The sequence below is a fragment of the Perissodus microlepis genome, chromosome 7, assembly GCF_051167445.1.
Source record: "Perissodus microlepis isolate ML-2025 ecotype Zambia chromosome 7, ASM5116744v1, whole genome shotgun sequence".
NCBI classification, from domain to species: Eukaryota; Metazoa; Chordata; class Actinopteri; order Cichliformes; family Cichlidae; genus Perissodus; species Perissodus microlepis.
In genome coordinates, this window is record NC_140467.1 from 23,328,532 (window position 1) to 23,880,524 (window position 551,993).

General features: G+C 39.8%; 20 protein-coding genes across 29 annotated transcripts; 10 read left to right on the forward strand and 10 right to left on the reverse strand.

The window, feature by feature from the left end:
- Positions 1–7,792: 7,792 nt before the first annotated feature.
- Positions 7,793–12,759, forward strand: cav2 (caveolin 2). Its single transcript, XM_084934256.1, has 3 exons — positions 7,793–8,224; positions 8,481–8,668; positions 9,727–12,759. Exons 1-3 carry the CDS (start codon positions 8,075–8,077, stop codon positions 9,875–9,877), a joined length of 489 nt encoding a protein of 162 aa, XP_084790382.1. The 5' UTR covers positions 7,793–8,074; the 3' UTR covers positions 9,878–12,759.
- Positions 12,760–16,486: 3,727 nt separating this feature from the next.
- On the forward strand, positions 16,487–25,424 carry cav1 (caveolin 1). Its single transcript, XM_084934258.1, has 3 exons — positions 16,487–16,809; positions 17,785–17,952; positions 23,388–25,424. Exons 1-3 carry the CDS (start codon positions 16,774–16,776, stop codon positions 23,727–23,729), a joined length of 546 nt encoding a protein of 181 aa, XP_084790384.1. The 5' UTR covers positions 16,487–16,773; the 3' UTR covers positions 23,730–25,424.
- Positions 25,425–35,849: 10,425 nt separating this feature from the next.
- On the forward strand, positions 35,850–111,234 carry met (MET proto-oncogene, receptor tyrosine kinase). Of its 2 annotated transcripts, XM_084934260.1 has the most exons (22): positions 35,850–36,150; positions 37,647–38,436; positions 38,596–38,847; positions 60,517–60,720; positions 75,912–76,040; positions 76,155–76,328; positions 77,285–77,442; positions 78,058–78,172; positions 79,443–79,579; positions 80,027–80,191; positions 81,922–82,021; positions 90,619–90,828; positions 92,987–93,136; positions 96,965–97,118; positions 97,654–97,788; positions 98,823–99,101; positions 101,595–101,675; positions 105,376–105,557; positions 105,675–105,784; positions 106,044–106,209; positions 106,298–106,434; positions 108,118–111,234. In XM_084934260.1, exons 2-22 carry the CDS (start codon positions 37,648–37,650, stop codon positions 108,395–108,397), a joined length of 4,107 nt encoding a protein of 1,368 aa, XP_084790386.1. In that variant the 5' UTR covers positions 35,850–36,150; position 37,647; the 3' UTR covers positions 108,398–111,234. The 2 variants fall into 2 exon arrangements, with proteins under 2 accessions (XP_084790386.1, XP_084790385.1); XM_084934259.1 differs by having other exon boundaries at positions 37,647–38,847.
- A 13,363-nt stretch (positions 111,235–124,597) lies between these two features.
- On the forward strand, positions 124,598–147,177 carry LOC146383099 (F-actin-capping protein subunit alpha-2). The gene is made up of 10 exons (XM_084934261.1): positions 124,598–124,717; positions 139,198–139,261; positions 140,866–140,917; positions 141,276–141,339; positions 142,292–142,498; positions 143,382–143,461; positions 144,669–144,747; positions 145,215–145,286; positions 145,519–145,581; positions 146,067–147,177. Exons 1-10 carry the CDS (start codon positions 124,679–124,681, stop codon positions 146,205–146,207), a joined length of 861 nt encoding a protein of 286 aa, XP_084790387.1. The 5' UTR covers positions 124,598–124,678; the 3' UTR covers positions 146,208–147,177.
- Positions 147,178–148,194: 1,017 nt separating this feature from the next.
- LOC146383100 (suppressor of tumorigenicity 7 protein homolog) lies at positions 148,195–203,646 on the forward strand. Of its 4 annotated transcripts, XM_084934263.1 has the most exons (16): positions 148,196–148,345; positions 166,808–166,843; positions 188,717–188,799; positions 190,429–190,588; positions 192,456–192,510; positions 193,015–193,130; positions 193,256–193,331; positions 195,422–195,576; positions 195,728–195,825; positions 196,029–196,143; positions 196,814–196,886; positions 197,253–197,355; positions 198,170–198,320; positions 198,452–198,544; positions 199,599–199,741; positions 203,192–203,646. In XM_084934263.1, the coding sequence occupies exons 2-16, from the start codon at positions 166,822–166,824 to the stop codon at positions 203,285–203,287; spliced, it is 1,539 nt and encodes a 512-aa protein (XP_084790389.1). In that variant the 5' UTR covers positions 148,196–148,345; positions 166,808–166,821; the 3' UTR covers positions 203,288–203,646. The 4 variants fall into 4 exon arrangements, with proteins under 4 accessions (XP_084790391.1, XP_084790389.1, XP_084790388.1 ...); XM_084934265.1 differs by lacking the exon at positions 166,808–166,843 and having other exon boundaries at positions 148,195–148,345; XM_084934262.1 differs by lacking the exon at positions 148,196–148,345 and having other exon boundaries at positions 166,201–166,843.
- A 93-nt stretch (positions 203,647–203,739) lies between these two features.
- Positions 203,740–222,491, reverse strand: wnt2 (wingless-type MMTV integration site family member 2). Its single transcript, XM_084934266.1, has 5 exons — positions 221,882–222,491; positions 220,909–221,129; positions 216,386–216,663; positions 215,861–216,125; positions 203,740–207,473 (listed from the first exon to the last, which is right to left on the reverse strand). The coding sequence occupies exons 1-5, from the start codon at positions 221,962–221,964 to the stop codon at positions 207,268–207,270; spliced, it is 1,053 nt and encodes a 350-aa protein (XP_084790392.1). The 5' UTR covers positions 221,965–222,491; the 3' UTR covers positions 203,740–207,267.
- A 1,082-nt stretch (positions 222,492–223,573) lies between these two features.
- Positions 223,574–258,786, reverse strand: asz1 (ankyrin repeat, SAM and basic leucine zipper domain containing 1). 2 transcript variants are annotated; one of them, XM_084934268.1, is made up of 13 exons: positions 258,615–258,786; positions 257,376–257,478; positions 257,083–257,205; positions 247,408–247,519; positions 238,821–238,932; positions 238,514–238,648; positions 238,119–238,237; positions 234,426–234,498; positions 233,838–233,894; positions 232,044–232,156; positions 227,946–228,051; positions 227,576–227,689; positions 223,574–224,629 (listed from the first exon to the last, which is right to left on the reverse strand). In XM_084934268.1, exons 1-13 carry the CDS (start codon positions 258,720–258,722, stop codon positions 224,456–224,458), a joined length of 1,449 nt encoding a protein of 482 aa, XP_084790394.1. In that variant the 5' UTR covers positions 258,723–258,786; the 3' UTR covers positions 223,574–224,455. The 2 variants fall into 2 exon arrangements, with proteins under 2 accessions (XP_084790394.1, XP_084790393.1); XM_084934267.1 differs by having other exon boundaries at positions 238,505–238,648.
- Positions 258,787–260,322: 1,536 nt separating this feature from the next.
- cftr (CF transmembrane conductance regulator) lies at positions 260,323–304,687 on the forward strand. The gene is made up of 27 exons (XM_084934269.1): positions 260,323–260,751; positions 261,401–261,511; positions 264,069–264,186; positions 266,604–266,819; positions 267,389–267,478; positions 271,204–271,367; positions 272,594–272,719; positions 273,011–273,257; positions 276,623–276,715; positions 279,777–279,953; positions 280,437–280,628; positions 285,077–285,171; positions 285,822–285,908; positions 286,367–287,123; positions 287,270–287,401; positions 287,480–287,517; positions 289,051–289,337; positions 289,518–289,597; positions 289,992–290,142; positions 291,997–292,224; positions 293,988–294,088; positions 296,844–297,077; positions 298,632–298,787; positions 299,045–299,134; positions 299,515–299,687; positions 301,002–301,107; positions 301,503–304,687. The coding sequence occupies exons 1-27, from the start codon at positions 260,699–260,701 to the stop codon at positions 301,716–301,718; spliced, it is 4,518 nt and encodes a 1,505-aa protein (XP_084790395.1). The 5' UTR covers positions 260,323–260,698; the 3' UTR covers positions 301,719–304,687.
- A 3,141-nt stretch (positions 304,688–307,828) lies between these two features.
- On the reverse strand, positions 307,829–396,529 carry cttnbp2 (cortactin binding protein 2). The gene is made up of 23 exons (XM_084934271.1): positions 396,261–396,529; positions 388,119–388,226; positions 352,448–352,678; positions 345,383–346,808; positions 342,057–342,365; positions 333,103–333,202; positions 330,963–331,113; positions 329,056–329,247; positions 328,227–328,344; positions 327,324–327,614; positions 321,294–321,389; positions 319,022–319,101; positions 318,256–318,342; positions 316,991–317,090; positions 316,508–316,684; positions 315,357–315,529; positions 314,859–315,037; positions 314,119–314,354; positions 313,796–313,987; positions 312,774–312,825; positions 312,458–312,557; positions 309,918–310,031; positions 307,829–309,292 (listed from the first exon to the last, which is right to left on the reverse strand). The coding sequence occupies exons 1-23, from the start codon at positions 396,387–396,389 to the stop codon at positions 308,939–308,941; spliced, it is 4,995 nt and encodes a 1,664-aa protein (XP_084790397.1). The 5' UTR covers positions 396,390–396,529; the 3' UTR covers positions 307,829–308,938.
- Positions 396,530–425,846: 29,317 nt separating this feature from the next.
- On the reverse strand, positions 425,847–429,250 carry LOC146383105 (high choriolytic enzyme 1-like). Of its 2 annotated transcripts, none has more exons than XM_084934274.1 (9): positions 429,203–429,250; positions 429,011–429,092; positions 428,378–428,423; positions 428,037–428,189; positions 427,773–427,890; positions 426,985–427,163; positions 426,524–426,605; positions 426,067–426,203; positions 425,847–425,967 (listed from the first exon to the last, which is right to left on the reverse strand). In XM_084934274.1, exons 2-8 carry the CDS (start codon positions 429,077–429,079, stop codon positions 426,077–426,079), a joined length of 774 nt encoding a protein of 257 aa, XP_084790400.1. In that variant the 5' UTR covers positions 429,080–429,092; positions 429,203–429,250; the 3' UTR covers positions 425,847–425,967; positions 426,067–426,076. The 2 variants fall into 2 exon arrangements, with proteins under 2 accessions (XP_084790400.1, XP_084790399.1); XM_084934273.1 differs by having other exon boundaries at positions 425,847–425,971.
- A 2,770-nt stretch (positions 429,251–432,020) lies between these two features.
- On the reverse strand, positions 432,021–436,904 carry LOC146383106 (high choriolytic enzyme 1-like). The gene is made up of 8 exons (XM_084934272.1): positions 436,813–436,904; positions 435,900–435,945; positions 435,231–435,383; positions 434,560–434,677; positions 433,808–433,986; positions 433,333–433,414; positions 432,849–432,978; positions 432,021–432,261 (listed from the first exon to the last, which is right to left on the reverse strand). The coding sequence occupies exons 1-7, from the start codon at positions 436,885–436,887 to the stop codon at positions 432,852–432,854; spliced, it is 780 nt and encodes a 259-aa protein (XP_084790398.1). The 5' UTR covers positions 436,888–436,904; the 3' UTR covers positions 432,021–432,261; positions 432,849–432,851.
- Positions 436,905–446,563: 9,659 nt separating this feature from the next.
- On the forward strand, positions 446,564–452,059 carry LOC146383107 (uncharacterized). The gene is made up of 8 exons (XM_084936773.1): positions 446,564–446,681; positions 446,932–447,091; positions 447,230–447,422; positions 448,107–448,163; positions 449,248–449,325; positions 450,400–450,456; positions 451,493–451,549; positions 451,964–452,059. Exons 1-8 carry the CDS (start codon positions 446,564–446,566, stop codon positions 452,057–452,059), a joined length of 816 nt encoding a protein of 271 aa, XP_084792899.1.
- A 1,137-nt stretch (positions 452,060–453,196) lies between these two features.
- On the forward strand, positions 453,197–455,169 carry LOC146383108 (uncharacterized). The gene is made up of 4 exons (XM_084936774.1): positions 453,197–453,764; positions 453,850–454,038; positions 454,839–455,002; positions 455,161–455,169. Exons 1-4 carry the CDS (start codon positions 453,197–453,199, stop codon positions 455,167–455,169), a joined length of 930 nt encoding a protein of 309 aa, XP_084792900.1.
- Positions 455,170–458,656: 3,487 nt separating this feature from the next.
- On the reverse strand, positions 458,657–461,663 carry LOC146383109 (uncharacterized). Its single transcript, XM_084934278.1, has 4 exons — positions 461,479–461,663; positions 460,693–460,933; positions 459,658–459,795; positions 458,657–458,967 (listed from the first exon to the last, which is right to left on the reverse strand). Exons 1-4 carry the CDS (start codon positions 461,661–461,663, stop codon positions 458,698–458,700), a joined length of 834 nt encoding a protein of 277 aa, XP_084790404.1. The 3' UTR covers positions 458,657–458,697.
- Positions 461,664–466,848: 5,185 nt separating this feature from the next.
- Positions 466,849–477,763, reverse strand: gtse1 (G-2 and S-phase expressed 1). 3 transcript variants are annotated; one of them, XM_084934276.1, is made up of 12 exons: positions 477,657–477,763; positions 477,345–477,384; positions 477,193–477,250; positions 475,563–476,211; positions 474,424–474,585; positions 471,469–471,592; positions 470,207–470,572; positions 469,597–469,651; positions 469,262–469,459; positions 468,918–469,146; positions 467,906–468,022; positions 466,849–467,190 (listed from the first exon to the last, which is right to left on the reverse strand). In XM_084934276.1, the coding sequence occupies exons 2-12, from the start codon at positions 477,364–477,366 to the stop codon at positions 467,104–467,106; spliced, it is 2,067 nt and encodes a 688-aa protein (XP_084790402.1). In that variant the 5' UTR covers positions 477,367–477,384; positions 477,657–477,763; the 3' UTR covers positions 466,849–467,103. The 3 variants fall into 3 exon arrangements, with proteins under 3 accessions (XP_084790402.1, XP_084790401.1, XP_084790403.1); XM_084934275.1 differs by having other exon boundaries at positions 471,469–471,595; XM_084934277.1 differs by having other exon boundaries at positions 471,469–471,595; positions 474,418–474,585; positions 477,657–477,741.
- A 2,226-nt stretch (positions 477,764–479,989) lies between these two features.
- On the reverse strand, positions 479,990–500,518 carry LOC146383111 (GRAM domain-containing protein 4-like). The gene is made up of 19 exons (XM_084934280.1): positions 500,282–500,518; positions 492,119–492,360; positions 491,935–492,034; positions 491,267–491,387; positions 490,703–490,764; positions 490,439–490,571; positions 490,028–490,053; positions 489,238–489,329; positions 489,000–489,091; positions 488,299–488,347; positions 488,076–488,147; positions 487,948–487,991; positions 487,688–487,797; positions 486,527–486,681; positions 484,468–484,615; positions 484,033–484,126; positions 483,227–483,317; positions 482,716–482,784; positions 479,990–482,467 (listed from the first exon to the last, which is right to left on the reverse strand). The coding sequence occupies exons 2-19, from the start codon at positions 492,299–492,301 to the stop codon at positions 482,360–482,362; spliced, it is 1,749 nt and encodes a 582-aa protein (XP_084790406.1). The 5' UTR covers positions 492,302–492,360; positions 500,282–500,518; the 3' UTR covers positions 479,990–482,359.
- A 9-nt stretch (positions 500,519–500,527) lies between these two features.
- On the forward strand, positions 500,528–504,287 carry LOC146383112 (cytosolic 5'-nucleotidase 1B). The gene is made up of 6 exons (XM_084934281.1): positions 500,528–500,745; positions 501,784–501,900; positions 502,830–502,965; positions 503,054–503,176; positions 503,533–503,663; positions 503,754–504,287. Exons 1-6 carry the CDS (start codon positions 500,710–500,712, stop codon positions 503,991–503,993), a joined length of 783 nt encoding a protein of 260 aa, XP_084790407.1. The 5' UTR covers positions 500,528–500,709; the 3' UTR covers positions 503,994–504,287.
- Positions 504,288–512,766: 8,479 nt separating this feature from the next.
- On the forward strand, positions 512,767–527,171 carry LOC146383113 (D(4) dopamine receptor-like). The gene is made up of 4 exons (XM_084934282.1): positions 512,767–513,628; positions 515,977–516,089; positions 519,450–520,039; positions 524,069–527,171. Exons 1-4 carry the CDS (start codon positions 513,329–513,331, stop codon positions 524,272–524,274), a joined length of 1,209 nt encoding a protein of 402 aa, XP_084790408.1. The 5' UTR covers positions 512,767–513,328; the 3' UTR covers positions 524,275–527,171.
- Positions 527,172–528,008: 837 nt separating this feature from the next.
- On the reverse strand, positions 528,009–544,539 carry deaf1 (DEAF1 transcription factor). 2 transcript variants are annotated; one of them, XM_084934284.1, is made up of 13 exons: positions 543,953–544,539; positions 541,609–541,706; positions 541,150–541,276; positions 540,892–541,041; positions 536,207–536,346; positions 535,621–535,686; positions 535,436–535,480; positions 534,079–534,202; positions 533,702–533,833; positions 531,486–531,778; positions 531,234–531,332; positions 530,361–530,447; positions 528,009–529,269 (listed from the first exon to the last, which is right to left on the reverse strand). In XM_084934284.1, the coding sequence occupies exons 1-13, from the start codon at positions 544,149–544,151 to the stop codon at positions 529,168–529,170; spliced, it is 1,662 nt and encodes a 553-aa protein (XP_084790410.1). In that variant the 5' UTR covers positions 544,152–544,539; the 3' UTR covers positions 528,009–529,167. The 2 variants fall into 2 exon arrangements, with proteins under 2 accessions (XP_084790410.1, XP_084790409.1); XM_084934283.1 differs by having other exon boundaries at positions 530,361–530,450.
- A 201-nt stretch (positions 544,540–544,740) lies between these two features.
- On the reverse strand, positions 544,741–548,944 carry bet1l (Bet1 golgi vesicular membrane trafficking protein-like). Its single transcript, XM_084934285.1, has 4 exons — positions 548,870–548,944; positions 548,112–548,197; positions 546,448–546,504; positions 544,741–546,045 (listed from the first exon to the last, which is right to left on the reverse strand). Exons 1-4 carry the CDS (start codon positions 548,886–548,888, stop codon positions 545,878–545,880), a joined length of 330 nt encoding a protein of 109 aa, XP_084790411.1. The 5' UTR covers positions 548,889–548,944; the 3' UTR covers positions 544,741–545,877.
- Between the last annotated feature and the right edge of the window lie 3,049 nt (positions 548,945–551,993).

Below are 551,993 nucleotides of genomic sequence, written 5' to 3' on the forward strand. Positions count from 1 at the left end.
ACACTGCCCTTCAGGCCGACAGCAAGTTAATTGTACCTGGGTCCTTAAGAGACCCGACCAGAAGCTATTATAGAGTCACATGTTATCATTGTCTCGTTGCTGTTCCATTTGGGTTTGTTATTGGAAATAACATGAAAAGGGGGGAGATGTCATATACTGGGTTATGTTAATGCCTGTGTTGAGTGGGTGGGCATTGCAGCTTTACGCCATCTGATGTGCTTTGCGGCAGGGCTACCTAGTGGCAGTTTTTACTCCTAGCTGTCGTACCCGTTGTTGTGCCTTTATAACTGCTGCTGAGCATACATTCAATAAAGCAGCGTTATAAGGAAAGCTGCCGAGGGGTCATTCTACAAGGACCACAGAAAAAGTCAAAGAAGAAGACTGGAATGGACAGGTTTTAGGAAAGTTTTAGTGTGGCTGCGACCAGATGATAGGTGAATTTTACAGCGTGAACCCAGTGGATTGTCTGAGATCAAACAGAGGATGGAATGTTTTTTGAAAAAATCTTTCTTAGTATTTAGGTACAAACACAACCGGCTCTTGATTTGGATTCCTAGTGGCTGTGATAATGGATTCTCCTGGAGGGAAAAAGACTGCAAACAAAACTTGTGGCAATGTGGGCTCAAGCAAGTTCTTATTTTGAAACCGGTCAGCTGTTGGTTTGATATTTTTTAACCAACTAGTGGTTTGAAGTGGTCATCAGAAATGTACAGACTGATCTACACAGGGATTTCAAAAAAAGATTAGAGACACTGGGTATGTCCAGTGAGTATATTGGTGAGATTATTGCCAAGTTGTGACTTGAACAGGCTCCTTTCCAAAAGTTGGGGTGCCAAATTGCTTAGTGAGCTCGTTAGCCAGGAAACTTTGCTGTCCCCCAGAGTCTACAAATGCTTGAAGAGACAGTATTCCTTTCACAAAAGATTTTAGCAGTGATCATAATACTTGGTAGGACTGACTCAGATGAAATCTTTCCCACCAGCATCCCCACCTTGGCTGCTGGGTCTTTTGGTCACATGGACAGAAATGAATATCACAATACAAAAATTCGCCAACCTCAATTCTTTTTCACTTTTCTTCCAGAGCAGGTGAATTTTTCTAGTTGAATGGGTTCAGCTTTAGCATCACTGCCAACTATTCCTCTTCTCCTCGTTTCTTCTAGAGGACTACCCCTCTACAAGCGGAAACAGAACAGAGATTGGCCTCATGGGAGTTTAGACTATAACGCCACGACACTTGCAAATGTAGTCATCTATCCTAGAAACAAGTGAGTCAAGAGAATGAGGCAGGTCTCTTAGCAGCTAATTTATCTCTCGTGTAACTGTTAAAAAAAACTCAAAGGAGAGCTTTTTCCTGTTAACCAGCCTCATCTGCCAAAATCCAGCAGTCCACAGAGTAACCAGTCACACTCCTATTTCCCTGTCGCAGACTGATCAATCTACATTATAAGCGACAGCATCTGGGTTCATTACTAGGGGTGCAACGATACACAAAATTCACGGTTCGGTTCGGTTCGATACTTTGGTGTCACGGTTCGATATTTTTTCGATACAAAAAAAAATGTTCATGCCTTTTTAATTTGTCATTTATTAAAATTACAAATATATATTTTAACTCAAAAGTACAGTTTTTAAATTTAATGTTGCTGAAACAACAAAGTAATAAAAAAAATAAATCTATCTGATTGAGAAATCACTCATCTTTGGAAAAGAGAGTTTATTACAGAGAAATGGCTCTTTCCAAAATAAAAGCTATACTATACGCTTCTTCTGGGCTATATTCTCAGCAGCTTATTAAACATATCAGGTCCCCATAAGGAGAATCATGTGCTAACGGCTGTCTAAATGACTCGGGTAAAGTTTGTAGCATGCGTGCTTGTTGTTTTTGTCTGCTTCCACTTGTCTTTGCACTAGGATGATGTTGGCGTAAATGTGCAGTCATATTCGTTGTGTTCCCACTAGTGCTGTCAGCGTTAATCTCGTTGAAATGACGTTAACGCCACAACACGGCAAATCTCCGTTAACGAGCTACCACGGATCGCCCCGTGCGTGGGGCTGGACGGCCAACACGTTAACAAGCTAACTGCGCTAACGCACTAATTCCCACCAATGTAATTGAGCATTGCGTGGCACATCATACATACTGTTTTACTTTTGTCCATGACGCGCTTACCTTCAGGGTCATACGTCACATGAAAACCCAAATAGTTCCAAACGCCAGATCTGAATGAGGGTGGGGGAGGTTCAATTTGCCATGTTGCAAGGAGAGCTTAACTTCTGTCTCGCTAGCTTGCCCTGCACTCAGTGAATCTGCATTCGACTACTCCGCCTAGGCTGCACTGTCGAGCGCAGATCCACTAAGCGCTCAACACAGACAGCATCGTCAGAAGGAAAGTTGATAAAATAAATTAAAAATTTTGTATTGTTCGATACATATGCGTACCGAACCGAAAGCACTGTATCGAACGGTTCAATATCGTTACGAGTATTGTTGCACCCCTATTCATTACATTGTTTGGTGGAACTGTCTGAACATTAGTGCGAATTAAGTGAGCAAACTATGGCTTTTATCTAACTCCCTGGAGAAGGCTTGCTGTGATGGAAGGGCTTTTTCCAGAGGGTGCACCATAAATGGAAAAGTGGAGGCAGTGGAGCTGTGGGTTTCAGACAGGTGGTGGAGGCACAGCTGGAGATGATTCCGATTGTAAATAAAGAACCCGAAATCTGCCAGTTTCACTTTTCCACTCTGAACACTCAAAGCTCTTTACACAACTTGCCTCATTCACCAATGCACTTTTTTCTATGCTCTAAATGCTTTCTAACATTCACACGCATTCATACTCTGATGCATCAGAGAGCAACTTGGGGTTGGTATCTTGCCTGTGGATATGTGGCAGACTGGGATCGAACCCCCAGACTTCTGATTAGTAGGTGGCCTGCTCTACCTGAGCTATAACCAGCCCCTGAAGCATGATGCCTTGTTGTGAGGAGAGAAGACCCAATTGTATTCACCAAGTTGAGCTCTGTGTCTGGAGAGGGCTCTCCTGACTGAGTCTTTTTCTGCCATCTTTGTGGCCAAATTGTTCTGTCAGGCTTTTGACTCCTGGATACAAACACAGGACACAAATGTAAAAATGTAACAGTTTGGGGGGGTTTCTTTGCTAGCTTGGAGCAAAACAGAGGTTTATCCAAGGAAGTTATTTCAGAGTTGAGCTGTTGGAAGAGCAGGCAGGATATCCACAGATTTCCTTCAAAAGTCCACAGATGCTGTTACAGGATTCTCCATAAGCACAACAATCTACCATCCACTGAGGGATTTCTTCAGCCAATTACTCACAACTAAGTTAATTGCCAATTGCAGTGTTGGGAAGGTTACTTTTAAAATGTATTCCATTACAGATTACAGAATACATGCCCCAAAATGTATTCTGTAACGTATTCCGTTACGTTACTCAATGAGAGTAACGTGTTCTGAATACTTTGGATTACTTAATATATTATCATGCTTTTTACAACTACGTGAATGTACTATTGCTGTGATTTATTACTATTACTGAAGGTCCGCGGCTCCGAACCGTAGTAAAGGGACCTCTGACTAATACGGCAGGTTCCATGTCGGGCTCGTAGCCGAAAAATAGCTTTACTTTGTTGTGTGGGTCAACTTTGCTTGCGAGAGGCAAAGAGAGGTGTTGAAAGGCTGCTCCAACGGAACTTATTGATTCAGAGGAAAACACGAACACAGCGTACAGTCGAGTCTTAATAGCGTACTTACAACTGGGCTCCTCAGGCACTCTTCTTGGCTGCAGTGGTTATTATTATATTTACATGCTTCCAGCTCCCGTTTCTGCTCGATGACAGCTCGTACTTTTCCACTCGCCTTTTTCTCCCTCCTCGCGCTCACAGACACATAACAAGTATGGCAGTCCATTCTCCCTGCAGCACGGACTACACTGCCCATGAGGCTACATTAGAGCCATACCTGTAGCATTCTGCCTATTAGCTTAGCACAACAACAAAAAGGTGCTCTCTCACCCAGGAAACACGCAGAGAGAGAGCGTCACCCTGTAACCGTGGCAACCGTAACGCTGCCGCCCGGAACAACAGAACGTAGCTGTCAAACAAAACCCAAACAGTCCTGACCCGCGACAATATGAAACAGGAAAGTACCGCCGTGTAATCCATTTATTTCAACAAAGTAACTGTATTCTAAATACCACCTTTTTAAACGGTAACTGTAACAGAATACAGTTACTCATATTTTGTATTTTAAACACGTAACGGCGGTACATGTATTCCGTTACTCCCCAACACTGGCCAATTGTTTCCAGGTGTGTCACGGTGGAGGTCGAGAACCACGACAGAAACTGTAGCCAGACATAAAGACATGAGTAGTTTTTACTTGTTTACAGCAAAATTGCTGAGCTGGAATTAGAAATAGAGCATGTTTGAGTTCAGTAATGTAAAGCACAATAATGCTTGAAATAATTTTAGTGAGCAAAAAACAAAGGCAATATGTGTAGCAATTCATATATAATTTACCGATAACAATATAATAACAAAATTCTATGACATTTTAGCCAGAGCTTGCCATCAGAGAAAGGTTCTCTGTTATCTTCAATTGACTTAGTTTTGCCATATTCAGTGGCACACAATTTTATGAGTTGGACATCATGCTGGCACAAAGCAAATATTTTAAAAAGTCATCACACAATCATTAGAACGTTTGAACAATTGAGCCAATATTTATAATATCTTGCTCTTGGACAGAACATTTGCATCCTTATTAGGCTGCTGCATAAAAGTCTTGTTACAGTATCATCATACCATTGGTATCCAAACTGTAATACAAACCAAAGATAATAGCTTCCTCTGCTACTCTTTCATAAACTCACATACTCTCATGTCAACACTGTCCTCCCATCCTGCTTTGCCCTCCACCTAGCCAGCCCCTCCCCTTGCTGAATGCTTGTCTGTCAAAACTGTCCACTGTGTGTTAATCCAGTAGGATTGTGTTGTTGTATTGTCACAGTGCCCAGAGCCAGGGGTCACTTTGATTGCTGTGAATGCTCAGCATCCCTCTGTTTTGCCTGATGTGTTTCTGCTTTGCTGTCTGACACTGTCATGACCTAGATTTTTTTTGTCCCTCTGTTTAAATTCCAGTCCAAGGTCTCCAAACAAGGCATGTTGTTGTTTAGTTTGCCCACCAATAGGCAGGATCCAGCACCTGCCCATTAACAAATGAGATGCAAAGTGCAGGCAGTCAACAGTTTAGATTTCTACTGTAGTACAGCCCCATTTTCAAAGAAGTAGGTAAAATGTGTGTAAAGTGTGTAAATTGTAAATAAAAACAGTATGCAATGATTTGTAAATTTCATTAACCCATTTTTATTCACAACAGAAAATAGAAAACTAGTATGAAATCAGTGCGAGGGCTTCAGAACACTTCCAGAAAACTTTGTCTAAAAGGAAACAGACCATCCAACTTGTTTTCACTGGTTAAAGGCTGTTTTCACTATAAAGGCTGTATCTCTGATGGCACTAGTTCCTATGGAATTGGAATTGGAAGCTTGAACATCTGAAAAGTCATACAGGTTTTAGAGCAACATATACTCCCTTCCAGACAACATCTTTTTCAACAACACAATGTTAAACTCCATTCTGCATCTCTTACAACAGCATTGTTTCATAGTAGAAGAGTTCGGGTGCTGATACTTTCCTCAACTATAAAAAAAAAAAAATACAGAGAAGAAGACCCAGGACTGTTGAGCAGCATCATCAATCACACAGGAATGTCTCATTGCAGGACTGTTGGACACTGTCCCTCTCCCAACAGTCCTGCAACTGATGTAGAAAAGTACCTGTTATGTTAATGAAACTTCATTACCCAGCATTCCTTGTTCAGTCATGTGATTGCATCCTCTCCTAGGCTAACAGAAGCAGAGAGCTGTTTGGGAGTTAGGAATAGCCCATCCTTTATTTGTTAAGGCTGGTGTGCATCACCTGTGTTTGAGGCAGCTTATGTTGACCTTTTGTCCTTATTTATATTGTAATGTGTTTTGTTCCTGTTTGCAAAAACTACAGCATACCTATCCTTCATATACTATCACATTGAACATATATGCAATAATTTCTATTTCTTTTGTTTACCCCTTTAAAATCACATAATCCATGCTATCACAGCATGATCCGTCAATTTTCCAATGACCTTCAGAAATCTTTGGTTTGTTAACTAAGGCTGCGGTTAAGTGACTGTAGAGGAGAGTCCACCACAGTCAGCACTCTTTAGTCTTCTTTGGTCATCAAGTGACTCCTGCAATAGTAATCCCTTTCCCACAACAAAGAAGAGGGTGGAGTAGGTATTTGGACAAAAAAGTTCCACTTCTCTTTGGTAAGAGTGGTGTCGATTCATTGCAGGTATAAGACTCAGTAGGACACAAAACACTACCAAACTTCAATATTGCCAACACTGTGGTTTACTTTGGGTTTGGCTTTAATACACTTTGGTATCATTCTGTCTTCAGTTTGTCTTCTATATATACCTGTATATAATATACCTTTCTATTATCGCCACTACTGTCTGACATTTATTGGTAAATAACACATTTTTCTGTATTTTTTTCCCAGCCCACTCCAGAGCATGTTTTGTTTTCTCTAGCAGTTTAGAAGGCACTAGTAATAATCTTGTTCTTACAGGATTTTAGCTGATTGCATCCTTGGAAAAGAAAAATACTTAGAGCATCTTTTTTTTTTAGAGATAAGTGCATAGGAGAGATTAAACAATCAAATCTGTCTCAGTTTCTGCTGAAAGCTCATTGGTAGATGTACAATGCTACCACTGATACAGTAGCGTAATTTCATGTCTTTCGTATCCTGAATATTAAAATTTAGTTGGGTTTAAATGTTTCTTTTCCCAAACATTCAGATATTTTCACGGTTGAAGATATGACAAACTGAACACACCGAACTGTTTAAGAAAACTGTCATGTTTACTAACTCCTGAAAACACAAGTGTGTAAACAGACTGCACTTTTCTGCTTTGGTCAATTTGTCTCTTTAATGCAAGTGCTTTCTAACTAATATTCACACACATTCATACACTGATGGACGCATTGGAGAGCAACTTGGTTAAAGCTGTTTGGCATGCAGACTAGAGCAGCCAGGGATTGAACCACCAACCATACAATTAGTAGATGACTTGTTTTCCTTCTTGAGCTACTACCACCCTCTTGTCCTATTATGATTCGATAACCATATCTTCATATTTTAACTGCAGTTTAGCAGCATCACAAAATGACTCAAAGTTAACCCCTAACCAACTTTCTGAAGTTGTAAAACTTTTGTCTTCAGAAGCGAATTCTTCTCCAACAGCCTGAGGAGAATGTCTTCCTGTTGTTGTTCCTCTTTAGACATCTGAAGACCTGCAGTTATTCTAACAATGTTGGCTGGTGGGTTCAGAGCATGAAAGAGTCAGAGGGCAATAAATCTATGCAGACCAAAAACCAAAAGAGAAAATATGTGGTAAATCAGCTCAACAGGTGGAACATTGTGCTCAACAATAATAACCAGGCTTTGTACATTACAAATTATTGTGGCAATAAACATCTCGGTGTACCTTTCCAAAATAAAAGGCCTGGAGCAAAGCAGACATGGAATGTAGGTGGGTGCATTTCCCAAAGCGTCGCTGTTTGTTTTAGAAAAACTTCACAAATAACAAACCTTTTATATATATAAATATTAGTTTTGGGGCTGTGAGAAGAAAAGCCTTGCAGGCTGTGTAATAATCGCACTCAATCACATGTCTATAAAAGGCTAGTTTGTTTAGCCAGTAATTAACCCTGAGGACTGTTGGGACTCAATGGCTCATGATACAAGTCCAGTAAAGTGCACAGTGGCGTCTCTCATTGCTAAAATGTTGAAATGCTCCAGGGAAGTGACTTTGGGCTTGTTGTGTCTCCTCTGCTCCACGCTGCGCTGACTTCCCTACGGGGCGGGGTGCCACTGAGTCCGGCGCACAGCGCACAGCGCACCGTCACCAGCCGCTCTCCCTGCACCGTCTCCCGGCCTGACTCGACAAAATGGGTTTAGAGAAGGAGAAATTGGATACCAGCATAATTATGGACGAAGATGAGTTCAACAGATCGATAGAGCCCATTCTATCGAACAAGGGGAAAGTGTATACAGCGTCACCCGACAGAGATCCAAACGATATCAACCCACATCTGAAGGTAAAGTCTATGCGATGTGTTGGGTGATACTTTGAAATTGAAACTACAAAAGGTGAAGGCTGTCCAGATGAATTATTTGTATAGCCTATTGCACTATTATTGGATGTTTTTTGTAGTCCAGCAAGATTGTTAATCTGCAGTATGAATACCTGGAAGTCGCTGCCTGCGCATTAATCCATCACATTCAAACACTTTCCTGCCTCGGTTTACTGATTATGTTTTTATTGCTTGCCCTATGACTTTTGTGACCTAACAGGTGGGCTTTGAAGATGTCATCGCGGAGCCCATTTCCACACACAGTTTTGACAGAGTGTGGATTGGAAGCCACGCCACCTTTGAGCTGGTCAAATTCGGTTTTTACCGCCTGTTGACTACTCTGCTTGCTGTGCCCGTGGCTTTCATCCTCGGGATAGTGTTTGGAGTGCTCAGCTGTGTTCACATCTGGTAAGGAGTTGTTCTCAGGCAGCAAGGTCCCGATGTTGTGCTAAACAGTATTTTCAGACAACAATATGTGAACACACAAATGATCCCACTGTAACAAGTTAATGTTGAGAAGCAGTGAACTTACAGTAGATTAGTAGAATATTTGTAGAGAAGACATCTTAATTCATAAAGATTAACTAGTATGCAAAATATCAACATTTCCAAGAGTGTTACGTTAATTATTACCTTATTCTGTTTACCTTGTTTAGATCATCGCATCAACATTATGAACTCCTGCGGCTTTCCACTATATTTGTTCTGCTCTTTAGGCAAACATTGACACGGGTTATTTTTACAGTCAACATCATATCCAGTGTGGCATTGAAACATTATGTCAGCAATTTGTTCTTATATTTGGAAAATTATGTCATGCTTATGTCAGCTCTATATGTCTGCAGCACCCAGGTGCTGCTAGGTTTTTAGCGCTCATGAGCTTCAACCAAAACCCAAAGAGTATATTTGATGAAACAACGTTTTATGTGGAGTAATGAACACCTTATGGAAAGTTGTGAGGAACATTGAGTTCCCCTAGTAGTGATGGAAAAAATGTCCTATGTCCCATGTCAGTTAGAGGGTGCTCTAGCAGCATTTGGAGCCTGTTTTCAGAGCAGAGTGGGACATTCTTTAGATGTGCACGGAGCACTGTAGAGTAATTTTTACATGACCTTTCACCTAACTGAGCTCTCTTGGGGCTTATAAGCTTAAGAGAAAGTCAGGCACAGGTAGGCATCACTAGAACAGGGCAGTGTATCAGGAATGTTTGGGTGGGAGACCATACACAGGGGGTGTTATTCCAAGGGAGGAAATAGCTTCACAATACACTGAAACAAACTTCAAAATGCAGTATGATGACCATCTTTCATCTTTTTCTAGACAGGACCTATAAACTTTTTTAACAGATGAGACAATAACAAGAGCAACTGTTCTGGCAACACAAATACCAGACATTAGTTTAAAATAGAAATCTGTGATGAAACCTCCATGCCTAGAAAAGTGACCCTCTGACCTTCTTCCTCCAGGGTGGTGATGCCTATGATCCAGAGCTTCATGATGCTCTTACCGTCTATCCACATTGTGTGGAGGAGTCTGACGGACATTCTCGTAACACCGCTTTTCCACAGTATGGGGAAAATCTTGTCCTCCATTCAAGTCAAGGCTACAGAAAACTGAAACTTCTGTCCCTGGGGAGAAAGAAATGTGCCGGGGGGACTGGAGTCAGTGACGAAAGAGTGACTGAAGCGAGTAGGATACATCAGCTCTAAGTGAAATATGATATCCTGGTGGATGTTATTGCAAAGTAATATTCTGTAGATTTTTTTTTGGAAAAATTTGGCCATGAGGGCTAAGTTTGTCAAACATATAATCTGATCTGCTTTTTCTCAGAACACATCAAATGAATGGTTTGAAACAGCAAAAACACACCTGTGTTCAGTCTGAGTGAAACAAGGTTAAAACATTAGAAAATTAGAAATTTAAGATATGCTATGAACATATTTCACTAACCCTTTTCAGTGTATCAAGCAAAGACACAATGCAAATAACATGACTTGCAAATAAGCAAATCTGCACATGCAGTCATCTAATGAAACCCTCATATATTTGCAGACAGCTTGTGTGCACCACCCAAAATGGAGTTGTTTTGCTGATTGTGACCAAAAAATGTTTGTCATTCCATTCTTGTGTGGGTGGCAGAGTTGTGAAAATTGTTGCTGTTCAACCTAACATATTGCTGACTTGCTAAGAGATGTAATATTTTTGCTTTTTTATCTATATATATTGTGTATATTATTAAGCATTCAGCTGGAAGTTTAATGTAATGAACCGAATAGTTTGCTCAAGAGCAGTTTATTGGAATATTAAGCGCTATGAAGCAGCTTGTTGCACATTTGCAGCCTTATTTTACTGTATCAGCAATAATAATGGGCATTTGCTTATGTATGGAGCATACAGTTATTTAATTATGTTATATAAACAGGATTGTAGATCATTTTAGAGGGGCCTTTCTAATTTATTATTTATGGGACAACTAGTTCTTGATTGACAGTCACTGACATCAAAAGACTTTACTACAGTGTAATGAAGGAGTTCCGTATTTCATTCGACTGAAGCCTTGGTTGAGCTGAGTGAGACTGTGGTACATGCATTTTGGATAAGCTCTGTTTACTGCAGCACAGCAGCTTAGTGAGCTGGGATTTGGAATACTTCTACAGCTGGAATTCATTTAAAAAATGACATGATTTATACCATTTTGGAGTGGTTTTGATAAATGTTTAATTTGAAATATAAGCTTGCACAGCTCCTACTTGCAATGATCTGCACAGTCCAAAGTTTAAAATGTGTTATTGAGAGCATCAGTGCAGCAGTCAGGTCTGCGTGTCAGGTACATGCTTATATGTCTGTTTGCTTTTGTACTGTTTTCACTGTGCACTTCTGTCAAGTGCAAACCCACCTTAGACACTCACGGTCTAAAACCAAACTTTGGTATAGTCCGCACATCCCTTCTCATTCCCAGACCGTCAAAAGACATTATTTCTGTCAAAGCCACTGACAGAACTGAACAACATATGTTCATTCCAGTAATGAGATAGTTGTTACATTTCCTCTTCTTTAGAAATCTGTGACTACTTTTGTAACAACATACAGGGAAGCACAGTGGCTGGCACTGTTGCATCGCTGCAAGAGATATGAATTTGCTGGCCAGCTGTGGCCTTTCTGTATGCAGTTTGCATGATCTCTTTGTGCCTGCGTGGGTTCTCTCCAGGTGCCCGGCATCCTCCCACAGCCCAAAGACATGCATGATGAGTTGCTTAGTGGTTCTAGATTGGTTGTAGGTTTGAATACGCCTGGATGACTGTATGTCTCTGTGCTAGCTCTGGGGTGGACTGGTGATTTATAGGATGTACTCTGCCTCCCACTCTATGACAGCTGGGATAGACTCCAGAACCTTTCCACCCTGCAGTGGATGGATGGATGGATTATCACACTGAAAATTCAAAATAGCCTTTAAGGTTTTGCATCAGCTCTCATAAAAATACCTGATTAGGATTCCAACTAAGGAAACGCTAGGTTATTTGCTGCCATTTGGACTGATCTTCAGAGCTTTAGTTTATAATCTTACACTACCAAGCAGTGAGTGATGGGTATACATTTCCAGCTATACCTCCTGTTTGGTGCCTCGGGATGAGAATGTGTATGTTGTTGCTTGGTTAGTTGCTTTTACTGTTTGAAGTCTGAAAAACTTGACAGCAAGCTAAAACGGCTGTATACCTCTCACATACTGTATTATCTCACTGTTGTGGCTCATGTTATAAACAGATGCTACATCCAGGTGACACTGACCAACATTTCCACATATTTGAGTTTCTGTAGTCCTTTGTAGTCTTGTAACCAATATCAGAATTTTTAAGTAGATGCTATAGTTTCATTAGAAGCTAGTCGCTAACGTTGTAGTCTCTTGTTGGAGATAGTAAAATGGGTTCATCCGAAATGGACACACAACAAAAGTTAAACTTGTTCAGTGCAATTAAGTTTATAGTAGATCATAATTCAGATTTTTCAAGGAAGATGAATCAGTTGAAATAAAAGCTACATTGGCATGTACTGGTTGTTGCACTGCTGGCTAACCTGCTGAACATTTAAATCAAAAAGCTGAACGCTGTATGATGCAATGCTTTGTTTCAATGCATTTTGTTGGGCTTTGTGGTCAGCTCTTGGATGACCATTAAAGTAGAGTTGTACAACTGAAGGTGGAAGACAGTTGTGTGCAGCAGCAGCATGAAACCACAACATTTTATCTGGGCTTTTTATTCTAGCGCAGGCTATATATTCATGAAAGACAAAAAGGTTATTACACTGTAAGGTATTCACTTGTCACTAAACTAAAACTACTTAAACTACTTTACTTTTAACAGTAATGATGCTACTTTTATAAGTTTGATTTAAATTTTTCTGGTTACTGTTTTACACAACATTGACACATTTTGGAATGAAACTCTTATTTTAACAATAAATATGTCCTTCATGACAAAAATAAAGATCTTTTTTTTCCTTAAGGTAATTCTTCTGTGTGTGGTTTCTTCTTTCTGTCACAGTAGATGAGTGTGGTTGTGATGTGCAGGTGAGTGCCAAAATAGTCTCATAAATCACTTTGCTGAGATTTCATAACACACTTTCCTATACAAAGATGAGCTGTGCATTGATGGAACATGACCTGAGGCTTTAGCTGTTAAATTTGCACGCCTGCGTGGCATTAACACTCATAATGCTACACAGAAGTTTTTTGTTTGTTTGTTTTATGAAGAGTGTTCTCTTATCCAGACATTCATGATGTTCCCCTTTGACCAAATGAAGAGACTCAAACACAGTTCTCTCTTGAACTCTGTCCATCTAAAGCTGAGTTTTCAAATTATAAAATATTTTGAGGTGCAAGTTGAGCTGTTGTGTCTGGCATTTCTCTTTTTGTCTGGTAAATTGCTTCAGCTAGCCAATCACAGCCCAGCCTGAAACAGAACGCTGTATTATTGTATAACTACAAGGAAATTAAAGGAACGTCTGAATGCAGTGAAATTGTTTTCTGGTGTGTTCCAGCAACCAGTGCCTAAAACAAGCCAAAGAGTTTCTTCGCTTTGACCTTTTGACCTCCAACTCTTGTTCTTTGTGGATTAAATCAACCCAGAACATAAGCAGTGTAAAGATAGATAAGCACTTATGCTCATATTCGCAACTACAACCACTTATTGCATTTGTTTGGACTCTGGAAGGAAGCTAGAGCACCCAGAAGAAAATCCACAGGGACATATGGAGTTGAACATGCATACTGCACACAGAAAAGCCCCACCTGGCTGTTGGATTTGAACCCAGGATCTTCTTGCTCTGAGGTAATGGTGCTAAGCACCACACTGCTGTTGCTGCCCTATGCATATCATGCAATGTAAAAATTTCATTTCATATATGTTTAAAAAAGCAATAATTAAAAAAATGATCCTGCATTGACCTGATACCCTTATGGCTATGTTTATTCTCCTATCACAGTTAACTCCGTCCTGATACTCAAGAATTTCTATTAGTATTGTTTCCACTTAATTTTGCGCAAATGCAAATTATAATAAGTTTGCTTGTAATTTCTAAGCAATTGACACTAATGTGTAATGAATCCAGTTGCTATTCCATATCCTCATGACTTTTTCCCTCTGGCACTGGTGCTGGATGAGTTGTTTGAGATTCTGTCTTCTCAGTGTTCTGAGTGGCAATTAAGTGTTTTTAATATTCTCAGCATCAACTTAAACTGCATCATCTGAAATTTGCCACAGTTCACAATGTTTTTTGCACCTCAACTTACATAAACAAAGTCATGCTAGCGCACAATGTGCAATCTCATTTGCATAAATGTTATTTAAATTTGCTAATATTTTCCACAGTGTTAGTAGCAGTTGGTGTAAGCTTGTCTTCCAGGCTTCAGCAAAGTAACATCTTTGTTTGAAGCAGGTGCTCATTTGGTTATTTTTGATCTCACTTCAGTGCCACACCCAGTGAACTCAAGGAGGCTAACCAGGTGTTTATTCATAGAATAGCTTTCTAAAAAAGAAAAAGAAAAAGCATTACAGTACTTCATAATAAATGAAAGCAAGAAGAAAAATGATGCCTACACTAGACTTGTTCTTTTGCAGAGACAATGAAGCAAAATGCAAACAACTGAAGTCTACAAAACCTTCATTGGTGCACTCTTTTATCTTAACATTATGCGCCAAAGAAACATTAGTGCTTCAGGTTTTTAAAAATAATTTTATTTGGTGTCTTGTATGACATTATACGTCTGCATTTTACTGTAATTGTATTAAACTGGAACCAACACAGTCCTGTATCCCTACATGGCGCCATGTTCAAACGTGTCCACTTGAACTCATTCCACTTGAATTTATTGAAGAATTTTATACACCTGCTTATTGAAATGTTGAGTAAAACAATCAAATTGTCACTGGTGAGTTTGGTCAAAGCTATTTATTCACTTCCATACAGATTTGAGCATTTATGCATTACTTTTAGCCTTTTCAACAATTTAGACATATGCTTATACTATTTAACCTCTAAATGCATTTTAAACATTTCTGAAATATTTTCAGTTTACAGTATATATTTGTCATGGTTCTAGCGTTTTGAGTTTTGGCATGTTTTGAGTTTTCTGTGAGCTTGTTTTGTTTTGGATTTTGAGATACGGTTTTTGTTCTAGCTCTGCATCCAGTCCTTTCAGCATAATGTTTCCTTGTGCTTCTTAGTTTCCCTTTCTTTCCAGTCTGTGTTTCTCATAAGATTATGTCATCTTTTGTTATCATCTTTTGTGTTCCCTTTCTCCTCAGTCAGTCATGTCTCTGCAGTTATCTCCTGTTGGTCTCAGTGTTTATTGCTTCCTGCTTTATTCTGATAGTCACTCATCTCCTGTAGGTTGTGTTAGTTAAGCTTCCCATTGTCTCCTTAGATGTTCCCTGGTGTTTCCTATCTCCGTAATTACCTGGTGTGTATGTTGCCTGGCTTTCCCTTTGTCTTCTGCCAAACTGTGTGTTTCTTTCTCCTGTGTCTCAAAGTTAGGTTTCTCCCTTTGTTCATTCCTCGTGTTATGATTCTCAGCAATAAAGCCACACAGCAATATTTTCTCAGCTATTATGTTCAACTAATAATTTTTCAGTAATGGTTAGGTCTTGTAATAATTCATCAATAGCTTTTAGCCTTTAGTTTTAATCATTCATCACTTTACCTACTTCCACTGTGTGGAGATACTATTAGCTATTACTGTTATTAATAAAATTGTTTAATTACGAGAAAATATTCATCCATTTTTCCCAATTACTCATCTACTTTAATCATTTTTGCCTCCCTTGTTTATAGATAACTTTCAATGAATTAAAAATGGTTTTAATTTTTATTAATTTGTATTATTTTCTTTCTTGCTCCTTAAGTTCATTCGTGTTGCTATCACAAACAAATGCACACCAGTTTTGTTTGTAATAGTTTATTTGCGCTACAATCATCAATAAACAATTGAAATTAAGTTCCTGGAGATAGAGTAGATAGCAAAGTGTTTAAATTAAATAACAGAATAATTACAGGATAAAGATAGTAAATGAATAGCCCAGAGTTAATAAGAAATAAGGTGCTCCTCAAAATAAACAGCAAAGAGGAGTTACTCTTCCTTGAACTGAGATAAGCTTTCACACTGAGGAAGGCAAGAGCTGACATCTCTGTGCATGTTGCTCTAAAACTAAAAGCAAATGAGAGCTTTGAAAAATGTAAAAACAACTTCATCATTGTGCCAACCCGTTTCTTTTATTGACACGCCAGTGAGACGCACCTAAAATTTGTTTCTATCGCAGTCCCTCTGGCTGAAAACAGCAAGGTGCCAGCTGGCGTCTCTCCACGATGAGCTGACACAAGAATGTAAACAGACCAGAGTGGCCAGCACGACTTCACAACCTGAAGAAGCTGACACCTTGAAAAACTGGGTTCACTAACCAAAATATAAATGTGATCTTATGAAGCAGCTGATGACGGGCGTGACTTTAGATGTGCTGAAATAGCTGAACTACATATTTCTTTCTTCCCTCTATCCATTATAACCACTTGGATTTTTCCCCGTAGGCTAAGGTATGGCAAGTGTCCACACCTTGCCAGGTTCAATTAACTCCCACGTTTCACTGAACAAAAAACGTATTATACTCTGCTGTGATCCCTAAATAAGAAATTCCATGCCGGCTACAAACACCCTTTCAGTCTGAGATCACGTCAGTCTCTCCTCCAGCCGAGCAGGTTCCAGGGTGGCTCTCCTGTCTGCTCACTGGTGACTCCCCAGCTGCGCTCTGCGGTATCCGAGGAAACACTGGAGGTTTCCCCGTACGCGCTTGTCCACTGAATTTTAGTCACGTCCAACAAAAAGGGCAGGAATAACTTCACTATACAGGACTCTGAGAGAAAGACCCCGTCCTCCCAGTTTGCATCCACGCCTCCCTCTCTGCTTCCTATATTATCTTTTTTTTTGTCTGTTTCAACGTGCTAATCTCTCCAAACGTGAGGACAGCATGACAGGAGGACTGAAGGACGGCGAGACAGAAGAGGTACAGTATAGCTCTCAGCTATAGTTCTTTTAATTTGTGGTTGTTTGTTAGTAGCTGACATTTACTTGTCTTACAGAAGCTGATTATCCCCCCCCCCCCCCCCCTCTCAAAAAAAAAAAAAGAAAGAAAGAAAAAAATGCGTTCACGAGGGGAAAATGAGTGCGCTATGTTTCAGTCCTTATCTTGCGCTCTGGCACCCAGTCATGAGCACTTCTCCCACACAGGCTAAGAGAATGCGAAGGTCGATGCAGTTTACATTAGAATGTGGGTGTGAGGATTTTACCTGTAAGTCCTCTTTCAGCACAGTAACCGATTATTTACGCACAAACATTTAAACTGTACATTTCCATGCGTTAAACAAGGGGGAAACAAATCCATTTTTTTTACCGTAAAATTCTGAATTTCAGTCACAAATCTCCCCTGTCCTTTAATGCCAACTGAAGTCGTGTGGTGTGCGTAATAACATAAGGTGCTTGACTCGTAGGATTGAGGAGGATCATAGAAGCCAAAGGGGTCTTTACGCATTTTTAAATGATAAAAAAAACACAGGTCCAGTAAGTTTTTGCATACGTAATGTGAACATATTACAAATGACATTGCAAATATAACTGAATTCGTGATTTTCTTTACTTTCTAAATATATATTTTTGGTGTAGGAAGAGTATTAATTGGAGATTCGTTCATATTTAAAAGTAACGCCTTTGCACTTTTGTGTGTTTCCATTGCCATGGGTAGACTACACGTTGAATCAACTGTATGTCATGTTAACATACTGGATTAGTGTCTGGGTGGTGAGGACCCCTTGCGGCTGGATGAAGGGGTGTGGTACTTTACTTTCTATTCACTTAAACCCATCCCTGTTTGTGGGGAAGCCTGGTAACTTGCAGCTCCAGTCGCTCTCTCTCTCAGCGCGCTACACACTATTCCTTCTCCTCTTCACCCTCTTCTCCTTCTGTCTCCCCCGGCTCCTTGCAGGAGTTTCTGCATTCGCCGTTTATCCGAAAACAAGGGAACATATATAAACCCAACAACAAAGACATGGACAACGACAGTCTGAACGAGAAAACGATGGAGGATGTCCACACCAAAGAGATCGACCTGGTCAACCGGGATCCCAAACACATAAACGACGACGTTGTTAAGGTGAGTTAAACTTCAGAGACTGGTAACTTCTGAACTTTATGTTTTTCGTCCATGGCAACCGAAACCACCTGTTCCCGAGTTTACACAGGGTTTACCTGTATGACAGGCGCTGTAAACTGAAATAATCTCTGATAAACGATGTCCATTTTATTTCTATGAGCTGTCAAACAAGTTATCTGCGCGTCGGACACGCATGCAGTTTTGCGCACCTTTGCTATGCGCCGTGTAAGTGTTACCACTCAGTGTCTTCCCCTATTAGGAAGAAGCTTTGCAAACGTATTAAAGATCATTGAGCTGCAGCGATACAATGGCATGCAGTCCCCTTGTGTGGAGTGGGCTTGAAACGTGAACGTCCCAACTTCGCTCCAACAGAGGAAACATAACCTATTTCCTGTTGTTGGAACACGCATTTCCCACAGTCCTCGCTGCACACGCCTGTCTAATGGGAAAGTAGAATTCTGTCCATAATAGAGAAGTCTCGTCGGATAAATACTCAGTACTTATTTTTGTTAAAAGCACAGGGAGAGATGTTATAGCGGCAAAGGAGTGGTGCGCTGCAAGCCACCTGATTCATCTGTGTGGGAGAGAGGAGCAGCAGCCGTGTGCGCCCGGCTGTGCTCCTCTCCAGCTGGTGCATCTGGTTACATCAGAGTGGGGTCAAGCAGCTCCCTGCGTGTTCAGGAAGGGTCAGATCTTTGAAATGCCTGAACTCTGCCTTGTTAAAACAGGGAAACACCCAAGTGGGCGATTAGTATGAGGGGATCCCTCACCACTCCTTATCCTCCCTTCTTTCCTCCCATTCTGCCACTGCCCCCTCCGTTTCCTCCCCGCATGCCTATAGTTGCGTCAGAGGAGTGAGTCCATTTGTTTCTTTTTGTTGGCAAATACAAGGTTTTCAGTAGAAATGAGTGCCCGTCGCTGCTGATTTAACTAATCGGACCATAACTACTGAATATAACCTTTCTCTTTAAAAAATATATAAATGTGGTAAAGTTTCATCCCCTGCCAAATTGACTGATGAAAACATACTGACAGAGCATTTTGATTAAAACAACCATAATACACATATACAAGGAATGCATTAAAAATGTTGTGCTTGTTTAATTTTCTGTTATTACATGACACTCATTTCACATACAACCTGCCTGAAAAAGTACATTTTGTCTTCTATTTCTCGTTAAATATTTGAAAACACTTCGTTTTATGGAGTTTATCACTGTCTGAGAGGCATGTGTGTCACTGCCAGTTTGTGCATTTTTCCCATATGACGCACAAGTCTATATAAAATGTGCTATGAATACGATGAATTCACATGTTTGTATGAAAACACTTTCAAAATATTTGTTGCTGGGTTTGGAAAGAAAAAGACTCTCATTCTCTAGTTTTCCTGTTTGCTGCTTCTATCCCAACTTCTTCCACCACTCTCTGGCTGCTCTCTCCCTGCTCTCCTCCATTGTGACAGTGAGTCAGACTCTCCTTCCAGTCTCAGAATAGAATGCAGCTTCACGATTGTCCCACCCCTCGCTAATCAAGCCAACAGACTGCTGCTGAAATGACCTGACAACACATGTGCATACACTGTAAAAATGAACATGCTATAGGCAGCAAGACGCCTGAAACCTTCAGCTTTTAACTAGCAGTAGTAAACATCTTTTGGTAGTAATAGATGTTTACTAATAATACAAAGTAAACTGATAGTAATACTTAATACCTTGTCTTCTTGCGACTTAGAGACAGTATCAGAATCCTTCTTTGTAATAAATTATACTTAAAAAAAACTTTCATATTGAGTTAATAAGTCCCAACAGAGAAGCCTCTGGGTATACTTTATAACGAGAGGCCCTTAGGTACTCATCGCCTCCCTCTGGATTTTGAGAGTAAACACTGATAAGTTTGTACAGTGTGCTGTATACAGCAGCTCTGAGGTGCTTTGAGGTCAGTGAAACAGCTCAGCCAAGTGGAAGTGTGCATTCAGTATGCCCCGATGAAACACACAAGCAGGGAATCCCTTCCAGCGAAGCTCGCTCTGCAATCCACCATGACCACACGCAACCCTCAAATGTCGGACTACCATATAAATCTGTGAAGCACGCATTCAAACACACTGCTTAGATAGCACACAGACACAAACACACAACACTGCATTCTTATAATCAAAGGTGCACTCCTGTTGCTGCTGCAGCTGGCCTCAATCACCTGGCCACATCAAACAAGTTCCATTACTGCCATGCGTTTGGAGTTTCTCCTGCAATGATTTTTTTTTTCCATCTGGAGGAGTTGTGGGATTTTATATGGGAGAGAGGAGGAGCTTAGGCCCAGCAGCAAGAAGACTGAAAATGCCCCCAGTGCAGAAAGTTTTTTAGAGGGAGTTGTGAAAAGTTTGAGCTCTGGCAGCAGATCTGAAGTCTCTATGGTAAAACTGAAAGGAATGAAACACTCCCACTAGGACTGCAAAGTCTATTTTTGGTCCACTCTTAGTGGTATTTTTACTTATCTGCCTCATTCTGGGATTTTTAGTTGATTACAGATGCCTCTGGGTATGGGATCTTGTTGTATGTAAAGCTCACATGTCCTGCTTTGATAATGTCTGTGCTTTTTATTAGCCTATGCACTCCGCTGTGGGCTGAGACAACAGGCGCTATTAAAACCTTTTCAAACTTAGTGTAGATTTGTTTCCGTGCAAATAGCATGCAAATCTAACACAGCATGTAGAGCTATGACAATAAATACATGCAAAAGATTCCGTTTTATTTTTACTCGTGTGGCGCCAAATAATAGCAATAATCATTCCAAGACACTTTTATATTGTGGTATAAGCTTGTGTTTTGATCCAAAACAAGTCGTGTGTAAATCATTGTGTTCTGCCACCTAAAACCAAACACACTGACCACTAAAACCCTCCAAATAGTTCTGTAGAGCACTACACTCTGACTTTCTTCTCCTGGAGCCCACTTTGTCTATTCAAGCATAGTCGACAGCCTTAAGACAGATCTCCAGAAATAGAACATGACCTTATTTACTCAATAATACAGTTGCCTTGCTGACTGGTCACACGCTGGCCTCGAGACGCTATTGTTTCATATCAAACTTCTCAATGGAGGTCCCCTTTTTTATTTAGCGCAAAAGTGATATTTTCTTAATGTGATTTGCTTATTTGCTTATTGAACTAATGTTCTTCATTCAGGAACTGTTAGGCCCTAATCCTACTTTAAACATGTAAATAATTAGCTTAAACTGCCTAACATAACTGGATAACAGATGTTTTCTATAAGGGATGCCCATATCACTTTTGGACAGTCGGAATTCAAACAGCATTCTTGCCAAAATCCCACTTAACACTTGAGTGGCTTACAAAGGAAGCCTCTCCTGAATTACAGCAAAGGTAGTAATGATAACTTTCCTCAGAATCGCAAATGAATAACAATACTTAAAAAAAAAGACGAAGAAAAAACCCAGGAAAAACACCAAAGAGCACCGTTTTATGTCAGGAACTCCCCACCACCCTGCTGTGGTTGTTTGTGCCTCTCTGAAGAAGGCTCTCATTTAGTCTCAAAGTTCTGGAAACTGGCGCCGAGTTGGCCCACTTTAAAATTTGTAGCTGTGGAAAAATTAAATGGATGGCGGGCTGGTTTTGTGGCTGCAGTCAGTTTTATGTTATAAGGCTGTAGTGAGCTTCGCCAGTTGGTGTTGTGAGAGACGCTTTGTGCTGCTTTCAGGATAGAAGAATTGGACTTACAAGCTGATGTTTCAAGGCAAGAAAAAAAGGCTGGATGTGAGGAGTCCTTTTGCTAGGACTGTAAAAAATATTACATTCACCCCAACATAAAGAATAACAGCATGGCATGAAGTCCTAAGACACTCACTGTTATGAACTTCAGTGACTGGTATGTGATTTGGAGCTGTGCGTTATATTACAGATTTCTGATGTATGGATGCTGTTGCAAAATTAGAATCTTCAATCCAGTTTATTTATTCCAGATTTTATATAAAAGTTGCACTTTGGTTGCTGTTACCACATTATTTGTAATACAAAATATTACGTAATATTAAACCACTTGGAACATTCTTATTATATTGGCAAATCTTAACCAATTACTGACAGTCTGCAAATTTACATTACATGTAACACAATAATGGCAAGAAAAGGAAAGATTAAAAGCAAAGTGAAAATATTAAAAAGATTTTTGAGGATAAATATTTTCAAGTTGACTGGTAGAAAATAGAAGGAAGGAGTTGCAGGAGAGCTATTTTTTAGATCTAAATTTCTATTTCATGCTACTTTAAACAGGAGACAAAGAAATGCATTATTTATTTAGCTTATACCAGTATAGCTCTCTAACTTTCTATATGTATTTTTTTAAATCTAAAAAATACCAGAAGGTTATATATTGTCAGCTCTGGATTAAGGGCAGTTACATATACTATTGCTATTATCAATAAATATCCCTATACAGTAATAAATACACTGCAGAAAATCTGTATCACTTTTTAGTAAGATCTGAAAGTGGTCAAGGTCAGACAGTTTGTGTAAGCAGGAGTCACATCTTCCAGATGGTGCATCTCCTAGGAATGAAGCACTTCACTTTTCCATTTCATTGTTAGTGTAACACTAGATATTATCTGCTTGACTTATTGGTATTGCAGCTATTAGCCCTCAGTAGCCCAACTACTTTGACATGACACAGTCTCCAAGTAACTGTAAAATAAATATTGATTTGGGGCTCAGAGGCCTAGGAAGAGGCTGACTGGGAGAGGAAGGTAGGTTGAATAAGCACTGAGATGCCACTTTTCCCTCCATTCTTTAAACACCAGCAATCAGCCTGTGCACACTTGCATTGAGTTTCCTATTAAAAAGAAACCTAACAGGAGATGGAGGATGTAGCAGAAGCCCAACAGCCCAACAGTTCATCTACCAGTAACATTTCCTATTTTTTCTGTGTGTCCGGTCATTTCCAATGTAGGAGGCACGGGAGAAAAAAAGCCCCTGGGCTGATTTTCAGAAATTGAAGCTGATACCAGAGATAGCATTTGTGCAGTCAGTGTATTGGGTGGGGCAGATGCTGGATTGCGTACCAGTCGCTGCTAGGAGAGGTATAAATCTTGTCAAGAATCCCACCCTCCAACTCTGCGAAGCTGACATATTAACAGGGAGGGAAGTTGATTTGTGTGGAAATAATGAGCTCGGATTTGACAGCGATAAAGTTTCCATAGTGGTTTCATTTGCGCCATATCAGAACTCTTGTGAAACTCTGTTGGCAGGGGATGAAGGTATTTAACAAGTCAGAGTGTTGAGTTTCAGCTGAATGTGGTGCTGATATGTTTTTCTGTGTCTTAAAATTCCCTTTTTCACACAGGGATAGTTCACCGAAAGCTTTGTATTCTCATACAAAGTTTTTACCAGCAATTTGTAACTCGTCCACTTTCATCTTCCTTAGGTTGAATTTGAAGATGTGATTGCAGAACCCGCAGGGACCTACAGTTTCGACGGTGTGTGGAAAGCCAGCTTCACAACCTTCACTGTCACCAAGTACTGGTGCTACCGCCTGCTGACGGCACTGGTGGGCATCCCCTTGGCGTTGATCTGGGGAATTTTCTTTGCCATCCTGTCCTTCCTGCACATCTGGGCCGTGGTGCCGTGTGTCAAGAGCTACCTGATCGAGATCCACTGCGTCAGCCGCGTCTTCTCTATCTGCGTGCACACCTTTTGCGACCCGTTCTTCGAGGCCATGGGCAAGTGCCTGAGCAGCATCCGAGTCAGGATGACCAAGGAGGTGTAGCATTCCAAATCAGGAGGAGGATTCAAAAGAGGGCCAGAAGAATGGGGCGGGGCGGCGCAATGGAGATGGGAGGGGAGTCAGAACAACAACCAAAAAAAAAAACAAAAGAAGACGAAGAAAATAAATGGAAAATGTGTTGAGACTTTTCCAGAGTGGGGTGGGGGCTGGGTGGTTGTTTAGAGGTAAAGGGGTGCTGTGACATGGCACCTAACCCCACCTTTTTCTAACAGCTGTTTTCTCCTGTTTTTTCTTTTTCTGTTTACGTTAGTATTTTTTTTTTATTTCTCACTGTTAAGTTTGTCAAGCAGGCAGCCAAGCTCCATATGTTGTTATTAATTTTGCTACATCATGTAAATTCCTTCCATTCTTACTCTTTGTAGAGAGCCTTTCAAACGGATCGATCCGTGCGAAGAGGGGACGTCAGCATCTGCTGTAACCTCTCACGCTCGTGTTTGTTTTTTGGAGCCGTAGGGCAGAGTAGGATTGTCGGGAGGGGGGGGGGATGCTGGGGTTGCATAGGTTCAAACAGGGAGAACGAGTGAACGCTGCCAAATTCTGTCTGACTCAGCAAAAAAGAACAACCACACGGAGCCAGCAGCACAGAAGCACCCCTCCCTCTGCCCCACACGCCCACTAAAGTGACCTCCCACCCCTCCCCTCTTTGCCCTGCTTTCCAGCAGTCTGACACACTGAACCTGCCCTCATTTCTGCATGTACCTGCACCGCCATGCCAGCAGCTCACCGTCCACCGCGCCCGTGACACAGCCTGACTGAAGCTATCTGCATCTTCGCTCACTCGCTCTCTACACCAGCTTTTTGCTTCGCCTCTGCCTCAAATGAATTTTCTCAAGTCTGACAGAGAATGTCTGAATCTTACAGAACCTGATTTGATTTTTTACTCTTTTGTTGGTTTTTTTTGTAAGACAAATTTAGACTCTTTTTTTTTCATTCAGGCTCCACGTTTTATCATCATAGCTCCATAGTGAATGAGATTTTTTTTTCCTCTACACTATGAAAATGAAGAACTTGAGGAGGCTTGATTACAGTGCCATTGTTTTGATATCCTGTATGTACTGTGTGGGTGTTTATTCATAAGACAAGACTTCCAAAATGATTCCAGTGCACTAATCTATAGAAAAGTATTGGTAGTGAACAGCACTAATGAAAGTCTCCATGTTCCTCCATTTCCTAATACAGCAGAGTGCAAGCAGTTAATTTTGCACACTGGAGATTAACGCTGTGCAGTGAGGAGCTCGTGTGGAGATGTTCACATATTGTGGTACTTAGGTTAATGCATTGGAATAAAGACAATGTTTGGTGAAATGTGCCCACTCCCCATTTCGGTTTGCTTTTTTTTTTGTTTTTTTGTCTACAGTTTTGTTATGTGGCCTTGCTTCTTGACTGTGGACACGATGCTAAATAGCATTAAAATGACACCTCCCACCCCAGGATGGGTGAATTTGTGGATGGGTGAGAATGGGGTGGAGAGAGGGTTGTGTTTAACTGAGACACTAAGCTCGCTTTGACTATATCACCTTTAGTCTACCTGCTGTTTTTTCACAGGGATGATAATATCAAATCGAGATGTTTTTTTTAAAGCTCTGAAGGTGATATTTTTGTATAAGAAATGATTTTTTTTCTTCCTTGCTTTTACTGTACCATATCACGCTGTGCACATTAAAATTTAATATAATCCGTTGTGCATTTGTTTATGTTTTATTACCTACAGTTTTACAAGCATGGATAAAGTGATCACTAGCATGTGCTTCCCCATGAAAGTCAGAACCTAACAGTGGGCTGCTTGTTCTTTTATACTTGTGATATTGAGTCATAGCAAATCTAATTGTGTAATGATTCACAGTAGATACTCGGTGACTGGTTTCATTGATGTGCAGTGCAGAAACCAGCCAGTTGGGATTACTTTTGTGGAAAGAAATACATACAGTAAGAATGAAGCTGGAGTGAGAGCTGAACAGAAAAATCATTTCCAGCAGCAGTGCCCTGCAAACCCTCTCTAGTATTTATTTGTATCTCTGTCTCTGTAAATAAGGTCTAATGCCTCCAGTGTTACCCATAGGCTGTTTTTCTCCAAGAGCCTGGCACACCATTTCCATGGTTACTTGGAAAACAAATAAAGTGTTGAGCAAAGCTTGTGAGACTGGAGTTCACTCTCTTAAATGTATTCAAGTTAATTTACAGTAAGCAAGCACATAATTATGCTGACCGAGGCAGACCTGGATTCACACTTTAAACAGTATTGTTCAGCAGTTACATCTGAGGAATGAAGTTATGTTAACTTAACAGTGGTTCATTGTTTTAATATGTTTTAAGTCATTTTTAAACCTAAAATTAATATAAAAAAAGGAACCACTGATGAGCTGCTTAATGCTGCTAACATCTCTATAATATTGCATCACAAAAGTATGTGGGCAAACAAACAAACATTACAGCCACGCAAGACTAAATAACTCATTCTAAACCGGCTGCCATGAATCTGCTGCTTTTAAAGCCTGTTTTCTACTTCTAGCACATCTTAGAACACAGCTGCAGGGATTGAGCCACAACACTGGAGAAATAAGCTCCAGAGATGCTGGATGGAGTTAGGTCAGGGGTTTTCATCTTTCACTCTGTCAGGTTTTTCCACACCAAACTTGGAAGCCGTTTCTTTGTGGGCCTTTTTTTGGGCACAGGGCCACTGTCCTATTGAAACAGACCTAAGACCTAAGCTAAATCATGTTCCAAGCTGGATGTACATTATTGTCTTGAATAACACTGACAGAAAAAGTATTAGGTTATCATATTAGAGTTATGGAGAAAGCCAGATCCCCTTCATGAACCCCAGTGGAGTCGTGCCTTGTCCTTGACTTGTTAGGTAAACATGCAAATCATTACATTATTTAGCCACACAGGGATTGTTAAAAAGCTACAACCAAAAAAAAGAAAAACCCCAAAAAACAGAAAAATAATATAAATATATAAATATATTTTAAGTTGTAACTCTGCAAGTCTACAAATTTACAATTGTCTAACAGTACATCATCATAGCAGGGAGAGGATGGTAGAACACAGAGACTGGGGCATTGTCCCCCAGCACAAGCCCAGTGCATCTCTGTGCAGCAACAACAAGTTTATCTCTGATGTGTTTGGTGAAAAAGTGTTAAATTAACTGTAGCAGGAAATTTGCATTTTAAACTTCCTGTGAATCTCAATTTCATTTACATTTAAGATTTACTCTCTAGGTAGAAGAAATTGTATTCAAAACCCTAAAATGCAAAAGCATGTTTTCTGAATATCTTTGACATATGTACATATAATTTAAATGATTTATAGGTAACATGCTTAAATTTGTTGAAACATCAATATTTAATTGAACAGGTATATTGGCTGATTCTTGCATTGTCTGTGCCTGAGGTTAAGATGGACCTCCATACGTGGTCATACATCCTATATGCTTTTTCCTTTTTTTCCTGCCCAATGCATCATTTGAGTATATGCAAATTCAAAAGTGTAAAATTAATTTAAAGTTCTTGTGAGGATGATTTTGAACGGTTTGGTTTTACATGTAGGTTGATGTCTCTCCACTCACTTTGTGAGGAGCATCACTCAGCTTTTAAAATGCAACAGCCTCCTCTAGTGGAAAACACAGAGAAGTGCATATTCGCAATATGGACAGTCAAACAGGAAAGGCTCTGCACCTTTATAGTGTCTTCAACCTTAACAGGACTTAATAATTTATGTTGTTGGACTTGTCTTTTTTGTATGGCCTTTATTTTACTTTCGGTTTTTCTGAAGTTAGTTTCATGATTTTTTTTTTTAATCCTGATCTATTATTGCACTTTGTATTACAATTAACATAAAGTGTTAAATAATTACAAAATATTATTTTTTTGCCCCAGTTATTTTGAGACAACATGTTGGTTCCATCAAATTCAAAGTGTGCCAATGTTTCTCCTAAAATGGTATATATTCTCAGTTTAAATATTTATATTCTATATTCGGCTGTCAATAAAATATGGATTTATGAGATTTGCAAATATTGCGCTGTATCGTGTGTCTTTTGTCGTGTCTCCCTCCCCTCATCCCCAATTGGTGCTCAACAGGGTTTAAGGAGACATGCTTGGCAAGTCAAGACCCTTTACCCTCAGTTTATTGAGCAAGGCAGTGGTCATCTCGGGGTTTGTTTGGGGTCATTATCATGTTTAAATACTGCTCTGCAGCCTAGTTTCCGAAGGGAGGAGATCATGCTTTACATCAGTATGTAAAATTACATCCCGAGGTTCATGGTTCCCTCAATGAACTGTAGCTCCCCAGTGCCGGCAGCACTCATGCAGCACTATGCCATGACCATTCACCTGGTTCCCACCACCTGAACTAAATAAGTTTATCTTGGTCTCATCAGACAACAGGAGATGGTTCCAGTAATCTATGTCCTTAGTCTGCTTGTCTTCAGCAAACGGTTTTTGCCTTGTTTCTCTTTCTTGTGCATTATCTTTAGAAGAGACTTCCTTCTGGGACTACAGCCATGCAGACCAATGCATGCAATGATGCATTGTGCAGTGTATGGTCTGAGCACTGACAGGCTGACCGCCCCACCCCTTCAACCTCTGAAGCAATGCTAGCAGCACTAATACATCTATTTTCTAAAGACAGCCTCTATGACACTGAGCAAGTTCGAATGTGAGAGCAATAAAACCAAATTTAACACACGTGCTCCCCATTCACACCTGAGATCTTATAACACTAACAAGGCACATGACACCAAGGAGGGAAAATGACTAATTGTTTAACAAATATGTCCTCAAACTGTTTAAGGAGGTCAGACTTCCCACTCAAGCACATAACATACAAATTCCACACAAAAGGCCCAAGTTGACTAGAAAGTTCAAAGAGGAACCTTGTTGCTGTATAGTGACAGTGCTAAATTTTGCACTACCATACTGCCTAAAACCATGAACCATCCATTGCAAAAAATATGTAATGGAGACAATACAAGACAGAAAAACTGCAATCAGTCTATCAATTGTCTATAAGTGGCTTTCACACATGTTTTAAGAACTGATGTACCAATCTTTCCACTTATATTTACAACATTCCAGACCACAAAAATTGCACTGATGGTTTTAATTTATTTGATCTTACTTTTGATGTTTTTCCTCATATTTGAGAGGTTTTGACTATTGAGAATGAGTAAATTTGTATCTGTATTATTATGAGAGTGGCCTCTAGCTATTGCCTGATGCATTTTCCCACTTGAATTAGGTCATTACTGGCTAAGCATACATAAACTTTTTTTTCAAAGTGAGAACTGCAGCAGAAAAAAAAATGAACAGCTGTCAGTAAGCTGTAAATGAATGAGGTATCAGACATGACTTAGACATGAGGTTCAGTCTCCTCTCTTCTCCTCAGGTCAGAATGACTAACCACCATCACAAGTGTTTGTTAGTTGAAAGGTGGAGACCAGGTGAAGTAAACCACCTGGAGGGCTGGAGAGTCAACAGCTGTTTCCTGTAACAGCATAAAGTCATTGGTGATTCTGTGATTTGTTGCTGTCAGGATATATCAAGAGAGAGACATTCAGCTTCCCTGAAGATGATATTTGGATCTCTACACTTGTTTAGATTAAATCTTTTAAGACTCTTGGCTGCAAAAGTGCTACACCTTTAGGGGTTTATACAGAAATGAACATACAAAGAAGAGTTGTTTACTTTGCATTCTCCTTTAATACTTTAGCAAATAAGCGACATTTATTTATATAGTGCTTTCGGGACGAGTAACAAAACACAAAAGACTTCAAATCCACTGAAGACAAAGCTGACAGAAATGAACTAGTCTTAATAATTTCTTTTAACTCTATTATTTGTAGGAAGTCTATATTGCTCTAGGATTTAATAATTTCTTAAAAGTCTTCTTTTCTTGCACTTTTCTACCAAACATTTTTAGCTTTTCCCCCCTAGAATACATAATATCTCTTGCAGAATGTCACTGCTGGCCCAAAACCACCAGTGGATACTGTGACTGAATGTACATTTGTCTAGGAGATTTCATTGCTGTCCTGGTCTGTTAACAGACATCTGGAGCTGAAACAATTTTTTTTTTTATAAATCAGGTCAAATCGTAAACACCATCCTCCGTGTTCTCTCCTCGTGTGTGTTCAGCAAACAACTCCTCGGGGAAGCTGCTACTGTCCTGGTTTGCCCCAACCTCACACACGAGCTCTCAGGCTGATTGCCTGTAGGGTGTCATGTCAAATTTGTCTGTCTAAAAGACAAAAATCTGTTTTGTTTTGTTTTTTTAAAGATGAGCTTTAATTTAATAAAATATCACTCAATTTGATCAACGTCGTTTTTATATGTGTGACAGTCTCTGCGGCATCTCTGATGGTTTCCGAGCCCCATATGTTAGAAAAACGAGACACTCATACTGTATTTTAATGGAATGCTCTATTTGATCCCCTTTATTGCCCTGTAGAGAACATATTCCCTCGAGCCTCCTAATTTTGCCATGGTCAGTGAGTTTACAGAAGTTCCTTTGTAGCCATTCTTGAATGAAAACAAAACTTCACACACACACAAAGGGAGGAAGGAGGAATTTGAGTTGTTTGTTGGCCTTATGCTCTGTCAGCTGTTGCTGAAACTGATAAAGCTATGACATCAAGCAAGAAAAAGGCTGGCAGAGAACCACCCACTCAACCACGAAAGCTTGTTACAGATGTTCCTCTCTCCAGCACACCTGGTCTCTAGAAGTCAGTGACTGCACTATTTGAAACGATACGTCACTTAGACCTCTGAGCATAGCTCTTAAGAAAACATAGCTTGATCCATTAAAGCTTACAAGGTGAATCCAGGGCATCTTCGTTTATGCCATGCATAGCTCCTTCTTTGTTATTTTTGTACTTCTCAGTAATTACCTGTCAATCAAACACTGAGAAAACACGGTATCCTTGGAACTGGTCTTGATATATCTTGAACAGTTATACTAACAACTACTGGTACAGGAGCTTATATTGTGAAGGGGAGGACGAAGCAAGGAGATAAAATTTTAAAAAAGAAAAACAGTAATCATTCAATAAAAAAAAAAAAGTACAATCACACACAAGAAAAACACAGAGGTGTTTACTGAATAAGGGATACTTTTGTTTGTTTGTTTTTTCAGATATGATTTACAAGAAGATTGTCATTGTAAAGTCTGAGTTTTACATTTAATGGATCTGACTGTTAAGCTATAGTCCTCTAGTCTTTTTTAACTGGGTGTAATTCTGTGCTTACTTATATCTGTAGGGTAACTACTGAGTAACATGTACCGGTTGTGATGAGACAAATACATATGGGACAACTTCAGCCTCTTTAAAACACAAATGAAAATATACATGATAAAAAAAGAACATAGCTTGCTAATGTGATATTCAAAGATTTAAAAAAATAATGGAAAAATGTGCGAGTGGTCAGAGGTATTATTGGGATTGAGATGCAACTGGATATCATCTGCACTGAAATGAAAAGCAAGCGTTTGAATGTGATTTCACCAAAAGCGAACATAAAGAAAATAATACCAGGCCTAACATTGAACCTTGGGGAACTCCACAAATCATTTATGCTAGCATTTATTTGTTTGTTTTATCAATAACCACATTTCTGTATGTTTTCTTTTTACAATAATTCTTACCATGCACTGTAGAGCTTTCACAAACTGAATATCGAGCACTTACCCAAGTCATTTTAAGCAGTTTTAGGTAATCTACACTATATATCAGGATTATATATTATAGTGCAAGAAGAATGACAAATTGTGTGCTGGATAATATAAATATATTATCCCATTTGTAAAGCAGAAGGTTGTATTGCAAACAAACCCTATTGTTATTGTTACTTTAAAAACTGTCAAAAGTGTGAAAGATCCTCATCTAAGAATTTGTTTGAAGCAGACTTAAGTATTTTTTGTTCATTCAGGCACTAAAGCACAAAGATAAGCTGGGTGTAGAATCATGTAAAGCAATCTACCAAATTAATTATCACTAAAGTTTGCACATTTTAGCTGTCAAATTAATATGTCTTTGAAAAAAAAAACAGAAAAAAAAAACCCGAACAAAGCAAATGGACATTCAGCATGAAGCCCAGAATCTCTGCTGCACTTTCACGTGCTCTTAAGTGTGGTTTATTTTAGTCAAAGCTTCCACACATAAACAACCAGGGTGGGAGAGTAAGAGCTCTCGAATCCTTCTATAAACTGTTTAAGAAGAGGGTGACACAGCAGAAATGGAGATGAAAACAGAGGAATTTTGCAATCTAATTTGATTGTATTGTAGAAACTACTTGCAAAAAAGAATAAGGAGAATGAGAATTTAAAAGTAGATTCAAACTACTTAAACAGACAAAGAGGGTTTTTTTTTAATCATTTATAGACGTAGCAGATATCATACTGAAGGGATTTAAAATGTTGCATTTGTATATTTTAAGTCATTCTTGATTGTTTCCAGATACACTTAAATCTGAGCATGTCTTAAGGATGCAAACATTTTAAATCAACAAAGTTTTTTGTTTGTTTTGTACACAGTAGAAAAATTGATGAACTACGTGGTTTAAATTTTGAAGACGTTGGACAAGGTTATTTCCTTTTCCTTCATTATTTTCTTACCTGCACTGATGGCCTTTAGTGTGTGTGGATATGAGCTGTGTTCTAACTCCATCCATGGTGAGTCAGATTGGCAGATACAGATATAGAACGCGGCTTATTGACTGGCAGTCCTGCCCATCTGTTGCGAGAACCATTTCCTATGATGTGTGAGATTTTAATCTTTTGATTTCCTTTTTCATTAACAGCCCTTATATCTGAGACACGGGTAGTGGAAGATGAGGGGCCTGATCTGTCTCTCTCTATATATGAAGATCTGGAGTCTGGACCTCCAGCGCTGGGGTTTGATAGCTGGTGAGGAAGCACTGTAACCAAAGGGTGACTAAAGGTTCATTTTAGACAGGAAACAATATGACTAACAATGAGCAAGACCAGTGTTTGTAGAAGAAAACAGAGTGTTAAAAGCGATACTGTGCAATATCTTCTCTTTCTAATAGTAACTGGATTTGATTAACAAAAAAACACACTTTAAAGTATGAGGGTGATAATTAACCACCTTAAAATAACTTGTTTTCCTGGCATCTTTTAAAGCAGTCTGCTTATTTATTTTCTGCAGACTGAAAATAAATCCATGTGCCATATTGCTTAGGATCATGGTGCAATGATATTATTGTAATATGCTGTGTATGTAACATATGTAAGATTTATGTGTGTTAGATTGATATTCTGGAGGAACCTTTATAGCACTGTGCAGGGTTTTCTATTGAAGCTGATCATAATTAGCCATACAATGCATTAATGTAAGTACATATAGACAAATAAGGTGACAAGATGGGAAATTTTTAAGAACAGAAGCAAGACAAATTCCACTGTAGTGTTTTTTTCAGGCATCAACATGCTGAACTAAGAATTATGCCCTGTGTTCATTTAACCTGTAATGAACTGCTCTGTTGTGTTCTTTTATGAATGATCCCGCTGATCAACTGAATGATCAAAGCGGCACACTCTTAATCATAGCTCTGCTCCATGAGGTAAAGAACTCCGAGAGGTAAACATTCCATCTGGAGAATGAAACAGCCGGGACCTTTGATGGGTCAACAGCATCAATCAGAGTTTACTGTCCTGATCAGCGCTGAACCAGGGTTTTTATTGACTGTGCAGGTGATAAATAACCTCCACTGACCTATATTTGGGTGAAGAAGAATGATCCACCTCCCTGGTAGTCTCTCACTTTTGTCTATGAGATTATTCCCTTTAGTTTCCATTCAGTAGCTTGTAAATTATTCTGGCAGTGCGGTCACTTCATGCTTTAAGAAAAGACACCTGTTTGCTTCAAGTACCAGCAGATGGCGTCATAATAAGTCAGACACACTGACTGAAATAGATTGAAACAGATGAAATAGATTTTAAATGTTTTAGTGCAATCAAAATTGGCAAACAAAAAAATATGTTCTTTTTTTTACTCGACTTTAGCAGTTTCTAGCCCTGCAGAATTTTTTCTCCCATATGGTATGTTGACGTCCAAACATTGCAGCCCTTGTTGAAAAAGGCTCAGATTTGCTGGTCTAACACCAAAATTGTTTTTTCAAGGTTTTCCATCAGAGTTTGTAATCATGGCTGTGGAATTGGCTCTAATTCTTCCACACTTACAGAGGTGTACCACTGACATTTCGCAATAAGTACAGCTTTGTGCACTGGAGACCTGTCAAGACATGAAGACAGAAACAGTTTTTTCTCCACACTCCTTTAAACCAGCAAAAGGGTCAGTTTTTCTCTTCACTTTCACGTTTTGATCTCAGCCATAGTGCAGCCTGGACCACATGAACAGAAAATAGAACTTAGTTGTTGTGTTGCAGGTGCTGTGGGTGCAGATGCAGATCATTCCTGCAGTGCACGTCATACACTGAGGTTTCCAAACTCTGTGTGTGACCATGGTTCACCACCAGACCAAGCTTTTCCATCATCGTCTTCTACTGCTACCCAGCACGACAAGAACATGAGCCAAAACAGAGTTCACCACCACAGGAGCCACACAGACACACCCCAGGGGTATACACTCACACAAATGCACACGCCCTGTGTCGGACACACCCCTTGCCAAGCGCATCAGAAATGCCCCGAGGTATGGCAAAACACAGTTGCTCCATCAAACATTGGCTACAGCAAGCCAAGGAGTGTATGAAATACAGTCTTGCATGTGAGACTAAAACCTTTCTATCTTCTCATGCACAACAGAAGGTACTAAAACAGCTGAGCTGAACTGAAACTTGATCCTAATTGCACATAAATCTTGCTAAGATTTCTAGCTTCATTATGTTAGTGCATGAAACAGCTCACCACAAAATAAAAACAGAAACTGTCAACCTAAAGCTTTGAAGCATCAAAAGTTGCGCTGTCCATTTATTATGCTCTACTTGTATAATCGGTGTTCTCAGTTTTAACTTTGAACTCTTTTTAGAACTGTGTCATGTATATGGTATTTAGGATTTTGTTGCTTTATGAGTTTTTCCTCCTTTGACAAGAAATAGTCAATGAATGATGCACATTGTCAGGTTAATTGCTCTCTAGTGTGTTGTCAGAGATAACCATGTTGTCCTCTGGGAAATCAAGGAGGAAGGCTTACTGTTAAAAACTGAGAAAAGTAGGAGGAGGAAGGAAACTATTACTCTGTCATGTTACTTTTCATAACTGACATCATTGAAAGAGCTGTAAATCCAGTTTAACACTGAAAATGTCACAAATTCCACCCCTGCAATACATTCTTCCCCATCTATTAGCTTCATTAAAGCCTCACTGTGCAGTGAGTGCAAAAAGCCACCACCTGTGCAGATCCACAGCAGATTCCAAACTATTAATTCTGCATACACACTCTCTGTTTTCAGGCTTTCCAGTCTCCAGTCCGAGTGCCCTCCTTTCAGGAAGTCGGACAAAGGAATTTTTTGAGCTGCCCACTGTGATTCATTGCTGACACACACACACACACACACACACACACACACACACACACACACAGTAGGTTTAGCCTTTATTTTAACTTAGCTCATTATTCATGGCTGAGTTTTAACACGACGACCGGCACTCTGACTCAGAGGGGTTCTGGAGGAGAGTCAGGTGGAAGTTGAAAGAAGAACTCTTCTTCTAGAAAGAGTTTTGTTCACGTTTTCTTTGTTTTACTGGCAAGCAATGCAGCATCAGAAAATCTAAGTGTGCAGTTTTAAATTGGTTTGATATCGTTTTTTTTGTCCTAAGAAGTAAAAAGGAAACAGATTTAAATATATATATATATGTCGGCTAGTAAAGAATGTACTATTGCTTTAGTGCAAAAGAGCTGGAATTAAACAAATGTAGGTTGTACGAAGTCACAAGACAATAATGCACAATTATAACATTTTATTAGTGCTTGATATTCCCAGCTCGAACACGTCGTTAATGCTTAGTTTAACAGCTCCTTCTTACATGGGTGTCTGCATTGCCTTATAGTCATAGACCGATTAGCTTCTGCAGCACCTGAAGAGCCCCACGGAGCTCCAGTGGAGGAAAGGAGGCGGGGCATTGCGCACCACGAGAGGAACTGAGATGTGAGCGGGTCTCTCTGCTGGATGCAGCCAGAGTTTAGTCCCACGCGTTTCAGCAACAGCAGGTCCACGGGCTTGCCTAAAACCGAAGGGTTTAAAACTAAATTGGAAGAAAAAAAACTTTGCAGGGGGTTTATTTATTTCACCGAGAAGCGAGAAGAAGAATCCCGGGTCACTCTGGATTTATTGAGAACGTCTCAGTCTTGAGAGATTGACCAGCGGAATATGATTTGAATCAACAAGACGTACCGCACTGTTGCTCACTAACAGAAAAGCAGGTAAGTTTGTTTCCAACTCCGCTAGTTTCCAGGATTTTTCTTTCTTTCTTTCTTTTCTTTTTTTTTTTTTGGATATACTGTATATTCGTGGACCCTGACCCTCTCCTCCTCCTCTGTATATCGCAGCCTGTTTGGAAATGTTTTTTCTGGCCCCTCACACCATTTTACCAACTTCCCATTTGTGTTTTCTGAGCCTCTAGCCATGACTCACTTTCCTTTCAAACTGAAAACATTTTCACTGTTTTCCACCTCGCCTTTTGTCTTTTGAAAAAAAAAAGAGAGAAAGAACTAGTTATGCTTAGACGTTGTGATCTTTTTGTGTTTGGTGCAGGTGCACACTAATGTGCCCCCAATTACTCATAACAGATAAAAAGCAAGTCTTTGCTTCTCTTGACCCTGTCCTGGGATGAGAATGTTTTATAATAGAATCCTACATGCTTATTTTCTTTGGCACACTATCGTCATCCTGCTGTGTTATTCCGTTTTTGACATGTATGAGTACCGCTTCATGTTTTCTGCCTTCAAGCACCTGTTAGTGCTGTCTGTGTGAAAATCTTCTCCGTGAAACATATGTTGCATCTGAAAGCTGAGTTTTCTCCCCCAGACTTGCTCTACAATAGCAAATGAGCTCGTGCCATTCAGACATGATATAAATCAGGCAGATAGCGCACACTGGGGGGTTCTGAATGGTCTTACGCATAGCTGTGGGCATGAATATAAAACCCAAACTAACTGTGCAGCATGTTATTGGCTTAATTTTGCTTTACAGCCTGGGTCTGTGTGTATGAAGCCACATCCAGACAGGGAGCATGAAAATGCGCATTTTGCCAATTCTCTCTGGTGTTGCTGTTGCGCGCCCCCCCCCCAAAAAAAAAAAAAAAAACAAGCTCCCAGTGGATTACCATTTAGTTGGTGGGGTTATTTATCATTTTGCTGGAAGGTGCCCCTTGCCTTCTCCCTCCCACCTCTTTTGTTTTAATTGAGTTTATCTTTGCTCCCTTGGGTACTTGCTGTCTAAACTTAGGCCAGTGCCTGCTTCAGCGTGTAGAATGGCCTCCTCTCAGGGTGATTCACTGCTTTGCTTTGTGCTGTGGTCACATGGGAGCAGAGCAGAACAGAAGTGCTCGCCCAAGTCTTGTTGCTTGTTCATCCAGTGGTCAGTGAAGGCAGATGTTCAAGTGTCCACGATAAGAAGACTGATATCAAAGTTCTGTGTCACCAAAAAGCCTCCAGTGACTTGAGTATGACTGTATTAATTGCTTGTGGTGATGTGAGTAAACCCTGACTTTACTCCCTGACAGTGTTCTACTTGTGAATCTAAATAAGGGATTTGAATCTTCCAAATCAGCACAAACTGGAGCTTTTTCCCAAAAGTTCACACTCTACACAATTAAGGCCACCTACTCAGAGAGGCATGTGATGAATGCTTTAGTGCTTGTTGTTATAGCAGCGATGTTTTAATAATTCATTTCCCGTGTCTCTTATTTCTGGAACAGGATGAATCTCTGTTTGCTTCATGCCATCATGTTGCTGTGGGCTGTTCGCTCCAGCGTGCAGGGCCAGTGCGATAAATCATCAGAGGATACCAAACTCAACCTCTCAGTCACCTATGAGCTCCCATCGTTTACTGCAGAATTTCCAATCCAGAACATGGTGATACTGGATGGAGTCATCTATGTTGGTGCTGTAAACAGAATATATGCCCTGGCCCCAAACTTGAGAAAGCTGTCAGAGTACCACACAGGTCCGCTGCGTGCCAACGAGACCTGTGGCCAGAAGCTGAACGGAGCAAGCAGCAGTGGAAGAGCAGACAACCACAACATTGCCTTAGTAGCGGAGAACGTTTACGACAAGGGGTTGTACAGCTGTGGCTCAGCAGATAACGGTGTTTGCCGCCGTCACGTCCTGCATGATGACGTGAGCGCAAAAAGTGTAGATGAAGAAGTCTACTGCTTTGCCGACAATAAGAAACTAGAAACCGGGCAACCCGATGACTCAGATGTTGTAATCAGCCCTTTGGGCTCCCAAGTACTGAATGTGGAGAGCAATGTCATCCAATTTTTTGTTGGGAACTCAGAAATTCCCGGCAGAAGAAACATCTCAAGCAGTGCAAAACATCCCCATACCCTTTCTCTGCGGAAAATGAAGACAAGCCAAGATGGTTTTACTTTCTTCTCAAACAGATCATACATGGACCTAATTCCATCTCTACGTGGAAATTACTACCTGCGCTACGTTTACTCCTTCAAGAGTGGACCATTCACCTACTTCCTGACCGTGCAGCAGGTGAGCAAGGACTCTCAGGCCTACCACTCCCGCATAGTCCGCATGTGCTCCACAGACTATGTGATTCGTCGCTACGTGGAAATGCCCCTTCAATGCATTAGCACCAATAAGCGACGGCGGCGCTCTGGGACAGGTGTGAAAGTGTTTAATATCTTGCAGGCAGCCTATGTCACTAAAGCAGGAATTGACCCGGAATTCCAGAAGCTCATGAAGTTGGAAGAGGACGATGATGTGCTGTTTGCTGCCTTTGCCGAAGGAAAGCCAAACTCTAAAGACCCAACACCTAATTCAGCGGTTTGTGTGATTGCCCTGAAAAATATCAACGCCATGTTCAAGACCTACATGGGAATGTGCAACACCATAGAGCCATACCACTTCACTGGTTTAGACAACATTTCCTGCTACAATGGGGTAAGAGCTGGGAATGGGAGGGGCTTACAGTTCAGTAAAAGTCATTGTAGACCAGAGGTGGGGGAACGCCAGGTCTCAAGGCCTGTGTCCTGCAGGTTTTAGATGCGTCCTTGATCCGACACAGCTTATTTAAAGGGCTAAATTACCTCCTCAACATGTCATGAAGTTCTCAAGTGGCCTTGTAATGAACTAATCATTTGATTCAGGTGTGTTGGCCCAGGGTGAAATCTAAAACCTGCAGGACACCAGCCCTTGAGGTCTGGAGTTCCCCACCCCTGTTGTAGACCTAGAGGGAAAAAAGAACAATCCCATTTAAATAGAAAAAAATATTTGGAAATAATGTTTGTCTTGCTTTTTATAACTTCATAGCGTTTCTCCATTTAAAAAAACAAAAACAAAGCAATGTCCATGTATTGTTTCAAATATTTGGTCTTTCTAAGATATAATAGTTCTTGCAGTTATGTTCCAGTACAAGTCTGCAATGACTATTGCTGCATTCACATGTATTTTTATGGCACTTTTTATGACTAGAGTGAGTTTTCCTGAAGGAAGTTTTAGAAGTGTTTCAGTGAAGTTTTACAAAGATGTCTGATTTTAATCTTTTGGAATTATAGACTTTACCTGTTAGACTAAATCCCATTTAGTTGTAGAGACTGTAAGTTACTGGGTGGTCTCAGGTTCACACAGGCATTGTATCTACTTTGTGCTCGTCTAAGTTCCCTTGAGCAAGACATTGAAACATAACTTTGACCTCTGGCACCTGTTTTTAGGGGTGTACAGTGCAGTCTGTTGGTCGGGCAGTTCTCGCATTGTTGTGGCTCAGTAATCCAGCACACTGAACATGAAATTATAGAATGACAACGAGCCAAAAAGTCCTGACCTTCAACTTTAATTTGAAGTTGTTAACGTACATATTAGATAAACACTGTACAGCTTGTTGTCATCTCAAAAGACTCATTCCACATTTGGAGCGAAAGAACAGCCATGTAGATTTTTTTTTTATGCCAAAATCACCAAACGTTCTTGCCCAATCTGTCCAACTCATGATATGCTTATCATATGCTAACGAAATATCATTTTCTAAAATAAGAAAGAAACAGAAAATGTTGAACAGCAAAAGATCAGTGTGGATCTTTCCGTGAGAGAGTTTATAGTTTCAGTCACTGAAAAGGACCGAAGTATTAAATAAAATTACATTTTCATTGTATGTTGATTGGATCAACATTTAAAAACATCTGCCTGATGTTGTGGGCCCTTTGCTCCGTTCTTCAAGTCAATACTGAGAAGGTTTTGGTGGTTAAGCACATTTCCTGCTCAGAGAGGCTGCTACTGTCAGAGAGTGCAGTTGTCAAGTTAGGAGATGCTTTGCTCTACAGCAATTTTCAGGTGGGTGGCACAAGTCAGAACAACATCCCCATAATGAGAGCCCAGGTTCCAGCATAAGACTGCATTGTAACAAGATGAGTAGCAGTAGTTACTTAACTAACTGCTTAGTGTTTTAATGTTGTGGCTAATGGATTTTTTTGGTTTCTTAAAATTTCTTTACTTTAATCTGATGTGGAAGGATCTCTGAATTAAATCTGAAAGTCAGCTGTAGCTAATATGCTAGAGAAGTCCCCCCCTCCTCCATTGCTGTTGCAAAATTGTTGAAGCTGGTCATCTTTTCTGCTTCGCCTCTGTCCTCTGATCTATCAGCAATGGCCCAATCAATCGGCTGAATCATCTGATCAATAACGACATGAAGTTAACTGCTGACCACCCTGACAAAGGGCCTGTCAATATGTGTACTAGAGCTTGCCCCTCCGTGACTTCATCTTTACTTAACCTCGGCATCAGTCAGTACTGTATATCGCCAGTCAGGCACTGGATTACCTCGATATATTATGCAGTGAATAGGTTGTCAAAGGGCAAGCACACACAGGAGTAATGAGAGAGTCAAGTGGAAACATCCAACACACTCCAGAGGAAAACTGCTGTCAAAACACTGGGTGTGTGTGTCACTACAGAGGCTGTTTTTGTGTCACGAATTGGCTTTAAAATCGTTGGATTAGCCTTCATAGTAGCAACATTTATTGCCGCTTGACTGCAAACCACAACCATGCACCATATCTGGGGTTAAAAAGCATTTCTGATTGATGAGGTTTGCACAATTTATCCTTTTTGTTATAGACTGTGTACTCCAGTGAGTGACTTTTGCATACTAGGCTGCTGTGTTTTGACATTTTAGTGGATTTCTCTATCTTTCTAAGTGTCCTTCTTGTACAAAATAAAAATCAATAAACAGACAGTTTAAATTAGCTTGAAATGCATAACCCGTTCCAGTAAACAACAAGTCTGCAATATAGTGTACTCCTCATGAGCAAAGATTTGTTTACATTCAGCTTTTGCCATTGCTTGCATGCTTATGGCTTAACAATCCTATTTAATGAACCTTTAGAAATGGCATGTTTGCAGAACTGTGTTTTGAATAGTCTACATGCTTATTCCATTCCATTTCCCTCACACAGACTTTAAGAATTGCAATTTAGTTTTGAACAATCACCTTGCTCTCATTTAAAAAGATTCAGTCAGTGCTAAGTTGCTAGCCTTCCATCTCCTGCTTCCGTGAGAAGGAAACAGGAGACAACTGAATGTATCGGCCGTAGCTTGTTATCACCAATATCCGATTCAGCTCATCAAAGAAGGATAACTGATCCGGATCAGTGCATCCCTAGTCATTTAGAGAGTCTTTTGTTCTGTGGTCAGAGTATCTCCAGCTCTAGGTTTGTAAACTGCAGGTGCCAACAGTTGTACGTTTTGGTCTAAAGATCCATTGGACTGCCATTTGAACCAAAACATACAACTGATGGAGAACTGTGTCATGTGCTGCTACACATCGTGCAGCAAGGCTGCAGAGAAGAACAAGAATACCATCACTAGTTGAATTCTAAGACTGCAGAGTTTGGTGTCTATCCATGGGATCCACTGATGAGGCAGATGATCAGATCATTAGTAATTGCACAAAGTGTGTGTAGTATTATATATTTATTGCTCTAAAAGGTGTGAGTACATGTCCTAATGCATGCAAATTCAACCTCATCCTGCTGACACAAATACAAACTTTTCTTGCTGTGTATCAGTTTTCTTCTGCAGGTCTTTTTTTCTGATGGATTCCTTCTTTTCTGGACACATTACCTCAACTAAATGTTCATTAAATGTTCACTGTTTGGACACTTTTATTCGTTCATGTTCCACTGCATCAGCAGATGCAAAATGAGCAGAAATGTAATCCATAAAACATTCCTCCAATGTGCTACAAGTGATCAAAATCTGCAAAGCTGTATCTTGCCAATCTGCAGTCTGATCTTTTAGTTCTGAATGTGGTGATTTTTTTTTTTTCTTTTTTTTTGATGGGACCTTACAGACAGACATGAAGAGTGACACGTGGTTGAAAGGAGATTGAAAGCAGCTTTACGAATACATGCACATACGTGGTGGGTGGGTGTTTGTGTACATCAGTGCAGTCCTGACAGCTATCAGCAGCAGAGATCCACAGGGGAAAGTGAGGAATGCTGGGAGCAAGGGATGGTGGAGGGGGGATTTGAGGGCAGTGCATATCTGACTCTCAGTGAGCTGTGATGAATGGCTGGGGGATAACAGGGCATCAGCAGCTGGGTGGAAGATGATCCTCTAAACCCGCTGTGGCAGCCAGCCACACTGGCAGTGTCTCTGCCCTGCTTGCTCTGACCCCCACCTGTTACCGGCACCTGTGGGAAAGTGCAAAATGCATCCACGGCAAAACAGTTTCATCATGATGAGCACGAATTTGCAAAAGTGCATTGGTGTTTAAAAATTAGAAGATGCGCTTTTAAAGTTTGTGTCATTGTAAAAACAGGACTCCCATTGGGACAGAGCGGGGCGGGAGGGGGGAGTTTAAAAATGGAGAACTCAAAACAAACCACAGACCAGACCTTGTTGCTCTGTGCATCACTGCTGAACAGATGTGATTTTTTTCCCGCTGCTTAACAGTGAATACATTTGGATCCTGAACATTTATCTGCTGTAAGCTCACAAAGTTTGTTGAGCTACTGTGCGCGGGATCAAAACAAAAATCTTCCTGTTGCAAATCAAACAGCTCCCACCTCAATCTACTTCGGCTCCAAAGGAGACGCATTTATCAGATGGCAAACACCGAGCATACCCTTTTCTCTCCTGAAACCACAAACAGCAATTGTCTGTTTCCTCTCCTTGACAGGCTCCATAAAAACTGCTGTTTTGATCACTGAGTGAGAGTGCACTATTCCATTATTAGACATTCTTTCCTCTTGACTCAGTTGATTACAGGGTGACATCAGTTTTTGCTGGAGGTACAGGAGCATCTCCGTGCTGTGTAATTATCAGAGGACTCCTTCTGTTGTCTCTTTGTCATTCACTGCAGTGCACACATTTTGATTTAAAAGTTGATTTTAAAAACTGCGCCTCGTTCTTTCTTTTGCAACTGTTTTTGCTCACTGCTCCTTATTTAGTATCCTGACACAGACATGCAGCCACTGTTGACTTTGTTTCATTCGTCTGCAAAAAAAAAAAAAAAAAAATCTGGGGTTTCAAAGTATCTCAAAGTTTGAAACTAGAGTTGCACAAATGCAGCAGTTCAAGTGCCGAATTGCTGCTGCCAAAAGAGCTTTTACTTTTGAATTTCTCTTTTATTGCTGACAGTCCTCGTGTCCTCGGCTGCCAGGTTAAGAAACAAGCTGTAACAACAAAAGGCTATCGAACAACTGTCCACCTGATGCTCGTGCTTTAATTATGGCGTAGAGTCATGGCTCCACTTAATAGATTTATGACCTATTTTCAGTGGCATATGGCAGGTAGACTCTGTTATCAGGAGGTTTGTGAGAGTTAAGCACAGCCATTAATTCATGAGCTGCAGACATTTGGAGGATTCATACTTAGGCACACAAGAGGTTATTTTTGTCAGTTGCTCCACCAAACTGTGTGTTTCTGATGGAAGACTCCCAATAGGGATCTGGATGAGGTTGAAAGCTCAGTGTAAGAGCATGTTTGAAGTTTTTAAGTGCTGGTTGTCAGCTCAGACGTGCCTCTTAACTCCATTTCAGGCAGCAAGATATGATAAATGTTGTAATGATGAGTGGCCCTCTTTTCAGCTGTCTTTGTGACAGAAAAAATCTGCTTTTTAATTATTTCTGCAGGCTTATTTCTGTCTGCACGCTCCTCTCAGTTGCATGAAAGCCATAAAACTGAAAAAATAATAGATAATGTTAATCATGAAACAACTGAGCAACCAGGAGCAACTTCTATTTACTTTAATATTAGTTTATAATAAATTAGATCTATTGAGGATGTATAGAGCAGTTAAAAACTCCTAATTATCAACAGGTAACTGCTAATGAATCCATTAATTTCTTCAAAATTGAAATAAATACGATTAGAATTTGTGTGCATGCTAAATCCAAACAGGTTTTTGAGTGCTTAATCATCCAGTTTCATTCTTTTAACTAATTATCTTCTAAACACATATGCTAAAATGTAATCTCAGCTCAGCGATTGAATTTGATTAGTCAGATTTTATATTTCACTTGCCCTCCACCTCTGAGAGAAATTCACGAATATCACGTGCTGTGTCCTGGCAGTATTGCTTTTGAAAAAGACACGTGAAGCCATTTTCTGGGGTAATGTAGTGTGCAGGGCCGTGGCAGGGATTTTTGAGCCTTTCCTTAAGTCTACTGAGGGAGCAGAAACACTTGAGACTAGAAATAAAGAACAGCCACATTCGGGGTCAAAATTATCATCGGATTACCATTGATCTGAGAAAACCCACCAAAGGCTGATTGCTTTTAAATTGAATTTTGGGCCTGATTGATTATAGTGCGAGTAATATAATTCCAGGAGGGAGACAGTTTTGACCGACGATCATTTTAATTAAGCTTCTTGTTTAAATGAACAGGTTTTAAGTGGTGGCTTGAAAAAAAAACAAAAACTGGCAAACAAGCTGCTACAGATACTCACCGAGTGATATTTTGTTATGTGTCTGATTATAAAATAGTAAACGTCATTTTATGTGGTTTCAGGAATTCACAGGTATTTAGTTGCTAGATGAGATATAATTTCATTATATTTGCAGATAAAATGTACTGTAACAGCTACCTCATTAAAATATGGAATATAAACACTGCTGGAAAGTGTTTTGTTCCTTATTGCCTCAGTTTTTAATCATTAAAAACTCTATTGCTTCTACTTTTTGCACCTACACTTATGAGGTTGTTACTTTATTTTACAAATAAAGGTTAACATAGTATAACTATAAAAGTGTAACTATAAAAAAAACACTAATAACTCACATGACCTACACAGGTAATTTCATTAGACTTGTCTTTTTTGAAAAAATGTGCCTGAAAACTACAAAACAAACTGGATGTAGCTGAATTGTGTCCCCAACAAAGTAAGTGGGTAACCTTTATTTATTCACAGCTTGTAAAAACACAGAGGTTTAAGTATTGGGGGGGGGAGACAAATGTGTATGAAACTGTAAAATGCATTATGTCAAGAAAATACCAAGACACACATAAGAAATGTAATGTATCTAATGTGAGAGCAATTACTGAGAAATCAATCTTCACTTTACGTGTTCCAGATGTTTCATAGATTTTTTTTTTGTACTTTTCCACTGACCTAATGAGAGTTTCAGGTGATTAGATCCACAGCTGTCAGACAATAGATGGACTTATTGCTGCAAATCTCTCAGTGGTGCTGCTGATTCACTGGGTTCTGCAGTGAATGTCATGATTTTCAGCCCCACATGCCCAAACCTGCTTATGGCATCACTAAGCTGGTTCTTGTTCATTTAAACATATGCATGAAACAGATGTGCAAAACAGCAGGCTTTATTAAAGCAAAGGACATTATAGTCATCATTTAATGAAGTCACTTAGTTGGGTTTTTTTTTTGCATGTGTGTTGGGAGGAATTTTTACTTTTATTCACAGAGGACAGTGGTGATGAACAGGAAATGTGGGGAGAGCACGTAGGGGAGTGACATGCAGTAAAGGCCTGTTGGCTGGATCGACTCCATCTGGCTGTGATGAGATTTTACTCCAGTGGTATGTGCCCTAAACATTTGGCCATAGGGTTGACCTAATACACCATGACACTTGAACAATACCTAAACATTTACCACTATTGGCAGCCAGAAAATGCATTATCAGTGACTGTTTTCTTCACAAGCTATGGTGGATTTAGCTCTTAAAGAATTTTCCATTTCACTTCCAGGATAGACAGACATGTAACAGGTGCCTGCATATACAGAGTAGAGAGAAGTGGCGGTAACAGAATTACAGAGTACAGACAAATGTGCATGGGTTTTCTCACAGCGCTCCATTTTCCTCCCACAATCCAAAGACATGCACAGTAGGCTAACTGGCAATTCTAAATTGGCGTAAGTGTGGACTTAGGTGTGAATTGTTCCCCTTTGACAGAACAACAGGCTTGGATACTCACACCCAGTGATTCTGAATAAAAAGAATTGATGGATGATATGATAAAAGGAAATGATCTTACATTTTTGTGATATCTGATGAGTCTGTATGTTTATGTTACTTTTGGTTTGTGGCACATGCACCTCCATCCTTTACACATTCTGCGTTACCACTCATCCCACAGATTGTGTTCACATGTCCGGGCCTGTTCGTGCCATTGCTCAGTTGGGTGCAGAACCCGGCGCTGCTCACAGCAAGCGGGTGCGTCTCCGTCTGTGTACAAGAATCGACAAAAGAATGAAAATGGCAAGTTCTTGTCCTGTCCTGTCGCTCTCTTTTTACTGCTCGTTGGCCAGTGTTTTGATAAAGAAGACATTGCATGAGTGATTGTGAGAAGAATAAGATCAGAGCTGTGTTCCAGTAAGTTGCATCTATCTCTTTACATATGTTAACACAGAGCTTTTGTGCGTGTCTGGACACCAGGTAAATAAAAAGCAGAGCTGGTGAAATATGTGAGGTTTGTTAACAGATCAACTGAACACAGCAGCGTAAAAATGAACAGAAAATAGAATATGCACATATATGATTCAGTGATGATTGTAGTGACAGAAAAATAAATCATCAACTATGCTTTGACTGATTCCAGCTGCTCAAAAATGAGAAAATCATATATTTTATTGATTTCAAAGTCTGTGTGAAACTCTGATCTATGGGCAAAAAGAAAAATGGAGAAAATAATCAAGCAATTTGCTGATAGTCAAGATGTTCATTTGGCTATAAGGGTGAATCCATAATAATGTTCAACCCATGTAAAGTACTTTTTGTGTACCATGACATCTTGGGAAATTCTTCATGCCCTAAAGCAAAACATTCTGACTTGCTGTGAGGCGGTAAGAGCTGGCAGCTCTGTATTCCTCCATTCTCAGAAGGGCATTGCATCACCTGACAGCCATGTTGGGACAGGTCCCCTCTTCAAAAGGAGAGGCTTGGTCAGCACCCACTCAGGAAAAAAACATGTAGCCGATGTCTTGGTTTCCAAAGTTTTACCCTCAAATTAACCTCACCTTGGAGTTGTGCCAATCATGACAAGTTGTGCTGCTACTGTGAATCATTAATTTTTGACCAATACGTGACTAACGATCACCTTACAGAATCTTTTTTATTTTCCTTCAGTTTTTTTGCTTGTTAAAGATAAAACTGTTGTGCAAAAGTTTGCCTTTTTTTTTTTTTTTTTTTTTTTCCCCCAACGCTTGCAGCGGTGTTGGGTCATTGTGAGCCTGTTCACGTCTGCAGGCATTTCCAGGCAATTTTCCACATGATTTCACATTCAGTCAGTGTTAATGTTTAGTTTGAATCCAAATTGTTAATTATTAAACCAGGAGTTCAGTTTCTTGTTTTGATGGAAGAGTGCGTAAATTGTTTTTGCATAGTCTTTTGTATGGATACCTTATCTTTGTTCCCTAGATAAAGACTGGTGTAGTAAATATGCAAACGGTTGATGCCTGCAAGCTGTCTTTCAATAAGCAAGGTGGGAAATTACCACCAGCCAAACATCAGCCAAACAGTTTGTAAAATTAGGCCACAGCTGTTAGGATTTTTATTGCTAACTACAACTGTTCTACCACGGGGATGAAACAAGCAATTTAACCCCTTAACTTATTTTATTTTAGAGTTGTTAAATTCATGTTATTTCTTCTTGAACAGCAGTGTGAACTTTAACTCTTCCTTTAATCTCAAGGATGATTACACTTGGAGAAGTTTTCTTTTTAAGTCCCACTTTCTATATTAGGAACGCACACATTTATATGTTTTCTGTAAACATGCTATCAAATGGAAATATTCTACATGCCTTATACATCATTTTAACTTTCAGGCAGACATATATGGTATCTTTGGAAATTTTACAGTCGGCACTTTAATTTAAGACTCTAAACATTTATAATTTTGTTTGGAGGCACGGCATGAATTTGCAATGACCAGTTTGCATGTGAGCCACTGTTTTCAGTGACGAGAAAGAATCTGTTTTTCTTTCTTTTGTGCTCTTTTTAAAACAATTTGATGACCATTTTTAGACGTTGATGTTTAAATAAACCCAACTGCGAAACCTGTATTTTTTTTTTTTTAATGGTTATTTTTGAAAACATCTTTTTCTGCAGTTCACTGATATAATTCTAAACAAAATTCTTTGTTTTTCCAACCAATCATTGGTGATCACTGTCACACTCATGTCATATTTCTGTTTTGACACGGTGATGCAAATTAGATACTTTCCTTAAATGCCATGCCACTGAGTCTTTCATCTCCGATCTGATGTTTTTTAAATGCTTCCTTTACCAGCATGGAGACACTTGCCAGCAGTGCCAGAAGCCATTTATGATACACTTGTTTAATGTCAAATATGGAGGCGTTTTGCTCCGTGGAGCTTGTGAGTCAAGGCCTCCAAGCTATTTCCTAATCAGCTGCATGCCTACTACTCGTCTATGTCACCACATAGTGATATCCTGCTCTGAAATGAAATAAGGTATGTGTCTGTCAGGAGCACCCCCCCCCCCCCCCCCCCCCCCCCCCCCCCGCTTCCCTCGTGCTCGAAATAAAGGACCAAAAGCCTGTCCTGAGCAGTGGCCTCACCTCGACCCCAGATCACTCTTACTTCCTTGACTCTGGGTCCTTTGGGCTTTGTCATAAGGTCTGTCTCCCCCTTTGAAAAGCTCATAATCGCAAAGTTCACTGGAGCAGCAAATGATCGTGGCAGGCCTGCAGCCACATTAAACTGGAAGGACAAAAATACAATTTTACCTCATCTCCTTATTTCTGAAGATATTGGAAAAAGGCAGTGTGTAGTGTGTAGATTTTCTTTCTTTCGTTCTAATTCGAGTCTGGTTGATGAGCTCTTTGATACCATAAAGACCCATTGGAAAAACTGAGGCTTTTCTACCTCTAAATGCATGATAGCTCAAAAGAGTCAAACCAAAGTGAAATCACGACCCGTGGAGTCATCTCCTTTGGCCCTGTGTGGACTTCAGTCCTGCAAAAAAAAAAAAAGAAAAAAGATGCATATTGTCACTGGATATAAATTGTGGCTCTCAAGCTTTGCATATATTGGTTTTGTGATTTTTCACTCAGCCCAAATGAAACAGAGGGGAACTGTATTTTAAACATTTCCCAATTACAAATAAAACATTAACAGAAGTGACACCATGTCATTCAACAGGAAGGTCTCACCACACATTAGGACTGATCCTTCTCCATTCCATTCAACCAGTAATCCGCACACAATGCAAGCAAGGGATTATGCCAGAATGTGTACTCAAGTAATGGAGGAGGTCGGAGAACAAACCCTCCCCTCCATCTCACTGTCTGCACACTTGTATGGCTTTTATCCCCCTGCTGTGCCCCTGAACAATGCACCACAAACAGAAAAGGTATCTTGCCGTAGATATTCTCTTTGCAGGCTTTGATCTCACCTTCCTCATCAGGGATCATGGTTTGAATCATTTAGTGGGAAGTGGGTAAGCTCACACCTGAGGGCTGAGTAGCTTTTCTTGGAAATGAATACTGTGTTTTACAGTTAAAAGCTACGCTCTGTACACAGCTGGAGCCTTCCAAGATTGTTTTGATCATTTTAGTTTAAGGACTCTTAAAAAAAAAAAGTTATTTCCCAAAACAACAATTTGCTATATTTAGTTTGTGAATATAGAATTATTCTTCATTATGCCTGCAAATTTGACTCAATAAATGGTTTTATTGCTTAGGGAACAATCTGATTACTAGTTTGCATGCGAGTCAGACAAGCATCGTGTTTGCTAGGCTGCATCATACACCATACAGCTATCTTAATTTTCAAAGTTAAACATGGAACCAAGCCGTCATCATGGCACAGTCTTACTCGGATCCTCCGTTCTAGCATTAACAATTTCTGGCTTTCCAAACCTGATCCCTGAAGATCTTTATTTGTGCAAGGCGGTGAAAAGCAGGGTTGAGCAACTCTGCAAAGTTTGATGCCAACTTCCAGGACTTTTACAAGTGAGAAAAGTAGCACAATGCTGCATTGTTGTGTTCAAGGGCTGCTCTCTGAGGACAGAGGCAATGCTAATATTTCTTTTGTTTGCTTTGTCATGCAGTCTTGTGTCTCAACTGCACAAATGACTGCCACCTGCAAGCTGTCACGACAAGCTATGAAACATTTTATGGTGACTTCACAAAGATCTGCATCCATAAAGTAAAGCGCCTGTTTTCAGAAGGTTTTTTTGGACGAGGTTTTGTGTGTGTTTTCATGGGATTTCTTGATTATATTTAGTCTTTTTATCACGAAAGCAGCTGGAGTTCTTTATTTGCTTTTCTGTCACTTGGAGAAAAGACGCAAATATGAAAGGCCATGCAGCTGAGCAATAAAAGCCATTTCAGATTTAGTTGCGTTTGTTTGGTCCTCTTCAGCTGAGGCTGATCTGAGATCTGTGTGTAGAAGCGCAGTGTGTCTGCCAGCACTATAGTGCAAGTGATCTTAGCTCATTCAAGACCACACTGAGTTGAGGAGGCCTGCGTGTGCAGACCTTATGTTGACCCTCAGCTGATAAGCTGTCTTGCTGTGGGAGCGCAGGCTGGTGTTGTTTACAACCTAAGGTTATCAGGCTGCTCCTCAACGCTTGTGACTCGGTTATCAGGCTTCTCCTCAACGGCTGCTGTTGGGCTGCAGCTCTCCAGCTGCCATTTCCTTTCCACATATGTGTGTAAGTCCTGCTGCCTGTAAGATGGAAGTTCACCTCTGAAATCTGAAAAAAGATGAGAAGCAGAGAGAGCCACTTGTAGCTAAGAATGTTCTGAGCTTTAAATGGTAGCAAGAAGGGCGCAGGAGCCGTTTTTGGAAATTTCTGTTCACAGTGAAGTCTTCACTGTGAAGATTCTGCCAAGTGTCTGCACCGGTGGATGGATTTGATTATTCCAGACTGCTGGGAGGAGGAATTTCAGAAAAAAAAAAGATATTTGGCTGAATAACTTGTCACTTTAAATCTTGTGTGCATATCCCTGCTTCAAAGCCGATGTTGGCCTTCTCAGCATAAATTGCTTGATATTTTGACATTTTCAGTGAAGCTGTTTTTAAGCCTGCCTCTCTGACTGAAGTAATCAGTGGGAAAGGGTAACGCTAATGCTAATAAAATAATGTAAGTAGATGATTAGCGCTCCTCGAATCTCCCTGAAAAAATCTCGACAATAAATCAGCCTCTCCTTCATGCGTATTTATGCCTGTAATTAAGAGCACATGTAGAAATGGCAGCTGCTTCAGTAAATACAACCGATCGTTCCACTCGGCTGTCAGCTTCGAGATCGATGTGATCTCAGAAAGACGTTAATGCTCTAAAATAATGTCTTGAGTGACTAATATCAAGGCTGAAAAAGCAAAAAGCAATGTGGTGCTCATTTACACCCTAAAATTAACCTTTGTCATTCCTCATTGACTTACAGCGCCGTCAGCTAGTATTAGGACAGGGTGTTTGGAGTTGTTCACATCTATATGCACCCACATTATACTTCTTGCCCTATTTTCTTTGGGGGCTATATAAAATGATGAGTGCCATAGTGTGTACAACATTCATCTTAGACAAAGGTTAACAAATACATATTTTCTGCAAAGGCACCCAGACTTTCTGATAGTTTCAGTTTATTTCTCTTGGTTTTGAGATATGTGTCTCAGTTTTGATTCTAGTGGTTACACCATCTGAAAAAAAAGTTACATTATCTGTGAAAAATGTGACATTTGTGTCTATTTTGTAACTATTCTCCTCAAGGGAACTTTACTTGTGAAATCTCCTCACAGCCAAGATGGGACACTAGTATAGTGTGCTAGGGTGCTAGGGACATTCACAAAGGAAGAGACTATCATACTGTGGCTATCAAAGACCAGGTAACGTCAGTGAAAATCACTGAGATACTGTAGCAGTTACAGGGGGCGTAACTGTTGGCTAGTGGGGGATAATCACATTTAATGAATCTAAACTTTGAGGTTAGTGATTCCTGCTGACTAGCATATGACACGGTGGTGTAAATGGAAGAGGATTACCTGTGCAACTGGAGCCTGAAATGTCCCCTAGCGACCAACTGTCAAGTACAAAGTAGGGCTGCCACAATTAGTCGACTAATCACGATTACGTCGACTATTAAAATCGTGATTAGTCAACTAATTTAATAGTCGACGCGTCGTTTGAAGCTTTGTAAGATCCCAAAAGACGCAGGAATAAGTAGTAGTATTTAAGAGTGTAATAACGGACTGAAACAGAAGATGGCAGCACTGCATGTACAAGGATGCCAGCTGCCGTTAAACCCCGAAGAAGAAGAAGCTGTGTCCCAGAATTCATAGCGCAGACCAGCGCAGTTGTCAACAATGGTGGCAGCTAGTTAGTTTTAATGTTACTCTTATTATTCTTTTTGGGTCACAAAATAAAGTTTAACATATTTTCAGGCGAGAATGTAGCTGTGTAAACCTCAAACATCTGCTCGGTTCATCAAGACAACACATATTTTCAAAAGCGCTCCGACGTTTTCGGAGACGTCTGTTACCCACCAGCTCGATAGCTAGCCGGGGGCAAGGCTCACTAGAGCCCGTGAGAACACCGGACTCCCGGCAAATCGTTTTCAAACCCACCGCCGTCTTTCGCTGCTCAGGTTAAACATGATATATAAGTCACTTAGATAACTTAAAAATATTATTGTTTGGCTTTTTTTAGTATTTTATTTGTTCCTGAGTAAATCGGTTTGGCTGAGAAATAAAGTTATAGTTTTTACACAGCTGACAACTGATTATCAGAAGTGTGAGATGCTCGAGAATATACTCCGGTGTCCTGTTATATTTTAGATAGCAAGGAGCAGACGGCTGAGTTTATTAAACTTCACCGAAACAATCTGCAAATGTCATTAAAATTTAATAAACTATCATCTTGTCTTTATTTTTAGTTAGCACATACCTTAAACACTTCAAGCTGTAAGCTAATGATAGTTATATAAGAGCAGATGCACGCTTGTGCAGTAAGCTGTACGTTTTACGTCCAATGGATGCATGATCTGATTAGTCGACTAATCGCAGAAATAATCGGTGACTAGTCGACTGTCAAAATAATCGTTTGTAGCAGCCCTAGTACAAAGTGACATGTGGGCAGGGATTCTAGTTAAAGCATTGCTTTACAAACTGTGGGGTAGACCTCACTGATGAGACCAGAGCTTCTGAACGTGGGGGTGGACCATTTGAATGAATAGGAGTTTTGGCAGTGAATAATAAGCTACCAATAAAACTGTAGTAGTACTTAACAAATAAAAGTCAAAGGGTAAAGGATTAGTCTAGTTAGTGTTTGACATGATGTTTCATGCACAAAATGCAAACCAAGCATGAAAAGCCTAAGTTTATATGGTGTTAAGTATCTCCTATATCCAAAGCTTTTATGAAACACCTAGGACAAGAGCTGTATGGAACAATACCTAATATCAGTCACGCATGGGGAAAAACGACCCATCTGTTACTGAAATACTACAGAAATTGGTCTCGTACAGCAATTGCAAAACCTCCTTCTGTATGTGTGAATTCAAGAATGTATTAAGAAGTCGATCCCTCTGCTTCCCTTTTAATCTCCCTTTTTTTACTGTAATTGAAGCTACTGTGTCAGTCTGACCAAAATGTATATTTGAAGGTCAACTCTGGAAAGCTCATCTGAAGAATGTGCCATTGCCTTTCGGGAGAGGTGGAATGAAAGACATTCTCAGTGAGAAGAAAAAGTATCTTTTGGCTCCCAGTCTTCAAACTCAGCAGTCCATCATCCTGCTCCTTATTTTGAATTGTGCAAATCCCCAAGAAGAAGAGGAGAGAAATATGTTGATTCATGCTGGAGAAGAAGTTGCTCTGTCTCACAGAGGTGAAAAATCATCCCTCGCCGTGTTTTCTGAGATTATATTTTAGTCTTTGACTGGAGGGAGAGGAGACAGGATAATTATTCATCCGGCCAGGTTTCAGACAGTTAAGGTGATTTACTAGGGCTGAGAGACTGGAAGCTGCATTGTTCCTTTGTTGGAGAAAACACACACAACCATACACACACACACCAGCAGATTATTTAGAATGGACTGAATCTGTGTGTGTGGAGGGAACTAAAGGAAACAGAAAAAAGAGAGGAAGGCAGTTAGTGGACAGAAGAATTAAAGGGGGATGAGGAGCAACATTTAGCTCAGGGACAGCTAATGGAAAATAGTAGAGGAAGAGTAGCTTACAAACACTTTCAGCATTTCCATGAAACAATAAGATTTGTTTTCATTATCTTGGCTGAGCAGAGAAAATGATATCTTCCTGCCTGTGTTGTGTGAGAATTTTTAGTTTAGTCAGGACAGGAGGTGATTTGTTTGGCATATTAGATAAATAAAGACAACAATCAAGCCATCTTTCCCCTTTCTTCATTATAAGAGTGACTTTCGCATCAAAGGATCAAAAATTGTCATGAACTGAGCGTGGCATGGCCTCTGAAATGCGTTCATGAAATGTAATTTTGTACTATATATAGTGAGTTAGAATAGTGTAAAAACAATACATTACCTCATTGCAAACACTGTCGTTTTCCTCTGTGTGGAGTTGTCAGCTAACTCTCGGGCAACTTAAATTTTTTTGGTTAAATGAGTTCTCCAGCAGTGCACAGCCTGCTGACTTAGTTCAATTCTGAAGTGACACCAGACATGACTCACCTGTGAATCTTCACTCACCCAGTTAATCAGAGCTGGTCAAATGGGTCCAGTTGGCAATTTTTCTGTTGCCAAGTAATTATTGCAAATGTACTTTTTACAGCAGGAATGCGAGCCACGTGTTTAATATCCTGACAATGGTGATCTGCTTTTACAGCTGCATACAACTGAGTGTCATCCTTGTATCTGTAGAAATCGAATAGTTGTCAGATATACTGCTCAAAAAAATTAAAGCAACACTTAATAGGTTCTTAATAGGGGAAAACCCATGCTTGATGTCTGTATCATATGGATTTTGGAGTGTGTTAGGAACAAAAATTATTTGACATTGTTTTAAATGAAAATGATCAACCTACAGAGGGCTGAATTCATAGATACACTGAAAATCAAAGTGATTTTATTCCAGCTACTCAAATAGTACTCAGTAGTTTTTATGGACCCCCAAGTGCTTGTATGCACGCCTGACAACATCAGGGGATGCTCCTAATGAGACACCAGATGTTGTCCTTAGGATTACCTCTCACATCTGGACCATGGCATCACTGAGCTCCAGGATGGTCTGAAGTGCAACCTGGTGGTGTTGGATGGATCAAAATTTAATGTCCCAGAGGTCTTCTGTTGAATTTAGGTCAGGGGAGCTCGGGGGGCCAATCAGTGGTGTCACTTCCTTCATCCTCCAGGAACTGCCTGCATACTTGCGCACATCAATCACTGTTGTACACCTGGAGGCACCCAGGACCCACTGCTCCAATATAGGGTCTTACAATGGGTCCAAGGATTTCATCCCAATACCTAATGGCTGTTTTGCAGCCTGTAGAGGTCTGTGTTCCTCTACATGAAAAAGCCCCAGTGATAGCCTGGGTCCTCAGCTGAAGACAACCCAGACTATCACTTACCCATCACCAGTCATGGTGAACGATTTTAAAGGCGCCATAAAGACGCTTTAACATCTATCACATGTGCTCAGGGCTAGCCTGCTTTCATTAGCGAAGCACAGGGCAAGAGTAGTTGACCTGCCAATTCTGGCATTCTGTTGCAAATGCCACTCGGGCTCCACAGTGCCGGGCAGTGAGCACAGAGCCCACTGGAGGACGTCGGACCCTCAGACCACCCTCATGAAGTATCTTCAGTCACACCAGTGGCCAGCGGGAGGTCATTTTGTTGGGCTCTGGCAGTGCTCATCCTATTCCTCCTTGCACAAAGCATCAATCCTACTGATGGGTTAAGGACCTTCTATAGCCCTGTCCAGCTCCACTACAGTAACTATCTGTCTCCTGGAATCTCCTCCATGCTCTTGAGACTGTGCTGAGAGACATAGTAAAGTATTAAAGTATTACTAGTATAGTAATATATAAAGAAATATAAGAAGAACAGGGGGGCAGAGATACTCCATACACAGAGAAGGAATTAGAGTATCATTAACAACTTTAGTAATTGTTTCAAGTGAAAAAAGTGACTAAAATGGTTTGGGAAGTTTGCTGAGGCAAAGTTATTCTTCTTCAAAGTGTTTAGACAAGTTAATAATTAGAAAAGCATAGAGTTGAGATTCAAATTAATCTTACTATCCATTGAAATTCTGCAAAAATATAACAATTAGCAACAGCTGTTAAACTAAAATTAAACTTTTATAGCATGTATGGCACAACTGCAAGATAGTTAAGTTTAGAATAAGTGCTTATTGACATCTTCCTAACTCAGTGTAATTGATTTTGAAGTTGATTGAAAAATGTATTGCTGTTTGTTTTATTTGGTTATCCATATATAATTAAACAATAACAACGTTTTTTTGTTTTTGTTTAACACTGATTCAAAGCACATGGGGAAGCTCACGAATTCTGAGTACTACATAACCACAAGCTCTACAAATATGCAGTGGTTGTTCAGATTAATAAAACTCAAATATGCCATACTTGTGCGGTTTAAGTATTTGGTTATTGACAAATACACATATGCCTCACATTTTTAGAAGATGTGGTTACATTTCACTACAATCATCACATATTATTCTCCCTGTCTTCTGTTGGACCTGTTTATGTGTGCAGATGTTTTTCTCTACAACACACACTTTCAGACTGTATATTGGTACCAGCCACCTGTGCATTTTGAACACACACACACACACATCATGGTTGTTACAGCTGTTGAGATCAGGTTGCAGAGTATCGTGCATACTGACTCCAGGTGGGGTACAGTAATGTGTGTCCCAACATAAGTGCAACAATACCCTGCTGCAAACATACACACACGTGTACACAGACATTCTGGGCCCATATGTGCGCACGTTGCATTTGCTTTCTCTTTCTCTAAAAACTGCATTCACACACACCCCAACGACAGCCGAAACCTCCCTGCTGTCTGGAGTGTGCAATCGCACACGCGATCAAGAGGTCAAAGGTTATTTGAGGGAGAGTGCCAGCTGAGAGGCTAGCAGTGACACAGACCTCCTGAATTTCATGAGTGCAAGTTTGCTAACACAGTGTTATACCCCCACAACAAGCGGTACATTTTTTTTATATTAGCAAAAGTGCCTTTAACCTTTTTTTTAATCATTTTCCCCTGGATTGGCACTGAACACACTGTCATACCGAAAGCCTCTGCTGGCTGTAACCCAGTCCATGCTTTATAATTCAGGTATTAGTGTATCTCTTCACACTGGACCCAGGAGCAACAGCGAGAATATGAAAGTGACATTGAAGCCTATGTGGATCACCTTTCACCCCTCTCTTGACTCTCCTGAGCAGTGCCCCAGGCTTTTGGGAGCTCCACAACGCCGAAACCCTATCGCAGGGCCGTTGTTTTGGGGACAATAACTGCTGGTTAAGTACGGAGCAAAAGGTGTACAGTATCTCATGTATGTGCCCCGTGGTGCCTGTTACACGACTGGAAGACATGTTCACAAAATGGCTTGAAAGATGTAGAACATCTTGCCAGCACCATAAATCTTCTAAAAGATGAATGTAAGAAAAATGTGAAAATGTTGCTTTGAACTTAGTATTACTAAGGTCATTGATTAATAACACTTTTATTAATACTGACGTTTGATTGTGGAAATAGTGGGGTGCTCTTTGCAGAGTTCCTCTGAGATTCCTTCACTTTTTTTCTGTTTTTTTTTTTTTTTTTGACTGTCAGTTGTTGAAATTGCACTTCTTCTAACTGGCAGTTACTGAATAAAAATATTTAATTTAAGTCTCTATCAGACTTTAAGGGAAACGTCACCCTCTTGCAGAACCTGTTTGACTCTGTGGCAAACTCTCTGTCTCTGTGCCAAGAAACAGCCAAGGATAACAGCAGCGGTGCTTCAAACGAAGCTTGTCAAAACAGTCTTTTCGACTGTCCAATTTCATTGCTTTGATCTTTCAAAATAATTTAGCAGAGGGATGCCTCCTAGACCCTTTCTGCTCTATCACCCAACGTCCTATTCCACTTTAACAAACACCTAAAGTCCTGTTTGTTTGCTCTGAAAATGATCAGCCTGGGGCCTGTTTTTTGAGCTGCAGGGTGTAATCTCTGTAGTGATCGTGACATCTCCATCTGCTGTAGTTTTAGGAAAGTCGGTAGTGTTCTGGCCGATTCATATGTGCTCAGTGTGATTGATGTTCTGCTTGGAGTTGTGATCAAATGTATGAGAAGGGTAGACTTTGTGAAGGTGTTCTTACACATACACATCAACAGATAAAAAACAGGTTTGTGTCTTGTTTGAAGAAGAGGTGGTTCTCTTGCCTCAGCCCTTACAGTGTCCTATGTGTCTACTGTCCTACGTGTCCATGTACTTATCCAAGTCTAAATCAATTTCAGTCGCAAAGTGTCATTTCTGAAAAACATTTCCTCTTTAAAGCCTCGCAATTCCATCCATATCAGCTGGCTTCATCACCTGCCAGCTGTGGACTTAACAAAAAAAAACCAGCCAATCTTTCTGCCAGCTTTAAATTTCCTCCACATTTTTGCTGGTTTTGACTTAGCCATTGTCTCTCTAATTGCAACCACTGGCCTTGTGGATATTTAATTTAACCAAGGTTTGTTGCAGCATGCTTGCAAGTCAGCCAGGTTTTTCTGCTTTCCTTGCCTTCCTCTCCGTGAGGTCCTGTTTATCTCTGTTTAAGTAACATCACTGAAATTGAACAAAAAACCTTCAGATTTATTACTTCACCATTGTTCTCCCGAGTTTCAAAGCTTGACACTAAACAAATGATGCAGCATATTTCACACAAACCACAAATAACGACCCAAGCTTACTTTAGGTAGAACCAGAAAAGGATAATGAGCCTGTAAGTGATTAGCAGTTTTGGAGGCAGCCAATTAAATTGTTGCCCTTTTGTGCACAATAAATGGTCACTTCCAAAGTCATGAACATTTCTGTGTGGCATTAAGTGGTAGACGTTAACTGTTAGGACTGTACACACCGAGGCACTGAGACTGTCTACAAGTTTCAGCAATCATTCTACTTGTACGGCCTGCCCATTTTTTGTGACTACAAAGAAAAGGTTGTCAACCACTGAAGTTGAGAAGACAACAGAAAGTAGAGGTCTGGTCAAGCAGCCAGGTCAAGGACCTTAAGAGCCACAAGAGGCCCGCCACTCTCTGGGTCATTAATAATTAATGAAACCCGAGGCTAGGACAGAAGGCCATGACTAAACACAAGAGTCCGAACAGTGAGAGCAGCGCTGGGCAGTAAGAGGAGGGGGGTGGTTATTGAAAGAGAAAAGACCCTGAATCCAACTCTGGCTTCAGTCCGTGCTTTCACTGTATGCTCCAGAGGCTCCAGACACAACAATGTGAACAACCCAGCAGCATTTGCAAACTAAGAGAGTAACAGATTTTGGTTCTAAACTCATGAGGACAAAGAAATACAGGAGGAGGGTGGAGAAAGCGAGAAAAAGTGGGGTTTCCCAGTTGGAGGGAGAAAAAACTGCACATGGAATGAAAAACAGCATGAATATCTCCTCGCTGTTTCCCATGAAATCTTCCAGTCCTCAAACCTCTGTTCAACAAAGCATGTACTTGCCCTAGAGGTACTATCACACTGAGACCTCCACTACGAGCTCGGTTTGATGAAAGAGTAGCTAAGAGTGGGCTTAGGAGGTTTTGGCTCCTGACCCTCCCCCAACTGAACAGAAATGAAATAAGATAGCTCAACATGATATTATATAACAAGTCGTTTTTTAGAATCTGTTTGGACAAAGAGATCAGATCTCGCTTAAAAGTATATTGTTTTATTTTTCTGGTAATCAGATTTTTATGGTTATGCCATAATTTTCATTCTTATCCAAGTTTACTGATTTTAATCATATGTTCCATATCGGATGTTTTTCATTGTTGAACATGACCACACTGGTATTTGACATTTCTTGGCTACATCATATATCCTATCAGTATCATGTCTCTAACCACAACAAAAAGTACTTTCTCCACTATTATGTCCGTGTATATTATTATTCTTGTGGCACGCTAGAGGAAATTTTCTCCCACTGACACCTGTGGTTTCTTTGCAGACTTCATCAGATGACTGCGACCCCCATGAAGGAATCCACGAAGGAAAAGAGAGCACATATCGCCTACAGGTGACCCAGTTATACCAGAGGTTAGAATACTGGCACAAAGACTTGACAAACACCTTGGTGACCTCAATTACTGTGGTGCCAGTCCACGGTCGTGCTGTGGTATACCTAGGAACTGCTGATGGACGTCAAATACAGGTAAACAAGTCACCATCAGTGTCTTAATTTGCCTGTCAAATGCATGCAATGTATTCTACAGGCCTGCATTTATAATCTTAAAGCAGTTTCCCTATCTCACTGTTCATGTAAATGTGCCAGGATGTTGATCGATGTCGGGTGAAAGTGTCCTGCAGGAGACACAGTAGAGAAAACAACTCCAGGTGTCTTAACTAGAAGCAGGTTAGGGGAAACTATCAGCAAGCTCCAGAATCTTCCAGTTTTTCACAGTTTGCTTACCTTTGAACTATGCTCAGTGAGCTTTCAAAGAACTCTATGTTCTAACTAGTCATCTGAGCAAATACAGTCCCTATTTAGGCTATTAGTGCTCAGACCAGCAGTAGATTCCACGCCTCTGGTCATTCTTTTTAAGGATGTTATTGGATGACTTTATAAAAGAAAGGCAGAATTTCAAGGTCCTCAGTTTATTAATTTAATTTTCTTAAAGGATGTGTGATTTGAGTTATAGAGCCAGACGTTTTTAAGCCAGAAATGGCCATATTTGAACAGCAGGGCTAAGCTGTCAGCTAATGCTAGCTACACTGGTTAGCAAGTAGTTTCCACAATCTCCATGTTACACATATTCCGGAAAATTTGTAAAATATGAAATATCAATAAATTAATACTAGACTGTGACCTAACAAACTAGAAGCTAAAACTTTCTCTAAGAATTCAGAGAATTATGTTAAATATACTTTCAAAGTCATACCTTATAAGCATAGCTAGCAGCAATAAAAACACAAAAAATTAACAGTACTTTTGTGGCTACACACCTCAAAGTGGTCGCTACTCTGGTAATGCATACAGTAACTTTAAGCCTTGATAGAAAAGTACAAAAACATAAGTTTAAAAGGAATCACATTTAAGACTAATAAATACCACATGCAGTCATTTAGTATTTAATTCCAATGCACCTGAAGTTCAAATGAATATTTAGCCTGTAAGAGGTACTTTAGCTAATTAGAGTCATGCAAGGGCGGATTATCAAGGTAAAACATAACATTTTGGCTTTCAGTTTAATTAAGTCAATATGACAAGCCTGTGTAGCTGCATCTTGGACTGTGACTCACCATCTGCAGCTACTTTCAGTTTTCTTGTGGTGCTGAAGTCATTTACTCGGACAATAAAAGTATGCATGCAAGGGTTGCAGCTGAAAATACAGCAAGTGCAGCAAGTGGTGCATTGGTGTGTCTGTAAAAAATAATAAAAACAAAAAACTGTGGCAAATGGAATGAAATGCATAAAGTAAACACTAAATTACCTCACGTGTTTTTGAAACACAAGAATGAGAAGACTCATGGAAAAGAACAGCAAGAAAGATGTGGAAAAAAGGGCTGACAGCTGCACGGAAAGGCAGCGCAGGATGGAGGAAGGGTAGAGACGATGGTAGTGGGGCGTGAGGGGGGTTTACAAGTCGAACGACACGTTGATGGTGAACGGCGAGTTTCACTGACACGTTCTCTCACACGCCACATTTCTACTCCCTGAGTGTCCCGTGCAGCTGTTGCTATGCGTTTCTGTACCGTCAAACACCACCACTCCAGCCCCTCCTTCAGTTCTGTTTTTGCGTTTTTGTGGCTGCCTGAATTGGATGTGGTTCATTGTTTTAGCTAAAAGTCTGAAGAGGAGACCAGCTGTAATGCACTACAAAGCTCGCCATTTCATTTGTTATTGCGTACAAATATCTTTTTCTAAAAACGGACCAAAGAGGGACATTAAAGTCAACAGTCAGGAGGGAAAGACGCTGATCAGGAATAGTGGTTAAAAGATATTTCCAAGGCATGAAATCCAAGTGAACAAAGAAAACTTAGTGAAAATCATTAGGAAGATATTGTAAGATCATAAAAAAATGATGAGTAAACCTTTTGCTTTTCGGATTGATCTTCTCTCATTCATGCTTTTACCTACTTTTAACCCGTGGAGTGCAACAGTCTTGCTTGCTGTGGGTTAAAAATTTCCATCAATCAATTTTTTAGCAGAAGAAGCACCTTCCCTATAAAACATCGAGGGAAACTCTGGTTTTCTAGTCACAAAGGTGGGAAATGTATGGGTGCAAACATTGCTTGTGAATTTTAGATGCACTTGATTTTGACACAAACTGCTTCAAAGCTATTTCAGTTGCTCCTTTGTCACAAGGGGTCATAAAATCAGGTATCTCAGATGTTATTCCTAACAAAACCACAAAAGGTTGTGTCTCCACCTGGAACCAAACCACTGTAGTCCCACTTCACCGTTTATCTATTCTAACCACTTTGTGTTTACCATGAAAATTTTGTTGGCTCATTGGCTCATTAGCTTTTCTTGTCCTAAACTGGGAAGGCGTACATTTGAACTGATGACCTTCTGGCCACCTGCTCAGTCTCAGCCCAAGCTATGCAACAACAAGACAAGAAGCTGTGAGAGGTGGTCGTCTTTGCTATAGCAGTTCATTTCATTGTTAGTGCGGTAGAAAGAATATGTCAACTTTTCATGTATTTCAGTTTCCTGGTTGTTCCCAATGGACAAGGTGAGAGGGAACATAGGGTAGAGGCAGTGAAAGAAAAAGAGTGTTGTTCACCCCGATGGACTCCATTCTGGCTCAGGAAGTGTTTCCCTCGACTTCAGTTAGGCCACTGTGGGAATAACACAGTAGCTGTGTTTATAGGCCAAATTTCCCCCCTGCCTGCTTAATACAATAAGCTGTAATTTACGCCGCCATTCCCTCCAGAGAGATTCCTCTTGTATGGCCTTGTCCCCAGAGGAAAGCTACCTATTATATTCAATGATACAAAGCTAATGTTGATCATGAGGCCCAAACAGTGGGAAGAATGATGCAGGAAAACCAGACATTTCTGAGGGTGAGGGCGAGGGCAAGCCGTGTATCAGCCAACCAACAAAATCACATTTAAAATTTACAATGCACAGAACTGTAGGGATTTACGGGACACTGACCCACACAAATGGACAGAAGATTTACTGATTTATTCATGTTTCTGTTTTCTCGTTTTGCAGTAACTTCTCATTGAGGGACTCAAACTCAAATGAGGCAACAAAGTATGGTTAGCCAGTCATTACATGTCAGGTCCAGATTGACAGAGGTAACAGTGTTTCTGTGTGAGCGCTTCAACTGAAGCAGGTCTGAATATCAACAGTGTAAATGCAAAGCATCAATTAACTTACAGTAAGCAGAAGAAACTGTGTAATAGTGCATTGTGTAACTTTTTTTGTACTGAACCAGAAATCACAGCTATAACGCAGCCCTTGTTCCTGCAGGGCCCTGTCAATGTGTTGGAGATATGCTGGACATGATTTGTTGTGTTTCCAATACCACAACTCTCTTTTTTGAGTATAAATAGCGTTGCAGAGTTGATGTGGAAAAAAATATGTGTAGGTGGGTGAGTGTATTATTTAAAAGGATTAATGGCACTGGTGTAACCGCACACCCTATTAGAGACCCTGTTCTGTGCAGCTTGCTGCGAGGTCTGTAATTGCAGCATAACCACAAGTGATGAATGGTGTTCCAGGTGTTGGGTGCGTGTGCACGTGTGTGGGGGAAATTGATGTGCTTTCGATCATTTCTTGAAGCTCTGTTGATATTTGATGACATGTGGTCATGTATTGCATGTAAGTACAGTAAATTGTATTGCAAGCGTCAAGCTAACTGATTGTCAAAAGTGTCAAAAGCATTCATTCTAACCATCCATCACCTTTTGGAAGTTATGGCCGCAGCACCTGAAAGCACTGGAAGGATCTGTAAAATCCCCTGGCTTCCCAAGTTTGGAAAACTATGCATTCACAGCAGTGGGGTGTCATACACTGACTGGCCACTTTATTAGGTACATGGTATGTTCATATCTAATCAGCCAGTCACATTTCAGCAACCTGTTACATTTATTTCACTTCAATTCAGGCAAACAGTTGCCTAAAGGTGTTTTATATTGTGAGGTAAAGCTACGATAACACAGAGAAAACCCCAACAATCAGACGACCCCCCTATATGTGTTTTGGCGACAGTGGGAAGGAAAAACTCACTTTTTACAGGAAGAAATCTCCAGCAGAACCAGCCTCAGCGAAGGGCAGTTGGGGGCGAGGAGAGGAAAATGGGACAAAAGACATGCTGTGGAAGAGAGTCAGAGATTAATAACAACTAAGAACTAAGAACACAAAACTGAGGATACAGTTGACACAGGTTCAGCACAATGAATAATAGAAGACTGAAAAAATGTTGCCTTGTTTGAAAAGTCTCTCATCTTATCAGGTTGATAGGGTCAGGATTTGACATAAACATTATGAGAGCATGGATCCATCTTGCTTGTATCGCCAGTTATTGGTGATATTCATGGTGGTATAAAGGCGGCAGACTTTGGCCCCCTTATTACTAAGTGAGCATTTTTCAAAGCCCACTGCCAACCTAAGTATGTAGATATTCTGATGGGCTGCTTCTTGCAGAACTGTGTGACAAAGCTCAAACATTAGTCAAACTGGTTACTTTAACATGGCAGTGAGTTCACTGTACTCACAATGGTCTTTACCGTCACCAGATCTCAACCGAAAAGAATACCTTTGGGATGTGCTGGGACAGAAGATTTGTCTCTCGGATGTGCTGCCGACAAATCTGCCAAATCTCCAAAATCCCTGAGGAATGTTAAGGGTAGAAAAAAGTGCCTTGGTACAAAGGCAGGGTACATGAAGTACTGCCAGACTATCAAAATGTGGCTAAAAGACAAATCTGAGACATTTAGATCAAATGGTCACTAAAGTTTTTCAGGAGATGAAAAAATGCCAGCTTCAGTATGAGGACACCATGTTTTGTCAGAGTCCAGCTGTTGTAAGCAAACTTCCTACTCCATTCACAGATTTCTATAGTTTCATTACTGTGTCATTGTTAGTGTTTGAATACATGTGACCTCTGTGTAGTGTCTTCTCTGGTCTGCATTCACAACAAAAAGGCAATGGTTAGAATGCTCTCTTTTTAATGTCGTGGGCAATCGGCACAAAATCTCGCAGGAATCCTCCATTATTCTGAGCATTACATTTCCACTTGCAGTGTGATCGTATAGTGGTAAATTTATACAACCAAAATAGAAAAACTTCAACACCATTAACATTGCATGTTAAATTTCCCAAATGAAAGGAATATAGAAATATATTTTAAAGCTGTACATGAAACAATGTAAATTCTCTAAACAGTGTGGCACAGTCACATACCTGCATTCACAACAAAAAGGCAATGGTTAGAATGCTCTCTTTTTAATGTCGTGGGCAATCGGCACAAAATCTAAACGGGAAAGCAACAACAGAGTTAGCTAACTATGCTCCCATTTTGTTTCCTCTCCTCCCAATAAAGAAATCTCACATAAACGTGCACTCAGTTCAACATAAAGTCTGGAGAACTGACCCGCAACAAATGATGTATAAACAACAAAAATAATCGGGTCAGATTGTATTACTTTAACAACCTGCGATATGATTTTTCTTCCCCACGACATTTGCGCATTCCTTACCTCGCAGGAATCCTCCATTATTCTGAGGATTACCCAAAATCCCTTGCCCTTTGTGAATGTTGCAGGGTGACTTTTTCAACAGTAGGTGGCGCCAATGTCCCATTTAGCGGGATTTAACTTCAACTCTATTTAACTATGTTACACACACCCCCCTTAAATCCTGCGAAATTGGGGCATGACAACAGAAAAACAGGAACTTCCAATGCATAAAACATAACAGTGTGATCGTGGGAGCACAATATAGTTCAAGTCAGTTAAAAAAACTTTCCATATGGAATAAGGCGAGCAAGAGAGCGGCCAATTCCCCTGCCAACCCAGATATGAAAGATGCCGTATACACCTCCCATGATGTGAACATTGCTCCAAGCAGGTATTACCCAAAACGTTCTGAGTAACAGCACATGCAAAACGGCTAGTAATCTATCCTGAAAACATATTTCGCACAAATGAAAACAAGGAGTCAACTGTCGACACTGAATCATCAACCTGTTGTTCATTGATCTCACAAATGAGACGTGTTGGAGGTTTCACAGGTCTACCTGATCTAGTACAAAGAGGTGGTGGCTGTGTACGCACTACATGGGCCTCCGTACTCAGGTGTGTGTCAGTCACAAGATCAGGGGAAAGGACATGTTGAGCATCTCCCGCCAGAAGCTGCGAGGAGGCACTCCGGGACACAACAGATTCAATAGAGGGTGCAGGGGAGGGCAACCGGGAAACCAACGGGTCACACACAGCAGGCGGGGCCACAGTCGATTCTGCTTCAGAGGTTGGGACGCTCAAAGCCGCACCAAGAGAACAACCAGGTTGACCAACCGCAGAGTCCCCGTCACTTGCTTGGTCCATCTGCATGAGCCAGCGAACCGTCTTCGTCTCACCATCCTGCACATCACCTGGAAGTTCTGGTTCACCTTGTCCACTATCTGCAACCGAGGGGCAGGTTGACACTGGTATGCACTCGTTTCCTGCAGGAATAAAACTCACAGGAAGTAGTAGGTTTCGGTGAACAACTTTTTCCCTGAGTGTCACAGGGTCTCTGATGTGGTACACATTGATGTCAGGTTTCACAGATGCCACCTCAAAAACTGTGGATTCCCATTTGTCAGCGATCTTCCTCTTTCCTCTCTCACCACGATTAGCAAGCAAGACTCTGTCACCGACTGAGAGGGGCGCACCCTTAGCCTTGCGGTCATAATTCTTCGCCTGGCGAGCCTGGGCAATACGGCTGTTCTGTCTGGCAATGCGGGCAGCCTCAGACAGGTCACGCTTCAAATGGGCGACAAATTCACCGTGGTCAATAACGGCACCATCAGGGAGAACATGCTGGAAAACAACATCAACAGGCAGACGAGGAATTCTCCCAAATATGAGAAAAAAAGGTGCGAAACCTGTTGTTTCATGTTCAGTGCAATTGTAGCAGAACGTCAACATCTGAAGCATTTGCGGCCACCTGGCTTTGGATTGAGGGGGCAAAGCCCGTATCATGTTCCCCAAGGTCCTGTTGTATCGCTCGACAATACCATTCCCCATTGGATGGTAAGGAGTGGTGTGTGATTTCTGGATGCCAGCCATGTCCAGGAGCTCCTTAATGAGTTGACTCTCAAAGTTGGCTCCTTGATCAGAGTGTATACGTCTGGGAAAGCCGTACACACAGAAAAAGTCATTCCACAGGCGGCGAGCAACCTGCTTGGCAGACTGATTCTTACAAGGGAATGCATGCGCCAATTTGGAAAAATGGTCTGTGACAACCAAAACATCAACGCACTTCTTGTCAGTCTGTTCAGCAGTCCAGAAGTCAATGCAGACTAACTCCATCGGTTCAGTAGTACAAATGCTCTCCAGTGTGGCACGGTCATTCGGCTCCGGGGTTTTCCCAACCACACAACGAAAACAGCTTTTCACATGATTGATGATGTCACGCTCCATCCCTGTCCAAAAGAATCTCTGCCTTGCAAGAGACAGGGTGCGGACTTGGCCCTGATGACCCGCCGTATCATGGATGCCTCGGAGAACTTCAGTCTTCAGAGTGTCTGGGACAACAAACTGGTAAATCGTCACGTTCATGTTTCTGTCTTTCTTCACCTTATACAACATACCATCTTTAATCAAGAGTCTGGACCAATGTCTGAGTAATTTCATTACACCACGGGACTCGCCAGCACGTTCATGCCTGGTGGGCCTCTTGTGACGCCGGACATAAAAGAAAACTCTGCCCAAAACCTCATCTTGTTCCTGCAGGTTAGCGAGTTCACTTCTCGGCGTACAGGCCGGACGGGCAATAGTTGGGACCTGAGGGATATCAGATCCCACACCTCTCACATGGCTGATACCACCAGTGTCATGTGCAGCCAACACAGCAGAAACATCCTGTGACGAGAGAGAACCTTGAGGGTTAGCTAGGATAGTGGTAGCTCCCTCCTCAGACTGATCCACAATCAACTGGCAGTTTGCAGCACACCGAAACATATCTTGCACAGTCCCATCCACCAGACCGTGCATTTGGTTCAATAGGGCAGCATAAGGTTCAGTGACTAGCCTGTGGCCTATGCACGACTGGACAAATGGCTCTCTACTCAATGCATCCGCGACAACATTTTTGGTGCCAGGGACATACTTCAGTTCAAAACTGTATGCTGCAAGCTTTGAAACCCATCGTTGCTCACATGCATCTAACCTAGGCTTGGTTAAGATGTATGTCAGTGGGTTATTGTCCGTCCACACTGTGAAGTGGCTCCCTTTCAGCCAATGGCTAAACTTGTCACTGACTGCCCACTTCAGAGCAAGAAACTCCAAACGATGCGCTGGATAGTTTAGCTGAGAGTGTGACAGGGTCTTACTGGCGAATGCCACTGGTCTGGCGATGCTACCATCAGGGGGCAACTGTGAGAGGACGGCTCCAAGGCCGTCAAAGGAAGCATCAACTGCAAGGAGAAAGGGCGCAGTAAAATCTGGATGGGCTAATGTGACACTATGCACAAGGTCATGTTTTAGGGCCTTGAATGCTTCCCTGCACTCATCAGTCCAGTCAGCTGGAGACAGCTTCACGTGGCCCCTTTTAAATTTAGGCTTACGGCCTCTGCCTCTCTTGCGTAGCGCAGCTGGTTCAGCCACAAGATCAAACAGTGGCTTAGCTTTTGCAGAGCACCGCTCGATAAAATGATGGTAGTAGAGAACCATCCCCAGGAAGGATCTGATTTTCCTTGCACATGGTGTCACCCCGTCAGACTCCATCAGGTCTGCTTCCTGCACATTATCTATAGCCTGCACTTTACTTGGGTCTGTTTTCACACCCTCACCACATATGATGTGTCCCAGGAACTTCACAGACCGCTGAAGAAAGTGGCATTTCTTAGGTGCGAGCTTCAGGTTGTTGGCAGAAAGTCGTGAGAAAACCATCTGCAGACGTTCGAGAGCCACCTGTTCAGATGGGGCATAGACCATAAGGTCATCCAGATAACACAACAAACTTGTGAAGTTCTCATCACCAAAAATGGACATCATCATTCGCATAAAAGTAGCAGGACTATTTGTCAGGCCTTGAGGCATCCTGTTATATTCATGAAGGCCAAATGGGGAGGAGAATGCCGTGTATTTTTTGTCGTCGTCGTGGAGTCTGACATTGTAAAACCCCGATGTGAGATCCATTGTAGAAAAAAAAACATTCCCACCAAGTGCTGCGAGGGCGTCTGACTGATGAGGCAATGGATGTGCATCTTTAACTGTTCTTGCATTTAACCATCTAAAGTCATTGCATATGCGCAGGTCACCATTTGGCTTAACAACTAAGACAAGGGGGGATGAGAATTCACTCTGGGACTTACGGATTATCCCTGACTCCTCCATCTCATCTAGGGCGGTGCGAAGCTTCTCGTAATGGCATGGTGGGACCCGTCTGTATGGCAGTCTGAAGGGCTTGTCATCCACCAGGTGGATTCTGTGGACAAAGTCAGCAGCCTCACCGCAGTCCATTTTGTGCCTTGAGAAGATGGACTCATACTGCTCAATGAGTCGCAGCAGCCTATCTCTCCATTCTGGGGAAACTTCACAGGACAAGAGATCCAGGTCCTGCAGGCCCAAATCACACAAGCGCTGAGACATTTCCGCTTCTGATCTCGGTGCGGGCGACGAGTTCTGTGTGTATTGTGTACTGGATTGAATTTGAACAGGTTCAGGTAAGTCCTGCACAGAAAGACAGGGGGACACATCAGCAACCCTAGCATTTCTCCTGAGAGTGAGGGGCTTGTCGGAGGGATTCACCACTTTAACAGGGACCCAACCATCCCCAAACAAGGAAGTGACAACTCGCCCCACTAGGATCTGTGCAGGTTTGGATCGAGACTGAGTGGGTTCAATAATGACAGCACTTCCCACCGCTGAGGCATCAGGAGCAGGGAGCTTAGCCCACACTAAATGTTCAGACAAGGGCTGCAAGGTGACACGTCTCTTAAGCTTTGCAGTGCCAAAACTTGGAGGCATTGCTCTGCCATCACAGTCATTAGAATAGGACAGCAAAGTTGCCAAATGAGGAAAAGCATCATCCTGGGTACCAACAGTCATTTTTAACTGTGAAATAAGCCACTTTATCGCATTGCTGCCCAGAATCATGTCATCAGCCTGGCCTGGAACCACCAGAACAGGAATCACCACCTTAAAGCCATATATTGATACTGTAAGATCATACATAGCAGAAGGCGTAACGAGATGACCCCCACAACCAACAATGACAACGTCTTCAGCTGAACGTCTCTCAATATCAGGTATCGATTGTGAAAGTTTCTCATCAACTGTCTCACTTATGGTGCACGCCATAGATCCACTGTCCACTAATGCTTTAAGAACTTGTCCACTACTAGTAGTCACTGCAGAGTAGAATAAGCTATCAGTGTTTGAGAGCCTATGCAAGCCCTGTGCAATCAGTGTTTTATTTGGCGGGACAATGCCACTGTAAGTGGAATACAAAGTGTCATAATCATTAATATCAGTCATGTCCAAGATGGGAGGCTTACTTGCTGGATCTGCGCTGTCCTCCCCTCCACGCAGATCGTTCAGTTTCCCTGATGACCACTGGAAGGAGTACACTTGCCCTCCGGGCAGTTACGTCTCGAATGACCAGGTAGGTGACACAGGAAGCACAATCTGTTTTCCCGACAGTGTGTGAGTGTGGAGTGGGAGCTATCTCTGCAGATGGAACATGGTGTGTCATCTAAGCCCGGTATTCTCGGCAGTCGGGCACTCTGTCGCTTGGCATTAGCTCGAGCATAGCCTGGGCCTTGAAGCAGCACCTTCTCTAACATGCTGATCAACCTCTCAATAGCAGAGCCATCCCGACTCACAGCTGGCCTCTGCTCATGGTCAGCCAAGCAAGGAGTAGCATTTGTGCTAACCTCTGCCTTATTCACATAGACACAGTTACCCTTCTGTGGAAGAGACTGGAACCCCCTACCCAGGTGATACTCATCCAGTACCTCCTGAACTTCACGAGCTGACCATTTATCACATGTTTTGGTTCTAAAAATAAGAGCCAAGTCTCTGCAGGGGCAGTGTCTGATGAACATGCGTGCAACCTCCACACCAGAGTTCTCAAAAGATTTCCCCCGCTCCTTAAGACAGTTGCCAACAACATCAGCAGCCTTGTTCAGCCTCAGCCAATACTCATATGGATCCTCTCGGTCCTTCGGCAGGGTGGAATAAAAGTCAGCCAGGGGCACAGACGAGCACTGGGTGGAACTAAAATGTTTGTGCAGAAGTCTGTAGATAGCTTGTGGATTATGCTGGACATCAATTCCACCATTCCTCACACCAATTTTCACAACATCTTTTGCCCTGCCTCTCAGATGCATCAAAATCTCCTCAGCTTGGTTTTCTGGGAGAATGCCACTCTTCTTTATGTAATTCTGCATGGCTTCCTGCCACTCATCAACAGACAATGAGTCTGAACTCTCCCCCCGAAACACAGGTGGGTCTTTAACCTGTCGTGGAGCCACCAGCTGGACTTGAGAGAGATCTAGTGAGCGGCTGGAGGGGAGATCTGTTGTTTCATGCGCCACCTCAGGACATGTATATGTAGCAGATGCAGGGCTCGAAGTGTGTGGCGTGGTCAGGTGTGACAGAATGCTATCAGCCAGGCGTTGCCCAATTTGCTGCACAATGTCGCTCATTTGGTCGACTAGACTCACATCAGGTATCGGGGGGTCTGAGGCAGATGACTTAGTGCACTGTACTGACTGCGACTCAGCCACAAGCTCACAAGAACTATCTGCTGCTCTATGCCCCACCCGACAGTCACCCAGTGAAAAAGGAACAGTTGTGAACCCTCTACCCCTACCCAAAACAAGGGGGGTCACATTTGGGGTGTCATCAGAGTCACTTAGATCCATATCTAGCAGGATATTAATAGAGCTAAGGTGGGCTTAATACAATATGGCAATATACAAAGCCAATATAAAAGTATGTCCAACAGTCCCCAAAGTTCGATTCCGTTACCCAACAGGCTAAACAATAAGGAAGCTGATGCTCCACGACGATGCTGCGACGAGAAGACACCAGCCCGATTCAGCAGCGTCACGAACGAGTCACGGCACCAATGTGACCTCTGTGTAGTGTCTTCTCTGGTCTGCATTCACAACAAAAAGGCAATGGTTAGAATGCTCTCTTTTTAATGTCGTGGGCAATCGGCACAAAATCTCGCAGGAATCCTCCATTATTCTGAGCATTACATTTCCACTTGCAGTGTGATCGTATAGTGGTAAATTTATACAACCAAAATAGAAAAACTTCAACACCATTAACATTGCATGTTAAATTTCCCAAATGAAAGGAATATAGAAATATATTTTAAAGCTGTACATGAAACAATGTAAATTCTCTAAACAGTGTGGCACAGTCACATACCTGCATTCACAACAAAAAGGCAATGGTTAGAATGCTCTCTTTTTAATGTCGTGGGCAATCGGCACAAAATCTAAACGGGAAAGCAACAACAGAGTTAGCTAACTATGCTCCCATTTTGTTTCCTCTCCTCCCAATAAAGAAATCTCACATAAACGTGCACTCAGTTCAACATAAAGTCTGGAGAACTGACCCGCAACAAATGATGTATAAACAACAAAAATAATCGGGTCAGATTGTATTACTTTAACAACCTGCGATATGATTTTTCTTCCCCACGACATTTGCGCATTCCTTACCTCGCAGGAATCCTCCATTATTCTGAGGATTACCCAAAATCCCTTGCCCTTTGTGAATGTTGCAGGGTGACTTTTTCAACAGTAGGTGGCGCCAATGTCCCATTTAGCGGGATTTAACTTCAACTCTATTTAACTATGTTACATACACATAAATCATGTTAATGATAAACCTTTGGAGTTAATTTAAGACTCTTTTGTGGATATTGTGTTTTGCATAGGCTTAGTGAAACGGGTACTCGGCTGTTTTGTTTACTAAATAATGTTCCAGACACGTAGCTCTTAGAGAAAATATCAAAATGTATAATGGTGTTTGTTGGGCTGTTTGTTTGTTTTTTCAACTGAAACAATCAGTTGGGGAAATGTAGCATTCCATTTATTTTAACACATGTTGTGTTGCAAAATGCTATAAATAATTGTCCAGCCATTTAGATTTTCTGAAATTAGCTAATAACATTTATATTGAGTCCATTCCCATTGGTATACTAGGTTAAGACAGATTATAATTGCCATTGGTTACACATGTGAAGTTCCTGTTTTGGAAATTTCGAGTATACATAGAGTATGTGTGTCAACTCTGCTTTGCACAATAGATCTTTTAAAGTGAGCCAAAATCCAATGAAGAATTGCCTCAGGAAAGATGACACATTCTGGATCGTTTTCCTTCATGTCAATAAAAAGTCAATCTTCCAGCGTTGCTATTGTTCATATAATGTTTCCCAAGTTTCCCCTGTTATGAATAAATATAGCAATAATGAAAAACAGAGGTGACAAAGGAAAAGAACCCCACCTCCACCTACTTATCAGGTGTCCTGATCTGACTTGAGCACTGATTGCTTAAAAAATGGGGGTTGGGTAGTGGTGGGAGGTGTGTGTTGGGTGCTAACGCAATGTATTGTTGTACATTTGTTTTGTTTTTTTTAAAAAGAGAGAGAGAACTGTTTAATTCAAGTCCTGTTTCTATCTTCTCTTAGAAAGTAGTACTCTTGTTACTAGATCATTTTGAATGGTGTCAGGCTACATTTTTGTTTGATAATCGTCTCCGGGTGGCTTCTTCTTCTGTTACATGTTGCAGTCAGTTTCAGCTTATATAAGCAGTACCAGAGTTGGGACTATGATGATGATGTTGTCGTTATACAGATGTGAACAAATTGGTTGGTACCATCTCTGAAATGACTTATAACTGCCATCTCGTGTTGTTTATTCCATATTTAACACATATCTGACTTTATTTTTGATTTCTGATTCAGTTAAATATTTGATACAATTAAAGAAATGCAAACACGCCATAATAATAATAATAATAATGGATTGCATTTATATAGCGCTTTTCAAGGCACCCAAAGCGCTTTACAATTCCACTATTCATTCACTCTCACATTCACACACTGGTGGAGGCAGCTACAGTTGTAGCCACAGCTGCCCTGGGGCAGACTGACAGAAGCGAGGCTGCCATATCGCACCATCGGCCCCTCTGGCCAACTCCAGTAGGCAGTAGGGTAAAGTGTCTTGCCCAGTGTAGTGTCTCCATACTGCATATTTTCAGCTGTTCCCATGGATGTTCAATAGAAGATTAAGATCCTGGCTCATGGAGGGCCATTTAAGTAGTCCAGTGTTTATTTTCCAGCCATTCTTGAGTGCTTTTAGCTTTCTGTTGTGGGTCCTTATCCTGTTTTAGGACCCACAACCTGGGGCTAAGCTTTCTGACGCTCCATGTTCACAGTAGGTACACTAGGTGTCCTTTGTTAAAGCTGATAAAAAAAAAAAATCACCACTTTTACCTCAGTCCAAAGGAATTTGGGGTTTGTCAACATGCAGTTTCACTTTTTTGTATTTTTCCGTCAGTAGAGGAGCCCGCTTGGTTCTTCTTCCATGGAACCCGTTATTGTTTAACATGCAGAGGATGGGGTGATCAGATAGTGACATAATTTTGAATGGCTTTCTTTACTCTTCTTCTACCATCCACACTATCACTTCTGATGAACCCGGGTTGTAATTCTCCTTCCATACACATCCTGGAAGGTTGGCTTATATTTTGTAAGAAAATTGGCAACCGTGGTCACAGGAACACAAAACCTCTGGAGATAGTCTTAACCTTTAATATCTATAATCTTCTGTCGGAGATCCACAGACAGCTGTCTCCTTTGCTTTCTCTGGTTAATGTTCAGTATGTTGCATACAGTGATACCTGATTAAGCAACAGCCAAAGTAAGCTGAATGGCTGATGAAAAGCTCAAAGACACCTGTGTTGATAATTAAGATTAAATACTTTGTTACTTTATTAGATTATTATTGTAGAGTCTTCGCCTTACAGTATAAAACACATTGAGGTGACTATTATTGCGATTTGGTACTATAAAGATAAAGTTGAATTGAATTAAACTTAGTCTTTATAAAATATTCATACTTATATTTTTACTCTGTCACAGGCATGTAAGTATATGACAGACATCGGTATTAACTGAAGCCCCTTTAGGATAACTGCAGTAATGTTTCCCTCTTTTAGGTGTTGTTCTCCCGATTTGCCTCTCCCCATGTCAACATCCACCTGGACTCAAGACCTGTCACCGCCAGTGTAGCACTGCTCGATGCTGACCTTTCAGATGGAGCCATTCTGATGGCCACAGGAAACAAGGTAAACCACTAATTATGGAATGCGCCTGTGCCTTTTTTGTTTGTTTGTGCCTGTAGGTTTTTTGTTTGTTTGTTTTTATATTAAGTTCTTTTGTTCTGAATTCTGCCCACCTAGATCACTAAGGTCCCTTTAATTGGCCCCGGCTGTGGTCAGCTGACCACATGCATTTCGTGTTTGTTGTCGTCAAGAGTGACAGAATGTGGCTGGTGTGATGGACGCTGTACAAGAGCAAGCGAGTGCACCTCCTCCATCTGGACCCAGGACTACTGCACACCTGAGATTACCAAGGTAACCACAGTACACAAAGGTTGTGCATGTTTTGTGTGTTCATCATTAGCCACAGGCATGATTTGGTCATCCAAAATGAGCAATATTAAAGCTCATTGATATTTCAGTTTTTAGGTTTCTTCTATATGTTCTTCAGTGGTTCTGAAATAAAAAGAAAACTTAAGTAACTTCTCCTGACTGTGTTTCCTTAACCATGTATCATATAATCACACCATGCTGTGTTCATACCTTACACAGACTGTCTCTTACTCTTCTCCTGCCAAATACTGTTCATGTAACCTGTCTGTTGAGCCTTTCATCTGCACGTGTTTGCACTGTATTTGTATAGTACTTACGAAGGTTAAGGTGCTTCCTGAGAGGCAGACGTTTTACAGCTGCACTGAACTACTAAACTCTGCTCTGGCATTGTCAGACTCAACTAAGCTCAGCTGGCTCAGCTGGATTCCATTCTCTCTGACTTTAATGCTACACTCCATGCTGCTACTCTGCCTTCATTTAAACGTACACACACACAAAAATGGCAGCTGACCTCCATTGCCCTAAATGTACCTCTAAAAGCACCTTTTGTGCTTGAAGGTCTTTTACAAGACTCGGCCTCAATCCAGAAAAGCTGAGTGGATGTTTCTTGCACAGCAGTCGTTGCCTGGTTGTTACCTTCTGAGGGTTGTTACTTACTCTTCTGCATCATGTGCTCAAAGTGTGTGTGTGTGTTTTTGTTTTGTTTTTTTCTAAGAAGGAAACCAGTTAGTTGAAAAAGCTTGGTATTGAGCAGTTTTTAGAAATGGACAAAATTAAGTTCAGAATTCAACTGCACACTTCTTTACTTTCTACATCTCATCTCAGAACATATTTATAGTATTGCACATGTCTGTTAAGTTCAGGGTCCACATCTCAATTTTATGGGAAGAAAAATGTCAAAGGGATTGTTTAAAATATGTTCTTTATGAATGCATTAGGTTAGTCCAGCCTCTGGACCAATACGAGGCTCTACTGTAGTGACGATTTGTGGCAAGAACTTTGGCTTCGACAAGACAGAGAACTTCAAGGCTTCCATGGTAACCGTGGAGGTGGCAGGGGCTTCCTGTAAACTGTCCAGGCAAGAAAACTCCAACAGGTATGCTTGTGTTTTGGTAAAGAGTGTTTTTTGGGGATGGGAGTGTTAATAAATGTTGTGCATGTGTTTTGTGCAAGTTGCACTGGCCTGCTGTGACGTATTCAAACAGCGCTGGTTCTGCACAGTATCTGAAAAGCCACCTTTTAGAGGAAAAGGGAGCGCCAGAGTGTATGTTAAGTGGTGAGTGTTTATGAAACAAAGGGACCACTACACTGGTGTCCTATAGGGGGAGAGCACATTTATTAGGGGTTATTGTGTTGAAGGAAGAATGTTAAGGAGCCCCAAACACCCCCACCCCTAACTCTTTTGCAGCCTGCAACATTCAACACATGACTCCCTTAACTGAAAAATTGCTGGGAAAAATCGCTGAATGCAGACTTTCCGCTTTCCCAAATCCACTGGGGCCATGTCCCATTCAGAAGAACCCTTTTGCTACAAACAACCTCATTACAAATTGGGGGGAAAATAAAAACACTGCCCACACAATCCCATGAAAATTGTGTCTTTGTGCATTCCTGCAAGGCAGTGGATGATCATTGAATTAAGCTAAATGCCGGCTGGCCTGGCAGGGTATAATGCCTGATCTATGTGTTGTTTGGGGGGGGTTGGCTATAGGTGGACTGAGATGCACTGTTCCCCGGTGTTTAATGGGAACCTCACCCCATCAGGAGACGTTGTGAAGGTCACCAGTGGCCAAAATGTGACCAAGTTCAAGGGTTTCAATTTTGTGGTAAGACTACTTTTTTCCTTCTTTTTGGTATCACTGTTTTGAAAATCTCAGTACTTTACAACTGATTCTTGACATGTAAAAATGGAACATGGTGATATCACATGTTACCAAGTGTACTTGATGATGGTAAAGCTGCTGTTTAAAACTGTTTAGGATTGATTTGTAACTCTTCGGTTCTTACGATTCTTACGAGTCAGTTTCAAAAACTATATATTTTTTACCCACAGAGTGGGTAACAAACTTTATACATACCTGTTATTAAAATGCATCTTGGGCTACAGCCTTGTGCAAAACAAATGGGTAGTGATAACTGTGCGCTTATGAACTGGTGCATCACTGCTTAATTTCCCTGGGGTGAGAAATGTCAGATAAGTAAGCTGTCCTAAAATATCAACTGAACTTCTTGTACACTGCTAGAAAGTTAACTTGCTCTCAAGTTTTCCAAACCACCTCAGAATGCCATCACTGATGATCACATGAACAAGTACTTGATATATTGAAAATAATAATTTATATAATTGTAATATTACTCATATTCACGATAAATAAATTCATATGTAAGGTAGAGACCCAACAGTAATACAAAGAAACCCCCAACAATCAGACGACTATGAGCGAGTACTTGGCAACAGTGGGAAGGAAACCTCTCTTTTAACAGGAAGAAATCTCCAGCAGGCTCAGGGAGGGCATCTATTTGCTGCAACTGCTTGGGGTTTAGGGGCAGGAGACAGGACAAAAAACACACTGTGGACACAGAGAAATGAATAACGCATATGCATGGTGAGTGAAAAGATCTGAGAAAAAGTAGTGCTCAGTGCAACATGGGAAGCCCCCAGTAGCCTAGGCCTATTGCTGCGTAATTAAGTGAGGATTCAAGGCCACCTGAGCCAGGCCTAAATTATAGGCTTTATCAAAAATTTTAAAAGTAGCAATGTCAAAATCCTGAGCCCAAACTCAGAGCTCCTCTTTCAACATGATATATGATAAATATGGAGAAAACCCAGCTCTTGTAAATATTTAGTTTACCCTCCATCATTGATAACACCATTTAGTTGATGCTGCAGCACCATGGAAGAAGATCTGATAGCTAGATAAATCTGAAAATCTGATATCGTGAGCACTAAAATCTCCATGTGTTCTTCATAAATCCTGGGTACGTTCATACCTTTACTTTGTAGTCCAGTAGTGATCATACCACATGTTAATGTTAATGTTAATGTCAATGCCAGATTAAAAAAAAGTTGGTGGTTGTCTCCTTCTCTACCTGTAGGACCCTGTGGTCAGTGACATCTTCCCAACATTTGGGCCAAAGTCAGGAAACACCATGCTGACCATTACAGGAGCAAACCTGGATACGGGAAGCAAGCGAGAGGTGACAATAGGGAATGCAATCTGCAACATTCAGAGGTACGATCACTCTTTTTTTCTTAATACTGCCTTTGTTTTCTGTTTGGCTTACACAGATATATTGTCTGTATGGATAATTTCAAGTTAGCTTTTTTAGTTGTGGGCTTTTGGGGAGTTTTTTTTTTCATGTCATCAGAAAAGAATATACAAGTGTTTATTGTGCCTTAGCATTACTTTCATTTTAGGGAGACTTTTTTGCCTAGCATTAGCCTTTGCAGAAAGGCTAATAAAATTAAATGATCTTTTTTCATTATCTCTTGTTTTTCTTGCTCTTGTCCTCATTCTATACTTTTTTCTGCTCTACAAGCAGAATTACCTGCAGGACCGATGAGAAAAATGCATGAATAGTCTCTTGGACAATGCTTACCATTGTACATACTAAAAAAACCCAATACATCATTTGTTTTTACTCACTCACACTGACCTCATCTTTATCACCACCATCAGCTGGTCATCCAACATGGTGACCTGTAAGACGCCACCATATGCTGTTCTCTCAAGCCAAACTGTGAAGCTGACAGTGGATTCGGTGGAGCGCCGCGCCCCTATGCAGTTCACCTACAACCAAGACCCGATCATCAACAACATCCAGCCCTCACGCTCCTTTGTGAGGTTAGAGTTTAGTTTATTAAGATCCCCATTGGCCCCTGCGATAGCTGTAGATACTCTTCCTAGGCTCTGACGAACTTTTCAACAAAAAACCTTTTTCATTTCTAAAACAGTCATTCAAATGATTCATAATGAATTCTGATATCATTTATAGCCATATCTGTGTGATGGCCAGAGTTGAACTGCTTACTACATATTTAAGCCCATTTCTTTAAAAAAAAAAAAAAAAAAAAAGTTGGGACGCAATGATTTACAAATCTCATAAATCCATATTTTATTCACAGTAGGGCATAGAAAATATTTCAGCTGTTTAAGCTTTTACTATCTCACAAAAAATATTAGCTCACTTTGAATTCGAGGGCAGCAACATGTCTTAAAAAGGTTGCAATGGGAGCAACAAAAGGCTGGAAATGTAAGTGGTGCTAAAAAGAAACAACTGCAGTTGTCAGTTTTATTCATATAGCTTAAAATCACAACAACAGTCACCTCAAGGGGCTTTGTATTGTAAGATAAATACTCTATAGTAATACAATACAATAATTTGGCATCTAATTAGGTCTGTTGGCAATAGGTCATTATCATAATTGGGTATAAAAGAGCATCTTAGAGCTTGGAAGAGTTTCTTAGAAGTGTAGACGGGCAGAGTTTCACCCATCTGCAAAATACTACACCTTCAATTGTGATAAGTGATGCAGTGGTGTCGCTGCATGGGCTCAGGAACACTTACAGAAAACACTGTCTGTGAACAAAGTTCACCATCACATCTGCAAATGCAGATTAAAAGTGATAGCGACACAGTGATACAGAGAAGAAGCCATATATGAACATGATCCAGAAAGGCTGCTATCTTAGGCCAAAGCTCATTTAAAATGGACTGAGGCAAAGTGAAAAAAAAATTCTGTGGTCACATGAATCAAAATTTCAAATTCCTTTTGGAAACATGGGCCAGACCAAGAGGATTGTTATAATTCCTCAGTTTAAATGCCTGATGGTTAACTGGAGCAGCTGCCTACTGAATTGGCAGCATGCACATCTGGTAAGGCACCAACCAATGCTGAAAGGTATATACAGGTTTTAGAGCAATTCATGCTCCCATTTAGACAATGTTTTTTTCAGGGAACATCTTGCTTATTTCAGCAAGACAACAGTAAAATGTATACTGCATCTATTTGAACAGTATGGCTTCATAGCAGAAGAGTATGGGTATTGAAACAGTCTACCTGCAGTCCAAACCCTTCCCCTACTGAAAACATTTGGAGAATTAATAAAACAAAAAGTACAACAAAGAAAACACAGGACAGCTAGAATCCTCAATCTGACAGAAATGGTAAAACATTCCTTTCACGTTTTCTCCTTTTCTATCTTCTATTGTGAATAAAATATGTTTGAGATTTGTAAATCAGTGCATCCTGTTATTATTTAAATTTTACCGAGCATCCCACCTTTTTTTGTAAGTGGAATTGTATTTATTTTGGATATCAGTTTGCAGTCTCAGCAAATTTCCTCTGAATATAAGCTGAGACATATATTTCTTGACCCAAGATGAAGTACGAAAGAGTGAGTTGGCGTTTCGACTGCCGATTAATGCTTTAGTTTTTACAGCAGTAGGAAATGAGTGGGAGGTGATGAGTGGCTAAACTGCTAACGCTAACAGCTGGTCACTCCCTGTAGGATTCTACTGTTTCCCCTTCTGATGCTAATGCTAATATCCTTTCTCTCCCACCTCACTGCAGCGGAGGCTGCACAGTGTCGGCTCATGGTTTTTTCCTCAAGTCCGGCCTTCAACCCATGATGCTTGTCTCCATTGGTCAGAATACTGAGACCTTCCATGTGGTAAGTACAATTCGGATTTTAAACATTAAAATGAGAAATCCATTAATTGTATTACAAAGTTAAAAAGTGTGTTCACGAGCTTTACACAGTAAGTTTATGTTGGATGGAACTCGTACTGTGGAAGTTGCACGACTGCAGAAACTGGCATTGATATCAGCAGTTGGGATGGGAGTTTATTTTAAATCCTGTTGTCAGTGAATCTATATTTAAGTAGATGAAGAAATGCAAGTTTGAAATTTGGTTTTCCACTGGTTTGAAAAATACAGTCTAGAGATGATGATACTTTGGAGATGGCCACGTCTCCTTCCTTGTTTTTGTACATCAGTTCAAACGTCAATTCAACATAATAGAAAAAAGCCACTGTTTAAAGCTCTGTGGTTTTTTCAAAAAATCCTGAAAATGTAAACATGAATATGTCATGTAAACCTTTTGGTTCCTAATTTACATTTCTGAGTTTAGGTCTTGAGGCTTCTCATATCCTGGGCCGCATTAAATCACATGATGAACAGCAGCAGGCGAAATGGAGAAAAATAAACATTCCAGTGCCTCACTATCACATGCATGGTATTGCCATTATGCATACCCACGCTTCCACAAACCTCTTAGAAGAAAAAAAGATTTCTCCACAATAGTAAAAAGTTAAAGTTTCAGACAGACATGAGAAGAAAGGAAATGGAAAATCCACAGTCTGATCTGCAGGATCCAGCTGTAACCTCTGACTCACGCACAGTAGCAGAAGCAAAGCCTTTAGGATGCTCTGGCTCACCTCACCTCCGTCAGGTTTTATTCCACTTATTGCACGAAAGTGATACGCACACACATACACGACCACACACGCACCACTTTACAGTGAAAGCCTGGAGGTGTTTTAAATTATACAACCTGACACACACACATGGCTTTCACCACGCTGTCTGTGGCCCTTTAAAATCGCTAAAATTGATGTAGCTCAATTATAAAAGCCTTAAGAAGTTGTTAAATGTATATAAAATGTCATCCAGGTCATAAGTCAAAGGCAAGGGACTGGTTTGAGTTACAGTGACATTTCTACTGACTAATCCGGCCCATTAGACTCTTGATAAATGACATTTTATAGCTCATATATTATATCACCTGAACAAGAGGATCATATTTGAACAGAGGGAAGCTGTACAATGTAATCATTAAGGTTAAATGCACTTTTTTTTTCTACCAGTCCACATGGCCTTAGTGTTATACTTCCTACATTTGAGAGTATTTGAGGGTCTGCCTGGGTCCAAGTAAATGTCATCATCAGAAAGTGAAATGTGGCTATCCACTTACCCTCTACATTGTTGTGACTGCTCTGACCCATGCAGACATTACGCTATCCATGCATTATGCTACAGGTTATTAAAATGACTTTGTCCACAATGTGTGCAGCTGAGATTATATAATTTCATTTAGGACATCTCCCCGAAGTGCCAGTGCAGTTACACTGTGGTTCACTGCAAAATGACATTCAAACTATTTCACATTGTAAGTCAGAGTGTTTTTATGGATGATATTACTGAATGGGATGGACAGTTTTGCTTCACTTCCCAGCAAAAAGATGAAGATCTTCAATGTAAAGCACAGGCGAGAGAAAGGGGAAAAAAACTTCTTGGCGAGTGTTTTGCTGTCTTAGCAAAGTTTTCATGTTGCAGCCAGAATAATTTAGTCCTGTCTGAAGTAACAGTGCTGACCGCATAAACTACCCAGCATGGTTTCCGACGATGTGAACTTACTGATCCTCTGATCCACTCTCATAGTGCACTTGGATAACAGTCTCACGGCTTGGGTTTCATTGCAGTTGCTGTTAAAATGATACCATTTTTTCTCCTTTAAGAGAGAAAGTAAATTAAGTAAGTTTAACCTCTTCTTGTCCTGCCAGCTGAAACTAAACAAACTGTTGCTCTTACTTTCCTGTAACTTTGCATATTCGGTTGGGAAATGGTTCTAGCAAATGTTCTTTGAGACTAAACGTGGTGCGTTTTTCTGGTGATTCAAAACAAACAAACAGGTCCTTTCACACAGGGAACGTGTGCCCTGTCTCTTTGTGTGTTGTTTGCTTTACGGAGGCGGTTTAAGGGCAAGAAGTGTAATGATGTTATCTGTTATCCTGAAATGCTCCTGCAGGTTCAGTCGGGAGATAATAATAAGCTTGGTAAATACACACGAATACCTGAACAAAACACCTACTCTAATGGAATAAGACCTCCATGTCAAATCTTAGTGGCAGAATATCCTTTTATCTGTCTTTGTTTTTCTGTCACACTCTCAAAAACACACACGCACACACACAGTCTGCACTGTCTCATCTTTCATTTTCCCTTTCTCTGGTCATTGACCTGCGTTCAGGTCATCACTTGATGGGTCTCAAGGGAGCTCAGGCTTCATTACACACCAACAGCATGAGCAGATGCAACTCTGAAATTAGCCTGATGATCCAAAATTACTAGTTCCTATTCCTACTTCATCCATCAAGTAGACGGACCTCCCAGTGTAGCTGTTATCACTGCGTATTTTGTTGGCGAACTTCCACTGAGTTCCTCTGAGAGACAGTAGGTTTTTTCTTGTTTTTTTTAATTCCTTTATTATTTTTCTTTCTTCGTTAGTGTTTCTCTAGCATCCAGTATGAGAAAAAAAGACGATCTGTCCACTTCACGTGCCAAGATTTGCCTACTTCGTGTTATTTTGCCTTTTGAGTTACACTGACATTCTCTGTTCTCTTGTCGCCACATTGCTTTGCTTTTTTAATTTTCTACCCTGTGTGAACAGTTAGCAGGGGTGTAGATTTTTGACTGACCAGTGGGTGATGCCACATCTCTGTTTAGTTAATTAAATCACGTTTTACTTCACGTGCACATCAAAAAACAAACATTGCTGAATTACAGTTTTGAAAAATGAAGTCATCAGTTTCAGTTTGTAGCAATCTGTTACAGCCAAATGTGACTGCTGTAATTTCATCTGTAGTTTTATGGGATGTGTTGGGCCATTTTGCTTTTTAAAGGGTTTTTTTTATGTGTCACCTGGTCCCACGGTAATGGAAGCTTATATGCGGTTAGTCATGGTTTAGTTCACTTTAAAGGTATTAACACATTTTGTGACAGTGTGTGTGTCTAAGATGACTGAAGGCATGTTTAAGTGAACCTTCGACCTCAGAGATTATCGTTCATTTTGAACCGGAATAACAGACCAAAGAATAGCAAAGACGAATTTCAGGCTTTCCTGGAAAGGGCAAGAGAAAGCATGAAGTGAAATGCTTGTATAAAAAGGGCTATTATTACTAATGATTTAGGAAGGGATCATGCCCCATAGGGCTCCAGCTGTCGCCTGTTAAATTCTTTCCAGTAAACGGGATGGGTTAAGCCTTAGCCCAGGAAAGGACAGTATAAGTGTCTCATTGTAAGTCTCATTGTGTCTCTTTGCACGGATCTTTCACAAATGGACAACACAGAAGTTTCTATCGCCAAGAGTAATGTGAGCTGGCGTGTCATGGCTCTAGAACTGTGTTCATGTGATCAGCTTAGTGTCCGAGAAGCTGTTAAAGAATGAAAACCTGCCATCCAATCAGATGAGATCTTCAGCCCTGAGATCTTCACACTAAAACAGGTTGTAGAAAAAAAACCAAGACCTACTGAGAAACCAACAGCAGAGATTTAGGGGTCTCAGCTAGAGCCAGAGCATAAAAAAACAGCCAGTGTTGACTTGATATCTGGCCTTTAGATCTCCAGTAAAGCCCAGTCTCAGCCAATCTCAGCTTTCCCACAAACATCAAAGAGATTTCTTTTATGCTCCATCGTGAAAAGCTAGCATGGTCACAAAGTCAAAGGAGGCTACATATACACACAAAAAAAACAGCAAAATGTCATCTGTGAATTTTCACATTGCTCCTAACACAAAGCTCGGGGAGTGGAGTTCATGATGCCAGGACTGCTTTGCTGTACTGCACCATCACAGATAGTTTGGTTTAACTGGAGGCTTCACCGCAGCCAGACACCTGTTGCCTGAATTCACAGATTGGCTTGTTTCGTGTCAGATGCCTCTTCCTATCTCATCCTGGAGGAAATAATCCTTCCAGCTGACACCTGAATGCCTCACAGAGTTTCTTTACTTTCCCATGGCCCCCCACAGCTGGTAGGTGTCTGAAAGTATTTATTCCTGTTAGACCTGCGCTGTGGCTAAAATACGAGGCCGTAAGATAAAAGTGGTACCAGCCATTTATCAAGAAAAAACAGTTGTTGTCAACAATGAACAGGTAATTAATGCCAGATATGTCAATCTGTGGGTTAAAACATATCAAACAGTTCCAAAACCTGATTTTGAGGATTTCAATTAAACTTATGTTTATTTGATAACCCATAAAGTACTCTTGCAAAGAGTTCATTATATTATAGATAAACATATTTAATGTAGTGTAGTCCAGCTCAGCAACTGAAAAGAAATAAGTAAGAGCATATATAAAAAGACAGAGTGTCTTAGGGGTGCAAAATGCATTATATAAAAGGCAAAATGAGAAATAATAAAACTGACACTAAAAAGCCGAGCAAAGATGCAGCTGAAGTGAAGTCTTTAAACCCAAAGTGTATGACCGCACAACGCAGTGTGGTAGGAAGCAGCTCCGGTATAAATCACTCTTGATGTGACAAGCACTTTTGTACGTGGGAGCTCCGTTATGACTTGGCTTTTTCACAGGCTGTTACACTAATGATCCTTCGGGGACAGCAGAGGTTTTTGGGATCGCTGGTTCTCTCATCACCCCACAGTAAACCTCTTGGCTCACTTGCTGTCCAGCTTGCCCAGCAATTGTATTCACAGCTGCTCCCAACTTAAAGCCCGTCACCTTCTCTCCTTAAATAAGAGGAGACATCAACCAAACAATGAATCTGACTGCAGTTTCCACTAATTCACAGGATATTTTTCCTTTCACTGCACCCATGGGAGGCAAGGAGGAGGGGGTTTGCCCTTCGTCCTATTCTGTCTGCTCCTTATTGATATGTAAACGAGAGAGGTGCATTGGATTGCTTTTGTTATGAGACCTGGGAGCTACCCTCACACACTAACACACACTTTGTTTGCTTTTTGTGTTTTGATTGTGTTTGTGCACTGTATGTCTGCGTTTAAGCATTTGCAGATGAACATTTCCTCTGCATGTGTTCGTATGTGTCCATTTGGGCGACTCACCAGGGAATCAGATTGGCAAATGTGTGAGGAAGTTTCAGCCACACTTCAACAATACTGCTGTTCCTGCAGTCAGAGCACCTCTCCAGGGAGGCAGATATCAGTCAGTATGTTAGAAGTCAGATTTCAGCCAGTCTGCCAAGTGATTTTGCATATAATAAACTATACTGACTCCATAATACATTGTTTCCCAACTGGTCTAACCCCATGAAAAACGCTGGTTCTTTATTCTCAAGTCATAGTCTTAAGAATTCAGATCTCCCATTGTGAAGAAAATACACTGAAAATATTAAAGCGTAAAGGGGCCTATTCTATAGTTCTTCTGATTATTTGCTCCTTGAGAACAAATGATTTGAATAGCGGGTGCATGGCGATTTCTTTGCCCACACCCATGGAGATGATTGCTCTCACTGATAGATAAAAAAACCCACAAAACGTGAAGAGCAGTGAGCCGCTGCGTCCGTGCACGCCACCATCTTGGAGCCAAGATCATTAGAGATAAGAAAAAACAGTCCACACAGGGAGTGAGTCACTCATCTCACATTGCGTTGAAGATGACGGTTTGTCACTAGCAGTTATTCCAGGTTCCAGTTGCATAGATAACCCTCTAACATATGTACTACCAGGTGATATGCTAATCACCAGTATCCTGCTCTCATTGGCAGTTGCTTCAATTGTGTTTGCCTTAAAGTTTAAAAAGAAAAAATCTCCGGACCTGTCTATTTCACATCACCATTGTTTTTTCACACGTAATAATTTCAGATTGCAAAATATCATTGACATTCTATGGCTCTGCATTGCTACGTTACTGCCAGACACAGACAGAAATAAAGTAAAATGATAATAGGTCCCATTTAAAGTGCACTTGGAGCTGGTTCAGGTTTCCCTGTTGCTTACAGTATAGGGAACCCAGCCTACTGTTTATTAACTGGGAGCCACTGAAATAATTGTGAACTGTTTGCAGTATTCATTTAAGGTTTTAGTCCAGTATTCTCACACAGAGACTCAAAATTACTAGCAGCTGGCTGGCTGTTGGTTAGGTGCAGAGAAGACCAGGGGTGAGGTGTCTATCCATACAATCATCCAATCCAGCCTCTGGCACTTATTCAAATCAGCCAGTCAGCAGTCTTCATCTGTCTCAAGCAACACAAACACACACTTTGGAGGATGGAGTGAAAAAGACACACACACCCTAGCTCTAATGGGAGGAGCCAAACATATAAACAACATGGCACATGATCCATTATCATAAGACTGTGCATCTGCAAGCTGCTTTGCAACCCATCTCATGCTGATTTAATCAGCTCTATTCTATGCTGTTGCTGCTCTCCTCATCTCATTCAGTCAGAAAAGCATGGCAGTCGTGGAACAGACGTGTGCTGCTGAATTTTAGTCTTCATTTGGCTGTTGTGGTCTACCTGTTCTTTGTTATGCTATTACTCAGTGATTATTCAATGATTATTGACATGTCTCTTTAAGTGTCACATAACTGGCATTCAAGGCTGAAAATACAAAGGATGTTAAATATGCTTCTTTGTTTTTCAGGGGGAAAAAATTGCACTATTGCTTTAGAGCAGCTGAAAACCATGCGTGGCATATCCTACCCATTTTGGCCCTGGACACTGTCACAAGAGAGATTCTTTATTTCAAGAGTTTCACTTCCTGAATAAATAGAAGTTAAAAATCTCCATGGTGCTTCTCTGTGTCCCTAAAGAACTCCATTAAATGACAGTAAAGACTCACAAAAACATCCGTGTGCCTGCACAGCAGGTGTTTTTCCACCTCCCACTCCTGCTCTCAAGGACACATCTACTTTTGTAACCCAGAAGATAAACACAGTCTATCATTACCAGAGAGCAAATATCAACATTGATCTTTCAGCACACAGACAAGCAAATATGGTTTGTTCTGTGAGCACCTACATGGAAGCATATAATGCCATCACACTTTCTAACAGCTTTCTGTCACTTGCATGGGTATTTGCTTTGTGTAATGGCTAAACCCTTTCTTTTATTCTCTAAGCTTGACCTCTGTACCGGAGTCTGGACATAAACCTAAATCCAGTGTTGTCTCCTTTAGTCCAAAAAATAAAACAGCATGGTTACAGGGAGAAGATAAGTTAGCAAATCATTGTGTAATCATTAGCTTAAATGTGAAGGCATGTGAAAAACTTTCAGATTAGTATTGCAATTGCAGTGATATGTACAGAAACCAACATGCAGATGTTCAGCATAGTAGTAGGTTAGTGCTGACCTCTGTCGTACTGCCTTTGCAGTGGATTTCCCTTACGTGAGTCTGTGGTACTCTAACATTTCATGTTTCCCTTATATAAGCACACCGTGCAACATCATATGGATATACAAAGACACAAAGTCCAGCTTTAGACCTTAAGTCAACCACATCGTGTTTAAATCTCTGCCTGGAGATGTCAGCCTCAGTGTCTCAATCCCTGTTGGATACCTTTATTAATGTTAAACAACATGAAACTCTGCCACACCTCAAAGGGCTGTTTTCTATTTTCCAAGCTGTCTGTCTCTCACTGGGGGCCTTAGCGAGCACAAAAGCTGTGAGGCCTATGTGGGTGGAATCCAACAAAGGATAAAACTCTGTTGTGCCCCTAGGCTACACGTGTAAACACAGCAGTGGCTGAAAGCAGGCACAGTCCCGTGTAATGTGTTGAGTGTAAGAGAAGCTCCCGAATGAAGAATTATTACATCGTTGCTCTACAGAGTGACTGAATCAAGAGCTTAACCCAGTGCCAAGTATCAAGAGTAGTTGAAGAGTTGCATGTGTGCAGATGTGTGTCTGTAATTTTAAAGACTGGGTCAGAGAGGTGCCAAAAATCAATTTGTTGTGGTTTTTTAATGGTTGCTGCTCTTTATGTATCATTAAAGGTTAAGCTTAGAGCGAGCAGTCAAGAAAGGGAGTTGGTTTTATGCAGTTTGGACTATTTTTGAATGGCCCTTTTTTTCTTTTTTACACTGTTTTAAGTCACAACAACAAGCTGAGAATAGATTTCCATAAATCTAAATTGGATCATTTGAATGGTTCTTCTGTAGTCAGATACAGAGAAAAGAAATAGTACATAAATCTGGACAAAGTAAGATATATTTTGATATAGTGTCTACAAATAACTTGGATTCCTTTATTTGTGAACATGTGTCTCTGATCACCCAGACATTATTATCTTAATTCCTTGCAACCTTACATCAGAGCTTGTAAGCTTCTTAATAAAAGAAACACCCTGGAGTTTAACAAGGAAAGTGTTTTTTCCCCAGAGTACCTGAGTAGTTTGCTATGGTTTTGGTTTTGTTCTGTTTTTTCAATGAACTAAAATGATCTTGAAAGGTGTCTGCATTTCCACAGTGGTCTAATGCATTTTTATCTGTCTATTGTCCCACCTGTCTTTCCACCAGAGCTGTGTGTATGGTGAAAATCAGACTTCCATCCAGTGCACAACACCCTCTCTGGTCAAACTGGGCATGCAGCCGCCGGTCATCACCAGGGTGTCATTTGTCCTGGACGGCTATTCAACTAAACAGTTGGATATGATCTATGTGGAAGACCCGCTATTCCAGGACCCTAAGCTCACTTCTAAGGACAACAAGAGCATAGTGGAGCTCAAAGTGAGGAGATTTGCACAATAAACCAACTTTTAACATTATGAACTTTCAATGCAGTGTTCAGTGAAAAATGACCCGGCTACAGTCCATAGCTAAGAAAATCTCTTCCTATGTGCTGCAACAAATTTCAGTTTCAAGTTCAAGAAATGCTTTGCTCACTTGACAAGAGCAAGACAAAGGTGCAGAAGAAAAATAGAACAAAAACAGAAGAAATCATTAGTGTTTGTATTCTATTCTGTATTGTTAAGTTCACAAGTTAGATTGACAAGTTTGAGACAGGTGGAAGTTCACACCCCATAGTTCCTGCGCTTTACCTTCCAGTGCTCACACGCATTCACACGTAAAGCCCCCCATGGTCCAGGTCAAGTGGGGAAGGAAACAATACTGAAAGAAAAACAGGATGCAGAGTCAGTTTCCCATCATTTCCATCCTCCACACCAACATCCCCATCCCTCCTCCACTGTTATACCTCTCTGTGCATGCTCTCTATTGACTTGCATTGTTGTTGCTGCTGAGGGCAAAGCTTTTGACATATTAATGCTGCTTTTTGAACACCACAGTCCCCCGAGTCTGTTGTAGGAACACAATGAAATACATATTTCTCCCCTTGTCCCTTTTTTTAATGTTGTTGATGGATTACGGCAGCTGTGCTGAACTTCTTGCATGGGACCCTGGCTGTTTTCTTTTTTTCTTTTCTTCTTCTTCTTTCACTTTTTTCCCAGACATGACCTTGCCCCTGATGCTAAATCCACCAACACCCCAACATATATCCCCCGTTCAGCCCAGACAAACCTCCCATTTTTACCCACGGGGAGGTGGTACCAGTCATTGCACCGAAACAGGCCGCATTTAACGCCATCTGATAACCCTACTTCGCAGTGGCCTCAATGAAAGAGGCAGATGCTGGGCTCATTTAGCACCATCTGATAACTGTAACCTCAAATGGCTGCAAATAACAGCCAAATAAAGGAATATTTACCTTTGACTGACAGCACTAGTGTGAAGCATGTGAAGGAACCGGGCTGTTGGCTTTGGCTCGTGGCCAGGCTCTTATCACTATCCTGATCACTTCTAATTTTCATTGCGACAGTTTATTTAGAGGGAATGGTACTGTGCTGTTGTTTTTAACAACTTTAACCCCTCTTTGCAGTGTGTGGAATATAGTCACGCTATGGGGAGGAGACACAGCATTAGAAGTGTTTTGGATAAACTTGTATTGTCTTTGTGAGCAACGTAATTGCAAGCGAGTGCATAATGTGTGTGTGTGTGTTTGCATAAGAGGGAAAGTGTGTGAGTGCAGGAACAGGTGTGAGCTACCACTCTGTATCAAATTGGAAAATCCCAAGCTGTCACGCAAGGAATGTGATCATTCTCTTTATTGCCTTCTGTTGCACTCAAACAAGTGTGTTTATGTCTGTGTGTGAGCCAGAGGGAGAGGGGAAGAGAGATGTGAAATCACAAAAACAAGAACGAGCAGAGAACACGCGGGAACAACAGAATCCTAGAGTAGGAAATGAGTGGAGCCAGAAGAGCCAGTTAAGCGCCAATATTTTCTCACAGCTTTCCGTCAAAGAGCACATGCTCACTAACTTAGTTAAACGCACTCACACTCACGTGGTGAGCAGCTGCGTGTGCCTCCAGTCACATCTCAGTGGGGTGTTTGTTGTCATCCCACTAGGGTTCACGCAGCTAGAATAAGTTGCTCTGTCTTAATCTCATCAGCTCCAATAAGATGTCCAGTTTGTGTTCACTGGTTTAAATCACTATGAGTCATCATTAACTTTGTGAAGAAGAAGGATGCACCTCATTTGCTTTGGCATGCTTTCCTCTGGTTCCGGTGCCTTCTGCTTACAAATTCCAGTATGCCCTCAAAAAAAGCCATGAATTTGCCTCCGAAATTTGGCTCCAGGCGAGAGAATTAGTTCTGCAACTGCACAAGAGAACTGTAAAATTAAGTTACTAGAACTGATTAATGCTAATTAAATATGTAAACCTTTATCTTAGTATTAAAGTATGGTGCAATGTTGTTGAGTCCTCCTTCAATCTTCAAGTTGACCAACCTTTGGAAAATTTTTATCTTAAATGTCGTTTCTTTTTCCTATTCTCGCTCCCTCCTTAATCCTTCTTTTCTCTCTTTCCAACCCTGTTCTCTCTACTGCAGGGCGATCGGATGGACAGGGAAGCAATGAAGTGTCAGGTCCTCACCGTTTCCAACCACAGCTGTGAGAGTCTGACTCTAGTCGGAAACACTCTGGAGTGCATCGTACCCACTGAGCTACAGGTTGCCACAGCCAAGGAGCTGCAGGTGGAGGTGAGAAAAATGTGCACTACACAGGCACTAAGAGACTGACGTTGTTATGGCTTCACAAATATGGAATCAAGTTTTAGTTTGAATAAAAACAATAAAAATGATATTTCTATTCTGTTTATTACCAGCCCTATGTGCCAGATTTTAGTTTTTTCGATGGTCAAAAAACAAAAAATAAACACTTACACATTAGTCCCTAAAACCTACAAAACATGCATGCAAGACATGCAGTTTGTGGGGATAGGTTAATTGATTAATCCAAATTGCCCATAGGTGTGAATGCGTGAGTGAATGTGAGCATGAATGGTTGTCTGTCTCTGTGTGTTAGCCCTGCGGCAGACTGGCGACCTGTCCAGGGTGTACCTCGCCTCTCACCCTATGACAGCTGGGATAGGCTCGAGGATGGATGGATGGATGGATAAAAGGATGGATGGATGGATGAACCTACAAAAATCCTAGAATTAAAAATTTAGACACAAGTGCAGAAAAGTAGAGAAACCACACCATGTATAAGTACACTGGCAGCACATCTCTATACCTCCACTCAAAGTGTCCAACAGTCAGTTAACACCTCAGTTAATAAAACCTTTTTTTCCACTGAGTTCAACACAAACATGCATCCACACACCAGACTTACACATAACCCCCCCTTGCTAGTAATAGCAAGCTAAATGTTTCAGTCTGTATTCATTTCCTTAAAAACAATGCACGGTGCCGTAACCTGTCTCACTCATCCAGTGAAATATTGACCAGAGATAAAGAAGTATGTTGGTTGTAACAAACCAGCTACTTACTGGTCATAACCCTGATTCTACCTGCACAAATGCCCGAGGATGATGAAACAATTCTAAAAGCTATTCTGGAGGTGAATGGATTTGATACAACAAAAGCCCATAAAACCACTTGTGGTGCATTTTTATGAAAGCTCCCCTCTGTTTGTATTATTGGGCTCACAGGAGGAATTTCAGCAATAAAAGGTATCATATCATATAACAGCACCTGCTTCTGAAGGAAACGAGGGTGACTCGCCACAGAGCAGTAATATATTCTGATGAAAGATGGAGAGAGTATGTGAAGCTTTTTTTTTTTTTGTTTCCATTAGTATTTTATTTATATTTCATTAAATTTTGTTTTAATACCAATTAACTCAGGTTTAAGTTGTTTTTTATATCATTTATTATCATTATTATTATTTATTAGTAGTAGCAGTAATAACAGAAATTATAAAATGAAAATTAGCATCATTGTAGAAGCCATCAGTTGGCTTTAACCACACCATTTTGCCATTAGTCCATTGTCTGCTGGGAGGACTCATGGGAAACGCTACATTCCTTCAGTGTTCCAGATCATTTACAGGAAACTTCAATAAGTCTGCTCTAATGCAGTCCCTAATAAAAAACAGCTCAGAAAGAGTCTTTTACACAGTGTGTTGAGTGAACAGCCTCAACCCCCAGCTGTCTTGTCACTTGAATATACATCAGCACTGAGGTCACTTCTGCTCCTACTATACACTCCAGTGTGCTCACTGAGTTTTGGTCATATTAAAAATGTTGCATTTTTAAATATCAGATGCTTAATTGATACATTTTTGAGGCTCCTTTGGCATGTTCTTGGGTAAGTCTGCAGGCTTTGCACAACTGTGTTTGGACAGTCTTGAACTCTATCAGTCTGTCACATCATGTCTTTCAACAAATGTTCTGTGGCATAAGTCTGGGTAAGGTTGTGTTGTCATGGCCACAGTTTCAAGTCGTATGATCTCTCTTTATTTGGCCGCATTCATCCTTCCCTCACGTCTGACCTGTCTCCCTGCTTGTGCTGTTGAGAATCAACCTATAGCATGATGCTACCATCCCCATGCTTCATTACAGTGGCGGTATTGGCTGGATGATGAAGAGTCCTATTAGAGTTTTATGCAACTGCCTGATGACTGTTGTCCTTCAATTTCAACTGCAATTTCTCATGTAGTTCTTTGGACTTCAAGGTTTGGTTTTTATCCTTACATGCAGGATTGTTAAAGAAAACCGTATACACCTGACCACAATCTGTCCAGAATTATTTTGCAGATATTTAGTTTGCATTTTTAGCTGGAAAATGAACCTGCAACACTGCAAAGTGTCGTAAAAGTGATGTTGTTCGATATGAAAGTAACATATATCACACCATGATCATATGGCACGTTAAGGTTCTTACTCGACAGATTTTAGAAAGTACAACTCAATTATTTGTTTCTCGAGAATTTGAGTGTTTTTCGTTGTAGCCAACAGCCCTTCAATCATCATAGTAGATTTAGAAATGCCCGCTCTTGTGATGCAAACTAATATAATTTGCTGAGCTATAGACCTCTTCATGTCATCCTTAGAGATAATATCCACTCGCCTCCAGACCGAAAGCTATCTAGCTCATCACTGTTGACTTGTGAACTGGACTTCAGAGGAAAGCTTTTATCTCAGGGGAGGGTCAGCCAATATCCTTTAGCGCCACAAGCCTTCAGACACCAACACACACACACACATACACACACACTTACACATATTTGCATTCATATATCCCCTACCTTCAGACATGTCCAGACAGTCTCATTTACACACACAGACAGACAGGCACGCACACTCACAAACACACACACACATCATCCCATCTGCAGCAGCAAGCAGCAGTGGAAACCTCATTTCCACAGAACCTAATAATGGCAGAAGCAATATCACTGATGTAATCTGGCTGCAGACTGTGGCAACAGACTGTGTGTGTGTGTGTGTGTGTGTGTGTGTGTGTGTGTGTGTGTGTGTGTGTGTGTGTGACTGAGTGCCAGCTTCACGTTTTTAAAAGCTTTTGTGGCATGCATGGCCATATATGCATGCATGACATAGCATATGTATCATGTCTGCTATGATAGTCATTATTATTCAAGCTTCTTCCTACAGACACCATAGTGCAGTCTATAAGTATTAGAAAAATGACCCTATGCAGCTGTAGGAAAGTTAATTTGTAATAAGCTTAAGATGAGGGATCATGTTTAACATTTAGAAGCAGATCCTTCAGTGGTTTCCAGTCCACACACACCAGCAGTGTTGGGCTGCAGAGGTCATGAGTTTTTTCATCTTTTGTTAGGTTGTTACTCTGAAGAAGTGTATCAATGTAATCAATGTACACTTACAGCTCAAGTAATCACAGTACTCCCAGGTCATTTAACGTTTCTTTTATACTAAGAAATACAGTAAAAGCATCCTTCGAAGACCTAAATGGTCCCACTTTGTCGTAGAAACACAGAACAATGAGGTGCTACCTCAAGCAATTGCTAGAACTGTGAAAACGTGTACAGGAAATCAGTCAACCCAGTGGTACTTAATTATTGTTTAAAATGCTCGTCAACCTCATGGTCAGGTGTGTTAATAAACCCCAAAAGAGTAAAGAGCAGAGCCAACACAAGAGAAAACACATGCCTGCTTCTTATGATGACATAAATGCAAAACTATTTGTCAATAGAGCAAGGGCTGCAAGGCTATTTCAGGAAGATAACTTGAGACATGGTGAGAAAGGCTGTATTCATACAAAAACTATGCATAATGAGCCCTGTCTCCAATTTGATATGTCAGGAACTCGATTACACTTACAGTGGTAACACTGCTGCTCACCAACACTGCTACATCGTTCTTCCAGCATGTAACTGTTTGAGGAAAAATGTCCACTTTAATTGTCATACTGACAGTAATATTTATTAGAAAGTTTTAAATGAATTAAGTGTAAACTGTTTAAAGTAAACAAAGTGCACAAAGTGGGGCCTCTAGTGGATGACAGTTTGATCATATTGTTTATCCCATGAACCATTTTCAGTGGCGTCAGGCAGACTCCATCAGACATCTTGGCAAGGTGACGCTGGCACAGGAGCAGGACTACACGGGCCTCGTTGTGGGCTGCGTGTGCGTCAGCCTGCTGTTGCTGCTGCTGGGATCGCTGCTGATGTGGAAGAAGAACAAACACATTGATGGTAAGACCAAAGAGGGTCACAGAGCCCACGACACTCTGGGTTTTGAGGCTTAGAGCCATTTCATATCCCTGGAAATGGTATAACACCATTATTTTTAATGTTATCTGCTCCAAAATGTTATTTTAATTTTGACTTGTACTCACAAATCCGGACAGTTTATTAAATAACCAGAATGCCATTTTCCTTGAAAATGTTTGATTAGATTGCAGCAGCTCACCAATGATTTAAGAAAAGTGTTAATAATTTGCATACATAATACATTCATAATTGCAAATGAACTTCACTGTGTTTCCTCTAACTTGTGTGCATGTGTGTCTGCTGGGTTTCATTTTGCCTGGTCGGTTTGACGTTTAAAAGTTTGTCTGAGGGGCGCACTGGTGGAAATGCTTCGCCTTTCTCAGTAATTCGTCTCTCCCTCCCTCCTGTCCACCCACCCCCACACACCCATCTTTTCTCTTCTTCTGTCCTTCCTCGTCCTTCCTTTCCACTGAATTTTCCATTACATTTTCTACATCCCGTTGCCCTTTGTCTCTAGATCTGTCTGAGGTGTGGTATGATGGCCGGGGTCACATCCAGCATCTGGACAGGCTGGCTAACGCGAGGAGTGTCAGCCCCACTAACGAAATGGTCTCCCACGAGTCAGTCGACTATAGAACAACCCTGCTGGAGGGTACGTCAACCAGATAAGCCCCTCCCCACCTGTCAACCTCTTCTCCTACTCCACCTTTCTCCCTCCTATCTACTCTGCTTCCCTCACCGTGGGGCTAAACGCTAATGCTAGCCATGCATGCCTTACTGTACATGCTGTGAATTAACAACCCTTGCTTTGATGAATTAAGCACTTTTGTCCATTTCAAGGAAGCATTTTATTGCTCCGCAGAAACGCTTTCTTTGTAGCACTAGAAACAGACAGGTAATTAACCATTTGTGTCAAATCTCCCGAAATAGAAAGACTAAAGAGCTCTAAAGAGCTATGTCATCTCTCTGTTGGTTAGTGATTGATTCTTTGATAATGAATTTGATTTGATTAGTTATTATCTATAAAAATCAAATAATTTAAAAGTATTATCATGATACAGATTACCATTCCAAACACATTAATTTTAAGCAATTATCATTTTCAGTAGTCACCTCTTAATCTGTCACCATGGCCTGTTTCTAACACACAGCCAACACAATTGGTGGATGATTGTAGAGTTGTTGACCATCAGGCAAAACTGTGGTTCTAAAACTGTGTTTTTTGTTCTCTCAGTTTGCATCCTCAGGCTGTGAGAGAGGCTTGTATCATGATATTTAGTGTCATGGTCAAAGCTATTTTCCAGCTGCTAAAATGTGACTTGAAGGGCTTAAAATCTAAGAAGATAGACTTACTAATGAACTAAAGCTTGCCCGCAGGGACAGGTTGTAGGAGGAGGTTTGGTTGTAGGATCAGTAGCTGAGCTTAACAGCTGTGTCCACTCCGTTTGGCTGTTTTTTGTTCTGGCTTTTAAATAAAATGTGGGTAGCTTAGAATTCATTTTCCTTCTACTATAATCATTGAAGAAAACCTTTGTTTTTCCACCTCTGTCGACCTCAATTACAGTGTTAAGTTTCTTTCTGCCTTCATAGCCATCCTTCTCTGATCATATAATGCAATTTGACATCTCGAGGCACTGCTGATACAGTCATTGACCTCTGACCCTACCATGTCCTTTGCTTCTCCAGATCAGGGCACCGACAGGCCCGAGACATGCCGAGCAGCTCCTCCTATTTATGGGGGCAATGGGGAACTGCTGTCTCCCAGACTGGGTGCCTTAGGAGGTGGGATAGGGATGGGTCTGGGGATGGGAATGGGGATGGATGGTGATTTGGTATCACCCCTGCTAATGGCGCCGGTCCACATCGACCCATCCTGCCTCCACCCAGACCTACTGACTGAAGTGCAGCACGTGGTGATCGCCAGGGAGCGGCTGCTTCTCCATCTCAACCAGGTCATCGGCAGAGGTGAGAAGCAAACATTTCATTGTGTAGAAACTGTTGTGTATGAAGATCTAGTGCAAACTGCTGTGTCAAATCTTTTAATGGACACATAAAGAATGGTGGATTCATCAATGCAAGGAAAGGAAAAATAATGATAGATTGATTTATTTCAGCTGTTTTCCGCAGCTGGAAATGAGCATGCATTATCATTGTGACCATTCAAAAATGCAGTGATAATTAAGTACTCACCAAAAGCACTAACCTGAAATCAAAATGAACTGTTGTTAGTGTTGTACAGCATGCCTAAATTGTGCACTCTGATGAAATAGTGCACACTATATATAATATACACAATACAAGGGTGATTAAATTGACCTCAAAACGGCACCAGTGTTTATAATCTTGCAGTCTTGGTCCAGTGTCAGTTTGCATTTATAGAGAAAATAAAAAAGATATCTGGACTCGAAGCATAAAAATCAATCCATTTGCTATACCTTTGTGGTCGGTCACAAATTAACACCCAGATATATACAAGATGAACACAGCCAAAGTAACACGATCTAAATTTGTATTATGTGGTTCTTTTAACAGGAAGTTTGTGGAGACTGACTTGTTTTTGTCAGTCGTAACAAGAACTAAACAGTTTTGGATTTACATTTTGTTATGTTACATCCATTACGCTACGCTATGTTACGTTATGCTACATTACATTATGCCACGGTACGTTACAATAGGCTATGTTCCATTTAGCTAAGTTCCATTATGTTACATTACTCAGCTCTACATTACGTTTCATTACTTTACTTTACTTTTAGGTCCAGACACAGCCTTTTGCTGTGAGAGTGCTAACCACTGCACCATTACACCACTCTCCAATTAGCTCTGTTATAAAACATTCACTCTATTGCATCTATGTATACTTTTTTAGTAAGGTTCAAGGTTGTCTTCTATTGAGATGTGCTTATTTACCTTTATGTTCCATCAGCGTATAGACATCACAGTCCATTTAGCATTCACCAATCTCAACATTTCTATACACATGTGTAACTTAAACCTGTTTTTTCTGAAATGGAGAAATAATACTGTAAAAAAAATTATGAGCAATTTTCAAGATTGTGGTTGTTGTAACGCAAGAATATATTTAGGATTTATGTTAAGCTATACAAAAGTTAAAGTTACCCACAAAGGTTTTAATTGCCTGCATTATCAAACCGCAACCCTGACATGCAGACACAAAATCACTTCACATGGTGACATTTAAGTAGGCGGCTCACAGTCGCAGATCAAATTCAGTTTCAAGAGGAGAAAAAGACCCAAACCCCTTCGTGTCACCCGCAACAGCCCTCTGCCCCCTTGGCTGAATTATCCCCTGAAGTCTGGATTTGGTGGCTGGAGTTTTTCAAAGTGGCGTAGGATGATTTGTTCACAGCTAGTATTCCCAGGATCCATTGTTGAGAGTTGTAATCCAACACCAGCCATCTGCAAGGACGTGATAGAAGAACGCCGCGCTTATTTAATTCCTGCACCCCTCCCCGTCTGGGGCAGGCCTTCATGTCTTAAAGCAGAGTTATAATTCAATAAAATGTATAATAACTCAAGCGGGTTTGGCACTGGTTATGAGCTTATACGGGGTACTAATGAATACTGAGTTACTTGGAGGTCTAAGGTTTAGCGTGATGGTGAATTTGCTGTTTCGAGTGTGAAACACACGAGAGAGGCTCTTTTTTTTCTTTTCTTTTTTTTTTTTTCCATGGATCAATCAAATCACCTTGATGCTGTTGCACCAAAATTTCATTTTTGTATGTATACAGAGGACAGACATGTTTGTTATTCCTGGTACTGCTGTGAGGCCGATTAAAAGGGCGCACATGGCTAAAATTATTCTTTCGAGACAAAGGCTTATTTAAACCATGATATTAATGAAGGATGCTGATTGCATCGATTTAAGTGGCTAATTTAGTTGGGGTGGGGGGTGTCCATTTATGGGTAAGATTTAGAAACTGTGGTTTACCGACTGAATCTATGAGTACATCAAGCCATGAAGCAGAATATCTGACCTAAATTACATTCACAGACACGCACACAAGCAATTGGAATCTGCTTGTCTCAGTTTGCTTTGATGGACCGCCAAATTTCACCTTCATGCTTTTGTTATGTTTCTGAGTCACGGTGAAAAGTAGGATCGTCAAATTTTATGTCAGCTTGGGCCTCAAGGGTTCCAGTAACCCATTATAGAAGCATGACCTTAACAAACTCTTAACTGTTTTCTAGCCAAGTTTGTGATTAAATCAATGTTTTATGGCACAGTGGTAACAGATCTATTACCACTAATGGTGTGGCCTCCATCACAGCTGGATCCTATTGTCATTGGACCTGAAAGTGTTGCATCCCATTTATCACTGTCATTTGTGTGGGGTAAAGAAGTGCTATTTGTTAGTCCTTTACAGGTTTAAACACGAGGTTTTCATTTCCCCGATGATGACTGACTAATGCTGTACGTCGTGTTGTAACCTGCAGGCCATTTCGGCTGTGTTTTTCACGGAACGCTGCTTGAGCCAGACGGGCAGAAGCTACACTGTGCCGTCAAGTCCCTGAACCGTAAGTACAGGTTTTTTTCGTTAATGTGTTAGCTTTGGTTTTAGCGGTGTTTGATGGTGTTTTTTGGCGGGTGGAGGGTCTTTCAGTTTTTTATTTCTTTCTGTAGTGTTTTCTTTCCAACAGTGATAAGTGAAATATTTAATTGCACATTTTTTAAATTATTAAACCAATGGTACTGTTTCTCACCTCACTGTTACTATGTTCTTTATCAGCTATCCTTAAGCTTGAATAAGGTGCCTGCATTTCAATGAACTTATGTACAAATGCACACATATACAGGGAGTGCAGAATTATTAGGCAAGTTGTATTTTTGAGGAATAATTTTATTATTGAACAACAACCATGTTCTCAATGAACCCAAAAAACTCATTAATATCAAAGCTGAATGTTTTTGGAAGTAGTTTTTAGTTTGTTTTTAGTTTTAGCTATTTTAGGGGGATATCTGTGTGTGCAGGTGACTATTACTGTGCATAATTATTAGGCAACTTAACAAAAAACAAATATATACCCATTTCAATTATTTATTTTTACCAGTGAAACCAATATAACATCTCCACATTCACAAATATACATTTCTGACATTCAAAAACAAAACAAAAACAAATCAGCGACCAATATAGCCACCTTTCTTTGCAAGGACACTCAAAAGCCTGCCATCCATGGATTCTGTCAGTGTTTTGATCTGTTCACCATCAACATTGCGTGCAGCAGCAACCACAGCCTCCCAGACACTGTTCAGAGAGGTGTACTGTTTTCCCTCCTTGTAAATCTCACATTTGATGATGGACCACAGGTTCTCAATGGGGTTCAGATCAGGTGAACAAGGAGGCCATGTCATTAGTTTTTCTTCTTTTATACCCTTTCTTGCCAGCCACGCTGTGGAGTACTTGGACGCGTGTGATGGAGCATTGTCCTGCATGAAAATCATGTTTTTCTTGAAGGATGCAGACTTCTTCCTGTACCACTGCTTGAAGAAGGTGTCTTCCAGAAACTGGCAGTAGGACTGGGAGTTGAGCTTGACTCCATCCTCAACCCGAAAAGGCCCCACAAGCTCATCTTTGATGATACCAGCCCAAACCAGTACTCCACCTCCACCTTGCTGGCGTCTGAGTCGGACTGGAGCTCTCTGCCCTTTACCAATCCAGCCACGGGCCCATCCATCTGGCCCATCAAGACTCACTCTCATTTCATCAGTCCATAAAACCTTAGAAAAATCAGTCTTGAGATATTTCTTGGCCCAGTCTTGACGTTTCAGCTTGTGTGTCTTGTTCAGTGGTAGTCGTCTTTCAGCCTTTCTTACCTTGGCCATGTCTCTGAGTATTGCACACCTTGTGCTTTTGGGCACTCCAGTGATGTTGCAGCTCTGAAATATGGCCAAACTGGTGGCAAGTGGCATCTTGGCAGCTGCACGCTTGACTTTTCTCAGTTCATGGGCAGTTATTTTGCGCCTTGGTTTTTCCACACGCTTCTTGCGACCCTGTTGACTATTTTAAATGAAACGCTTGATTGTTCGATGATCACGCTTCAGAAGCTTTGCAATTTTGAGACTGCTGCATCCCTCTGCAAGATATCTCACTATTTTTGACTTTTCTGAGCCTGTCAAGTCCTTCTTTTGACCCATTTTGCCAAAGGACAGGACGTTGCCTAATAATTATGCACACCTGATATAGGGTGTTGATGTCATTAGACCACACCCCTTCTCATTACAGAGATGCACATCACCTAATATGCTTAATTGGTAGTAGGCTTTCGAACCTATACAGCTTGGAGTAAGACAACATGCATGAAGAGGATGATGTGGACAAAATACTCATTTGCCTAATAATTCTGCACTCCCTGTACACCAAAACCACTTCATTAGGAATACCTCTGCTGCTCATTAATGGAAATGTGTAATCAGCAACTACACAGCCTTTTCAGTGAATGAACCAAAAAAGAAACAATGGGGCGGTGGGGAAAATGTCATTTTGTTGTCAGAAGTCAGAAAAGAATGGCCAGATTGCTTCAAGCTGATACAAAGGCAACAGTAACTCAAAAAACCACTCGTTACAACCAAGCTGTGAAGAAGAACACCTCTGAATGCACAACGTTAAATTTTGAAGCAGATGGACTCCGGATCAATCTTCTGCATCACCTAATTAATACACTCTCTGACAATATGACACACAGTCTGGATAGAGTAGTTTAACCTGCTCCCAACCAGCTTATGGGTTCACTCAAAGTTACCACAGTGCTTTATCCAGGTAAAAAGACAACCACTTTTGTGACTTTTAACCCAATATTTAGGCCTCAAGAGCCTAATTCAGAAAATATGTACAGTATGTAAACAAATGCCATTGGAGTGCTCCAAGGAGCATAACCATGTGTCTCACTCTGAAAATCTCACTCCAAGTAAATGTAATTAATAAATAAGAGTCAGGTGTGTGCAAACTGAGGCTTCCCTGGTTAAAATGCATCATGACCCCTCCCTCACCCGGCACACACAGACTAAAGACACTGTTGTTGTCAAAACGGATTTGCATCCAGCTGCAGTTATTCAATCATTCATCTAGTTATATTATATTGCATACCTATTGTATGATATCACCGCGCTCCCAATGGCATTAAAGATCTCATCTCATCAGAAGCCTGAATCCTTTTCAGGCTTGAAATGATGGTGATGAATGAGCATTCGATAGTGAGGACAGCATTAGGGTCCCGGCTAATCGTGTAACCTGTCAGTTGCAGCAAGGGAGATTGATGCAGGAACAATATGGGGAAAGGACCTGTGCAGCTGCTAGGGGACACAAACCACAGTAGGATGGTAGGATAAGAGGTAGTGGGATAATTTTCGGTGGTAGGACAATTGTAGTGAACGTGCAATTCAATTTTGTTGCAGTCAGTAGCTTAAACTGATTCCTTTATCCTAATGTAGCTGTTACTATGATATCTAGTTGAATGGCAAATGTGTTTTATGACAAGCACCTAAGAGTAGTTTATGTTATAGAGACATTCTCCTCACAGAAAAACTTGAGAATCAAGACTGAAATCAAATGTCTTCTCTTTCTGCCTTTGGGGTCTAACCTCAGCTGAAGGCTAAAGAGCTTCCATTTCTAACTAGATTATAGCAAAGTCAGCAGGGCTAAAGTGCAAGACACCAGAAGCAGGGATGCAATTGGTAAATGGGAATGGGTCAAGTCTGGGGTGAATCTTCAGGGAGGGTGTTTTCTTAGATGGGTTTCTATCAGCATTCTCATTCCCCAAAGGTATCTAAGGAAGGGCTTCCCACTGATATCATGACAGGAGAGTTGCACCTTATCTTACAATTATCATTCCTGCTAGTTTCCAAATGTCAAATGTTCATAAACAAAGAAAACATTTAAAGAGGGCCAATTCAGCCCCTTAACCTTTTTATTTTATTCTGGGCCTTGATGCAGCAACTAAATTCATGTTTTTAGTGTGAAATAAGCTATTTTAGCTCCTCTCCCCTTAAGCCAACTTTCTTCTCATTGGCTGCCCAGTTCAAACAGAAGGGTTGATCATAAGATGGGTGGGGATGAACGGCTGTATTCATAATTTAAAAAAGAAAACCATAATAGGTCCCCTTTAACTGTATTTTATTTTGACTTTACGGGGGGAATTTTAGAAATGTTTCATGATAAAAGTCAAAAACTAACTAAGCTAACATGAAAATGATGTCAACTTATTTTTTTCTTATCAGGCATCACAGACTTGGAAGAGGTGTCTCAGTTCCTGAAGGAGGGGATCATCATGAAGGACTTCAGCCACCCCAACGTTCTCTCCCTGTTGGGTATCTGCCTTCCGCCAGAGGGCTCACCCCTGGTGGTTCTTCCGTATATGAAACACGGTGACCTGCGCAACTTCATCCGTGATGAGGGACATGTAAGGGCCCACATAAAAGCATGTTGCAAATTTCTGCACCAGAACTTTAGTTCATTTCAAGACACATTTCACAAGTTTGATGATGTGCAACAAGGTGACTGTAATTGATTCTTCCAGAACCCAACAGTTAAGGACCTGATGGGCTTTGGGCTGCAGGTGGCCAGAGGGATGGAGTATCTGGCCAGCAAGAAGTTTGTCCACCGAGACCTGGCTGCCAGGAACTGCATGTGAGCTGGCATTTACTCATTTAGCATCAAGTGATGGTGTTTTAAATATAAAAAGGCACAACACAGCAGAAAATAGAAGTAAATACAGGTGGGAAGAGACAGAATCAAGAGAGCAATAAAGAGTAGAATAAGTACCTTATAACAATGGCAAGTAGAAAATAGTATTATAATACTATAATTAGTATAGTTAATAAGTTAATTATTTCAGTTATTGTTAAAATGAAGTAAAAAGAAAGGCATTTCCTGTTTTCCCCGACAGGCTGGATGAGAGCTACACAGTAAAGGTGGCAGACTTCGGCCTGGCCAGAGATGTTTATGACAAAGAGTATTACAGCGTTCACAACAAGAGTGGAGTCAAGCTGCCCGTTAAATGGATGGCTCTGGAGAGTCTGCAGACACACAAGTTTACCACCAAATCAGACGTGGTGAGGACTTTTTAGCAGTGTTTAACTGTTTACATCAGAACAACAAGTATGTCATTAAAGGGATAACAATGAAACTCTCTCCATGTAGTGGTCTTTTGGCGTATTGCTATGGGAACTCATGACCCGCGGAGCTCCGCCATATTCTGATGTGAACTCCTTCGACATCACGGTGTTCCTCCTGCAGGGGAGGAGGCTGCTGCAGCCTGAGTTCTGCCCTGATGCCCTGTGAGTGTGAGCACATACAGTATGCAGAAGTTAATTTAAATGGAAAACCAGTGCGAGTACAACATTTCTTTTCTAAAGGCTTCTTGATTCTGATTGCTGAGCACTTGTTGCTGTGGTATGTAAAGTGCTGACCCATTAGTGAAAGAGTTACTGGAAGTGTTAAGAAAACCTTTTCTCTTGACACGGTTGAGTTTTTCCAGTTTTCTTTGGAACAGTTCACATTGGAACTGCTGCCAATCACTTGTCAAACCAGGACTGTTTAGACTGTTTCAAGCAAACTTACCTGAAACTCTTAAAATCCTTTTTTTTTTTTTAAAACTCAGTCATTTTCAGCGAAGCTCACTTAACACTTGCTCTTATCCATTAAACTCTGGCCTGTGAAGCAAATGCCAAGAATGATCTCATACATCCCAGATAACATCATAAGGTGCATAGTGTGTGTGTGGACGTTAGAGGGGAATGGGAGTGTTCAGGTGAGAAGGAGGCAGAGGCCCAAAATTCCCAAGCTATAAATTAAACAGACGTCAGGAGATGATGCACATCTGCAAATATTTGTGCGATGTTTCATCCACGAGTGTTCACAGGACGTTTTGGGTCCCAGATTATGGCAGACTCGTTAATAAGGAGGTGTTAGTTCCTGAAGTCTTAACAATGAATTGTTTTGGGGGGTTTTATGGTTATTTTGCTTTGGTGCAAAATAATAAAAATGTGGCCCACTCGAATTACAGATGTTAAATACAATTAGCCCTTAAAATATTTTACTTTTTTTTTCACATGAACACCTGTGAGGGAGAAAAAAGTAAACCTGTATAAAATACTATGTGAGGGAAATGAAGCCCTTCTAATAAGTGAAACTGAAAAATGTCAAAGAAACAGTAGTAGCACAGAAGATGCAGGATATTTTAGAGCTACAATATAATAAATAAAGTCATTACACCAAGAAAAAATATGCAATAACTTAACCAAAGTCACATTCAAGATCTCTAGAACTGACTAAACTGCTAGGATTGCTGGGAGCCCACCACTTATTTGCTGGGCCACATAACAACAGATCACGTGATTTGTCCGCCCAAAAAGATGTGTTTACAATATCTATTTATATTACAGAAATATCAAACATTACAAACACCTTCTAATGCTTTTTTTGTAGCAGGGGCTACACAGTTCACGTTTGCCGTGACCAAGAATTCACCTCTTGTGTTTGTAGAAAGAAATGCCTCGTCGCTAATGGACATAAATAAACAGCAATCAGACTCGGTACAGAACAATCACTGAGTGTTTGTGTTTGCGCAATTTTTTTGTGCTGCCCTCATACACTGGTTTTCTAAATTGGCACTTCTTCAAAAATAAAAAATAAAACAACTTTTGAGAATTTGTAAAGTAAGCATTTGTCTCCAATTAGTGTAAATTAATTTTCCTCTTTTGTAGAGCCCAACCATTACATCATATCATGGCAGATATTATGAGTGAATTTTGGCCTCTTACAGACATATGTATAAATAAAAAAAATCAGAAAGGTGCTGTGGGCTGCTTTGATGTCTTGTCCATCACATAGCTTATACATATAACAAACATTTTTGACATTTCAAACATTTTGCCAAATCACTGTACAGTGTACAGGTGTAACCACATGGTAATGTCCTGCCTTCATCATGATTTAATGTCTCTCTTCTCTGCTTTTAGCTACACGGTCATGATCGAGTGTTGGCACCCAAAGCCTGAACGACGGCCCTCATTCTCTGAGCTGGTTTCCCGCATCTCTGCCATCTTCTCCAGTTTCAGCGGCGAGCACTACGTCCTGCTCAACACCACGTACGTCAACATAGACAAGATGAGCCCCTACCCCTCCCTCTTCTCCTCCACCGCTTCCTCCTCCTCATCCTCTTCTGAGCCTTCAACATCCACTTCCCTGCCATCCCGCTCCCCCCTCTTCTGTCAGGTGGCCCAAGACTGCTGCATCTGAAAAGGGAAAAGGGAGCGGGTGATGGATGAGACTCGGAAGGAGGGATGAAGCAAGGAAGAAAAGGTGAGGTGATGAAGACTCTGTTTGAGAACTACTGTATGTATTTGCCAAACACTGGACACTGCATGCTGAGGGAAAACAGACCTTTCGCTCACTGTGCATTGATTGTGGCCCTTTGACCTTCTCAAGCGTCACCAAATGACAGTGGCCTCCAAGAACTTTAGGGCTGACCTTTTCAACTTTTGTCAATCTTTTTTGACCTTTCATTGACCCAGAGGAGCAAGAGGTCAAACGTCCTCCATCGTGTACAAGACAACTACAATGCCTCCTTGGAGATTTCCGGTAGACAAAACGGCCATCGCAGAAGCACATCTCAGTGACTGATGCACCCACACACAAACCAGGGTAGCTTTCTACTCCTCTGTGGGTGGCATGTGCTTCAATGAGTGGATGTGGCTCAGACCTTTACTGCATCTGTAATGTGAATGAGTGACAAATGGCCACGTAGTCATGTTATATATAAAAGTCACACCTCCACAAACCGTAAACATGACTTCATGTTACCTGAGAGACAATCTAGCCTGTGCTATGATGGGTTTTCTGCCTCGGGTGAGTAAACTGAGGCATACTGGAGGTTAGTGGCAGTGTGTAAGTGTACAGTGGGATGTGTACAAATTCTGCTGCCTGTGTGCAGATCACTGGATGCTTTATTTGTGTAATTGTCTTTGGACCACTAGCTTTCTGATGGGTAAAAATTCCCCTTTCAGAAATGTGTTTCACCTGTGGGGAATCCCCAGATGTTTCTGGTGGTGAAATAAAAGCCAATTTTTTTTTCAACTTGAAACTTATATATCAAAAAATAAATAAATAAAAATGCAGCTCACTTTGATGTTTTCTTGGAAGTAAGAGTAATAAATGAGAACCGTGCAAGTCCAGGGAGTTTTGTTGTTGTTGCTTACTGTATGTCGAGCATCTGTTTCGTACGGCTTGCATTTTATTGACAGAAAAACTGTGTACAGTGTAGCTGATAAAACGGGTTCGCAGCCACAAGGTTTTTATCTCACATTTAATTCATTCAATCAAAGCTCATATTTTGATCCCTTGAATAATTTTTAAAATTTTTGTTGTGCTCTGAAGAATCTCAAGTTATCGCACTTCAAAGAGTCCCTGTGTTTGTCTGGCCTCAAAACAGGACTGTCATTTTATCTGACTGTAACTGACCGCTGTATATTCTTTTATGATCGCTCTGTTTTGATGTTTAACAACCCTACCAGTGTATTTGAAAAAATCTGTTGCCTCTTGACTACAAATGATGTACAATTTTGACTTTCTGAGAAGCATGTCATAGGGTTTGATATTTCATTCCATTTACTTCTATTCATTTCAGCACAATATAAAAATTAGAGCCAGACCAATATGATGCTGGACCGATGTTATAAGCTAATATTAGCTTATTACCAACATATTGGTATTGCTGTGTAGAACCCAGTATAAATTGGGTTTTTTTGTTTTGTTTTTTTACAGTCTATAATGTAAGAACAAGATACTTGAAGAATTGTAGAAATTTTTCATCATTTTCTTTCTGTTTATTCTGGAGAGCATGGGTTCGGAGATGCAGTTCTCTCACCACACTGTGCAGGATATGTAGCAGAGTAGCGTCGCAGCTCAAGAAATGGTCGGGTTTTGTCTCTGTACAAGTTGTGTTTGTGGAATACACAACAACAACAACAACCCCAGTATTATATCTTTAGGTTGTATTTCTGAGCATTCTGTATATATATATATGAACAGCAGCATTGAACATTGGTACCTGCCTCAAAGCTTCTCTCCCAGCTAGAGCAAGAGGCAGGGTGCAGCCTGGACAGAGGCTGGGCTAACACTATTTTAAATGTTCTGTTTGAATGTGCCAGTTAGTCAAGGTAATATGATGTAGGCAGGGAAACGTATTCATAAATGTATAAAAACGTATTGCTGCATCAGTTTGCCACTGTAATTTACTCAAGTCCCTAAATCCAAGTGGTGACATTTGTGATGACTATTATATAACGAGAAATGACTTCTTTTTGTGTTATACTGGAATATATAACTTAAGTAATTTTGAGTTATACAGTGTGCTGAAATTAATGGAATTAAATGGTTTCCTGAAAAAAAAAAAACCCAGATTGTCAGAAATGCAGCAGTTTGATTTTTAAATTGGTTAGCTCTCACTTCGAGTAATTTGTCACCAATGGGCTAAAACTTCACTCATGTGGTCAGTGTCCATTTTAACATTGCTATATGTAGCAGAGTTTTGTTTTTTGCTTGTACATTGTTGTTTTTAAAAAAAAATCTGAATGGCTGCTGATATGATTGGGCCATTAATGGACAGTTATGAATGTTTGCTATGACAAGAAAATTGCTGTACTATATTTTTGTATTGATGATGAGCCTCTTCTTCGCTGGGGTGACCAGGGGTGAGTGAATCGTGCCACAAACAATGATTAAAACCACTTGTATATGAACCACTGCCGTTAGGTAAATACAGACAGAGACGTGTGGATTCGTTGTGGGTCTGTGTGGATGCTCGTTTAGCTTCATTGCTGGTAAATCATCTTGAAAACGATATAAAATGTTGTACAAACTGGAGCCGCCTCACAAAACTCAAAGACTGCTGTCTCTTAGATCATGTGATTTTCTGATGCTTTGTTTGTTTTTAACACTGTCTGTTCTGTGTGTGTGTGTGTGTGTGTGTGTGTGTGTGTATGAATTCGTCTATACAAAAAATCCTGAAGGTACATGTTCCTATGTAATGTCAGTTGAATTCTGTCAGTGTAATAAAGCTATATTATCAGAATTTATTTACTCTTCTTTACGTCCTTTGCTTACCGTTGAGTTGGCCATGCTTTTTTTTACTGAACAAACCGTCCTTTGAGGCGAACATAAAACAACCATAGAGAACTGTAATTACTACGCAGGGTACTGCTGCATCATGCTTTCCATATGTAGCCAACATGCAGCTGCTACTGAGTCAAAAATGCTTCCACAATGAACAGTAAAGGTATTGTTGGTGAAATCACACACTGTACGCATATTTGAGAAAACCTGTTTGAAGTTTGTTTTGTTTTGTTTTTTTAAAATGATCCTTAGTTAGGCACAGACAGAATAGTTGTTCTCAAACTGTGAGAGTGATACAGTGCCTGCCTTCAATTACTGCCTTTGTTCTGACATTCACCCTTTTTTGTTTCCACTGCCTGTAGGTGACCTCTGACCCCTCAACTCTAGCTTCCCTTTTTTCTTTCAGTCATTTTATATACCTAGTCTAGACTTTCCCCTTTCTCTCTCTGTCTAACTGAGGTGACAGCTTGACTTTCAGGACTGGGTAGTTTTGTGCCGTTACACAGCAAATAGTCTCAGTCCAAGAGTCACAAACCTGTTTTACTGGGAGCATCTTCAAGAGATGAAAAGGTTGTTGCTGGTTTTTGACAAAAGTAAATTCGATCTAATCTGTATTCTTTTACTGTGAAGTGTGTGCTGACTTAAGCAACATTTTCTTGGTTTTTACTGTTAACGGTCACTTTTAACTTGTGGGGTGGAAATGACTGAAGAGGTAAAGGTTAGCGGTTCAAAGCTTGGCTACTACAGACTGCGTGTCAAACTATTTGTGGGTAAGTGTGTGATTAGGTGAACAAGGTTTGGATTGAAAAGGGTTTTCAGCTGTATTTTACTATTTCTGATTCCAATGAATCAGACAAGTTCTTGCATTAATGTTTGTATTCATATTAGAATCCATAAATCTCTGCAGATGCAAAATAAACTATACTATACTAGCCTCTGAGATCAAAGTCAGAATGAATGGATATGCATTTCATGATTATTGTTTGTTTTTTTTCATATATATTATTGAATTTCTTGTACATGTGGTTGATGACTGTGTGAAGCTGCTGCCATGTTTCTAACATTATTAACTGTGTTGATCTAAACTGTGTTCAGATCAAGGAACTGACCTCACAGCTCAGTGTTCACTAGTGGTGCTTGTTTCAGTCATTGAGCAAATGTACTGTTTATAAGGGTGGAGAAAACTGCAGGCTGCTAAGACAGAAGAAGTCACTTGGATGAGTGGTGACACGTTTTCTCCGACTAAAAACGCGACCTCCAGATGAACAGAACCAACTTTTTGGGATGTCTTCAGATACCTTTGCAAATGTCATTTGAAAATACTACTTGTGCCCCAAAAATGATGTTATTGATCAAACTTAACCATTTGCTTTTGCAAAAAAAAAGCATATTTTTCTTACAAAACATTAACTTTTTATTGTATATATGCAATATTGTGACTACAGTATTTATAATGCTGCATTGAAAATGCCAGGATGCAACGATGTAAATGAATAAGAACAAGGTGGCCCACGCGCACAAACACAATGTGTTACAGTGTGAAGAAAAACAAAAGAAAAACATTCCTTCATCTCTGCAAGATACATTAAGGTGCCGTGGCCTTCAGGGTCTTTACTGCACTGAATGCACTCAGTGACACTGTGTGGGCTTGATGGTGAAACTTTGATTAATTTGTTTCAAACAAACATACTTGTTGAAAGTAATATGTGTGACTTTTTAAGGCCTACAGCAACAAGGTAGAAGGTGTGGTTTAAAGTTTTTCTTTAGTAAGATGACTCACACACTAATATGCCACTGTGGATTTTTACCTAGTAAGCAGTTTAGTCCTATTGTGTGTTTATGCATTTCATGTTTGTTGAAATCAGGGATAAGATTATAGTTTAAATCACTGATTTAATAGTAGTATTATTATGACCATCTATCAATTATACAGAAACAGCAGGACCTGCATTTGCTTAACAGCTTACATGTTGTAAAGTTTTGGGTTTTTCTTTATCTAGCCTATAATTAGAAATCATCGTTTAATAAGGACAAGTTGAAAATCATCAAAGTTATACAACGTTAAATGTGTATAAATGTTGATACATTTCACTGAGTCCATTTTCAGTTATAAGACCTTCATTTTTTTTTTTTCCTCAAACCTAAAAGTCGATATAGACAAAGAGGAAGAGGCTATGGTGGAAATTTCCAAGACACCAGGAGAACATGGACGTGATGCAGGTATCCTAGCTGGCTTGTTCTATTTTCTTTTCCCTAAGGCTTTAAATTATCCTAATAAAAAGCCATGTTAAGCCCCAGCTAATACAAGCATGACATATGTCTGCCTCTGCATCTCTAAGCATTCATCTCACGCCTGCTGCACCAGGCTTGCCTTGTCTTTCATCCCTGTTCACTCAGTCTCTCACTCTGCTGCCTTTAATGCCACTGGGTTTTTCTGACTGAAGCCGTGCTTTCCTCTGTGTGTAAGCCTTTGCAAATGAATGCATGTTAACCGACTGATTGAAAGACATTTATTGGCTTAAAATTATGCTTTTAAGTATATGCACCCTTTTTCACCAGGGGCGAAGCTCTACATGTTTTGACTTCGCAGAGTTTTCCACTGGATGCCATTCCCGAAACAATTCTGCAGAGTTTTGTGTCTCCAACTGGAATCGAACCAACGACCTTTCACAGCTGCCAACTGCTATTAATATTTTTTCTGATACACAAATCTGAGAATTACCTACATGGTAACAAACACATTATCCCTAATCTGTAAGTCAACTTGTCCACTCCTTCTTATTAATCCCATCTAAAGTCAACAGCAGGCTAATTTCAACCCTCTTTTACTCGTGTGTTTGTACTGGATGCCCTTCCTGGTATTTGTGTCTGTATATGTTCGCCTGTCTCCTCTTGTAAGTGAATCACGGCCACACACATGTTCAAAAAGGGGACAGGTGGGACTGTTGATAGGATCACAGTAAAAAGGTAAATGGTGCATGTTTTTCCTGCTAGAGTCATTAAGTGAGTCAAAAGCACAGGAATGTAGGGGACACCACTGATCTCAAACACACACATCTCAGACTTGTGTGTTCATTCCCTGTTAGATACGCTGCTGTGCCATACGACATTTCTCCACTTACATATAGTGAAGTTATTCTTTAAATGTTACTGCTTTTGCTCCGTTCTCTGTCAAGATGATTCCACACTGCTTCAACAACATGGAGGTCCTGGTTCTGGGGAGGCTAATCCATAACTTATAGTGTTCCCTAATGTGCTTTTCTACCCAGGGATGCATTTAATGCATTGGCAGCGTTTTTTTTTTGGGTGATTGTCATGCTGAAAGGGAAGCAACATTAAGCTCCCATGCACCCCAACGCCAGAGCCTCGACCATGTTTTACCGATGGCTGTAGACACTCATTGTTGTACCTCTCTCCTGAATCCTCTGTGCACACTGAACTAATATTTTCATCATCTGTTTCCGCTGATTATTGTTGTAGTTCTTGTGTAATTTGACATATATCAGCTTTTTCTCCCTTGCTTAAAGATGGCTTCTTGACAGCCCCTTTTTCATTGAGAATACTTCTAATGAGGTTTCAGTGAACAGTAGATGGAACAGCTCAAAGGGGCAGATGCATCTCAGATAGCGTTTATCTGCTATAAATGCTTTCCCCTTCTGCTGAGGAGCCAGATCTGCCTTGGTGCTTTAAACAGCACACATTCTTGAGACAGCCTTAAGAATCAAGCATACACCATTATGTAGTAAAAGTTAGGCAATTTACGTGGAAAGAACAGCATCCCCAGGCTACATCTGTAAATCATTGCTGGGTGGCAGCCCTTCCCAAAATCACTAACAACAGGGATTCCAAAAAAAAAACAAAAAAACTGTGGGCTTAACAAATATCTTGTGCTGTGCTTCTGTGAAAAAGCTGGTAATAGAAACATGCAGTGGAAATGTATAGAAGGTTCTGTATTGGACACCAGAATCATCACTGCTTGAGTATAAAAGAAGTAATAGTGAGAATGATTTGGTACTCAAAAGTAATTGGACAGATGCAGATGTGATGAGCCGGTCAAACTAAAGCCTCACGCTTTAAATTTTTTAGTCCATCTAAGGTGTTGGACTTTGGACACACAGACTTCAGTTCACTGCAACCACCTAATGTGTGGGGGGATCTGTGTCTTTCGCAGAGACTGGGTGATAATCATCTTCTTTATCTTCACTCATATAGCTGCACGTCCTGTTGTCTCCGTCGACAGTGAAATCATCAGAGAATATCAGTGACTAAACCATAGCAGATGCACTGCCATGCTAGGAAGATGTGGCGATATGGCTCATAAGCTGTTGTTTTTTCTCTCTACACTTCTGAATGGAGTGTCCAACTACTTCTAAACACTTGTAGTAAAAGAGCAGTTCTGTAGTTCTTTTAATATTGATGAAAACGTCCTCAAATTAAAGATTTGGCACTTTGATTTCATCTGTGTAAAAGTAAATTGTGCACACATGCACAAATTTATACACCACCTAAAACACTGATTTAGAATATTTAAAGGTAGAATTAGCGTTGTAAAAAATTCTAAATGATACCTTTATCATTTAGCTGTAATTTGAGTAAATAGTAACATGTTTGTACTCCACTACGTTTTAGCTTAATTTTTACTGCAGCAAATCCAGATTCGAGACGCCTTGAATAAACGGTACTCCAAATTAATCAAAAATAAATAAAAATATGCACTTTTTTGTCACTAGTATTAAAAAAAAGAACACAAACCACTAAAATGTTTAAAATCTGTAGACTGCTTAACAGTTACACTAGTTCAAATTTTCAAATTTCTTTAATGTCATTATAAATGTTTTGATATTTAAAGTACATTGGTTTGGTATAGTCAGCTAAATGCTCTGTGACAAAAAGTGCCTGTTTAAAGGTCTTCTGTCAGGCCTGCAGAGGATGTGTGTATGATACTTGAAAGTTCTTAGGTGAGTATGAGTATCACTGTAACACAAAAACACACACATACACTCATTCTTATCACCAAAGTCATGCTGTGCCATTCTGACCTGCTGAGTCAGCTCACACTCATTAAAAGTCTTTAATGAGTTTGGCTTGAAATGAAACCAGGGAGGCTGATAGCATGGGCCAATAAAGTAAACCCACCACCCCTTAAAACACACAAATACCATGGATGCAAAGATTTCTCATTGTATACATTGATAACTTACTGTATTTCATTTGTCCGATGTAAAAAAAAAAAAAAACTTAACTCCAGAGCAGAGGGTCTTGTTGTTAGGTTGTTGGCTCCCCCTGTTGATAGTCCATTGTTTTTGCATGGATTCTTTTACATAGGCACTGGGTAAAATAATGAGAACACCACATGAAAGAGAAACATGTTACCTTTGATGTATTTGTTACGCATCCAGCTGCAGCAGCAAGTCATAGAAGGGCAGCCAACCTGCAGCACTTACTGGTTTTAAACTACTATTAGTGCTTGACTGGATATGTGGGTTCATAAAACAGCATGGGACAACTTACAGTTTCAAAGAGGCAACAATCAGTGTAGAACAGAAAAGTTTACATACATTGCTTTGTTGTGGTAAAATAAATAAATAAATTATTGTTCCCTCTTCCCTCTGCTTTTTAATTTTGTATCAGAAGTATCTGCTTTGTCTTTTTTTCCCCCATCTGCCCATATTAGTGATCTGCAGGAACACAAATTATATGACTCAGTCTCTCTGGTCTCAGGAGGAACCTGCTCTAAATCAGGACTGCACAGGTAACATCAGCAACAAAAGAAAAAGCAGAGCGACTCCCAGCAGAATACGTTCTAAATGCCAAGAAGCCCAAAGAACAGCATCAGCACCTCTGTGGCCCGTAACACCTTCATAAAAGGTTTGCATTTTGAGCTTTATAGAGGTCAGATTTATGACAGGCTTACCATTTTAGGAACCACTTCTTTCCAAGCACATCACACAGAGACACTAAACCTGTCTGTAACATGCTCCAAACCTGGAGCTCTGAGCAACTGAAAAAGTATTACAGCAGATGAGTCACCTTTCACGGTATTTCAGAACATGATTACACTGGGATAAAGCCAGCAGCCCACAATGTCTGCTGTCATTTATTAAAATGATGGAGGAATTATTGTGAAATGGAAACCGAGATCATAATATGGGCACTATATTAACACTTCAGGCTGATGCTACTCTGAAACAAACTGCTAAAAAAATCATAAGAGCTGTTGCATGTGAACCGAAAAGAGAAGTATGGCGTTTTTTGTGAGCATGACCAATGCCTCCATTAAAGCATGTATTTCTCTTGTTAAACCTCGAACACATTACTTGAGCATTTTTTGCATTATTTACAACACCCTTATTGCCTGTGAAACATATGGACATTTTTCACAGGGTGTTTTTCAAATTGAAGAGCACCTTACTTTGGAAAATACAATTATTACTAGACTCAATTTATCAAAACCACTCTGGCTTCAGCGCCTAAAATGTGAGCTCCTTGTTGTTTTTCACATTCAGCTGCGAGCTGAGTAAGGCCTAAATCCATAATTCAGCATGTGGCCCAGCCAGTGTACTTTACTGAGAACATCTTAAAATCAGACCGGCATGCTTTATGTCAAGGTCCTCTGGTCCTCCTGTAATGACATGCCATTTTCTATCTGATTCTTCTCTTTGTTTTCTCTTTCTCTCCTGTCTGTATGTGCACGTGCGCTTGTGTGTGTGAGTGTGCATGAATTTTCTCTGCAAGTTTGTTTCAGGGTGAGGTTTCCTCCATGTGTCCCTGCGCTCCTGGATGACGCACATGGAAACTGTTGTCAATTAGCTCACCTGTGTGAAATTGACTGTTACCTCTTTTTACTTGAGGATGAAGAAAGTTCTCAGCTGATGCTACGCTGTTGGACATGCTGTGATAGTTTTGGCTTTTGTGCAGACATATTTATTTCTGAGCTTCCCTGACGGAGAATTCTGTAACAAGCCATCTGTGAATTTTTCCTTTGGCGAGAAATCTTGCAGAAAATTTCGTTTACCCCCAACCCATCAATAAACCTGTGAAACTTTTATACCTTTGTGTCCTTTGAGTCCAGGAACGTGATAGTTTACAGCTGAAGATTTTCACTCCTGCCTTATAGTCCTTATTTACTGTATCTTAATCTTAAAAACATTTCTTTTTAACCTGCTGTGACCTGTTTTCAGAGCTGTTTCAAGAGTTTTTCACTGCTTCAAAGATAAGAAAGGTAGTTGATATTCACTTTAAAAAAAACCAACTGACTTTCAGGTTGGTTGTTGGATGTCAGGTTGAGATATATTGCTCAGTGGAGAAAAAAAGTAGACAGGAAATGATGGAAAAAGCTGGAGAGTGGTGGCAGAAAAAACACCTTATATGAGCAAAAAATTAATTCAGGGAAAAAAAGAGAAATGACGAGGTATACAAAAATGATGACCTGATAAAGACTCGAGCTACAGCAGCCAACTAAACACGAGAAGGGTAAAGTAATAAGGAACAGGTGAACTTAATACAATACTGATGAAGGTAGGAAAAGAATAAAAGAGGGAATTATAAGCACAGAAAATCACATGAGGAGCTCAACTTTAAAACCAGATAGGAAGTAGACTGAAAGGACTAAGGCCAATCTCATGCACAAAGCGGGAAAACAAGAACTGAGGATAACGGCAAAAATGTTTTTTAAATCAACAAAATAAAGGATAATACCACCTGAATCATGAATATTAGAAATACTGTAACAATTTAAAAACAGTTAATGAGGCAGCAGCTTTATATCCCAGCTTGGCTAGAAATATATTGCTCAAATTGACTCCTCACTAGAATAACTCTACAATCACTCACACAAAAATGTAATCACTGTGAAATGAGCTGATAATCAGGACTGGGAGTGAACTCGTACCAAGGAATTCCAAGGGGGTGTAATCACAGCCAGACTGGTGTTGAAAGCCCATATCTGTGGCTTAGCAGCGCACCAGAGTCCCAGAAGGCCATGTAGAGAGTGAGCAGTGAGAGTGGTGTTTTAAAAAAACAGTAGCTCTCCTCATTTAAGCCAGAAAAATGTTTAACTTCTTACGTATCAGAACATGACAAGGAAAGCAAATGGACAATGTGAATAAAAGAAAAGATTTTAGCAGTTACAAAATCAGGGCTGTTATGAATATACCAATGATCCAACTACAAAAGCTCAAGCTGCTTTGATGCAACGTATGCAAAAGTGCCATTTGGGGAAGTTACCAAAATATTCCCAAAGATCAAACAAAGATTTTCTTAAGCAAATGAAGTGCCTTGGTAGCATGTTTGCAAGCCAGTGCTTGGAGGCCAGTACTCACATTTATATTAAGCCTTCATAAAAATAGCAATAAAGATGAAGAGAGCTTTGTTAGAGCATATAGAGGGACTACCACCAGTTTTTATGGTGCATAGTCTGACTTGATTATCTCGACTACTATATACGGTCATCACATACAGTCAACCCCAAGTTCACATTTACAGGTTGGCAACTATAAAGAGTAGGCCTGTCTTAATATACTATGTTGCTTTACTTTCCTTTCTAGGGGCCATAATTGAGAATATTCACCAAGACTTGAAACTAGGGCTTGAGATCATGTAAAGGTCACAGATCAAGAGAGCTGAAGAGATGTTTTTCCTTCTTCTAGACTTCTAGGGCTGGACTTACACTATATTGGCAATGGTATTCACTTGCCCATCTAAATAATTGAATTTAGGTGTTCCAACCACTTTCATGGCCACAGATGTATAAAATCAAGCCCCTAGTAATGCAGACTGCTTCTACAAACATTTGTAAAAGAATGGGTTGTTGTCTGGAGCTCAGTGAATTCCAGCTCGGTACTGTCAAAGGATGCCACCTATGCAAAGTCCAGTCCAGTGGAAGCAATCAGAAATAACAGCACCTCAGCCACGAAGTGGTCACACATAAAAAATCACATATAAAATCACAGAGCGGGTTCAGCATATGCTGAGGTCCATAATGGGTCACCAACTTTCTGCAAAGTCAATAACTTCAGACCTCCAAACCTTATGTGTCAGATTAAGAACAATGCACAGAGACCTGCATGGAATAGGTTTCAGTGGCCAAGCAGCCCCATCTAAACTTTACATCACCAAGCGTGATCCAAAGCGTCAGGTGCTGTGATGTAAAGCATGCTCCCACTGGACTCTTGAGCAGTGAAGATGTGTTCTCTGGAGTGACAAACCACACTTCTCCTTCTGGCAGTCTGATGGATGAGTCTAAGTTTGGCGGTTGCTAGGAGAACAGTACTTATCTGACTGCATTATGTCAAGTGTAAAGTATGGTGGAGGGGGGATTATGGTGTGTGGTTGTTTTTCAGGAGTTGGGTTCAGCCTCTTAGTTCAATTGAAACTTTTTGGGAAAGGTCTGGGGATGGCCCCTTCCTGTTCCAACATGACTACACACCTGTGCACAAGGAAAGGTCCATAAAGACATGGATGAGCGAGTTTGGTGTAGAAGAACTTGACTGACCTGCACAGAGTCCTGACCTCAACCTGACAGAACATCTTTGGGATTAATTAGAGTGGAGACTGTGAGCCAGGCCTTCTCATCCAACATCACAGGGTGACCTCACAAATGTGATTCTAGAAAAATGGTCAGAAATTCCCATAAACACACTCCAAAATTTTGTGGAAAGCACCCCCAGAAGAGTCGAAGCTGTTATAACTGCAATGGGTGAGGAGTCAAGTGATTACCAAACAAGTCTTTTGAGATTTTTCTTCAGGTTACCACATGTCAAAAAACAACTTTCAGGCAATCAGTCAAACAGCTGTTGAGACAGATCACTAAAACATAACATATCAACCTCATGTGGAAATAGTCATTAGATTAGTCTGTGGGGAACAAGAATTCACCTGACTGTTGTTGAGATATTTGGGTCCACTAGCGGAATAGCAAAAAAAAAAAGAAAAAGAAAAGAAAACACCACCCCCATTCAGTGTGCACAAAAAAGCAGTTTGCATATATGTGTTTTGTTTTTTTTTAATATTTGCCAAAAACCATATCCTCATTTCACCCAGAGGTCTCTAACCTTCAGGATTAAGCCTCAGTTTTAGTTCAGCAGTGCACACTCTCATCCATCTGTGCTGCTGCTGTCCTCATTTCAACACAGCAGCTTTTGAACTGGCACAAAAACAGAGTACTAGATACTGTCAGGAGGTGCAGAAATACAGTCTGTAGCTCTTTGATGACCTGCCAAGAGAGCATTTTTCACATTGATATTAAGATGGCAAGAGAACGGAGAGGGACACAATCACTCAGCATGGTATAACCAAAATGATACTTGTACACAAAAGTTGTGCTTCTTTTTTATACAACGGTTCATCCTTCAGTACATCTAATGCCTCACCGTTTTTGAGTCTTCTCGGTGGCTATTGTCTAAATGTGAACAGTGTAATGAGTATCTAAGGTGACTAACCAGTGACTGGGGTGATTCATAAAGCAGCCTTCTTTTCACATGCAGAGAAACTGTGTTCTCAGTGCTCCCTTTGGTCCCCGGAGGTGATGAGTAGCTCCAGTGTCGACACAATGGCTGCACTGCAGGCCATTCAACTCCTGTGCAGATTACAGGGTTTTTAAAAGCTCACAGTATGATCCTGCACAATTATTGAGCCACTTGTCCTGATGACAAGGCCTTATTGGAAAAAGATACTGACTTACTGATTATAACAGTCATCCATAAGTTAAGTTTGTAAATATAAGTAGCAAAACTCTTTTTTGAGGGTTTTGCATAAAATGAATTTCAAAAAACAAATAAAGAAATTAATCAAACAAAAAGGTCATGGTTTTAGAGTGAAAATGAGGGCTGCTGATGATTGATGGCAGATATAGTAATGTGCATTAGAGAACATTACTGTTCTCTTACAGTGGAGTCATGGATGAAGGAGCATAAGGGATGGACAAACTCAGGCTTGTTGAAAGACATGGATTACCATTATCAAGTCACCGCTGTTGCTCTATAATGGTGTCAGAATACAGTTTCAACTTGAATACCAAAGTGACCCCACCTAAACAAACAGAGAGCAGCAATGTTGGCATGAACACTCAATCTTTTCAACAGACAGATAAATTACAGTTTGGAGGTAGAGAGAAAAGATGAGAACTTAGCTGTTAGGCAGCAATTTCGTGCAAAGTTCAAATTCAGAGACTTAGGAGGAGCTCTAAGTGCACATCTGAGCAACGATTTTATTATAAAATCATATCTTAAAAAAAATTGTTGTGTGGAGCCACAGACATTTCAGTTACCTTACAGCAGAGGTGGATAGCTTTCAATCAAAATAAGTTACTGTATTACACAGCACTGTCTTGTGCTTAGGTCACAGTCTGTGCTCCAAAATAGTGCAACTTTAGGAGATTCACCTCTGCTGCTAAAAGTTACTTTCAGTATTTAGGACAGCTGATTAGATTAGCTAGAAATGTTGGCCCATTAAAGTACTCTGTAATTGAAGTAAATAGATGAATATCTTGAGTGTTTCAGTTTGATATAAAATACTGATAACATCCAACTTTAGCTGCAGTTTCCAAAAATACTGACTCCATGAACTGCTAACAGGTTGAAGCTTTATAATTTAAAAGTAATAACTTCCCCACAACTGCCAGATGTTGTACATCTTATTTCTTGATACAAATGGCATCCATATGTTTAAGTGTGTGTGTGTGTGTGTGTGTGTGTGTGTGTGTGTGTGTGTGTGTGTGTGTGTGTGTGTGTGTGCGCGCAGATGAATGTATGATTACATTCTGTGGATGAGAGTAATTTTTACTCTGTTTCCATCTGGGGACCAAAATAATGTCCCCACAAGGTAAACTATTTATTTCATGGTCACATCTTGTTCTTATGGTGATGCTAATGTGACTCCCCCCCCCAAAATTTGGTAATGACTGCTCGGGTTAATTACAGGGGATGTCTAAGTTATTACTGTCCTTAAAAAACCTCACACTGGTAGTAGGTTTGTGTGGTCCCAAATAAAATATTACATAGAATGGGAAGATCCAATGATCAAGACTTCAGTGACTAAAAGAAAACACAAAGACTAATTTATAAAGGTTTCTATTGTTTGACGAGTACACTCAATTATTTAAGCAACCAAATGATATAAGAATGATTCAAGTTTCTGTAGTAACATTAAACAGACCTCTGTCTTTCTGTCACTTTCAGACCCTTCCTGTGTTTCCCTGGGGGTTTGGTAATAAGTAACATTATCTTTGTTTGCTTTCAGTGTGCAAGCGGATGAATCAGAGAGCGACTTTGTAAACTTTAAAGAACAGTGTTAGCACACCATCTAGTGGGGAAATGTGCAGCATACACAGTGTGACAGAATCTCTGGGTAATCATTGGGGATTTCAAAATCTGTGTAATCATCAACATTATTAGTTTACCTTAAACTGTAATATTAAGGCTGAACTCCACAGTCCCACAGTTACAAGCAGAGTCCTTCCCTCTCTGTTGCCGAGTTTTTTGCCCACTAAAGAAATTAGTCCTCTGTGTACATGAAAAAAACACAAATATATTCTGAAATATGTTCTTTTAATACAACTTAATATTTACTGACTTCTGCAAATATAAAGCAAATATCCATCCATTCATGTTCTGCCATTTATCATCTCTGCTCATACTGTTGCAGAGGCAATAGTATGAGCAGAGATGCCCAGCCAGCTACCTCCAGCTCTTCTTGGGGGAGAGAGAGGTTTTGCCAGGTAAGCTGAGAGACACGAGGTCCCCTGTGTCTCCCATCTGGATATACTGTACCTGAAACAGTAGTCCTGATGCCCAAACTCTGTCAGCTGGCTCCTTTCACTGTGGATGAGCAGCAGTTCTACTCTGGGCAATGCTATGTGATAACTAGCCAAATGTGATGAGAACCAGGACCCCAAAACCCTTTCCCAGATGAGGATGCCAGGAATCCCACCCTCCACTCAGGCCCGGGGAAGATGATGGTTATGTCGACCATGGGGCTCGGCTGGATTCTGCCCCAATAAATTACTCCTATTGGGGTCTAGTCCTTTGTGGGTCAGGGTGGAGACCTTGGTGGTGTGATTGCTGAAAAGAGCCTCAGATATACTCACTCTATAGCATTAAATACTTTAATATGCTATTGATCCCCAGAAACAGTATGTATTATTTGAATGAGTAGTAAAAAAAAATTGCAAATACCATATAATTTAAAAGTTATGTAGAGTACGTTTGCAAATTGATAGTGAATTAGTTCACTCTGAGTTGAAACCTTTTTTGGAATCAACCACTGAACTAAGCAGTGGCTTGGAGCTTCCTCTTTCACAGTCAGTACAGCAAACTTCGACGGAGCATCAATCAAAACCGAACCGACGTGGGACCCACCCATCCCGTGACGTCACTGGGCTCTGACAAGCTGGTGGTGCCGGAAGAAAAGATGGCGGATCATGAGGAGCAGCTATCCGACGAGGAAAAGGTAAGATGCCGATTTAATTCTAGGTTAAACCTTACAGCGTGAAACGGTAACATCCAAAATCTGAGTTGCATATGGTCCCGGCTCTCGGTGCATCCTGGTGTCGACCGGCATTATGAAATTTGGGGAAAACCCAGGCCTCAGCACAACCTCTGCTGCTTCTGCTCTTATTTTTAGCTCAACTTCCGCTCATTTGCGAATTTCAAACGGAGGCTCCTTGTACGGTCCTGACTCAAAATAGGAACCGTGAACGTCTTATACACTCACCTATGCTCACCACCCGTTCTCTTTTCACCCGGTGGACATGCCATTTCACTCACGGGTCTCTGCTTACTTGTGTTATGGAAGTTTTCATGCACCATGGATCCGCTAGCTAGGTTAGTTAGGGTAGCATAGCCGCAGCCTGCTAACAGACAGCCAGACTTACTAACACGCCCTTTCGCCTGTTGGGTGCCCCTTTTCTGTCTTTAGAAGTTAAAATATTGGAAGCGGTGGAGTGCCGGGTCATTTTATGAAGAGCAAACTGTAAAATCAGCAACCGTATGCTATAGTCTAGCTAGTTTGATAACTCTCGCCCCTCTAAGAAGTAGCAGAGAAAGGTGAGGGAACTACGAGAGCCCTTGAAGGATATGCTAGAAATTAAAAACTGCTTTTATATTCTGTCCTCTCGTTTGAAAGTCTGTTTCTACTGCTGTGAAAGCCTCATAGCAACCAGTGTTGTTTCTAAAACTGTAGCAGAAAACTGACTCATAATTTAAGCAGGAGTTACACCAGTGACGCCCATGCAAGAGTGCTGCAGGTTTTTCTCATTTCCTTATAAGAGGACATGCATAGCTGACAGGATGTGTGCCTCAGCTAAGGGGTTTGCACGAATCCTTGTTGGACTGCTAAATGCATTTTTTCGTCGCTAGATTCATTATAGACTTTGTTAACAAAGTCAGCAGTTAGCGACGAGCAAATTAATATGGCAACTTTAATGCAGGGTATTTATTAATTAATTGTCAGCCTTATAATTTATTTATTATATTGTAAGGTATTAAACTATAAAAGTTTGCAAATGTTTATTGTAAACATTTAAAATGTATTTAACATTGTTTCTAGTGTTTATTTACTTGCCGGACTTCACGATTTAAATGCATAAATGCCTCAGCAATGAATAGATAGTACGAAGAAGCCATAGTTGGAGGTTAACATACAGAAGGGTGTATATAAATGTGTAACTGGTAACCTGTGTTAAGGCTCTCCTCATAAACATGTAGTTCTTCCCACTAACCTTGTTAATATCGCAGTTAGCCATTAAAAATAAATCTTTAATAACTCTTCTGTTTCCATTCTGTGAGTTACGTAACACACTGTTCAGAGTAAGAACAGAAGAAGGGTTTGTTTCATTTTGCCCTGTTCCAGCAATTTAGATGCTGCATTTGTATAAATGTGTTACACTTTACAACTCACAAGGATCTGCCATTAACCAAGCTTCGAATTTATAAGTGACTGAGGCCATTGTATGGGTTTTTTTCTTTTTCTTTGGTCATGTACTACATTACATTTCAGGACCACCTGAAATGTTTTTTTCAGGTGTGTTCACACAACATGAAGCTGTGGTAAACTCATTGACAGCATTGGATTTTGGTTTTGCGAAGAGGATGGGAGATCCTTTAATCTTGTAACCACACTGGTTTTGACAATTGTTAAGCCACTTTCATATTTTGACCAGACAGTTTGATTTTTGCAGAGCTGAAAGAATGATGATTGGCTTCATGCCAGGCTGACTGGTAGTGACACCAGACACGCAACCAGTGTTATGCAGTGTTTACCTGGGGGGAAATTGCTCATTTCCTTCTCCGAATACAAGTGGTATGAGGCCAAGATGCATTATGCATCTATTCATGGTGGGTGCGTTCCATTAAAAGCATAGAGTTTTCCATGCAAACAATGCAGCTACATTTTGTAGTGTATTTTAAAGGGCCGTCTCCGGTGCATTCGCTCCGAGCAGTCAGCCATCTGCTCTGGGCCCTCAGCCCTGTTTTGTAAAACACTGAGGGGAAAAAAACTTGAGGGAGGAAATGAACATTTTCTTCTGCTTGACACAGTGACAGTGGGGAATAGTTTTCTATAATTTATGATTTAGTTTGTATATCCCTTTTACTGTCCAGTCATGCTTTGTTGAATAAAAGCAATTCATCCACGTGAGTGTTGGTGACCTGCCAGAAACTGTAACAGTGAGTAAAAGTGACAACCAATGGTACTTTCCAAACTCTTAAGTGAGAAATCTCCCTATTTGCTTTTGTGGGACTCCGCACTTACTCTGACCTGATGTTAGTGAGATGACTGTTTTAAGTTGTGGTAGAAGGAGTTGCCGTATTATTTTGATAAGTCTGGAACTTTGTCATATACAGTAAAGAATTTGGAGTTTTGCTCTGGGAAAATACTTGTTAAATGTGTCCCTGGAGATTGAAGAATTTCTGTCCTGGTTGTGTTGCGGCCATTAGCCTCATTTTGGTATTCATAAAAAAGAAAAAAGCTGGAGCTCCCTGTTTGAAAATTAATAAAGAGACTCTGCCATTTGTAAATGATTTAACAGCGAGAAGAGTCATCTCTTCCACAATTACCAAGCACTGCTGTGAGACTTCTTGAGTCATTTGGGCACCAGCCTGCAAGCTTCCTGATATCAGTACAGAAAGAACACACAGTATTACAGGAAACTGTTGTTGCACAATCTGTTAGCAGTCAGTTCTGTTGCCTGAGTTTTAGTGTCTGGGTGTCTTAAGTGTTAAAAAAAGCAGTCAACTCTATTATCAGTCAACTTTATGGTTTTGCTTATTGCTCAACACAACATCCTCACTCAACCCCTGGCTAGTAAATCAGACTTCTATCAGTACAGGAAAAAAGCTCATTTAATTACTTTCATATAGTGCTTAATCTTTAATAACAGTATGAATTATTAGCAGGTTTATTTTTCAAATTAATAGTTTAAATTAACAAAACAATTGGTGACTGAAGCTTTACATGTTAGACTCCTTTGTGCATGCTGTAGGTTTTGCTGCTATAAAGTTGTTGCTATAAACACTGGTTTCAAAAGAAAAGATAAGAAAAAAATTAGTTAACCATGTTTTTTTTCTCAAGTGATTTGTGCTGTTGGGGACTCATGTGGCCAGCCAATCAAGTTGTTCGACATATTATTATTTTTTTAACAGCATTTAGGATGACGATCTAGTACACAGTAAATTAATTCACAGGCCAGCCAACCCGTTTACCTAATAACATGTACTTACCTTGACTTTGTCGTAGGACTATGGTAAAAGGAAAAGATATTTGTAAGAGTAGTCTGACTTTCGGTGCTTTGGTTCCTGTTTCAAGAAAGAGAATTAAGCTGTATAATCGGCTGTGACAAACTTCACAGCTGAGGCGGTACTGTCGAATGCCATTTATATAGGGTTGCAAAGTTTTTATTATATTTTGTTCATTGACCCTTTTTTTTGTTCAACTAGTAGTCCAAGATATTCCGTTTCTATTAAAATATGATAATGGAAAGCAGATCAGTACACTTGAGAAGCTGGGACCAGCTGAATTTTTGGGGGTTAGAGTTGAGGAATAACTGGAAGTATTAATCGGATACAATCACTCAATAGTTGAAAGCATCACATGGTAGTTTCAGCATTTTTGAGTTTCGGTATTTAGTTCTTCCTCTTGTAAGTTGGGAAGAAATAGCTTTATACACTGTGAAAATAGCTGTTGGTGTTTTTTTTGTTTTTTTTTTGAGGGTTTACAAGTGTTTCAGTTGTCAGCAAGTACACATGACGCACCCATGCTGGTGAGTAAAAGCAACCAAAGAAGCTAAGCAAATGTTATAGTTCCCCCTTTTGCCCACTAAAGGGACACAGCACTCCTTGAAGCAGAATGATGATCCAGACTGATGGGAGCCATAGAGGATGAATAACAATGCAGATTTATGTTTTGATGGCGATGCAACCATAAATGTGAAAGGAGCACCACAAAAATTGAATGAAACATTTTAAAGCAGAATTAGTTTCGGTTTTGTGTAACAAGAGAACTGGACTGTCATGGTTGATACATGGTACTGCTTCAGGTAAAGTTAACATGTTTAATTGTCAGGGAAGACAGAAAAAGGATAGTTGCTTGATTCCTACCTGGGGCATCAGTGTAAATGATCCATGTTGTCACGGTGCAGAAAGCCATTATGGTTAAAATTATGCACCAAATCCTGTGTATAGGATAAAGCCTGTTGTGATTTTTTGGGGGGGCATTTGTCTGGATGGATCTCAATAAAGATTAGAATGGCAGAAAAAACTGTGTCAGAAAATATTTAGATATTACAGTAATTTACATTTTACAATAAATTACAGAGAACAAGATGCTTGCAGAGTTCTTCCTCTTCTGGGAGATGCATTACTCAGATTTTCTCTTGAGATCACAGTAGGGCTGCCACAAACGATTACTTTGATAGTCGACTAGTCACCGATTATTTTTGCGATTAGTCGACTAATCAGATCATCATCCATTGGACGTAAAACGTACAGCTTATTGCACCAGCAGCATCTGCTCTTATATAACTATCATTAGCCTACAGCTTGAAGTGTTTAAGGTGCTAACTAAAAATAAAGACAAGATGATAGTTTATTAAATTTTAATGAAATTTGCAGATTGTTTCGGTGAAGTTTAATAAACTCCTTGCTATCTAAAATATAACAGGACACCGGAGTAAATTCTCGAGCATCTCACACTTCTGATAATCAGTTGTCTGCTTGACGTTTATTCAGCTGTGTAAAAACTATAACTTTAATCTCAACCAAACCGATTTACTCAGGAACAAATAAAATACTAAAAAAAGCCAAACAATAATATTTTTAAGTTATCTAAGTGACTTATATATCATGTTTAACCTGAGTAGCGAAAGACGGCGGTGGGTTTGAAAACGATTTGCCGGGAGTTCGGTGTTCTCACGGGCTCTAGTGAGCCTTGCCCCCGGCTAGCTATCGAGCTGGTGGGTAACAGACGTCTCCGAAAACGTCGGAGCGCTTTTGAAAATATGTGGTGTCTTGATAAACCGAGCAGATATTTGAGGTTTACAGTTACATTCTCGCCCAAAAATATGTTATTCGTTTATTTTGTGACCCAGAAAGAATAATAAGAGTAACATTAAAACTAACTAGCTGCCGCCATTGTTGGAAACTGAGCAGGGCCGCGCTATGAATTCTGGGACAGAGCTACTTCTTCTTCGGGGTTTAACGGCAGCTGGCATCCTTGTACATGCAGTGCTGCCATCTTCTGTTTCAGTCCGTTATTACACTCTTAAATCCTACTACTTATTCCTGCGTCTTTTGGGATCTTACAAAGCTTCAAACGACGCGTCGACTATTAAATTAGTCGTCGACGATTTTGATAGTCGATGTAATCGTGACTAGTCGACTAATCGTGGCAGCCCTAGATCACAGTAACTCATTTGGGGTTTTTTTTGTTGTTGTTGTTGTTTGTTTGTTCTTTTGTTTTTCCAGATGTAAAAGCTTTATTTGCAAACTTGAGTAAAAAGAGCTATAAAGAAACCTTAAATAAGGTCATTATTATCAATAAACTAAGAGTGAAAATAAATCACCCTGCATTTCATTTGAAAGTCCCAACAGTCCCAGATGTGTCCCTGAGCTTGGCTTTGAACAGCTGTCTTAGACCATGGGGAATACATAACTAACGGCCAGAACTTGGTGGTTTTTCCATTTTTAACAGACAAATTCAGGAGTCCTGTCTGTATGTGGCTGTAGCAGAACGAATGTGGAGATGTGGAAAGAGAACTCATGTATAGTTGTGTGGCTTCACTTTTATACTGTTGTCTCACATCAAACTGGTTAAGGCAGCTTTACAGAAAGGAGTAGCTTTACCCTGGTAGGTCTGCTGTCTGGAAATTGTAATGCAAGCTGCTGGTACTAAATGTGTCACATAGTTGGCTACTTGGAGTAAAATGACCCTATTCCTGTTGTGAGCCAAGGTGACATAATCTGCAGTAGACAAAGCTGCCTATTCACTATTAGTACAGTTAAAGGTTTACTCACTAACTGCGACCAGAAGTTTGATTCTTGCCATAGTATTCAGCATATGTATTTTTTTTATAAAGGAAAGAAAAAAGAAAAAAAGTGAGGGTGTAGATGCCTTTAATGATGTACACTTTTAGTTTGCCATCAGGGTTGCACAACTTTCACATTCATTAGTGGAGATAAAAAATGATTTCATTGTTTTCAAATTTGATGGATTAAGAGTTAACTAAGATTTATTAAAACTGCATTCCTTGTAATTCAATGAATGTGAATGAATGAAAGTCAGTAGTGTAACCCTGAACAAAAGGACTAGAGCAGGTGACAGAGGTAATATGAAAAAGAGAGCACATAGTTCATAATTCACATACATCATAATTACTTTAAAAAGGCATAATCTCTTGCCTGTCTGCCTCTGATAGTATTTATCTCCACCATCACAGATGTTAGGTCTTATTGGTTCAGCCTAATCTTGTGTCGACCAGCCACCACCTTCTTATTTTGATCAGCAGTGGGACATTTTTGTTTAGCCTGCGGCTACCTGACAGTCTTCCTCATCTTTCTTGCATCCTGCTGTGTTCTCATTATTCAGGGCTCGCAAAATTTCAAAATCCCTGGTAGCCCTTCGGGCAGGGACTCTTCAGTTTTTGGTAGCCCAAAATAAATTTAAGTAGCCCGAATAAAAAAGAGAGCAATTTTTTGATTGATGTTTTGTTTCCTGTTTTGTTTCCGTTACAATATTATACATTAAAGTATAATATTGTAACGGAAACAAAACATTAATCAAAAAATTCTTTAAACACAAATTACAACATTGTATAAAAATTACAATCATCAACTCAAATACTTGGTTCTAATTGAACAGAAATTTCTATGAACTTGTAAGAACTGTGTAGGACATGAATCAGCCTGTGTCAGATCCTGAATTTGAAATTTCCACTGAAGTCACGGGTAAGAGGCAAGTGGAACCAAGATCGAGGCCATTTGCTTTTTGAAGTTTGCAAAGACTGCTAAATTGTGCCAGTGGTAGTTCACTCTTTGCAACATAGTACGCTGTTCTAAACTGATTTTCAGGTTTATTTTTAGTATGTTATTTGCAATTGGTGTTTGTTCTGGGAAAGATATTGCAGACTGAGCAATAATGCATTTCTTGCATTTCTCATGGGTTCTAATGGGGGCCTTTCTTAAAATGACTGGTCCCAGTAACAAAGGCGCTTGTCGACTCAAAAATCGAGGGAAAAGCAACAACACACCCGGCAGAACATTATGTTATTTACACGGGTGCACATAAGTGGTCCGCATGTGCGCATTCGCTGTCAAAATAAAAGACGCGCACCAGATAAGAAGTTGCAACGTGCGTTTGCGTCCATATAAAAGGCACTGTTTTTGTCCGCTAGAGTGGGATTTTCACGGCACATTCTGCACCACATCTCTGTGCGTTCATCATTTGTTTGAAGCCAGCTCACCTCCTGCAAACACTTTTTTTGAGAATACGTGCTTCTTTTGTGGTTCGGACTCCTTCTGACATTTCTTTGGATGTGGAGGAAAACCAAAGTAATTGCTTAAAGGAGCTTGCTTCTTCGACATCTTTAAGAGTTCTAAACAAATGTCTGTCCTCCTCCAGAAAATCTTATGTACGCAAACACGCGGTGCAACTTCTTATCTTGTGCGCGTTTTTTATTTTGACAGCGAATGCGCACCTGCGGACCACTTATGTGCAGCCCTGGTTATATAGCTCATCATATCGCAGCCACAGAAATTCTTTTGTCCATGAAACCATAAAGCTGCACTTTCTTTTTGCCTTATAGTCTGATTTGTCATAACTTTTCCGTTTTGTGGTAAGCTTTTCTTTGGCTGTCACTTCTTCACGCTGACCTGTCTTATTTGGCTCAGCAGAACTAAAATATATATCCTGCTGCTTTTACACACGCACTCACATAGCGATCAACCTCTCACATGTTTAAGCTTGCTGCGGGAGATTTCACTTGTCATGTTTGCATAGTAAGCTAACGATTGATAAGATGATGTCAGAGGAATTGGTGCACAAATTATCATCACTCACCAATCAGTGCTGTCTCTCTCTATACACAGTTCGCGCGATTGCAAAGTGAAAGCAAAAAACAAGCGCAAATTCAAACACGATTTCAATATGTCACATATTGACAGTGGCTCACCGATGCCAATGACATAATTACCCAGCTACATTTCCGAAAGAATGCAAAAGCATTGAAATATATTTTCCTATGATAGCCCGACGGGCAGGGCAGAGACAGATTTTGGTAGCCCGACTGGAAAAATCGCTAGCCCCGGGACGTCGGGCTAGCGATTTTGCGAGCCCTGTTATTCATAAATTTTCATCACCCAGGCCCCCAGCATTTTCCCCTGTCAGATTGGGTTGTCTGTTCTGTAGCATTTAAAGCGCCACAGATTTCTTTTCCTTTTAAATCTGGGATATTGAAATGGCTGCATGCCAAGTAAGGGAATCAAATTCACGGACACTGTAGAGCTTAAAAAAGGCATTGGTAAATATATTGCCACAGTTTATTCTTGCTTTTTTATGTTATTGTCATTAGTTTAATGCATCTGGAATTGCGTGATAATGATTAGGACAAGTGTGGTTTCAATGTTAGTGGGTGTCATTTGGGATTAAAGAAAAGGCTCTTACTAAGAGGGTGCAGGATGTGAGTGTCTGTTGCAAAAAAGCGGGGTTGTTGGGTGGTATTATGAGGATGAATATACATTGAGCAAGTTGAAAGAAAGGACACCAGCTGGTGTCTGGACCAAGAGAGTACAAAGACACAAGAATCCCACACCACAGGGGGTGCCTGTGCTCCTCATTCTTTGTGTGTATGAGAAGCTCCAGTATTATTGTTCCAGCTTTTTGGTTAGCTTGTGCCTGTACACCTGCTTCTCATGCTCCACCCTCTAAGAACCATTAGAAAGATAAGTGATAAAACTGTTAAGGAGTATTTCAAAAAGCCCTTTTTTGCACAGAAAAAAAGTTTGTCTGGGTTCTAATCAGACTGTGATCCAATCATGTTGCTTTTTTCTTTTAACTGCAGTAAGCATTAAAAAGTTGGATATGAATTAGAAAGTGATTTATCCTAAGCTGTGGAGATATGTAATAATAGCAGGGCTCTAGAGTGCGACCAATTTGGTCGCAAATGCGACCAAATTTTTCAGTGGTGCGACTAAAAAAAAATATTTGGTTGCACCTGTGCGACCAACTGTTCGGGTAGCAAAAAAAAAAAAAATAAATAAAAAATCTGCAACCTTCCCTGTGGTCAACAACAGACACACATTTTGCCCCTATCGTGGACTAAACCAATCAGAGATAGTAAGGGGCGGGACCTCTCTGATTGGCCGTGGTCCAGTTGAAAGCGCAGGTGGATATATATAATATAACTGTGTTTTGCCAGAAACGCCAGAATTCTCAGATTAAAGCTCACAAAACCATTTCAACAACAACCAAACAGCAGATGAGAGCAGGTACACGGATTCCACACAAAGACGTAAATACGGAGCAGAACCGACGCATCAGAATTAACTTTGTCTTTCTCGGCTTTCTCACCCGACGGCCCGTAGACGGACACGCTGTCGGAGCCTAGTGATTCTGATGCGTCCGGTCCGCGCTGTGTTTACGTCTTTTTGCGCTGATTCTGAGCTGCAGGTTTTGTCTCTCTCCAACCAAAATTCACCGAGCCAGCAGCAAAAGAAGCAGCAAACTGCGCTTCACATTTGATCAATGTCGTCATGAATTTTGCTGTTTTGCTTCCACGACAATTAAAATCACACTTCATGCACAGCTAGCTCTCTCTCTATCTCTCTCTGTACTTCAAGAACAGTTTCCCGTCTCCAATCTCTGTTTTCTGTATTATTCATTCGCTTATTACCCACCGGTCTACCGTTGTTTACAGCGCTGTCGGCTGCTGTCTTTTTCTTTTCTTTTTCTTTTTTTCACTTAAATGACCTCGGACAAGAAAGCCTATTTTTTCTGTTGTTCAATACTGAAGAAATTTAAACTTTATATGCAGAACATTGTAGAATATTTTTAAGGTTATCTGCTATAAAAAGCCAGACCAGGAAAATCTCCTTCATGTTTTTCTGTGTTTTATTCTCAGTTACTTTCACACAAAGGCATCTGCTGTGATGTTCACAATTCTGATGAAGTCAGTACTGATAAATGATCAGAATTATAATATTTCTGACTGTCTGAGGCTAAGTTGAATTGAATCGGGACTTTGAAAACCGGAATCGAACGGATTATAGAAATCAGTGATGATACCCAGCCCTAGTGAGCAGCTTAGGCACGACAGAAGTGGATGTAGCTGTAATAGGAAAAGAACTATTGCTAACTTTTCTGTTAAGTTAAGGCCTGATCCTTCTCAAAATTCATCAATGTCATCAATCTTTGAATGCTGAAAAAGCACAGTGTATCCAGAAAAACACATTATATTATATAAATTATTATAAAATTTGTGTGCGCCTAACTTTTGTGCCGGTACGCCTAACTTTAAAAAGTTAGGCGTACCGGTACGCCCATGGCAAAAAGTTAGTCTAGAGCCCTGAATAGGGATGCGCTGATCCAACATTTATTTAACTCAAAAAGATGGATCTGTGGTAATGGGCTGATCTATTTATTTCAGTTCTGTGTTGTTTGAGTTTACGTCTCCATGCAGCAGCTAGTGGTTTAGCTAATGTAGCACAGAGTTGGGTCAAAGCAGAGCAACCGCATTTGTATTTCACACCTCTTACACTAACAGGTTTTTTTTTCTTTTTTAATGCTTGCATAAGTATTTCACTTAATCAGAAACTGTTGTGAAATGCATTGATATGACTTAAGCTCAGAGTAGATGGTGCTTTGGCTTTTCCCTCTACTTGGAAACTCATTTATTTTAACTTATTGTGTCTGGTCACAGACATTATATAGGGTACAATCTACAAGAACCTTGGTTCAGGTGCAACTGTGAATGACAACAGTTTGCAGTATGACTGTCACTGGTGCAAAGAAATTAGATAAACAACACCCATATACTTTATCAATTATTTTATTTATCTTGTGTCTGTCACTTATTATTCTACTAATAAATCATTACATTTATATTATTAGACATATTCAATTGCTATATTTTATTTTACAATCTAAGGAAACCAACATTTAAGTTGAGCCTGGCGTGACTTGGTATAAGCAGAATACCCCAAGCCAAGATATGCACAAGGTATACAAGAAATTAGCATGAATTCAACTAGTTGTGCAGCAGTGTATCAGAGTTCATGCACTAATGACTGGGAGTTGTTAATATAATTCCCTGTAGAGATTTTTTTTACTTGAGTGCTGCCCATTGTGGCACAGTAGCAGTCAGTGCTCAATGATGAAAATAGGTCTCAGAGCCCTAAAGTGTCCCAGCATATCTGTGCCCCGGTGTAACGCACTGAGAGAACACTTAACATTGCGTCTACAATAAAATTTATTTTTAATTTTATTGTAGACGCAATGTTAAGTGTATGATAATTACAGTACGTAATTACCTCGATCAAAGAGGTTATGTTTGTGGTACTGTTTGTTTGATTTCAGAAGCAGAATCAGTTTCAAGTTTGGTATGTAGTAGAGTTGGGCATTTCAAGCAAAAGTAGTAGTCAACATTTACTGGGAACTATGCAATGGTTCTTTGAAGATCATCCACCATGCTAAACTGCTCTTAAATGATTGTGATCTGTCATGGTACTTGGTTTTAAATGGCTCATAAATAGATCCTTATTGCTTGTCTGAACAAAATGTATCCATGTCAACGTTTTCCCCCCACCCAAATAAACCCAAAAGGCCAGCACTGAGCTTGAAAAATTCTCTTAGTGACGATACCAGAGCCTTCTATGCATGTTTGATGATGCTCTGCTACATGCGCTGCAGACAGTGTTGCTCGGGTGGTGGAGACTCAGTGCAATAGTAAATCAAGTTTGAGGTGCTCGGAGGAAGAAAGAGGTGATGTAACAAGCTTTTAAAAGTCAATACCTTTACTTGTAAACTAATGGAGTGTCTCCATTCTCCTGCTAGTGAATAATTTTAAACCACAGTATGCTCCCTTGGTCTTAGACTTTCATCTCCATTTCCTTAAAACGTGGTTTTTAGCATGATTTAATTGTAAAACCATCCCCATCCCTCTCACTAGCTGTAGGTGCTTCACAGTTAATTGTGTTAAGGTCACAAAGCAAGATTCAGTTATCTTCAATCAGTGTTACTTGAAGTACTGTTTCAGTTGTTGAGTGCTTGGAAATCTGTTTTTATAGCAAATATTCAAATAGTTTTCTATTCAGATTTGTGTGTGTGTGTGTGTGTGTGTGTGTGTGTGTGTGTGTGTGTGTGTGTGTGTGTGTGTCAGGGTGAGAAAAATATTTGAAAACAAATTCCAGTGACTTGCTAAGGTTTTTTGCAGGCTGTTAAGGGTGTTCCCTGCTTCTTGTCAGTGGCATACTGGGAAGCCCTCCGGCCCCCGTGTGTCACCATGAATAACACATTCACAAAGATTTATGGATATTACAGTATCACATTACAGTAAAACTGCAAGACAACACATGAAAATAATGTAGAATAACAATTTTTCTGACACTGAGATGGTATATCTAATGTCCAGCTGTAATTACAGCTCCTGAACTTAAGCACTATAAATAGACTTTATTGAAACCAGATCAGGCTGAAAGGAGTTCAGTTTGATGTCAGATATTTGAACTAGTTAATGTGCTTACAGATTGTCTTTGGTAATAATTAATATGTATGTGCATGTGTGTGCTTTTTCATTATTAATCTGTGAATATAGTTGTACTTCCAGCAGTACAGATCAAAAATCCACCCTAAACACATTTACTACTCAAAATTGGGTCAATTCTGATTTAACTACAGGAGAAGCGTCCAGTAGCTAAAATTATAAGTGCCCAGTCAGCAACATGATGGCTCTTTTAATTAAGTTCCCTAAAATATTTTGGAAACCCCACAAACGTGTCCAGCTCAGCTCTAATTCCAGCTTTAAAGAAACCCAACTCATCCCCCCCCAAACCTTGTAGCGCAAATGATTCTGTCTCGAGGTAAAACACCTGTTGGTCTTGAATAACAAGCAATTTTTGCCTTATATGCGTTGCTGATCCTATGACATCTCAGCAGTTGACTGGATTTGTACTTTAATGGATGAATAATTAGCTTAACTGACTGGTATTTCTGTTGCTGACTAGCAAGGGCAGCAACATATAAACATCCAGTTTAACTAATCGCACGCATATCCAGTGCTTACATGTTTCACCCTGTAAGTGCTCCTGTTTTAGATGACAGTGACTGTCATCAGGGTCTGTTCCAAAATGCATTTAAATACAATTAAGAACATGGATATGTGATGGCTTTGTTTTTCTACTTAGCTGATATAACTAGACTAAATAACATGTAAACCTGGTTCTTAGAAAAAGTGAGTGAGTGAGTGAGTGAGTGAGTGAGTGAGAGAGAGAGAGAGAGATGCAGTCTGTTTACACTGCCGTCCAGTATAATGAGGGAAACCCAATGCAAATTAGTCTTCCCGCAGGGATTTCAAGTCATAAATACACACAAACAGTTTTCCGCCATCTGTTTAGCAAAGACTGTGTTTATCTGTTATGTGCTCAAATGCACATGAATTTTTTTGTTGTTTAATGTAACTGGGTCATGATGATCTCATGACAGATTAGACTAATGCAGATAAACTTTGATCTCAGCATAACAGAGACACACACAGACACACGTTGTTTCCCAAGTGCCTTCCTTACTCTGAGCATTGCTCATTAGCAAAAATCAATCTGCCGCTCTCTGTGAGTGCCTAGCAGTAGTGTATATACACTCACTAATAAGAACCCATAGGACCCACACGTGCACACACATTCTCTCTCATATGCACACTTTCTCTGATATACCAGCTTGTGAGATGAGAGGGAACCTAGCTGAGCTGCTGTCCCCTGCCGATGATAGAGTGAGGTAGAAATGTATAGGGGTAGGGCAAGAGACCGTGTGTGTACTAGTGCTCAGCACATTTTTATTTCCTTATATGGTTGTAAAGCAAGCAGGAGAGGGAGGGGCTGTCAGCTGGCTGTCAGTTTGACATGTGACCTGGAAACAGGAAGTGCTGTGGTATAGCAGAAGAAGAGAAGTATAGGAGGTTAAAAAAAAAAAAAAAAAAAGACTGTTCGATGCTGCTCAGATGTTCTGGAGACTGAAATGTCAGAAAAACCTCACTCCACCCTCCAAACCAGTGAGACAGTCATGTTACACCCTCTGTTGGTGGCACTGTGTACACATGTTTACACTGAATTTGAGCTAAATATGAATGTCACATTTTAGCCCCTATTTAAAATGCAGGCAACACGTTGATATTTCTGGTGTTTATATCAGACCACTGACATGTAACCTCTGCCTTCTATCTTTGGTTTTAGGTACGCATAGCGGCTAACTTTGTCATCCACGCCCCACCAGGAGAATTTAATGAAGTTTTCAATGGTGAGCTTTCTGTTCTTGTTCCTCTGTATATTCTTTCATAAGATTAACAATGATTACATTGCTCAGAACTTTTAGTTTAATGCAATGTATGAGTCTGCAATCACAAAACATAAATACATAAAAATGTATTTGAATAGCTTGACTGTTATGTATAGAGACTGTCTGCAGCAAATTTTGTTTTGTTACAGTTTCCAGTAACTCTGTATTGACAAAAACTATTGTTAAATGTAAAAGTGAGGGAAGTGAAAACATTAAAGGCAAACAGTGAAAATGTGATATAAATAATTATATGGATAATGTTTACATTTTTTATCATCCGTGTCTTTTGTTGAAGAGATATTAACTTCAACTTGTGTTAGAACCTAGATGTACTTTGGTATTATACCATTTTGCACCATCAGATGGTGTAATGAGTCACCTTTATTTAAGTGGCCAAATCACTGAGCGTATATTCTCATTCTCTGGCCCCCTGGAAAAAGCAAGCGCCTCTTGAGGAATTGTGGTTAGCTGGGAAAAATATCAAAAATTAAGCAGCAGAGCACACATATTAGAACATGTCACTAAACCCACTAATAAAATGTCAGCGGTGCTGAAATTTTTAAAATACTGTCTGGTGTAAATACAAAAAAAATCAGAATACTTTGTCAGTCCTAGAGGAAATGATTTAGTCACAGGTGCTCCAAGACCGTAAAGCAGCCTTTGGTAGATGCTTTAAAGCCGTGCCAACTATGTTCTAAGTAAACAATTAGAGACTTGTTTTAGTAAGTTTTTATTTTTAGTTTGACAGCTTTTGTCAACATCAGAGCCAGGAGGCATCAATGAAGTGTGAACTGCTCAGGAGTTACAGAATGCTGTATTTGTGTTTCTGTTGTGTATGCCCTAACCCTTTTACATACAGTATAGCTGGCTACATTGAAATAAATAGTACAAAAGGGAGTCCATACATTTGGCCACCCGTTCAACCATCATTGGAGAGCAAGTCATGTACACACCATTAATGTACATTACAGTACTGTGTCAGTGCAGCACTGTTTTGTGTCTTTGTGTAGGTTTCTCACACTAAAATAGTTTTGGTCTCAGTTAATACAGAGGACCTAAAATAGAATCCATTATTTGGATTTTATGGCCACCAGGAAATTAAATTGAGACTGTGATGTTTTGCTCAAAATGTGTCTCGCCCTGCAGCACCAGAGTTGACACCACACTGTCACAGTAGTGCCCCTCGAGACAGTGTGTATGTGTGTCTTGGCTTTGTTAACGACTCATCCTGGCCCGGTACATGTCGTCACCTCAGAGGAACGCCTTTGGGGTTGTCTGTTTACCGCTTATCACAGCCTGTCAGCCACACACACTCATATGCACACACTAAAAACAGTCCCCTGTTGCAACTTTTCCCCCTTTCATCTCTATGTGATTATAGCCTTTTCCACTGAGCTAATTTACCATGTCTGCTTCACTCCCCTGGCATAGATTCTGCAAACACTGACTGCTGGCAGCTGTGACTTTAGTGTTTGTGTGCGTGTCATGGAGATAATCTGCTGTTCCTGTATTCTTTCCTCTTCTGCCACCATTAATAATAATAATATGACAATTTTTCCTCTTAGATGTGCGATTGCTGCTCAACAATGACAATCTGCTCAGGGAAGGTGCAGCGCAGTAAGTCTTCCCTTGTGCTATTTCCACAATTAAAAATTTTCAGATGTTAGATGGAAAATACAGATTTGCATTGCAACAACTGAAGATTAAAGAGGACTACAACTTGAGATTTTTAATTAAAGCTGTCACAGACCAGACTAGTTTTAGTTGCTTAGGTTTTTACACCTGACCATTTCTCCCCTGTCCAACACGTTAACAACAAGAAGAAACCATTCAGTTTACATCTAAGAGTTCTAGACTTGGACATGCGGAATAGTTACAAGTTAATCAACACATATTAAGATTGAAAAGTTTTAATAGCCAGCAAGGCGGGACTCCTGTGTTTGCGATCTAACTAACTTGGTATCTCTCTCTGTAGTGCATTTGCACAGTACAACTTGGACCAGTTTACCCCCGTGAAAATCGAGGGCTACGAAGAACAGGTGAGCTCATGCTTTGCTTTTTGGCCTTGAGGTTATGGTAGCAATACAGAAGCTAAAGAACAGGACTTTTATTACTTTTGGCATTAGTCACTTTATAACTCCAACGCACAGTTAGATACTGCTATCGTTGATGCACATCAGAAGAATGAGTGACTCAGTTCATAAACTTTTTCCATGTGGACCAGGCAGTCACAAGTGTGACGTTCCTGTAATGTAAAGCACAGTTTTATAGAGATCTGTTTCTTTAGCTCATCCAGCCAAGACTATCATCAGAAATAAAAAAAGTGACACTTTTCTTGGACTTCAGGATTAGAAGAGAGATGGTAGCCTCCAAATATATTATGGTTTAATGACGCAAAACATAGTATAATTGTATCATTGGCATTAAAAGAGACAAAATTGGATGAAAGATCAAACAAGTCTGAATCTTCTCCTTTAGTTCCTGCAAAACAGGATCACATAGCCACTTTTATTTAAATGTCACTGTTTGCTTGCTGTGCATTTGTGTGAAGGTTGAACACTGCTGAATGAATGTGGCTGTGTTGGCTTTAGTAATGATTGCACTGTCTTATGTAAAGATGTCATCATGTCCCTCTGTTCCCATATGCTGGGCTGAAATTCCCCTGTCTGGTACCCAGCTAGCTGAGCTAAGTGTTGAGGTGAAAGGCAGAAGATGGAAAGTTCAGGCTGATGCCTGTGGTTCCTATTGTTCTCCGTCCTCCTCTTTTCATCCTTTTGTTTCCTCTTCATCTCTCCTGTCTCCTTAGATAATTTACCACAGCTCTACTTCTTTATTGTGCTGTTCTCTTTCCATACATGTTCTTGTCGGATTATTTATTAATTTTTCTTTCTTACATGTTTTACTTATTTTTCCAGTGCTCTTTCATTTTCTATTTCTTGGCCTTCCCACAGCTCTCTTTCTCATTCCTTTACCCCCCGCTTTATATTTCAGGTCTTAATCACAGAGCATGGTGATCTTGGGAATGGCAGGGTCTTGGACCCCAAGAATAAGATCTCCTTCAAGTTTGACCACCTGAGGAAGGAGGCCAGTGACCCACGGCCCCATGATGTTGACAGCTCCCTGGAAGGCTGGAGGAGTGCCTTGGACTCTGCTGTCAGGGCCTATGTCAAGGAGCACTATCCGAGCGGTGTCTGCACCGTATGTTCAAGCCCACTCTGTTACCAGAATAACTGAACTGCTCACCTCAGAAAGTTCATTTTTTTTATTGTGTGTCTAAAGCTATTAGTTTATGAAAACATCAAGCAAGAGGGAGTTCTCCCACAGGATCTGACTCTGGAGTTCAAAACACACATTACAACTATTACACATTGCTCTAAACTTAACAGCAGAGGCTTGTGTGTAATATAGATGACTGATAATTGGGACTGAAGCTCACTGTTCTCTGGTGTTTTCCTACAGACGTATAAAAACAGATACATTTAAAAGTCACACACAATTCAACAGAACTGCTCAGAATACGAACATAAACCAGAGCTTTTAGGACCAAAATCTCTTGTCTTTGCATAGTGATCCTCTTCATTCGGAGATCTGTTTTCTATAAAATTAGAACTTTAGTGGCCTTCATTTTGTTTCCACTTGCATTTCAAGATTAACATTTTGTTTTATACATTCGTTTAACCCTTGGGGATTGGAACAGGAAGAGTATCTATTTTTTTTTTATCCCTTGCAACAAATTAGCAGCTAAAAGTAGCCTAATGTTATTAGTGATCAAATACAACATGTACAGTCAAATTTAATCAGTTTCAAGCAGGAAGCAGTAGCAGGCCAGTATTTAGATAAGCCTGTCTTTTACTTTGCTAAACAGCTGTTGTCCTACTTATTAAATGTGTTGTGTATATATGACATCCTCTTAGTACCATGCCAGGGTCAGGTTTATAATTTCAGTTTTGACTATAAAACCACTGTGTGGTGTCAATTCTGCACACGTTGAGCAGTAAAAAAAAAAAAAAAAAGAGTTCACAAAAGTGGCCTTGAGTTGCATGTGAAATCTGAAAGTGTCTTTTTTGTCTTTTAACTTCAGATTTATGCGAAAACCATTGATGGACATCAAACTATCATCGTGTGCATTGAGTGCCATCAGTTTCAACCAAAAAACTTCTGGTATGTATAAAGCAGTCAAAACATTAGTGTGATATTTTTTTCCCGCCCTTATATTTTCTGATATTTCTTGTGTCTCCTCCCTTTCTGCTTTCAGATGAATCTTTTTTTTTCAGTACTAGTATTTAGGCAGATGATTTTTAACCTTAAGAACAACTACATGTTAAATACAATAAAACCATTGAAATCCTCAAATGTTTCTTGAAGTGTTTAAGGACATTGCAGTAATTGGCACATAACTCTGGACTGTTAGACTCTGTTGATTTTGATCAGGTTAATCCAGTTGGATAAGAACTGCACCAATCCTCTTTGCTGCTGGGTCTTATTGGTCTTATAAGTGTTGGGTGTAGTAATCCCAAAACTACTGTACGTGACTGCTGTAATGAGGAGCCTATGGTTTGAAAGTGAAATAAATTTTATTTATTTATTTTTTGATTTGCAAATCACAGTGAAAAGGATCAAAACCTTCACATGGAGATTTTGTATCTAATAAAAAAGATATATTAGAACTTAATGATTCAAAAATTTGTCAAAATCTGTAAATATCATTTTTCACTCTACTGTAATGCTTGCACCCCCACACTAAAATAGAAGTGCGTTTTATTGAAAAATTGGACACTGCAATTTTCACCCTTTGCAAAGTCACCCAGTTGGCCGAATTGGATGGGAGGTCGGTTCTGACCTCAAGACCGCATATTTGATCAGAGCACTTTGTAATAAGCCAGAACTTCAATGTAGTATGCAAATTTTAGTCAAATTAAGAAAATTGGCAGTAGAGTGTCCAAACTAATTTCCATGTCTGTTCACTACATATTAGGAGATGGTTCACTGACGTAAATAGCTGTTGGTCCATCATTAGTAATGCTTTTACTGACATAACACAGAGCAACTCTGTGAACAAGGTGTAACACTTTACATCTTTATGGATCTTAACAAAACTCTTCTATGTCATCTTAACTCAAGAAACTCTTACATTGTTTTAAATGAAGGCGCACATTAACTGGTTTTTAAATGTGATGCTATACTTCATACTGTGAATACCTTTCTTACTATCTGTATTGCCACTGTTGTTGACCAAAAACACAAAGTCATATACCTTTTCTGTTTATTTTTCAGTATAGGCAATGACAGTTGAGCCAGTGTACTGGACAGTTAGCTGAGTCAAGTAAAAGTGACTGAAGTGTGTTTATCTTTCCTTCTCGTTGTTTAGGAATGGACGCTGGAGGTCAGAATGGAAATTTACCATCTCCCCCTCCACCACCCAAGTGGCAGGAATCATGAAAATCCAGGTATGTTATCTGAACAACAATCTTTGACGTAAAACAGACACACTGTGTTGTGTTATGCATGTCAGCACGCATGCTCAAACTCACGCATACTGACATTTGCATGTAGACTTTAATCAAATTCAGTTTCTTTTTTTTTCCCTTTTTCTTTCTTTCTTTCTTTCTTTTTTTTTTTTTTTTTTTTACCGTGTTTTGTTTATTTCTCACAAAGTTTGGTTAATTTCTGTTGCACCCTTGTCTACTTTTTCCCATAAGCTCAGTACTAAAATGTTGTGTTCTTGGTTTTTGTTGTTGTTTCCTTCACTTTTTTCCCCCCTTTTTTGGGGAGTGGCTTGTTAGACCTCTTGAGATTTGTATGTTGGCACACAGCTCTTTGATTTTTTTTTTTTTTTTTTACAGCTCCAATCATTTCATGGCACAGAATAAATTTTGGTTAGAAATACACTATATATTTCCACATGTATTTCTAGGTTCATTACTATGAGGATGGAAATGTCCAGCTGGTGAGCCACAAAGAGGTTCAGGAGTCCATGTCAATTTCTGTGAGTATTTCTGTGAAGTCCAAGCAGAAGCTGCAACGATCATTCCCCATACTTTTACATTTGTATGTATTTAGGGTGATTACTTGTAATTTTACGTCAGTAATTAAGTTTTGACCTGGTACCAGCTTCCAGGGGAGGTTTTCTGCTCTGTAGCTTCAGTGTAGGTTTTAAAGTTTCTTTTTTGTTGGATGCCTTGTCCTCTCCCCTCTTCAAATGAATGTCATATTTTCAGAATGAGGCTGCAACTGCAAAGGAGTTTGTTAAGATCATGGAGGCTGCAGAGAATGACTATCAGGTATGTCAGGAGATTTCGTTGAACCTGAACTTTCACCTCAGATCAGAAGTCCTCACAAATGATGGAAACATTTTACAGTTATGACTCCAGCACTTACTGCCACACTAAAATCTTTTGTTGTTTGGCTTTAGTTTTGTGTGATAATCTGTTACTTTTAGTTGTGAGGAGTTTGTGTTACTCAAGTCAGGAGATAATGAAAACATTCTACACATTCGCAAACTCGCAGCACAGGAAGTCAGGTTTTAGAGTGACAATGAATAGAAAGCTGAGTCACTTGGATGAAGCTGGACATTTTTAGAGAAAGCTGGACTTTCACAACAAGGCCTGGAGAAAACTCTGACATACCCTAATGTGGTTATAAAACTCTATTTTCCTACACCACACAGACTTCTTCAGACCTGGGGACAATTTAGATTTGAGTAGTTTTTTTTTAAATTTTAAATCCAGTCCCCTCTCTGTCTTCATCCTTATTTCATTCCTTGTAGACGGCCATCAACGAGAATTACCAGACCATGTCGGACACTACCTTCAAAGCCTTACGCCGCCAGCTTCCTGTGACACGTACCAAGATCGACTGGAACAAGATCCTGAGCTACAAGATTGGCAAAGAGATGCAGAATGCTTAAAAACCGCAAAGATAACAGTCAGATCCCCACTCCCGCCCCCAGCCCCTCCATCCCCATCCAAAAAAATGTTGCATGACTGGATAGTTGTATCGTCTTTGTACAAACAATTAGAGAAAACGGGGGCAAAGAAAGGTTTGGTCTCACAGACGTCACATGACACATTGGATGACTGTTTTGATTTTATACAGACACTCTCCTGTATACTGAATTTGTGATCGTATTTGGGAAAATCTATCTTGAGGAAACTTTGCGAGTCATAGGACACAGGGTGGACACTTGTTTGCATAAACACCCTTATGAAATAAAATATCATGTGTGCAGTAAGTATTGCATCAGTGAGACCACACCTTTTTGTTTGGAAAATCGGTTAGAATTTGCAATAATGGTGAAAACAAATTCATTTCTGGGAGAATTTTTGTCTGCATTTACAGAGGAAGTCAGTTACTATGGCTGAAACGAACAACTCCCCACCCCACACCCCTCGTGCCCCCACCACCACCCAAAAAAAAGAAGTTTTGTGTTCATTGACTGATATATTTGGCACAAGCAGCCACCACTGTCAGCCACTCAATGTTCTTGTTCTCTCATTTTGGTACTTCCCCCTCACCCTTTGTCCTGTGTGTGCGCTCTCCAGCTTGCAGCACTCCTGGCTACCTTTTGACTTGATATCGTCTGAACTCTCACTCAGTGCAGGGAGTTCTGTGACCACTTAACAAGCTTAATTAACAAGTCATCAGTCGCAAAAGTAATTTGCATAATGTCCAATTTACAATAAAATTTTAAAAAAAAGTATCACTTTCTCCTCCAGTGCTTATTTTTATTAAAAACAGAACCTGACTGTATTATATAACAAGGCACATTGTAATATATACCTGTATGAAACATCCTGTCTGTCAGTTTGGTGATTTGTTTCCATGAGATTAATTGTAATTCAGTCACAATTATGTTGCATTAAATGACAAATTTTCTATTTACTGACTCAGTCATAATTTCTGATGCTATTTATTGTGACATAAATGGGGAAGAAAATTATAATATTGGGGTAAAACAGATAAACAACCACACATGTGCATCACTGATTTAACTTAAGGACAGATTTTTAATATGCAATTAATCAGTAAGTCTTTTTTTGGGGGGGGGTTTTCCATATTCCATCAGTCTGCTGCCATTAAAGATTAAAATCTTTACATCACAAGTGATCTACAAAAGAAAACTGAATTGGTACTTGGTGCCCAATTTTTGTTTTTCTGTATATGGATAAAAACATTTCCATCATAAATGGATGCAGAAAAGGTATAAAAAAAACTGCCATAAATTAAATGTCTAAAGTTCAAAATTTCCTTGGAGTGGGTCCCAAATCTTCAAATGAAATGTACACCCGTGTTAAAATAAAGTATCTGCGATATCTTCTAAAGGTGTCTCTCAGGGTAATTCATTTATATATATATATATATATATATATATATATATATAGTTTTCATTATTTTAGACAAAACAGGGATAATAAAGAAAAAAAATGTTGCACCGAAATTTGGCAGCAGGCAGAGATCCCAATATGGCTGTGGGGAATAACAGCTGCATGTGCAGTATGAGGAATTTTTCCAATTAGATTTGACGGCTGACAGACTGCTGATTTTATTCCTAAGGCAGGGTGGTTGATAAGTGTATAACAGGTTAAAACTACAAACAAGGTGTCATGAAGCAAAGTGTTATGACACATAATAGTTTTTTGTTTTTTACACTGGGAAAATAAATGACAAATTGTTATGACTATAAAAATCACAGGAATGATTCATATTGAGCTTAAATCTTTCCAAAAAAGTGTTTGCTGGCTATATTTATTTAAAAACTCGAAATCATCAACATACAGGCGGATTTATTCAACGGTGTTTTCTGCAGCTCGCTGTAGGTGAATCAGCGACACCTTGAGGCCGCTGGAGCTAACTGTCCAGGTTAGCGAGCCGGTGGCTAACTGGTAACTGTTAGCTTTAAGGTTAGCCTTCCAGCCCCGTTTGCAGACACGTCCACACATACACAGTGTCTGCTGCTGGATACTCAGACACATGCTGGACTGCTGGCAGGAGAAATGCTAGCTACGAAGAGGTCTTCCACCAGTTTCTTTACATACGCAAATTGAGGTAAGATGTCTCACATGATCCCTGTCAACGCTGTCATCCACAACGCTTCCACTTCTCTCTTTTTTTTTCTTTCTAAAGTTTTTGCCAACGTTAGCCAGCAGCTCTTGTTAGCAGTTAGCTAGCAGGTTGAGTTAGTGGCTACGACTCACCGAGCCCAGTTTAAATGGAAGCCCTCACACGCGTGACTGATGTTTAATGCACAGGGGAGAGTGAACAGGATGCTCCCGAGCTGCCGTGGAATGAGTTTGTCCTGGCAAGCGGCATAAGGTGGGGAGCAGTGTATTGCTTTTAATGGTCTCCATCATGAGTCCGTGTTAACGGTGATTCCAGAGTTCAGAGCGACCGTTTGCCAAGTTTCCTCTTCCTTTAACTTCAGGAGTCGCCTCTGTCAGGGATGCTCTTGAAGCGAACTTTGTGTTGCTTATTGTTTTGTTTTGTTTGTTTTTAAGAAATGTTAAGCTTAGTCTTGCGGACCTGAGGTGTTCACCTCTGCTGGGCACTCGCAGCGAGCTCAGGGTTGTAGTTGGCATGTTGTGTCTCCGTGCCTTCACAGCAGCCGGTGGATTCGTCTCCTGTGACTGAGAGCTGAGCAGCAGATGGAAGAATGTGCTCTTTCAGAAAGCCAGCTGGCCCCGGCTAGAGAGGGCAAGAGAGCCTTTAGGCACAAATAAGCTGGTTGAAGAATTCGTGCGTGTGTTCGTATATAAAGTGAATAGTCATGACAAAAAGCATGGGCGTAAAAGGTTAGTTTGACAGGTTCAATACGGCATGCCGGCAGCTGGCTCTCACCTTCCCACTGCTTTTCGTTGTACAATAAAGGGTTATTATTCTATTCTATTCTTGCAATGAAAGGTGTTAATGCTGCTGCTGCTGCTGAATTGGCTGCCTGACAAACCCTAATCCTCCCTGAGAAGTCTGGAAAGGCATCAAAGATTATTCTCTTAAGTAGGGATGTAGCAGTCCTTAAACCTAGACCGAAATCACGATAGAAACATCCACAGAATCTTTCGGCAATTCCATCTTCCTTTTACCATGATGACTGCCCGAGCTAGTAATTCCAGCGCTCTGTACTCCAAAGCAGGATATGGGGTATGAGAAACTTGAGTAAATACAAGATCATTTTTAAATTGTGATTTTATTTATTAATGGAAGAAAGTCAGCTGGCCTCTCCCTTAGAGATAGGGTGAGAAGTTTGGCCATCTGGGAGGGGCTCAGAGTAGAGCTGCTGCTCCTTCACATCGAAAAGAGCCACTTGAGGTGGTTCGGGCATCTGACAAGGATGCCTCCTGGGTGAGGTGTTCTGGGCATGTCCCACTGGGAAGAGGCCCCGGGGCAGACCCAGGACACGCTGGAGAGATTATATCTCTCGGCTGGCCTGGGAACGCCTTGGTGTTCCCATGGACAAGCTGGAGGAGGTGGCTGGAGAGAGGGAGGTCTGGGCTTCTCTGCTTGGGCTACTGCCCCCGCAACCCGGCCCCGGATAAGCAGAAGAAGAAGATGGATGGATGGATGGAAGTTAGCCAAACCTCCCTGGCCCTATGTGGAGAAAGTAACTGGGTCCTTATAATTAACCATAACCCATTCTAATCTACTTGAGCACTGAAGGCATTTCATACAACTTGCCTTCACCTGTTCACACTCATTGATACAAAGTGTTTTGTGTCTTGCTTTGACACACATCCACACAGGGGCGCCTCCAGAATTTTTTCATAGTGGTGGCCATATGTGGGGCACTAAAAATATTGGGGTGGCACACCAAAAACAGAATTTCCAGTTTTATTATGCTGCTGTCAAATACAGGTTAGTTGAAAAATATGGCAAGAATTATAGAAAAGAATTATATGCATAGTTCATTTCCTGCTGTTAAAGTTAACATCATTGAAAATGGGTACATAAGAAAACCAAATCATAAGCAACTTTTGGTAGGGGGAGCAATTTTTATTTGTTGATTTATTTTTTTGGCAGAGGGTGGCCAGTATCCCCCCCCTGGCAAGATCAACAAGATGTTTTTTAGTACATGTGAAGCCTTTGTGTTCTTTTTGGTCAGGAGTGTTTTTTTCCACCTTGGATCTCTCCTATTGATCCCATTTTTGCCCACTCTTTTTTTTATTGTTAAATTATGAAAAGCAACTTTAAATGAGTGAAGATTAAGTGAGGCCTGCAGTTCTTTAGATGTGTTTTTTTTGGGGGGGGGGGCATCTTTTGTGACCTCCTGTATGAGTCACTGATGTGGTCTTGGAGTTTTGGTAGGCTGGTCACTCCTGGGAATATTCATCACTGTCTCAAGTTTTCTGCATTTGTGGGTTATGGCTCTCGTGGTTTACTGGAGTCTCAGAGCCATAGAAATGGCTTTCAAGATTGATGTCAATGACTTATCTATTCTTGAGTTTCTTTAGATTGTTGATGTGTTGCCTTTGAGCTTACTTCGCTTTTTCCAGACAGATTAACACAACGTTGAACTGATTCAACAGTGAAATTGAACTCAGCTGGTTAATGATTTAACAAAGGAATGAAATTAAAAAAATCCCAAAAGAGATAAATACTTTTTGACAAAACTTTAAATTGATATTTAACATTGAGGTTTAAGTATTACCAAAAGTTTGAAAGGTACAAAATCACTGTCTATAGACGGGAAATTGAATCAACATTTCTGGAAGATCATTCGTATCTCAATGTCTGGATAGTATTGGTGTCGAACGTTTGTTAACCCTAGAACACTAACCTATGGTTTTGTAACAGTATCGCTAATGGTGGGTGTATTTTACCTGATGATACTTCCCATCAAGAAAGTGCAACAACACATGACAGATTGAAGTATTTTTCTTTTATTTCCTGCTATACAATGTCTCATAAAATTAAAAAAAGGTTTAAAATGAGTGAAAAATTGGGGAATCTTAACAACAACAAAAATCCTAAAATATTATTAATAATAATTATAATGATTAAAAAGCAACTGTATTTCAGTTATTTTTTAAATTATCATTATTATTTTCTCAATTGGCTGCAAGTAATTTTAAAATTGTTTTAGTGTTCTAAAACCTTTTAATATATAATTCTCAAGCAGGACACCTAGTACTTGTACCTGTTGATCTTATACCGTAGTATTCGGACCATAAGGTGCACTGGATTATAAGGTGAACTGTCGATGAACAGGTCTGTTTTCATACATAAGGCGGACCGGATTACAAGGCGCATTAAGCAAAACAGTCAGATAAGTCAAACTTTACTCAACTCATTCTTCTTGCTTCCTCCACTTCTGTACCATTGATTCATTAATGTTGAATTCTCTCGCAGCTGCTCTATTCCCATGTTGTTGCAGTATATTAATGACTAACCTCTATTGTGGATGGATTATCTCAGTTGTTCTCCTGACTGAAGTTTGGTCTGTTTACAGCATCCTGCCATGTGATTGCATTTGTCCCTAACCATCGGGAACCCTCACTTTAATTTTTATCAATTGGAAAAAAGTTAGCATTCATCCTCCAGCTTCACTGTGTTTATGTTATGCTAACATAGCTGTGTCGCTAGCGATTACGTAGCACATCATTATGTACCAGCTAGTCTAACTTCAGTAACCCTACAAACGTCACTGCTGTTTAGTTTTCTCTCTCCATTTATGTTGGAAGTGATAGCAGAGCTGTACGGTTTAATTTTTTCAGAAATCTCTCAGTCAGAACATGCTATATCATGTTTAGGTGGAAACTAGTGCGCTTACTTCCTGCTAACTTCTAACTCTGTTAAATTTAATAAATTCTGTTTTCATGGATGCCTGGATGTTAAACTTAATTGTTACACCTAATAAAGCAGCAACACTGATCATTTTATTAAAGATGAAAGAATTTAGACAGTTTTTAACTCTCAGTGATGCCACAGTGTTTGTTTGACTTTAGGACCTGAAGCGGACAGAGCTTCAGACCCAGATTACTCAGCGAGGCTCCTGACTATGGTAGCCATAATGCTCCGACAATCCATCAAGTGGTCGACTTCGTAGCTTACCAAAGTCGTACTAAAACATTTTTTGACAGATTTTTGAGCGCCGTGTACCACATATAAAATCCGTTCGAGGTCAGTAAGCACAACCAAAACTCATACATAAGGTGCACCAGATTATAAGGCGCACTGTTGATTTTTGAGGGAAATTAAAGGATTTTAAGTGCGCCTTATAGTGCGGAAAATACGGTATAATATTTGTAATTAGGCTAAGCAGACATTTGAATACCGTTTTGGTATTTTATTCTTTACTTGCTCTCAGGACAGTTAAACATTACCAGGGCTCCAAATGAAATAATAAGGCTAAAATGTCTTACACAGACACCTAATTATTAATTTAATGTGGCCTTTCATATTCTCTTGTGTCTCAATAATAGAACTGTAACACTAGCAAGTCTGTTAAATTGCACAATCAGCACTTTTATCAGCTTCCTTCCTGGCTTCAGATGGGTTGAGCTACAGTAACTTTTTTCCAGTCTTATTAACCAAAGCATTCAAGCATACACATATTCATGAAATGCTTTTCATACTACGCTTTTACCATCACTCACAGTGCTACTTTGTCTGCAGCATCAAAGTGGCATCAAAAAAGAAATAAGTAAAGGGCTGTTTTTCCCAAAGACTTCTATACAGCTGGGCATTAGGGGTGTGCAATGTAGCCCCAAAAATTATGCCATGATACTTCAAGAAACTTTGTGATTATATATGTGTTAGAAAAAACCCCATAACAATAAGTCAAATATAAGCACAAAATTACACAGTGTTTCAGTAAAATTGTAACATTACTGCGTAGCATTTCAGTTTAACAGTAGATAAAATAACTTAGCCATGTCACTTTTCAGTAGCTTCACAATATTGTGTATAATGAAATTGAAATTGGAAAATAATTTTAGCCCTGGGATGTTAAATCTTGGTTCGAGCTTTTTAAGCAGCTGCTTATATCCTAGTCTACTTATCTACATCAGTAATTTCCATCCACCATTTATTGAAGTTCTGACCATTACTTCCTTCCAGAGTTGCTGGTTTCTTCTATCTGTAAGGGAAGAAATGCAGGTTTAAAGCACATCTGTGTTGGCTTCCTTTGCAAACCCTGAAACTATATCCCTTCTTTATATACAGTCTGTGGTTTAAACCTCCTCTTTGCCAGAGTCAGCCAGTCAGAAGAAAGTTGGCTTAAAGGTAGAGTAGCTAAAATGGTTTGTTTCAGACAGGAAATTAACTGATTGTCTGCTATAAAGGATTAGTTTGAAATGTAAATCATGCAAAGCTAGGAAGAAAACAGTTGGATATAATAATAATTATAAGTCACCTTTATTGTCTTAATCAAAGTGATCTGAGTTTTTGGTAACTGAAAAATATCTTCGTTTGCAGAGCATGTAAGCAAGTTTTGAAGTGAACAATCAATAGATTATGAAAAGCATGTATAAAATTCTCAGTGAGTCAGACATTGGTGTCTTCTAAATGTGGTCAAAGAAAAAAAAAATCATGTCAAGCCAAACTGGATATCTGAACATGGGTTTTGTATCTCTTCAGCATATCCTCATTTTATTAGATTTAACTAATGGCATACATACAGTCTCAGCTGGGTGTAAATATGATTTCATTACATTTCACAGTGGGAACGTTGAATGGAACTGAAACCCCACAGCTACGATGTGCCCTCGTCATCGTGCTGTTACGTATCTGAGTTTGAAATAAAAAAAAATTCTGCAGTCAGTTAGAGATGATAACACACAACAGCTTGTCATGCTTGACCTTTTCTTACAGTTGATCTTATGGGACACGTCATGCAAGGTGTTGAATTGATAACACAGTTTCACTTCCTCTTCCTGGCTGACACCAGTATATGCTTATAATATTTCTTCTTATTTCCTCCTTTACAATGAGAAATAAGAGCTTGTGGGATTCCCTCCCTTAAAACTGGCCAAGGTGCTTCATCTAATCTCCATTTAGTTAGCCGTCACCCCTCATTAAACCTGTCCTTTTGCATCTTCCTTAGGTGATAAAAGTGATTGGCAATAACTTTACAACAAATCCCTTTTGTGGGTAGGAAAGCGAGACAACATGTTATTTAGTTGCTCTATGTTTTGATAAAGGGCGTCTTATTTCATTATAGTGTTCGCTTGAATATAAAAAAAAAAACTGCATGACTGCTTACAAAACATGTTGTATACAGTGGAATAAACCCTAATTATAAACTTTTTAGAGAAATATTTTATTACAGTGCTGCTGATTTTGCTGTGACTAAATCCTCTGTTTGGATGAAGCCAGGAAATCTTCTGTGAACAAAAACAAAACCTCCTGACAAAGACAGTTTCTACCAATTTTATTTTTAATGCATATTCAACTCTTTCAAACTTGGTAGCTTGGTAAATATGCAGGGCACACTAATCAGCTCTGCTGCTTGACTTTCCTGAGAAGTTCAACAAATGTTACTATGACTTTATAGCAACATTATGCAGAATTGTCTCACAGTATAAGATGCATGTTCTCATTTTTATTTTTTTTTTCGTGATGATGAAACATGGTGGTAATAAATTGCTCTGTTAAGCAAAAGTAAAACCCGTGTCTCATATATAGTATACCAAACTGTCTATTGAGGCATATTTTAATGCAGATTACACTGAATTGAAGCTCATGTTGGCCTGCTCCTCACTGTGTGTGTTAGATGGCAAAACTACACTATTGTCTGCTTTCAACAAGCTCGTGATTTGCTTATGCAGACGGCTTTGTGCAGAGTATCTGATTCATTAATGATAATTTATCCAACCACTTGAGTCTTTTCACACACACGCAGCAGCTCTCACTCTATCTGGACCCAATGGAGGCTCTGCCAGCTTCTTTTGACAGAGTATGTGTGATCTCAGACTGTGACAGTGGAAAATAATAGTCAGGTCTTTTACAGCTAATGAGTGGGGGTTGTGTCAGTTCCCTCGCCTAAACCAATGATTGGTGTTTCCAGAGGTGTCTGAAGTGGGCAATTTCCTGTTGTTTGCCATGTGTGAGAAAGGGAATATCCAACTTGATTCTCCCAGAAATCTCCAGAGTTGATGATTTCATAGATTGCTTGGCACATTCACTGGGTACATGCGCGGTAGGGAAGAAAAAACTTAGACTAGTGGTAAAATAAAGTCACCTAAAATATAGACTGATGGACACATGCCTTTTTTGTTGTTGATTACTAACCAATCCACAGTGTACAAACAATGGTAATGAGGACCGCCCTCACCAGTAAAGTGTTGAAACTGCTGAAACACGATTAGTCTTGACCTCCAGAATGGGCACCGTCATTTTGATGCACAGCTATAATACTCAAAATGTCAGAGTATAAGAAATTGAAGTTTAAAGGGAAGATTTACATACCATTTTTTTGATTGTGTAACATTGCTTACTAACCCTTAGTGACCAATGCAGCAGAGCTATAATTGAACAATTTTGTGTGGGGAATACTTGCTGGCTGATAATGTGATAAATTGTGTTGGATTCAGACACATTCTTCAGGGCATTTTTCCCAAGCGTCATATTCCCCAGAGAAATAATAAATGCATCAGAAATAAAATCTCTTTGAAGAATTTTTTTTCCTACTGTGAAAATGTTTCAAAAATGTCAGCCTGGGATAGAGAAATGATGATTCTGTACTGAGAGGAAGGTCCACAACTCTGATAACAACAAAAATACATCAAATATGCTCTTATATATGTTTATTTATTTGGACATATGTGTAGTGAGAAATTAAACACACACACCTCCATTCTACTAAACACACTAAACACTACAGCATAAAATCAAGTTGTCTCAGATTGAATGAAGAATATAAGAAATGCTCTGAGTCAGCTGTGCGATGTGACACAGGCAACCACAGCACACATTCACCACAAAGCCAGATCAGACTGGTCAGAAACCTTTATTTAGAACCTGTGCAGCACACTGGTAACATGATCTCAGCCTGAAAAGTTAGCTCTACCTTTGACAGAGCATACAGCTCCACCCTGCCTGAAAAGGTCCACAGGCTGAGTGGTTTTCTGCACAGAGCTATACACAGGGAGAACTTTCACATCAGAAACCCTTGATCACCCTTTAGACTGAAGGGTTATTTGAGAAGAACACTTCAAAGCCTAACAGCTGGTTGGTTAATATCTGACCTTCCATGTCTACAACTGCCGCGGCCAAATGAGAAAAGTCTTTTGGACTGTTGTGTAGGTACACTGACTTTACACTGATGAGGGAAATGCAGGTAAAATCCATTGTCCTGTATGAATCCACTCAAAGAATTTATAGCAGTCATGAAGGAAAGGGGCAGCACGGTGGTTAGCACTGTTGCCGCACAGCAAGAAGGTCCTGAGTTCAATTCCAACATCAGGCCGGGGTCTTTCTGTGTGGAGTTTGCATGTTCTCCCCGTGTTTGTGTGGGTTCCCTCCGGGTACTCCGGCTTCCTCCCACCGTCCAAAGACATGCAGCTTGTGGGGATAGGTTAATTGGATAATCCAAATTGTCACTAGGTGTGAATGTGCGAATGAATGTGAGTGCGAATGGTTGTCTGTCCCTGTGTGTTGGCCCTGCGACAGACTGGCGACCTGTCCAGGGTGTACCTCGCCTCTCGCCCTATGACAGCTGGGATAGGCTCCAGCGCCCCCCCGCGACCCTGAAAAGGATAAGCGGAAGCGAATGGATGAAGGAAAGGGTGTGATGAAAGATGTAGGGAGGTAAAGAGAGTCATAGAAGCTAAAAAGTGTTTCTGTTTTTTGTTTTTCTTCCCAAAGTTGAAATATGGACTCCTGAACTTGCTGTAGCTCAGTAGACGGAAGTCTTTTCATATTTTTTGATATCAGTATGTAAAATGGAAGTTGGACTGTTTAGATTTTAAGATACCAGCCTTATAAAATACACCACTTAATCAACTGTGGCCACAATCATGTTATACTGGCACGTTTGTGCAGCAGATGGTGTTTGCAGCAGTTCAAGAAACTAGCTTCTCTGTATACAGGATGTAGTGGTGTGATAAAGATACTACATACAAACAGATAATACATACAGAAGATGCTGACATAATAACCACTTGTATTTGTGGTTGGTTTGGTTGATTTGTGCATTTTCTCAGCATAGCTGGCTGAATAATGAAACATAAGAACAAGAGCACTGAATTCATGATTTTGGGTCCAGCATCTAAATGTTAAATAAACTATTTTATTATTTTATTTTTTATTATACTACTATTTGCTACATGCCAAAGACAGACGTTCGTCAGAGAAGACTAACAGCCACAGTACGACAACATGAAGCAAGTGATTATTTCCCCACCCTCCGTTCCTCTTTCTGACTTCCTATTTTACATACAGAGACAGTTTGATGAATGACATGGCATGTGGTGTGTATTTAAATGCTGTTAAGGTTTGACTTCTTGCATGTATTTGAATCTATGCAAACTGATTAAAATTAGCAAGATTCTGTGTAAAACTAAACACAACCATCTGAGAGATGGGGGGAGGGGGAGCATTAGGCACTGTGTTTTGTCTCTTTCAGTATCAGTGCTGATGTGGCGATAGTATCTGGTGACAGCTATCAGTCATGAGAATACTGCTACTCCTTATTGGCGGGCATAAATAAAAGTGAATGCATGATTTTGCAGCAGGGCGCGAATCAACCAATGCAATGCATCCAATGCATCTTGTAATAATTATTTTGTGTGTTCAGTATCATAAAAATGTCTGTTTCATTTTTCTGTTGTGAAGATAGCTAAGACTTCTTTGAGTCTCAATGTCCTGTTGACCTTCCAGTTTCATTTATCAGTGCTCGTTATAAGGCAAGGATGGTCCTGACTTTAGATCAGGTCACACAAAGTATTTCTGACCCAGTTAGCTAAACATATCACTGCATTTGAACAGTGACCATGTGTAGGTAATGAAAACTACACTGTCCGTCCTTCCTGTCCCGTGTGAGCATCTGGTAGTAGTAGCTGGGGACATGGTTGTTTAAAAAAAAAAAAGATTCTGTTGTTGTGTGTTTGAGCCAGTGGGCACAGTCCATATCTCATACTAGCTAACTTGAAGTGCTCTAAATTAATTCTCATCAGGCCAGAAAAACCCAACACTTTCTATTCAACTTATCATTCAAATGGTAAATTTGATATGCTGGATTGATGGTGTGTCAACTAGGGCTGGGCCATATCATACCGTTCACGGTAATACCGGTATAATGTTGGGCAATGATAAGAAAATGTAATATCGCGATAGAATATGGGTAAAACGCACATGCGCAGTGCCTTTGTTTTCATACGCACATGCCGGAAAGAGCATGGCGGTGACGGAGAATGAGAAGGGCGAAAGTGGATCGTTGAATGAAATAGATGAACCAGAATTGGTTTGTAAAAATGCTGCAACTTCAGTGGTGTGGAACTGGTTTAGCTTTCGTCCGTCAGATACACAACAAAGCACTATTTTTGGTAGAGCATGCTAGCGGGCCGTCATTATTACCGTGTTTTTTGGAAAATACGGCACACTTAAAATCAATCCTTTGATTTTTCTGAAAATCGACAGTGCCCCTTATAATCCCGTGTGCCTTATGTGTGAATTCTGGTTGTGTTTACTGACCTCGAAACGATTTTATGTGGTACACGGCGCTCGAAAATCTGTCAAATGTTTTAGTACGACTTTGCTAAGCTACGAACCCGCACCGCTTGATGGATTGTCGTAGGATTACGGCTATCGTAGGCAGGAGCCTCGCGGAGTGATACGTACTGTGCTTCAACATAATATTACCGTATTGTGTGTGTTTAACCTCTTTTTAAGTTTTGTGGATATTATACATGGTTATGCTGAGGATATGTCGGCCAATTTCCACTGGAAATGTCTTTTGGTTAAACTGTCAGCAAGGAATTTGCATTTGCACTGTTAATTTTTTTTATATAACTTTAATGCACATAAAAACTGCTGCTTGTTTAAGTGAAAATACATTGATGGGTGTTTTTTTGCACTAATAAAGTTGTGGAGTTATAAAGTATTTTGTCTAGTGTCGATTATATCGTCAGTTATATTGTTATCGCGAATTTTCAAATGTATGTCGTGATAAATATTTTTGGTCATATCGCCCTGCTCTAGTGTCAACTCTGCAGAAACATTGAAAGGACACCAGCCATGGTTGGAAGGTCTTGGTCTCATCCTAAAGTCTGCTAAGCTAAAAGAGGGGGTGAATTCTAATAGGTGTTAGATGCATTGACCTAACAAGGCTTATCTGCCCCAATTCTGTCTCAGACACTTTTGGGATATGTACCTAATTCTTTTTATAATTGGTTCTGCTTGTAATTCTTTAAAAATGGTATATTGGTGGGATGGCATATAGCATATGAGACTCAGCCACCAAGGTGACATTGTTCTAATGTTTTGGTTCTTTCTAATATTTGTCTTGTGAAGCTCATACTTTTTTTTCACCTCATTATCAACACATTCAACTCTACTGGAGCATCCTTCTCCTCCTCCTTTTATGCTTCTCCTCATTTTTCTCTTGCCGAAGGATGGCCACACTCCTCTCACGCTTATTTCAGTTGCTTAGCAACCAGAAGGAGATGCTTTTTTGGGGTGATACTTTGTGGTGGAACCGGAGGCGAGGTGAGGTGTGTACTGTTCAGGAATTAATCGCTCATGAATGCAGTTCCACTGAAGAGAGGCCGTGTGGAGCACTGTTTAAAGTAAAGCATTCATTGAAAGATGTCATTGTTCTTTTAGTCAATGCCTGAGAAGTGTTCAAATTACCATTGGTTGGGTGAGCTAGGCCACCGTCAAATAAATCAACCAAATGAAAGAAAACAATTCATATGTTTTTGTCATTATTCATATGCACTTGTTTCATTTGTTCTTAGTACAAGAGTACCCCTGCCTTTACTGTCATTTACAGCTGTGCTAGTTTCACTTCTCTCTGTTCTGTTTCACTACCACCATTTATGTCTGTTTCACTTGCACAGAAAACAGAGGAAAGTGAAAGGAATATGAAGTTTTTTCATGTTGACAACACCACTCTACTTCACTGCAAGTGTAATAAAGTCTCCCCAATGAGTGCGAATCATTTAAAGGTGTTGGAGACATGGCAGTTTATTACAAAATGTGTAGTTTTCATTAGAACACTAAAACTAGAAAATGCATTTTCTCAACAAACTGCAGTGTGAATGCTGATGATAGCTGACTGTTTTGAGCTGAAATGAAATAATTGCTAAATGTTAAATTAAAAATGTTGAATGAGCTGAAAAATACAGAATTTTTCACCTGAAAACAAAAGTGTAGAAATGTTGAAAGCTGACATTCACACAGAAGAAGTTGAAAAGTAGCTGAACATGTTTAAAATGTAGATGAGAAAAAGCTGAGTGATGACAAAACAACATTTGGAAAAAGCTCCCAAAATACATCTGAAAATAAAACTCATCTCTATGGATTACTTAGAACATACTCCCATCACTTGGATCCACACAGTTCAAAAAGTTTACATCTTTGGGCTTTGAAAGACAGCCTGTTGGAAAGAGAACAATGATGGCTACGTTTTGAGGGTGAAGTGATGGCTGTAGAGCACAGGTGTCGAACTCCAGGCCTCACCCAGGGTGATATCTAAAACCTGCAGGACACCGGCCCTCGATGCCTGCTGTAGAGCAAGCACTGTGCACACAGTGGCAGTTGAAAGATAAGTTTTTAAGATGAATCTTGGCAGTGACAGACAGAGCTCATTAAGCAGGCAGGTGTGAGCCACCTGGGGTGGGGTGCCACTCCAGCCAGTGGCACCCCACACACACACACACACACACACACACACACACACACACACACACACACACACACACACACACACACACACACACACACACACGTGCCTGTCTACTGCTGGTTTAAATAAACAGAAAAGTGGCCCCGAAACAAATGCTTCCCAACAGAAAACTACAAGTAGTATTGACAAAATTCTTTCCCTGCGAGCGCCAGCAATGTCCAGTCTACAGAATTCTCAGTTCTCATGTCTGTCGAATTTATTATATGGACGTGGTGACAGTGTAAAGGCAGCCCGTACTTCTGATTTTCAGACGAATTTTGGGAGCCATTTTAACATTGGACTCTATGGAAAAGTTTCATGGAGGAGACTGTGCATTGGTGGCATTTATGAAAGAACCATAACATCCATTACAATAACAATAACATTGGATGAAAGAGGGCAATGGTGGCGATATTTTGAGGGTAAAATGATGGTTGTAGACCAAACGCTGTGGACAATGCAGCAGTTTAAAGAGAAGATTTTAAGATAAATTTTTCCCTTGCTCCCACTCAAGCAGTTGAGCTGTCTCACTCTAACGTCTAACATTCCGTCCCATACACGCCCATTATAAACTCTGAAACGGGTGAAAAAAAGCATGAAACTTAAACTGGAACTGAAGAAAAAGTATAAAAGATATTAAAAAAGACAAATACAAGCTAAATAGTTCAATGTTGTGGCTTCATTTTACAGTTTGAATGGTGTCTGTCGGTCAGTGTATGTGGAAGTAGAGTTAAAAGAGGAGTAAGTTGAATGAGAATTTGAAGATTCTCCCATTGAAATACATTGTAAATTTTTGTTGAATAAAGTTAAATAATTTAAAAAATATAAAAGTTAAAAATGAGAAAAATACAAGCACACATGTCTAAAAGAAGAGGCATCTAACAGTGCTTGAATGTTTTTTCTAAGTTGAACAGTGTTGAAGGAGATAGCGTACAAAAAACATACGTAAGATGAAAAGTAGAAGAACAATACTGTGGATGCTTAATCAGCATCCGCACTAAATGAAACAAAAATGGGAACTGAGAGGAAACAGTAAGGCACACAAAATGTTAATGTAAAAGCCCAGCTGCAACACTTCCGTATGGAAAGAACCTCAAGTCACTTCAGTAAGTTTTTGCTTTGTTCTCCATTTCTTGAAATCTAAATTCTTTAACCTCCTAAGACCCAAACTCCTTCTCTTTGCTATTTGGGCTGATTGGGACATGATGAATGTACAAACAAAGAGTGTTTGTTTAGCATGCCAATACCAGACCTTGCTGATCTGACATAAGAGCAGAGCACGTTGCATGTTGTAAAGTCCCAGCTTGCTTCCCCTCACCTCTCCAATTACACAAGGGGCAGCTCTCTCAAGCTGCCCCTTGTGTAATTAACAGAATCTCAGGAGTCTTTATTAAGAGTGGAAGGATTGTCAGTGCACTGCAAAGCTTGTTCATCTTATCAAGTCTACTCTGTTTCTCAAAACTTTGAATATTTCAATATAACATAGAACTTACTGTATATGATTATTTGATTTCCTTTAAAAGTATGAATCGGGGGGGAAAAAACGTACTGGGGTTGTTCACTATTCTCATTTTAGCTCAGTATGAGAGTCATTTACAGCTGTGTCAGATCAGTCAAACGTGGCATGCTGTTGCAACGCTGTTGCAGGGTCCATGCTCAAAGATGCTGCTAATCAGACACCAATCAGGCACCTGATGATCATTGCCTAGGGTAGCAGAGATTAGAACAAGAGCCAATACTAGATTTGGGAAGTTTTTCATTTGCACAGCCTAATTGTGCTGCTGTACCCACAATATTCATTGCAAACATGGTGCCAAGAAGAAATAAGATATAAGGTATAAGATTTATTGCCAAGAAACATCGTTACAATAAAGAAATAATCAACCAAAAATAAATTCCCAGCTTTTTTGATTGGGTTTATTTTCTACTGTCGCTTTTTAAAAACAGAAAAACACGTCTAGGGTTTACTTATGGGACTGCATATAGGAGTTTGGAGATTAAATTACATTATTGATTTAGGTGATAGGTCCAGTAATAAAAATGTCTGTATAGCACTTTTTAAAGTGTAAAGTGTTTTACAGTTTGAATAGAAGCCACTCATTAAAGATAATTATACATGTTCCACCAGACATAGTCAAACCTAAGACCAACAAGTAATGGGAGAATGATTAAAGTAAAGCTAACCTATAAAAATGATTTTTCAGCAGTCATTTAAAACAAACTAGACATTCAGCTGGACTGGCTGGACTGAGGAAGGCTATTTCAGAATATTGGTGCTACAACCCCAAAAGTGTCTTCTGGTTTTAAAATAAGAGGATGGAACAGAGATGTTGATCAGACGATCTGAGGGGCTGTCTGCTGTAATAATGTCTCAGTAGCTCTGCTATATAAACAGGAGTCTGACCATGTAGAGCTTTATATGTTAATAATAGAATTTTAAAGTGACTTCTGAATTTTGCTGGAAGCAAGGTGTGATATGTCCAAAATGATGCCAATGTTCTTGGCATATTCTGATTCTGATATGTTTTGATATTGCTAGTGAGTGAGCTGATGTAACGACTGACCTCTCTGAAGAAGTTGCTACCAAGTTGCTAAGAACCACAGTTTTAGGCCAGAATTCAGATGGAGGGAATTTGAGTGAGGCACTGAATGAGAAAATACTGTTGTTAATATAGTGGCATGGTCAGAGATGTCTAGTAGGACTAAAAAGGAGTATTCACCTCTATCCGAGTGTCTGACTGCCATTAGTAATATTCAGTAATAGAGTTTTAGTGCTGTGGTTTCATCGGTAACCAGAATTTATCAAAGACATTGTTTCTCTTCACCAACTGAAAGAGGTGATGAATGACAACTTTCTCAAGGCTTTTTAAAAAGAATGGCAGTTTGGAAATGGGTCTGTAATTATCTAAAACAATGGGATCTAGGGAGGTTGTTTTTTGTTTGTTTTTTTTATGTCAATTGGGCTGGAAGACATGCACATATATGAGACTATTGATAATAGAAAAAGTATGTGTTAATATGGGCACAACAGAAAACTGAAATTTCAATCTGGCATTCAACAGGAAGAAAGCATGGACAGTCTCTTGGGGGCGGGTGGATTTAGTAGGTCAGCAGAGCATACGCTGTGCAACTTTGAGACAAGTGGTGATGGTGGAGCAGCAGTATTAGCATGTTAGTGTGGAAGAGTAAACTGTGGAGGCCAATTACATTAAGCATTTTCTGGTGTTTTATGCTTTCTATATACAGTTGTCCTGCCAAGGACAACAGCCCTGATTTAAACATGTTTAGGATGTTAGATATTAACTAAGAGTAACACAATAAGCACCCTATCACTTATGACTATTGAATGGTAGTTGGAGTTTTAATGGTCAATGGCTTTTCTCCATAGAACACCAGGAGGCAGTTGGTACTCGAGGTAGCACATTTTTCACAGGAGTTTCATTTTGATAAGTGTGTTTTTTATGTGGGACATAGATTGTAGAGTGTAACAGGATAGCAGTGATTTTTAACATGTAAAAATAGCATAGTGATATGTGGCTAAACTCTGTGTGCTAAGGGGCACATGCGCTATGTTCTTCCATTAGTAGGTAGGTGGGCCAGAGGTAAGCGTGTGGCTAGGGTTCATGGAAATGATAGATTAAGCTATATTTCATATAAGATGTAAATCTTAAAATATTTGTTTATTATCCTAACCTAACACCAGATTTTCCTTATAAGAAAACTATGTTTTGACTCAGTACTGCTGATTTCACATATTTTAACTTAGTAGCAGGGTTAGAGAAGGGGTCTCTTGCCTGTGGTTGAAGAACAAAGGCGTGGTGGTGGAGGAGGAGGAGGTGGGTGTATGAGACACAAAAGATGAGAGGCCTCCAACAGTACACGCTCGTCTCTTCAGCAGCTGAGGTAATCCACATGCTAGCTGTCTTCATCGTATTCACAGTGGGGGCCATTAAAGTGTCCGGCTGGATGACCATTTATCTATTTAGGTTTGTAGGCTGGTTGGACAGAAGCTGTTGTGCAGACTGTATCTATTCATTTCCCTAAAGCAGGTTTAGGGCAGATTGCCGCTGCACAGTTGCTGGGTTTTGTGTTTATTTTATTACATTTAGTACCAGTCTTCATTAAGGTGTTACAGTGTGCAATAACGGGCACCTCAGGGTATATGTGTGTCCTAAAAGAGGCGGATCATGATGTCCTGAATACACTGACCAAACGGTTTCTTGGTACATTGCAGGTTTTTGTTTATTTTAATTTTTTTATGAATTTTTATTGTGCTTTAGATATGTGCTTACCTATAACTGTCAAACAGAGCAAACACCAATATTTAAGACACTGTACAGCAGTCTCATGACAGCAGGTGAGTAACACTACTATAAAGTTTCTTTCTGTCTTCTATATAATTTCCACTCGCAGTTGCTCTGTTTAATTGTAATCTTACATAACTATCTACTGTGTGTTGTTGTTGCTATTATTATTGCTAAAATAATTCACATTATTGATAATATTGCAATTTAATTTTAAAGTCTTCTGTGCAAGTTTGATTGATGATGTGATCATGCCAGAACATTTTTGTTCTGGCTTGCTGATGGCCGTGTGTGTGTGTGTGTGTGTGTGTGTGTGTGTGTGTGTGTGTGTGTGTGTGTGTGTGTGTGTGTGTGTGTGTGTGTGTGTGTCAATAGCAAGTAAATACACAGTAGTCTCCAATGCTCTGCTTCATACTTGTTTCAATTTGTCGAACTAACAGATGAAAGCCCCCAGCCCCCTTCGCTGCTTTGTGTGTGTGTGTGTGTGTGTGTGTGTGTGTGTGTATGTCCTGTTTGTATCTGTAGCCCTACCTCTGCCTTTTCTCTTTTTAATCATCTAAATATGCTTCCCCCTTGCTTTCCCATTTCTCGTCCATTCTCATATTTTCCTCTGTTATCTTTTTCTCATCTGCTCTTTTATTCCATCCAGTCTGCTTGTGTTTCTCCTTCTTTCTCCCCCCCCCCCCCCCCTTTTCCTCCTTTCCTCTCCCTCTAGCAGTAGTTGTCAGTCAGTCTTTGACAGCTTTCTCTCTCTCCCTCCTCTGTCCTGACGTCACTCTCTGTTTGCATAGCTATTGTCTTACAACGGCTGCAGTAACAGTGGCAGGAGCTTCCTTGCCAGATTTTCTTTTTTCACTCCCTCTTTTTAGCTCTCCTCTCCCCAGGAAAGACTCTCCCTCTCCCCCACAATCTCACGGTCTCTCTCTTCATTAGTAAATCGTACAGTGGAATGAGAAGTGAGAGAGTGATGGAGAGGATAAGGAGGAGGAGGATATAGACTGCAGAAAAGCAGAGATGCAGTAGCTAGCCACAACCACTTCTCCGTGTCTGGATTTGCTGCGGCTGTGAAGGATTTCTGCCAGTTTTTATTTTATGTTTATTTAGTACTTGATTTAATCCTCCAAAAGCCTCCTTTTTTTGGCAGCTGCACTAGCTGTGTGTGTTTGTGTGTGTTTGAAGGAGGGCTTTTAAAGCAGCAACGGATAGCGGAGCTGGGGCATCTGGCTGTCTGGGAGGCAGCGACGGCCGGCTGGCTGCATTGTGTTGCTTTGATGACCCCCGCTGTGTAGCTGCCTGCTCATCAACCTCCCTTCTCTCTCTTTCTCTCTCACCCTCCCCTTTCTCTCTCCTCTCTTTCCTCCTCCTCCTCCTCTCTCTCCATCACAGCTCCCGGCCCAGCCATGTTCGGCACTGAGTCCTCATGTAAGTACCATCACCATCCTTCCGTCTGCCCTGTGTTTGTCTTTGTTTATGGACCTTTTATATTCTTGTGTGTGTGTTTTATCTGAGGATGAGGAGGAAAGGGAATATGCTAGCTTTCCTCTTCTGTTGCGTTCCATCTTTCCTCATCTCCCTCTCCTCTCTTGTCTTCTTCCTGTTTTGCGTCCATGGTTGCTGGTGGCAGATTGCATGGGGAGAAATCTGGGATCTACCATTTTAGCACAGAGGGTCGGCACTACAAGCTAGCTGGACATGCTGACTGAACCGCCTACCCTGTATTCTCTCTGAGCCTTACAGTGCGTGCATTTCAAATTACCACAAAAAAATGACCTCCCGTCTCTATGCATTTTCTGTCCTCTTCATAGTAATAGCTTGCTCTTTGAATGAACATGTGTTCTTGTGCATGTTTATGTGAGTGAGCATGTCGGAAGATGGATGCTTTGACCAGAGTTGCATCGTCTCCAGAAGCATCAGTCTGCGCTCTGCTTCTTTTTTACGGCTCAGTCAGATCGCTGCGAGGTGTGAGCTTAGCATTTCCTGTCTTAAATGCTACTGAATCAAGCATAGCACACTGCTCTTCTATATGTATGCACGTGTGTCTTTGGACACCAATCAGCCCCTCACCTCCCTCTGAAGTGTTACTAGTGTTGACGTTAAGGTGAGCCAGTGTACTTGTTTCTCCCATTACAAGAATCCTTTTTGCTTAGATCAATACTGTGATGGCTCACTCTACTACCTGCTCATTGTTTTCAGAAGGCCTGAGCTTATGTCATTGATCCTGTCTTGATTGCACAGTCGAGGCTAAAACTAACTTGTTGTTTTGATGTGGGATCATAGCTTGCATGCACACCGGCAATTGCACCAGGAGTGGTTTAGGAGCCAAACAGTAGAGCCTAATCTTTGTTTATGAAATGTGCAGCTGATTGGATGACACTGTGCAATATCTTGTAATGGCTTAATGTTGTTATTGGTGGAGTTTTATTTATTTATTTTTTAAAGAAATTAAAAGTGGAGATCTTTAGATTTACAATTGCAGGCAGTCATTTTATGAATCAGAAAAGAAGCAATAACAACTTAGATGAAACTTGTATAAAATATACAACTCCTGCTAATAGTTTAAAGTGTGCTTAGATGCTTAACATGTCTGACCTACCTTTGAACATGCACGCCATTTCCAAGGAAACATATTAATGGAAATGTTTGAGCATGCAAGCATAGACATATTGCATACTCAATACACACATGACTATCAGTGCTTGGTTCATCTGAAATGACTCCAGGTTACAATGGCAGTACGTCTTTAACTGGCAACAATCCTCTGAGGAAGTAAGTGGTGCATCCAAAATGGGGTTATGAAAATGGAAAATACACTTATTTTCCAGTGGAGGGGAAAAAGTTAATAAATAAGATAACACTCTAGTCATTGCTTTAAAGATATACATACCAGTCATGCTTTAGTGCATAGTCAACTCCTGATGGTGCATTTCCATCCAGGGAAAAGCCCTGTAGTGCAGTAGGACTGTCTGATTTCAAATTAAATGGTGTTGTAGCTAACTCCCGCTTTAGATAGTAATTTGTATTTCTGTGCTTCATTACCTTTTCATTAGATGTAATAATTTTATATCAGATGCAATTCTACTTGGCTGTAGCAGAGATGGTACCTGTGACCTTTATTTGGCAGCTTCTCCTTGCTGCCCACTATTCTCAGTTCTGTCCCATTTTGACACAGGCCTGCCAGTCTTTCCATTTTGTCATGTCTGCAGTTTGATACAGGTCGGTTAGTAAAGCATTACTGTGTGTTTTTTTTTTTTTTTTTTTTTGTTTGTTTGTTTTTGTTTGTTATTAAACAGTAACTCAAAGGACATAAGGCTGCATTAAATCTACAGCAAATCCATAACACAGACGAGAGGAGGTCAAGTATGAGTATAGTTCTGATCAGTTCACAGGATATGATTATAGGAGATCATGAGCACAGTGTTTGCTTTTCTTTATGAAAGGATGTACACTTATTTGACTGACGTTTTTAAAATTACAAGTCAGAGCTCGCGATCGTAAACATGCCTTGAACAAACACATTTGCTAACTGTTGTGCTTTCCTTGTGGTCATCATACTCGGCCACCTGGCAAATTAAACTGGAAGTACTATCGTGCAAAATTTGGCCAATCCCACTGATTCTTGTTTGAACAATACTCTCACCAACACAGTGTGTATGTAATGTTGGATGTGGATATTCTTATTTCAGCACATCTTTGTAGGAAGTCATTCGTGACTTCTTGAGTGTTTCCTGACAATAAGCACAGACAGACTACAAAAACACAACGTTCATTCAGCTCTTTAGGTTTAAGTAATAAACTCAACAGTGTTTGTTGACATGGTTAAGCGGGACCCATTTTTATAGGCTATTTCCTTTGAAATAGCTTTGTTGTGGAAACGGCTTGGGTCCAACAAACACTGCAACAGGAAACAAACCATGGCAATTTTTAGTGTTTATTTGAAACACTAAAATCGTCTCTGGAAATCCTTTGTATAAGATCATTTTTATAGGAAACCATCCTGCAATACATGGAATATCTTACTTTATCTCTTATTTTTGGGGCTAGATGAAGCTTTCATTTCCTTGTGATCATCTTTGGTATTGGTTTCAAATCATAAGCTAGTTATCTACTGTAGACACTTGGACTTGACAAAGGCTTGTCAAGTCCCGTTAAGCTTTCGCAGCAGACTGTGTGGCTGTGAGAAAGAACTCAGGGGTGTCTGATTTGCGTATTGTTCAGAAGATCATCTCCTCTCAAGTAGGTGTAGAAGGTAAGAGGAACAAAAACTTCTAGATAATCCTAATTTAGAGCTCAAATGTAAATGGCTTTATCCTTTTTTGGTTTTCGTTTTTTTGCAGTGTTTTACTGTTTTAAAATGAGCTATATTTTGAGACATCGCAGTTAGAGTGACTAGTCTATTTTGAGCTCTGTGCAGCATTGACATTGTAGGTCGGTGTTCAGGTTTGGTGGGAAATGTGCCGAATTGCTTTCTGGCTCTAAAATCTGTTCTCCCTTTCTAATAAGGACAGATGGTAGCAGGAGAGAAAAGCCTGGGAAATCACTTCCAACATGTTGGTCCTCTTCAGTACAGCAAAAGATAAATGTGCACCATATTTATTGATTCTTGTTATATAAAGTAGAACTAATTTGGCAGTACATGTAGGATAGTATATGGATGTGACAGCTGTAATTTTTCTGTATCTGCTTATTCAACAATTTTCTTTTATTTATTTATTTATTTATTTTTTACAGTTGAGCAAAAGGAAATGTGACTTTATAACAGGTGAACAAATACAGATAAAATATGTGCTAATGCAGCAGAAGTCTGTTTAACCAGACTAATATTTTTATATCATGAATGAAATTTTCCCAAAGGTGTTATGGAAGTGTTGAAATATACTGGCAATTCCTCTCAGTTTTCAACATCCACCTGGATTTCTAAACTTATGGACCCGCAAATATCAACTACTTTGCACACTTCTGTGAACAGTTACCTTGTGTCACAGACATAACCCCCCCCCCCCACACACACACACACACACACACACACACACACAGATAGGACTCATTTGTACATACATTTGACCTCAATAGCTGTTACCTTCCTGTCCCCTTCTTTTCAGCAAAGTAGGTTTTAGATAATGGTAACTGTGTTCTGCCTTCCTTTTTTGCTCTCGTTTTGGCCTGTTTGTTGTAGGGTGCTGTGAGGAAGTGGTTCAGTAGTTCTACAGTCAGTCTATACTTGATCAGAATTGAGGTCAGTACGTACAGCTTTCTAGATTGTATCACTTCGTTCAGTAGCCTTGAGACTAATTATTGTATGGTGTTAAACTGTCTTAGGAGGACATGATGATCTTATCATGGATGTGAACTCGAAGAAATCAACAGTGGCATAGGACTGTTTCTATTGGCGTTATTATTACTTTAATAGTCCTTGGATTTAAGAAGTAAGAAGTAAATGTCTTGAGACTTACTTTGCTGTGGACACAGAAACCATGGACAAACAGTGATTCTTGTTTACAACTTTTTTTTAATCTCCATGGATGTCCATATGGAGTATTGTGCTCACCATCACTGACTTGGAGAGACAGCTGACAGACTACACCAATCATAGCTAGCTTTCACAGTGACATTTCTGGTATGTCACTGTGACGGTATGTAAGGAACAAACTGTTGGAAACAGGAGTGTAGATAAACTAACACTGGCTGTCTTGTGTTGATGTAGATGAGAGACTCTGGGTCCTTTTCAAAAGAGTGTTCGCTCCATTACGGAGTGTGCAGAAGAGTGATTTGGGCATTCTTTTGGTCAATATTACAGTGAATGTAACAAAAAAAACCAAGCAAACATGTAGATGTAGGATATGCTTATAAGTAACTATGACACAGTATAGATAACTTTTTCCCCCTTGATGATTTTTTTTTTTTTTTGTCCAGATGCTCAGATATGTCTTTTCCTATGTTTCGAACATTTGTAACGTTACCTTGTGTCTCGCATAAGTAGCGTACATGCAATGCTAACTGTAAGAACATATTAAGCCTGCAAAGATTTTCTCCCAGGTTAATTGATAATTGATTGTTTATCGATCTAAGTTCATGGTAAGTTTGAGTATATATATGTGATCAATACTTTCAGGGTGAATTGTGAACCTTGGCAGCTGTTTGTTTGGAGCATTTCTTCAACATAAAACACAGGGATAACCATTAGACATGATGACTTACAGAAAAAAACAAATGGGGGAAAAATGGCTTGAAGTGTTATGGTAGCTGAATTGCAGAAGGAATGAGCATTTTTTTTTAAATTTATTAAGGACACACTGATGCCAGCTGAATAATTTCACCCTCAAATAGATGACCACAAAATGCCAAAATACTGCTTTCTGGAGGATTTGCTGGTTTCAAACCAGTATTTCTTTAAAAGTGCTGTTCAGACAGTTTTTATCTTTTAAAGGAAGCCTGTGAAACCAGCAGATAAAGGACAAACACATGAGCCTCTGTATAAAACACTGATAAAAGACTGGCACGAAGGGAAAATGTGAATTTTGTGTTGCTACCACTTCACAAATACCTCAGTGTTTCTATAAAATTGAAGCTAATCATTAAAATCTCTACCAAAATATTTGTGCTGTGTAACCATTTCCACCCCTTCATAATGCATAAGGCACTCTTTGGCCACATTCCTGCTTTGCCTGAAATCAATAATCATCACCTGGGCTTCAGATACATTTGGGATCAAGAAGTTATGATACCAAGAAGTAAAATCTGTTGGAGTATTTCTGTTGTTTGTTGAAATGTCTCTGTTTTCTAGTCAATGTGGTGTCGCAGAAACATAATAGCTTCCCTCATGACTGCTCCTGCATCCATCAGTGGATATTAATGAAGTACACTGGCTCTCTGTCAGTCAAGACATCTGAGGACAGGCCTGTGCAGCAATTTAAATAGCATAGTAACCCATCTATTAAGATACGGATACTTTATGAATGAAAAGCCAGCAGACAGTGTGAGACTTCTGCTTTTCTTTTCTAAGTTACTTTATATTCACAAAATATTTATTAATGTAAGTTTAACTGTTTGATTTCCTGTTCTGCACTGACTTTAGCTTCTGAGTCTCTTTCTGCACTGGTTGTATTTCTCCTCCCACCAACTTCTGTATAGTAATAATGACTTGTAACTGTTCTTTTAGGCAAGTAGCCCAGCTGAGAGCTATAAGCTTTGCAGAGCAAGCAGCCATGTATATGAATCTTCTCTATGTTTATGTACTTATCAGTAATAATTTGGGTCACATTGTCAATGGAGCGTCGATCCTTTGTTTTATGTAGCGCTATCCACCCAAACATAATCCTATGTTTGTTATGGACTCTGGAAATAGCTTCTTTCTTTCTTTTTCTTTTCTTTTTTTTTTTTTTTTCTTTTTTTTTACCCCTCAGCCATATAAAACGCTGATAGAGTATTGTTGTCATCCTGTTGGGCGGACAGCGTGGACACCATGGACACCCAAGTATGTAGAGGCAATAACTCGGGAACAAGACCATGTAGCATTTTTGAAATTCATACCATCTGCTAAAAATCTTGGACGAGTTTCAGTGACTTCGACCTCAAGGTCAAGGTCAGAGATCAAATTTTCTGAAAATCTTATGAATGCAGTAACTCAAGAAGAATATCACTTCGGATTTTCAAATTAATCCCATTTGCTAGGAGGCTGGGGGATAGTACTGCCGGCCACCAGTATTTTTATAGTGGGGAAACCATCCCTATCCCATATGTTATAACATTCAACGTCACCTAATCACTAGCCTACGAAAAGAAATGTTGTAGCCTTGCCTGTGCGACTCGCATCAAGAAGTGGCCAGTGCCCTTCACCAGCCTATCAGGACAGCGTGTCATTAAGTCCACGAATATTTAGCTTTGCATTTGCTCTCATTTTGCATTCTGAAGATTTTCCCTCACTATACCCAAATCCTGGAAACCACCCAACTGATTAGTCCAGGAAGCAGCCACTAAACTTTTTAACAATGATCCTCTATTGGTGAGAGAGTTTACCCCCCAAGTAAAATCAAGGGCCAGAAAATTAGCAGAATTTTCTACTCTGAGAGCTGTTTCAAATAACCTGATCAAGACTGATTATTTGACTCTGTGTAGACATTTGAAGAACTAGTACTTTTGTAGGGTGGCTGGTAATAGAACCAAACAAATATATTTGTCAGAGTGAGAGTCTGCTTGGCACCCCGGCAATTGCCAGCGACTGGTACATTACAAAACAGCAAATGTGTTTTGTGTTTCAAATCTCACTACTTCCTCTCTTCATTGGAATGTTTGTTTCTAACATTTACCATGAAGCAAAATGAAGACATCCTATACCAACAGAAGGGTACAACAGTGAATAATTGAGCCAGTTGTAATTGATGAACATAATTCATTGGCTTTAAGTAAACATTATCAACATATAAACATATGTCTCATTATTTTTTAAAAAAGTATTGTGCTGATAGAACAGAACAATCACAGATTTTTTTGTTGTTTCTTATTTTTCCCTGGCTTTGGAGTGTAATGCAGCACATGAGGATAACTGTTCCATGTGTAGTTAAGTCTGTTGCTTTTTAAGGGGCAGCAGTATTTTTCAGCATGCAGCAAAAACACTGAGTAGGATTTTAAACCCCTGATCAGAAGGTCTATGGCATTTCTTTGGAAGCTTAATGTTAAATTGCCAACAATATCCCTACTAATAAGGATGAGCTCATGGGAATGCAGCTGGCATATGTAGGTATGTTTTCATTGTGGGAGGATTGCTTTGGGCCATACCTTAGTCAAACCAATCCATCAGTGTGTGTTCTTTCATCAGTGGTAATTTTGGAATACTTTTTTGTTTTTTTTTAAAGCTGGATATTGCTTTGGCTGTTTGCGTGAGAGGGTCACTTTATCTTTCAGTGCAGTGGTGAGCCACCAATGGCCTTTAACCTCAGGAAACTTCAGGTTGTGTATTGTTTTTGCTGTTCTATTGTCCGTGCCCAAGAGCAGAATAAGGTGCTTACTGAAGATGGCCATTTGATGAAAGCACTCTGACGGCAACCAGCTGTCTCTGTTGCTGTGGTAACCCCCGTAAGAACAGCAAGACGGCAGAGTGATCAGGTTTCTGTGGTAACTGCTGACTACTGCTATTTTGGTCTTCTGAGCTCATATAGTGGCTGGAAGTCAAGAGAGCTAAAAATGAGGCTTATTGTAGTTAATGGGCTTTCAGTAAGGTCTTATATACCATGAAAGCAACACTAATGTATTTGATTGGATCATGACCTCTGACCCTAAATCCTTACTAAATAGGTGCAAGGCCCAGTGGTAAAACTATTGCCTACTGTTGTACAGCCAGCACTACAAAAGAGGGATTATCCAGTACTGCCATAGAGACCCCATACTAAAGACTTAACCCAGGGGTGTCAGAGATTGTATCTCTAAAGGCCACACTGGGAAATTAGAACCAGATATCCAGTTATCTTTTTTATTAAACAAAACCCAAAACAAAATTTAAAAAATTCCCCTCTCGCCCCTGCAGGCGGTGATTATCCTTCAAGCTTGGGTCCTCTACCAGAGGCCTGGGAGCTTGAGGGTCCTGCGCAGTATATCTGCTGTTTCTAGACCTGTGCTTTTCTGGACAGAGAACTCTGATGTTGTTCCTGGGATCTGCTGGATCCATTTGCCATTGCCGTGCTCAGGGGTCACTGCATTGAGTGCTCCGATTACCACTAAGATCCCTGTTGCCTTCTCTGTTGAGCTTTTCGTGTTCCTTCTTCCTGATGTTGCTATCAGTCGGTATAGCTACATATATCACTATGGCCGTCTTCCTCTGCTTGTCCACCACTACTATGTCCAGTTGGTTAGCCATCACCAGTTTGTCCATCTATATGTGGAATTCCCACAGGATCTTAGCTTGGTCGTTCTCGACCTCCCTAGGGGCCGTCTTCTGTCTCGCCATTTTGACCTCCGGACTTCCAGGTCATATTCAGCACAGATGTCTCCAGTTGACTACACCTGGAGAGCCCAACATTTATGATAAAAACCTAAATTGACATGCAGACAAGAATAAAGTTTTCAAAGTAATAATTGTTCGTGCATATTTCCATTTTTATTTCAATGTGACGAATTAGAATATAGAACTGCCATTTGGTACACTTCTATGCTTTGTCAGAAACATATATGTGAGCCACTAAGTTTAAATGACCACAGTCTATTGTTAAACGATTTGACTACGTGGTGCGTGAAATTGTGTAAAAAGCCATTTAATTGCATAAATTTAGCCATTCTTTTTTTTTTTTTTTTTTTTCCAATTTGTGAAGCTGGCCTTCCTCAGTAGTGTTAATCTTGCTGTTTTAATAGCTGCTTTATTTTTTTTCTCTCTCTCTGCCTTGTACAAAATGTACATTTGCAGACAAATCAAGGCAAACAAAGAAATAAAGGAAAATCAGTATTATGGAAAATCTCCACAACAGCAAATACTTCTATTAACCCTCCAATGTCAGAACTTCCTATTCCCTGACAGTTATTGCCTCTTCTGCTTTTGTGCTTTTTTTTTTTTTAAATTTTAAATACACAGAGAACATTCTTGGATATTTTTAAGGTCCTCTCTAAATCCAAGATATTGTTAGATACATCATCTATTGTTATGTTACCAACCTTATCACATTACTAAATATCTGTATATGGATTTAAGGCTGGTTGTGAATGTATTCAACAGACAGGACCAGCTCCCGGGCCATTTGCTGTTGCCATCCTTAACTTCAGCATTGCATAGCCTGTGCCAACAGAAACACAGCTCAATATCCTGAGCTTTAATAATCAGAGACTTGGCAAGAACCAGTAGCGGTGAGGTAATTCTGCATCTCTTTAGTTTATTCTCACCCTGCTCTCTTTTGCATATTGCTGAATTTATTTGAGTACTTAACTATGTTTGTTTTTATGTTCTTTGGTGCTTAAAGTGCCTTCATCTCTGGTATGTCAGCAAATTTGATTCCCACCAGAGTCACAAGATAGGTAGTTGCTGGTGCATTTGTGGCTTTAATTACAGTTGGTGGATAATTTAAGAGTATCCTTGATATTAATTTTAAGTGGTGACGTATTTCTTTGTTATATTTTTTTCTGCAGTTGTTAAGAGTTGAATTGTTTAAAGCATAAAATATTCTGAACATTGACATACACTATCAGTGTTAGTACTGGCGTTCAAATTCCCATGGTGATCATCCAATTGAAAGCTTCTTATCCCTCCAAATCCCTGGTTGTCTGGATAACGTTCACCTGTAATTACTCCAAGAGAACTCCGAAGGATGCAACTAACCTCAAAAACCAAGCAGGTTCAGTGTAAGCAGAGTCAATTTAATGAGATAAGCTGGTCCCTATGCTGTTGGTGGGTGAGATGACGCATTATAACATGACTGTTTTTGGTGTTCACCCTCCTCCATAATTATTATGTGTGCTTGGCTGCTGATGAAAAGTATTTTTAGGTTACCAGAATGAGCTTGAATGGGAATAAGGCTTGAAGCACAATGGTATGGACAGAATCTCATACCAGTCTGTGCGAAGATTATTTACCAGTTCACTTAAGGGGCAGGTAAACATGGTGGAGCTTTGCTGTCTGCCACTAAAAGAACAGACTCACAATGTACCCGGGGTATCCTTTAACTTACCTTATCTCTATTCACTTACCTTAACATTGCCAGTCAGGATAAGCGGTCACGAGAAGCTGGTTATCAACTCACTAAATTAACCCAGGGTTTCCAGAGCTAGGTAGGAACACACGTATGAACTTGAGTGAAATCTCATACGTAATTCATAGAGTTTAATAATATGTCAGCCCACCCTGACAGAGTCGAAGCTATAACAGCTTCAACTCTTCTGGAAAGGCTTTCTGTGTGGGAATTTTCGACCATTCTTTGAGAAATGCATTTCTGAGGTTGACACTGATGTTGGAGGCGAAGGCCTGGCTCACAGTGTCCTTAGTCCCAAAGGTGTTCTATCAGTTTGAGGTCAGGACTCTGTGCAGGCCAGTGAAGTTCTTCCACACCAAACTCCCTCATCCATTTCTTTATGGGCCTTGCTTTTTGCACTGATGCACAGCCATGTTGAAACAGGAAGGGCCCATTCCTAAACAAACAAATTTGGGAGCATGAAATCATCCAAAATGTCTTGCTGAAGCATTAAGAGTTCTTTTCACTAGAAATAAGGGGCCGAGTCCAACTCCTGAAAAACAACCACACACTATAATCCCCTCACCCCCCACCAAACAGATAAGTACCATTCTCATGGCAACCGCCAACCCCAGACACATTCGTTGCATTGCCAGACAGAGAAGCATGATAACATGAGGGCCACGTGAAGTTTGGAGGTCAGTACTGATTGACTCTGAAGAAAGTTGGTGACCTCTGTGGACTATGCGCCTCAGCGTCCACTGACCCTGCTCTGTGATTTTATGTAGCCTACCACTTTATGGCTTAGTTGCTGTCATTCCCAAACATTTGGGATTTTGTGGAGCTTTTTTTTTCTTTCTCAGAATTGTGGTAAAATTAGTATTTCCATCCTCTTTATCATCAGGGTAGTATGGCCATAAGCTATACGGCCTTCCAATTCATCCATGTGAGTGTGTGTGAATATTACATGAAAATGCTTAGGTGTGTATATATAAAAGCACTGTATGAATGTGTGTGACTGGGTAAATGAGACTTGTAGTGAAAGCACTTTAAGTGCTAAAAACTGAGTGGAAAGGCGTTGTACAAGTACTAGTCCATTTACTATTAATCAGACTCTCATTACGCTTAGTAGTGTTTGTTGCTCGTGTTTTGTAAAGGAGCAGTGCGTTACTAAATCATTGGCGGTTGCTATCTTTTGTTTTTGTTTTGTTTTTTTTAATCATTCCTCTCTGTGGATCCTCAAGGAAGCACAGTAATAATTGAATTGGCTCAGCAGCATCTTGTAGAGGAAATCGCTGCATTTGTCATCATCTTGTTCAACCATAAACGTGATATTGCAGCTAATCTTGTCAGCCTTTTAATTTTCCATTGCTTTCCACATCATCACTCTAGTGTTTCAGCAGGCTGAAAAAAGAAAGGAAGGAAGTGCCTCATGACCCAAATGTTATTGAATCTAATAAATTGATCAAGTGAGAAATTATGCCTCTGACGTGAGCTGATGATAATGTTAAACCGTCCCCTCAACAGCTTTGTGGGGACAAAAATATTTAAACCTGAGTTTTCTCCATTTAAAATGGGTCAGTGGCCATTTTGATAAATGGCATGATACTTGGCTGAGGCTAAAAGTAAAAGGGTATAAGTGTGTGTGTGTGTGTGTGTGTGTGTGTGTGTGTGTCAAAGAGGCTGCTGCTTAAATTAATTTGTATTAATTAAAGTGTCCCTGTTTAACAGAAAATAATAATTTCTTTTGTATTATTAACAGATTTGAAGGGTCTTCCGTATCTCTAAAAGATTGCTTCATCCATTTTCCTGTAGGGTCATTTGGGGTTGTCATGGTTACCTCTGCAGGAGGAGACTAAGGAGCAAACCTCCCCCACCTCCCTTTATTAAAATCCATGTTATTGATTGGCTGGACTGGCATCTTCAGACTCCCCTTTGTACTTATTCTGCTGGTTTACTAGAGGAAGAGGAGGACAGAACTGGCTCACAGTTGTGTTGCCCTGCTGTCATTCAAAGACGGGCCCCAATCAAGAAAACGTGACCAAACCAGAGCCCTCACTAATAAATGTGCTCTATGAAAGCTGACTAGCTTCTGATTAGATGTGGGTATTGATATGGACTCCCAAAGGCTTTGGTTTTTGTTCCTTTTCTTTTTGAAAGAGCAACAAAACATCAGGTTTAACCAAAAATATATATATTTTTTTTACTTTTTTGAAGTAGCAAATGTTAGTGTGCTGGTGGCTCCAGTGGATATGTCAGTGGAATGGAGGGTAAGTTATCTGGTGCTGCTTTATTTGGTGTGCAGCTGACGGGCTATGTGTAGTCAGGAACTGTATGGCAGCCGTGTTTCTGATCTTTTTCTTTGCACACGGCCTTTATATTGTATAGCAGGTGGTCCTGTACATTTCGTATTGATATTCATGAAGTGGACTGTTTGCTCAGCGCGTGGGTGAAGGCCTGCTGATTTTGTGTGTGTGTGTTATGTTTTAGTTGTGTATCTGTGTGTGCTTGTGTGTTAGGAATATGCGAGCTGTTGCTGATATCTGTGTTTACAAAGTGGCCTGTTGTGGAGGGCTTAATAAGCCTTGTTTGGTGTTTTTTGCTTTTGTGTGTTTTTTCTTTCTGCCACCTGTGCTTGTTTTTCATGTATTGCTTTTATTCTCTAATGATATTAAAAAAATATATTTTAAATGGGGAAGAAGGGTTATTTTGATTGTATCAGCATCTACAAAGCTCCTGCACAAAATCCCAGTTGTTGTAAGATTACAACAGCAATTGCCTTGTCCATCAGTTATTCTCCTTTTTTCCAGTTGCTTTATTGACATGAACGGAACGCAATGTTAATGCCAATGCGTTTAAGGCCTCCCCAAAGCAGTTTTGTATGTTGCATTTTATTTTAAATCTTTTTTTTAAATGAAGATAACAAATCTTGTAAAACAATGATCTTCTAGGTGCTTAAAAAGACACTTAAAAAGCAGATTTTCTGCTGGCATCTCTCTGGAAGTTTTTATTGTTTTACTTTCTAGTCTTCGTGTAAATTATGCTTTCTCTGATTTAAAATTATTGGCTTTTTTGATATTTTGATTACACACTTGTAAATTAGATAAATATTTCTGGGCTGCTGTGTTTAAGTGGCACCTTAATGACTCTCAGTTTTTGTCCTGGAACGGGTTCTATATTTATGTTTGGATGTTGAGCATTATACAATACAAATATGGATACAGTCTGTCTTCTGATTAATAGAGACTTAGTTGTTAGATCTTTTTTCCGCGCAAGGGAAAAGTACCAGTTTGGCTCTACGTTCTTTGTTTCAACTGTTTCCATAGATACCCAAAATAAATTCCTCGTATGTTTAAATGAGTTACTTTAACTGTCTCTGTCCTCGGTTAACACAGTTCTTAAGTTTGAAGATCATTAATTTTTCAGTGCTGATAATAATCTAACATGTATGCACAAATGGTAGCTACTGTGAACATTTCTCTTGGCAATAAGTAACAGAGCCTTGTTAGAAATAACACTAAATAAGCTCTGAGCTATTCATATAGCCTGGAATTTTTTTTTTCTGCATTAAAGACATATAGTCAACCCTGCACATTTACACGAAGGTAAAGCCAAAATCTCAAAATCATGGACCCTGTTACACATGCACTTTTGCTGCGGTGAGCGATGTCCATCTTAGTCAAAGGTCAGCAGAGGTAGTCGGACCAAGACAAGCTCTCCTTCCCAATCAGCAAGGGCCTGCAATATGAGCCAGGCTATGAGGCCCTGCCTAATCAGCACTGCCAACTAGCATTTCAAGCATGAACAGCTGAGCTGCAGTGACTTACAACATACATTGGGATGCAGGCAGCCTCCAAGACCCTCCCAGCTTTGTCTCATGCCACCCGCAAACTGCTTCTTACAAGAAAACATGAGATTAATGCACGTCTTTAAGCACAGCCATCACCCTGTTACAGCAACCTATTCCCAGTGCTGAAAGTTACAGCTCTGTTTTTAGATTAAGTCAACTAAACTATCTGAAAATGTGTCTGTATTGCTTTTTTTATTCCCAGTGCTAATTCAATATGCATTTGTGCATCTTAACCCCTTCCAAGCTCTTTAAACGTTTTAAATGTAATCAGCAGTTCAACAACATGAAAGAAGAAACTCGTAGGATACAGTTCAGCTCCATATGTGAGCAGTAAAGCTTGTCCCCAAGAAACTTGCCACTTCTTTATTCATTTACAAAAAGGGGTGTCCATCTAATATTAGCAAGGTGTACCTGATGAAATAGCTGGTGATTTGAGATCTTTTTGACCAGAGTACAAATACAATGCTATTGCATTGACATAGAATTTTTCAGGTATCTGTTCTCTACTTGTTATACCACAGATAACTTTTTACTTTTACTCCCTACATTTTTACACAAAAAGCTGTACTTTCTACTTCTACATATTAAAAATGATTTTCTACTTACATCTACAAACAGGCTCGTTACTCTAGGTTCAGTGGAATCATTTATAGCATTTATATTCACTATAAATGGGGTGGGGGGGTTAAGTACTTCAGTTGTGGTTTAAGTACTTCAGAACCTAAATAGTGCTTTTTTAAGTTAACATTTCAATCAGCTCAACAAAGCTTGTTGCACGCTGTGTTGTGTGAAGGTGCGGAGCTGTATGTTTCAGGGAGAGAAAAGAATTCAAGCTAACTTTAGTCACAAAGACAAACGATGTAAGACGTTAGACAGGACAGGGGAGTAAGAAGCAAGGTTAGATTTAAAGGACTGAACAGTGAAGTTTGTATGATGTATTTTCAATATTGTGAAATGTCCTGTAAACAAAGTAAGCTATACTAACTTTGTGTTACTCAAATGTCAAAACTACTGGGTAGTTTAGTGCTGGATTGCACAGCTTGTCATACTGTGGTGAGTTTGAAGCATTGTCTTGGACTGATGCACAGTGGGTGTGGTCCTCATGGTTATGCTAGGCTATGTCAAGTGTAGCAGAAATGAACTTGAATTTAAGCTGATGATGCTCAGACTCATTCACTGAATTCCACCTTTATACCAACTGTATACCATCTAGTTAAAGACAGTATAAACAGTATAGTGTCAGTGTAGGGGATGGACATCAGCCAGGACGGCTTACAAAACGTCTTGTTAAATTCAGTTGTGTAAATCCTGTATGTTTTCACTTTTACTTGAGTAAAGTTGCTTCAATACTTCAACTTTTACTGGAGTATTTTTGTTGACCAAAGGTTCTTTTTGTCATCAAGCTGAACTAAATTGCGTCTTTGAGAAAAGAGCCAGCATTGTAGAGGAAATAGGAGTTCTTGATTTATGATGCAAAGATAAGAGAAGACAACTTGAGAGCTTTGTACACAAAAATACATTAAAAACATGACAGTTTTATCTTGATATTGTTTTAAAAAATTATTGGAAGAAAAGATATTGTTGAAATTAAAATTCCTAGTGCAGTGTATGTTGTATGTCATAAATAAATGTATTACTCAAAGAATCAGAATGGGATTAGAGCGATCTGTCGACACAGGGGTCAGCCATGCTGTTTTGAAAGTATTTTAAAAGGACAGAATATTGATAAGATTGCATGCACCGATCTGAATCAATTTCCTTATTGATGTCATGATCAGACTGTGTAGTGTACATGATGATTTTTATAGGTCTTCACTTGGAGCACAGAAAGTAAAGGTGATCTGAGACGTAATACCTCCTACTTCCTGGATCTGGATCAATTAAAAAAATGAAACATTTCATTAACTTAAATAAATAGTAACTTGTTTGGCTACAGACAAACCACTATGGAGAGAACAAAAATATTTGCATGAGATTAAGGTGCTGCAAAAGCTGCACTTTGATGAACAGTGCTCATCAGACTTAGAAGCTTAAAATGTATTTGACCATTTGGAAGTGGTTCTTTATTATCATCCTTCAAAAAGGATCAGTGATTTTTATTTAAAACACAAATTAACTGACGTCTTACTTACTCTTTCTTTTCTTGTAACTGATGGACACACATTGTGTATGTGCGTATATGAGATAGAAGACTGCGTGTATGTCTGAATAGGCGTGTTCACGTGTGTCTCACGTCATGTCTTTTATCATTCAAGTCAGGCCAGCAGTCTGCCAACTGTCCCCCCTCTTCAGTAAAGGTCACATCTCTTGTTGTCTCCAGTGACATTTAGTCCTGAATCTGCCTGATAGAATTTGTCCCTCCAATTCATCTTCTTACTCTCAAACCCGACTCTCTCGCTATTTTCTGGCTAGTATTAACTCTTGGTAGTAATTGTAGCAGCCAACGAGGCTAAAGGAAAGTGCAGTTAGAGCATGAAGTGTCACCGGGTTGGGTCATGGCAATGTAACAGAAATAAAATTAGTGTGTGGAAGAATTGTCTCCTCACATTGAAGTTAATTAGTTTAAGTAGGATTTTGATGATTAATAAAGTTTGGAATAATGTAGCGCTTACTCCCAGCAGGACGTGGAGCGCATGGACTGGTGAACTAAGCATGATTTCAGTCAAGCTTCATGATTGTAGTTAGTTGCAGAGCGATGTAAATGAGAGAACCTTGTTCTGCAGATCAAATTAAATAGCTGTTAAAACAGAGGTAATGTGAGTCTGACTAGCTGAAATCAGTGTCACAATAACTCTTACATTTTCTGAGGAGTAAAAGCTCTTTTCTATCTCAGCTTTTTGTTCTTTGACTTGACTACAGCAGCTTCCTATAACCCTCAGGTCATCCTCTGTCTGAAATAAGTTGTTTCAGCACCTTTCCCTTTAAATAAACTTCTTGTGATTCGCCTCCCCTCACAAACTAAAAGGTTAAACAGCAGGTGGTTGTGGACTCTGACTCTTATCTGCTCCCTTACAGAGTGCACACTTAGGATTACTTGTAAATGCACTGATCTCATCATTTTAGACTTTGGTAAATCAAAATATACCAGCATTTACATAATGCTTTTCTAGGCCACTTAAAGCCCTTTAGACGATATGAACTATATATGTTTTTACTGTTTATAAAAAGTTGGGGAGTTTTTGTACAAACTAAAAATAGATCTACCCTTTAGTTACCGGTAACAAAAACCATTTCACGTTTCTGACAGCCAATAAATCCAAATCCAGAATGATGTAAAACAGGGATAAATAAATGTTGTATTCTGATGTCAAGCTTTAATTGTTTTGGGAGTTTGAATGTGTGACATTTGGATTATGAATATACTAACACTGTATATTAGTTATGGCTAGATTTATTGGCTGGATGAAGAGTGCTTTTCCAGCCAGACAGCAGTGGTTGAGAGACCAGACACTGCAGACTTACAGCAGCTGCTAAGCCTGTTTTTCCATAGACCTAACTGAAAGAGCTTCTCTGCTGGGATGAGAGCCTCCACTTCACTGCAATGAATAGCTGTCCAGCTGCACTTAATTTATGCACGTGTGTGTTTCTGAGTGCAAATGAGGCTGGGTTTCTGAATCTTTTGTCCGCCTTTCTTATCCTCCATGTGATTCACAGGAAATTAACATGACAACCCAACCAAAATACAGTACCTTGCCAGTATGGCATTGTTTACGTCAGCTAATAAGATCTCTAAACTTTACACCAAATGCACGAGGGAGATGTCCTGCTTTGTCGCCAGAAAACAGGATGGTATTGGAAAATTTGCCATTCAGTGTTTAATTACAGCCTTGAGTTCTACCAACTATTTAAAGATAATCAACATGGTGATCGATCTTTAAATAATTTTTATTTTGTAGTAAGTCCCCGGGTTTTGCCCTTTCCCTTTAGTTTTAGCTAAAGTCCACGGTCACTCCCTGCCAGGCTGCGGCAGGGAGTGATTTATCATTTATCATTATGCAAGTTTGTGGAAATAAGTAATTAAATGACAATCTTTTCTTAAGTTGGGCACAATTTTTCCAAATTCTATGGGTATTCATGATCTCAGTATCAAACAGAATAATTGAGATTATGATTTTTTTATTTTTTTATTCTTCTGTTATGTTTGTTTAATCATCAACTTCAGTATGCGTGGAGAGTGGCGGTACAAAGAGCAAGTCAGCAGCTGATTGTGTGGAAAGACTTACCTTTACCTACAATCCTCAGCCACTCCGTAGTGAATCATTATTTTATGTCTGAAACGTTGGCTTGAGGCTAGTGCTGTTTCCTTTTCTTGGATTTAATTTTTAACCAAAAAAACTTTTTCACACATAGCCGAGGCCTCTGGCTTTTTTGCTCCTTAATTAAAGGTGCTAGATTTTTAATTAAGGGGTGTTAACTCGCTACCATTTTGTGAGCATCACCCAGTTAGCAGTTATTTCCCAAAATAGTTCAATATTTTTTTTTCCATTGAGTTCATTTTTGCAATGATCCAGCTCAAATTTGCCTTTTTATTTTCCTCTGCGCTGTCATATATAAACCATTACAATGGTGGAAGCTCATATTAAACATGGCCAGAAATAATGAGTTCAGTACAAGTATTCTCCAAGATCCAGGAGCCCAAGCTTCAGTCTGCAGTAATTGCTCAGTTTCTGACAGTCTGTGTAGAAACTTGATATGATCATCTGAAGTATGGAGGTCCTCCTACCTCGTGTTTGTCTTTTGTTTGTGAGGGGCAGCATATAAAAAGGAAGCTGCCTTAAATTCAAGGTAGCTTTTATAAGGGATTGGAGCTAAAAGGGTTGTTTTAGCCTGTGGATGACCTGAAGAGCTAAACGAAGGCCCAGTGAAAATAATTAAGGATTATGAGTGAGTAGAAATGTCACAGTTCACAATACCAGCTGTCGCTTTTGTACTGTAACACCGTTCTCAGAACAAAATGGCAAACAGAAGGCAGAGGACTCTTGGGGTTTTTCGTTGACCAATCCTAACCCTTTAAAATTTAAAATTCAGCTTGCTTATCCCTTTAGGTTCTATATTTGGTTCCATTTTTGCGGTTACACTCGACAGCACCTGCAAACTAACAAGCTAACACAGAACACACCAGAAAGAAAAGTTTATACTGAAGGTAGATGGTTTCAGCGCAGTTGTGAGACCTCCCATTTGCCCATGAGACAACATCTATTTTCAAAGAACAAAATTTGTGTTGTCATTTTGAAGTTTCATTTCAAACACCAGTAAAAGCAAAGTTTCAGACAGAGCGCAGAGGCATCAAGAGTGGCTCAGCTCAAATCTGCAGCACAAAACACACTGTTTCTTTGAGCCCAATCCTAAAATGGTACAGCTGTAATGGTTAGTTTAGTTTTTATGTGCAGTCAGTTTGATGGTGGAAAGCTGTGCTGTAAGATACAGGCGAAACACATGATTAAATATTGCTTTCTAATGTTTCTCTTCTTCAATTTTTTCTTTTTAAATCGAGCCTTCTTATCCCATTGAGCTGTCATTTCATGAGAGAAGAGGCTAGAAAAGATTTGTAGATGTAAGAGTAAGAACAAAATTTAGTTGGTTTTTGTTAGTTCGTTTTTAACTTTAGTTAAACTATAGTTTAACTATAGTTTTTAATTATAGTTAAAAACGAACTAATATTACTGGAGGCTATCAGGATTCAGGCAGTGTGGCCATCGTCTTGTTAAACCGTAATCAGGGTGTGTTGTTTTGCTGGATGGCTGCTAACACTTGTTTGTGGACTGACTGAGGGTTTTATGTGAACGAAACTGTGTCTGAAAATCAGTGCTACACACAGTGAATCTGAAATGACTTACTGTATACAGTGCACCCCAAATATACAGACATGGACAAAGCTGTTGATACCCTTCCACAAATCAGACCACAGTGATCTCCAGTACAATGATCTCTGTATTTCACAATGACTCGTCTGCATTTGCTCACACGGCTCACTCTTCCTGAGTAACTGTCAAGGGCTCTTTTGAGGGACGGTGTCTCCACACTGCAATTCTCAGATCTTTCACATAATGTGCAATAGAAGGTTAAGATCCCGGCTCGTGGAGGGCCATTTAAGAACTGTCCAGTGTTTATTTCTCAGCCTTTCTTGAGTGCTGTTAGCTTTTTTGGTTTTGGACCATTATCCCATTGCAATATTTTTCACCTTGGTAGCCTTGGCCGTTCATTGTGCCCTGGACAGGTTCACTGTGCCAGATGCCCCAAACCCGCCACCCCCACCCCTTTCAACAGTGAGGTGTTATTTTCTTTTAAAGCATCATTTTTCCACCTGTAAACATAGAACTGATCTGAGTGGCCAAAAAGCTTCAGTTTTGTGTCATCAGTCCAAAGGACTTTGGGGCTTGTCAACATGCATTTTGCTCTTGTGTCTTTTCTGTCAGTAGTGGAGACCAAGTGTAGTTTAAAATGTGATGGATGGTGTGATCAGAAATGACGTATGTTGACCTTGGAGTTCAGCTTGAATGGTTTTGGATGGTTTCTTTCCATTTCCACATCATAGGAGGTTGACTGCAGTCCCATGAACCTTATACTTTGTAAGAATAACGATAATTGTGATCACAGTAACATGAAGCTGTTTGGACATGATCTTATAGCCTTTACCATTTTAATGTAGATGCTTCTTTCTGAGCTCTGCAGACGGCTCTCTGTTGCTTTCTCGAGTCAGTGTTCTGGTCAAACATTTAAAAGAATCAGAGAAGATCATCAGGCATTTGAAGTTGCACAGAGGTCACGCTGCTGATCTTTTCGGTAAGGTAGTTGAAGATTCCTTCCAAATCTGCTGCTAGTAGAAAACTATGGTGCATGCGGTTCTAGCCATTCCCCTTTTCCATATTTAATCACAGTAATTGGAGTATCCACAGATGCTTCAACTGCAAATTTTAGTAAAATATTTCAGGTTGTTTCAGGCCATCGCTGTGTGAAGGGCTCTGTGTGATAGTGGAATAAGAGCAAACACTGATTGATTTTATTTATTTTTTGCTTTTAAATGTAGCGATTCAGAGTAGAGGCACTAAAAATAAATATTGGATAAATGAAGGCTTCTGTATGCACCCCTGACAGTTTCTTTATAGTAAATGGAGGAATGTCATTTGATTTGTAAAGGCTTAGCTTTGTAAACTGTACAGCATTTTTAATCTGTAAAAAATTTATAACTATTCACTTTGAAATAAATCCACTTGGACTGCTTCCAGCAGTGCACTCTTGCTAGAATCTCAACCTATAATCAGCTCTGTCAGTGTGACTAAAATGTAGGCTTTAAGAATCTATAGCCAGAGTTTATGACCACACTGAGAAAATCGATCTCTGTTTCTACTATATTAACCTTTTTAACAGTTATTTAGACATCATCCAGGGTTCCATTTTTGTGCTATAAGTAACATTTTCGTGGCAAAGCTTTGCAAAATGCTTCCAAATATGGTATTTCTGTTAAGGCTGCCAGTTGAGCTCAGTTTTGTTTCCGTTTCCCTGAAGTTAAACTCTACCTGGGTTTCACAGTGTTGTGTAATTTCAAGTGTGAGCAGCAGGGTTCTCTGGGAAATGCCAAACACTGCATGTGGATGACGTGTTTTTGCGGATAACTTTTCATGTGCTGGAACCATAAATGTCTGAGTCTTTTTGATGTCTGTCTTTACCGTCTTCTCTATAGACATGACCTATTTTTTATGAATATTCAACATTTCAAAAATATATTTTCAAAAGTACCTCCCCTGTGATGTAGAGGAGGCCTTTTTTTAATCTGTCTTTATTCTTTCTGTGTCTTCCTTGTAGTAAGCATGTTTCTCAACACCCTGACGCCCAAGTTCTACGTGGCCCTGACAGGTACTTCCTCCCTCATATCAGGACTCATATTGGTAAGATGTGCTTCATTCTTTATATTTGTTGATTGTTGAAGCTGATACTGGTTTAAATTCATTATAAATAAAGCAGTAATTTTTATTTGCAAAGTGTGAATGTTTAAGTTGGCTGCCCTGTTTATACCTAAGCATACAAATATCAAATATAAATAGTGTTTAAACCTCCTGCTGTTAAATGGATCTATTTTTTTAAGCAAAAATCACATCCTTGATGAATCTCACTTAATCACTGTGTGCTTTTACTTGACATTCTCTTTCATGTTAAAAGGAGAAAATTAATTTTCAGAGGTGGCCCCCTGGTGATTTTATGAGCCTGGGATATAATTTGTTAGGGCTTTAATCACACATTCACAGGTCATATAAAGCTGAAATGAAAGGATATCAAACCTCATTTGGTCCTCCATGAGATTATCTCCCTGCACTATCAGTGTTTATTCTGCTGCCTGGTGCATCAGAATGCAACACACTGAATGTTTTTGTGCTTTTTAAATTACCGAGAACACGTGCTGGGTTGTTTTGTTTGGGATGTGGAAAAAGATAAGAATAGAACTCTCTATTGCTGTGCATTAAACAAAAGACGCTCCAAGTATTTCATCTCTTTTTCAGGTTCTTCACAGAGACGGCAAACTGTGTAACAGTGGTTGGTGCGCAGTTTAAAATAGCCCCTCTCTTAATTAACTCACTCTCTCTTCCCCTGCGGGCGATTGGCCAGTGTGCGTAGGCTGCTTGGAAATGGTGTTGAGCTCTGCACATGCTCTGTGAAATTATTTAGAAATGTGGACGCCAGTTGGTTTCATCGACGCAATAGTGTTCGTTTCTCTGTAAGTGGGAGAGATGTTCCAATTAGCTCGTTTTCCAAGATTCCTGTAGGAGCCCCATCAAAATTTGTCATTTCCTCCTTCAAGCAGAGGCTCCACAGTACATCAGCTTTAGCAGTCGGCAGTCTGTACAACTCGTAAAATAATCACGTTTAGATATTAATACTGGAGTCCTTCTAGAAGCAGATCTCACCATATGGAAATGCCTTCAGGCACTTGTTTGAGTTATTTTGAATGATCTAAACTGAGTTGGTCGTTGGTCACTGGAACACAACTGTGTGTACAGAATCACTAGTCAAGTTAAATTTAAATTTTCAAATCGATGTTATTTTTTTTAATTTATTTTATAATTGAGTGCCATGTTTTGTCTGCTAAATTCCATCCAATCAAAGAGCAGGTTTCACTGATTGGATCCTCTCCTCTGGCTGAAGGTGGTAATTGGTGAAGTATACCCAGGGCCTCTGTGGCACAAGCTTGACTCCCATTGATACAGTGTTAATCAGCCCACACTCAGATTACAGTAATAAAGATGTGTTAAAACAGATGGAGAATAGCGACTATTTAAGCTAGCTGCTGGAGGTCTCAGCTTTACTAGCTAGTAATTGTCTTTACTTTGTTCTGATTAAAAATCGTGTGGCTGGCATTGAAAGTAGATTTGCTCCCATTTTAAGCAGGTTAAAGAGAGAATTATTTTAAGAGGTGCTAATTTAAGAAGAATGCGCACAAAAAATGTGAACACTTGAATGTATCATCTTCATTGAATGAGCAGTTAAGTGAATGAGTTTCTTTCCGTCTTTCTTTCTTTCAGATCTTCGAGTGGTGGTATTTCAGAAAATATGGGACCTCCTTCATAGAGCAGGTGTCTGTGAGCCACCTGCGCCCCCTGCTGGGAGGAGTGGACAGCAGCTCTCCCAGTAACTCAAACGCCAGTAATGGGGAGGCTGACTCCAGTCGGCAAAGTGTGTCTGGTAAGAGCTACATTTGTGATCTGCTTATAGGAAAAGATTGCAAAAAGGTGACTTGGTCTCCCACCGAAAGAGCGGGGTGGAGGAGAGGGATGCCTGGATGCATCTGCTTAGACTGCTGCTCCACTAACCTGGAAAAACAGCAGAAAATGGATTTGTTTGTAGATGCATTAAGATCTGGAAAAATACAATTCTTTAAATAAATGCACTGTTAGAACTGTAAGCAGTACAAGGCAGTCCCAGAAATTAAAGCTTGTCTAGAAGCATCTTCCACAGCCAGAGTGAGCTGTGTGAGCGTCTTGACTTCTCCATTAGTGATGCTTTGATCTTGGTTAATCTGTTGAATGTATATTTGCTCGTCTGTGAAGTCTTTCATTTCAAAAGAGGAAAATGTCTCTGCTGAATAATTCCCTTGGTTCCTTTGCCAGTGATAAGGGAAAACGTTTATGCTACATAAGCATATACATAATGCAGCATGAGTCCCAGCCTGCTTTAGTCCAGACAGCCTCTGTCTATTAAAGAATCAGAACCAAATACGAGTTGCAGTGACAGTTTGGTTAAATGAGCTCACCCAGTCAGTTTAACGGCGTGTTTTCGAGCGTTCGGTCGTTGAACTCTTTGTGGAGACGTGATGCAGCCGCTTTTGTTTTCAGCCAAACAACTTTGAGTGAAATAGGATTATGTGTGCTCAAGTGTACTAATCCTCCGTTTGCTGGCTAATAATCTGCTCTGTGAAAATCTCTCAGCTCAATTCAGAGATGGATGTCGCAGCTTAATATTTGTCTTTGTCACAGACGGTTTTCAGTGAAGACCCGTGATTGATTAGTCATGGTTCTGGAATTGAATGTGGTAAAGCGTGAATTTTGTGCGTGTAGTATTGATTTATTTCTAATTTGACTTTGAAATTCTGTTTTATTGTCAGTGAGAGGCTTTTGTATGTTTGTTTGTTTGTTTAGGCAGGACAGTTTGTTATTCAGTTAGTACAAAAATCAGTGAATAAACACACAAGAAATAATTTTCTCTGTTTAAGTCGTTAGTAATAGAATATGAGTTTTGCGATGTGTGTTGGGTTTTCATGGATATTTTATGCATCTTCTTTAAAAAAGGCAATCAAATAATTTAAGTGAGCTCCTTATTCTGATTTCCAGCTTAATCTTTTTATTCTTAAACTCTACAAGAGGAGCTTTGCATAACTCAAAATTCAAAATAATCTGTATTTATCTTCTGCTGGGCCTTGGTGCAGGTCATCCACTATGTGAAAGAAGACATTTTCTCTTTACTTTTTAAGCGTTTGTGCTTGAGATGACCATGTTAGTGATATCTCCTCTCATATCTTGACATCATAAAGATCCAAAAGTAGGCGGAAGCAGTCAGTCTGCAGTCTGAGCTTTAGGCTTCCAGGGATTACTGCACATTTGAAACTTTTGCTCTCATAATTTTCTCAAAACTGAATCCTGAGTGACACAGTGAGGGGACGTCTCAGCTCACGCAGAGCTCTTTTAGTTGGTTGAGCAGCACTTGTCATGTTGATGTTTGATATCAGCGCACTGTAAGCCACACATCTTATTGGTGCATACATATTATAAAAACCCATATAGTTAAGCCCTGTACCAACATCGATGTGTTGTCAAACACAGGCTTGCCAGCAGTGTAAGTTCGTGCAGGAGCCTGTTTGGTCACTGAGGAGTTAGAAGGCCTTTCCTCTGTCAGCCATGCTCTCACATAGATCCACGTGCCAGTCAGGGAGCTGCAGGGTAGAGATGGCAGAATGCGCAGTCGAACCCTTTGAAGTGTGCCGAGTAAGCTCAGTGCCAACTTTGCCCTTGACACTCATCACTACTGTTGTGCTCTTTGTGTCTCCCTTCTGCAGAATGTAAAGTATGGAGAAATCCACTGAATTTATTCCGCGGAGCCGAATATAATCGGTGAGTGACAACAGCAAAGCAACCTGCATCTGAAGTCCAGCTCACTTGGAGTCAGTTTTCCTCTGACTTTTCCATCGTTCTTTCTCATCTGTGTCTTCTCTTGTCTGCTTTTCCAGTCTTTCAGGTCTTTCTCGTGTCAACTTTCCTGCCTCTTGAGTGTCATCAGATTTGTTTTGGTCATTATTTTCTCTCTTGTGCCTTTGTGTGATTTTATTTTTATGTCTTTCCCCCTACTGATTTGTCTGTCTCTATTATGTGCCATTCTTCTTTTGTTATCTTTTTGATGTCTTTGCCTGTGTTCCTTCTGTTGAGTCATCCCCCACTTTTTGATTCCTCGTGTTGTAATTATCCAGTTTTTCTCTTCAGCCGTAAACCCGTCAATCAGAATTGTTTTCTGTTTGAGCTTTAGCAGAGACGTGTCATTCATTTTCTGTGTTTTGCCAAAAATGTGCCAGTCAGTAGCTTATTATTAAAGCGTGTCGTTCTGTCTGTGCTGGTGTCCAGGTATACTTGGGTAACAGGTCGAGAGCCGCTGACATATTATGACATGAACCTGTCAGCACAAGATCATCAAACCTTCTTCACCTGTGACTCAGACCACCTCCGGCCTGCTGATGCCAGTAAGCAAACACACATTCATACATATGCTGTGTTTATAACCATGTGATTTGATTTAAGTGCGGAGGGCGTAATGTGACCCCTTTGACATATTAATATGTTAATATGTTTCTCTGTGTGGTGGCAGTCATGCAGAAGGCGTGGAGAGAAAGGAACCCACAGGCTCGCATCTCTGCAGCACATGAAGCTCTGGAGCTTGAAGAGTGAGTTTAAAATTATGTCATGGGTTGAAGGTGTTAATAAAAGCAAATTCTAATAATCTTAAAGAGAGTCTAGCTACTCTGCAGCCATCTTGGTAGATATTAAGGCAGTTTTCTGAGATCCATGTCTGAATGAATTTGGAGAGAGCCATGGTCTGTATATCAGTAGTCATTAAAAAAGAACAAAACAAGATTGGCACACAGTATAGACTGATAAAGGCAAACCACTAGAAATAAAACTAAATCATACAAGACAGAAGAGGGAAAATAAAGACTAAAACAAAACTAATGTGTAGAATTACTCGTAAAATCTAATAAGTCGCTCAAAAAGGGTTTTTTTTTCTCCACAAGTTATATTTCTACTGTGGATGCACACAGTTTAAGAACATTACATTTTTTTTTAACAACTCAGTATTGATTCCAGAAATGATAAGTATGTTAATCTCATCCACACAGAGCACTGAAAACAGGATACGGTCTAGCAAAGAAAGCAGTAACCTACATTTTACCACAATCAGCACCATGAAACTGAATCTCTCATTAACCTTGACTTTACAACTGCAACAACAGGATTGGCTCAACAGTCAGATCTCCCCTGATTTGACTGTTGGTCCGCTCTCTTTCTATTTAGTTTATGATCCTTCTGGAAATTCATTTTATGTCCGTGGACAGTGTTAAATAAATACAACCACAACAAAGAAGAAACCAGTTAGAGACATTACATAAATTTAACAACAAAGCAGCAGGGGAAGGGTATCTTTAGCACTGCAGTGCTCTGTTGCTCTGTTGGAAATGTATCAGGCCATCCTTGGAACATATGACAAGACTTTGACAAATTCAGTTTCATTCCTTCAGAAGGCTTTTTGATATTTTACCTATATTTGTCAGAGCTAGAAACTTAGTCAAAAGAATTTTCCAAATTAAATCTCTTATCATCAAATTGAGTTTGGTCAATCTGACCAGCTGTATTTAACTGGTGCTTTTCTGATGGTTGTTCCAAACATATGTTGTGCACATACCAGATGAAATCAAAGGAACCTTTATATAAAAACTAATAACAAATGACCAGACCATAAGTACTACATCTGATTTGAGTTTGGCCAGTCTTCTCTTCAGCAGTGTGTCTTGGGGCACCACTGTGATGCTTCCAGCGCGGCTGCTATTTATACATCTCTCCCTGGAAGTTTCACTGTGACCACTTTCAGTCAAGCATCTGTGTTGGATTCTGGATCACTGCCCAGAATTGTGACCCTTTAATTTGAATTTCAGTTTGGGGAAGAGGATGAAGTTGCAGGGAGGAAGTAGAAGGATTATGAGTAGCAATAGTGTTGGTGTGCACACAATGGCCTGCTAGCTCAAACCATGAAAAGTCGGTAAAAATACATTTTTATTTTTTATTTTTCTAACTTGTAATCACTGATAATGGCTTTATGCTGACTCCAGTTAGGAAGCTGAAAATCAAAACTAAGAGCTGATCGTATCTTTTAATATTTAGTATTTACATAATCCCATCTAGATGCCGTACAACCAAATATGCTTTTGCAAAACGAATACTATGAACTTCTACCAAAAAAGTAGCTCACAAACATGAATCAGACCCCAAGTCCCAAACACTACTGTTGCTTTTAGGTCCACACACATCAGTTTGTAATAAATTGGAAAACTGTAAACTGCAGGTTTTGTTGGTGTCAAGGGCGGATCTGAAGCTTCTCATCACAGACTGGCCTTCTGGGTGCTTCCATCATTCAGAGGAAGGCAGCTTTAGTTCTTTTCATGAAATTCAGGTTTATTTTTAGGAGCATTTGTGACAACCAAGACAGTGCAGAGGAACTGTGTCAGCACTACATGTTGCTCCCAGCTTGTATCAAGGCCGTGACTGCAGGTTGACTCAGAGGAAAACTTCTTTGATCAGTGATCTGTCAGACGCTGCTGACAAGCACACAAGGCTCAGGAGCATTTTTATGTCTCAAAGAAGCTGCGCTTTGTCGGCAAACGAGGAACCCCGCTGAGAGGCGGTAAATGAATTAATGAGTGTATAAGAGGCTATGCAGAAGGTTAGTTATTACTCCCTGACTTCTCATCCCCATCTACAGCTGTGCAACGGCGTACATCTTGCTGGCAGAGGAGGAGGCCACCACCATCATGGAGGCTGAGCGGTTATTTAAACAGGCGCTAAAAGCTGGAGAGGGCTGCTACCGCCGCAGCCAACAGCTCCAACATCATGGTACACAATATGAAGCCCAGCACAGTGAGTGTAATCCATGCTTTAACACTTTTCCTAAGCCAGTAATAATCAAGCGACAGTATGAATGGTAGTCCTGGTCCATCTCAGCCTCTGTTGCATTTTAATAAAGAGGACGGTAAGCGTGATCTGATTGAGCTAAGTTCTGTTTTTGCAGGAAGAGACACCAATGTGTTGGTGTATATAAAGAGGAGGCTGGCCATGTGCTCCAGAAAGCTCGGCCGAACAAGAGAAGCAGTTAAAATGATGAGAGATGTAAGTACACAACCTGCCAGAAGAAAACCCACACAAACCGAAACACACACAGTGTTGTGCATTCATTTCTGAATGGGTTCATTATAAACAGTCACAGAGTATTTTGAGGTAATACAGTGATGACCCAAAGCTCATGTCTGCTGATTGTGCATGTGTCTCCCCCTGTCTGGTATTACATGTAACAACAGTTGTGTGTTTTCCAGTTAATGAAGGAGTTCCCTCTCCTCAGTATGTTCAACATCCACGAAAACCTGCTGGAGTCGCTACTAGAGCTCCAGAACTACGCCGACGTCCAGGCCGTTCTGGCCAAGTATGACGGTGAGCGACACTCAGCCACCTGTGAGCAGCTCAGTAACTGTACTAACAAAGCTGTATTTAGTTACTTGAAGGTAGCCGAGTACAGACGCCACATTCCCTGTCGAGTGTTTGTTGTTCCTCAAGCAGCCCGAGCTATTTTAACAACTAAAATGCCAGAGCGGGGCCATTTCTGACCACATATCTTATACAGCAGGGCCGAATCCATACAGGCGAAAATGTAATTATTATTTGCAAGTAAAAATTGCATCTGTTAAGATGTATTATGTAAAGCAGGTGTTACACCATCTGCAGGCATTTGGCCAGGTGTTGTTTATAAGATCATTTTTCTGCCTTCGTTAGAGCACAGACGCACACAGGAAGTATGCATGGGGTTATCTGAGGATGCCCAGCATGTTCTGAAACTACTTTTTTACTCCTGTCTATAGATATTTATATGACACAACTGGAAAAAGAGAGCAAATCACACTTAGAGAAAGTCTGAGATATGATAACAAAACACACGTGAAACCCAAACTCATTAAGTTCATTCACAACCCCCTGTGGGCATGTGCAGTATTCTTAAATACAGCCCTCCCCTCGAACTGTTACCTGTAATTCCAAACTTTTACCACATTCATTAAACTCCACCCTGTCCTTTCTGTCTCTGTCTGTCTTTTTGTCTCCTCCACAGATATTAGCTTACCTAAATCTGCAACAATATGCTACACAGCAGCCTTGCTCAAAGCCAGGGCGGTATCGGACAAGTGAGTATTGCTTTTCATCACATACAGTTCTTCAGGGATCTGACATTCCTGTACTGCTATTTAGTTTAAGATAGGGTTGAAAATGGCTCCAGGGAGGTGCTCAGTATCAATGAGAGAATAGCGATGATGTAGAAAGAGTGAGACACCCCAAGGTTTGAGCGCTGTTACTGTGAGAAGTGAGTTTTCTGCCTATTCTGATTGTTCAGGGTGTGGCATGTATAATAAATGCTGCAGCTGCTTAAATTTAGTTTGTTTTTAACACTTCGTAAAATGTTGGTTCTTGCTTGTTACTATATCTATTCATGAGAGGTATGGATCAAAGTAACCTCATGATGTAGAATCACGACCGTCTGCGTGCACGTGCAGGTTCTCTCCAGAGGCCGCATCCAGGAGAGGGCTGAGCACAGCAGAGATGAACGCAGTAGAAGCCATCCACAGAGCGGTCGAGTTCAATCCTCATGTCCCCAAAGTGAGTTGAGATTACCACACACACACTTGCACACAGACTGTTTGTGTTTAACAGAGACATGTCGATAAGAAAGATGTAAATATGCCAGCTTTTAGCAGAACTGCTCATTTACATGTGTAGCCCCTGTGTAAGTCACATAAAACAACATGCAGCATAAAAATGAAAGAACATTCACATAAAAACACACAAGAACCAAATTCAAGCAATACATGAGAAGTTAAGCTTAGTGGGATGAATCTTAAAGTGGGATATGTTGAGCATATCTTCTCTTCCAGGATTGACTTCCTTTACTGACAGTTTGTCCAAATGTAGTTCACCTATGAGGCACTTCTGGTGGGTGCTGTGATCCCTTTGCTACTGCCAGTGCTTTCTTTTATACATTCACTTAAAGGAGGTGGACCAAGTCCATGTAAAACGTTGTTCCTTGTGTTATGTAATAACTGGGAAAAAAATAAATAAATGTGCATGTAAAGTGATCCCAGGTCATAAATGAGGATCCAGTGCTGTAAACACACAGCACATTTATAAACGGCGTGCAAACACAAGCTAGTAGCAACCCCCGTCTCAGAATGATGTTGGAGCAGAAAGTATGCTGGCCCCAGTCAAACAGCTTGGTGTTCACACTTGGTGCATTGAATTGTAATAATGTAATTCTGCGTCATGCTTTGTTGTGGGCTGAATGTGAGTATTGAACTTTATTCATGGATATGCTGAGATACTTTTAATTCATTTTCTTTCTCATTCAGATGTCTTCTTTGTTCTCTCTCCTTGTCTTCCTTTGTTCCTCTCTCCTCCTGCTCCTTGTTCCCATCAGTACCTGCTTGAGATGAAGAGTCTGATTCTTCCTCCAGAACACATTCTGAAAAGAGGCGACAGCGAGGCCATTGCCTACGCCTTCTTCCACCTACAGCACTGGAAAAGGGTGGAGGGGGCACTCAACCTTCTGCACTGCACCTGGGAGGGCAGTAAGTACATGCTAACACACAAATACTGTAAACTGACAGTATTAAAATTTTAGTGGTGATTATTTCTGAACACGAATGATTCTGGAGCTCGTTGTTAATTATTAATTGTTTGTGTTTTTGTGTGTTCGTAGCTTTCAGAATGATCCCATATCCTCTGGAGAAGGGTCACCTGTTCTATCCTTACCCCATCTGTACAGAGACGGCAGACAGAGAGCTGCTACCCAGTAAGAGACGCTCTGACGTGCACGCGCACACTGTGCAATGCAGTCAAAAAATGTTATATTATATATTTTTTTTAGGAAACGTGTTGTAAATTTCTGTGTTTAAATCCCTTTAATTAATTTTGGGAGGTTGTAAACTTCTTCATGTCAAACATCTGTGCTGAAAAAGCTGTTTTGTTTTTTTAAATTACACTTTAATTTGAGAATTTGGCTCACAGAGTGTGTGTGTGTGTGTGTGTGTGGGAGGTTGATTGTGAGTGTTGTCTTGATGTCTGCGCAGAAGCTTGTCTGTCTTCACTCACAAACCCTTCATTGATTGAGCTGGCCTACAGCCACGAGAAGCAGCACAGTGGTCTGTGTGTGTCTCTGAAAAGACATGCATGTTTATTTCAGCTAATTAAAATTGAACATAAATAAGAAATTAAATTGTGAATCAATGTGCCAAACATGACAGCATGCTATGTGTTAGACTTTGTGAGATGTTTGACCTTGTTAAACTTCCTCACCAGAAAAGGTTGCCTTCGTTGTTTTTCTTTAGAATACCTGCCCTCAAATTTGCCATCTTGTTGATAGTTACCCAGTAAAAGCCAGAAAGATGACCTTTGCTTTTAGAAAAAATGATTTGGTTGAGAACTTCATGGAGAGTTGTGATACCGATTGTAATGTGATGGGAGGACTGTAAGTCTGACTGGTACATGCCCATACTGTCTGCTCCTTTTAAGGGTTCTTAACCACATGTGCACATTTGATATAGCTACATTTCATTTTTAGTGTCAGGGCTGCCACGCCTTGGATAAAGTTGAAGCGTAGGACACTTAATGAGCTCCTTTGAAACTTAAAATAAGCAGCGTTTGGTAGCTTAGTCACGAAGCATCTAGTGCTGAGAGCTGACGCGATCCTCGAAGATGCTGGTGGATGTCTACCACAAGAGAGTGTTACAGTTGATTTTGAAAATAAACAAATCAGCCCCCAGTGAAGGTTGTGTTGAGGAGTAAGAGGTGTAAATGTCGTACTCTGAACTAATATTGTGTTTCTGTGTGTCCGTCCTGCGTGGAAGCAGTGTTTCACGAGGTGTCGGTCTACCCGAAGAAGGAGCTGCCCTTCTTCATCCTCTTCACAGCTGGTCTCTGCTCCTTCACTGCCATGCTGGCTCTGCTCACACACCAGTTCCCTGAACTTATGGGAGTGTTTGCTAAAGCTGTGAGTGTACACACACACACACACACACACACACACACACACACACACACACACACACACACACACAGAGGGGAAAAAATGAGGAGAAAACTTGAATTTCACAGATAATGTCCAGATTACTGTGTCCTTCTCTGTGGAGAGTCTTCAGAGAATAACTCAGTGACCTTTGACCTTTTCTCCATAGCTTTATTTTCATTAAAAAAATTAATTACCGGGTGAAATAACATACTGGATGACTTCTGACCTTTTTGCTTGTGCTACCCTCAGCGGCTGCACTCCTTTTGACAGTGAGTTAGACATGCAGGCTTTTATCACAGACAGAAACAAAAAGAATCTGTTGAAGTCACACAGTTCAATGGTTAAATGGGTGTCGTGGACCAATGGGGTAAGGACTGTACTGGCTAGAGGAGAAAATAAATCCCATGACTGTGTGTAGTGCTGGGTAGCTTAAGCTAGGACATTATAGCACAATTTATTAGTAGATTATATGAAACTTAATATGATGTGCAAAATAATAAAAATAAACGTCGTGGACTACACCCTGTGGTTCCTGTTTGGACTCATCCTTGCGTGCTACAGGTATCACAGCGACAGGAAGGGGCAGCAATGGCTGTCAGCCTGCAGCAAAACCGAGTAGAAATCTGAAAGATGTAAAGGTCATGGAGTAAACAAACAGTTTCTGTGCACACAGACAGTTTGTGTTTTAGCTGTGAGTGAAAAGAGAGCGCTTCAAACCACACTGGAAAAGGTAGCATGACAAATGACTCTTACAGGCTTTTAAACACATGTGGTTTGTAACATGCTTCTGGTGTCAGCTCTTGCATGTCCATCAGAGGAAACATGCTTCAGCTCCACCAACAGCTATACATGTGATAACTTCACCATGCTCACATATTATATGTGTTATTTGCACATGCTCCTAAAAACAATGTGCATTGTACTGTCCTCTTGGATCTATTTTTAATCACAAACGTGGGAGAATTACCCACACTTTTGAGCTCTCCTCCACAAGTGTTGTCTTGCAACTAGTTTCAAACACACTGCCAACAGTTGCCCCATCCATCCATCCATCCATCCATCCAGCTGGAGGAAATGGCCAGGGGGAGGGAGTCCCTCCTGAATGACTCAACTTCTCACCCAACCTCTACAGCTAAACACAGCTACCCTTAAGAGAAAACTCATTTCTGTTATTTCAGTCATTATTCAGAGCTTGTGAGCATAGGTCAGGGCAGAGACATCGATTGACCGGTGAATCGTCAGCTTCGCTTTTACACAGAGCTCATTCCACCCATGGATTGAGGTGAGCCCTGTTACTGTATATCGAGCCAGTATCTCTCAACCTCACCAGACTCCACCAGGGAGGTGAAGTTCAGTGTCCTAGTAGCCAGCCTTAGCACCCTGGAATCAGACTTACTCTGCCCCTCATCTGATTCACATGCTCACCTCATCGGTCTCTTTTATGTGAAAATATCGACAGGATCCAACTGATAGAAACACCTATAGTAGCCAAACATCTTCCCCCATATACTTTTTTTCAATTGTTGTTGTTCTGGAGCAACCTTCAGACATCCATCTTTTATATGAGCAGCCAGTGGAGGGCGCTGCCCACCCTCTGCCTCCTCCTTTAAGCCTGCAGCTCTGTGCTGCTCCCCTGGAATGTGGGTGAGCTCATCTCCCCACCCTGATGTGACACTATCAGCAGATACCATCTACCTGCTGAGAGGTAGATCATTGCAAGGAACACGTTGCATGTATTTATCAGTGAGTCTGAAACCAGTATGTAGACAGGAATAATTACATACCTGCTTATGTTAGTTTAAATCATTTATTGAAATCATAAATAAAAAGTATTTTAAAACGTATACTGTTCAAACACTAAGACATACCAGATCACAGTAATGCTAATCACAGATGCTGGTGGTTACTGCAGACTTGATGTTTTATGGGGAACCTTCAATGGACAGATGAGGCCTTTCTAACAGTTTTTGGAATGTTTTCCGACTAAAGTTGACTCCAGAAAAACTTAACAGGTGGCTTCCAAGGAGAATACATGGCTACTGGCTACGTTTACTTTTTGATCTCATAGACCGATATTTAAATTCCACATTTGTTCAATGATTCATTTTAATATCTGAATAGCTGAAATGATCAGCACATCAACTTGCTTGGGTAAATAAGTCGGGTTCCCACTGTGACTGAATGTAAAAGCAGCACAAGTCACCAGTGATTCCCTAGACCAATAAAACTTCATACTAACATGGTGTCTTGGACAGGTCTCTCCCTGCCGCCCACACTGTTCAAACACTACTACACACATTTACTTTGAAGTGCTCTTTGACGCTAAAATGGAGATGTGAGATCTGATGTGAGAAGCAATCCTCAAACCACCAGCTGCCCAGCTCACACATGCAGGTGGAGTCTCTTTCTGCCCCCCCCCCCCACAAAAAAAAAAAGAAAAAACCTCTTCGTGACCTTTATCTGACATCTAAGGCAGTAGGAACTTCCGTGAGCTGCTCAGGTGGAGCCCCTATCACCCCTCGCCTCCTCTTTGCTAGTTGTTGTCAGACTGCCAACCTGAGAATGAGGCCTGAGTTGCACTGTACACAGATGGAGGATTCATGCTGTGGAAGTGGAAAGTTTATTTGTTCTCACAGCTGAAAATAAAGAAAAATCCCCCAAACCTTCAGATGATTCAGACACACGGTTATGCAGCCTTTTTCTTATCTGTCAAAGTTTAACCTGTCATCGACAGCTGCTGACCTTTCCCTGCTTTATCAAATGTGGTCCATATTTTACAAAATTACCTCCATGTTTTGCTCAGCTTGTACTGAAACCCCCAGTTGAAACCAGGAAGTCATCAGGAAAGTGTTTGTTGATGTCACAAGTTAAGGGAGTGCCCCCTGCTGACTGTTAGACGGTACTGCAACATTGAGAAGCAGTGTTCATCTTTTATGTACAGGTGATATACACAGCCACCACCCTATCCTGCCAGCTTAGGCACTCTTTAAAATGTTTTTTTTAATGTCAGTTCAAAGTTTATATTAACCATCCAGATAATTATCACATTGTCTGCAAACCAAATATTAACATAAATTAAATTAGGGAGTCTTGCTATCAGTTGTCCATTTATAAACAGCAGTCAGGGAGACATGTTATCAGACAGTATGAACCTGACTCCATCTACACACCACAGCTCTGTGAGGGATGCAGCACCTATGTAAAATTGCTTTTATTAGATGACAAAAAAAGTGCTTAAAGTGGTGGCTCGATATACTGCTGCATGTCTCCGATACCGTTTTGTTCCATCTGGTAGAATTGGATGCAGTCAGTTCCTGTGGCCACATTGCAGCCAGAATGCAGCGTGGCTGTAGCGTGGTGTGTTTCAGGGAAAAGATGCTGGCTGCCCTGTTAACGTTCTGTTTGTGTGACTGTATTTGTCTCTCTTTGTAGTTCCTCAGCACGCTGTTTGCTCCTCTGAACTTTATCATGGAGAAGGTGGAAAGCATCCTGCCATCCAGCCTCTGGCACCAGCTCACCCGCATCTGACCCCGACCGACAGAAGGGCCGACCGGACCAGGAATCAGACCCAGGACCAGCACCAAGAGCAGACCTCTATCTGGACAGAAACAGCTGAACTGAAATCCAGAACACTGCAGTGGACTAGACTGACGCGCCTCTGTGCCAAGTTCAAACCAAACCGAGAGCAGATGGGAATCCGAGGAGAGGCGCGAAACAAAAATGCTAAACAACACCCAGAATTGGTTTTGACTTTATTTGATATGTTTGCATTTCTTTGGGTTATCAGTCATTTAAAGCTGTTCTTTTGTTGTACAAAAAGAGGTGATCAATTGCCATCATTAAAAAGGTGAAAAGGAAAAAAAATACAATAAAGGACTTTTTGTGTATTGCTGCAAAAATGCAGTGTTTTTACTGGCTGCCCCACATATGTGAAATCAGCTGACCTTGATACCAGCACCACCAGATACAACCGGCTGGGTTTTGTTTCTCTGCAGGATCCATCACATATTTGGAGCTTTCATTCTCAAACTAAAAGCTCACTCCACAGTGGAAAAGTTGTTCGTGCAACTGCTGAAGCTCCACTTTAGGCTGTCGCCTATTGCAAGTCCGTCGTCATCGAGTTTGATGGTAAAATGCTCAACTAAACAGCATTAGAAGACACATTCACAGCCTGGTACAACAAACAGTTTTATTTCTCTATAGTTTCTAAAAGTTGTGGGATACATTTGAACAGCAAAGCTTAAGCTGTTGTGCAAGCCTGCTTCCATTTGCAGTTCACTCACTGTTGGTGACTGTTGGAGCGTTTTGATGGAATTATCAGACAGTTGTTGTGGCTTTCAGTGTGGTGTAAAAAGTTTGTGTTGCAGGTATTGTGAGTGATATGTTTAATAGTAACTGCTTGCTAACCAAGCTTGCATGTGCTGTCTGACTTAGACATCCCAGATATAGCTCTGAATACAAGTCAACAACTCAGGTCCTTTCCCACTAACCCAGTGCCCAGTCCTGAACTGGTTCTGCATATTTGCACCATTCAAGGACTTGCTGGTCCCTTAGGGTTGGTGACGTCATTAGTTATGCAGATTGTCTCCACTGTGATTTCCTTCCCACAGAAACGACCTAAGCAATGCTCAAGCATGTCTGGATGTGTACCAGCTTCCACAAGGTGCCAAAGCAATGCATCTTAATGATGAACTGTGACACAGACCTCATCACCAGGGTGCATTAATCTAGCTAAACAAGCTGCTTGAGAAGTTTGTCCAGTTAACAGAACACTAGTCAGAGAAATCAGAAACTATTCATGTGTTTTTGTTCATGAGACTCTTTAAATCTGGACACAGTGTGAGTTTAAGCCATTTATTCTGTAGAGTTCAGTTGTAAGGCTTATATTTTAATCTTACACATCTGATGTGCAGTTTACAGACAGGACATGTATTACATCTAATGAAGCAACTGGTGAGAACAGCTGCTAGTGTGCTTTACTTGTATTCCTCAGTGTATAATGACTGCTCAGGCCGCCGCCTCTCCTGTTTGTCACTGATGATGTTTGATTTCACAGAGTCCTGCTTGAATATTGCTCCTTAATCTAATATTGGTAGCAGGCACAATAACAGTGAAATGTAAACAGAGGTCCTAGTTATTAACACATTTCTAAGAAACAATGACAAAATGCGCATTTTAACTACAAGAAAAAGAATTTCTGATTGTTATTTTTTTCTAGTTCTAGATATTTTAATTGTTTTTTCAAGCATTTATTTTAACAAGATGTTGACTACAATACCCCTTAGACTATCTTAATGATCAGTTACTTATAGTGATTTTCCAGAACAAGGCTGATGTGCAGAGCTGTAACACAGAGGGATAAAGCTGATGAATTATATCTCAAAGCAATGGGAAAGAGTTGTTAAAGCTAAGTTATGAAGAGAGGTAATGATGAGTGAGCAGCATTCTGCTGAGAGAGCGCACTACAAATATGTTTGCTTTGAGAGTGTTGACAGAAGTATAGAGGAGGTCAAAGGGAGTAGCACTGCGTCTTTGTGGACCTAGAGAAGGATATAAGGGCCCAAGAGAGGCACTGTGGTACTGCACGAGGAGTGTCAGAGGATTATGTGAAGCTGGTGAAGGACGTAGGAGGATTGTAAGAGTGCCAGATAGGTTCAAGGTCAGGGATTGACTGAACCCTTTCTTGTTTGCAGTGATGATGGAGAGGTTGACAGATGGCACTGATCTGTAGTGAAAGTAGGGAACGGGTGGAGGTATGCGCTGGAGAGAAGAGGGATGAAAGTCAGTAGAACCAAGACAGAATCCAAGTGTGTGGAAGAGAAGGGAACTGGTAGAGCAGTGAAGCCGCTTTAAATAGCCTGCAAAGCAATAGAGAGTGCAAAAGAAGAGTGCAGGCAGGGTGGAGATAAGTGTTGGGTGATTTGTAACACGGGGATACAAATCACCCAGGCTTACAAGGAGGTAGTGAGACCTACTACGATGCAGTTTGGAGATGGTGGGACTAACAAGAAAGGAGGTAAAACTGAGGTTGAGTTGAAATATTTTCCATTGTGAATGACCAGGATGAACAGGATTAAACAATTATATCAGAGGGTTGAGCATTTTGGAGACAAAGTTAGAGAGGCAGGGTTGAGATGGTTTGGACATGGGCAGAGGAGAGATGGTGGATATACTGGATGAAGAATGCTGAATATGGAGCACAGAGAAGATTCATGGATGCAGTGAAGGAGGATATGGAGAAGGTTGGTGTTGCAGAAGAGAATGCTAGAGTTAGGGTGAGATGATGCTGATCTTCTGTTAGGACTTCTAAAGGGAGCACCCAAAAGAAAATGATCATTCAAACAGAATCCCTGTAGATACTTAAAAATATAAGGTCATAAATGTAAAACTTTCCTCGTAAATACAGTAAGATGCTATGTCTGTTATCAACATTATGGTTTAATTCTAGCCTTTTTAAAAGACTTGGAGAAGATGCTAATATGAAATGTTAGTTGGCACTAATGTAGGACATTAGTGCCAACTGGGGATTTTGATGTTGGGAGTACCGTAAGTATGTAAGTTTGTGTTAGTGAAATTGCTGTAGGTCCTGCCCGCATTAATTTTGCACTGTTTCTGAGTCAAATGACAGTGTCCACTCATTTTCCAGCTGCTGTTTTCTACTAAGTAAGGAGATTTAATGATGGAGAGAGAAAACAGCTGAAGGACCATGTTCTGTGCATATGGTGGTACCTCTGGAGCAGAAAGCCTCTAATGAGCAGACAGTAAGCGAGAGAGAAGCTTGTGATACGCTATGTTGAATGAGACTGGCGTGACAACAGCTTACACTGAAAGCACGCAGGGGAAAAGAACGCTGGTCGTACTTTATGTTGTGAATGGTTTGCTGACAAGTGTAAGGTGCCACGAGAACAAATCTAAACAACAAGCTGATAAACTGTGTGGAGAGCTGCTATGTGTTAAACTAGAGGTGTTCAAGGCTTCACAGGAGCAGGCCAAAACCTCCATGCAAGTTGATTCAACAAAACTATAAAAGATATTACACATAATTTAAGTTATATTTCAGTATATACTTGGTCAGTCCTTGGGGCCTGTTTAAGCAACAGTTAATCTCCAAACCATCACAACTGGAGCCAGCAGATCAAATGCTAGCCTGTTAGTCTCAATAGTATTTTTTTGTGTTGGTTCAGCAGGAATCTGAAGCATGATTTGACTGATACATTCTCAAAGTAACAGCTACAGACATTCAGCAGTCAGGCTTTAAATGTCTCTGAGTCTGGAAGTTCTTTCCACGTAGCATCCAAAAGAAGAAAAAGACGTGAATTTTTTTGGTGAGGAGGAAAAGAAAAAAAGTGTCTGGAAAACCTAACAGACCTTCAGAGGGCTCAGAACTAAAGACAGACTCGAGATTATCAGTTAGATTGTCGTAACAAGACGTCAGATAGAGCTGAGGAGGAACGGGGGGACTCTGGATGCCCGATATGAGGCGTCAGTCACGTTTAGTGGTGGCGAGGTCACGTCTGGCCCTTACAGGTGTGCACGTCGACCTGCTGGTGGCAGTCACGGCAGTGGACTGCACAGCACCACTGGAACTTGCACTCGCACTTGGTTGTGCGGCTGACGCGAGATGTGTCGTAGCCACGGCCACAGCACATCACTTCACAGCCATCTACACCTCGGGATGTCCGGTTGCAGACCCGCCCACCTGTCCCCATCGACCCTGGAGAGAGAGCAAATGAGACGCGGTCAGTGAGAATAAATGTCTTCATTTAGCACAGTATGACTATTAATTTAAAATGAGTTTTTGATCTGTGGGACCCACCCTAATGATGAGAACATAAGTTATTAACAGTGGAAAATCAAAACCTAGACAATGTATCAAAGGAACATAAACACCGAACACTAGTTTAGTAGAGAGTGCAAACACTCGGAAAAAGTATTGGGGTCAAATTGTGATGGGTAGACAACTGGGTCACAACATCTCCAAAACTGCGGCTCTGGTGGGGTGTTCCTGGTCTGCAGTGGTCAGTATCTACCAAAACTGGTCCAAGGAAGGAACTTTGGCAAACTAGAGAAAGGGTGATGGGCTGCCGGTCTGATGATTCAGGTTTTTCTCTTGCATCATGTGAATGGCCGGGTCACTTACCTGGGAAACACTTGCCACCAGGATGTATTATGGGAAGAAGGCAAGCTTGTGGCGGCAGTGTGACGCTCTGGGCTATGTTCTGCTGGAAAACTTTGGGTCCTCCCATCCATGTGGGTCTTATACCACCTGCCTAAGCATGGTTGCAGATGATGGTATTCCCCCCCAATGGCTGTGACTTCTTTCAGCAGGATAATGCATCCTCGGTCATTTAACAGTGTTTCAGGAATGGTTTGGGGAGCACAACAATGAGTATGAGGTGTTGACATAGCCTCCAAATTTCTCAGATCTCATCTGTCTCATCCGGACACCCAAGTCTGATACATCGAGGCCCCACCTGGCAAGAGCGGAGTCCACGCCTCGACGGACAGGACGTTCTGACAGCATGCGTAGTGTGTGCGTGTCTGTAAACACGATAGCTAAAAAAGTTTTAAATTAATTCTGACAACTCTGATACTTTTTAGGGGAGGTAGACTGGGGACAAGTTAACAATACTTCCACCAAGGTCTTCAAGGTGAACTCAATGATTTATTGATAGAAAACTGACAAAAAGCTGTAGAAACTATGATTCTTAGTTTGTGCTGTGTATTGTCAACGTATAGAAAGAATGGCATAAAGGTTTAAAATGTCACAGTTGACCTCTGACCTCACTTCTATATTACACATCAGCCTTTCTTTCAAGTTGACCACAAAATGTGATCTTATAAGTCAAGAGAAAGACAAGGAGCTGCTCCCGAGCGCTGAAACTAAAAACATGGACATAATCAAAATTATAATCATTAGATGTAAACTTTATTCTGCTTTATCGCTACATAGTGTAAATGCCAAGTTTAAGTCTACTTCGTAATTAAAGGTTCTTAAAAAAATGAGGAAAAGTCTGTATTTACCTTGAAAAGTGTTTTTCCCACCAGTATCATAATCTATCATACTACAGTAGAAGGATCTGCCTTTCTGATCACTTCCTACTGCAGTTTTCCACTGAATGACATTTATACTCGCTAAAAGCAAAAACATGTTTCAGTAGTTTCCTTCCAAAAGGAGATTTACTGATGGAACAGTTTAACACCTACACTGCCTGTGATTTCTAGTTTAAGAAGTGACAACCCTGCTGGGAAATAACTGGGACGTCCTAAAGGAATAAAGGAAAAGTGTTCATGAAGGTAATGGTACTGATGCTTAAAAAATGGACTATAGCATCGTGGAATGTGACTTGGCAGCAGCTGAGCCACAATTTGGCCAATTAGAACGGTTCTATTAGTTTTTAGAAGCCAATAGGAGCAGAGTATAATGCCAGTACGGTGAAGATGAGATTTGGGGGGGATAAGTAAGATGAACGAAAGTGAGATGAGAGATTGATGATAGGAGCCATCAGCCTGCACTCCCACACTTCATCAGCTGTTCATTTTACAGGAGACATCCATCGCCCACACACACACACAGATACTGTACACACTCACTTTCTCCTGAATCCCAACTCCAGTTACCCACACACACACTTTACATCGCCACAAACACAGTTAACGTACCCGAGCTTTGTATGCAGAAGGAATAGCTGGAGCTCAATTTATGATGGAGCTGTGTAGGCCTGCAGATTCGACTGAAAACCATCCACAGGAGTTTTTAGAGGGACTTTTTTTTAGCAGTATCAGCAGCTTTGATCCACTGATGTTAAACATGAGCAACAGGAGTGTTTTCAGTCTGCTTTGGATGATCAAGCCCAACAGAATCTCACACGTTTCTATCTAACCGCTGTGAGCAGAGCGTTTGGGTTATTGTGTCTAGATCTCCAGATAACGTCTCTTTGATAGCAGCACAACAAACACAGATGCGCCGGGTGTGGGAAAGGATCATCCCTATGATTTCAGCCAAAATAAAACACACGGGAATGGACGCTTTTGTGACACAATCTGCGCTGAAGTCATACTCTTTCACGGTTTTTGATTTCATGCTCAGCAGACGTCCAGGAAGCCTTCAGAGCGCTAAATTGTAACAAGGTTCTCACGGCCTGGCTTTTATAAAATATCGACTTTTTAACGAGTCATCACAGAGCTGGTAATGCTATTCAAAATATCCAAATGACATCATTTAGGATTTGCGGAGTTCGGGAGTATTGAGTATTGTATTGAGAGAAAGACTTCATCTCTCTTCTTGACTGAGATATTTCTGTTTCTGTGTAACAATATTGTTTTTTGCCTTTCTTCCCCCCCAAACTTTACCAAGAAGCTGCATCCATATATCTGTCAGATATGTGCAGTTTACAACTCTTCTCTATAATTCTGTTCAATATCTTGTTGCATAATTACACACATTAGTGAAAGTGCAATCAGCCTTTCCTTCTGAATTCTCATTCACATCTTTTCTTCATTTTATGAGTTGAACGACTGTCATTCAGGAGAGACTGAGTCAAGCTGCTGCTCTTCAGCGTCGAAGCATCGAAAGGAGCCCGATGAGGTTGTTTAGCCATCTGACCATGATGCCTCCCAGATGCCTCTTAGTTGAGTCGTCATGGACACGTAGGTCGTTCCATGGAAAATCACTGCCTGCCCCCCACCCGCCCCCCTCCCTTGGAATAAACTAAAGGGGATGGAGACAGCACAAAAGACACACTACTTGAGAATATAAAAAAAATCAAAAAAACTGGAAAAAATCAAGTGGAAAAAGTACCAAATTTCAACCCAGCCCTATGCAGGTTGACAGAGGTCTACAGGACAGAGGCTAAAATATTGTGTGACTTCTTCAAATGTGTCGATTATTCTAATTATTAGCAGAATGAAGAGCATATTCTGAGAGAGTCATGAATTAATCTTTTCAGATTTGACTGATTTTATATGGAATGAGCCATGTCCTGGCAGGAGCTGAACCTGGAGATATTAGATATCTTGGACTGGTTATTTATACACATGCACCTGATGGATCATATTACAGTAGAAAAGACTGTTATAACAATAAGATATGTGCTGAAAGAGGTCACAGCCATTAGGGGATGTGCACCTTTGCATGGCAGTAACATCGTCCTGAGGACCCTCGTGTGCCAGAGTGACAACAAACTGATGACTGACTAAGTCCTTGAAGAACATGGTGCTCATATATTTGCTAGTTCAAACAGCTTGCATTTAAGTCTTTATTTACTTTACTTTTTTGTTTTTGAAATTGTTTATGTTTGATCCATTTACTGGTGGTTTAAAAAAAAAAAAAAAAAAAAATCGTTTCCACAATTTAGATTTTGTTGATGTGAAGCTTGAGAAAAAGCTTTTTATGATCAAAGTAGTTCTGGTGTAACCGATAACGCTGCAGTTGTTTGTAGCTTTTAATCTCGCAGCCTTTTCACTTCAACATCTTGATAAAGCTGCTGTGAAACATCTGAACTTTAGTGCTGTTGAGCTGCAGATGTTCAGCCAGCAGAGGACTGCTGCTCTGCTGGGCAGGTGTGACTGTTACTGTCTGACTGTAAAGCACAAGTGTTACTGAAAAAGAATGCATGTGTGTGTTCTGCTGACTTCTCCTGTATAAATAAAGGTTTAGAAAAAATTGGCTTCAAGTACCATCTCAAACATTGTTCTGGAATTTGCTCGTGTTTACATTCTGCTTCGCTCTGCGTGTACGCTCCTTCTGCACCATTCCCTCGCCAGGTAATATGTCTGGACATGACCCGAAGCCCTCCCCTCTCTGGCAGCGTGCCTGCCCGTCATCCAAAGAATGCAGCGCTGCTAGGGGTGACATCACGGCCAGAGTCTTCCTCACAGCCCTCGATCGCCCTGCGTCTGCTTATTGAATTAAGATGAGGGGGCGCCGAGAGATGAGTTTAGCACCTGAGCCTCAGGGCTGAGGGAAATTGATTTCACACTTTAAAGAGGCACAGAGGGGCCGTCTCGCTATCTCTGTGGGCCCCGAGCCTGTTTGTGGTTTGTGTGTGAGAACAGATTTAGTCTGTTTCTTTCCATGATTGAAGGCGAGTTTGCATGTCTTTCAGAGCGCGTGCACGTGTGTGTGTGTGTGTCTGTGTGTGTGTGTGTTGGGAGAAAGGCTGATTACTTTTCATGGTTGTGCAACCAAAAAGAGGGAGCAGGTGACTCTACATACAGTACATGTTATGATTGAGAGCGAGTTCATAAGTCTGTGGTTGTCTCATGGGAGTTGGTCTTTAAAGAAGGCGTATGTTACGTTCTCATGAGAGGCCCACTGTGTGTGTGTGTGTGTGTATGTGTGCGTGTGTGTGTGTGTGTGTGTAACCTCACCCTGCTTACATGTACACATCCCATAAAACTTCCATGTCTGCTGTAATGCCTCAACTTGTTCCCAAAAGCAGGGCCTAAGACCTCCAGGGGCCTTTAGACAAAGCAGGATTAGGTGCTTAGTGCAGTAACTTCAGATTTAAACCTGAGTTTTCAATGTCAGGAAAGTGGTTCATGCCTTATTTGAGTACCCTGCCACTGTAACTTTTACTACAGATCTAATAAGAGTATCTTATATTTGAGAGAAGATATCAACATGTTCAAAACCACTGACCCATCAATTCTCTGGAAAACAGAATCACCATTCCTAGAAGATCCTGTGCACAAGCAGTCAGAGGATCTACAGTTCTACAGACCATCTAAGGTTTTTGTGTGTTTCATATAAGCATCAATAGGAAATCTAATCTTCTGAAGAACAACTTCATAGTTTTCATTTTTTACTTCTTGTGAACAAAAACTACCACAGCCCAGCCGGGGGTTAGTTTGATCTCTTAGAGAGAGGCAGACGTAAATCAGGAGCTGAAAGCCAAAACAAAAGCATCACTGAGATACGAAACTCAGTTACCTTGTACTATTAACAGCTGTGAAGACAAAACTGAACTTAAAACTTGATAGACTGCACAGCTGTTAATGAGCTGCAGTTATTATTGTGTTGTATGCTACTGGAGAGGCAGTGAATAAACCTGCTGCCACTGGTTCACATTCAAAGCTCTTCTGAAAGTTTCTCTCAGAAGGAAAGTTTGGCTTCTCCACTCATCACTGTCGACTGACAGTTTTTATTTAATTGCTTTCATTGGCGGTCAGTTGCCTGCAATGGTAGGCAGCCCTGGTTTGAGCCACACGAGAAATTAACCACACATGTGCCATGTTCTCTGAATTCCCACCAGCCAAAAACTGTGCGATCCAACAGCAGTTTCTGAATGATTTTCAGTGATAACAGGTTCATATAAAGTACTGACAGAATGCAATAATAATTTATTCATAACATTTTGTGCATATATGTATTTAAATAAGATGTTTGTCACATCCATCCACTTGCAATTGTTTTATTCTCTAAATCTGCTGCACCTGCTTTTGTTTGCTGTGGTAAAACTCATTATTCTTTATTTTCAGTTATTTAAGAGAGACGATCATGTGATGTACAGCAGTTTAATCATTTCTTTGAGCGTGGAAATTATATTTTATGATAAAAGTTCATTTTTCTTAGTATATGCTGTCAATTATAGTTCTTTGGAATCTGCAAAAATCTGTAATGGCAGATACCATTAGTCAGAAATAAAGTCAGAAATAATAATGGAATAGGTATGTCACTGTGCTAAAGCATCACAAAACTGTTTGAACTGTTTTTATTACTATTGTTTTATTTTTCTGGGTTGGGTGGTTTCATGTGAATTGAGTGAAAATCTTTAAGGGCACTTAAATAGCTTAAAACTTTCAAAACTACCACTAGGCTGAAATACAGCACACAGATGTACTGAGCTGTTTTACAATAATAAATACAGCACGGCTGGACATTTGTGTAACACCAATTTGTCCACCAATAATGGAGAGATTCAGCCAGCCAAGTTAATAAAAACACTCTCGTATTGATGGAGTCGTAATAAGAGGCGTCACAGGATAAAACAACGGCACTCATTCAAAAACAGTGCCACATGGTGGTGAAAGTTACAGCTAACATCAGTCACTAACAGAAAGCAAAACAAACAAACAAATAACACAACAAAAATAACAGAAAAAAAAAACTTTCACGATTTAGTGAGATTAAAAAATAATGTTTTTGCTCATGAGAATATTCACTGCTCCTACCTCCCAAGAAGTCTTTCACTTCTAAATTTCTCAATGAATGATTAAATTGTAAAAAAGAAAGAAATTATGTCTGGGTGGAGTATTTGGGCACACACACACACACACACACCTCTAAAATGTGTGTGTTTGGTGTTCTGCCACTGAAATCTCTCCCGTTTTGCAGGCCAATCATGCCCTCAGGTGTGTGTGTGTGTGTGTGTGTGTGTGTGTGTGTGTGTGTGTGTGTGTGTGTGTGTGTGTGTGTTTCTCCAGCACTGGTGATTTATAATGATGTGTAGTCCTCTAAGATTTCAGCCTACAGAAGTGTGTAATGGGTCTTAAACTGGCTGACACCCGATCGCCACGGATCATCTGCCGCCTGTCAGGCATTCACCTCCACCTCAAGACACTCTCTCATGGCCTTTATCTTCATTCTCTCATAAGCTTTTCAAACGCAAACATTTTCTTTCTCACGCTTGCTCTGCTATTGTAGCTTCACATATACATGAACACAGATTGCCCTCACACGAACACGCTTATGACACACACATCCAGAGCCACCATAGTTGCTGAAACACAATTACATCTTATGTCCTTTAAAGTTAAAGATCAGTTTTCAGTGTGGATGCTTCTTCAAATCTGAACGGCAAAGGAAAAAACATTTTTTGCTTCCTTGAAGTTTTGAGAAACAGGACAGCAAAATAACATTTTTGCACTTTGAAACATTCACTAACAGCCTCGGTGGCTGAAAAATATTCCTAAGCTGCAAAAAACAGAAGATCCTCTGAATCTGGCTCCAAAAGAAATCAGTGCTCATAGACTCGCCGTGTTAAAATGACCAACAGAAATAAACATGTTTACAGCCCGTTTGTGCCTTTGGAGCACTAACACGGTGAAGAGGCTCATTCTGGAGTATTTGTAATGTAATTATCTGACAAATAATAAGGTCTGCCGTGCGGTGCAGCCCACCCAAGAAATTTGTTTTCAGTTGTAGCGAGTTACACTACAATTATGGAAAACTGCTAGTCTGTTACTCAGTGTACTAATTAGAGTTAGCGGTTAACATGGCAGTGGCCAAAAACCTAACACTGAAGCAGACTTCGAAACCAATGGTTGACATCCCAGTGACTGCTTGACACAGACAGTGGGTCTATGAAACACGTAATGCTTAACAGTCCTCGGCTGTATATTGTGTATGAAAGACTCAAAGTGTGTTTTTCTCAGTACATGTATGGTACTGCTGACATGGCAAGAAGTTGCCTGCCAAAAGAAGAGTGCTTTTTCACACTCACCAGTGTGGACTGTTTAGACTTGGCAGTGTGAGTAACGCATGTTTCACGCATTCTGAAAGCTGGAATTGCCAGCTTTCAAATTTCTAACTTCCAACTGGATCGAATGCACCATTAAATATCAGTGTGATGGTGTGAACAGCGGTCCACTGGGACTACAGGTGCGGGTGGAGGTGGGTTTGTTAGGTGTGCATGCTTTGGTCCCAGAAAAGTCATGGGAAAAAAACCCAAAACAAAACAAAAAAACACTTTAACAGGTTCTGGTACACAATGGTGACAGTAAAAGTAGAAGATGGACAAGATTGAGATGCCAGCAAAGTGGAAGTGTTTTAGAGATGCAGTTCAATCAGCTACTTGAAATCAAGCATTGAAAATCTGTTCACACCAGGATACCAACCAGCTGTGCTGTTCAAGTGATGCACTTAAGTTCCAGAGTATTTACTCTGGTTTTGATCTGGTTTATTAAATTGTGTAAATTAGAGCATTTAGGCTTGTTTGACCAGATTACAAATCAACGTTTTTCACCATGTAATTTGGAAGTGATTAAACAAACCTCTAAATGGTCTGAACTGGATTTTTATGTGTCTTTGACAGGTACGTTTTCCACTCACTGCTTACTGGGATCCAACAGATCCAAATGGTAAAGGTCAGTGTTTACCTGACTCGTGGTCCCGTATGCAGTAGTCTGGTGAGTCCTCCAAGTAGACGAGGTCATTCTTGCTGGGACGTTTGAAGTGTGTGTGAGCGGCCATAAAGCCTGTGCCATACTGATTCACTGCAACCTGCACGGCACCGTTGTACCTTTTCCGTAGATGGTCACCTGTGCGGCGGAAGTCAGCCATGGCCAACCAGCAGGTCCTGATGCTACATGACCCACTGACACCATGACATTTACACTCCAATGTCATGAAGCGCTTCACAGCCTGGGGAGCACAACAGTAAACAGATTTAGTAGAACTGGTGAGTGAATGGTACTAATTTAAGATTTTAAAGCCCAAGATACAAATGTAATGATGTTATGTAGATCTAAAAACAGTCAAATTCATTTTCAGCGTTTTATCAATGTGTTTCTATTTCTGAGATTCTTAAAATGTTGGATGAAAATGTAAAAGTTATGTAATTTTAGTGTCTCAGGCCAAACTGAAGGACTTTAAAGTCAGTTATCCATTCAGTGCTTCCTCACCTTCCTGCCAGCTCTGTTGTTGTGCAGGTTCATGAGTGCACGGGCATCCCTCTCCTTCCTCTCTTTGGCATCCACGAAGGCTTGGCTGAAGCGTATGGCATGCTCCACATGGTCACTACAGCCTCCCCAGTTGAAGGAGCCTTTGGCATCCTGTGATGAGCCCTTCTTGGTGGGATCACAGGAGCAGGAATCCAACTCACCTTGGCTGCAGGCTTGGGCCAGTGTGTAAACCACTCCAGCTGAGGAGATAGCGTAGACAAAGGCCACCTCACGGCTACCTTCACAGAGAGAATTATTTTTTTATTATGCAAAGAAAAAAAGTTTAATTACTCAGTTTTTACCCAAATACCAGTAAACAGGAGCCAAAAACCTTGTTGATTTCAGCTATTTGTGGGAGTGTCTCATTTGTCAGTTAACACTAGTGCTGGTAAACTAGCTAGTTTAGCAAGGCACAGCTGTTATTCACTGTAATAACAAATAAGACGCCAATATTCGCTAGTGGAAAAACAGGCTTACTGTAAAGTAAAATTTACTGATTGGAGAAAATGAAATTGTCCTTAGTTTCCTTCAATATAATCAAATGCTCAGCACAAACAAGTAAACACCTGTCAAAGATGAGTAATACTGGAAATGCCCTTTATTCTCAATACAATTTGAAGAGTTGAGCTTAATTTCAAAATTTCTCTGTGCATATCTTTAATTAAATTTCCTTTTTTTTGCACTGGGCTGTAAATATGTTTACTCTTTAAATCTTGGAATTTTCATATTACAGTCTGTGGGGAATCCTCAGACTGCATTTTTGACACTTCTGCATCAGCTTTATTTTTTATTTTTTACCCCCTAAAATGATTGACATTTACGCATCTGCCACAAATGCATTCAGTAACATCATTTATAATTGAGAATTGTTATTTTTCCCCATTGTTGAGAGTGAATCAGTCAGCCGCCTACTGTATATACGGTACAATATATACGGTACATGATCAATCCACATGCACCAAAATTTCTATGTATTTTCCCAGAAACTGCAGATGTTAGGATAGCAATTAATCCAGACAGGGTCAAAAGACCAGCATTAAAAAAAAGTTGCAGATATGCTTCTCTCCATTCCTAATAGAACCTCACTGATGCCACAGTTACAGTAACAAATCTAAAAACCCTTTAAATGTTTGGCTGCCACTGCTACCTGTTACACCCGTGTCTGTTGCTGTCTGCTATAGGCTTTTATTCAAAGCATGAAAAAAATCTCCAAGATGGATAAACAGCTAACATTTACCAGCAGTGCCCTGATAAGGAGCTCTTATCTCCTTCTGCATGTATCTGATGAAAGATCCGAGCAGGATCAAAGGCTCAGGTGGGGAAAGGGTGTGTGTTGCATTTAACCCCTGCCAAGGACTTGTAACACACATGGTAAATGGCCTGTATTTGTATAGTGCTTTACTTAGTCCCTAAGGACCCCAAAGTGCTTTACACTACATTCAGTCATTCACACACTGGTGATGGCAAGCTACATTGTAGCCACAGCTGTCCTGGGGCGCACTGACAGAGGCGAGGCTGCCGGACACTGGCGCCACCAGTAGGCAACGGGTGAAGTGTCTTGCCCAAGGACACAACGACCGAGACTGTCCGAGCCGGGGCTCGAACCGGCAACCTTCCAATTAAAAGACAAACTGCCAACTGTTAAGCCACGATCGCCCCACATGAATGCTCTCACAGTGATTCTAACAAAAGAAGGACTTGTGACGTGTTTAGAACTGCAACTACTGATCACATCCATAAGCTTAAGTTTCCTAAATGTTAAGAGAAGTCAACCCTGATGCTTTTACCTCAAAGTCAAAAGAAACACTTTTCACCTGCTGAATTAAATGCAGGATGATCTCAGCATCACAGCTGAGAGGAACACCTGCAGACAGAAATCAGGGCCAAACTAAATATATGAAAGCCTATTTTTACAAGAACAAGCCACTTACAATGTATAATAATTTAGAGCCATCAGTGTGCACTTCAAATAAATATTTAAAAACAGCCTTCAAAGCCATTTCTGCTACTTAAGAGAAATAAATATAGGAAACAGCATTCAGGTACACAGCTGTTAAAATAAAGACAATTTATTTCCCCCCCTATTAAAAATTTTAATTTAAAGAGGCAAACTTGATGTTTTCATCTGATAAATTACATTTTTAAAAAAGCATTCTTGACATTGTTTCAAGCTCCTTTTCTGCCTGTGCGGGTTAACAACACAATGTTAGATATGTTATCATATTTTATATTATATCGTTGATTCATTCACTTATAAAAATTCTAATTAATTTAACCTATAAGGGATTCCGCTAAATACGTTAAATGTGTTAAAACAAAGTCAGTAAGACTAATGAAACTCAAGTATCACAGTAGCACTAGAAAAAAAAGAAGCTCCCAGCTCTGCCAAGCACACACAGTGATATCAGTATGTGGGTGTCTGGGTCCAGCAGATAAGTTGAGCGTGCCTAACAAAGTTAATAAGGAGGACGCTGAGAGAACACGACAACAGGGAGGGAGAGCTCCTGTGTAATTGTTTGAAATTAGCCTACTGACACTGACAAGAAGGCGCTTCAGACGGGGCCTCAGTGTGCCATGATAATGCTGTGTGACATGGCCGGGGCCTGGCTGGGAGGTCCAAATACCACATGGCTGATTAGAGGCCCAGACATGAAACTAAGTCGTAGGATCCGCATCACAGGTTAAATCTCGGGGCATGGGAGAGGAACATCAGGTCGCCAGGTCCTGATGATCCTCCACAGGCAATATATTTAAAAAAAAAAAAAAAAACAAGAAAGAAGATGTTTCAGCTTGCCCTCGTCAGAGGTACAGACTGATTTTAGCTGCTGAGATTTGCCATCACATGACAAATTGGACGGGACGCTTTTGTTCAGACTCCAATCTGTAACAAACGGTGACAGGCAGCTTATTGATACTCACCGCTTGGTTTCCGACGCTGTTCACACTTTATCGCTTTGGAAGAGTCATTTGTAATACTCCCCACACCCACCACTCTCACCAGAAATAAATGAAGAGGAAAAACTGTGCCTGTGTCCTCTCTGGATTTCTGAAACTCTCAATAAATCAAGTGTCTTCTCCAGCAAATCACCAGAGAGGATAAACAGTGCTAATAAACTGAAGTAGCTCTTGAAAGTGGTGGGATTACTTCTATTTCTAAAAAGTCTAAAATTTCTGCAGTTTGTCATTTGAACGAGCTGAGTGGAGAGTAATTAGCTCTGCTCAGACAGCAGCCCAAGGGAATCGAAGGGACACCAAAACACTGTGATGAAACCAAATCAGTCATCAAGTCACTGATTCTACAGACACTGAATTCTGCATAACACTGTAACGAGTTAATTAGTTATTACTGATTAACCTTGTATACGTTTACAATCAACTGTTCAATCATTTAAATTTAAAAAAAAAACACCTAAGAATTAAAATTCCAATCAAATGAGATAAAAGCTGGAGTTTCTCTCTCATCAGTTACTGAGTGACATTTTTGTTGAATAAATTATTTGAATTATTATATCAGAATTATTACGGATACATTTCTCCAGCCATGGCAAATTGTTTTAGTAGGACATTTGTCCACCGGCCTTAAACAAAATACTGAGTAACACGATAGCAACCCAACACAAGAAAATGAGGGAGAAACCAGTTGGCTGCAGTGACGTGAGAAATGCACGATTGTAAAGTGAGACGACGTGTGGAATGCAATCCACCTCTGTCGACAAAAAGGAACATGTCTGCAGAGCAACTATCAGTTTTCCAGAAATCTTCTGAGTGGCAGTAAATCTGCCCGACACTCTAAAAACTTTTGTTTGTGCAGATTTGTCACTTTAATTTAAAGACATATGTCAAACATGTTTTCGATGTAACACACGATCATGCAGCGGTTCATCTTCAGGGAGTGCCAGCAGACCTGGTAATGTAAGCCAGCATGTGCTATAGCAGGCAGTCTGCTTCAGTGTTCTTACCTATGCAGCGATTACGGGAAAGACAGCCCGTCAGACTGATACTTTATAAAAACTCTCTGTACCCTCTTCACTGTATCTTATAAGGATTAATACAAGGATGAGCATATATATATATATATATATATATATAGCAAGAAGATAATCATATTTTTAAAAAGAAGAAATAATTATTCAAAAATTCACATCTGTGACCAACATTATGCTTTTATCCACATTTGATAAACTATTTAGTTCTCAGCTTTATTTAACTTTCACCTGATGGATGCAGCTTGGATTCAGTAGCACAAAGAGAAACAGACAAGACTTTTTTTTTTAAAGTGGGTCCAAACAGACTAAAGTGTGAGTTTATTTTTAATTTCTCAGCCGTCTAATCAACATGTAACCTTCATTTTCATGGCAGAACCCCTGGACCTTCTTTGAACTTTATATCTAAACTTTTTTTTTTTAATGTAAATGTTACTTTTTTCATGTTAAGGTAGAATGAAGGTCCTACTGTATTTTGGCTTTAACACTCCTGAAACTCACTGCGTAGCAGCAGACGTCCAAACAGATTGTGGTCCCTGGCTGTGGTGTTGCAGTTCCAGCGGTGGTTGCGGAACTGGTACTGGCACTCTGAGATCCAGTCCTTCATCCCAGCCCCGATGGCCTGCATCACTTTGGGGTACTGGCGGCACAGCTGGCGCTGCTTATTCACCAGTCCAGGGATGTTGTCGCACATCACCTGGGAGCCCAGGGTGCCCATGTACCTGTAGAGTGGGAGGGTAAATGTCAAGACAGATGAGCACTTGCAGGAATGTTTCTGGATCACTTTAGTAAAGGATAAAATCAAATCATTTTGTATGTAACCCAACATGTGTAAAGGGAGCTGTGGATATATTAAAGCTTTGTAAGGTAATTGAAGACCTTTACTTTATATTAATGCATAAAATAAGAATGCTAGAGGGTGTATTTGTTAGGTAGGTGATTCCAACAGGTATCTGTTGGAATCACTCCTAACAAGTCCACACTCTCTTTTACCTGCAGAACAAGATGATGAAAGACTGATGGGCTGCACTGAAGATTAAAGACACAAAGCAGCAGCAACAAAAAAAGGAATTATCTCTCCAAATACCATCTCAGTATCACAGGGTACGAAGTAAGGAATTTGGAAACAGGAGCTTTGCAAATATTAATTAGAGATTCAAGAGAAGGATAGCAAATAAAGAGAAATTAAATTATATCAAATGACTTCAGCCTGGAAACTAATCTGTCCAAATATTCAACAAGCTGCAAAAATAATTATGCAAGCCATGGTGGGAATTTAGTCACTCACTGTGGGAACATTTTTGTTAAGATAAAAGGGTGCATATGGAACTGTTTTTTTAAACCAATAATTTACCGATGACAGAATAAGACAACACATTTGAACGATTATTATAATAGCACATAACCAACGTGCACAAAGTCTTACACTAGCGTTTTCATTTAAACAAATATGTAAATGTTAAATAATACTTACCACCAGGACGCATCGATCTCAGCTGTGAGCCAGCAGATTGCTACAGATAAATAAAAACATATTCCGCTTGGCAATAAGTGCATATTAACCAAACTCTGTTTCTTTATGGGTCTGGACGGAGCATTTCCACAGATGACAGGAAAAAATTAATAAAACAGAAGCTGAAAGTTGAATCGCCGAGTTAAACTCGCTTTAAAAATGTATTACAAGGCAGTCGGAGGACAGACGGTTTGCTCGTAAAAGTCATGGCTGGCTGGGATTCTGCACAGCGGCAAAGCGCTTCTGAAGAAAAGGTTAAGAGCGACTGTCTTAATAGTCCAGAGCAGATTCTCAGGGGAGATACGCGGATGCTGTGCTATCAGGTTCAGATTGCTTTACACAAGGAGTGGGCAGAGTCCCGTCTCAGGAATGAGGTGAAGAAACGAGATGTCTGAGAGTATCTGTTCAGGCTGGTTTGACATCAGACGGGTTTGGCCCGTGTCCAGACCGGAGCTCCGCACCTCTGAGATGTGGTCCAAGTTGATGGGCTCTTCATTCAAATCGCACCGATGAGACGCGCGCAGAGAAGGAGCTAGCTGTGGGAGGATTCACACTCCACGCTTAACCAATGTCAGTCACCACAGGAAAAATGCCCAAACCCGCTTAGATTCAAAATCGGGGGACAGGATGATGAATGGAGGTGATGTGCTAGTCCGAAAAAAACAGGCTACAAAAAACAAAACAAAAACAACTTTTACGCACAAAAGATAAACATTATGATTTTTAAATGTTTTTCTCACAGGACTCCGTAGAGCTCAACAGAGAAAAACTCTGGCATATGGTGTAGCGGTGTAATTGATAAGCATAAAGACCCTTTAAGAAAATAAATCAAACTAGTGTTTTGTTTATGTTGAGCGCCCATTGCCATAGCCATATCCCACACAGGTGAATAATATCTCAGATTCCTCGCGCATGACGCACTGCTATTTTTACAGCCTTATACAAACTATCACTCTAATAACTCAGGAATGATGGCCTAAAAAAGGAGGAAAAAACTGGGCACCGATTCTCCCAGAGCAGCACCTAAAGGTGATGTGTCCATTTCAATTGGATTATCCATGTCAGTCTTTTTGATGTGTCCCGGTGAAGTCTGTACCACTGTCACACAGCGTTTCCTCCATCTTTGATCTAGCCCGGGGTGTATCTGGAGGTCTGGAGACTTTGACCAGATGAGATTAATGGGCAAATTGGATTGTTCCCATGATCCCCGTGGAAGAAACCCATAAAACAACAAGATTTAGAGCGTTCTCACTGCTCTCATCAGGACTTTGAACACGACTTTATTTTTGCAGCAGCGGTAGTTGTAATAAGCCTGTGATATAAATCCAATTTTATGGGAGTAATTTGTTCAGTTCCTTACCAAATCGTATTAAGGTCACAGTTTCATTGCATGTTTTACGGACAAAGGTATTTTTGATAATACTTGCGCACAATAAGGTTTGTGAACACTGAAAAGGAAATGGCACAAAATCAGACAATAAGGACTTTTTAGAGTTTGTGATTTTTAAACGTATCAGCTGGATATTTGAAAATATTCAACCAGCAAAAGCTAAATCTGGCCATTAACATCACAGGAATCCACTTGAATCATTTTTGAAATACAGATTGGATTTCTTTCTGCGATTTAAGGAGAAAACTGATATCACTTTCACACCTATGGTTTGTTTGCCAGACTCAGTTTAGCTACCAGCAAGAAGAAAAAGCACTCTGCCCCCTTCTATTGTTAGAAAATTCACCTATGGCTCCTATAAATGTGATGATTTCCTCTTACAAAATAACCCAGTGCAACAAAAAAAACCTCTAATAAACTACTCGGAGAAACTTGGCATTGCATCCTTCTGTATATTTGGGAGAGCAGGCTTCACATTTCCACATGCCTCTAGGTTTTCTTATAGACTGTATATTACAAAGGATCAAGCAGTCGGTCTAAGGACAGCGACTTTGCAAAGCCTTACACCCGTAGTCTTTAAGATGATCAGCAGGGGGCAAAAAGAAGCCCTGTGAAAAAAATGAACCCACTACCCCAAAAACTTGTAACTTCAACAAACACTTTCCTGATGAATTTATGGTCTCAGTCTGTCACTTTAAGTTTGTCACATTTAGTGGAAAATGGAAAACAAATAGACATGCATGTCACCACAAGTTGAAAGTGCAGTGTCCTTGGTTTCTCAATCAGATACACCACTTGCTTGTCTTTAGTTTCAAAACACTGATGGCGATGGCCAAGACTCTATACTCAACATCTGGCAGGCGCCAATATAGAAAGCATCCCGATTTCAACCTTAAATCGAGCATACAAGAAACGTACTCTCAAAAGAAAAACTTTAATTGTTCAAACCATTAAAATATAAAATAACTTAAAAAGAATAAGAATTAAACTCAGTGACAAGTCAAAACAAACTGGGAAAAAAAACACTGCAGCAAAATTAAAACTGAATGCCTGTCAAACACCCGTAACACATATAAACACAATACTTATCCAACTTTTTAGCTACAGTCAACAAACACAAAAGACCTCACAAATCTGTGAGGCGATCAAAAAGTATCCCTGCACTGTAGGGAAACCTTGCCACTGGAAGCTTTGTAGAGCAGTACAAGGAAGGTGACTCCGAGAGTGCTCAGAGCAAATCTGGTGGTCAGAGACCACATCCTCCTGTTGTTATGGAAACCAGGCTGAGGCGGCTGACAGGAATCTTTGAATTCTTCCATCTAAAGAGAGGACAACAAAGTCAGATTAACATGGGACACGCACATAAATACGAATGTAAACATAAAAACACACATCAGACCCTGAGGTAAGGCCAATCTGAACTAATGCAGGAAGTACAAGGGTCACAGGTCAGTTTAATCTAATCCAGTCCGGATTATAGCAGTTGCACTAGTCAGACCAGTGGAAGGCTTGAATGGGTGGGAAACAGCTGCTCAGTCACTGTTGGGTGGGAATCAAATTGAGACCAGCTCGATATGTGAGTGAGAGCATGTCTGGTCCCATCTCACCACCACAGCATGACTCAGACCTGAGTCACTAAAACTTCCTGTGCCAAATCCTCAGGGATTCATCAGTTAAAGTCAAGTCACAGAGAAATTATGCTGCCTCTGATTTTTCAAGCTACAGGGTGACACTGTCACACTAAATCCCAGTCATGTGAGAAGGTTGGAGGATACAAAGGGCTTAAATTCTGTTTAATACCAGAAATTATGACTTAGGAACCTGTGGTTTGACCAAGAAGGAAATGCTTCTGGTAAGTGACAGAGGATGGTATTCTAACAGGAGGCCGTTTTTTCCACTCATTTACATCATAATTACTTTTCTTTAAACAGACGAGCACAGTCTGTTTGTGGTAATGTTACAACACTAAAGTTTATGTTATGGTAATTTTAATTTTTGTACTTTTCTTTTTAAAAAATACAGTTTGATAAATGATTTCAAACTATCACGATTAACATGATTTTCAGAAAAAATGACCTCTGAATGCTGTCCAACTTCTGCTAGAGGTGGGAATTAAAGATCTCATGGACCAGGGCCTTTACCAGACACGCCCAATGCACACTCACTGTCCAACATCCTCTTCTGCCACCTGACCTCCTCTCTTCTCCTGAGTTTCCAGAACGTACAGCTACAGATCTGATGATAAATTTTCAAAACTGACCGTGGACCTGCGGTCGAGTGTCCTGTTGCTATGTGCACTTTCAAATACATTTATGTTTTAAAGGGTGTTTGCACATAAGTCCAATAACAAAAATCGCTTGGGTTCAGATCAGGCACTGTTCTCCCAAGTCACGTTCCTCCAAGTCACACTTGGATGAGTCCAGCCCCTCTCCAGGAGACTGGTTACAGACCCCAACTGTGCACTAAGCTTAGCCCATCTGTAGCCAGTATTTCTCAATCTCACAAACTAGCTCAGGCTTTTATGTCCCCTCTCTGATGGCAAGGCCCCTACAGTACTTCTGTAACCCCTATGGTACCAACCCCTAGGCTTCTTCCTGTGAGTGGTGGGCCCACATTAGCCAGCCCATGTCTCCTCTTTGGCTGCATCCACCAGGGCCCACGGGCTAAGGCTCAGCCAACAGGGTGAGTGGCCCAAGGAATCTTATGCAGTGTCTTTGTGATCATGTATTTTACATGTGGCATAAAGTCTAGTGTAGTATGTTCTGGTGTAACATTTGATACATATAAAAACAAACAAACAAACAAACAAACAAAAAAAAGCAAATTTCAAATTACTTTTGTTGTATTTCAAAAAGCCTAACTCATCAGTTTCTCTGCTATGATCAAACTTTCCATCACTATGAGATTTGGCACACAGAAATATTTTTTTAAAATGTAGCTTCATACCTCTTTTCAGTTCAGTAGTTTTCTAAAGGTTCCACGCACATGTTTCCATATCTCTGTTGCTATGTGTTTTAAAATGCAATGCAAAATATTTGAGATTGTCTCATAGCAAGATACACAGGCCTCTCCTTTCTCACCATAAAAGCCTACACCTCCCTCTACCTTCAGCATCAACGTTAAATTTCTGCTACCAAATACAGTGTAGCTGTGCCTGTCTAGTTTAGCATGCACACTGAATCATGTCGCTCTGAAGACCACAACTAAATTACAGGGTCCCAAATATAATAAGACTCTAAACTGATATGCAGGCAATGTGTAAATGGCTGGAGTTTGACATGAGTGTACTTAACTTCACAGGCCTCAAGGTCTGAATTGCAACACAATGCTTCTAGGTGCAAAATAAATTGTCGAGAAATGAAGCCTTCCTCCTGCCACTGTAAAACTTGCTAAAGCTTTTAAGTGGGGTATACTGGCACCTTTTAGTAAGCCAGTTCTGCACCTACTACTATCCCACCTCCTTTTCTTACAACATGCCCACACCTCTACAGTGTGCTCTTTTCTCCCTTTTTAAACTCCCTCACCCCGCCAACCCGAATCCTTTCCTTGCTTCCCTCTGCCCCCACCCTTGCCTTCCCTCCACCTCATCGTCTGCATGCTGACAGGTCGATGTCACAGCAGCTCTGACTTATGGGCTGTGAGGATTCTGCTCTGTCAGGAACAACTCTCTCCTCTTGGAATACAAATGCAAACACGCACACACACGCACATAGAGTCAGGTGCACATATGTAAACACTCCTGTACATACCTGTTCGAGCTCGCAAGAATACATATAACACAACATGTAACTATGGCTTTTCCAAGCTGCTTTTAATCCTCAGTAGTGCGAAGAGTAACAGTGAGCACTGTATGAAAGCAATTTAAATTGACTTGGATGTGCTTTTAATGTAATCACATATATATCAGTATTAGTGTCAGGTCTGACAGATTTTACTCTTATTCATACTTTTATCTTGTTACCAGTGCATTGACACATTTTGTATTTACTGTTACAATCAACAACAAATGTCATTTTATTGTATTTACATAGCACCAAACCACAACAACAGCCACTTTGTATTGTAATATATTGTAGTACTCCACAATAATACAACCATATAATACAACAATTTTTTTCTCCAATGTTGTTACAGCTGTGTAGAGGCCAAAATTACTACTCAAAAACAAATATACTGTGTATAGATTTTTTTTAATTTTTATCATTTCAGTGATTTATAAGATAAATAATGTCAAAATGTACATGCGTGTGTGTGTGTGTGTCAACCTGGCAAAGCAGATTGCGGAGGCAGGTGACTTCCTTTTGGAGATCTTTTGTCTGGACCACTAGCTGGTTGCAGATGGTCTGAGCCTCCTTCTTTGGGTCCAGGGAGAAAACCAACTTCTCAGAGGCAGAGAGAGATGGTGATGATTTTTATTTCACAAATGTAGTGGGACGAAAGACGAGATAAAAGGAAGTCATGTGCAAAAAAATAGTGAATTGAAAACTTTTAGCTGGAAAACACATTTTCCATTAGATCTGTTATACATTTTATTTATGAAATTTTTAATAGACACAGAATTTGGCCACATAGTTGTTTATCTCTTGGTTGGTAAAATCCTAATAACTGGACAGGTAAAGAGGGTATGAGCTGCACCTGAGCGGGTTGGCGAGGGAATCGATTTAAGACGTCTTGAATGGTCTCTGTCAGGTAGCAGCACTGCTGACTGATACTTATGAGGAAGTTTTGCAGCTCCTCACTCCTGCAAACATGTGGAACTTATGAGAAAGGCCTGATAAAATGATCACAAAATTTTTAATTAAAAAATCAATCTTTTCATTCATAGGGTACATATCTTTCATGTTATTCTGTTTAACCTCCTAAGACCCAAACTCTTTCATGGCATGCATTTTTAATTTCTCTTTGCTATTTGGGCTGATTGGGACCTGATGAATGTAAAGCCAAAGAATTACCTAATTTTTTTTAAACCTGATTTTTGTTTCTGAGATTAATAAGATCCACATATGAGGACATTTGTTTTAAATTTCGACAGAACAGTGGCAGTATAATGTCCTCATAAGTGGATATCAGGCCTTGAGAGAAAAATTTAGTATTTTGGTCTAGACAACCCAAAATGTGATGTCCATTTATGTGGACACCATGTCCTAGGAGGTTAATGCATTTTAACTGTATGGCAAATATTATTAGTCATAAAATATTATACCACTTATCAAGACATTTATCAAAAAAGTTGGTCCTAGATTTGACTGTAAACAAACCTTCCTTTAAAAAAAACAAACAAACAAACAACAAAAAACAAAAAAACAAGGTCCTATACAAACCAGCTGGTTGGTTACTTAATAACCTGAAAACCAATCCTACTTAATCTTTAGACAGATGAATAACTCTCTCTGATATTTAAAAATAAGGTCAAGTGGTTTACTTGTCTAAAAACTAAAGCTGAAAGGAAGGTCCACATGAAAAAAGCAAGGCAGAATTAGCTGAAGATGCTCAGCTATGATAGTGCAGACTAATTGGTAGTTTGGATGAAGCTTTGCATTAACGAGCTCCATGCATTTTCTTGGCGATAACCTTAACACGCTACAGCAAACCGAGCAGGTGGCCAAGCCTTGTTCGCACCTCCTCCTCGCACTAACCCAATGCTGTCATCCCTCTCTGAAAACATGCACCTTAAATGACTAGTTATTTAGATTAATCAAACGCCGTCCCTCTCTATTCCCATCCTCTGGACCTGTGGAATATTGATAGCTCTTATCTTAATGGTACATTTCCCTCGTTGAGGGGACTGGGCAGCCAGCCACTCCGGCCCTCCTCACACTCTGTCACAGGGGCGAGTAAACACTGTCAGTCAGCCTGTGCTGCACCCTCTCCTCCCTTCTTCCTCCTGTTAGTTTATCTAGGGGGAAGAGAGTGATGATGGGCCTGGGTGGGCAGGTCGTTGAAGGCATAACAGACATTATGTTTGAGTGCTGACAGAGGATGCATGAGAGCCACTGAAAATTATTTATCTGGGGATTTTTGGGAGGGCTGGGAAACCATTAAGCTCCCCTGTCTTTTTCAAACCAAACCCAGCAAATGCCTTGCTCAGTGGTAGCTGCTGGGAGTGGAGTGATACGCTGTTTGGCCAGTGAAACTATTTTTAGAATTTCATATACCACTACAATATCATAATCAAAGTGCAGACTCAGCTTTGATTCAAGCAGTTGAACAAAAACACAGCTTTACCACTGAGACATGGACCAGCTTTCTCTCACACTAAAAACATATTCAGGCAGATTTAGACCTGCAATTATTATTTTTATATTGTTTTATGTTTATTGTTTAACCTCCAGTAGAACAGCAATGCAATCCTTCCTTACAAGGCTTTTACTTTGCCATAGGTAATGTTTACCATCATTTTAAAAGTCAATTCTTATATATCATCAAAGTCAATTATTTTTAAGGTTATATTAAGATGCTAACAAATGAATAATGAAACATAAGCTAGGTTTACAACTTCAGGACAGTACAATAATCCTGAAAAACAACATACCTGGTGCTTTACTTTACTTGCTTACATTTGAACAGTCTGGGCTTTACAATTTTTTGTTTGGAGGTGGAGGTGGCTTATGTAGTGCAAGCCACCTGGCCCAGCAGGTCTTCAATCACCCATTGTCATGCCAAAACATTGGGGTACTTTTAAATATATTTGTCTCCAAAATAAACTACAACCCTTAAAACATATTATTAAACTTTTCAAGGATTATGATTTGATTTTTGGAACTGAAACATGTCCCTACAGGTCAATAAATAATGAAAGAAAATGTTAATCATAGTTGAGCATTATTAAGCAAAGGATACCAATCTGTGACAAATTCAAAAACTGCAAACGAAAAAGATTGTATGACTGAGCTTCTTATCCCCTGACTTGCAAACAAAACCCCAAGATACTTTAAGTCTACCACTTGGAGTAGCAACTCCTTCCAAACCTTTTGTAGGCACTTAACCCTTTTATGGCTTAACAGCTACACCACATATTCAGGATAAAAGACATAAAGACCTCTTTCCCCCCATTTCAGACTTGTTACAACTACTTAGCTAGATTCTGCTGAAAACAGAATCTGTACATGTGAACAAAAACTCTCGAGACCCAGAAATGTGATAAATGCATCCACTTGGCAAGAAAACATCTGTAAGATTGTAACCTATGGTGTATAGGAACAAATACTGAAGTAAACTAATAGTCCTTTCCAAGCATTTTACCACTGCTGCCAACTATGTATCCAACTTTTTTTTCAGTGTTTAGATCCTGAAGGAGCTTTTGCAGAGTTCTAGCCCTGATAAAGATTTTCATCCCAGTTATTAACCGACTGACTGGGGTGTCTCTCATCCTGCAGGTGAGAAAGGCAAAGAAAATGAGTCCTGTTTAGCAGAGGATTCATTAAGTGATGGGGTGCGGTGTGATGACTGTCTGGCCTCTGACGCTCTGTTCATTGCAACCACCCATCGCCTTCACCTAACAAATCATTACAGCTCCGCTTAAACCATTAAGTCCCAGCTTGGGCACGGCTATGGAGATAAGGGGGAGGGAGATAGAGCCAGGACAGTGAGATGCTTATAGGGTTGATGGACGACTTCCAGTGGAGGAGGACAAATGGAGCATCACAAAAAGATGGAAGTGGGCTGAATGTGGGGGAGGGTTTAAGGTGTGGGGCTGACAAGTGTTTAAAATTTTGCTACTACTGTCAACTTTGTTTCTGTCTTCATGCAGAGTGTTTGTGAATGTTTTTTTTACTTGCTCCTTATCAAATATTCTTGGCAGACTGAGGTTTTCAAATTCTTTCAGGATTGACAAGTTTTCTGACACCAAATTCTACAATGATTTTTATGCACCGAAGAAAGCCCTGATTCAATTAATTTTCATTCTAATTTGAAGACCTCCATCCTGAAAAATATTCACAAGAAAACCTCTAACAAATTGAGTTCAGTTCCATTTAAATCAATTTCATTTATATAGTATCTATTCCCAGCACCAGTCACCTAAACATACTTTTATTTAATGTAAACACCTTAAAATATTTGAAACAAAACTCTGTGAGCAAGCACTTGATGACAGTGGGAAGGAAAAACTCCCTTTTAACAGGAACCTTGGACAGAACCTGGTTCAACGAGGGGCAGCAACTGCAACTGGTTGTGGGGGGAGGGGAGAACAAAGAGAGACAGGACAAAAGGTCTCTCTTTGCCATAGATGAAGGAGGCAAAAACAAAGGAGTGATGTAAACACACAGAAAATAGTGAAGAAGTGAAGAAGAAAAGCTCAATGCATCACGGAATAAAACCGCCGGCACTGTCAGCCTACTGCATTGTAGCTAAGGAATGGTTCAGGGTCACCAGATCAAGCCCTAACTACAAGCTTTGAGAAACAGAAAACTATTAGGCATCATTTTAAAAGTACAGAGTGTGTCTGTCTCTCAAATCCAAACTGGGAGCTGGTTCCACAGTAGAGGGGCCAGAAAACTGAAGGCTCTCATTTTTAGTTCACACTTTGACGACTCAGTCAAAACACTGCCTGGTTCTGGTGTTGAATACACTGTTGAGAACAATACAGTAATAAAATGCTAACTATTTTTGTTTTTAAAGAGCAAAAAGTAAATAAATTGATAAATAAAATAAAAAACAAAAAACAACATCTTGGCACCAAGGAAGGCTTCAGGGTAAACTTAAGACTATATATGTTAAGATCTGTAACCTTACCCACTGTCGGCAGGTCCCAGTTGCCTGATTGTTTCCAGGTCCACTTTGTCCAGGTGCATCTGTTGCACAGCAGTCAGCACCTTCTTCAGGTCCTCTGGGTCTGTGACACCAATCTGGAAAACAGACTGACAGTCTGACTGACAGTGATTACACTGGTTTTGTCTTAGCGCAGCATTTGATGTTGTAGATCGGGGTGGGGAGCTCCAGACCTCAATGGCCGGTGTCCTGCAGGTTTTAGATGTGTCTTTGATCCAACACAGCTGATTCAAATGGCTAAATTACCTCCTCAACATGTCCTGAAGTTGTCCAGAGGCTCGGTAACGAACTAATCATGTGATTCAGGTGTGATGACCCAGGGTGATATCTATAACCCGCAGGACACCGGCCCTTGAGACCTGGAGTTCCCCACCCCTGCTGTAGATCATAATACACTAGTAAATACACAGAAAATCTGATGAGTCAGAGGAACAATTCTTACACCCTCACTACATACAACCTCAAAACCTCAAAAGAAGAATGCAACATATCACACATGCTGGACTTCCTTGTATAACATACAAATGCACATCATAAAGCAGACAACATACAAACTGAAGAGGAAATGGCATTCCACTCATTTAGAAGATCTTCATGTAGTCTGAAAAAATAGGTTGTTACTCTATTACAAAAAAATGCCATCTGTAAAGCTAGGAGACCTTACTATTTATCACTGATTAAATAAAACAGGAACAACCCCAGGTTTCATTTCCACATTGAAGCCAGACTGACAGAGAGCCAGACCTCTGTTAAACCAAGTATTCACTTAATTAGCAATGACTTTATGAATTTCTTCACCAAAAATGTAATGCAAATGCAGTTTCTTCCTCTAAATCATCAATGTGCCTTATAGACCCCATTCATACAATATAGTATAGTATACCGTATTTTCCGCACTATAAGGCGCACTTAAAATCCTTTAATTTTCTCAAAAATCAACAGTGCGCCTTATTGTCCGAAAAATACGGTAATTATACAGTATGAAGAACCTTGGACCCCTGTAGCTCAGGGGGTAGAACAGGTCTACTAATTAGAAATCTGGTGGATTGATCCCTTGCTGCCTCGGTCTGCATGCCAAATATCCCTGGGCAAGATATCAACCCCAAGTTGCTCTCTATATGTGTGTGTGAATGTTAGAAAGCACTTGGATAGAAAAAGCAAAGAAAGTGCTTGTGTGAACGGGGCGAGTAGTTGTATAAAGCACTTTCAGTGCTCAGGTAAAGTAGAAAAGCTCTATATAAGAACCGTTCCATTCATACCACTAAAGTGAGATCTTCTCCAACCGAAGCTATTGTTTAAAAAGAAGTTTCAAAACAGTATTACTCAGAACTGCTTTTAACTAATGTAGCTACACCATAGAATTAATATTATATTTTCTATCATTTTCCCGTATTCTCTCTTTTAGTTTTATTTATTTATTTTTCTTTGTGACGCACTTTGAACACCCGGTGCTTGAGCGATGCTATATAAAGTAAACTTTTCTGAAGTTTAATCATGCTTCCATATAATTTGATCAGTTGATTGCCTCTAATTTACTGTGAATTATATACAATGTATGCAAACATTTTGCATACATTCACCTTTTACACATTTTTGATTTCACTCCCATACTGCAGAAGTAAGTGTAGTACGTATCCGTTTAATCTCTTCTTAAAGGGTGACATCAGCAGCTACTCCTCTCTCTTTCTCGGTCATCATCAAATCTGGCAGCCAGAAAAGAGAGCTGACAGACACACAGATGTTACAGACATCCTCTACCTTCTTAAGGTCGTCCTCCTCCATGGTCAACAGGTAACTCCAGGTGATATCATTTTCCTGTGCATGTGTGTATGTGGAAAGCCAAAAACAGAAAAGATCACTCAACATTTACCAAATCAAAACTTCACAACCTGAAGCAGATGTACCTGCATAACACTTTTCCATACAGTAACAGAAAGCCACCTGCAGCTGTCAAAGCTGGTCCACATAAATCAGATAGGGCCTAAAAACAAAGCTCACCCCGAGTTTAATTCAGGCCACGCTAATCCAGCACATTACATCTATTATTTAGTAACCAAGTAAAATATGTAAACTACAAGACACATTCCTACAAGACACAAGCCTAGACATATCTGTGTCAATAAGGCAGCTGTGCTCATTTCATTGTAGCTCACCTATTACATCAATAATATATCACACTGTGTCCAGTAACACACCATATCTGCTCAATATCCTAGAATTTTTGAGATAAGAGAAATCTTTCATATTTAAAAAAAAGTACTATGCATTCAAAATATGCATTTTTGATCAGAGAAAAACACACCAACATACAGACATATCCTATTGCAGGTGCACTAGAGTACTTACAGTCATAATGTCAGTGAGGTAGCCCAGGTTAAGGCCATGCAGGAGGAGCTCCAGGTCATCAAGCTTGCTTACACTGAACAGGGGAGAACAGGGGAGTTATTACACAATATTAACCCATGTGGCTAAGGGTGTGGACAACTAGTCAACTAAACACTTCTGCACTGTCCAGTTTACAACAGAAACAACTTTCTCAACCAAATATTCATAGCTTTTAATAGATTTTTAATAAACTTCACACTTTACTGTTGAATCTAAGATGCCATCCTCAATCTGATACCATAGAAAAAATGTCCTTAAACATATAAACTTCTTTATTAAAAACTAATTTTAAATCGCTGGCGTAATGTTAGCAGACAGTTTTTTTTATGTTAACATTGTACTCTGTTGACCGGACACAATGAAATGTTAAGATGGTGCCCAAGTTACCAGATATATTGTAAAGCATATGTATAACGTTAGCTACTGCAAATATTTAGTCTATGAGAAAGAACTGATTTCACAACAGCAATGACCAGTTAGCTTAGTGAGGGACACTTTTTAATTACAAAAATAAAACACACTATATCTTTGGTATCAGATTTTTTAAAAATAATATTTTTAGGTTGTATGTGGTAGCACTGTGATTCTGGTGAATTTGCACTATATTTTGTGCTGTGTCTAAGTTTTCCTGTGCTTATAAGTGTACTTGTTTTTCTATAGCATTTATGCTAAAGTTCCAGAAGAACTCCCTGTCTACATGAGGGCTGCAACGACTCGATGGCATAAGATTATAAAAATTCATCGACGCTGTATTTTATTGTCAACGTGTCATATACTAAAACTACTTAAATGTGTTTTTGTAATTGCAATACACCACAGGAAGCTATCGGGGCAGTATCACCTACACTGTCGAGACAGCACCTCTCAAGCTCCCAGACTGGGGCATGAAGGATAAACTGCCCACAAGGGAATTTTTCTTTTTCTTTTTTTTCTTTTTAAAGTCAATTAAAACAGATTAATTGGCATTGACCATCTGAGAAACAATAATAAATATACTGCCTGACCAAAAAAACCCAAAGGTCACATACTCTAATATTTCATTGGACCACCTTTAGCTTTGATTACGGCAAGCATTCTCTGTGGCATTGTTTCAATAAGCTTCTACAATGTCACAAGATTTACTTTCACCCAGTGTTGCATTAATTTGTCACCAAGAGCTTGCATTGATGCTGCGCAAAGCTTCCTCCAGCGCATCCCAAAGATTCTCAATGGGGTTAAGGTCTGGACTCTGTGGTGGCCAATCCATGTGTGAAAATGATGTCTCATGCTCCCAGAACCACTCTTTCACAATTTGAGCCAATGAATCCTGGCATTGTCATCTTGGAATATGCCTGTGCCATCAGGGAAGAAAAAACCCATTGGTGAAATAACCTGGTTATTCAGTATAGTCAGGTTGCTGAACTGTTGCTGAACCTAGACCTGACCAACTCCAGCAACCCCAGATCATAGTACTGCCCCCACAGGCTTGTATACTAGGCACTCGGCATTATGGGTGCATCACTTCATCTGCCTCTCTTCTTACCCTGATGCGCCCATCACGCTAGAACAGGGTAAATCTGGACTCAGACCACATGACCACCTCCCATTGCTCCATAGCAAATTGAAGCCTTTTTTCCCAGTTTGCCTCACTGATTACTGGTTTCTACACAGCTGTTCAGTCCCAATCACTAGAGTTCCCTTCGCATTGTGTGTGTGGAAATGCTTTTACTTGCACTAGTAAACATAGCCCTGAATTCTACTGTTGTTTTTCTTCGATTTGACTTCATCGCCGATCACAATCATTCAGGATTTTGTTCCGGCCACATTTCTTCCTCGAAGACGATGGGTCCCCACTATCCTTTCACTTTTTAATAATGCGCTGGACAGTTCTCTACCCAATTTTAGTAGTTTCTGCAATCTCCTTAAATGTTTTCTCTGCTTGAAGCATAGCAATGATTCGACCCCTCTCAAACACACTAACATCTCTTCCACGACCCCGAGATGTGTCTTTCGACATGGTTGTTTATGAAATGAGAAGCAACTCATTGCACCACTTGGGGATAAATAACTTGTTGCCAGCTGAAAGATAATCGCCCATGCAGTAATTGTCCAACAGGAGGCTTGTACCTATTTGCTTAGTTAAATCCAGGTGGTGACTTTTTTTTTTGGCCAGGCAGTCAAAATATGTATCTAAACAAACTTTTAATTAGTAGCAGTCTTTTCTATTTCTGTTTTGTCCTGCATTAAACAAAGGTGTATAGATGAGTTTGTCCTGAAAAGAGGCTTATGCACCTCTCAAATTGCTGAAGTCATGGAAGAGAGCATCTTCACCATGGTTATCAGCAGCTGAGAACATCATTTCAAAGATAAGAGCAAGCCTCACTCCAGAGCACATCCACTGCAGTCGTGAATCCATGAACGATCATCTGTAAACTTTGGAAACTCGTTATTTTGGACTGGAAAAAAAAAGCTTTTTGATTTAATTTCTAGCTTTACTCAAACTTATGGAACTATCTGAACTATTTGCACATTTTTTGTTTAAATTCTACTAGCACTTTAAGTAGTGATTCATTTTCAGAAGGTTTTTGAAAGGTAGTGACATTTTTTAGATTTTTTGCTCCCATTTAACAGCATAAAAAAATTCATTACCAGAGAATCCCTACCAAGTGCGGTACTTGTTGGGACAGGATGGGAGTCAAAACGTATTAGATTTTCTGACTACTCTACTGTTGATTAAAAGAAGAAGAAGAAAACAACAATGCTAAAAAGCTGAAACTCCTGAAGTGCTTTTGAGGATCGATCTGCATTTTTTACATTTTCATTCTTTCTAAATCAGCATTTGACGTGGAGGTCAAAGGGGTAAAGACATCATTTTCTACTTTCAGGATCAAAAGAGCAACAAGGAGTACGCACACATTAGAGTAACCACAGAGTACCCGCAGTTCCAGTCTGACTGCTGGCATGACGCGCTTCAGAAATTAGCTTCTCTTCTCATGATGTTCATAACATGTTTAATGTGTAACATGGTTTTAACGTCTTTGTAGCCGACAAGAGAGAAAGGCAGCTAAAATGTTTACAGCCTCTAATTCACAGTGCCAGACGTGGTCTAAAATTACATTTCTGGCTGATGATAATTGCCCAGCAGTGCCTGAATGGACTAAACATTCATGCAGAAGGTTTATTATTGTTTATGTCTGGTTCGACAATGGTTCAACAACACCTGCCACACAGACACTGGTTCACTAAGAATCCAACAGGGGCCATTAAGCTACAGTGACGACTGGAATAGAGTTTTGTAATGACAAGAGATAATTGGTGTAAAGAGGAGTTGTATGAACAGAGTCCATCGTCACTCAAGCACTGACAATCAAGTCTGAACACATATTGTTTTTACCTGTTGTAAACTCACAGCCCTGTACAACCACAAGTTTTCACGGACAGGAATTAAACAACAACAAAAAAAGAAGACAAACAAGTTAAAATAATACTACCATATTGATAAAGCACTTTAGAAATCTGAAGCTTCTGTGATGATGGGTTCAGAATCGAGAAACCTTTTAAGAATGTTACCTATTGCTGCGTAAAAAAAACCAACCAACCAACCAAACAAACAAACAAACAAAAGCCCTAAATGCATGCAAGTGAATGCTTTTAGGGCATTCAGAGTTATCTTACCTCTCCTTGGGAGTTGGAAATTCAGAGTTAGTCTTGAAGAATTTAGATAGCGTGTCCTCCATGGATCCAAAGGCCTGGACATTAGAGATTTTTGAGGAAGAGGCCAAGATCCTCGAAATCTGTGAACAAACGCATATTCATGAACTCTGTAAGATTAAGTAGCTGATGGTAGAAAATGTTTTTGACAGTACAGCATACCACAAGTGCATCACTGTAACTTTAAAATAACTCAAAAGTTGCATAAGCCCATCCAATGAGTCAAACTAGACCCTTTAGTGGGTAGATTCATGCCCCCAAACCAATTCAATTAATGCTTATAAGCATTATAATACTGCATTTCTGACATGCTAAAAACATATAGGTGGCATGTAAAAGCATCTAAGTACTTTAGGTACTTGTCTGTGTTTGAAGCTCTCAGCCAGATCAGCAGGGCTTTTGCCAGTCTTTGTCCTGATGGTTTTGTCTGCTCCCAGCTGGAGGAGTTTCAGCACTGCCTCCTCTCTTCCATACTGCACTGCTATAGCCAAAGCCTAACAAAAAAAATAAATACATTAGTTACATACATAAGGTCAAAGTACAAATGTTATCATGATAAAAATTATGCATTATATATTACACTGTGCCCTCTGTTACAGGGTCTGCTACAGTTAAACTAAAGGCCCCCACATAAGAACTTTGACTTGACAAACATAAGTAACACACTGTGTATCCATTGCGTTCCTGGACGTTGATTTCAGCCCCATGGGACACCAGGAGGTTGATGACTTTACTGTAGTTGTCCCTGGCTGCCAGCATCAAGCAGGTCATTTGGGACCTGAGAGGAATAGCAGGCAAGAAAACAGAGAGAAGATAAGGACAAAGGAAAAGGACAATTTTAAGAAAATAATTTAGATGGAGCAGTAACCATTCTGGGGGTGGAGAGAATATATGGAAGCAGCAGAGAATGTGAAATGGACATTAGTCTTTTGAATGAGGACACAGCAAGTACAGTGACCAATGAAAATGGGTACACATATTAATAGTATATGGAAAAACCACCAGGGTGCAGTAGATACCATGTTATAGATAGTCCTTCAGGTTGGAGCCACAGTGAAGCCTATACTACTACGCAACTGAGCAACCACATTCATTCAACAAGTGTTTGATGAAGATTGGTGATTTTCTACTTTGATCTTTCTTATGTCTTTGTTAATAGACACATTTATATAGCACTTGTCTGTTTTTACTGAACACTCCCAGGCTTTCTACACTACAAGCCACATTCTCACACACAGACACACACCTACCAATAAAGTGATTTATTCTATACCTTTTATTCTCTACAACATGCCTACGTATGCATTCCTTATCTTCCCAAGAGACTGAGACCCAGAGATTGGACCCATTGTTGATTAAGGTGACCTGCTCAAGCTCCTGAGTCACAGCTGATGACCCATAAGAAACAAGATGTTTTGGTACCATAATTCAGACAAGATAAGCAGTTCTATGGCATCATAGAACTGGGGACTTGTTATAGGTATGCTACCTACACTGAGTATTTTTGATTGATAGTACAGTGGGAACAGGTAGAGATTCCAGAGTCACAGCCCAAACATCTTCAAAACATCTGCAGGTACTTGTACTGCCACTTTTTCAGCCTTATATATTAACAAAATACATCTGATATACCACTATCACTGAATTATAAAAGTAATGAATTCAGTGATAATTGAAAAGTTGCAATAATACTGAAATATTGAGACCACAACTACAGTCTGGATCCTTGCACTCTGCACTAAAACAGCACCCTGCTGAATCAGCCTCTGGACAACGGCCAGTGTTTTAGTGCTTGCAGTGTAGCCAGTGGACTTACTGTTCTGTCTGTTGGACAACATTTATGAATGCAGATAAAGTTTTAAAAGATAATAAAAAGTGAAAGAGTCATCTGATGACATGCAGGCTAAAAGAGCCATCAGTCTTGAGTGCTACCTACCGAGTCACAATCACTACATGGTTTTCAGAATTTCAGAACCCTATAGCTTATCAACCAGCTGACTAACCATCCGTTCCAAGTGAAAGCTACAAAGCTCAGTAAAAAAAAAAAAAAAAAATAGCAGTATAATCAACCAAAGTCCTTCTAGAAGCAAGTCTTGTCTCTCATCAGCCATCCTGAAATGCATGAAGGCAAATATTTTTAAGTATTATTTAACCTCCTAGGACCTGGCGTCCACATATGTGGACATCACATTTTGGGTTATTTAGACCAAAATACTCAATTTTGCTCTACAAGGGCCTGATATCCACTTACGAGGACATTATACTGCTACTGTTCTATCAAAATTGTAAATGAATATCCTCATATGTGGCTCTGATTTTTCATAAAAACAAAAATAAGGTTAAAAAAAATCTGGTAATTCTTTGTTTTTACATTCATTGGGCCCCAATATACCCAAATATCAAAGAGAAATTAAAAATGCATGCCGAGGAAGAGTTCGGGTCTTAGGAGGTTAAGTTAAAAAAATTGTAGTGGGCACAGAAATTGAAAATTATATGCTCAGATTTGCATACAAATTTGATATAATGTGCTTGAAAAGCTTTCTGGCTTGTTCCAAAGAAAGGTGTTAAATTTTCTACCATCATTGTTCGTTCACCCTTAGATTTCAGTTTGAGATTCTTTGAATCCCATGTCTCTCATCCATCAGCTTCATGAATGAAGATAGACTTGAAAAATTATAATTAAAATAGATATATAATCATATGGCAGCTGACATTTCATTTCAGCAAATGCAAATCAGCAAATTCCTCTTCTGATCTCCATTTGGGCCATGTACCTTCAAATCCTGCTCAAACTTGACTGATAAATAGAACTCACACTAAAAACGGCCAGGAAAAGGGAAAACACTATAGTGATAAGTGAAGATCACTTATAAACATGTCCATCAAATTCCAGGGAGTCTTAAAACAGTGCCCTGGTTTTAACAACTTTAACCTTTCTTGTTTATTATTAGTAGTTATAGTTAGTTATTAGTCTATTGCCTCCATGTGTTTGCTTCCACTTAAACACGGCCTTATATCAAATAACTTCTGCTACAGTAAAGTACGTCCTCTGTCTTATCACCTGTGACTCAAACATAACAGGCAAGAAAAATACATCAATCCAAGGGCTGGGAAAGTTTAGGGGCCAATTTATCACTTCACTTAATTCTTTTATGAGGAACTGTGTCTGTCTGTGTGCGTATGTCAAACATTTAGAAAAAAAAACATCAGGAAGTAAATAGGAGGCATTTTAAAGAATAATCCATAATTCACAATTCACATGCAATTATGCTTCAGCTGATTCACAGGTCTAAAACTTAAATAAGTAAACTTTTAGAGATTAACTAAGTTCAACACGATATGTGAGTAAGCCTAAAGGTAAAATTGTGATCGGGAAAGGTGTTTACATAACTGCCAGCAAATCATCTTGAACTTAGAAGTGCCCCTAGACAGAGGTGATGTTTGTGAAACGAGTCCAAATCTGTGCAGCACATCAGAGGTTTCTGCTGAACACCAATGATGATAAGCAGTAAACGCATCAACATCTTCATTTAACAAATTCCCAGAAATCACAAGTTAATGTTCCATGTGAACTCAAACAAATGTGACAATGGCTATGACAACATCTTTAGTAACATGCCTCTGTGCTCACTAATCAGTGGCTAGAGTGGCAAGAAAACAAGATAGGAAGGGTCATAAAGTTTCTGCTTCCATGCCCTCTCCTATTTTATTTTCCCAAGGGTTGTTATGGTGTGAGACAGGCCTCAAGGTCACTCACAGACCACTTCTGTGTGTTCTCTGTATGTGTGTCCTTCACACTGTGAGTTCTGGACCGTTCCCAAACAGTGGGCTGATCAATATGCAGACAATTTAGTATAAAAATTGTTCCTCCTATGAGGAAGAACAATGACTTCCAGAAATATCTGACTCACTGCACCTTGGTCAGCACTCTCAAATAGATTCCACAATCTAATCTTAAGATTTTACGATGAATAAATTTACATAAGCACCTGGAAAGATATCTTCTCTTTAGTGACAAAATAACTATTGCCAAATAATGAATCTTGAGCAACACCTTTCCTCCCTATAAATGACAGTAAAGGGAAAAGTAACTCATTGCTGCTACCAACCTACGCATAGATAGTTAGTTTGGGTACCTGTGAGGACAGGCGAGCCAAAGTGCAAAACAAAAAAGTTTAAAACAAAAAAGGAATACGAAGAATTACATAAAGGTAAAGAAGCAGTCATGCAAACATCTCCAATGTTATAACAAACTCAAAGCACATCACTTTTGAGTGATGCAAACCAACAGAAATTGGTGCCAGTGATGTGAATAGAAGAAAAGATGAAAAAATGAATCTGATGTTCTGCTGAGAAGGCCTCTCAGCTGAGGTTCTCCCAGACTGTGGATTCTTCTGCAGGTACTGAAAATCACAGAAACTCACAGATAAGCCTATTGTGGCTGTTTTGGGCAGCTGGAGAGGTATGATTCAACTTTTAAATACAGACAGGAAGAAAGAACAGAAACAATCACATTTGTAAGACTGATAAGACCTAAACAAAATAGCATAGGTCTTCCACAAGCTGGAATTTACTCAGGGCCTTCTTGACGTGATGTTCTTCCCTGGGCACTGTGTCTGTGGGGATGGTTTTCGCTCTATGTTGTGGTGTCCTGATGACACCCAGTTTATGCTCCAGTTCCCCCATTGAAAACGCTACGTCCAAATGAACAGAATCAACCTTTTGGGAAATAAGTAAGAGCTTTTCTTTTTTTTCTATCTCAATGAAGAATCTCGATTTTGACTTTCTGTAGAAAAAAAATTGTTGAGAAGCAGAGATGGGTATAACACCATTCATAAAGCTTTCAATGTCAGCAGACATTCTGCAGCCTCCTTTCTAATTAAAATAAATACTAATACAAAGTAAATATTTTTGCTACATCACAAAGTTTGCAAACCCCTCATGTTTTCCAAACTTTTTGAATGACTGCAAGGAAAAAGCCACTAAAAATGTCTCTGAATGAGCCCTATCCGGTGTGTACATTACCTTTAATGCGTTTAGCAAAGATCAGCACAGTGAAGGTGGAAAAAAAACAAAAACAGGGGACACATGGAGGCAATGGACCCCACATTGTGCTCCTGCAGGACTGTGAGAGATGACAGAGAATTCTTGTTTACCCTAAAACGGAGGAACGAGCAGCTGGTGTTAATCATTGGTTTGATATTCAGACGTAAGAGGCGATGAGGAGGTGGGGAAGGTTTATCCTCTGCACCCACATGAACCTCACATTCTTTTTCTTTTTTTTTTATGTTGGGGGCTGTTGGCCCCTCTCCTCACCCCCTCCCTTCATCTACATCCTTCTGTGTCTTGTTACTTAACTTCAAATGTTTTGTCTGGGAAGGAACCAATCAATTTCCTAATGCTACAGCCTGTCTTTTTGTATCAACAGGGGGTTTCAGGTGGCATGTGTCGTGCATGTAATGACATTCTGGCTGTGACAGTGTGGCAGAGGATTAGGGAAAGCTAAACAAGGCCACTGGGGGGCTGCACCTACACTTTGACACAGCAAAATTCCACAGATGGTAACAGTAAAAGTGGTTCAAGAATGGTCTGTCTTCATTCTTTTCCATGAGAGGACATTTTTCAAGTTCTTTTCTGAGGCAGGAAACCAGAGTTTATATCCAATCACTGCAGAGACTGATGGATACCAAACTTACCCAGCTTGGGTACGGGGCTTGTATTAATACATGCAGCCATAAATATAATTTAGAATATAAAAGTCAAATTCCCAAAGTAGCTGCTTAAGTCCTTAGGGTCAATTAAGACACACCTTTTTGAGTTTTACATTTTTTATGCATGTATAAAATATTTGTCGTCGTCGCTTTAGCTGGCATTCAACACCTCTTGAAGTTAGCCACTGATGCTTCAATTAAAGCAGTCGTCACTTTTCCATGTGTCCCTGTTGCAACACACCTGAAAAAAAATGAGTAGGTCATTAGCAAGACTCTATAGAACTTGACTGCATGCTGGAGTGGCAACTCCTAACTCAACTCCTAACCCTACTCAAGTAAATTTAAGTAAATGTAAGTGTTCAGAAAAATGTACTTGTAAAAATACTGTTATTGCACCATGTTCATTCATTTATGAGCTGCTGTAACGTGAATCAAATGGCTGAATTGCCACCTCAGCATGCATTCAAGTTATATAGAGTCTTGCTAATGACATAATAATTGTATTCAGCGGCCCTTGAGGACTGGAGTTGGAGACCCCTGAATTAAAGTTTCACAATGTTGTTGCAACCAGTGCAATTTGGGGTAACACCTATGTCTTTAACATTACTTCAGAGATGCCCTCATAGCAAGGCTTTCTAACTGCACGATGAGAGATAGCAGCCTTGGTGCACAGTTACGGTTTAGTTTCACATAGTGTAACACTATCTACTGCCAGATCTACTGCGATATAATACACACATCACACTAGATCTGAAAGTAAATAATGTTTTATGTTACACACAGATTTCAGGCTGCCACAAAAACTCTGTTTGTACTGAATTGTTAGTATATTACTCCCTACATTAACTAGCTGTGTCTTTTGGTTTCTGAATTATACATTTGGTCAATTAGACAGCAAGAGATTTGCATTAGATGCCAACAGATATGACATTTGTCATTGTTATTCATGGACTGTTCCTGTCCAAAGTCATCATTGCAGTTGAAAACAAATGTTGCTTTTCATTTAAAAAATAGGTCCTAGATTATGGAGGTGTGGAGAAGCACAGAATCCTAGATGTTTGAGTTGTGAAGTTTGTGCACTCTTTGATGATTAGTGGTGCCATGTCATCTGCTGGTGTTGGAGCTGCTTGGTCCATTGTGTTTTATCAAGTACATGGTCAACACAGACAAAAACAGAGTAGTATGAAATAAATAGATTCTTGAATTGTAAATTATACAAATATAGGCGTGTAGAGCTACAGAACAAAAGACAGACCTGGAAATTAATTAATGTTGTAACAATAATCATGGAAACACCTCTGGGCACATAACAAAACAAAATGATATGTTGTAGGTCTCCCTAAAACCATGATTTTGTTTTTGTCTGATTTCATACCAAGATAAACAAGAATCCTTGGAAAAATGAAAGCTCTTTTAAACACACAGTTTGTTAGCTTTGCAAATGAGCTGAGTTGCTATGATGAGCCAATAGAGCAGGAATAGGCAACTCCAGGCCTCGAGTGCCGGTGTCCTGCGGGTTTTAAATATCAACACACCTGAATCACATGATTAGTTCATTACCAGGCCTCTGGAGAACGTCAAGACATGTTGAGGAGGTAATTTAGCCATTTGAATCAGCTGTGTTGGATCAAGGACACATCTAAAACCTGCAGGACACTGACACTCGAGGCCTGGAGTTGCCTATCCCGATCTACAATATCAAATGCTGCGCTAAGACAAAACCAGTGTAATCACTGTCAGTCAGACTGTCAGTCTGTTTTCCAGATTGGTGTCACAGACCCAGAGGACCTGAAGAAGGTGCTGACTGCTGTGCAACAGATGCACCTGGACAAAGGAACAGCCTCAATCCTGAGTGAAATCTCAGCCCTTACCTGACTGTCATTCACTGCATCTTTCACAGTTAGAAACTTGAAGCCCAAGATGCTGCAAAACACATTACAGAACCAAATCATTTTCACAAAGTCTGCTGTTGATCTTAGTAAATGGAAGAAGATGCATCCTTCCCTTGTTCAGAGATTTACAGATGTCGGTTTAGGGAAAGAAAAAAAAAAAAAAGGGTTATGCACTATTTTACAGATGTTTTTCTGCAGGAAGGCTGAAAAACATCTATCATCAAAACAATGCTTTTTTAGTAATATCCTTTAGTGAAATATTAATTCTTTCTTTAAACTCAATTTCGACATTATTTCATATTAAATATTAAAGTTAAGTGGCAAAGATGGTGAAATACTGATCAGTGGACCGGGGATTTAATTCTGGCATGTTGATCCATTCATACTGTTGCATCTGACTGTAAGTAACTGAAGAGGAAAGCACAAGACTGGTAACATTGTGAATATTAATTTAAATAATCCTGATTCATTATAACATTCACATATTAATGTTACACACTAAAAAGGCCCCATTAATGCCTACGCCTAATGAGGGAAGTAAAAGAAAGAAACATGAATGTTGCTCTGTGTGCGCATGCTGCTGAGAAAAGACAGGGAAAGCCTAAAACATTGAACCTGCTCTGCTCATTGTAAAAAGGAAAACAAGATGCATTTTTATTCAGTTCAGTTTCATCAAACTCCTGGTATTATTGCAGAGTTTGAATACATGGGGCTTGACACCAAAAGCTCAGAGCATCAGAACAAAGCCAGTTTTGGCACTGGCCTCACAGCTTTGAGCAATCCGGCAGATATCCAAATTTATGGTATCGGACATAAAAAAATGGTATCGTGCCATCTCTAATTAAGACACGCCTTTTTCCCCCCTCTCGTCACATAAAACATACACATCTTTTTCAGTTTTATCATTATTATTTAAATTTTTTTTACATTATAAAATTATTGCACAGGTCTCCCCCCTTGGGACCATAAGCGGCTATCCAGAGGTTGAAGGTGCTGCACGCTAAACCTCTGGGAAACCAGGCAATTCACTCAACTTAATATAGACCTTAATAATTTTTCAAAAACACAGCCAGACAACAGCAAATTTTCTAATTATTTAAAGTAACTAAGAGGCGGTAGCATCCAAAATTTCACACACAAATTTTCAAGGTATCATATCAACACAGCTTGAGGAGCATTTCAGTTGTGCTACAGTGCTTAAAAGCCCGCTCTGTTGTGCGTTGTTTTTTCACCTACACTTCAAGGCTTTGGACCAACAAACTACCAACACCACACTGACTGGGTTCAATTCAACAAAATGTGTAAAAAAGTTTCTAGTCTCTTGCCCACCCTTTACACTCTATGTTTGTTTGTCTGTCTGTCTGATACCCGTCTGTACATGTACATGCCATAACAGGACATTCCAAACAAAACACACAAATATACACACACTGTATGGAGCACAGTGGTGCATAATGCTACCACATGGCAGCTAAACATACGAGAACCATCAAAGGAAATGTGATCCAGCACCTCGTTTTTTTCCTCCCCTGTTCTAGAAAAGTATGAAGTGTTTTTATTTGGCCTACATCAAAACGGGTGTGACTGTGCGTACTGTGTTGAAAATCCCATAAATATTTTGACCTAAAACACATCTGCACCCTCCCTCACCTGTCCACCATGTTGGGGTCAGCATTTCTGGACAGCAGAAGCTCCACGCAACGTGCAATTTTGTCCTCACTGGCAGATGCCGTGCAGCTGGCCATGAGCACCGTCCAGTGATCTGTGGAAAAGAACAACAACAATTTTAAGAGTCACTTCTATTTTAATAAACATTTAGTTTAGCTCGGACTATTAAAAAAATACCTTAAAACCATATCAAGCTGGCACCAATTATACACATATAAAGATTGCCACTGACAATGGAGACAACATTTTTTGCTTATTTTGTGTCCTGCTCTTGAATAGAGAAGATGCAGACAGACTGCAGCTGACAAAATCCACCTGTGTGTGAAACTCATAGCAGGCACATTGCTGTCTGGTGTCGATGCAGCTGCTTGGACGTGCAACCAAAAAACACATCCTTGTTTGAGTCTAGTAAAGCTTTAGAGGAAGCATTAAGAACTATACTATATGGGTTTGAAAGCTGATTCACGTTTGGCTGATGCTCGTAATACCATGAAAAGATATCAAAGAAACAAATCAGTTTCAGAATAGTCCAATTTTAGAGACCTCAAATACTACGTTATTGCATTGACAAAATCATTTTCAAGTGATTATTACATGGCCAGTTGCCCAGGTACATTAATGGCTACATTAATAGCGGATGTCTACTACTACTAGGTTTTTAAATGTCTGAATGAATGTCACTATCTGCCCTTGATTTACTTTTGCCCTCACTCTTATTTTAAAAGACCAATTGCCACTATCCAGCATGTTTGCTTGGTCATGTTCCTCTTGTGGCCGTCTATGATAACATTCAGCTGCTCCTTCAGTTAGTCCCTCCACTGTCTCGAGAACATAGTACTGCTGCAAGGTGAAGGGCCACTCTAACCAGAACCTGCAACATGTGGATGCAGAGATCACCAAGCCTAGACTTAACAAGAACTACTGTCACCAGCTGCTGTTCGTGACGGTTCCTCCTGTGTTCCCCTCTTTCCGTTTCTCACTTTATGTGTGATTTTGAACCTGTTCACTCTTTTAGATTTCTTCCTGTTATATTTTGAAGATAACTTCCCTCCTTTCCCGCCGTTCTTCTTCCCACTCCTGTTAACTTCTGATTAAGTTCATCTGTTCCTTACATCCTTTAAATCTGTGTCTATTCCTTCAATCTCTGTCAGGTCATCTTATTTGTGTATTTGATATGCTTTTTTCCCCTTGCCACCACTGAGCAATGCTTTGGGTATTTTCACATGGATAAATAAAAAACCCTAATTGAGTCCCTTTTCAGTCAGTGTTCTCTCAACTACTGCCAACATTTTTGCTGTAATGAAAACTGCAATACTTGAATTTAAAAGTACCCTACCTGTTTACTGAATGGTTTCTTCTGGCCAGTAGCAGTGAAGCTCATGTTTTTGCACAGGACAAGTGTTCCTTCTAACTCATGTTTGTTTCTGAAGAATTGTGTAGTTAAATCACTGTATTTACCTCATGGAAAAAAAATGGTATGCTATGCTTCTAATTTATAATTACATTACTTGATTGATGATTTGCAGTGATATAGAAAAGGATAAAATATCTGAACCTGGATGGAGCAATGGAGACTGATAGCAGTTTATCTGGCATCAGGAAGTGTGGCTGCTTTTATGGACTCTTTGACTTAGAGGATTTGTCTCCTTATCTTAAACTGATAAAAGTATTCTGAGACCTGTGGCAATGCTCTCAATTCCTGGTTTGTTCCGGTAATGAGTGACTCTCTAACTTGTGTGCTTCTAAATGCGTTTAGATGTTTCCCTGTATGTGTGTTTGTGCGCACAAATACCTAGGTCTCTACATCTGTATATGGGTTTCTGTGTCTTTGTGGCTGTGCATGTTTGGCTCCATATCTGTGTGTGTTTATATTATGTTCGTGTGGGTGTAAACCAGACTGCCTGGTTTGCGTCTACAGAGGCCTGGAGTAAATAAATCTGAGGCCTGAGAATAAGTGAGAGGGCATGACAGCAGCATGGTGAGCTTTATCAATCACTAATGCATTCCTCTGCTCAGCATCACTGCTTGGACAAATGCTATCAGGATCTGACCACACGTCAGCCCTCATCTACTCCATTTAATTGTTTCCTTCACCTGCCTGAAGCAGTGATTGCCAAGAAAACTGTGTGAAATCAGTCACACACACACAGTCCAACTCAGCATTCTGGACTGAGAATTAATTGATATCAGATATCAACACACTGACGAGTGCCGTTGGTCTTGGGTCTGGGGACTTTTAGCAGACAAATGAGGGTTTTTTTGGTGGACACTCTGGGAAATTAAGAATGGAGTGATTTTAAATATTTTATAGTCAAACTGACAGGGATGGAGAGAAAAAAAAGTTGCTGGTTTTATCTTAATCTGAGTAATTTTTAATTTTGGTATTTGTAAACTGAAAGCCAATCAGTTTTCATGGCTATTGTGTCTGCTGGTATTTGTGAGTGCTGATCAGAATAAGAAAATTCTGGAGTGGAATTTTTAAGGTTTGGGCAAAATGTACTGTACGTAAAATCACACCAGATAAACCAAGTGTGCTTGGTTCTATGCTTAATATTTCTGGCTAGTGATAATGCCTTTAGGTGAGTAACATAATTTATTTACAAGAAAACAGACATGAGAGATCTGATGCATTTATATTGTGGATGATTCGACTTAAGGCCCAAGCAAAGAAAGCAGGGAACTATTTAGGAATGATGACTACATCCATCTTTTCCTTTAAAGACGATGGTTCAAACTGTGGGGAGAGTTTAATCTATTCCAAAATCTTTCATCAATACAAGCAAACTTCCCAGAATCAGATCATAGTCAGTGCTAAGCTGCAGCTTTGATTCTAAAAACAGTCCAATTTTTAGAGGTCAAAGGTCCCAATTACTGTAGCTTCGTTCCTTTATCATAAAGTTACATTCCATGTGATTCACTAGGGAAAAAAACTAGAAAAAACATTTTTACCAAAAACTAAACACAGATTCATTACTATCTGATTAAAGTAGCCTCAACTTTCATATCTCCACTGAAAACCATACATATATACACTACAACACGGCACTCTTTGAACTCTTTAACAAAATGTGTTTGTGGTGTGTGCTCCAGCTACAGAACTGCAAGAGGATACGTGGTTTTATGAGTGTAAAACTGTAAACCTTTTAACATGGAGGCGTTCTGCTTCCTTGGTTGTTTCACCCAGACTGATCTCGAGCCAACAGATGCCTTCAATTTTTCTTGCTTTGGGATGAGGGTTCAGCTAAAAAGAACTCAAAGGATCAGCAGTGTGTTTCTGCAAGAGTTCCTCACTGGCGTCACAGCCGTTAAATAATGTCAGATGAAGCATAGCGGTGCATAGGTCTGATTGGTTTCCTGATCTTTGGCTTCAGCAGGTGAGGAAATTGATAAAACGTGCCATGGGGGAAAAATAGGTCGACACCAACACAACAGAGACTATTGGGGGGAATTAGGCCAGGGTGTTTAATATTCAAGTCTGCAAGGGAAAATGAAGGACTATTGTCTAATCACACCATCTGCCCTTCCTGAAAAGCAGTGGGTAAAAGATTGCACAGGGGTCAGTGGGCCCTACGGGTGTTAATGTTAATGTTGACCATCAGTAAAAAGTAGTCTGCCTAAACTGTTTGTTTTTTTTAATCTATGTAATTGTAAGACTCTTAAAAGATTAACACTCAAAAAAAACTACTACATATTATAAAATAAAAGGCTGTTATCATGAGTTTAAGTTTTCAATTTCCTTTAGTATAGCTATGAAAGTGCTGAACCAGACGCATTTAATGAGATCTCACCACTTTTATGATGATATAGGTACATTTCGCAGAACTTTGACACAGAGTGGCTCTTTGCATGGATAGAAATGCAGAAATGTCAGTTATACTTGACTGTTAACACTGGTTAGCAACATATACACATATGTATATATATGCATATATTGGTGATTTGCATATCTTGTAACTGCTTTGATCCTTTGACTTCTCAAACCGATTAAAAAAAATATTTTTAATTTAAAAAGAAAAAGAGGTAGGATTACAGCTGTATTTAAAAATTTGCTTCATCGAACAACAACCTCCACTGACTCCTCTCTCACTGCTATGTCCACTATAGCTCAGGGAGAAGTTGCTGTCCCAAATGGAGCAGTTTAAGTATCTTGGTGTCTGGTTCACAACTGAGGGGAGAGTGGAGCAGGACACCAACAGACAGGTACTGCATCTGCATCACCTGTCTGTTGTGGTAAACCCAAGCATGAAAGCAAAGCTGTTGATTTAACAGTCGATCTATGTCATTATCCTCACCTGTAGTCACAGGCTTTGGGTAGTTGGCAAAGGAATAATAGTGAGATTATAAGCAACAGAAATGAGTTCCCTCTGAAAATTGGCTGGGGTCACCCTAAAAAACAAAAATGGGACCTTTGTCACTTGGGAGGAGCTCAAAGGTAGAACTGCTACTCCCAAGTGTCGAAAGAAGCCATTTGAGGTGGTTTGGACATTTGACCATGGCAGGCCCAGGACATGGTGGAGAGATTACATCTCTCGAATCGTTTGAGAATGCCTTGGTTTCCTACCAGAAAAGCTGGAGAAGGTGGCAGCGGAAAGAGACGCCTGGGCATCTCTACTTAGATTGGTACCCATCCAACCCAGACCCATAAATAACCCATGATTGTAGGTTATTTATCACTAAGAATACCCATTCCTTAAAAAAAAAGTCCATTTCAATTTGATCTGGTGACAAATTTAAATGACTCTCGCATCTCTATTTGCAGACAATGAGACAGTTAACACTAGTGCACACTAATGTTTTACCAAGTGTCTATGTTATGCAGTTTAAAGAGCTATGCGAGCCATCACATCAGAAATAAACAGTAACACAGAGCACTGAGGAATAAAATAAATATGTTAATATAGTCATTTCACAGCTCTGTGTGCTTGTCATGATCAAATGCCCAAATCAACAATTTTCTGCAACTTTACTGTTTAAACATATTTGCAACCACAGTATTGCATTCTATTGTTTTATTTTCGTAACATTTTATACATCTTCATCTCCTGTTCTTTTGATTATGTTTCTGATCCGATTAGGTGTCTCTTAAACTGAATTTAGATTGTGCGCAGAAGAAGAGTCAAATGACATGTGAAAAGCCCTTTTTAAGTGGGCGTGCACAGAAGCTGAAACAGAGAGCCTACATTAACAAAGACAGTTGATAACCACCACTGTTGTACCAATTCTCTCTGACCGTGGTTTTAGGTTTTGTAATAAAGCACAGTGGTTCTCAAACTGTGGTACACGTACCACTAGTGGTACTTGGGCTCTCTCTGGTGGTACGCGGGAAATGTCCAATGTTTTTTAAGATTCAATAATATACTATTGTGGAGGTATGCAAAGATGACACGAGAGTTCCCCGGGCTCTTCTAGGAGCCAGACTCAACCAGAAAACATCTCCCCTAGCGCGAGTCCTCCATGAAGAGCAGCCTTTCCTTATCGCCAGCGGTCGCAGCCGCTACAGAGCACCGGTGAGCTTGTTTCTCTGGGCCTTAAAACTGCAAAGGCAGCAAGGCACTGTCATGCTGATGGTAAAAACACAGCCCTTTTACGCAATGCCACAGTGCCGCAATCCCAGCCACCATCGGTGAGTCTGAGGCTCCTGGTAGCCAGGAGAATGCGATCCACTTCTTCTGCGAGTGAGCGGTAATCCTTTGTGGCCAGCAGCGGGGAGTTGGCGAGGCCAGCTCGCACCGGCATCTGTCAGAGGAAGATGTGAGTGAAGAGTGTGGAATCCGCTGTCATCCGTTCCTAGCAAGGACAACATGCTCTACATGCACTCGAGAGCAGTACCATCACCCAGGCCAGAGAGAGAGAGGAGTTTCTCGGCCCGCTCTGCATCGGAGAGGGAGTGGCACTGCAGCAGCAGCACCTTGAGAGCGGTTTATTTCCCCTGGGTGGGAGGATCCTGGAAGAGGGTCATCACGGGGTGGGTGGACAGTGGATCCAGCGAGACCACCACATAAACTTATTTGCACGGTATTTAATGGGGTCGACTGAAATGCCAATGGCGTTTGTGGAGAGCAAACTGAGCTTCGGTGTGCATGAATCACGAAGGAGGGTCGTGAAGCCAAAAATCCGGCAGCTTAACCGCCACAGCAAAAATTCAAACGTACAGTTCTGCTATCACTTCCGACATAAATGAAGACAGAAAACTAAACAGCAATGGCGTTTGTAGGGTTACTGAAGTTTGGCTAGCTGGTATATAATAATGTGCTGCGTGGTGGCTAGCTACACAGCTATGGTTAGCATAATATAAACACAGTGAAGCTGGAGGATGAACGCTAACTTTTTTCCACTTAATAAACGTTAACATGAGGGTTCCCGAAGGTTAGGGACAAACGCAATCGCATGGCAGGATGGTGTAAACGGACCAGGAAAACAACTGCAATATAAGGTTAGTCATTAATATACTGCTGCATGGGCTGGGCTGTAGTTACATCGTAAGGTTTTAAAAACTGAGCTTTAAAATGAATAGTGATGATAAAAACCGAGAGAGGCCGACAGTGATCACTGCCTTTTTTAGGGGCTTGTTCAGATTATATAGAACAAGATACAAAGCATTAAAACATGTTAAAAACACAACAGCCTTAATAAACGCAGAGTAGTTTGGACCTGGAAAAAGGTTTCATCAGGTCATCACTTAAAGATCGGATATCTTTTGCATTTACAATAATTGATTACACAGCGGTGGAGAGTAGATTTTATCAAAGTAGATGTCTTTCTGAAAGCGCTGTAACTAAGTTTAAGAATATAATCCACCCACTGTTATCATCTTCAATGCCCTGTACCAACACAGAGCAGAGCAGCTATCTGAACGCTACCCCAACAGAGGTTGATTATCTTGTTAATAATTTCACCTCCTCACTACGTACGACTCTGGATACTGTAGCTCCAGTGAAAACTAAGGTCTCTAATCAGAAGTACCTGACTCCGTGGTATAATTCTCAAACACGTACCCTAAAGCAGATGACTCGTAATCTGGAGAGGAAATGGCGTGTCACAAATTTAGAGGATCATCATTTAGCCTGGAGAAATAGTTTGCTGCTTTATAAGAAAGCCCTCCGCAAAGCCAGAACATCTTACTATTCATCACTGATTGAAGAAAATAAGAACAACCCCAGGTTTCTCTTCAGCACTGTAGCCAGGCTGACAAAGAGTCAGAGCTCTGTTGAGCCAACCATCCCTTTAACGTTAACTAGTAATGACTTCATGAACTTCTTCACAAATAAAATTTTTATCATTAGAGAAAAATTACCAGTAATCATCCCACAGATGTAATATTATCTACAGCTACTCTTAGTACCATTGATGTTAAGTTAGACTCTTTTTCTCCAATTGATCTTTCTGAGTTAACTTCAATAATTACTTCCTCCAAACCATCAACGTGTCTTTTAGACCCCATTCCTACAAAACTGCTCAAAGAAGTCCTGCCATTGATTAATTCTTCGATCTTAAATATGATCAACCTATCTCTAATGGTCGGCTATGTACCACAGGCCTTCAAGCTGGCTGTGGTTAAACCTTTACTCAAAAAGCCATCTCTAGACCCAGCAGTCTTAGCTAATTATAGGCCAATCTCCAACCTTCCTTTCATATCAAAAATCCTTGAAAGAGTAGTTGTCAAACAGCTAACAGATCATCTGCAGAGGAATGGTTTATTTGAAGAGTTTCAGTCAGGTTTCAGAGCTCATCACAGCACAGAAACAGCTTTAGTGAAGGTTACAAATGATCTTCTTATGGCCTCTGACAGTGGACTCATCTCTGTGCTTGTCCTGCTAGACCTCAGTGCAGCGTTCGATACTGTCGACCATAATATCCTATTAGAGCGATTAGAACATGCTGTAGGTATTACAGGTACTGCGCTGCAGTGGTTTGTATCATATCTATCTAATAGACTCCAATTTGTGCATGTAAATGGAGAGTCCTCTTCACACACTGAGGTTAATTATGGAGTTCCACAGGGTTCAGTGCTAGGACCAATTCTGTTTACATTATACATGCTTCCCTTAGGCAGCATCATTAGAAGACATAGCATACATTTTCACTGCTATGCAGATGACACCCAGCTCTATCTGTCCATGAAGCCAGATAACACACACCAATTAGTTAAACTGCAGGAATGTCTTAAAGACATAAAGACCTGGATGGCCGCTAACTTTCTGCTTCTTAATTCAGATAAAACTGAGGTTATTGTACTCGGCCCTGAAAATCTTAGAAATATGGTATCTAACCAGATTCATACTCTGGATGGCATTACCTTGGCCTCCAGTAACGCTGTGAGGAACCTTGGAGTCATTTTTGACCAGGACATGTCCTTCAACGCACATATTAAACAAATATGTAAGACTGCTTTCTTCCATTTGCGCAACATCTCTAAAATTAGAAATATCCTGTCTCAGAGTGACGCTGAAAAACTAGTTCATGCATTTATTACTTCCAGGCTGGACTACTGTAATTCATTATTATCAGGATGTCCAAAAAACTCACTGAAAAGCCTTCAGCTAATCCAAAATGCTGCAGCAAGAGTACTGACAGGGACTAGAAGGAGAGAGCATATTTCTCCTGTTTTGGCTTCCCTTCATTGGCTTCCTGTTAAATCCAGAATTGAATTCAAAATCCTGCTCCTCACATACAAGGTCTTAAATAATCAGGCCCCATCTTATCTTAATGACCTTGTAGTACCATATCACCCTATTAGAGCACTTCGCTCTCTCTCTGCAGGCCTACTTGTTGTTCCTAGAGTATTTAAAAGTAGAATGGGAGGCAGAGCCTTCAGTTTTCAGGCCCCTCTTCTGTGGAACCAGCTTCCAGTTTGGATTCGGGAGACAGAAACTATCTCTACTTTTAAGATTAGGCTTAAAACTTTCCTTTTTGCTAAAGCATATAGTTAGGGCTGGACCAGGTGACCCTGAATCCTCCCTTAGTTATGCTGCAATAGACGTAGGCTGCCGGGGGATTCCCATGATGCATTGAGTTTTTCCTTTCCAGTCACCTTTCTCACTCACTATGTATTAATAGACCTCTCTGCATTGAATCATATCTGTTATTAACCTCTGTCTCTCTTCCACAGCATGTCTTTTATCCTGTCTTCCTTCTCTCACCCCAACCGGTCGCAGCAGATGGCCGCCCCTCCCTGAGCCTGGTTCTGCCGGAGGTTTCTTCCTGTTAAAAGGGAGTTTTTCCTTCCCACTGTCGCCAAAGTGCTTGCTTATAGGGGGTCATATGATTGTTGGGTTTTTCTCTGTATCTATGAAGCGCCTTGAGGCGACTTTTGTTGTGATTTGGCGCTATATAAATAAAATTGAATTGAATTGAACTGAATTGAATATCTCACCTGCTGTGAATCTTTTAATGCAGTACAGTTGTTATTATTATCACTTGTCGCATCCTGTTTATGACAGTTAAAATAAATAACATTCACATAAGAAATAAAATTGTCTCGTGTAAACTGTATGTGGCGTTAAATAGGTCTATACTTCTGTACTTCAATGTTGGTCATAACGTGGTACTTCACGAGCCATATTTTTTTATGAGGTGGTACTCACTGCGAAAAGTTTGAGAACCACTGATATAGCAAATACAAAGAAATTCTGGCTATGTTGAACAAATTGTTTTGACCTTTGCTGAAATTGGCACTGGCCCCTCTATCCAGAAGCAGTTTGGCCAGGTCATAGTTGGCCACGCTGACAGCACACATAAGTGGAGTCCATTCAAATCCAAGCCTGGTCTCCCCATCCACACCTGTCCACAAAAAGCCACAGCAAGCAAGACAATCAAAATAAATTATTTTATATGGATTAATAGCAACGTTAAACAAAAAATCATATATAATTGAAGAATTGTTAGAGCATTAATGCATCATTTAGAGACAACTATAATGTGTGATAAAAAAAAATGAAGCAAGTGCTTGCCATTGTCCAACAGCTGTTTAACAGTGTCTGTGTCTCCGTTACTGATAGCTTTTTTCAAAGCTGACACACTATCTTCTCCTTGTTGTTGAACAGCATCCAGCTCCTGTAAAAATATGGAACAACCATAATCAATAAAAACTGATTCCTTCATATAAAAAAAAAAAAAAAAAAAAAAAGAGTTTGTGGCCTTGCACCAAAGGAAAATCAAAAAGAATATAGTAATGTGTATGTGTGTATATTGTTTTTTTCCTTCCTTCATGTTGGGTTAAATTCAAGTCAAATATTACAGGAACACTTTTTTTAAAGTTAGGTTACAAAGTCTCTTCTGACTCATCAGGATTATCGTAATGCATAATCAATTCAGATGACCCGTTTTAAGCAATGAAAAATCTCAATTTATGTTAACGGCATTGTGTACATGTAAAAAAGTCATTATTAATAACAGTCCTTGCTTTACTCAATGTGTTTAGCTACTGTATTTATCTATTATAGAGAACTACTAGATATAAAGCTGTGACGCTCAATATTTCATTTTGACTTATTTAACTTTCATTTTTGTAACCTTATTTAGCCATTTTTGTATATTCTGCTTTCTTGGGCTACTCTATTTCAGCCATTTGTCTTCTAGAGATGGTACTTTTTTCAGCAACTGTAAGTGTATGTGAAAAGGCTCTGTAACACCTGTCACGTATGTCTGTGGGTGTCCTGTTGACTGCTGACACACGGCGTGTGTGAACCTCAAGTTTTATTATTTTTTAGCAAATGTAGCGATTTTTATATGGCTCAAAATGGTAAGTGCATCCATTTCCTGCTATTTTTTAATCCATTTGACTAAAAACACTTACCCCTGTGTAACTTAAACCAGCTGGTAATTAGCATTTATCCTATATTTATGCATGTAGGAACCCTGACCAAGTTACAGCCATGTTCATTTTTAAGCAGCCTCCGAACAGCAATTCAAGAACACCAAGGGTGAAAAAGAGCGGCAGTTGCACAAACTCCTGAAACTGAACTCTTAACAATAATTAAAGAAAACAGCAAATTGGTTTTCTTTGTATGTTAAATTAGCTTTCTACTACAGTAAATAAAATGAATAAAAAACAAGAAGAAAGAAAGAACATATGAGGTTCGTTAAGTTAGCTCATGTTAGACACAGAGGTTGCAGCTGTTGCTAGTTAATGCTATCACTAGCAGCATAAAGGCAAATGAGAAAAGATGGAGGGCGCTGGTGTTGAGAACCTTAATGCAACCAGAGTTTTTATCCGAATAAGGCGAGATGTGCCACTCAGCTTCGCTGCCGTCGCTTTCTTCTCCAGCCGCAAAGGCATAATCCATGAAGTTCGCCATGACATAGCGCAATAGCTGCTAAGCATCGGTCCGAGTGGACTCTACAGGTCACACTGGAGAGACGTTTGAGGCTGTGCACCATGGCGACCCGGTGTTGGGCGGAGTTTAACACCAAGCCAATTTAAATACTCCTGTTATAGTTTAATAGGAAAATACAAATAACATAAATAGCAGTACAGTGTTTTCATAAAGTTACGCTGTACGCATAATTAAAATTGTGTCTTAAAACAGGAATTTTTGTTGTTGCTACAAGGCCTTGTTTTTGTCCTGTCTCCCGCCCTCATCCCTAACTGTTTGTGACAAATGGCTTTTCCTCCCTGAGCCTGCTTCTGTCTGAGGTTTCCTGTTAAAACGGAGTTTTTCCTTTCCTCTATCACCATGTGTTTGCGCATACAGGTCATCCCATTGTTGGGATTTTCTCTGTATTATTGTAGGGTCTTTACCTTACAATATAAAGAACCTCGAGGCAACTGTTATTGTCATTTGGTGCTGTATAAATAATTACAACTGAATTAAATTAAAACAGGTGTGAACCTCGGCTCTTTTATCTAATCTGCATGAAGGTAGAATTTATTGACAACAGCTGCAAGGGACAGTCATTGTCCAGAAGAGGTCACTCTTTCTTCTGGGCAAGTCAACACCGGTTGTAGCCAACTGCAAGCATCTAACAGTGCGTCTCTCTGTATTTTTCCTCAGGTCCCCTTACTATCTTTTATATTTTCTATCCCGCTCTGGCTTAAAAATCACACTGAAACAAGCTATAACTAAGCACCCTTTTTCTGATTTACTTACTTCTTTTCGTATTGAATTTTCAAATTGCTCTTCCCCGTGGTCTTCCTCACACCCTGGTTTGTTGTTTTCAGTTATATGATTATGGCTTATGGAAATCAATGCCAGCATCGTTTTCTGTACGGAGTTTTGGAGCAGTGTTTCTACTTGAAACATGAAACGAATCCTGGACTTTTGAACAATTCCTTGCTTCTTTGTTCTAAACACAAACTCCACTAATATTTTCTCCCCTTTAAACCAGATTACCTGTCAGCACAGGGCTATTTTAACAAGTGATCTAATACCACACGTTATCTCTGTTCCCTTCAGGAATGTCTAGGTTTTAACCCTCCCTAAAGTGAAACGGTGCTTAACCTTTTTTTTTTTTAAAGAAAAAAGTTTGAAATTCGTCGAAATATGCAGGAACTGTACCAGCTATTAAATAAAATGCCACAACTTGACTATCAGAGGCAGCTTAGTAGACCTGCAGCAGCAGGACTAACCTGACTGTAAAACCTGTTCATTCGGCGGTTTTTATTATGCTATTTATGCTTCAACAAGACGTTTAAATGTTAGGTTTTCACGTTAAAACCCTAACTGTGAAGTGGGTCTGATTCTACAGTGCTACGTTTGTTATTTCTACTCTTCTTTTCTCTCCAAATTACCTTTTAACTGAGTGTAATTGAAGTCAGGATAATTCACATTTTGTGAGTTCTGCACTCCGGTCACCTCCCACATCTTTTCTGATCAACTAACTTGTGCCTCTTGAGTTTGGTGCCACAATATTACCCTGAAGCCAGTCGGCGTGGAAATGACGTTTCAGTTGTTGGCGAGCCCATAAAGGATAGACTGTCCTCTCCCTGTCACAGAGTGAGAGGGAGATAAAAGAGAGAGAGTGAGTGAAAGGAAGGTAGTCGAAGCGGACTGTGACTTGCAGCAGAAAATAAAACTAGGAAAACGCACAAGAAGACATTGAGTTTTAGCAAGTGGAGGAATAAAAAAAACAAAAAACCTAGGGAAGCGCACAAAGTGACAGAAGAGGTACAGTTTTTTTGTTTTTTTCCACCCTTTTGGGGCACCAAGATGACTGCATAGCGACGATACATTCAGAGCAGACACGAAGTGGAGAGTAAAGCGGACGAGCATCCCCTCGGAGCCACGCGGGGGACACTCAGGTGCAGGGAACTCAAACTGGCGGCGCTCTTAGAATGCAGAAGTCACCAGTAGAAGATGCGAACTTCTTCTCCAAATTTTTCTTCTGGTAAGAAATGTTTGGTCTACAGCCTTGGCTCCAGGTGCAGGGCCAGGTGCACACGCAGCTTGTCTGTTGTAAAGTGAAATTAAAGTTATACGGTGTAAAGTAAATAAAGAAATGTCAAATGGGAAAACCAATATGTCATTCGATTCTTCAGAAGGCAATTGCTGCAGGGTTCTATTCAGTTGGTAAGTGAGACGCGTTTTTCTTCACACGTCTGCAGAAATCACGTGCGTAAAATACAGAGTTGTGCTCCGATGTAGTATGTTCTAGAAAGCGTTGGCAGTTGCACTTAAGCTACTGATGATTTAAAATTTGTGTAACGTGCTAGGAATTGTCATATTACACTTTTTTGCATGGATTAAATGGTTCTTTCTTTGTTAATATTGTAGCCTAATAAAGTGGCGCCGACGCCCCACTTACTCCAATTAGAGATCCCAAACAGAGAAATAATCCTAAAACCTACATGATGTATCTGGATGAGACAGCCTGTGATTCATTCACAGATACTAGCAAATATTTCTCTCAGTTCTCTGTCATTAGTCTGACTATGAAACCAAAGGCTTATCATCTAACCACGAAGAAACAATTATATTTCCATGTAATTTAAAAAGATTAATTACAAATGTGTGTGTGTGTGTGTGTGTGTGTGCAGGTGGGTAACACCACTGTTAAGGAAGGGCTTCAGAAAGAAGTTGGATCTGTCAGATGTGTACAAGGCTCCCTCCTTTGATCTGGCAGACAACCTCTCTGAGAGACTTGAAAGGTTTGTACATCCTGGCCGAGTAATTGTGTATTATTAGAACAATTAAACACTTTTTTTTTGTCTTTCCTTACAAGATTAGTAATAACAAAATTAATAATGATCTCCCCTTTAAACTCACTGAGTTGAAGCCTGTTTTTGGGGAACTGGTTGTAAGGTATTCTCTGAAATTAATAAAATCATTAACTGAACTTCATCCAGACTTTATTAAAACATGTAGAGAAAATGTCTAGGTATGTGCTGATTACCTACATTGATGTAGGTAGCATGCACAGTAACGAAATCCAGGTAAGTGGAACTTGTAGACATTCTGAAACCTAGAAATATGTGGCTTTGATGTTTTTCACGCATGTTCTTTACTCATGTTTACAGTAGCAGAGTATGAGTCCTTTCTTTTTTCACAATAAGGGCTGGCATTTAAACAAGACTTGACATAAAGCAAACCTGTGTGTGCCAACAAACAGCCAGACCAAAGATGATGGACAGACGTGACCCTCTTTTTTTGCATCTGTCTTGAACTCTCTCTCTGATTTATTTCTGTTTCTCTCTTTGTCTGTTTCTCTCTTTGTCTTACATTCATTTTGTTCAATAAAAAGTTGGATAATGATTACATTTCTTATACTAAATTAATTTAAATGTATCCTGTTAAGCCCAATGCTAGCAGCACAAGGGCTTTCTGAATTTTTCGTTTTTGTTATTTTGTTACTTTCTTCCTTTGATCCCTTTTTAATCTTTTCCCGTTCTTGCAGATATAAGCTGGTGGCACATCTTTGACAAGTCATTTCCCAAAAGTTAAATACTCTTATAGTTTTTTAAACTTTGCCTAACAACCACAGCAGTGTTCCACGTAGTCTTGCCTCTTTGTGGGGCTGTCGTCATGCTAAATGTGGCCAAAAGGCTGGTCAGTGTACACGGGTTTTATAAAGTCGACCTTTAGAAAGGGCCCAGTCCCACCAGGGTGATAAATGAGCAGTGGTGGGTGATTTTGCTTTCATTATTCTGATCAGGCAAACAGTGAGGACTTCTGGGAACGTGAACTTTACCTTCCATTAAAGCATGCTGTGTGCCGTCAGCCTCTTTTATCACCCCCAATTCAACTCAAGTCTTTGAGCTTTCTTGGCATGACAGTTATTATCTAGCAGGAGCTGGAATGAAGTCTGGTAAAGACAACACATACATGCACGCGAATCTGCATTTTTAATTACATTTTAATCATTTTAAATGTTGATATCATAAACATAGTGATGTTTTTATTTTAGATATATCTATGTTGCAGTAAATAAATAACATACTAGGTAAGAAGATTGCTATCAAAGCAAATCTAGAAACCCGTAATCTATAATGACTTGGCCTCTGCAGACAACAGACAATATTTTGAAGCTTTTATTGAAACCATCTGAACCAAGACTTTCTGTTTGGTATATATGTATACATTAGAAACAAGCTAGTAAAATTTTAGATTTTGATTTTAAGAATGCATTGTGGCAAATGAAGCTCTTCTTTTACACTCCATACGGAGCATTTATCTACATGAAACTAAAGCCTGCAGAACCTTGATTATTCAGTAGTACTCAGACTGCAAGCAGACAACAAACAGAAGCTAAGAAGCTTTCAGTTTCAAAATCTTGTCACGTCTATCTTATCCATATTGTCTGTACACAACAGTACAGTGGTCAGCACTTTTGATTCACTACTGTATCTGCGGAGTTTGCACATGCTCCCTGTGCCTGCAGGAATATTACAGGTTAATCCTGTGATAGACTGGTGATCTGTACAGGGTGTACGGTGAATTTCACCTTATGACAGCTGGGATATCCCCATCCCTTCCACCCCCACCCCCACAGTTTTCCTGTTTGTGGCCCAGAGTTGTATATCTCTGCTTGGCAGTCAATAGGTAACACATGGCCACCTAGACATTTTGCATGACTCACTGATATTGAAAATGCAAGGATCTCTCCCTGTACAAATTGAGACTAATTCAATATGAAAGGTAAATCTTCAATCCCCTTATGTTTTTTGTAATCACTTTCTTCCTCAATTGTCCCCCCCCTTTGTACTTCTACTTCTTTGCCCGTCTTTTCTCTTCTCAATTTCTTCCATCACTTACTGCTGCTGGTTGGTCACATCACCGCAGTTATAAATTTCCCCTCACAGAACAATGCAGCTACTCTCTAAAGCTGTACTTGCCTGCCAAGACAGTTGTGGGAAATTAATAGAGTTATAACAAAGTTACACTAAGTAATTCCTAACAATACTTGTAGAAATTCCTAGAAAACTAGACTCAAATTCCCAACATCTAAAAGGTACAAAATTCATTCACAAAAATTATATTCATAAATAAATGGCAACAGGTTTTTATTCTGTGAATTAATCACCAGCTGAAGTTGTGGAACAGACCATTAAACTCAGGAAAGCTGGTACACAGCCAAAGTAGTAGCAGACAGATAGAAGAGCCAGAGCCAAACCCTTCTGGCATTTGTCTGGTGTTGTGTGTTTCTCCCATTCTGCCTTCTTCACTGCATTTTAACTGTGTTACAATATAACTCTTTCCTCCCTGCAGAGAATGGGACAGGGAGGTGGTGTCAGCCACAGCCAAGAGAAAGCCAAAGCTGCTGAGAGCACTGGCCCGCTGCTTCTTTTGGCCTTTCGCCTGCTTTGGTGTCCTCCTCTACCTTGGGGTGAGTATTTCAGTCTGTCCTGCAGGAAGCACATCCAGCATCTCTAACTGGGAATTGTGATGCTCAGTCCTGCTTGCAGATTCAAACCCATCATTATTATAACTTGATCATGTTGGTTTTATCTTGTAGATAAAGCAGATTCAAATTTAGATTTTTTTTAAACACTTACTGCAGAAAGAAAATAAAGTTCTGGTCACATGATCTCTGGCTTCTAAAAGAATATTTGAAAGCACGGATTGGGAAGAGAGAGCTGAGCGTAAAAGCGAAGCTCTCAATTTACCAGTTGATCTACGTCCCTACCCTCACATATGGCCACGAGCTGTGGGTAGCGACCGAAAGAACGAGATCGCGGATACAAGTGGCGGAAGTGAGCTTCCTCCGAAGGGTGGCTGGCCTCTCCCTTAGAGATAGGGTGAGAAGTTTGGCCATCCGGGAGGGGCTCAGAGTAGAGCCGCTGCTCCTCCATATTGAAAGGAGCCAGTCGAGGTGGTTCAGGCAGCTGACAAGGATGCCTCCTGGGCACCTCCTGAGTGAGGTGTTCCGGGCATGTCCCACCAGGAGGAGGCCCCGGGGCAGACCCAGGACATGCTGGAGAGATTATATCTTTCGGCTGGCCTGGGAACGCCTTGGTGTTCCCCCGGATAAGCTGGAGGAAGTGGCTGGGGAGAGGGAGGTTTGGGCTTCTCTGCTTAGGCTGCTGCCCCCGCGACCCCGGATAAAGCGGAAGAAGAAGATGGATGGATGGATTGGGATGTAAAACCTTCACCTGTCTTTCTGAGTTTTTAAATATGATAAAGGCTGGAGATTAGAAGGTGTTATTAACCTGTCTTTTTAGCAAATGTACCCATTAACATGAACAAAATTAATTCTTTAAACTTTGACTTCAAAATTTCATGTTCAAATGCAAAAATAATTATTGTTACACTGTTCTACAGCTCAGTTGAACATCATTATGGTAGGACGAGGAGGGGGCAGCTACATTAGTTATGAAAGACATCAGATTATAATTAAGTAGCTGGAAAAAGAACCCCTAGTGCTCATTTGATTTTTGACTTCAGTTAACACTTTCCTGATAATTTTGTGGTCTCAATCACTAGTTTCAAGTGCTATTGAGTACCATATGAAATTCAGTTATAGCCGCACGTAGAGTCACAAAGGACGATAAAGCAAGAACTAACATTGCCATATGAGCACACATTGCCCCTTGGTCACATCCACCCATTGATTGTGCTTTCAAAGCACCAATATGGTGATGACTATAACGCTCAGCTAGAGTCTTTAAGTCAGGACATAGATAACCATTTCTCTATATGACCAAGTAGAGTTGTGTGTGAGAATGCAACCCAGTTAGACTGAACATTAAACAGTCTTTATCCATCCTGTTTAATTACACCCATGTGAAAATAGCAGGTAAATGTTCTTTAATGTAATTATTGTGTTACACCTACTGCATGCTCGACCTGGCTTGACTGCATGCCTAGCAGTAATTATGTAGCAATTCGTTAATCCTGTACCTGCATGTGTGTGTGGTACCTGTTAACTATGGTGTCCTGCTGGCACACCCCAATAAAGCTATTGTGCAATGACGCACAAACATCACAAGCATGTCACACCATGGTGTCACAAACCAGCTCACTGTCCCAGGCTTATGGGAAGCTCCAGACAGCAGCCATTGTGTAAGTTAGTGCAGTTGTTGCTGGTTGTCAAGATGGCAAGAATGCCTGGTGGATTTTGAGGAGACACTAGGTAAACAGAGAGGCTCCGAAAACACATTGAAGTGGAAGCCAGCATAGCTTTCTGGTCGTTTAAGGCTATTAGATTTTTGGCAGAAAAATGTTTATCTGGATATGCTTGGAATCTTGGCTAATGATCCTGGCTGATTCCAGATCCAGACGTGAATTTGTTATTATGTAACTGTATTTTCTTGGTGACATTTTATTTTATTTTTCGTGTTTGTTTGTTTTGTTTTTTTACTTTATGTCATGTTCTCAACATTAAAAATTATTAGAATATGCACTTGCCTAAAATACCCATATTTGAAATAGCAGTTGATACTGAAACTGATCAATTTTTCTTTGTATTTGCATTTATTTATTCCCACATTCATACCAGAAAAACAAAGAAGTCCTCATTATTAAAATGTACTTAGGTTTATATTGCTCATAAACTTACCATGCCTGTAACAGGGGTGATAAAATATACTTAACAATCTTCCAAGGGCACGAAGAAAGCTGATTCTCTAGGGATGAACTAACTACAACTACAAAACCATTGGTTATTCATTTTTATCATTTACTGTCCTCTCCAGCAGCTTTAGCAAGAATCATGAGCTGAATGCACTATTGTGCCAAATACATTTGCTTTGCCACGAGGAGGTGTTATTGTTTTCTCTTTATTGTCCCATGGTTTTTGTGCAGGAGGCTTCCAAGACAGTGCAACCTCAGATTTCAGGTCGCATCATTGCTTCCTTTGACCCGTTCCATGCTCCAGAGAGAAGTCAGGGACTCTACCTGTCCCTGGGCCTTTGCCTCCTCTTCACTGCCCGCTTCCTTCTGTTGCAGCCTGCCATCTTTGGCCTGCATCACCTTGGCATGCAGATCCGCATCGCACTTTTTAGCCTTATTTACAAGAAGGTAAGGGAAGAACATTATCTATGATTAGAAACTATTTTCCAACCTTTATAAACTTTTTAACTATTTCTAAACTGTATTTTTAACCTTGAACAATGATATTAAGATTTCAAAAATTTCAATGCATTTTTCATTTGCAACAAAACTAGAGTAAAACGTATAGTGTTTGTTCCTGAAGTGTTGTGTAGTGCAAGTGTAAATTCTTCCTTGCAGCCAGTAGCACTGAGCTGCTGATAACACCTGAATTGAATACTTGTTACTTTTAGTCACTGCTGTAACAATCTGCTATCAGAACAAAGCAACCCATCCGATAAGGCCTTTGCATTTCTTAGATTTTATGTTTTCCTAGTAATATTTTGAAGACCAGCTTCTCCAAATCAGCTAAACGCTTCCACCTTGTTTGTCATGTATGACTGAGCTTTCCCAGAGAGGCACTTACTTGACTATCCACAGGTTGCTGTGAGGGGCATGTCAGCCGGGTGTCAAAGCATGGCCGTGTGTCACAGACTTCCACTTTTTTCTCGCTTTCTCTTTTTGTGTTCCAGCTGACCTCTGACCTTTGACATTTTCAGACCCTGAAGCTGTCCAGCAGAGTCTTGGATAAGATCAGCACTGGTCAGCTTGTTAGTTTGATGTCTGCAAATCTCAACAAGCTGGATGAGGTGAGAAACCTTGGACCTTTTTTTCAAGGGCAAAAGCTGATTGTTTGTCAGAATTAGCCAGAAGTTGTACTTTGTTTTGAAATTCTATTATTATCATTATTATTGACTTTCTTATGAAATAATACACAGGGCTTTAGGTTGGAAAACAACAATATAAAAAAACCCACACATTTCAGAAAAATTTACCAGATCAGCTGGGTCACGGGTTTACAACAACTGCCTCCGATGCTGATAGCAAATAGGTTGCTAGTGGAAACTGTGCTACTATTGGCTGAAGAGAAAGGAGGAGGAATTAATGAAGCTGTGTTAGGAGACAGCAAAAGAGAAGGAAAGGTAGAAGTGTGGAGGTGAGAGTAGGGACACTAAACATGCACTGTAACTGGAAGGTATGCAGGAGACCAGGTGGAAGGGAAGCAAAGGCAGGAGGAATGGACGTGGATTCAAAATGTTCTGCTATGGTGTAGATAAGATGTGAAATGGATCTTGAAGGAAGAACTCCTGCGAAGATTGTGCCGCAGTGGTTAGCATTGTTGCCTCACAGCAAGAAGGTCCTGAGGGAACAAGTGAACATGTACTTCAAGGACGAGGGTAGGGTAACAAATAGGTGGACTATATTCGATGTAGAAGGTGTAATCCAAAAAAGAAAGCGGACTGAAAGGTGATGGTAGTCTGTAGAACAGGGGTGTCCAACTCCAGTCCTCGAGAGCTACTGTCCTGCAGCTTTTACATGCAACCCTACTCCAACACAGCTGAATCAAATGATTGGATTACCTCTTCAACATGGTATCAAGTTTGGCAAAGGCCTGATAACAAGCCATCCATTTGATTCAGGTGTGTCGGAACAAGGATGGGAGTGATCGACAGTGATTGAGCTGGAAAGGATGTGCAGCAGGATAGAATGATTAAGAATAGAAATATAAATGTACTAACAAGTGAAGAGAGTGTGCTGAGTAGATGGAAGGAGTACTGTGAGAAGCTGATGAATAAAGAAAATAAGAGAGAAAGACAGATGGTGGACAGTTAGTGAATCAGGAAGTGCAGATGATTAGTGAGGGTGAAATGTAAAACTGTAAAGACATGAGTGAAAAGGTTCAGATGACATGCCTGTGGAGGTGGTCTCCATTAGAGAGGGCATTGGACTGTTTAACACAATCTTGGAATGAGAGGATGCCTAAGGAATGGGGTGTACTGGTACTGAAGAACAACGGTTATGTGTTGAGCTGTAACAAGAGATAAGGCTGATAAGACATATTATGAAGATAAGAGAAAGAGTTGTTAAAGATAGATTACAGGGATGTTTGCTTTGAGAGTCTTGATGATCGGAGAAAGAGTTGCACCGTGTCTTTGTAGATTTAGAGAAAGCATATGGTAGGGTGCCAAAAAAGGAGGGGCTGTGGTCCTGCATGAGGAAGACCAGAGAGGCAGAAAGGTTTGTGAAGTTGGTGCTAAAATTGTGATAGTGATGAGATGTGCGGTAGGAGTTACAGATAGGTTCAAAGTGGAGGTAGGATTATATTTGTAATCATGCCGGATCCCCTTCTTGCTTCAGAGGTGATGACGAGATGACAGATGAAGTCACAACTGAGTGTCTATGGATTATGATGTTTTCAGTTGACATTGTTATCTGTAGTGAGAGTAGGGAACAGGTGGAAAAGAGCCTGGACAGGTGGAGGTATGCTCTAGAGAGAAGAGGAATGGAATTCAGTTGAAGCAAGACAGAATACATGTGTGTGAATGACAAGAAGACAGGTGAAACTGTGAAGCTGTAAGGAGCAGAGGTAGCAAAGGTACATGAGTTTAAATACCTGGGGTCAGCCATCTAAAACAGTGAACATTGCACAAGAGAGATGAAGAAGAGGGTGCAGGGAGGGTGGAGTAGATGGAGATGAGTGTCAAGGGTGATGTGTGATACCAGGATAGCAGCAAGAGTGAAAGGTAAGGTTTACAAGATGGTAGTGAGACCTGCTATGATGTATGGTTTGGAGAGGATAGCACTAACAAAACGAAACAAAATAACAGGAGGCAAAACTGGATTATCACTGGGAGAGACCAGGATGACCAGGTAACAGGTAAGTGATTATATCAGAGGGACAGCTCAGGTTAAGCATGTTGGAGACAAAGATTTTTTGGACATGTGCAGATGAGGGATGGTGGATATATTGGACAAAGAATGCTCATAATGGAGCAGCCCGGCTGGAGAAAAGGAGGAATACCTTAGAGAAGATTCATGGATGTAGTGAAGGAGAACATGCAGAGGGTTGGTGTGACAGAAGAGCGATAGGGTGAGATGGAGGCAGGAGGCAGATGATCTGCTGTGGTGTTCTCTGAAGGGAGGACCTGAAAGAAGAAGATAGTGTTTTAATTAAAACATCCTCACACAAATGAAAAAAATGCGCTAGAAACCAGTGGGGCATGAAAATTTTAAGTTAATACAACTCTGTTGAAAAGCGAATGAAATGTGAGATTATTCATAGAAATAATACAGTAGTTTTCCATTCAGAAGGAGATGGGAGGAGTTGTCTCTGCCAGGATAAGGGGAACAAGAATTCACATCGTCACTGACTTCAGTGAATGTGTTTTATTAGGCAACACTAACTGTGTTATCCATACAGAGGACAAAAGAACAGCGCATTACTATATACAATGCAGTGTTAGTACATAAGCAAGTATTACCTGCGCATCAGTGTTGGAAACTCGTGATTATGTATGCATGTTTGTCTTGGCTCTCACTGAGGTGTTGAATGTGGAAACACTATGCAACCTGCGTTGGAACAATTATCACCTGGCTCGAATGTGGCTTGTGTAAAGGTGGTACAGTGGTACCTTGTGTAGTAGTTCTTACATGAGTGTGGAATAACAAGAGGAAAGTTGCAGCTGAGTGGATGAAAGGGACCCAGCTAAATTGAGAGCTGAGATTAATAGATTAGATGGATTCAATGTTTTTAGGACTTGCCTTACATGTGAGAATCCGTTCCCATCAGAATGATCGGACATCAGGTGGTCTTGAACCTACCAGTTCCCTGTGTGATTTTGGATTGCACTGATGCGTGAATTACACTGCCAGTATTCCAGTGCCTTCATCTGTGTTGCCTCCTGCACACAGTATCTAGGAAGCTCCTTCACCAAAACCACTCTGAGTATTTCCAATATGAAAGTGTCTGAAGTTGGCAAAGTCACTTATGAAAATTGACTAGTTATTCCATATCTGCAGTGTTTATTGAGAACTGTGTATTCACTCCTTCAGTCAGCTTGGATTCAATTCAGTCATAAATTATTAACATTTTAATAATGTGTAATAAAGTCTTTCCAGGGAACCATCTAAAAGAATATATATCTCAATGTAATATTGATTGTGCATGTGTACTGATTGAATTTTCCAATGAAAATTATGTAATTTTCATTGGACCTCTTTCTCAAATACTATTTCATAACATTAAGCGATATGCTTTATTGTCCCGTAGTGTGGTCAACTTTCCTCTTTGTACCAAGATATACAAAAACACTGTTTCTGTTTTTGCTAGCTTTCTGTTATTATGTTGATCCTAGTTATAGCCCTCAGTTAACCTGTCAGATACCATTTTTTTAAAGCAATGATTGTCTGGTAAACACACACACACACACACACACACGCATGCACTGATCAATTGTAAAATAGCCTTTTTGTATCGTCACATTGTCATCTTACATGTACACTAATTTAATTTCTGTGTACTTTGTGTGTACAGAGTTTGGGTCTGGCACATTTTATATGGATCACCCCTCTGCAGTGTATATTGTGTGTGGGTCTGGTCTGGGAGCTGATTGAGGTAAACGGCTTCTGTGGCCTTGCAGCACTGACTCTGATGGGCATCGTCCAGGCCTGGCTCTCCACCAAGATGGCACCTCATCGGTAGTAAAGCACAACCAGACACACTTTTAGTATTGGACATCTACACTATTACATATCAATATACACTTGTATTTGTGTCTTCTGTCTTGCTATGTGTGTTTTCCTCTCTAAATATTAAAAATATTAGTTTCACTTTGTAGCAGTAGAGCTGTGTGCCACAAAAGCAGGCATGCTAGCTTTCTTGAACAAGTCACAGTTCAATTTATGGTAAATGGACTGGTTCTTATATAGTGCTTTTCTACTCTGAGTACTCAAAGCACTTTACATAACTTGCCTCATTCACATTAGCATTTGTTCTACCTAAGTGCTATCTGTCTAACATTAGCACACATGTATACTCTGATGGCTGCATCAGAGAGCAGCGTGGGGTTGGTATCTTGCCCAAGATTAATAGATGACCTGCTCTACCTCCTGAACTACAGCCACTCTACTCTCCAGATATTTTATCTCTGGTAGTTTGTAACAAGTACTGCAGTAATATTAATCAGTGGGCAACACAGTGGTGCTGTGGGTAGCATTGTTGCCTGACAGCTTAAGGTAAGAAGGTCCTGGGGTAAAATCTGGCATTTCCGCCCCACGTCTGTGTGGGTTCTCTCCCATGTAGTGGGGCTTCCTCCTACAGTCCAAGTTATACCCTGCCTCTCACTCCAGCCACCCTGAATTTAGTAAGTGGAACAAATTGGATAGATGGAATCTTAATCAGCTCCCGCTTTATAGAGTCTCATCCTACAAATGAACTTCAACTGCATCAACTTGGACAGTAGCAGGTGACTGTAGTCTGTGTTATGTTCCACAGACTTGGTAAGCTCAAAATAGCAATGCATGAATCAGTTCTTCAGTTGCTGAATGTTCTGGTTTGAGTGGCTCTCCAGCTCGCTTTGGTTCTCAGAACAAGAACTACCCTCACTAGTTGTGGTCCAAGACAGTGGAGTTGGATATTCTGTTAAAGCCATAACAGTAGCCTGCCTAGGGAGACTGCCAGTAGGGAAAATGAGGGAAATGAGAATTGAGTAGCTGTTTATAGCTGGTTAGCAGTGAATAAAACTTTTATAGTCTCAGTAGTTTTCCAAATGTGAACACTAACACTGTCCAGAAACAACAAAAATGGCACAGGTCCATATATAAACAGAAACTTGAGAATGTTCATGCATGCATAGGTGGATCCTCTGATGCTCCTTGCTATAAAATTGTTTTGATGTTCTGGTAAAACTTTCTCCTTTGTACAGGGCGAACAGAGCGCCTATGACTAGCCGCCGCCTAGCTCTCACCACAGAGATTATAGAGAACATTCACTCTGTGAAGGCGTACGGCTGGGAGGAAGTGATGGAAAATATCATCAAGAACATCAGGCAGTAAGACACCACCACATATAAAACACATCCTGTCACACACAGAGAATGACTCTCACTACAGCTTTTTTATTATTGAGAAAACAAGGTTAAATTGTGCCATTTGAAGCTAACTGTAACACTTTGTCAGTTTTTTTTTTTTTTTACCATAATGAAATTTGCTAAAGTAATTCGAGCATCCTAGTGTTAGTAATCTAATGTGTTCGTTAGGTTAGAACATATATTTTTGTGTATAGTTCCCTTTTTTGATGAAAAACCCTTTGTTCTTTCTTCCATTTTCACTTTCCTCCGCAGGGATGAGATGACACTGACAAGAAAGATTGGATCTCTCCGTTACTTCTACAGCGCGTCATACTTCTTCTCTGCCATCTTTGTTATCCTCTCAGCGATTATACCATATGCACTCAGTAAAGGCATCATCCTGCGTCGAATTTTCACCACAGCCTCCTACTTCATGGTGTTAAGAATGACACTGACCCGCCAGTTTCCAGGTTCCCTCCAGATGTGGTACGACACAATGACACTACTCCACAAGATTGAGGTAGGTTGAGAGATGTGGTGAGATAGATGCTTGTCATCCAAATGCTTTTAATGATCCTACACATGCTATAACTTTGCTAACTTCAATCAGGATGATTCTGTTTCATATTCTCTGCTATGGGAGACTCTTAAATGCTACCTGAGAGGTCAAATTATTTCTTACTCTGTCCATGCTAATAAAAAGATTAATGCCAGGCTTAAAGAACTTATAGCTGCAATTAGTAACCTTGATCAAAGTTATACACTGAACCCTGCGAGCAGAATTTGATCTTATGTCAACCAAAGAGGCTGAGCACTTATTACTACGTAGTCGTGGCTCATATTACGAATATGGTGACAAGGCTAGTCGCTTGTTGGCACATCAGTTACGACGTCAGGCCTCCTCGCGTGTGATACCCAGTATTAAACACTCTTATGACAATATTACTACAGATCCCTTGGAAATTAATTCTACCTTTAAAACATTTTACTCTTTGTTGTACAAGTCCGAATTTCCCACGGATAAAGCTAAAATGAATGCATTTCTTCATAATCTTTCAAACCCTGTTATTGGTGCTAATGATGCGGGGCAATTGGACTCCCCATTATCTGTTGAAGAAGTATTAAAAGCTATTACAGTTATGCAGTCTAATAAAGCCCTGGGCCCGGATGGGTTTCCAATTGAATTTTATAAAACATTTATTGGTAAATTGGCACCATTGCTTTTGTCTGTGTTTAACGAATCCTTGGAAACGGGTTCATTACCACCTACTTTCACACAAGCAACCATAGCGCTCCTTCTCAAAAATGACAAGGACCCAACCTCCTGTGGTTCCTACAGGCCATTATCTCTGCTTAATGCCGATGCAAAGGTATTGGCTAAAGTAATTGCATCTCGCCTTGAGGATGTGCTTCCTCGAATTATATCTGAAGAGCAGAATGGCTTTATAAAGGGACGGCAATTGTTTTTTAATACCCGTACACTCTTTAATGTTATTTACTCAAAGCGTCCATCTGAACTTCCTGAACTTGTGATTTCTTTAGATGCTGAAAAGGCTTTCGATAGGGTGGAGTGGGAGTACTTGTTTGCAGTTTTAGAGAAATTTGGTTTTGGCGATAAATTTATTTCCTGGATTCGGCTTCTTTATTCGTCCCCTAAAGCCAGTGTTCATACTAATGATGTTTACTCTGATTATTTTGCGCTGGGTCGTGGTTGTCGTCAAGGTTGCCCTTTGTCTCCCTTACTCTTTGCCATTGCCATCGAGCCTCTGTCTATTACATTGAGATCTTCTTCTGTATTCAGGGGAATCATCCGTAATGGAATTACACATAAAGTATCATTGTATGCGGATGACTTGTTATTATATATGACTGACCCTGCATGCTCCATCCCTGCTGTTTTAAGTATTCTGGAGAACTTCAGTTCGTTTTCAGGTTATAAATTAAATTTGGGGAAAAGTGAGTGTTTTCCTGTTAATACGGCAGCACGTCAACTTCAACAGTCCGATCTACCCTTTCATCTCAGTCCATCTGGGTTTAAGTACTTAGGGATTAACTTGACTCGCTCTCTAGCTGGCCTTAAATCAGCAAATTTGTCTCCTCTTATATCAAGGATCACATCTGATATTCAAAGATGGGGTAATCTCCCCCTTTCTTTAATCGGTAAGATTAATGTTGTTAAAATGAACATCTTACCAAAATTTTTATTTTTATTTCAGTCAATTCCCTTATTTTTGCCGAAACATTTTTTTGTTTCACTGGATAAGATTATTGGTTCTTTCATTTGGGGAGGGAAGCCACCTAGGGTCTCTAAAACTTTGCTGCAGTGATGCAGATTTAGTGTAGGACTTGCATTACCTAATTTTTTAGCCTACTACTGGGCCGCTCACATCCATAAACTTTGCTACTGGCTAAAATCTTCTGGTTCCTCGTGGTGTAAATTGGAGCTATCATCATGTAAGGGCTCTTCTTTACCGGCTTTGCTCTATTCCTCTTTACCCGTAAAACCCTCTCTGTACACTGATAATCAGGTGGTTCTTAACACACTCAAAATCTGGTTTCAGTTTAGACGTCACTTTAATTTTGTAATGCTGTCTTCCTCGGGTCCTCTAAGCGACAACCATTTGTTTCCCCCTTCACTTTTGGACTCGACATTCTCAGTGTGGTGTGACAAGGGTATAAAACAGTTCAAACATTTATATGTGGATGGTGTTTTCGATAGTTTTCCCGACTTGTCTTCTCGTTATAATCTCCCTATTACCCATTTGTTTCGCTATTTTCAAATTCGAAATTTTGTTGCCAAGTGTTTCCCAAATTTCCCCTCTTTACCTCCAGAACAGCAGTGGGAAACTACATTATCATTTATTCCTCATCACAGAGGAACCATTTCGAAACTCTATGATGCTATTCTGTCTTTTAGTAACCACTCTAATGTTAAGCTTAAGTGTACATGGGAAGGAGAACTAGGAATTCGAATACATGAGGAGTCTTGGGAACAGGCTATAGCGAGGGTACGATCTTCCACCTCCTGTGCTCGTCTTGGACTTATTCAATTTAAGGTCATACACAGGGTGCATTTCTCTAAGTCTAGACTTTCTGAATTGTATCCAGAAGTGGAAAATAAATGTGATAAATGCCATGGTTCTCCTTGTCACCTTAGCCACATGTTTTTTCTGTGTCCTGAGCTACAAGGTTTCTGGACAGGGTATTTTGCTATTATGTCAACTGTTCTTGGGGTAACTCTTCATCCTTGTCGTCTGATTGCTGTATTTGGGATTCCTGTTCGCTCACTTACACTTGATTCCACACAAAAGGATATTATAGCCTTCACATCCCTATTAGCGAGACGTCTAATATTGTTGCATTGGAAGTCTGTTAAGTATCCTACTATTTCCCGGTGGCTTAAAGATGTCATGTTTTTTTTAAAACTTGAAAAAATTAAATATACGTTGAGAGGTTGCACAGCCAAATTTTTTCACAAGTGGCAACCCTTTATCTCTTATTTTGCTAGTCTAGAGGTATTGCCTGTTTAAATGTACTTCTGTTACTGTTATATTCCTTTAATATGTTTGATGGTTGTGTTGATCTGTGTGGGACTGGGGGGGGGGGGCGTTGCTTTTTTTATTTATATATATATATATATATATATATATATATATATATAAGTTTATTTACTTAGGAAAATGAAGAAAGGTTGATTGTATTTCGGTAACTGCAAGTACTGTTGTTTTCTTTTTTCAATAAAAATATTTTCAAAAAAAAAAAAACTTTGCTAACAATCATCAGCATAATGAATCCAGAATTTTTCAGTCTTTATAAGCCTATAACAGAAAAACTCTGTATAAGTTAAATGCATTTTATAATTTAAATGTATTTTTTTCTCTTCAGGATTTCCTGATGAAGGAAGAATACAGTGGACTGGAGTATAACCTCACCACCTCAGAACTGGAGTTGGTCAATGTGTCCGCATCCTGGGATGAGGTTTGTTTACGTCCATTTGTTGAGCCTAAAAGAAAGTGAATGCTTCTGCTACTTACTGCAAAGGCGGAATCAACACACTTGTCTGATGTGAGACATTTAACTGTAAAATGATCACATAATACACACAATCAGGAGTATCTGGATTATGGCATCATTGTCATCATGTTATATAAATAAATTGTATATTATGACATGCGCTCACCTGCCATTTCACCATTACTGTTTACAGAGTTGGATTCCCCTTCAAAACATCGTTACTTCTATATGCCATAGATTCAACAAAGTTCTTAAAACATTCCTCTGAGATTTTGGTCCATGATAGCATCACACAGTTGTTGCAGATTTATTGGTTGCACATCCATGATTTGATCACAGCTCTGTTGCACTGAGGTCTGGTGACTGTGGAGGGTATTTGAGTTGAGTGAAGCCATGTTAAACTCCTGTTCAACAAACCAGTTATTCTTTACCCTTGAAAAGAAGGTGGAATAAAAGAAGATCAAAAACAAAATGGGCAAAAACCAGTTTGCTGTTTGCCAAATTGTCCTGTTAACGACAATAGCTCCAAGTACTAAAATATATGTCTATATGGGTCAGTTTATATCATTCTGGGGAAATTTTGGCCTACCCTCTTTTACAATATTGCCACAGTTCATTGAGATTTTGGACTCTGGCCTAGGCATAACATTTCAGGCATCGGACTGAGGTCTGGACTTTGGGTCATTGCGCCACCTTGAGTTTCAGCTATTCTTTTGTAGATTTGCTGCTATGCTTGGAACCATTGTGCTGTTGCATGGCCCAGTTTTCGCAGAGCTTTACCTGGACTGGTCTACTGTTCTGACATTTGACTCTGCAACACTTCGGTATACAGAAGAGGGCTCCAGTCTCATGGCTGCAAACCAAACCCAAATCAACCCCCCCCCCTTTTCCCTGTGCTAACACTTTCTGTGAATGTTTGTGCTGATATACTATTTTTGGTTTTCTCCATGCATTGCGCAAAGCATTATGGCCAAATATCTCCACTTTGGTCCTGTATGTTCCAATCTCATGGTTTATTCAACACAACTTTGCAAACTGAAGCAGTGCTGCCGTGTTCTTCTCAGACATAAAAGGCTTTCTCCTTGAACCATCCCACAAAAGCAATATACAGTCATTTTCTAATTGCAAGGGTAATGCATTGAGTTTAATTAGGGAGCAAAGCAGCTGGTTACAGTAAAGAAGAAGAATTCCTTTTTAACAGAGATCTTTGGCAGAAACTGGCTCTGGGAGGCTGGTTGAGCTGAATGTATAAGTAAGATGAGAAGTATAAAGAAGTTTTGGACAGAAACATCAAAGATCTGTTTTTTAGTTGGCTTAGAAATAAAATGTAATTGATATGTTTAACTCATACGGTACAGGTGTCCAGTATTCTGCTTTTTGTGATGTATTGCTCTGTGTGTGTGTGTGTGTGTGTGTGTGTGTGTGTGTGTGTGTGTGTGTGTGTGTGTTTAGAAGGAGGTGGGTAAATCCAAATATATCATTATCTGAGTCAAATGTCAACAGTCACTACTAGTCCCAAACATCATCAGTCAAGCTGTAATACATTGACTCTTATCTGTGTGTTAATACAAGATCGGGACAATCGCATGTTTGAAGAAGTCAAATTTTGACAGCCCCTACAGTAATTCCAGGTGTAATAGTTAATTCCTCACCATTGCTGGGAGACAGTAGTATAATCTTATCTATAAGCTCAGACAGTAAACTTAATCTAACAGGTGTGATTCATTGACCATGCAATACCGTGAGAAAAAGAACATCGAGCTGGGGGGTTTTCCCATGTCACTTTGCCTAATTAATTATCCAGGTGTTGTCACTATACTGGAAACTTTGCTGGAAACACAACTCTGAACTCTTGATGAGATCAAATCAGATTCTCCCCCGGCTTTCACCTCTTCCTGGAATGTGCCATTCGCAGTTGAATGGAATGGGTGTTGCCTTTCTTTACTGCTGGCAGGGTGCACATCACCTCATTAGAATGAGAATCACACAGACAAACCTATATACCCAGAGCGCAAACTGGCATTAGAGGTACGGTGACCCATAAAATGTCACAGAGGTCAATGATTAAGCCAGTCAGTCGAGCAGAGTTCCCCTCTTCTAGCAGTGAGAGGCGTCGCCCATTAATCCTTACAGACGTAGAGACAGATGAGGTGATATAAGGCCATTGTGAGACCCTGGGAGTCTTCTTCTGTCCTTGGAGAATCAAATTCCTCACAGTAATTCAATTCAATGTTATTTATATAGCGCCAAATCAAAACAACAGTCGCCTCAAGGCGGTTTATATTGTAAGGCAGACCCTACAATAATACATACAGAGAAAAACCCAACAATCAAATGAGGCCCTATGAGCAACTTTGGCGACAGTGGGAAGGAAAAACTCCCTTTTAACAGGAAGAAACCTCCGGCAGAACCAGGCTCAGGTAGGGGCAGCCATCTGCTGCGACCGGTTGGGGTGAGAGAAGGAAAACAGGATAGAAGACATGCTGTGGAAGAGAGACAGAGGTTAATAACAAGTGCGATTCAATGCAGAGAGGTCTATTAACACATAGTGAGTGAAAAAGGTGACTGAAAAGGAAAAACTCAGTGCATCATGGGAATCCCCCAGCAGCCTATGCCTACTGCAGCATAACTAAGGGAGGATTCAGGGTCACCTGATCCAGCCTAACTGTATGTTTTAGCAAAAAGGAAAGTTTTAAGCCTAATCTTAAAAGCAGTAGTTTATTCTAGTGTCACTGCCTGAGAGCACAGCATGATGGACACAGTCACTCAGCCTTGAAGCAAGCAGTTTTATCAACAAAATGAAAAACAGAAACATGCATGCCGTGTGCAGGTACACAGAGTCTTGTAAATGAAAGTGTCACATGATTCACTATAATACATTAAAAGGAGATGTTTAAAGTGTAGAAAATTAACTCTTTTGTATTAAATTGTTTAAGAAATCTTAATATGCAGAAAGTAAATGATAAACAATGTTTTGCCACATACAGATATCATGTTTAGTAACTGCCTATGAACTCCTTTACAGCGTATTGGTGAGTTGTTTGAGAAGATCCAGCAGGAGAGCAAAGCAAATGGACACCTGAACGGTGACCCCGGGCTCTTCTTCACCAATCTCTATGTCACCCCTGTGCTCAGAAACATCAGCCTGCACCTCGACAAAGGCCAGATGCTTGCTGTGGCTGGATCCACTGGCTCAGGAAAGGTAGGATTTCACTCAAATTAAATTCTGGTTAGGGAGTCACTGGAGTCTGACCGATATGTCTTTCTGCACTCATATAGCTTTTTGTCAATATATTGATGTTGGTGAATAATTTTAATTTAATGGACAATAAATGCAAATTAAAGAAGAGATGGAAGAAACACCCCTCAGCCGTATTAGATGTGTTCTTGTGCATAATCTATCTGTCCTTAAGAAGCTACTGTGCAACTTGGCAACACACGTATGAAACAATAGTAAATGAATAATGTAACAATAATGTAACAAATTGTATGAATAAGACAAGTTTATTTGCAACCTTCACTGTCATAATAGCTTAATATTGGCTCATAAATAATTACATGCAATAAATGCCAGTTTCCCTTGAGCAATGAAAGAAACATGATGACTCACTCCATATTCCTTGAGTTGAGAACACAGTTAGATGAAGAAGAATAAAGTGTGACCATGCTCTCCTGTTTCCTCCAGAGTTCCCTGCTCATGATGATTCTGGGAGAACTGGTGCCAACAGAGGGTAAAATTAGACACAGTGGTCGCATTTCCTTCTCACCCCAGACTTCTTGGATTATGCCAGGGACGATTCGTGACAACATCCTGTTTGGCCTGACCTATGATGAATACCGCTACAATTCTGTTATTCAAGCCTGCCAGCTGGAAGAGGTACCTTTATTCCTTTCATTCTCTTTCGCTGCCTTTTCTTTGTGTCTTTTGTTTTGCAAACATGGAATTATATTTGTCATGTTCAGTTATGGTGGCTGTAGCTGTTCATGCAGAATACAGATAACCTGGTACTTATTGCAAAAAACCACAAAGTACATGTGCAGTTCATGCATTACTAGCAGTGCACCCAAGTGCCGGGTTTTCAGTTTTGTTTTTTTAAAGCAGCAAGTTCATGGGTAGAGCCTGGCCAGTGCTCTGCTAATGGCTTATTTAGTTAGTTACAAATGCACAGCTGTGGCAGTACAAATTACCAATGCTACGTGTGCTACTGCTATCTTGGATAATTATATAATTAAATCAGAGTTGGTGGGGCTACTCTGGCTTTCTGAGTTGGAAATCCACCTTTAGAGGCCATTCCAGTAAAAAATTCCAACTGGGATTTAAAAAAATTCTGACTGGAGAGATCAAATGGAATGCCCACATGTTTATGGTAATTTGGTAAACTTAGCTTTTTCCTCTGTGTTTTGACACGTGAAATATGTTTGTAGCCACTGAAAAGAAAAAAAAATCTCCATTCTGGAAAACAAAGGTTTTGTCTTGGAGCATTAAAAGGGCGCACCTTTATCTCCTCTCTTAATGTCAGGTTGCGCATTGTGTTGTGGTTCTTTGTGTTCTGATTGGTTGGGATTTTTTGTAGTTAGGGTTATTTTTTGGCTCCTTTTTCCTTTTTTTGCAGTGTTTTTGTGTGCTTGTTTTCATGTGGATGAAGATATTTTAAAAAACCTGCTCAAATGAATGTGTTTTTTTTTTTTTTTCTTTTTTTAAATTACAGCAGAAAATTTCTGTTTTAAAAATATTTAAAACGTGACCCAGAGGTCATGGCCATGGCTGAGTGGAAATGTAGATGGACTGAGAAGTCAGCGGTTTCACTTTTACATTCAGTTTTCTCTTTGGCACAACACAAGCACGGGTCTGTCTGTGGATCAAGTGACAAACGTTTGCAACGTGAGGATATTGTCATGATAGTCCTGACGTGACTACACCTTCAGGCTTGAAAACTTTGGACTCTTGCACTAAAACCTCCTCTGCGTCAAGCTGCAGATCCAGCTATTGCCACATGTTTGAAGTTCATAGTGAAATTACAAGCAAACAAGTGGCCAGAATGGGACTTCCTAAAAATGGCAGCCACACTGGAAGCTGACCAGAGGTGCATACTATTCAGAGCTTTCTCGGAATATGGATGATAATAGTTGTTGGCATGTAGCAACAATTTGACAGTGTCTTGATATTTTGATACTTTTTAACCACTAAGATAGCTTCTTACTGGTAAATAACAAGAACTGACCAGACTGCTGTTCTCAGAGGAGAAGAAGTAAACTGTCAATGAACTCAGGTGACAAGATTTTTATTACTTGTCCCCCTTTTCCAAATCTCGAGACAATGTCCCTGGTTTTTGGCTGATTCTGCTGAACATGCACATTTCTAAACTCTGGTTTTTACACAATGTATATCAAGCGAAGGCTTTTTAACCACAGTCAGGAGAAGATTATCTTGTCTAATGCCAAACCCATCAGGGAAAGTTACAAATTCCCAGAAATCACAAGCTTGTTTTGTCAAATGTGAAGGAGAGTACCATAAACACCAGTATAAAGAAAATAAGGCACTATAAAAGTAAAACTGAACTGAACTGAAAATGAAGCGGCAGTATATTCTGAGGAAATGATTTGCTTGAGTAATTTGTCAGCTTCGCACAGGGAGGGAAGTTTGTGGTGTGAGGTGACATGTGTGTCGTCATTGGATTAAAATTGTTAGATATGGTGCCAATCTATGCATACAGCCAAGCTAAACCCCCAAAACTCTTATTAGGAAGGAGATAAGCTAAGAAAAATACAAAAAGAGAATATGGGAGTATAAACAAACAATTGCACGAGACCAAGAATAAATTTCAGACGACTTTTTTCCTTATTGTATTGAATCACCAATATATAAAAATAAGCTTTCACCCGTACATGCTACATGACACTCTGATATTTTTAAATTAAAATTATGTGTTTGTCCACATTTAGTATGTTGAGATCTGTTCACCCTACTATAAACAGATCACAAGCTGAGTCACTGAAAGTATGGCAGCATTACTGGATTGAAAATGTGACTACATACTAAAAAAATCTGTTTTCAGCAGAGTGAAATCTTTGCCAGCTTTTTTTTTTTTTTTTTGAAGTCTTTTCTTAGTCAGTGATCTGATTCTCTCTGCTAAGCTGCCTGTGTGGAGCCACTGCAGGGCATCGCGATGGTTCAGGTTTCACCAGTCCACATTTACACCAATTATGTGTCCCACAAACACAAATACTTGCATACTTGCAAACTCTATGCTTGTCTCTAACTCTGACACATGTACTCTCTCATAAAGCCTCAGTGTTGAGTGATGGACCTCCAGCAGAATAATGTCTCCTCTGTTGCTGTGGAAATCTCACATTATGTCACTGGGATGCAATACAAGCCTTTCAGCTCACACCAAGCTGGATGGACGAGCATTGGATCTGAGGCAGTGAGATTTAAAAAAAAAACCAAAAAAAAACCACGCACACACAACTTAGAAGTGTCAGTTTTTGAACATACATTACGCAAAGGTTTGGTGTGATTTTACTTTCTGATTTGTTGAATATATCCATGGCATCAGCTGGAAGAAACACCAGGTAGTAACACACAAAAATAACATTCATTTTTCTGAAAGTTGTCTCAATGCAATGCTAGAAGTTAATAATATAAGACCCTGATATACTACTATACTATACTATACCTATACTACTCCATATGGGAACATTAACTGTCTTGGACCAGTGCAGAAGCAGCAGGACAGATCTGACCCTGAACAATAATTAAATGCACAAAGGCTGATGCTCCAGACACTGAAAACTGATTCCGTCTTTCACTGAAAAAGTCATTTCAAGCTGTGCTAAACTGATCAGTTAGACTTTTAGCATGACACATTAGCCTCGGCTAATGCAATGTGCAAAATATAAACTACATAAAATAAAAAACTACAACTTTTACTGAAATCAGTCGAGAAGCTCATGCTGTGTGTGGGACCATCATATTTATTGACTGTGAAGTCACATCTCGTGGCTGATACACAATAGAAAAACTCTGCCTTTATTTTGTATTTGAGGAGATGCGTCAAATGTGTGATTTCTTCCCACTGTAAAGCCATTTTTAGCTACAAGAGTTTTTTGATAGTCAAAGGTGAGGCTTTTTTCTCTTTCTAATTGTTGTTTTTTTTTGTTCTGTTTTGTTATTGTTGTTACTATTTAACTGCTTTATTTTACAAAGCTGTTAAGCAATTTGTTAACTTGGTCCTTTATACACTCCTATCCAGACAGAGGAAGCTATTTAAAAGGTAGGAAGTTTGAATGATGATAAACTTTTGCTGTCACTTCATTCCTGTTGCTGTAACTGTTTCATAATCACTAGCTGCCATATGTCTACGTGACAGTGTTCATGTGCCATCTATGCTTTGTGCTTTTGTTTAGTTAGATTTTTGAAAATGCCCATGTGAGCATATAGACAGGATAACTTTGAAAATGAGGTATAATCACTTTGAGGACTGCATTTGTTCTTTTTTCTTTATTCTTGGACATGTTTCATTATGTTGCCCATTCATTCAGTGAGCAGGCCATGAGGCCATCACTGCTCCATGAAATCAATGAGCTTCTTTATGAAGAAGATCATCCACTTCATTTTCTGCCCTCTTTACAACAAGGGTGTCAAACAGTTTAACTGAGTGGATGGCATCAATGGCCAGACAGAAACATTTTTTTCACAGGCTTTCATTTCTTGTAACACTTTTGTAACAGCCTGTGACTAATGAGCAAGTGACAAGTAATGTGAGTATGGGTATTTTTACTAATGCCAAAAATAATAAAGGTAAATAATACATCTTTGCATTATGTTCTTGTATATAGCCTGTGTAGTAGGCCTAAACTTTGGGTAGGACATTTGAATAAAAAGTTAAAATTGATTTTCTAGTTTTCCAAAATCACAACACAGATGATGTTCTTTGAACACAGAGATCACCTTGCAAAGAGATGCTTGGTAAAGAAGTTCTGAGTCTTCCACCTTTTGAAATTGCCTGCTGTGCCGTTCTGTGTTGGTTAGCTTGTAAGCTCGCAGGTGTGTGCAGTGACTGTGCACTTGTCTCTTTGGTTTGGTGGTGTTGCAGTGCAGACCACAGCTGCATCTAGGAGGCCAAAATTTGTTGAGAACCTAAACTAATAAAAGGACTGGATTCAAATTTAAGAAGGGCTGAATTTGGTCCACAGATCTTGAGTTAAGAGTAAAGATAACAGAACATAAAAATGAAAAATCCAGAGGATAAAAACAAGGAAGTTAAGGTATTTATGTGCCAGTCTAATGTGTTATACCCACTCTTTCCCTGTTTTCCTCTCCAGGACTTCGCTTTGCTACCCGAGAAAGACAAGACGTATCTTATCGATGGAGGGGGGACCCTCAGTGGTGGTCAAAGAGCTCGTCTCTGCCTTGCCAGGTAGTTTCTGTCACACCTGAACATCTGTCAGCAAGACTCATTCACTCTTGTTTGTCTGTCAGCACAGACTACCTTTGCTCATTAGTTAGGATTTTGGTTCTTGTTTTGTATCAACTTGTGTGTTTCTTCTGTAAATTCTACATCATCGCTGTAGCACTTCCATAGCAACAGGTTACATAAAAGAAATATCATAAAACATTAACGACATTAAAATAACCCTCTAGCTACAGTATATGTGTCCAGCAAAAAGAATAAATATCAGTGTACTTAATCAGAAGCTGCTCAGGATCACATATCACTCATATGTGTGTTGCTGTCTGCTTTTTATGGTTTCTGTGGCTTTTACAGCCCGAGCTTTATTGCTCTTTTAAATCTCTGTGGATCAGCCAGAAACTCTCGTGTTCCCATGCATTATTTATTGGTTTAGTGTGCTAACGTTAATTTGCAACCGCTCCTTGATTTTTTTTAACTTCTGCTATCAACATAGCTATTCACTGTGACTGATATATTCCAGCTTCTCTTCTTTGCCTTTCTGCATCTTATGCTGTCTCTAATTTTGTTTGTTTGCTTTTTTGTTTTTTAAAGCAAATTGGAACATTTTCTTTACCTTCCTTGTTATCTGTGACCTAGTATGTGTGTTTCTCTCACAGGGCTGTGTATAAAGATGCAGACCTCTACCTCCTGGATGCGCCTTTCACCCACCTGGACATTGCTACAGAAAAAGAGATCTTTGAAAAGTGCGTGTGATAACAGAGAGTCTTTCATGTAGAGGAGGTCGGGGTGATTAGGCGAAAAATTGACTTCAAAGTCAAGGTTAACGCTTGGTGTCTCTGAAAATGCTCTTTTCTGTTGGGAGTCATAACTGCTTTATCACAATGTAACCTTCTCAGGAAATGTATTTCTTTCTTTTTTCTTTTTATAGAGTAAAGCTTTTATGCTTGGATGGTCTTTGGTTAGCTTCCATTTTGGAAAAGCAGACAAAATTGCTTGTAAACTTTTAGAGTTGTGAAATGTATTTATATATACACTCTTATAATGTGTGTATATATAAATACACATTCATATAAATATCCATATCACTAGCTCGATATTTATAGTTTCTGGTAATTATAATTTCTATTCTGCATTTGTTAGAAAGAAATAAGCCCTTCTTTGTCAGACTTTTTTTAAAGTGCGCATTTTTATCCACACACAGCTGCATCTGTAAACTTATGGCCTCCAAGACTCGTGTCGTAGTAACCAGCAAGTTGGAGCATCTCAAACGTGCAGACAAAATCCTTCTGCTGCACAATGGAGATTGTTACTTCTATGGCACCTTTTCAGAGCTGCAGGCCAAGCGTCCAGACTTCAGCTCCCTGCTTCTTGGTCTTGAGGCTTATGACAACGTCAATGCTGAGCGGCGTGGATCCATTCTCACAGAAACCCTTCGCAGGGTTTCAGTTGATGAAACCGCTGGTTTCCGTGGCCCAGAGCAAATTCGTCAGTCCTTCCGACATGCACCAGCTCAAAGCCATCCTCTAGGTGATGGCTACCCTGAAAAACGCAAGCAGTCACTCATCCTTAATCCTCTGGCAGCTGCCCGCAAGTTCTCCTTCATTGGGAATTCTCAACAAACCGGAAACACGACAGTGGAAGACAGGTCTGATGAACTCCCAGAGAGAAGATTCTCTGTAGTGCCTGAAGATGAACAAATAGAGGAGGCACTTCCGAGGAGTAACCTGTACCATGATGAGTTTCAGCACCTTAGCGGGCAGCGGCGCCAGTCTGTCTTGGAGTTCATCACCAGTGCTCGGGGCCAAGAGCGCAGAGAGCAGATGCAGTCATCTTTCAGGAAAAAGCTCTCCATCACGCCGCAGTACAGTCTTGCATCAGACCTGGACATTTACTCCCGCCGCCTGTCCAAGGACAGTGTTTATGACATTAGTGAAGATGTGGATGAAGAAGACATGGAGGTAAGGCTTTTTAACATATTATCCTGTTATGTCTCTGAAAATGATTATGTAAAAATATTTTCACAAACTGTGCTATGTACCAAAATCAAGAAATTATTGTTAAGTGAGTCACATGGTTAAAACCCATCTATCCTGTTTCTTGACAGCAATGTTTTGCAGATGAACGTGACAAAAATGTCTTTGAAACTACCTCATGGAACACTTACCTACGCTACGTAAACACCAACAGGAACTTAGTCTACGTCCTCATTTTCATCTTCATTGTCTCTGTCATTGAGGTAAAAATCAAAGATTTTGGGTTTTTGTGTTATTGTGTGAATTTAATTAACAACATTTTGTTTTCTTTTCACAAATAGGTTGCTGGCTCTGTCCTCGGTATTTTTCTTATTACTGAGTAAGTCTCATGTTTCATGTTGCCTTAAACAGAAAATGCAGATTCTTCTCTTTGTCTTTGGATAGTCAGCTAGTGTGCTCTGAGCTTTCTGATCATGTTAACTGTAAATACTATTTAAAGTGATGTTATTTATGTTAACACCACTTTAAATAGTATTTACAGACCTTACTGTAAATCACTGGTTTTCCACTGGCTCCCAATCTATAGCCAGGTGGACAAAATAATTAGTTGTAAATCATAAAATTGAGTACTATGGTTAAAAGTACGTTTACACAAATGGGGCCCATGTATACGGTAAATGGACTGATTCTTATATAGTGCTTTTCTACTCTCCTGAGGCACTTAACATCCCACATTCACACAAGGACTCTTTTCTATGCTGTTTTTTAAGTTACTAACTAAGGCTACGTCCACACGTACCTGGGTATTTTTGAAAACGCAGATTTTTCTATGCGTTTGCACCTTTCGTCCACATGTAAACGGCGTTTTCGGTCACTGAAAACGGAGATTTCTAAAAACACCTGCCAGGGTGGATATTTTCGAAAACTCAGTTTTTGCATGTACGTGTGGACAAGAAAAACGGAGAAAACGCAGCGTCAAAGGTGTGCGCTTTTTTTGACGTCACACTGTGCGCCACGTTATTGTTTCGGTGAAATGAATTTCTACAATACTGTTACTGTTAATTGTACTCTCTGCAGTGTTTAAATGCTTACATATACACACACAGTTACTGTCCCTCCACACATACGACTCTGTTCTGCTTCTATGCCCCATCTTTGTTTACTATTTCCCACCGAGGCTTCTAGACTTCTGATTGGCCAACATTTCTACACGGTTAGGAATATATTGCCACCTGTTGCTTTGGCATGTTCCTAGCAGCGCGTTTTCCTTCATTTCTGCCTTTACGTGTGGACGGGATTATTTTTTAAAACGAAAACGGAAAATCTCCGTTTTCAAAAATACCCGTGTACATGTGGACGTAGCCTAACATTCACACATATTCATGCTTTGATGGCTGCATCAGAGAGAACCTGGGGCTAGTAGTCTTGCCCAAGGATATTTGGCATGCAGACAGGCAGGGTTTGAACTACCAGCCTTCCGGTCAGAAGATGACCTGCTCTACCACCTGTGCTACAGCCACCCAACGTATGGTGACAAAACAAGCAGATTGTGTCCATTACTCCTTCCAGCATCATCAAATAGGAACTTCGAATTAATTTATCAGAGATGTCCAAGGCTTATAAGGGTGGTCCTTGGACGATTTCCTTCGCTGTGCACATTCACATGCTAACGAGTTGAAAAAAAGTACTATAAGTGTAATTTTCTCTATCATGAGCTGATTTAACTGCTGCTTTATTTAATCGTGTAAATGAGAATAACCAAAAGTGAACAATAAAAATATCTGTTTATTACCATCAGTAATTTACATTTAGCGGTCACAATTATGCAGAAATCAATAAAGGTAATTTTGTGATCTATTCTATAATGAATTGCTCCATGTAACATTTATTATACATTCCTCACATCCAACAGTGAGGTCTGGAGGGACGCCGCCAATCCTTCATCGCCCAACTATATTGATGAGCAGCACCCCAATGCATCGTCGCCGCCTGGCCATCTCGGTGTTATTATGACACCCACCAGTGCTTATTACATCATCTACATCTTTGTAGCCCATGCGGACAGTATTCTGGCCCTGGGATTCTTCAGGGGTCTCCCTTTAGTGCATACATTACTGACTGTGTCCAAAAGGCTGCATGAACAGATGCTTAGCTCTGTGCTGCGAGCCCCCATGTCTGTGCTCAACACGATAAAAACAGGTGCTTTGCTTTTTTACTTTTTGAGTAAAACAGATTTTTACTGGTTAATGGCCTAGATGATGTCACTAGATAAATGAATGATGGTAGAGAATCCCTGTAGAACAAAATCTGATTATCAATGCTGATTACTAATATCTTCCTTTACTACAACACCTTCACACTTTTGCTGTCCTCTTTCAGCCAGGATCGTGAACAGGTTCACCAAGGACATGGCCATCATAGATGACATGCTGCCATTGGTGCTTTTTGACCTCATACAGGTATTTATGATGCAGAGTTTTTGAAACTGCAAAAAGTGACTGAAAACTACTGCGACAAATATTCCCTCTTTCTTCATTGTAAATTTATTAATGGGGTGCAATCATAAGCAGCATAAATAAATAAATGACAATTCAATTTCAAAATTCAATTTCCTCAATTTATCCTTTAACTTTTTGAATCTTGCCCTGGAGAAATTGGACAATGTTTTTTGTTCCTCTGTAAAAGTTTTACAATCATATTATAATAAAAAAGAAAGAAATGATTAAAAACAAAATTAAAACATGCAGTGAAAATAAGAACAGGGAAACTGAAAACATCTTTTTTTAAAGCCAGAAATACCAAACAATAATAAGTCTGCTCATATCAGTTATTAACATATTTTCCCAACACCAGGTGTCATTAATCGTCGCCGGTGCCATCTTCACTGTGTCCATCATAGAGCCATACATCTTCATCGCTGCTCTCCCATTGGCTTTTATCTATGTTTTCCTCAGGAAGTACTTTCTACGAACTGGACAGCAACTTAAAGTCCTGGAGGCTGAAGGTGAGCATTGGAGAGTTGTTGGCCGTTAGAGATGACAGTGCAATGTCAAAAAATGTATTGAATTTCACAGCTCGTTGTCATGATGGATAGGTTTTAGTGACTCCAGCAGTAAATGTAAAATGTAGAAAGGGGGGGGAAATGAAATTTGCTGTAGTTTAATAATATGTTTACATATCTTTCGAGATAAATTGTCTAAATAACCTATGTAAGAAAAGAGGCTAGAAAAAATGAGAAAAAAACGTTACTTCTTCATAAAGCATAATGGTATTATTTAAATAGTTCTTACTGCTTTGTATGCGATGTATTATTAGGCATATGTCTGGGTGTTGTTCTTTAGCTCTGGCTCTTGCAGACTTTAATCCTGAAGATGAGTTTTTATTTTCTTTTTGAGGGGAAGGGAAATGGGCTCAGAAAAGAGTAGAGTAATGAAAGTGAGTAGTGAAATATATCAGTAAAAGTGAGAACATAATAGGAAAACCAATACTGAGAACAGCGGAAGAGGGATGCTTCCTCTGAGAAGGAACCACAGTGAGTGGGCAAAGCTGGCAGATGGCTTAGGGGCCAAAAGTCACTGAAACATGAAAACATGAGAGAGGAAGGGTTGAATGAGAGGACAGGGTGTCTCAGAAAGAGGAACAGTTTTCTTCCAGTATTGAGACTTGGATAACGTTCATATTTGGTTGTTTTCCTTTGAGCTCCTCAAGACATCAGAAAAGATTTTTGGCTTTTGGCTTTAAAAATCAAGCCTACCTGCTGAATAATGAAAGTATTTATATTAGTGAAGATTTTCAAAGCAGTGTAATTTTAATCATTTATAATCATTACAGTCTCGTGGGGCTTACAGAGGCCAAATCTACAGGAGTCTGTCTTTATTTACTACACTTTCTCTCAAAGTCAGATGCTTGTAATAAATGTAACAGAGAAATCTGTTTGTTGTCTTCATATTACAGTACAGTACATTTTCATCATGTACTGTGTTGCTAGTGGCGGCTGTCCATCTTTAGCTTCAGTTTAATGCACACATGAACAGTAGATATTGTGTCATCAACAACCTCATTAAGTGCACTTAAGTGAAAGCCACTTTCAACACTTCTATGTAATAGAAATGTAATGGGTTTAAAATATTTACAATTAGTATCTAATATAGAGACTTACAATACAACACGATACATATAAATTCATTTTAGTTTAGTGGTCATAAGTTGAAGAACTGCACTGTTGCAAAAGGCCGACAGAGCAGAAGAAAGGAGGTTTGTACAGTCAGAGGATGAGGAAGCTGCTGACGAAGTTGCCGCTCTGTTTTTTGGGCCTCTCTGCTGTGCCCTCGATTCTGTCAGTGAATATGTGTTTCAGCGATGACGCCGAGATGTTTCCGGAGCTGCTGAGAGCTCACTGGGGTCAGAGAAATGAGCTGAGCTGGGATTTCCTCTAAGCCCATCCTGGTGTTTTACCCACTGGATTCACAGGGACAAATTACAGTGGAAATTATGCTCTGTTTATATTAGTCAGACATGGCCATTGAATTTTAATCTTGAAGAAATTATTGTGACCATAAAGACATAAGATGTGCAAATAAAGTGACTTCAACTTTACAGAAGGGGTTTCTGCTAAAGTATAACTTTTCCAGGTTGATTCTTGTTCAATGAATTTATATGTATTGTAGTTTTCTAGTTCAGAAGTGTTACCTAACTAAAAGGCACCAAGTAGTGAAATTAAATGACCTTTTAGAGTATTTAGTTAGCATTTTTTTTATTTGTCAGTCTGATATCTGATATGTAATGCAGGGATTGTTTTACAAAGTAAGTGCTTATACATTAAGAGTTTTAAAGTCTTTTCTTTTTTCTTTTCTTGCAGCTCGTACCCCGATCTTCTCCCATCTCATCCTCTCACTAAAGGGTTTATGGACAATTCGGGCATTTGAGCGCCAGACCTACTTTGAGACACTTTTCCACAAGGCTTTGAACACTCACACGGCCGCCTGGTTCCACTACCTGTCTGTTCTGCGGTGGTTTCTCTTCCGCTGTGACATGCTCTTCACCGTGTTCTTTACTGCTGCTGCCTTCATCGCAACAGGAAGCAACAGTGAGTGTGACTACATGTGGACAATAAACTTTATATAAAAGAGAGAGAGCCACCATGACCTCAACTAATGTTTATGGACTCCACATTTTGAAGTGTCAATATTTAGACAAAAGTGTTCAGAGCCAACATAACAGTCAAACAAGCTTGGTTAGCAATTTGTATCTATAAACTGTGAGGGAGCAAAGCTAAGACATAGGTGCCTGATAACTAGTAGCTGTGCACCAAATTGTAAGACTTAGAAACATAAAAGTAAATCCCTGCCAGTACTAGTTGTTAAGTAGGGGTAAAACAGCACTAGTGTGAAAACGCAGGCATTTTTATGGCTGAAGTTTGGGAGTTTCAGCATGGGAATCTGTCAGGACTGACCTGCTTTTGGAACCAGCCTCAAGTGGCAAGTCAGTGAACTGCATTCGAAGGGGATTGCCTGTTTGTTGCCTTTGGGTGTTGTTAGTGAAGCTGTGTTTGTGGTGATGTACAACATACATAAAGTTTATCTTAAATATTTTGGCTTTTTCACACCTTAAAGTCCAGTCAAGGTTCATATTTTTGTTGCAGCAGTTACATTTTTTCTGACAGCTTTTTTATTTGTATTTGTATTTATGGTTTTGGTTTTTTTTTTTAAATAATTGGTTTGAAAGCTGCCAGAAAAAATATTTAAATGAATGCTAAATTACATTTCAGTTTCATTCATAATAAGTCCATAATAATAAGTTGAACTTATTTGGTCTAAACCTTTGTGGTCTACTCAGATCAAACACGAGGTGTAGTTTCACCTTGAGTCAACAATATGGATGCAGCTTCTTCAGTGTTTTGGGAAATCCACACGGCATTCCACACCAGAGCTACCACCAGAATCAAGTTGCAGTTAACATCATTTCAGAAGTTACCGGGAAGTTTTGCAGTTCTCGTCACTGTTGTCAAAGGACTGTCTTTCTTTTGGTATCTCCTCTATAAAAGTGAATCTTTTGCATCTGACTGCCCACAAACAGTGACAATTAACCTGTTCTCCATTTCCGATAGTCAGTGTCAAATCACTTTGACTATGACCATTTTGCTGAAGGATGACTGGTGACTGGATGAATTCATCGGTGACAAATGTCAAAGCTTTAGAGAATATTTTTGTGATTAGATTGTGGCCAGTTGATTTCTTTAGATGATTATAATCAAAGGAGCTGGTGCATTTGAACAACCAAATGACAAGAGATCATAAAGTCAGTTTGCAATGGAGACATTACAGAATATGAGAATAATCATTGTGATTAAATGATGATTAGAAATTGAATTGTGTTGCAAGAACATTTTGAAAATTCCCACATGTTGGTTAGTAAGCACTTTGATATGCCTACTGAGCCTAACAAGGACAAAACCCCAGTATTATCTGTAGTTTGCTGTGTGTAGAGTTAGATGATGATAAGAAGGGAACAGTTTGCCTGTGAAAAGTCATCAGAACTGCTCAAATGCCCAAGGATAAAATGTCTTGTACAAAAAGGAGGCAAGTGTTTTCTTGGTGAATTGGAATGCAGGTATACACACACAAACCCATGGGTTGTTGCGTCATAGGATCAGTTTATATTGAGAGCACATTAATGGGTCATTACACAGCTCATTAGTTTCCAATGGACCCAGTAGCAGCGCTCCAATACCTGAATGTGGGTCTGACATCAGAGAGAGCAGTTTTGATTGGACACTACTGATGCGTGTGTGTGTGTGTGTGTGTGTGTGTGTGTGTGTGCGTGTGTGTGCCCATGTGTGTTTTTGTACAGGGGACAAACCAGGAGAGATTGGCATTATTGTGGCCCTGGCTGTGCTTATCTGTGGGATTTTCCAATGGGCTGTCATCACCAGCATCGCTGTAGATGGGATGGTATGTCACGCGCACGCACACACACACACACACACACACACACACACACACACACACACACACACACACACACACAAACAAAGCTATTGTCAATATATACCAAACAGTCAATGGCCAGTTATAAGTTGTTGAATTCAGGCAGATACACACACCTAAGAAGGTTTTGTTAAATAAACCTGCAAACAAAGGTTTTACTGTTAGTCTATTTCACTATTGATGGTACTGACTTCTGGTTCACCACACCTATGGAAAAAAACTTGGATGTTTCTCTATGTTAGTATTTTCCTTCTTCTACTTCTCTTCATCCCAGCTGGTTTACTTCTGTTAATAGAAAGATTTCCCTCACTGTTGTCAAGTTCTTGCTCAATATACATTGTTGGAAGGTTAGAATTCTGTAGTATCTAAATTTTGTGTGGTCTTTGTCTTACAGTATAACATGTCTCATGGGCACTATTGCTATTCTTTTGGTACTAAAAGGATGACTGCTGTTACAATAGCATGCTTTATGCACTTTTCCCTTTGGGAACTGAATCCCACCTTTGCAGAATATAACCTCTCCAGCTCAGACACACTGTGCCTCATTTTCTTCAACAAGATGCCTTTCAGTCAATGGTGACCTGTAGCTACTGTTTGTAAGAGGTTTAGATCTCGTTGTTGAGATAAAAGCAATTGGCCAATAAATTCACAGCTTGTAGGTTAGTGAGACACTAGATGGTGACACTGCATTCTTAGTGAAGTGGGATTTTTCCTCACCCAAGATGCTTCATACTCAATTAGAGAAAAGCACATCTCAGATGGGTATGGTGGTTAATAGTTGTGGCTCCTTATACTATATGTCAGTTTGTTTACACCATCAAAAAGGCAGTCAGCAGCAGATTAAAGATGGCAATGGCCATTTTTGTTCTATGTAACAGCACTTTGTTGACTTAGCATGGCTTACCAATATTGAAGGATACTGCAGGGTTTAAGATCAAAGAGAGAAAGAGCAGGCTCAACTGCCTGTACTTCAGCTTTCATTTGCTCTTTTTTAAGACTTAACTTTGTGCCCATCCATCAGTTTTTTTTTCTCCCACATTGTTGTTAGTGAATCTTACAGAGCTTATCACAGTGTAGGACATTCTGTTCAGTATGGACACAGGCTCTCAATATGGTGGTAGTGATGTGTGTTTGGGATAAGTTAGATCTGTTCAGTCCAGTATGAATTGTGTTTGTGTGTGTGACTGCCTCTGAATTATATTTTCAGTGATACTAAAATAGCCATTAAAGTAACTTCTGATAAGCACATTTTCATTGCATTTTAAGAAAAAAGTTTATCTGTAGAATGTCAACTTCTCTACAGCTAAGATAAGGAAATGGGATGTAAGGAAGCATCCCTTTTTCTTTTTTTTTACTTTTTACATGTGGGGGGCATGGCAGCAATCTTCCACTCCAGCTTATTAATCATCCAAAGACCCAGACAGTGTTTCACTTCTTTTGAAAGCCTGATGCTTGGCCTTGTCCACCCTGACTTGAAGACTCAAAAAACATTTTTATTACTTATCTATTATCCACCTGGTGGACAATAGATAACCAGACAATGGTTATCTATTGACAATAGAGTTCTTCAGAGACAATCTGATTTTTTTGACTCTTTTTCTGATTTGGTGTTCAGTTCAGATAAAATCATTATCGTGGGTGATTTTAACATGTAGATATTGAAAACATCAACAGAATATTTAATCTAATTTTAGACTCAACTGGCGTCTCTCAAAATGTAAAAGAACCCACCCATGACTTTAATCACACTTTGGCTTGTTTTGACATGGCAAAGAAACTGAACACTGAAGTATTCACCAAAACCCTCTTTTGTCTGGTCATTTCATATAATAATAACATTACAATTACAATAATGGGTTACACGGCACTGGGGAATACATTTCGTCACAGTAGATGTCTTTCAGAAAATGCTGTTCATTTTAAGGATATCATTCCTCCAGTATTATCTTCTTCAATGCCATGTGCAAACACAGTGCAGAGCAGCTGCATGAACTGATGTTCTTGTTAATAGTTTTATATCTTCATCAGGTATGACTTTTTTGTGGATATTGTGGCTCCTCTGACAAAGAAAGCCTCAAATCAGTACTTGACTCTCTGGTAAAACTCCCAAACGTGAGCAAGCAGATAACTCATAACCTGGAGAGAAAATGGCATCTCACTATTTAGAAGATCTTCATTTAGCCTTGAAATTTTTTTTGTTGCTTTATAAAACAGCTCTCCACAAAGCTACAACATCTTACTATTCATCACTGATTGAAGGAAATAAGAACAACCCTTGGCTTCTCTTCAGCACTGTAGCCAGGCTTCTCGTGATGCTCTTGTTCACTCACATTTTTTTTTTAACTCTCTCTTCTCACTTTTTTCACTACACACCATAAATCATTAGTTATTATTAATCTCTGGCTCTCTTCTACAGCAAGTCTTTGCCCTGTCTTCTTCCCCTAAACCCCAACCCGTTGTAACAGATGGCCCCTCCCTGAGCCTGGTTCTGCTGGAGGTTTCTTCCTGTTAAAAGGGAGTTTTTCCTTCCCACTGTCGCCAGAGGGCTTGCTCATAGAGGTTCATATGATTGTTGGGGTTTTCTCTGTTTTCTCTATTATTGTACGGTCTTTACCTTACAATATAAAGCAGTATGAGGTAACTGTTGTTGTGATTTGGCGCTATATAAAAACAACTGAAACAAATTGAAAGAAAAATTCTGTATCTCTCTTCTTCTTAGATGCGTTCAGTGAATCGGGTATTCAAATTCATCGACCTACCATCAGAAGATCCTTGGTTAGGGAAACCTAAAGGAGGTGGCAGAGGCCTTGATATCGTCATCGACAACCCCCATGCACGTGACTGCTGGCCTAACTGTGGCCAGCTGGACGTCCGGGGCCTCACAGTGAAATACACAGAGGCTGGGCGTGCCATCCTCAACAATATCTCCTTCTCTGTGGAGGGGGGACAAAGCGTAAGTCCTTAGTGATTGGTAGAGACTACCTGTGGAACCTGGCAGGAGAAAGCATGGTACCTCTGCCTAATTAGGTTTACCAAACAAAAAAATAATTCCCCCCAAGCGATAAAGCAATTCAAGTGCCATAGTTAGGTCACAGAAAGGTTGTGAACAATATACTAGCCAGCCACAGGAATGTGTCACAGGGATGGTTACACGTGAACACATTTCTGGTTGTTGTTTTCAGTTAATGTTGTGCAAACAATTTTTTATATTAACACTGAATCTAATTGTTATGCTAAATGGGTTTGTTGGAGTTCTGTTAAACTCTTTTCAGTATTTTTCTGAACCAAACCAGGAGAAAAAATTATGAGCTAAGACGGAGATTAAAACAGACTTCAGAAAAGTGTATGTGGACTGAACTGGAAACACTATTCCAAGTGGAAGTGTTGCTCTGTGCCTACAGATAGGCAACTGTTTGCTAACAAACTGACAAAAAGTGATAATATCACAGTTCTGTTTATAGCTTTTTCCTTTCCTCCCTAAGTGGCCAAGAACTGTGCGTATAGCTTCAAGTTGCAAATTAGAAGAATCTGGGCAGGGAATCAAATTTTTGTGCTCATTTATTCATTTTCAAATGAGCAAAATGTTATTTCTCTCTAGAGCTACAACAAGGCTATGAACCTGGCCAAACAATAACACAGACATAACAATCTACTAATGACTAAGTAAGCACGGCCCTGAGTGAGTGTCGGTTATGACATCATGGCATGATGGCATTATGACACATGCTTAAAATTAAAGTGGCTTATGATTTTGAATTAGCTTTCTGTAGAAAAGAGAAGACATGCAATATCTGACCACTCGCACCTCTGCTCTCCACCATTGGTTTTGGCAGTAATTATAGTCAGTATGACTTTGTCATAATGAATCAGAGCACAGTAAATATCTGCACTATAGTTTTGTGCCAATAGTTTTCCTCAATAGCTTCGCGACAAATGTGCTAATTGTTGCTGCACAAGGAAGAAAGAAGAGAGGACTTTTAGACCATCTAGACCACAAACTCTTCCCCTCCAAAGATTTAAAAATCTTTGGAGGGGAAGAAACATCAAATGAACCATCAGCCCTTTTGTGTAGCTCATAGATGGAGGGAGCTATTTCAGTGTTTCAAATTATTATTAACTATTTCAAATTAAAATTTCAATTAAATGGAGTAATGGAGACAAGGATAACAAAAATTCAAGTAACAACAATAGATCCCTTTTTGTAAGGTGCGAACAGCTTTTAGTGGTGCTTCTGAAGAAACTGATGTTAGTACGACGCCAGCTAAACTAAAGAGAAACGGTAAATGCTTATATGTCTTATTGCAGGGCACAAGTAAACTGACACAGTAGCCCATGCAAATGAAAAAGTGCTGTCATCTATATTACAATAAAAAGGATGAGCATTCAGACACAAGGTCAATGAACCCGTTCAACATGGCCTCATGTTGAACGGGTTCATTAATTGTATTATGTAACAGAAAAGGCTGGATATGAGCATTTAACATGAAAATGTTATGACTGTGTGCAGGTTGGTCTGCTGGGTCGAACAGGTTCAGGGAAGAGCACCCTGCTGTCTGCTCTGCTGCGTCTCACCTCCACAGAAGGAGACATTTCTATCGATGGTGTTTCCTGGAACTCTGTCTCATTGCAAACATGGAGGAAGGCCTTCGGTGTGGTGCCACAGGTATATCTATGAGTGATTAACTTCTGATATTTAATGCAGTTTCAGACAGTTACCCCACCATCTACTGCTTATCTGGGTCTAAAAACGGTCTAAGCCAGTGGTTCCCAAACTGTTTTTTGCTAGGCCCCCCTTTGTTTTACAAGAAAAATGACTTAATGTTTTGAAACTTAAGTCATTATTCTTGGATGTTACAAGATATCTTTTTAATCCAGTCTGTTGAGAGTTAACTGTTTAAGTCTCTGGTCTTTCTTGAACAGAAAGTCTTTATCCTGACTGGAACTTTCCGGATGAACCTGGACCCACATGGAAATTACAGCGACACAGAATTGTGGAAGGTGGCTGAGGAGGTGAGGAGGAGGCGGTGTTTTCTTTGTCTCGTAATTTAGTTATGATTGGTAAAGCAGCCTTGTTTTGATTCAATTACAGATAATAAAGCTCATGTTTTGGAGTTAGACACAATCTTACATGCCCTCTTTGAGTTTTCCCCTCATGCTAGGAATAAATATGAGAAATAAGCCATAGAAGATTAAATATTTTGCCACATAGGATGGAATTATTGTACTGTCTGCATAGGACAGTGATGTTGGTAAAATTACTGCCATGCAGTTTTACCACCATTTCAACATTGATGTCATGAAGTTTACACCAATATTTTAAAATGATAAAAATGAGGTAAAGATAATATGGAACTTTCAGTAAAAGTAAACTCTGTCTTGTGTGCCCTCAGGTGGGTCTGAAGTCTGTGATTGAGCAGTTCCCAGACAAGCTAGACTTTCAGCTGGAGTATGGAGGCAGCGTGCTGTGCAATGGACACAAACAGCTGGTTTGTCTTGCCCGTTCCATCCTCAGTAGAGCCCGTATCCTGCTGCTGGATGAGCCATCTGCCTACCTTGACCCTATGTGAGTATTAAACACTGTCTACTCAATAATCAACATATATAAATCACATTTGATTTAAAAATATCACTAGACCAGTATATGGGGCTTACATGTGCTGTTAAATGGTCACTACAGCGGTACTTTTATAATACCTTTCTACTCAATTGAGCACTCAATGTGCTTTCTACTGCAAGTCTCATTCATCCCGTCACACAGCACTTTTATGTATGTGCAGGGTTTCCTAACTGCTGCAAACACAAAGTGATCGATCAGTTAACCTTCTGATTGGTAGATGAGATGCTCCACCACCTGAGCGATAACCGTCCACAATGATTTAAACAATGAGATCAGTCTCTATGCAAGTAATCCCTTGGATCTAAAAGCTCTTGCTTCAGACTGCTCTATATGCCAAATTTTGGGCATTTTTGCTACTTTTAGATCTGTATGATTTGAATCATAAGGTATATCTTTAATATGACCCACCCAGTCTGCTATTCAGACTTTTTATTTGTTAGGGGCCACCAATCAGAAGAAAGTTGGCTTAAAGGAGAAGGAGGTGAAGGAGGCTTGTTTCAGTCAGTGGATGAACTGAGTAGCTACACAAAGACCCAGAAGAACTGTGACTGATTCAAGGCTACTTCAGTAGAATCCAAGGAAAAAATAGCATTACAAGCTCACGGCTGGATTTTCTTTATTCCGCTTAAACAAATAGTCCCATTGAGACTCAGTGTCTGATTTACAAGAGAGACCTGTTTCAGACAAACATATCAAAATCACAACAATAAAAAAAAAAAGAAATAGCTAAAGTTAGCTCAAAGGTATTACCCAAAGGTATGACCCCATGTGACAAAGGAGCGGCGACAAGTAGCTTTCATTAGAAGTGAATAAAAAATGTTTTGTCTATGAAGTTCCTTTGCTAACACATGCTTAAACACAGCTGCCTCCTGAAAGAGTTTGTATATTGTTTGTGGCGTTCTCCCTGTTAAAGCCAAGCAGTAAGGTGAAGTCACATTGCAACGGCAGTCATGCAAATCCAGCATGTGTGGTGTTCCTGTCACTGCATATGGTGACAATCCAGATTGCTTACAGTAATTTAAGCCTAATGTATGTGTGTGTGTAACCATATGTGCAGGATGGTGGAGTAGGGGGGTCATGGTAGTAAATGAAGCTTATAATAAGCCGTCTAGCTTAATGCTCTGCAGAATTTGCCTGAGGTTAAACTAATGCAATAGCAGTGAAGGAAAAGCCTTTGATAACAGTAATGATTGTGTCTTCGTGTGTGTGTGCGTGTGTGTGTGTGTGTGTGTGTGTGTGTGTGTGTGTGTGTGTGAACAGAACACTGAAGGTCCTGAGGAAGACACTGAAACAGGCGTTTTCAGGCTGCACCGTCATCATGTCAGAACACAGGGTGGATCCACTGACGGACTGTCAGTCATTCCTGGTAAGTTCTGGTCTAAGTTTATTTCTGAGTTGCTCTCATACGTTTGTCGAAGTTTATGAAACTCGAGTAGAGCACTGTAAGATGGTCATCTATCAACACTCCCTCATGCTGTGGGTCTTGAAAGTGCTGGGTTGTTTGCAATGCTAACAAATAGTGTTGCCTTAATGGGAAGGTCAAAACTTCCTTACAGGGGACAAGAATTATTATCTGCAGAATAATAACCCTGCACATAAACTACTTTTTCCATACGTGAGTTTTCAAAATAAACAAATATATATAAATGCGGCAATTTTTTTTTACATTTCTGGTGAGTTGGCATATTTTACAGAAAAAAAGAACATTTTGATGAACAACAAAATGAAGCTGCCTCTCCTTCCTCTCTCCCTCCTGTTCAGATGATTGAAGGCAGCTCCATGAAAACATACGACTCCATTCAGAAGCTCATGAATGAGAAGAGTCACCTCAAACAGGCCATGAGCACAGCCGATCGGCTCCGCCTCTTCCCAACGCTTCACCGCCTTAACTCCAACAAGAGGCCGACGCCACAGACTGCCAAGATCTCCTCACTGCCAGAGGAAGCAGAAGATGAAGTCCATGACACGAGACTCTAACTGGCCAGCTGCAAACACACGTGCGCATACACACCTGCAAGGACAAACAAACAGCTGTTTGAAGACCAATGATTTGGGGTTAATTTCTGAAGCAAGATTGACGAGGCCATAATGACAGAATCTGAATCAGTTTGGACAACTCAGGCATATTATTTTACCCACTCTTAGGAGAATTCAATTTACACTGAATCAAAAATTATTGAAATAGTGAAATGTGTCTTACAGAAATTGAAGCCACATTTTTCATAGCCAAACATAGCTGCTGAGATCCACTTCACTGTCACAAAGTAAAACCAGGATTATGAAGCTTTGCACACATTAAAAAAAAAAGCTATGTCCTAAATTACTTAAACAGTCCAGCTACCTACTATTTTATTAACCTTTTACCAAAGGTGTGACTGGAGCCGATCCCAACATAGGGCAAAAGGCAGGATAAGCAATAATAAGTAAGTAAAGTTTATCACAGAGAGCTTTTCACAAAGAAGCAGTCACAAAGTGCTGTATCACAAAGCAGAGTAAAACCTGCCACTCTGGAGAAGTTATTACTCCATCACAAGGCTAACACAGAGACAGTGAACCACACACTCACATCTAAAACCAGTATAGTCATGAGCTAACCTAACAAGAATGTCTTTGGACTGTGGGAAAGAACTGGAAGATGCTGAGGAACCCAAAGAACATGCTCAACACAAAAAGAGAAGCCAGCAAGGAGGTGAGGTGATGTGTTAACCACTGGACCACTGTGTCGCTCCCACCTCAGAATAGGCATGTTTAAAAGTTGCCTGAACATGACTGAGTGTGCACAGTGCAAAATATGAAGGATGAGAGTACAGATGCAAAACTTCTAATTGCAGGTGTCTGAAACATTAGAATAACACAAATGCAAGTTTAGGAGTATTATTTTTTTGTTTGTTTTTTTTAAAGAAAATGTGTGCAATGGTGAATTCTGCCACTAAATTAAAGGAAAATCAGTGTGTGTGCGTGCGTGCGTGCGTGTGTGAATGAAAGGCTTCACAAGCACACTGCATGGAAGATAAAGAAGAGTATGGAAAGGGACCAGCTAAATAGAGGAAGAATCGTATGACTTACAAAGAGCTGACATATAAACAAAGCACATCATAGCATGCACCAGAGTCCGGGTTCAGTCTGACTAAGTGGACACTGTTATTTAGCTCATTAAAGAGCTCCGGCAGGTTTCAGTGACAAACAAACAGTACATGAGCTCATTGAGTTCAGACGGTTCTCACAGATGTTCTCTTCTGCACTTGCTTTGAAAAAAGGGAAAGAAATCCATACTTGTCTTTTTGCATGATTTGTTGTTTAAACAGCATTTTTATTGGTTTCAGTTGCATTTTTTTGAAAAGCATTTTGGCTAACAGCCAGCTCATTTTCACTGGAGCACCTCAGACTGAACGTCTAATAACAGCCACTGTAGAAGTCTGACTTTTTAGATGCATTTTGAATGAGTGTGGAGCATGTAACTGAGCATTGTGAGCAAACAGGAAAACAATAAGGCCACATACTTTGTTCTCTATTCTTGGCATATGGAACCGTTAAAAAATAAGAACAATCACAAGAACAGATGTTCTTCTGTTTTACCAAAATGTATCAGTATCAAGCAGGAGTCTTCATGCACACCCTACACAGTCCCCAAAGGCAGCCATTCATATCCCACTATTTATATTTTTACTTGTATAGCAGGCATCCCGATAGCCAAGCAGTTAGCAAGAGTGAGACAATACACTCCACTCCAGACTGGAATAATTTGAACAAGCCAAATTGAACGTAACTGTTGATATTAGCAAATGTTATTCAATAGTTTTGAAGAATCAAATTATAACCATACTATAATTCATTATAAGTTCCTCATTTATGTGGTGAAGCTGCTGTTAGAACTGCTCTGAGCTTTTGCAGCACTCACACAGGCACTCCAAAGGCATGCTGATGTATCCTCGACCAGCATGTTGGTGCTGGGGTGAAGCCTCCAGGCCACCTCATAGCCTCCCCAAGAAAGACAAAGCATCCTATCACACTGTAAAACCTGCCTAGGAACGGCTCAAGACGCACAAGTCTGGAAAAATGTCAAGGTGTCTGGTGCAAAGGATTGATTTTAATGACATGCTCGTTGGCTTTTACTTTTTATTTATTGTGGCTGTATGTGCCAAACTAGGAGATCAAGAGCAATAACAGCAGCTCATTAAATGAGACTTCTGCAGTGTCTTCGTGTGTCTTTTTGGATTTTTCTTTTAAATAAAGCAAATAGTCCCAAATTCCTTCTGTCTATAGTCAGTCAGTCTGACCCTTAAGTAACTTAACTGATGTCCACAAAACAGTGACGCTGTTGGCTGACGCTAATAGTTTGTGATGACTCTGATACCCTTATTTTTCTATGTGTATGCACTTTAGAGACACCCTGAGGTACTCACCAGCTTTCACAGCACGGAAACAGTCACACAATTAAAAAATCTGCACTTTCATGTCAAATCCTCAATGAAAAGTAGAATAATGACATTTGAAAACAATTATCTTTAATTTCTCAGCCGCTATTGTTTTATGATTTATGGATGACTGAGAACCTTCACAGACAGAGAAGCTGGTAATTTGTCCAAAGTAAAAAAATAAAAATAAAATAAAAAAAATGTGAGAGAAACTTTTTAAGAGCTACTGCTGTACAATTGCAAAGCATTTTGGTTTTCTTTGTTTAGCAATTCTCACGATTTCTCAGTTCTTCGCTCTAGACTTTTCTAACATTCATTCTATTTTGAATTATAATTTTGTAAAGCACCACTGCAGTAAATGAAGGTACCTTGAAGAAATGCCTCAATATGTTAACTGACATTTTTTTTTTAATATTGTAAATTAAGAACAAAACTGTTTCTTACTCATAGGAAATGGGCAGAGATGTCCAGAAATGTATAAATGTATTTGTCAATCAACTATATTTCCAGTAAAACTAAAGATTTTGAGAATTCAGATGTGGTCGTGTTCTTTTTCTCAGATGTTTGCATGGAAATCATTTTCATTTTTGGATCTTATAGTGACTGACATATTCATTACATCCTTTAAAAAAAACACCAAATGTAAAGCTGTATATATATCCAATCATTACACCCATATAATTTAAAGGAAACGAGCTATGGGTCATTTTCAATGCTTAGACCTTACTATGGTGGCTCTGTGTAATTCACAGTTCAGTTGACCTTGCCTCCTTCTCCCTTTCACATTCTTTTAATTGGTGCATATCCTTAACTCATTATTTTAATTGTATTATTTGACATGTAGCTATGTTTAATATGAACATAGCCCTTCCTCTAACCCAGTTCTTAGTTAATGTTACATCCCTGACATTTTAATGTGATTAGTCAAATATTCCATACAAACCTTTTGTGTCACAACGCTGTCTAAAGAGAGTTTTGTATCTTACAGAATTCTTATCATCAGGCATTAAAGGTAAAATTCTTGTGTTGAAGAAGTTTTAAAAATTCCAGAATGACCTGAAGTGTACAGTGGTAGTGAAGGTATGGTGGAAATACTGGGAGACTGGTGTACGGTTATGTACAGTTGTTTGTGTGTGTGTGAGTCAAACAAATAGTTTCTTTTTTTTAATTTCTGTTTATAGTATAACTGATTTCATTTACAGTGGCTTGCAAAAGTATTCGGCCCCCTTGAACTTTCCCACAATTTGTCACATTACAGCCACAAACATGAATCAATTGTATTGGAATTCCACGTGAAAGACCAACACAAAGTGGTGTACACGTGTGAAGTGGAACGAAAATCATACATGATTCCAAACATTTTTTACAAATAAATAACTGAAAAGTGGGGTGTGCGTAATTATTCAGCCCCCTGAGTCAATACTTTGTAGAACCACCTTTTGCTGCAATTACAGCTGCCAGTCTTTTAGGGTATGTCTCTACCAGCTTTGCACATCTAGAGACTGAAATCCTTGCCCATTCTTCTTTGCAAAACAGCTCCAGCTCAGTCAGATTAGATGGACAGCGTTTGTGAACAGCAGTTTTCAGATCTTGCCACAGATTCTCGATTGGATTTAGATCTGGACTTTGACTGGGCCATTCTAACACATGGATATGTTTTGTTTTAAACCATTCCATTGTTGCCCTGGCTTTATGTTTAGGGTCGTTGTCCTGCTGGAAGGTGAACCTCCGCCCCAGTCTCAAGTCTTTTGCAGACTCCAAGAGGTTTTCTTCCAAGATTGCTCTGTATTTGGCTCCATCCATCTTCCCATCAACTCTGACCAGCTTCCCTGTCCCTGCTGAAGAGAAGCACCCCCAGAGCATGATGCTGCCACCACCATATTTGACAGTGGGGATGGTGTGTTCAGAGTGATGTGCAGTGTTAGTTTTCCGCCACACATAGCGTTTTGCATTTTGGTCTCATCTGACCAGAGCACCTTCTTCCACATGTTTGCTGTGTCCCCCACATGGCTTGTGGCAAACTGCAAACTGTTAACAATGGCTTTCTTCTTGCCACTCTTCCATAAAGGCCAACTTTGTGCAGTGCACGACTAATAGTTGTCCTATGGACAGATTCCCCCACCTGAGATGTAGATCTCTGCAGCTCGTCCAGAGTCACCATGGGCCTCTTGGCTGCATTTCTGATCAGCGCTCTCCTTGTTCGGCCTGTGAGTTTAGGTGGACGGCCTTGTCTTGGTAGGTTTACAGTTGTGCCATACTCCTTCCATTTCTGAATGATCGCTTGAACAGTGCTCCATGGGATGTTCAAGGCTTGGGAAATCTTTTTGTAGCCTAAGCCTGCTTTAAATTTCTCAATAACTTTATCCCTGACCTGTCTGGTGTGTTCTTTGGACTTCATGGTGTCGTTGCTCCCAATATTCTCTTAGACAACCTCTGAGGCCGTCACAGAGCAGCTGTATTTGTACTGACATTAGATTACACACAGGTGCACTCCATTTAGTCATTAGCACTCATCAGGCAATGTCTATGGGCAACTAACTGCACTCAGACCAAAGGGGGCTGAATAATTACCCACACCCCACTTTGCAGTTATTTATTTGTAAAAAATGTTTGGAATCATGTATGATTTTCGTTCCACTTCTCACGTGTAAACCACTTTGTATTGGTCTTTCACGTGGAATTCCAATAAAATTGATTCATGTTTGTGGCTGTTATGTGACAAAATGTGGAAAAGTTCAAGGGGGCCGAATACTTTTGCAAGCCACTGTATATTATTATTATTATTGTTGCCCCTTGGCTGGGCGGCCTTGGCTACCCACTGCCTCTGGTTCTCTAGTGCTCCTGCCCCTTTGGTTGTTGAAGCTCCGTCCGAGGCCTCTCTCTTCCCTCTGCTCGTGTGGACGCAAGGTTGTCATAGAAATTACTGAGTTTACAGTGCTCCTCATGGCACAACAAAGCCTTCAGACCATGATTCTGATAAACTGTATACTTTCTTTTTTTACAAACGGCAATAAAAAACTTTCAGTCTTGAGACATGTCCGAAAATTTCGCATTATATTGCTGATTTATTGACTAAAGCTGAACTGTCCTGGTATTAACAATGGCGCATATAAAAGATGGATACAGCTCCTGTTTTCCAACTTCTGAATGAGTCATCTTTGTTTTGAAACTATGTGATTAGAAAGAGAAACCACAAACTCAATGGTTAAAAACTTGTCAATTACATGTGGTTAGCTAATGTTTTCTGGATAACCCAGATTTACAAACATACGCAGAAGATTTAAAAACTATAAACCACACAGAAATCTCACTAAATGTGACTTTGTGAATACATATATATAGTAGTAGTAGTTTTCAAACATCTACTAGTACTCATCATCTTCTAAATAGCCCAACAACTATAAGGACAGTGTAATAAATAAACATAAATAAGTAAATAATTAATAGCCAGGAGAGGTGTTAAAATATTAAATATTCAGAATAATATAATTTTTTTTAAAAACACTTGATACTTGATACTTGATACAATTCACCATATTTTATGACATGGTTGGTCAACTCTTAAGTCTTTTGACTCAGGAGTGTGCCAGTTTTAAAAAATGCAGATTAAAAAACAAACAAACCAACAATAACAAGAAAAAGCAAACAAATAAAAAACGAGAAAGGCTGACGGGGGTTTTGACAGTGCTGTGTTTAATTTTTGTGCTTGACAAAAAAGACAATTCTTTAAACTTCAAATAGCTATCGTACAGATCAAAATCATATGTTGCCTAAAATCTCTCCTGTACATATGTATAGATATATTTATATATATGTACATAAACGCTTCCGATAAAACATGTCCTTAAAAATAAAAACACACACAGTAATAATGGGAAGCGTGAATAAAAAGTGAATTATAGAGTTGGGGATCAGCTGAACACGAGTCGGGGTAACTGATGAGCTTTGAAAATATTTATTATGGCTTACAATTGACAGAGGACATCCTGTATTTCTACAGTTCTATTACTTATTGCCACAACCACCTTCACTATGAAACAAGTGAAGGGCTCAGAACCAAAACTCAATTTACAAACACTATATACAAGTAGCCTGTTTTTCTCAGCTGTTTTGCTTTAAGATTTATATCACTGTACAAGCATCCACATACCACATACACCGATCTATAGAGCATTTAGACTTACTAATTCTTATGTACAAATATTTGGTAAAACCCTGATTAATTTCAACAGTATTTTAACCAACCTTGCAACTATTTAAAGATAAAACACGTGAATATTTCAAAATACTTAATACCCAAAAGAAAGCAAAGAAAAATCAAAAACAAAAGAAAGAGAAAAAACCTGCTTTTTCCTTCTTTGATCCAAAAACACTCAGTGGCTTCAGAAGTACAGCATTTCACTTTAAGTACACAAGAATACTGTGCCAGGACTGTTTTGAGGCAGGTTAAATACTATAAGTGAGTCAGTTCTTAACCCGTCTCTGAATACTGTCACGTACTTGCTGCAGGTTGATGCACTGGAATTAAGGCAACAGTAAAACAACCTGCTGCATTACCTTGTGTTGTTTCCCACACGCGAGAAGCCACTTTTCTTTAACCCCAAGCAATCACATAATTCAAATACTGTAATAGAATGAAACTATGGTCCCCAAGTACACAACTGTATTACAGTGTAACAAGTACTAGTAACAAGTACAAATACTAAGAGTCAAAGGTTGTCAGGTACTTAGTCTTTACATCATGACAGGAGGAATCGTGGGGAGGAGGAGGGAGGAAAATGTCTATTTGTTTTCATGCAGGTCTCTGTGGAGAATCCAGATCTCCTCATGTGATTGGTTGTTGTTGTCAATGTTGCTGTAGTAGTTGTTGTTGCTGCTGCTGCTGGATGGAGCCTGCTTTGTTCTGCTGTTGGTGCTGCTGTTTGTAGTTCTGCTGCGGCTGTGGGGCGTCTGGATTCGGCTGGGGCTGTTGCTGCCATTATTGTTATTGCTGCTGCTTGGGGTGGCCGCAGAGACGCGGGTGTGCTGCCCTCGGCTGCTGGCGATGGGGAGCTGTGATTTGACACGTGGGCCCGATCGTCGATCGCTGCTCTGGACAGACGCCTGGTTGGAGCTGCGGCTGGACTGACTGACGGTCTGCGGGATCAAAGATTGAGCCCGTTTTAACATTTTCATGTCAGTGGACAAAACTGGTGGGAGCAATAATGCATGAAATTACAGAGGAGATCTGAAACGTAATCAAATTACTGCTTCTTACTACTTCTAGTTATAAGTAACCTGTTTGTGGTGTAGTAGACGCAAAAGGATTAGCAGCAAGAGTAAGCCAAAAGCTCAGGATTCAGACTGCTCTGCACAACTACATTCAGACATTGCTTTCTACTCTTCCTCTGTTTTCCATCAAAAAGAGTGGCTTGCACCTGCTGCAACACCGTTTAGAATCAGTGGAGGGCCAAAGGTTATAGTGATGGTTTAAAAGGAGAGGAGCTAAATGTTTCAGTGAGCGGATCAGCTCAAGGGCTCCACCAAGGCCCACTATAAGATAAATAAAGGATTAATTACAACTGTTAATTGTGCAATGTTGCTTTAGTTGAGTGAAAGAACAAAACTAGAGAGTTGGAAATTAACTGGAACAGGTCTCGTTAAATATCAAACCATCACTAGAGTTTGACTTACAGGCTAATGTATTCATTGCTTTCTGATGCTATTTACAACAACTATTATTGATCACAGTGTTAAGCTGCTAATCGCCTTTGCCTCTTACTCTTTCCATCTGTGGTCGTTGCTGGACTGCGGTTTCTTGCTCAGCCTTTCGTGGGAGCACTGCTTCTCTGGGCAAGCTGGAGAACAGGATCATGTCATCTTTGGTGTGAGAGATCTGTGAGAGATAGAGGAGAGTATTTCAAGCAGCAGCTCATAGCTGGAGGAGTGTAAGTTTTGACTTTTCCCCCCTACTTTTCTACACAGCCATTTTCATAGGCTCAAAAGTCGCTGGACACCTGCTGACCAGCAGTTTTATGGTCAGGTGAGGCCAAATTACATATGACGCAGATAAATATCTTGAGTTTCAAGAGTGATTCCAAGTGTTGAGCTTGCATTTGGTATGGTTTCATGAGAATTCTAAATATGATGTCCAGAAAGATGGAGGTTATCATTATGCTGCAAAACCACAATAAACTTATCAGAAAGCTAGCAAAAGAAATGATGGGAAGAAGAGAAAAGTATGGAGAAGAAAAAAAAAAAACAACAGCTCATAATCCAAAGAATACCACAGTATCTGTCCAGCATGAGGGGGAAATTTGTATGCTTGCCAGTGGAATTGGACCACTAATGTGTAATGATGTGAGTGCTCACAGAAGTAGCAGGAGGATTTCTTTAGTGTTCAGGGCAATTACTCTCTGCTAACATTCAGCCAAATGCTGCAATACTGATCAGAGAGTGCTTCACTGTGGAAATGGGTAATGACCCAAATCATACAGCAAAAGCAACCCAAAAGTTTTATAAGCTGCAAAAATATGATCTTCTTCAATGGCTGATCTCAAACCAACAGAACATGCTTTGCATTGTTACTGCAGACACAAGTGAAAGCACAGAGATCAGAAACAAGCAACAACTGAACGCAGCGACAGGAAAGGCCTGGCAGAGTGTTTCTAGGCAGGAAACACAGTATCTGATGTCCATGAGTTCCATACTTCAAGCAGTAACTCACTGAAAAAACATGTTCACCCCAAAATTCAAAACAATCCTTATATTTAAAATGATTTTAGTTTATCCAGATCATTTTTAGCATTAAATACCAGTCTGGTCACTCAGCAGCATTCTATGTCAGTGCAGTGAACTTTAGGTTCTTACTGAAATGGTGGGAAGTACATTTCAAGTTTTTAAAACCTTCCTGGGTCAAAAGTCAGTAGTTGACAACATTTCACATGCAGTATTTATATAAAATTATTAGTGCTGTCGAAATTAACGTGTTAACGCACATTAATCCGCCATCACGGTCAACGCGATCAAAATTTTTAACGCAATTAATGTCAAAAAATTGCAGAATGACTCAAAATCCCTGAAATGTTTCTGTCAACGCATTTCAGGCAGTTTGTCCAAGTAGAGTTACCTTCGCAAATGGGCAGCTGATCTGGTAGTGACGGGCAGCTGAACCAATCAACTCAATATGGAAGATGATAAACGCACATTGGCCCTCTCGATGGGAAATTTGAGTATTAAAAAAAATAACAAGACGGAACAGTCGACCGACATAAAGTATTATGCACATTGTTCAAGAAGGAATTTTCTTTTCACCGAAGCACCTCCAGCTTAAAATATCACATTGACACGAAGCATACGTTAGTCGGGTATGCTGCTAGGACTTTGGCTAACGGGTCACCCAGCTTGCGACAAACCACTCACGGAGCATCAGGGACTCAGTAAGTCTACCTCGCAAATATTGACCGACACAACTGCCAAGTGGATTGCAACAAACTGCAGACCTATTAATATCGTTGACAACAGGCGCTTTACATAGCTTTGGTTCCACGTTTCAAGGACTTGAAGTGCCTCACGAAGAGTGAGCGTGGATAAATGTTTACACAGTTCTTTTTGTTAACACGAATGTTCAAGATGTTCAATAAACACGTTAAGTCCGTATATTTTCCCTTTTTTCTCGAGTCTGTTTGCTCATGCAAAATGAAATGTGATCAATATAGAATAAAAATGAATGATATTTAATCGTGATTAATCAAAATTAATCCACAGTAACCCTGTGATGAATCTGATTTAAAATTGTAATTGTTTGAGAGCACTAATACATATATTATATATTAGTGCATACTTACCTATTAGTATGTAGGGTTTTTAAAAAGTTGTATTTCACAGAAGAGAATCTGTGCTACAAGATTGAAGAAAACTATTCAAATTCTCTTTGAATTTAAGCATCCATTCGTTGTGTTTATTCTGTATTTACTTCATTATATTGCATAAATGTCAGTTACAAGCTTAAATATAAAGTTGAAAAAAATGTAATTGCAACCAGGCTATTGATCAAGAAATTGCGATTAATTACAGAAAATTGTGCGATTAATTTGTTATATTTTTTTAAATCTATTGACAGCACTAAATTATATGTCAACGGTCTCCCCACTATTTCAGTTTGTCCTGGTCATAAATTACTGTTAACGGCACATTTCCACTGGATTGATAATATAACTGACTTCCCAGCATTGAAACGTCTCTTTTAAGTCAGAGTCAGAGTAAATCCATTGTGTCAGTGAGTGAGTGGAGAAATGTGGAAAGGCTTGTGAGTGTGAGTACCTTAGTGATGTCTGGCTCAGATTTGCTGGAGCACATCGTCTGCAGTTCTCTGATCAAATCGGTCTCATCATCAGAGAAAACAGACAGACCTTCGGGCTGTCTAAAAAAGTATAACAATTTAAAAAATTAATAATAGTAACAATAATTTTTACAAAATATATATGCAAAGGCACCTAACGTACTGTAACAACTACTTAATTAAGCTATTTAATAAAATATGTGTGCAGGATCTGTCTGTCCACATATTAATATAAGGTACTGATGCTAATGCTATTACCACTGCTGCACATTTATATTAATGAGACACAGAACCAACCTCTGGACTTTGCCATTGGAGATCAAGCTGACATCAGAGCTCGAGAGAGAACCTGAAATCATAGGTTAATGTACAGCTTTATTCATACGACATGAAAAACGGCAGTTCACTTAAATGGCAACAGGAACAGAGCCAAAAGCCTGGGTTTTATTAAAAAAGGCTTATCTATAGAAACACGGAAGGTGAGCTGATGAGTACACAAACTGTGCATGTGGACACAAACAGACCTTCTACCAATAGTTTTAATTAGAAACAACTTGCTTTCAAATATAAAAGATGGGGATTTGTGGTTTCTCCTGAGTAAAAAGGAGAAAAGAAAGAGGCAGGCAGCAAATGTTAGGGCTGGTAAACAGTGCCACCTTGTGGAGATTGAAGACGTGTCCTTAATCGGGGCTTTCAAATGTCTAAATCTAACGCTTTACGCATCGTATTTTAACAAGCTCTTCATATGTGACTGAAAAAATGCTTTATCTGAAGTATCTGAGGACTTTCATTGCTCTGTTACATCCAGAACGTCACAGTGCAATGGTTTTACATTTAAAACACAAAATAATTAAAGCTGTCTGAATGTGAAGAAATAACCACTATGACACAATGTCGAAAACATCTATGTGTTGTGGTGAAGAGATATCGTCTGCACTTGGGTTGGGCCGCACGTTCGTGTAATACCAGTTTGTACCATAAGATGGTATCAGCGAACCAATGTAACTTATTTAATCAGGAAAATCATCGAAAAAAGCATTTACAGCTGCAACCTGGACAAAAGCAAAGGTGAACGATGGCAGTAGATAACAAAGTTAAAAACAACAGCATGCATCCAAAATCAGGTGCTGGGTGGTGCCACCAGTTACCTTTCTGTTATGGACCAGTTTTAGTTAACACTTACAGAATACAATCACGCCTTGATACCTTTAAATTATTCAAGTAAACCTGCCCCTCCAAAATGACAGATTTTTAAAAGAATATTCCCACAAGTACAAATACATTGTTCATTGTGATCCAATGCAGAGCAGTATTCTTACCCTCTCTGAAGGAACTGCTGCTCCAATTCAAGGCGGGGCTTCCCTTCTTCCGAGGGCTGGTGTTGGATCGTCTCAACTTGCCACTGTCCCGTCCCCTTCTACCTCCTCCGCCGCACATGCTTCCTTTATAGGGGCAAACAGCTGACAGAGGGAACGTGCCACCCTGAAACTCTAGCAGGTATCTGTCGATTTCTGAGGAATAAGGGAAACACTGTCGATCAGTGCATTTTTAATCTCATGTCATGGTTTTTTCCCTGCTCACTTATTTCCTTTGGGAACTTGAGTGAATCAACAGCTAAACATCTCATGTGACGCACACACACCATGTCGAGGCAGGGGGCATCCCAGGAGTACAGCCTTGTTGACCAGGATGCTGAGAGCGGCTTTCACCACAGCCTGTTGTCCAGCACTCAGCCCACAGTTGCTAAGACATGGTCGTTGTGATGAGGGGGCTGGAGAGTGAGAGGTGGAAGAGGAGGAGCACTTGGCTGTTACCCGGGAGATGATGGCTTCTTCTACACGGGGGACGACCACAGCATTCCAGAGACGTGCCAGCCACCTGCATGTATGTGCACACACGCAAACATGTAAGCTTCCAAGCACGCACACACTTCATAGTTCTTCCCTTAAGTCGTTTCCTGATCTTTTTCCTCTGGCCGCAGATTATCTGGTCAACACTGAGGTCGTTTCAGTTCAGTTTAGAATGTTCATTTATCATAAATGAAGGTAGAAAGATAAACACTTTATATGGAAACAATCATAAATCATTAATGTGTAGAGCAAGCAGCACTTTTTAAAATGTAACCAAATCAACTAAAAGCTCATTTACAACAGATCTACTAAGTAATTCCGTCACTTATGTACAAATATTCACTGATTTTGTGTTTTTCATCACAGCAAATTAAACTACTCTCACCAAGAGGGGGACTGTGCCTCTGTACAGGTCAAACAATCAACAGTGCAGGGTTTCAGCTTTAATTCAAATCGCATAACTCCTTCACTTCACAAATGAGCACTGGAAACAAACTATAATTTTTTTCTAGATAGAGACATGTTCACACACCTTACAATGGCCTGCACATTGTTTGGGACCACAGGGCAGGACAGGAAGAGCTGCGGGCCCAGCAAAGCCTCATGGGTCCCCAGACGGGACAGGCAGGCATTGAGCTGCTGCCAAACCTGGCTCACCCACAACACCAACCGCTCCATGACGCCATCAGGAGACCAAAGTCCAGTCCCCATCTGGGGGAAAGAAGCAGGGCAACAGAACTGAATATGTTCTGCTCTTATGATAAAACACCATGTGGCTAAAGTGAAATATCAAAAGGACATATGGGAAGGAATATCACAGACTGGGTTTCCTGTGAACAGTTCTACTATGTTTTTGATCACGTCTCCCTGTGCTACTCTTAATGATCCATTTCCTAACATTTGAGCTTGTTTGGGATTACAGGTGGGAAAAAAAAAACATGATTTTGGTTGTGATTAAAACAAAGCTGATCTGGCCGCCCACCAAAATGATGCAGTCTCTCTGGCGGCTGCAGCTAAACCTCTGTCTGACCTTGTGAAGCAGCTTTTTGCGGAGGTGCCTTCCCAGCAGGCTGTGCAGTGGCTCCTGATCCCAACGAAAAGTGACCCAGCGGAAATGCTGCTGGAGACGAAGCTCTGCTCCCTGCAGGCGGGGCTTCGATAATGTTGCAATCAGAAAGTTCCCCTCTCGGAAGTGGTGGGGACCTGAGGGAAGGAAGGACAAGACAAAAAAGCCGATTTGTTTGGCATCATCTTCCTAGTCAGTCTCTTATATTGTTGTTATTATCTGACTGTTGGTTTTGTGGTCGAGCACAGGGAGCGCGTTCGCTGTCCACTCCACTCTAGGGCCTGCCTGTAGTGAGCTATGTTGTCAGATGGAGGTGGTGTACAAAGTATGTCCTACAACCAGTCTGTGATCCATGAGTCAGCCACAGAGTGAAGTTCGAACATACAAAGAGCTGAAGTGTTAAAAACAATGAAAAGTGTCCACTGCAGTCACTGTCTGTGCTTTTCATGCTTTATTTTATGATCTTTTACGCTTTTTTGCCGTTCTCCCGTTCTCGGTGAACTCCACTATCACTACCTGGTCTATTCTGGCCCACATACCTACCAATCAAAGTTAGGCAGTTGCATATGTCATCCACTTCCAGTGGTATGCAGTCAGGATCTTGAAAGAGTGCACGGCTGCGTGTCTCGCGTGGGTGAAGACCCCTTGTCCCCCTCTGTCTGACCAAAAGCTGTGTACAGACGGACACACTTGCAGGACTATAAACCCCACTTAAGACTTTCTGTTTACCGAAGAGCACAGACACTTGTACAAAACAAATTCAAATTACAGCTGCAAGCTGCAATGACAGGGCTCTGATCGAAACTTTCCATGGCGCCTTGGACATGCCCTTCAACGAGAACTCATAAGCTTTGTAATTTAGCTTGGCCAACGTCAGTAGTTGAGACTGACCAAATGTGAAGTTGATCCCATATAAAGTCATACACCCCCCCCCCCCCAAAGCGCAGGGATTCAAGAGGATTTTTGTGCCTCTTGGTACCAAATTTCAAACAGCAGTGGGACTAAACGTTTGACATAAAAGTTTCCTCCGCCTATGTGTGAGACACCAGACCTTACGTGTGTGTGCTTTACTACACTGTCTGTATCTGTGCTACAGGCTCTGTCTGCAGCCATACCAGTGTTCAGGACCAGTGATGAAGCAGCGCTCCTGCTGTCCAGACTGTGGCAGAGGTCTCCAAGCAGGCCTGTTAGGGATGCAGCTTTCTCCAGTCCCTCCAGCAGGACTATCACACAGTGATCAGTATGTCGAGCTGGTAGGCTGACCCCTGACCCCACAGCTGGCACCAGGAAACCTGGAAGAAGAGGAGGAAAGAAAATAAACAGCAATACAACATAAAGCACCATCAATACAAAGACAGGGGAAACTGCACGATCCTAAATGTTGTCACTGCTTTAAATCGCTGTATTTCTGTGAGTTGATCTGAGGCACTTTGAGAGTGGAAGAATGAGTGATTTCCTCCCACCCGACCCTTCCAGAATCAACCATAAAGAGACAGAAAAAAAAATTCTTTTGTGCAATAAATGTAGCTGATTAAATTAAACCATGACTTTTAAATATGAAGCTTTCCATCGGTGTGTCTGCTCGTGTGTTTTCCTACCACAGCTGATGAAAGTCTCAAGCAGATGCTCTTTGGTCAGGCTCTCTTCCACCTCCACCCTCACCACGTCACAGCTGAGCCCCCCTGCCTTCTGCTTCGACTGATAGAGATACAAAGAAGAGGTGTGTGTGTGGGGGGGGGGGGGGGGGGGGGGATGAGTGAAGAAGCACAAAGAGGTAAGAAGGGAGCCCGTTGTCATGGAAACAAAGGAAATGTACGGTTACTATGTGCCGAGTGAAATGGAGCAGGAGGAAATTCTGAATGAGAAAAAAGGGCTTTTCCACATCAGAGCTATCAAAGATATTCCTCTGTCCTTCATTTGCTTTTTAAATATCGTGGCATTTCATTGTGATACACAGCTTTATTAAAAAAAAAAAGAAATCAATAAGTAAATGAATAAAAAGGAATAATTATTACTAAAGCAAGGAAATCATCAAAACAGGCACCACAAATACAGAAGAATGACCATTGCCACATGACTGATTAGACACAAGACACTGTACAGGGCTTTCATATACATGATTCCCTGTGTTTATGTAGGTAATGGTTAATACCGCTCTTATGAGTGAGAATTTCACTTTCTAGTTTAACAGTCGGACAGTTTGGCTTCTGTTCCTAATTCACAATTCTTCAACCTAACCTAATTTTTTCATGTAGCCACATCTTCTTTTGTGTGCACGTGGAAAAATACAGTTTCTGATGCCATTACCAGACTAATGTGTCAATGTGAAAGCAGCAGTGATTCAAACAGTTTTTGCCCATGTGCTGGCCAAATATTTAAGAATTTAAAAAAAAAAGCATCACTGATGATGAATTTGAGTTCCACTGTGTGAGTACCCCCTATTCCTATTAAATCTGTGGCCTGTGGGAAGGACCAGTGGCTAGCCTTTGGTGTGTTTCATCATGTTGTAATGAGACATTGCATTACTGTTTGCCAGCAATTTCGGTTTCATTGCATCAGCCTGTGCAACAGAGCCAAATGCAACTTTGTTTAAAAATGTAAAGTAGAAGATTTTCCTCAGACTTAACTGTCAGCACTCCCTGACATGGAAGAAACTCACAATTACACCTCAGCTATGAATGAATTTCCTTTCATGACACTTTACTTCAAAGTAAGACCATGTTCTCTCACACATTAAGCTGTTCAACACTACCCCCTCCCTTCACATGACTGGCTGAACACACACAGTGGTCAGGTTTTAAGATTGGATCGTAGCACTTCTTTGAGAGCGCAGCTCTCCGAAACAGCGTTTAAGCCGTGGTACCTTGATGTAGTGAGCAACCAGACCGGCGATGTACTCCTGACAGCTGCCCTGAAGCCCATGAAAGATGAGGTTACCATACTGCTCCACCTAAACACAGACACAGAAACAGGCAAAGACTGAGCTGACAAGAAGAGAGAATAATGTGGTAGCATGACAGTCTGTCTACATTTAATCCTGTTGTTTAATAATAATTCCAATTGGATTGAGATCTGGTGACTGTGGAGGCCATTTGAATACAGTCAACTCACTGTCACATTCAAGACACCAGTTTGAGTGACTAATATATTGTCCTGCTGGCAGATGGGTACACTGTGGTCATAAAGGGATAGATATGGTCAGCGACAATACTCAGGTAGGCTGTGGAGACACACCCCACACCATTACACCACAACCAGCAGCCTTTTCTATCCAAAAAGCTGCTGGACGAATCTAAGCATTCAAATTCTTTTGCCTGTATATGGGGTTCTGCCACAGATTCTTTTATCTACACATGCTATTATCTCCCCCCCCCTTTTTAAAACAAACATCTATGATGACAAAATGCCTGCTTTTGATGCAGCCAGCAGGGGGCAGCACAGCTGCTAGAAAATCACACCCTCCATTTCCTTTCATCTGTCCATCACCCACTCCTCTTTCTTTGCCTTCTCTCTCACTAATGGTGTATCACTTCCTCTGTATTTTTCCAGCATCTTACTCACCAAATCCCCCCAATCCCTCACACTCCTTTGTGTGTATTTGCATAAATGTGTGCAATGTGCACGCTTACCAGGCGGACATAGTTGTGCAGCAGTGGCAGGGGGAAGAGGGATTCCAGAGCCAATTCATCGAGGCATGACTCAGACAGACCTGTCAAAAAAAAAAAAACCACAGACGCACAAATAAATCCTCAAATCCAATCTGCTTTACATGCGAGGTTCCTCTATGCAAGCCGAACCTCAAGGTGCCCTTGGAATAAGAATGTCCTAAAAACTAAAAACACAGCATGTTTAATAGCCACATTATTTATTTCCTCAGTGCTTTTAGCTACAGGCCTGCAATACAGTAAATGTAAACACTGCTGTCAGTAAATCAGAGCAGAGTGAGGGTATGGTCTACGTGGATATTTACTAATAGCTCTTAATGCTTTCTGCCAGTGAGCGGGATGAATTACAGTTGTGAGAGGTTTAAATCCACATGCTGAGGAATCTCAGTCACTCATCCTTCCTCAAAGATTTTCACCTAAACCACAGTTTTTAGATGAACTGGAATAATTCTCGACACAATCTCTGAAAGCTTTGTCACTATATTTAACATATCTAAACATTAGTTGAATCTAAATCTTTAAGATCTTTCATATAAAATATAGAAGATCATTTGCTTCAAAAGCAAACTGTGGATGTTGTCCCAGTCTGCCCTTCATAAGAAGTACACACAGGGGTCAGTGAAGTCAGCTGTCTCTGTTTACAGAGTCATTTACAAGATCATTTGCAATTGCAGGCAATGAGTCGAAGGCTGTGAGGGCAAAGTAAAAACAGAAACAGAAGCTATTTAAATAAGGCTGTACGTATGCCAGTACTGTGGAGTTGGATCGTTGGGATGATAATGTGAAGGATATTTCAAGACATCAAAACCTGCTTTTAGGTATATCTGCCAGCATCTCACGTGCATTAAAGTGAAGAATGTACAAAGAAATGTAGACAAAGAAACATCAAAGTTAGAGCCGTATCTAATATGGGACCACGTCTGGACTCAATCAGAACCGACAGGTTCAGATTCCATATGATTTGTCCTGCTCCAAAAAGTGGGCTGATTCAGTCTCGTCCTGTCCCGGATTCCCAAAAACCATGAAATATGAAAGGACCGACACATTTCTGCTGTTAATCTGAAAAAAGAAAACGAGTCTGGGGGGCTCGGTATGCTTTGTGGTAGATGCTGTTTTCCAAATTTCCTCTGATAGTTAAAATTTGTATATTTTTTTCAGGATTTGGGGCTTTTTGAAGCTTCGAGAGCATAATTTACATGATATGTGATATCAAAAGCGTTGCCGTCTGAAATGTGCTGTGTGAAAAAAAAGAAAAAGAACGTGTAATAAGCCAAAGCTTCAGCCTTCATCTGCTCACTGAGTATTTGCTTTATTTGTTTTATTTACTTCCATGGGAATTTTGTCATTGATTAAAAAGGTTATTGCATTCATTTTTTTAAGGCGGATCAGTGAGCGTGGCTGCAGAAGGAAAGCGATGAAGCACAAACCTTTCAGTAGCTCAAAGAAAGCAGTTATGATTAAATATGTAAAAGAACACGCACAGAGAGAGAGATTTTGGATGCATGTTATTTCAGGATCAACCTAAATTGAATTTCCTTAGATCTGATGGTAGATACAGCAGAAAGCCAGAAGGAGAATACAGACCAGACGTTGCTAAAAGCACACAAAAGTGTCAACTAACTGCTTTAGTCACACAGTCTACAGTACATATAGGAATCCTGGATGCAAGCTTAAAGAAACAGACCAAAAAAGATTCAGGTGATGATGATCTAAAGATCGCACTGTTCCTTTTCCAGGGTGGAATGTTTTAAAGATGTTTGCTATACGATCATTCCACCCTGCAAAAACAGCAGCTTAAAAGAAAGAAAAAAAAAAGAAATCATTAATACCTGCTAACATAAGCTGAAAGTTGTATTTCACTGTGTATGGATCGTGACTTAAATGTAGGCCTGAGCACAGAGCTGGTGCTGCATCACTCAAATAGTGAATTTGATTAATTATAATCTTTTATTTATTCAACATTACATTTAAAATGGGTATTGTTTCATGAGACTAATTATTCTGAAAAATGTTCTGGCTAGAGTTTTCCTTCATGTGGTGCGGCTCAGTAGGTAGAGCCTGTTACAACACTGCCTACGCTGCAAATGCATCCAAACAGATTTGTTGGGCCCTTTCATCCACCAAATGGCATTTGTTACCAGTGATGGCAGCTCTGATTCTGGTGTGTGCTCTGAGCTGCTGAATGAGCACCGACTCTGATTGTCAGGTTTTTTCGTGTTGTGTTTTTTTTTGTTACCTTTGAGGCGGATGGTGATGCACTGGCTGAGAGGTTTCCTGACCAGGTCCCAGGGGGATACAGGCAGCTCCTGACCTGGTAACCACTCAGTATCTCCTGGAAGAAAAAATAAAACCAGACCCATTACAATCACACAATCTGAGCACACAGTTGTTAAACAAACAGTTTACTCATATGGTGACACAAAAGGACTGCATACACAATTATAAGCAGCCTATTGTGCAGTTTATCAGCATGTTATGTAGTTGTCCTTATCTGTTCTGCCTATTTGTGGCATACCTGTATTAGAAGATGGGATTTTTATATACGTGTAATATAACAAGGCCAGAGACGGAAGAAAAGAGTAGAAAGAAGAAAAATGGGCAAAACAGGAGAAACGATGAGAATAAAAGAAAGTGCAAATAAAGCATAACAGGTCACCAACTGGTGCATTGGTAACAGTCAAAAGACAAAGAGCTACTGAAAAAATAACAGATACACAAACAAACATAGGATCTTCTCTGTGTGTGTGGGTGTGACTGTTTGTCACGAAACGCACTTGATAATGAGGGTGGGAAGCCATAACAACACCCCCCAGGAGACCCGGACCGCCCACAGCCCCCCATCAGCACTGAAGAACCAAGGCCACATGTCCTGATGATAACCGCATGCCCTCCCTAGACGGAGCCTCCGCAGCCAAAGGGCAAGAACGCCAAAAGATCAGAGGCAACGGCCAGCTGATCCGCCAGACACGAACCATGAATTTAAGTATTTTAATAAAATACAAATGTTTTTATGAATGTCATTCATGTAAAAGAAAACAAAATTATAATTACAAAAATCATTTTATTGATTTCAAAATATCTCCGATCATCCCAGTTTGCGTCACAATAAGAAAGCTTAAACAAAATGTTCACCACCAGGGGGCAATGTTTTACCAGTGAGTGTGCTGACATTTTTTTTCAGGAGTGCTCTTGTTCTTTAAACTTTTTTTAAATTTATTTTTTCATTCCAAGACACTGTGGCTCTTGATTGCGTTCCCTGTTGTCATAACGGGTGGCTGTAGCTCAGGTGGCAGAGCGGATCAGCCACTAACCAGAAGGTCAGTGGGTCGATCCCAGGCTGCTCCAGTCTGCATGCCAAATATCCTTGGGCAAGATACTAACCCCATGTTGCTCTCCGATGCATCCATCGGAGTGTGAATGTGTATGAATGTTAGATACTTAGCACTTAAGCTTAGAAGTGCTTGTGTGAATGGGTGTGATTGGGTGTATAAAGCGCTTTGAGTGCTCAGACAGAGTAGAAAAGCGCTATATAAGAACCAGTCCATTTACCATAAATAAGAATCTATTTTTATGACTATGTTGATTCATTGCCTGATCTTGTGGTCCAAATTGATATTACATGAAAGTATACCCCAGCTATGCTTACTGTGAGCGCTCAAGTCATATAACATGCTTGCAGTATTTTCCTGCAAGCAAGCACTTGCAGAAGAAAACCTTTCAGGAAGAAATCTTCTGACACAGGAAGAAGTCTCCGACCGAACCAGTAACTGCACTGCTTCATACGTATTAACCAATTCTCATAACATCAGGGGAGGAGCAGCTTAATGCGATTGCCCTGAAAGCTGTCCCACTGCCGGCTGAACAAACATTCAGTGAATGTGAACTAAAGAATGTGGAACATGTAAAAAGTTCAATATAAAAACAGTGCGGCACATTTTTTAAAATTATTATTAGTAGTAGTAGTAAAGCTGTGGTAGTACAAAAGCACTGCAACTTTTGTAGGATTGTACTACTGTAGTGGCTTTACAATACTATTCTGTAGTCACCAAGTTTGGGGAAATTAAAACGCAGCTGTGAGGCTAACATTTCACCTAAAGAGCCAATGACAGATGACTTCGATGAACAGTGTTCAGTAAAACTGCCAGAAGTTGGGGCTAAATTGCCCTGTGCTGACTAGAGTTTGTGCTTTTGTACAAGTCTCCATTTGTACTGCAAACTGAGACTCAGCTACACTTTCACTTCAACCCAGAGACAAACTGTTCAGGAAAAGGGTTGAGAGTTTTCTCACTGACTGGACATCCAACTTCCTTTTTTAAAATTATATTTAAAAAAATATTTTCACACTACTGCAGCAACAGTTTCCACAGCAAAGGCAACAAATGAACGATGTAAGGCATGGGACTAACACTGCTCCCAGACCAGCCTGGCAGTAGCTGATACTAACCTGATTAGTGATGATTATTTGTACATTTTTCAATTAATTAGTAAAAATAGCAATAATCATCAGTACAAACCCCCAAAATATTTAGTTGCAGTAAAAACAGAAATTAGGACAGCAACACATACATCTGAATCTAAAAGAAACACATATCTGCCATTTTTAGGTGTTCTGAAAAGCTCAAAAATGTCACAAAGACAAACAGATTCACAATTTAAATACTGGGAGCGGTCTTTTTTTTTCTTCTTCCGATTTTAAATTTGAACAAAGATTAAAGCTAAGTGATTAGTATTCAAATATTCAGATACCAATAATTTAGTTTCCCTGTTTGTGTTTGTTATTCATTCTGTTTTTGCCCCAGGCAAACAAAAACAACAGTTAAATATCATGTTACTGTTAAATCATAAACTGTTAAATAAAGGTTTTTCATATTATCATCACGCCATCTTTGCTGTGACACAACAGCACCGATACAGGTAAATGTCATTGTATCAGCAAGTCATCAATGCCAACATCCTTACTTGGAGCAGATTTGCGTGTGTCCCTAATTTTTTAATCAGCTATATTAATCGAATTCCCCGCAAATGCAGCAATTTGATCTTGTGCAGAATATTTCTGCAACTCTCAACTTATAAGTCTTATAACGTCATTAAATTTCACTCATCTAATAAAACAATAAATCGCACAAACTGAGACGTGTAAACAGTTGCAGAAGTCGGCGCTCAACAGCTCAACATAAAGGTAGCTGAATTGAATGTAAACACCCCGCTAAAAAGCCCAGCATTGAGCAACAAAAACACAAAGGGAAATGTATGCGATGTGCTGAAACAAATGAGACGTGGATGGAGACTCTCAGATAGAAAGTCAGACACCAAAAAGTGTCTCTGTGTCTTAAGTTTGATCCCGGTTGACACAGAAGACCGGCATTTTCTCCTAAATTGCCGTCTTCCTCCCCTTTCTTCGATCCCTTCCCCCCCAACTTCATGCATTATGCATCCCTCTTCTGCTCATGCTTTCTTTCATCATCATCCCCAAAACACACACAGAAGCCTAGCAGTCGCTAAGCCTCTTTAGAGACAGTAACAGCACGAGAGACAGTAAATGTGTGACAGAGAGGTGTAACAAGAGACTACAGCAAAGAGACGAGCAGTCCTTTGCTGGCCGAGGACATTGATTTCCTTTTTATCAGTCTGGAATTCAGAGGGACCTTTACTGCAACACACACACACACACGCACACACACACACACACGCACACACACACACACACGTAACTCTAGCCCTGAATAAGCCTCAAGCTCAAGAAAGGACTGGCTTCATAGGGTGACATTTGAGGACCAAAAAGGACACAAACATAGGCGCAGCACATAGACTCTCCACATTTCCCAAAAGATTAAATATTCATTATTTCAAAGAAGAAGAAGAAGAAAAAAATCATGTGAGAAGCTCTGAGCATCAGCCAAACAAATACAGTCTCACAGCAGATGGCTACAGCTGAACATACAGGAAGCTGATAAAAGATTCTACTGTGGATACATTTATACAGACTACAAGCATTCAGTAGAATGCTTTTACACAAATTGTCCACTTTTTCTTCTGGACTAGTTTGTAGCAATAAAAAACAAGCAGTCTGGGGATGGACATCTCTGCCAAGGCTGAAAGCCTCCACTGCATGCATGAAATTTTGAACCCAGAATGTTTTTTTCTTGAGCACATCAAAACAATGCCACCCAATCCTTCTTTTTTTCAAATTTAATATGCATTTATAAGGATGTGATAAGAAATTTCTAATTTTGTTCAAGCGCACAATAGTAAAGAATCCTTCCAAAACCTCTGAGCTCAACCTCCAATAAAAATAGCACCCAAAGCCTAACTAACTAGTAAGAAAGTAAGAAACTGAACTAATGACCAGTGTTGGTCAAGTTACTTGAAAAAAGTAATCAGTAACTAATTACTGATTACTTACCCAAAAAAGTAATCCCGTTACTTTACTGATTACTTATTTTCAAAAGTAATTAATTACTTAGTTACTTTTTAAAAACACGATTTACAACCTGAATAGGTAATAAAGCGATAGATCTGTCAGCCCAATTCTACTTTTTCTGCATAATCCATCATACAAAATGTAATCAAATGGAAAAGTCCCTTTTTAAAACATCTTTTAACTTTATGCATCAAGCAAAAATTTAATTATATGCAACATTCTCTGACTTGAATAAATTAGTTTAACATTTAAACCTATTTTCTGCACATTCCAGCACATAAAATATTTTTTTGTGTGTGTTTACACTCACTTTTTCAAATAGATGCAAGTAAAACACAGCAGAAAATAAATAAAGTCACAGACTAGCGGTCCTGTTGCTCTATTTTCACCTGTAAAACAGGAGCAGGGTAGGCGGAGGTTTACTCTGGTGCAGGTGTGCCGCAGCGGTCAGTGGAAGAATCCGTGAGTTTCTCTGTGAATTTCCCATTACGTCATAGCGCACTCGGTGCTTGCTTGGAAGCTTAGGGGTTTTTTTCGCTGTAAAAAGAAGTTTTCTTCCCACGCACAATGGACACTAATGTTTTTGTCACTTTTTATGGAATCAAACTCAAAATAAGGTCAGTACTTCCACGCTTTAAACGCTGCACGCTCATACTCTCTCCCGCACTCGATATATTATCCATTGTTGATCTGCACACAGCTGTTGCCACGAACGTCGCACTCGCTTACGTCACTGTCATGAGACATTCTTGCAAAAAAAAAATCACGGTTTTAGTAACGCAGTAACGCAGCGTTCCTACGGGAAAGTAACGGTAATCTAATTACCGTTTTTGCAATAGTAATCCCTTACTTTACTCGTTACTTGAAAAAAGTAATCAGATTACAGTAACGCGTAACGCGTTACTGCCCATCTCTGCTAATGACAAAACCTTGGAAATTGTTTTTATTAACATGCTGATGTAGCTGATCTGACTGACTGAATGACTTTAGCTTCAGGTGTAACCAGTAAATATCTCCAAATGAACAACCAGACCAGGAAATCCTGTTAGATGTGACAGTCATTGTTTGTTCTCCAGTTGTGCTTTTAAATCTAATTATTTTAGGTGATAGCCAATGGTTTGTTCTCCATATGGACTTTTTACCTGCATGTAGCCAAAGTACACCCACTGATAGCAGTGATACTGCTCGGACTGCAAATTTACTACCATCAGAGCTAAAAAAGACTTAATGTAAGCAAAAGTTTGCAGTTTTAGAAAAATAATGCAATACAGTGGAGTATTGGGCAGACCTAGCCAAAGCAGACTACTTCATATGACCGTAACGAAGCTTCTATTTGTTTTAGTGTATTAATTCAAGGAGTTTGTTACCTTTACACTGCAAGGACAGCCACTGCCAACATTAATCTGTACTTAAATGAGACAGATGCACAACAAGCTAAACCCTATCGCACTCTTTATCGCATTTAAGGGCATGCAGCCTCTGTAATAGAGCAGATACATGAAAGAGTAGCAGCTTTTACACCAATAGAACGAAAACACAGATGAGTCCTATTCTTTGTCCTTTCATTTTGCTTTGAGAAGATTACTGAGCCAAGTGACACCAAGTTCGAGGAAGATTAAAGGATGTACATAAGGACGGGAGTGCATGAAAGGATGAAGAAAGGATATATGGCAGGTAAAAGAAAAAAAGAGTAAAGAGTGAAAGAAAACAGATGTAAGAATTCGAAGTGTGTTAGGAAGGTGAGAAAGATGAGGCAAAGATGCAAAGGAAGGACAAGAAAGACAAAGCAGTGAAGGAACAACAGAGGGACAGAAATACAGAGAACAGGATAGAGTGTTTCTTCACCTATGAGGACGGAGGCGATACTGGCAGGACTGAGGCCTAGTGGGGGGCGCTGCATCTCTTCTCTGGCCATCTGAGATTCTCCACACAGGATCTGGAGATGGGATGTGAAGGTGTGGCTAAGGGCAGCGCTTAGCTGGGCCCAGTGTGTTGAAGGATCAACCGACACTCTGCCCAGCACCCAGTGGGTACCGGGGAGCCCCTTCGCCACATCCTCTTCTAAGGCCTCAATGGGGCACATGGACCCTGTCCCTCCTCCTGAACACTGGAGATAAACCTGGACCCGATATAATTCTGTGAAGACAAAGGAGAAGAAAAGCATGTGCACAGAGTGGGAAGAACATCAGCACTGTGTGTAATTACATAAGGAGTTAAAGCCACATTTACGACACGTATTTTTGCAATAATAACACAAGCTGAAAAGAAGACCTCCGTGTGATACTTTTAATTTAATGTTGCACACAAAATGAGCAATGCAGTGGCTTACCCAAAAAGCCTTCAAGCAACCAACACAGCAGTAAACAGATAAAGTACTCCACCTCCTTCCCCACACATCACACCATGGTGACTGGGTGCAGTTTTCACAGTTTCAGTTGCACAGTGGGGGAATAACCTGGAGACTACAGCTAACTTTCAGTTTTACCTTCAGATGAAAGTTTTCTGCATCAGCTGGCTAAATTTCATTTTGTTTGAATGTAAGCAGGCAGCTTAGATTCAACCGGCTTGTGTATCTTGCCTCAACTGCACCGATAAAAATGATGCCCCAAACTGCAAAACCTAGTTCCTGGATAAGTATAATGTGGTTCAGAGGTGCACAAGGAGATGATCCTCCAGATCAGCCAAATTAAAATCAGGATTCGTTTTTGTGTGTAGATAGACACACAGCAAACACAGGCAGCTACTCACGGAGGTTTTCAAGCAGATCTTTGCAGTCATCAGTTGCCACGTCATGAATAGTGCGATTACACTTATCCCTCCTCTCAATGTCCTGTTCGCTGTGACTGCACAGCACCTCCAGACACTCCTATACACACAAAACAATAAGAATAAGCAAAAAAATGTATTTTCTCAACATACAGGAGACTTTCCACCCCAACTGAAAGTCTAAGAATTTGTTTACGGGGATGCGATCACATTATTTTTTTGTCTTTATCTCTATTCTAGTCAGATATTCTAGCAGAAATGCAAACTCGTCTATCTATTATTCAGTTTTGGGCTGTATTCCTCAATTTCTTGTCCTTAGCTGACGGGAGTGGTACCCGGTGTTGTCATCTGCTGCTGTAGCTTGTCTGCTTCAAGGTTTGACATGTTCTGCATTCAGAAACGCTTTTCTGCATACTTTGGTTGTAGTGAGCAATTATTTGAGCTACTTTTTGATCTGATCTCTGGCATTAACACTTTCACGCACAGAACTCACTAGATATTTTCTCTCTCTATAAATCCTAGACATGGCTATGTGGGAAAATTCCAGCAGGTCAGCAGTTTCTGAATAATCAGATCCTCACATTTAACACCAAAGTCACTTTTCATCCTCATTCTGATGCTCAGTTTGAACTTCAGCAGGTCCTCTTGATCATCAGCAGGTTCATATGAGGAATTATAGAGTGAATATGAATGCAAAAAGCCAAAAACGAGTAGGAGGAGGTTGAAAAGCTCTCTAAACATGCGAGGAGTTGACAGGAATCTTCCACATGCAGACTCGCTATAATCATATACATATTTTTACAATTTTTACCTTAAGGCCCAGGGCAGCAGCCATGTGTGCAGCCGTCCAGCCATCACTGTTGGCCTGGTTCAGCAGTGCAGCAGGCAGTGCCAAGGTGGCAGGAGTCACAGTGGGGTCACTTTGGGGTGGGTGGTATAGGAGGAGACGCAGCATGTCGGCGTGTCCCGAGCGCACAGCAGCATGTAAGGCTGTGCAGTTGTCCTGCAGAGAGATAAAGGTGAGCATGTACGCTGTGTTGTGTTGGAGTTCAACTGACAGAATCTATTAGCGACCATGGCTCAGGGGGTTGGGAAGCGTATCTGTAACCGGAAGGTCGCCGGTTCGATCCCCGGGCTCTCTGTCCTGGTTGTTGTGTCCTTGGGCAAGACACTTCACCTGCCGCCAACTGGTGTTGGCCAGAGGGGCCGATGGCGCGATATGGCAGCCTCGCCTCTGTCAGTCTGCCCCAGGGCAGCTGTGGCTACAACTGTAGCTTGCCTCCACCAGTGAGTGAATGCGAGAGTGACTGAATAGTGGCATTGTAAAGCGCTTTGGGTGCCTTGAAAAGCGCTATATAAATCCAATCCATTATTATTATTATTATTAGCGATACCTGACACCTTTCAAGTGAAGTGAAGGTGTTACACACTCATATCAACTCTGCTGCTTAGAATAATAGATGGTGGTGATTTTGTTTAACTAACTAAGTTTTAGTGGTTTCAGTTTATACGAAGCATTAACAAGAAAAAAAAAAAACACAAACACCCAAAAGACCTAAAGACAATTCAATTCAGACTTTTTTGGCATTTTCTAATTACAGGATAAAAAAAAACAATGAAACAAAAGATTTTGAAGAAAATTAGCTCTGACATACTGCACATTCAAGCTGTACTCTTAACCCAGTTCAGGCCTCAATGTAAATCATTACATTTGACTGAACACACTGGCCAACATTTTCTTGTGGCTAAAAATACCTCCACACTCAAAAGCTTAGATATGCTATAGAGACTCTGGCAGCTCTCTGGCTCAGCAGGGAAGTCAGACTAAATGAAGACCAAAGCAGGTAACTAAATATAGGGGCTTCGTCACACACTGTCACAGTAACTAGCAGGCTCCTATGGTTACCATGGAAATCCAGAAAGCCCATACATCAAAGGGCTCTCAGCAGAGAACAGCCCCCCAGAGAAAGCTGCGATCCTTTATGTGAAATGGACAAAGTGTTTAACAGTGAACATCATTAGTAACAAGTGACTAAATGAAAAATGTGGAAAAGGGGACAGCGGTGTGTGTTTTAATGAAAGGATTACATTCTGTGCAGTATTATCCAGAATATACGCTCAGGGCAAAATTATTAAACGAGGATTAAAACTGTAGCAAAGTGTGGTTTTTGTGAAATCACACACTTATGAACTTTTAACACAATATTATATGCGAACGGTACATCTTCTCACTTATTATGCAAATGATGACTTTCAAATCTGAAAATTGTCCAAACATCAGTTACATCGGCAAGCAATTTAAAACATTAGCGTTAAAGCATCTTATATCACTTTGAAACATCTGTAAGGAACTGATGATGTAAAAAAAAAAAAAAAAAAAAAAAACAACCCAAAAAAGATATTACCATGAGCCAACAACCTAAAAAAAAAAAAAAAAAAAAAAGCCTATATAGCTAAATTACACTTTTAAATGAAATGAATGCTCGCTTATTTTGATCTACATGAGCTGAACTGTTGTGAACTTGTACTGCAGTGATACAATGCTACTAACTTACAAGTAATTTTAATCTGTAAACAAAAAAAGATATCTAGTTGGTGGATATTATTATTATTTTTAAGACAAATGAGCATGGCTATCTATACAAGTCACAGGAAACCAGGTTTTCCTATTACGTAGAAGTCAAACAAATTCATTATTGAGTCTTAAGTTATACTTACCACAGTAGTCAGTGAGCGATCAGCTCCAGTGCTTAGCAGGACCTGGGCACAGTCCAGCCTTCCTGCCTCACAGGCCAGGAAGAGTGATGTCTGCCCCCCCACTGCCACTGTGTCTACAGCAGCTCCTGCAGTCAACAGCACCTCCACACAGCTGAAAAGAGTTAGGCAATGTTAGTATCGCAAGAGGCGAATAAACTTGGAAAGTGTTCATTATCATTCAGCTCATTCAGCTGACTAAACTAAAAGTGAAACATTACAAATGATATAAAGGACATATAACAACAATGGTGGTATCCCATGGGTATCTAAATCAATTTACATTTGTCAAAATTATGGCCAAATAAAACCAAAGTGCTTCAAATGACAGCAATCAAAGATTAAATTACATTAATGTATACAAATTCTGGTAATTATTCGAGATATTTTGTTGCATTTATTCTTTACTAATCATTTACAGTTGTTATTCCTTATGGTACACCACCTGTTAACAGCCATGGGAAGACATCATTCACATCAGTCTGCTACAAAACTGATGGGAGTCCAGATCATCTCAGGAAAACTAAGCCTGTCAGCTAACACTGGGACTAAGTCATGATACCCAAGGGGGAAAAAAGACTTCACACTGTAAAACAAGCTGTGTGTGTGTGTGTGTGTGTGTGTGTGTGTGTGTGTGTGTGTGTGTGTGTGTGTGTGTGTGTGTGTGTAAGTAAGGATGCCTTTTGGATATCCTACTCTATAAATAACATGGTGATCAGATATTACAGCATTGCACATTCCCCAGCTGGCTCTGTGCATCCTCGCTCAGTCCACTGTGGCTGACACAGCCTGGCTCTAAGCACTGGGTTCATCTTGGCAACGCATCACAATCAATACGAGTGATCGCAACTGACAGTGAAGATAGTGTAGGAGCAGATGTTTCACTCATCTTTCACAGCTCATAATGAAGGATCTAGTAATGTTTGAAGAGGAGAAATTAGATAAAGTTGCAAACATGAACAGGTACTGCCAAGTCAAGCTGACTTTATTTCAGCTGGTTTCAGAAGAGGAGCAGAGCTAGTCTCAACTTGATTAATTAGAAAATTCCCTTCAGGCATTATTGAAGTTCTTACTCTTAGAAGTTAAACTATGCTCTACCAAACTACCAGTTTGAACTGGTGTCATTACAGAACTGAGCAAACAAGCTGCCGTCGCTCTGAGCAGTGGAACCCAGCACAGTTAGCAGCATCTGCCTACCGGTTGTTTCACACATGGGAGGCTCCAGCTGTGCTTGTCTTCCAGCAAAGTATGCATAATGAGTCATCAATTGACAACACACAAACTGACTTCAGGGACCAGTGTGACAACAAAAAAAAGAGAGCTCAAGTCCCGAAAATAGCAGTAAACAAAAACAGGATAACTATTAACAAAGTCACACTTCACGGTTTCTGAGACTTGACACTTGTTTTACTCAGGAAAGTGCCAACTGAGCTACATGATCTTTTTTTGTAATTTAATTTGTGAAAGCCAACTGAATCAGATAGAAAGGAAAATAATACTTAAATGTAATTAAATAAACACACACACATGGACACACACACAGACACACACTGCTGGTGTTGCTGCTTCTCACCAACCATGATCTGTCAACAGTCAGCGGTGGCTACGTTACATGGTCAAACCAATGAGTTCTTGGGGGTTCTAGTAAACCTTTTCATAATCCAACGAGAAAATAATGCAACCATCTAACCATGGAAACTAATTAAATGCTGGCTGTGTTCTTTGTGCGCACATCCACCACCTTTTTCTAAATGTATGTGAACATAAAAATCCACCCAAATCAAAGTGAGAAAATCTGATTAGAGTTGAGCTGATAAGACCTGTAGCAGAGATGTATTAGCAGCTGAAAAAAAACATTTCAGTGCATGTTTCATGTTTTATTTAAATGCATGACCATTAATGAAAACGTGACCTAAAATGTTTCTTTTGTGCATCACAGTGAGTAGTCTAGTTTCTGGACTGCTGGTGAAATACAACAAGCACTTCAGCTGGGAAACCTTTCACAATTGACCAAACTGATGCATATCTGTTTTTTTTTTTTTTTTTAGAAGTGACAAAATTGTGACCACTCTGGCTAAAAGGCTTTAAAACCATATGAGCTCACCTGCTATGGCCATGGGCAGCAGCAAAGTGTAAAGGTGTGAATCCATTCTCATCCGAAACATCAGCAGGCGATCCCGAAGACAGCAGCAGCTCCACACAATCTGACAGAGAGAGGAAGATGGATGAATCTTTTGTAGTCTGCTGCTACACAAACATGACTCAAGTTTTGTAACAGCATACAGAATTAACAAAAATACTGTAAAAGATTTATGACATATAATACAAATACGATCCATCAGAGCAAGCAAGGCAAGCAGCACTTCTCTAAAAGTCTATAACTCATCAAAAAATCAGAGGGAAATTAATCTATCTAGTTCAGTCTTAAACAGTATTCTGCCCCATATGCACTAGCCTTTAAATTACTATATTATCTTATAGCAACAGTTGCCTACTGTGTCTGGACCTCTGCTTGCCCCAGTTCTACCGCAATCTAAATTTGATGGTTATGTCCGTGTCCTGTTAACAAAGACTCAAGCTGGGCAGGCCAAGAGGCCACAAGCTTGTTTGTTTGCACATCTGCATTAGGGCAGTGCGATATGACCAAAATCTCATATCCCGATATAAGAATTCTATCGTCCGATAACGATATAAATCACAAAAATGTAACATTTTCTGTAAATTCTGTGAATCTCGGGCAGCTCGACTTGCGGGAAGTGTTTCCAGCTGCGCGTCATGTAGCTGGAGTCGAGTGTTTTAACAGATGCATGAAACTATACATTTTTAGACATAAGTTGTAAAGGCCGCCGTTTTCTTTGTGAGTATTTATTACACGGCGTGCTGCGGGGGAAAGCTTGTTCTAACGTTTGAGTCTAAGGTTTATTTTTTAGCACCTGGCGGCTCTTTTTTAATTCTCATCCGTAAATAATCTGCTCTTTCACGTGATTCAGTTTATTTTGAAAAGTCTCAACAGGATCTTGAGCTTTATTGTGAAAGGTTTATGTGAAACATAAACAAGCAGACACGCGATGCTGTTACCGTCGTTGTTGCTAACCACAACTAGTGATGGTAAATTTGATTCTTTTTACTGAATTGAGTGTTAATGAGTCACTCACCAAAGTGAATCGGATTTTTTGAGTCATTTGATTCACTGACTCAGTTGACCAGAGAGTGCAAAAATTTTACATTTTCACTCAAACTTAATTTGTTTCCCTTTTCATGTAAATCCCACTGCTAAGATGAATGATTCAAAAAAAAAAACCAACAACTATTTTATAGAGAAAAAAAAGAGCAAAAACATTTCTAAAATTAAGCAATTTCCTATCAAAATTGCTTAATAAACATTTATTTTGTTTATTTGTATTTTATTAGTATTTTCCTTAAGTGTGTCAAATATATATTTTCTCATCTAAATGTCCACTGCGCTGTGAGCCAGGGGGCGGTAATGCGCCTTAACATTGGTTGCCAACCAAGAAGAAGAAGAAGCTGTGAGTCAGGAGGGAGGGGGTGAGTGAGTGATTCGTTCGCTCGCTCTATGATTCAGCACAGGAGGGAGGGGGTGAGTGAGTGAGTGATTCGTTCGCTCGCTCAATGATTCAGCACAGGAGGGAGGGGGTGAGTGAGTGAGTGATTCGTTCGCTCGCTCAATGATTCAGCACAGGAGGGAGGGGGTGAGTGAGTGAGTGATTCGTTCGCTCGCTCTATGATTCAGCACAGGAGGGAGGGGGTTAGTGAGTCCTGAGTGATTCGTTCGCTCTTTGATTCAGCACAGGAGGGAGGGGGTTAGTGAGTCCTGAGTGATTCGTTCGCTCTTTGATTCAGCACAGGAGGGAGGGGGTTAGTGAGTCCTGAGTGATTCGTTCGCTCTTTGATTCAGCACAGGAGGGAGGGGGTGAGCGAGTCCTGAGTGATTCGCTTATGCTTACGATTCAGCACAGGAAGGGAGGGGGTGAGTAGCTCAAATGTGTTGTTAGCATGTTAGCAGCGCGATGCTACTCTGAACCGAGGAGCTATTTTCTTGATGTGAGCTTCTACTCAGGGTTTTTTCTTCCAGTTCAGAGCAGAAATGCTTTTGTTACGAAACTGGCTGTTGTTTTTTCCCCCCACAATTTTAATTATAAGCTAGATATATTTCTACTAATGGAATTAGTTTGCTAAAAGCAACAGGGATGAGTCAGTGAGTCAGTTGGGCTTGTGAATCATGATTCACGAGTCAGTAAAGTGATTCTCGAGTATTGAACGATTCGTTCACGAATCGAACATCACTAACCACAACGCATAAAAACAGGCGCTTGTCCGTCCGTAGTGTGGTTATATAAAATATAAGAGAAACAGAGAACTTTAAGAAATTAATATAGCCACTACAGTGACCATCAAAACGATGAAAAAATATTGCCGTAAACAGTTTATTTTGCGACACCACGAAACAAACGATAGCGTAAAATGAAACGATAGACGTCATCCGATATATATTGTTATATCGAACAGCCCGTAATCTGCATTGTTGATAAACCTGTGACAGGAAAGTGATGGGAGACAAGTAGACTAGAGAAGGTGCTAGAGGCTCTGCTTTCACTGTTTGGAGATCAGTTACCATCTGTGTTTGTGAAAACAGTGCTGTCATTAGCAAGGACAGTCACACAACAAGCACAAAGAACTGTGCAAGTCTTGAACTATCCTTCAATTTGCACATTTCAGCATATTTTGCTTGGGAAACAGGAAATAGATGCAATGATGTATTGAAACATAAGCAAACACAAATGGAAATACAGTATATAAGGAAAAACCAGAGTTTGTACAATTCTAACCAGCTTGAAAGTCAATATTTGGCATGACTATCTTTATTCTTTAGCACAGCCTGAGCTCTCTTAGGTAGCTTTCCTATACATTCTTTAAGCAGTCTTCAGGAATAGGTCTTAGGGTTCTTCAAGAACATTCCAAAACTCTCCTTTTAATGTTGACGGCCTTTTGTTCCATCCTGTCTCGATGATCCCACGCTGCTTTAATAATATTGAGTTCAGACTTCTGTGGAAGCCAATCCATGCTTTTATGCACTGGCAGTGCGTTTGTGATCTTTTCTTACTGAAAAATGAAGCCAATCAGACACTTTCCAGATGGCATAGCTTTGCAGATTAAAATCTAACAGTACTTTTCTGGGCTTATATTTCCACCAATTTAACAAGATTCTAGTGGTGCAACGGATCACGGATGATTCGTAATCCGAACCGATCCCACTCCACGGTTCGGCACACACGTGATCCGAAGATTCGAAAAAGAAGAAAAAACAGTATGTGTATGGTGCGCGTGGTGGGTCTGTCAAGCGATAGTTATAGCCAGCACTAGCGGTCCAAGTGGAGGAGCAGAGAAGTTTGCGGTATTTAAGCAGCCCTTTGCTGCCCAATCCGACCGGCCTAAAGCTATTACAAAAGCTATTGGGGTGTTTAGCTGCAGACGGGAGGCCGTATTCCCTTGTGCAAAACAAGGGGTTTAAACTATGATGAACGTGCTTGAGCCACGCTATGATATCCTGTTCGCGTCCACTTTAGTGGCAAGATCGTTCCAAGCATGTATGAGCAGGAAAAAATTTAAGTTATGGCTGAACTGTCCCAGGCATCTTCTGTTGCCCTAACTACTACCAATGGGTGGACCTCCAGGGCAATGGAAAGCTACGTGACCGTGACAGCTCATTATATCACAGCAGAGTGCGACATAATGAGCAGTATGTATTATTGTAGGGTCTACCTTACAATATAAAGCGCCTTGAGGCGACTGTTGTTGTAATTTGCCGCTTTATAAATAAAATTTAATTGAATTGAATGGCAGATACAAAGCCCTGTACTGCCCTATATTGTACCATAATTTTTTTTTTAAATAATTGCGTGGAATGAGTCTTGAGTTGAATGTTTTTAACAGGCAAAAAATACTTCAATAAGTAAATAAGTAAATGTAAAATTTTTGTCTTTTTTCTTTTTTTGCTGATCCGAAAATTGATCCAATCCGTGACTTAAAACCGTGATCTGATCCGAACGGTGAGATTCTTGATCCGTTGCACCACTACAAGATTCCCAACACCACTGCCTGAAATGCAGCCCTAAACCATGACAGAGCCTCCACCATGTTAGTTTCACGGCTGTAGATTGGCTGTTGTATCTCTGTCTTGACCACCTCTGTAAGTATTGACAATTTGAAACAAGCTTTGATTCAAACCTCTATAAGACATGTTGCCATTGATTTTTTTTTAGTCCAGCTCTATTGTAATTTGACACACACAGAGAAAGGACTACAATGTCAGAAAACCTACTATAACATCTCAGAGTGAGAACCACAGTGTATACTGAACTCAACAGAGCATAGAAGCCACTTTATCTTGTTGCCATGGATACTGTAGGTAGTGTAATATGGATGGTATCGCTGGACAAAAAGAAGCAAAACAATTATGAGAGAGGACTTCTATGAATCACTGAATCCCTTCGCAGTTATTGAATTGGAATTTTAAAAAAGAAATTTGTGTATTTATTACAAGTAACTCAAAATTCTATAAACCTTGGGAGGCCAGTTTCATGTACATAAACACACACACACACACACACACACACACACACACACACACACACACACACACACACACACACACACACACACAGTGTCCCTGTGCAGAAGGAATGAGAGGTTCATCTTAGCACGACATCATGTAAACATTGATAGTGTTTGATTAATGCTAGCAAAATGCATGTGTGCATGTGTGTGTGTGTGTGTGTGTGTGTGTGTGTGTGTGTGTGTGTCAGGGGGGTTGGTGTATCCAGGTCATGATTCTGGGAAAGGCATGTAAACAATGGTGCTGAGTTTTTCCATTTCATGTTTGGAGCTTTGTGCAATCCATGACAAGTGCCCTCTAGTTCCACTATTTTCATGTGAAAGCAGTCATTTCTAAAAAACCCTTTCATCTTTTGAAATAAGACGAATAATAGCGATTATCAGCTACTACGGACCAGAAATTTAATCTCTAGAAATATGCTACAAGAAAAGGTGTTGTTATCTTAAAGTCGCGGGTTTAACGAGTGACTCTATCTTATGCATTTGTTTGGCTTGGGTAGGGCTGTGCAATATGATCAAAATCTCATATCCCGATATAAGAATTCTATCGTCCCGATAACGATATAAATCACAAAAATGTAGCATTTTCTGTAAATTCTGTGAATCTCCGGCAGCTCGTCTTGCGGGAAGTGTTTTCAGCTGCGCGTCATGTAGCTGGAGTCGAGTGTTTTAACCGATGCATGAAACGATACATTTTTAGACATAAGTTGTAAAGGCCGCAGTTTTCTTTGTGAGTATTTATTACACGGCGCGCTGCGGGGAAAAGCTTGTTCTAACATTTGAGTCTAAGGTTTATTTTTTAGCACCTGGCGGCTCTTTTTTAATTCTCATCTGTAAATAATCTGCTCTTTCACGTGATTCAGTTTATTTTGAAAAGTCTCAACAAGATCTTGAGCTTTATTGTGAAAGGCTTATGTGAAACAAACAAGCAGACACGCGATGCTGTTACCGTCGTTGTTGCTAACCACAACGCATAAAAACAGGCGCTTGTCCATCCGTAGTGTGGTTATATAAAATATAAGAGAAAGAGAGAACTTAATATAGCCACCACAGTGACCATCAAAACGATGAAAAAATATTGCCGTAAACAGTTTATTTTGCGACACCACGAAACAAACGATAGCGTAAAATGAAACGATAGACGTTTTCATATTGTCATCCGATAGATATCGTTATATCGAACAGCCCTAGACTTGGGTGTATTTACTCTGTCCGAGTTCTCTGTTCAGTCTGATGATAGTCTGCGTATACCTGTGAAGATGAGAACTGGGCCCTATGTGAACAGCTGCTTCCTCTGCCCACTCTCTTTGTTTCCCTCTCTGTCCCACAAGACCGTTTTCTGTTTTTACTTTGTTTTTGGTGAATAAACTGTTCATCTTTGCATCTAACCTTGTGCTCTGTCCTGGGTTGTTGGAGGCTTTTTGAGCCAGCCATATTTAAAACATATTTGAAACAGGGAACTCAAACCAACTCTCCCTTTTAACATTTATCATAGAGAGTTTCTATCACCAGATCCTCCGAAATGTCCAATATTCTGAACTATTGCAAATATTGGACAAAGAAAGGACAATAAACTAAAAACAATACCAATTTGTTTTCACACGAGTGTTAGCCATAGGGGTGGTTTAAAAAAGTTGTACTGTTATTGTACTGTCAATCTTAAAAGAAATAGAAAGAAAATCCCATTAAAATGTTGTATGTTTTAAAAAAAAGCAATAAAGGAAACCACTAATGAGATCCTACAGTTTTGAAAGCTTGTACTCTCTGTTTGCCAAAACAAAATGTTAAAGTACCTGGAGGTATGTTGTGGTATATGTTCCCTTATCAAAGTCTCAACTACGTATATATAGTCCAAATACACAAATGTGCCTTTAGCTTTGGAAATGTCCAATTTGTAGAAGAGTGAAGGAGGATAAGTAAAGGGCATTATTCAAATAATTAGATCAAATTAGAAGGAGAGCTCTTATGTACATTTGGGTATTTCTGAGAGTGTCCTCTCTGTGGTGGCACACCTAATATAAGCCTTCAGTTCAGCTGTCCTTCAGCTGCATTTGTCATGTTCATGGATCAATGATCCTCAGCCGACAACTGGGTATTATTAAACATCTCAGCAGGGAAGCAAATCATAAAAGGCCTGCGTGTCTGTGTCTGTGTGTCATTATTCTGCATGCATTAATTATTCTGTTTTTGTATGCAGGGTACTGTGTTTGTGTCAGGTGGATGAGCATATACTCTGTGCTGAGGTTACAGCCTTGACATGAAAGGCTCACAATCTCACTTAATGGCAGCCAACATAATGCGATGAGTCACAGCTCACCAGCACATGTCTAAGTGTTTATCAGCATCAGGCCTTTGTCCTCACTACATCTTCATACAGCTGCTGCAAAGAGCACGTCCTGCCACTGCTATGCTACACCTTATCACCTAACTCAGCAGTTCCCCTTAGAATGTTTCAGTTCATGGTTTTGGCTTCCCAGCTCTTGCTTTTCTGTTTTAGTATACTTTCCTTTGGGTTACAGCTGTCAGCTCTTTTCAGTACGAAGACCCTAATACTGTCACTCTATACCTGCTTCTCACCAACAAACAGCAGAGAATGTCCGAAATTAGCTGGTGAAATCGGGGAACAATTAGCAAGCTAGGCAGCTCCCTTTGAAAGTGGAGGAGACCAAACCTGAGCTAAAATCACTCCAAATACATGCAGTTTTACTAAATACACAGTGGATGTAAAACAAAGGAAACGTTTGCAAATAAGCTCATCTTTTTGCTAGGTTTTGGGCCTAGAGATTCTTCTTGAGATAAAACTGCAAATACACTGGTGCCAAACACCGACACTTTTATTAAAACACGCAGGCACTCTAAATGGTATACCTTAAGATTTGACTGACTGTTTTTCCTGATTTACTGTTTTTTACTGATTTCTGTGAGAATGTGAATGTCAATGCGAACCTGTCCAACTCAGTTTATGGAAGTGACAGCCAAGTGAAACTGAATAATTAAACTGATATGTTACTTGGGCTTTTTACCAGTTTATTTTACCAGTTTAATCACTTACACTGATAAGTATCTTGAAATGTATTGAGTTATTGCAGAATTTCAGTACACTGATACCACTGTTATTGTTGTAGGATCATACTGTTTGCTCCTCTGACTCCCTCATGTACTTTTTTACTTGTCAACCCTAGTACATAACCTAACACAAAATATAAAACCTAAAGCATAATCACACCATAAGTAAAGCTGTAGGCCAGGACAGAAAATCTGCTATTCATTCTGCCCACAAACCGAGCACTACAGCACTACAAGCTAAGAAAAAGGAAAAAAATCATGTTAAATTTAACTGAAATTACAAGATGAAGCTGCGTGTCAGCAGAGTATTAGCTGTGGTAAATACAAGAAGGCTTTGTGGTTAAACTGTTTTACAGTTTTTAAGTAATGTCACAACTAAATACTTTTACAAGAAACAGGAAAAGGGCAGCAACTCAGTCACTAAATCAGTTAAGCCTAATTTGTGGAGGCAAATGAACAAAGCCTTTGTGTTGTTCCATATGATCACATCTGAGTGAGGAACCCTCTTCAGCGTCTTATTCAAATGCAACTCCTAGATGGCTGCTTACAGGAAAGGAAAAGCATTATTGTAGTCGCATATCTCGCAGTTAATTCAACCTCTAGGGCCTTTATCGAGTTTGCTTGTTCATTTTATTCCATCCCACGGCACCCATGAAGGCACAGGTCCACTAACAGAACTGTGTGCTTGTTAAAATACACAGTGAATAGAAATGCTGATAAGCTAGAAGTTATTTGAAATGGGACAAGAAAAACGTCTGAGTAACCGAAGCTTAAACTAATATTAAAGGCTTCAAAATAGACAAAAGCAAACAAGAACAAACCTCAGTTGGTAAACCGTCTCTCAGAATGCAAATCACACTTTCAAAGCCATTACCTTTTTATTTTACTTTAATGAGCAGCAAAAAGAAAATACTAGGAGCAGAAGGAAAAATGCACTGTTTAACTATGGTGCACGCTATTTACATATACAATGTTATTAACTAGACAACTCACTGAAAACCTTGTGCATCATTGTGATCAGCAGTTCAGCACAATCAATCCAGTGTTAATCCTTTCTTTGTATTTTAGCTTATCACCTTTTATTCACAGTCAATACAAATCATTACGAGCTCCTTAACTCTTTAACAATCAATAAATAAGTCAGCCCGTCAGCCAACCACTCACCAAACCTCACATTAGATCTCCATTGACAGTGGGCGAACACACTATATTAAATTTGCCAAAAAGATTTAAAAAAAAAAATTCTGAGTCTAAAAGCCACACTATCCATCTACATCTCCCAAGCTGCAAAAAAGTATCAAATTCAAACAGAGCTAAATCAGATTCAGACACCAGACTGATGAATCAAATTCCACTTACCTGTGTGTCCATTCTGAGCAGCAGCAAACAAGGCAGAGGTTTGGTTGTGGTTGAGGTCATGGTTTTGATTAAGATGACTGGATTTTTTCTCCATGGTGGTGGTAGAGGTGATTTTGGTGGTAGAGGTGGTACTGATGGATGTGGTGGTGGTAGTGGTGATGTCGTTGGTGGTTGGTTCTGGTTGGTTAAGCAGCATTGACAATAAAGTGACATTTCCCTGGGAAGCAGCTTGGAGGAGCAGGGGTCGCCCGCCGTCCAGGGCAGCAGGCCCACCGCCACTTAGAGAGGAGACTACGGAGGGACACCAGCCTGCAAGGGGAACGAGGAGTAGGAACAGGACAGGTTAAATTGGGAGGAGGAAGAGCAGGAGGTAGAGGAAACAGCTACAAGTGCTAAGTGTTGGAGCGCAAGGGTGTAAGAAGGTGGAAGGAAAGGACAGCATATCTGTTTCACTCATTCAAAATAGTCTGCTTTGTCAAAGCAGCAGGCAAAGTTGCAGTAGTTAACCATTTCCACCACAGAATCCTAGAATAAATGCTGTAAACAGCTTATGCTGCCAAACACTGTTCAAACTCTTCAATCTTCATTCTTCTTCTTGTTGTGAAGATCCCACAATTTTAAATATAATAAAAATGAAAGCTGAATTTGGAAGAAACACCCTTCAGTCATGTTATAAGAGTTGACTTTGCACAGTGTGTCCATCAGAGGGCACTCTGCAACTAGATGTCGCAAACACAAAAACAAGCTGATCCAATTGGACAGACGAGTAAATAAATAACTACTCCCTCCTTAATGAAACACTCGTGTCTAAAAGTAAAAAATACTGACTGATGAGTATATCAGAATACTGGATTTTTAGATCACCAAATATCTTGAAAACAAAATCTCAAAAAGTCTGGTTAGTGTCTAATGAAACTGAAGCATCTTAAAAATGTATAGTTTTAAATTACTCAACTTAAACCAAGACACAGACTGTACTTAATATCAGAATGTCTGGAATTGCTAATTGCTTAGTTTGTCACCACAGAAAGGAAACCTTTTAAAATAAGGTCCCTAGATATATATAGATATAGATAGATATAGATAGATAGATAGATATAGATAGATAGATGTGTGTGTGTGTGTGCACAAATCATTAGGATTATAAAAGGATTATGGGAGTAACAACTAAAGTTACATCCTGCGGTTTTGTTCCAGGAATCTGTGGTTTCCTCGGCCCCACTTTTCTCAACCTGAGATCAACTGTAATACCTAAAATATTATTCTTGTTACAAGCAAGCTAAACTCTAAAACCGCTCAGTTTCCATAAATGTCCTTTAAAGTTTAAGCAAAAATTCTAACCAATAATGCCCTGCACTGATGACAATTAATTTAAAATATTTTATACATCCCTCTGTTGTGTCTTTGGTTATTTGAATTTTAAAGTCTAGCTTACCAGAGGATTTGAAAGCATTCTTGAGGTAACAATATTTATTTTTACTATATACATATTTTTCACATTTTTTGTGTTGAATTTGTTACCCTGCTGTGAAAAACCTGAAGCCTGCTAAAAACGTCTGCGATTTAATCAGCTTGTGAAGCTGCAGTCTGGACAGAAAAGCCTGTCATCGCATCTGATTAATACACAGCAAGAAGATAGATAGGTCTTTAAGTATCACAAACACAATAGACAAATATATATATATATATATACACATATTATTTAGTCAGATAATGTGAAAACATACACGGACTAAAAAATTACCACTGCAAACAGACAAACAGATGAAGTTAAGAAAAAACATCTAATTACCAACCCCAACAACTGCGCTATGACTACTAACCATGGGCCTATTGGGCCTGTTCAGAGTTGTCATACTTATTTTACTGTGGCAATTTCTGAACAGCATGGGTTAAAAATAGGCTAAAGAAAGTCAGAGTGAAGAATTTGCGTGCTGAAGTGTGTCAAGACAAAAAGACACAGATTCAAAAGAGTAAAGAAAAAATGCAGCATCAAATCTCAAGAAGACGAAGAAAGCCCCAGCAGTTGTTCTGGTTGGAATTTTTGTGGTTTTGGTGCAAAAGTAGGATAAAAACGAAAGCTACAGAAACATGTATGCTGACAGCTGACTTTATGGTTTGGCTTATAACTGTGATAAATAAGTCAAAGTGTGGAAGAATTTCTTTCACACTACTCCACAGCTTTGTCACATTTGTAAGTGGGACATGCTGCAATCGAATGCAAGAATTTCATAAAGGCTGGCAATAAAGGTGTTGGATCTGCTATTTTCAAAAAAAAGAAGAAAAAAAAGTAAGATGCAGTTGCATGCCAGATTCTTAAATATAAGGTGCTTTTCCATTTAAGGTGTTCACTCTTACCAAAACATACAGTTACATGAACAGATAGATCATTATATAATGCATATATTTCAGTATATGATATATATTAAATATATATCATGGTCATGGTTCTGTAGCTTTTGCTATACCCTGATGGAAATCTGGGAAAACAGACATTACTAAGTGTTGCAACCAGACAATACAGAAATACTGAACCTAAACATCAAAATAATACCAAAGTTCTAATAAGCTGGATCTAACTTTAATCACACCACACAGTGCAACCAATAAAAGCATGAAAATCACATTACAGTGAATATAAAAGCTAACATTTATATCAAAGCGAACAAGTTGCATACAGAGTGCTGTCAATGGCAAATAGTCAGTCGGACTAGTTAATGGAAGCTGAAACAGGAAGGAGTGCAGCAAGTGGAGGAGTAATCATTGCATGCTACTGGAGGATGGAAAAGGGGAAGGGAAGGAGAGAGCAGCCTCTGGCATCAGCTTCAGAGAGGATAGGGGGTTACTTTTAGAAAGCCCAACAAACCAATATGAATACAAGAGAGCATCGGGAGGGGCGCTGGCCTGTCTCAGTTCACCCTGAAATTCTCCTTCTGTTAACCTCTTGTCTCTGAGCAACAGTCAGACACATCCTAGTGACATGATCTAAATGTCTGCTGCTGACACTGATGCTGACATGTCTAATGTGACATCATGGGAGATGAAAGGTGCTCAGGGGGAGGGCACATTAAAGGCAGAGAAGGAGAGATAAGTTGAGAGAAAATGCAGTGAGTAGCATTGGATCTTGTAAGGCTTTTCAGGGTTGGGGGGGCAAGAATATAAACCGAGCTGACCCATGTGTCGTTTCTGCAGTTATACCAGTTTTCCTGTGAACTGATCCTTATGCTGTGCTAAGCTAGGCAAGGCTAGGATCTTGGAAAGACAGGTAAAGAAAAGAGGCAGTGGGCAGAATTGGAGGGAGATGCAGCAAAAAGGAGCCCCTTTACCTGATGCTGTTGCCAGGGGGCTGCCTGATGAGGCACGGGGACTACAGGAGGATGGAGCACTAATGGAGGAGGAGGTGGAGGGGGGGTTTATGGAGGAGGGGCTACTGACAGTGGTGGCAGAGCTGATGACTGGGGGACACTCTGAACATGCTGCTGTTGGATGCCGCTGAGGGTCCCGGCCAGGCCCTGGGGAACGGCACGGGGGGCAGGCACCCACCTGAGAGGCCGTCAGGGCTGGGACCAGGTCCAAGGCCGGTTTTGGCGGCAGCTGGGGTGTAGCTGGTTTTAACCCAGCCCCAGGGGTGCGGCTGCTGTCCCCCACCCCCTTGATGGGTGGATGAGGAGGAGAAGGTGTCTGGGAAAGCCCTGGCTTTTTGGGAGGTATAGGAGGAGGGTTTCCCCTGTCGATCCTGGCCACCGTGGGAGACTTGAGGCCAATAGGGTGGCTCAGGCGGCTGGGAAAAGGGCCTCCCTCTGAGGCAGAATGGGGCAGGCCTGGACGCAGGGGTCCAGTCCCTCCTGCAGGAGGGCTGGTGAAGCGTGAGAGGACCTGTGTGACGGTGTGACGTGCTTGCTGCTTGGCAGCAAAGTTATCGCGGTTGGTGGGAGAAAGGTCACGAGCTGGAGGACTCTGGGATGCCGTGCCATTTTGGTCCTGTTCCTGGAACTTGTAGCGGGCAGCCTGGACACGGGGACTGACCCCGCTGGGTAAGCCGTGGGGGGCATTGCCCTCTGAGCCATTTTCTGTCTGTGCCAGTCCTCCTGAGCTGCTGTGGACGATCCCCCGGCCAGTCGTCTTTGGCAGGCTCAGGCCCACATAGTTGGCAGGGGTTGGTTTGACAGGTATAGTGAGAGGGGTCTTCTTAGGACCCTCCACCTCTGTGGGAGGCAGGTCCGTTTGGCAAGACGCTGTTCGAGAACTAATGGGCTCTGTAGCTACAGAAACAGACGTCAGAGCTTTAGGTTTGGGTGGCGTACTGGTGGCAGCAGCAGGTTCTGGTCTACTAGCAGCAGGCAGACCAGCTCCATCCTTGCCTTCACTCCTTTCAGTCCTGAGCTGCTCCACCTGCTGCCGCAGACTCAGGCTTTCTGACTCCTCACGGCCCAGCCTTGCACGCAGCTGTTCACGCTCCGTGTCAAACTCTGACAGCTGCTTCTCCATCTTTGCCTCCATCTGTTGGCTGCGCTGGCGCTCAGAGCTCAACTCCTCCTGGAGTCGGCCAGAGGTGCGACTCTCCTCATCCAGGCGAGCCTGGAGTTCATCAAAGCGCTGTGACTCCTCTACGACCCGTGTGGCAAGCTGCTTGCACTCTCGGACTAGCATCATGACAATATGCTTGTTCTTCTCACGCTCATCCTTCAGCTGTGCCGTCAGCTTGCGGTGCTCCTGCTCTAAACTCTGGAGCTGCAGTTTCTCCATCTCCAGCTGAAAAAGAAAAGAAAACACACACGAGGTCTGAGAGAAGTATTACAGATCACAGACATTACAGCTGAAACTTGAATATATACACAATAAGAAACCAAGAAAGAAATCACGCTAAGTAATTCAGGTTACATGTGTGCAGATACAAGAGGATATAATTTACCTCTACAACGTCTTTAGTGACAGTATTACCACTGGGCATGTGGAATGACAATTCACTGACATCTTTAAAATAAATCAGTTGCAATCAAGCGTACCACAAAACTCACAGATTGTATGTGCTGTACAAGCTCAGTAAGTGTCACACGTATGTCAAATATCCAATCCCCAGCTCACACCTCACCAGCACCATGTCTTTGATATGATCTTATAAAGCAATCTGACACGTCTTTTAATACCATAGTAAACTTCAGGTTCAAATAGCTGAACCTGAATTGAAAATCCAACTGCTTACATTCTGAGGCAATACAGCACCTCAATTGCGAATGCATTAACAAATCAAACAAAAATTGAACTTTTTTTTTTAGGAGAACAGGGAACATAGTTTAACCCAGATTAATCAAATCAGCCAGACAAAGTAGCTGAATTAAAACAGACAGACAAGACAGGTCTTATTCCTCTACAGGGTGGTTGAATTTATGTGTCTCTATGTCCGAGTCTCTGCATACGGTTGAATTTCGATGACTTGTCAGACCAGCGGCCTCTATATCTGGAGCATCGCTGCTATTATTAGCTCAGTGGGGGCTTAACTGGGGCTCTCGACCAAACTGATCCCATCTCTCTAACAAGCCCCAAACAATAGAGCTGACACTCTGCAGCTCCTATCCCAAGTGAGACCCCTCCCAGCCTTAGCTAACTCCTTCACTCCTGCTGTTCCAAACCATCAGGGAATAGATATCACCACCAGCTGATGTTGAGGAGAAGTAAGGGCTTTATAAGCAGGAGGAGAGCCAGGGGAATGCCAGTTGTTACTCAAAAGGAGGTGTTACGACTAGCTGCTAATTGGGTGAGGATTATGTCTGCTGTAAGTCAGCCTAATGCCTCAGAAAAACATTTAGGAACGCTGTACATGTAGAAACACACTGGGAGGACTAGATTAAAACCATGTGGGATTAAGATAACTCTGTAATATGCATGACTCCATGTCTCCGATTAAGGACAACTTGAAAAAGCTACGGAGTCTTTTATTATATTCATTTCTAAATGGTTTGGCGTATTGTAGACAATGGTGTAACAGACAGAATACTTTGCAGATAGAAAACTTCCCAGTTTTAGATTTCTTTAAATTCCAGATTCAGAGACTCACACCCCACCAGCACCATACCACACCAAGTTTTTTTTTTTTTTTTTACTGTAGGTGTGATTTTCAATTATCTTATAGATTGTCTATGATAATTTTTTTAAATTACTGCTATTGCTAACAGCACTCTTAATACAAGTGGGCTACAAAGAGTTTCCAGAAATTTTATACTATGCCTACAGATGATACAAATTGTTATGTAAAATCTCTTTATACAGGTTAATGTTGGTCCTTTAAAGTGGCAGTAGGGTGTTAGTTGTAGGGTGGGATAGGGTCCAACTTCATGACTGATTCATGGAGAAGGAGATAGCAGGACTTGGGGATTGCCTTTATTATTCCCATGAACAAGTTCAGAGTGTGTTATGTATTAACTGCGTGATTGTCTTCAGCTTGGCTAAGACCTCATGGATAATTTAGTAGCTTATTCACAGGAGGACAGCAGAAGTGGAAACAGACGGAGGGGATAAAGATAGCACGAACTAGCCAGGTGAAATTCACTCTACCCAGCAACCAGAAGATCTCTCCAAGCATGCTAAGCCTGTGTCTTTTAGCAGTGCTGGTTTGTTGTTGTGTCACTGGTCATTTTAAGAGTTCCAGTGAAACCTGCCTGACACATTTGCTGATTGATTGTTTGGCTACAACTGGGCAATCAGTGGTGATATGGTGATTTATTATACACTAAAAAGAGTACACAGTTTCCACCTTAGAAGAGGATGCGCTCTTCTAGTATGTTGCTCTGTTGTGCCAAACCAAAAATCATAATGTAGCACCACAGCAACTGCAAAAAACTTAAGGAACAATCTCATACAAATCTCCATTTCACCAATTTATATTCACCATGTCAAATGAGAGTACATTGCTGTCTGTTGTTGCTTCTTTTATATTTAAGTGTGTTTTGGGGGGCCAAAAAGAAGCAAAACCGCTGTAGTTTAAAGTCATACAACCATGTTTCTCAGCAGTACTGAGAGTGGTTTCACAGGTGAAGTGGTGCACTTTCTGTTTTCAGGCCAAACTGTCTTGTGAGAATATTAAATCTGCCATGTGATGCACTGTGCAATCCTAAGAAAATAACCATAATTTTCAGTTTTACTCAATTCCAGAAGACTCTGCAAACCCAACTGTAGATAACACTACAAAAATGGTACATTCCAAATCAAAATACCAGTCTTGGCATTGTGGTACAAATCACATGGTTAATTAGGAGATCACGGCTCCATCACTCAGTCCGCATTTCTTATTGTTTTGTAACATTTCTAAAGGCATAACCAAAGAAACCAAAAATCTTTACATGGTGAAGAGATGCAGTATCCATAAAAGTTCGGTGCAATTTACTTATTTGGGACCAAACTAGACGCAGAAAACCCACGACAAGTAAGTGATCCTTTAAAATAAGACCAGAGTGGACTGAAATAAAACCTCAGATATTGTGGTACAACTCAATGAAACTGTTGTATAGTAAAGATGATCAATTTATTATTAAATTATTTTTATTTTAATTATTTCATAAAAAACACCTTTTTCCAAACATTTGGAAGAATTTTTCACCAGTCTTTTTGACATGAAATTTGACCAAAAAACAAACAAACAAACAAACAAAAACTTCATTTGTCTTTTAACTTATTTGCAAAATTTTAAATGGCTTTAAATTCTGGGAAATTCTATTTTTTTTTTTTTTTTTTTTGGTTGAGCTTTCCAGCAGATGGCTTCACAGAATCTTCTCATAGTTCACTGACTGGAAGCTGCTGAGTCCCAAGACAGCAAATCAACCTGAGAATCCGAAGATTTTAAAAAAGTTTGCTGTACAGCTGATGTGAAACTGTTCTTCTGAAAAGCTGCCTTTGATCAGCGCCAAACATGCCTACAGTTACTGTGCCCATATAACTCGATCTTTGGTCTACCTGTCCAGAGAACATAAATTGTTTGTCTGAATCTTCTTTGGCAAACTAAAAATTGGTTTCACAGTTCACAGAGTTTCCTGTCGCAGCCAGTCCCAGCCAAACAGATACTTTTACTGCAATCATTTTTTATTAATTTGAAATTCCATTCACAAGAGAGGTTTTAAATCTTCACCTGATGACAACAAACACTTGTCAGTAACAGAAATAGTAAGACAACCTCTACATGTCACAGGTTACTTCTCTCACTTCCTGAAAATGTTCTAATCTTTGCTCCTAAACTGTAACATCTGTTTCTAACTTCATGGACAGAAGCATCATTTGTCATTTTTCTATTTAAGATCTGGAAAATTCAATTTCTTTTAAAAGTTACCGTTTATATTTTTATGCCAAATAATCCAACAATCCACATATGGCTGCACATTAAGGATAACACACACACACACACACACACACACACACACACACACACACACACACGCAATCTATTTAGCCAGCTTTCCTGTCAAAACAGCCGACTCCTACCTCTCCCTTCCTTCCACTCCTTCCTTCGTCCATACCTCCTCTCTATGTATTTATGCGTGCGGTTACTAACAAAGGTTCAGTGTGGCTTCAAACTAAATCTGTATTTCAGAGTTCATGGACAGGACATACACATTAACAGAGTATTTTCTTTATTGTTCACACACTCAGTCCTCCAGCCTCATGTCTGAACACTTTGTGTTGAAATATATGAGAGGAGAAAGAGAAACAGCGAAAATGGGACAGAGGGATAGCAGACATCTGGCTGCCCAGTTAATCAGGGCTTTCTAATCCTAAGGAGACCTCGGACAAACACAAACTCAAATACACACATTGCATGTGTGTATATGAGTTTGTACACAAAAGCAGAACTGACACACCAGAAAATAGGTATTAGGTTTGCACACAACACAGACACACTGTTACTCCACTCTTCCCCCATTCATACAATACCCATGCATTCATGAGAAACATTAATATACACAGACAAGCGTCGAATTTTCTCTTTCCCTCAACTTCCTTTGGAGGATTTCAGCCTCAGAGATTTGAATTCTGTGTAAATAAACTCAATCTGTGGTCAAAGAGAAGATGCAAATAGATTTCATTAAACTTGACTGAATATAGCCACCTATTCACTACAATTTAACTTAAAAGAAACATAAGCTCAGAAATGAGACATTTTGTAAAATGCGACTGACCACTCTCTGCTACCGCAGCTACACGGCTCTAATGATGGTGGTGTTGGTTTTTCTGCTGGTCCAGCTCACAATGAAATATCTCAGTAGCTTGCGGTTAAATTCTCCAAGCTTTCACCGTCCACAGGGCACGATTCCTGATTATCTTGGTGTTCCCTTGGGTTTTTTCCTAGCAGCACAACTTCAGCTTATGACAAGATGATTTAAAAGAAAAAAAATTCTGCCAGCCTTGGCTTCACTTGAAGACTAATGCTAAAAAGCAGTAATGCTAAACACTGCAGTATTATTGCTGGTAAGGAAATGATGTGAGCTCAGAGGCAGCTTAAGACATAAATATACTATTAAGTCAATGTAACAACATAGTGACTATTCATATCTTTCAGTCATATGACCAATGCAGAACCGATGACAAAACATGGTTTAACATACTAGAGCATTTGCTTCAAGACATTGTAGATCACCTCCCAACTAAAGAAAGTCCATGAACAAGCTACAAATTCTGACGCACATACAGCTCCTTCCATGTACTACAATTAAAGGCAAGAATTTTTTTTTATGTCAAATCCAAAGTAATACTTTTGGAAAGGATACAACACAAATTTAATCAAAGCTTCTTTCACGTGTTCAGATTTAACAACCATTCGGCATTTTGGACACACAAACATTGTAACTGTCTGGCAGCACAGGAAACACTGTTCTATGTGTTTCCCTCCTATAATGATTGGATATCATGTGACATTTATCAATGGGCAGTTCATGAACCTCTTCTAAATGAATAATGTCAACATTTGTTTGACTAATTATACAATAAGCGGTGCTGCAGGAAGCAACACCATAAATAAATAAATGCACTAGTTGCTCTTTAATCCATTTTGTTCCGACGCCATGCAGCAGCTGATAATCGTTCCAGTAGATTCAGTCCTTCAAAGCATTTCTGCACAAGGACTGTTTACAAAACAAAAATCCAATTAAGTTACAGTAATTATTGTCAATGCCTGCAGTAAACATCCTGAGACGTTCAGCTTCCACTGTTGTGTCTGGTTGGGAGTTCTGGTTTAAAAAAGCAGAAGCGAAGAGATTGGATTTCATGTGAGAAATTAAATCTTTCCTTAGCAACCGTACAGGTGGTGTTTTAGTTTCAGTTTCACGGTCACAAGGCCATGCACTCTCTATTTTTGTTTTCAACTCCAACCTTCTCCACCAACAGAAATCCCCCCCGCAATGTCTTACCCTTTTCTGACGGCTTTCGGCAGCAGCCAGCTGGGCCGACATGCGTTCCTGCATCTTTCTGCAGTGTGCCATGACGGCCTCCAAGACGGAGATGGGGCTGGACCCTAGGGGACGCCGTTCCTTGTCTCCTCCGGGGACCCCGCCTTCGAAGTCCCTCTGAAGTGCCAGGTAGGGGTCAGTCAGGCTGTAGTGGCTGTACCGTTCTTGAAGAAAAACCTCCTTCCGCTGAGCCTGGAGGGGATATAGAAAAAAGCAGAAAAGGTGCTATTTAACTTGTTTACACTACACGAAGTAAAATGATTTTGATGAAAAATAATATATAGAATGTTTCCAGGTTTTCAGCCAGAATCACACATATAATCTCATACTGTAGATATGTTATAGAATTAGCGTACAACCAGAAAACAATGTGTTAACTAACAGTACTTTGACATTGGTATAATGTAAGACAAAATCAAAAAGCCTTAGATAAGGAATGACTTTATCTCCTTAACCTCATCCAGTGACCTAGATCAAAAGTGTACGTGTCGAAAAAGCACACGGGGTAACAACATGAAAGGCGTCAAACTGTGGTTTATTTTCTTCACTTTGTTAAGCATTCCTCAACTTTATTTGGAGATCTCTCTGCTACCCATGGGAAATTTATGTCCCAAAGAGGTTGAAGCTCAAGCAACACTGAAACTTTATTACTTGACAAACTCGTCTGGTCCCGTGGCCGTCATCAGGGTCAGTTTGTGTCCCAAACAAACTCACCCGTAATTACATTACATTAAATAACAGCTAACGAGCAGGAGAGGACATATTTACAGTGATTTGGAGAGCTCAAAGCTTTTACCAGTCCACCATTAACACCCAACCTACCCTTACACAGTGCTTCAAAAAACAAAAAAAACAAAACAAAACAAAAAAAACAACAAGCAAAATAAAAGGAAGCTCAGGCCATGCTGTGGAACTACAAACCAACCAACTCTTCCCCCCTAAATGTTATTACCCCAACCGCATGACTCCACAAGCATTCAGCACTGAAGCAGGCACAACTGCGCTCAGGTTACACTGGTACATGGCGATGGGAGATACCTCTGACCAGCTCGGAAGACTGTACACACAGGAGGGCTGTGGTATAATAAGAGAACACGGCTATACTGGCATGACTGTTTCCATTCTTAACTGAAAACATGGTGTCCCTTTGCAGTTACGTAGAAGATCCTTTGCTAACTACAAACTTCAAGCATGGCTGAAAATCTTTTCAGCTGCACACTCTAATGTTTATCATTCATCTTCCAGCTTTGGACTTCCAGTAGAATGTAAACAGAATGCTTAATGCTTCAGCAAATCAGCGTCCCAAGACAGCATGTCTTTCCAAACAGCATATGAATGCAGCAGACTCGTGATTGGCCAAAAAACAAAAACAAAGCTAACAGCGGTAGTAAACATCTGACTTGTTTTCAGCAAAATTTTGTCAAATGTATACAGACACCAGGGGAAAAAATTCACATTATCCGTGTGGCTTTAGAGAGTCTGGGTGTACACTTTTGCAGGTAAAAAAAGAAAAAAAGAAAAAAGAAAAAGCTATCAAACAGAGCTGGCTGTACACACAGCAGGGGCAATGTGCTCTGAGTGAAACACTAAAACTGCGAGTCTACACTTGTGTTGGGTTCAGTAGTCAGTGTGTACCTATGTTAAATTATTTATTTTTTCTAGTCATAGCCACAACTTTCCTGTTTACGTTACAGTTCTTGCCAACTTATCTTTTTTGCCAGCAACCACCAGGCTGACCAGCTGCTCTTCATAGACTCTCATTTTGCAGTTGGACCGACCCTAAAGACTCAGTGTTTCCCAGCCACTGTGCCGCAGCACATAGGTGTGCCGTCAGAAATGATCAGGTGTGCCGCGGAAGATCATATGGTTCCACCTGATTAGTACTCTAATAGTGCTAATAATACATTAGTTAACAATACATTAGCATAATAGCTTGCACGCTATATTTTCAAAGAGGAATTTGTTTTTCTTGATGTATATTCCCCTGAAACAGCTCACTGCATCAAATCCTGCAGGTTATAGAGGGGAAACATCTTCTGTAAGATCCAGTGTTGTTCACGGCTGCTTCAAGCAGAATCTGGCATTTATTAGCCTCAGTAACATTACCCCTGTTGAACCGGTCTTCTTTCTGACCGAAACCAAATGACCATCGATTGGCCAAATACTGCTTAACCAAAATCCACTTGGCGGCAGTAAAGCGGCTGCAAACCTGCACAGACCATAAGTAGTGCTAAAAGAGTAATAAATGTTTCAGGAATACACTGCAATAAAACAAAAGCCATCAGAGTTGGGTGAAGGTCGTCTTTCGATCTATAACATAACTGAGTCAAGGCATTTATGAAGGACAAACCATTTGATGTGATCTTTAAGCAAAAAGGTGGTGCCTTAATCTAAGATTTGAATTGCAGTTTTGGAATGATTTCACAGTCATGATTCATATCGATCAGCAGTAGAAAAATGGTGAGTAATTAATAACTAGGGTTACTTAAAGGGTTGGGACTTAAATTTTATGTGGGGGGAGGGAAAGCCAAAGTGTGAGACAGAGCCACAGACAGCAGGGACAGAGAGGAATGAATGGCAGGACGGAGCTGCAGGATGCGTTTCCAAAGAAGGAAAAGTAAGTCTGCAGAGTCAAACAGTAACACGCTCACATAAAGAGCGCAGAGGATAGAGATTGATGGTCAATTCTAAGAGGGCTGAGGCAGGTCTGGATACTGATGGCCGACTGTGAGCAGGCCAATATAAACATGCCCCCGAGGAAAGGTAGGTGTGCGTGACAGAGAGGAAGAAAGAGCACGAGGAACCGAAGAACAACAACAAAAAGGCCGTGTGGAAAGACTGGAAAGACTTGAGAAAAAGCTGAATTTTCTCACAAACACTTCAAACATGAAGATAATACCTGCAGGAATAATTTGCTACTTTCAATAAACTTTGAGTTGACATTAAAAACCACAATTATAACTAAAACAAGCAGTTTTCCGTATTTAATTTAATTCTAGAGTGTCTATAAAATGGTCAACAGCAGTTAAAAACTCAAAATTCATGTCTTTAACCTTTCAAAAATCAAAAATTCAAAAATAAACCATCCAGAACACAGAAATCAGCAAAGTGCAGAAAATGGCACCAGTGTCACATTCTTCAGTTTCCACACCAGAGGGAAGATTTTAGTTAAAATGGATGAATCTTATTACAATATATTTTCTACTTAAAGTATTTTCTATACTCAAAAATCTTTATTGACATCAGCTGGGTGAGTACTCGGAGTTAAGTTTTGAGCTCGTACCATAGATGCTTATGCTCTGAAGCTACATAATCCAGCTTCAGTGAACTTATCATCTAAACCATCTTAAGGGAATCCATCTGTAAAGCTCAGGAAGAAATAATTAGGAGCAACGTAGTGCCATCTTTCAATTCAATTTTATTTATATAGCACCAAATCACAACAACAGTCGCCTCAAGGCGCTTTAAACTTCCCTTCACCTCTCAGGATCTCCATGTAAATGCTCACATAGAACCAGGGGCCATTTAAGTCCAGTTCAGTCAGTCAGCGGCTCTTTATGCTCACATTAGGAACATTATTTATCAGGCTACAGGTTTTTGGGTGGTTAGGTGAGCATTCCCCTTAAATATCAGTAAACTATTCATTTCACAAGCCTCAACTTGCTAGCATGTTGTTTCTTTCCTTTCTCATTATTATTAAAAGAGCCATTTATGATACGTGAGTAGTTCAACAACTTTTTCCTCAATCACTTCTGTTTTCCCTTCGTATTTAAACCTGTGAACCAGATCATCAAGATTTCCTGATTGTTGGCGGGGGCTCAGGATCGTAGGTCACCCTATTTACAGAGTCAGGGCTTGGACCAATAGCACGAATCCTTTGAGACCTCTTCAGCTGTCAAATGCTAAGCTCCCCCGAGGCTCTTAATTCCATAGATACATTGATTATCACAGAGAAGCTACAACATACAATAGGCTTTGAGGGGTATATGCTTTAGGAGCAAATCCAAAGATAAAAAATCTGTTTTTCTTTTCTTAAAAAAGATAAAAATTTAACCAATATGTTCTGGTCATCTGTTTGATAATGCTGATGAATAATAGTGAAGACAATATTAAACATCTTCTTAGAATAAATGTTTCTAATAAACATGCTGAAATAAATTAATAAAAGTAGGGCTAAATCACCCTTGAACTGTAAGTTTCCACTGACTTTAGGATGTAAATATGGCTAACATCCCTATATTTTAGTTACATGTCATGAGCCATACCCCCTGCAGTTTACTAAGGTTTAACATAAGATGTTTATATATTCTGGTTTGGGAAAAACGGAGGGGTGATTATGCGCTAGTAACTCTAGAGTATTTACTAGTGTAGCATTGGTGGTGTGCTACGAGTGAGATGTCAGTATTATTAGCATCAACCTTTATAGGCATGCTGCACTCGCTGGGAGATAGGGTTCAAAATTGTGGCCAGAAAAAGAAAGGTGGTGTCAGAAGAGCAGTAGGGATAAACTAGAAGAGAAGGACGAAAAAGGAGAGTTGTAATGAATAAAAATCAGAGAAAAAAAAGAGAGAAACACTGAAGTGAAGGAGGGAAAGAAAAGATATATTTGAAAAGAAATCTGGAGAGGGCAATCCAGACATTGCATGGTGGAGAAAGAAGCAGCATGTATTCTTGTGACTTGTGAATATCAAGTCAGCAGTTGGCTCCCAACTCAATCCATATAAAAAAAAATTCAAACAGAGGAGCTGTTCATGTCCGGAAGAACACACACAAGCATTAGACCAAAATAGAGGGATGTGCTTTGAGGGCACTTGATTTGAGTGTGTGTTGCTTGAGATGCTGCTTAGCTCGGGAGTCAAAAAAGGGGGTGTGATAAACTGATAAAAAACTACTATTCACATGATTCATGAACACCTGGATGGGAGGTATATCCTAAAAGGCTTTGTTTCAATGAAAGGTTTTAAAAAATAAAAAAATAAATATATCTGATGAGAAGGTTAACTTTATTCAGATGAGTGATTCAAGAACTATAAACACAGTCATGTGTCTAGATTCCAAAAGACACCTGTACAGCTCTTTCTGCTTATATATATATATATATATATATATATATATATATATATATATATATATATATATATATATATATATACACACACACACACATTTTTATAAAGCCTCCTGTTATTAACAGCCAGCTGCTGGTTGTTTTTTTTTGGGGTTTTTTTGCCCTATTGAAAAGTGACTCATGTATTCAATCGTTATATCACCAAAAAACACCAAACACCTTCTAGTTCCAGCTTCTCAGATGTGATGATTTGCTGGTTCTCTTTCTTGTTTGGAGTTCAGTATTGTGTGTTGGGTTGAATAGGATGACATCAGATGATTGATTTGTGGCAGCAGTTTCCTTCCCTGAACAGTACAATCGATCAATTGTACCTAACTTGAAGAGCTATCAAAGAGCATTCTAAATATTGGCTTTAACCACTCAGGTTGGTCTTATTTCAATCAATCAGTTGATTATTTAATTGTTAGAATAAACAGTAAAAGTCAGTGTCAGTGCTGCTTTGTTATAATCATAAGAAAACAGACACTCAAGGATTAGATCAGTTAAACTGAGAGTAAAAAACCAAAATATAATTTTGTCTGACAATTAACATGATTTATTGAATTGTTTTCATCTAATAAAAGTGCTGCTAATTAAGTCTAAACACATTCATCATTACTGTCAGATTGCTGTTTAGTCCACACTCTGCCTTAAAATTATTTTTTTTCCTTTCATGTGTTACATTCAAACATTTGCCATTATTTAGGTTATCTGTCTTCATGAGAGTATTTTGTTCTGATGGACTGTCCTGTTTATTTTCTAAAAGGTAGCCATGTAACTACCTTTGGCTCATTTTAATTACAGTCCTTATGCATAAGTAGAAGATGATCATAGATACATAATACTGTATAGTATAGCTCGCATCATACACATTGGGTGTTGGCAGGGGGATATCATACTATCCAAAAGCTCTCCAGTCTGTTTGTGTGTGTGCATTTGTCACCAGGGGGTGTGGATAGTCCCTCGGGATGAACTGACCCTGGGGAGGATGGAAAATGTCTGCAGTACCATCTGTCATTCACACACATGCACACACACACAGACACACAGACACACACACACACACACACACACACACACACACACACACACACACACACACACACACACACACACCAATTAAGTAATCTTCACTTCAACTGTTTTCTCTCAAATTATCTATCAGTGAGCTGATTTGGGTGTCACATTTAAACCAGAGGACCCTAACCTCATGTATTAAACCTAGGTTATGTTAGCAAGACTGAACCAGTAACTCAATGCAAAACAAGCAAACTAAAGATAAAATTCAATGGCCAGTCTCTGGGCCTGTTTGATTAGGGCTTTGGCAATCAGTTTCACAGCAACTGCCAACAACCTCTATCCTCCACAAGCAGTCGAAGAATTGACACCTTTCCCTTCTGGTGGTTGCAGATGGCCTTTAAGTAGTCTGTAGGCCTGTGTCGGTGAGGCTTTATACTAAAATGAGGAAGTTACAACGAATGTTTGAATGTGTATCTTGCCTGCATTCACACTGTGGAAATGTAAACATTTTGGATGTGAATTATGGCATTAGGTGTATCTAAAATGTCTCAATAAACTGTACATCACATTCATTTTTGAGGGTAATAGCCAACTGTTTCCAGAGGACCAAGGCAATGCAGGGGGTAAAAAAAAAGAAAAGAAAAATAAACTTTAGAAACTCAACTAATTCATTCTACTTGGGATATGGTTACCAGGTCCCCACTATGGACCCAGGCCTGGGGAGGGAGATCGAGGGAGATCTTCAGCTGGTAGCTGGTCTTAAGTCATGGAGCCTGACCAGGCACAGAATAAAGAGGTGGGTGGTGAGCCCATAGGAGGGCAGGCTCATGCCATATGGATTGGGTGCAGTGTGTGTCTATCAACGGTTGGGGCAGAGGGTCTGTCGGTCAGCTGCTAAAGCTGGCTATTGGGACATTATCTCTGGTGGGGAAGGAGCCTGAGTTGCTGTGTTTGAGGGTTAATAGATGCTGGCTAGATATAATTCGGGCTCACCTTACCACATGGTTCGAGCTCTGGAACTAGTGTCCCGGAGAGGGGTTGCACCCTGTTCTGGTGTTTGCCTCTAGCATCTGCAGTGTGGACACTGTACTGGTCTGATGGGGTAAAGAGGGAGATGAGAGTAAAAGCAGTCTAAGCCCCTAACCTAACCTAAGGTAATGAGAATAAGATCGCAGATTCAAGCAGTGGAACTGAGCTATCGCCAAAGGGTGACTGGAATCAGCCTAAGAGATAGGTTGAGAAGGAGTCCTTCAAAATGACTGAACTCCCAAATGAGAGTAAAGCTGCTACTACTCCGCATCGAAAGGAGCTAGCTGAGGTGGTTTGAGCATCTAATAAGAGTGCTTCCTGGTTAAACCATGTAAGTCAGGTAAGGGTGGGGAGGGGGAGGTCTGAGCCTCTCAGTTATCGGTAAAGGACGGATGGATGGATGTCATATAGTGGATTCATGGCCCAGCTATTATTTCTGCAAAATATTTCATATTTTAAAACTGTTGCTTAATAGCTTCTTCATATATGCTAAAAATGTAAGGAATATGTAGGTTCAAAGAGCTGCGAGGGGTATCCCTAACATTTTAAATCAAATGTAAACACTACATATGAATCCTAATCAGCACACAGGATGATGAAGTGTGGTGGTTACTGTAACACTGAATTAGAAAGCTATCCTCACAGTGAGTGAGAAAGAGCATCTGACACTTAATGACCCACAGTCACGAGGGATTTATCTTTGCTGCAGGGATCAATATGTGCAAAAGGATTAGATCTGACATAGAAGAACAGATGACTGTTGCACGCTGCAGGAGATATGGTGGACCCATAAACAGGGGAGATGGAGGATGTACAGTATAAATTAGAATAAGATAAAAGAGAGGAAAGGAAACTCAGAGGTCAAAAGAGAGGCAAACAGAATGTTTTAAAAAAGTAACTATCAGAGAGAATGTGAGAGATGTGTGCATTAAAGGAGAGAAAGAAAGGGAGGATAAAAGGGAAAGATGATAACAGGTGAGAACCAACAAAGCAGATGTTAGCTGTCACCTATGCTGTGTTCACACGCAGCTATGACCCCACTATGAGCTGACAGTTCAAAGCTTCAGAGAACTTGAACAGCATCATGTTGTCAACCAACAAAAACTCAACCAAAACACAGATCATCCTGCATTTCAAGGTATGGCAAAGATTCAACATTGTGTATGAGTTTCAGACTCAAATGAGTTTTTCTCTCTTTTTTCTCATGAACTGATGATTTGTGAGTCAGTGTTTGGGTTAAAAACAAACAAAAAAGAAAAGCCCAGTATGTTTTCAAAAGACCATAATGAGTATTTATGGGTTAATTGCCTGGATTAGAATTAAAGTTACTTCTCACAAAACAGGAGCAGTTATGGTTTCACATTAAACAAATTAAAAACAAAAAGAGTTTTTGCCATTTTTTCATTTCTTTGTTTTTGACTTTCTTTGGTTATGTATATTTCTTATTTTCTGTGCACTACAGGTTACTGTCGCCCGTCCCTGAAACTGGTAAAAATGACCAGATCAGTCCTACAGCAGATCAGCTGTATCCTAACTCACAGCTGGTAACATTGCTGTAAGTCATTTCATGCCATTCTGTGCATGAAATGTGTAGCTGCACTAAATATTTTAAGACTTATGCAGCATGTATAGCCTTGGCATTGGCTGATTATTTGCTCCAACATGAGAAGCCAATTAAAGTTTGATGAGGATGTACAAGCTTGACCTAATTTAAAAGAAACCCAGGGTGATTTCCACCAAACAGTGAGTGGCAAGCACAGGATTAATTGTTCCAATGCATATGTAACAGTATGCTAAATAATAATTATATTAAAATGAAATGAAAGCTGAAAGCATAGCCAAATATATCATGATGTGCGTGGCATCACATCTGAAGGCTATTTAACTTGACTGGTGTCAGTGGGAGCAATTCAAAAATCCATCACTCATTTATCTTTCCATCAGTGCTGTTAGCAGAGGCATAGCACTGACTGTACACTGACATCAGTGAGGAACCAGGCCACTCTTACATAACCAATCCAGCAGAGGAGAGATAACACCAGCAGTTACAGAACTAAAATGATTGGCTCCTGGCTTCCACCCCCTACATTTTGTATTGTGATGCAGCTTTAGAGGTCACATGCACATGTGTCATAACCCAACAACTGCAGGCAGAATTATCCATATTATGCACCCCGGTGTTTTGTTGTATCATCTGATCTTCAGGAACCATCACAAAACAACAGAACCACACTGATATATCAATTACAAACTGGTACTGCTACATGCATTATCAATGCATGGTATAATGTTCTGCAATTCATGACAACTGCTTATTTTAAAAGTTAAAAATAAGCAGTTGTCATGACAACTACTTATTTTAAAAGTTAAAATGTAGAAAAACAAAACAATAAATAATCCAGACATTTTCTTCAGCTTATCTGTAGGTTGCGAGGGAAGCCCTGACCTCTGTCTTGCCAGCCACCTCCTCCAGCTTATCTGGTGAAAAACTGAAGTTCCCAGGCTATGCACAGCTGGAACACCTTACCCAGCATGCGACATAGCTGGCTCCTTTCAATGTGGAGAAGTAGTTGCTCTACTTTGAGCCCCTCTCGAATGACTGAACTCAATGCTAAGGATTGAGTGCTCATTCACCCTTTAGAGAAAGCTAATTTCCGCTACTTGTTTCTGTGATCTTGTTCTCTTTTCATTCAAATTACATGATGTCTTAGTTCCTGCTTCTAAATTTAGATAAACTTGAGGGTATTGTACTCTGCCTTTAAAGTTTTAGAAATATGGTATCTAACCAGATGCTTACTGTGGATGGCATTACCCTTGGCCTCCAGTAACACTGTGAGGAACCTTGGAGTCATTTTTGACCAGGATATGTCCTTTAATGCGGATATTAAAAAATATGTAAGACTGCTTTCTTCCATCAATGCAATATCTCTAAAATTAGAAACATCCTGTCTCAAAGTGATGCTGAAAAACTAGTTCATGCATTTATTACTTCTAGGCTGGACTACTATAATTCATTATCAGGATGCCCTAAAAACTCTCTGAAAAGCCTTCAGCTGATCTAAAATATATCGACAGGCACTAGAAAGAGAGCACATATTCCTCCCATACTGGCTTCTCTTCTATGGATCCCTGTTAAATCCAAAATCGAATTTAAAATCTTTCTCACCACATACAAGGAACACCCCAAAAAAGCACTTCGACTTCAGACTGCTGGCTCATTTGTGGTTCTTAGAGTTTCTGAAGGTAGAATGAGAGGCAGAGTTTAGTTAGACTGCAATAGGTCTAGGATGCTGGGGTGTCAAACCCTAATGCTAATGCTAAGATTGTGGCCAGTAAGCTCAAACAAACTTTAGCCTACTTAAAAAAATACACTAGATATGAAACACAGGCACCAAGACCATTATTTAGACTTTAAAAAGAAGCATATATAGCTGAGTAGCATCAAACCAGAGCATAAGGTGGTGCAAAGTCAAGCTGTGTCTTCACATTAAGTAGCTACATCACTATATAGTTAATAACCAATGACTTTACCGTTTTCCTTTTTCAATATATCACAATAGACAAACTAGAAATTCAATCAATTCCAAATATGTCAAATCTGCAAAACAAATTTCCTTCAGGGAGTATTACAGCTCTTCCAATTCATTTCAAAAACATGACTCTTAAATCGCTTCACTATGAACTTGGCACATTTTGTAAACAAGAACGCTCATGCGTCTTTATGTGCCACTATGTAGACTAAAGGCTGATGGAGGCCTATAGCAGTGATATTTCACACTCTGTGGCAGCTTCCATCACTAATATTTAATGAGCTCCGCTGACAAGTTCAATGAAAGTTTGATAAAGCAACAGATACTTTAAACTATATGTAGATGAAGTATTTCATGCCAGCATTTCTAAAAAAAAAAAAAGAACCCAACCTAAAAAATATTTTTTCAGCAAATCCCTTCATCGCTTCAATTTTTCCATGTCTCTCAAAATTAAATCCGAACATCATAACCAAAGAAAAAAATCAAAGTCAAAGGAAAAGTCTATAAAAAAAAGACTTTCAGGCTTCACAACAACACACCCACACAACCCTACACATTTGGAGCCGATTAGCTTGTCAGTCTGTTTTTAAATAATGTAATGTGAGGGAGGGAAAAAAAAACTCCAGACATAACATACTGAAGAAATGCTTCAGAGAACGCCCACAAACATACATTTTTACTAAATCATGCGCACGCACACACACACACACACACACACACACACATCACTTGCGGCTGTGTTTAAGGGTTCAGCTACGCAGTAAAGTCAGCTCCTTACATGCTATTTTTATCCTCAATGCCACAGTAAACCAACACAGGGCTGCTGCTTGATTAAACCTTATAGTCCCTGTGGGCAGGAGCACAACAGCTCCGCCCCCCCAACATCTGATAGGTCCGCAAGTGAGTCTATTACTTACTGTCTGCGTAAATGGTAGTTTTTTGGGAGAAGTCAGGTGCATGTGTATCTATTTTTCCGATAAAGTATGTATCAGCACATTATATCCAGCTGATGAAAGGAAATCTTTCAAGCACATACACATAGATAAACACACAACTCTAAATTGCAAAAAAGACACTTAGCATGCATGCACACTTAAAGAAAGCGATGTAGATGATACACTCCTCAGACTAAATCAAAAACGATTGGAGACAAATGATCACAGACACACATTTCTCAACATATAGAACCGCTCAAAACATACTAAATGTGTGTATTATCACCAGTTTTGGCAAGTAAGTCAGAATGAAAAAGCACCGAACACAAGCCAAAGGGCTTGTGTCCAACAGCTCCTCTGATAACACACATCAGTTGAAAATCACAGAGCTCAGCAACCCTGAACACTTGACCACACACACACACACACACACACACACACACACACGCAGTAATGCTGTCCAATCACAAATTATGTCAAATGCAGATGAAAAACATGCTGCAGGCATTGAGTCAAATTGTGAAAAGGCAACAGAAGACCATAAAGGCAATTTCACTCAAAAAAGAAGAACAAAAGGGAGATACAGTGGTTACCTAACAAAACACATCCACAATCAAATGCTTTTTATAGGAGACTTTGTTTTGCTTATCGTAACATCAATCAGGCTAAGTGGTCACACAAAGCTGGTTATCGACTAAGATAACCCAGGGTTCCCCCTTTGTGGTCACAATAAAGGGGTGGAGCTGGCAGCATTTAACGAATCACGGTTATGGATCAGTGTACTGGCAGTAGAGCAGCTGATTTTACTACGGAAGAAAAAAAATATTATGGGAAAAATATGAAGGCAAACCACATAATACAAGCAACACAGACACTGCAGACAAAGCAAAGTGTTGTATGAACGCATGGGTGCTTTAAACCTGAAGACTTGAAGAGACTCAATATTTTTTGGGAGTAAAGCAAAAAAAAGACAAATTGTACGTTTGAATATCACAACTCTATTAAGACATGAGAAAATCTGATGCATTATAATCGATTATAATCGAGCAGCATTATTTCATTAGGCTAAATTAGTTTAAGTTTTAAAATACATTTCTTGTTTTTCTTCTTGACAGTATTTAATGGTCTGAAAGTAAAGCATAAATATTAAAATGGAATTCAAACATGGTCTATGTGAAAATATAAGATCAAATGATGTCTCACTTCAGAACCAAAAGGCTTATAGATCAATAAAATTGTTTTAATTTGCGGCCAGCAGCAGGAAAAAAAAAAATCAATAGTTGAGTTTAACAATTTATATTTATTACTGATCCTGATCAAGGACAAAAAAAGACTTTGGACACAATTAAAAACACTTTAGACTCTCCTGCTATCTGTGCACAGATTTCAGAGGGATCTTCCAGGAATTGTAATGCATTTTCTACAGAACTGATTAGTAGACTGTTTCATTCCCGCTGATGGCTAATCTCGAACATAACCTGCTCCAAAGCAGGACAGGACAGTTTGCTTGGGTCCAAAAAATAATCACCATTTTGTCATCACCACCATGATGAAAATGTCAGCGGAAGTGAGTGCCAGGGTTCGTGTGGGTGTTTGTGTTGTTGTTTTTCTGACAACATGGATGAGTCAGAGAATTTACATTGCCATGCACCAACTATGCGTGTGGCCCAGGTGTAAAGAGGACTTCTAATAAAAATAAAACGGGACTGACTACTTGGCTGTAGTGTCTCCAGCTGTCCATGTCTAATACAATACAAATACATATAAGCAAGGCACAGAAAACCCAGGGTTAACCTTTAAGTTATCTACATAAGACAAAATCCTCCACAGGCGTCTGAGAAACAAGTTTGTTTTAAACTACCACTTATTACGCACATTATTTCTTTCTCATGATTTGTTTTAGTCTACAACATTTTCCTGGCTGACAATTTAACTTGGCAACAACTTTATCAGGTACGCTTTAAAGCAGTCCATTATGGTCATAAAGGGATGGACGTGATCAGTAACAACACTCAAATAGACTGTGACATTGATAGTTTCCTTTTCTTCAAAAGACAAACCAACATTTAAAAAAGAAAAAAAGATCCAGAGAGAAAGAGGAAAAAAAATATTCTCTTTTGTGAATTATTTTTCTTATTTAAACTACTAATTCAATAGGATAACAATGTACAAAAACACAGATCTCAACAACTTCTTCAAAGAGTTCACCACAATAAGAAAATAGTGAGAATATTTATTTTCATTTGTGTCATTTATGAGTCTACTTCAAGTGTCTAATAAAAACACAATGGCTGTGACCCTCACAAACACTCAGTCACATGTAAAGTTAGTGATGTAGGAAATTAACTCAGTCAAGTGATGAACATCGAAGGACAAAGTCTAACGAAAGTTCAAATGTCAAAAAAAAGCTAAGATTCTGTCTCACAGCTGAGTGAGAAAGGCAGAAAAAAGGCCGAGAGCTCTCCCTTCCATCTCCATCTATAGGCAATGATTTGTCTGGAGCGGCGGTTGAGAGATCCTGATGATGTTCCCAGTGACAAAGTGCCCCGAGCAGACAACAACTCCACACACTTGTTCTGAGTTGGTCTGCCTGTATAATCCCTCTTATGAGAACTGACAGGGTATGTGGCAGCATTTTACATTTCAGCCTTTTTCTTTGTTGTTTTATTCAGTGATATGCAAAGAAAAAAATGCAGGCGGGAATTCAGGCCATTGGCTATTGCTGAGTTCAATGCTGAGGTTAAACAAATATCATCAGATCCATAAATATTTCGACAGTGAGAGTGTTTTGGTTTTGTACTAAGAATGTCACCAAAATTCTGAAACCACAACTGTACTGTTTGTCATTTGGGTACCACACACAGTATTATATGTACCACAGCTGCAGTGCGGTACATATACTGACAGAGGCAGCACACGCCTTCAAGTATGCTAAACCATCTTTGCATGCTAAAGAAGAAGAAGAATATTATTTATATTACATTTGAAATATTCAAATGTTTTTAACAAATGAAATAATCAATAAAACATAATGATGATATAAGACGATATCTGTTCTTCCCCTTTTATTGGAAATCCTGTTCGCTGAGTCAGTGAGTCTCAGCTGTGGCGGCCTACAGTGTTGCCAACTTAGCGACTTTGTCGCTATATTTAGCGAGTTTTCAGACCCCTTAGCGACTTTTTTTTCTAAAAAAAAAAAAAAGCGACAAGCGACAAATCTGGTGACTTTTTCTGGTGTTATTGGAGACATATTTATGACAACTTTTTGACGTGAAAGCGCGTATGGCTATTACTCTCAACAAGCAGCAGTGCTTTGGCACGGTGCACCTCACCCGTGCCAAAGCGCTCACAGGTGGAGGATAGTCCTCCCCCAGCTGCTATCAGGGAAGGAGATGTGCACACCTATGCGTCCAAACTGCAAATGAATCGCGCATGAGCGAAACCGCTGCTCCCGCACCGACTGTAACACAGTCAGTTCTTTTACTGTTGTTGCTGTTTTGTGGATCACAAGGTTTAAAACTACTAATAAACACACACACACACACAAAGTAACTCTCCCAGAGTGCCAATTCGGGTCACTTTTGCCGGTCCAAGCCCGGGTAAAGGAGCAGGGTTGGAATTGTGCCATTAAAAAAAAAAAACAATAATTGCTAAAATAAATTTAATTTGTAGTTCTAAATAAATTCTAAATGCATTTAGGACATTTTTTTACTCACTTTATGTCTCTTCCACGATGTTATTTCTCTCTCCAACAACGTAGGTTACAATTACATTAGCATGACCTATTATGCAAATTAGGCGATGACATCATATTAGCGACTTCTAGCGATTTTTGGGACAGCGAATAGCGATTTTCCTTACTGAGGAGTTGGCAACACTGGCGGCCTAAACTCACCAACTCAAGTCAGTGTGAAAAAAAATACAACCCAAAAAACCCAAAGCCTTTAGTCAAGAAGAAAAAGTGAAAATATGGTGTACATATATGGACCTGCAGTAAAATAATTAGACTCACTAACTATTTTTGTGCAGGTTTTCTACCTCCAGACAGTCGAGGGTTTGTAATCCTGCGCTTCCAATAGTGCACTACCACGGTTTCAATCTTCTCTGTCTGCACCTTCAAACCTCCAATAATAAAGCCTGCGGTCATGGTTGAGCCTATGAGGTTGGCTTCTGAGTGAAAACAGCCCCCTTTGTGTTGGCCTCCACTTCCAAATGAGGGTTTTTTGTTTTGTTTTTTTTGGAAGTTGAAGTTTCTTCAGGTTGGTTAGTTGGAACAGATTACCTGTTACTGTTTTCTGCAGGTGCTCTTTAAAGTGGAAGTTTCAGTGTTTAAGAGGTAGAAAAAAGAAACACAGAAAAAAAGTTTTTCACTCTTAGACAAGGTGAAAAAGAAAAAGAAACATTTGACATGCTTAGTTAAGATGAAGAGAACACAGGTACTTTCATATGTAATAGCTAAATACAGTTTTGCAATGATCAACAATTATTTGCTCTGACTATCACAAGATTTTGAGAATGCTGTGGAACTGTATTTAATTACAACATTTGTATTAATTAATTAATTTATTATTCCTGTCCATCCTCAGTTGTTTACTATGTACACACATCATACAGTCTATAAATTCTGGCAATACTTAACCTTCATAACCTTTGCATACAGTTGTGGTCAGACGTTTGCATGTACTCATGGGCATAAATGTCATACATTCTGGGTTTTTAATGATTTGATTTTGTTTGTTTTGGGGGGTTTCAGGAGGAAATGATTGTATAGCATGCATATTTAGTGGGTGTATTATACAAGGTTTTGTGGCAGACATTTGAATTCATTTTAGATTTTCTCTAAATACATAACACACATAAATTATACAGATAAGAGGAAATTAGTTATGATATTCAGTTACAACCTAGGAACCGCCAAAGCTCAAGCCTGCTAACTGGAAACTGCTGGAACACCAGCAGGCTAAAATATAAAGAAAAAAAAATCATAACAAGATCATAACAATGTATCAGTTTGTGGCACAAACAACCAACATGACCGGTCCACTGGTTATAATGTCTTGTGTGTAATTTTATATATTCTGCAAGTCCATGTAATATAATGTTTTAGCCATGAGTCATATCGAACTTCAGCTGGAGTCTGTTTTTTTGAAAAACATTTTCCGTATTCACCCTGACAAAAAACTTTATAAAACAGTTATATGTAGGGGTGGGCGACAGAAACGATATACGATAGAAACGATATAAATTTGGCCAACGAGATTTTGACTATACCGCTCTATCGCGATAGCGCATGTTGATGACGTCACCAAGCTGCGCCTGTTTTGGTCGAAAGCATCGCAGCAGCTACAACCATTACCATCTGCAAATTATGCCCGGCGACAGTCATAGCAAAGAGATGAAGCACTGTTGAAATATGGGGAAAGCCAAAAACTGCGCTTCCTCCACTTCCGTAACATTGATTCATTAATGTTGAATTCTCTCTCTATTCCCGTGTTGTTGCAGTATATTAATAACTAACCTCGTATTGTGGATGAATAATCTCAGTTGTTCTCCTGACTGAAGTTTGCCCCGTGTATAGCATCCTGCTATGCGATTACATTTGTCCCTAACCACCAGAATCTAGGGCTGCACGATTTTGCATAAAATGAGAATCACGACTTTTTGGCTTAGAATTGAGATCACGATTCTCTCACGATTTTCTTTTCCAATATAAATATTTATAGCGCTTATTAACTGCACATCAACTTCGTAACAGTTGAGACTGAACATAAAAACAATAAATAAACATAAAAACAACAAATGTCTCACGTTTTGTGGTTGCCGCAAAATGTTGTACTGCTTGAATTTCCGTCTCCACCGTTGCTCGACACTGCGTGTATAGAGCAGGTAGTGCAACAATAGAAAAATAGTTGCGGGACGGCACTGTGTAGCGTTTGTCTAGGGTGTTGATCATTTTCCTAAATCCCTCGTTTTGCACAGTGTTGATGGGAGCCATATCTTTGGTCAGGTGATAAGTGATAGCCTCCGTAATTTCTTTGTGCCTGCGGAAGTTCGACGTGTATAGGGAAGCGCTGTATAAGGTTCCCGTTATTGATGTTTGGGTGGTTGACCAGGACGGATTTTCTCCTGTCACTTTCTCGTCATCCCTGACGTGTTCTCCTTTGTTTTTTCCCTGCCAATTTTAGCATCACATGGCACAGCTTCTGTATCACGTGGTATAAGGCTCCGCCCTTGTCATTTGTTGAGCAGGAAGAATGAGCGCTTGTTTTCATGCAGATTACATCCCGGATCAAAATGCGGTACAATCGTCGTCGTCTTTTTTTTTTTTTTTTTTTTTTTTTTTTAAATCGTTGTCATTTGGAAATGAGATCGCACATAAGTATGAATCGAGATCGCGATTTTCTAACGATTAATCGTGCAGCCCTACCAGAATCCCTCACGTTAACTTTTATCGAGTGGAAAAAAAGTTGGCGTTCATCCTCCAGCTTCACTTTGATAATGTTATGCTAACGTAGCTGTGTCGCTAGCAATCAGGTAGCACAACATTATATACCAGGTAGTCCAACTTCAGTAACCCTGCAAACGCCACTGCTGTTTAGTTTTCTGTCTTCATTTATGTTGGAAGTGATAGCAAAGCTGAACATTTTAATTAGTTTCAAAAATCTCTCAGTCAGAACATGGTATGTCATGTTTAGGTGGAAACTAGCGAGCTAACTTCCTGTTAACTTCTAACTCCGTTAAATTTAATAAAGTCTGTTTTCATGGATGTTAAACTTAATTGTTACACCTGGTAAAGCAGCATCGCTGATGATTTTATTAAAGATGAAAGAATTTAGACCGTTTGTAACTCTTAGTGTTCGTTTGACTTTGGGACCTGAAGTGGAAGGAGTTTTGGACCCAGATTACTCCGCGAAGCTCCTCACTACGGCAGCCGTAATGCTCTGACAATCCATCAAGCAGTGCGGCTTACCAAAGTTGTACTAAAACATTTTTTAACAGATTTCTGCACGCCAAAATCGGTTCGAGGTCAGTAAGCACAACCAGAATTCATACATAAGGCACACTCTCGCTTTTTGAGAAAATTAAAGGATTTTAAGTGTGCCTTATAGTGTGGAAAATACATTATACAGAAGAAAAGAATGTATTGCGATATATATCGTTACCGCACATGCTTCAAATTGTACCGCGATATGGATTTTAGGCCATATCGCCCAGCCCTAGTTATAAGAATAATTTTGTTCAATCAATTTAAATGTACATTAAAAGGCATCTAGTAAATAGCTGCTATAATACAATGACTTGTCCTATTTCTAGGCTAAGTAATTAATCTTTAAAATATCACAACGAGGCAATCAAACTTTTTTTTTTTAACAAAACATCACATTTTTCAATGGACAAAAACAAAAAGAATACATAAAAAAAAAAAAAACTTACTGTCACAGTTTTTTTCCTGAGACAGCTGAAAATATTTTACCATTTAACAAATTATCCTGGATGAGACATTAAGAATAAGACCTTTCAAAACACATAACTGTATCTCTAGAAATCTCTCTGAACATTCTCATTCCTTGTAACCTATAATATTTCCATTTTGCCCCATCAAGAATTACTTTAGCAGTCTTTTTTATTCGCATTGTTTAAATCTAAAGTGTTTAGAAAAAGAAGTAGGTTGTTCATAATGACATATTCCAGAATGGAAACTGTATACACTCCATCCTGACCTGGCACCTCTAGTCCAGTCCTGCCACGTGGCTGGTTGGAGAGGTGAGAACTGGCAAAACAGAGAGCCAGTGCCACAGCGTCAGGGCCAGAGCAGCAGGTAAGCCCTCTAATTTGTTAGAGTCATACCGAGATGAGCTGGCACTCTATAAAACAGTTATTCTCAGCCCTGTGCCATTAAAGCCCTGGAGTCTGCTGGTTTTCATTCCAACAAACCACCACAGTGTCCAATTTTGCTGATTAGCAAGTCTTTATCCAGGGAGAAAGAACTAATTAGTTCAATGAGGCTGGATGGAAGAACAAGTCTGCATCCAATCAGGTTTCATTGGCACTGGGATAAGAACCACTGCCTTAAGGAAGTGGCGCACCGAGATTTGTCCTACTGTACAAAACTGTTATATTTCACCTAAAAAGAGTAGACATTATCTTGTTTTACCACATTTTATTATAACTGAATATTTTCCTGGAATGCATTTTAGTGATGTCAATAAATTTATTTAAAAAAAAAAAAAAAGATTTCTAATTAGATTCAAAAACACTGACTGAGATTATCCTTTGAGGACATTTAATGTTGACATATGCTGTGAACCACATTCTTGCAACTGAGACATTTAAGTTCAAATTTAAATAAGTTTAAATCATTTTTAAAACCTACTGAAATTCTACATTTCTATGAGACATTAGCCGTTAATCTTCAGATTACACCGCCACAAACGTAGTTCCTCTTTTGCTCTTCACAGTAACTGAAACTGGCCTATTTAAACATGACGAGTGACTGACTACTCTGAGTAAATCTTTCAGGAAACCAGAGTTTCCAGTGCCACAGAGCTGGTCCCTTGCCTACAGAAATTCACATAATTTCTATTGATTTACAACAACAACAAAAAAAAGCTCTGTATTGATAACTCAATGAATTTTTTTTTTTTTTTTACCAGATCTGTGATTGCGATGAGTTAGGCCACAAATTTATTATCTGCACCAACAGATTGTGTGATCAGCTGTCACCCGTTTCAAATGTCAGATACAAACCGCCTTGAGAGGAGAAGACACACACACACACACACACACACACACACACACACACACACACAATTTTCTACACAGAAACCTTGTTTTCTGCTGATCTGACCAGAAATTGCTGTCAAGGATGAGAACAGAGCTGCCAGTGTTACTCAGGAACTTGACATCTAACAAAGAGGTAACTGTGCTGAAGCAGACCCACCCCCCCAAAAGCACTTTCTTCACCCACATCAGTCATGACCTCCAGCCCCCTCCCATGGCAAAGTACTCAAGTTCACCCCAAACAAGATGACACCATGTAGGAATTGAAGATGAACAGAGGGCGGTGGGGTTTTAGGGCTGTTGTCTTCGTGAGCACTGACAAAAACGCAGATGGAGTGCTGCAGTAGCTGCTGAATGCTGGTAAATTTAATTGCTTTGCTACAATGCATTACTGTGAAGCCAACGGGAGCCAACGGGAGACAGTAAGCTGGACTGGAGGAAGGCACGATCGATTAATGGCTGAAGAACTGAAGGAGGTAGAAACCCTTATTCCCACACTGAGTCAATTCAAACTTCAAGCACTTGGCAACATTACAGCAAACATGCATGCTTTTAAAGGTGCGGTTATCCAACATTTATTTGCTTTTAATAATGTGCATGCTTTTAACCATGTTACATGCTCGGTTTTAGTTGAATACATTTTGGTATTACAACCAGTAATTTAGGAAGTAATTTAACAAACATTCACTATGATGTCAAATTCTTCGTTCGTCTGCCTTCACATGCATAAGAACTTGTGACATCCCATTCTTAATTAATAGGATTTCATATGTCACCAGTCAACTCTTTGCAACAGCTTCAACTCTTACGGGAAGGCTTTCCTCCAGCTTTCCCTGGTTTCATTGAGTCGCAGTCAACATGCTGAGACTGGTGCCCCCACGACCCGAGCCCAGAAAACTGGCAGGAAATGGAGGGATGGTATCTGATGTAAAAATTTAGGAATAACAATTATAGCTGTATAACTCTGACCTGATGACAACTGGAAGTTAAAATTAATCACCGTCCAAGTCAAGAGATTTCATGGCATCATGTGGGGAGAAAGAATCAACGAAGTCTGTTGGCTTTTTTGGACTTGATCAGCCACCATCACTGTCTTGAGGCAGCTTGTATGGTTAAAAAAACCTCACATAATTGCTGCAGTCTCTCCAACATCCTGTGATAAATTGGCACTGGCCCACAATCCCACACCATCGACATCTTGGTCTGAACAGCGATCTATTTTGTAATGACTCAGAGGCGTTCTTTGACATTTAGATTAGAGCGTCTCTTCCGCTCACAGCCTCTCACACACCTCCTCCCTGTTTCGCACATGTTGAGACTCAGCCGCCATCTTTCTGTCACCATCTCGCACAGTAGCTCGAGGAATCCAATTCTTGGCAAAATCCCTCTGACACACATACAGTACATTCACCTAAAGTGTTAGACTCTACCAACCCTGCCAGCCCTGAGTGGGCTCTCTCTGCAGCAGGTAGGTGTTTCAGCATTTAGCTATAGGGCACTTAAGCAGGGATGAGTCTGAGTATTTGAACCTGTGAGATAAAAGTTGCCCAGTTAAAGATCTTCCACAGAACTCTCTTCCAGTTTGTGTCTATTTTAATCAGCTACCTGAAGCACTTTAAACATAACAGCACAATTACAAAGTGATCGCTTCAACCCATATGGAAAAGAAATAGTAAAAACTTATATGTGATTACTCATGAAAGTGGCCACTTTCTCATTACTTTCATATATTGTTTTAGTAAGTATCCAAAACATACAAGTTTCATTATATAATTTTTCAAGGGATCTTATATCTGTTTTCACTCTTATATGCTTTTCATACAAGTTTCACACAAGACAGATACAAACTTTATAAGATTTATATATATCTTTTCCATATGGGAAAGAACAGAGGAATAAAAAAGTGAAGTGGAAATGACTGGAGAAAAACACCAATTTTTAAAAATGACTGACACAAAAAAAGCAATGGTTTTTCTCCTTTATTTGGGATGTCAAGTGTAACTGCGCTTCCCTTCACCACTAAGATGTTCCCTTTATATGACTTTGATTTGTGGACTTGTGGAAAATTCTGAGTAGTAGCAACACTGAAGTCTTGAGAAGCCTCTTTTCTCTAGTTTGTTTCACCACATGATTTTAAGAGTCACGTTTTTTAACATATTAATAATTTATGCTTACTTGCTAAATAGTTTTAAGAGAGAGCATTCAGTTTCTGATTAATTTGCATTATTTAAGGGTATTTTAGTTGATATTTGGGTAAATAAAAATATGAAACTGAATTCATTATGAAAGCCACCCAGTAATAATGGACTTAAATTGGGAAAAGGCTTAAAGAAAAGGTTGGTTCCTCTACTGTTTTACTTTAAGTTATTTAAGAAAAAACAAATTATCTTACTAGCAGGCAAAAATTAGTCAGTCTGTTATTTATAGCAATTTTATTTGAAAACAATGTTAAGCCACAGAAAAGCTGCTTAAAAAATGAAAAAAAAAAATCAATTAGACACCTGCGCTTGCAACTCATTTAACTTTGAGCTTAATGTGTGCTAATAGTCACATTCAGAAAGCACTTTGGCTACATTAAACCTCCTTCAGAGTGTCACAACAAACATACTGTAAATGTCATAGCCAATGTTATTTTGCAGACTGCATTAATTACTCTTTTTCCCCCCCTTTCTTTTTTCCTGGTATGTTCTTGTTGAGCTGCTGTTACAACTGGAAGACTCCCACGCTCCTCTCTGCTGCCGCTGGCAACGTCAGCAGCATCGGCAAGAAGCAGGTCAACTGGCTGGACAAAAAATAAATATTGTTTCATATGTAGAGATTAAAAGAAGGAAAAAGGATAAGACTGAAAACATTCTTTTAAAACTCCTGCTTTTTTTTTTTTTTTTTTTAAAAAGCAATCCCCTCTATTTGTCTCTCCCTCTTCTTCCCTCCCTCTCTCTCTCTATGGTAACCTGAAGTCGACCACTCACAGCTGCTGCTCTCATTCTGCTCCAGCTGAACACCCACACTCTATTAAATGGTGTGTGTCAGAGACACACATACACTTCAACAGGGACTGTGTGTTTGAATGAAAGCAAAATTTTAACCTACTGTATGTGAGACCAGCAGAAAAAAAGAGAAAAAGTCCACTTACTATAACCACTTACTGTAATTTCATTTAAATTCTAGTGTTTGACACAATCATAGCAAAGTGAAAAAGTGTGCCAGTGAAAAAATGTCACTGGTACTATATGAAGGGGGCTTGTTATGCTTTTTTTCCCCCCTTCTTCAGTTCATCTTCTGTCTAAACCAAGCTGTTTTACCCCATCACCTTTAAAAACCATTTTATGAGCTACTACTTTGGGCTGAATGAGGACTAGTGTGTGCCTGTATCCATCGGCGGAGTGGAGGGGTGGCTTACTGGGCTTAAGCCCGGGGTCTTTTGGAGTGTAATTTGTTTCATAGTTAGTTGCCTGACTGACAACTGTATAAAACAAAAAATTACACACAATATTCGAAGCACATAGCACGCAATCGTAAATTCCCCCAAATTTTGGTACGATCCGAGCTCAGGCACTAGGCGACTGAGCACAGCACTTACGCATGTGAGCGAGGGGAGAGAAGCTGCTGCCTGCGAGTTTGCAGTAGGAGAAGCGCAGCCAGGCAGACAGAGGAGAGCTTAAGTTTGACCAGGTACCAAAGCAAATGATTGGTGCTGTACAAATAATGTAAATATGATGGTGTATCACAAAAGATTGATATCAAACTGATCACTTGACCCATATTACGTTACTTGCTCTTCGAGTGAATCAACAAATGGCAAAATGAAAAGCTGCTGTTTTTAGAGTCTTTTTTTTAATTCTAAAAAAAATAAACATTTAGTCTGATTTGATGTTTTACAATTAAAAAAGTGTTTGTGTTTTATCTGAAGAGTATGTAAATATCTGGTTTCAATTGTATATTTCATGATGTTGGTGTTTGGCTTGATTGTCAGCACAAAGAGGGAGAGAGAGGAACAGAGATGGAATAAGAGTGAAGTGAAGTGAAGTGAGACAGACATGTTAGTCAAATGGTTGTTTGCCAAAACTCATCAGAACATGCATCTAGTTACTCCGTCTCTGCCTGTATGTCTGTTTTAATGACATCTCTCAATCACATCATAAACAGTAGAAAACTCTACAAGTAAGCATGCACATACATTCACCTGCCACTTTATTAGTTGCACCTTGCTTGTACTGAGTTTGATCCCTTTTTGCTTTTAGAACTGCCTTAATTCTTCATTGCATATCAACAGGATTCTGGAAACATTCCTTAGAGATTTTTGTCCACATTGACATGACTGCATCACACTGTCCACAGCATATCAACGATGTGAATCTCCCCTCCCACCACATCTCAGAGGGGTCCTGTCATCATGATTCAAAAACTGAGTTTGAGATTATTTTAGCGGTGCAGCACGGCACACAAATGAATCCATTTGCTTGTTTTGCAGAACCAAGAGTCCAAAACCCAAAGATATTTAATGAAATAACATTTGTCAAAAAAGGAAGGTTTCCCATTGATTGTCCCATTTTAAGTTTCCCAATCAACTCCCTGGTAGACAAAGTTGCGACCCCCCCCCCCCCCCCCCAAAAAAATCTGGTTTTTGTAGCTCAAACCATAAAGTCCGTTGTGAAGACAACTTATCAAACGCTGTTGATAAGTTTTGTTCTAATAATGCTTTCATACAGGGATGATTGGGTCAGATAAGGCAAGCAGAGTTTACAGTTTTTGCAATTGTAGCACCAACTCTGATTCTTTATCCATCTTGTCATGTGGGCCAGAGAGTTCATAGAGCTTTCAGCCCACATCAAAGAGCAGCCATGTCATCAAATCAACTGACCGAGAGAGAGAGACCGAGAGAGACCGAGAGAGAGAGATTTTGGACTGAGCTGCTTCAGGTATGAAATAGTAAAATTTACTGCCCTAAAAAACATTTTTTAAAAGAACAAAGTACAAAGATGAGAATCAGAATGTGACAATGTGAAGATGAGCTATACTGAATTACAGAGGTGAAATCAAGAAACAGGGTTTTATTTCTACAGACACCAACGCAGCAAGAACTGTGGGATCAACACAGAGCAACTGCTTCTTGCTTAAGTTGTGGATGTGCTACATACATACATACATACATACATACATACACACATACACACACACACACACACACACACACACACACACCTCCGTTAGCGAGTTAACGCGGATCGCCCCGTGCATGGGGCTGGATGGCGCTAACGCATTAACAAGCTAACCGCGCTAACGCGTTGACGCGGTACAACCCCTCACGCACGGGCCAAAGTATAATATGTCTACACTAACCAAAGAGAAAATGGTCATTTCTGAGATTGAAAATTGGCATCATTATTGTGTCAGCTTCTTTATAAACAGGGAGATAGAAATGAATGACATGCTAATGGAGTTGCGGCATGTGCTCAGGTTTCCCCGCCCTTACCTTCCGGCTGTAAGCCCACCCTGACTAAATGAGACAGCACACATCTGAAAATCTAACCATCCACAGAAAAGCTGACTTGCCAGCATGGGGTGATTTCTTCACATATCCTTCCTCCACCCTTATAAGCTTTGCAAATCAGCAGTGACAGTAAAGCTGCAGGGTTTCCAGTATTAAAAACTGAATTCAGTTACTATTCACTTTCAAAATGGAAGGAAAGCTGATTATGAAAACGAAAACCGTCAATCAAGCATTAGACTGACAAAACTTTAAAATGAAAAAAAAGCCCCATTGATTTTACTTTCTCAAATGGGAAGTGATATTCTACATCTTTGTAAATCAAACTTCTTTCAGCAGATAAAGAACACAGTCTAGAGATTACACCACAGACTTGGTAAACTGAAATATTGCCACTTCCTCGCTGACAGCAAAAATATCAAAATAAACTGTCATTCCACATTCCCAGTGGCAGGAACCAGGCTGAAGCTGTAGGTTTGATTCCCATGGGGCCAACCATGGTTTAAATATATGCACTCTTAGTGCTGTGAGGCACTCTCCATAAAAGCAGTCTCTTATAAATTTATGTAAAGAAAGAATGGAGAGAAAAAAAAGACTAAAGGGTGAAATATAGGCCCACATAAGCAGCAAGAGGAGGGATATACGGGAGGGAGGGAGAGGATTACGAGAGGAAGATAGTGAGAGGGATGGTTGCTATGACCTACTTCCACAGCAATTCACAGCAAAGAGTTTTACCGATTAACGGGGCCACACATAGCACAGACATGCTAATGTGCAAATATTAAACAACCAATTTATAGAAGAGCACTAGGGATGGGTTGATATAAAATTATGGTTCCATTTTCTGAACCACCAGATAACAACATTTTTAAAAAATTAAATATATGCTTTTTTTTGGTAATTTTGCTTCAATAAATCCTTTATACAGGGTCGGATAATACAAGTAGAGGTTACTGTTATTTGTGTTTGCATCAGCAGCTCTTGTTGTTTCCAGTATTTTGTCACGTGATGCAATTTCCAAAAAAAGGCAATGTGGGATTTGGATGCATAGAAAAATGTGTGTCTATGGATAGCCTAACAATAACGCAGCAGGAAAAAACAAACAAAAAAAAAAAAACTTATATATATATATATATAAGTTTTTCTTTGACATTCTGCAGCTACAATAATACATCCCCCTGCAGGAGCACACGGACCAAATATAGTCCATCAACCTTTCAGCTCAGCAGAATGCCCCAAATATAGTGCTACCAAATTACAGCCCCACAGGATAGACAACAGAACAATACTTAAATACAGTACATGAATGGCCCACAAAAAACACATTTGCATGTCCTCCTTCAACACGTCCATGAATCTTCTCTGGGGACTCCCTCTTTCTTTCCTACCTGACAGCTTCATATTCAAATTGTTTGTACATTTGTATCTATATCCGTAAGCACCCTGCTGCAACCGTTGGCGCTTTGACTTCTTCAAAGACACCACAGTGAGGACCCAAAGGCAGACATCAGCAACCATTATACACGACACAAAAAACTAATAAATATTCTTCCCAATTAATATTTGACTGATAAGATTAATCAGTTATCAGCACTACATATTTTTCATTGATAAAGGAATTAAATCTGAAGGCTATCCTTATAGGAGCCACTCTTCTCTGTGACCATATCCTGGCCCTACAGGCTAGAAAGATCAGCGTGTTTAAAAATACATGGCGCTGCAATGACATAACATTGCAGGCATGTTGAAATGATCCACCAAGTGTGGTTAAAACAATCGAAGCAGAAGTCTAAAGCCTTGTCAGGCAAGGGTTTTTTTCTTCATAGATGAATTAGTGACCAAATGTTTGCATATGTGGTAATAACATTTTTATTCACTAAGTATATTAATATGGGTTTCATTAGCTCATGTATAATGCATATATTTTGTTGATCAAATACTAAGAAATTTCCTACTTAATCAAAGAAATAACAGCCAAAAATATAAATAATTTAAACGATCCTTAGCCGCTGCCCTACATACATTATACACACACTCCGACATGCTCTTTCAACCCTCAGACAGTCCACCCCCACGGGACTGGATCCATCTTCTGCAATGACTGACAGCACTTTAAAAATCATCCCACCCACAAAAAATAAAAAGCCAAAAGAAAGAGGCTACACCCGCTATCAGGCTGTACCATTTTCCTTGAAACGGGGGTTGGCAGTTGTGGCTGTGTCTTTGCAGCCTCATTCCTAAGCAGCATATCAGCGGACGGTGGTGTAATACGAGTCGGGGGAGTGAAGTAAGGCTGGAGAAGTGGGGAAGGTCTGGTTGCAGCAAACAGATCACAGCCTGATGCTGATTGGCTTGTGGATGTATCTGAAACTGGAGACAAAGGGTTAACCTACCTGACTGCAGAGCATGGACAAGCACAAGCCTGTCAGTGCTTTATGGCTAAACATTACCACTATGTCACCATGCCACTTTAGAAGGTTCCAAATTAAAGTGTTTGATAGCACGATGACTCAAATAAGCAAAAGGCTGAGGAGAAAGAGCTAAATGGACTGATTCGTATATAGTGCTTTTCTACTCTCCCAGAGCACTCAAAGCACTTTTTACAACATGCCTCACTCACCCATTCATACAAGCACTATTCCTATGCAGAAGTGCATTCTACCTAACATTCACACTGTGACGGATGCATCAGAGAGCAACTTGGGGTTAGTATCTTGCCAGAGGGTATTTGGCATTCAATGGGGGTTGACAGTCAGGAATTGAACCACCAACCTCCCAACCTTCTGATTAGTAGATGACCTGCTCTACCTCCTTAGCTATAGCCACCCAAATGTAGCTAAATGCTTAACTCCCAAAGCCTTTGCATTAGCATCACTGCTTGCCAACACTGGGAATACTTGAAAAACACTCCTTCTCACATATAGCTGATCTGTTATGCTAGACAGTTTTTAGGATGCAAGTAAAACTCTACTGCCTAGAGGATTCATAGCAGCAGAGTCCAGACCAACTATCACTCAAAATCAGTAATTCTGAGAAACCTTTCCAGATTATTTAATATCTGCTATATCTAATAGCAGTAATTCAACAATCGTTAAATCACTCTGTTCTAAATTATGAAATCTTCTGTTCTACTTACAGCCTCCTAGAATTCTGTGATGTGTGGTTGAATGTTAAATACACCCACATCAGCTCAAAAGCAGTTATCAGTTCATAGTCGCTCTTTTGTTGCATCAAGCCTAATTCTAAACAGTCACATAAATCCCTGGCAATTATGCAGCACATGCTCTGATAGCACAATAAAGAAGAAAATGAAGTAATTACATGACTTGTCTTTTCTCATCATAATTTCATTTCCAATACCTACTAACACCACCAAAAAAGATGGGTCAGGTGGACCTGCTGATGAAGCTTGGTCTGAATAAAAAAAAAGATATTTCCATTCATTGATTTATATTTCTTTGCAAAGCAGTAGGGGAAGCTCTCTGAAGCATCTCTCGGTGAAGGGGAAAAAAGAAAATTGCAGCTTTCTGCAGTTCAGAGTGCGCACTCTGTGTTTTTTAATACACATTTTGGATTAGCTGTACAGCCCATAGAGAGAGATGCAGAGTGTGGGATGCAGCAAAAGAACAGAAATTCAAAGCTGTATGAAGAGGGAGAGGGACTCCATGAAAGACAGTAACGATGAGTAATGAGCTGCCCTGCTGTCTGTCCAAACAGATAAGAACAGAGATAGAAACAAAGAAGAAGCAAGTGACAAAGATCAACAAAAAGGGAGGGCAGGATGTCTGCATACAATACAAGATTTACATGAACAAAAACGGAGATAAAAGAAGATGTACATGTCAAACACTACTGAGTGAGTGGATATGTAGGAGGGGGAGCTGGAAAAGCCCAGCAACAGGGCATGCCTTAAATAGCTAGATGGTCTAAGATAACGTGACACTGGAGAAAGCTGATGGCTCAGGGCATGTGTTGTGTTGTGCTAAGCATGTATGAACCCATTGCTGACAGCAGATTCATGGTATCTATTAGTCATATGGTAAAATCACATGACTTCCCAAGGAAGCGTGCCTGTATGAGGCCGGATGGCGCCAATGCCGGCTGCCCGTCTGGATTAACAAACATCACATCTATAAGAATTTTATTCAAATTCACCTCAAGAGGACAAAATTCATGCTAAGACTAATGCATTAAACTCTCAGAAAGAGGACTACACAGTGCACCCCTCATGGCCAATTACTGGACCGCAGAGCAAGTAGGTGCACTTTCAAAAAAAGGGACATATTCGTTCTGAAGCAATAAAACAGATAATTACAAAATTTCGTCTAGTTAATAAAGTGTTATATCAGAAAACAGTGGGCATTTGACCAAATATAAAGTGAAAGCAGATTAGATTAATTTACTCTAGAAACTTTATTTTTGTTGCGTCCTTTAAATTAAAAGAAAAGCATGAGCTGAGCCACCAGCTGCAAGGCTGACAGTGACACTGGTCTATGCATTTTTTTTTCTCCCCCAACCCTCCACCAATCAAGCTAACCAGCCATACACCCACACCCACACACAAACCCAAAAAACATACATTATCCTTGTAAAAAAAACCAACCATGGAAAGGCATTAGCTGAGTCATTTTCCATTCATTATAAAGTACTTGTAGTTGTATTGTGATGTATATTTTTCATTGTTTCTGTGAGACAGACAGAATAGTTTAAAGTACAGAACACTAAATGTACGTATACATTTCTGCATGATAAGTTTATTAGCTGAAGATAGAAGAAAAAAAAAGATGATCATCAAAAGAAACTGGTTAGGGCCCACCAAAACATTTGTGCCCAGGGTATGTAACTTGATCTGGGCACGATTCTGCTGGGTGATCTGGGTTCCTCCAGCAGTCCAAAGATATGTTACACACCTTCATTTAAGTGTTGATTTGTAGTTGGCTGCGGATTCAGATGAGAGGATTGATAAAGCTTTGTGAGTAAGACTACCAAATGTCTGGCCCATCATATTAACATACAAAACTGTCAGCAGAGCACAGAACTGTCTAGGCTGCAGCTATTGTTTATTTTAGTAATCGAGTAACCTAGCAATTATTCCATCGATTAATCGTATAGGAAGTACTTTTCTCTTATTAAAAAGCAATAATAAAGATTCAAAAGAGAAAAAAAACATTCTTTCTGAATGAACTGCTCATTGGTTTTTGGTTTATCTGTCAAAAAAGCAACAAACTTTGTATTTACCTGCCCAATTAAAATGTTATGTTTTTAAAGAAAACATTTTAACACCACTGAGCAACCACTGTTACATTTTTGGAGGACTGTGCACAAGTTTGTTTTCATAGCCACTGCATTGGTTCCCATAACCAGTCGCAAGAGCCGTTCAAATGGAAACAAACATGGGACTGTAAATCTGGCTTGATGTAGCCGGATGGAAAATTTTTAATGCATCACCCAACCTTAAAATGTCAGCAACCAAGTCAAGATCATGACTCCATTCATCATTTCTCCAGGCTCAAAGCCCTTCTTGACCACTCAAGTGGTTAAACTGCATATTCCTCCAACTGACCTAAAACTGCAGTAAACAGAAAGGAGGAAACAATTTCCAATCATTAATGACGTCTTCAGAGATTTGAGTAAGAATGACGTATAAATTGAATTTTTGATTTTTTTATTCAATGCCAGAACAGACATAATGTAATATAACTGCCAACTTCAAGATGAGCATTTTAAAATGACTAATTCCGTTACCTTTCTGTATTTGTATGTGAACAGACAATAACGTTCATTCAGAGCTTGTCTGCAGTGTTTTAAAGGCATCTTACTGGGATGTTTTCCCCCAATGGCCTTGCACATAACTGCTTCTTGCCAGTGAAATCATCCCGTCAAATCTTTTTTTCACGACATCACAGGCGTCCAATCTGCACACTTTCATCCGTACAATCTCTCTGTCCCACTGAGACCAAGAACATAACAGCGAGAAAACGTCTGACAAACTGTCCGACTGTCCAGAGCTTCTCAGAGCACACTGAGTGTTTGGTTTACATAGTGCATAGTGCTCTGAATTTTCTTGACAGATTTTTTTTTGACAACACTGATCACAACAAAGAAGGGAAATACCTCCAACAGGCACAAACATTTGACCACACAGCATGCAATTAATTTGCAGAATGCATCGTCCTTGATATGCTGCTTAAAAGCGAATGAAAGCTCAGTGAAAATCGATGAAACAAGAGATACTGATAATAGAATCAGAATCTGTCAATTGTGTAAAATAATGCTCATTTTAATACTATAAGTCTATCTGTGCTAATAAAACCATATAATAGTAGTATTGCATGGTGACACTCATGTAGTGGTTATCTACCTCTACACTTTGCGTTTTCACAGCTAAAGATGACTCTCAGAAGCATCACATGGATACCTTTGGAATACTTTTTGACTAATGTACCACAGTTTCAGTAGATGCTCATTGTTATGCTAATAACAAAGTCAAACAACAACAAAAAAGTATTTCCTCTGAATTTAGGAATAACTTGTCACTGTTCGTTTGATTACAGAAGAAACAAAGTATTGTGCCTATCTACATGAGTTTCTTTCTTCGTGTCATGCTAGTTTTCTTCAGCTAAACTCCAAAAGAACCCAAAGATTTTTGATTTCATAAGAAGAAAACACACAATCAATGGTGAATGTACTGCAGGTGTCAAATAATATGAGAATCTATGGACACTGACTGATGAAAAATTAAATTAAACGCAAGTGTCATTTACAAGAAAAGATTAAAACGATTATTCTTCATGCAGCTAATAAGAATGAACTATAGATTTATGTCCAATAAAACTGCAGGTGGGCAACAACACAATATGATGTGAGCCCTGTGAGTTGTGAATGGTGGGGGAAGGAGAGGCAATCCTCAGTGATCTATCACAACCTCTTTATGATGATAATGTGTTATCAGCATTCACTTCTCGTGACCAGAAATCTTTTATCCTTCGTAGTAAACACATCCAAACAATATGAGGAGTGTGTTACTTGTGCTTGAACTCGTTGTGTTTTGATTGCTGATAATGATGTTGCAATGGAGGATTTTGTAGTTAAATGTAAATCATGATTATAACTCAAATGCCTTTTTCCTTTGTGGTTGTATTTATCTGACAGTTCACACTGATGCAAAGAGAACATCTGAAAGCATAACAAACAAAACTAAGTGACTATTTTAGTATCTAGTGTGAAAGCGTTTTTTTTTCTTCTTCTCCTTTCTTTCATTCAAAACATTCATTTCTAGCCAGTGTAGAAGTAGAGACAGGCTGTGAAATGTCAAGAACATTAAAGAGATTTAACGACCTTGAGATTTCCTACATCTATTCTCTCGTCAATGCTAAAGAGGCTTTAAAAACGGTGTCTTTGTAAAACTATTTCTTTGTGTTAGTGGGAAAGTACCACTGGCTACAAGCCAAAGACTTCATCTTGGTTCTGGCTGGAAAATTTATCCATAGTGACTCAAGTAGCTTCTCAGTAAAAATGGTGAAAGCAGCCACATCATTCTGGAAATGGACCTTATGTCCATGGTCTGTGATCACTGACAAAAACAGTTTGTTTCCTGCACTGAGAACGGTGTAAAGATGCAGTTTCCACATGCCCCCTGAAAGGCTCCTGGCACAGAAGAATAGGTGACTTGTGTAGCCATCGGCTGTGGTAATCATGTGATATCTCTGTCGTTTGGCTAATCTCTTTACAGCCTCCTTTCTTTTTCTCCGGGATGAAGCCAGATATGGCAGCTCAGCCAGCTTTAGCCACACGCTAATTAATCTGCGCCACCAAAGCCTCTTAATGACACCCAAACACCACAAATGATCACTGTACTCATGCCAAGCCAAGGAAGTTTGATCCAAACTTTTGGTGTGGAATCAGAGAAGTACAGTAGGGAATTTGCAACACATTGAACCTGTGCAAAAAACATTAGGAGCTGAGGGTTCAGCTCTCTGTGTAGCTCTGTAACTGAGCCAGTCTAGGGAGCTTTAGGGATGTTGACCATTAAGGCTGGTTAGCTTGATTGGTGGAGGGTTGGGGGAGAAAAATAATGCACAGTCCAGTGTCACTGGCAGCCTTGCAGCTGGTGGCTCAGCTCATGCTTTTCTTTTGGTTATTTCAGTGGGAGTGGGTATAATCCACTCTGTCACACTGTCCTGCTTTGTCGAAGATAATATGAGGCCTCCATTCGTCTTTCTGCATCTCCCCCACCCTCCATTGTCTTTGCTTCAAGTTGAACTCACAATGAAGGGCGTCTCACTCTAGATTTACTTCTATTAACTCTTTAACTCTGTCTCTTATCATTTCTCACTCTCTTCGTCAGTGTCCATTCCTTCCCCTTTAATCTCTCTCTCTTGGATGGGGCTCATCTGTGACAGAGCAAATAGGCTCACTGTATCTGTGAGAGTTGTGAGGGTGGCAGAGATGAGGCTTATTTCATTGAAACCTCCATAGAATATCCATCCACAGGGGAGATAGGGCCTGCAGGGACTCTTTATGCCAGCAGAAAACATGGGTGAAGTGGCAGCAAGGGAGCAAGACAAAAAGAAAACAAATGCCAGCAACACAAAGAGACACAGAACAGGTGGCAGACTTTTCTAAATTTAAAGAAAGGGCAATGGCCAAAAAGACAGATGACCCAGAGAAGGTCTGAGTTAAACATATTAGTAAACTGCAGAAGTAGAGATGCTGAGCTGTTTAGAAGCTGTTCAGCATCAACCAGGTTGATAACTGAAGAGCTGCGAGAGAGAAACTAAAACTGTGGAAAAGATTAGCAGCTTGCTAACAGCACATACACACAATAGCAACAGAAAAGCTACCCAGAGGTCACCAGTTCACCCAAGCAGCACGTGTAGATTCTTCTCCTCCCCTGCAGCTCAACCTTGTTTTGAGTGTCTTCTTAAAAAAAAAAACAAAAAAAAAAACACCCTTAAAGTAGAATGTGGACAAACAGTGATGACCCAAATACTGAACTGCAGAGAGAGAGAGAGGAATAATAACTCCTGCCCCAGCAGACAACGAGCAACCTCCAGCATGAGGGTGACACAGGTTCATCATTTAGTAACCACAGATCAACATGTTGTCCCATTAACACTCATCCCAACCTTCATCGGCTTGCCATTATACATAAACATATAGGCACAAATACAATCACCAGTGAACGCATTAGAGCATATAACTGAAAACCTCACAGTTTGATGGCAATTTGAACAGAGTTGTGGCTCAGGAGGTAGAGTTGGACGTCTACCAGTCACCAGGTTGGGGGATCGATTTCCCAGTGCTCCTGATGCATCCATCAGGAGTGTGTGAATGTTAGAAACTGCTTAGGTATAAAAAAAAAAATAGCACCTAAATGAATGTGAGTGGGTAAATAAGGCTTGTAGATAAAAAACAATTAAGTAGAAAAGCAGTCCATTTGGTGTAATAGCAAACAGTCCACAAAGACAAACCTTGAAGATGAAGTGCCACAAACAGGGGCATTAGTCATCCGGTTAGCATTGCTAGCTTAGCTGGTTCCCGGGTGCAGACAAAGAATGTGATAACCCCAAAGGGTCATGATCATTCATAATAACTGATACCAATGCAGTTCTGGATCACAATTACAGCTAATAATGTCACTTTGAAGCCTCTAACAAAGGCAATCTGCTGCAGTAGCTTCAATTTAACCGAACAGTCGCATAGACAGTAAGAGTGTTATGTATGTGTTATTTGGACTCACTCTCAAGGCCTCTATGACCAGGTCTCGAGCTTCCAGCTCTCCCTCCATGATACTCAGCAGGGTGAGCAGCTCCGGTTTGCTCAGGTTATCCATGTTGAACTCACATTTCTGCAAAAAACACCACACATGACAGTCAGAGACAATAGGATCAATTAAGGCTGCTTAATTGGTGCAAAGATCTGACTTATTTTGGTCAGTACTGAGATCATGATTACTAATCATTTTCAGATTTAAATAGGTTGAAAGTTTCATTTTCAAACCCTTCCCTTCATTGTAGGGTCTTTTCCTAACAATATGAAGCACCTTCAGGTAACTGTTGTGCTGTGATGGCACTATATAAATGAAATTTAATTCTAGCTTTTCTTTTCCTTAACAATCACCCTTTACACTAGAGCTTTCTTTCCTTTTACCGTGGCCTTTCTGAATAGGGCTCTGTGATATGATAAAATATATTGGATGACAATATGGGGCGACCGTGGCTCAGGGGGTTGGGAAGCGGCAAGACACTTTACCCTAATGCCTACTGGTGTTGGCCAGAGGGGCCGATGGCGCGATATGGCAGCCTCGCTTCTGTCAGTCTGCCCCAGGGCAGCTGTGGCTACAACTGTAGCTGCCTCCACCAGTGTGTGAATGAATAGTGGAATTGTAAAGCACTTTGCGTGCCTTGAAAAGCGCTATATAAATGCAATCCATTATTATAATATCTTGACACACTGTTCACTGCAATATTTTTTCATTGCTTTAGATGACAGTTTGCAATAGTCACCACGGCACCACAGAAGGACCAGCCAAAACTAATGGGGGAGCTCATTCCTAAATGAGAGGCTACTTCTGAAGCAAGGACATGGTTCGGTTATGAAAAGTCTGATAGGCAGCAAAAAACTGAACTGTGCAAATTATCCAGCAAACAGGTCCCATAGACACTGACACAACAAACATCTTCTACCAACTATGCAAGACTCATGAAAGAGTATGGACAGAGTTTAAGAAGGAGAACCAAAAAAAAAAAAAAGAAAAAAAGTCAGGTGCTCAAAATAAACCTCAGACTCAAACGTTAGAACAGGTTTTTTCCCCAGCAGCATGCCATATAATAAAGACTCACGAAGACAACAGCAGCAACTACATCTTATATCTCTAAATATATGATTCTGTGCATTGGTCAAAACACTTGACTCAAGGTACACAACGCCAAGCCGAAAACACTTCACACAAGCCGAGTTGTCTTGTTTATAGTATGAGTGTTGTTTTTTACTCTACTGAGAAATCCACGCGCACCCTTGTGCTAACCGTTTGTTACCAGGACCCAAGTGGACTCTAGCGCAGTTGCGAAAGCGGAAAGTATAATCCCCACGTAATGGTGACCTTCGTTTGGTCCATCTCCAATGGCAAACGCATAGACCCAAATATTTTTTCGCCATAGCATTTTCTACATGTTTGTCCTCCAACTGTGCAATTGAGTTCTTTGCAGACAGGTTTCTATGTTAATATCTGTAACACACTTTATTGGATTTCTCCTTTCCATCCCCACTAGGTGCAGGTTTCTTACTACTGCATCTTTGTTTTGGTTATTAACATTAATACCAAATTCACTGTCTCTGGTAGTGTGACATAATCTCATTACAAATTGTTGCACTGTTTCCTTTGGTTCCTTCAAAGTCTGTAGAAAACTTGGTGTACAATGGCAATTTTAGTTTGTGGCACAAAGTAAACATTCAATGTAGTAACCACCTCATCATAAAGTGCAGATGCTCCAGTGTTGGACAAGGTTGAGAATAGATCCTGCTCATCTCTATCAGCGTAATGAAGGAGTGGATCTTTGCGCCTCTATTTATAGTGGCTTGCAAAAGTATTCGGCCCCCTTGAACTTTTCCACATTTTGTCACATTACAGCCACAAACATGAATCAATTGTATTGGAATTCCACGTGAAAGACCAATACAAAGTGTTGTACACGTGAGAAGTGGAACGAAAATCATACATGATTCCAAACATTTTTTACAAATAAATAACTGAAAAGTGGGGTGTGCGTAATTATTCAGCCCCCTGAGTCAATACTTTGTAGAACCACCTTTTGCTGCAATTACAGCTGCCAGTCTTTTAGGGTATGTCTCTACCAGCTTTGCACATCTAGCGACTGAAATTCTTGCCCCTTCTTCTTTGGAAAACAGCTCCAGCTCAGTCAGATTAGATGGACAGCGTTTGTGAACAGCAGTTTTCAGATCTTGCCACAGATTCTGTCAAAATTCATCACAGAATTATTCAAGTCTTTCTGTACGCCACTTTGGATGCCACCGTATGTGATTCCAGCTATAAAATTAACGTGTTTACAACCTGGGACAAGAAAAGTTTAGACCTTGATGGATATTTTACCATCAAGCGCCTTTTTTAGCCTATGTAACTAATGTTCTACTTGCTCCCAGTCTCCAACTGGTCTCATTAACCCTCTCGAGGCAGGCGTTGCCGATTTGCAACAGTTAAAAACTAACAACCTGATTACCCCACATACATATTTTATGAGTTTTTTTGTACTCAGAAGTACCACTGCAGGACTTGGTTGTGCATTAGCAACAAAAAGTTAATTTGAGCCTGAGAGGGTGAAGTGCAGTTCTAAAGTCAGGCTAGCCATCCTATCTCCAAGCCATTAAGGTCTGATTACATTTGGGTAGGTCATTAAGCACCTATTTGGTCAGTAGTAACTGCAGGGCCAATGGGTGGAGATGGCTGTAATTGTGAGCAACCAGAGCACTTCATGCTTCCCTCAAGCCTTTTCCGGTCAACTTCTAAAATTGCTATGTACTGCCTCTGCCCTCTTTTTGAATTAGTCCACTTGTTCTCTGATCTTCTTGCTTTGCCTGATGTTGAATCATGTTATTTATGCTACAAAGATAAAAGAAATATTTAAGAAAATTAGAACTTTATTTTTGGAGTTTACAAAATACAGTTATGTTCCAGCCTTTTATTTAGAGATTGATAATGCTGCTGAAGAGATCATTGTGCCAACAAAGTCCTTTTTAATCCTGATACATTTTGCTAATAGTAATTTCTTCCTCTGGGATTAACAAAGTACACCGATTGTGATTTTACTTGTGCTTCATCATGTGTGATGAACATCTGAAGTGAACTCCACAGAATATTGGGAGAATTAAGTCAGCACAGTGACCAAGATTGCCCTTCGTCACATGTAGCACACAGCAGGAAATACTGATTAAGATGTGTTCTCAGTACAGTAAAAAAAACATTCATTTGGTTTGTGTGGGTTGCTTTGCTTGCACATGACTATAATCAGACTTCATATTAGGGAGCAACTGTGAGCTCTCACATGCAGCTCTGTTGACAGCAATGTTTGGGGCTTCAGGGAAAGGGAAAACATTTTTAACATTGCATTGTTGCTTTTACTTTTACTTTACTCTCTGGTCACGTCCCCGAATAACCCAACAGCTCTGACAGCATTTCAAAGCAAAGTGTCAAAATGTCTTGTTAAGAAACCTTTAAAGTTACTGTCTTCTTTTAAAGTCAAACCAATGTGAGAAAAATGAGCGGCATTTTTAGCCGGACAGCTAAATAAATACAATGATGTAACTTCCCAGGAAGAAGACAGACAGAAGAAATTCTAATTACCTTGTTGGCCTCTTTTAGCCAACTGCTAAAAAGCACCACAACCAGTTGCAAAATATAGAAGCTTTTCACTAGACTATTTGTTCAGTGTAACTAACGAATGAGAATAGCAAGAGTGTTTCAGCTACATCAGACTGATTGCTGCCTGCTCTTTCTTGAGGTGTCAGTTGTCAGACGGCCATTTAAACCTGATTTAGTATCCTCCTTCAAAACCTCCGCCAACATTTCTTCATTTCATCTAAGTCTTGCACATGTCTACAGAGCACTCTCACAAGGAATATGACTGAACATCAGAATCAGAGATTTCTGTAACATACTACCTCTGTGTGTCTTCTAATGGCATTGTTTATAATAGAGAAAGTTCAAGCTCGAACCACTGACAAATGAGCTAATGTTGCCTTATAAAGGAGCACTCTTGTCTTTGAAAGCTTTTAGATAGCCTCTTCTCACCAATACGGGCCTTTCTCTTCTCAGAACAAGAAGCTGAAAAGTAGTGTGTCAATCACATCACAGTTTAGTCAAAGCATGTTTTTATTCTGAAGACTGGAAATAAAAGCAGAAGAGATTCTGTGGGATTGATTCATTCGCATCCAGGCTTCCAATCGATCCTCAAGTTCCCCTTTCCCAGCAGTGTTTTCACCGCTCAAACAAATTGGATGAGTCAGGGGGCCTTGATGGATGTCCACCCTTAGCTGGTGTCCTCCTGTCACAAGACCTTGGGTTGTGGGTGGTGTGAGGTGAAAGCAGTAGAGTTAATGGGGGGGTTAGTCTGGCATCTGTGCACAGTGATCAGGTGAGGGAAGAAGCAAACTCTAATTTGTTCCATGAGCCGTGAGCCATGCACCAAGGGCATGAGCAGCCTTGCCAGCATTCATAGGCTTGTTCACTGTTAGCCCCAGTCCACTTAATAAGGCCTGTGTCATTTCACTTGGAGCCACAAGGGAAGGGAACTGCTCGTTCTGAACGCTCCTCAACTGTGCTCTGCTGGCAAAATCCTGCTTAGTCCTGCAAGTTTCTCACATACTGATGTCCTGCAAGCACAAAACTATATGACGTGACAGCCATTCCATGCATGCAACATGGAAATGCTGCCAAACTGGGAGAATCACAATTACTAGTACACTTATTTACCTCTGGAGCATAACGAGACTTTTCTTATTATTTTTGACTGTGTAAGGCTCCAACCTGTGTAAGTTTACTTGACTGAAGTTTTTTATGACTGAATACCTCCAAAGGAAAACATGAGAAGAGGTATTTTTGTACTGTAATTTGAGTGAAATGACCCGCTTAATAGGTTGTAAAAATATAACGTTTAATCTTTTCTGATGACTTCTCCAACTTGTTTACATGGTCATTTGAACTCCCCCATATCAGAGCACAGCAAATTTGTTGTCAGGAAGAAGCTTCAGCAGCGACATTACAGCCACTCATGTTAATGGCACTCATCCAACATGGCGGCATAGCCCCCATAAACACCACTGGCCACTCTTAGGCTGCTGTTACGCAACAATTCTGCCAGACAACAAAGGCAAGATTTAAAGATGAGGGACAATCCTGTCACAGTTAAAGGAATATTTTGCATATTTCTTTAACAGCATTATCAGATTGTAACAAAACAAGTAATCAGACACTGATGCTGAAACCGTACACTGTATGCAAAAGATGGTTATAACCATTGTGACATCACCTACTGGTTTCAGACTCCATATTTTGAAGCCTCAACTTTGGCAACATGTTAGTTCTTTGGTACCGGAAGTTACCATATTATTAGCTAATGCTAGAAGGTTGCTTAGCAAGTTGTATCTATAAACTGCACCACAGCAAGGCACTGACAAACACATCTTAAATGGTCAGTGACACACAGCAAGCCATATTGCTTTTCAGATAATTCCATTAAAATGTTTCAAAAGGCATAAATATAGTGAAGAGGTCCAGTTTAGTGATTCCAATTAGTAGTGGCGATTCTAAACACGCACCAACTGGCTATACCTGTGCTATAAACACGTTTTTACTTTTGTAAATTTGGACCTTTTCATATGCAAGTCTATGGGGATTGATTCGCTTTTGGAGTCAACCTCAAGTGACCTGTTGAGGAACTGAACATTCACGCTAGCTTCATTTTTCTGAAAGGATAACACATTATAAACTAACTTGTCAGAGTACTCAGGTTACATCTCTTGTTGTATCAGGTAATGTGATACCACAGCTTTGCAACTGAAGTAATGTGATAATTAGTTACTTTTCAAGTCTGTGCGTTTTCTTTTTATTGCTGCAAAAAGAGGAAAGAGCTGACATTGGTTAACAATTCTCTCCTACCAGAATCTACAGTATTCTGAACATGGCAGCTGCAAAGATCTCCAATTAACAACCACACCTGCAGTACAGCATCTCCTCAACAGTGTTTGCTGATTACGAGGTGAAAGATACAGTTCCAAAACAGCAGTTAGCATTAAAGTCAACTAAAGCTGTCAGTCAGAAGGAAGCTAACAGGATTGGTGTTTGTTATTTGGTAAAGGAAATGCTACCAACATCAAGTCATTACATCATTTAAAGAAAGGTCTAAGTTAGAACATCTGGACAACATCCACAAGGAATTGCAAAGGTGTATATCTGGTAACACAAAACTATTCTACAATGACACTTGACCGTCCTCTGTAGGCAATGTCGTACTTTTCAGTGACAATCCTGTAGAGTTACAAGTTTCTTTTAAAAGCAAAATTTCCTAGCACTGCCCAATTAAGTATGTCTGTGAAGGTTCTCAGTCATCCAGGTCACTCTGGGTTAATCCTGTTTGTTTATGTGCTCATGTTTTTTTATGAAACATTTAAAGAATTCAGTTTCTAGACATACTGTCTGATTCACTAAGATCTATTAAATGGGTGGGAGGTGACAGGCAGAGTGCCTTTCACTGACCTCTAAAGCCTCTCTGAACCACCCTCACTTCAGAATCCTCACAAACGAGAAACTTCCCCCTGCTCAGGCCAACAACAGAGTCTGACAGGGGTAAGCAAAGAGCAAAGTGCTTTATTTAACCACTGCAGGCATGGTGTTGGTGGTGAGAAGGGGGGAGTGGGAGGCCATCAAGGCGGAAGCCCCCTGGAACCTGGAAAAGGGAGAGTGCACTGGTACTGAAGAGGTGAGGTGGCTGCCTGACTCCCATGTCTCCGCCGCACCTGTTCGCCTCAACGCTAAATGTAAAGCAGCTTCCAGGCAGTACTGAGCACGCTCAAGAGGGGGTGGGGGCTGGCTGACACAGTACTCCCAGCTATGCCAGCTGAGTCACTGAAATTAAGACCAATTTAGAAAGGTGTATGGTGAACGGGGCCAGCACCCCCTCCTCTTCCTTTTCACTGGCTCTGCCCTCCACTCACCCCCACAGCTCTTCTCCCACCATCTCCTCAACACCCACACTACCACCCACCCACCTCAGGGACTGTGGCTGCTGTTCTATTATTGCAACACCACACATTTCCACTAGCCTACCTCTTCAAACTCTCATCCAAAGAGGCATTTTTTTCTTCTAAACTTGCTGTATGTGTAACAAAGTTGAAACAAGGACAAACTAAAAAGAGTGTCACTGCTCATCCTGCCTCAGGGTTCCAGTCAATAACAGCAGTCAGACAGGTTATATCATGGAACAAGCAAAAGGACAGGAAGGTTTCATGGCCTACTGCCGGATGGGGCAACAGACCGATCCATTTGCACATAGGGGGTGCTGAGCTACTGTGACCTGAGAAAGGGCACAGAGAAATCACAACTAGGTGCTTGTACACATGTGAAACCCAAAACCAGCTGGTGATAACAAAGGACTGCTTGAAGAAAAAAAAGAAAAAGAAAAAAAGCTTAAGCTTTGAGTCCTCAGGTCTGACAGTCTGAATCTATGGAAGCCTGTGAGGTCTCTAAGGACTGCCAATTTAAATAAACCACTTTCACACCACACTTAGCTCCACATGCCAAGTGTTCATCGTTTGCGGAAAAATTTAGACAAAATCAAGATGGAATGAAAAAGATTTCACCTCTAGCGGCGGAGCTTTGGGGGAGCAAACGACAGCTTTAATAAATCTATACTCAGTTTTAAGTCTCCTGCAGCCAGGCGAACAGCTCGCTCCAAGTCTCTACGCATTAACTCATTTACTGCAATGTAATACTGTATATCAACCTGTACAGCCACCGACGCTTTCTCTTCCATCAAGCACACGATTACATTACAACTGAGGGATGCCTGCCTTTAAAGCAGCCGCTAGAGGAGAACAAAAGAATTCACTGCTGGGGGAAAACCAACACTATTCTGGCTTTTACGGAGGCTACTGAGAGTAATTATGGGTTATTCATCAGCCCAAGCAGAGACGAAGCCCTTGTTTTTCCCCAGACATTGTCGCGAGGCTCGCGCTGGCCACCGCTGTTGCTTCACGAGCCCGTGCGAAAATAGATGCGCGCGACATTTCACCCTCTTTCCTGGGTGACTGATAAAGGAACACGCCGATAAAAACACACGTGTGGCTTTCGCTTTTTCCCAAAGCTTCCTACCGTGTCAACGCTGCCCAGCACGGTGGTTGCCAATGTTTGTACCGGGGGAGGCTGCTCTCCGCTGGCTCCCTCCGACGCCATCTTCGTACTGTAGCGGTCTGCTGGAGTGAGGGCGCATCCGGCACTCATTAACTATTGCACTGCTGAACGCAAATCTCAGCACGCGCGGCCATGGAAGAGGAAAGACAAACGAGATTTGACAATCTGAAGTGAGGGGAAAAGACGACAACTGAATGCGTGCGGGCTGCTGCAGCTGGGAGGGGGTGGGCAATGTGGGCGTGGACCGAGCTACGCGTAAAATCCAGATGAGAAGACCCGGTGCGCTCCCAACTGGAAAGGAGGTGCTTTCTGACAGGCTGATTGACAACAGCATTTGTTGACCACTGTAGCTATAAAATCAACAAATGAGTGCTTTCCAAACTTTGATCAGGGGCCTTTTGTAACTATAATAAACATTAAGATGTTAAAAATGTCTTTATTTACTGTAAACTGTTATGTCAAAATCATTTAAAATTTGCCTTATCTCCAAGACTTGCATTACAATGATATCACCTGACAGTCATAAAGAGCTGGGTGTTCATGTAACACCACAAACTAATGCAGTGAGTCAACAATCATTAAAGTACAGTAAGTATTTTTTTTTTAGATTCTTTAATACAAAAATAGAATGTTGTATTAATAAATATAGTTTCATTAGTATGTAAATACATCTTTCATCAGCTAATGCATTCTCATTAACTTATAATTAATCCATTAAAAATACATAGAAGCGGTGCTAGTTTGTGGAAGCCCCCATGTTACCCTACGATCTTGAATATAGCGCTTGAGATGGACACTGGCTAAATACTGGCCAGATACGAGGCACACAGAGGCCACCGTAGATGGAATTATGTACTTGAATTGGGAGGGGTAAGAAAACAAATTCCAGCTGACTGAAAAATGTAATCTACTGAATCTATCTAGCAGTGAGGTTTTACACTCTGTACATTTAACTTAGACTGCAAGTCCAAGTTAAAGGTTTTTCCATATTTTTGCAAATAAATAAAGTTTGACTGAAATATATCCAAAATTTAAAGGTTTAAAGTCAAGGTCACTGAAATCACAAAACGTACATTAAAAATTCTTATAGTTAGTCTACTTATGGTGTGCAGTCTTTATAAATAATCAACTTCACTTTGACATCATAATTTTCACTTAATGAAAAGCCTTCTCAATCTCATAACGTCCAAACAAAATTTCAGATTATTATATGCTGAAAGGCTACTGCTTAAGAGATTCACAGATCAGTGAAAGTCTCATTCTAATTTTTAATAACTCTACAGTGTTACACTATAGAAAAGCTTCATAAAGAAAAAAACATGAATAAAACATAAACAGCTTTCAGTGAAATTATCATTATTAACAATTTGTATATGTATTTCAATAATGTAATTCATTAATTTCTTTACTTAAACCTAGCAGTGATGTCGCCTTGATGCTTGCTCAATCATCCGGGTAAGGAAATCCCCAAAAAGTTGATTCTCTTCATCTGGTTGTAGCGTAACAGCAGTTTGAAACACAAAAATACAAATGTGGAAGCAGAGCAACTGAGGATCAAAGGTTTATCCTTTCTCAGCAATGTAAAGCCCCTATCATCCAACATCAGCATGGAGGAGAGGAAGGCTCTCACATCACTTTGTAATGACAATAACATTAACATTAATGTCCTTCTGGCAGACAAGGGTAGGTGCGCAGTTTAGCAAAACCAGAAAGACTATCATGAGAAAATTATTTCACTGCTCAGTGACAAAAATACTTATGAACCCCTGAAATGAGACCCATGTCCATCAGTTATTGGGACATTTAAAAGCTGATGTGTACCGTAAACCAGCGCATACAACTCAGTATCTAAGGTTTGACTCATCATTTACTAGAGCACAAACTGGATGTCATCAGGACGCTACAACACAGAGCGAACACCATCCCCACAGACTGAGCGGCCAAGAAGGCAGAAGAACATCATATCAAGAAGGCCCTGAGTAAATCTGGTTATTCCAGGTGGACATTTGTCAAAGCTGGGAAGACACCTAAAGAAAGCTCCAGGCAATCATAGAGAGAAGAAGGACAACTGCTGCCTAAGTGAAAACCCTTAGCAATCAATTATGTGTCAGGAGTATCGGAACAGTTAGGACACATTTTTTCTAAACACTGAGTCTCTGTGGCTTTGAAACCCCCAAACCCACTCCGCCAAAAATTGGTCCTCCCCAAGGATCAGGTCCCCTGACACAAACAAAGTAATATAGTGTACGCTGTTAAGTGCCAGGAGGATTCCCTTGATTTATACATCGGGGAAACCAAACAACCTCTGTGACGTGGATGGCACAACACAGAGGAGTTAACCCTCTGTGTTGGCCAGTGGACACTCTTTCAATGATGAGGATGTACACATCCTGGACAGGGAGGAACGCTGGTTTGAGCGCGGAGTCAAGGAGGCCATTTACATGAAAAAGGAAAGACCATCTCTGAATCAAGGAGGGGGCCCAAGGCCACAATGCTGCTATTGCAGCCATTCCCCAACTCTCTGTGAATGGTACTCATGGCAGTGACCATAGATTAATGGTTTTTGATCAGTGGTTGTTGATCAGTGGTCATGGCAATTTGCATATTAATGATCAAGAAACTGACCTCACAGTCCATTGTTCATCAGTGGTGCTAGTTTCAGTCATTGTGCAAAGGTACTGTTTATAAGAGTGGGGAAACCTACAGTCAGCTGAGACTGAAGAAGTCACTTGGATGAGTGACGAAACATTTGTCCAGCTAAAAACGCTACGTTATACCAGTTGACAACTTTTACTGTCAGTGTAAATGGAGAACTAATGGAAAGAACTCTAGTACAACTACTTAAAAATTGTACTTTAGCACAGTGCACTCCTTCATTAAATTAGTACAGTGACTCTTCATCCGTCCTCTTCTGCCCTTTACAAACCATCAAAACCTCACATGCTCATTCGTTCCTGCGAATACTTGCATGACAAGTGGTTTGCAGCACTGAACAAGCTTTTAGTTGTTTTTTCTTAAGTGAACTGCACTTTTAATGACTTCTTGCTCAAGACTTAAAAAGCACCCATAGTTAGCACACTACACACAAATAAGTGCCAATGTACATTTGACAAATGTTTCTATAGCTGAATGTAGCTGCAAACTTGAGCAAAAAAAAACTACAAAAATGAGCCTTAAACAGACAATCAGGCTTGTATTCAATAGCCATGAGAATACACACCAACAACAGCCAAAAAGCAAAGAATTTCAAATTATAAGCCCCACTGTTAATCTTACACAAGTTGATGCTCGGAGTTCAAATCTCTCAGTTCTGATTCTGTTTATCCCAGAAAAACAGAGGATAGAGGATGGGGCTCTCCCAGCTCCCAGATGTGGCGTTTAGGATTAACTGATGCTGATCCAGCCTGGACTTCTGGAATGATGTTATTAAATCTCCATTTAGGTCACGTGTTGCATGATTGACGTTTGCTGGTTTCATTGAGGGCTTGACTGTGTGTTGATTAATGAGGTATATTTTGTTTTCACCAGAAGTGTGATAATGTGCTTAATTTGCAAGTAGTTTTAAGGAAAATCTGGGAATTGTTAAATGATGAAAAATAATTCAATTCAGTTGCAAAACTATGGAAAGAGAGCCAAATTTCAATAACTACAGATGATTAAATAAAGCAGTGACATATAAACACACAGAGTGGAAGGAGATGAGAGAAGAAGAAATACTTACATCGAACCCTGTGGTAAGCTGTGACTAACTTTTGTGTGTGAAGGAGACTCCCCATTTACATGCACACAATGGATGGGATCATTTCTATCAGATAGATATGATTCAAACAACTGCAGTGCAGTTTCTTTATTACCAATGTTTTTTTCTAATCTCTGCAGCAAAATATTGTGGTGAGTGACATTGAGTGCTGCACATAACATGTCGGTCTAGCAGGATCTGTCCACTGTCAGGGGACATAAGTTCATTTGGAACTTTTACTGGTGCTGTTTCTGGGCTGTTGCACTCTAAACCGTTTCCTCTATTCCTTCGCAAAGGAATAGAGGAAACAATAAAGGAATTAAAGAAACAATAAAGGAATTCAAGAATTCCTGAAATAAAATTAAAGTTAACAATTGGTTTATAAGACAAATCGATCAATTATTGACTTTTTTAAAGTAGTGATTTGATTACTGCTACCTTAAAAGCCTTTGTGTAGGCTGTTAATAAACATAGATTCCTGATATTTAAAGTCGAAGCATAAAACTTCTTTAAGCAATCTTTTAGAAATGGGAGAAATGTCAACAGTTCACCTCAGAACTTTAAAAATCAGTTTCATTCAACTATGATTTAATTTTTTTTTTCTTTGATCTGACACGCATACAATTTACACCACACGTTTCCCACTTTTCTGTTATCCTCAGGGAAATTTACACATAAAATTCTCCCTTTCCTGCTGAGATTTTTTTCCTCTTTTTCTTACTCAACCTTGATATGTCAAATGCCAAACTCATGTTTCACTCTGATGTAGAGCAGCACACATGGAGCTCTCATAATCTGGAGATGTTATTGAAAGTTAATTGTGACCATTTAAAGAAATGGTTACATTTAAACCATGGTTTCATGTGCTGTGGATTCAAAGTATGCTCTTCTCCATACCTTGGATTTAATATGTGGTTATTTGAGTTACTGATGCTTTCCCATCAACTCAAAGCAGTCTGACAATTCTCCTTAGGCTATGATCACTGGCATTAGATATCAGGGGAGAATGGCTGAGTCCCAGTGAGTGTAGACAACTGACATAACTTGAAAAACATTAAAGGAATGTGAAGATTTTGCTTGTTTCCATAGATTACATATCTGTTGCAACATCACCTGTTACTTTGTGGACTCCGGATTGTGAAGCCTTGATTTTAGATTTATGGCTGGTGCCATGTTGGCTTTTTTGGAGCCAGAAGCAAGTGCATTTGGAAATGTGTAGGGTCCAATTTGCTAATCATATAAAAGAGAAGAGAAACAAAACCTAGTTGACCAGTGTATTATACTGACAAAACCAATGTATAACTACTTTTTTGGTCATTTTTAACATCGAGCAACAGTACCTTAATGTGAAGTACTGCATGTTATCTGTTAAGTTACATGTTAATAAAATAAAGATAATACATTTAACATTTAGTATTTCTGGCACTGACTATCAAAGCCAGCAAAATTTAAATGTCTGGTTTACTAATTGCCAGCATAACAGTCTATAGATCCATTTTGAACACTGATTTCCATGATAGCATTATGGTTGCGTTAATGTAGTGTAAGCTCAGAGCCAAAAGATCATGGGCATCCAGTACTGATTTTTAGCCTTGTCCCCGAAGACATTTTTCCACATTCTCAGAAACATATAATGATATTATGTACTGCTGAGATATTCAAGGCCAAATTTATCCTTGAATTGTTCCACAAATATGCAGAAACTTTGTCTCCATAAGAGTTTTCTTTTGTATTGAATAATGTTTCTGACCTGCTGCCAATTAACCAAATTAGTTACAAAATATCCCTCCAGCTGTAAGTACCATTTATTTCTCCTATCTTTTATAAAATAAAAGATAGGAAATTTTATCCTAACTTTTTTGAGACGTGTTGCCATCAAATTCAGCATGATATATTTTTCGTGAAATATTAAAATGGCTTTGTTAATCACTTTATGTTTTCTATGTTGTATTGAGAATAAAATATATGTTTATACGATTTGGAAAACATTGCATTCTGTTTTTTATTTATATTTTACACAACGTCCCGGCCTTTTTGGAATTGGGGTTGTAGAATTTGAAGAAATAGAAGACGTAGAAATAGCAGTGGAGGAATCTTATTATATTTTGGAGTATCAAGCAATTGGCAGTTTACTCAAAGAAAACCTGCAAAGAACACGGAGAAAAAAGCTCAGAGGACGATTTCAACCCCAAAACCTTTTGTTGTGAGGTCATAGCATTAACCATTGTACTACTTTGCCTCCACTGAAACAGAATGAAACTTTAACTACAGACTGTAAAACCTTAAAATGGGAGCATAAAATAATACTTATTTTATAATATTAGTTCCCGGTATCATAGTATGAATGTATACCTTTTTGTATCTCAGAAAGGTAACACAGTTATCTTTAGGTCCAGTAACTGGCTCTAGGCACCACAGTTGTGTGGACTGTACCTATAGGGACAGAAATTGACCCATATTCCTAAAAATAAGTAATATGTGTGTGTTTTTCTCCTCCTGGTAATAATGAATTCCTACCTTTTTTATTTATCTATTTAGTTTAAATTTCACTCACATAGTTCCAAGTACTTTAAGTGCTGCTATTCAGGACCCTGCATGTGCAAGGTCATGTGCAGACTTTATCATCTACAAGCAGCTGAAGGCAGCTCAGTTAGTTTGCTCACTATATCTAACAGAACACTGACTCAGTGCCAGATTGGTCTAATTATATTTTCTGTAATTGGCCTGACTGGAGCGTGGAAGGGAGGCCTGCACCATCACGGGGGAAGTCACTGATATGAGGCATGAAGTATATGGATAACACTGCCTCCAGTTCAGCCTCTGTAATAATGTTAGGACCTGAATAACATCAGTAGCATATGAAAACATGTGAATACTAATGCATGAAAGTCTCTTCAATGTGAGGAGCATGCAAGTCAACAAAGTACAAATTTTTACATGTGAGTAGAAAGAGGGTGGAGTAACATTTAGTCCTATTTTAGGGGCTATTTTTATTTCAAATAGTTGCCTTGGCTGCCTGATTATAATTCACATTTAATGTGAGTACAGTGTCATATTATAGGTTAACTGAGTAAATTTTTTTGCCTCAGCCGTACATGATCATTTGTAAATGTATTGTGTATTTACTGGAAAACTACCTAGTATATTTAAAAATATATATAATGGGGAAGAGGCTGTGTTTCAATGCTTCTTCTGTGTGCTGGATGTGGCAGCAGCCTCATTACTTACGTGTCAATTTGACCCATAAACAAGGACCAAGGGTTCTATTACAGGAAGGGAGATCATGGATGAGAAGACAGTGCAGCAGCCTTGAGCGTAAATGATGATCATCAGAATCCCTGCGGGAATACACGGCTCATATTAACTTGCTTATTGTTGGGGCACACAGTAAGTACAATGACTCCCTTTTTGTTGATGATAGCGTAATGGACTGACAGGCCAGGCCATCACCGGAGCCTGTGTGCTCTGAGGCATTGGTCGGCCAGCAGGGAGACAGGAAAGAAAACAAGAAGAGGGATACAACGAGCCCTGGATCCCATATCCTGGCCATCGCTTCAAACAGGAGGACATGGAAGGTTTAGATAGTGACTCTACAGTCTGCGAGAGGAAATGGAAGGAGGAGGAGGTGGGCATGAAGCTCTGGGATCTAGGCCACATCTCTGTCTGATTGTCCCTGAGGGGCTGCCAGTAGCTGAACCAGACCTCTGTTCAGTCACCATTCTGGCTGAACTGTTTTTCTTCTCTCTCTGAGCTCCAGTCTCTCCATTCACCTTGCATCTTCCCTTCATTTTCTCCCTCACACTGTCTCCCTCTGTTTAATCGCTAGCCCATGGCTCATGAGTGGATGGAGCAGGTGCTTGTACTAAATAGTGAAAGGCTCTATTCTCTGTGGGTTTTTTCCCCAATTTTATTTTAAAGACTCACTCAGCAAAACTAGCCAGAGAGGAAAGGTATAAATGAATTAAAATCTGAAGGAGAAGAGTGTCCTTGTAAGGGTAATATCCTTAAAGGCCTCTTTCACTAAAAATGGATGAACTTGTGCTCTGATGTTTGTTCGTCATTGTCTACAATGAGCTATTTTGTACAATAAAACTGACGAGGACTGTAACTAAAAGGGTAAAATGATGATAAAACATGGGAGCGGGTGCAGGAGCATCAGTAGCTACAGAAGTTTAAAACAGTTGCAACACTGGTTATGACAGATAAAGATGATAAGATGAAATTTAAATGTCTTTTTGGGCATTAGCTTTACCCATATAGAACATATATATATAAATCTTATAACGTTTGTATCTGTCTTGTGTGAAACTTGTATGAAAAGCATACAAGAGTGAAAACAGATATAAGATCGCTTGAAAAATCATATAAATTAAACTTATATGTTTTGGATACTTACAAAAACAATATATGAAAATGGCCACTTTCATGAGAAAATCATATAAGCCTTATATGATTCATTATATGAAGTAGGCCACATCTGATGCAAGTCTTTTATAAGTTTTTTCTATTTCTTTTCCATATGGGTAGAATGACCACAGTACCTGCACAGGAGTAAGAAGGCTGATAGGAGTGTGGATTTAGCATTGGTTCAATGATTTGTACCCTCCCCAAATACTACAGATAAACAGGAGAAGACTTTTCACGCTGTAACAGTTGCAGTAGAAATAGATGGATTTTCATTCAGCAAAGCAACTTTGGATGATTTTAATAAAATCATTCCAGCAAAGACAAACTGAAAAAAAGTCTGTGATGAATGACCGAGAATATCTTCACATACAGGGAGTGCAGAATTATTAGGCAAGTTGTATTTTTGAGGAATAATTTTATTATTGAACAACAACCATGTTCTCAATGAACCCAAAAAACTCATTAATATCAAAGCTGAATGTTTTTGGAAGTAGTTTTTAGTTTGTTTTTAGTTTTAGCTATTTTAGGGGGATATCTGTGTGTGCAGGTGACTATTACTGTGCATAATTATTAGGCAACTTAACAAAAAACAAATATATACCCATTTCAATGATTTATTTTTACCAGTGAAACCAATATAACATCTCCACATTCACAAATATACATTTCTGACATTCAAAAACAAAACAAAAACAAATCAGCGACCAATATAGCCACCTTTCTTTGCAAGGCCACTCAAAAGCCTGCCATCCATGGATTCTGTCAGTGTTGTGATCTGTTCACCATCAACATTGCGTGCAGCAGCAACCACAGCCTCCCAGACACTGTTCAGAGATGTGTACTGTTTTCCCTCCTTGTAAATCTCACATTTGATGATGGACCACAGGTTCTCAATGGGGTTCAGATCAGGTGAACAAGGAGGCCATGTCATTAGTTTTTCTTCTTTTATACCCTTTCTTGCCAGCCACGCTGTGGAGTACTTGGACGCGTGTGATGGAGCATTGTCCTGCATGAAAATCATGTTTTTCTTGAAGGATGCAGACTTCTTCCTGTACCACTGCTTGAAGAAGGTGTCTTCCAGAAACTGGCAGTAGGACTGGGAGTTGAGCTTGACTCCATCCTCAACCCGAAAAGGCCCCACAAGCTCATCTTTGATGATACCAGCCCAAACCAGTACTCCACCTCCACCTTGCTGGCGTCTGAGTCGGACTGGAGCTCTCTGCCTTTACCAATCCAGCCACGGGCCCATCCATCTGGCCCATCAAGACTCACTCTCATTTCATCAGTCCATAAAACCTTAGAAAAATCAGTCTTGAGATATTTCTTGGCCCAGTCTTGACGTTTCAGCTTGTGTGTCTTGTTCAGTGGTGGTCGTCTTTCAGCCTTTCTTACCTTGGCCATGTCTCTGAGTATTGCACACCTTGTGCTTTTGGGCACTCCAGTGATGTTGCAGCTCTGAAATATGGCCAAACTGGTGGCAAGTGGCATCTTGGCAGCTGCACACTTGACTTTTCTCAGTTCATGGGCAGTTATTTTGCGCCTTGGTTTTTCCACACGCTTCTTGTGACCCTGTTGACTATTTTGAATGAAACGCTTGATTGTTCGATGATCACGCTTCAGAAGCTTTGCAATTTTGAGACTGCTGCATCCCTCTGCAAGAGATCTCACTATTTTTGACTTTTCTGTGCCTGTCAAGTCCTTCTTTTGATCCATTTTGCCAAAGGAAAGGACGTTGCCTAATAATTATGCACACCTGATATAGGGTGTTGATGTCATTAGACCACACCCCTTCTCATTACAGAGTTGCACATCACCTAATATGCTTAATTGGTAGTAGGCTTTCGAGCCTATACAGCTTGGAGTAAGACAACATGCATGAAGAGGATGATGTGGACAAAATACTCATTTGCCTAATAATTCTGCACTCCCTGTATATGTAACAGATTGGTTTGAGTACTCTCCTTAATATGATGACAGCTGAAACCGAATCCAACTTAAAAACACTACAATGATTATAAGACGATTTAACATTTTGAAAAATATAACATTATATTTGTATCACATCTGTGTACTCTGTGTTCACTGGAGACTTATGTCAGATTTATAGATTTATCTGATAAATAAGTTACCATGTCTTCATTAAAAGGTTTGAGTTTAACACAAGAAACATATGAATGTGTTTTGTGATAGCTTCTTTGGTGCTATCATGTAAATGTGTAAAACCACAAATATACTGGATCACATTTTGTCTTTAATAATTAACACCACAAGATCAGATTATGATAAATAAAACTTAAAAAAAAGTAAAACCTCAAAATCTAAGAGTAAAAATAATAATTTGTGTAATTCGTTTTTTCTATTTGGTCAAATTCAGGCCGTTTCCTGCACCTAATGCACATTGGAAACATTGGAATTAATATTGCATATATTACGCTATATGAGGTTTTCAATCCTTATAAAGGTGCAGTTACTCTGAGGACCAAAAAATAGACCTAAGGAGGACCTTTGTGGCGATCTAGATGTACTGACACACTTTCCCTGAATCCCTCTGAGAATGCGCTGCAGCTGCCATACATATATATGTGAAAGACTCACATAACAATATTTGCATGCATAGCTTATAATATTCAAACACAGACATTTCGTCTTACTCACTTTATATCTTTTCAGTGTTCAATATTTGGGCTGAAATCTATGACTGATGACTGATCTATATTTTTATTTTATCGTTACAGTTGTCGGCAGTAAAGAATTTAAATCCAAGTTTTCCAACTTTAGTGTGATAAAGAGTTATAGCTAATGTTAAGATGTCCTGTTATTAGACATCGTAAGTACTATGGTTAAATGTAAAAAAAGAAAAGAAAAGGGCAACACTGGTAAATGCGCAATTTTTGCAGTAGAGACATGTAAATAAATATCATGCAGAACTGCCAACAGGACCATCTTACTTAATATATTTTTCTTTGTATTTTTTGCATTTAGATCATGGCAGAAACATTTTTTGCCTTAGCAGCAAGTATATTTATTGTTTACATTGTTTACATATTCATATGACAAAAAGAGATTAAACTGAGTCTCTGTAACAAATTCCTTAATGTGAGAATGTGTCGCCCTCTGCTGGAGTATAAGTAGGTTTCAGTGAATTTTCAGCCATACATATCACACAAGCGTCTCTAAACTCTAATAAATTATGATATCATAATTAGAAAGTGTTGCCCCCTTTCTGATTCAACTCAAAGTATCAAGAAATTGTTTTTTCTTCTTCCTTTTAATTTTTAAAATTCTTTGTGCAACAGCTTACAATCATTCAGCCATACACCCTGCTCAGTGGCCTTTCCCACTGTTTGGGGAACAGGGTCATAAAAGAAAGCAGCATAGCTGCCTCAGAGAAAGAAGTTGACAGATTTTTATTTATTTATTTATTTTTTAGCTTTTAAGTCTTTGAGCTTTCTGTGAGGTGTTTTGAACTCCAGTTTCTCCCATAGTCCGAAGACATATACCTCAATTGGAAATACAAAACAGGTACCTTGAAAAGCATAAAATGATCTTTAGAGTTGTTTCACTGAATTTGTGATTTCTAATTCAATCTGATAATCAATACACCCATCCATCCACCCATTAGCTTCCGCTTATCCTTTTCAGGGCGCTGGACCCTATCCCAGCTGGCTTAGGGCGAGAGGCGCGGTACACTCTGGACAGGTCGCCAGTCTGTCGCAGGGCTAACACACAGAGACAGACAACCATTCGCACTCAAATTCACTCCTGCATTCACACCTATGGGCAATTTGGATTAATCAATGAACCTATCCCCACAAACTGCATGTCAATACCTTACTGGAAAATTGACACAAATTTGGGTTCTAAGATGATGAAGATTTTAAGGGGAGTGACAAAAAGAGGAAATGCAATGTACAGGAGACAGACTATCAAAATAAGACAGGTAGAAACCCAACTCAGAAACACCTACGACAGTCACAAAGATTTGATAGCAAACATGCTAAGAAGGCCAGACTAATTAAAACCAGAACACGAGTGAACTCCAAACAGAACTAGAAAGTGCATTTTCTGAAGAAACTGCAGTGTGAATGCTTGAATCTGAATGTATGCACTGAAATGAATTAATTGCTGAATTTTGAGTTAAAAATTTTGAATGAGATAAAAAAACAAAAACAAATTTAACCTGAAAACAAAAGTGCTGAACTGCTAAAAGCTGAAGGTTACACAGAAGAAGAAGTTGGAAAAAAGCTGAAAATGTTTTAATTGTAAATTAGAAAAACCTACGAAATGAGAAAAGAACATTTAGAGTCAGAAAACATCTGAATGAATATTAAAAGTTCATATTCTTTGAATCACTGAATGACTAAAATGTGATCCCTCCACTTGGATCCACACAGTTTAAAAAGTTTACGTCTCTGAGCTTTGAAAGACACGGTGTTGGAAAGAGAACAACGATGGCAATGTTTTGAGGGTAAAATGATGGCTGTAGAGCAAACACTGTGGACACAGCAGCAGTTGAAAGAGAAGTGTTTAAGATGAATCTTGGCAGAGTGAGAGAGAGCTCGTTAAGCAGGCAGGTGTGAGCCTGGTTGCTATAGTGACTGCACCCAATGGCTCCATACACACGGACACAGACATGCACCTCACTTTTGCTGCTTAAAATTAACAGAAAAGTCAGGCCGAAACAAATCGTTCCCAAATGAAAAGTACAAGTCGTATTGACGAAATTCTTTCACCGTGAGCGACAGCAATGTCTAGTCTACTGAATTCTCAATTTTCATGCCTGTGGAGTTTATTATATGGACGTGGTGACAGTGGAAAGACACCATGCTCTTCTGATTTTCAAACGAACCTTCTGAGCCATTTTAACATTAGAGTCTATGGAAGAGTTGGAGGGAGGAGGCTGTGCATTGGTGACATTTATGAAAGAACCATAACACCTAGTACAATAATAAACACATTGGATGAAAGAGGACAGCAATGGCTACGTTTTGAGGGTAAAATCATACCTGTAGAGCAAACGCTGCGGACATAGCAGCAGTTTTAAAAAAGATTTTAAGATTAATTTTTTTGCTCCTCTCACTCTAGCAGTTGAGCTGTCTCACTCTAGCCCCAACATTCCGTCCCATACACACCCATTATAAACTCTGAAACGGGTGAAAAAACATCATGAAACTTAAACTGGAACTGAAGAAAAAGTATAATAGATATTGAAAAGATAAATACAAGTTGAATAGTTGAAAGTCTTGTCTTCGTTTTAAAGTTTGAATGGTGACTCTATGTCAATGTATGTGGAAGTAGATACAGTTTAAAGAAGAGGAAGTTGAATGAGAATTTGAAGGGTCTCTCCATTGAAATACATGGGAAATTTTTGTTGAAAAAACTTGAATAATTTTAAAAATATAAATGTTAAAAATGAGAAAAGTAGAAGCATTCATGTCCAAAAGAAGAGGAATCTAACGGTGTTTGAATGGTTTTTCTAAGTTGAACGGTTTTGAAGGAATTAGATGCCAAAAAACGTACGGAATATATAATAATAATAATAAAGATTAGAAGAACAATACTGTGAATGCTTTTACAAGCATTCACACTAATAACTAGACAAATTTGCATTTCCTGCGAAAATGCAGTGTGGATGCTTTAAAGCTGAAGCTGTATGCAAAAACTAGCTGAAAAAGCTGAAGAGTTGCAGAAATTGTAAAAACTTTGCAGAAGCAAAGGAACTTTGCTAAAATGGAATAACTTAGCAGAACTGCAATATCTTAGAGGAAACATAATACTTGGCAGAAATACAATAGCATAGCAGAACTTAGCAGAAATATTGTAACTTACCAGAAATATTGTAACTTACCAGAAACATGATAACTTCTCAAAAATACAAGAATTTAGGAGAAATAGTATAAGATAACAGAAAGAATATATTTAGCCAAAAATACTTAAACATTACAGAAACACTATGATTTAGAAAAATAGTACAACAGAGCAGAAATACTGTGTTTTACCAGAGACACTGTGATGAACTATGAATATTGTAATTTTAAATTAAGACTATGTTTCAGCACAAATACTCTGGTTTAGCACAAATATTATAACATAGCAGAAATACAATTATATAGCAGAAATGCTATATTTAGAAAGAAAAATATAATATAGTAGAAATACTATGATTTAGCAGAAATACTACAATATAGCATAATAACAATGATTTAGAACAAATACTATGATTGAGCAGAATAGCAATAACTGAAGTAGAAATATTGGAAAAGTAAAATGACAAGATGAAAAAAAAACCAGAACATGGTTAAGTTCCCTCAAAACTAATTGTTGTTCACCTGTGAAAAAAAAATAAAGAAATAAAAATAAATTAAAAAAACAAGAAGGAACAGCCAACAGATACACACAAAATCAAATATGTATACATAAATGCACAGAGAGAGAGACACACAGAGGGTCTATGCCAGTCAACCAGTCTGAATATATTATATTTTTTTCCAACAATGAGATGCTGCCCTAAAGAGGGTCTCTCTCTCTCTCTCTCTCTCTCTCACGCACACACACACACACACACACACACACACAAGATCCAATTCAGTCAACCAGTCTAAATGGATTGAATTTGAATCTTACAATGAGATCATCCCATAAAAAGGCTTTCTCTCTCTCTCTCTCTCTCTCTCTCTCTCTCTCTCTGTCACACACACACACACACACACACACACACACACACACACACACACACACACACACACACACACAAGATCCAATTCAGTCAACCAGTCTAAATATATTGAATTTAAATCTTACAATGAGATCATCCCATAAAAAGGCTTTCTCTCTCTCTCTCTCTCTCTCTCTCTGTCACACACACACACACACACACACACACACACACACACACACACACACACACACACAAGATCCAATTCAGTCAACCAGTCTAAATATACTGAATTTAAATCTTACAATGAGATCATCCCATAAAAAGGCTTTCTCTCTCTCTCTCTCTCTCTCTCTCTCTCTGTCACACACACACAGAGAGACACACACACACACACACACACACACACACAAACACACACACACACACTCACTCACACACACAGAGGGAGAGAGAAGCAAGTTTCTAGCTCAGTCAAGCAGCCTGTGAGCTGCTGAATTTGAATCCACCAATCAGAGAGGCTGTGCACTTTTTCCCACCAAAACAGGTGCACGCAGCACAGAGAGACACAGGATTTTTGCAGTCTATTTCTCATAATGACGACTCCCCTCAAACAAATGACCATAATTTCCTAAGAATGGTCATTCTTACACCGTTTTGTTCAGAAGAGATTGGGGAATCTTCAAGTGTTGACAATTTATCATTAAAATGTGAATTATTAAAGATATTTGACTTGTAATGCACCATAACTGAGTAGAGCAAAGCAAAAACTGCCTTGACCTGCCCTCAAACAACGCTTTCTAACTCTAAATCTATTTGGAGTATCGATATCATTCTGTAGCAGCCCTTGGCATCAAGAACGACAGAAGAGTCTCTAACGGGTGCAGCCATTTATTTCCTCACCACACACGGCTCATTCTCTGGACATTGAGCACCGTGAAAACTATAAAATAAGAAAAAATTGATACCCGTACAGTACTTTTGAACTATAACAATGAGCAATAACAACAATGAGCTTAAGTTAATTCAGGCAAGTTCAAACAAGTAATTCTGAGATATGCAGTCACATATTAAATAAAACAAAAGGGGTTACTTCAAACAGCATCAAGGGGTTACACAGTTCGGTTAAATAAAATATAACAACAGATCACCTCTCATCACATACCTCAGTCCGCTTGCCAAGGGTGCAAAACTCCGGTAAACACTTAAACACTTCGGCCCGTTTCTCATGGGGTGCTGCTAGCTTGCATGACACACATGTCTAGCTAAAAAATATTACATGGATGTAAGTAACGTAAGTACAGAACAAAAAGGTTTTCAGATAGCTCACAATACAAACGCAGCAACATACCTTACATTAGAAACACACTTATCATACTTATCAAAGTATTATCGTAACTTACATGGACTTTGTACAACTTATTCCTGCTGCGACAGACTGCTCCATACACGTTACGGGGCATGCCTCTGAGCACATCTGTCCTTAGTGCGACTGCGCATACAGTTCCGACAACCCCCGCAAGGATGACTTCTGGTACAGATCAGCGGTTCATTACACTCCCACCAATCATGCTATGATTTACAAACTAGCTAATCAGACATGATTTGAACAACAACAAAATGAAACACTTCAACCAATATACAGGTGTACAAACATCATAGAGCAGGTGCCACCTGGACTGTTACATTGTTTATGTCAGTATGTCAGTTCCTCTCAGATAATAACATGGTTGTTATTATTCTCTTTCAACAAGAACCACCAGTTTTTGAATAGGCCGCTCGATAATGGGGGGCTTGAAAGCACGGTCCTGTTTCTTGGTCCGACTTTGGACTCCTACTTGAACCTTGACCCGACGGACTAAACCATCATCGCCTTCGATAGTTTCAACGATACGCCCCAGTTGCCACTGACACCTTGGTAACATATCTTCCTTGATGATAACAATGTCATTCACTTTTAGATTACGGCGGGTTTTGTGCCACTTCTGTCTTGTGGAGACATTCATAAGGTATTCTCTTTTCCACCTACCCCAGAACTGCTCAGTTAAGTATTGTACTCTACGCCACCTCTTCGCTGCATACAAGTCTTCTCTCACAAATTTCCCAGGTGGTGGTAGAGCAACTTTGGACTTCATCAGTATAAGATGGTTCGGAGTAAGAGGTTCAGGTGCCTTTGGGTCACAGATACTGCCCACAGTCAAGGGGCGGCTATTTACAATAGCCATGGCCTCATAAAACAAAGTTCTAAGAGAGGCATCGTCTAGTCTTCCTGCACACTGAGCAGTAGCGGCATTTAGCACATTACGAATGGTCCTAATTTGGCGTTCCCAGATGCCACCAGCATGACTTGCAGAGGGAGCATTGAAAACAAACTCACACTGTTTGTCTGCCAGGAAAGCCTCCAGTGCCTGCATGTCACATTGCTTGAGAGCCTCTCTGAACTCATTTCTGGCTCCTACAAAGTTTGTGCCTTGGTTACAGCGGAGTTGGCAAACAGCTCCTCTGAGGCTGATGAAGCATCTAAGGGCATTGATGAATGCATCTGTTGATAGGTCTTCTAGCATCTCGATATGGACAGCACGTGAAGACAGGCATGTAAAGATAAGCCCATACCTTTTGTACTCCTTACGGCCCCGCTTGATGGAAAATGGACCAAAGCAATCCATACCAGAGTACGAGAAAGGAGCGGAGGCTTCAGTCCTTTCTTTCGGGAGCTCTGCCATGCGTTGCTCCTCGGTGGGGCGCCGAAGTTTTCGACATTGCACACATTTATGTATTAACTTGGCAACTGCTTTGCTTCCCCCAAGCACCCAAAACCTATTTGCTCTGAGTTCTGCTAGGGTTTGACTGCGACCCTGATGACAGATGGTGGCATGGTAATGAGACAGTATTAGTCTTGTAATGTGACTTTCCTTTGGAAGGATAACCGGGTGTTTTAGTTCTCGACTGAGCGTTGCCTTTGTCAGTCTTCCACCGACACGAAGTAGTCCTTCATCTAAGATGGGATCAAGACAGCTTAGGGGGCTAGAGCATGGAAGAGAGTTGCCCTTCTCAAGTGTCTTTATGTCTTGCAAAAAGGCTTGTCGCTGAACCAGAGTGATTACTAGCTCGCAAGCTTTTCTCCTTTCCTCTACCGTCACAATGCTGCTGACACGATCTGCCTTCATGCCTAGTCTCTTAATTCTTGCAACTACTCTAATGAGCGTTGTCCAGCTGGAAAAGCGGCTTAGACGGTTCAGAATGTCATTTTGCTCATTGGCATGGGTGGCAAAGGTTTTCACCGATTTAACTTCAGGGTCACAGACTAGCAAATCTGGTGAAAAATGTAGTGTTGGGTGTATCTCAGGTTTCCATAGAAATTTAGGACCCGATAACCAGTTCGTTGACAGAATGTCCCCTGCACAAAGACCTCTCGAAGCGTGGTCAGCTGGGTTTTCTGCCGTATCCACATAGTGCCACTGAGCAGGGTCTGTGGTTTCTCGGATTAGCTGAACACGATTTGCGACAAACACATGGAATCGCCGTGCCTCATTGCTGATGTAGGCCAATACAACTTGGGAATCAGTCCAAAAGAATTCCTCGTCAATCCGCATGCCGAGCTCTGTTTTTAACATGACGCTTAGCCTTGCGGAGATTACTGCAGCCGAAAGCTCCAGCCTTGGGATGCTCATGAGCTTTGTTGGTGCAACTCTTGCTTTGGCTAACACAAGGCTACAGTGTACTTCATCCTTTCCATTCTTATATCTGAGGTAGGAACATGCACCATAACCTATGTTACTGGCGTCTGAAAAGTGATGCAGTTCCACCCTCACTATGTTGCCAAAGTCTGGAGGATGGTAGCATCTGGGTATCGCTATTTCCTTTAGCCTGTGTAGATCCCTTTTCCATTGCTCCCACCGTGCATGTAGGCTATCGGGAAGCTGATCATCCCAACCTATGCCCATGCGACACAGCTCCTGGAGAATACATTTACCACTCAGGATAAAGGGAGCTACAAGACCAAGAGGGTCGTAGAGGGAGGAGACAGCAGACAGGATACCACGACGAGTTGAGGGTTGGTCCCTTTTGTCAATGTTGAAGCTGAAGGTGTCACTTTCTATTGACCACTGAATGCCAAGTACGTGACCCTCCGCTGTTGAATCCAGGCTAAGGTTGAGAGGTCCAGTGGTTACTGCCCTTTCTGAAGGCGCAACACCACATAGCGCCTCCACCTTGTTCGAGTTAAATTTGTGCAAGTGTAAACCTCCAGTCTTACACAGCTGCTGTGCATTGATAATCAGGTCTGTAGCTTCTGTGACTGATGGGACGCTAGTTAGTCCATCATCAACATAAAAGTTATTTTCAATGAAAGCAGCAGCCGAAGGATAATCGGCTTCGCATTGCTGTGCAAGATATTTAAGGCCGAAATTGGCGCACCCTGGAGAGGAACCAGCACCGAAAAGGTGCACTGCCATTCTATACTCTTGGGGTTCTGTTTCCAGCTGACCGCCCTTCCACCATAGGAACCTCAGGTAGTTCCGCATGTTGGGTGGAACATAGAACTGATGGAACATTTTTTCAATGTCGCAGGTGATGGCTACTGCTTCCCTCCTAAAGCGGCAGAGAACTCCTACTAGAGAGTTTATCAGATCAGGGCCAGTCAATAAGGTGTCATTCAGAGAGATGCCCAGAAACTTGGCTGAACAGTCGAAGACCACCCTAAGTTTATCTGGTTTCCTAGGATGGTACACCCCATGATGTGGGATGTACCAAATTGTCTCTCCCTCATGTGCTGGGGGGGCTGGTTCTGCAACACCTTTGCTGATGGTTTCCTCCATGAATGCTGTGTAATGGTCATGGTACTGCCTGTTGGACCTTAACTTCCTCTTGAGGTGTTGCAAACGAGTTTCAGCCAGTCGCTTGTTGTTTGGCAGCATGGGTGGAGAGCTGCCCTTGAAAGGAAGTGGCATCTCATAGTGTCCATCCTTCCTTTTTCTGATTGTGCTGCCGAGGAGTTTTACAAAATGAACATCATCTTGAGAAACATATTTATCTTGATAGTTTCTTTCGCTGAAATCCATTTCTAGGACCTTTAACACATCATTGACCGGAGGCAATGGCATTTCCTTTACTGCCACTCTGTGCGCAAAGCTTTGATGTTCCTTTCTATCAAGATATGGATTTGCTGATCCTATGATGCTCCAGCCAAGCACAGTTCTTTGAGCAAATGGATGGTTTTCTGACCCTACAATGACTTCTAGAGGGGCCAGTGCTGATGGGCAATCATAGCCAATCAGCAATCCCACTTCACAGTCTTGAAGTGGCTGCAGCTTGTTTGCCAGTTGCCTCAGATGTGGCCACTGAAGTGCGGTGTCCTTTGTAGGAATGTGAGACTTATCGACTGGGATGAAATCCCTTGTGTATGCCTGGCGTAGCTGAACATGCGACTCACTATGGAGCCCACGAACTTGCAATCCACAAGCCACTTTACTAGCTATGACTGTGTCTACTGCTGTCATTGTACTGAGCTTTAATTGCACTGGCTGAGTCTTCACATTTAGTGCAGAGACCAGATCTCCCAAGATGAAAGTTGAATCGCTCTGTGTGTCGAGCAGAGCATATGTGAGAATCTCACTGTGGGGGTCTTTCGCCAATGACACAAAAACTGGAACAATGCTAGACGTAGCTGAGGAGTATCTTGTCAATGTGTGTGACATGACATTGCGGACTTCCTTTGTCTCATTTCCTGCAGATGGTGAATCACTGTTTAACATTTCACTGGCTCCCTCAATTCTCTCTATGTGCAAGCAAGTTGGATGATTTCGACAGCATATAGTGCATGTGTGCCTTCTTTTGCATTCTTTATTAGTGTGACCCTTTCTTAAACAGCCGAAGCAAAGACGGTTTTCACGAATGAAAGCTCTCTTTTCATCAGGAAGCCTTGTGGCAAAGGTTGGGCACTTGGCGACACCGTGTGTTTCATCGTTGCAGACGAAGCATGGTGGCCTTGGCTTTGAAATTAAGGTCCCTGGTTTACCTGCAGAGTGCTTAGCTTGAGCATTGGTGCTGAGTGCCTTGGTTCTCTTAGGAAGCCTTTCATCTGTTACTTTAGTGGTTAATAAGAAGGGAGAAGCAATGGGGTTGCAGGCTATTCTAGCTTCCCTTTGTAGAAATCTGGTGAAATGAGCAAATGGTGGATACTCTTGACATCTGTCTAGTTCATCCACAACAACGCGACCCCATCTGCGTACCAGCCATTCGGGCAGTTTTTTGAGAAGTTTATGATTTTCTTCACAATCATTTAGAATTGCCAGCCCTTTAACATGAGGGATGGCCTCGGCACAACTTTGAAGGAAATCTGAAAACTCTCTGAGGGCTACTGGGTCATTGGGAGCTATTTTTGGCCATTTCATCAGTTTATCCCTGAAAGCCTTTTGGACGACAAATGAACTTCCATACCTCTCCTGAAGAATCTCCCAGGCACCCTGATATGCATCTTCTGAGTTTCGATAGAAGAATCCTTCGACCGCCTTCCGTGCCTCACCTGCAAGATAACTTTTCAAGTACAACATTTTTTCACCTGCGGGGAGGGGTTTGTGGCCAATCAATGCCATGAAGGATATCTTCCAGTCTATAAACTTTAAAGGGTTACCCGTGAACACTGTGGGTTCAGGTGCAGGCAGACGGTTGGAGACGAACAAGCTTGCAAGCTCCTGTGTTAAGCTGACCTCCTGTTGCTTTTGCAAAATCTCAGGTGGTGCACACTGAGGTCGAAATGATTCAGCCTGTGGATTCAATGGATTCTGAGATTCAATGATTTGGCTGTCAAGTTGCGATTTGTCATCTGCTTCATACTTAAGGCTTTCCAATCCATCGTAGTTGTTGTAGGCTCTCACTCTGGCTGCTGCTACTTTTACCTCATTTTCTGCCTGTAGCTGTTGCAGTTTAGTTCTCTCTTCCTCTAGCTTTGCTGTCATTTCTGCAATCATTTGTGCTTCCTTGATTTTCCACTCATGCTCTAAGCTACTCAACTTGGCTTGCTGTTCATGTATTCGTTGCATTGCCTTCGCCTGTTCTAGTTTAGCTGCAAGGTCAGCTTCGGCATCCACACGTTTGCTAGAAGTCGTAGAGGTGGCTCTGGAGTATGAATCTGAGCCCTTTGAATGCTCTGAAATAACTGTTTCTGTTTCAGTTTTCCCAAAAACAGATCCATACTCCTCCTTACTTAATATCATCCTTACACGCTCCTTCTCGAGCCTGTCATTAAAAGTCTTATCTATATCTTCTAGTCGTTTACTAATGAGATCACAAATTTCTGTTGTTAGGGCAACACACGCATCCATTCTCTTGACAACATCTGGAGTAGAAGTATGATTACGTCGGATAGGCTCATACAGTTCATGCACTAATGCTTCTTTAGCCTTAATGTCCGTTTGTGTTCTAACAAGGTCTTCGTTTGAGCAGAAACCTTTCAGTTTTGTTCTAACTCCTCTTGCTAACTCCTTCCAGGACTCATATGCCTTGCTAAATGACCTTTCATTTTTCTTGGCTTCCTGTTCATGCATCTCCTGCCCCTTTTCTGTTAGTCTTCGCTCTCTGGAGCTGGACCTGGCCTGTTGTGCCTCTGTAGATTTGTCTATTTCTTCAACAGGGGACAACATTATTATTAATTTTAGTTTTGGCTTGTTGCACCTGCCCTTTTAAGTGTATATATCTGAACTCAAATGGGTTGAGTGGTGGTTTCAAACTTATTAACACTCAACTTAGATATTTACACCTTTAACCTCACAGACTGGCAACAAAACCCAAATAATACTGATGATGCCCTCAAATCAGACAATTTGCCACTTAAGGTTTTACAGAAGTACAACTAATAGCATAAAGCCCAGATTCAGTCTTAGACATTCTGATGCAAGAAATGTGGGATATTCAGCATCACAACTTTACATGCTACTGTGTTAAATACAGAAGAGGTCTTTCTTTCTTGCATTACTTTAGACTGCCATGTTGAAGATCATTTGCTCACACAGCTTACAAGATGCAGATGTGCATGACATTGTATTTATAATGTCCTTATTTTGAGTCCTTTACTGATCCAGCAGTCTCTGGATGATGCGATACACTCCTTTACTAACAGTTCGACGAAAGAATAAGATGAGTGTAGATGGCTGCAAGGCAGCGATGAGTTTTCACTGTAGCAGCCCTTGGCATCAAGAACGACAGAAGAGTCTCTAACGGGTGCAGCCATTTATTTCCTCACCACACACGGCTCATTCTCTGGACATTGAGCACCGTGAAAACTATAAAATAAGAAAAAATTGATACCCGTACAGTACTTTTGAACTATAACAATGAGCAATAACAACAATGAGCTTAAGTTAATTCAGGCAAGTTCAAACAAGTAATTCTGAGATATGCAGTCACATATTAAATAAAACAAAAGGGGTTACTTCAAACAGCATCAAGGGGTTACACAGTTCGGTTAAATAAAATATAACAACAGATCACCTCTCATCACATACCTCAGTCCGCTTGCCAAGGGTGCAAAACTCCGGTAAACACTTAAACACTTCGGCCCGTTTCTCATGGGGTGCTGCTAGCTTGCATGACACACATGTCTAGCTAAAAAATATTACATGGATGTAAGTAACGTAAGTACAGAACAAAAAGGTTTTCAGATAGCTCACAATACAAACGCAGCAACATACCTTACATTAGAAACACACTTATCATACTTATCAAAGTATTATCGTAACTTACATGGACTTTGTACAACTTATTCCTGCTGCGACAGACTGCTCCATACACGTTACGGGGCATGCCTCTGAGCACATCTGTCCTTAGTGCGACTGCGCATACAGTTCCGACAACCCCCGCAAGGATGACTTCTGGTACAGATCAGCGGTTCATTACACTCCCACCAATCATGCTATGATTTACAAACTAGCTAATCAGACATGATTTGAACAACAACAAAATGAAACACTTCAACCAATATACAGGTGTACAAACATCATAGAGCAGGTGCCACCTGGACTGTTACATTGTTTATGTCAGTATGTCAGTTCCTCTCAGATAATAACATGGTTGTTATTATTCTCTTTCAACAAGAACCACCAGTTTTTGAATAGGCCGCTCGATAATGGGGGGCTTGAAAGCACGGTCCTGTTTCTTGGTCCGACTTTGGACTCCTACTTGAACCTTGACCCGACGGACTAAACCATCATCGCCTTCGATAGTTTCAACGATACGCCCCAGTTGCCACTGACACCTTGGTAACATATCTTCCTTGATGATAACAATGTCATTCACTTTTAGATTACGGCGGGTTTTGTGCCACTTCTGTCTTGTGGAGACATTCATAAGGTATTCTCTTTTCCACCTACCCCAGAACTGCTCAGTTAAGTATTGTACTCTACGCCACCTCTTCGCTGCATACAAGTCTTCTCTCACAAATTTCCCAGGTGGTGGTAGAGCAACTTTGGACTTCATCAGTATAAGATGGTTCGGAGTAAGAGGTTCAGGTGCCTTTGGGTCACAGATACTGCCCACAGTCAAGGGGCGGCTATTTACAATAGCCATGGCCTCATAAAACAAAGTTCTAAGAGAGGCATCGTCTAGTCTTCCTGCACACTGAGCAGTAGCGGCATTTAGCACATTACGAATGGTCCTAATTTGGCGTTCCCAGATGCCACCAGCATGACTTGCAGAGGGAGCATTGAAAACAAACTCACACTGTTTGTCTGCCAGGAAAGCCTCCAGTGCCTGCATGTCACATTGCTTGAGAGCCTCTCTGAACTCATTTCTGGCTCCTACAAAGTTTGTGCCTTGGTTACAGCGGAGTTGGCAAACAGCTCCTCTGAGGCTGATGAAGCATCTAAGGGCATTGATGAATGCATCTGTTGATAGGTCTTCTAGCATCTCGATATGGACAGCACGTGAAGACAGGCATGTAAAGATAAGCCCATACCTTTTGTACTCCTTACGGCCCCGCTTGATGGAAAATGGACCAAAGCAATCCATACCAGAGTACGAGAAAGGAGCGGAGGCTTCAGTCCTTTCTTTCGGGAGCTCTGCCATGCGTTGCTCCTCGGTGGGGCGCCGAAGTTTTCGACATTGCACACATTTATGTATTAACTTGGCAACTGCTTTGCTTCCCCCAAGCACCCAAAACCTATTTGCTCTGAGTTCTGCTAGGGTTTGACTGCGACCCTGATGACAGATGGTGGCATGGTAATGAGACAGTATTAGTCTTGTAATGTGACTTTCCTTTGGAAGGATAACCGGGTGTTTTAGTTCTCGACTGAGCGTTGCCTTTGTCAGTCTTCCACCGACACGAAGTAGTCCTTCATCTAAGATGGGATCAAGACAGCTTAGGGGGCTAGAGCATGGAAGAGAGTTGCCCTTCTCAAGTGTCTTTATGTCTTGCAAAAAGGCTTGTCGCTGAACCAGAGTGATTACTAGCTCGCAAGCTTTTCTCCTTTCCTCTACCGTCACAATGCTGCTGACACGATCTGCCTTCATGCCTAGTCTCTTAATTCTTGCAACTACTCTAATGAGCGTTGTCCAGCTGGAAAAGCGGCTTAGACGGTTCAGAATGTCATTTTGCTCATTGGCATGGGTGGCAAAGGTTTTCACCGATTTAACTTCAGGGTCACAGACTAGCAAATCTGGTGAAAAATGTAGTGTTGGGTGTATCTCAGGTTTCCATAGAAATTTAGGACCCGATAACCAGTTCGTTGACAGAATGTCCCCTGCACAAAGACCTCTCGAAGCGTGGTCAGCTGGGTTTTCTGCCGTATCCACATAGTGCCACTGAGCAGGGTCTGTGGTTTCTCGGATTAGCTGAACACGATTTGCGACAAACACATGGAATCGCCGTGCCTCATTGCTGATGTAGGCCAATACAACTTGGGAATCAGTCCAAAAGAATTCCTCGTCAATCCGCATGCCGAGCTCTGTTTTTAACATGACGCTTAGCCTTGCGGAGATTACTGCAGCCGAAAGCTCCAGCCTTGGGATGCTCATGAGCTTTGTTGGTGCAACTCTTGCTTTGGCTAACACAAGGCTACAGTGTACTTCATCCTTTCCATTCTTATATCTGAGGTAGGAACATGCACCATAACCTATGTTACTGGCGTCTGAAAAGTGATGCAGTTCCACCCTCACTATGTTGCCAAAGTCTGGAGGATGGTAGCATCTGGGTATCGCTATTTCCTTTAGCCTGTGTAGATCCCTTTTCCATTGCTCCCACCGTGCATGTAGGCTATCGGGAAGCTGATCATCCCAACCTATGCCCATGCGACACAGCTCCTGGAGAATACATTTACCACTCAGGATAAAGGGAGCTACAAGACCAAGAGGGTCGTAGAGGGAGGAGACAGCAGACAGGATACCACGACGAGTTGAGGGTTGGTCCCTTTTGTCAATGTTGAAGCTGAAGGTGTCACTTTCTATTGACCACTGAATGCCAAGTACGTGACCCTCCGCTGTTGAATCCAGGCTAAGGTTGAGAGGTCCAGTGGTTACTGCCCTTTCTGAAGGCGCAACACCACATAGCGCCTCCACCTTGTTCGAGTTAAATTTGTGCAAGTGTAAACCTCCAGTCTTACACAGCTGCTGTGCATTGATAATCAGGTCTGTAGCTTCTGTGACTGATGGGACGCTAGTTAGTCCATCATCAACATAAAAGTAAGAGACAGCAGGCTTTGGTGAACAGTCATGGAAATTTTCAGGTCTCTGTGGAAATCCAAAAAAAAGATATGACGAGAGAAAAAATTGCCTCATTTCCAGAGTTTGAAATCTGAAGAAATCTGAGCGAAGGACGAATTTCCTACCCTCAAACAAGTCTAACTCATTTCAGAACGGTAATAGGTGAGAAAAAAATTCTTGAATTGTGAGCGTCAGGAGTGTCTGAAGATATACTGGGACAAGCCTCATGTTTTAACTTCGCTTCGTTAAGGAGATATGACGATTCGAATATGCCTCTCATTACAGAAATCAAGCGGTGATTTTGAACAAACTCTCCATTGACTTTCTATGGAGAGTTTTGAGACTTTGTGTTGGTCTGAGGAGATTTGCGAAAATTCTATAAATCTCACAACAATGATAGTGACATTTTCTGAAAGCCAGCAAAAATACCTACATTTTGATGTATAATTTGTGGAAGTTGAGTGAAAATTGAGCAAGTAGCAAACAGTTGTTCGGACATGAAGAGAAGACTGCGAAACCTAGAGTGGCACACTGGAAGCCAAGTGCATAGCAACCATAACAACGCATGTATTTTGTGAAAAATCACAATTTTGCAACTCAAAACTTTAAGAGGCATAAAAGTAAAACGGTAAAAGATTTGAAAAAGCTGATTTATACCTGAATAGCCCAATAATTTGAGAACATTTTAAAGTTTGAATGGTTGTTCTACGTGAAAATATGAGGAAGTAGTTAAGTTTCAAAAACAAGCAAATTTTAGCAGAATTGCAGAAGTTTCCCATTCATTTCAATGGGACAAATTAAGCTTAATATTTTAAAAAGTATAATAGTGAAAAATACCAAAAGACATAGCACACATTAGCAGAAATAGCAGAATAGTTTAAAATTTGAACGGTGAAAATCGGCTGAAAATTGTGGAAGTAGTTAAGTGCCAAAAAGTGTACGGAAGTCCCAAGAGGAACTCAATAGTGTGGATGCTTAAAGCATCCACACAATAAAGATTACAACAACAATACTGTGAATGCTTTTACAAGCATTCACACTAATAAAGATTAGAAGAACAATACTGTGAATGCTTTTACAAGCATTCACACTAAATAGAATAAAGATTAGAAGAAGAATACTGTGAATGCTTTTACAAGCATTCACACTAATAAAATAGAATAATAAAGATTAGAAGAACAATACTGTGAATGCTTTTACAAGCATTCACACTAATAATGAATCTAACAGAACTCAGAATGTGAGAGTCATTATTGAAACAATAACCAAAATCGACTATAGTCATTGAGACTTGGACCTAGGTAGTGTATGCTTTGAGGACACACACACTGGGTTGAAGTTGAGGGTAACCCTGAACATGTTATGGGACATTATTCAGACCCTTGTTCTAAAGTAATTGGGGTTATTTTTGTGTCCACTAATATCCCAAAGATGCTTTCTGTCATTATTTTGGGTTTAAGGAGTCACCTTTTAGATAGATTTGATTTTAATTTCTTACTTGCTATACAATTAGGGCGCAATGTCATGATGCCAGCTTTGATTGGCAGCTGCTGCTACTGAGAAACTTGTGCATCTCTGTTCATGAACTGCAGATAGAGTCATGCATAATCTTTCCACTGAAGAATTTTTCAGCACTGGCTTATTATACATATTTTTTGAATTTATTTTTATTGAGCGTTTGTTACAAATATTCAGATTAAAAAGCAATTTGAATTATTCTTAGTGACATATTGTTCACAAAGAAACATCAACAACTCCAAGGTAAAATATTATAATGGACAATCTGTTAGGATGTAAAGCTTTGTGTTTTTCTAAAAAAAAAACAACAAAAAAAACAAACAAATGAACAAACAAAACTCCACACTCGTCTTAAATCAGTATTTTCCAGGTTTTGAAATGTCTTTGAAATGCAGTTTTAGTGCTGTCCTTTGTCCCACACCGCTCTGCCACCTCGCTGTAAATCCTAAGCTGCCCTGTTAAGGCATAGAAAAAGCCAGTTTTATTTCAAAATTGTCCCAAATGTCTCCGTCACTGAAAATTGTGGGTTTAACTTTAAAACTGAACATCAAATGTCATTTTAAACCAACGAAAGTCTTTAGAGAAGAACTAGAGTTAATCTCAGGCAAAAAACAAACGCTATCAGCTCACACTTACACCACATATGCTGAATAAGTTAGGTCAGTGATTCTCTGCAGCTCCGTAAACAGTTCCTGTGAATGATATGAGGTATAAACACACCTGCAACAAGCGATAAGATTGCTTTACCTTGAACCAACGTGTTTGTTCCCAAAGGAAGCAGCAGATGGGTTTAGCTTTCTCTGCGGTTAGTGCCACCATTTAAAAAGTAAAATTGTCCATAAACCAGTTTACCTATGAATGGTCAGATTAACCAGTGGCTGCTTTTTGCATTTACCTGTTATCCCTGTAATATTCATTTATGTCCTGTTTGTCATTCAGATGAATTATTTGCTAACAGACCAGGCAGCTTAAATGCTGCTTAATGTTTCTTTAAGTCAAAGGGGAAAAAAGGTGTTATTGTCAGATATAGATTTTACTGTATTTGTCTGTGTCGGAAAACATTTCATTTCATTTTTCTGGGTTTTTTTTTTGTACCTTTCATAGTTTTATTTTGATAGTTTTCAGTGCCATTATACATGTTATACTGATCAGGAAACATATGAAGTTTCACAGGAGAGAAAACAGAAAATGGTCTAAAGAAAAAAAGCTGAACCTTTAATGGTTGATATAAAAATAACAGAGATACAAATGGTCTAAAGTACTAGGAAAAAAAAAGAACCGGAATCCAGGCAAAATACAAAAACCATGACAGAGCCAACACTGACATGAAGTGACAGCTGAAAAGGGGAGAAGTGAGGCCATATCCACACAGACTGATCAGACCAGTAAAAACCAATGAAACAAGTGAAACAAATATGAACGGGCTAGACGGTCACAAAGGAAGGAAAGTAACTAGAGTCACAAAGAAAGCAATGACAAAATAAAATGTCATGATTTAAACAATCACTCTTAAAGATAAAACACACACACACAGAGGTGCTTTATTGGAGGTTTATTGAATTATTTTAAAATGTTTATTTTGTTGATCAAGTGACTGTTCAATGATGATGATGATATTTTTCAAAGAAGAGTTGGATTGTTTGCATCATGCTGCTCATCTGTCTGATAGAAAAACATTAAGATTTATTATGAGAAATTCACTCCATTTTCAACAATGCAGTGTGAGGAATAGTATACGATGAACTTAGGATAATAACCTGAGATTGTTCAGCATCCATACAGCCTGTTGAGCCTGAGGATGTCCATCTGACTCATCTCAGTGGCATATCCAAACTCCACATTGGAATTAGGGATAGCCACCAAAGTGGGCTGGTTGTTCTTGGAGAAGGCGTACCTGAAAACACAGGGTGTGTTTTTTTTCCAAGGGAAGTTACTGAAAGCTATTACGCCTACTGTACAATAAGTATTTGCCAAATTGACTATGAAATTTTACCAAGCCAGAATAAACCATAAAATATCAAATAGAGAGTACAAAAATATTTAAGAAAAACACAATCCCGAAAAAAAAAGCAAGAGAGAACAATATGAAAAATTCTGATTCACATTCACTCAGTTGTCATTGCACTTTAACACTTGTTCGAACATCTTTCATAATTTCCAACATGATGACGGCAGCCACAGCTGTAACATGGAGCTGCTGGTATTGATACCTACTTGTGGTAATGCATAACAGAGCCATAGTCATAGGGGGTTCCCTGGTTCAAAGTGTTGATTTTGTCAAAGTTGTGCTCCATTCCTAGAGACAGAAATACCATGAGCTCCATTATTCATTCTTTATCTTGTTTCTGTGGCCTCAGTCCACTCTACATTTCTATGAGTGTTCAGATAGTTCGGCATTTTATGATGTATTGCATTTTGCTTTCTTATAACGCACTATGAAGGTTTGTGTGCTCGTCGATTCCAATACTGGTTTTTGCTCACGTGAAATAAGTGGGTTATAGTGGGTTAATGATGATCGACAGACATGTTGGTATTATGAATTTGCTTCTTGTCTGTCGCCAATCAGCATTTTTCAAAATGCCCAAGTAATCCTAAATTTTGTGCCAGTAAGTATTTTCTTTCTGTATTCTATTTATATTACTGTCATGGATAGTGAAAAGTGAAAACAGACAAACCCGGAGTGATGTTCTCCCACAAAACGCGGATGTGTTGGTCGCGGTCAGAACGTGTCTGCTCGTGATTGAAACCCAGAGCGTGGAGCACCTCGTGCTGGACAGTGTTGTGGTAAACACAGCCTGATCGCTGCAGGGACAGTTCCTGCGCATAGTAACGACGGCCGATGTAGGAGTAGCACCTACAAAGGTACAAAATAAATCTTGTTACAAAAGCTGCAAAAATGTCTTCTTTTTTTTCAAATCTGTAACTGCACAAACTTTTTTGAAATATGTTTCATGTTAACACAACAGGGAATAGTTAACCAATTCTGCAAGTATTAAACATGTTGCTAAAACCTGTTCTATGTGAGATTTCTTTGCTTTGTTTTTTCACCATCTAGTGCAACTACCATTTCTGGAGTTCTACCAACTCCAGAAATGTGGTGCTTCATTAATTCATACACAGAAAAGTGTGGTTGCACAGCCATTTTTAAACAATAGGAAACATTTTGTATGGATGGAAACGGAATTTTGGGGGACTGCAGTAAACTTTGCCATTATGAATATTTTCTTCTTTTACTCGTTCTGATTGGTTGAGAAAGTGAAAAACTTTGGCCTGGATTAATCGAACAAAAGTCTCCGCTGCATGATTTAGTAGTTACATTTAGTGTTTATACACCTACTGTCTGAAATCCTTAACTAATCCTTAAACGGACAAAAAATAGTGACGTTAGTGAACATATTAAAATTAAATACAGGTTTTCTTAGACAGATTGGGCAAAGAAAGAACGTGTTTTGCTCATGTTTACCCATTAAGACTCTGGATAGTCAAGTAGTCTCTCTCGTTTGTGCGTCTGATTAAGCGGATACAAGAAAAAGACTCGAAGGACAGCAGAGCACGCTCGATGACTGCCACCTCACGAGAGGCTGGAAAAATGGAAAACACATTTTTATTCACCACTAGACCAACAGGATCCTGTGATATTTTGCAGGAAAAATGTCTGCAGTGCAACACACCATGTTCCTGGTGATAAGTGCAAAGAATAGCATTCATAGATGAGTTTACTCCTTACTGTACACGCTGGAAAGGGTGTAGGGCACGTAGACACGTCCATCAGCGGACTTGGGCCACATGCAGCCAGAAGCGGTGCAGGGGTCAGCGTTTCTCTCCGCCTCAGAGCCATATGCAATATCACCCACTATGTAGGGTTCATCAGGAGAACGGACTGCAGCAAACACATTGATCAGTTCAATTGTCTGATTCACTCTTACATCACTCTCCCTTTTTACTGAGATCTAAAATATTTGTGATATTCCAAAGGATCCGAGTACCACAAAAGACACTGAGATTTTGAGAAAAGGCGAGGGAGGAGAAAAGAGGGTTAAACCTTTTTATGGCTTTAAAAATTCTCACCAATATCTCTGTTGGCTCTCTCAATTCGCTCTGAAGCTGACAGAACCTTAGCATCCTGCACAAAAAGGAATGAAGAAGTGCTGTTGGCATACTGATGATCTACCAGCAAGGATCTTAGAAGTAAATAATTATTTGATAAACGTTTTTATACTTTATTTTTAAAAAGAATGTTTTACAATTAAAGGATGGATTCACTGTCAGTAAATTTGTCTTAAAGCTATAGTCAGATGCAAGTAATTATTCCTCCTTTTCATACTGGCCAACGATGGGCTCTTAATGAGCTCTTAATGGAAGTGACTGAAAACCACAGTTGTCAGTTGTGATACATTGTATTACATGTGACTCTAATATATTGCATCACCAGTCTTAAAAATATAGCAAACATGTTCCAAAATTAGCTTTTTGTGCAAAACAAAGTCAGGAAAGCACTTCAGAGGAGAAGCACATCAAGTGGGAATCTGCAATATTGTCTGAAAGTAGAAAACTAAAGAACAATGGTAAACTTACAGATTCCAGAATTTTCCAGGAGTTATTGACAGACAAAAGGGAGAGAGAAAGAGAGAAAAATGACATTTGTTCCACATTTATTCCACCAAATCAGTCAAGATGTGCTAGAAAAGGAGAATTCCTTACCTCACTTTCAGCCCAGACAGAGATTGCCAAAAGGGCCACAAGGCCTAGAACACACCTAACCCCAACCATGTCAACAAAATATCTGCAATAATGATACAAAACATATTTACCCAGTTATTCCAGTTCTTCAAAATTCAGTTTAGACGAGGATTCTTAAAGCAGAACAAAGGAGAATTTATTGGTGATACTTACAGCAATCCCTGAAGTGACAGAAACGCATCATAATGCAATGTGGTTGAACATCACTTTATAAAGCCAACTGCACCGGAACAAAAAAGTCCTTTTATGGACATTTTGGAGGAGAAGAGGGGAGTGAAAAGCCCAAGATAAATACATGTCACCTTGATGCCATGTTGCATATCCCCACGATCCCTTGATAAGAGCAGTTCATCGTAAACTTGTACAAAGGTTGTTTCTGAACCAGTCTTGTGTTGCCTTTCTTCTTTTCAGTCAGTTAACACAGCTGAAATAAAATCATTGTAGATATGCGGGATTTATTGGGAATAGCCACAAAATTTTGAACATGAGCAGAAATCTTGCACATCGGAACTATGAAAGTCCAGGGATGCACACTTAGGTAGCCAACGTCCCCAAACACAAGTTGCAAAATTATTCTGATATCAGACAAATTCATCATCATCATCATCACTTTACATTCTGACTCTCACATCTGTATCCATGCAAACTCAAAAGAGGAAAGAAGAGTAATGTCATGATTTGCTGGCGAGAGAACCCAAATGCACGAGGCAAACCACAGCAGCTTTATTGGGGTGATAGAAAACCTAAAGCAGCATGATACAGAATCTCTGAGAATTTCTTTGCATTGTACTCCAGACATTTTCTCAAAGAGAGTGTGAACAAATTGTTTCTGAAAATCTTCAGGAGGATGCCCAAATCTGCGACTTTACATGCCCCTCACAGTGCTCAAATAAAATAAAATAAACAAAATACCTGGAAATGCAACAGATCATTTCACCAAAACTTGCATAGTCTGTATTATAAAATCAAGGTTACTGCAAGACTGCAATAACAACATAAGTAATAGATTGTGATGCACCATTTTCATTTAAACTGGATGGTTTTTAGAGAAAAACACCTTTTTTTCTTTTTTTTTTTTTTTATAAATTTCTTCTGGAACCTGCGAGTACAGACAACAACTTAAAAAATAATTCAGAATTTTTAAAATGTACAAGACATTTATATGACCCGAGATGTCAGTTTCATCTTTAATTTATTTTTCCTGGAGTGGAAAAGGTGTCTAAAATTTAACAAATGAAGCAGATTTGTAATGAAAAAAAATAGTAATTGTTATAAAAACATTTCACCCATTTTTTAAAAGCATTTTTCTTTATACATTTTTGGAGCGGTATTTGTGTATAGACTGGAACACATTTGTGAGTAGTCAAAATTTTTGAAGTCTTTAATATACATTTTTCAACCTCTTGAGACAAACTTCTCTCCGTAGTGAACCATCTGGAATGGCGTTTCCAGATGTTACAGACATTTCCACAAATTACATGTTTTAAGTGGCAGCTAATTTTAACATGTGTCTAACAGCTCAACAAATATCTGCAAGCAAACAGTTTTTGTTCAGTGTGTCACAAAATGTGTGTGCTACCTAGAGTTTCAGCTGCTTGATTTCCCATGGAGGGTACAAAAACACTCATGGGTGACAGAACTGATCAGTGATATTTAAAGTGGAAATGTAAAAATGAAATATATAGTTAGGTCCATGTATATATTTGAATACTGACACAAGTTTTTTTTTTTTAACCCATTTACTTAAACATATTCCAGTTATAGTTACATAGTGGATATGGGCATAATGTGTAGACTATCAGCTTTCATTTGAGGGTGGCACATTCAAATTGGATGAATGTGCCACCCTCTTTTTAAAGAAACCTAAAGTAATTGGACTATTAACTCAAAGGCTATTTCATGGGCAGGTGTTGGTAATTCCTTCATTGTGTGATTATCAGTTAAGTAGATAAAAGGCTTGGAGTTGGCCTGCGGTGTGGTGTGAAGACAACATGCAGTCAATTGATCTCTAAATGCAGGTGAAACAAGCCATCCTTAAGCTGTGAAAACAGAAAAAAAAAACATCAGAGAAATTGCTACAATATCAGGAGAGGCAAAATGTACAGTTTGGTACATCACGAGAAAGAAAGAAAGCATTGGAGAACCCAGCAACACACAAACGAAACCCTGGACCTACACAGAAGATGGCAGTGGTGGATGATTGCAAAAGAAGAGTATTGTGTAAGTGGAGATTGGACTAGATTGGACTTTGGTGAAAAGCAAAGAATGGAAAAACATTCTTTGTAGAGATGAAAGCAAGATCAACCTCTACCAGAATGACAGCAAGAGTATGGAGAAGGTGCGGAACAGCTCATGATCCAAAGCAAACCACATCATCTGTAAAACACGGCACTGTGATGGCTTGAGCTTCCACAGCTGCCAGTGGCACTGGGATGCTTGTTATTATTGATGATGTGACACAAGACAGAAGCAGCTGAAAGAATTCTGAGGTATTCAGAGACCTATTATCTGCTCAAACTGAGCTGAATGAAGTTAAATAATTGTGCCGTGTTTCATAAAAGAGATGGACAATGACCCAAAACATACAGCCAAAACAACCCAGGAGTTTATTAAAGCAAAGACAGTGTCACTGTTGCCTCACAGCAAGAAGGTTCTGGGTTCATATCTCACCTGTGGCTGTTCTGTGTGGAGTTTGCATGTTTGCCGTGCAAGTAGCCCTTAAATCAATTCAATAGTCAGATTTGGGGTTTAAAAAGTCAAACTTGCTTCTACAAGATTAATTTTTCCTTTTTTTTTAAAAGTTTCTTCAGATGATTGCATATTTTGTGCTTGTTGGGTCAAAAAAAGTTAACTGCTTCTGGGAGAGGAAGATGATTTATGTAAATTTGCTCAAAAGCTCTCTTCCATTTCACCCAGCTCATGTTTTAAAATTCACTGCAGGACTCTCTTTACACTGTAAGTTGTCATTTAATGTCATTTATACAACTTCTGCCATTTAACAACTTTATTTTTTATCAGCAGATTTCAGAAAGAAATTCTTAGTTCATGAACCTCTGGCATAGTACATAAAAAGTAAAGATTCTGTGAACGGGTCAATGAAGATTTATTTTTAATTCAATGTGTTAAATTGTACGAAAGAGTGACAAAACAGTCTTGGAAACAACTTCTCTGATGTCTGAACGGCACCACATTTCCAGGACTGCTATTAGCACCTATGAAGACAAAAGAAAGAAAGTGTGAAACTAAGGTTTAATATGTGTTGCTCAACACACAAGTTATATTTAGCAGCATTAGCCTGTACGCCCATTTAAAAAACACCTTTTTATGACACCTTTGCGATGCTTTATAATGTGAATGTGTGTGAATAAATTGCAAGTTATTTAAATGTCACCATTTTGCAACAGTGATATCATCATCAGAACCAGTTGAATAAAAAGCTTACGATGGTTTCCTTCCTTCATGTTCAAAGCACACTGCCTTCTGGTGCTAGTCAGGTAGCATAGTTAAAGAGTTAAAAAGTCGGTAGTTGAAATATAAATGGCTGTTGCAACTTTTTCCCCCCATTATTTTTATCCATCACCTAAATGCAGTTTATATTACTGTAACCATAGTGATGAAGCTCCTCTACCTCAAAGTACAGATTTATACAGAAACCCTGATCTTTCATCAAGATTTGTGCATAAATGTAACCAAATCATTGCCTTAGCATTGTATTACAATAAAAATCTCAGTTATTCATTTATTTAAATTTAATTATTATATGTTGTTGCACATTCAAAACTTATGTTGCATTGCTTACTGTTTAACACTTGTACAGCCTGTTCAGTCTGGTGATGTCATTCTGGCTCATCTGAGTGCCCGTGCCAAATTCAACATTGGGATTGGGAATGGGCTCCATGGTGGGCTTGTTGTTGCCAGAGAAGGCATACCTGGAATAATGCACAGCGGGTTTGTTTGTATTCAAGAAAAAATGAGAAACTATTGCTTTATAATTGAAATGGTGTCTTTGGCTCTCATTGGAAAAACAAAAAGAAAAGAGCAAGTAAAAGTTTGTCAGTTGGCTCTCATTAAGAGGATGATGTCTTCATATTTTCTATATTCAGAATCACTACGTGCTGGTAAGAGGTGCTTACATTTTTTTCAGCGTGCAGAAAAACCCTTGATTAATTTTGCATAAACAACAAAAAAGAAAGTTATCAAAAAACAATAATAATAATAATAAAAAACCCCTGAACTAAATCTTAAAACTGAATGAACAGATGTCTGATGAAAGTGATCCAGACCTGTGGTACTGCATGACTGAGTTGTAGTCATAGGGGGTGTTCTGGTTCAATGTGTTGATCTTGTCAAAGGCATACGCCCAACCTGAGAGAGAGAAAGTGTCATATGCATCAGAAAAGGCTGATGAGAGTTAATGTTTGCATTTAGAGCCTCAAACTCTGTTCGCTCTATAGTTAAAAGGTTAGTTTTATAATTTTACACATTTGAGTTTATAATATATTTAATGACTTCATTGTCACTTACCTCACTTTATAATTTAAAGTATGACATTTAAGTTATTTCTTATAGAATTTTGTAAAATCACTTCGATCCCTAGTTCAGTGCAACCTGTCCTGCTGTGTTGCTGTTCATTATGGAAGATAATTTTAAAGATAAACTGTAACCTGAAACACACCAACAGCCCAAAGAAACCAGAGAGTGCCACCACAAACAGAAATCAGGGTTACAGGTGTATGACTGAATGGATCAGATTCTGACCGGATGCGATGTTCTCCCACAGGATTCGGATGTGCTGGTCCCTGTCAGAGCGACACTGCTCATGGTTGAAACCGAGGGCGTGGAGCAGCTCGTGCTGGACGGTGTTATGGTAGAGACAACCCTGACGGTCCAGAGACACTGCCTGGCCATAACCACGGCGACCGACATAGGAGTAACACCTGCATTCACACAATAAGAAAAAAAAAAGAAAAAAAAAGAAAAATGTATTATTATCATCCCTTACAAAGCAAGACTCCACAAAAAGAACTAATTTAACAAAACTAAATTATCTAAACGAAACTATAATAAGGTTCTACAAACAAAATGTTTTATTTTAACTAATAAAAGACTATCACAGTCATTTAAAATGTTAAAATATAATGGCTATGTCTGTCAAGTAAATTATTATTTATTAATTAATTTAATTATGACTCTAATTATGATTAAAAGTCATACCAAAGAAGATTTTAAATTCTTGCTGAAATTGGAAACTGAAATGAACTCTGATATTGGGATAACTGTGTAGAATAAAACAAATGACTAGCTAAGCTTAAAGAAAATGGGGAAAAGCAGGAAGCACAGACGGTGGGCCATCACAGTATGATTTTAAAAATGCATAAATAAAGCATAAACAGTTTAAAAACCTCCAAAGACTGCACAGTTTACACACACACACACACACACACACACACACACACACACACACACACACACACAGAGGGAGAGAGAACAACAAGAACACAGATTATCACCCATTGATGGACTGGATGTTCAGGTAGTCTCTGTGGTTGGTTCTTGGGATGAAGCGAATGCAGGAGACGTCTTGGAATGACAGCAAACCTCGCTCAATGATGGAGCGCTCACGAGAAGCTGAGAAGCAGAGGGAAGAATACATTTCCACCTACTGTCATCTGCTTAGTATCTGTAATTACAGAAATACTTTGAAATCTACACTAATTAACATGGAAAATGCAATAAGGATTCATCAAAATCAAATGTTTTTTAGCATTTTTTTCGTTTAAACTTTGAGCTCCATTTTCAGTTTGTAGTTAAAGTCTTTAGTTTTTATGTAGAATTTAAAGTAGTTGTTGCTGGGGGTTTTTAAGTGTTAAGCCAAAACTTGTGGCAAAGGATTAAATAAAGATGTACAAATCGCAGGTTTATTCCTTTTTCAGCCTCCAACGGAGTATAACTACAACACAAAGTTTAACTTGTGAAACAAGTCTGACACAGAAAAATCACAGTTGATTTATTAAGCTATTCACTTCATTTCATTCAGATTTGTTTTCTGAGCTTTTGCTGTTTTGTGATATTTTTTTGTTTTATGAGCTTGTTTCACTTTGATTTTACAGTCCATTAGTTCATTTGATCAGCTGCTTTATTTCAATTTTAAAACTGCCTTAATAATTCTTGAGTTACTTACAGTAATGAGAGGCGATGACGTAGGGGACATAGACGTTTCCATCGCTGGATTTTCCCCACATGCAGCCCGAGGAGGTGCAAGGATCAGCATTCCTTTGATTCTCATTTTCATAAGCAATGTCATCAATGATAAATGGCTCCTCTGCTGTGTGCACTGTGAAATGAGAGCACTGAGTGATTTGATGATATATCAGTGTATGGTAAAGTATATCAAAGTACTGTTGTGCAAATGAGCAAAATACCTTCTTGCTCTGAGGCGACAGTACTAACCACTGCACCGCCATATGGAAAATAATCAATGTATCTAATGATAATTTTGCTTCATTTTAATCTCAGTGAATGGACTACAACAGGATCTTATTTCTTTTACAAAATGTATGCTCCAAATTTACGTAACATTGAAGGTCAGCAGTTTTGTCATCTTAAGCTCAGTGGTCTCATAAAATTATTATTGATATATCATTAATCTCAAAAAATCTGGAGGAACCTTGAGTCTGGATTTTAACAACAAATCTGTAATATTGTCCTGAGATATTTCACAATAGAAATACAGGATTCACACAAGCAATGTTCAATCTCAGAACGAAGAGTGGAGCAAAATAAATCTTGAGTCTGAACTAAATAAAATAACAGGCCGGAAGTTGGTGTAAATGAAGTATAAATATCTTACCTACATCCTTGTTGGCCCTCCACAGGAGCTCAGCGACAGACAGATCCTAGCTCAATCAGATGGCATCATTCATTAGTGAGGATTTACATGGAAAATCTTCAGTTTTCAATTGAAATTTGTTTCCAGAAAGATGAAATAAAGTCTTTACATGTTTTACAAACTCATGTGTGAATGTGGTTATCTGAGGAATGATTCTTGGCAGATGTCAGTTCAGCAAATTCATGGCATTCATTGCTTGTCAGTATTTTTCTTGGATCATTCACTCAGTCACGGCTACCCAACATGAGGTTTTCCTGCTTTGGTGAGTGACTTTCGAGTATTTTGTTAGTCTGTTATTTAGTATCAATTAGCAGGTATTTGTGTCTGTATAGTCTATGACTGCAGCTTGAAAACCAGCAATCTAGAAGGCCTGACAATCCACCATCTCTTCTGGCTCTGAGACTTAAGGTCTTAAGAGCTTGGAAACAAAAGTGACTGGACTTTTTTAAGTTTCTTGAAGATGTTTCATCTCTCATCTGAGAAGCTTCTTCAGTTCTACAACCAAACGATGGAGAGTCCCAGATAATTAAACCCTAGTTGGGGTTATTCTCATTGACCCACTATTAATCACGTGACTCATCACATGAGTCAAAGCGCAAAAAAATGCATGGGTCGTTATCACCAGAGGTTTCAAGTGATATCACACTCGCCTCTTAAGGCACCATTGGATCAATTCTTTTCTTCTCTTGTATGCACAGTGTAATGTTGCATAATTTAACCTAACACAATCATGTCTTGGAAAAATTTGAATCTGGAATTTAAACAAAGCTATCAGATAAATGTAGTGAATTAAGAGAGCAATATTCTCTTAATCAAATGGAGTAAATGTAGCATTAAGTGGGATTTGTAAGTTCGATATTTAGGATATCCTCACCTTCTCATCAGCCCAGCAGAGGACAGAGGCTCCGAGGAGGATCAATAAACTGAGTGTGCATTTCATGAAAGCCATGTCACACAGTGTTAACACCTGGATCCTGCTGCAGCTCCTGTTTATACCCTCCAGTATAACTGCTGACTTGTGGAAAAACCAAAAAAAAGCAAAAAAACTCATTGACGTTGCTTTACTTGGAGATAAGGAGGAAGTTGCCTTGAAAACATCCTGTCCTTTCCCACCTTAAACAAACCAATATATATCTATACATATATTTGCTTCCAGCAGCGAAACTATACCCATAATGCTGTGTGAGAATGCTGCCCCAGAACATCTGATCAATGTTTTTGGGGAGTTTGAATATTTTATCAGCTGTAAGTGGTTTGGTTTGTCTGTTTGTTTATGAGAGCAGGCATGATTGTTTATGTATGTCATACATACATAAAGAAATTATGGGCAGATTTGGATGAAAACTTTACTGCAGTTGGAGCTTGGCCTGCCTGACAGATTATGTCTTGGAGACAATTCAAAGCCAAATCGGGCAAATTTGCACCTTTTTCAACAAATTGTTTTAAATACATAAAAGACAAAATGAATACAGGAGAGTGACATCCTCTGTGTTAATTCAGCATGTGGCTTAAATGTAAATGTATCTTAAGTTCTACCTCTGGGTGATTTTCTGATAGATGGACATTACAGCATGAAGTATTTTGCACAGATTACAAATGGACATTTTGTCAAAGTTTTACATTTCATGTGACCTTACATGCTCTTCTTAACCTCTTTCAACAGATGCCATGAGGACAAATTGCCTGCAGTGTCCTGTGGTGTTTCACTCTTTTAATCTTAAAACAGTAAATCTGTCCTCTCTAGGGAAACTGGTTGGGATATTCAACAGCCATAGAAAGATAGGGCCTGGATTACAATTATACATTTTTATATATATATATACACGTGTGTGTGTGTGTGTGTGTGTGTGTGTGTGTGTGTGTGTGAGTTTGCTTGTGTCAAAATTGGGGACTTCTATCAGCTTACACACCAGTCAATTGGGGACACCTCTCCCTTTGGGGACCAAAACCACTGTCCCCAATTAGATTTACCTCTAACAATGTTCAGCATGCTCTAAAACATATTTTAATCCAAAAATCTCCCCTGTCCCCAAAAGTGACATCTTTTGGATTTTTTGTGTATGTGTATGACCTTGCCCCCAAAAATTTTCTCCATCTGTGTATAACTCTATGTTGCCCCCTAGTGGAAGTGTGTGGAATTGCAAAGATTTCCACTGTCCCCAAAAGTGACATTTCTTGGATTTTTGTGTGTGTGTATGACCGCTCCTTTATATAGTGCTTTTCAAGGCACCCAAAGTGCTTTACAATTTCACTATTCATGCACTCTCACATTCACACACTCGTGGAGGCCAGCTATAGTTGTAGCCACAGCTGCCCTGGGGCAGACTGACAGAAGCTAGGCTGCCATATCGCACCATCGGCCCCTCTGGCCAACACCAGTAGGCGGTAAGGCAAAGTGTCTTGCCCAAGGACACAGTGACCAGGACAGAGAGCCCTTACCTTTGTTTGGATGACGACTAATTCACAACGTGAAGGCTTAAAAATAGCCAAATCTTTTACCCAATCCTTGGTGAATTGGATGTGCGCCTCCAGAGATTTATAACTGCGAAATTGGTTCGCCGTGTATGCGCGAACCAACTTATGCGCTGACTCCACAGACAAGGTACGAGAATATATGAGGCAAGTACCATCTCTTTGCATCTGTCTTTATAAGTCCTTTTTTTTTTTTGAGCTGCTTTTAAGTGTGGTTCATAGCAATCTTCCTTCCAACACAGTGTGCTTGTTTTGATTCGTGGCATACTAAAATGGTGGTGCGGTCTCACAATGCATTGCAGCGTGACGTCAACTCCAAAGCCAAGTATAAAACTGGGGCATAAAACCTAACGGTGTGTTCACACCGAACGCGATAGAGGCGGCCAGAGCGTCAGGTTTACATGTAAAGTCAATGGAAAAAGCGCGATGACACACGATTGCAGGTCCCGCGAAAATTCGGAAGCAAATTCATGTCGCGAAAAAATGCGTGAAATGCACGTCAGTGTATCGCATCTTCCGCGTTTGACTCGCGAAAAAAACACGCGCGTCAGTTTTTGTGTTGCTGTGCATACACGTGTATCGCGTCAACCGCTCGAGTTGGAAAAGTCTGAACTCCAGCGTCAAATTGCGCCGCGACAACCAATCAGAAGCCTGGTGATGTGGCTCTGACCTAGGTCAAAGGGTCAGATCCAGCCAAAGCCCTTCATTCAATATGGAGGAAAGGCTAATCAATGCCGTAGTAAACAACCCGGAGCTGTACGACACCAGCTGCTTTCTGTACCGAGACAGGAATATAAAGGACCGAGCTTGGAGGAAGATATGTGAAGAGATCGGGCAACCTGGTAAGTTCATTCATTTCTCTTTTGAAAGTTTTCACTGACCCGGGGAAGCCGCACAAAAGCTAGCAAGCCACTGCTATTTTCCCACTGATGTACAAATACTGTTCTGCTTTTATGCATGTTGTCATATAGGAATATATTTTGTTTATTAATAAACAGCACACAGTGGTCCCGCTGTTCATCCGTCACTGCCTCGCTTTTTTGCTGATTTTTTTATTGCACCGTACAGCATTGCATTCTGCAGCCTGATTGACAAATCTCTTCTGTGCTGTGGCTCCTGCGCTTGCCAAATTTATGTTTGGTTTTGATAACCATCACGTCCAATAGAAAAAACAGCACAAAAAACACCCATAACTATGACCTTCATTCGGAAATAGACACCTGCACCGCGAGGGGAAAAGGCACACGAAAGTGGCAGGCAGATGAAGACAAAACGCGGCATAATAATACGTTTACGTTTTGCAGTCTACAAAGGTTTGCACTGTCAGAATCAACTTGTGAGAACTGTGAATAATGTGTGTGGGGGAAAAAAAGTGTATGAAGTGCGTGGTGTGGGGCTAGTTATAACCCCTGCTGCAATAGATGAGGGACCACTGTATACTCTGATTATTATATTCAACCTGTTAACATTTAATACTGTATTGATAGAACCAACTGATTCTGCAGCAGAGCATCCCCTGTTGCTTCTCCTGGCTCCCCAGTCCCTGAGCTCCTGCACCCAGAGGTATGTATGATAGCATTTTACTCTGTGGGATCACCTTTACTAAATATCTACAAAACAGGATATAATGTTGAAAATGAAAATCTAGTAGCAGCCTTCTCATTTCTTTGTTTTGTGTGCTGTGTTTTACAGGCCCACAGAGGAGGGACGGGTCCCAGAACAGTCCATCGGCGGTGGAGCTGGCCATCCTGGTGTCCCTGAAGAGGCCACGCCAGTCTCCAATGGAGCATTTCCTCCTCAGCCTTGTTCCTGCTCTGGAGAGCAGCTGGGTCCTTTTTATTCCTGTCTCTCTTTAAATACTTATGTTTAATGTTTTTCTGTTTGAAAATGTTTATATTATTTCAAATAAATGTTTGTAATGACTAATGTCTCAGTTCTACTACACAGCAAATGTTGGCACACGACTTGACACATGTAGAATTTATTTCATATTATACTAATGACAAAATATACTAATACAGTGGGATGCAAAAGTTTGGGCAACCTTGTTAATAGCCATTATTTTCCTGTATAAATCGTTGGTTGTTACAACAAAAAAAAAAAAAAAAAGTCAGTTAAATATATCATATAGGAGACAATGATATTTGAGAAGTGAAAAGAAGTTTACTGGATTTACAAAAAGTGTGCAATAATTGTTTAAACAAAAATCAAGCAGGTGCATAAATTTGGGCACCACAAAGTTTAGTTGTCATGAAATCAATATACTTTGCATCCTTATTTTCCTATTATATTGTTTTATGTACTTTAATAATGAAGGCTTGTAGAGCAAGGCCACTTTTAACACAAACTAAGTGCTCAGCCAAACTAAAAAACAGGAAGTTTTAGTGCACAGGCATATTAATAGATAAGACACAGAAAAGAGGAACTATCCATATAAGCAATGTTTGAGACGTCTGAAGTACAGAAATAACACCATATAAGACATGTTGAGCTAAAAATGTTGGAGATCCTGCAACTGGCGTTTGAGCTGTGCAGGGGTCTCTCTTCCGGAAGATGATTGAATAAAAAGATATAAGTGTTTCAACACACTATGAGTCTGTTTTCTCGGTTCTATCACGGGGACAAAAGAATCGGGGTTAATATAGTGTATATCAATGTGTGTCTCCTATATGAGAGAGATATACATATCTCCCTCTCTCATCTATATGAGACAGATATACATATCTCTCTCTCTCTCATATATATGAGACACACATACATATCTCTCTCTCTCATATATAGGAGACACACATATCTCTCTCTCTCATATATAGGAGACACACATAGATATTGAGAGAGATATCCATCTATATTTAAGTACAAAAAAAATTCACATTAACTACTTGCATTTAGAGTTCAGCAAGACTCTCAGATTTGAAACAGAAATTTCTCCACAAAAAGTGACCTTACTGCAAAATGACATAGTTGCTCATCCACTCAAATTGAATATAAAGCATTATATTCAATTTTATCTATATAGCGCCAAATCACAGCAACAGTCACCTCAAGCCACTTTATTTTGTTAGGTAGACCCTACAATAATACATTCAGAGAAAAAAAAAAAAAAAAAAAAGGGGGGGGGGAACACAACACCCCCAAACATGACCCCTGTGAGCAAGCACTTTGACAGTGGGAAGGGAAAACTCCCTTTTAACAGGAAGAAACTTCAAGCAGAACCAGACTCAGGGAGGGGTGGGGCCATCTGCTGTGACGCATTGAGAGAAGGAAGACAGAATAAAGACATGTTGTGGAAGAGAGCCAGAAATTAAAACAAGTATGATTCAATGCAGAGAGACCCATTAGCACATAGTGAGTGAAGAAGGTGACTGAAGAAGAAATAGTCAGTGCATCATTGGAATCCCCCAGCAGCCTACGTCTATTGCAGCATAACTAAGGGAGGATTCAGGGTCACCTGGTCCAGCCCTAACTATATGCTTCAGCAAAAAGGAAAGTTTGAAGCCTAATCTTGAAAGTAGAGATAGTGTCTGTCTCCCAAATCCAAACTGGTTCCACAGAAGAGGGGTCTGAAAACTGAAGGCTCTGCCTCCCATTCTACTTTTAAATACTCTAGGAAAAACAAGCCTGCAGTGTGAGAGCAAATTGCTCTAATGGGGTGATCTAGTATTATAAGGTCCTTAAGATAAGATGGGGCCTGATTATTTAAGACCTTGTATGTGAGGAGCAGGATTTTGAACTCTGGATTTAACAGGAAGCCAATGAAGGGAAGCCAAAACAGGAGAAATATGCTCTCTTTCTAGTCCCTGTCAGTATTCTTGCTGCAGCATTTTGGATTAACTAAAAGCTTTTAAGGGTTTTTTTTAGGACTTCCTGATAATAATGAATTACAGTCATCCAGCCTGGAAGTAATAAATGCATGAACTATTTTTTCAGCATCATTCTGAGACTGTTATGAAATGGCTTTGTGCAGGCAGGAAAAGGACCCAAGGTGCAGACACTCTGAGGCAAAACTTGGACTCAAAACAGCTTTAATGCTAAACTCAAATGTAACATACCTGGATATATCAAAACAAACTTACCCAGGACAACTGACAGAACACACAGCATGGCATAAGGGTAGATCGCAACACAGAGAAACACAGGGCTTAAATACACAGAGGGAGCAATCAGGGAATGGGTAACAGGAGGGAAACACAGCTGGGGCAAATCAGGCCTAACAAGACAAAGGAAGAAAAACCAGATGCATTTACATGAGACAGACTTTCAAAGTAAAACAGGAAACATAACACAGAGATGCAAACTTGACAAGTGAATACAGCTGACAGGGGAGACAGCAACTAGAGAACACAGAGACGTAAACCATAAGACAGAACTCAAAGAAACCAAAGACTAGAAATGATAAATAATATAATAAACTCAAAACCCTGGGTCAACGACCCAGGCATCCTAACAGAGACAGGATATTTTTAACTTTAGAGATGTTGCACAAATGGAAGAAAGCAGTCTTACATATTTGTTTAATATGTGCGTTGAAAGACATATTCTGGTCAAAAATGACTCCAAGGTTCCTCACAGTGTTACTGGAGGCCAAGGTAATGCCATCCAGAGTAAGAATCTGGTTAGATACCATATTTCTAAGATTTTCAGGGCCGAGTACAATAACCTTAGTTTGATCTGAATTAAGAAGCAGAAAGTTTGAGGCCATCCAGGTCTTTATGTCTTTAAGACATTCCTGCAGTTTAACTGATTGGTGTGTGTTATCTGGCTTCATGGATAGATAAAGTTGGGTTTCATCTGCATAGCAGTGAAAATGTATGCTATGCCTTCTGATGATACTGCCTAAGGGAAGCATGTATAATGTAAACAGAATTGGTCCCAGCACTGAACCCTATGGAACTCGATAATTAACCTCAGTGTGTGAAGACGACTCTCCATTTACGTGAACAAATTGGAGTCTATTAGTCTATTGACCTCCTGACCCAGTATGAACCTTCCAGATCCCTCAGGTCATCTGGATCCGGTCTTTTATCAGTTCCCAGAGTCAGAACCAGACACGGAGAAGCTGCATTCAGCTTTTATGCTCCATATATCTGGAACAAACTCCCAGAAAGCCTCAGATCAGCTGAAACACTCAGTTTATTTAAATCCAGGTTGAAGACTCACCTATTCTCAGCTGCATTTGAATAAAGCACCAAATCCACACTTTTAAGCTTAAATTTCAAAACTTACATTTTAACTACTGATTTTATCTAGTGTTCTGATTTTATCTACTGTTTTTTAATCAATTTTAAATCATGCTGTTTTTGTTTTTTAATGTCTCTGTAAAGCACTTTGAATCACCTTGTTGTTGAATTGTGCTATATAAATAAACTTGCCTTGCCTATTGTTGCTGTATAAATAACATTGAATTGAATCAATCAAATCCACAAATCAAATCAATCATATGCAACTGGAAATCTGCAATTTCAACAAAGATCAGTATATCAATAGAAATCATTACCATCCAATATCTCCTAACATATTCTGAAATCTTTTTTCCTTGATCACAAATACTTGAGTCATGATGAATATGTGGCTCTTTATATCTGTATGATAAAAAGAGCCACTATAATGCTAATCTATGTTAAGATTACAAGGATGCACACTTACAAGTCCTCTCTTTCAAATCCTTCTGTGCTGCCATTTTAAGTATAAAGACTGCAGCTGCTTCCTGATAGCACATCTCTTAAGAGTCTTCTTACAGCAGTTGTGCCAGCAAGTGAAATATAAAATAAAAAAATAAGAATTGTTCTTTCTTCAACAACACTGATTTACTCATATGTTCCCATACATATCTGTTTTAATCTGTCATTTAACCACAGGAGAAGCCAATGTAAATTGTAGAGAGTCGTCTCTTCTGCCATGATCTGATAGAGTAGCAGCATTAGAGCCAGGGATTAAAAAAGTTCAACATGCATAAAGAAGGCTGACACTGTTCTGGAACTACCTTTTGAGCCCTGGTACTGGGGGCAAAAAGGAGTTAGATCCCGTTTAATCGGCTGCAAGACAAGCTCACTAATATTAAGTCCTGGCATACATGGTATCCACAGAGACCTGTGAATCTCAGCTAAACGCTCATATTATCCATTTCTACCATTTCTACAACCACCAAACACAAACACAAAAGCAGTTACACCATTTCATGAAATGTCAGTAAACAAACACAGTGGAGCCTCATCAGCACGGAGCCTCAGCTAACCAAACAAACAATACATGGTTTTGAAAAGAAAGCTCTTACAGATTCCAGAACTGCAAGCTTCGTCACACTCTGACCAAAAATCAACGAACCAGCCACAAAATCAGACCACAATATTTTTACGATCAATAATCAGTAACGTTATAATCGGACTTTGCTTGTTGTTTCCAATGTTTAAACATCTATATGGGACTACAGAATGTTTCCTTCTCCCACAATGCCTTGGAGCTGTTTACTATTTTAAAAAAAATTATAATTTTCTGCCCAGTTACAGACATTTGATTGGACCAGGGCGAGGTCATGCATTTTTTTTTGGCCTTGCAACTTCTGATTGGTGGGACTGACATGAACATGGCCATATTACTGTGATTTTATTAGCTCAAACAATTAAAAAGAGATGTCAATCAACACAAATCGGACAATAGAAGCCGAAGTTACTATGGTACTGTGCAGAGCTCTGTCATCTGACAGGTGCTTGAAAGAGAGACACTGCTCCACCACATCAAAATGACCAGGATGCCTACTGGGTGCCTCCCTGGGCATATTCCACTGACTGGGATCTCTCTGGGGAAGATCTAGAGCTTGTTGGAGAGACTAAGATAAAGTGTTTATTACCTAATTTAAGTCTTTACATATTTTAGACTGTTTTTAAACATAGAAAATAGTGTGAAATAAAATGCAGCAAAACAAAAAAAAAATTATAATACTAGAACAAAAAAGGTAAAAGTGATACTTAAATTAACAGTGGAATAGTAAGGCATCTCTTATTTTTCTCATTTGACAATTTTATTCACTGTGTACAAAACCCCAAACATTAGTTCCTCTATACTTTATAGCAAGGAAACTGAGAAATTACATTTAGAAATTGATTTAATTTTTGCAGATTAATATATTGATTTTTTTTTTATTTTGATAAGTTAAACAGTGATTAAAATAATAATTAATTAAATTAATAATTAAAATAATACTGAACCGACTGATTGAACATCTTTAAGTGCATAATCATAATCTTGCCATTAGGCTTTGCAAAAAAGTTGGTTTCTCAGATTTTTTTTTTTTTTTTTAGATATGTGGGCGGGGCAGGGCGCGGCAAGGGCCTGCCGGTAGGCGGGCGGGAGGCGCGCGAAAGGGAGAAGCGCGAAAGAACAGATGGGTGGGGGAGGGTCACAATAGCTTTGGATCGCAGTCATGGAGGTGACCATCGGAGAGCAGCAGCGCATGGAGCAGCTTTAAAGGTATGAAAAGTAGCTTAATACATTTAGTTTGTTATTGCCATGCCTTTAGGTTTCTGCTGAAAAGGAAATTACACGACAAAAAGAAATGTCAGTATTTTCTGTCTGAATGTAAGAAAGTTATTTCAAGATGAATGCTGATATTGGTTAGCTAGGTGTGCCCTTGATAAAGCCCAAATGAGCTAACATTGAAATCAGAGTAATAAAATGTAGGGGGGGGAATGATAACAAGACAATTTTCTCCAGATCGCTGATTTTTGCTGTCTTGTGAACAGCATTAGCGTGGTGACATTTATTTGTTAGCTGTTTTCACGGTGGCCTCAACACCAGCCTGACTTTTTTTTTTCTTGGCACAAGCCTGAGTTCGAGTCCTTTGCCCAGTGTCTTCCCCCCTCTCTTTCTGCCCCGCTTTGCTGCCATTCTTTACTGAGTCAATCGAATAAAACAGAAAAAAGCCAAGAAAAAGTACAAATGTTAAATTTCAGTGTAATCTTTAATGTAATCATGAGAGTTGATAGTGTGCTTTAGTAATTAACAAATATTTTTAATAATTTATCAAATATTTATATTTTATCATAAGTGTTTAAGAAAAGGCATACTGTATTTTAATTTGGAGTTGGTGAACACAGGGAATAATTAGGTCTTTAAATCTCTTTTTACAGAAAAGAAATCTTGCATTTGATATTATGATGGAAACATCAGGTAGAAGAAGAAAAAGAGTTAATCCTCAACATGATGCAGAACACTATATTAAATTGAAAACTGACAAGACTGGTCTAACAGAGCAATTCATCAGCCCATGCAAAGGTATAGTGTCATTTGTGCATTTTGATAATTACAGCACGCATAAACAGTAACACTTCGCTCCTGTATGCAAATTAGACATTCAGTACTGATAACCTTGCTCATGTCATTTGCATTTATCAAGTGTTTATGTTATAGTTTTTTAATAGGCTGTGTAAAGAAGAGTAACTTTATTCATAAGTTTTAAAATGTCTTACAATTGGTGGAGACGTTTTTTGTTTTTAAACTAGAGCAATATTTTCTTCTTTTAAAGGTCGTGGTGTAATTGCCTCACAGTTTTTCAAACAGGGGGAATTTGTTCTTGAATACCGTGGAGAACTTTGCAAAGCAGATCCTTATCTTGAAAAAAACAAGTTCAATGATACGGTGGAAGTGTTCTTATTTGATTTCAAATGGAAAGGAACCTCTTGGTGGTAAGACAATATTTCATGTTACAGTGTATTTTGGATCTATGCTATACTTAATACACTACTACAAATATCTATTATTTATGTAACATGCCACACAGTATGTTGATTTACTCTACTGTTGATACTTTTTTTTTCTTCAAGCATTGATGCTTCTGTTGAAGACAAGTCATTAGGAAGGCTTGTGAATGATGACCACCGAAGGCCTAGCTGTAAGATGAAAACAGTTGAAGTTAAAGGAAGTCCACATCTTTGCCTGTTTGCCTTACGTGACATTGACCCAGGAGAAGAAATAACTTATGACTACGGGAAAGCTGACTGGCCTTGGCGCAAGATGGTAAGCTATTGCATTGCACTATTGCTGCACATAATGTCAAATAAGTCTAACTATATTTGATTTTGGCCCAAAGATATCACATAAACTGTACTGTTAAAACAGCTTAAATTTTAAACCTCTTCAAGTTTTTCTTAAACCTCTTCAGAACATGGTGTTTTTATTTTTGAGTTGAAATACAAAGTATGTTTTGTATTTCGATAAGATAATAGTATTTAATATCAGTGAATATACTGGTATGGTGGGGTGTGGTCTGTGGGGCCGCTGCATTGGCTCATCACGCTGTCCTTGCATTAAAGCCTGTACTGGGTCCTTACTGACTTGTTGTTGTCATTTTGTACAGGACACCACTGAAGAGCTGCTTCTGTGTTTGTTTATTGAGACGACAACCAGAAATAAAAATGTTGAGGGGTGGGGAGTAGGGCTCTAGCCACCTTGTCGGTCTTTTTATTTCTGGTTGTTGTCTCAACACACACAGCTTTTCAGCAGTGTCCTGCACATAATATGTTCTCATCAGTATCTTATGAGTAGCCTTAGTTCAGTTTGCCATTTACTGTCCTCATTTAGGTTAAAGCAGAGTGTATTTGTGTTAGAAACGTCCCCAAAAGTTATAAGTGTGAGGCCTAATGATGACTGTAGTTGGTGATGTTTTTGTAGTTGTAAGTGAAGTCATGTCTCTGTTTTCAGGATAAGTCTACTCTTGAGATCAGCAACCAAACCGGCGATCTTGAACACTGCACTCAGGTAAGTGTTATGTTCTCATCAGTATCTTATGAGTATCTTATGAGTAGCCTTAGTTCAGTTTGCCATTTACTGTCCTCACTTAGGTTAAAGCAGAGTGTATTTGATCCCCTCTATGGTGTGGTGTATAGTAAAGGAGATTCACATATGTACTACCTCCTGTTACACTTGTACCATTTTGGGCCCCATTGACTCCCATTATAATCACATATTTTCCATATACTGTAATCCTGACATGTGATAAGGCTTTTCTCGTGAATACCTAATGGATCTAAGCCTCTGCCTTCAAAATAAAGGAAAAATAGGTTTTGGATCAAATGAGCACAATATTAGGCACAGCACCACCATAGACACTTTCAGTGGTTTTGAATGCAGGACATGGTTATCTTACCTTGCAAAATACATGGTAATAAAACGGCTAATCACCATAAAATAGTCTTGGTGTAGTGGAACTGATATAAGAGAGTGGTGTGAATGTGATTGAGAATATATATATATATATATATATAATATAATATATACTGTGTGTTGGTCGCAAACAAAACGGCCCGTAGAGCCGCCTCCTTGAAGTGAGCAACTGAAGCCTGCCCCGTTTTTTTTCTTTCTCTAAATCTCTCTAAATTTTTTTTTTTTTTTTTTTTTGCTTCACTCTGCACATGAGCCTTGTGTTTGCTCTGAGCAGTGAGGGGGAGGGGTGCAAAAACAGCCATGTGTTTGTTGAGTAGAGGGGGGAGGGGTGCAAAAACAGCCACCTGTTTGCTGAGCAGAGGGGGGAGGGGCAGTCGTTACACTCCCAGTGGCACATCAACAGAGCTGGAGGGAGAGAGAGAGATCCTTCTCCATCTTATTGGATTCAAGTGCACATTTGAAGTCTGACAATAGTTTGCAGCCTTGTCTTACTAGTCATTTCTACACAGACGCGGGCACGCACAACACGAAGCGCACAGTCAATTTAGGGGAGGCTTAGGTTAAAGCAGAGTGTATTTGTGTTAGAAATGTCCCCAAAAGTTATAAGTGTGAGGCCTAATGATGACTGTAGTTGGTGATGTTTTTGTAGTTGTAAGTGAAGTCATGTCTCTGTTTTCAGGATAAGTCTACTCTTGAGATCAGCAACCAAACCGGCGATCTTGAACACTGCACTCAGGTAAGTGTTATGTTCTCATCAGTATCTTATGAGTATCTTATGAGTAGCCTTAGTTCAGTTTGCCATTTACTGTCCTCACTTAGGTTAAAGCAGAGTGTATTTGATCCCCCTCTATGGTGTGGTGTATAGTAAAGGAGATTCACATATGTACTACCTCCTGTTACCCTTGTACCATTTTGGGCCCCATTGACTCCCATTATAATCACATATTTTCCATATACTGTAATCCTGACATGTGATAAGGCTTTTCTCGTGAATACCTAATGGATCTAAGCCTCTGCCTTCAAAATAAAGGAAAAATAGGTTTTGGATCAAATGAGCACAATATTAGGCACAGCACCACCATAGACACTTTCAGTGGTTTTGAATGCAGGACATGGTTATCTTACCTTGCAAAATACATGGTAATAAAACGGCTAATCACCATAAAATAGTCTTGGTGTAGTGGAACTGATATAAGAGAGTGGTGTGAATGTGATTGAGAGTATGAATATATATATATATATATATATATATATATATACTGTGTGTGTGTGTCGGTCGCAAACAAAACGGCCCGTAGAGCCGCCTCCTTGAAGTGAACAACTGAAGCCTGCCCCGTTTTTTTTCTTTCTCTAAATCTCTCTAAATTTTTTTTTTTTTTTTTTTTTGCTTCACTCTGCACATGAGCCTTGTGTTTGCTCTGAGCAGTGAGGGGGAGGGGTGCAAAAACAGCCATGTGTTTGTTGAGCAGAGGGGGGAGGGGTGCAAAAACAGCCACCTGTTTGCTGAGCAGAGGGGGGAGGGGCAGTCGTTACACTCCCAGTGGCACATCAACAGAGCTGGAGGGAGAGAGAGAGATCCTTCTCCATCTTATTGGATTCAAGTGCACATTTGAAGTCTGACAATAGTTTGCAGCCTTGTCTTACTAGTCATTTCTACACAGACGCGGGCACGCACAACACGAAGCGCACAGTCAATTTAGGGGAGGCTTAGGTTAAAGCAGGGTGTATTTGTGTTAGAAATGTCCCCAAAAGTTATAAGTGTGAGGCCTAATGATGACTGTAGTTGGTGATGTTTTTGTAGTTGTAAGTGAAGTCATGTCTCTGTTTTCAGGATAAGTCTACTCTTGAGATCAGCAACCAAAACGGCGATCTTGAACACTGCACTCAGGTAAGTGTTATGTTCTCATCAGTATCTTATGAGTATCTTATGAGTAGCCTTAGTTCAGTTTGCCATTTACTGTCCTCACTTAGGTTAAAGCAGAGTGTATTTGATCCCCTCTATGGTGTGGTGTATAGTAAAGGAGATTCACATATGTACTACCTCCTGTTACCCTTGTACCATTTTGGGCCCCATTGACTCCCATTATAATCACATATTTTCCATATACTGTAATCCTGACATGTGATAAGGCTTTTCTCGTGAATACCTAATGGATCTAAGCCTCTGCCTTCAAAATAAAGGAAAAATAGGTTTTGGATCAAATGAGCACAATATTAGGCACAGCACCACCATAGACACTTTCAGTGGTTTTGAATGCAGGACATGGTTATCTTACCTTGCAAAATACATGGTAATAAAACGGCTAATCACCATAAAATAGTCTTGGTGTAGTGGAACTGATATAAGAGAGTGGTGTGAATGTGATTGAGAATATGAATATATATATATATATACTGTGTGTGTGTGTCGGTCGCAAACAAAACGGCCCGTAGAGCCGCCTCCTTGAAGTGAACAACTGAAGCCTGCCCCGTTTTTTTTCTTTCTCTAAATCTCTCTAAATGTTTTTTTTTTTTTTTTTTTGCTTCACTCTGCACATGAGCCTTGTGTTTGCTCTGAGCAGTGAGGGGGAGGGGTGCAAAAACAGCCACCTGTTTGCTGAGCAGAGGGGGGAGGGGCAGTCGTTACACTCCCAGTGGCACATCAACAGAGCTGGAGGGAGAGAGAGAGATCCTTCTCCATCTTATTGGATTCAAGTGCACATTTGAAGTCTGACAATAGTTTGCAGCCTTGTCTTACTAGTCATTTCTACACAGACGCGGGCACGCACAACACGAAGCGCACAGTCAATTTAGGGGAGGCTTAGGTTAAAGCAGAGTGTATTTGTGTTAGAAACGTCCCCAAAAGTTATAAGTGTGAGGCCTAATGATGACTGTAGTTGGTGATGTTTTTGTAGTTGTAAGTGAAGTCATGTCTCTGTTTTCAGGATAAATCTACCTATGAGATCAGCAACCAAACCGGCGATCTTGAACACTGCACTCAGGTAAGTGTTATGTTCTCATCAGTATCTTATGAGTATCTTATGAGTAGCCTTAGTTCAGTTTGCCATTTACTGTCCTCACTTAGGTTAAAGCAGAGTGTATTTGTGTTAGAAACGTCCCCAAAAGTTTTAAGTGTGAGGCCTAATAATAATAACAGTCGATCATATTTGTCAAAGCTGAACCCAGGGCAAACTAAGCTAAATTAGTGGTTTTAGCTAACAGCTACAATAAGCATAACAGTTACTGTTAGTCTGTCATTTGTTTACATGATGCTTTTTCTTATACACGCAATACATTTATTACCTAACTAATTTAACAAAGTTCTGTCCATACAAGTACTGTGTAATTGAAAACACAACGACTGTTTATTATTGTTAAATATGTCTGCTATATAATGAATTTCTGTATCTTCAAAGCCACTACAATATTCTGATGATTTCTCCTTGGAGAGGACCAGGGAAACTCTGGAAGATGCGCAGAAGGTAGCTGAAATATTGGTAACAAGTCTTTGAATTTAAACAATAATTTTAATATTAATTTTCATATCCCTCTTAAAAAAATACCCTATGCAACCTTATTTTCTAAATGACATATTATTTTTTTTCAAATGTATATCCTCAAACCAGTGATTCCAGTGTTGAATTTTATGCTATAACCAGACAAAAACAGGTGGAAAATGTTTAATATACATGTTTTATTTATCTTTAAATGGCTCTAACTTTTAATCTGTCACAAAAAATACTTCTATCATGTCTTAAATCTTAAAGAGATGTTATACAAAGAAATCCACAGAGGGCATTGATTACATTCATTGTTATCACTGCCAGGGACTCTATTCTAAGAAAACACTGTGGAAGCACATGAGAAGATGCCCAGCAAAGAAAGAAAGTGAAGAAGACTCCCAGAGTGGGAAGCAGCGGGTTCGATCCAAATGTGCACTGAAAACTGCTGTTGCTCGTGACATTGGAGAGGGCTTGAAAACTGTGATTTCCTGCATGAAATATGACGAGGTAACTCAATTAATCCAAAATGACCAACTTCTTGTTCAGTTTGGAGAGCACCTTTATGATCTAAATGGTTCAAGAAAGAACAGACATGACTACATAAGGCAAAGGCTTAGGGAACTTGGGCGACTGCTGCTTATAGCTCAGAAGAATACCCCCATTCAAAAGGCAGAGGAACTGATTTATCCTGCAAACTTCAACCATTTGATATCTGCAGTGAAAGAGGTGGCTGGGTACAATCCTGAAAGAATTACGTTCCAGAAACCTACCTTAGCTCTAAAAATTGGCAACAATCTGGGAATTATCTGTGAGCTTGTAGAGACTGACAATTTGTCCTCAGAAGACAGAGACTCAAGCCTTGTGCAATTTGCCAGAGAATTTAAGGCTATCAAAAATTTTAGATGGAAGGGACTGATCACCAGAGGTGCAACAACAACCATGAAGGAATCTAAGTGGAATACACCACAGATTTTACCTTTAACAGATGATGTCAAATGCTTGGATCGCCATATGGAGACTGTTAAAAGTGGTGCTGAAAGAATGCTGAGGTTGACTCCAACTCCACACAGCTATGCAATGCTTGCTAAAGTGACACTCGCTCAAGTGATCATTTTTAACACAAGAAGAGAAGGAGAGGTATCAAGAATGGAGGTGTCCACCTTTAAAGACAGAAAAAAGTCAGAAATCAATATGGACATGGCTGCTTGTCTGACCTCACTTGAGAAAAAAATGTGTGATTTCTTCACCAGAGTAGAAATCCGTGGAAAACGAGGGAGAGGAGTTCCTATTCTCCTAAAACCATCAATGGTCTCTGCAATGGAGCTCCTTGTGGAAACTCGTGAATCTTGTGGCGTCCCCAAAGAGAACATTTACATGTTTGCTAGACCAGGAGCTTTATCTGCCTATCGAGGAAGACGCTGTATCCAAATGTTTGCAAAGGAGAGTGGAGCAAAACACCCTGAAATCTTAACATCAACAAGGCTCCGAAAACATATCGCAACAATTTCGCAGGTGCTTAATCTTCAAGAAAATGAAGCAGATCAACTAGCAGACTTTCTGGGTCATGACATACGTGTGCACAGGCAGTATTACCGCTTGCCTCAGGGAACACTTCAGCTTGCTAAGATGAGCAAATTGCTTTTGGCACTGGAGAATGGAACTGTTTCACATTATAAAGGCCAAACACTTGATGATATTGAAATTGACCCTGAAGGTAAGAGTGTAAATTTTATTAGGATGCTCTAAAATATAATAATTGATTTTTTTTTTAAATTATTAAATGCTCTGGAAACCTTTAGAAAAAGTTGATCTGGAAAATTCAGATAACTCAAGCGATGAGAGTGAGCCTCTTCAATCAGCTCTGGAGGCAATAAAAACACCAGAGAATGAGACAACGGATCAGGATGGAGACAGAGGGCCATGGACTTCTTCATCTCCAGGGACGTCTTCATCTCCAAGGACTTCTTTCAGTCCTCCCTTGAAAAAGGGTACTGACCAATTTGTTTTGGCATAAACATAAACTTTATACATTGGCAAAGAAAAGTAAATATGGTTCAGTGAATTAATGAAGTGAAAAGGTGATAAATAAATGATTAAGTTTAGTTTAATTTCACCACTACTGAGCCAATTTTTGACGGTCGCGATCATCAACTCGGCGAACAAATAATTTAGAATTCATCCAATATGCACAATTTTGCTTTTACTTTGAACAGGCTTGTGCCTACCTTTAAATCTTTTTAGACCGGTCTGTTGTCCGCCTCATATCAGATCGTACCTTAAGGTCCAAATTAGACCTCTCAGCCGCAAAAGAATCCGGGTCACGGCACCAATTATTAAATTCAGTTCTTTGTATTCTTTTAACGGCGAAGAAAGACACGGCTCAAAGTGGTCTAACTCAAAAAATGATCTTTAATTTTACATTTTCCGGAAAATGGAGACTGAGCACACAGACATCAGCTCAAGTCTGAAGCAGCAGCAGGCAGTCTGGTTATTTATATACTTCCTCTAGACGTCACGTACACTTTAAGTTTCGATCAAACACTCTACTTAGTTTCACTTTCTGCCTGCAGCTCATATGCTCTGCAAAAGCATGCAGTTTCCTATCAGCCTGCGACCTAGTTTACACTCAACGCTGGCAGTCTCTTATACGTAAAAGAATATAATCAGCAAATAAGCACTAAGAATATATATTAAATACATGACATTATTCATTGAGTAGAGGAGGAAAACATTTGATATTGAAAAGGTTTTAAGCAGTGTATTGATGTCTGTTTTCTTTTCTTCAAAGGCAACCGAGGTAATGCCAAATGTAAGTGGGAAGATCATGAGGTACGTGCAGTTGAAAGACACATGATGCGTTTCATCAACACATGCAAGTTGCCTCAGAAGCTGGACTGCACTCAATGCATCAATGCAGAACCTTATGCACTGAAAGACAGAAACTGGACTGGGGTAAAAAATTATGTTAGAAATCGCATTACTGCCTTAAAAAGAAAAGCTTGTGCAAAGGACTGAGGGCTGTTTGTGATTTCAGTGAGTTAAAATTTCCTGTTTCTCTGGTAAAATGGTTCCGAAGATGTTTTGAAGACGTTGCACTCTAAAAATTTCAGGTTCAGTAAGCAGGTGTAATTTTGTTACCTAAAACCTTTTCTCATTCTGAGAGGAAAAAACAAATCTTTTCAAGTTGACATTTTTTTCTTAACATGGTTTTCATTGTGTCCACTTCACACTGTATGAAATGTATTTGGAATCAGTTTTTTACATTTGCAGGTAGAAGCACTTAATGAATTGTGCAGATATTTTGTTGTTTCTTTGTTGCTGCAAGTTCCTGTGTATACATGAAGTGCATGTAAATTGCTAAAAACAACACGGTAGGAATAAAAGAAGCAGAATATTTAAATGTTTCTGTGGCACAATAAGTTGTGATTTCTTTCATAATAAGTAATGACCTGACTTTGAAGTTCTGGCAAATCCATTGGATTCTGTCAAGTTAGCAGGCCTAATTGCAATGAATATTGTTAGGTTGGGTAGAAAAAGATGGCTTTTAACATTGTGACACTGAGCAGCAGCAGCGTACTAAAACATTTCTAGATGGTTAAATCATAACATTACCTTGTACTTACTTTGATGAAGTAATATCCCCAAAACTGAAGTTATGTGTGTATTGCTGAAGACCCCAAATGGAAGTAACGACCCCAAAAGTGGTATAACATAGTTTGTGTATGTGTGTATTGCTGAAGACCCCAAATGGAAGTAACGACCCCAAAAGTGGTATAACATAGTTTGTGTATGTGTGTCTTGCTGAAGACCCCAAATGGAAGTAACGACCCCAAAAGTGGCATAACATAATTTGTGTATGTGTGTATTGCTGGAGACCCCAAAGGGAGTAACGTCCCCAAAAGTGACATAAAATAGTTTTTCTGTGTATTGCTGAAGACCCCAAAGGGAGTAACGACCCCAAAAGTGGTATAACATAGTTTGTGTATGTGTGTATTGCTGAAGACCCCAAATGGAAGTAACGACCCCAAAAGTGGTATAACATAGTTTGTGTATGTGTGTATTGCTGAAGACCCCAAATGGAAGTAACGACCCCAAAAGTGGCATAACATAATTTGTGTATGTGTGTATTGCTGAAGACCCCAAAGGGAGTAACGTCCCCAAAAGTGGTATAACATAGTTTGTGTATGTGTGTATTGCTGAAGACCCCAAATGGAAGTAACGACCCCAAAAGTGACATAAAATAGTTTGTGTATGTGTGTATTGCTGAAGACCCCAAATGGAAGTAACGACCCCAAAAGTGGCATAACATAATTTGTGTATGTGTGTATTGCTGAAGACCCCAAAGGGAGTAACGTCCCCAAAAGTGGTATAACATAGTTTGTGTATGTGTGTATTGCTGAAGACCCCAAATGGAAGTAACGACCCCAAAAGTGACATAAAATAGTTTGTTTATCTGTGTATCGCTGAAGACCCCAAAGGGGACATTAAACATTCCCTGTCCCCAATGGGAAGGTAAAAATACTGTATAGACAAATGTTGCTTAAAATGAAAATCTCAAGTGATTCTTTATTTCTATGGACTTGGAGGAGTAAAATTCAGTTGCCAACTTGCTTCTAAACCATACAGAAAGTGGTGTCCCCAAAGGGTGGGAGTTAAGAAATGCGACCCCAAATGGGACTTAAGCGAGTATGTGTGTGTGTGTGTGTGTGTGTGTGTGTGTGTAACTAAGCAGTATATATATGTGTGTGTGCAGTAAGCAGTTTTTAAAGCTTTTACATATTTTTGAGCTTGACTTGAAAGGCAGACTCTGTTTCACTATCTGGCTTTCTGACTTTCTCTTTTGATAAGTAGTACTGAATGTTATACAAAGTATTTTAACTTGACAAGGCCAAGGTCTAATAACATCTCATTGGTGATCATGACTGACTGCATCTGGTAGTTTCTCAGGATAAAATAGATTTGTTTGACAGCACTCAGTGGACTGACCAATACCTGGAACAGAGGGAAAATCCAAGGAACTGAGTGAAGATCTAAAAAGGAGCATTACATAATCACACAGGTTGACCAGGTCCCTTAGAGCAAATTCTAAACAACTGCAGATTTCAAGATTAGTTCAAACAGTTGTATGAAATTATGAGTTATTCAGATGTATCACCACTTTGCTATGACATTAATAAAAAAAAAGAAAGAAAGAAAGAAAAAAAGAAAAATGATGGTTAGGATTTTCAGTTAATGCCCAAGACCCACCAAGGTTAGAGCCTGCCATGAACTGGAAAATGCCAGAACACTAGTGTCAATGTCCACAAAGACACGTTTTACATCACCATGGATTGAGGGGGTGCTGACAAAGTAAGAAAACCCCTGCTCCAGATTCCACACCATCATGCTCAACTGAAACTTTCAATTACTGACATGAACAAGCCAAATTTCTTCAGGAGACACAATGACAAATGAAAAGAGGCATGTTCGGAGAAGTAAAGGTGACGTTTCAAGCAAGGTGGTGGGACTGTCATACTCTGGCTTGTTTTGCTGCTAGTGGTACCAGTATATTGCACAAAGTGGGTGGAATAATGAAGAAAGAGGACTACCTCCAAATTCTTCAACTCTGTATCAAAGAAGGTGGCAAGTGAAACTTGAGCACAGTTGGGCTTTCCAACTCGACAAAGATCCAAAAAACAAAGGTCCGTCTTAATTTTTTTTTTCCCATGTCCCTTGCGGGGCTTCGTACAAACCTAACCCTATTGCCCTATTGAATATTGTGGGCCATGCTGGAAAGCTGGGTCCCCTCCAGGAACCTATCCAATGTAAATGAACTATACCAATTCTGCTAAGAACAGCAATAGAATATCTAACCAGAATCATTTCAAAAGCTTGTTGATGTCAAAGGTCACCTCAATGCCCTTTTTCTTGTAAGGTTTTTGTTGTATTGTAAACCCCTATAATAACACAGAGAAAGCTCCTAAAGATAATTGATTTCCCTATAACAGGGGGGTCCAGCTCCAGGCCTCGAGTGCCGGTGTCCTGAGGGTTTTTGATCTCACCCTGGTTCAACACACCTGAATCAAATGATGAGTTCATTACCAGGCTTCTGGAGAACTTCAAGACATGTTGAGCAGGTCATTTAGCAATTTGAATCAGCTGTGTTGGATCAAGAACACATCTAAAACCTGCAGGACACTGACACTCAAAGCCTGGAGTTGCCTACCCCTGCCCTATAAGCAGGCACCTGGCGAAGAAAGAAATATTCCCCTTTAACATGAAGAAACCTCTAAAGAAAATCTATTAAGTGGAAACCTTTTCAGCAGAGGAAAAGAAATAACCCATCACCCTTCAATATGCATTCTGAAAGGTCTGAATGCTTTTTTCAACTATAGTCTAAAAAGTAATGAAAACATAGCATGTTTAGTCATAATTGAATGCAACATTGAACACTGAAAAATGAACAAAAAAAATTGTTTTCAGTTCAAGAAATTCACAGACGCAGATGTTTGAAGCAGTTTGTTTAATCTTTTCATACACATGCAAACAGCAGTGGTATCATTTTCCCACATTCATCTTCACATTTAATCTGACATCAACAGGTTGTGCTTCTAGTTGATGTGCTTCAGGTCAAATTTGCGGGTTTTTGGGGGACCTTTCTTGCTCTTTTAGACCTCCTTCAACAGAAGACCATAAGGGCGGATGGCCTGTTCTACTATCGCCTGCTCTTCTTGAGCTGAGAACACAGACGGGATGGGAACCAGCCAGTACTTATCGTTGTTGTGTTTCTGCCTGTACTGTGGGTTGATCCGATTTTGCAGAATCACGTTGTATTGCTTGCCATTCTTTTGAGAAGTGAAGGTTTTGGCATAAGAGACAGCTTCATTGACGTAAGGGGTAGAATAAATCCCTCTGCCATAGGCCTGACCTGGACCTGGCTGTTAAATAAAAGTAAGATATATATATATATATATATATATTATATTATTAAATACTGGTACGTTAAATACAGGCCTAATATGGAAATAGGACAGAAAGAGCACTGAAGTGCCTTAAAGGGTGAGCAGCTCTTAACTAGATGTGGCATAAATACGTTTATGTGCCATAACAATGGACATGCTATAGAAAAATATTCTGACAGAGATAAATAACAATAAATAAATAAATATACAAAACCCTGCAGCTTACAGGTTTTTGACATTATTCATAGGAAAAAGCTTTCTCAACACTTTTGCTCAACAATGCTCAACAAGTATAAGTACAGCTACAGTTTGCTCCTGAGGTCCTAGACATGCAGGCGTCCTCTCACAGTCACATAACTGCTATTTACTGCATTTCCTTTTCTTTGTGTTGTGCTGAGATTTTCATAGCTTGTGACTTGACATGTGACAAAACCATTTAACTCTTTCTTTTCTCAACCCCGGGATAAAATCCAGACTTTAGAAAACTGAAGTGCTGCATGGGACACAGTCTCAGCATCACAGCATGTGGAATAAGAGACCAGGAATATACATAAAGTCCATGCAATTTCAAAATATAAAATATCACAATTATACATCATATAAATTGTTACTGTAAAGCAATTGTACTGGGTAAAATAACGGGTTGAGATAATAACATAATCAAACCTTGTAGAATCCTTCGATGATGCCCCCAGCTCCTTCCTTAGATGTCCCATGGTAGGACACAGGCCACTCCCCTGGCACTGACGCAGTGCTTCGGTACCGAGTTCCCAGCCATGTATTTCCATCATACTTATTCAGGACCTGTGACAAAATATGAGGATAGGTGATGCAGGTGTATCTGGACCTGTATTTGTTTCAGACAGTCCATAGTTCATCTCTGCAAACTGTATCTTCAATTAAAGTCTGAGCTTCTGCACGTTGTACATATAGCATTTCAAAGTGCTTTACCTTTGGGACAAACTATTCTATTGATCTTACTTTGAATGCGGAGAGTCAGATATTTGGCTGTCTTTTATTTTCTACTACTTAAGAGCATCATGATGTACCAGTTATGCTTATAACACACATATGATATGTAATATGCTAAATAACTGTTTAACTATTCTTTTTCAAACCCAGTTCTAGTTCCATTGACACTGTTCACCTCTCTACATTTTTATTTTGAGGTCAACTAATTTCCAGTGCACTACCTGGAAAGCACTCTGGAAGTAACAGACTGCATACAGTTAATTAAATCAGGTCAAATGAGTTTTTTAAGGTGTGAGTTGAGACCAAATACGATCTTATTTGTGTCACTTAAGAAAATTCTTTGCAGAAAATTCTTTACAGATGATTTGTTATATTGTTTTCTTATAATTCTATTTCTGTAGTTTAAAAAAAAAGGCCTAGTATTTGACATAAAAGAGAGGACTAAATGCAGTTATTGATTTCCAAGAAACTGAAGAAGAAGAATATTGTTGAGAACACTAATGAACTTCCAGTTTAGTTTCAAAAATGAGCTGGAAGGAAATTCAGGGAACCAGAAGTTTCAACTTTCTAATGATTGCAAATATCTGAAGCCCAAAAAGTATTTTACTGGGATGTCATTGAATTTGTGCTCTACAGCCCGGCTTAAAGATCAATTAAAGCAGCTTAGACTCTAAGTAATGAGCATGAATAAGATGGTTGATGCTGATCTCAATTCAAAGGCAAATTTACCTTGAGGGCAAAACGGTACCAACCACTTGGTCGTTCATACACCTCTCCGCCTCTGTAATAAGTCTCTGTGTCTTGGAGACCAGAGAAATCGTAGTCAAATGTCGGATCAAAGAATTCGCTCTCATCGATGATGAAAGACCTTTCTTGCGGTGCCGTTCGAAAACAGGTGTCAGAGCCTGAACATTGCCCTCCATCTTGCAGAACACGTTGAATTCTGGCAAAGTTGTTTCTTGACACTGGGCTGCAAGTTGAGAAAGACAGCTGAGATTAGGGTCAGAATAAACCTTTTGACCATCAACAAAAGAAATGAAATGCTGCTCTTTCACTGGATTTTTTCTCACTCTCTGCAAACCAAACTGCAACATTGTTGTCAAAATTCTTTGAGCTTTAGAAACTACATCCTGACTGTGAATCTCGATATAATGTCCCATCCATCCTCTTATCCTTTTCAGGGTTGTGTGGAGGGGGGTGCTGGAGCCTATCCCAGCTGCCTGAGGGCAATTTAGAGTTTCCAATTAACCTATGCCCACTAACTGCAGGTCTTTGGATAGTGGGAGGAAGCCAAAGTAGAACATGGGGAGAACATGCAAACTCCACACAGGACCCCAGATGGTGGAATTGACCTTCTTGCTGTGAGGCAACAGTGCTAACCACTGTGCCACCATGTTGCACCATTACTCCAATATATTATACTGCTACAAAAAAAATTTGAGAACTCACGTTCCCTTTTTGAGGAATGACATCAGCGCAAGTCTTAAGAATAGTTTATAATATTACAATATTTACCAGGTTTGATCTCCATCTGCGATTGCACAAATGAGACTGTTTATAGACAGCGTTGGTGCTGCTGAGCCGGGAAAGCTTGCTCTTTGGAAAACTCCATCGTGACCTCCTGCTCTTTGTTTTTGAACAGAAGTGATCTGGGCATTGCAAACTGCACCCAAAGCTTCAAGTGCAACTTGTCTGTCCATCTTGATGTTGTCTTGATGTTGTAGTCCTTTGCTCTGCTCACTTCTACCTTCAAGTGTTGTGGCTCGTGTAGAATTGGGCTTATATGTTAAACTGTTTATGACGCAAACCCAGTTTGCATAATTTCTTAGATAAATCAACTTTTGACTTTTTGACCTTCCAATAGATGTGTTTTCATTGGAACTTTCTGTTCTTCTCTTTTTTCCAGTTGCAAAATTATTCATCATCTCTTAGACTTTCACAACTGCATCCACACCCTGAATCTTGATACAGTCACAGTTTACCATTTTAAAAACAAAATACAATTATTACAATTATTCAGTAACCTCGGTTTCATTTGCAGAAGTTGGATTCAGCAAGCCTGCAAGAATTAGCTCTTGTTTTTTTTAAAAAAGGAGGAAACTTTGAATGCAATGTTTTTTTGGAGTGGATGATAAATGACAAGAGTGGGCAGGGGGATAAAATAAAGGTCCAAGCGTCCCTTGGCCTTTGCCTACTTCTCATGCTCTGACTTTTCTTGACCTTCACAAAAAGAAAAGGACAGTTGCACTTCTCCTGAAATTTCTTGCTCTGTACAAACTGAATTAAAGTGAAAAATGATGTACATATTTTTCTCACCCTGTGGCCAAACTGTTCCCCTTCCTGTGGTCTTTTGACACTACTTGCAATTGCAGATTTATGTTCAACAAAAATTCAGTGGCATCAATTACAGCCTGCAACTTCTGGAGTACTTTCCATGTTATTTTACTTAAATTACAGTGCTTTGAGTTCCCCAAATATAGTTACCAATAGAAACAGTAGAAGAAAGATATCACATTTGTAAGTGTGTGCCCAGAACAGGTGGAATCCTTTGTTCATGTGTGTCTCACTCCCCTATGTCAACATCTGTGGCCCCACATCACCAAATGAATTACATGGTAGGGTGTCCTCTCATGTACACATTCTCATTTAATGTTTTTTCTTTATTTTTACTACTTTCTACATTGTAGATACAAACTGAAGACATTAAATGTACAAAACTAGATATATGGAATTATGGAGCAAAGAAAAAAAATGGATAAATAACTCTAAATATGTTTTATGTTTTTTGTCTCAGATTCCTGAAAGTAGTCACCCTTAGCTTTGTTGACAGCGCTGCAAACCCTTGGCCTTCTCTCAATAAGCTTCATGATGTATGACAACTGTTAGAATTCATATAGTGGTAAAAACCAATCAGCTAAGTAAAGACAAACAACGGTGCATCATTATTTTAAGAACTGAAAGTCATCTGTTCCCAAGTTCAGCTGCAAAAACCATCAAGCGCTATGATGAAACTGGCTCACATGAGGACCACCCCAGGAAAGGACGACCTGTGGTGCTGAGGAGAAATTCATGTGAGTCACCAGCCTCAGAAATCACAAGTTAACAGCACCTCAGATTAGAGCCCAGATAAATGCCACACAGAGTTCCAGTAGCAGACTCATCTCTACATCAACTGTTCAGAGGAGACTGTGTGAATCAGGCATTTATGGACAAATAGATCCTGCAGCGACATGCCATCCCATCTGGTTTGGTTTAGTTGGACCATCATTTATTTTTCAACAGGACAATGACCCCAAACACACCTCCAGGCTGTGTGAGGGATGGAGTGCTGCGCTAGATGGCCTGGCCTCCACAGTCACCTCACCTGAACCCAGTGGATATGGTTTGAGATGAGATGGACCACAGAGTGAAGGCAAAATGGCCAGCAAGTGCTCAACATCTCTGGGAACTCCTTCAAGTCTGTTGGAAAACCTTTCCAGGTGACTACCCCATGAAGCTCATCGAGAGAACACCAAGAGTGTGCAAAGCAGTAATCAAAGCAAAGGGTGGCTATCTGAAGAATTGAAAATATGAAACGTGTTTTGAGTTATTTCACATTTTTGTTTACTAAATAATTCCATATGTGTTCATTCATAGTTTTGATGCATTCGGTGAGAATCTACAATGTAATTAGTCATGAAAATAAAGAAAAACCAATAAATGAGAAGGTGTGTCTAAACTGTACATGTACAGTAAGAAAGAATGTACAGTAATCCTGCTAAGTACATTTAAGTAGCTGTGAATTACAATAAGTAGTTATAATTAGTTACTATTGATTTTCTGGCTCTTTAGTCCTGTCTTCCTCACTCACCCACAGTTGGTCACATTAGATGCTGGCCCTCCCTGAGCCTGGTTGAGCTGGAGGTTTCTTGCTGTTAAAAGGGAGTTTTTTCTTCCCACTGTCATCAACTGCTTGTTAAAGCACCGTGAGGCGATTGTTGTTGTGATTTGCCGCTATATGAATGAATTTAATATGTTTTTTAAGACTGTACCAGTGCAAATACCAGTGTTTATGTTTTATGTTTATAGCCAAGCCATTACACAATTAGTCAAAAATCTTAGAATGTAAACTATCTACTATCTGTAAACTAAACTACATATTAAAATTGTGAATGATTTAATTGCCATTCATTAATAAACTGGTGCTTTCTGGAGTGCACAATATGATTTGTTTTCTATTTTTATTATATTAATGTCACATTTGGTCTTTGTGACTATGAAAAGGTCTGCTTGCATGTGATACTCAGGTAACTGGGTGGGTCTAATGTCTAAGATGATTTTGTGTGAATGTAGCTAGGAGCTGCAAACTCTTAATGAGCAAAAAGGGATTTTAAATCTTGGAATATCTACATACACACTATATATAACAGCCAGAAGCACCTTAAATATGCAAAAATAATAAAAAATAAAAAACTTAACACACTCTTTAACTGCAATTTAATCATAATAGGGCAAGCATAACCAATGCTGATCCACATAACCACGCTTTATCATGATTAAAGCTTGTAGCAGTGTTGATATTCCAGTCCATTTTTGTTTTGTTAAAGGCACAAAATGTTTGTTTTTTTAACATCTCGGTGGCTCTTCCCATTCTCTGCCATAGAATCAACTGTTACCTGGCTGGTAAATGTGAGAATTTGAACTTAGTTAACCAAGAGTATTAGTTTACCCTGCGAAAAGGAATATTTTAATGCCACTTTAATAAATACATCATCTGTATTTCTATATGCACAGTACTTTTAATGTAGTAAAACAAAAGTAACAATTCTATTCCACATAAAAGAAAATCACCTTAAATGACCTTTTTTGTGTGAGTTTACAAAAACTGTATACAGCTATTTTGAATAAAGGCAGGAAGTCACTTTTTGTTTCAAACGTCCACTTTTAATTGTTTATTGCCCCGTGTGGATAAATAAAGTCTTTCTGATTCTGATTTTAGCTCAAATCCAAATGTTCAGATACTAAAAACTGACTTGGAGTCAGTAAAGATGAGTGAAATTAACTGTTTACATAAAATACCAGGTAACACCAGTGAATTTCGATAGTGTATGAATATTGAAGGGATTTATTCAAACAGTAAGCAGCAAAATCAAGAGAAATAAAAGTACAATTAGCTGTAGAGACACTTGAGCAATTTCAGAATATTTTATGTAAAACATTTATGTTTGTGTACTCCACTGTAGGAAAGACTCCACTGATTAAAAACTCAGAATCAGTTGGATTATTAGAGTTTCTGAAGACAAAGAGGTGGTGGTTCAGTGATGTGCACAGATCCAGTACATAAGGAGGATGACGATCAGAAGGACAGGTTGATGAGGGGAGCATTGTTCTCAGTCTTGTCCTCAGGACTCCACTTGATAAGCGGAGAGCTCAAATCAATCAGCTGAAAACAAAACAAAATGCAGTTACAGAGCTGCTTTGGGTACAAGGTTACTGAAATCTGAAACACCAAACAAACAAACTGCATCCCAGTAAAACACAAATCTGTTGAAATACTACATATTCAAAAAACCCTCATCTAAAATATTTTTGAGGGTCTTGAAAGGAAGATGTAGCCGTTACGTTTCTGTTTGACTTCACCATCTTGCAGAACACGTTGAATTCTGTCAAAGTTGTTTCTTGACACTGGGCTGCAAGTTGAGAAAGACAGCTGAGATTAGGGTCTGAATAAACCTGACCATCAACAACAGATGCTCTTTCACTGGATTTTTTCCTCACTCTCTGCAAACCAAACTGCAACATTGTTGTCAAAATTGTTTGAGCTTTAGAAACTACATCCTGACTGTGAGTCTGTAGTCTTATATTCAAATATAATATACTGCTACAAAAAAACTGAAAAACTCACGTTACCTCTTTGGAGGAATGACATCAGCACAAGTCTTAACAAGAGTTTATATTACAATATTTACCAGGTTTGATTTCCATCTGCGACTGCACGAATGAGAGTTTTTACAGACAGCGTTGGTGCAGCGGAGCAGGAAAAGCTTGCTCTTTGGAAAGCTCCATCGTGAGCTTCTGCTCTTTGTTTTTGAACAGAAGTGATTTGGGCATTGCAAATTGCACCCAAAGCTTCAAGTGCAATTTCTCTGTCCATCTTGATGTTCTAGTCCTTTGCTCTGCTCACTTCTACCTGCAAGTGCTGTGATTCATGTAGAATTGGGCTTATATGTTAAACTGCATCGTGACACCTCCTGAGACACGCTGCAGTTTACATCATTTCTTAGATAAATCAACTTTTGACTTTCCAATAGATGTGTTTTCATTGGAACTTCTTCTTTTTTCTTGTTGTGAAATTATTCATCACCTCTTAGATTTTCACAACTGCACCCATACCCTGAATCTTGATACAGTCGCAGTTCTCCATAAACTACAATTACTGCCTTGCAATTGTTGCAAAAACTCTTCAGAAGCCTGCATTTCATCACTGCAAAGATGAGTGAGATTCATTTGTTTCTCATACACAAACACATTTTAGCCTAAATCAAACATTGTCTGATTTTTACATAAAACACCAGGTAACTCCAGTGACTTTTGATAGTGTATGAATATTGAAGCGACTTATTCCCTGCATTGCAGATATGTTATGTTTATATACCTCCCTTTCATAGGTCTCCAGGTCTCAGTCGAGTGACACCTTTGTCACTTCAAGGAATTCCTCCTCATTGATAATGAAACTGTCGTGTTTTTATATCTAAAACCATGTTCTGCCAGTCAGCTGACAAGTCCTTTTTCTGCAGTGCAACTCTGACTTTGAACACATAGTAAAGTTGATCTATATTATTATCTATGCATATTATATAAATATTTCTTCTTCAAGTGAACTTCAGGAAGCCAGGATCACTTGAGTGTTTACAACATCATTAACAAGATTTATTCAAACAATAAGCAGCAAAATCAAGAGAAATAAAAGTACAATTAGTTGTAGAGACACTTGAGCAATTTCAGAATATTTTATGTAAAACATTTATGTTTGTGTACTCCACTGTAGGAAAGACTCCACTGATTAAAAACTCAGAATCAGTTGGATTATTAGAGTTTCTGAAGACAGGGAGGTGGTGGTTCAGTAATGTGCACAGATCCAGTACATAAGGAGGATGACGATCAGAAGGACAGGTTGATGAGGGGAGCATTGTTCTCAGTCTTGTCCTCAGGACTCCACTTGATAAGCGGAGAGCTCAAATCAATCAGCTGAAAACAACAAATGCACAGTTACAGAGCTGCTTTGGGTACAAGGTTACTGAAATCTGAAGCACCAAACAAACAAACTGCCTCACAGTGAAACACAAATCTGTTGAAATACTACATATTCAAAAACTAAAAATCTAGTGGAGTTTGTCTTTCCTGGATATTGGACTGAAGGCATGGCTGCTTTGATCGATAAATGGTCTTAAAAGGTAGCTGTAGCCACTACATTTCTTCACCTTCACCTTCTTCGTAGTCACTCAACTGGGCCTCTCTTAATTTATCTTTGTGTTTTGGAGCATTATTGCTGAGACATCCAGTGGTGTAGTTAACAGTGGTTAACAGTGTCACTTGACAGGTGAAGTTAAGGGCAGGTGAAAGTAGCCATTACAGGAATTCTCTCAAAAATAATTGAGTCTACTATGTGGTACAGGTCATAAATGTGTTCTTCAGTTAAGGTGAGAAAATTTGGTGACAAACAAATGATTTTGTATTTCAGTTTACAGGTGTGTGGCATATCACTGATCACAGGTTATAAAATTAATAATAGTCGGTGGGAAAAGTGAGCATTCAAACAATAACTGAAAGCACCATTAACTATTCTCTTAAAATTCCAATTAAAATATCCCAATAATTCTTAATGGGTATATGAACAAATTTAAATAGGCTGATAGATTCTAAAAAGGACTTGGGTGTTATCCCCAGATGAGGTGAAAGTTACCTGAGCTGCACTGCAAGTCTTATTATTGGTCCGGATGAGGTCAGGGGTGTTGGTCAAGTCAATGAGCAGCTTCTCTTGAGGAGGCAGGGTGGGTGGTGGAAGATCCAAAAGGAGAACCTGAGCAAAAAAACTGAGTGTGAGATGATCATCTCTGAAGTTGCTCTGCAGCTCCAGCAGATCAGACTGAACAAGTGATGATGCAAGAGTTTGACTCTGGACAGCAAATGAACTTTGAGTGTGTGGCAACAATTCATTATAATTTTTGTTGTTTTCTAAACCATTATGAAGCAAGTTATACAGCTACAGAGCATCTGAATCATCTGGTCATCTGTCAGGCTCCAAATCATTTTAACCTCAAAGGAGTCGATAATAGAAGATAACCTGGTATTAAAGCAAAAAAGGAGACTTGTGTAGTTTAACCCTTTGATCTCATATGGTGATATAACCAGAGTACCAGTGCTTGTTCCTGTTATGCACTGGAACCTGAACATGTGGAGGAAACTTTGGCTAAAGAAGAAGCATGTTAAGGTCTTGGAGTGGCCTAGTCAGTCTCCAGGTCTTACTCCCATAGAAAATCTATGGAGGGAGCTGAAGGTTCCAGTTGCCAAACATCAGCCACGAAACATTAATGACTTTGAGAGGATCTGCAAAGAGGAGTGGGACGAAATCCCCCCTGAGATGTGTGCAAAACTTGTGGCCAACTAACAAAACAGGTCTGACCCATGTGATTGACAACAAAGGTTCTGCCATCAAGTACTAAAGCGTGTTTTTGCAAAAATCAAATACTTTGGTCCTTCATGAAAATGCTAATTAATTTTTTGGAAATGCACTTTTCTGGATTTTTCTTGCTATTGTTCTTTCTCTCACTGTTCAAATAAACCTACCATTGAAATTATAGAAGGATAATTTCTTTGCTAGTGGGGAAAATCACAAAAACAGCTGGGGTTCAAATAATCTTTTTCCCTGACTATAACTGTTGTATTATGATGGTGTATACTGTTTGACCTCTGACCTCCTGTGTCTTGCTGTTGCTGTCCTCTTTAAGCTCCAGTTCAATCAGGTTTTCATTGGGCACTGATTCATCCAGAATCTGTGCTCCAGGATCCATGGGCTCTGATTGGTCAGTCTGTTGGCTGTTTGAGGGTGTGGTGGTAGGGGGATCATCCTCTAGACAGAAGGGCTGAATTTCAGGTGCATCAACAAGCTCCTCCTCCTCCTCCTCTGCATTGGTGAGGGTGGGGCTGTGCACACACAAATATAGACACAAATAAAGAATGACACACCTGCATGTGAAGTCAAAGGAGCAACCAGGTGATCTGCAAAGGACACATTAGAAGGCAGCCTCTAGCATCTTACCTACAGCTGTGCTGCTTGGTATATGAGGTGGGGACAGAGTCAGAGAGGGCTGGAGGTTTGGGCGTTGGAGAGGGAATGAGTGAAGCCTTGCGTCTAACTGGAGTGGGGAGGGCAGAGGGGCGTCGTGGCTTCATCTGCAGTGACTTGCATGTTATAGCAGAAGGTGTTAGTGGACCAGCAGATGGCTTTTGAGGAAGACTAAAAGAGAAGGAGTGTACAGTATCACTGATCCGTCAGGTAACATTCATCTCCAACATCTCGATCAAACACTGAAGGAATATAGAACCCAGCAGAGATTTAACAGCGTCAGGAATTATATGTGTACTGCCATCTACCTGTCCATGCCGTTAAGTGACATCAGCCTCTTTGGCTTCAACACCTTAGAGACATCTAAAGACAAAACAAAGACAGTGAGACAGACATGTCAGAGTGTGAAAAACTGAAGCTGAAAATCTGGCTTTGAACTCAAATCAAATTAACAGTTTTCTCAATGCATGTTATTACAGCAAGGCAAACACCTGACAAAATTAAAGAGAAAACTCCATCAATCAGTAAATCCCCTACAAGTAGCACTTGGAAAGGAAGAAGCCCTTTCAAAGCCTGGTTTATAGTCACTACACTGGTTGTTGCAAAAGCTAACTAACATCACCAAAGCCATGACTCTGTTTATACTGCCACTGAGAGCACGCTGATCCATCGGTGTCACCAGTGAAGAAAAAAAGCCCACATTAACAATGGTAACTTAGCAAAAGCCGTCAAAAAGGGAAGGAAAAAAAAACCCTAAACAAAACAAAAACTGGAATTTTTTTTTAACCCCAAGACAGAAAGTCAGTTTCACTCAATTTATGAGCACTGAAATCTGAGTTAGATGTTAGTCCATTATTTGTCATTTTTAAACAGAGTGAACATGTCCAAATATCTCAGAGTTAATCATCACTTTCTCACCATTTGCATGGCGAACACCTTTGCCTCCTGTGCTTGGTGTAGGTAGGACCACCACCTCAGGTTTAGATTTGGCCTTTGGTCCGCTCTGCAGCCGACTTCTGGAGGTGGTGAGGTTGGAGGCAGGTCTTTTGGGGGGCGTGGCTTCAGCTCTCTTGTGAGGAGTGGATTTGGCATCATTGCCACTCTCCGCCTCAGACAGCTTCTTGGCCTGTGTCGATATTGAGCGGCGGCCAGCGGCAGTGGAGGACACCGACTCTGCAGCACTGTAGATGGTGGACCTGCGTGGCCTGCTGAGGCTGTTCACGTTGCGGGGTGCTGGGCCAGTGGAGCTGCTCAGATTCCCGTTAAGAGTAGACTTCACCTTGCCTGAGAGCAGCAACAGATGGTGAAACAGGGTAGATATTTATCCATTTAGCTGTACAGTAAATCTTTAAACTATCATCCAAATAAAACCTTTGCACGTACTCATCCAGGCCAGAGATCAAATCATTTTCAGGCTACCAACCAGAACCAATCTAAGCTAGTTGGAGAGAACAGCTTATTGTGTTTACATTCCAATTTACTCTGACCTAGAGGACCTCCCTCCACAAGCCTATTTATAGCACTCATCCTACTTCAAATGCTGCATTCAGATGTACCCACCACATGTAAACTCAGAGTGCAAGTTGTCTGAAATCAAATGTTAACCTTTTGCAGTCTCTCTGTTTTAGTGTTGTTGCACTGTGTTCTAGTGACTACAATATCAATTCAGGGGATTTTAGAGTAATTCATGCTTCCATCTGATAAAAAGCTTTACGGAGATATTCTTTCCAGCAGGACCTACATACAGTGCCAAAACTACCAACAGATGGAGCCTGAACTTCCTTGCGACAATACCTCCGACTGTCTATGAGATATTTAAGAGGATGAGAAACAGTCAGCCCAAAACTTCAGACAAGCTTAAAGCTGCTACAATAAAAAAAAAACCCTGGGCTTCACCAAAGCCTCCACATCGCAGACTGATTCAAAATCTTTTTTTTCCCAATTAAGTTTATTAATAATAATAATAATAATAATAATAATAATAATAATAATAAACGTCTAATAATTTTAGACGATTTCTGATTTTCATTAGCTAATAATAATAATAATTAAAATAATTTTTTAAAGCTTAGCCTTTTGAATTAAACTAGAGGAAAAATGAGCTCTCACAGTATTCCATTTTTTTTTTTTTTTAAACGTACTAGCATGTAGCTCCTGTTACCATTGTGCAGTGAGCATACCTTTAGCCGGGGAAAGAGAGATGCTGGAGTTGAAGCTGGATACAGATGAGGATGATGAGGACGTGTTCTTTCTCCTGGTGTGAAGAGGCTGTGCTTTCCCACCTGACAGGTTCCTCACTCCACTCTGCTGGAAGGAAACACAATCATGACCAAAACAAATGAGTGATTTTACATATTTATCTATGTTTATCTTTTATATATGTAGTCCATGGGTCAGACCTAACCTTTGTTTACCTTCTACAGACATTGCAGTGGGTTTGTATTTTAAAGGTCTTTCCTTTGAATTGTTAAAAGTGACCTACGATAATTCTCAACCATAAAAAAGTCCTGTTAATAATAGAGATGGCACGATATCACTTTTTTATGTCCGACACCGATATCATAACTTTGGATATCTGCCGATAACGATATGAAGCCGATATAGTGTATTTTTTTAATCAATAAAGCTGTTTTTTTTTATAAATATGTTGTTGCATTTTGTATAAGTTCATACTGAAGTTTTAAAAAACAAAACACTAAAGCTATTCTGTTATACTTGTATGCAAAAAATACACTGCACCCAAAATATTTTATAGTTCAGCAAAACTGATCAATCTAATAAACTTAAAGCTGCACCATCTCCCTATTCTGGTACCTTAAAGAGTACTTAGCAGAAATATTAAACAACCTAACTAATAGGGTTGCCAACTCCCAGCAAAAATATTAGAGAACCACCCTCCACCTCACAATGCTTAATCAACTTTAATTTAATGCACGTGTAAAACAAATGCACAGAAATCAATTATTTTTCTACAATATTTATATAGATTCAACATCTTTCTTCAACAGAAGGAAGATGTACTATAGCTTAGTAGGATGTATATTAGACTTAATAGTTACTATATACAATAATGGATTTCTATACATTTAATCAGATGACCACTTTGGTTGTAAGATTCAGATAATTATTTATTAAAAGTATTTTTTGTGTCCCCCTTTCCCTGTTAATGCCCCACCTGCCCCCCTGGCAAAACTTTGCTAGACCCGCCTGTGCACAGTTACCAGCTGTCAGCTACTTAGAAAAGGATCCTGGTGTTATTTGTCTCTCAGAAACAGTTCATAACTTCCCTTCAACTCATTCATGTCACCTAAAAGGTAAACCTGTTTCTCCATCACCTGTTCAGCTCTGATGATTCAGTAAGGACATCTCCTGGTTTCATCTTCATGTTTCCCTCTCACCAGATATACAAACCGATATCATGACCAGCAGCTTTACAGCTGTGGCTCCAGCAAACCTCAGCTGATACTAGAAATTAATATTAAATCAAGTCTAACAACAGCTTATCGAGCTTAAATGTGCAGCTGTTGTTTATCTGCTGGTTTCCTCTTTCTGGCGCAAAGTGGGTGATAAACAAACAAGTAAGAAGAGACTTGCGACAGAAAAGCCAATCAGCTGATCATTGATCAGTTTCATGATTAAAGTAGCAACAGGAGAGGGAGGGGAGAGAATGAGAGAAGAAGAGGCAGCTGTGCAGCAAAGACAGAATAACTCCTGCCTTTTTTTGTGCCTTTTTTTTTCCCATTCTAGCTGAAGTACGGGACAAATCGCTTCCTTTTCGCCTCAATATGGAACTCTGATGGCCAGTCCAGCCGTGGCTCCATATATCAGTTGTTAAGCTTAATGTGGAAATACTATGCAAACATTCAGAGATGCACTTACACACTTTGCTTCTCTGGGATAGTTTTCTCTGAGATGAAATGCTGCGGTTTGGAAGCACGTAGCGAGGCTCCAAATGCTCCACCAGACCACCGACAGGTCTCGCAGACAACAGCCGCTCTATCACGTGACACATACTGCTCCAATGCGCTGAGCTGGGTTACGCCAAGCAGCGCGTTTTGCGAGGTGATTTTGTGATACTTTGGATCGGATTACTTTTTTTTTTTTTTTTTTTATCTCTCTCCGATATCCAATCCAGTGATTTAGGTCAGTATCGGACCGATACGATACGTAATATCGGATCAGTCCATCTCTAGTTAATAATTAAAATAACATTGCTGTATTAAGTTTTCAAAAAAATTGATGTGTTCATAGTAAAATGCATTAAAAATATAGAGGAGTGGGCACTGGTTTGTGGAAGCTGCTATGTTGATCATGACTACAGTGGGCGAGGTGGACATCTGTTCCTCCTAATCGTGTTTTATGTATGTGGCTACAGACTGGCCACACCCCTTATAAGTTACTTTTAATTTAAAAATCCTGAATGGCTCTTTCACGATATCTGACAATTTAACATTTGTACATGTGGATAATCACTTTCTCCTCCTCCTCCCCTGCTCTCTTCTCCTCCCTCATTTCCACCTCATCCTCTTTTCCTAAACTGAAGTCAAAGCTTAAAAATATCCTCAAAAACTCACCTCAGTATTGCTGAGGTGTTGCAGTATTGCTATACTATTTATGGCCTCCTCCAGAGTAAACAGACATGGAAACATTGACAGCAGAGGTAAGCTGATAGCCTACTCACTACAGCTGAATGGCAATGACAGTTGCTTGTCATACAGAGGCCACCATAGCTAGGATTATGCATTTGAATTGGTAGGGGTAAGAAAACAAAATTCATTTGAATGCAATCTACTGACATCTAGCGATGAGATTGCCTTTATAGCCAACTCCCAGAGTTGGCTATAAAGAGCGTAAAACTCACATTCTTTTAATGATTCATAGTTAAAAAGGCTATGCTATAAAAGAAAAATGGGGGAAATATAAAAAGCTTGAACTCCAATTTACCGTAGACTCAGATGCTTCTACATAACTCCTATCAAAGCGCTTCAGCTCCATAATTATTGTTTTTTGTTAACCTCATTTACAAAGTGAGAAATAAAGTCAGCAGGTAAATATCACTCAAAGTAAACTAAATGTTTTTCCCAATCCGAAAACACTGCACTGAACTATTTGAACATACAGACAGTTACCTTTACCTTGGTTGGCCGAGGAAGTGTGCGTTTTCCCAACAGACTGGAGTTGAGGGAGCTATCACTGATGTCAGAGGCCACGCTCGCTGAATCTGAGAGCAAATCCTCAGAGGACTCTGCCCTTTTAGGGGGACAAGAAGATGGGCTTTGCCTCCAACTGCCCACTGCCTGAAACAGGTAATAGGTAACAGATCATCAGTAATCTGTTGATAGGGCGCTTTTAAGCCAACAACTTCTTACTAAACTATCTACACACAAAATAAAATTTTTAATAAAAGGAGAAAAGCTCATATAAAGTCAGTTCTGGTTGTGTTTCTGTTTTTGTTTATTTTATTACATTTGCGTCCTGGTTAGGAATCTGTTTCATCTATTTATTTTTGCTACTTTAATAAGTCTTAAGAAGATTGTAAGTTTTTCTAGGAAGGATCACTTTATGAACTGGTTTAATACAAATTTATTAATCTGTTCTGTAACATCACACTTGCATCTATTGAATGGTTTCTTTAAAACAAAGGTAATGTATAAATATAGCAACAAGCTTTTTAAAACAGGAACAGGAGTGTTCCGTTTGTATCTTAAAGTATTAAGGTGTCAAGTACTTATTCGAAAATGCACCTTATCCATTTTAATGAAATTCATTGGAAATGCTTACAATCTTTTGTTTTTTTAAATGTTGCTTTTTAAAAGCATGTTCAACAAAGATATCAATCATAAACATTTTCCATGCAAGGAATAAAGCAGAAAATAAATACTGCTTGTATTCTTCGGGCATTAAAAATACCCCAAATACCCACGATTCTGTCATGGAAAGTGCACGGGCTCAGGAACACTTCCAGAAATTATGGAACCATTTGCTGTCCCAAATCCAAAGTTACATTATGCAAGGAGGAATACATATGAAGACATGATCCAGAAACAGCGCTCTCTTCTCAGAGCCAAAGGTATACAGAGAAGCCTTTAATGTGACACGCTTCCACACCGCCATGAAAATGTAGTGGAAGTGTGGGAGGAGAGGCGGGTTTGGAGAAGACTGATTCAGAGAAAGCCTATTAGGTATCTGTCAAAGGCTGCTTCCAGAAAACAGCGCTAAGCCTGTGGCTATTTTTATAGACAGATACTGGGTGAATTAAAAACTCAAATCTTACTCTGTTGGGTGGTTGCAGTTTGGTCTTTTCCACTCTGCTCTTGTTGGTTGAACAGGAAGTCACTGGAATGGTTGGTTTGCTCGGCAGCACAACAGCAACACCTAGTGCAGATTTCCCTCGAAGTGCAGTTCTGGGCTGAGCTTTGGCTTGGATCACAGGGCTGCAGGTGCTGAGTCTGCTTTTTGAAGTAGGGCGGGTAGACGAAGCTGGGGTGATAGTGGGGCGGATAGATGAAGTGATGCTGGAGCCGCTGCCTCTCTGCAGTTGGCGCTGGATGACGGGCGGCAGCTGCTTCAGTGGACTGTCCTGCACACAGAAGGTCTGTCGTTTGTTTGGGCTGACTCCACTGGTGGTCTGAGCAAGGAGACCAAGTCTGGTCTCAGCATCCTCGACAAACTCCTCTTGCTCAGTCATGGTGTCCATGGTCACACTGGTGGTGTCTCTGTTCTCATCGTGTGACACAGTGCTCTGCAGCTGACTTGCTAGTCTGTGGGCTTCCTGACACACAGCCTCCAGCTGTTCTCCCGTCAGCGGGCTCCAGGTTATGCTATGGTTCTCGAGGGGAGACGCCACATTAACAGAAACACACTTCTCTTTATGACTGACTGGACCAACAAACACCTCATCTTCATCTTCATCACCCCTAGAGCTGCAGAGCACAAGGACATTAGTGCATAAGTCACAGCAAGAGTAACAAACAGTTCACAGCAATTAAACTTTAAACATCAAGGAGCTGACTACACACAGTTTTAAAAAATAAAGCATTTCTTAAAATAAAGCAAGAGTGATGTGGAGCAATCGTGTCATGCCGACATAACAAAAGAAGAGAAAAAGAGTTCAAGTTATTACTAAAATTAAATTTGGAGCTATAAAGGCAAAACCAAAGTAAGAAAACTTATTTTTCTTTAAATTATTAAGATATATTATGCACTTAAGTAGTTGGAATTAGAAATCACACGCCCAAACACACTTTAGAGGGATTTTTTTTTTTAAACCAATAACTCAAGGTCTAATATGATACATTACAGAGCTTAAATCTAAAATGAATGATGGTATTGAGGGTATCCTTAGAGAAACTTGCGTGTCCACGTCAACTGCCATCCTGCCCGGCCAGCAGGGTGACGACAATACCCATCCGCATTTTACAGTTGAGGGTTAAAATGCGGAGTTCCTTGATGGCTTTTATTCAGTTAAAACTGACTTTTAAGATACCTCAGGATGTTCAGAGTTTTGCAAAAGTTGTTGACATTCACTTAAACTTATTTACACTTGAAGACAACAGAACTATTGGGACACATGTTGTTTTACTAATTTTATACTGTTCAATAGTTTTAATGGTTGTTTTATATTCTTGTTAATAGTTTATTACTTTGTCAATTTGACTTTTTGTGTGGGTTTGGTCATTTCAGTTTAGTTTTCATTAGCTTACATATTGTCCGTTATTATATTGTGCTGCAGATCAAATCCTGCATGTAAACCTTATTAGTGCAAGATCATATGTCAAACACGTCTTCTGGATGTTGGCAGCCGGACAATCAGAGGATATTGTGGGAATTTAAATGCGGAAATAAAAGAAAAGTGCGTGACTGAACTGGCAGTACCTCGATAGAAACTCTCGTGTGATTTTTACCTGGCAGGCGACAGAGAAACATCAAAGTCAAACTTCTCATCAGGCAGAAAGAACACATCTACTGAGACACAATCAAAGTGATTAGTGATGAAACGCTTAAAAACACACGGTACAAACGCCTGATGTCTGACGGTCACTGAACGCTTACTCACCGCTGTTAGCTCGACAGTCCATCCGTAAGCTTGTTCGTCTCTAAAAACAGATCAGACGTGCAGGTTTACTATCACAATAGCCTAAAAACATTCAACGTTAGACCAACACTGACAAACAGTGAAACCAGCGAATTTAGAAACGACCAATTTTGACTATCATGCTAACTTTAACGTTAGCTCTTTAGCACTCCACCTATGTCAAACAATAACGGACAAGAGCGTAAAACTCACAATTTAAAGATTCATTTTCGATGATTTTATGGTCCAACAATTTCCATGGAGAAAATGTTTTATTCAAGTTAAAATACAAACCTCTATTTCCTCCGAAACCTCACAAATCTTTTTTGCTTCGCATTCAAACAGCGACGTGGAAGCAGAGAATTTCACAAATAATTCAAATCTGCTGCGCTGCGTGTCACGTGACTCATAGATGCGCCACTATTGGTTTAAAGACTATGACGGAGTCTCCGGTGGCGTCCTGGGGATTGTAGTCAAAAGCTAGCTAAACCTTGTGTCTGAACAATTTCCATTTACCATCTATGATTTTGTTTGATTTAAATTCGATTTTAAAAATTAGTATCCCAACAAAACAGCTCATATGAAAGTAATACAAATGTAATAAAAGTTTAAAAAATGACTCTTAGCAATTAAATTCGTTCATCTTTGTATATTTTTAAATTAAAGATGTGCATGCATTGAATAAAATGTAGATTAAAAATGCAATTCTTTTACAGTTCTTTCATTACAAGTTCTACGGTATTCATTGGACTGCTACATAACATGTAATGGTACTCTACTGCTTTTTAAATAGAATAATAGACTACAATAATAAAATCTGAGGATGAAGACTCTCTCTTCTAAATTTGGTCTGCCTGCTAGAACCACTCACATATAGACCACAGTGATTCAAATAACCACTGCTTACAACCAAGGTGTCCAAAAGAACATCTCTGAACACAACACACACAGAAACTTGAAGCAGATGGGCTACAGCACCAAAGCACCATAGGGACCGCTCCTTTCACTTAGAACAGGAAAGTGAGGCTCATACACATGGGCTTGCCAAAATTGGATAATTGAAGAGTGGAAATAGGTTGCCTGGTCTGGTGAGTGTCAATTTCTGTGGTGACAGAAGGTGCTAGTGTAAGAACCACAACATGAAAGCATAGATCCATCCTGGCTTGTATAAATGATTCTTGTTGGTCATGTAATGGTGTGAGGGAAATTTTCCTGGCACACTTTGGGCTCCTTAATGAGCCTCGTTTAAAAACCACAGCCAGCACCCAGCCTCAAGCAGGACTGACAGGATCTGCAAAGAGTGGTGCGCTCAGCTGAACGCATCATTCAATCAGAGCTTCCTGACCTGCTGTCCATCTACACCAAGTGGTGAAAGACTAAAGCCAGGAAGATTATGATGGACCTCTCCCATCCCAACAATGGACTCTTCTCAGTGTTGAGGTCTGGGAAGTGCTTTTGCTCCCTTAAGGCCAAAACAGAGAGAATGAGGAGGAGCTTCTTCCCCCAGGTTATTTGGGTCCTGAACCAGGTGTAGGACTGGACTCTCTCACACACATCACATCATCAAATGCACTGTTTTTTTTTTTTGCACACTTCTTAAAATTTATAATTTATTTTTATTCATAATTTCTTTGGTAAACTGTTATTTGCATATTTTTACTGTAAATTACTAAGAATTTACTGTAAGTTAAAATCTGTAAATTTTGTAGTAATCTGTAAATCTTACTGTCAGTTCTTACTGTCATTTACTGGTTGGGCATTGCACAGCAATAAGCTTTTCTTCACATGTCATACTGTGTATGGTTGTGTGTGTGACAAATAAAATTTGAATTTGAACAGCCTACCTGAGTTGGCTGACATACTGAAGCCCACATTTTCCTGACAAATGCAGCACCATGTAAGGGGAAATAAACAGGCTCTCCTGTATAAGAATAACAAGAATAAACAAGAAGCAACAAAGAAATAATTTTACTGTTTGTGGTAAGTTTATATTGAACAGCTGCAATAAGCTGAAGTTCTTAGACGTAAGAGCATATCGGAAAACACATTTCAGTCACTGTTTAAAGAGCAAGAGTTGTGCTGTAGCTAAATGTATTACCATTAGTGTCCACAATGACTTTGAAAACAGAATGCACTGGAAATGTACGTACATGAAAATTATACAGAGTATAAAACCATACAGAACTATTATCTCTGTAAAATTGTTTTATTTTTAGGCCATCTTTTCTTTTACAGTGAAAGTCTACAGTTATGCATCTGATCAATATACTTTAAAGTTAAATTAAATTAAAAGTGACTGGTATCGGACTATTATGTACACTTGTGGCCTTTTAAAAAAAATATCTGTGGTAAGCCAATATATTAGAGCAAAAAATTTCTGGCACAACTTCACCTACTTCCAAGGTGGAGGGAGAGGATGAAAGAATTCACAATGAAGGAACTCCAGAAACACTTAAGCGTTGACCCTGATGAAGGCCACAAGCCGAAACACGTTGGTCAGTCAATAAGGTTGTTCATCTTCCCTTAAGTGTTGCTGGAGTTCCTGCATTGTGAAGCCGATATATTAGGCACAAATGTGATGCCACCTAAAGCATGATGCAGGTACTGCACTAAAAAGCCACACACTGTTAAGGTACCATATTTGATTTTACTTAAAACACATGTACATCACATTTCAACAATAGAAATTACACAATTTAAAAAACATTACACCTATCCATACAAGAAACCATTTTATAAAAACCTCAAATCCAAAAGACACAAAAGGAGGAGAGAAAAATGTTCACAGTGACGTCAACAAGGCAAAAATCAAACCCGAGCAAAAACAGGACACACTGAAAGAAAGTCAGGAAACTATTTTTAAAGAGTACTTGGCTGAGGCATGATGGTATTAGCAAGTGGCATCAAAAAAACAAAAAAAAAAAAAAAACCCACAAAAGAAAAAACATTTGGAAATTAAAGTGAGATCAAACTAAAGTAAGTGAAGATGTCTACTTCATGTGCAATTTTATTTTTTAAAATTTGTCAGAATTTATATTTAAAAGAACATCTTATTTTGGAGAGTTTATTTTTTGTCAATGAATTATTTCAGATTAAAGTTTTTTTTAATAAGACATAAACAAAACGAAACAAAAAACACCACAATCAAAAGTCATAAATCTGAATATTAAATAAAATGGACATCAATTTGGGATTCAAACTTTTAATTGAACATGTAAAATACAAAACAAAAAAATAAAAAACAAAACATTCAACCCAGAATGAAATAAAAATACAAAATGTTAGTCTGAAGTTTTAAGTCACTTACAACAGATTACAAAAAACAGACATTCTCAAACCCCCCCCCCCAATAAAGTTATCAGATAATAGAAATGAAAGAAAAAAGTGCTTTTTTTAGTGCTTTAGTTGATTCTTCTTTAAGCTTGATGAAAATCGAATGACAAACAAATACAAAAATGTAGCATTTGTAGTTCCCTGTGGGATTTTGTTTCGTGGCTCATTAATTGTAAAACAGAAAGCATAAACTGCTAAACTGGCATTAGCTTTAGCCACTTAGCTTCTGGCTAAGTCAAACAAAGCTTAAGAAAAAGACTAACTCTGTGGTTTACACTAAATTCCATGTGTCAAAGACTGCTCACATAACTGCTGAACATTGATACAGAATACAAACACTTTACACCAACATATTAACTGTAAGGCTTAGTTGCAATAGTACAATACAGAGTCATATGATGATACTGTTTACAAATCCCTGAAGACACCAATGTACAATAATGAGGTTTAAACACATTTGTTTGCCAGCGGTTTAATACACAGTCATGAAACCCTTCACCTAAGTTTGCATCGCAAGCTATAAAGACACTATTTAACAATAGTATCAGTTTCTCTTATCATTTGAAGATTTGAACTGTCAGCAAGAGACTTGATGGACCTTTTGCTGTTCTTTTATACAATTAGACAATATTGAGTCAGAATCAGAACAAGATTAAAAACTACTTTTTTTATTTTCTGTTTCCTCCCTTCATAATTTGCCTGCAGACAGACTTCCATCAGTCAGTGTTTATAAGTCAGATTAATATGTTTGGTTGTGAGTAAAGGCCAAATTAAGTCTACCACTAAGATTAACTGTATAGTCATTAGAAAACAGTAAAATACATCCATTCCAGTTTCTCAAGAGTGCACAGTGTCATTTTTTTTAAACGTTGTGTTTTGTCTGATTAACAGTTCAAAGCCTGAAAATGTTCAGATTACATCGATAAAGACACAGAAAAGCAAGAAATTAATATATTGGGAAAGCTGCAGGCAGAGAATAACTGTTCTTATTAATTGACTAGCGAATTAAATTATTATTCAATTTTTTTTTTAGCACAAAAACAAAATGTAGTTAAGTTTCCAGTTTAATTTGCTGCTACTAAAGTAAACTAAAGCCTGCAACCGGTCATGTGACAAACCTGAACCAATAAACTGCAGGTGAAAGTAGCTGTGGGAGTAAAAGTAAGCTTTATAAAACTTCTTCTTCTACAGGCTTTTACTATGTGAACCAAAAACGTCCAGTAGATTTTTCACAATAAAAGCCTAAAAACTATGGGAGGGATTGAACCCTTTGAGCTATCAAGAGGCTTTTAATTTAATATCAAGTCTGCGCACATGAAATGCTGAGATGTTTATCAGAGATGAAAAAACAGAGACGCAATTCTTGTAAATGTTTTTTTCAGTAAACTAACCATTAGAGAGGATGTAAAGTGCTCTCATTTGTGGATGGTATTGTTAATTTGTTATCAGAAACAGTGATTGATAACAGACTGTCTGATTCTGACAAAAAAAAATAATCAGTGATTAGTTGGAATCAGCTGATTTAATATCAATCACTAAAATACTATCACTGAATTATTTTCATGGGTGACTGATGGGGGAAGACCAGCAGCTCAAACTGAAGTCAGCAGCCATCTAAGAACCTTCAGGTGCTTGTGTTTAAGGCAGCCATCGCAAAGGTCTTACTATGTCTCAGGGTTGATAGCTGTAGCCTTAGTAACGATCTTCATGTACTGAGTGTAGATGGCTTCAAATGCCTCATCTCTGTGCATCATTGCGCCGAAGACCATAGGCTGCAAGAGAACAGAGGAACATTAGAACCAGACTCAACACAAAAAGAAAACAGAGCCACACATGTTACACATCAGTGTAACAAATGCATACTGTATAGAAACCTTATAAAGTATTTAGAGTACATCACTTCTCATACTTATTAGTGGTACTTTTACTTGTCAGAGTGTATTCTTACATCTGTGAAATGCTTCTTCTAAATGAGTAAAAACAATTTTAGTTTCTTTGCTATGCTGAACTGAGCTCTTACTTTTTGGGTGGATGGTGTCGCAATGGAGATCCCCATCCCAGACCCAGGCAGCACTGACAAAACTTTGTACTGTGAGAAACAACAGAGCAGATCAGAGCAAATTCAGACCAATGCAAGGGAAACACATGTGCAAGAAGAGCAGACACGAGCGAACGTTAGAAAGGTTTTAAATATCTGATGTTAGAAAGTAAAAGACTGTTTCCTGAATAAATGAAAACAAAAGCAGCTTCAGTACCTGCAGCACTTTTTGTTTCAGGTTTTTACTCCATTAAGACTTTTCTAAGAACTAACACTGCAGTGTAGTGAAATGACATGTCTGCTTTCTTTCTTTCTTTTTTTTTAAATTAATTAATTAATAATTTAATCTAATCAAAGACACTCAAAGGTTTACACAGGCTAGTTACAGTGGCTTCAAAAACACAAGCTGATCAGGAAATGACATCACAAAGTAATCTAATTGAATATTATAAACCTGGGAAGCATCAACAATATTTCTAAAGTGAACACTTACCTTCTGGATGTCAGTAATGTCGAGCAGTTTGATGACTTTGTTCCTCTTTGAGGACCCGGACCTGGAGCTGGAGCTCTCGAAACACAGGTAACTGTAAAGACAGCAGAGACTCTGTTATCTCCTGCTCCTACAACGCTCTGCAATGGTGATTATAAGAGATTATAAGCACTCAGAACATTTATGGCACCCATCCACCGAGGATCAGCAACACAGCCTAATGGAAACTTGCATACTGCTACCTGATAAGCCAAACATAAGAATAGCCCAGCTCTTTCATCAGACACCCTGGCAGGTTATTTTCTTCTCAGAAGTCTGAAGTAACTACTGTTCATTATTTATGGTCTTTATTATCCTGCATCTCTCACACCAAACCCTAGTTGTTCAGGGAGAGACCCTTCAGTGTTGGTAACTCCTACACTCTGAAGCCCTTTCCTCTGAGATCATTTTCAAACAGAAGTTTACTTGTCACCTATTTACCGAAACCTTTGGCCAATAACCTTTTTAACCTTTAACTTTTCAGGTAAAGCAGCCTTAGGCTATTCAAACTTTATGTATAAATGTAAAAGTGTCATATGAAATACTTTAGTAAACGCAAGTTTACTGTTTCATACAAAGACAGAACCAAAAATGCTGCAGAGGCTGCGCGATGTCAGAAAACAAATACGGGGCAAATAAATGACGTACTCAACATGTTATCGCTCGCTCTGCTTGTTACTACAGGTGCCAAACTTATAGGAGGAAACATTCTGTGTGATAAACAGATGTGACACAGTGTCTCTCTCTGCTCATTCTGTCAGATGACTTACTTCTCGGTGACATAAAGCACTCCGTTGCGGATGTAGTCTGTCGGTGTCTTCCTGTCTCTGTTGATGAGGCAGCAGCGCCAGCCAGTCTCACACACTGAAACAATCATTACAATTAAAATATTACTGGTAAGAAAACAGTCGACATCTAAAGTCCTTTCTATTAAACTGCATTAGCAAATAGATAATTCAGTTTTAGATTCTTTTATGCATCTGTAAAACAATTTTTTGTCCTTTTCAAGTAGAGTGTACATAAATGTCAAATTGATCTGTTTAAATTTACAATAAAATAATAATATGTGCAAAAAATGAAGGGTGTGAATCCTTTCTGAATCTACTGCATACTATAAGACCCACAAAGAATGATGGGCCAACACTTCAGACTGAGTTAGAAGGATTCATCTATTAATTCATTTTCTCCTGTAGTTCCTTTCTCACCTGTCAGAGGGCGCTCACTCTCTGGCAGGTTAAACACCTCATGAAAAGCTCCTCTCTTGGTGCTGTAGTATCGCCCTCCATCCTCATCCCGATTGACACCCACAGGAGCTGCTGCGGTGAGGCTGCCTCGGCCCCCAGCAGCTATCACCTGAGCAGGTAGACAGAAGCAGGTACACAATTTGCTAATCACTACAAGTAGCAGTGTCTAAAGCATCCCCGCAGTCAGATGTACAGTCCAGTGCAAAATCACTGCTTACTAGAAGAAAAATGTAAAGTAAGACAGACTTTCTTGTAGCTTTTAAATTGGTCTTGTGCAACAGTTCTTTTCAGATTTTTCTTTGGACACTGCCTGCTTTTTACTCAGTCTCAGAGCAGTCCTGGTACATGATCTTTTTCACTGGAATGTGTTTCAGCTCACCTGATGCGGTCCTCCAATACTGCTACAAATTTTTTATAAGGATACTTCAGTTCAGCCTGGAGGTAAAACGAGCACGTTTCCACTCAAAAACAGAAAATTGAAGGCTCTGAATTGAATCTGAATGAAAATTCTGCCAAATCAAAGAACTTAACCATAAATTGTCCAGTTAGATATTAGCTTCTCGCAGAGGTATCAGTGTCTTTGACATGCAAGCATAAATATCTAATCTGCTGTTCTTTACTGCAGGAAACCTTCCACTGACCTTTACTGTAATCATCACACAGGACCAGAGCTTTTAAATGTTTTAAGCTGCTGCATCACCCATACTCCCCCCAAAAATGTACTCAGGTATGCTGGAAGGTAGGCTGAAATTCAGTGTACGTGCAGCTCAAGACATTAGTTGGGAACAAACATTAACTGTGTCTGTTAACACTGGGTAGGATACATCCGTCAGCAACATTAAAAACCCCTGTCTAACATTTTTAGGATCTAGTTAAAAAAACCCCAGCTGTGATAAGTTGGAGCATGAGATGCTGCCAGAGGATTTGGTCGTGTCAGCATAAGCAGAGCGCCCATGGGAAGGTCACAACTCAGCTGAACAGCACATTTTAACCTCTTAACATCTACCAGGTCATCCACAGCCTGTCTGGGGTTAAATTTTGGGGGGTGGAATATTTACCTAATTTGTTTTGCCAAGTAGAAATGCTCTAACAGAGGATCTATAACAGTGTAAATACTCTGGATTTGAAATGTAACATCTTCAACTTTCTTTAGCATGTGGCTTAAATACTCCAAAATGCTAACCCTCCCCCAGTGAGCTTTGCTGGTGACTTGGTGTTTGTTAAGCAGTTAACAAGATGATCAATCATTATCTCACCTGTCACTGCTTTTAATTTTGAGGCTGGTTGACATACATTGTTTTCTGATTTAGGTTTAAATCTAATCTCTCACTTTATGGGATGTAGTAACTATTTTACACTTAGAAAAAGAAGACAACAAAACTTTATTCATTCTTACCTGAACTTTGGCATTAGATCTTACTTGGAGGTAAATCACAACATTTGTGCTAAATCTACATTTGTTAAAAGGGTGAAGCCAAAGGAAAGGTCACAGGGTCATCTGAATATAAAGTGGGAAAATCTAACTAGTACGCCAGGTGTAACATTACGATTCAGGACGTCCCACTCTAAGAGGATTTTAACCAGATAGACCAACACTTCAGCAGCTGATTGGTTACAGCCAGTGATGTCAGTCAAAATATCTGATCACAACTCTCACCACAGCACACACTATGGGCCTCTACACTGTGATTGTAAATAGAACACACACACACACACACACACACACACACACACACACACACACACACACACACACACACACACACACACACACACACACACACACACACTCAGCGCACAATCCTACCTGTTCACATTCAGACAGCTGGGAGAGAAAAATACAACCAGACCAGTAAGAACCAGTAACAAGCTGATCCAGTCTGTGCTGGTTTTTCCAGCCTATGATCTCACTACTGCAGGGTTTGTTCCTTTACGTCATGTAACTGACACAGACTAACATCAGCCCGGTGCTGAGATCTCTGAGCTCCGTGTGTAGATGTATGCAGGGGTTTGGACTCACTCGTCGGCCCAGCATAGTGTTGCTGCGCTCTTTCAGCTGCAGGTCGGTGGGTAAATTTGTCCAGATGATGTAGGGGGTGTCATAGCGCTGCCTCAGCTTGGGACAACTCTTAAAGATGAAGTCAATGATGAAGAACTTGATACCTGCGTATACACCTGAGGATTAAAGAGTAAAAATCTTTTATAGTGCATATACTGGACAAAAAAAAGTTGAATATGAAGCTGCTAAGCAAGATGCAAAGAGGAAGAAGAAGAAGATTCATGGATGTATTGAAGGAGGAAATGCAGAATGGTGCTGTGGCTAAAAAGGATGCGAGAGACAGGAGAGGACAGAGGCACACAATCTGCTGTGATGACCCCTAAAGGGACTCATCACAGCCATCCCACCCATCCCCAGCAGAAACGTTCATTTCCATCAAAACTATAAGGTTCCTTCAAAATGAGCATTGTTGGACTTAATAGACACTTGTCTGAAATCTTTATCACAGGTCTGCATGCCTTTTTAACAGGCAGTAATCAAGAAGATTCACAGGAACATCTGGCCTGTTATATATAGCTGTTTTCACAAGTGTACTGGATTCCTCACCTTTTATAGTGCACATGTGAACACAGATATCTGATGCACCCTTACACCCTTTGTGTGATGTTGGATTGTGCTGATGTGTGAATAGCACAGCTAATATTTCAGTGTATTCTCTGCTAGTGAGTGGGCACCATATGTGTTGCCTACTGCATACTATCTCCTAACCACACTCAGTGTTTCCAATTGTGTCATGATCTTTGAAGGGGACTATTTGCTGTTGTAATTATATATCGTTAGATTATGAAAGTTTTGAACTTTCAAATAATGTCACCTTGTCCCCAAGGAGCTCATCAAAAAGCAATCAAAAAAAGCTTAATATTAGCTGCAGCCCTATATTCAGTGAATTTATGAAGGTATGACTGGAGCCAAACTTTGGACATAACATTAATGTTCAGCGCTCACACAGCTGTCGTGTTTTTAGACATGTGCATAGACAGAATATCTTTTCTCATCCATTCCTTTAGTGGATGATATATATTCTTTCATTCTGATATTTACTGAGAACAAGTGATTTAAATCTCAATAAGGGGGGAAAACGAGAGCACAGAAGGTGATCAACTTTTTATTTATTTATTTTACCTATGATGAATCCCAGCAGTTTGTACGGGAGCAGGCATGAGGAGATGAAGGCCAACCACAGACCAACGTACAGCTTCTGAGTCAGCTCCGGCTGAACCCACATGAACAGACTGCGCACACACACACACACACACACACACACACACACACACACACACACACACACACACACACACACACACACAGTATAAAGAAGCACTGTAAATGGATCACCGGTTCTTTCTGAGCTGAAACATGAAACTGTGTGTAGAAAAGCTTACTTCTTTATTTTCTCCAGGATGTTGGCCATCCTTCCAAACAGATTCTGTAAGGACATAACAATAATAATTAAATGTGTCAAAAAGAACCACTTGTGACCTTAGACCTCTCACTGTCCATCACATTTCACCTGAGCTTTCTGAGCAACATCCAGGACCAGCTGGAACTTCTCAGACACAGTCAGGTCTTCCTTAGGAGGCTCCTGAAAAAACAAAATGAGAATCCCGAATATCTGTTATTAAAGAACTTAACAGTTTCCATTTGGGACATCAGGACAGTTTTATGCGAGTCATTTCATAATAAAATATTTAGTAATGAATATGAGGAGGCCAGAATAAAGAGAGATTTCTCACCACTGGCTCTGAAACTTCAGGTACAATGCTCCACTGGATCCTCCAGCCTCTAAGAGCAGGAATCATGGGAAAATATGAGCTATACAATAAATATAATGAACTTCATTGCCTTGTATGCTGTTCTGACCAATCGATGTTCTTAACTGTGTCTTGTTGTATCAAGACACATTTAAGGGTCCCTCATCAGACCACTGTAATCAGATATTCAACAAAATTCTGCAGTAAACTTTTGCTCATATTGAACAGCTCTGATCCAGTCATCTGATCATCAAGCGACTGGCACTTTAACGATTTCAGATTCTTACAATGGTCAGTATGCTGACTTTAAGAGCCAACTGTTCACTTAACACATAATTCATGACCCTGACATATGAATACACTGATAAGATAAGAAAAAAAATGTATGTAAAAAAAGATGCTAACTACTGAATTTGCACTAGATTTGCCACGGCACGACTACATGCGTCTTAAATTGAAGAATCTACTGAAGCCAATTTTTTAGTAACTCTAAAAGTAAATAACATATTTGTCCAACAAGTTAAAAAAACAAAAACACCACAGACAAGGGAACAAGTATTCCTGATAAACCTTACCTACACTGACTTGGTACTGAACCTTGACCTGGTTTAAAACTGTTGCCTTTTGTCTGGTTCTGATAAAAGCAGTGTGACTAACTTAGAGAGAGCAAAGGTTACACTAACTTGGCAATGAGGTAATTCAAGGACAGGCGGAGAATGGCGAGGAACAGGAACATGGGGATGACCCATCCATTCCACGCCACATACATGTAGACCTGTGGAGATCACATAGGTGTAAACACATTTAGTTTTGAATCAGTCTGTCTACTTGTGTTATATCTGTTGTGACTGGTGGATCCAATCCATGTTTAAAAGAATTGACTGTTGACCACCTGAACTCTGTGTGTGTGTATGAACTCACAATGAAGGCAATGGCTGATGTGTAGATGGAGTACCAGCTGGATAAGGCAGAAAGGTTCCTCATGAAATTGGTAACGGGTCTAAATCCTCGTTCTGGAAAGTAGACAAACTGACATCAGCTGACTTAATCATGACAAAGAAAACATCAGCTCTATAAATGCATAAACTTATTTGAATGTTTATGCATTTGGCTTGGGTTTAGTATATCTGATGTCCTGGTGATGTGAATGGGACGCGTGGCTAACAAGGAGATGCAGTCTGTCTCAAACCCAAACTCATTAATGACTATCACATACTAAATGTCCCCTTCTGTTTCCTTATTTGCTCTGTGGAGCACATTTTGAGAATTCCCTTGAATTTAAACGTTTTAACTTCTTACATAGTTATGAAATAACAACAGGGTATATCTATGCAAATGTTCCATTATCCTTGAGCTACTGAAAATGAAATGACTCTAACAATGACTACACTGCTGCCTAATCAGTTAATGCAATAGTTTTAACCCCTTGAATCTAATCTCTTCAGTAAAATTTTTATATTTAACGTAATGATGTTCTGTGGGACGTACAATATTGTCTACTTATTGCATATGGTCTAATGAACTATTTTACCGTATCCCACAAAGATCTATTCTTGGCCCTCCACTGTTTCACTTGCTCATGCTTCTGTTTATAGCAAATACATGACCTGTTACTGTAGTACTATTGCACACTATACCCAGCAGTGCAGCTCACTGTCTTCAGACAATGTTGCATATTACATTTGGTAAAAAAAAAAACAAGCAAACTTACTGAGCCGTCTCATGTTTTCAGTCAACCTGTGGATTATAAAAAAGATAACATGATAAAGAACACAATGAAAACCTATGTGGCTATAATAACTCCACAGCAGACCTGATCCTATTTTCATACTTTTCAGTAGCTTTATTGTTACGGTTGCAGTTTCACAATTACAAATATAAAAGGTTTCAGATGTGTTTGCATGGCTGGAAAAACTGTGTGGATTAGGTGATAAGTTCTTGAAAAGCTCAGCACTGCAGTGTGTGTGTGTGTGTGTCTGTGTGAGTGTTTAAAGATGTAATTTTTTAAGTTAATATATAATAAAAATGTCAGTTCAAACAATGTCAGTTTTCAGTTTTCTACCGTTACAGTTCTGCTAACACCCAGAAGTCTGTCACAGACAGTTTCAGAATGTTTTCTGACCTTTTGGCACTCAGTGGTTCCTCCGTCTCCACTGTCATCTCCTCTGGTTGGAAGCGGAAGTCTTCGATATAAACACCAAATCGATCATAAAGCCATTTCAATAAGGTGTCAACCAGAGTCTCCTTCTGTTTGTCTGAGGAGAGAAACAAGGCAATTGTGATAATAATTAAAGCACCATTCAATTAATTCTGTTTCTTTTCACATCAAACAAAGGTGAAAATATGGAACATCTACAAAAAGTGAAAGAGCATAGATCAGCCATACCACTGCCAGGAGCTGAAGGAGCAGACGGAGCTTTAGGTGTCTGAGATGGTGAGTCTTCAAGTCTGCAAGAGGTAGAAACTGTGTCGTGTCAGTCCAGCATAAAGCATAGGAGCAAGCCGCTTTGAGTCCAGCTCAGCAAACTGAATTAGTCTCAAATTTTACATACTTTATAAATAGAAATATGGTCAAAGTTTCAAATAATGATTTTTGGTACATGAGCCGAAAGCTCAGGGTTCAGACCGTTTTCTTCTTCTACATGTGGGTTTGTATTGTACCAAAAAGACCAGACCTATCTGACATGTTCATCACAGCTCTGGCTGTGAGGACAGCAGCCCCACCCAAGTGCTGTTTAAACACTGACATCCAATCAGGGGAAAATGTCTTAAAAGTTGGTTTTAAATGGGAAATATTACAATGGCTTGTTTTAGACAGAAGAAGACGTGAGGGATGCAGTACAAGATAAAAACTGATTATGAAACACTAAAATCACCTTTAGTGGACTCAAAGTGCATATAACAGGCTCCCTTTAATATATGAAAATATATATATATATACACAACTAGCCTGGATCTCAGGGCATCATTGATTTTCTGTTCCAGCTCGATGCGTCTGCAGCGCTCCTTTTCTAACTCCTGTTTCAGCGAATCCACATTGGACTCCTCTTTAAGTTTTCTCAGCTCCTCCTCTGAAACAGACAAACACTGGAAGTTAAAAGTCCTAAACTTATAATAGCGAAACTGAAGCATGACAACGTAGGTGACAGAAACTTTATTTTATTCCTATTAATACGATTAGTATTTTTTTGAGGATGCGGGCACAAATGGCTTATTCACCAAAATCTCTCTGCATGCGTGTCAAATGAGGTCAGCAGGGTTATTAATAGCTCTGTGTGTGTGTTACATAAAAGGCCAAATATTGACTGATTACAGAGCACTATCGGGACTGTACTGGGGGATGTTTGACGCTTACAATGAACTGACAACTGAAGAGCTGTGATGTCGACTCATCAGTTTCTACAAAGCTGATGGATGAAAGACTTGAATGACACTTGTTTGAATGCGATTCTGACAAAATCATTTTAACTGATTTGAGTGAGAAGAAAGAGACCTGACAAAAAACCTGGCACCTGGTCTGCTTCGTCTACGTAAATCTGACCTTGCTGAGCTAAAGTTCATTGGTTATTTTTCAAAATAAAACTTGACATATGAAGATAAAATTCACGGAATACTCACGCAAATAGTGCTTCTCCAACAAGGCAATTTCTAAGTGACCTTTAACCTCATTTAAATCTGTCCTGTCATCCATAGCTGCAGAAAAAGATCCTGGACCAGCCTTAGAGAGAGCAGAAGAAAACATAATAAGCAACATAACATTAAAAAAAGTAAAAATACTGATTTTCTCTGTGTGCTTCTGCACCTGAGCATCACCCTGTGGCTCCACCTCTGCCTCCCTCACCTCCTCTGTCTCTCTGACAGAGGCGCGAGGTTTAATCACAATCTCCTCGCTGCATTCTGTGTCGGATGTGTTGGGCGACTCAGCCAGATCCAGGAACTCATCCCGCCGTCCCCTGAACCGGATCCTGTCCAAACGCTTCAACATGGTGGGCACCACAGAGTCGAGTGTCTACCTGAACATGACTAGCCCCCCAGCTGCAAAGACTAGAACAAAAAAGAACCAATTTGCAAATGCTGCACCACTTATCTGTGGATTTTTTACTGGTCCACAGTGGCAAAAGAGAGAACTGAGTATGAAAGTGAAGCTACCAGTCAATCTACATCCCCACCCTCACCTATGGTCACAATTGGAAAATAAGCTTCCTTCCCAGGATGTCTGGGCTCCCCGTTAGATATAAGGTGAGGAGTTTGATCATTCAGGGCTCAGAGTAGAGCCACTAGGATAGGATTCCTATTCAGATAGCCGATGTCTGTGGGTTTGTGAGGTGCTTCACAAATCCAGGAGACATGGGCCTCTCGATAATAATAGCAACTTCATTTATATAGTACTTTTCAAAACAGTTACAAAGTGCTTCACATGTTACAACATACAGACACATAAACGCATAATCAGCCATACCAACCAGACAGCGGTCAGAGTTATATCTTTCACACAGGCCTCTGGACAGAAAAAGCTATGGCCACCACACACTGCCACGCGATAAACCATTGAGATGCCAACAACGGGCACTGTAGGTAGACGCGGCCTTGAAAAGGTGGAAGATGATGGGCAGCTCTGAGGCATGACTGGATGTGAGCACCAAGATGCAGCTTTGGGGGCAGTAGTAGCAGAAGCAGCAGCAGTAGCAGTAACTGGCAGAGTTAAACGCAGATGCCCGGCTTCTGGACGAGGGAGATGACTTAGGGTCTGTGCTCGAGCCAGGCAGCCAGGAGGAGTGGTGGCGAGGAAGCCCAGGTGGGGACACACCTGTGACAGCCAGTCAGTGAAAGAGCAGCATCCCCATTGGGCAGCAATCCCATCTTCTGAGTCCAAACAGTCCCCAGTGTCGCCGGTCTGAGGGACATCTCCGGTAGCTGGGAGGCAAAAGCATTATCCCACTCTGGACCAGATGGCCACTCAGGCCATCCCGCACTTGAAAGCATGGTGCATCCACATTTTCCAGTGTGTAAAATTTGTTCACCAGTTGAATAGCCTCTGGGTATAGATGGAATGGGTGTCACCAGATACCCTTATTACCCTTTACTAAAACCCATGGCTCTGAGTTGCAGGACATAGAGCAAACTTGGGATTTTGGCGTCGTCCTGAGGATAAGCCACATCTCATCAGCCAGAGCCAGGAGATCTGCTGAGATGGCTGGCTCTTCTCCAGAGTTGGCCGAACTGGACCAGGGGTGTGTGTCAACACAATGAGCTGCTGGGACCGAGCACTGCAGAGTAGCTGCCAATTTCCCACTGCAGAAAACGTGTAGGAAAACCAGGTGCTTTCCTTGAAAACTCCATGATAAGCTCCTCCCTCTACCTAAGAGCCTATGTCAGTCGCTGGATATCCTCTTGTAACCGTGAGCATGCCGGTAGGCAATGACAGACAGCCATGGCTTGAGGGCAGCAAACAGCTGACAGACAGGCTAAAAACAAGGCTACCCAGGCTAGGCTTGGTAGCAGGCGAACCAAGTCAGGAGGCTTCAGGGCGTGTTGGTTAGCAGCGGTTGTACCAATTAGAGTTGAAAAGGGTGTCAAGCAGGAATTAAAAATTTCAAAAACCACTTAAGATTTAGTAAATCGAGACAAAACATTAGAAGTCGCCAAGATACACCGAGAGTGGTTTGAAAGATGGTGGTCCGGAAGTGACATCAATAGATGGATGGATGGAGACAGCTGTTTATCACCATTTGTCACCATAATCAGGGATTTAGCAAAGCAGAGCCTTCCCTCTATGACAGCAGTACTGCAGTGCACGAGCATTTAAAATGCCATTTAAAACCAGCTGTGATGTCGACTCTGAATGGGTCATGTTTGTACAGTAATGTTTATGTTAGCCTTCCTGTGATTAATAACAGCTTTTTCTAATTCTGTTTTGTTCTTTTTTACTAGCATTAAGCAAAGGTGTATAGATGATAGTTTGTCCTGAAAAGAGGCTTGTGCACCTCTCAAACTGCTGAAGTCATGACAACGAGCGAGGTACTGCAGCTTAGAACAGGAGGTTTGCCCACAGGAAGCAGAGATAAGGGCTAGTCGTTGACTAATAGACTAATCGAAGAAAATTAGCAGATTAGACGACTACTAAAGTAATCATTAGTTGCAGCCTATTTATAATTAGGAACAGCAGTTTTTGGTATCCAGGAGGTTTACAATATTCAACATATCTGTTTCAGCATGCTCACACTTGTTGAAGCAAACAAAATCAAAGTGGATTGTTTAATTTAAAAATAAGAAATAATAAAAACGATCACATTTGTATTTATTTTTTAAATCTAAACAGCAAAGAACTCTTTAGTCATGCCTGGCATGGAAAACCCATGCAACTCTAAACTCACAGCAGGGCTGCAAATTAAATTAAACCAAGTACAAGGAAAACATAAAGACGCACATTTGACACACACTGAACATGTTCGCTTCCGCTCTACTTTTAACTCTGATAACTAACCTGTGTGTGAAGCTCCTACAGCACTTAAGTCATCACAGTCTACTGCATGTTTATAAAGGGGGAGTCCACTTCATGCTACTGACATGAAGTCACAAAGTTAAATGTTTGTTTTGGGAGGAGGAGGAACTGTTTCATCATCTGCTCTTTAAAAACAGAACTGGCTGCAGATTTTGTGCCATCTCTTGGACTTGGACTCTTGGTTTATGCTCACCACCAGCTCAGTCAGATTAAAAACTGGGATTTAATTCCATGTGACTCATATTAATTATACAAATGTACACCAACATTATGACCAACCGACTCAGTATTCTAACGTTGTGTCTGGACAGTGTAAGAACCGTACTGATCCAGAACTCAGCTTTTAATCAGCCCATCATTTTCTTGATTAATCATTTAACTTCTATACCCATTACACGTGATAAAACACATCATTTAAACATGAAGACTTCAAGTTTACTACCTACTAATTGATAAACTGACTAATCATTTTGCCTGGCTCAACACTGACTGTCTTATCTAAGCCATAGACATGTTTCTGTAAATGTTTAACTAATCTTTTAAGCCGCTAATTATGATCTGGGTCCATTTGTTACTTTTGAAGCCAAAGAAGATTGTCGATATGCTTTTAAAGAGAAATCAAATCTGATATTTACCTGTAGTGAAAATTATGTGTCCATCAAATCTATGCAGGAAGAAAACACAATTAACTGGGACTTTGTTGTTTCTATAAGAAGGAAGCCCAAGAACATCCATCCATCCAACCTCTTCCACTTTTTAATTCAGAGTATAAAAAGGGAAGACTGGAGCTTATTCCAGCTGTTCCAGGGCAACCGCACAGAGACAGACATCTGCACACTGACATTCACAATCTAGACTCACCATTTCACTTCATGTGCATGTCTTTGGAGAGTGGGAGGAAGGCAGAGAGAACGCACCCTACCACAGAAAAACATGCAAGCTCCAAACAGAAAGTTGCAGAGAGTAATCCTTCAGAGTTTTTCTACTCTGAGCACTAATTGCACTCTCTTCACACACATATTCATATAAGCACTTTTATCGATATCTAAGCACTCTGACTAACATTAACACACAAGGATGCACTGGGGGTAACTCGGGGTTCAGTATCTCGCCAAGGATTCAACATGCAGACTGGAAGAGCCAGGAAGTGAACCAACAACTTTCCAGTTGGTAGACAATGCACTATATTTTTCATGTTTGTTATTTATTCCTGCTGTCTTACTATTCATATATTATTCCTGGCCAGTTGGTGTGGAGCACCCACAATTTCACTGCACATATAGAATGACAATAAAGGGCTATTCTTTGCTATTTTCCACTGAGTGATGTGATTGGTAAAAGCTATTAAATAATCCAGTGAATCAAAGACATAAGAAAATGTGGTCCTAAGTCTGACTGGTTGTAAATCACTGCTTGAAAATCTCAATGTAGCCAAAATCAAACTAAAATTTACTCCGTTTTTGAAGTGGTAAGGTACAAACACACATCAGCCTCTTTTCCATTTCAGGGTCCCAGAGCAGCTGGAGTCTATCATTGCTGTCATAGGATCAGAGGCAGGTTACACCCTGGACAAGTCACTAATGGGCCAACAAAGTATCAGCCATCCACATTCAGAATGTTCCAATCAGAATCTCCAGTTTTCCTAACATGCATTTCTTTGGACTGTGTGAGGAACTCAAGCAGACATCAAAGAAGTATAACAGGAATGAGCTACTCAGCTGTCGGTCTCCAGCTGTACGTGTCTGTATCAGCAACAGAAGAATAATCTAGGCTTTACTGTGAGGCAACAGTGGTAACCACCACATCACTCTGCCACCAAGGAATAACACAGTTTTGCTTCAGCTGATTTTTTCTCTTTTAAAATGCAGACATCTAATAAAAAGTTTTAAACTTAATAACAAAAAATTTAAAGCATATTATTCTACATGTAATATTAAAATATAATATAATAATATTCTAAATCACCTGCAATAATGTCAAAGCTCAGCCCATGATGTGAAGCACTACCCTCACAGAAATCTAAACTGAAACCAGAATTTCCTGTGTGTGATCACAACACACGAACGTCCTCAGCAGAAGTTACAGCCCTGCTCTAAACTACAGCAATGGCTGAAGGTGTGTTCAGCCTGAAGATCACCGAGCAGTCCGACTGGTCTGCCTGCTTCTGTTGGTTACTGTCTGAACAGGCAGTACTGACTGCATAATAACTGACAGACAAAGACACTGACTGCTGTCTGGGAGCCTCTAATTATTACCACACAGATTAGCACCTAACAGAAAGCAGGAGCAGAAACAGACTTTTTCTGACCTTTTGCAGGTAACACAGAGATAAATTTAACACCTTTAATACTATCCAAAAGATGAGATTATAAAGGAAATCTGTTTGGAGTGATAAAGCCTAGATTTATTTATTATGACATCACATTTTTCAGTACTTCTAATCAATGTGACCTGACCTGGATAAGCAGTAGAAAAATTAATGGATCAACCCATAATTCCTATTCACTTCAACCTAGTGTTTCCCATGGATGTGGTTATTTTGTCTCTAGGGGACATTTTGCTAACTATGTACTCTGCACCTTTTTTATAGATTTTCACAGGAAAAAGTAAAGTTGTGACCAGAAGATTTCATGCGCTCATAATAGGCATGAAAGTCATGTAATTCGTGGCTTTTGATGATTTATTTGAAATGTCCTTTTTGCGTAATGGAATGATAATGCAGCATTCACCTTTAATTACTTTAAACAAAATTAGGTGCGCAAATTTACATTTATTTTGGAGCTTCTGTAATCTACACAGGATCAAAAGTATGCATGATGGCTCAAGTAGACAGCTACTCTTTTGGAAGTCAACAGAAAATACAATGAGCCCTCTTTATGTGTTATTTTTATTATCTTATTGCCCCGTGACCCGGGCAAGGATAAGCAGAAGCAAATGGATGGATGGATGGTATTTCATTATCTTATATATTAGATTATTTTGTTGAAATGTAACAGTAATGTAAAATGAATTCATTACAAGTAAAATACTCATTTTTGAATTCTGCCAACAGAGATATAATCAAATCCTGAGAAAATGATTTCCTTCCTAATCTTCCTGTTAAATTCATCTCATGCAGCACTTACAGTGTAAGTATTGTTTGTTAATAACCACCATCCAACTCTGTAAAAGAAATCTACTTCCAGCTTCCCCTAATGTGAATTGATTTCTTTAATGTGCTTATCAGCACCAAGTCTTATGTTCAGCGATAACTTTTTTTAAGCTCCTGATGGAAAAGGATTTCCCATTACCATGCAAATAGATTACATATTATCTTGTTAATAATATTTTACACATATATCGAAAATGTATAAAAATGTTTTGATGATGAAAACAAATCGGGTATTTATTTTTCCATTATCCTACATTATATGCACTCACTTGTGGCCTGAGATTAAAGTTAAAGGGTATGAATCATGAAGTCTAAATGGAGGCGTCGTGACACGGTGTAATCTAGTCCTCAGTTCATTCTATGCTTCATAGGCAACCGAGTTGGCCATCATGTGCTAAACAACTGGACAGCGCACGATATTGTCTGGTTGTTGCAGATTGCTTGGATGGGTGGCGTTTTGTTTTGTCAAGCTTTTGAATTGTTTGGCCCTCCATTAAACCCACTTCACTGTGGACAGTGACACTAGTGTTCCAGCAGTTTCCAGTACATGCCAGGCATGACCTGGTATTTCCGGGCTGGTCCCTGAACATCCAAACCAATTTCCTGCATTCTGAGAGTAACAGATTGGCTGCCCTCCCAGACCTTGGCAAAGTGATGACACTTTAAGTTGTCATGATAATACAATTTCAAATTCATTTGCTACTCATTATTGCTCACTAATAAGACAAAATTATTTCTTATCCAATTACTCAATCAGCTGATGGAATAATCGGTAGAACACTTGATTTCTAAAATAATCAAAAGATTTTCAAAACCACGAGGAAGATTTTGACTCGTAGTAATGGTAATGAAGTCATATCTCGAAAAGTTAACTTGATCATTTTCAACTCATTTTCCTAATTAAAAATTAGATTTAAGAAAATAAGTATTTAACATCAAGTTTAGAGATTTCATTCATTTTTCAAATTATTTAGAGCATTTGATTGATTTCATTACTGATCATGAAGGTAAATATATTTTAGAGCCCATTAAAATACAAAGGGTACAACAAACTACACAATACCTAACATGTAAATCGTTTTATTTTTGTAGTAGAATAAAATGTGCTCCTCCTCAGTCTGCAGCAGTTTGATCTGGCAAGTACTGTAAGTGCCCATTAACAGAGTCTTCTCCTCTTCTAAAATTGTGTGGTCCTTTCAGCCTGACTGAAGTCAACCTTAACAACATTCCTATCCCAACGCTAAAAGAGATCTTTGAACTGATGAAAGGAAACTCTCACGTGGAGTTTCCCAGTTTGGGGTCAAGAGCCAGACACACTCTCCACTTTTAAAATTAGTCTTAAAACTTATTTTTTTTGATAGAACTTATAGTTAGAACTGGATCAGGTCACCCTCAACCATTCTTTAGTTCTCCTAAAGGCTGAGCTTGCTGAAAGAGCTCCATTTCTTTTCCACAAACTTTTTTTTCACTCCCCTGGTGTTTATATACCACTGCTCTGTGTCATTAAATTGCATCTTCTGTCTACCATAGTGTGTTTTATCTCTCTTCTCCTTCTATTCATGCCACAGCTAGTCGCAGCAGTTGGCTACTCCTCCCTGAGCCTGGTTCTGATGGAAATTTCTTCCTGTTAAAAGGGAGTTTCTTTACTACTGTCGTCAAGAATAAGTTCAATGGTTAAAAAGCTACAAATTACTTCTATCTAATAAAGTATTTTTATATCATCATGAAGTTTCATTCCAGTCTTAAAATGACATTCTTATACCCTTTAAGACAAGTTTCAAGGAAAATTAAATAACTCCTTTACTACACTGAAGGGTCTAAGTAACAATCATGTAATTATTAACTGGACTGTTGATTATTTTCTCTGTTAATGATTTTTTATATCATATACAGGGATAAAAAAAAAAAAACAAACAGCCCCAAACAGGTGCAGTCCAAAACCAAAACCAAATATTCATTTTACTATCTGTATAACAAAGGAATATGACAGATTTGCACATTTGAAAGTTGATAACAAGTGCTTTGTGCAAATGACTACAACAATAATTTAATAAGAAAAAATAGCTGCCCGGTAGTTTAGTACCCATGTAGTAGATTAAATTACTAACTTGCTGTCTAATTAAGTTTTTTAAGACTTCCCATTACCCTCCCACCTTAATGTGTGACAGCCAATTAGCTGCAGTCTACAGAAAGCGCACCGGTCGGTCCGCGGAGCACAGGTTGGGCACACCTGGATACTCCAGAGAAGATATAAAGAGAATCCTAACAGTGAAGTGCGAAGAAAAGAAGCAAAGGGCGAAGAAGTGTCTCACCATGAGAGCAAAGATGAAGCAAACTTTCCCTTCTTTCTGTTTTTCCCGGCGATCCAAGCCCACTGGAAACCGGGTCAAACCCGCTCCTGAGCCGATGTAAATCGGACCAGAATCCACTGAGACACGCTCCACGCCTGTCTCTCTCCTCCGTCCTCACAATTAATCCAGATGTGGGGGGCTGTGAGGGTGTTTAACCGAACCGCGTTGCTCCATCGGACACAATAATCACTTCTGTGGGCGGGGTGAGCAAGCGGCACCCTAAGAAGGAAGTGACGCCATCACGCTGTCCTCGTTAAACCTACGTCGAGGCGGAACCAAAACTCTGTTCTTCGTTTCTGGGGGAATTTAAACTATTTTCATTTGAGTTTTTGCTGTAGTGACGGCGAGCAGGTTGGGGTACTCAAGTTAAAAAACACAAAACAATCGAGATGGTCTCCACAGACCAGAAGACCGACGTGAAAGAGGTAAGACTCACTCGAGGAAGTATATTTAACATTTGCATGTCCAGACAGGTAATGCCACAAATTCACCTCCCACCCAACTGCAACACTAGAAATATCTCATTGTACTGTATTATATCTGTTTCTTCTAAAAGTGTTTTCCACCAGAGTCCGGTCAAATGAACACGTATTTTAGTGCAATCTCTGACCTTTGCAATAAAGTGTTGAGGTAGATGTATATGTCATTTTATATACAAAGGTGTTCTAGGATTTCCTGGCTTCTGAGTGGCTGGTGAAGTGGCTGTACACGGGAAGTGTTGGTGAAATTGCGAAGAGTAAAGGTGTTGCTAAGAAAGTTGTCCGCCTTCATCTTGCTGTTTCTAATAGTTCAGAGAGATTCAGAACCACATAACGAACCCTTACGTTACACATAAATGCACCACATAAATGTACTTCGTTAAAATCGAATTTGAAACTTGGGATTCAAGTCATGTTTTTCATTGTTATTTATTTTTTGTAATTTGTGAGTGAATGAATAAACGAATGCCGGACCACCTTATAAAAATGGAACATATGCACTCTGTCATTATTGTTGTTGTTATTATTTATTTTACTTAATGTTCAAAATTTCTTCTTCTTGTCATAAAGGCTTAAATCACAGATCAAATTAATAACCATATAAAAACAAAAAGAAAAAAGAAACTAATTCTGCAGTGACAGTGAGGAAACGTTAGCATGGTGCTTCCCTACATACATTTATCTGCATATAAATATTGATATATATATTTTTAATGGAAAAAGTCATAATCATATTGTCTCACATTCTTGTGTCTGTCTTCTGGTAACTTCATATTGCTTTTTTGTCAGTTCTATGTTTATTAAAGTGTTGAAAAGCAATATAGTGAAACAGTTTCGAGGTACTTTTGTTTCCATGGTATTTACACTATCCGTTACCTCATAATTCATGAGTTTTACTTCCAGTGTGAAAAACACAAGCCACCCTAGGTTATTTAAATGTGAATTAAAAAAGATAAAGGTAAACATTCTGTCTCTCCTCTGCAGAAAGAGGCTGACTGCCCAGTGGTTGTTGCAGTGACGTCCCATGCAGTGTTTGAATCAGGAGGAGCTGAGGACCCCGATGGCTTGTACGTTGGGGGCATAGCTTTTCCTCTGCTGCAGGTCGGAATCCAGCAACCCACATTCATTTATGTTTTTTTTCTAATTAGTTATTATAGGAATTATAAATTATTATAGGAATAGGTGCAAAAGTATACTTAGAGGTTCAGCTATACACATACATGCAGCTAATATTTGGTTAAATATCCCTCAGCTAGTTGCACCTCGACCAGATAGTTTTGGTATCAACAAGCTTCTGCTTTCTGTCTAGATATTTAACCAGTTTTCTCAGCAGACTTGGTAGAGTTCATTGGTAGAGTAGAGTCTAAACCAGGAAACCAACCAAACTGTCTGCACCCTCTCAGTCCAGGGTGTTATAAAACTCTACTGTGGACAGTGATGGTGGTGTTTCAATAATGCAGTCCATGGCAGGCTTGAGCCTTATTGGTTTGTGGGTTGTTCCTAAACATCCTAACCAATTTTCTATATTCTAAGAGTCACAGTTTGGGCCTTCGCACAGACCCCGGCAAAGTGATGACATAGAAAAGTGATTTGTACATGCATACAGTTATTTAAACTGGCCTTATCACATGAAAACTATATAATACTTTTGATCCTTTGTGGATTACAGAAAATCCCCCCAAAATTCAAACCTGTGCACCAAATTCTTGTTTGTTTTTTTGTTTTTAATTTTTAAGTGATGAAAATGCATGCCATGCAATCATTCCACCCTGGCAAAAGAACATTTCAAAGAAATCATTAAACCCCTAATTTCCCATTGCATTCATGCCTGTGATGAGTGAATGTAAAGTTCCGACCACAACTTTACTTATGAGGACTTTTATGTACTTTGTCTTCAGTAAAAATTCACGTGATTGGAGCTGAGACTCACCATTCAAAAGTATTAAAATATGTAATTTATATAGAATATGAATAAAGTGGCACTTTAAAGTCGACTCTCAGATCAGTTTATGCTTATGTTGGCGCTACAGGCACTACAGAAAGTGAATGAACGTCTGCTGAAGGAAAATCCTGCCGAGTCGCTCTTGTTTGATGTCATTCTGATCACCACTGAGAGCCAGCAGCAGCAGCAGAGCTCCCGCATCACGGAGAGCATCAGACATCATGGTAAACGCACTTCAACCTTCAGGAGAGAGATCTCAGTCTGATCTGTAGTGGAGTTTTGCTCATACTTTCTCTTGGCATTATCCTGCAGGTCTCAAGGTCAGCAGGTTCTGTTTTTCCAATGAGGAGGATTTTATGGAGAATCTGCTGAACAATAACGTGCACCTCTTTCTGACAACGAACAGAAATGAGGCATTGCAGGGTTCACAGAAAGGTCAGTACTTTTTTTTTTTTCACTTACCCCTTTTCAGCTAAATAGGTTTGGAGTCGGTGCTTTAAGCTCCAAGGCTGCACAAGTAATGTGCTACTTGGAACTTTCCAGAAATGCAGTAATGCATGTAAATATTTGAGTCTCTTTGAACTGTTTTATGCATATCTATTCAGCCTGCCAGAAGCAATGAAGAAATATTTAAATTTCATCTTGAGATTTTTCCAGCCTTTACCTTCAGCTTTTTCTTGCAATTTTGCCAACTTTATGTTTTTAGGACACCGTTGTTCTGTTCCAAGCTCATGTTTTTCTGATTTATCAGACAGTAGATAAAGAGTATGTGTGTGCTGTGATTGGTCCAGGTGTTCTCTCTGTGCTGCTGGATGAGCACACAGCTTCCTGTCCAACAGAGCAGCTCAGAGTTTTATTCTGCGGGGACGCCGTGGTCCAGTCGGAAGCTGGACCAGCACTGGCAAGCAAACAAGCTGCTCAGGTACAAACAGTGGCAACCATGCGTCCCTTGTACCTTTTGTTGTGTATTTGGTGAGATTTTAAAAGGATAATTCATATTCTTGCCCTGCAGAGCTTCTCGGCTCAGATCGGCAAGATGCGGGGGAGGTTTGGTCCATTTGACAGCCCCATCAGCATTGCCCTGGTGACATCGCGGGGAGGCAGGGAAAGCTGCGGGGATGCTCTGCGGACGCTACGCTCCCTCGGTGTGAATGCAGATGAAGCATACTGCCTGGCTGGGGTCCCACGTGGTCCCATTAAGCGCCTCCTCCGACCTCACTTCCTGCTCAGCGAGTGTTTTAGCAGTAACTGAGAAGACCAGACTGATGATGACTTGGGATTTCAGAAAAAACAAAACAAACTTCACTGTGTTTTGAAATAAGCTGCTAAGCTTTCAGACTGATCTCAGAGTTAGCAGCTTGAACATGTCAGTCTCATTCAGCCTTAAAAAGCCAGAATGTGAAGCCCTGCTTATCACCAGAAGTCTTATAGTTCTGGGAAAAAGTAGCAAACAGTTTGTTTAAACTGAGCTAAAAGAGCTCTGAATAACTTACGGTGTTACTCAGGGCTTACAGGTCTTTTATTTATATATATATATATATATATATATATATATATATATATGACTATGCTGCCAGAGTAACACTTTGACATACCTAAGAAATAAGAAAAAAATGAACCTTTAAGTCTGTTATCCAATTTTTTTGACATCACTGAAAGTCATACCGTTATAGCGTTTTCAGAATCCATCATGTCCCTGATTATTGTTACTGTTTTTGGGTTGTGTTTCTAAGGTGCAGGGTGGTCTGCTCTTTGTTCTGTGACTGATTGGGATGCTGGGCATGCTACTTCTCTTATTTGTGTTCATGCAGGGACAACAAAAATTACTTTAGTTTGTTCTGTTTGCTCTTTTTTTTTTTTTTCAAAATAAAAGAGTAAAATTAATGTTTTCTGATGTTATGAAAATATTTCTAATTCAAATCAGCATCAGATGTTCCACTAGACTTCTGATATTTGTGGAAATCATTTGGAAAGTGATTTGAATCATGGTGTGGTACACAGTACTCAAGTAGTTATTTAAACAATGCTTCGTTGGTACTAAAGAGCCCAAATTATGTGAAGAAAATATCTCCCACACCACACCAACACAAGGCAGGATGGTTTCATGATTTCATGTTGTTTACACCAAATTCTGACCTGCCATCCAGAAATCAAGGCTCATTAAACCAACCAAATTTTTTCTACTCTTCTTGTGTCTAGTTTTGGTGAGCCTGTGTGAGTTTCCTGTTCTTAGCTGACAGAAGAGGCACATGGTGTGGTTCTCAGCTCCTACAAGGTTTGACGTGATGTGTATTCAGAGGTGTTCTGCATCTATGAATACACTATATTTTCTCTTTTTTGGACCCATCTCTATAAACCCTACTGTGGGGAAAATCCCAGCAGAACAGCAGTTTCTGAAATGCTCAGCTGTCTGGCAACAAAAACCATTAAATGTCAAAAAAGTGCCTTAAATCCTCTTTCTTCTTCATCCTGATGCTTGAACTTAAGCAGGTCATCTGGTTTGCACTGAGTAACTGCCGTGTAATTCATTGATTGGATATTTGGGTTCATTAGTTGAACACATGTATCTAATAAAGTGGCCAGTGAGTCAAATTCTTAACATGTAAAAATCTCTGCAATAGACACAGACCTAATGTGTGCTGTGTTGTAGGCATTTTATCGATGTCTTATTGCTGCTGAAATGTAATATAACAATTTGACTTTCTACAAATATTTTTTTAGAACCTCAAAACTGTAAAAACAGAGTCTGTTGTAAAGGTTGTTATTTGTCACACCCTTGAAAGTATTAGTCAACACTAATAAGTATATTCATACAATTAAAATAATTAAAGTTGGACTTTAACTGGAAAATACAACTTAAGCAAAGTGGATTATTCTTCAACCTGTCAACTCAATACAGGAAGTCATGTTAAATAAAGCTCAGATAATGTTATCCAGCTTTTCTTAGCTACTAATAAATCATCACTTCCACCAGTAATGTTTCTAAAAATCCTAAAAATTGAACAAGATCCTGAAGACAACTGAATTATTATTATTATTTTAATTGTTTATTGCATAAAACAATTAAAATAATTGTTTTATGCAATAAAGTTGATGCTATAATACAATTGCTAAATAGTGGAGGAAGATGTCTTTGTGTGTATGTGTATGTGGCTTTCTGTAAAAGTCGCCACACGCCACTGGCTTATAGTGAGTCTGAAGACTAAGGAAGGACCAAAGGGCTTGTACCTATTGGCTAGGCAGAGAGATCAAGCTGGAGTGCAGCAGGTTATTCTGATTAAGGTGGATGGTGATGGACAGGCCGACAGATGAGGTCAGACAGGAGTCTCCATGGAGTATGATGTTTGCAGATGGCATTGTGATCTGTACTCGGAGTAGGGAGCAGGTGGAAGTGAGCCTGGAGAGAAGAAGAACGAAAGTCAGTAGAAGCAAGACAGAATGCATGTGTGTGTGAATGAGAGGAAGACAGGTGTAACAGTGAAGCTGTTAAAGTGAAGGTCAATGAGTTTAAATGTCTGAAATTACCACTCAAAGCAACACAAGAACATTTTCTGTCCGACTGTCAGAGCTGATTTATGAGAGAAGGATAGCAGCAAGACTGAAAGAGAAGATTTACAAGCTGTTAATGAGACCTGTTATAATATATGGGTTGGAGACTGGCACAGACAAAAAGAACGCTGAGCTGAAGAAATGAAGATTTTGATTAGATGTAACCAGGATGGACGAGATTAGAAATGAAAGCTCAGGTTTAGAGATAAAGTTAGTTGTTATAAGGTTTAATTGGACAAAAGATTTTGAACACGGAACTGCCAGACAGGAGGAAACAAGGTGTAGGAGAGTCATGACTGAAATGCAGGAAGACAGAGGGTTGTGTGACAGAAGAGAATGCTAGGGATAGGGTGAGATGGTTCCACCTTTGCAACCCCTAAAGCAGGCGTGTCCAACTCCAGGCCTCGAGGGCCAGTGTCCTGCTGGCTTTAGATGTGTCCTTGAGTCAACACAGCTGATTTAAATGGCTAAATTACCTCCTCAACATGTCTTGAAGTTCTCCAGAGGCCTGGTGGCACTTCATTTGATTCAGGTGTGTTGGTCTATGACCTGCTGGACACCGGCCCTCGTGGCCTGGAGTTGCCCACCCCTGCCCCAAAGGGAGAAGCTGAAAGAAGAGGAACCTGTAATGTTTAATTTTGATCAACAGGTGGCAGCAGACAGATTAAGAAGAGCTGATGTTGAGGCTGATTGCAGGGAAAGAAACTGACATGAGACCCACATTCAGGGAAGCACCAGGAAGGTGGTCTTTGAATTGAGGAATCAGCTTATTTACAACAAACAAACAAAAAAAAAGTTCTTGAAAACTTAATAGCACTATATCTTTTTTGAATGTCTCTATACCAAAATAAAAGTGTAATTTCAGTGTGTGGTCAAGCAGACTTATTATGAGCCTGCTATTAGCTGACTTTCTCCTTGGTGTAGTCCTGGTCACTGGGCGTTGCTGCAGTCTGACTCTCAAAGCGGAGCCAATGAGAACCCAAATGAGAATCGATAACTTATCCTGATCATGGAATTGGAAACCTTAAATTCTTAAGATTCGTATCAATCTCCATCTGTGCTCATATGTGCCCTTTTCCATGATGGTCATGGAACAAGTGATAAAAGTAAGGTGCTTAGTGATTTCCTCTTTTACTGGTTTTGAAGCTCCTAATTTTGATTTTTGCTCTTTTTTTAGACTTAGTATTTGAACACAACATATGTAAATAAGTGAATGGAGCTGATCAGCGATTGGTAAGGCAAGCTGGTAATAATAATTATGATGCTAGTTTAGATGAACGAATAGGGTTAAGGCAAGACATATTAAACAGCTGACTCCCTAAAGTGTCTTTAAGTACAATTGAACACTAGTCAATTAAGAGATGGATCCGACTGAGAAAGCACATTTACTGAATGTATCGATTGAGAATTAAAACCAGTAATTTAGACCATTTACGCACCAGGAAAGTGTTTACTGAGGTCACAAATGAAGTGATAAGTGTTTCAGTGTGCTTCAATAAAAGCAGATGTGTTTTTGAACCAGCAGATTTCCCCTCTGATGGCCATTAGAGAGAATGCAGTTTATTGAACTTCCATGTTGGCTTCCTTTTCAGATTTGGACACGTCACCCATCTTTTATGTACAATTCATTTTCCTGGTCATGTGACCTCTGTTGCTTGTCTGGAAAGTGAAAAATGTCATTCAGTTTTTACCAATTACATGTAACAATAAGGCTTTTTTTGTCTATTATAAATGCTGATTAGGGAAAAATCACTCACAAATTTTGAATATAATTGTAAGAATTAGATGATTTTCTTCTAAAATAGCCCAAATATATTTTTGGCGTGTCACCTAGAATTTTTTTTTTTCTGGTATTTTGTATGATTTTACATGTGGTTTGAAAGTTGCATTGTCTTACTCCATTTCTGCTTGTTGTAACAGGAAGCAGAGGGAGTCCTGGTGGTCTCAGCCTTACCAGCCACACATCTGCATACAGACCTGTGAGCATGCTCAGGTTTTCTGGCAATGATTAAAAGAAAAGATTAATAATTAAAGACACTGCTGTGTAGCTTCACAGATGAGTTTTCTTTGTGGTCTGCCCCACGATGATTGAAGTGAGCACTGTAGAGTAAGATAAGAAGAGACAACATTAAGCAGAAGTTTATAGCAGATCTGGCTTTAATAAACTGTTTTTCACCCACAGAGGAAGACTTGGTAGCTATTGATGACAAATGTGTGGAAGCAGATTAACCTGTAGTTCCATTTATTTTTATTCATCGTTTACATGCATCTGTCCTTGTGTCTCTTTGTAGTTCCTGTTCCTATTTTATCCGAGTCCTTCAGGTTTTCCTTCACAGCGATTGATTCTTATATAGCGCTTTTCTACTCTAACTGAGCACTTGAAGCATTTTACACAATTTGCACGCAAGTGCTTTCTATCACACACATACACATTCAGTGGATGCATTGGTGGTTGGTATCTTGCCCAAGGATATGTGGCACATAGACTTGAGCAGACAGGGATCGAACCACCAACCTTCCGATTAGTAGGTGCCCCGCTCCTGAGCCACAGCCACTCACTGGTCCATTATCCTGGCTAGGGCCTACCAGGGGCAAATTGCCCTGGACAACATAGCTCCTGGAATGCAGGAACCTCTCCACTGTGATAATGCTGGGATTCACAGAGGGATAAAGAAAGCTAAGTGCAGTTTTACTCAAAAGACTGGTGGTTTTATGTTGTGTTATTTTTTATCTGACCTTTGTTCATTTGTGTGTGTACTGGGCGTGTGCTTGCTTGATTATGAATGTTTGATTTTCTCAGGTCTCTGGAAAAGGGACCCGAGTAAGACTAGCTGAATAAATAATTAGGTGGTCCCAATGAGACTCAGTAATAATGAGTTCCACGGCCTCATGTGATTGCCTTAAGTGATCAGAGGACGAAAAACAAATGGTGGCTGGACTGATCATCTGTGCTGCATATTAAAACATATTCAAAGAAATAAAGCTGCTTCGTACTTTCCTGGATGAGAACAGAAAACATTTTGTCTTCATTATTCTGAGGACGGCTTCTGATGAGCACTGATTTCATCATCTCCACCTCCTGAACACAAACACATCTTTAATTAAACAACAACAACAACAAACGCTGAATGTTCAGGAACCTGGTTTTATGTTCTTAGTAGAGCTTTCCATCTAATGAACACTCATCAAACCAAAGTCTTGATATTCTATTTAAAAGACAAAAACAAGGAGAGCTGGATACATTTTGTGACAATTTTTAATTCTTCCTTACACTTGAGTATATTCAAGTTTTCTACTCTACAGACCTTAGGGCCATGAGAAGACATCATTGGTTCTCGAGCAGGTCCCAGAAGTCCTGGATGTTCTGCCTCATATAATATGGTTCTCCTTATCCTTGAATGCCTTACAGCAACTCTTGAAGTTTTAAAGTCCCTTGAGTGAATATAAAGGGTCACCTGGGTTGGTCCACTGGCCTGTACTGAGTGTTACCTACCAATAAGTGAGGAGGTTCCTTTAAAGAACTCTGTCCTCAAAAAGGTTTTAGTTAGGCACCAGAGGCAATTCCCAGTTTCCACTGTTTTGGGGTTTCTGGCAGCTTTTGCAATCAGAATTATGATCTTAATGCATTGTGGAGTGTGACTGTACAAAGTGTACAGGATGAGTATTACTGTATGAAAACTAAGGTGCTGTTAAAACCCAGGGACAGTTGCTCCCTCACCTGGACACCCCACCCTACCCAATGGGCAAGCGGGCGGGCAAGCGGGCAGCCACGCGCCAACAAGGTGCAAACCAGACATCCCAGCATTGGGCAACCCACCCGACACAGCGAGGCAGCCAAAGGGACTTTTCGAGAGGAAAACAAAACAAAGTGTTTTAGGTCATCGCCCATTAAGATCAGCCTTCCTTTGAGTCAGCATTTTGGATTGCCAGTCCCTGTCAATAAGAAAATTTGAAACAGCAGGTGGGTGTCTTTATTCTTAGCCAGACCTTTGTGCCTAAGATCACTATATTAAGAATATCTATTTTTACTGACATCACACCCCCAAGGATTAACTCCGACTTCATTATTTGAAACCTGAAATTCATATTTAATGTGAGCATCAGTCAGTGATGCATACACTCCCCAGCCACGTCACTGGGCACAACTTTGTGTGGCTGTGTATGTGTCTGTGCCATAATCCTAATCTTGTGTTTCAGGGCCAGAGTCTGTTACTGGGCTTCCATCCTCTGTTTCCGTGCATCTGGAAGTAATGATTGCTCTTATTCATATCGCTTGTCATCTGCTGCCTGATTGTTGAACTGATCCGTTAGTGAAAGTCTGCCTCCGAATGCACTGCATTTTACCTCTTCTGTTTGCTCTTTGTCTTTTGTACTTACGCATCTCTCTTCTGTGCAGAAACTCTGGTGAGAAAGTTGGAGAGATTGTTTGAGAGAGTGAAAATGTGAATCTGCCCGATTGCCTGGGTTTGGTCCTCACTGCATGAAAGCCTTCAGCCTTGATTCCTTGGATTCATTTATTGTAAACCTGTGAACTTTAATCTCAGAATCCTGCATTTAAGTCTATCCAAGTCCACTGGTTTTGACAGATTCAGCTAAAGAAATGGGGAAAAAATGTGTTTTTGTGACAGGCTACCAACAACAAAGTGTCTAAACGTACAATTTAAAATTGGTTCTTTGCTGAGATGTCTTTTATGTGTAGACACAAAACTTGTATATCCATTGAGTTAATTGCCCTTTTTATAATAGAATGATTTATAGGTCAGTGTTACGTAGCTTACCAAGGAAGACATTCCTCAGAAAATGGTCAGGTACAAGGACTGGTCTGAAAAAGAGAGAAGAAAATATTTGAAGGTTATTGCTCAAGACCTCAAGAAATTGCAAGAAACTCAAGTTCCTTGTATGCAAAATAAAAAGAAATAATGGGTGGGTCAAGACTTTTGCATGGTACTGTATGGGAAAGATGCCTTTTTGCAAGCTGGAGTTAAAAATCAGCAACAAACTGGGTCACAGCTGCTGGTCAGCTGATCTAAACTACATTAAAAATTGACATTTCTGAAGTCTTTCCAGAGACAGACAGGAGGTGTGTTCACTGCTCCCCCATCATCTTCCCCCGAGTGTTGGATGCCGTCAGTGCTCAGCTGATCCATCATCACTGTAGACAGCAAGACCTCTAATTAAAATTCACCTTATCACCTCCAGACCCAACACGAGAAGAGATTCTAGGCAGTCATTAGTGTTGGTAGAGAACAAAACGGTTCTCAGAAAAGCATCACAGACTATAAACAGTGCAGGAAAAACTAAAGGGAGCAAATTAAATTAAGAAAAATAATAGATTACAACGCTGTAATGGTGCAAATTGAAAACCATGAAGCTTTCTTAACCATTTACCTGCATTAGGACATCTGTTTTTCAGTACTTAAGTTTTGTCAAATTGCACAAAGGAATTTTTGAACCACTAGTGATAACTCTGTCATCTGTTCTTGCACCTGTTCCAGGCACAGTGACACAGTGACAACTTTTAAAATGCATGGTTGCAGGTGATCAACTTCAGCTATTGCGAAGCATTCCCACTTTTTAATGCCAACACACTAATACACCAGCGATCACATAGTAACACCTCAGCAGTCTGTTAGCAAAAACAAGCAAGCCACAGCAACCAGTGGCTGAGTGTTTGTGGTGGTTTCATATCTCCACTAAATGAAAGCTGCAACCAACCCATAAATGTATGGGCCCTTGTACCCACAACACAATACTGAGCGTGTATCAGCGCCATTTTACTCAATATGAACCCCCCTGTGTAGCAACACCAAAACAGTAAAGTTTAAGTACTGAATTGAACCTGAATAAAATTGTTAATAATAAAATGCCTTCACTGATCAATTATTTTGATTGAACTGAATCCAGATGCTGAACAGCAGCAGAGGATTCCTGTAGTTTTCTGTCACCCTCTGGGCCCCTGTTGCACAGCTGAACCTTGTTCAATCACTTAACACTGCAAGAAATGTTCCCCCAACGTTCAAAACACTTCAAGGCTTTAATGTGAAAGTGGCCTCTTGTGGTATAAAACTGCAAACTGTATATAAAAAGATGGAGGAGAGGTGACTCTTACCCTAGGCATTATCACTGTAGTTGTCCCAATGTGATTCTCTCTCTCTCTCTCTGTGTGTGTCTTTTAGATACAGACTGATCAGATTAGTTATCAGATAAGGCCAGCAATCCTAAATATCAAGGAGTATCCAAAAGGTGTATGAGCTAATTAATGCTGAGTGATAAACTAATGCTACAACTGTACTGATCAGAAACAAAAGAATATTTTTTTTCCACTTAATTTCATCAAAACTTGCTCCAAAATGCACCAACAGCACAAATAGAGGTAGAGAGGTCAAATTCAGTGGATATTTTTATTTATTTATTTAATTAATTAATTAATTAATTTTTTTTTTTTTTTTTGCAGTGGCCACTCCTGTCTCCCCCAGTCTCCGTGATACGCATGCACGCAGATGAACAGACAGATGGACAAACTTCTGCTGGAGCTCAAGGGCTGAAGGACACCGTAAAGCGCAGGTGATAAGCGGCTTTAATCGGTTAATTTGGCCTCGGTGGCCTTTGTGCTAGCGGGCTGCAGGCAAACACTCGGGAGCTGGAAACATCCACGGCACGACACTTTCTCTGCTGTCTGACCCCAGAGTCCTTCGGCTATCTTCCCAGCATTAAAGAAAGAAGCAGTTTTCTATTGATATGAAGATTTTAATGCGCCAAGAACTGCATCTGTATTCTTCTGGATTTTTTTCATCACTAAATATTCTTTGTGACAAAAATCTGACTTCATCACCATATTTTTAATATTTAAATAAAAGTTTAACTTTGTAAATACCAACTTGTGTTTTTGTCCATCTGCTTTTACGCAGAGGATTTTTGCGTAAAAGGCGCAACGGTGCGCACTGGAGCTCGTCACTACAGTCTGCTACAGTCTAAGTGGAGTCTGTGTGACAGCATGATAAGGCTACAGTGTGGCAGTCGGACTCCAACCCGGCCTTCATGAGCCCGTTGGCCGCGCTGCTGTGGCTCGGACGGGATCAGACCGACGCGGCGCAGATGGTGGCAAACCTGAGCGCAGCGCAGGAGGCGGGGACAGCGACCGCGGCACGGCACAACCTGCCTGCCCTGGTTTTCGGGGTGCTGCTGATCGTCGTCATCATCTGCGGCAACTTGATGGTGTGTCTGAGTGTGTTCGTCGAAAAGGCACTGAAAACCACCACCAACTACTTCATCGTGAGTCTGGCAGTGGCGGATCTGATGTTGGCGGTGCTCGTGCTGCCGCTCTTCGTCTATTCGGAGGTGAGATACGACGGAACATACCGTCTTTGGACATGTTAATTAACTGAGAAGATCCCATAAATGAGAGACACAGCTTCCAGTTATGTCTTAGGCTGCTAATCTCACAGGAGTATTTAGATTCAGGGACCCTAAAAACTGTTGGATCTCTTTCTGAGTCTTTGGGCACCAGATGGCAGGTCATTGCAGTAGCAGTTCTGGATGGCGTTCAACCAACAAATTATTTGAAAAGGCATTAAAAAGTTCATTGAATGTGCAGAGAAAACCCTAATAATAGCAGAATCCATTACCTCTTTAAAATCCATGTCAGACATAAATTCACAGGAGCTGGTTGACTTGAGATATTTAATTCCAAAGTAAACCAAAAACATTTTGCTGCTACATAAAAGGTCAATTTTCACAATAGAAATTCCGTGCTTACATTTTCTGATCTTTGAGTTTTATTTCTGTAAAAGATTATATAGATTTTGCATAAAATATTAAACAGCAACAAACCAAAAAAACTAACAAACTAGGCAGTCGATGTTATTAAAATTGGTGAAAAACAGTAAGACCCATGCAGAAACCAGGAGACAGTTTGTGTAATACACAAATTGATCTTCAGCTATGAAAATCACGACCACCCCAAATCTGCTTTTGTCAGCAAAGATATTCTCTAATGACTCCATATCACCACCTTTCATTGTTCCTTATTGATCTTCAGAGTTCAGAGTGATGTTTTTATGCAATGCTCTGCAGGTTTGAAGCAAAGGTCAGTGGTGGTTTGACAGGGTCATGATTAGGGATGGGTATCGTTTAGGTTTTATCCGATACCGGTGCCAAACCGGTACTTTTGAAACGGTGCCGGTGCTTAAACGGTGCTCAAACCGGTGCTTAAAGAATGGAGAACAGAAAATTGGTCCAAAAACCTCTCGTGTTCAGCTGTTTTTTGTAAAAAGATAACAATGTTAGCCTTTTCTGCAGCTATGGGGCATATATGATATCACTCTTGGCTGGAAGCAGTGCTTAATCAATGGAAAAAACACAAACTTTGTCCAAAAACCTCTCATGTTTAACTGTTTTCCACTTTTTCTTTGGTCATTTTAGCCTTTTTGGCCAGGGTGAAGGGAGTACCTGCCATCAAACAAGAAGACAGCCGCATGTAACTATGATGATGTTTGCTAGTTCACCTTACATGCATTAATGTAATAACGTGGTTAGCCTACTCAACGTAAATTACACACGAACAACATTAAGCTACTCACGCAGAGAAGCTGCTGCTGCTGCCATCATCATCCTCATCATTTCTGCTACACTGGCAGGGCTAGGCTACACCCGCAGTAGATGTGCACGGTGTGAGGTCTCGCAGCAAGCTATCAAATACGGTGCATTTCTCGGCTTTAAAAAAAAAAACGCTACGCGTCGCCAGGTGTTTCATCAGATTTGAGGTGTTACCTCCTTTGACAGTATCACAGTATCAGCTTAAAGCACTTGCTGCAGGCTGCTGAGTTTGCATCTTTTGCTGTGAAGTACAGCCATACATTTGACCGGTCCTCCTTGGGCATTTTTAATCTGTAGCTCTGCTCTAAAAGAACGTACGTACCTGGACCCGCCGACTATCCTCGGAAACGTAAAATGATTGGCTAGAATCTAAAGTGTATCACAGCTCAGGAAAAAAAGCACCGAAATAAAGCACCGAAATGTGCGCTGCTTTTCGGTCTGGTTACTACCGTTTATGTCAGAACCTACCGGTACCCATCCCTAGTCATGATCTGGTAAAGAAGCTGGACAGGACAGTTCAGTCTAGGTCAAACTTCCTGTTTACTCAGTGGCACGTTACTCTGCAAGAACATACAGTGACTTGAAGGTAATAAAACAAAATAACCTTTAGCTGGTGGAGTACAGTTCCTTTTTAAAAAAATCTCAAATCACCAAAGTTTTAGACCTTTTTATGCTCAACCATCTCTGATTTGCATACAAATTTTATGGTCCAAAGTTTGGACAGGCAGAATAATTGCTGTGAAATTTTAGCTTCATATGTCAAATACTTATTACAGAACAATTACAGCTCCGGATTCATTTTTATGATAAGAAGGGGAAGTGAAATGTTCAGGTTTTTATCTTTAATAGTTTTCAACTTCCTGTTCAACAATTGACTCTGATTTCAATGTGTGGAAAAAATGGTCTGAAAATACAGCCTGAAAAGTATTTGATATATGAAGCTAAAATATCATACGAATCATAGCATATGTTCAAACTTTGTATCATAAAGAAACTGTAGAGTAGAAGGCCCATTTTGATTTCAGATTGTGTGTCAAGGTAATTTTTGGTATGAGTAAACATTAAACGACAAGCATTTGTCTGCCTCTCAGTTCCAGGATGGTGTATGGACCCTCAACACTACCATCTGTGATGGTCTCATGACGATGGATGTTATGTTGTGTACTGCCTCCATCTTCAATCTCTGCGCTATCAGCATTGACAGGTCAGTACTCACCTGTACAGGTACACACAGCAGGATCTTGTGTTGTTCCCTTACATTGAAGCCGCACTGCAAGAGAACAGCAGACAATCAGCAGTTCGTTTGATGGACGGTATTTAACAAAAATCTCATCCTGGTGGTGATGATACAGGAAGTGCCAGTAGGTCAGTGATCTTGACAATAGGAATATTAGCTGAATTTCTTGGAACAAAATTTTAAGAACAATTACAAATTGTTCTTGAGCAGTTGGGTCTCATTGAAAGTTATATTGCTTTCAAGAAGACCATACATCTGCAGCCTCTTCCCTTGAAGTTCACATATTGCTGTTTTGAACAGCAGTTAACACAAGCCTGTTTAAATGCTCTGGACCAGTAGCTGTGTAAAAGATTTTGTTTTTCTATGTTTATGGCTTTCAGCATATACTGAACATAAAGAGGTGTGACTTCAATCATTGGTTAGCACGGGAATTTGAAACCTGCCACAGCTTTCCACTTGGAGCCAGGTCCTTCCAAAAGAGGAAGGTTAGGCTTTTTACTCTCTAAAAACTCTTCACTCTTGTTACAACACAAAAAAGAATTCAGAAACCACAGGGGTCCTACAGCCTTTTAAAGTATTAATCACCGATGTCAAAATAATGCAAAAAGTACCTAAGAATACCTGCAGCATTTACTACAATGTAGTAATGTATACTTTTTAATGGAGTGAATACTGTAATATGTTTTACAGCAGTAGGTTCTGTGAAAGATGCAAGAATGCCGCTCAGATTAGGATTGAACTTTCCACAGAGCACTGTGGCTGTTCTGTGTCTGTTGTCCTATTACAGCTGATGTTCCACACCTTACAAACCATAGACGTCTGACACTTTAAACCCTTTGTATTTCATTCATTTAGTAACAGTATGGATATGAATTATTCCCCCTCTTTAAGCTGTTAAAATGCCTAACAGCTTTTCTTCAACACTCTAACTAAAAAGTAGACCTGTGCTTAGAATAAATGGAGACAGCAGGAACCAGAGATCTTTTTAGTCTGATCTGCATGATTGAACTTTAAGATCGGTTTCAGGGAGCTGCCATGTTGCTCATAACGATGGTGCTGTCAGGCTATTAGAAGATGCTCTCCATATTAGCTTACAGACATTTCGTCTGTTAATGAAGTGCTAAGTTCAGTTCATTAACTTCGCAGTTATTCAGTTATTAAATGTGACATTAGTAAATGTACAAACCACCAAGGTAAGTGGAAGGTCATCCTGTGGGAAACAAGATGTTAGTTTTCGTAAAGCTTTTCATTTAAATCCACACATTCTAACCTTGTGGTGAAATTAAAAGTTAAAAGATCATCAGATATATCTTAGTACTCTCCATTCTCTCGGAACTCAGGAATGTATCTATACAAACATACATCTTGAGATACATCACAGGAAACACTTTGAAATGCTACTGGCCAGTTTAAATGACTTTCATGTCAAGTTGATCCATCCTCTGTACAAAAAATTAAAAGATCATGACTGAAAATAAGAGAACTGAGAAAATGAGTGAGTATGACTCATCATCTGGGTGTTATGAATGTCCCGACTAGATTTTGTGCAAAACTATAAAGTAGATGTTGAGATAAATATCAAGAAAACAACTAGAAAATTCAAACAGACGTCACAAGACTCCGTATCCCATCAAAATATTTTTGTGTAGATAGTACATCGATAGATACTAATGAATGATACATTATCTTATATTTATCTTATATATTCTACTCTACTGAAGGGCTCAAAGCATTTTATACAACATTCCTCATTCACACAAACACTATTCTATGTTTAAGTGCTTAAGCGTTAACTGAGAGTCACACACATTCATATAATGAACGCATCAGAGACCAACTTGGGGTTCAGTATCTTGCTGAAGTATGCTTTGGCATGCAGACTGGAATAGCCATCAAACCACCAACCTTCCGATTAGTAGATGATCTGCTTTATCTCCTGAACTACAGCCACTCCATTGTAGCTTGGACCACAATACTGGAAAAACAGATACAGGTTTAAACTCCACGTGTTCATTCCCGGAGTGGACTCCTAGAGAAAATATGAGGAAAAACTGTACAGTTGCTGAAAAGAATGAGGTAAAGATTCACAACTAATGTAGAGACTCAAGACTCAAGAGTTTTAACTGGCCTCTCATGATTCAGGAACATTCAGGGACACCATCAGATCCAAAGCTTGTCAGGGTCCAATGGTTCTGATATGTCGGCGACCTTTTGTCTGACTCCTGTAAAAGCGCCAAAAGAAAACCCCCAGAAAAGACAAAATAATTTAAATCCCCAAATGAGGGATGAGTCCACTGCTGATGAACTGCCAGGTTCGCTCAGCGCTTGTTAGGATGTCTCAATGAGATTATCTGAACTCTCAGCCGATGTTGAGGGATGACAAAAATCCAGGATGCTCTTCAAATCTGATGTCCTGACTCCAGAAAATATGATTACATCAAAGACTGATGGGGAGCAGTGAAGTTAACGTGGACTGATGATGATGATCTGAAGCTTTTTGAAGTAGCCAGCAGCGTTTAGAGGTTTAACTGGATGACAGTCTGAATAATTCAAGAGGCTGGTCAGGAGGCAGAATCTGAAGGTCTGCACAGAGTCCACCTGCTGTTAATGTTCAGGTCTGAAGAAGGAACTCTTCTAGTTTTTAAAAAGCTGCCTGATAAGCAGCCGGTTTGACAGAGTCACTTTAGAGGGCTAGGGGCTTCTTTCAGAGTTTTATTTATTTACACAGTAAAAACAAAACAGAAAAAAAGATTAAGATGAAACTGGAAACATCCTACAGCTACAGCATCTTTCAGTCCCAACTGTAACTAATCACATAGTTACTGGCTGCAGTGTTTGAAGAGTACTTAAATTCTGCACTAGTGTGAAGATTCAGGTTAGTTTGATTTTATTTCCATAAAAAGATAAAATTGCCTTCAGTCTTAAAGAATTGTTAAGATGGCAGTGGAATTGGTACATGCCCATTTTAGGTGTTCTCAGCAGCAGACAGCCTTCCTGTGGTGAGCACTCTGAGTGTGGAGAACTACAATGTACAGTGCATTCTGATACCAGAGGATAAATCCTTCAAGCCCACCTTGAGACATTTTAAAAATAGTTTTAGTTCTTCTGCTATAGGGTTAGCAAAACAAATAAATTATCTGGATGGGTTTTGTTCTTTTGTGGCTGTAAGACCACTGCATGCTTTTGGACATACTGGGACAAGAAATAAGGATAATAACACAAAACACCATCAGTACCAAATTAGAACCATATATCATAAACAAAACCTAAACCTAGTGTAGCAGCTCTAAGCTGGCTGTGATGCCATATTTCTGGCCCCTCTTGCAGGTTCATCGCTGTGTCAATCCCGCTCAACTACAACAGGAAGCATGTGGACCTGCGGCAAGTTGTTTTGCTGTCGGCCACCTGGATCCTGGCCTTGGCTGTAGCCTCGCCAATCATCTTTGGCATCAACAATGTCCCAGGCCGCGATCCGAGGGAATGTAAACTAGAGAATGATGACTATGTTTTGTATTCTTCCGTCTGCTCCTTCTTCATCCCCTGCCCCATCATGCTGCTGCTGTACTGTGGCATGTTCCGCGGCCTGCGACGATGGGAGGAGGCACGTAAAGCCAAGCTGAAGGACAGCATCCAGGCGTGCCGCAAGCTGCAGGAGGCCACAGCCACGTTGCCTCCTCTGGCTTCGCTGCCACCTCTGCTGCCTCCCATTATAGAGCGAGACCCAGCAGATATTCTCGATGAAGCATCCACCCTGCAGTCCCCAGACCTGCCCCCGAACTCAACAGAGAACAAAGACGGCCCTGTGCCAGCGGTCAGTTTTGCAGAGATTAAGTTCAACCACGACCCGCGCAGAAGAAAAAGGGCCAAGATCAACAGCCGCGAGAGGAAGGCTATGAAGGTGCTTCCTGTCGTTGTGGGTGAGTTCACTTCCTTCAGCAGCATTGAGGAGACATTTTAACTGAAAACGTTATAATCTAAAACCAAGCTGCCTTTGTAGTGGAAATTGGTTCGCTGTTGTTATTGGCCCTGTCGCTGCTGTGGCATTGGTTGGACTCTGAATGCTGAGGAGGCAGGCCAACGGAAAACAAGGAATTGAACACTTTAACTTTTCCTTGATGTTCTGCAGAAGGAAATATATATTTTTAGAGCTATATTTGATAGAAGTCCTGTTATAGAAATCAACATCATTGGGCTTGTTTTCAGTAACATCCTAACCACATAAGGCTGAATTAGGAACTTGCCCTGGGCTTACAAAAGCCCAAAGTGCAGCAAATCTTGTTGTACTAAGAACAACACTGATGTAACACAAACAAATGGCACAATTTAAGTGTCACACAATAAAGGTGGGCCCTGCAGCTGGTGTAGAGTCTGGATTTCAGGGATAATTTTACCCACTTTAAAGATATAAATGGTGTTGAAAGGTCAAAACACCAAAACATAATGGATATATATATATATATATATATATATATATATATATATATATATATATATATATATATGGTGAGCAGTTGAGGAAGAAATGCATTTTTGTTTCAGCGCAGTAGTTAAGCAATACATGTGATGACTATTATCAATGTTCAGCCTCAGCTCTAATTCTAGCTCATTTTTATTTGAATGTCAGTCGAGGCTTAATATCAAATTATGGTGTCTGAGGTGGATGTTCTTCCCAACTCCAAAAAACATCAGACTCACCTCTTCAGAGTTAAAATCAATGACACTGTCAATTTGATTTCTGATGTTGATTAATGGTTGATTCAAAATGAATTCAAATCAATGAAGATAAAACGCTAGAATAATAAAATAAATACAATAAAAGAAAACATGAAATCAAACAAATACAATATCATGTGACAAAAACGAAAACACAGACACCACAACATAAAAAACACGATGGGACTCAAGCTGAGCTTGAATTAACAGCAATGGTATAAAAGTGAATTTTAAGACGGGATGTAAAAGACTGGAGGGACCCTGCAGTATGAATATCAAGTGGCAGGATATTCCAGAGTCTAGGGGCCTGATCCTGACATGAAAGCCTGATCCCCTCTAAATCAGGTCATTGAAGAAGCTATGCATACTTACTGATATTCAAAATATATATTGTCATTTGAAAAACAATCAACCATCATTATTTTTCTTCTTGTCCTTCTTGCTAAAACTGTTGCTGGAGATTTGATTGTCGGTGAACCTTTAAAGTGGATGTTGTTATGTCAGACATCTCTGCTCTGCGGCTACCTGAACTCTTCACCGCCACCTCTGATGCCAATCCCGAGGCACTAACAGATCAATTAGAAAGGGGTCAGTCTATTAATAGCAGCCAGCTTTGCTCCCTAATGCGAACAAGTGCTTTCCTTTAGCACACAGCAGCCAATCCTTACAGCGCCTTAATCTCAAATCCAATTATTGGTTAAGGCCATGTCAGGTGCATGTTTAAGTGTGCAGGTAAGGCTCATGTTTAAGTGACAGTCTGAGCAATATAATCCAAATATATTAGGTGGTTTATACAGTACTAGTCAAGGAAAAAATACTTTTAGAAAGCTCGTTGCGAGCACTGTTTTATCAATAGGTATAAATTGCGCTTGGGTCAGGTGCTCTCCGTTATCAATGGGATCAATGAGAGAAAATATGAGAGAAAGAAACTCTAAGTTACAATGTCCTAAGTGGACTTTTACCAAATTAAAAAATGAATTTTTGGTACAGGTAGCCTGAGAAAGATGTATACTGAGTTAGTTAATCAGAGAGGCTCGGTGGACAAAAGCGAGTGTTGGTATAGTCTTTTTGTGACCAGAGGTTATAGTGATGCACAGTAATTAGTTTTTTCTACTTTGATGCAATGGCTCCATAATGTGGTGGTTTAAACATTTATTTAACAAGACAAAGATCCAAAACATGCAGAACAACACAAATACTGGGAATAAATCCAAAAATCATAACATGAGAGTTAGTGTTCAATCCCAGTTGGTAGATATGAAGGGCACTTAGTGGGTTAATGTAACCAGGTGTCCCACTTTAAACCAGACTGTACAGCATTTTCAATCTTCAGTATCTCCATCTTCATCTGCTGCTGTGGTGACTCGTCATCAACATTTAGATTCCAGGAGATTCTGTCCTAAATCCTGTCACGACTGAGATCTGTTCTGCTTTGATGGTTAATTGCCATATAGCGGGGGAGATACTCCTCTACTTGAACAAGCTTGATTATCTACATTTTTGTTCAGAAATTGACATACAGACATCATGGGCATGCATGCCATGGTCATTTTGGTCCATCATTTGAGCTATTCTTTTTCCAGGGTGGGATGATTGTACAGCATATATCTTTCATGACTTAAAAACAGATTTGGGTGCACAAATTTGAATTTATTCAGGATTTTCTTTAATTGACACATGGTCAAAATAATATATACAGGCTCAAATATATACACAGATTCTCCTAAATATAATATAAGTGGTCATGAAGGTTCTATAATTTGCTAACTTGACAAAACCATGGCCTAATTTCTTGTTAGTGATTGTGATTGAATAAAACTCAGTAGTTTCTCTTTGCCAGCATAAAAAGGATTTGTTTGAAAGCACTCATTGGACTAACTAATACTCAGAACAGTGTGAAAGTCCATAAAACTTAGTGTAGATCAAACAAGGAGAACTGTAGATTTACATAATTTGGGAAGGTCTCTTGAATGAATCAATTTCTAAACAACTGCAAATTCCAAAATCATCAGTTTAAAAAATTGTATGCAAGTACAAGTTATTCAGATGTGTCACCACTTTGCCAAAGTCTCGAAGGAGACCCAATCTTTCACCCTCAAAAGGATGTTCAGGAACAATCCAGGAATCACCAAGACCAAATCCTATCATGAATTGGAAACTGCTGGAACACTAGCATCAGTGTCCATAAGGAAGTGAGTTTTACTTTGCAATGAATTGAGACCGTGCTGACCAAGAAAGAAGCTGTGCTCCAAAATTGGGACTTTCAAGCTTGACTGAAATTTGCAACTGCCCACATAGACAAGCCAAATGCCTCCTGGAGAAATGTTTTATGGTTAGACAAGACAAATATTGAGCTATTAGCCAGTGAAAGAGGGAGTAATGGTGAGACTTTAAAACCTAAGAACACTATAACGATTGTTAAGAGTGGTAGTGGTAACATCATGCCCCAGGGCTGTTTTGCTGCTAGTGGTACTGGTACATACACAAAGTGGATAGAGTAATGAAGAAGAACTACCTCCAAATTCTTCAACTTCACCTCAAGTTGGAAACTTGTAGATGGTTAAAACTTGGACACAACTGAGTATTCCAACAGGACAGTGATCCACATTAAGTCCAAACATTAAGTTTCACTCTGCTTGCTTTCTTGAGTGTGCAAAGAATCTATTCTTATCATTACTTCAACTTTCCCATACCACCAAACTCAATGCTGACACCATTGCTGTAATCCAGTCGTTGCCTTTGAATCCTATCACCAGTGAGATCTGTTCTACTATCATGGGTCAGTGTGGTCAAATAGCTTAAGTGAATTCTGTATCTCAATAAATCCTGTTTAATTCTTCCAAACAATCTCTCTTATTGAAATATCAGTGGGGACGAATGCATATATTTTTAGCCCTGGATGTATACTTTTGACTCTGTGTGGATTCAAATTTCTGGACCCTGAATTCTTGTTTTTCCACCCTGGAAGAAGACCAGTCCAATCAAATCGCTAGAAGTCCAATTTTACCATGACATTCATGTGCATGATAAATGTATGTAAACCTCTGTCCACAACTAAATATATTAATACTATGTTAATATAATGCATAATATGTGAATGATATCTGTTTTGCTTAACTTTAAAATGAAATGTATTTTCTCTGTAAACACTGACTTTTTGCTCTTTAGGATCAGAAGTATTGATTTCACAGAGACGAAGCATTCATCTCCTGATTCCTGTTTCTCTCCCAAAGGTGCCTTCCTATTCTGCTGGACTCCTTTCTTTGTCCTCCACACAATGCGAGCACGCTGTCAAGAGTGCCACATCCCGCCAGCCCCAATGAGCGTGGTGACGTGGCTGGGCTATGTCAACAGCGCCCTGAACCCCGTCATATACACTGTCTTCAACACTGAGTTCAGGAACTTCTTCAAAAAAGTCCTCCAGCGCTGTTGCTCATAGAACTACCGGAGTGGACGCTGCTCCGTGGACCATTCTTACAACAGCTGCAAGAGATGCTGCTGACTGTTGATATACTGTCTTTAGTCTGTTTATGTTGCCATGGTTTCCTTCCTCTGTGAGGTTTTTCTTTTTCTACATTTGATGACAGCAAAGTGTGTTTGAGCTTCATGTTTCATGTGAAGAAGCTGTTCTCTTAGTCTATAAGGTGGCTCAATATCATTTTTGCCATACACAACTTATTTTATATGTTGAAACTCATCTTTTCAGAATAAATGTTTTTGCTAAAAATACACATTAATAAGAATAGTCTCTTTCAGAGTTTGAGGCCCGCTTGAGAAAATGTTGACGAGTGCACAGATGAATCCAAGATGTAGGTGGAAGCAGACGGGTGTTGTGGAAGTTTTCCATTTAAATAAAGCCTGCAGACGAGCGGTGAGCGGTAGCTAACATTCTTTAATCCAAACACACAAAGAACAGAACACCAAGCTTGTGGAGAGCCTACATGACCGCGGGGCAGGGTCAGCAGAGTCTCACTGAGTCTAACATGGCTCTCAGTTAAATACCTTCTCCAGGAACAAAAGGCAGTACACAGCTGTTTCACACCTTAAGGTTCACACTCCCTTGCTACCTCCCAGAGTCCTCGAAGAGACAAAAGACTCTTCCTGTGGAGTGGTCTGTTTCCCCCCAACTTCCTTACTACACCCCCACCATTTGTCTTACTGTATGAGTGTCAGACATGTTAAAATCCAGTGGCACCAAGGCATTATACAATAAAATAATGTGATTAATACATAAGTAAAAGAAATTCCTATACATGGGCAACCATTACATCGTCATAAAATCATTTGTAAGCCCTTTTGCCAGGAAAGTAGTTGAAAATGTAGTCATCAAATGCCGCTGAAAGGTTTTAATCTGCCATGGTGGAGTGTGATGTAGGACCCAAATGCAGATAGAGTGAGCTGGAGTACGAACAAAAAGCCAGCTGTTTATTTAGGCTGGTAACCCAATAGCAAAACCAAACAGAAATCAGCATGATCAAAACTGGAGCACTAGGGATTCTAGGGAATACATGGGATTTAGGAATTTTTACACACAAAAATAATCTCATTAATAACTCAAAACACCATAAATACAAGAATCTAAAAATAAATCCAACACTTGAGCAGAAACCCAGGGTCCATGGCAATAATCCTCTTAACCTCCCAAGGCTAAGTTGTTTTTGTTTTTGTGTTGTTCTTGAGTGTTAAACTGTTCACACCACACATTACACATTTATTCCATTAAAGTCACAACAACAGACTTTATGATTCAAGTCATCAGGTAGCAGGTAATTCCCACTAGGCTGAATGAGCTAATCCAGTCAATGCCTTTACATTCAGACTGAGGTCAAATGAGTTCCCTCTGCTCAAGACTTGTTCTATTACTGACTAACTTTTTTAAGACTGAAAGCTGGGGGCGTGGCCACTTCGATCAATATGTGGACACTGTGTGTTGCACTTCACTTCTTGTTGGATTCACTTAATTGGACTTCTGCTGTGTTTGTGTTGCTGATGCCTTTTGGAGTTTTTTGTTTGTTTGTTTGTTTTTTTTATGGAACTATCTGATATATAACATGATGATATATAACATTATTCTTCAGATTTTAAGAATGAAATTCATGTTGCAAACATATGTGATGTTTGTAGATGAAGATCAGATCCCCAGCAGCTAGAACACTAACCCCATGGCTTTAAAATGAGTGCACAATACAAATGGTGATGCCAGGGTGGCTATGTCCATCTCATATATACAGTCTATGGTTATTTTGAGTGGAAATGGTCACATGTAGGTTAATATTACTGTTATGACCCAAGAAAACAATTTTTGAGCAACCATATTCAGACATGGTAGAAAGTAACAAGTACACTTTCAATTCTTAAGTTTTACATAGTAGGACATGAAAAACAAACAAACAATCATAACCTGAACATGACATGACATATTACTCCACAATGTCATTATGTATTTAAGAATTAATTGAGGTTTGTGTTTTTATGTACATCTCTCACTTTGGGCCAAGCTTTCGCTGTCAGAGAGATGGTCACACATTTGACTCTGTAATACTTTAGGAGTTTATGACTGAGTCAAATCATTGCCCTTCCACAACCCTGCTTGGCAGTTGGTGTGAGATGTATGTGGTACTGGGCATTATGTCAAAAAATCATTACTTTTGGTCTCATCGCCCAAAAGGACGTTGTTCCAGAAGTCTTGTAGTCTGTTTAGATGCAGCTTTGCAAAAATAAACTGTGCTGCCATGTTCTTTTTTTTTTTTCCTGGCAAACCTTCCAACCTTCCACAAGCCATACTTGTTCAGTCTTTTTCAAACTGTACTGCCATGAACTTGTCTGCTTTTATAGAGGTGGACACACGTGTTGGTGATTCGTTAGTCAAGTGCATTTGATTAGCAGCACCTGGCTGCTATATAACCTCTTAATTCCTATGGAAGCAGTAAGGCTGTACTTAGGTTTTCTCATTGTTTTTGCATTTTTCTTAAATAAATAATGATACTGAGTGTTTCTTTTTCAGCCACCTTTTTCACTCACTATGTGTTTATACACCAAACTGCATTTAATTATTAGTTATTATTAACCTCTGGCTCTCTTCCACAGCACGTCTTTGTCCTGTCCTCCTCCCCCCTGCCCCCAACCGGTCGCAGCAGATGGGCGCCCCTCCCTGAGCATGGTTTTGCTGGAGGTTTCTTCCTGTTAAGTGCTTGCTCATAGGGGGTCATATGATTGTCGGGATTTTCTCTGTTTTCTCTGAATTATTGTAGGGTCTTTACCTTACAATATAAAGCGCCTTGAGGCAACTGTTGTTGTGATTTGGTGCTATATAAATTAAACTGAATTGATATGAAATACAGTCTCATGTGTTGTTCATCTGAGATTGCATTTCCTAATGTTAATATCTGATAAGGACCAGATTATCTTTATTATGTGTTATACACTCCTTAGGGTTGAAATAGGTCATTCTTCCTTTTTGCTATCGCTCTATCTTGATTTCACAATTTAGGTGTTTTCAAATCATATTTTTTCATTATGGATAATTAGATTATCCATAATGATTACCAAAAAGAATTTCACTGCGGCACCACCATGTAATTTATAACACTGCTACATCACTGCAGCAAAGGGAGATTGTAAGCCATAATGTCAGCAGAAGTAAGCTTTATAACTAGTGTTTAAGTTGCTCCTAACATCAGTCCTGACTGAATGGGGTCCCTACAGAACCTTGAACACACAAAAGAACATTATCATTATTTGATAGTGAAAAGTCAAGAAGGCCAACAGATTACATCAATCAAAACAGGCCAGGCCAACAGGGAAGGTGATTTTTAAAACCCCTCAACTCTACATTTACAGATGTGAATTTTGGCATTAAGTCAATAAAATCGCCTCACTGTGGTTAGGCTAAGCAGTAAGTGCCAGAAATGGCTCGTTCCTTCACTATCAGTGATCAGCAGCAGACACCTGAGTGCTGCTGGGCCTGAGACCCAGCAGAATCAAATGTCATGTCCAAAATGATTAATACGGAGTCACTCTAATATAGCAGGTAGGCTACCAACTTGTTATTAAAAAGCAAAACTCTATTTAGCTGCACATCAGGGAAAATAAAAAAGCTAAATGTGCAAAAAGAAGAGAAATGGCCTTAATGTATGAAATAACAACCAAAAAAAAACAAACAAAAAACACTAGTAGTTTGCTGAACTATCTTTTTATTAATCAGTGAAACACAAAGAAAAAAGATCTTTACCTTTATATTTACAATTGCTTATAATACCTGTACATTCTTTTTGGACTTCAAGGGCTCTGTAGCAACAGAATAACACACATATACAAATGTAAGAAAATAATAATTTACATACATAGTTTTTGCCAGAAAAAATCAAAACATTCAGGACAGCAGTTTTGTTTGTTTCATGTTCAGGTCACTTCATCATCCTGAATTAAAGATAGATCCTCAACTTTAAATTCTCTAAATCCTCATCAGTGATAACCAACCTTGATTCTTTAATATCAAAATATGTCATTTCTGTCTGCTGAAAAATGTTCTGCAAAGTTTTGGCATGAGGGGACAAAAAAGTTCAATTTGAAAAACATAAAAAAAACCCAAAAAACAACTGAAAAATTTCCCCCAAAACACATTGTTATTTAACTCTAAAAATAATTGTCTTGCTTTTCATCATCAAAATGTAGACATCAAAAGATTGACCAACTTTCTTCTGATTGGCTCTCCCTTTCAAACAGAAGGATTCAATAGCAGGTTGCAGCAGCCAAAGCTGATTTCCTGAGATGACCATATTAGCACTTTGAAGTCTGAACTTTTGACTCACAGGGATTACTTGTACATACACTGAACTCAAAATCTGGCCACTGTGCTCATGCATACATAACAAAAAAGAAGATGTCCTCTTTAATCAGGACTGTTTTTAGAGAATAATGAGGTAAACGAGGTAAAATGGCAACACTGGAGAGGTAACAGTGGCTGATGGAAGATATAGACCATATGGCAACTGATGACACAATGTAATAAAGTCGCTAAAATATGATAGAATTAGGGACAAGATAAATTTATGATGAAAATATTAGTTAGAACCACCACTTCATTGGATACTGCTGCAATAAGACTCCTTAATACTTTTCATAAATGCTAAGTCAGTCTAATCTAACTTCAGCTCTCACTCCATCAGTGACCTTTTTTTACATGTCAGCCTGAGAAAAAACCTTCACACTAAACTCTCTAAATACTGCTATTTTCAAGCAGGTGTGTTCTCCCAGTTTAGGTCATTCAGTCTGCAGCAGCTGTTAACCTCACTGAAACGATGCACACGCTTTTTCCTAAACTGCTACACCTTCACTTCACTTTGTCCATGTCAATGGCTGTGATTGGCTCTTCCTGCTGGACAGCCATGCCCCCTGCTGACTGAGTGCAGGTGTGTTGATGGTCCTTCCAGTCCTGTGGACAAAAGAGACGGACGTGTGAAGTGACTGATTTTGAAAATCAAGTAGCAACCTTTTGGCATGAAAAATGAAAAGAAAAATGTCAAAAACTGCCTGCAAGGCCTCACACATGTGTTTACATTGTTAGTGCCTTTATGAACATTTTAACTGAATGATCTGACAAATAGTATGGCTTCCTGTGTGGTACAGATCATCTAGAAGTCTGTGCTTCAGTTTTAGTGGGTAAAGTTCTAGTATTTCAGTATAGTCTGACTCCATCCAATCATTTAAATCACGATTAAAAACTCACTTATTTAATCATTCTTTCCCGGTTAGTTATTTTATACTTAATTCCAATTTTATCTTTCTTTATATCTTTTTCTACTTAAAACCTGTGTGTTTTTAGCAAGTTTGATTTGATATTCATTTTTATTCTTGTGTAATTAGTGCCATTGACCTGTAAGCATATTCAGTACTTTGTTAATGGTCTTATATTATTCATGTTTTAACCTGCTGTTTTATTGTGAAGAACTTTGGTATACCGTTGGTTTTTAAATGTGCTATATAAATAAAGTTGTATTGTATTGTATTGTATTGTATTGTAGTCTATAGTCTGTTACTTTGTAAAAATTATAGTGTACCTATGAGGGGATTAGTTTATGAATGCAGCTTGCTGACAATATTTGTTAACTTTAGCTGATAACTTAGGATTACCTCCAAATATGGTCACCTCTGAAAAAAAAAACATGGCTGCAGCCAACACACGTATATTAAGGCTTTAAAAACCAAACCAGTAAGTTATAATATTAGCTATTTGCAAATATATCAGTAAGAAGAAACAGCAGAAACACTTTACAGGCATGTTATGAGTTTGATTTTGCACAGTTTGAAACTCTTCAACACCCCTGTTGGAAACACGTTTGAAACCCAACAAATCCAACTACCAGCTGATTTGAATGTAACCGAGTAATCAACGACTGCTGTAACAATAAATTATTTTTTAAACTGCACTGTCATGAAAAAACATTAGTAAAGACTCATAACAAATGTCAGGGAAATCTGTCTATTTTTTGTGTGTCTGACAGAAAAAAGACAGTTGAGTCTTACCTTCCTCTGGCAAAATGTGGAGCAGTAGTTGACTTTGTGACAGCCCGTGCACTCACTCATCGCCACCCGGCCACAGTTTACGCACATCTGCTGCAGAAACAAAGCAGGAGCCTGTGAACATGATAGCTACAGCATTCAGCTCTGCAGATGATTCATCAAGAACTTTGTCACTGAGAACTCTTGTCTTGATAACTCGTTATATCTATATGCTTCTTTACAGTATATGGTATAATCCAAAAGCTTGATTAAAAAAACAAAAGAAGACTAAAATTCTCTGCTTCCATGTGTTTTTTTTTTTTATATTTACACTGGAGTTTTAGATACACGAGGTGTTCAATGCAGTATTTGTGCCTCAAACTTTTGGGGTAATTTGCAAATCAGAATTTTTTAACAATAAGATGTAAATAATCTTAAAAAATGTATTCATTCCATGACCCAGGAGCTAGTTGCTATAATCACTACATTGCACCTGACCCTTTTGGCACCTCCTGCAGATGATGGGCCCACAGAATGGCTGGGCCATGTGACTCATTCGGGCTCAGCCCCATGGGTTAAAGACTTTGATTACTAGGACCCTCAAAACCCTCCAACATGACAAGGTGGCAGCTGCAGGCATGAGGAGTCCATTCCATGTCAGAATAGAAGCAACAAATTAAAGTATCTCAGGGTCTTATTCATGAATGAGGGGAAAGTCGCGTGGGAGACTATTAAAAAAAACAAACAAACACCTAATTGTGAAATGTAGTGTGCTTGGAACTAAAAGTGTGGATGTCTCAGGTCACAATACTTCTTTAAGACTTGTGCTAAATAAGAAATGCAAGGAATTTCAATAATATTTTGGAGCAAGTGAGTGTGTATGTAAGCATGTCATACATTGATGATGATCTCAGTGATTTCAGTGCCCCTCTTAGCTTCAGAGTCATCTGGCTGCTGAAATGAGATCTGGTTCTGAAACGGCTGGGTAAGACCACACTAAACACACACACACACACACACACACACACACACACACACACACACACACACACACACACACACACAAAACAAAGATTAAAGTCAAATCCATTTGTTGTTACTGCTGATCTAAATCTCACACCTTTTGTGTATGTGTGTGTGTGTGCTCACCTCCTTCCTGCCGCCATTACTTTTGACCCCTACAGGGTCCCCTGCAGAGTTTTTGGCCTGTTCGATCAGAGCCTTGAGCTGCTGGACATTGTTCAGCAGTGTGTTGGCCATCTCCTCCAGGTATATCCAAGTGTTCTTCTGCCCCTCGCTCACTATTGGCTCTGCTCCCCCAATAGGCCCCACATCAAGCCCAGCCACAAGCCCTGCCGATGGAGACGCCGCTGCAGCTGCCACTGCGACTTTGGCCTGAACTGGCTGATGAGCAACAGCTAACGCTGGCAATGCCGTTAGCACTGAGAGAGAGAAGAAAAGACAGCTGTTGATCTTTTTCTGCTACACTGTCTGAAATTTGCTGTTACAGTTTCATGAAAATCTGGTGTGTCCTATTATTAGAATATTTCCTAAGATCAACTAAAAAATGGATTTACAATAAAGAAATGTCCAACGTATGAAAAGTATCTTTATGTACAAACTCAGTATTTGGCTGAATGTCTTTGCCACTAACTGCTGATTCAGCATGGTGTGGCATTGAGGTGATCAGCTTTTGGGCCTGCTGAAGTGTTTTTGAAGCCTAGGTTGCTTTGGTATCTCTCATTTGCATTTCTGAGTTGGCTGTTTCTCATCTTCCTCTTGACAATACCCAACAGGTGAGGTTCAGGTGAGGGGAATTGGCTGGCCAATCAAGCAAGGCAATAAAATGATCAGAAACCAATTTGATAGCAGTTTCAAAATAAATGCGCTTTGAAATCATTTATCTAAGGCGTTTTTTATGTCTCATTTGTGAATGTAAAAACCCAACAAGGTACATGAGTTGGAAATTACTCGTAGCGATAAATGTGCTAAAGCAGGCAAGACTCCAGCACCTTGAACTGCAGTTTACAACAGTAGTCTTCTGCTCTGCAGCCTCAGAGAGCTCAGCTTAGGTTGAACCAGCTCTCAAACAGGTTCTGGTTAGAGTGATTGACCAGCTCGCAGACAATAATCAGAGCAGAAAAAGGACCATTGTCACCAGCTGTAGTCCCAGACAATGGATTATGGATTGTCTACAGAACTGGGCAATGAGTCTCCACAGGTAGTCACACATGTGAGCTGTCTGAACTGCCTCTGTGTCCTTCACCACAAGGTTAACGAAGCAACCCAGGCCTCAGTGCTTCTGCTTGTAAGCTTTGTCATCATTTTAAGTCCACAGAATCAAATTTAATTTGATTTTTTGTACCTTTTTCTGTCAGGGTAGTAAGAAAGTAAGAGTCTACTAAAGTGTTATAGTGTAAAACACACCACCATTTACCTGTGAGAGCACTCACACACCTTTTTTGTTTCTCAAGGATGTGTTAAAACACAGTGTGTGATAGATGTCTGGTTATTTTTAGACTTGGACCTGTCTGTATCTCAGCTGGTGATGGTTTAAAACGGCCACACATTGGAAGTGTTCGAGTGATTCACTGTACTTCCTTTATTAAATATCCTTGCTTTAAGTGCAAACAGACCAAACTGTATTTTGGATGTTGATTAAAATAACTACATTCTTCTTTAATAACAGCTTTGCACACTTCATAGGCCTGACACCTGGAGGTTTTTCATTAGTCTTGAGGTTCCCACATATTCTGAACATGTTTTGGCTGCTTTTCCTACATTTTGCAGTCAGACTCCTCCCACAGTATCTGAGCTTTTTTGATTATAAGCTTTTAAAATGTCAATGTTTTCGAGTTTTGCTGAGGTCCTTTTTTTATTAAGTTAACACACAGACTACTTCAGTAAAAGAGCCACAACTGTGACATTTACTGCCATCAAGCCAGTCTCCAGAAAAACAGTCAAAGCAGGCTGAATTCTGAATGTTATCAAAAGGAAACTTCTTGTTTTTTGGGGGTTTTTTGAAATCCAAAATCAGACTGACTTGATATTGAATAAGTAAAACTGTGAAGGTGTATATTGTCGATCTAGAGTGAAATGACTTTCCATATAATAGGGTTCAAACACAAACACAAAAATATATGCATATCCTGCATGGATGTTGATTAAAATAACTAAATTCAAAACCAAACGGTTTGGTTTTCCATGCAGGATATGTATATATTTTTGTGTTTGTGGAGGTGAATAATTTCAAGGACCAATGGGCTGATTCCCACACTGAGAATTGTGATTGTTTAAGTGCCTACTCAAACAAATGCACTACAATGTACGACTGAATGAATTCTCAGTCACTCAGGGGATGGTACCTGCGGTGCTGGCAAACACCTCGCTCTGTGCCGAGCCCTCTGAGATGATGGCAGCAGCAGCGTCGCCTGTTGGCGTGCGGTCAAAGGTCAAGGTCCCAGAAGTAGTGAACTGCCCAGATGGGGACACTGTGACTGTAAGAAAGAAACAGAAGTGTGATTCATGTTTGGACAACAAATAGTTTAAAGGTTGGGCTTACATTTTTTACTTTACAGATCTGATTTTGAGAACTTGAGAATAAACTTTTAATTAATTAAATTTTTCAGGAACACAGTACAGGAAATGATTTGAGAAGGAAGATGAATTCTAGATCAAAACAACTATCCCTGGCTGTGTACAAAGTTACAAAATTATGAGCTGTGAGCACATGTGAGCCTACATGTGGTTCCCGGAGTCAACGTAATGTTCTTGGTAGCAGGAAGTTCCTTCTTGGCAGGAATGATCACAGGCTCAGTGTCCTTCTTTCGTCTCTTGTACGGGACAAAGAGGCGTACGGGGCCGGTCTGAGTCAAGCAGAAAGAGAACAGAGATAAAATCAATGCAACATCTAAGAAATCAAATGAAAGCAGAGACAACAAAATGACTGCTGATACCGATAAACCATTACTGTTTTAAAGTCATGTCTGTTTTAAGATAGTCATCACTAAGTACTTACAGTTATATTTAGTTATATTTCTATTAATTTAAGTAACAATGTAAAAAAACAAATAAAATAAAAAATATATTGTGCAGTAACTAAAATTATTAACTAAAAGTGTACAGAAAATGTCTTTGGCAGCAAAATCTGCATAAGAAGGCTTTGGTGCAAATGTTGTTGTTACTGGGATGTCTAGTGAAACTAAACTGAACAGAAAACAAAAATTCAAAATGAAGTTATTATTATTATCATACATTACTGTAAAGGGCTAAATGTCAACGCTCTAATGTGCAGCTGTCATTTCATAAGTAACAGCAGCACAGAGAGTGCACTTGTGCTCCTGCGATGACCAAATCACCAGATTCTGGTGCAGCCTTATTTGATGTCATAGAGCTGTATCAGCTGTTCCTTTGAGTAGCTGGTGCTCAACTGATCCATTTGATTTTGCGGTACAAGATTAGAGCAATGTGTCACATGCTGCCATCTATGTGAGCATGGAGGGAACCCGAGTTAACAAAGAAAACCAATAACCATCGCCCGACACATGTTATATATGTTTAGGTTTTGAGTTTTGTCGAGCCAGTAAGGAAAGCCCAGACTGCTTTAATTTGCTTTGTTGTATATTTTTGATTCGTAGAGACTTAATCAAGAAGCCTCAAAGCTTAAATGATGCCAAATGGGGTGCAACTCAGCAACAAATCAAGGGTATATTTTTATCTTTAAATCTTCTTTTTAATGAATTAGAATTTACATTTTTGCTAATTTGACCAATTTAAAATGATTATGAAGCATTTAAATTAGTACTATAAAGAACCCTATATATCTGACCCTCTCAAGAAAAATTACATGTGAAGCCCTTGTGTTGCAGAAGGAGCTCCCTTCTGTGTTTAAACTGGGGACAATAAACAAGCCATCTTGTTTATTAATAGGCACACTGCTCTAATATTCACCCTGAGATGCGATCACGGCACAGACTGAGAGAATCGTTATTATTTTGTTTAATGATAATGTATCTCCATATAGATCGCAAGATAAAGCATCTGGAAATGAAGTTATAGTGATGGACATTTACAAAAAACAAAAAGAAAAAATGATTTACCATGCTGATATTTTCTTCTCCCAGAGAGTCTCCCTCCTTTGGACACTAATGATGCAAAAAATAAGACGAACACAAACAGATATTATTCAGATATTATGTGCAATATCTCAGATTATGATAATTTAAATAATTTCTAATTAACGGACTTATTTAAAAGCTCATCAGGACTTGTCCACTTCACTCACCGCTATCAGGTCATCACAGCAGGCTGCACAGGTACAGGAGGCAGCATGGGGGTTCAAGATACGCTCCTGCAAACACAGGTTTACTGCATGAGGTTTTGCATGGACTTGGCCCACCTCCTTTAATAAACAAAGGACTAACTAGAAAAAAAAGTTTTAGAAAAGTAATTGTTTTCTGTGTGACTTTATCAGTTTCTCACATTGTTGTGGAGAAATTCTGGCTCACTCTTCTTTACAACGTTGCTTCAGTTCATTGAGGTTTACAGGGGTTCATTTATGCACATCTCTCTTAATGTCAAAGGCCATTGCAACATCTTGATACTTTTCTTTTTCAGCTATTCTGTTTCATATTTGTTGGTGTTCTTAGGATCATTGTCCAGCTGCATGAGCCAATCAGTCGATTTTTAGCTATCAGACAGATGGTCTCACATTTGACTCTAGAATACTTTGCTAGTTTCGTGGCTCAAGATTAGCTTAGGAAAATCCAAATTCATAAATTGGCAATGCAAATTTCTTTGCATCACACAATACAGTGCAGCACTGCAGTAGTACAATAGTGAGATAGTAGTGAAGCAGTATATTTAATTACCTGTATGAGGCAGAGCAGAGGTCTGCCAGCATATCTGATGCTCCTCTTCCAGTCTTTGCTGCTTGCTCGCCCTGCGAGACCTTCAAACTCAGTGGGAGTGTACCACTGCTGGTTGTGTTTGATGCAGCGACCTTTGCCCCCTGACAAAACACAACACTGTGAGTGTGGGCAGCAATAAAACAAGTAACTCAAAATATACACAGTATAAAAGAGTCTTGGCTATAATATTTCACTCTGGATAGAAGTACCTTTGATTTTATCCCAACTACTTCTCAACACATTTTAGTGTTGGGGGCTACACCCTCTTAATGGCACAAAAATTTATTGCTCGTCCCCTGTAGTTCAACTTCATGTTCCAAGCTCCCATCAAAACTCTAGCATAAAAAAAAAAATTGTTCTTTTTATTTTTTGGCCACCTGTCCTGTTTGGTTCTTTTGCCATCAGAATTATTGTCTGAAGGCAAAGAGAGAAGCCCAATGGAATTACTTTACCAAGTGGACCATCCCTGCCTTGCCGTATTGGTCCATTTGATTGACCTTTGTTATTATTATTTATTTATTTAATTTTATTTTCAGTTGTTGCAGATGGGACAGACATGACCGGGGGGAGGAAGGTCAAACAAAGACAGCGGGGAAGAGAAATAGTGATGAAGGGTAAAAAATACATATTTTTATATATATCACCTGGATCACCTGTTGAGAGAAAAAAAACAGAGAAAACAAGCAAACAAAAACAGCAAAATAATAAACACAACACCATCGCAATACTCTATGTGTATATAGCAGTAATTATTAAATATTGAATATTATTATGCAGCACGTAAGATTTACAGCGCACAGTGTTCTTTGAGGTAGCAGCCAAAAAGGGTGTAGTTTGTGTCTGTGAGCACCCGTGTGTACACCTGTGAGCATGAGCGCGCTTGTTTTTAAAAGGTTCCTTCATGTAATGATCTGCTACGTGGGGAGCCACAGCCCCGTCCTCCAGGGCATGAAGCAGGTATGGAGGAGATCCAGGCTCCAGACATCCAGAGGCCCCTAGAGCACAAGAGACCAAGGAAGACCAACAGAGGGGCAGCTGCGCCACTATCCCAGAAAGAGCTGAGGAGAGCCCCAGATGAGGGGTCACTCAGCAGCCGCGGACCAGAAGCCAGGGGGGGTTGCAGTGACGTGCCCGTGAGCTCCGCCGGCAGCCAGCTGTGCCAGCTGTGCCAGAGTGACCGAGCCCCAGGCCGAGAGGCCGAGGGCACCCCACCCCCAAAGTGGCCTGAGCGAGCCCCAGGCTCCAGGCCCCGATAAGCAGCCACCAAGGAGTGAGCCGGTGCGTACCTGGACGCCCATCCCCGGACACAAAGACCCACCAATGCACTGATGTCTGAGGGCGTCTGCCACTGGCAGGGGGAGTGCTGGGGGGAGATAGGCCTCCATACCTTGGAGGGCCTGAGATGTCCCTAGAGAGGTGGCGTCTGATACCCGACCTGACATATAGACACAAACAAACAGGCACACACAGATACAAACATCCATTCCCACCCTCATGCTCTCATATGCAAATACTCAGCACTCACCCAACGTGGAGACAGACACTGTACACACAATCACACTCCCCAAGCGTACTCTATACCCCAGGTCTAGGTACCCTTGCCCCTGGAGGGGGAAACTGCATCCAGACCCAGGTAGTGAATAAAAAATTGTTCTGCACCAGAACTTTAACCCGTCTTGCTACTATAACAACAATATGGTAATAAAGGCAAGCTTCTACATCATTTTGTCTATTGTGCCTGTGCTCCTCTGTATTAGCAGTGAGACAACAGTGCCATCATGAGGTCAAACAGGCAAAAGGAACACTGTCACTTGTATATAGCAAATTATAAAAAGCAAATATAGCTGAAGGAATATAGAGTGCTGTGAAAATTATTGGTAATTTCTTATTTTTCTTATTTTTAATAACATGTGTCACACATGTTTCAGGTCATCTAAACTGATTTTAATATTAGACAAAGATAAAAACAGTAAATACTGTAAATACAAAATGCTGTTTGCAATAACGATCTAATTTATTAAGGGGAGGATATCCAAACCAACCAACCTGGCCCTATGTGGAAAAAGTAATTGCCCTTTCTTGTTAAATAATGAATTAACTTTGGTTAACCACTTTTTTGGAGAGCTGAGTAAACTTTCACCAGTCACACCCAAGTATTACCAGGCCAGTTGAATTAAAAAAAAAGTCACTTAAATAGAACCTGTCTGACAAAAATAGGCTACAAGAAAGAAGAAGCCAGAACATTTATGAATTGCCTCACATGTCTCAATTATGATCAGTGATGATAATTCAAGAAAAAGAAAGAAACTGGAAAACAATGGTGGGAGAATATTCTGTGAACTGACCTTTAAAAATCGGAATTTTTTTGAATTTCTTTTGGTTTGTGTTCTGCTGTAAAACTAACACAGCATTTCATAAAAATACGTCATAGCAACAGTCAAACAACGTGGTGGTGGTGTGATCATAGGTTTGCTGCTTAAGGATGGGAACAATTTGGCATAAGTGATGGACTCATGAATTCTCCTCTCTACTTGAAAATCCTGAAGGAGAATGTCCAGCCATTAGCTTATGCCCTGAAGCTCAAGTGCACTTGGGTTATGCAGTAGGATAATGATCTGAAACACACCAGCAAGTAGAGCTGGGCTATATCATACCGTTCACGGTAATACCGGTATAATGTTGGGCAACGATAAGAAAATGAAATATCACAATAGAATATGGGTAAAACGCGCATGTGCAGTGCCTTTGTTTTCATACGCACATGGCGGAAATAGCATGGCGGCGACGCAGAATGAGAAGGGCGAAAGTGGATCGTTGAATGAAACGGATGAACCAGAATTGGTTTGTGAAAATGCTGCAACTTCAGTGGTGTGGAACTGGTTTAGCTTTCGTCCGTCAGATACACAACAAAGCACTATTTTTGGTAGAGCATGCTAGCGGGCCGTCGTTATTACCGTGTTTTTTTTTAAAATACGGCACACTTAAAATCAATCCTTTGATTTTTCTGAAAATCAACAGTGCCCCTTATAATCCCGTGTGCCTTATGTATGAATTCTGGTTGTGTTTACTGACCTCGAAATGATTTTATGTGGTACACGGTAGTGGTGTGCGGATCGATACTGAAATATCGATTCTTCCGATACCAGCAATTTATGTTCTAGAATCGATTCTCATATTATAATATCGATATTTTAGTACTCTGGGGTAAATTTGTAGTTTTTTCATTAAAATGAACGCAGTGGAAAGAAACTATATCATTCGGATCGTCTAATTTGGAAGGAACTACTTCCTCTTACGCCTTTCATAGTCATATGCGAAATACGGCTGTATAAATGTGTCGCAGCCCCTGGCGTGCACACTCACAACAATGGCTGAGCGCAAACAGAGTCATGTGTGGACGTGTTTTACCTCCACAAACAGCCAAGATGCGGTTTGTGATATATGTGGCAAGACAGTGAGGTGTTGTGGCAACACCACTGACCTTGTCAAACACCTCGGAATGAATCATATCACAGAATATGATGAGCTTATGTTGAGGCGAACTGAAGAGGAGAGGGGCAGGTGCTGCTAGGGTGAGACAGACGTCTCTCGCGGAGTTCATAGTGCTGCAGGCAGGCAACATGCTCAAATAGCTCACAACTTCAGGTTTCTTTTATTTCTATATGATTATTCTGCATTATTAAGCAATAAAAACAAGTTGTCTGATGTCCTCTAATCATTATGAAGCACTATGGTTATGTTATTATTACAATTACATAATACAATTATATATTGTATTATGAAATACAATGAAACATTAAGTTTTTGTACAGAGTATCGGTATCGGATCAGTATCGCCGATACCACCCTGAATTTTACTTGGTATCGGATCGGAAAGGAAATCAGTGGTATCGCACATCACTAGTACACGGCACTCGAAAATCTGTCGAATGTTTTAGTACGACTTTGCTAAGCTACGAAGCCGCACCGCTTGATGGATTGTCGGAGCATTACAGCTATCGTAGGCAGGAGGCTGACGGAGTGATACGTACTGTGCTTCAACATAATATTACCGTATTGTGTGTGTATAACCTCTTTTTAAGTTTTGTGGATATTATACATAGTTATGCTGAGTATCTGTCGGCCAATTTCCACTGGAAATGTCTTTTGGTTAAACTGTCAGCAAGGAATTTGAATTTGCACTGTTACATTTTTATATAACTTTAATGCACATAAAAAACAGCTGCTTGTTTAAGTGAAAATACATTGAAATACATACATTCAAATGTATATTGTGATAAATATTTTTGGTCATATCGCCCTGCTCTACCAGCAAGTCCACCTCTGAACTGCTCATGAGACAAAAGCAGAGTGGCCTACTCAAAGTCTGTTCTTAAATTTGACTGAGATTGTTTGGCATGTCCTTAAATTGGCCCTTCACACTCAACAACGCTATAATGTGGCTGAATTAAAATAATTATACTAAAATAAGATGGGTAAAATTCCACCACAGGGATGTGAAAGACTCGTTGCCAGTTTTTGCAAATGTTTGATCACAGTTCTAACCTACTACAACCAGTTAATCTGGAGTTTTACATCTCCACAGTAACCTGAATAACAAGATCAGCTTGACCATGTGATATAGCATGCATAGGTGTGATAATCACCTGATCCCAGTCTGTTTTTGTACAGAAGTCCGCTGGTATTCCTGCAGCGTACCGGCAGCTCATTGTTGTAAACTGAGGGATCCCAGTTGTACTTGGAGCAGGAGTCTTTGTCCTGGGGTGGAGTCAGAGGAGTGGGTGGAGTCTGTGGACCTGGGAGAAGCACAGGAGAACATAAAAAAATGCACAGATCAGACATTTTCAGATTACCAGACACCTGTAGACACCACACACACAACACACACACACACAGGGGTGTACCTGATGTGATGGTGGCAGTGGACTTGAGGCCAGCTGCTTCCACGATGCTGCCGTCAGTGTGAACCACAATCAGAGTAGCCTTCTGGGTACTGAGACCTTCACCCAGCTGGAGAGTGGTCCTGCCGCTCTGTGACAGATGTGGAAGGAGTACATACACTCATAATCATGGAGCAGCATAAGAGGTATGAGAATATGTTGATGTTTTAAAAAACTACTCGAGTAGTCAGCAGGGAAGCCCATGTGATTTTGTGAATCAGGTTCTAATAATTAACGCTACAGTGCTAACGTGAACAAATGAATCAGTTCTGTGCTGAGGACATTTAACATTAATTGGTTTTTATTCAACGTCACGTCAATTTCCTGTAAATAATGTCATAAAATACTGTTTATCATCATCAAAATGTAATAAATGGCAAAAATAGAAGGGGAATGGATCTAGTCGAGTGTGTGTTAATCTACCAGCACGTGTTCAGGGAGACTCCCAGATGTGGCGACTGTTGTGGTGAAAACATTGTCCTCTGTCGCATGAACGCCACCCACTGTAACTGCCGTCACATCTGATCAACAACAAGAAATTTCATCGACACATAAACCTCCAGATTAGCAGGAATACAGTATGAATAAAAATATAACTACAAAGGAGGATTACAATAATAATGACCTAAAGCAGGCAACATAGAAAATAATAAACACTGGTATTACCAGAATCAGAAGACTCTTCTATTATGTGCTTATGAGAATGAATGATTTTCATCTGTATCAGTCATGGTACTGGATGTCTTGTTTTGTTTTTTAGTCTTTGTTGCTCCGTTTGCTTCTTGTTTTTCTTTTGCTGCTTGAACTTTTTCTTCACAGTAATTCAGCATTTTGTTGTGTTAGTTTTGCTATCTAGTTTCTGTTCATTACTACAGTTTGCTAGTACTGTATTTCTCTTTTTTCATTCACCCCCCTCCCCATGTTCCCTGTGGTCTCGTTTAGCTTCCGTCTCTGTGCCCAGTGTTCCCATGTTCAACTTTTTCTGTTTTATTTTGATAGTCTCTTGTGCATTGTGTTCGGTTCTACTTCCTCCTCTGCCCCATTGTGTGATTGTCTACACCTGTGTTAGTTTAGCTGTCTCTAATCCCCCCATTACCTTGTGTATATACATAGTTTTAGTCTGACTGTATTCACTTGTCACGTTGTACTGTTTTCCTGCCTGCTTCAATCCCTATATTTTCTTGCCATTTGGATTCCATTCTGTGAACTCTGTTTTGATTTACTCATTCTAGCCCAGTAAATAGCTTGTGTTGTTTTTGAATCCTGCCTCCAGGTCCTCACTTTTCACACTCCACACCATAACATTACCCTCAGGCTTTAAATAATAAAGTTTAAGCAGAAGGAAATGAACGGATGGATGAGGGGAAATATTATACTTGGGACAAATACATGATGAGTCATGTCTGTGGTATATGTTACAATTTTCGGATGGAATTTGGCATCGCACACAACGGTGTGTCCGTAGGAGGGACACAATGAGCTGCCTGACCCATACACCCTCACCAATTCCACTGGACCAGAGTACTGTTAATCTCCCAAATCTCTCATCATGACAGGGAACAAAAGACTGCATCTAAAGAAGAGATTTGGAGTGTCCTTGAATAACTACTCCTGAAGACTACTTAAAGAAGTTAAAAGAAAGCTTCCTTAAAGATATTCATACCAAATATTGACTTTTAAAATCATCAGAATTATAAAGACTTTAGTTTTTCCTTATGTACACAGTATTTCCATGTTTGTTTGCATATGTTTCAATAAACTACTGCACCCATTTTCCAAACAAAATATAAAGAAGGGTTGGCTCAAGATTTTGCACAATCCTGTAGCTAACTGGAACTATTAAAGAAGTAGAAGGTAGAAGGACAACTCTTTACTTTTAATCATTGATAACATGGTGAAAAGATCATGTTACATGTTTGCTCATGTACACTTGGCTGAAAATCAAGTATTTTATTGTAGTATCCATCTGAAGCTTTCACATTTTTACTTTTTAACGTGCCATGGGTTTCACCAGATCAGGGTAACACAGTATTTTCATACTAAACACTAAATATGCTTTTACAGTATCTACTGCTGAATTTAAATGGAATTTAAAATGTGAAATGTGATTGAGATACTACGTTTTATTTGTTTGTTTTTTGTCTTTAGCATTTGTATAAATATATGTGTATACATTTTGTATTTTGAGTCTGCATTGCTGCTACATTGGCTGCGTCTCCCTTGTGCAGACTCAGTATATAATGCATATAATTCTAAATAAAGAAACTTTATTAGATGAAGCATGTTTTGATGCTACCACGTAGTTTAGCACTTTGCAATGCAATCTTTCCACTACACAAAGACGTTTAATCTCATTAGCAGGGTTAGTTTCAACAATAACAACATTTGTATGAGGGCAAAAGGATGTACGTGAGATTGAAAATCAGTATTTTCTATACCTGTCTTCCCCACTGCATTTATTATTGGTTTTGCGTTGGCCCCTATCCCATGTTTGTGGTTCCCTCGGTGTTTGCCACCTGGGCCACCCGAGTTTTTTTTTTTTTTTTTTAAAAAACACATCTTCAAGCGTCCCTCTTATGAATCATTAACTTTTCTGAATAATAAATAATGTATCCAGCAGATAACAATGTTCTCTCCGTTTAAAGCAGTGCCCGTACATAAACAGTGTTTGGTTAAGAGGCAGCTGGTGCTAACGTTATTATCTCAGTTTGTGTTTTAGCGCCACCCCGCACAGTAGCGGCCCGCTGCTAACTGTAGCCCGTGTTACCTGCAAAGGCAGCCTCGGCCTCGTCTGGGTTCGGTAGGGACTCGGCTCCTAAGCCGATGTTTCCCGGTTCCGCCATCACAGCCATCGTGGTAACTTCGGCCTCCGACTCGGTATCCGAGCCCACTCCCTCCACCGGCGGCTCGCCGATGGGCGGTTCATCCAGCCCGAGCGCTTTCGTTGCCGAGTCCGCTTCGTCCATTCCTCCCTCGAACGACAAGAGCCGAAAGTCACCGAGAAAGGACGTCGGGCAGAGTGGGTTCGACCTCACCCGAGCCCTGTACGGAGCAGACAGAAATCTCCGCAAACGGAACTCTTTACAGGTAATCTTTAAAATGTTCTAAAAAAATTCAGGTAACCACAAAGGACTCGACTCAGCTAATACGGAGAGAGGAGGGCTTCCCGTTCTTTGTATTTTCATCAAGTCTGAAGAAGGAGATAACACCGGAAATTGCCGAAAGAACACGAACCAACCCGAAAGGACACAGCAACACAGCACTACAGGCACCCCATACAAATGTTTATATTAGATGTGCGTTCATTTTCTTGTTTTGCTTAGAAATTCTTTTAAAAATGTACATTTTTTGTTCTTGATGTAATTGCATTTGGTGTACTGTTGTTCGTAGTGTTTACCTGCTGTGTTTGTGTGCTGCTGACTATTCTATGGCAACAAAAAAACGACTTAAAATATTGTGAAGTTGTCTAATGAATGTTTTATTTATTTTCATTTGATCATCAATTTTTTACACACTATGATTCTGAAAATATGCGTATTTAATTAAAATAGTATTATTAATCTATAGCAGTGCCCATAACTACCAGAACTTAAATAAATTATCCTGAACATTTTCTACAATTTAAATCATTTATTAGATCTGTATTAATGATTTCTTTCACCCATGCTCAACTATAAGAAAATAATATAACTTTCAACTCTTCAAGAATTACAAATATCTGTTTCAGTGACTGAAAGAGGAATAAAAAAGAAACAAAGAAAATAATATGAATATTCTTGTAAACCATCAACAGGATAGGATAGGTCCCAACATTTCTTATAATTATAAAAACAGTCTGGATTGCAAACATACTGAAAGGATGGCTAATAACATATGAACATGTCAAAAGTCTTAAGAGCTATCTTTCAAAATGCAGTGACAAGACTTTAGTACAGTCGGACTCTTGATTCAGTTTCCCTCTTGTTGTGACTCATTTATGCAGGTGAATGTGGTAATATAGCATAAATATAGACCACAAATCACAGGACACTGAACACAAGTCTTATGTTAATGTATTATGCATGTAATTTTAATGTGGTGGCTTACTGGTGTTTGGACTAAACACAGCACCATCATTTCTATAGTTTCTGTATTTTCTCCCTCCTGCATGACAAATATGTGCCTAATACTTGCAGTGTTGTATGTTTGTGATGGATTTTGGCTGTTAGATGTTTTTGTATGTGACAAGAACTGAAACAAGATGGAAAAAGCTCTAAACTCTCACTGACAGACTCGGGAGAAGATAAACAAGCTCTAGGTGTGAAAACTCATAAACTGATTTTTTGGAAATTTTCTCCTGATTGACAGGTTCATCAATCAATTAGACTTGGATATGGTGAATGACATTCCCACCTCCCGAGCGTCCGGGCTCTGTTGTCTTCCAACCAAATCAGGACTTGCTGCTGCAGGATGGGACGTACTCATAGCCAACTCAAAGATCCCAAAGTTCAGGCGTCTCATTGATATGACCACGCCCACTACAGTTTCCTCCGGTGGGCTGACTGACACCTCCAACTCGTCAAACCAATTTTGCCTATGTCGTGCTTTCTTTCTTTGGTGCAAAATAAAAGAAGTCTTTATTTAAATCAGTTTTGACATTACAGTCTAAAGTCTCAGCTCCATATCAGAGCCTGGCTGATCTTGTTTTCCCAGTTATTGGTGGATCCTGGACACCAGGTAGTAAAGAACAAAGAAGACCAGGACCATCCCCATGGAGACGTAACACAGGATACGGCGGTTGTCTCGTCCTGATCGGACCATGGTGGAGAAACGTTTCACGCTGCCAGTGAGCAGGCCTGTCGCACTCATGAAGTTTGAGTCCTAAAAGAAAGAGGAGATAATTCTTTAATAATTCACAATAAATTGACCTAAGAGAAAAAATAAAACAGCCTATATTTGAGATAGTATTGATTTGTACTTATATAATGTGCACTCTGTTTACCAAATGTATCAATCCACACAGATTCTGACAATCAACACAGTGCTCATTTTTTATACTGGGACTTTATAAAAATGTTTCCTGAATGTTAGGTCCCAGTGAAACCTGTAGATTGAACAATTCACTAAACAGTTCAGAGGAGCCATCGTGAAAATACAACAGGGTGAAACTCAGTGAATATTTAAAACAATATTCTCATTATAGACAAATGGGAGAAATTAAAATGTCAGTTCTTTTTTACTAAAAGCTTAACTATATTTGTGTTTAAGGCAGGAAACGCTCACCATGCCATCCAGGTACTCATTCTGATCGTCCACTTCTCTGTCGATGTCGTAAGCCAACTGCGAGATACAGAGACAAGAAGATGATCAAGTTAGTTGTAGAAGTCTGACTGTGGCAGACCAGCAAACTGTCAAAACGTTTGCTTTTATGGAGGCCACTTTCACATTCACCTGGGTGCTACTTACTCTCTTAATTCCTATGACATATGTTCTTGCTCACCTGAGGTTGAATTTAAACCATTTTGAAACCTGTAAGGACTATTATTTTCTATTTTAGATCATTTTTATCATGTCCTAAAATGTGAAATCTCATGCAAAAATGTACTAATAAGCAATCACTTGTAACAAGTGAAGTTTTACATCATCTCAGGGTTAGACTACAGGCAGAAGAAAGAACATGAGAGCAGATTCTGAAAAGCGAATGGCACAGCACAGGAAAATGTAGAACAGGAAAGCAAACATCTTCTTGGTTACCCTTTATCCTTTTAGGCTGTTGCTCTGTCACTTAGTACCTAACCAGCTTAAGCGCAGATTGGAAGATGTCCAACTAAACAGGACGTTGTAGGGATTTAAAACACAACTCTTTGCTAAAAACAGACACGACTCATTTGTCAAAGTCTGTGAACATGCATAAAATATTTTCTGGATCCCCAAAGAGGTTTTAATCAGGGACAATTTCTACAAGATTTAAACCAATTATGAGTCATTTACTTAAGCATAACAGAAATTTTGAATCAGTCTAAAAAAATAACAGTAATCTTTATAGATGTCTTTTCAGTATAGTAGACAGACTAATTGTCTTGACTCTATGTAAACAAGTTGTTTTCATTAGTGTACAGTGAATGCCCAGAGGATTGTTCTGAACCAGGAAGAGCCTGAAGCTTGGTGTGAGAAAATCTTAATATCATGTAACTATGTAGAAGTGCCTGATGGTGTCCCATCTTACACTGGAGGCACTGGTTGTACAATTTTCAAATTTTCACAATACTGTACATTTATTAATAAAAGACAACCATTACACCAGTGATGCATTTGGTTACACATTTGCTGTGTAATGCATTTGCTGCAACAACTTCTACTGTTATAACGGCACATCACTTTTTCTCAACTTATAAATACACTAACTTACTGTAAGTTACATGTCTACCTTTTAATGCACAGGTACAATACACAATCTGCACTTTTCTAATTATTCTAAATATTCTTAGCTATTTAAACATCTTTCAGTATCCTGCTCTGTTTGCACACTATCTGTATGCTAATTTTAACAACTGTACTGTACTCTGCTCTGGTAACTATTGTCCATGATGTAAATATGTAAAAATTGTGTTTTCTGTTCTGTGTCCTGTTCTTTTTGTATATGTGTGTTTTTTGCTGCTGATACAACCAAATTTCCCCTTGTGGGACAATTAAAGGATTATTCTATTCTATTCTATTCTATTCTATTCTACACCTGAAATTCTTACAAGCAATAAGCCATGTATCAGTACATTAAATAACAAAACTGGTTGTGTTTGGCATAATTAATAATTCTGATTCTGGGAACTGACAGCTTTACTTATAATTAAAACTAAGCACATTTGACAGCAGTAACCTAGTAACTACAGACCAGCTGATTTATTAATCAGACTGGTCACTGAAGGGGACGGTTGTTGGTTGTTACGCACAGATTTCAGTCTGGACACTTTGTTGGCCAGGTTCTCTGCCAGCCGTTTGTTTTCAGCATCGAGCACATCATCCACAGAGCCATGGCCTGGACAAGCACAAACACCGTGGATTAGATATGACACACAAGATCTGAATGTTCCTTGAATTGTTATGTTTCTGTTGAAAACCACAGATAGACCTCATAAGATACAGTTTTTGCCAAGCACATAGTTCTGAACACATAACTTGTTAAAGAATAGGTAATGTTTCTAATTTTCGGTTTAAATCAACAGGAAGCAACTCGTTTTCATCAATGATTTTGATATCAGCATGATCTGAGTGTGGTGCAGGGTCTCTGCTGAAGGGATGTTCTTTATAAATCCAACCCTTTAAGCTAAGCACGGAATAACGACGTGAAGTAAACTTACAACACTGCCAAGGAGTATTACTTATCCCATATTTGGGAAACTAATAAGATACTACTACTACTACTACTAATAATAATAATATCACTTTTTATCACCCTTCAGAGAGGCAGATGCTTCTTTAGAGGGCGATAGCAATTGATATGAAACTTACAAGGTAGCCTTGCTTTTTGCTAATATTTAAGTATGTCAGAGCTAGTTAGCTTAGCTCTTGAGATTTGGGTGTTATACGAGAAAACGATACTTAAAAATAACATTTTAAAATGTACCACCCAGCTGTAACATCATCTCTAAGCTGACACAAATAACACACAACTGAATATTTGGAAGTGAATACGTGTCAAAACATTTACCTCTGTTCCACTCCGCCATGTTGCTTGTTGCTGAATGACGTCACGATCAGCTGTTCACGTGGCAGACACGTGATCGCCTTTCTTCTTCGTCGACAACGTTAAGGTGTCATTAGTATTACCGCTTCAATGACGACAGAAGACTCCAAAATAGTTCTCACCTTCTTTGTGTTAATGCATTACACTAGCTGAATACTGATGCCTTAACAAAGACTTTAAGCATATACCACACAAAAAGGGGAATAAATGAAGAGTGGAAGAACAAACAACAACAACGCCGACGACAACAATAACATCAACAATAATAACTTTATTTGTGTATTACTTTTTAAGGAATACAGTTCTTAGACACCACACATATATGTCCTATCATATAGACTAATTATTAGCCATCCAGTCAGACCATTCTAACATACATACATACTTAACTTACACACAAATAGATGCAAACTAAGGTCCGAATAATGGTAAATGGCCTGTATTTGTATAGCGCTTTACACTACATTCAGTCATCCACCCATTCACACACTGGTGATGGCAAGCTACATTGTAGCCACAGCTGTCCTGGGGTGCACTGACAGAGGCGAGGCTGCCGGACACTGGCGCCACCGGGCCCTCTGACCACCACCAGTAGGCAACGGGTGAAATGTCTTGCCCAAGGACACGACGACCGAGACTGTCGGGTGGGGAAATCATTAAGAGAACACTAAAATATATATAAAAAATATTTTCGGCAGTTGTTTAAAACAAATTACGGATTCAGCTGATCAGGTAAAATGTGACCATTATGCTGTGCTTTTGTAACTTTATTACAAAGTTTGGGCACTATTGCCTCAAAAACGTGATCGTCTCTGATTCTGATTTTAAAGTAAAAGCGTGGGACATTTAGCAGACTTTGATCAGGTGATCAGCAACGATAGGGTCTCAGTAGCTCCGATATAGCAGGGCCCTCCTCATGTGGATGTTTAAGTGTTACAATTATCAAGTGAAATCTACAGAAGTGCCTGTTTTATCCACAAGAGGTCGCTCTTTCTGTCCTGCTCAGGGTAGATACTTGTGTCTCACAGTACCTGTGTTCAATTTACAAAACGTAGATGTTTGTAATATAAACATGACAAAAACTACATCCAAACAAAGAAAAATATTAATGTATTTTAACAGTTTTATGGTGCAAACCATGAAAAATACCCCAAATTATGTGATTGTAGTTTATCTAAATGTGAAAATTTATAAATATTTAATTTATTGTTCACCATTATGAGCTGTATACTGTCAGTGTAACAAAATAAAAGCACTGATGGTGTCACTTTGGGAAACTGTAGAGATAGCCATTCTTCAACACAGCCACTCTCTTAGGCAAGCTTTCTTGTAATTTCTTTAAATAGTCTTCAGGAATAGCTCTCCAGTTTGCTTGAAGGACAGGCAAAGCCTTAAAAATTGTATTGAAGTGTTAAATGGCTGTCAAGTCTTTACTGTACGGCCTGTACGCCCCGTTTCTGTTCAAACATGAATGCACAACAGTGCACAAAGCAAGGTCCACAAAGGCATGGATGACAGAATCTGATTTGGGAGCACTTGCCTGGCCTGAACAGAGTCCTGACCACAAAGATAGAACATCTTTGGGATGTTGCTTCCAGGTCAATTGTGGGCCATCATGCTAAGCTCATCAATTGTTTAGGGCAAGGTTTCCTCTTTCAGTAGCCTCTTATGACTCATGTTAAGACTACTGGATGCACTGTCATATTTATTTTCAGTAATCAACTTTGATAAGAATAGGAAAAATGTGACCCTGCCCCAAAGTAAGGTTTTAAAAGGCTTTTCCCACTCAAAGTTATTGCTCTGATTCCACAGTGCCCCCTCTCCCCCCCTCCCTTTTTCCTACTGGTGAGTGTTTCAAGTCACCTTCCTGGTTGGATGGGCTGTGGGAATTTCTAAAATGTTATTTTTAGGGCTGCTATAATGAAATATAGGCGTTCTTGAACACCACCCAAAAAGCTCTAAACCACCCAGTGGTCTACATAAATCTTAGTTATAATTGTTTTAGCAATTAGCATGACTAGCATAACTTTGAAAATATTATTAAAGGAGGTGACAAAACAATATTTACAGTATTTGGGCTTTATCTAAATTAACTTTAATTTCAACAGTCACCAGGGCATAAAAACTTTGTGCTTAGAATTTCAGTCAAATGTTATTAAACAGTGTCCCCAAATTGTCATGTTTATTGTTACAATGATTTTTGCTTCTGGTTTTGATTTTTAGTGTTGTTTTAGTACCTTTAACTTTTTGTGGTATCATTGCATTTTTGTTTTTCACTTTATTGTTCCAGTCTTTTTAGGGTTTCTACTGTCTCTGTATCAAGTAGGATTCTTCTTGTCTCAGTGTTTTGTTCCTGACTTATAACAGATGGTTTTTGGTGTTTATTCTCTGGGTTTTGCCTTCTTTCAGTCTGATTGTTGTTTATTTCAGATCTTTCAGATGTTTACATACCTCATCGTGGGCATTAGAGTCACAGGCCTTTGTGATTTCTCTGACTGCCTCTTTTTCCAGGATGGAATGGTTGTACAGCATACATCTTTAATGACATAGCATACATCACACATCAAAAAGTGACGGTATAGTTTTACATTTATTTGGGATTTTCTATAGTCCACACAGGGTATACATACAGGCTCAAATATATAAATATACTCAAATATTTCAAAAGACGGAGTTCTGGAGAATAGTTTTATGGTCAGACAAGACAATGGTGAACTATCTGACTAAGGTACAAGAGGTCAGAGGAGTAAAGGAGTAAATTATGCTCTGACTTTTTTCTCAAGCTGCCTGTGGTAGTGGTACATGTCACAGTGGATGAAATAATGAAGTGGGAAGACTACCTCCAGATTTTTTAGCTTCACCTCACACTTGTACATCCAGTTCTTCTTTGTTAAAGCCCTCAAAGATATATGCTTCCTTCCCCCCAAAAAAACTTAAAAAAAGAAAAAAAAAAGAAGTTCAAAGAAATAATTAAACCCCCCAAATTACCAAAATACCCATGCTCTTCATGCTCATGATGGGTAAACTTCTGGCCTGTACCTTCTGCATAGCCCTGGTTTTGCCTTTGTCAAAGTAGTCTTTGATTTCT

Coding starts and splice junctions, on each gene's coding strand:
- cav2 (XM_084934256.1), top strand. CDS start 8,075: ATGGGTTTAGAGAAGGAGAAATTGGATACCAGCATAATTATGGACGAA. Junction 8,225..8,480: donor ATATCAACCCACATCTGAAG/GTAAAGTCTATG, acceptor GTGACCTAACAG/GTGGGCTTTGAAGATGTCAT. Junction 8,669..9,726: donor CTCAGCTGTGTTCACATCTG/GTAAGGAGTTGT, acceptor TTCTTCCTCCAG/GGTGGTGATGCCTATGATCC.
- cav1 (XM_084934258.1), top strand. CDS start 16,774: ATGACAGGAGGACTGAAGGACGGCGAGACAGAAGAG. Junction 16,810..17,784: donor AGGACGGCGAGACAGAAGAG/GTACAGTATAGC, acceptor GGCTCCTTGCAG/GAGTTTCTGCATTCGCCGTT. Junction 17,953..23,387: donor TAAACGACGACGTTGTTAAG/GTGAGTTAAACT, acceptor CATCTTCCTTAG/GTTGAATTTGAAGATGTGAT.
- met (XM_084934259.1), top strand. CDS start 37,648: ATGAATCTCTGTTTGCTTCATGCCATCATGTTGCTGTGGGCTGTTCGC. Junction 90,829..92,986: donor AGAGCATAGTGGAGCTCAAA/GTGAGGAGATTT, acceptor TCTCTACTGCAG/GGCGATCGGATGGACAGGGA. Junction 101,676..105,375: donor TGCCGTCAAGTCCCTGAACC/GTAAGTACAGGT, acceptor TTTTCTTATCAG/GCATCACAGACTTGGAAGAG.
- LOC146383099 (XM_084934261.1), top strand. CDS start 124,679: ATGGCGGATCATGAGGAGCAGCTATCCGACGAGGAAAAG. Junction 139,262..140,865: donor ATTTAATGAAGTTTTCAATG/GTGAGCTTTCTG, acceptor TTTTCCTCTTAG/ATGTGCGATTGCTGCTCAAC. Junction 140,918..141,275: donor CTCAGGGAAGGTGCAGCGCA/GTAAGTCTTCCC, acceptor CTCTCTCTGTAG/TGCATTTGCACAGTACAACT.
- LOC146383100 (XM_084934263.1), top strand. CDS start 166,822: ATGTTCGGCACTGAGTCCTCAT. Junction 192,511..193,014: donor CGCGGAGCCGAATATAATCG/GTGAGTGACAAC, acceptor GCTGGTGTCCAG/GTATACTTGGGTAACAGGTC. Junction 193,332..195,421: donor GAAGCTCTGGAGCTTGAAGA/GTGAGTTTAAAA, acceptor CCCCATCTACAG/CTGTGCAACGGCGTACATCT.
- wnt2 (XM_084934266.1), bottom strand. CDS start 221,964: ATGCACTTATTGCCAAGCGGAATATGTTTTTATTTATCTGTAGCAATC. Junction 221,130..221,881: donor GAGATCGATGCGTCCTGGTG/GTAAGTATTATT, acceptor CCCACTCTACAG/GTACATGGGCACCCTGGGCT. Junction 207,474..215,860: donor CATACGGGACCACGAGTCAG/GTAAACACTGAC, acceptor CTCTCTCTCCAG/GGTCGATGGGGACAGGTGGG.
- asz1 (XM_084934267.1), bottom strand. CDS start 258,722: ATGGCGAACTTCATGGATTATGCCTTTGCGGCTGGAGAAGAAAGCGAC. Junction 257,479..258,614: donor AAAACTCTGGTTGCATTAAG/GTTCTCAACACC, acceptor ATATTTTTACAG/GAGCTGGATGCTGTTCAACA. Junction 234,499..238,118: donor TTTCCAACTCCCAAGGAGAG/GTAAGATAACTC, acceptor TCCCCTGTTCAG/TGTAAGCAAGCTTGATGACC.
- cftr (XM_084934269.1), top strand. CDS start 260,699: ATGCAGAAGTCACCAGTAGAAGATGCGAACTTCTTCTCCAAATTTTTC. Junction 266,820..267,388: donor TTAGCCTTATTTACAAGAAG/GTAAGGGAAGAA, acceptor TGACATTTTCAG/ACCCTGAAGCTGTCCAGCAG. Junction 276,716..279,776: donor TGTCCGCATCCTGGGATGAG/GTTTGTTTACGT, acceptor ACTCCTTTACAG/CGTATTGGTGAGTTGTTTGA.
- cttnbp2 (XM_084934271.1), bottom strand. CDS start 396,389: ATGAGTGCCGGATGCGCCCTCACTCCAGCAGACCGCTACAGTACGAAG. Junction 319,102..321,293: donor CATCACCATCCGCCTCAAAG/GTAACAAAAAAA, acceptor TTTTTTTGACAG/GTCTGTCTGAGTCATGCCTC. Junction 310,032..312,457: donor CTGAGCCAGACATCACTAAG/GTACTCACACTC, acceptor TATCTCTCACAG/ATCTCTCACACCAAAGATGA.
- LOC146383105 (XM_084934274.1), bottom strand. CDS start 429,079: ATGGTTGGGGTTAGGTGTGTTCTAGGCCTTGTGGCCCTTTTGGCAATC. Junction 427,891..428,036: donor CACCCTTTCCAGCGTGTACA/GTAAGGAGTAAA, acceptor CCATTTTTCCAG/CCTCTCGTGAGGTGGCAGTC. Junction 426,204..426,523: donor TCTGTTATGCATTACCACAA/GTAGGTATCAAT, acceptor CTGTGTTTTCAG/GTACGCCTTCTCCAAGAACA.
- LOC146383106 (XM_084934272.1), bottom strand. CDS start 436,887: ATGGCTTTCATGAAATGCACACTCAGTTTATTGATCCTCCTCGGAGCC. Junction 435,946..436,812: donor TCTGCTGGGCTGATGAGAAG/GTGAGGATATCC, acceptor TGATTGAGCTAG/GATCTGTCTGTCGCTGAGCT. Junction 435,384..435,899: donor GAGGGCCAACAAGGATGTAG/GTAAGATATTTA, acceptor CTCATTTCACAG/TGCACACAGCAGAGGAGCCA.
- LOC146383107 (XM_084936773.1), top strand. CDS start 446,564: ATGGAAACATCAGGTAGAAGAAGAAAAAGAGTTAATCCTCAACATGAT. Junction 447,092..447,229: donor TGGAAAGGAACCTCTTGGTG/GTAAGACAATAT, acceptor TTTTTCTTCAAG/CATTGATGCTTCTGTTGAAG. Junction 447,423..448,106: donor ACTGGCCTTGGCGCAAGATG/GTAAGCTATTGC, acceptor CTCTGTTTTCAG/GATAAGTCTACTCTTGAGAT.
- LOC146383108 (XM_084936774.1), top strand. CDS start 453,197: ATGGAGGTGTCCACCTTTAAAGACAGAAAAAAGTCAGAAATCAATATG. Junction 453,765..453,849: donor TATTGAAATTGACCCTGAAG/GTAAGAGTGTAA, acceptor GGAAACCTTTAG/AAAAAGTTGATCTGGAAAAT. Junction 454,039..454,838: donor CAGTCCTCCCTTGAAAAAGG/GTACTGACCAAT, acceptor TTTTCTTCAAAG/GCAACCGAGGTAATGCCAAA.
- LOC146383109 (XM_084934278.1), bottom strand. CDS start 461,663: ATGGACAGACAAGTTGCACTTGAAGCTTTGGGTGCAGTTTGCAATGCC. Junction 460,934..461,478: donor GCAGATGGAGATCAAACCTG/GTAAATATTGTA, acceptor CTCAACTTGCAG/CCCAGTGTCAAGAAACAACT. Junction 459,796..460,692: donor GGTACCGTTTTGCCCTCAAG/GTAAATTTGCCT, acceptor ATTTTGTCACAG/GTCCTGAATAAGTATGATGG.
- gtse1 (XM_084934277.1), bottom strand. CDS start 477,366: ATGGACTGTCGAGCTAACAGCG. Junction 470,573..471,468: donor CTCTCTTTCCCCGGCTAAAG/GTATGCTCACTG, acceptor TGCTGCTCTCAG/GCAAGGTGAAGTCTACTCTT. Junction 467,191..467,905: donor AGACTTGCAGTGCAGCTCAG/GTAACTTTCACC, acceptor TGTTGTTTTCAG/CTGATTGATTTGAGCTCTCC.
- LOC146383111 (XM_084934280.1), bottom strand. CDS start 492,301: ATGTTGAAGCGTTTGGACAGGATCCGGTTCAGGGGACGGCGGGATGAG. Junction 490,765..491,266: donor AATGATGCCCTGAGATCCAG/GCTAGTTGTGTA, acceptor TACCTCTTGCAG/ACTTGAAGACTCACCATCTC. Junction 489,330..490,027: donor TGAAAACATGAGACGGCTCA/GTAAGTTTGCTT, acceptor TCTACTTTCCAG/AACGAGGATTTAGACCCGTT.
- LOC146383112 (XM_084934281.1), top strand. CDS start 500,710: ATGGTCTCCACAGACCAGAAGACCGACGTGAAAGAG. Junction 501,901..502,829: donor TAGCTTTTCCTCTGCTGCAG/GTCGGAATCCAG, acceptor TTGGCGCTACAG/GCACTACAGAAAGTGAATGA. Junction 502,966..503,053: donor GGAGAGCATCAGACATCATG/GTAAACGCACTT, acceptor ATTATCCTGCAG/GTCTCAAGGTCAGCAGGTTC.
- LOC146383113 (XM_084934282.1), top strand. CDS start 513,329: ATGAGCCCGTTGGCCGCGCTGCTGTGGCTCGGACGGGATCAGACCGAC. Junction 516,090..519,449: donor TGCGCTATCAGCATTGACAG/GTCAGTACTCAC, acceptor CCCCTCTTGCAG/GTTCATCGCTGTGTCAATCC. Junction 520,040..524,068: donor GGTGCTTCCTGTCGTTGTGG/GTGAGTTCACTT, acceptor TCTCTCCCAAAG/GTGCCTTCCTATTCTGCTGG.
- deaf1 (XM_084934283.1), bottom strand. CDS start 544,151: ATGGACGAAGCGGACTCGGCAACGAAAGCGCTCGGGCTGGATGAACCG. Junction 535,687..536,206: donor CTCTGCTCTGCCTCATACAG/GTAATTAAATAT, acceptor CTGTGTTTGCAG/GAGCGTATCTTGAACCCCCA. Junction 531,779..533,701: donor GGTGTTTGCCAGCACCGCAG/GTACCATCCCCT, acceptor TCTCTCTCTCAG/TGCTAACGGCATTGCCAGCG.
- bet1l (XM_084934285.1), bottom strand. Junction 546,505..548,111: donor AAGTGTCCAGACTGAAATCT/GTGCGTAACAAC, acceptor TGTATCTCGCAG/TTGGCTTACGACATCGACAG. Junction 546,046..546,447: donor ATGAGTACCTGGATGGCATG/GTGAGCGTTTCC, acceptor TCTTTCTTTTAG/GACTCAAACTTCATGAGTGC.